The sequence below is a fragment of the Semicossyphus pulcher genome, unplaced genomic scaffold (genome assembly GCF_022749685.1).
Source record: "Semicossyphus pulcher isolate SPU_LCO1_2020_fin unplaced genomic scaffold, fSemPul1.0.p SCAF_4, whole genome shotgun sequence".
Classification (NCBI taxonomy): domain Eukaryota; kingdom Metazoa; phylum Chordata; class Actinopteri; order Labriformes; family Labridae; genus Semicossyphus; species Semicossyphus pulcher.
The window spans coordinates 26,634,443-27,211,158 of NW_027211715.1; the positions used below are offsets into that span (position 1 = coordinate 26,634,443).

Genomic DNA, 576,716 nt, shown 5'->3' on the forward strand with positions numbered 1-576,716 from the left:
GTCTCCCTGAAGCTAAACTGTAGCTTAATGCTGTAATGTGTTTTCACTGTGCACACCAAGTTTAAAACGGGAACATAAACATTGTTTAAACCGCTCACTGGCAGAGATTTAACGAGTGCTGACAGTCTAGGTGCCAGGAGAAATTGCCTGTGGCCTCATTGTTTTTTTTGAAAAGGGATCATTTCTGCTGTGTGCGTGGATAAAAATGGACGTGTTACTAACTGGCATGCCTGTAGAGAATTACCTGAAAGCCTCTCCTCGCTTTGCAGACTTTATTTTAAGGGCTATGAAGGTGAACACAACGCTGAAATCCTTCTGTTCTGTCCTTTCATGATGTCCAGGATTTATCAGATGCCCGGTGTGTGATGTGTTTGCCTTGGCTTCAGGTGCCAGGAACCCTCCCGGCTATTCTGGGCACAAGACAAACAGCCCCGATTACATAGACGAGTGGATATCAACACAGTTGCCATGACAATGACACCCGGCTGGCTTCAGCTTGAGTGGCTACATAAAACAATGTTTAGTGCAGCGCTAGTGGCAGTAAAGCAGCTCGGTTTGACTGACAGCAGGAGGGATGAAAGAAAAGAGATGAGAGAAGATAACCGGTGTTGAAAGAGTCAGAATAATGAGCAACACCTTTGTAGGTTAATTGTAAGAAATCCTTAATATATTTTACCTATTTCTAATAAGGCACCCTCAACAAAGGGGTTTAAAGTTATGGTTTTATTAATTGCACTTTTCTTCCTAATTTACTTACAGTTAATGAATCAAAAAGAAGCTGCAGACAATTTAGCCTAACGTTTTAATGCAGACATGATGATTAAAACCCATTGACTAATGACTTATTACAACTGCAGACTCGTTGGATTTTAGATGAGCATTTAGATGAACACCAGCAAATTGGATTTTTTTAGGCTTGCAGGCCAAAACTTCCATTAATGCTTCCATGCTTATACGGTAATTTATGTATAAAGCATTGGGAAATATTTAATTGACTAATCTATAACTTACAATTTATGAACTCTTTAATAAGGGTGCCTTATTAGAAAGTGTAACCCATTTTCTTAACAAGCTGCCGAGCATCAGTGAGTTCATATCCGGTTCATGTGCGGTGAGGGCTGCACAGTGGTGCAGTGGTTACCGCTGTTGCCTCACAGATAGAAGGCTCCTGGTTTGAATCCCAGTTCGGAGTTTGCACGTTCTTGCGTGGGTTCACTCCAGGTACTCCGGCTTCCTCCCAGAGTCTAAAGACGTGCTCCTTAGATTAATTGGTGACTCTGAATTCCCCGTACGTGTGAATGAAAAGTGTCTCTATAGCCCTTTTTACACTACCAGTTCGAGGTGGGATTTTTACGCCTCTGTGACGTTCTGTCTTCTATTTAGAACGCACGGAGGTGGAATGGTGGGGCGAAGTCGTTTCACCTCTGAGCCGGCATCGGAGGTAGCAACAGAGGCGAAACGGCAGGCCGGAACAGCGCAGTGTATGTGTGTTTGACGCATGCGCGTGTTTACACCTTGCACACGTTTTGCTTCCACATCGCTGGAACATGATGTAAAAACACAAACTGGGGCGGTTTACGCCGGCGTTGCTTGGTCCAATGTAAAATGACAAAGGTGGCATGAGCAGAACTGCAGTGAAAAAAAATAAAAAGCCGACAGCTGGGATAGGCTTCAGCTCCCTGCGACCCTGAACCGGATAAGCGGTATCGGTAGGCAATGGATGGATACCAGTTGAAAACTTTTAAGAGAATTCTCCAAAATCCTTTTTATTCTAAAGAATGTGTTGGTGGTTAAATAAGTAAGAAAATTAAATGTAATATTAATGCACATCTTACTTGTCCAGGTCCTCTGGCTACTCGCAGTGTTACTACTCTAAGAATCAAAGGTTCGATTTCTCCTGTCCCAGACAAACAGCAAATCTGGGCTCGAATCAGAGTTTTTCTAATGTATTAAAATAAAAATATTAAATGGAGTTATTACCAGTATTAAAAGTATTTAAGAGGCAGAGATCACAAGCCACCTGAGGTTAACAATCCAAATATTCAGTGTCAGTCTGAGATGATAATTAGCTTCTCACTTTCATTAGTACACAGCTCAGCCACCCTCTCTATTAGTAATCTGAAACGCTGTCATGAGCCCTTTCCCTGCGAGTTTTGGAAGCTTACATGCAGACAGACTGGTTGTGTCTCCCTGGAGGCAGAATAGGGGGATAAACAGAGAGCTGAGCAGCACAGCACACAGCATGCAGCTAAAGGGAAGCTTCCTCTCCCGGTGTCCCGCTGTTTTCTTCCTTCCTCTTATACAAATACAAACACACACAAGCACAATTTACCCCGGGTCTGACGTGGGTCTCTAGGTACCCGACAGCTCCTCACAGAGAACCATTAAGCTTTTCCTCTTCTTGGATCTTATTTAAACTTCATCCCTTTTCTTCCCGTCCTAAACGGCTCAAAGAAATGGAAGTGTATTGAAATAAACCCCACAGAGCGCACACCAGGCTCTGAAACAGGTCCAAAGTTTAACCCAGGCCGCACAGAGCTGAGAGGACTGACAGATAAAAGCCGCCGACTGCAGTTCACTGGATCGGTCGAATCAATAGCTTGCTTGAGTGAGTGGAATTGTTTTTATTTCCATGGTGCGATGCGTTTTTATTATTTTGTGATGCAACGTGTTCAGAGAAAAACTTTCTTTGTGAAGTGGAAATGTTCAAGAAATAACTGAAGATGTTCATTAATGTGGAGAACTATATTATGCAGTATGTAAATTATACAAGCTTATCCAATGATTAAAGATATTTTAAATGTTTTTGCTTATGTTTTTGTTCCCCTATTATAAAGTAGATTTCAGTAATGTTGCTTCTGAAAACATCAGCAGTTTGACCTCTTGACCCCTTTAGACAAACTCTGCACTGTATCAAATTTTCCCCTGAGAAAAAGCAAATGAGAAATTTAAAACCATCAGCAGCTGTTTTTCTCTCCTGACCTCTTTATGTAAATGACTCGGAGTGCTTTCAGTGAACCTTATGTAGATTTAAAATCAATACTTGGCCCAGCCCTCCCTCCCACAAACGTTGAGCAATGCAGATCCATAAGCACACAAAGCAACTCGATGGCCAGTTCCAAAAACAACTCTGAAGAGGACAGCTGAGTTTGCTGTAGGCTACCGGTTCACACTGCTCGCATGACACGTGGGTGACGGCCGCGGGACGTCTTCATTTTCTGCATGAAAAAAGGTTACAGCCTTCAGACTGCCAGCGTGAGTCACGTGTGTCACGCGCTGAAATAAAACGTAGACATAATTCTTACGTAGGCCATAAGAACACTATGTCAGTAAAAAATGAATAAATAACATCAGGTTATGGACGTCATTTCTTCTGGTGTGATATCTCTCTCGGATTATACTGTTGTTGTTTTTGCCATATTTTAATTAAGGTCCCTTTTCTAATGTAAATAAGATCTATTTCTCATAAGACCAACCCGAAAAACCTGTTTAAAAAAAGACTCGAAACTACCCCTGGGTATGGCAAACAGCCAGGTGTGGATTGATTAACATAGACATCTTATTTACAGCTGAGCAGACGCCTCTTCATTCTTTCCTGTTTTTAATAATCTAAATGACATTTATAAAGGGAACATATTCAAATTGTTTATGGCCTTTAAAACTCGTGTAGAAAGACGGTGCTGGCAGGATGGGCCCAGCTGAAGCCACAGCCGACACGTAGCCGACATGCACCCAGAGTGAACACCTTGATGGCGCGAGCCGGAGCCGTCCTGTGACGCAGCCGCCACGCTCTGCTCATGTTTTTTTGCCATGTCTCTGCCTCTTTGTTATGGCACCAGAATTTGTGACTCTGCATCCTTATTAGGCAACATCAAGTGAAATATTTGCACATATGCAGAGGTGGGTTCAGCTGGTAAAACTGGGCTCTTTATTACGATAGTTTGAAACAAATCTAGCACCGTCCAACCAGGAGACTTAACCTAACTTATCCTGTAATGCTGCACAGCTATTTGAGTGTTAACTTTTGAAAAGATAAGGTTGACTGAGTAAAAAAAGTTAAAAAAATAAGCAAAAGAATAGTGGACCCCCTCCCTTATAAAGAAAGAGTGATTACTAATCTGAGTGAACTAGATGCTGCCTGTAGCTTTATATGTGTTGTGTAAGTGAGTGTAAATGAGGACTACAAAGTAGAGGTTGACACGTGATGAGTCGTGAAATTGGCTCCCATCACTTCTCAATGTAATACAGGGGAAAAATGCGAGCCTCTATTGTAAAGTCTGATTTCAGAAAAGACATGGAAAATATGGCTCGACTGCAGCCAAGGCAATGATTATTATGTTTTAAAACCGCCCAGTGATTTATCATCCAAGATTTGGTAACTGTGATTTGTACATTTGGAAGGATCAATGTTGCTCAACTCAGTGTTATATAAATACAGTATATGCAATTACAGATAGATTTGGAAGAACAAAGACACAATGATTATGATGAATATATCTCGATCTTATGCACAGGGACATCACACCTCAAGGAAAACTCACACCCTCCTAAGGTCACAGAATTTAATGGATGTTGCCCCTCTGTGGTGTTTGGTTGAGAGCTTCTCAGATCAGACGACATAATCCCCTCTGTGTGTGTGTTCAGTGTAACACATGTCCCCCAGCCTTATTGTTAGAGCTCAGCAGTATTAATGTTTATGTACTGTAATGCAGACAGATAGTATCAGCTTTGTGTAATCCAACAACAACCCCCGGGCCCCCTTTGTCTGTCTGCTGCTGTGTTCTCACTGAGGGAGAGCGGGATTTTTGCAGATGTGAACATTAAGCCGGTCGCGTTGGCAGATTAAGGTGACGATGGCGGGGGCGGGTGGGTGAGAAGGTGGTGTTGGTGGCGGGAGGATGGGTGTGATGACTCCCTCAGGGTGGGTGAATGTCAGGACACCCAGCTGTCGAGGCTGAAATGTGGGATAGCGAGGAGTGCAAAGTGTGGGTGTCGCCCTAAACTAATGATGCTTTAATCACCGTATTCACACAGCAGCCATTTGACATCACAGTCAAGGAGGGGAGCTCAGATGCTGAATGTTGTACTACTTTGTTCCTGGAAAGAAAACCAAAGAATTGGAAAAATCACTGTCATTTTAATGATGATGAGGATAGTAAAATCCTGGAGGGAAATTTCGCCAAATTTTAGGGTAAAAAACCCCCAACATATTTGATAACTCATTAGCTACCAACAGCTAATTCTCAAAAGCTAACGTAAGCATTCAACCTACTCCTAGCTAGCGATACTGTTAGCTAGTTAACATAACTGTTAGCTAAAAAAGTATATACTAATATAACTAATATACTAATAGACTCATGAGGAACCGCCAGATAAGTCTTAACAGCAAATGCTAGCTAACTCATATTTAACAAAATTGTTAGCTTGCGAACATTACCATTTGCTAGGAGTTCACACTTTTCCTGTCATATGCTGTAACACTATTAAAAGCCAATGTTAGCTAGGAAGCGGTTAAATGCTAATGTTAACTGTTATGTATAATAACCGTATGGATTTCAGCGTTGTGTGAATTAATATATCACCCTTTGTCCCTCTAGATTTTCACAATCCATTGTCTTTTCAGTTGCTGATCATTCAGGAAGAGCTGAAGCTAAGCTTCCAACCCAAGGTGTGTATGACAGAAGAAAATGGCCGCTGTGTGAACGTGTTGGTTAACCAGAAAAAATGATTTTGTTGCATTTTGTTTTCGCTTTCAGCTGAATGTTAATGTTTCTGAATGTTTCTCCAATTCACTTTTACCAATCTCATTTCAACACAACCTTAGTCCTACAATATCTAGTCTCTGTCAACATATTGGTTGGGTGTCAGCTGTCATCTCAGCCCTTGATTGGCACAACGCGCCTCCACAATTCATCAGTCAGTTTAAAGTGTGACATATCAGAGCCTCTGAACAATTCTGCCTCCAGTTGACATTAAAAATCTTTTGATCCTCTCTACAACAAGTATTTAGAATCTGGCATTTCTGCTGTATACAGTTTAATCTCAACAGAGCTCCTGACAATGAGCAGCTCTGTTGAGAGAAACTACTGCTGTGTTTTAATGCTGGTGTCAGTGTCAGCCATTGATTTCTACTGTCTGGGAAACAGTGGTTTTGTCTGGTAACGCACAGCTCAGCTAATTGAAGCCAGCTAAGTGTTTGCGGCTGGCGTTGACGCCCGTATCAGCACAGACTTTTGCTTTACAAGCAACAACCACAAGAAGCCGTCAGAGCTAAAGCTAAGCAGACTGTCGAGCAGCACATTTTAACTTGCAGTTCATCAGCTGATTATGCAAATACCACTGCCTCAACCTGTGCTCTATTCAGAGGCCTGACAGCCTGTTTTTATTTCCACTTGAGTGTGTTTTTTCCACACTGGGTGGCGAGTGTAGTGAGGGCACACAAACAATGTGGGCAGGCTGTAAAAGAATAGTGGAACAATGGGAAGGAGGAAGATTTCCTGCCTACAAGACAGGGTGGAGGGCCCAGGAGACACACACAACACTGGGAGGTGATGGAGAAAACATGCACAAAGGAATAATTTGGAATTGTTGGGAATATGCTCTTTTTTAATTTCTTTTTTTGCAGAGTTATATGAGAATAAAAACAAAGCTAGAGGCAACATGTGATTATCTTAGCTTAGCATAAAGATTGGAGGCAGGTGAAAACAGCTAGCCTGTATCACAGAGGTCACTGCCCCCAGCAAAGACATATTTCTAGCCAGTAAAGCCCCCTAAAACCTCAACGTATGGTTTTTACTTCTCTGTTTATGTATTTATTAAACTAACGTGATATAACCAGTTCATTTGTAAGATTAGGCTTTTTAAAGTTTGGACTGAACCAAGTTAGTTTTTCGGATGGAGAAAGATGGTTAATTCATCCATTTTTTGCAACTGTTTTACTTCCACCACACTGCATGTTGGACGATAACGCACTTTGCATATTCAGAGAAATAATCCAAAAATAATCAACAAATATATTTTGTATTATTATAGGTTTTATAATGAGTAGAGACTATTTTGATCCACCGGGGTATCTTACATAAAGTCAATCCATGTAGAATCATAGTGCCAACTTTAACTTCTTTCCTTGAATATACTTCTGTTGGTGCATTATCAGCATCATCCATCATTCTTACTAAGCTATATTTTGAATGCTTGACTTCTACATGTTAAAGAATATTTTAACAGTGGTTTTGCTATTTTTGCATAAATAAATACTAGGGGTGTGCATCTCTCTCTTTCAAGACCGATACGCATCTAGACACGTGCTGTGATGTGATTCATTCATTTTATTTGAGAGTGTTTCAGTGCCATTTGATTTTGTTCAATGCGCTACGATAGGATGCAATTTCATGTAGTTGTTCACATTTGTTTCGGATATTAATTTTCTCTGTTTACATTGAAACAGATATATTTGATTACAGACCAGAGAATCCAAACTTTAGAGCCATCGACTGGTTCATCTGGTAAGCATACCGATGTTGACGCATCTTTAACGTTAAAATTGCTTACTGATTTCGAATGGTGCATCTTTACACCTCTGATATACACCACTTCCCCCACTGGTTGTTTTCCCCTACTTTAGGTGTTTATGCTAAGCTAAGCTAACAATCTCCTGATTTCAGCTTCATATTGAACAGATATGATTGTGGTGTTGATTTTCCCATCTAATCTCAAGCATGCGAGATTATGCAAGCAAAAGCCTGTGGAAAGGCAACTTTAACCGTTATGTTTTAAAAAAAGAGTGTCCCATTGGGATGTGATGCTATCAATTGTGTTAAAATACCAAAAAGATGCATACACACATCAAGTAGACCTTGAATCCCAGTGCAGAACCAATGAAAACACACACTTCCTCAGACCCTCTTCCTTCTGTCAGCCGTCCAATCAGGTTAAGGATAATGGTTATAATGAGCCACAGGCTCCAGCCACACAGTACCACTAATCTCCTCAAGTACCCCTCAATGTCATGACAGCAACCATTCAAAATAGTTTGAGTCTTCCAAAATTGGAGGGGGAAACACCACAGGGCCCTCCTCCCTGCAGCCTCAGTGTGGTGTGAGAGGAAACCACAGATCAGGACCTCTCTATCTCCCTCGGGGTTGTTTTTAAACCAACATCTCTACTGCAGGGACACTAAGAGGCTTTTCAGGAATTCATCTGTAGAAAAAAGTCTTTGTTTATAATACAGATTTCTACAACAGAGTCGTGTATTTGGGGTAAAAGTTGCAATGTTACAGAGTGAGTCACCCTCACTCATGGATCAGTTATTAGTGGATAAAGAAGCCTCTCCAGTATGAGCTCACTAAGTTGAACTTTATTGAAGCAGATGAAACACAATTTGATGTGGATTTTTTGAACATCGATGCAGTCTTTCCCAGATTTTAGCGTCTTTATTCGCTATGACTAAAAGCAGTTACCCCAGTAGACATGAGGAAAACCTGACATGACTGCACCTATGGGAATAAAGAATACAATCCTGGTTGGGGGTAAAAGAGACAAAATGATGAGATTTTGAATGAAGCATTCAGTGAATCTGAGCTGTACCAGGTTAGCTATGTTGTTGAAAACCGAGTATGTATGGGGGGAAAAAAGCTAGATTATTATCAACCCTTAAGGATATCTTTTGAAACCATCTATTCAGGTACACTTTCAAATACTGAAGAAGTTTATTTTCTTATCAGTAACTCAAGTGCAAGATTGAGAACTTCTTCAACTCCTCTAAGCTTCTTCTGCGGACAGAACTTCTGAAAACATCAAACATGCCTTTCTTCCCCCCTGTACCATAAGGTCAAAAACTTTTTAAATTATAAACTGCTGTAACTTTTTTGACAACTTGGGGGTAGCAGAATCAAGTTGACATCTTTTAAGTTGAACGTGTTTATCTACACATCCAGTATACTTTATATGACATTATCAGTTAGTCGTGTTTGTTAACACCTGATGAATGGAAGTCCAATATTGACAGTTGCGATGTGAGTATGTGCAGTAGTTACATCGCAGGACGTACGATAGTAAAGAAAGTGAACTGAAACACGTCCAGCGGCTACTTTTTTGTTACTTGATTCAAAATGAAAACGTACCCATTTCTTGTTGACTTATTTACAGAAAAAGTCTGATATCGCATTAGTGCAGCTCTTCTTCAGAGTGAACCATAGAGCACTGACCGCTGTGCTGCAGAGTCTGTAAACATGCGCGTGCAATGCTGCCCTCACAGATCCTGTTGGTGGGATGATCGAGGCAGACGCTCTGTTATGTGAAGCAGCTTTTTAGTGCATGTACTCCGGCTATCAGTGGCTGGTTAACGCTGTGGCCACATAAACGGACCATTAATGGAGCGACGTGTTGCGGAGTGTTTACGTTTAGCGGCTTAGCCTGGTGCGCACACACAGCCTGAGGTTGTGTGTGTTCCGACAGGGAAGTAGAGTATGGCGAGCTTTCGTTTCCAAAAGATACCGTCAAGCAGCTGATCATGCTGATTAAACATACATTTGAACACCGTTAGAGTGTTAGTTGTTTGGTAGTTTATGTTGGTTTATCCCGTAAAGATAAACAGATTTGTGGCAATAATATGTTTATGTTACAAAAAGACATACAACCATATTATTTCCGGTCAGTTTGTGCTTTTTGCTTTAAATTTGTTCAGCTTTTTGTGCAATATTTGTGACCTCCCGCTGCAGCTCCATGTTATTAATCCCATCGTCTCTTCCTCCCCCGCACAATAACAACTACTTGCATCCTGTGACAGTTTGTGAGGACGTTCCCAGACGGTGGAATGTGCTCCGCCATCCCACAAGCTGCTCACCACTGTTGAGTGTTTTAACTCCAGAGGTCCCCGGGCTCGATGGGACGTTGAGGGAAACTAACAAAGGGGCACAACTAGGCCGTGGAGTTCCCACCGAGTGACGTAACCCAACGTGGGTCGAGGGCAGCAGAGGCCTGGGGTTTTTGGGAAATAGTTGTAGGAGTTTCCAATAGCTCAGATTTTGCGGTGGAGAAACTCATAACATGGTTGGGGTTGAAGCCATCTGTTTTGAGTTAGCGCGACTGGGTTTGCATGTGTTGTTAGTTTCTCAGTAGGATTCCTCAACTGCAGCAAACTATGGATGTTGTTTTGTGTTCACTGTTTGCAAGATGTGAACACATGCGAGCTGGATTTCCCTTGTGTTAGATCACTCTGCGGCAAAATGACAGACAGACAAGATGCAGCCAATTAAAATAACAGACAAAGAGGGGAAAGGAGATATGATGTTGGCATTTCAACCCAAGGTTACATCACTTCCTTTGTTTGAAGACTCGATGGAGTATTGATCATGTAATCTCCAGCCACAGACTGAAGCCCCTTCCTAGATTCATTCTTATCCCATTTGACAGATCGATATCACTTTGAGGGCCTTGTACTGTCGGATCAAACGGGCCCGTTTGCAGCATAGAGGAGGCTTAGAGAATAGTTCAGACTTTTCTGAGCTGCACTTCTCTCAGTATTTGTTGCATTTACTCATATATTAGTGGGTAAAACTATGCTTTTATTCCTCTTGTCTTATCAAATAGAAATGATGCTATTATAAACTTATTTTATGTGAAAAAAAATCCATAAATTATGTGTCAAACGAAGGCTAAAATTCCCTTAAACATAACTTCTATACTATGAGATAAACTTTCACAAGGCCTGTAATTTAAATTTTCAAGGTTTTACTACCCTTGGCATTTTATGTTGTAGGTCTAGAGAGCATTTTGAAAGCTGTGTAAAAGGCTTTTTAAAAGGTATTATTTTGAAGTTCTCAGTTTCGTTCTCCTTGCAGCACCTTATGGCAATAAAAGGTAATTGCGGGTGCATACGTCCCAGATAACCAGACGTCTACAGTCGGCTTCCTTTTTTTACGGTTGTAACTTGATTTTCCTCGCGGGAAAAAAAAAAGGTCCTGAGGAGGAAGTTAACTGAGGAAGCTACCATCCTAACATGGGCAATGGAACGCATCCTAAACACCAGGTTTTTTACCAAATTTTGTTATTATGAGCTCAATATGTTTCGCTTTTTTGTTCTTAGTCAGACCATAAGTGATATCTTACTCTTCTCAATACAATCAGTGAATACAGTTGTGCAAGGGAGGCGTTTACAGCCCTTACACATCATCTCATAGTGGCGTCTTCACTCCGTTATGGGCCGAAAAGTTTAATGTACAAATTTAGAAAATACCTTATTTTGTGAAGATCCTGAATCTCCTATTTTAATCCTGTTCAGGAATAGAGTTTCTTTTAATAGTTTTAGCCGGCCTAAATAAATCTATCTGACATGAACACACCTGCAGCACTGTATGTAGTTGAGGGGGTAAAAAGAAAAAATCATGACTACAGTGATTTTGCTGTTACATGGCTGTACAGGTCTCTGGAGAGCAGTGATAGAGCCTTCCAGTAATGCATCAGAGAAGTGCAACACACCATAAAGAGATGATGGACTGTACTGCTGACACAGCTCAGGGAAATGTCTCACACACACACATGTGCCGACCCACGTGCGTATGCCTCCCCCCTCGTAAGCACAAAAACACAGTGCAAATGGTAAACCCATAGTTACATGGATCCATATCTGCACTTAACTGTACCCTAATCTGTCCTGTGCCATATGCCATATGACTTCATCTGTGAGTCAACTGAACTGTAAAACTACCAAAGTAATTGACTGATAACGCTGTGCATGTTTAAAGGGAAGATAGGCTATCAACCCCTCGGCTTCAAATCTCCTTTGGTTGCTCAAAGATCAAAGGAATATTTCCAGAGTGGGGGAGTCAGAGAGTAGGGAACAAGTGCACAGAAGCCTGGGGTGTTGCCTTGCCGCATGCCTGTTGTGGACCTCAAACCAATTAGGCCTTAATTGAGTGTTGGAGTAAAAGGGGGCTATTCGGCTGAGCCTCTTTCACCCCGTTAGCCAGAGACAAGCATGCTTTGTGACACACGTACGGACTGATCTGGAGGCATTTCATCCATCCGACCCACTTACGCAAAAGGGTCGCCTCTGGTGTCTTTCAAAGGCTCATGTGCATCTCACGTTTTCTCCCACAAACAAGTGGGGAAATGGGTTTTGCCATGCAAATGATTGGCTAATGGTTTTGGTTGAATGTCAGATTGTGTCCTATAAATATGTGGGGTAATGGCTCTTTAATGTGGACAAGCAAATTAATGGGTCACAATCGGCACTGACACGCTCTTTCATGCATTCTTTCAATACACAACAGCGTGGAAGTTTGTTTGTTACCATTGAGCTGTGGTGACCCAGTTGTTCTGTCTCCAATCAACAAGGAACAACAATAGAGGAAGGTTGTGTGAGCTAATATGATTAACCACACTCAGATTATTGTTTGGGTCTGTTAGTGCACTCACACACTTCTCGCATGGTCTAATTTCCTGTGTTGGGATGTTTTTCTTCCGACTTTGCCGGGTTCGTTGGCTTACGGTCCGTAAACAACACGTATGCTACAAACAGCGGTGACAAGAAATCAACATTTTCTACCAAAGCTAGGAACGTTTTTTTTCATTATAGATTTAACTTTTTGTGTCTAACTCAGTGCTCTTCTCTCAGCTTTTAAGTGGGCGGGGCTCAGCTGGAGAAAGATGGCATCATGTACTTCCATGTTCTGATGAGGATCAAGCAACAAATGAATCAGAACATGATGACGGCTAATGGATTATTTGGTAACAATCGAGAATATCTCCATTTCATTCTCTTTGGACACACCTATGGTAAAAAGCAGGTGTGTCTTCGGACCTTTACTGGCAACGTTAGCAGAGTTAAAAAAAAAAAATAAGGCAGGAAAAACAGATCACATCAAAACAGATCGAACACAAAAAATAAATAAAAAAGGACCTAAACTATTCAGCGAGACAATAGAGGAAGAATCTTGCTCTGAAACAACGTACTGCCTGTGTTTGATGTTGTGAGATAACAAGCATCAGACAGCTCATATATTAACAACCCTTTCTGTGAACAACATGCATGTCTTCCCAAATCCTCTCAGAGGCCTCCAGCACAGAACGGGCCCCATGTGAGGGTCTCAGGGGTCAGCACAGCTTCTGTCGACATGCTTTTTTTCCTCTCTCCCACTCCCACAGAATACCTCCATCAGTTTGCTCTGCTCTGATCCACCTGCAGCTACAGATACCTGTTTGTTTTCTCCTTTTTCACTGTAGCATCCACATTTTTCATGCTTTGTTTTCCCTCTCTATCGTTCTGTCTCTCCCGCTCATGAACAATGACATCGATTTCCCTGAGCTGCAGTTGAGCTAAGATTACAGATTACAAGCAGAGAGAGGGGCTTTACATTCCCCGCAAACACGAAGCTATTCAACTTGTGTTGTGATGCCTGGCGACCGAGCCAAGTCTGTTTTTTTCTTTCTTTCCCTGAGTTTACCAAAAGAGGGATCACAGCCAACACAGCGTGCAGCGCGCAGCTCCGAACCAGCGGATTTTCCCTAATTTCTTTGTGGCCGTGGATTCTGTGGTGAACTTGCAGCACGCTGACCTTTACCCCAGATGTTAAGGCCTTCAAAGCTAACGTGGATAAACATCAGTAGCTAAAGCCCTTCACGATTGCTGCACGAAATAATGCCAGGCGATCAATGCAGGATTTACAATGTCAAGCTGCTACAGCTTTCTCCTGATTCCCATTAACAGGGCAACAGTGATGTCAGAGCACAGTCACACACGCTTGTCTCCAAGGTGTATTTGTCAGTTCAATGATAGATGTTTGACTGTATTCAATTCACCAAGGAATGTAATTACGTAGAGCACTTAGAATAATAAACACATGTAGCATAGTAACATTTGTTTGTCATAAACAAGCTAAACATTTAACGTAGCTGGAGTGGATGAGAACTTGTATTTATCTTTAAACCACTGAGTACAGCTGGTTTGGTTTAAACATATTTATCTTAACCGTTATGTTTTGGGCAACTGGAGAGGATTTAGGACAGTAATACTTGTGATTTAAATGTGCATGTTATCAAGCATTGGTGGATGCTTTCTTACTGTGAGATATAACCATAGCTAACCATTGATTGTATTTACTTTTAAGGAGGCTGGTTGACAAAACTTTCTTTTGATGCTTGCGAGAAGTAGCCCTTAAAGCTTTTTTAAGCTGCATTTATCAATATTTTTGTAGTACAAATTCAGCGGCCCATGTACAGAGGCTACAGTCCTCGATCCACCGGCCCCCGGTTCGACTCCCACCCTCAGCCCTTTGCCGCGTGTCAACCCACATTCTTTCTTCACGTTTCCGACACTATTCGCCGTCCTTATTCTCAATAAAGGCATAAAAGGCTAAAAAAAAGTTTCCTGAAGCTCTACAGTGCGTTTAATCATCTTTCAGCACATTGTCTTGGTTTTCCTGCCTGCTCCTTTTGGTTTACAATCCACCTTGTTTCAACATGCAGTAGTGATGGGCATTTCAAGCAAAAATACTATTCGACACTCACTGGGAACTATTCAACCGTTATTCAATTGCCTTCAACTGATCTCTTTTTCAACCTCACAGAACTCTCTGACGGCTGCCTAGTCTCTGCATTTTTCTCTGGTTCCGAATCTCAAATCGCAACAACAGTTTCACCGGCACCTGGTGCTACTGCTTTCTTCTTCTTTTGTTATTTAATGGCGGTTAGCAAACAGTTTCAAATGCGCTTCAGCCACCGTCTGGCGGCAGTACCGCATCACAACCAGGCACTGTTAAAAACTTGAACATGACCCATCACTTATATGAAGCAGGCAAAAAGGCTCTGATAAACCAAGTACAGTCACAGATCGGTCAAAGATGAAGGAACGGGTGTAGCTAATTACGCTTAGTTAGCTACTGTAACAGTGAACAACATGTCCGTGCAAAATGTAGCTTAACCTGACAAACAGCTAAGCTAGCCACATACACTACCTCACACAGAGGGTCTTATAATCAGCTGTAGTTCTATTAGTATATGCACGTCCCTTTCGTTATTTGTCAGGCCTGCTGACATAAAGGTGCCCTTATAAGAGTTTCCCCATCAGCCCCAGAAACAACACGCTTTAGGGTGCACCCCAGCTGTTGATCCCCCCGTTCCCCACCTGAAATTCATCTGGATCCACCATTGTTATAAACATGGAAGAGTAGAAAGAGCAATACATTCTGAATATATAAAAATACATGCAATACTCCTGGCCCGGTCCTTTGATGGTGAAGCCTACAGTTCTCACCTGTAACCTCTCAGTCACGATTGAATCATCCTCTGCCATCATCTTTTACTCCTCTTTCGTTGTTTTCTTCCCTTTTTCCCCACCTCCTTCCTCCACAACCCAGAGGTGATTCAATCGTTTCCAGATGACTACAACATCCAGCTCGGAGATAAATCAGTCAGGTAGGTTTGTCTTTGAAGAAATTTGTAATACGAGACAGACATTTCCTGGGAGACGTGGAAGTGTTCGGTGGAAATGTTTGAGCTGCCATTTCCAGATGGATGAATCCTGGCAGAGCTGGGGATGGAGGCCAGGGGAGAGAGCGAGTGGGAGAAGTGAATCAAACTAAATGTAATTATATGAATGTTTAATGGATAAAGAAATAAAGACATCCATTTCTTCCAGAGCCTAAGCTGAATACAGAACTAGTTTTTACTTATAGAGTCACATATGACCAATAAGAATATATGTTACAATAAGGAATATAAAGCATTTTCACTAAGAGTTTGTCTAGTTCCTTTCTGTAAAGGTCACTCACCTCTCACTTTTTCCACTGAAGCTCAATCTGTCCTTGGTGATGCTAATTTGTCACAGCTGAGAGCTCAGCACTGCACCAAAGAACTTTCACATGTGCAGCATTTCCCCTGCAGGCCGTCTTATCTCACGACCCCGCGTGTTAAGCTGCTGGTGTTCCGACCAGGAAGCAGGTACTGAGATCTGCTGCCGGGGGGCTTCTGGGGGGAATCTGGGTCACTTGACTAGACATCCCTCTGGAAACTTTGTGTGATTCAGGAACCTTCTGATCAGTGGGATGTAATTTTGTCTGCCATTAACGCTTGTGTCTGATGACTTTCAGGTTGGGAACGTTGAAGTCATGACGATTAACCTCTCCGAAAATATAATCCAGAGCTCCCAATTAAACCCGAAACCATAAACATAACTCCCCCCCTCTATGTGGTGTTTCCATCTCTCTTTTACCATTTCTAACCCAAGCTTGGCATCAGGCCGCTGTGCCGTCAGCCAGCAGCTCTCTGCACCATCATGTCCTTCTATGGCAAATACAAGAGAGCCAGCACAGAGGGCCTTTAAGGGTACTGCTTCTCTAACAGCACTGACATAACCGTCTTACATCGCTGAAAAAGTGGTGCTTTTCTGTCTCCTTGTGGCTGTAAAATACAAATACATCTGTATGATATATTCATTTTTATTATGTGACTGGAGGGAGGAGGCCCACGAGCGCAAGAGGGACAAATATCTTGATCTGGTGGAGGAGTGCAGAAGCCATGGGCGGAGAGCCACTGCAGGCCAGTCTCGGACACTCAGTCCTGGGCGTCAGAGAGTTGCAGGAGAGAAGAGCAACCAGGAACATCACAGAAGCTGCTAAAAAAAACTTCAAGGTGGCTGTGGATCAGAAGGGGCAAACCATGGCGTAGCGAGATGCTTGGCCACAAACGTCATCCAGGTGAGGGTGCCCGATCCGAAACACCCAGTGATCATGGGTCCAACACTGCAGTGTTCATTTTGTTAACGAATATTATGACCTGTTTTCCATGATGAAGATGAGACGTTAACGAGCTAAAAATAGATCACTGATATAAAAACTGTGACGACACGTATGTTTTGTTTTCGTTAATGAGACTTAAATGTTAGTGGTGGGCTGTCGGACATTCATTTATTTGCATTATATTATATTTTCCCCACTGTGCGTCTAATCTGTCTGTCAAAGTACAAGAAATGCATTCCTGCAACTGGCTGAATTGGTTGAGGGGCGTGTGCTGATCCCCCTAAGTCTGACCCAGCCATACAGGTGAGGATGTCCCAAAGCGGCAACGAAGAACGCAAAACGAACAGGTATGTCGAAGGCGGTTATGAACTTTCTCTGTTTCACCCAGGCTTTCTACTTCAGGCTCTGTACACTCACAGAAAAAGTGGCGTGACGCTTCTTCCGTACAAAATGGAGCGATCATTGGCTGTCTGCTTCAGTCAGACTGTTTAAATGAATATATATAGGCTATAAAATATTATATATAAAAGTTATTACAGTAAAACCAACACTGCTACTGCCAAAAAGGCAAGAGAGGAATGTGCAGTATGTGTTACTCTAACTGCACAGCTTTATTCTGTGGCTTTACTTGCGTAATATTACGTTACAGAAGTTTCCATATACACATACAGTATAACCTCAGCTGAGGATCTATATCACCAGTGGAGAACATCGTCAGGAAATAATTAATGGAAGGAAGCTGCTTTACAGCAGATTGAAACTGTATTAGGCTAACTGATTTAGTTTAAAGAGAGAAAACCTTTTTAAAGAGAGACTTTTAATTGACTAAAACTGGACTTTTTTCATCGACTGACACTATAAAAGGGTAAAAACGATAATAAAATATATATGTTACAACAATGTTATAATGTTACAATTTCATTTAGCAGACGCTTTTGTCCAAAGCGACGTACATCTGAGAGTTAATACCACACAAGCAACGATCAAGTCAGGAGGGAACAAAGTCAGGAATTGCCAAAGAACAGCTTCAAGTGCGATCTGACACAGGTGCTGACAGGCAGTGCACAGGGCGTTTACCTATATATATATATATATAATAAATATATATATTTAAATCAAGTATACTTGATTTAAGAAATATTAAGAAGATCTGAGTAGCTAAAAATAATCAGCATTAAACCACTGGCCCTTAAATCTCTGGTACACCATGTGGGCACGAGGTTTAGCTTAAACTTCTGTTATAGTGCCCTCTAGTGTTCTTTTTAAATTGGTGTCTTGAGTGTCTACAGCAGACAACACCATACGTCTAAGAGATTATTTGACTTGTACTTGTATTTATTATTTGACATCTTCATGTTTGTCATTTGACTTTATAACCACAAAGTAAAAGTGTTTATACTTGGACCTTGTTGCATTAGCTTCCTGCAGCCACAAGGTGGCAGAATATTACAGCATATCAGGACAAATAAAAAGCCCACCTGATGTGTTTTCATGCTTTCAGTGTATGTATTAATCCTCAAATTCAGTTTATGATTAGTTTCGTTTTATGGTTTTGTGATGATGAGTGTAAAATACTTAGAATTAGTAATGATGCCATTTAAGTATATTCAGATTTAGTTATTATCTCAAGCTGAAGGTGTGTTTATGTTCATAACTTTTATCAAACACATCATGCATAAACAGAGCATGTAAAATGGGTGATAAAAAGTTAAGTTGCTTGCCTATGATAAAAACCTCGCCAGGTCTGGATCACGGTTACAGATTTGCTCTGCCTGCTCAGCTGAAAAAAATCAGGATTGTACTGTAGCAGGTGCAAATGATTTTGATAACAAAACAATAACTATTTTAATATTACTGTACTAAGAGGAAAATGATAATCATTTATCCTAAATGTACATCGCAATCTATTTATTCTGTACTTTAGCACTGGGCAAAACAAATTAATACAAAAAGTAACAACAACAACCACCAACAATCACAAGACAAATCAAAGTCAAAACAGGAAACACCTGTAAATTCAGAAAACACTTCAGCTGTGAGCAAACACGCCTGTAGCACTGATTACAGCAACAACTCCTGCTAGCGAGCAGCTGCCTGCCAGCTGCAGCTTACGTTGCTCATAACAAAAGTAGATAGTTTACGTTCAGCTAACGATGGTAACTCACGTATTATTGCAGCTCGTTCTGGCTCTTCCTCGCCGTCTTTCTCGTCATCCTCATTGAGCTATGACCACAAAATTTCACTCGAACTCACTGTTTTACAGTGAATTTATCCGCCTTAAAATACGTTATACTAGAAACTGCTGGAGTAATGTAAGTATGCATGTATATTGTTTATGAAGAAATTCAATGTAGTTTGGCACCACGTTAACCCATGTGTGAACTTAACCAATGTTGTCGCGCAAGCAGCAAAGGTCAACGGTCATCTTCACTCGCGTCACTGGAACGTCATTACGTAAAATGAAAATATGATTTTTTTCTTTTTTAGATATATTTAAATATCCAGATCGATGTATCTATATGCTTATATTACACTTTTAAACTTTTTTTATTGATTTTTTTTCATAAATATTATGAAATTATAAACAAATTACTAGGGTAGGAGGGCAAAATGGGAGGCTTGTAAATTTTGCAATCTCTTTTTTTTTTAACACAATACTGTGGACAATCAAAGCGTTCTGATTTTAATATAAAGACCCAGGGAAAGATACAATAAATATTTATACTAGTAAAACATTGCTGAAAAGTATGCTTTGTTGTACATGTTTAAAAAGTACTGATCCCTGTTGCACAAACCAGACACTTTCACAATAGACACTTTATTTCCACCATGAAAAATAGACATAAGATCTCAATATTTAACAACATTTCTCTCAACAATGTTTCAATATTTTTTACAAGTTTATATTTCTGTCTTTTTTAGTTTTAAATATACATTCTGTATACAATATACATTCTTTGTCTTTATTTACACGAGACAGGAGGCGTTTAAGTTAATGGCACAACACAGAGAAAATAGATACCACATTTCTCACAGACTGTAACAGCGTCTCAAACACATTACAGCACAAAGTACAAAAAGACATTCTTTGGGTTGGCGGTGAGTTAGTCCATGCAGATGATGTTGCACAAGCTTCTTACAAACCAGTAAATTGTGTAACATGTCTAATAATCACTTGCAGTTACTCACAGATTGCATCGGTTCTCATCATTAACTGGTTTAGACACACGGATATCTTTGAAGTGGCATCCAAGGTTTGCCTTCACTTCACAGTCTAATGTGCTTTCAGAGAACTGTGCAGATCATGAGGCTTTTGCGTTCTGTGCGCTTATTCATTCTCTTTGAACCTCTTTCATGTCTGCCGACAGAGAACTTGTTTTTTTATGAATGCACGCACAGTATTCCTACATCTTTTTTTAATGTATCTAAGCTAAGACCGCCTGTAAAATGTGCTGTGTGTATGAGATGTTTGAAGTCACAAGCCTACCTCCTCTATCGCTCCCTTTGTAATGATCAACACCCTGCTTGTACAGTCTGTTAGCTTCCCTCTATGAGCATTGACTACACATTATACCTCTAACCTAACCTTCGTTAAAAAAAAGTTCAAGTGAGTTCATATTCTCAGCAGGTGCTCTTACATCAGTAACAGATGCAGAGGGGCAGTGTGGCACAGTAGAATCTGGGTTTTTCAACCCACAAAAAGAAAGAAAGAAATGCCTCCAAATGAGGCTTGTGCCCTCCTGAGGTTTTTTTTCCCTACAGATCACAATAGCAGCATTGATGAACATCAATTTGCAATCACACGTAACTCGAGGTATATTTACATCCTGCAGCTCCAGGCGTCATATGTCTGGAGGAATATCTGCAAATCAGCTTTTTCTGAATCACGACACAAAGCATTTTCCGGTGCACAATTTCATTTAAAAACAGTCTGTGTGAGAATCACAGCTGGGGCTGTGCTGGTTGAGCTGTGAGTTGCCTCGTGGACTGAGCAGTTCTAAACTGAGGCAGGTACAGCGGAGAGAAGCAATGTGTTGACGGCAGCTCGCTGTGCTCCCTTGAGTCCTTGGGTCCGAGCAAAGGGTGCGACTCCACCGAACAGTCCTCTCTGTTCAAAACTACATTTTTAAGGAGCTCTATTTTTGTCTCCTCTTCTCCTTCTCCCTGCTCCTCATCTTCCTCGCTCTCCTCGTCCTCCGCTGGATAGTCCATTCCTAAATAGTACAAGTCCTTCTCCTCTCTCACCTCCTCTTCGTCTTCTTGCTCCGACGTTTCCGAAAGCTCCTCCACAGAGTTGTAGGAGCGCCGTGGGTCGTCCAGCTCCCACAAACCGCCGGGGAACGATCCGGAAATGTCTGAATTGTTGGCAGAGAAATTGCCTTCATCGCTGGAGCTGCTGCCGCTACCGTCCTTGTAGTGGAGATGATCCTGCTTGGGATTAGGGAGCAGCACAGTTGCGTATGTGACTGAAGACTGTGCAGATCTGTCAGTGCTGCCTGGGGGCTGGTCTGCTGGCTGTAACTGATCTATTCTGGGGTTTGAACTTGTTAAATCATCAATATTAAGGACAAAGGAAGGAGCTCTATCCAACAGCACCTCACTTTTGATGGGTAGGGCCTGGTCGATGTCTGAGTGAAGCCCTCGAGGAGGAGACATGGATAGGGTAGTTGCTGGGTCAGGAGTTACGGACACAAGAGGGGCTTGGACTAAAGCTGTAGTCAGAGCTGAAAGATCAACTTTGTCCACGATGACGACTTTGGAAATGTTCTCAGACGGCAGGAGCAGCGGCCAAGCTGGAAGGCCTTCAGGAGGCCGGAACAGGTGGTCAAAGGTGTCAACCTAGAAAGAGTGGCAGAAAAAGATTAATTGTATAGTATTACCATTAGTTATAAGAATATCTGACCCATTTAAACATTAAAAATTCTAACAACAAAAGACATCAAAGAAATTGTAATTATAAGATTACTAAGAAGGGAGACAAACTGTTAACTGTTTACTGTTAAATAAAGTAAAGTTCAAGTAAAGTTTGAGAAATACACATATTAGCTTTCTTGAAGATCAATTCCAAAAAATATTGATATAAAATAAAAGGAGCAATAAAACCCAATAAAATGAAGTCTTATTTTCCAGGTGAGTTTTAACTGACATTGATTTGAGGACACTGGGTCACATGACACGGAAGCTTTTGGCATAAAAAAGCCCTTATTCACATATAGAAAATAAAGGAATAACACTTACGCATTAAAAATCAGTGGGCAACATGTACCCAATTTAGTTGTATTTTTCAATACTAATTTTTATATGGGCAAGTCATGGACGTATTATAAAAACATCACCTTTATGTCCCTTTAACAGTAATTTATTGATAGTCCCTAAGTCAGGCTCTGGTTGTTCATTGCGAGGGCTCAGAGTTCAGCTAACCATCCACCCTCTACAAACTCTGGGGGAAGCAGAGTGAGAACGTCGCTGGCTCCCAGGTGAATGTCTGTGGAATATCCAACTTAAAACTAACTTCACTGCGGTGTCAAAAACAGTGACACTGTGAAGCTGGTAGACAGAACCAAGCTAGAAGTTTCCCCCTCTTAATAGTCATTATGCTAAGCTAAGCTAACTGTCTGCCGGCTGTAGCTGCATATTTATCAGACAGACATGAGAGTGACATCAATCTTCCAATACCATGTGTACAAAAAGGCAAATTAAAAAGTCAATATTTTCTTAAATGACTCAAGTTTTAATATGAAGTCTCAAATGTTTGACACTTTCATGTAAAAGAGTCAAATTCAACATTTTTTTTTACCTTTTTGAGGTCGAGTCCTTTGGCCCAGGAGCACTTGTTTGGGTTTGGAACATCTTTCCACACAAACTTTTTCATCCTGAAAGATACGCAGCAGACATTAAGGCCTCATCTCTCCGTCTAAAATGTTGTTTCCTTCATCCCCCTCCCCTCCTCCCATTAGCTAACATCAGGTGTAATCAGACCCCTGTGACCTTCTAAATGTCACTGATCTCTGGAGATTCCCATCATTTATCAGTTTCTTACAGCTGTCAGGATTAAAAAGCCTAATTCAATTCACACTGATGCCGTACAACATTCATACACTTTTATACATTTATACCAAAAGATCTGATCATTTTATTAAACGGGAGCTCTTACTGGTTTTGTGAGAGAACCAGGGTGACAAACAGGACGATGGAGAGGAAAGAGATGATCATCAGCATCATGTAGGCTGCAGGATCTCCTCTTGTAGCTGTTGGCAAATACACGTTAAATTTAATACACGATTTAAGTGCTGGCGTTGAGTTATCCTTAAATACTGGTTTGATACTAATATAACTGCATATTGAGCATACCTGTTGTGTACACCGGCTCCGCTTCTCCATCAGCAAAAACAGGGTACAAGTAGAAACCACACTCCTCTGAGCCAAAGAAATCACCTGAAGTGATTCATTGAAACCATGTTAGTCACCTTCAGTAACACACTGTCGCATTTACACTGAGAAATGAGATAACAAAACGCACAGAGAGGAGAGGTCATGTTACCTCTCAGATAGATGGGTCGGTCTGTGTGAGGCAGCCTGGCCCATGTTTCTCCACTCTGGCCTTTGTGATGATCCGAGTCCTGCTGCCCCCGTGCAGACCACTGGACCACCATGAACAGAGGAACAGAGCTGTTGTCCAGCAGAGTCCACGACAGAGAGACACAGGTGCTGTTGATGGCCAAAACACTGAAGGAACGCACACAGCGGCCTGTAGAATAGAGAGAAAAACTGTGTTAATGCACTGACTTCAAGTCCGAGAGGTGGCAAAAGTACACACATTCTTCACTTAAGAAGATGTACAGATACTTAAGGCAGTAAAACTTTAAAAAGTACAGGCTCTGAAGTGTCATCTGTTTAACTGTGATACGTCTTTCACCTTGTTTTCATCATTGTACGTCCGTTGTGTATAAAATTCACTGATGAATATGCCAAGCAATGTTTCCATGTGTTATTGTCCAATCCTTTAAGGTTGAACTACACTAGGTCTTGATGTTGGGAAGGAGGCCTTTCTTAAACTGCGGTTCTGCCACAGCGCCGTAACGAACTCCGCTGTCATGCCACCTTTGCCATTTTACATTGGACCAAGCAACGCCGGCTTAAACCCGCGCCAGTGTGTGTTTTACGTTACGTTCTGGTGTTGGGGAAGAAAAACGTGCCCAAGGTGTAAACAAACAGCGCATGTTTCACATTCACACTCACTGCCCTGTTCGGCCCTGCTGGCTCCGCTGTTTACACAGACACCATTACGCCTCTGTTACTACTACTAATGTTCCACCACGCTGCCTCCGTGCGTTTTACATAGAACACAGAACATCACAGAAGCGTGATAATCCCACCTTGAACAGGCAGTGTAAAAGGGGCTCATCATTCCTGCTCAAATGCATTAAAGGTGACATACTGTAGCTATGCAATACATTTTCTATTGTTCTAATGTGTTTCTGAATCATGTTTGTTTCATTTAAAAAATTTTATACATATTTTAATTTACTTATTTTTCAAAGGTTAGACCTTAGCCACGATTGGCGACCGCATAGCCCACCCCCCACGTGTGATCGCACACATGGAGGAGCCGCCGCACTGCACAGTCACTCCAGAGTTGTAGAAAACACAGCTGCTCTAGGAACGGTTATTTGGCCTCATATGTACGAGCCAGAATCGGACCCTGAGTGGGAGGATGATACACCGGAGTAAGTGCAGCAACCCAGGAGTTCCCAGGAGGTATCGGAATGGTAAGTTGGCAGTCTGAGGTGAGTGACGGTGAATGACGATTGGTCGATTTTAGCGAAAGCAAGGTTCTACGTAGAAGATATGTCCCCTTCAAAGCTAAAGATTGCAGCCAGTTTTGAAAATGTAAATCGCAACTACAGATATGACACGTAAAAAGTAGTGAATAGAATTAAGAAGTTATTAAGAGTAGAGTACAAACTCCTGGAAAACTTTACTAAAGCACAGTAACAAAGTATTTGTTCTTTACTATGTTAAGTTGTGGGATAAAAAACACTCAGCTAAAAGGCGTGTGTGAGTTTGATCCTATTAGTGAACCTTGACATACAAGTAGTCATGTGACCCCTAGTCATACAAAAACATTTGTGGCATGCTTTTTCAGATACAGACTAGTGACGAAGGCAAAAACGTGAATACACGAGTGGAGAATGAAGATGTTATGGACAGGATACAAGAGGTGACTAAATGGTTTCTTACGATCCACATCGTACTCCGCTTTGTTACTTTAATGTCAACCTCATTTTGCCTGATTCATCCTGTTGTTGGTTTGGCTGCTGATAACACTGAAAACACGTGTTCTCAGAATACTTATTAAAACTTGTCTAACAAACATCACCATTTTAATGTCATAAACACACAAGCCGCTCGCAGTGTTGCACAGAGAACATTACAAAATGAAACGCGTAGCCTCTGTTGGAGTGCTGCTAATAGCACTCAAGTACACTAAAGCTAATGGTAGCAGGGACTCATTCAGAGCGTTAATGGGCTCTATACAGACACGTGTTATTGTGTTATTTGTAAATGGATGCTTGTTTGTTTCCCCAACTTTGACGCACATTTTTCATCATGTCATGTGATTTAGAGCCACGGTGGAAGTAAACAAATTTTACATTTAATAGACAAAAACAAAAGGATAAAAACACGTCTAAGGCATGAAGAGAAATGTATTAATCTATTTGCACACAGTCCTGAAAGTAAGAAAATATCACTGAGCTACATGTTTTTGTGCAGTTTTGATTCAAGTGGACGATGCCTGTCTGTAAGTGTAAGCACTGACCATTAATCTGACTGACCTTAACTAACCTCTTTTGATCTCAGCTGCAGCTTTCACGTCTTCACTAAAAGCATGTTACAGACTTCAGATCAGAAGAAACAGTCGCTCTTGTGTTAGTCTCTTTGTATTGTTATGGTTCTTTGTTGTGTTATTGGTTTTAGACACGTGTTTTTTTGTGCTTTTAACAGATTATCTGAATGATAATACAATAACAGACCTGTTCTGTTTTTCACATTCGTTACATTACAAATAACAGACCCACATACAATAAGCATAAGGTTAAAATAAAAGAAGAGGAAACAGATGTTATGCATGAGTGCATGACTGTTTTTAACCAATGTTTTTTCTTAAAGGTTAAGTAGTCGTCACAATCTGATATGTGCTGGTAATTTGTTTCAGGAATGTGTGCGTCTAACAGACTAAATATAGTTATATGCCTACATCACAGTCTCCTCTAATATGTGCTGTGGTATTTATGGTCTTGTGTTCTTTCTGGATAACGTAATTTAAAGTGATAATCTCAAATATTTTCACGTAAATAAACGTCTGTTAAGTCTCTATCTATCGCCGAATGAGGTAACACAATGGTGACTGAGCCTATGGCCCACTGATGAAAGCATTCACATTTGCAGTATTACAGACTGGCTGTCTGGTGCGATGTTTGCGGAAAAAATCACAAGCGGCGCCCAGTTAGTGACGCGTTTTCCATCACCCAGCAGTGATTGGTCTGCCATAGCGGGTAGGCGGAGCTTAAGCGGCTGCTTTTCCGGTCTCTGCAAGTGTTATGAGTAAACAATAATCTACTATGGCTGAACAAGCAAAGAAAAGATGGATGACTACAGATACAACTTCAACAATAAGTGAAAATCCAAACAAAAAGAAACAAACTCGACGCTCAGATGAAGGCAAACTGTCTAAAAAGGAAAGCGACCGTCAGCGAGGAAAATCGAGAGTTACAACCGGAGCCAACCGTGGACGTCACACATGCAACACTGTCTGGATATCTGGGAAGTGTGCTCCTGTAATTAGGTCCAAACTTCCCTGAGCCCAATTTCTACCAGTAGTCCATAAAAGGGAATCACATTTGAAGCTACAACCAATGCATGTTTAACATTTACTTTTGCTTGATAAATCATCCCCACTCTGGTCAAAGGTGCAGATACATAACCATGAAACCCTCCTTTCATAATAATCAATTAGATTCAGTGTTTGGCTGAGAGAGAATAAGGTTAGTACTTCCTGTTAATAGTTCAAAAGAAATACAAATAGACTTTATTTCACTATTTTCTATCCCAGCTCACTCACGTTTGGGCTGCCTCTCCAGCGTCATGTTGAAGTTGTTAGCGGAGCTCCCCAGACTGTTGTAGGCCTCCACGGTCACAGTTTGGAGCTCCTGGTTCCACTCGAAGCTGTGCGACGACGCCAGGTCGATCTGCTCCCTCATCACAGAGCCGCTCGAGGTCTGGTGCTGGACTATGAACCCGTCCACGCAGTAAGAGTGTCCTGATATCTGGAGATTCTGGAGATAAAGAAGAAAGCATGCATATTTAATACTAACTCCTAATTAATTATAAGCTGAAAATGTTTAGAATTGAGTTTGTGTACATCAAATAGCAGAGTGACGTTAGTTTGGTTTCTGTACGGATCATCTTGAAGAATCCTCCAGAAATCAGGGCCACGCTCAGGAGCTGCAGAGGCAACAACAATGACATCACGTTACATCTTTTACCGATGTGTTATTTGTGCCATTACAGCTTAAATCAGAAGGTCAGATGTGATAATAAAAGGTCAAATCAGGCATCAAGCTGTAATATGTTCTTCAAGATGGCTGTACCTCTGCTGTTCTGAGGCCTGGAGTACACAGATTTGCTCCACTCGCTCCTGTATTCGGTACCGTTGGTGGCCATGCAGCGTACTTCTACCACATACACCCGGCACATGTCCGACACTGGGACCTCCGCCCACGGCACCCGCACTGGAGCCTGGACCTGCAGGTATGGCATTTTTCTTGTTATTTACTCTTACTTATTTAGACGAAGGAAAAAGAAAGTATCGAGGAAATATTTGATCTGATGGAGGGCACATCTGTTTGACCAATCTTTCCAAATCATTTCCTAATTTTACTCATAATTTTGTGAGTGAATTTAAGTAAAAGGAAGCTATTTAGAGCATGTTTCCAATTACGAAGACATTTTTCAATCAGTGTACAGGACTACGGTCTCATTTCAACTCCAGGTCATGTCAAACTGAACAGCTGAACCTATGTCAAGAGCAGCCTGTGTGTCTGAGGAAATATGTGACATTCATCGGCTGAGTCCCGAACCTGAGTGAATAAGTTTGTTCCTGTTTTTCTAGAGATGGATAAACATCTTTCTTAGAGGATGGACAACATTTAGATGAATGATTTTAATATAAACCATGTTGCTTTTTAGAATTAAAACACAGTAAATTAATTGTTAAAAAGTCTGTGTTTTTGGTTTTCGATGAAGATTAGTCAAACTTTCTATCGAAGCCTGTGTTTGAAAAAAAAAAAAAAAATCCATCAATCTCACCTTCCACTCCGGCTGTGCTCTCACAGTCGACGGTGAGTGGTATCGAAACTGACACTGGAGCCCATTGACGGGCAGTGATGGGGGCTCCCAGGTGACACTCAGCACCCTGCTCAGGGTCACTGCCTCCACATTAGTGGGCGAGTGTGGTTTCACTGCGGGGGAACGAGAGAGTGTGAGATAGTTTCATGCTCAGAACATCTGTTAAACATGATCACGGGTAGGACAAAAAGCCTGACAAACTCTTTTCTAGTTCTTATGTGACCAAAAGTTATAAATACTTTAATTATTTTTGCTTTTTTTAACCAGGAAGTCACTTCGGATTATAATTGAGGGACACCTGGCCAAGCTAGCACAGCACTACAAAGTTACAAGATTTATTAAATAGAGCATTTCAGAAACAAACCAAGGTACAGATAAAAAAAACAACACATAAAAAACAGATGAGGAACAGCAGACACCTAACCTCATCATTTAAAGGTTCTCTTCAAACATAAAACTCTTTAACTATAAATGTTTAATGTATCTACGGTTTCTATGAACCGCCTTTCCTTTGAACTGCGGTTTGATTCATAATCAAAACACCATTTTTTACAATATCTGAATTATGCAGGAGGAAGTTAAAATTACAAATTTATACGTTTTATTTTGAAAAATCACAGTAAGACTTAACACATAGAGCAATAAAAACTTCCAAGTTAAGGCAATAAGCCGCTTCTTGTTCAGTTTAGCTGTTATCTGTTTTGCTCACCGTGATCTATAGGAGACAGGTAGACGGGTTTGGACCTGACGGGGCCGAGCTGGGACGGGACCTCCAGCCACAGCTTGTAGCAGTTCATCCTCAGAGGCTGGATGGTGCAGGTCTTCTGCGAGGATTGGACATGCAGGCAGGAAGGCCCCATCTCCCCCACCGTCTCACCCGCTCTCTCCCTCTCCTCCATCTCGTCGCAGGGCAGGTCGGACCACCTGCCGCAAAAAGAGTAAGAATTTGTCTTTTGTTTCATCTTCCTTCTCTTTAGTGTTGGAATTCAGCCCAGAACATTTACTGTAGAACTTTACTTTTAGGGTAATTTATGCTACTTTAACTTCACAGCAAATAATTTTTTTCTTTAACTCTACATACATTATCTTCAGAAATATGTTGTGAGCTGCTCCTCCCAATAGAATTTAACATTGATAAGTTCTATTTGCGTGTAACACAGAGTCCTCTTAAGAAATACATATAAAATAGCTCATCTTGTGCCAAAGAAGAGAGTCTGCAAGGTTCTCCGACTACAGATTTTCCTACTCTCCTACTTCCTGTCTGGAAAAAAAAAATCATATATCAAATTTGGTGATTTAAAAAACTATATGATCAAATGTTTTTTTAACATTTTTTTTTTGGCACGAGGAAACTATCTAACTTCCTAAGATTATTAAAGGTTTAAAAAGCCCATTGGATTAGCTGGAAAGTCAACGTCACTTCACTGAAAAGTTGGTTTTCATGCGACTTTGTTGCAACAAACTTTGAATTCTTCTGGAATGTGATGGGTTTTTGCAGATTACTACCCAACGATATATATTGTAATTATAATTAGCACAAACATAAACATATACAGCAATTTAATGCATGAGTTATATTAATCCATAACATTATACTGTATATAACAGTACAACATGGTGCATTTTGCTGATTATAATTATAATTATAAATATAATTATATATTCAAGTCTGTCTGTCTTCTGCAAAAAGCACGGAGACGTAATGATGGCGCGAAGTCGTTCATTTAAGCCTACATCTATCCAAGTTACACATGAAAGGACGTAGCAATGCAAAGAAATTCAAGTGTCATACTTTTCTATCGTCTTTCAGTTGGTTAGAAAGCGTCTAAAGGCGGGCGATCTTACATCGCTCGCAGGACTCGATTGTGAATGTGACAGCTCTTGGAGCTCTGACTGGAGTTGAGGCGGCAAACTTGTGCTGAGCGTGGGGCTAAATTAAATTTAAATTTTCCAGGACAACAGAAATTATTTCCAGGATATTTGGTCATTGTAATCAATTTCCAGGTGTTTCCAGGACTGGAAAACTAGTCTCTAAATTTCCAGATTTTCCAGGACGTGTGGGAACCTTGTTCACAGTGTGGTATTAGTACTTTTACATAAGTAAAGGAGTAAAGGACCTTCCACAAAAATAATACTTGAATTGAAAATAGCAAAACATCTCTCACACTTTAAAAACACTGATTTACTGTGATCTATATATAAAAAAAAGGGAAGTCCCTCAAAAAGTAGGTGAGAGGGAGAAGCTGAGTAACGACAGTCAATGATGTTGCACCAGAGGACTCAGCAGTACATCAGTGAGTAACCGGAGAACCATGAAACAAAACCTGACATCATCGCTGTGGTTTGGCCTTCATGTTTTCAAGTGGAGAGACTTTCAATGGCTCTGCGGTCAGAAGTACTAGTGACATTGAAATATAGTTTCCTGCTCAGACAGACTTCCTGGTATCCCTTCACATGACTATTTCCAGGGTGTGTTCAACAAAGGTGCCGTCTGGTACACTGTGTTTGGTAACTTCCAGGTTTTCAGCACACCTAACAATGCCACATATAAACATACAAATACACTACAGTAGTAGTAGCATTTAACCTGCTTCTTTACCTTGATTTGAATGTGGGTTTAGTCCACTGTGTGTTCTTCCAGCGGCAGTCCATAGCGTCGATGTCGCCGTTTGTTTCACAGTTTATATCAATGGAAGCTCCTGGGACACACAGAGAGAAGTCACACATGTTTAGGTAGCAATAACAAACTTCACCTGAAGTAGCCTCTGAGTATGGGGACTGTTTGGGTTCACATTGTTGTGCTGCCACATGCCGCCACTCTCCTTCCTGTCATTGTCCACTGCAGCGGAAAGAAAAGGGACATGGAATTCTGCACAGCTTCAGAGGTGAAATGCTGATTTTTTTACTCTGACCACGGTCTTATGCTTTGCATAAATGATGTATATTTTTCATTGCATAACATTTATCTTTGATGTAATTGGTGTAACAAAGCTCACCCTCTACATAGATCTGGCTGTAAGGGATGTTCCACTCCTGCGTGCACTGCAGCAGGTCGTACATGCGAGTCTCTGAAGGACGCACTGTGATCTGGCTGACCTGGTTTTGAAAGAAAACATCAGATCTGTGTCGACACTTTTCTGAAAAAACACAGGAAAGCCATTTGACTTTTTGGGATTGTTCCCAGAAGCTCACAAAACCCTGGAAAGAGACTTTATTTTTCTCACCCATTGATTGACTGGGTGGTACTGGCTGTGATGAAGCGGCTGCTCGAAGTTGAGCATCCACACGGCCGTGCTGGCGTTGATGTTGTGGTCGTTGAACACGCAGTACACTGTTACGTTCTCCCCTGGTCGAGCCACCACTTTTTGGGGGATGTAACTCACCGCTGCAGACACACAAACACAAACACACCAGATTTTTTTTTAGTAAAAAACACAGAGGCAAATTGTTAGCTACCCATATAGAAAGAACAGTATTGTGTTATAACAGGGAGTGTTAGAGTTAAGATATTTTCCAGTTATTTCAAGATATATTGAAGTTATTATGACAAACTTATGCAATAATAAGAACCTTTTTTGGTAAAATGATATATTATTTATATCTGATTCTTTCATAACACTACACCCCACTCTGGGTGGGGGAGTGAGTCTCTGCCTCAAGTGAAGGAGTGTAAGTATCTCAGGGTCTTGTTCACGAGTGAGGGTAAAATGCATCGTCAGATTGACAGACGGATCGGTGCAGCATCAGCATTGATGCGTGCGTTGTACCAGACCGTCAGGGATCTGAGCCTGAAGACAAAGCTTTCGATTTATCCAGTCGATCTACATTCAACCCTCATCTATGGTCACAAGCTTTAGGTAGTGACCGAAAGAATGAGATCACAGATACAAGTCGCCAAAATGAGTTTCCTCCAAAGGGTGTCTGGGCTCAGCTCATATAGGGTAAGGAGCTCGGACATCTGGAGGGAGCCCGGAGTAGAGCCACTACTAAGGAGAAAGTTGAGGTGGTTTGGGCATCTGATTAGGAAGCCTCCTGGGCACCTCCCTTTCAAGGCACGTCCAACTGGAAAGAGACCCCGGGGCAGACCCAGAGCTCGCTGGAGGGATTATTTATCCCACCTGGCCTGGGAACACCCAGGGGGAGCTGGAAAATGACGCTAGGGAATGGGACGCCTGGGTCACCTTGCTTAGCCTGTAGCCACCGCGACACGATCCCCAGATAAGCGAAAGAAGATGGATGGATGGATAACAATATCCTTTTTTTCTTCTTATAAAGTTAAACTTGCTATAAAGACATGAATAGTTTTTCGTTGTAACAAGAAAAGTCTCTTGTTTTTAGTTTGTACAACAACAACATGAAGACATCTTGTTATAATGAGAAAAATATCCTTAAAAGGACATTTATTGTTTCGGCTGGGCTGGCAGCCATACGCTCTTTCAGTTCATCTTTCAGTGATGAAGACACGTTATCAAAGAACAACGAGCTCACAGATTGGAAAAAATCAATAAAGGAGAATGAAACAAAGACTGAACAAATGTCTGACTCAATCTTCACCCAAAGTTTCAATGGAGCTTCTTTGAAAAGATTAAACTTTTTCGGGGATTTAGTTGACGCACGGACCAAACTGGGTGTGTGAGGGCTGTGATCTAACCATCTCCACAGATGCAGCCAACCGACACAACCGCGTGTGCTGCCAGCTAAAACAATAGAAATGTGACTCATAGGCAAAACAGGTGAACAGCACAACAAAAGAAAACCTTCAAATTGATTAGAAAAACTTTTTCATGTGTCAGGATCGTTCAAATGCATTTTCCTGCTGATATGCATTAAGACACTTTCCAAGACTCATTCGGTTACCTCCCCCTGATCTTCTATTTAATCCTCTTTGTGGTTTTTTGGCAGACTCACAGACAGTGTTGGGCAGCATAGATTAAAGTTTTGCAGCTTGTATCAGTGAGATGACTCAGAGTTGTTGAGTCTCAAAACTTTTAACCTCATGACACATGTTGACACAACACGTTTCTGTACCTGGGTCAACGGAGTAGATGAGCAACACACACACACATGCACGTGTACACAAACTAGAAAACAGCGTAAGATAGACTGTCTAAAATATACCTCAGACTTAATGATGGCTGTAAGAGATGTAAAAGTCCCTTCCAAACCTCATACACACATTCCCCGAAATCAATAAACTTTTGTTCAACAATTGGTGGACTTTAAAATGCTTACAATGTATCCCACTAAGTCAGGCCATGCCACCCTGAAAAACAGCCGTTTCATTATGTTAAACTGAAAACACACATTGCTCCCATCCTTCAATCAGTGAATCAAAGTGGTTCTGTGCAATGTAAAGCTGGAAAACTGAGGTCCTCTCTTAAAAGGTCCTTCAGGAGAACAAAAGCAAAACAAACATTTTTATCCCTAATTTTTCATTATTTTTATTGTTGTTTATTTGTTAAAGTAATAATCTCGAAGATTTTCATTTTAATAAATGTCTGTTAAATCACTATCTATCGCTTAACGTGGTAACACAATGGTGATTGAGCCTATGGCCCACTGATGAAAGCCTTTGCATTTGCAGTATCATGGACTGGGTGTCTGTGGTGTGTTGCGAGTAAACAGTAATCTGCTATGGCTGAACAAACAAAGAAAAGATCAATGACTACAGATACAACTTCAACAATAAGTGAAAATCCAAAGAAAAACAAACAAATTGGACGCTCAGATGAAGGCAAACAGTCTAAAAAGGAAAGCGACCGTCAGCGTGGAAAATCAAGAGTTACAACCGGAGCCAACCGTGGACGTCACACATGTGACACTGTCTGGATATCTGGGAAGTGTGCTCCCGCAATTACCGTTAATCAACACGGGTGACGCGAAAGAGAACGAAACTGAGATCTTTGAGATTATAACTTTAACAGTTTTCTCTGCATCTAAAGAAGGATGCATTTTTTCAGTTATCTCCTCTTTGTTTTTTTTTTTGTTATCTAAAGTTGAGCATAGTCGGGGTATGGCAGTGGGCGTTCAACAAAAAATTGACATTGTGCTTCCACCTTTCGTATTTCATTCAGTGGATCTGTATCTGTGCAGAACAGAGTTAAGGGGGCATTTAAGCCTGAATAATGTCTAAAAATGTGTGTTTATAATCTGGATGCAGATGATGATAATTATAGGCATTATTTTCTCTATTAGTCGATTGGTCTACAAAACTAAGGAAAACAGTAAACAAATATAATAACCTAGAGTATTAACTCTTGGATATTCACTGATAATATGGTAAATAGAGCAAACTGCACACAAAAGCAGGTCAGCGCACACACCTCTGTCATGGGTACACAACAAACTGCCAGTATAACCAGCCTCAAACAGAGACTGCTTTAGTGTTTAGAGCCCTCAGGCTAGTAGCAACATTTAATTAACAGTCTGATGTTGCAGCGCACAAACTGACAACCAGCCAACATGAAAAATGTATTAACTGGTGTTAAACGGAACATTTAGTTTTTCACTCTCGTTTCTGATTTCTCAGTTTCATTATTTTAAAATATACTGTAAAGACACCTGCACAGGGTCTGCTGCATGTTCCACAGATTTGCTGCTAGTGACATTTTCCTTTTAATCAGTCTTTTGTGTCACACTGTGTGATTTGTAGCCCGTCGCTAACCTCGAGTCTGTTGGCGTTGACCGTACTGAAATGAGTTCCTAATTAACAGCTCAGGCTACGGAGCCAAACTGGTTTTAATAGTTTAGCATGGATATAAATCTACCCGAGAGGTGATTGAGGTCAGTGATGAATCCTCGTCTGCAGGAGCTCTCAGAGGAAATGGCTGTTGAATTGCACCAATCAGTCATTACATTTTCGGTAGCAGAGTTAATGGCAGAAAGGTGAAATTATATAATTTCTTTCTCTGATTTATGGTATTGGTTTCAGACACTTTGAATGTTGGAAATTAAAAGTGAAAGTGTCTTCAATCCGGCATCCAAACTGCAGATTGTAAATAAAATATGATCAAAATATTGAATCAAATGAATCAGCCATGCTAGCAGCTCTGTGACGCTGAATGCTAACATCTGCATGTTAATAAGTTAACAGAAAAGGCTCACACTGTGGATTTTTGCTTTGTGCACCATCTTATTTCAGCATGTTAACTTGTTAATATTTGCAAATAAGAGCTGCCAAAATAATGAGGCTGCCATTCATTTTGCAGGTATTTGGTCATTATATTGAGGATTGGACAAACTTAAACTTTGACATGATTATAGTGGAAAAGCCAGGTGATCAATAAAGTCATTAACATTCATCCTCTGGGCTCTAGGAATGTCTGTAAATATTTTTATGGCAATCCATCCAACAGTGGCTGAGATATTTCACTCTAGACCAAAGAGATGGACCAAGCTACTTACTGTCTCTGCACTGGCATGTGATGTCGGTTATTTTCTTCAAAATTAAAGAACTAGAAAAAAATCATTGTGAAAAGTGACCCTTCTGTAGGACACATGGATAGAGTCGGAATGAGGGAAGACAGAGTGGGGATGGCATGCAGCAAAGGGCCGAGGGTCGGAGTTGAACACGTGGCCGCTGCATCGAGGGCTGTGCCTCTGTACATTTAACCACTGAGCTAAACAGCTGCCTCTTTGTGTGTCTTTTTACTACTTTATTTATCAGTCTAAAATGTTGTAAAGGAATGGTTCTTACTGTCCAGGCTGATATGGTGAGGTTCACTCCAGTCGCTCCACAGAGGAGGCGTATGCAGGCCGGAGCAGCGAACCTGGACAGTGTACTTCAGTCTGGGCTTCAGGTCCAGAGACAACCTGGGCTCTCCACGTGCAGACACCACCTGGAGACAGCAGAGAGAGAGAGAGAGAGAGAGAGAGAGAGACGGTTAACAAACACACTAACACAAATCCAACTGACGTCAGGGTAGCTGGGTGTGTTCACACGTGAGAACGGTGACCTAATAAAATTCATCGTCACAACATGATTGTGGCTGCTGGTTCATGTTTATTAACGGTAACTGTTACCTGAACACAGCCACGATCGCACAATGTGTCTAGACACCTGCTGTTTCTGGCACTTCTCCTTGACAGTCTGTTTCAGGTGTCAAATTAAAGAACTCACTCTGTAGCCCTTCATAAAGTGTATCCACTGCAAAGTAGGATTGCATTTGTAATGTTTTTCTTTTATACAAATGTTTTAAACTTTTCCATGCTGTGATTTTACTTTGGACTAATCTGGACCCATGGCATATTTTTCATGTCTTCCTTGACATTATACTAAGACTTTAAGAGCCAAACTAATGAAAACCACTAGAACTATATTATATCAATCCGTCTATTAGAGTCTCAAACAGTGGATCCAAAGTCTCGCCCCTGGATGAATCATGGAGCTTCTGATCCACTGCTGAACACTGACTGCACTGTTGAATGTTAAGTACACTGTATGAGGCTGTTAAAACTCAACTGTCTCTGAGAAAGGCACACCTAAATAAACACAATGTCTCTGTAGTGGAAATTTGTGCTGCAAAAAAGCAACACTGCTGAAATGAAGCACAAATACAGTAAGTATGAGTTTGACTTACTGCACAAGTAGAACATGAGTCATTTTCCCTATAACATGTTTAAAATGTCATAACCGTCCCTCTATATATTCTTTAACACTTGATGGCCTACTCTACACACTGAGCTAAACCAGGGCCCCACAAACCCTTAATATTAAGTATCACTCTGCTGCAGAGGTTAGCGCTGTTGCCTCACAGCTACAAGGTTCCTAGTTCTGACCCAGATCGGACAAAGTGGGCCTTTCTGCGTGGAGTTTGCATGTTCTCCCCGTGCACTGTGGCTTCCCTCTTTCCTCCCACAGTCATGCTCGTCAGGTTAATTGGGGACTCTAAATTGCCTGTAGGTATGAGTTGCGGCTGTTTGTCTCTATGTGTCAGCCCTGTGGTTGCCTGGCGACCAGTCCAGGGTGTACCCTGCCTCTTGCCCAATGACAGCTGGGATAGGCTCCAGCCCCCTGTGACTGTGAACAGGTAAAACACTATAGATAATGGTTGGATGGATGTATGGATGGATGACTCTAAGTGGATACAGCAGCAAGCTCTTCCAGGGTACAACAGCTTTGTTATTATTTTACCAATGCTGAGTGTTACCTGCCAGGCTGGATGAGAGGTGTTGGAAGAGTATCGGACCTCGTATCTCAGGGGGTCGGTATCAAACTCTAATGGGTCGTCCCAGCGTAAAATCAGCTCTGCCTCAATGGTCTGGACGTGTGACAGGTTGACTGGAGGACCTGGTTTCACTGTAGAAGACAAAAGAGATCAATATATGTATATCAGAGGACAAATCACCTGCAATCATAACACCACTTTTCTCTGCTTTAATATCTTTTCTCTTTTATTCAAAGCTTACTAAATCCTGTGGATCATTACAATAAGTTTACATAAAATGAGAAGATTATTTTTGCTTTGTCTCATAAAATGTAAATCTGTAAAGGGATTTAAAGATCCACCGTGCAGCCTGAAGGTCACTTATTACTACCATCTATATGTTGTTTCTTAGTATTTATAGAGAGCGCATCTCTGAGAAAATGTGACATAACAGCCCTGTCCTTCTAAAGGTGACTTAAGCTGTTCATTCTCAGACAATAAAGATCAATACTCTCCTCGTTTTTATGCCAGGATTATCAATCCTGAATAAATGAATTGATCACACCTTGAGCTCAGAGTTGATGAAAAATATTGACAAAATATAACTTAATTTCTCTGCTGGGCATATATGTTAAATAAACTTCTCCTTTGGTCTTTACACATATATGAAGCTAACGCACCTAAATGTCATTGAGTGAATGCAGAGTGAAATAATCTGTGCGGTATATTGAGTTTAATATTTACATTGACGATAACGACCATTTCCGGTGTGTTTCAGAGGCGTAAACCAACACTTACATTTACTGTCATTTACTGAAGCGAGACAGGCGTAGCAGCCCAGATAAGTCCATCAATCAATCATGACAATTACAGAAAGAGATTATTGAGTCTCAGTAAACCACAAAGATGCCCTCTGGGTGAGAAGAGATTACTCAACATAATGAGTAATAGCTCAACTATGTTTTTTTCCAGACGACTCACACATCTGGGAAAATAAGGGCTTTTAATTCTCCTCTGAGGAGGTAATTTGAACATGTCGCTCTAGGAGAAGCACTATTGTTAGCCTCCCTTATATAAGTAAGGGATAATGTATAATGAGCAGGTTGTTTTGCGCAGGACCCTGGGGCAAAGCAGGACCCCTATTACACGGCTATTTACTTACGACATCAATTATTTGACACAATATATTGATTTGGAAATGATTTCTTTAATTTAAAAATCTTTTTCCTTCTGTTTTCCGTTTAAAAATAGTCAGCAACGGTTAACTAGCCTTCTAAAAATGAGCCAAGCTAATATTACTCTCCTTAAAATGAGCTTAGCTAGCTGTTTTTACTCACATTAAATGGAAACATTTCCTCTGATGGTGAAGTAAGACACAGCGAAGGGACCAATCAGCGCAGCACCTGATTGAGGCTTTCTGTCAGAGTGTGTTTACATTTTCTTCTTGATTTACCATCTATAAACACCGCCGTATCCCATACTGTGTTCCGTTTAATGTTTATTTCAAGTGCTGTCTTCAGTTTGGTAGATCTCTCTGTCGTAGCCTTCCGTTTTTGCATCGTTTAACCTTTATTGCTTTCTCGCCGCTATTTTTTATCTTTTCTTTTTTCCCCTCTGTAAAGAGACCGACGTTAAATTAACCGGACTTCTTATGGCGGCTTGATATGATTAGTTAGTCCTCCAATTGTGTGATTAGAGCCGCATCCGTAGCAACAGTCTGCTCTTCATAGCAACGGTCTGTTATCGAGAAATAACAGACCTCAGAACGTTGTAATTAACCAGAATCAAGTATTTAACATAGCCGTGTAAAAATAATAAATAACTGAGCATAGTATGGTGTCTTCAGCAAGCAGAGTGCAGCAACTACAGACACAGAGAGTTCTTTTTTTTTGATTGATCTGATTAATCAATAATGCCAATAAACGTCATCTGCATCCAGATTATAAACACACATTTTTAGACAGTATTCAGGCTTAAAGTGATTCCTTAACACCTTTCTGCACTGTCCTGTATCTGTTCATATGCCAATTACTACTGCGTTCAAACTCATATTACATGGAAATAATGGTTGAATGTGTGTTTGAATGGATACCAAAACATCCAGGACCACGTTTATGACACTACTGGGATATCCAGGGGGCAATAGACGGTAACACCTCAGTTTCTGCTCTGCTCTGTCAGTTTCACAGAAAGGTTCGGTTGAACAAACACTCCATGGAAAGTCCTTCTCTGTCACTGTGGAGACCTCAGAGCATGGACACACACTCACACACAGAGGAAGGTCATGGCCCAGCTACTCTCGGCTATTCCAGTCACGTCTGCCAATCACAACTGAATAAGAATCCTTGTCCTTATCCGTCCAGATTCATCTACTTGAAAGTGGACGCCTGAAAAAGTAGGTGTTTTAAAGAATGAGGAGCTCTGCATCATCTCCATACATGGCTGAATTTATTATTAGGGCTCTAATGCCAGTAACTAAGGAAAAAGTGAATGCTGGGAACTTGCCTTTTTTGATGCCTTACTGTAATGCACTTAAAACAGTGAAGAACGTAGTAACTCATAGGTGACGTCATGCTTAAACACTTAAAAACACCACCATGTATATTTTTATATCTAGTTGTCTTAAAGAGGGGGTATTATGCTGTTTCACCTTTTAAGACATATATATATATATATAATTTTACAATGTTGGATGTTCAGACTAAACGTGCGGTTTTAAATCTTAGGACACATGTCACACATAGAAATGTAGAATCTGTAACTCTGCTGCAGTATTCTGTGAGGCCTGGTGACTAAGGCAAATACATCTGTACAGTTGCAATAGATGATAAATGATAATTTTATGGTACAGAAAGCAAAATGAGCATATTTAATGACCCATCTTTCCTCACCTGGCCTCATTTACCAGTAATTTAATTTGCACTTTTCCAAACATTCGACCCCTACAGCACAGCCTTTAACCAAATTCAGCGGACCAAGAATCAAACTCGTTCCTGGTATCTCTGCCTCCGTCACAGGGGATTCTTCCTCCTTCTCTAATTAGTTTAAAACTGTGTGTGTAGCAAGAAGCCTTGGCGCTTTGATTCAGTGGATCAAAGACTTTATCATATTAGATGTAAACTTAAGGATGAATTCACTAGCTATGTTATTAATCTTAAGTCGGTAGTAGGCAATATTATTTAATTGTAATTTTAGTTGAAATAAAAACTTTTGACCATTGCATCTCACTTACAATATTCAATTTAAGGTTCCATTAAAAAATGTGTCTCCCTTTGTATATAGGTAAAAACTTAACCCCATCTGAATTGAACAACCAATCAGGATCAGCTTGTTGGATGAACTAAACTCGTATTACTTGTATTAAAACAAAAAACAAACAAGCTAGTGACGTGTGAAAGAAAATGAACCAGGTAAAGTAAAAGAAACGGTCTGATCATCACTTAAACCGAGCAAAATGCACACACACGTTTGGTGCCTCATTTCATGGGAGGTGCTTAGCAGTGATATGAGACAGCAGCGAGAGACGTTTTTTGTACTGCGTTACCTTTACATCAAACAAAGAATGACATACAACAAAAAATCCCTCTCTTACCAGGTCGAGCAGGAATTCGGAGTAGGACCGGTGGAGCTACGGCGTCGGAGATGCTGACAGTCACCAACATGACAGAGCTCGTTGTTGCTTCAAGAGGGACTGAACACGTGAAGGAATCCTCCGACTCCCAGACGACAGGGTTATACGATGCCGTATTTTCATCTTTCTGAGACCTGGGAAATGGATACAGAGAGATAATTAAATCAACAATACCTCAGTGAACACACAAAACATAATAACCAAAAATGAAAGGTGTAATCAAAACGTATTGCTATCTAAAACCCAAAAAGAAGAGAAAAGACAGCCACAACACGTAAAACGTTTTTGTGTCATTATTCTCTTTTTGAATATTGAATAATTATGAAGTTAGATAATAAAAATAAACCTTTTAAGCAGAAACATATCACACTAGGTTTCCTCTTTTCATCTGTTATGCAGATGCTATCCTACACAGATTTAAACCCGAAAAAGTTAGATTGTTTTAAATCTTTACTGTTAAGGAGCCTCTGATCATATGAAATTATCTTTATGAGCATGGATAAGAAGTCCTTTAATTCAGTCAGGAAGTGGCTTTCTTTTTCTCACCGCTTAAAATGCCTGGAGCCAATGTGATATCACAGAGCTTCCTCTCTGCTGATCAAAGTAAATAGCACAGACTCAACCCCCCACTGAGCAGTCGGGAAGGGTTCAGAACAAAACACACACATACACACACAAAGACTCATTCACACCCTCTGGATTAACTGGACATGGAAGAAACAGTAATAACATAATGAAAAGGTGTAGTCTCATACTCACAACAGACGCTGTAAGCTAACTGCCATGAGACCAGAACCCGGCGTGGTTGATGGTGCACCGCGAGACTGAAGGTCACATGTTAAATTTTCCCACTTTTCTATTCTGCACAGTATGTCCAAGCAGGTGCCTGACGAGAAATTACATTTGCATGTTAGTAACACGATACTTGACTGTGAACTTATGTGACCTTCTGAGAAACTAGCCAAGCTCTATATTCTGAGAACTAAGCATCTGCTAGGAATCTTAACTAAGTAAAATATCATAGCTTCAAGCAGAGATACAGCTTCAACGTGGTAGCCGTGGAGGGCAAAAAATGCTTAGATTTATCGTAGCTAAGTCAAATTATTCTTGGCAAATTTGTTTTTTTTAAATAAGTTTTTAGAAAAATAAATCAATTCACATTAAAGAACTTCTAGAAAAATCTTGTATCTACCAGAGAGTCTACAAACATGCTAACAGCTTTCTACGGCTGTAATAACACACAGTGATGCTTTGAGCTAAATGCTAACTTCAGCATGCTAACATACACATAACACCAATGCTAACATCTGATATTTAGCAGGTATAATGTTGACCAAAAAAAAACTTGTACAACACAAAGAGTCTTCCAACACGCTAATGGCTCCGTGAGGCTGTAATAAAGTACAGACATGAATTGAGTTAAATGCTAACTTCAGCTAGCTACAATGCTAATTATAACATGCTATTATGATAATGTTAAGCAGGTATAATGTTCACAACGTTCCACATCTTTATTAAGGTTCGTAACATGCTAACATTTACTTACTAGCCCTATACACACATTGATTGTGTTAAATGCTAACGTCAGCACGCTAACATACTGATGCTTAGCAGGTGTAATGTTCACCCAATTCACAAACTTAATTAAGCTACTTAGCATGCTAACATTTATTAATAAGCACTTACTAAATATGATGAGAATTAAAACAGTTTTGCTGTAGTAAAATAACAGCAGGCTAAGGTGTTAGAAGGAGGCTTTAGCAAGTAAGCTAATGTAAAGGTACAAAAGATGTTTATTAAATGAATATGGCTAAAAAGCAAACACGAACACTGGGGACCTTAGAGCTGAATAACACATTTGACTGTCGAAGGGCCTCATACAGCAGCCAGGAGGCACACTGCAGACCTTTAACTTTAATTATCTTTGTTTGGACATAAATCTGAAAGGTCTTAGCTAATCACCATCGATTTGAATGCGTCACGGAGCCGCAGAGATCGATGCAAACAAACAAATCCTCCTCACCTCCCTCATGTTGTCTCACCTCCATCTTCACCTCCACGCTGACAACATCAAGTGAGCACTTTAGAATTATGACTCACTTGAACTGGCCCCCGTTTGTTTTTTAATCTGAACAACCTCTGTACTTTCTGCTCTAGGTAGACAACAGTGGTGCTAAATAATTTCCTAGATAGAAGAGGTGAGAAACGGCTGGTTTGATTCTGTTGTGCAGATTGATAAAAGGGGAACCCTGTGAGCCAGACTATCTTGCGAATTGATCACAGCACATCAGGACAAGAGGCCGGGGAGGGACGTTAGCTGAAAAGCCATTAAAGTGTAATGAGCCTGTCAGCCTGATCTTTGGGGGCATCTCTATCAGTGACGTTTGGTGTACTGCAAGAAGAATTGTTAGGCTCTATCACGTCAACCCTGCTGTTTGTTCTAATGAGCAGGAGCCACATCACACTGCTACCCTGATGATACTTTGGATGACACATGTGTTTAATGTTATCTTGCAAACAGTTATGGAAGAGTTATGCTCATGTTCTCTAACACAGGGACAGATCTCTTTCATCTAAAGTCAAGGATAGTATAGCATGAAGTCATCAGCAAAGTCAAACACACATTTATCACATAAGTTTTGAGGCTTGTCCACAGGGGGCGCCAAAATCAACACAAACCGAAAATTCCTCACAGGTGCTTTAAGTCAACCGTACACAATGTTATTAACTTTGAATCTTGCTAGCATAGCGTTAGCTTTTTGGCTCATAGCTGAACCAAAGCATTCTATAAACTGAGCAGACAAGAAATATCTCATGAAGCCAAGCCGTAACTTAGATCAACTCTAGTTACTGGAGTAGAGAACAACATTTCCATTGCATTAGAACCCTATGGGATGGTAATTACTATTACAGGTAGATGTCAAACCCTCAGGCATTACCTTAGAGTTATGGCTTGTAAAACAAATTCACATTTTGGTAGCAAAATGCATAAAATCAAAACAATTAAAGATTAGTTCAATACTGTGTTGTATAGTTTCCAAGGGAAAGTTTCAATTGGGTCCTTGTACATCAATGTAGTTTTAATAAAATCATATCTCATCTCATCCAGACTGCATCTCAGACACGGGAACAGTTCTATGAATGAAACCTTATGAAAAAAAAAATCTGTTTTTATAATCTTTTAATCACTAACCTCCAGACTCATAGGAACATATTAGAAAGTAATTCAAGCCTGTTTAATATTCTTTTTTTTTAAATTGTCCTTCTGACGACATGTATCAGGTGAACAATGCCAGTGTGAATCTAACTCTTACCTCCTGAAGGCTCATGAGGACGTAATTGGCTTGTCAAGCTCTTGAAGTTGCAGCGACGATTGCGTAGGAGGTTTGATTCAGATCGGTTTGTCTTCTGTGCTTGCGTGTCATCTCCCTCTGCAGTGAGGTGGGCTGCAGGTGAGTCACAGCACAGCTCATCCTGCCACGGGAGGTCCAGGGCACCTGAGCGGAGAGACGCCCCCTCGTCGGGCTCCGTACACTGAACACCTGCGCAAAGAGAGGCAGGGAAGTTAACTCACACATGGACAGGAAAAATAAAACTGAGAGTATATTTTGTAGTCTTTTTATGATTTTCTTTTTTTTCATTGAAACAAATGGTTGCATGAAAGTTGGAGTTTCTTTCAAAGTTTTCTTCCCTAAGTATACTCCAAGTCTCCTTATAAGCTAAGTTTTGAATCCACTCATAATCAGGTATTTATAGAGTAAAAGGACCAAAGTGCAGGACTAATGGTAAAGACAACAAGGAAGGGTTAAGGTGCGGGCCATTGTGGGACATCTCTTAGTTGTGTTTAACACCTCTTTCTTCCCCTCAGACATCATGCATGTATTTTGTTTATTCTACAGCAAGACAACAGGGACCAGCCGTTTGTGTCTCAGGACAAGAGCATGGACAGGCTTTGACAGTGCACGCCTGAAGTGCTATTGATCCAGCCCTGGTGAAAGTCTCCATGTTCTATGTGATGTGGTTTTCATTTTTTGCAGGTTTGATTACAGGAGGTGCACAAGGGAAATCTGTCCGCCACTATAAAACATATGATGAAGTCGAGTGCAAACACTGATCTGAGGCTGCTGTGTCCTGTGTGTCTGGGGATTATGTGGATTTACACGTTGTGGCCAGAGTTACTACTCCTAAACCTGAGAACTACAGAAGCAGCAATGTCAGTTCAAGCTTATATTTAACTTAAAGATAGAATCTGGAAGTTCTCAGTTTCATTGTATTTGGCGCCACCTATGGCGATAAATGGCAATTGCAGGAGCAGACTTCCCAGATAACCAGACATCTGCGGTTGGCTCCTTTTGTTTTCCTCGCTGACGGTCGCTTTCCTTTTTAGACTGTTTGCCTTCATCTAAGCGTCGAATTTGTTTCTTTTTCTTTGGATTTTCACTTATTTTTGGAAGTTGTATCTGTAGTCATCCATCTTTTCTTTGTTTGTTCAGCCATAATAGATTACTGTTTACTCGCAACACTTGCAGAGACCGGAAAAGCAGCCGCTTAGCTCCGCCTAACCACTGCTGGGTGATGGAAAACACGTCAATAACTGGGTGCCGCTTGTGATTTTTTTTCCGTGAATGTTGCCAAAGACGCCCAGTCCATATAAAAATACTATATACTGCAAATGCAAAGGCTTTCATCAGTGGGCTATAGGCTCAATCACCATTGTGTTACCTCATTCAGCGATAGATAGAGACTTAACAGACATTTATTTACAAGAAAATCTTCAAGATTATCACTTTAAAGTGCAACCAACAGTTGTGGAAAAACTATTATTTCAGGATTTCATGACTAATATCTACTTTCTAGAGGGAAATCTTGACAGTCTTACAAATGATTTTTATCCAGAATTACACCTACACGCTACCAGGACCAGGACTGCATGATTCATCTTAACTTAACTGCCTAGGGGACAGATATTAGCCAACAGCGCTGCTGCATGAATAATATAACACAGGCTTTACACAGATATTTTTCATAAAAGAAAACAAACACAAGGTGGAAGAAGGCTTTGTACAAGCCTAGAGGTCACTTGTGGGAGGTTGGACTCACCGTGGGACACCAAGACAATATGCACCAGGACTGTCAACATCACAGACAGAACCCTGTAGTGAAACAGAGACAGAGGAGAAGTGACGGAGGGATGGAAAGTGAGAAAGAACATGTGAGATTGCAGCTGTATAAAGACTAAAAAAAACAAAGAGAAAGATATTAAAATTGGGATCTTCGGGGTTTTAGTGAATTCTCATTAAGAATTTAGTCAGGAAGGAAAGCAGGTTCTGCAGGTTATGCATTACACCACAGTCCACGCCTGATGACATCAACGACTGATTGATTTACTATCACTTACTATGGAAACAAAAGAAACGGTGTCATGGGAGAGCAGTGGGAGGTGTAGGCATGACTGCCCTCGCAGTGCCAGGGACATTGAATTTGACACAGTTACGCAAAACAGTGGAAGAACTGGCGGACCTACTTCTCTACACTGGTAATGACTCATCTGGCATCTCTGCTGTGAGGAGTTGTGACAAAAGACGCTGGCTCAGTAGTTCACATTAACAGCTTTTCAGTACAGTGGCTCTAAGTAGAGTTGAGTGATGCTCGGGTTTCTTTCTAAGCAGCTGTTCCTAATGTCTGTGCCCTGACATGTGCCTCTGTGAAACCTGCTCCATTAACTTTTTAACAACAACAAATCAGCTAAATTATATTTAGACTATCAATTATATAAAAAATAACCTACATACATAGTGATACTGTTTAAGCTTGGTCTCTTTTTTTCTGTATAGGTTTGGTCAAGTTTAAATTTGTTCCACTACTTGGAGTGGCTTTCACCCTTTTATTACGTTTAACCATATATATACACCAAAGGGCACTATCACATGAATATATCATATTATTTGGGGCCTCTTAACTTAAATATGTAAATCAAAGTTCATTATTTTCTCTACAATCTTTCTACTTTCTTTCTTCACAAACCTCTAGTCGGGAATCTGTGCCCTTGAGTAATAGACGAACTTGTGTTGTAGCCTAAAGTGAATTAGCTGCCCTGTTTGGAGTTGAATCCAAGCGGCAAACTCCTGTGTTAAAAGATGAAGCCAATGCTGCAGTTCTTTGAATGTGGAATATTTCTAGAAGGTATATTGTGCTCGTACCTGGCTTGTTAGCCTGTTCAGTGTTTATCATACATTTATTTAATTGTCAGCCAGTGCATAGGAGTCAGGAGTTGCTTTTCCCCGGAAAGATTAAGGCGTACTGGTTATTTTACGTTTCCCGATACATGTCGTTCACCTGCCGCTATCTCACCGGGTGAGTGAACGGCGAGTCCACTACTTCTTTAGTCTGATAAATAAACACCTGCAGTCCAGTGACGTGCGGTCAGGAGAGGCAGGGGAGGCAGAGCCTCACCTGTCATCATAAATAAAATATATAATAAACAGATAAATTAAATGGTTATATTTATCAAATGGTTTGAACTATAAACTGATTTTCCATTTAACTTAAACAATTTGGATCGTTTTTTATTAAAAATCGCTGAATTTTCACATTTCCGTTCAAATACGGGGAAGAGACGCACAGTGAGGCAGCAGCAAGCTGAGCCTCACTTTGGATTGCGCAATCCCTCACAAACTGTGCTCTGCCATGCAATGAGAGCGTGTTACTGTCTCTCTGTATGTCGCCAATAAAACACTTTCAAACACTTTTAATATATGCCCCCCTGGCTTTCCATAGTTTAGCTGATGTATATAATATATGTGTGTAACCTGTTTAGTGTGCTCAGCGATCTTACAACGGCAGTGAAGAGGCACTGGGTGAGGCAGGCAGTTTTCTTGCCTCAACGTAGGGGGCGCTGGTGAGCCCAGAAATGTTTATGCTACTCCGCAGCTGCAGAGTAAGTGGCAGGTCAGTGGCAGGTCAGTGGCAGCTGCCTCAGACACCGGCAACTGGAGTGGAAGGCAGGAAGCAGGAAGTGCCACTACTCGCTGCCGCTGCCACGAATTGAGCCAGCCCTTGCTGTCAAATGGTGAATAATCTACTCTGTTGTTGGGTTCATATATTTGATTCATTATTTTGATTATTATACATCTGATTCTGATGGAGTCAGTGCCTCACCAGCCATGAACCTCACCGCACGTCACTGCTGCAGTCAGTCTGCGTCACAAACAGAATCTCCTCTGTGGGAAAGTTAAACTAGCTCATTCACAAGCGAATGGATCAGACACAGGCGTCCATATTTCGGTTTCATTTACGCAGTCGAGAACCCAATGGGTGTCGTCACGGTGGCTACGTCCATTACTTATATAGTCTATGAATGAATCTCACTTGCAAACCCATGCAATAAAGGACTTTAATTTTAACATTTTGATGCAGCTTTTTACGAAATAAGTCCAGAACCTCCTGCAGAACCTCCTCGCACACAATATGAAAATGCCATTGAAACAAAGTTTCTATGTAATAAAAATGTGTGTGTTATTATCACAATAAAACCCAGGTATTAAAGATTCTTGGGCATATTTTCACCTGCAAATTACTAAAACCTTATTTGCTGCTCAGTGCTGTTATCAGCTGCTCCAACATTAATCTTTAACTCCGCTGCAACAAGTCATTTTCTCATTAAAGTGTGTCCCTGAAATCCTCTTAAAACATAATCTCTGCAAAAGTTTCCCGGCTGCAAAGAAAAATAATTCCGCTTTTACTATGTTTGTTTTGGTAATAATGCAAGAACCACTTTTGAATCCAACCTTTGCAGGTCGGACAATGTGAGTGTTCTACCCAAACCTTTGTCGCGAGCAGTTTTAGTGTTTTAAGGCTGAAAAACATCCTGCATCCATCTGAGGTGGTAATAACAAACTGATCGATCCAATTGCAATTTAACAACTGCCTCCGTGATATAAGATTATTAGTGTATAAAGTGCAATACTTACATTGTTGTGGTCATAGCGTGAGCATGGCCTGGCTTGTCTTCTGCTGGGATGAATCTCACTGAGGAGAGACAGAGAGAGAGAAGGTTTTCAGAGGTGATCACACAGAAGGATTCAAAGCAGCCTGGGGCAAGTACGTCAAACTTGCCTCCTGAAGGACAAAGACCTGTGCCGTGGTTGGAATAAATGGGGGGAAATCACATTAGGGAGCAGGATTTTTGCTTCAATACTTTAAATTCTTGGCAACGGTTGAACCAGACGGACTGCAAAGGCAATTTTGAAGCTAAAAAAAACAGCTCAGGATTTCCCAGACACATCGTATTTCAGAGGCAGATCTCTCCCTGATAGGAGCAGCCTCTCGCTCTCTGACTTCACTGATAAAACACTCCACATCTGCTGTTCATTCATGTGAAAAGCATATTCTGCCACCAAGCACAAGGAAGTACTCATGCAGTGAAATCTTCATTTTCTCTAGAGAATATCAAAATATGCCAGAATTATTCCCACAGCAACAACCCACAGTTACAACAAGTTTTAAGTCCAATCTTTTGTTTTTCATGACATTTCTGTGATGATTTCTTCCCAAACATGTTTCCCCTTACTAATTCATTCTGTGCTTTTATTTCTATGGACGCGTCCCCCCTCATTAGGAAGCCCTCTGCCGCTTGTCTCGGTGCGACACCAGAGCAGAAAGGCAATAAATGAATACAGTGTAGCTGTGCACAAGCGAGTGAGTCTGCCTATTAATGTAATGAAATGGTGGACGAGTAAACACAGCATGTAGTGAAAAACAAGCTCAAGTGTGTGTGTGTGTGTTCATGCCAGGAACTGTGTGTTCAGGCACAGAGTCTGTGTGTAATAAGGTGATCATTTGCTAATCAATCTGTAAATGTGTTCTCAATGGTGTCAATGTTTAGAAGAATCTGTTACAGTCTTCTGGAAACAAACACTCTTTATAATGAATTCCAGGATACGACATCATGAGCATGAGTAGGAACAGGACGACAAAACAGTCCCTAAATGTATTTAAACACATCTGTTCCCCACACACAGCACACACCTGTCATCACATCCAGCTGATCAAAACAAAGCTTCAGCATCAGCAGCTCCTGAGACGAGTACTGACCTGAGTGGCGCTCTGTGTTATAGCACTATAGAAGAATAATTGGACCTCATTACCTCGGGTGTTTCTTTAAACTTTTTAAACCATTGTGGAAGTAAAAAGTACAAAGCCAAGTTGGTATTCTGCATTTAAACGCATTTCAAACTTGTTTTTGCAGGTTCAAGGAGATGGAGAAAGATGAGAGAAATGTCAATACTAGCCTCGGGCTGCAGTAAAAGTTCACACCCAATAGTGTTTGCACGTCAGAGAGAAAGAAGCAGCATCCTGAGATCCTTGTTTGCACAAAAACATTTGGCCTCCATCCCATCCAAACAATGCGTGAGTAATATGGATAAATTCCTCCATCACATACGATCTCCTGTTATAATAACAACATGATACGATTTCTGATAAATACATTGAGACGCTGTTTATGGATCACATAACCACATATTTTTCATTCATTCAATACCTGACGAATCCAGGTACATTTTCACACAGATGCCAACAATAAATTACTCAAAAATCCAACATTGCCAGGAAGTAATCCTGCTCAGCGATTTGAATCACTGCCAACAAATGTTAAATCCAATCAGAGATGGTAATAGGATAACTGTCACAGTATAAACAGATCATCCCACAGTATATACCATCATGTCACTGAAGCCTCAGAAAGACAAATCAACAGACTACTAAATACAGAAATGTCACTACATTTTAATGCATTTGCTTATCGTGTTATATGGATTGGGATAGGATTTAATGCTTAGCAAGAGTCCACTGATTAAGTAGATACTAAGCCAAACATTAGAGTGACATAAGAGGCTATTTAAAATCATCCACTTCTCAGATTTGATCATGTGGAGTGGAGTACTGAGATCTTTCAAGAAGTAGAAGTAGCAAAACTACTACAGTGTTACAAGTCAAAGTCCTGCATTCAAAGTGTTATTTGAGTAAAACAACATAAGTACGGAAGCCCGTAGCGGACACACATCCATACATTTTATTTACTCCGATTTCCCATGATAACGAGCTATTTCTGGTTGTTTTCCTTGAGATCTCGACTATCTATCTACGTTATCACGAGAGACGCGGCACCACTGTCACGTCAGGGGATCATAACTTGTATCCCAGAGTTGCAAAGGCACAAGTCGAACATATACCCCTTTCCCACTGAAATTTCGCGTGCTGACGCGGGTTTTTCAGACCCGGGAAGACCCACTTATAAATGCAGATTGTCTAAGTTCCCATTGCCAGTGGAGTATACTCCTGTCGGTCTCTTTTCTGCAGCGTCACGGTCTGATGTCACAAACACGCCAGAGGCAGGATTGGTAAACAGTGAAGATGTTACGGTGGTTAGGTCTCAGTCTGTTTATAAAACTCAGCGCCAACAAATTTGGAACGATGTTCGAGCGCTGCTTGGACGGAGACGGGCGGAATTTGCAGCTGAGATGACAAGGAGTCGCAGAAGTTAGCGACGGAGCATAGCATCGTGCCGGAAAGGGGGCGGAGATTAGCGTGTCAACACGGGTTTTGTGTTCCCATCAATGCCGATCAAAGCCGAGGTGATAATTACCCGGGTCTACTGAAGACTCATTTGACCCGGGTCTTTGTAACCTTTCCCACTAAGCAAAGAAGCCAGGTGTTAGCGGGTTTTTTGACCCGTGGTAAAGCGGCTATAGAAACAGACTTAACTTACCTCATTATGTGTGGGCAATGGCAGCATGGCATGTGGTGGTCTGTAATATCACAGTGACCAGATTGGTGGTTTGTTTCCTAGATCGCCGGAAAACCAGCTTTGTTTTAACAAGATAACGAGAAAAATAAGTTGAGATCTCAAGAAAACGACCAGGGATTAGTCGTTTTCATGGGAAAAAGGAGTAAATATAATGGATGCTTGTCAGCTAAGGGCTTCCGTACATAAGAATTAGCATAATAATACACCTTATTCTGAAATGGACCATTCTGCATAATTGCAACTTTTACTTCTGGCTCAATTTAAGGTGTATTATTATTTAATCATATACAGCGCCTACGTTTTCAACCCCCAGGACTATTTGTGCTCATTACTGTTTACCATTAAGTTCTGCAGGTGAGATGTTGAACAGCTGATGCCTATCTCTGAGCTGCACACACAGGTAGAAGCACGCACAACCTGCAATGATAGCTGTCCCTGTTTTCCTAATAAATAAGTTGTTGCAATCTTGGCTCCTACTTCCTCTTCGTCTTCTTTGGAAACTGTTGGACTAGAACAAAACAACCACTTGAAACTATTTTTCCACATGTAAGGGAAGCTCTGCCCCTCTGCTCCTCCAACTATTCATCCAGGTCTGACTCACTGCCTGCCAGCACCAAGCTGCTCAGTCTGCACAGAGGCGCGCTGGGGCTTGTTTCCCCTAGCAGAGCAGCAGCAGCAGCAGCGGCGGTAGCTTACATGCGACAAGTTAGCTTTTCTGAATAGTGGCTATAGTGCTGTTCTGTTTCACGTGATGTTTTCCCAATTATTGCACACGAGAAGACACTATAATGAAGTGTAGGCATAGTTATTAAAAAGATATATTTCTCAATAGAAAATAGTAGCATATACAAATAAAAAATACATCAAAAGACAATATTGGGATAAGTAAAACATAAAACTCTATCTCTCCCTTTATCTATCTATCCTAATAGAAATGAAAGGAAGCTAAATACATCAGGAGTGAAAAACACTGAAGTTGTCAGTTTGACACAGGTGGGTGAGCAATTCCCCACATCTGTGTGAAAGAGACAAGAGTTTGAAAGGTCACAAACGCGACCACAAAAACATCCAATGGGTTTATTAAAGTAGTAAAAACAGAATTAAACATATTAAGACTATTTCCTTACATTGCTACTTTGAATTGCCTCTGGTTTCCCGTCCGGGTTTTTTTTCTTTTGTCCAAGTCAGGAGTTACTCCAGGTGAGTTTAAATCCAGCACGCGCCCCTGTCAGAGTTAACCGTCCATGCTTGAGTCTGACTTCAGTCTGATTTCACAAACAGACGGACTTGTTTCCGCTCTCTCACGCCGCTGCAGCTGCTGCTGTTTCATACAGACGAGTCTCCCGGCGTACAGAAGTGACTGAGGACTGAAGCTTAGACAGAGGAAGAAGAGGGAGAGGCTAGGTCATACACAAAGCGCCAAGCCCACCGTGATGCGTTCAAGCGCTGCTCCGGAAATCCTACTACTTATGATGTCAGCGCACTTGAAACAAGATTTTTTTCGGGAAAAAACAAAAACAACACTAGTAGAGGTGTGCAACAAAGACAATTTACTCAGTTGCCTACTGTACTTTAGTACGAATATGAGTTGCTTTCACTGCATGTCTGTACTTTCATCTAAATACTTGTTCTACTTTATGCACCACTACCCACTCACACACCCACTCACACACAATTTTTGATTAAAATATTTATGAATAAAACTTGTAAAAACTGTTATACATATTTACAGAGACATACACCAATCTGATTTATATTTATATATATATATATTCATATTTAGAATTAACGTAAGGCGGCAATGCACCAAATAAGCTGGATGCCAACCGCCCGTAAAACAAGAAGAAGAACAACAACAACAACGAAGAAGAAGAATTTACGTAATGACGTTGTGTGACGCGAGTTACAATGACCATTGAACTTCGCTGTTTGTTGACTTTGTTAATGTGGGACAACATGGACATCCGTTACTTTAACAATTTATTGTCTAAGAGTTACTAAGAGTGTAGAACCGTTTCAGCGAAATACAATAAGTTAACGTGCTAATCAGCTGATTACGGACGTTGTACTTTTGTTGTCGAGAAGAAAGGAGGAAAGTGGACGACCAGTCGCGACAATCACAGACGGCTTATTCCCAGCGTTAGGGATGCTCACGCGATGGAGGACAAAGACGAGGACTGTCAGACCGACCTGCATTAATAATGTAAGTTAGCATCTTGTGATAAAAGTATGCTACCTGTGTCGTGCTGTGTGCCTCGGGCTAAAGTTAGCCACAGCTAGCGGATAGCTGCTCGATAGCTGGAGCTGTGTATTGCTGTTTCCACAGTAGTGTTGGATGATTCTGCTTTAGCCTTACTATATTTAACTCCACCCAGTGCTGCAGTCCCTTTGCTCACAGCTGAAGAATTTTGTAAATTCATTGGCTCTTTTAAGTTAGCATCGTGAACTGAAAGTAAGCTACTTCTGTCATGTGCTGTTTGCCTCGGGCTATGTGAACCACAGCTGACAGGTTGCTACAAGCCAGCTGGAGTTTTTTTATCGCTGTCTATCTGATATAGGATTTTTCATATCTCAATAAAGATATATATCAGGATATAGCATGCTTTCTGATAATTTAACAACTAATTAGTCCATATGTAATAACCACATGGAAAAACCTATTTTTGGATAATCCTGTGTGAATTGAGTTTTCGTTTTCGCTTGGGTTGATCCAAATGATTGTATATATAGATGGACAACACATCTCCATCTGCTCTCATTGTACAAAATTGATGCCAAAACAGCCCCTGCGCTGCCATCTTGCGATTTTGACGTCATATGGAACCAGAGAATGCCACTTGTCAGAAAAATGAACACTTGGACGTGAATCAGCATGATAATAACTAGCTATAATGACAGAAACCATGTGTGAGAGAAATTTATCGGGCATGTATTTTGATTTTATAGTTTGACTCATGTCCCACCTGTTAACATGGAGGACGTTTAGTAACGCCCTTTTCTATTGTATATTATATAATATAATGTGATAAGCGGTACAGATAATGGATGACTGGATGATGTTGATGCTTCAAGAATCATTAATACCTGCTGTTAACTATCCAGCTACTATAATTAAACTAATCACGATGTATTGTGATGGATTAAGCTTCCCCGCAGTATGTGACGTATTGAAGTAATACCCACCTTTACCATTTACAACATCAACCTTAATCCCACCAACATATTTAACATAAAATGATTTCCAAGTGTGGTCCCTGGGGACCAAGAACGAATGTAAAAAACAACCATTATAGCAAAACTTTAACCAGTTTCTTCTCAGAACATTTTTATCAATGTAACTCACATCATTACAGATAGAAATGGACATATACAAACTGGTTTCCAGTCTACAACAGGGCTAACACAGGATGATGAAAACATAGCGTGTGTTTGTTCAATCAAGTTTTTGTTGTGTCTCTAGAACAGTGTCTGTTTATCTGTCATGGTCAAAAAATGTTGCTCCCTACACTTACGAAATATCTCTGTGGACCAGCAACGCCCCCTCTTGATTTATTTTTCTCAAGAAGCATTTTTTAACAATATGTTTGTCTGCAGCTGTGAACATTAATCTGTTGCAGTTGTTTTACTATTTAGGATTAAGAAACACAGTGGCTTACTTACAGACACTCATAGAGTCGATTTTCCCCCTCAAATAAAACTTTTGGTACAAGAATGATCTGTTTCCAACGCACTACTTTCCTAAATAATGGATTCAGGTTCCGGCACATAGAACTACTTTTCAGGATTCCCTTCTGTACCTAACAGATTTGTTCAGTGAACATTTTTCATGTTCCTTAAGAGCTTCTTACATTTAGAAAATGAGTACAAGCTTTTTACTTCACCTTAAAATTATTGGTATTACATCAAGCTGATTGTTGTCAACACCTCTTGTAATCAATTGGAACAGGAGTCAGTATACTGTAGGGAATGGGGGACAAACAGACATGCAAAACATTCTAGTGGTTTCAGGATCTCAGTCCTGGAAAAAAGTCTCCATCCAGATGTGGATCTTTGGCCACACCACCAAGTCAACCTAATTTTCCAATTGCAAGCAGACAGTCAAGTCAATAAGCTGTTATTTGAATGGAAAGTATGTCTCTGTTAACTGTTAACTATGAAGGGAACGCCACACAGAGGATGAATAGTGGATGATTTTTGTGTCCTGGCATCCGTGTGGCTATATTTTTTACTTCAATGTTAACCAAAACTTTTAACAAAACATAACCTATTACTCTACTGCTGCCTGGTTTCCAAGCATTTCTCAAATCCACAGAGCAAATCCCAAAGTGCCTTTAAACAAGCCTTCAGGACTTTGTAAGTTTATGTCAAAACTCTACAGCCAACACACTCCACCATGCCCGGAGCAGTGCATGGCCCACACCCTAATTTTTCTGAACACCAGAGCATGTGAGACCAAATTATTAACGTCTGATAGATGAAGCTTGAGAACCACTGGTTTTCACTCACATTCCCACCTCTGTTCAATTTACAGTGTCTGATTCATCTATCATGCATGTCTGTGGTCTTTCAGAGGAAACCAGAGCAGCATCCAAAACCCATGCAGACTTTATGAAAACATTACAACACAGGGGACCACAGCTGGCCCCCATATCTGTAACCAAACCTCCTTGCTTGGTGCTAACAGTGCTAACCTATGAGGCTGCCCAGGTTGAAACTATGCCCAAGCAGAGGTTAAGGCAAGGTTAGGCCCGCAGCAGGGAAAAGCATCCAGGTAATGAATGCAATCCGTCTCCCGCCCACATAAAGTAGTGAAGGCTTTCGTCTGTGTGCGAGCAGCAGAATGAGATGCCTGCAGTCACCATCAAACTTTATGACGTAGAAAGGATGCGTCATCGTGTGCTTGCATAAATTTGCTTAAGTGAAGGAGGAGGAGATTCTTTTGCGAATGGATTTCCTTGATGTGCGTCACGATGGAGGCACATCACTTCGATTTATCAGCCCACTGCTTTTATTGAGACAGATTTGGTCATTATAGTCAGCAGCCTGGCATTGCTCCGTCACTGAACGCTGCAGTGGCTGCCGGGGATCCGCAGCATCTGGTTTCATTCACATCCAAAATCCCTTCAGAGGAGCAGAGTGTAGCAACGACAGCAGGCCAGAGTGATGGTTTTTTTTCTGGTCTGACATTTCTCTTTAGTTGTTTTTGCCAAGTTCAATTACAGTAAAGTTATTATCAGAGGACTTTTGTTTGCAGTAATTGTCAGCTGATTTCCAGCAAATATGTTGAAATAATAAAGAGACTGGCATAACAGAAGGATCATCTATTCGCAAGAAAAGCCACACTGGACGGACTTTGGAATTTCTAATATAGGAAAAACAAGCGGTCTTATTCAAACTTACTGTCCACATTACTCATAAAGTCTACATACTTCGAATTCTGGCTGAAGACTTGAATAAACTAACATGCTGCCAAAGCTAATCGCTTATGAGGGGACTTCTTGTAGCCATGAACCCAAAGCACCTTCCTTCCTGCCCTGTATTCCTGCCTCCGGAAATACTTCCCATTCCACAGCAGCACAGCATCACAGTGATACATACAAATAAGAAAATCACAGCCTTCTATACAGATTATAAAACGGTTGCTAAATAAAATGTATGCTTCACTGATCAGACAGGGATGTGTAGGAGAGCGTGAGCAGGGGAATCACAGCCCCGCCTACTGCATGCATTTCAAATGAGGGGATGACATCATTCCCTCCAGTGATATCATCCCAACCGGTGTGCAAAAATGACATCATCCTCATGGTATGTTATCCTCATGAAGAATTTTGCATGTTGCAAAAAGGAACAAAAAAGTGAATAAAATAAATAAAATCTGGTAACAATATGTGATGTGATCTCTTGTTCAATCAGATACATTACAGTCTTGAATTGCTACCAGCCCTAGAGCGGGAAATTCCTTTATTTTCTTCTTGCTTTGTTTATTTTAATTGGCAGACACATTGGAGATTACAGACACAGCAAGAGCGTAGTAACTACAATACTGTGGAAAAAAGGGGTGTCAGGAGATTCTTTCTAAACAAATTTCACTTAGGCGGTCCACCAAGAAATGTATTTAAAAATACCATTTTAATCAGGTCCTGTCACTGTTAGAACATTGAAGTGTTTTAACAACATGACATCATTCAGTGTCATTATTCCCATGTCATCATTGCCCAGGGGGTAATAAGACAGCAGAGCTACAGTATCATCACTGCAGCATGAGTTCAGCTCTTTACACGGTTTTTAAATCATGAGCTGACTCTTTGTAGCAAACAGCCTGCAGTGTGAAGACGTCGCTGCACCTCGCACAGGGAAGCCCTTCATAAATAATTAATCAGGTTCCGCACATGAGAGAAAAAATCCTCGAAGGTGACCAAGAGGGTGATGTCATGCTTGCAGCCTGGATGGGGTGATGTCACCAAAGGGGGCGACGTAATCTTTTTATTTGAAATGCGGACATAATTCTGCTGCACTGTGATTCCCCTGCCAGCAGCCTGATTTACATGCAAATGAAATCTCTGTGATCACTGCAGGATGGATTTCACATAATAGGCTGTGAATGTCATATCTGTCTGTCACTTTAGTGCTGTTATGTAAAAGGAGAGGAAATAAGATCTGAAGAGCTGCTGGTACGGGGCATGCTCTGCGCGAATTACCTCAGGAGTCATGGGCTCTGGTTTTAATAGTGTGTGTGTGTGTGTGTGTGTGTGTGTGTGTGTGTGTGTGTGTGTGTGTGTGTGTGTGTGTGTGTATTACATGGGACAGTCGACACTTTAAAGAAATGTGTTTACTCATTTTCTTGAGGAGTGCTAGAAGATCATCCATCCATCATCTAAACCGCTTATCCCGTTCAGGGTCGCTGGGGCCCATATCAGCTCTGTCATAGGGCGAGACGCGGGGTACACCCTGACAGATGACCTTTTACGCTCACATTCACACCTACGGCCAATATTACCCACGCATGCACGGGGAGAACATGTAAACTTGACAGCGACAGCGCTAACCACTGCACCACCGTGCAGCCTGCTTCAAGGCTATGAATTTCTGTATGCTTAATATGAATCTAAAGACTGCAGCTAGGAAGCTTAGCTTAGCATAGAGAATGTAAAACCGGGGGCTACAGCTAGCCTTAAAATACATATAAGTGTATGAGCCAATAAGTGTGTTTCCAAAAATGTGTCTGTGTCTTTAATATATTTTCTTGATTGTACAAAATGTTTTTTAATTTAGCCTTTATTTAACCAGATTTGTCCCTCTGAGATCAAAGATCTCTTTTACAAGGGAGACCTGGCCAAGAAGAGCAGCAACAAGGTTCCAACTATTAAAACGTATCAACATAAAAGCACAGAGATTCACATTACAAATGATTCGATCAAACATTTACACACAGACAGTCTGGTCACAATAGATTTTACCATTCTTTTAAACTCATTTTTGGGACTATGTTTTGCAGTTTAAGTTCTGTTTCTAGATTGGATGTAGAAGAACTACAGCAAACAGAGTGAAGAAAAACCTTATAGGAAGCTTTTTCTGACAGTAGAAGTTATGTCATTTATTATCTCTACAGAGAAGTGGATATGCACTGCTCGCACAGTCTGCTGATGTCTGAAAACTCAAAGTAGGTCATCCTCCTGGTGCTCGTTTTCCTCTGAGACGACTGCTTTTAAGGAAAAGGCCAAAGTATGCAGAGCGAGTGGCTCGACTGTCTTTCTACAGGACGTATATGAGGATCGGAGGTTGTCAATTTCTTTGACAGAATTAAATGACAAAACTTATCATGTAGTCATTTCACCACTCACAGTTTAATGCACACAAGTGCAACACTGATCGTTCCCTTTCTGGCATTGCATTGGCGTTTGTTTTACCTAACACGTCAATCAGAACAGTGTTTGCTGTATTTTCTCCTTTTTCTATACTCTTGACATTCCTATTTACACTGGCATTATGCCTCAGACTATTGTTGATTCTGGAGTGCTCAGACTGACGCCTGTTGAGCAAAAAACAAAACATGTTTGTCTGATCCCCAAGAGCTACTACCTATGTAATTTGAAAGACAAAACCACTAAGTAGGAAGACATGCTTATCAAAAGCAGGATGAGTTTGATTAATGACATCTACCTGAAAAACATGTTGAGACTCATTGAAAATCTTACTCATTACTTATGACACACTAGAACTGTGTCTATAGAGCCCTGCCTATATTTTCTTATTTCGCTGTGTTTGGGGCGTTACCGGGCGACGACTTTTGGGCAGTGGGTGTGGAAGCCAAAAACGGAGCGGAGAGTGTGAGGGTCAGAGCAGCCATCTTTGAAACTGGTGTTTACGGCAGTACAGTGTGCTGACAAAGTTTGAGTGTGATGTCTTTTCCAGAGCAGAGCTGTGTCACGTATCCTCCAACGCTACGCCTGCTAAAGTACAAGCTGACCCTGCATTTCTGAACAGTTCTGCTTCATGCAGGAGATATCTCTAAAATAAAACAGACCGATGGTTTGGATCCGTCAGCCAGAGAAGAATAAAACCTGCTGACGTCTGCCCTTCTGTGATTTGATAGACGCCAACTGGACAAAAACAGTCCCATAAGATTTTGTGAAATGGGCACAACTAAGTCCAAGCTCCACCCACTGGTGTTGTGCCAATGTTATGTGGGGTATACACACTACAAGATAATCGACCCGGCCCGATTCCACCCTTATGACATAAAGTCATGATTTTTGATGGTTCTAAGGACTATCTTGCCAGATGTTCCTGTGGTGTGAGCTTTGTTCAGATTTTACTGCCTCTGATCTGCTCGGAAGAACGTCACGGCCGCACAGATTTTAAATCGTAAATATTAAGCATGTTCAATATTTATGATCCGATATCCTGTTGTGTTTGTGGGGACCCTGAGGACAGCCGAGCACGCACTCTGTGGATTGTCACGTGGAACGAAATGCTAGCCAATTGGGAAGCAAGCTGACTGAAGAAGGAAGCACAACAATCGCAGCCATGTTCACGCCGTCTCCACGACTTCATCCATAGTTTTTTCTTTTGTAGTCCGAAAACTATCATAGCCGATTCTTCCTCCCCGTCGTCCGCCATGTTTGTTTCCTCTAAAGCACAATATCTCTTAGTGTCTTAGTTATTTTGGGTGCGTGATTACAAATAGTCCAGTTTTGCATTCAAGGTAGAAATTGGGGAGTTTCACAGTCTTGCTCAGTTTGGTGCTTGCTCTTTCTCAAAGCTAGGGACCCTTAACTGTTCAGTTAATAGTTTTTGTCCCGTGTTTTACTGTATGTAAACCTGAAAAACTTGTTTCATGACAAACCGTAGCTTATTTAGCTCACAGAAACAGCTTTTTTATCACTCGTTTAGTCATGTGTTGTCATTGACGTGGCAAGCTCAATATTTACTCTCGTTTTGCTCTGTTTGTGGTCATTAACTGTGTGTGTCTGCAGCTTGGTGCAGAGCAGCTGGTGTCAAGTGTGTTTTCTTTAGCAGTGAGAGTTATAAAGCCGAGATTAGCGTCATTTGACTCATTGTTAATATGAATTTTATTGCTTTCATGTCGCACTGCCTGATTTAGATTCTCAGATGCCTGTTACATACGTTACATTTCCACTGCTCAGTGGCTGTTTATTGAATTAAGAGAAAAGATTTCCAATTGCAGAGCTGCACATGAGACGCAGCACCTGCCAAACGTCAAGTCCTGTGAGAGTCGAGACAGACGGAGAATGTGTCGGAGAAGAAGAGGAAAAATAAAACAGGGAGTCGAACTTCTGTGCGAAAAACTGTCTTCACATATACTGACATTTAGAAGTACTTTAGAGAGGGCCTGTCACTTTACGGGAGGGGAGCGTTTATCAGTGGTTTTCAATCTGCAGCTTCACAAGATACCACTTTATCCTACACTGGTCTTTTAAGTCATTTATTAGGCGAAGAAAGCAGATAGGGCTGGGCAATATGACAACAACATGAAAATGTCTATCGTATGTGTTTTTTTATATCGTCTCTATCGTGATGTCACAAAACCAGAGGCTCACACGTGGGAGTGAACCTGGAGTGAACCATAGAGGGAGGCGCTGTTCATTAACATGGACCTTAACGTGCAGAAAAGGACTCAAAACGGAAACTCAAGTCAAGAATTTAATTCACACAGGACTATCCAAAAATAGGCGTTACCATGTGGTTATTTCACATGGACTAATTAATTGTGAAATGACCAGAAAACATGATATATCGTTAATATTCACTTGTTTAAATGTGTGATCATTTTCGATACAATGTTTTTTAAAACAATACAATCAACATTATTTTTACGTTCGATAGCACTGAAATGTGCTGAAGCTTTAAAAAAACAACTACCTTCAGATTATCAACCCAAAGCTGCCGCAAGCAAAAGAGAGAGAGCAGCTGTGGTCAAGCGACATAGACAGGAATTGAAGAGAGCGGACGCCCTAAATGTAAATAAAGTGAAAGAGAAACAAGATATTATTTTCTGATTGATCACAGCGGTCACGCTCTAAATCACAAACTAACACGCCTACACCTCCGTACAACCCGCAGGAAGGTACAGGATTCTGTTTTTATAGCCGCACTGCATCCTGAATCATGAAGCCTTTCAATATTATCAACAGTAGCTGGTGTGCTTTTCTCTGCTTTAAAGCATTTCGGCCATTCTAGATAAAATCATTGCTTAATTAATTAAATAAACAATCAAGAAAGTAACTTAATAGTGAAAATGTCTCTACTTCCATCCCTACTTCACTATTTTCTCTCCCTTCTTTGGCCTCCATTCTGTTTCTCTTCTGGACACTTACTTGTGTATTGCAACACAACTGGAGCTAATTTGAGGTCATGTGCACACTTACACAATAAAGCCACCTAACCCGGTGTGTGTGTGTGTGTGTGTGTGTGTGTGTGTGTGTGTGTGTGTGTGTGTGTGTGTGTGCGAGTGCATGACAAAAACAGCCTGCAACCCTCATGCCTCACGGGGGTTTACGAGATAACCGCAGCTAATAGATTTAATTGGTCTTATTAGCGACAGTGCTCATCCGCTGGTACACATGAGGACACAAGGGGAAGACATGAACGACACACATTGATTCCAGATGTGAGTGGATAACATCTGGCTGACACACCAGCGGGGCTAAAAGATGAAGGTTTGCGGGGTATCGCTGAGCATCAGAGACCAAAGCAGAGAGCCCGAGGGGTGGCATGAGCATTTCTTATTCATCTTGCGGTCCTTCTTTCTTTTCTTTTCTTTCTTTTTGTTCTTTCTTACGCACTCTGACATAAACACACGTCAGCTCACAGTCTGCAGCAGTGTGTGCACAATGATGCGATAAAATGACGGCACTGTGTTTGACTCTCGGCTTGTTTTCGGCACTGATTTCACCACATCATGAAAACGTGATGGAGTCACTCATAAAGGCAGTCACCGTCTCTCCCTGGGATACAATCTCCACCTTGTCTCTCCACACACACACACACATACACACACATACATTCTCTGTCATTTATTCCACACCAAGTGGATTATATGTGCTCATACCCTCACAAAGCTTCCCTCTCACTTGCTCCGACCTATGAGAGTGGATTAATATTATAAGGGAGTACCCCTCGTCTTTCCATCCTCCCAGGGAAAACCAAACATGGGAAGAATTAGAGAGAAAGTGCTGAGGTGTCCCAATGCCAAGCATGTGCGTCATCTGATTTTATTATCTTAAACCTAGTGAGCCATCTCCTCCCAGCCAGCACAATAAAGAAGCAGCCGCTGTTAGCTCTGCTATTACCTGGGTGTAGATGAACCATCCTGCGTTCAGATGTTTCCCAGAAAACCACCATATCTCTAAAATCCCCCATTCTAGTTGTCATTATCATTACTGTTCCACTGATTTACCGTAGTTATATGTTTTAGAAATTGTACGATACGCATAATGTTCAGTTTCACATGAACACTCATTGAGAATACGTAAGCGAGAGAGATCAGGTGTACTGAGGAGGCAACAACAAGCTTTAAAGAAATCCGCTAAAAGGAGAGTCAATATCCAACAAACCCTCTTCACGCTGGGGCTGTTGCTTCATTTGATCTGCAATTCAAATGTGAATAATGTAAAAAGTTGGATTGGTATTTAATCAATATCAATCAGCATCAAGGAATTGATCATTCATAGCACGTTGTTAAAAATGGGATAGACTAAGTGACAAGGAGCTCTGGAAAAATCCAAGCAGCAGCAAAGATGACCATTAATGACCAGTGACCCTCTAAATGACCGGTATGATGAGGTTGTGAATGGTTGCAGTTCGGAGAAAAATAAGTATGTTAGTTGGTTATTTATGCGACTTCAGTTGAATACATTACGTAAATAAGTGAACTTTAGCCAAGCACGTAACATGAACCCGGATCTCCGGGGGGAAAGTCTTGTGTTTGACCCATCCATCCACCCTGACCTCGTTATACTAGGATTCATGATTACCTCCTTTGCTGCTGTCATAATTACCAGGTCCTCTAGTGCAGTGGTTCGCAACTGGTGGGTCGGGACCCAAAAGTGGGTCGCGGAGCTGTTTTCAGTGGGTCGCAGACGTGTGCTTGAAATAAAAGGCAAAAAAGGCGCTTTTATTTTGAAGGAGATGGGTTTTCGATGACGTGCGTGCAGTCGGCGTGTTATTTATTCACACTCCATGTATCCACTGATTTACATTCCTGAAACTTGATGAGCCCTGGAGTAGTTGTATTTAAGTTGCACTTTTTTAGTTTATTTCTGTTGAAAAAAGGAAATATTTTCCTCTAATGATCTGCCACCTGCTGGTCATTTTGGTTGGCTATTATACTGGGAGATCCAAACTGCACCATTTTTCATTAAATAAATTTGAGTGGTTGAAAAATTTGGGTCGCTATTTCTCGTTAAAGAGGTGGTGGTGGGTCCTGAGGCTAGACCAGTTGAGAACCACTGCTCTAGTGGCTGTTGTCTAACATCCATCCATCCATCAATCCATTATCTATACCACGTATGCTATTAAGGGTCGCAGGGAGGTTAGAGCCAATCCCAGCCAGTCATTGGGCGAGAGGCGGGGTTACACCCTGAGACAGACAACCTCTCACTTTCACACTGGCAATTTCACCAATGTACCTACTGAGCATGTCTTTGCACTGTGGGAGGAAGCCAGAGTACCAGGAGGGGACCCACGCATGCACGTTTTCGGAAATGTTTTCAGTTTCAATTAAGATTGAATTAAGTTTTATGACAAACAGGATTAGGGAACATGGCAGATGAATGCAGAAAGGCATGGGTTTGGTTTCATATTAAGCCATAGGCAGTATCATATTTCCACGTAATTCCCCCAACTTCCCCACCTGCGCCCACCCACTCATGTTTTTCATTTAGCACCCACTCGCTTTAAAGCAGTCTGCATCCCTCAAGCAACAGGCGATAACACCTTTGAGGCTCTCTCTTTGAGTCATACCCCTGTTCCCTTCCTTAATTTCTCGCTACAGAGCGTCAGTTTGGCACCTCAAGCCGTTTCAATCCGCTTATTCTTTTACATTATAGCTCTGAGGTCATAGAGCCTGGCAGGGAAGTGTCATTTAAACGGACTGATTTTCACTGTTTTTGTGAATGAAAATCTGAACCACACTCCCCTGGCTGCAACCATAGACTCGCCCATACTGTTTTGTTTATCTTCCATTTAAATGTCTTCCCGGCAAAGCTGACTCCCCGAAGTGGTTTTAGATGTTTGTTGGCAGCCTGAAGCCATAAATAATTTGTATTTTCTAACTTTTATTTCAAAATCAAGCTGATTTTTGATTTCAAAAGCAAAGGAAATGGGAAAAAAAATACAGGAAGTGGCCAAAAGAGACTGCAAATTGTTCATCCAAACTTCTGTGGCATGATATTAATTTATGTTTCTCTAATAGTCTTGTTTGTCCGGACTTTTTTTGGTCACCACCAAAAAAAACAAAAATGCAGCACATAACAAAACTAAATGGGACATGATGGGTAGTTAGTGCGAGAAAAACAGGAGTAACAAGAGTGCTTTAATAAGGAGAAAAATAAAGAGGTAAACAGTAAAGAGGACGGTGATAATGACAGAAAATGGAAAAAGTGGAGAGGAAGCAACACAGAAAAAAAACAACCAAAGTGGAGAATTTCAGTTCGCTGGAAGTCCACTCCATAATGTAGAAATTTTCCAATTAGCACACAGTGGGTCAGTCAGACATTTTGCACCGTACCCCTAAAAGCATTTTCATCACAACCCACAAAACAACAAGCAAGGGAAGATATTCTCAAACTGCCGCCCCTGAACTTTTGGTCATGATGTGCTTTTTAGTAAGTTTGTGTGTGGACAAAAACAATCAAATAATCACTTCAATAGATATACAGAACCTGTGTGGCCTGCAGAGGCCCATGGTGTATATGTTGGAGCTAAATGATGTTATAGAACTCATCTTAAAGAACCCTTACCCCACACAACAGATTTAATTTAATACCACAGTTAAGTGCTGTTAGTCCAAGGACATATAGCCTGAAAGTTTCAATGTGTGTTGACTGTGTTTACCACCAGACCTTCCTCTAGCTCCCTGCAACCTTGAATAGCAATAAGTTGGTACAGGAAATGGATAGACGGAGCGAGTTATTGCATTTTTCCTTTGATTTAGCATTCCAGTTACTTTTATTGGGGGGGAAAAATCGGTTTATCAAAGATTTGACCAGATTTTCACCCACAGGATTTTTATTGATCTTGAATCAAAGCCAACCCACATTCCCAGACACAAAAGAGTCTCAAAATGTGAAGATTCAGCCAAGAGATGGCGAACTTAGCCTACCGGAATGCCAGGAAACGGATGGAAACAGCTGGCCTGGATGTGAGGGAAATTCTCCTCCTGAAGATAATTTGTGAAGAACAAGCAAACTCAATGTTATGAATCAAGTCTCTTTACTTACATTTTACATGCAGCATGGAGAGATGTACAGCAGTTCTCTCCCTTGCAGTTACAGTGTTCAAGCTTATATACAACCTCAACAAACCCCCTACCCCATCCCCAGGTGGTACTTCAATCATCCACCTGGCCTTCGTCAGCAAGGTAAGATGATCCTTCTCTGCTCTCCAGGGGGGAATCCGGGGTTCACCAAGTAAACGTCATAAAATAAATTGCCCCCCCATATAAATTAGAATTTAGACGAGTTACCCTTTAATGATGCCCGTACAATTCCCACACTGGGTCTGTCCCAAGGTCATCTCTGGGATAGGATAGGGATGTAGAATCTGTTGGCAGTGACATGGATTTCCGGGACAGCAAGTGTTCTGGCTTTCCTTTGTAGTACGCTTGTAGTCCGAGTAATATTGACCAATCATGTATCAGCTGGCTGCAGCATATGCAGAAAAACAGTCCGTGTCGAGAGCAAAAGCAGGCGGAACGTAATGCACCGTAATGACATCCCGACTCCCATCAGTGTGATCTGACGATGATTTAGCTTCTTATTCATCTCTATGAACAGACATCTGCATGCTAACAGCTAACGATCTGTTCTAGATCTAAAATTGAACTTGAAATAAATTCCCTGACACGGTGTCAAAAAAGCTGTTCAGCGTTAAGATTTCCCGACTTCCTAGAATGCATCAGAAATGATCGATCCGACCTCCGTTCAACAAACGAGCATTTTAAAAGTAGCTTTCTCCTCTTGAGGACAGACCTGACAAAGCTTCATTAGTACTTTTTACAAATCTGCATCATGATGTTGAAATTTCTGCAAAGATAAGACCCGTTAATTGAAGTCAAAAAGAAAAACATTTTGTTTTCTGCAAACAATGCAGCATGCTAACCGCCTGCTACATGCCCGGGCATGTTCACCGTTGTGCCCAGAGGCTATGTCGTCATCAGACTATATCTGACCGAATCCGAGATTGGTTCTCGTAAAGGTAACAAAATTGGCTTACCGCCTTTACAAGATGTAACGTGTTGATAAGTGAGCTTTAGAGTTACAGGTAAGCAGATTTTATTACCTTATAGACAGATCTGTCTTCCATAATTACAATCTTTGAGAGAAGATAGCGGGTTAACTTAGCCTAGCGTTAGCGTCGTATTTAACATACAGACAAATATGTATTAAACATACATGTGCGTGTTATTAATTTTCTCTCGTCAGCATTTATTGTCAAACTTTTCCATGCACCATGCTTTAGATTTAGTTTGCAAAGTTTCAGCTGCCCTCCCAGGTTGTTTAACAGAAACAATCTGAGGACAGTACCATAGTATCCTTAATGGCTGCAGCCCTGTCTTAAGTGTGTACATGAAGATCAACTGGATTAGCACAGAGTTAAAAATCACTTTTAGCTCCTGTGTAAATTCAGCCCTCAAGGTCCAACTGAGCAAACAGCAGCGTACAGAAGCCCCTCATCACCATGGAGAGCAGCGTCCAAACCTCACCTTTTGCACTTCCGAGCTTAAACAAACCAAATGGGCAACAAAATGTACCCTGCTAATTGACCATAACTGTTAGCCTTTGACACGGATGGACTGACCTGATTATTTAACTCAGAGGATCTAGCACTGGACTGTCGATCGAAGGCAGCCTGCTTTTGCCCCAGGCTTGTCTTAAATGCGTCTGTAACCAAAGCACTTGATCTCCACTGCAGCCTGAACATGAGGCCTGTTTTCACTGTTGCTGAAAAGTGACTCAGTGCACAGAACTGATATGGACTGGACTTCAGTGAAAGCTACAGAGAGATAGCAAATGAATAGAATAGATCTACAGTTTTCTTTTGCATAAAATGAAAATATTAACACCAACTGCATGCTTGTGCATAACAGACATTCTTCGATATAACAGGAAAATGATCACTTGCTTTCTTGCCAAGAATATAGGGCCATTCCATTTAAGCTAAGCGACAGATAGCAAAGGCTAATAAAAGTCTTCCTACCAGAAGTTCTAAACTGTACTATTGAACATGTTATATGTGTCAAGAGGACTCCAGGAAGTCACTGCTCGTGAACAAGAAATCGTCCAGCCCATGACCCCCCAGTAAACCACAAATTCTTAAAGAAACAAGATAAGACATGATAACTGTTCCACTTTAAAGGGATAAATACCAATGACTGTATATATAGATGGACATGGCGTCTCCATCTGCCCTCATTGTCACAATTGATGCCAAAATAGCCCCCCGTGTGCTGCCATCTTGCGATGGTGACGTCATTTGGAGCAGAGCTGCGTGGTAGAGATTGGCGGGTGGAGCAGCTGGAGCCACTTCCGCTTACTAAAAACAGACACTTAAGTTACCGAAAAGAACAGCAAGGATCCCTCACGCCGGCGTGTTTAACAGCACAACAGCTTCTTTGTGTTGGTCTGAAGTTCACAGGTATGGAAACTTCAATGACTGTAGTGATTGTTTTAGTTTAGTAGAACAGATTGGCTGCAGAAACAGAGCTGTCAATCATCCTTTTTACAGCAACAAATAACTAATTAAAAATAAACTTGTCAGAAAAATAAACACCTGGACACAAATCAGCATGATAAGAACTAACTATAACGACAGAAACTATGTTTGAGAAAAATGCATTTGTCGTGTATTTTGTAGGGATGCACGATATTGGATTTTTTGCCGATATCCGATATGCCAATAGTTTACGACTCATTTAGCCGATTACCGATACCGATATTTTTTTCCCGCACACCTAATTGCAGAGATCATCAACTCTCTTCTGTATTGGAATTAGCGTACAGTATAATGTTGATACTCTTATCACATTTGTTACAACGGTCGGGGTGACGGGTCTTGAGATGGTTAATCAAGTTTGTAGTGTTGAAAGACTTTGCCTTGGCTCCTCCTCGCATCACCGAAGCTGAGCAGTCATTGCAAACAGCAGTTTTGCTTTCTATTTCGGACACTTTGAAAAACTTCCACACCACGGACATTATGGCTTCTAACTCTCTCATGCTGCAGGTAGACACACGTGACGTCATCACGCTGCGCCGCGCAGGTCTTCTTCGCGCCGAGGACATTGCGCCGAGGTCGGGCATTTAATCAAGTATGCAGCAGCCCATTATTTTATCGGTTAATTATATCGGCGGATATCGGCGTGTTGGCCGATCATTTTTAAGCCGATATCGGCCGATACCGAGCCGATAATATCGTGCATCCCTAGTATTTTGATTTTATAGTTTGACTCATGTCCCATCTGATAACATGGAGGAGGCGGGCTTTATGACCGATACTGCAGCCAGTCAGCAGGGGGCGCTCAAAATCTTTTGGCCTCACTGTCAGGGAGCTGTCATGTCGGCCATCTTTTTATACAGTCTATGATTAATACCTATTTAGAACTTAAAAGAAAGCCAGGCTAGTGGTTTCTGGTCTTTATGCTAAGCTAGGCTAAACACATGCATCCTTAAAATTTTCAAAATATATATCGTCTATGTAGCAGCTTTTTACAACCCATAATTAAGCTAACACATTTAGGTTAAACTTTTTTTACAAAAGTGTGGATAATAAGAGCTTAATCAAAAAATATTATGAAGAAAAAAGATTTACCCCGAGCTCATGCCACCTTTACTTTTGATTTCTGAACTGAGGAAAACATTCAAAACCTTCATGACCTCTGGGGTTCTTGTTGATCAGCCCTTTAGAATTTAAAGCAAAAAACATGGAGGTGGAGGAACAACTTATCAAAAAGAAACATTAAGACAAAGGAAATCTGACGGAGGAGAATCAGCTTTTTCAGCATGACAGAAGAAACACAAGAAATAGAGACAAAAGTCAATTATTTCTCCTTATAAACAAACAGCAACAACTCCAGTGACTCAGTGTCAAAACAAAAAGCCAAGTGACAAAGTAAAGCCAGGTGTGAGTCACTGAGGGTGGCTTGTGTAGGCTAGCATTTATCTCACAGCTTTTGTTATAATACAGAGGAAAACTTACTCACCTCTTGCTCGACACCATCAGACTTCCAGAAGTTTATCATGGAAAACAAAGTTGGCCTTCCAGCTGATGTCCTGAGCGTTTGTAGCAGCAAACTATTGAGTGACATGTTGAAATCTCATGGACAGAGAGCTTTATGTGGAGCAGTGTGTCTCTGGGCATGAGGGGCTATTTCGGACACACGGTGTCAGAATACAAACACACATCCACAGAGGCCAGGATGTGCATGCATGTGTTTACTTTCCTGTGTATCTGTGTGTGTAAGTGTGTGTGCACTGTAAATGTAGCCAGGGATTAGATTTTACTGGACAAAGGCCATCTCTATTTTTGTGTTGTACACACACTGGATGTGGTGGACACAAAGGGATCTCACAGGAGCTTAGGGAAACTTTGAGAGCTAAGTGACAAGCTAACCTTCTTTCAGCGGTCGCATCAAATGTTCCCCTCTATTTGAGGTACAGAGGGGTTTTCTGTGTGTGTTTGAGTATGTGACGAATGATACCTGATCCCATAATTTCTCTGACGCATTCGAGCCAAGAGCAATGGCACTCATTCATAGCAGCCCTCTCCCTGACCGCACCGATCCTCACCAGGCCAAATAAACTCTGAGGGACACAACCGTGCTCGCCAAGAAGGTTATGTTTTCAGTGTTGGTTGTTTGTATGTTTATCTGGGGGATTACTGGAAAAACAACTTGACCGATTTGCATGAAACTTGGTGGATTTTTATAGCACGGGCCTGGGAAGAAGCCATTCAATTTTTATTATTTTTAACCGGAGTTCCTTAAGAATAAACAGTTTTTTCTGCCATGTTCAAAATGTTCTTTAAGGTTAAAGGATTTAATATGCAATGTGTGTATGATGTGGTGTTCTCATACGCTTTACATTTGAATTTTTACAGTAAAGAGATATACAATAAATGCACAGCTGAGATGATGATAAATTAGCCTGCAAAGTCGTATTCTGACATAATACCTTTCATTTTCAATACTGGACAGTGAAAAGACTATTGGCTTTGAGGTCGGACAGACGTCTACGCTCTCTTGGTGCCCTTCTGGTTTATTAGTGAGATAGGCATAACAACAAGAGATGACAGAATATCATGCTGTTGTAAGTGTAAAAAGATAATCTGTTTGTGTAAGTGACGTACAACTGAGTTTCTGTACACAGGACATTTTACGGCTGATTCGCACTGGAAGCGGGGCGTGTGCGTGACGGCTGCGGGACGTGTTCATTTTCATTTTAAATGCATGAAAACAGAAGGGGCGCTGGTGTAGCTCAGTTGGGAGAGCAGGCGCCCCATTTACAGAGGCCAACGTCCTCGTCGCACTCATCGCAGGTTTGACTCCCGGTCTGCTGATCATTTGGTATATGTCACCCCCCACTTCCGGTATGGTTTTTCAAAGTAAAAGCCCGATCTAGAATTCTGACTTCCCTTGTTTGTTCACAATGCTTTTATTTTAAAGTGTTTCCCGGGCCATTGTTTTTTGGGTTTTTTGAAACTTTATTTGTTACTTTTCCAGGAAGTGATTTGATCGATACAAATATATGTTAGTAAAAAAATAAATAAATAACATCATGTTATGTACGTAATTCAGGTACGATCTCTCCCTCTCTCTTCCTTGCTCGCGCTCCATCTCTCCGTATTGGCTCATATGGTTGTTTTTGCTGTGTGTTGATTAAGGTCCTGTTTTTAATGTAAATAAGATCGTTTTCTGTTAAGACCAACCCACGGAAACCTTTAAAACAAAGACATGAAACTATGCCTGCATATGGCAAACAGCCAGGTAAAGTGAGGAGTGATTAATGTACATTTAACAGTAGCACAGATGCCTCTTCATGCGTTCTTGTATATAATAAATCTGAATGACTTTTATAAAGCGAACATATTCAAATTGTTTATGGCCTTTTATTAAGGTAAAATTCATGTAGAAAGACAGAGCTGGCAGGATCAGCCCAGCTGAAGCCGCAGCCCACACACAGCCCGTGTGAAGACCTTGATGGTGCGAGCCGGAGCCATCACGCCACGCAGCCACCACGCACACGCCACGTTTCCAGTGTGAATTGACCGTTAGTAGCATGTTTCAGCTAATGGTTTTGGCAGCTCTTAACTGCTCAGCACCAACCAGCAAAATTACACAGAAAGCAAGGAACTGGTGAACATATTGGAGCACTTGGCAGCACTGACCTATTTCCCTCACTGCTTGGTGGAGTCCAAAAGCAGAGTTAAAAGGAGAGTAAAGGTTAAACTCATTCATTGTTACGAAAGCAAATGGCAACAAACCCCAACAACAGTCATTCTATTTAAAAAGAGCTATTAAATACCTGACAGTTATTATTATAGAGCGATTGTCGGGGTTCCAGCACAGCTGCAGTTGCCTTTAGCCAATGCTTGTAAAGTGTCTGCGCCAATGGGGAGGCTGCTATTTTTAAACTGCCAGTAAGATACCAAAACTCTGCTGAGAACAGCAGGGAGAAAAAGATGACCTCCATAACACCTGAAGAGGTATGAAAACTTAAACATTAGACCTTATGAAAGGAAAAACCTTAAACTCAAACAGCATCAACAAAAATTCACAGATTACAAAACTCAGTGAAAAATACATTTGCAGCTGGCAAAAGTCCAATTGATAAAAGTGAGCGAGCACAGTAATCAGAAGTAGTATTCTGTTTTGTGGCCATTGCTGCATTTCTATGTTTGTGCGGCTACGGAATGTTTTGCTGTATGTAGGAGCCATGAAATGCTACACTCATGCCTTTGAACTTGCTTGAAGACTTGCTTCAGGCACATTTTCTTTTTCAGAGTCCGTTCCTGTTATCCAAACCATCCATCAGTACTTTAGTCCCAAGCCATATCCATTGTGGTTACTGTAATGATGAGACTTACTCATAGTAAGTATGAATACAGATCTTGAAGCATAAACCTACTGCCCAACTATTGCTGGGTAGCATTTGTGACAATTAAAAATGACTACCTTTAAGGTCAATGTTGTTTATCTTTTTAATGTACTCCCTAGAAACGGGTAACTGGAAGACTGCTTGCACTTTTGGGGATTTACCAAAAGCATGACATTTTTATCTGATGTACTAATTACTAAGGCTTTGAAGTATATACTTGTACTCTCATCAGAAGCCAAAAGGTTGGTTGAGCGGATTCCAGGTTGATCAGCTAATCATCTGTTGCTTCTTGTCCTCTGCGTAGGAAGCAACAGAGCAGGACGTTGCAAAGATAACACAAATGCTTTGTTTTTTTGTTACCTGTGTAACCTCCACTCCCTGAGAGCCATACCTGTGTCTTGGCATGCAGGATATTCATTCCTTTTCATATTAATGCGCCCACACCAAGGTGGCAATATTGCATCACATAGCAAATGAAGCAAAGCGTTCCGTTTTATCAAGTCACTACATGTTGTAAAGAGAGGTTAGATAGTAGTTAAGGGAATGCACTGTATCAAAGAGATGTTAAACTGCGATAAATTTAATGGCAGAGGAAGTCTATTTAATTGTGTGGAAATGTATACTGTAAGCGGGTGATTCAACACATTGTGTAATGCCGCTCTAAAACCATCCTCTCATGAAGAATGATTCTCACAGGAGTTTTAAAGAGACATTAAACACCTCCTTAAACCTGGCTCATCTTGTTGATCAACCAGTGCATCTCCACCCAAGAAGTCCACTTCTTTTCAGTCCCTCCACTTGTTTCCCCCTCACAATTATAAAAACCCTACGACCAAAGAGCCTTGAGAATGGCTTGAGGGCATCTGCATTGACCTTCCAATGGTTCTGTATTTGAGTGATTATTAGTATAGCAGGGAGTGCTGGTTAGGGAAACATTAATGCAAGGTCACTGAGGTTGTGCTACATTATATGGAGGCCAGAGAGTGCTTTAAAAATCATGGTATGCAGTCAACTTGTCTGTATTCTAATATCCATAATGAAAATTACGTTTGGAAGCAAAAACAGGAAGCAATGGATTTGCTGCTTTCCTTTTTTTACCCACATTGTTGGGAGTTTTTTTCTAGCATTTTCTACCATAAAGGCCGAGCACTGTTGGACATTAATATTGGTCTGCCAGTTTGTTGGTCCAGCAATTTCAACACTTTTATATGGATTACCATGAAATTTAGATTAGATATCCATGACTCCAATAGTATGAATTGTAATGTCTTTGGTGATCCCTCTTTAGCCCCATCAGGAGATCAAAGATCAATCCATATCCAGTCAAATATACGTCTTAAAAGTTATACATCTACCCGATAGATTGGAACAACATTTGGTGGAGGCATTCATTGTTCCCAGATGGTGACTTGTAATGACGTTGGTGATTCCCTAAGTTTTCTTACAGCACCACCATGAGAGTAACATTTTTGTTGTTTAGTAAAATATCTTAGCTATTGGAGGGACTGCCATGAATATTGGTACAGACTTCCATGGAAAGCAGATAAGAAATCTCTAATGACATGGTTGATGACTCAACCTTTTATTTACTGCCGTCATCAGGTCAAAGATTAAATGTTTAGAAACTTTGGTTTGTGAGCCAGTCCCTGAAGAACTTGACAGTCATATCAGTCTCTGCTAGGCTGTGATTTATGCGAGATAGCAAATTTAAGCTTGCTAACACACACAGAACATCATATGGTGAACATGGTAAAAAATCAACACATCCTCATAGATAAATGAGGGAACAGGTAATTTGCCAATGACCCCAGAAATGGTGTATCAGACCGTATGACGGTGGATAACATTGTTTAGCTCGAGTTAGTCACAAAACTACTTGGTAAGGTGTAGGCTAAAAACAATGTGGTAAGGTTAAGGAAAAGATCCTGAAGTTACGATAATTTTAGTTTTTTAGTTCCATAAGTTAAGTTACTTCCTGTATGTGATATTAATTTAGTATGTCAAATTTAACATTTTAGTTCACACACAGGACACAACTACCCATCTCCAGACCACTAGAGTTGCATCATAAGAATCTGCTGGCACAGATGGACTATGTGTCCGATAGTTTTGGGAGGATGGTGTGTTAAAATTATTCATTGTTAACATCAGCAGGTTAGCAGTGTCATTGTGAGCATCTTAGCATACTCATGTTAGCATTAACGGCACCACTGTATCTAAATACAGCTTCACAGAGCTGCTAACATGAATGTTAAGTCTTGTCTTTCATCACATCACACACGTCAGATCAGAATTTTTTAGGTGTACAGTCACCACTATAATGAATGTACCCTGTTGTTCCCTCTCTTATAGTTATTGTACACCTTTGCATTAATCATATGCATTTCTTTTTCTAAATATTCTGTTCTTCTCAACCAGCAGAACACGACACAAAAGAGCAAAAAGCAAGAAAATGAACCATGCTCAAATCTAAGTACACAGTAGCTATTTCTTCCAATGACCATCCACTGCAGAGGCCATGAGAAAACATGGTTTTTATTTCCCTAATAAATCCCAGAAAAGCATCTCTGGAGACGTGTAGATTTCCCAGCACGTCAGCTGGCCTTGAAACAACAACCCTACACAGTGTGCTTGTAGAGCAGCAATACAGTTTGCCTTTTTAAAACATTTATTTTGTTATTTAAATGGAGCAGTACATGCAACAGTTTTCCAGCTGTATTAATCTGGTGATCATGAAGCTCTCACGGGTTAAGTGTTTTCATGGGAAACCTGACAGAAGTGCTTGACAGTGTGAGAGGCTATTTATTCAGTTGTCACAACAACTGGAACAGTCTCGATTCTCCTCTTGGTTAAATACACTCTGTCATTCTTTGACAGAGAGGTGCGCCCAGTGCAGGTGAATTCACTCAAAACGCTGCCTCTTCCAGTACAGCATGTCAGACTTTAGCTTGGCTGTAAAGCTGGTGTCTTCTGAAAGATGCTGAATGTGATTTTTCCCCCCAACATATTTTTTATCTTTTCTGTGTTTACAGCAGAAGTTTGAGCATGTCAACTTTGACAGGCGACGCTATCAGCCACAGAACCCCTCTACAAACAAAAACTTGCCAGTCACTGTTTCTAATTTCATTTACTACAGAAGACTTGTAACACTTTGGCAAATGCTTTGCTGAGAGTGCATGTTCAATGTCTGTTTACTGACAGTCCAACTTTTTGTAACAGGCTGCTGTAAACAAATGAAATGCGTAATAGAAACAGCGCACATAGGGTTGATATGATTTAGTGTGTATGTGTAGATGACGCTTGTGCTTTATGATGAATAACATTAAAAAAAAAACCCCATCAGCGTATGCTAATGATCTACATCAGTGCTGAATCTTTCTCAGGAAGTGCGTCAGCAGAGCGAGTGAGAAGAGGGAAAAAGTGGTGAGTTCTGCAGAAACCTCATGTCACAATGAATCACTGATTGGGGTGATTTGCAATTACCCTAAATTTCCTTCTGGATAGTCAAACAGAGACTCTTCACAGCTGCTTTTCCCGGACCTGCGCCCCAAGGGAAAACTTATGAACCCCCTAACTGTTCACATATGAGGGAACAGCAGCATATTGTTCGTGTCTGTTCCCATTACCGTCCACAATGAAATTCTGCGACTCCACTGGAAAGGATAATCTCTGTTTTTCTGTGCTATTTCATCGGCTCTGTGAACCTCTTGGATTTTACACTTTAAGGACCTGTCTGTGTGCAGTTCAGCGCTCAGTCCTAGTTCAACTTTTGGAACAGCGCTGGGCTCGTCAATGTCACTTCTCCATCACATACCAATCAAAATCAAGAGGGGACGGGACTTCTGATATCAGCTTTGTCAACGACAATGGCAGGGGAGAAGTCAATCCTCTTGTTTTTTCAAGGGTACAATTTCCAGGTGTAGAGCTGCTTCAAACGTCAGGACCCGATTCCTTTCCATTGTTGTAACGTTTTCTTTGTAAAACTTCCTTCAATAAAAGCAAATATTAAGCACACAGAGCACTTTAAAACAGACTAGACGGTCACTGTCAAGGACATCGGAAGTGGCGCCAGACAACTTTCGTAACCTAGCAACAGTAAGCGCCTGTGAAAATGCGCTCTGAAATTGATGTTGTGGGCACTGGCAGCGCAAAAAAACGGCATTAGTGGACACAGACCCTTAACTTTAAGGTTTCACTTTAAAACCATTCAGCAGTGATTCCCTAAGTGTGGGCTGCTTCCCCCTGATGGGCCTTGATGGTACTGCAGGTGAGCTGTGAGAGGTCACTTTTTACAGTGGAAGGATCATTTATTCACCCTCCATTCCTGTAGACCCACTATCGCATAGACTCTGTTTTAATTAAATATACAATTTGTTGTTTAATACACTTAGACTTGTGTGAGATTTGATTATGACACATAGACCTAGTTGTTTAAATGGTGTCATTTAAAGTTTTAATCTCGAAGATCTCAGTTTCGTTCTATTTGGCAGCACCTGTGGCGATAATCGGCAATTGCGGAAGCACACTTCCGAGATAACCAGACATCTACGGTTGGCTCCTTTTGTAACGGTTGTAACTCTTGATTTTCCTCGCTGACGGTCGCTTTCCTTTTTAGACTGTTTGCCTTCATCTGAGCGTCGAGTTTGTTTCTTTTTCTTTGGATTTTCACTTACTTTTGAAGTTGTATCTGTAGTCATCGATCTTTTCTTTGTTTGTTCAGCCATAGTAGATTACTGTTTACTCGCAACACTTGCAGAGATTGGAAAAGCAGCCACTTAGCTCCGCCTACCCTCTCTGGCAGACCAACCACTGCTGGGTGATGGAAAACGCGTCACTAACTGGGCGCCGCTTGTGATTTTGTGAAGTCACGTCAGACACCCAGTCCATAATTCTGCAAATGCAAAGGCTTTCAATCACCATTGAATGTATTACTTTAAATACCTATTTGATGCCAAGGGAAGTAAAATTGGCAAAATATCAAAAATCCAAACTATGATCAGAAATCTGTGTATTAGAACATGATTTTTTCCCCTCTGTCCTGTCCCATTTACGCGTCCTCCTGACCCCTACGCTGGAAACTACTGGACTTAAACAGCTAACAGTATAAAGTTATAATATAAACTGTCCACCTCAGCCAGCTACAATAATTAAATAATACATAGAAATTGATGCATCAGCGACAATAAAATGATGATTTACCAAAATATCAGTTAAATGGCAGGTTTTTTAACTTTGTTTTCTTTTTGTATATTTTGCTGACAGAAGATTACAGACTTTTAGATGGTTGTTTTAGATACTACTACGACAGGATGATTATAGTGTAGTTAATGTATTGTCCTCTGCTGCCCTCTACTGGTCAAAAGGATAAACACACACAGACACATAAACCCTGATGGAAGCTGCTTATCCCTCCAGTTTTCTGTTTCCTATTTATTGTTGTGCGCTGCACTTGATCATTTTGTACATCCTGTAACGGTTAACAGAACTGAAAAGGAGCACGTGAACAGAATCTTTACACAGGTTAGTAATACTTGAACAGCAGACAGGCAAACACATAACGTACTAGTAGTCTGTAGCCAAATCTGATCACTTCCATACATACCACAACTGCAAACAACACACATCCATTGACTACAATATAGAGGTTAGCTTTTTAACATAGCCGTAAGATAGAGAATTCAGTCAGCGAGGGAGCTTATGAGGGTTATTTCACATGTAGGTCCCACAGAAGCACATACTACACACCTCCTGTGTCTAGTAAGTCACCAAAGAAAGCAGGAGCCTCTGGATCAGAGTTCAACATTTTCAGTCTGACATCCAGTGTCTTTATCCGGGTCCCACTGAAGACATTATTTATCTCCTGATCCACTCCGGGTCCCAGCAGTCATACTCTTTTTCTCAGTAGTCACTCCACATCCTAAACACAGACGAACAAACTGGGAATCCTGGACAATAATGAAGTCCAATAAAGGGGAAAAACAAAGTGAATGGTTAAAGACGACCACAAAAATGATTAAATCTGTTTTCTTAATCTCAGAGACAAAGAGAGAAAGAGCGAGGGCATGAAGACAGTAATGATACAGAGAACTTGGACACTTCAGGGATGTATGAAGGCAAACATTATTCTCCTTTTGCTTTTGTTCCAAATGATTTTTGAATTGATGACGGGTGACAAAAAACATAATAAATCAGTAATACAATGCTTGAAGCTGAGGATGATTAAGAACCATGTTAGCGTCCTGTGAAACCTCAAACCACTACAAGAAGTTGGTCCAGTTTCCACCTGATGATAATTTAATACGTATGTTTTGTTTTACATCGGCCCATGGACGTTATCCCAGGTCTTTGAGAAACATAATTCAGAACTTCAAGAGTAAATTTCTACCTTTCAGACATGCGCACGAGTCAGCATGTCGGGTAAACTACAAAGAGAGAATGTACGTCTCTTCTGGAATAAAGTTTGAGCCATGTGTCGTACCTTACTTTTGATATGAAGTAGTGTCATTAGCTATGTTTCCACCACGGGAACTTTCCCCAGGGACCTGTGGAGGACATTAGTGTGTTTCAACTGCAGGGACCAGGGTCTAAATAAAGTGCCACGGACTTCAAATGGTCCCTATACTGGTGGTAGTGCTTTTCAATAGGTACTTTAGGCTGGTCCTTGCAGAAGTGAACATTTCTGATTGGTGTTTGGTTTTAGACATCTTTAGACCTTTGACCTCTGTGGAAACGCAGTCAACAATGGGCTGGAGGAACCTTTAAGTCCCTTTAAAAAGAAGCTCCTGAGACTAAAAGTTACTGGTTCTTTTGGTGGAAACACATCAACTTTAACTCATCCAGACAAAAAGCTGCAAGATGACTATAAATAAAAGTGTCAGCGTTGTGACAGAAATGTGTCACCAATGTAAACAAATCATACAAAGTAATAAAAAAAACATTTTGCAGTCAAATCAGTGCTTCGATAAAACTGTTCGATGACATATGTGGGAGTTGACTCCTGGAGCGGATAAAGTCACTGATCAGTCGGGTTAACGGGATCATGCTCCATCTCTTCAAAATCACTCTTTGAGGGAGTTCGTCTGGCCAATAGAAACGCCAGATGTGCAGCACTGCAGGTTCTACGCACACGCGCCATTTCTGTAGTTTGGAAATACTGTATATATTGCATTCTTAAACAGGTTATACAAACAAATTGTGAACTTCTCTCACAAGTAATTCCAATGATTTTAGTAGAGATTTACATATCGACCCAAAACTGATGACATGAATGCAGCAGGTCTGTTACACAAAACAACACAATGAAGATGAAAAAGTTAATAAATAACAGTGGTTTTCCTCAAAGCTGCACCAGGGTTAAATTTGTGCTTTCACAGAGCTCCCTTTCAAACGAAACATACACGTTACTGTATGAGTGAGTATGCATGAGGCCTCACGGTGCTTCATGTGTGGTACTGTACATGTGCTCGTCCAAAGAATACAGTATGCAATCGTCCCTGCAAACATGGAAACACACAAGGCCAAGCGCCCAACAGGACGATACCTTTTTCACTCTGTCAGGATTTGAAATTGTAGCAGCCGTCTGACCTGTGTCTTTAATTATAAAACCTCGTGTGTTTATGAAATCTATTTAGTCATTTTCAATCATCCCCATCAGACTGACTTTTAAGGCTAATGCAGATGGAAGCTAACCTGTAATCAGAGTTATGTCATGACCAGTAATAGCAGTATGCTTTCGTTCTCTGTCATACACACAACACTTCGTACTTCTTACAACCGCCTCTTTTTGGACAGGTTTAAAACATTTCATTGAATAAAAACTGTAGACTTGATATGAGGGAAGTTATCATGGATCCAATATTCACACAAATTTCAAAGCAAAATCCACTTTCGCTGTTAAATGCTTTCTTGTGCCTTACACTCTCTGCTGCCCTGAATGACTACAACGTCGAGCAGTCTGTGAAATGCTTGTTTAGTTTTCTCCCTGATGTGTGTTTTTCTTATCTCGTGTTGTCCGTCGTCTCCGTTCTCTTTTTGATCTCCCTCTGAATCAAGCGTTTCTCTGTCCTCCCAGACATCCCGGTGACTCTGCTTTGATTGGTGGGCTGGTTCAGGGCTAAGGACACTCGACAAGGACGGACTATGTTGCACCACATACATACAGTAGGTAAGCACGTCTGAGCTACAGGGAGTCATTCGTAAGTCTGGATACTGGAGTTCTTTAGTGTTTTGCTGTCTTTGCAGATCAACTGGATTTTCTGTGTGTGTGGTGACAGAAGACGTATGGGTCAAAGCACGGGTATAAAGGCAGATGTTGGAGGGTGTGGCTGTAGTATGTTGACCAGAGGTGGTGACACGTTTTTAGGCTTGGATGACAGAATCAGCGGGGACATCCTCTCCTCGCTCACTTCCTCTCGCTCTTTATTCAGTAGAGCGGTTTTTGTCCTTGGCTTTCAAATTCTGACCAGGCGTCATTTAGTTCCATGAAAATCATCTTGGCATATTGTTCATAGGGCTGTCCTGTGGCCTGTGAGGGGAGAGGGGAAAACAGACAGAGTTAAACCCAGAAGAAAATCACCTTTATTTATGGTCCCTTTACGATATTTTCAAGACTTCTTCAATTCAGCAAGATGGTCATTTTGTAAATTGTGGCCCCATTTAGTGTTAACTTGAAAATAAAGCTGGGTATGATTTCTATTTTTTGTTTGACAAGTAACTACCTCAGCGACCTGTGAATCAGGATGGAGGCGTAGCTGTGTGTATTAGGGCTGTGACGTAACCACATGACCACATTACCGCCGTTATGTGGTGCCGACTGCAGGGTGGACCCAGTGTCAGCGTCTCTGACACATAAAAAAATAAAGGGACACAGTAAACTCACTATCCACGCGTCCAAGGGAAGCACCTCATCTTTCCCAAACAGAACGAAACCTGGCTACTGTTTTAACCCTCTGCGCATCTAATCGGCACAGACGAGCCCGTGCGTAGTCTCACGACATGCTAGTTTTGCCGCTACAACAACAACTATCCAGTCACCACCAACCAGTACCATCACAGCCCGAATGTGTATCCTCCTTTTCTTTTCATATAGTCACTTCTGTCTCCGAAAAAACAAGATGGCTACAAGTAAATGCCAAACTCAAAGCTTAGAAAAAAACAAACCACTTGGATATAAAACATATTACAGTTAAGAGCCATAATATCAACACACATATAGAAAAAAAGGAATTTGACGGATACAAACACACTGATCAATTCATTCAAAAATACTGGGGTCCTTCAGACTATGTCCGAACCACGATTCGAACCAGGAACCTTCTAGCTGTGATGTGACAGCGCTGACCACTGCACCACTGTGCCGCTCAACAAATAAATAAAAACAAATCAAAATAAAATTGCAGAATTGCCCAAAATATTATAAAAACTGCTTTTAATTCAGATGATTCACCATATTTGGTTTTGAGCTGTTTTATCACTTGTATATTTTGTCTACTCTTTACATCTGGCTTTTGACCTTTACGGTGAAGCCACTGATAACAGATTTAAGTCCAATACATGAACAAGTTTGCGTGTTCAATATTTCCTCTTAACAAACATCTGTGTGTGTTTTAAGTGAAGTCCAGAGGTGCATGTGAGCATCTTTGTGTGTGTTTACACATTGTGTGTATGCCATCGCGTCCATCTGTCAGGTTAAGCCTGCTTTTATGTCATTGGCATTTACTTTCTGTTGTCCTAAATACATGTGCTCGTGTTTTGTGGGATTATGCAACCGCTATCATAAGGCTGCCTCCAAGTCTGCCCTGTGTGGATGATTGAAAACCTGCCGTCTTGTAACGACTGATAAGCAGGTATTGATCTTGTGATTCACTCACACGACTCCTGTGATTGTGTACACTCTGGGCTGTGCCTGCTCACGCTCTAATAAAGAGAGGGCTGAGAAGCTGCACTCTCTCCTTCTTGTGATGCATGCTTGTGATGTCTACCTGAGGACTGAAACCACAGGTGAGCTCAGTTGTTGCTGAATGATTGCCTTTTCTTTGCCTTGTCGTTTTTCCCTTTGTGGTGGATGGGTGGACATTATTGGCTCGCCATTTTTAAGACCAGTAAGAAACCCCGGTTTTCTTTGCAAATGTAGGTCATCCTCTGTTCACTGTGTGCATTTCAGAGGTCCAACCTGCCCTTCGGACACCTGATGCTCAGCTATAACCTGGAACCTACTCTATATTAAACAAACCACATGCGCAAAACTGCCCTAGAGTCTACCTGTGAAGATCCAGAGCGAGGATGCCACTGATCCTACTCCTCTTAATTCTGATCATGCCGGAGTCCACCACGGGAGCTCCAAAGACCATGAAAGCACCAGACGTAAGAGTAGATAATATCAACATTTTTCTCACAATGGCATGGCAGGTAGCCAACACCATACGCCCTAATTCCAGCTGCTACGTCTGCGGCCTGATGCCCTACACAGCCGGAGAGGGTTTACCTCTAATGGCCTTACCCGCCTCTGACTGTGACACCTGCCGCCTCATGCACATCCCCTTGTCTCAGTCTCACCCTGATTGTGGCAGCGTCTCCAAAATGAGACCACTGAACTGTTCCAGAGGACACGTGAACTGCCAGAAGTGTCTCAAACGCCCCAAACCTGTTCCTGTCCTGCTGATCCCTCAGCCGTTCCCTTGGTGTATCCAGAACGATGGCGAGACACCTGTAGGACAATCGGACTGCCTTCGAACTTTTAAATGGGACTCAGAAGTGACAAATATTGTCTCCAAATCGCTGGATTTGGGACCTCAGCGGTGTTTGAAAGCAGCAGGCCAGCCTCGGCTTAGCGCTCTAGCTCGCCGCACTGCTAGCTGCTCCATCTCCTCTCCTGTAGGAATGTACTGGGTGTGTGGAACCCTCGCATACCCGTATCTTCCTGTGGACTACAAAGGTCGCTGCGGCTTGGCCTACATCGTCCCGGCTATGAGAGTGGCTCACTCCCTGCCCCAGAACCCTCTTCATAAACGAGTACAACGAGGACTTTCAGATATATTTGGGACTCATCATCAATCGCCTTTCAAGAACGTACTGGGCACCCTTCTCCCCACATACGGAGTTATGTCTACGTTGGATCAAATCGCCGATCTGTCTCATGCAATAGAAGTAATAGCTAACGAGACTGGTAAGGCCCTCTTGCTCATATCCAGTGAACTCGCCTCTGTTAGACTTCTAGCGCTTCAAAACCGAGCAGCTTTGGATTTTCTGTTAGCGGCCCAAGGAGGAACTTGTGCTATCATTGGTTCTGAATGTTGTACCTTTGTGCCTGATTATAATGCAACCATTGTGGATATAATCAATCACCTTCATGGTGCTGCCAACTCCATTCACCAGGATAACAGCTCTTTAATTGACTTGTTGAGCACTTATTTTGGATCCAACGTTTATCACATCTTTCAAATCGTAATTTTTTTTATTGTTTTCGTTGTTTTTCTGTCTTTGTTTACGTCATGTGTGAAAAATTTTGTGTTCAACATGAGATAAACACAAACAGTAAAACTGCAGAAATATACTTTATAACATTTTGTCATTGTTTTAGCAGTTTGATACTTCCTGAGAGCATGGAGTCTGACGCTCTGTGTCTGTTGAATGAATACATGGCTAAATAAAATTAGCAGATTTTTATATGCTTATATGTGTCTGTGTAATTGGTGTTGACAGAACTTGGTTGGTGTTAGTCTGTGAACGTAGCTCTGTTTTGGGAAGACCTAAGTGTGTGAGCGTGGGGCGGTAGAGCGAGTGAGAGAGAACATAAGTGTGTGTGCACGAGTTACGTGAAGTGTCGGGGACAGGAGCAGCGGAACAGCAGAGGAAAGAGTGATCAGTATAGCAGCTTATTAGTTCTAAGACAAGCTATCTTGCTAGCATAGCATAGCAAAGAAACGCAGTGCTAGCAACTTAGATGCTTTAAGACAAGCTATCTTGCTAGCATAGCATAGCAAAGAAAAGCAGTGCTAGCAATTTAGATGCTTTAAGATAAGCTATCTTGCTAGCATAGCAAAAATTCAAAAGGAAAACGTTGGTTAGAAAAGAAAGAAATGATGAAAAGAGAAAGAAGGTGGAGGAGCTTATAAGGCTGATGTCTCAATACCCAAAGTTGAACAATACAGCGCTAACAACTTAAGTCATAAGACAAGCTAGCTTGCTAGCCAAACTAGCTTGTGGGCTGTGGCAGCACTATGATGTTCACCAAAAGAACCGTCCTGTCATCGCAGCCTTTGACTGCGGTGGCTTTAAAAACATTTTACTTTCTTGGGCAACATTCTCAAAGGTAGGCGGTTGTTGCAGCGGCTCCTGCATGCAGGTGTGAAACGTTTTTCCCCGTTTTGTGTTACACATAACACAGTGGAGTCTGTGGACCCCAAAAATTAGAAAAATGACATGAGGGTTAATAAAAGAGAACTTGTTTGATGTTATGAGAGAGCCGCCTTGTTTCATCTACCACCAAAGTCCTCACTTTATTATAATTATCATGAAGTCCCACCGCTATCATCTGTCTTACCTTATCTGGGTGGACGACCAGGACTGCCTTGCGGTAGACCTTCTTGACCTGTTCTGGAGTAACCAGGTCAGCCATGCCCACGGGCTTCCAGCGCGTCTCTCCCTCCCACAGCACAGTATGCATGGTGGACAGCAGAGCTCGGATGTTACGCTCCTTCCCCTCGATCCAGTCCAGAATCTGGGTCACAAAGAGGAGAGGGAGAGGAGGGGAGCCATTAGCCAGGGACGACCAGATTTGGAACAATAATTAGCAAAAATTCGTTCAGTGATTTTGGCTCTAGTGAAAAGTTTTTTAAAGAGTAATTAGAGGAACCAAAGTTTGGTCATGGGAGACCGACATTAGTCGCTTCATTAATTCTGGAATAAACAGAAAGGCTTTAATAGATTTTGAGTACACTATCCTACTTTTGGGAATTGCTGAATTGCTTCTATTGTGCTCCACTTGATAAACAGAGAAACCCAGTGAACTGATTTTAAACAGTTACTCTACTCAGATGTAGTGACGCAAGAGTCATGGGACTTCAAGAGGAAGTACTACTCCTTATAATGCATGTGTTTATCAATTTCACAGCATGTTAAAAGCCCCCTGCCTTTATTTTCTCAGGGTCCATCTCTTTGGCCATCTCCTCCTTCCTCATCTCTGCTATAGTCCTGGGGCCCTTCTTCTCTTTGGTCCCTGCGAAGCCCTGACCAGACAGCAGGTCATCGAAGTTGGCAGCTGAGACTTTGGGCTTCGTACCTGGCACAGAGATACAAAAACCACGTTAATACCAAATGTGAAGAGGACCTAAGTTATGGCCACCCCGACCACAGCATTTACATAACACACCACATGAAATCGAATTCAACACCTCCTGCTCACCCATGTTAGCCTGTACTTTGCCCCCTGCGCTGGGCGAGCCCCCTCCCATAGCAGAGAAGCTGACGTTGTAGTTGGGTCGGTTTTGGGGCGATGTGTGAGGCATGGCGGCGGTGTGACTGGGGCTGGGCTTTGGCTGCGGGGCGGGGCCCTGTCCTTGGGGTTGCCACCCTCCACCGCCACCAGCACCTGGCTGCCACGAGGGGAAGCCGGCTCCTGTGTGAGCGTGCTGCGGAGATGGAGGAGGCCGAGACGGAGAGCCCATTGGTGGATGGGAAGGTGTAGTTCCAGTAGGGGTGGTGGGTTTGCTGGAGAAGCCAGAACCTGGAAAAGACACAGTTTATGATTATAAAAAGATGGTGGTGAAAGAAAGCAAACAAGGAATTTTTCAGTGACTGACCTCCGAGGCTTCCACCGAGGTTGCCTATGTCAGCGAACGGGTCCAGGGTGTTTGGCTTTGTTTGGTGGGTGGGGGTGCTGTGTACGGAGCCTGTGGGGCTTGTAGTTGCTGACCGACTGCCCATACCAAAGCCTGATCCTGGACAAATCAACAGACAACAATGAAAATCTAAAACATGATAATACTTTTTCTTCATATTTTTTACACATTAAGAAACTAAATGACAGCTGACATCATGATGCTTAAGCTAGGCATAACCATATTTGACATGATACATAATATATCCAAACATATATGGTGGTTGTGTTGCAGATTTGCATATCATAGAAGACTGGACTACTGTTGGCCTTTGTGGAGGTATGGGCTCTGTCAGTTCTTACCTGTGCTTGTGGTAGCAGGTCTGTTCCAGTCCCATCCTCCCATGGCGTTTTGCTGCTGAATGTTGACCGTTGGGGTGGTGGGCGGGCCCGGGGAACTCCGTCCTATAAGAGCACATAAAGGTTAAGAGACAAGAGAGCAACTTGAACCCTCGCAGCCAGAGAAAATAAACCCGACTGACTCCTGAGAGGCATTACTGGGGCTGGTGGATGTCTAAATGTATGTTGATATTTCGTTGCTTAAAAGAAACTAAAGAAGTGTCACTGTAAAGGTCATTACTATGAGCTCAGGTTGGTTAGAGTCACAACAAAAAAGGCATCTTTATAATTATGAAGTTGTCTCGCTACACTAATCAAATCTGCTCTGTAAACATATAAGTCAAAAAAAGTGTGAATAGTTTGCTGAAATGTTAGTTGATCGGCTTCATGCTGGAGGCCTGTGCAATTTCTACTGATCATACAGATTGCAAACACACTGCTCATACAAAATGCAAACCAAGTCAGTACCAAACACACAGCAGCAACAAAAAAGGCAGGGTAAGCAGCAAGTAGGGCAAAGCTAAAAAATATATAAAAAACACGGTGCAGTTTAATGAATCACAAGCATGTTTATGTGTTCAGGCATGGCAGCAGAATTGCAGATACTGTATAAACGTGCCTTACCCTGGTGTTGTCTCTTTTAAAAGGCTTTATTGCATCGAACATGTTCAGAGTGAGAGAAAGCAGCAGAGCAGCAGCAGCAGAAGCATGCCTTACCCAAGCTTGTAGGCTGCAGGGTGGGTGATGGAGAGCGAGCAGCATGCAGGAAGGGGTCTGGTTGCCCCGCGTTACCTGGTCCGAGGAAGGAACCCATCATGTCCTGAGGCTTGGGCATGGGACCCGCCCCAAAGGGATCAAACGCTGAGGGAAACAAACAAACCCAGCAGTGTTATTCTTTTTTCCAAGTGGCAACATGAACAGTGCTTTCAGGTACTATTTGAATACACTGTATTAGGGTATTTTCTCTCACCTTGCGGTGCAGGAGAAGGACATGGCGAGGCAGTGTTTGGGACTACTTTATGTGGAGTGGACTGGGCAGATGACGGCCCACTGGTTGGCTGGGATGGGCCCCCAAACAGGTCCCCGAGGAGGTCAGTGGTTGCAGCTGCACCAGACGGGGCTTGAGCTGACGGTCGGTTGATCACCCCTCCATCCAGACCGAGTAGATCCACTTCCTCGGCGGGTGCTTGGGCTGCAGGGGCAGGGGGGTCGGGTTTATGGGGGGCCGTGCTGGTGCTGCTTCGCTGGCTGGAGAGAGAGAGCATCTCGTCGTCCGAGGGCTCGCTCTCCTCGCCGTGGCCCCGACCTTCTGGACCTCCGTGCGGCCGGCTCGGCTCTGCAAAAGGATCAGACAGAAAGAAAAGACGAATTACTAAATGAGAAAGGTAGACAAAGTTTGGAAGATAGAGGTAGCAAAGCAGGAAATTCACAGAGTGGGTTGAGAGGAAGAGCAAAGTAGGGACTAATGGGCCACTACATAGATCACCTCAGCTACAAGCACCAGCTATTCTCCTGATACTGTGCACTATTAAGCTGCAATATGCTGCATACTTTGCAGTTTGCCACTGGTAGCAGCTTTTAGCTAATTGGAGGAGATCATTTCCAAAACAACACGATAAATCTTTCTTTACAAGAACCCGTCGGTATGCTTTTAACGAAGGGATGGGATGTACAGCATCACTATAAACATCAGGTAGTATTAATCTAGAGCAATATTTCACTTTGGTAGAACATTTATATCACTTGTACACCTTGTTTCCTTTATTAGCAATGGGATTCTGTCTTTTTTCCAAGTCCTCCATATTCACATTCACACCCGTAATATATTAGTGGATGTGTATTAGAAGAACACTAACACTTCTCACTTGTTCAGATCCTCAGATTATAAGTTTTTATGCCATAATAAGATTTAAAAATCGTCCACCAAAGTGATACATCGCTGCATAAGAAGGATTGGGGTCATTTCAATTCCATCAATACAGATTGTAAATGGAAACAGTCAGATGACCTTCATTAACAGAGGATGTATTCCTCAATAGGATCCATGATTATGATGGAATTGAAATAAACCCAGGTTAACTAATATCACTGTACTCAACAGCTTCTCTAACAGGTCTCCTGATTTAAGTGGTCGCCTTTTACTTTCTTACCCTCCAGATCCAATCCTTCCATCTCATCTTGTAGGGACAAAAATAAAGGTTAGTTTATTGTCTTGTTCATGTGTCTGCATGTAAATGTATGTGAATGTGTTTTCTTATATCTGTCCTTTAACCTTATCAGTGGTTTATAGCAGGTATGCACCATCTTCAGAGGTGAAAAGTACTTTTAATGGAGCACCTTTAAAGGGTGAAATTTGCTGCTTTTACTTACTTAAGAGATTTGAATACTTTAAATACAGAATTTTTTATAATTAATTGTTTCTGTCCTTTTGAGAAAAAGTCAGATTTTTACAAACTTCTGAATTCTTCTCATTATTTTTGGTTAGCAGTCAGCTTTACGGTTAGTTAAGGGTTAGTAGTATTTAAGGTTAATGTTTATGGTTAGCTTAAAGAAATAGTTAGCTGTTAGTAGCCATTTTGAAATGACATCACATCTAGGTTAGGAACATGTTTAAGCAGGAAAACAGTAAAATTTGGTGTATTACATGATGCAACATTTTCAATTAGAAATATCACACTGAAGATGTTTTAGAAAACACATTGAATCCGCAGTCATTCAGGTACACAGGTTTTACACTGTTGAATCCAGGAAAGGTATTCTGCTTGTAAGCTAGCATGCTAGCTTGACATGTAGCTAGCTGGTGTTTCTTTCTCTTTTTGTCTCATTTGAAACTTGTTACTGTACTTTTCTGTCTATATTCTTGTAGCTTGTTGAAAATTTCACATGATTTTTCAAATTTAGTAAGGAAATATCTCGAGGTAACTTTCAACAACTAGGACTACAGCTCCCATGCGTTTGTATCACGAGAGATGTCTTATAATCACTGTTTAATCTTTGGTTGTTTAAGCTATGTAAATATAACACTGACCTCGTGATTGAGCTTCTAAGAGAGGCTGATAAAATCCCACGCATCAGAAGCCAATACACACAGCCTTTCATCTCATGTGATGCACAGTATAGTAGTTATGGATTTACACATGTACAGTGTGCCCGTCCCTTAATGTACCAGCGATAGCGAGTGCGTCCTGATGCTCCTGGTGGCAGGAGAAGAGCACGTTGGGGCTGAGGTCTTTACAGGGGAACTGCTCCCACGGCGGCGTCAGGTCCTTTTGCTTGTCTGTTCCCTCCACCTCAATGTCGAGTATCACGTGGAAAAGCTGGGGATACTTCTCAGGAGAGTCACATGCATCCAGTTCGGGTCTGGAGAGAGGGAGGAAAACATATTGGAATATGCATTTCTGTCTTTCAACCAGTTACTTGGACTCACTGTTGTGTTAATGTAAAGGGCAGCATAGTTTGTTTTTTCTGCCGCAGTCATGCAAGTGAAATTAAATAGAAGAAATGTCCTTACTTGTTGAACTTTAACACAGTGGTACCAGGAGCGATGAAGCCAGTGTGGAACTGGATCTGGAAGATTTGGGTGTTGGACACCTACCGACAGAGGCAAAGTGTCAGTTTAGACCTTGTGATATTTATATGTATCACACCAAAATACATCATAATTCAAATGTACTGTAGTCTCTGACAAATTTTCACAAACTTTTCATAAGATAAACTTGCAGGAGATAAGATGAGCCTATGTACAAATCCATCAGCTACTGTTATGCGACTATAAGGGGGCCATGGGTAGCGCTTGGTCCAGTCAGGTGTAGTTTTGTACAGTATAACAAGAGGTGATCTAATTCACATGTACAGCATGTAATTTCCGCCACTAGGGGGCTCAAAATAAAAAACAATAACAAAGGGCTTAGTCAAAGTGGACTTGATGATGTCATGAAGAAGTGTGGGATCATGGGAGTTGTTGTCCTATTTTTTAAAGAACCACCAATGGCGAAAAATCACGTTGATGTGATCAGACGTGTTACACGGATAAAGACGCACTAATTGTTTGTGGTATACAAATAAAGTATGGAAGTATTGATATTGAAGCGCAGCCACTGTTTGTAGTTTGGGCCCCTAAATCAGTGGTTCTCAGAGTGGGCTCCTGGGACACTTGGGGGTCCGTGAACCATAGCCTGGAGGTCCACGAAATAATTATAATACATTTATGATGAATTGTAAAATTGTGCTGTATCAACACCCGTCCTAACAGATGCTAACGGTAAAGTACTATAGCATACTGTGTAGAGCACGTTTACCTTGGCCTGCAGACGTCCTCCAATGGTCGACCTCATGTGGTAAACTGAAACAACGACATCTCCTTGCACGCTCACACCCAGGGAGAACACTACCTTACCCTCCTGGACCCGGTGCTCTCTGGACGTACAGAGTGAGGGGAAGAAACATGGAGGAAAGAATAAAATGAAGCAGCAAAAGAGAGTGAAACATAAAGGGGAAATGGTGCACAAAGAGAGAAAGGAAGCAGAGAGTGAGGAGAGTTAATATACTTCATACAATCTCAACTTCTATTTTAGGCTCACAAACTTCAATTAAGATTCTGATGTACAATTCCAGATGTGTTGCCCTTTAATGCTCTTGATTTATGATATGAGCATCAGTCTCAACTCCCTACCTCATCCTCTCGTACTCCTGTGCAGTGGTGAAGATCTTTGTCTCTCCGATGAGGACGTCGCAGAAGGGCCGACAGCCGCTACGCTGCTTGTTGAAGCAGGGGACCGGACTTATGGTGAGGCCCTTGATCACCAGAGGCTTGGAGTGTGGTAGACTGGGCTTCTCTGAAACCATGCTACACACATAGCCTATGTACCTGCAAGGAGAGAAGACACAAGGTAATCATTTAAATCTAATTTTTAATGTCCAGTGCGTACCTTACTTTGTTCAGAATTAGTTGTGCCTAAGTAATTCTCGTTTGTCTGTAGTTATAGTATTTGTCATTGTTGTTTTTTTTGGCAGAAATCATTAGCACATTAGCACCATGGCTCCCCCTATCACAATTCCCTTACACTGCTACTGGTTGGTGTTCATCATCAGTCAGATGTTACACATACAGTAGCTGTGTTGAGCCAACAAGCAGAAGCACAGCAACATTAGAGGAAGTTGAAACACACTGATAAGTGCAGGCAAATTTATTTAATGGCTCTGAGCTGAAAGATGTTTGTGCCTCCATTCCAATAAAACTCTGTCAACTTGCACTAAAACTCTGACTCATGAGGGAGATCTTTCTCCAGCACGGAGTGATGAGTACTTCAGCTACTGGCTGAAAGGGCAATAAAATGTCCATCCTTGAGGGTGTGCCAGCTCTGCAGACGAAGATTCATGCTTCAGCTGAGCAAACAGAGGAATGTTAAATGCACTGTTTGGCATTTAGCATGTAACAACAAATGAAGGTCTGCTTGTATGATAGAATCTATAGATGCTTTGCTTTCTAGAGGGGCCAATAAGAGACTTGGGACTTTTGAACTGTTCTTTTTCTTATCAGTTAGAATAGGCAATCTTTTTATACATGTATAAACTCGGAAGAGTCAAAAGTAGGCTTGCAGACTTACATCAAATCATTAATAGGTCATCGTTTCATCAATTTATAAGATGGCTATGTTTGGCTTAATTCTCTGAGAAATCTGCATGAAGTAAGCTCCATATTTTATCTTAAACAAACCACTTCTTTCTCTTATTCAGCCTGACTTAGTTTTGTTCTAACAAGATGGTAAACAATAGGATTTAATGGCAGATAAAACTTAGGAAATGAGACGTATAAAAGGTGTCACAAACGGATCCCAAAATGTGGTCTAAAGTTTAGACGTTTAGACTCTAAACGCCTTAGGTGTCATTTCCCCGTCCTTTATCTCTTATTTCTCCTGCTTTTCTTTCTCATTCTCTGTCTCACCCACCCACCCACACACACACATACTTGTATATGGATGCAAACCTGCGGTGTGAGGGCCAGAGGCCGGACCCTGGTCTCTTGGCGCTGAGCAGCTGCATGGCAGGAACCGGGTTGTTGAAGAGGTGGCAGAAGCAGAACATGGCACAAACCAAAACGCCCGACGGAGCACGACCATCCTAAAAAACCCACAACGCAGGAGACACTTTATAAAACTCTGGGTATGATATTTTAAAGCTACATTAATACACTTTTTAGTCCCATCTTTCATGCATGTTCACCCCTGAAATGCTTTGATTTTCATCTTAGGATTGCAGCCATGACAGTAAAAGATATTAAGATAAGAACATATTTAGATCAAGCAACTGAAAACAGTGACTCAGGCTTTCTGATTGCTTGCTCTAGATGTGTGATGTAACTTTAGCTTTACCTGTGTAAGTAGCCAAAATCATAGCTCAAGAAATGGTTAATGCAATAAATCAGTTAAAGGATATGTTAAAGGATATGCCAAAATAGAAAAACACTAGGCGTGCTGGAGGCAGAATGTTTTATTCCCTGAATATATTCACTGTTATGATTTGACTGTGAGTTCATTTCAGGGTACAGAGAGACCAAAGAAAAACACTCTTGTGATCAGAAGCAGTGAAAACAGTGTTTAGAAAAGAGCTGTTTGTTGGAAGTTATGCAAGATGGAGCAATTTGCCAAGCCACAGGCAAACCACAGGGGCTTGGCAATAACATGCTCCCCCACATGCCAGTGTACAGTACTGCTGTCACTGAATTAGAACGGACAGAATGACCAGTTTCGCTGAAGACTTCAGTAGTGGTTCTGCTGCAGTACATGTATTGTTCTCTGTGCAACTGGTTGCTGAGGAAACTTTGTTTTCCAAACTGAGCTCTGTCCAGTAAAGTACGTGGATTTGAACAAAAGGACTTTTTTCATCTACCTCTGGAACTGTGATGTCTCTTTTAGCAAACAGACATTTCCGATATTATGACCACCGTGCTGAAACATGACTCACATCCACACCAAGGCCGACAGAAGGGACTCAAATTCTCTATTCAACACAAAAACCTTGTGCCAGGCAACAACAGAGGTGCAGAAACTGACAGGACTCTTAGGAAGTAAGAGGGGTTTAATAAACTCCAACCTTTGCTTCGCTGTATTTGAAATCTATAACCAGGCAGAGCAACATTACCACATCCAGAGTTGGATACAGGGAGAGGAAGGAGGAGAATATTCCACTGCTAAAACCTGCTCTTTACCTTAAGGTGTGAGTAAAGATTTCAGATCATAACTTCTTTAAAGTTTCTCAAAAGCACATTTTAATGCAACTGCCAAAGTAACACATTTGCCATTAAAATGTGCATAAAATGAAACCCATGTTAAATACATATTAGGGATTTTGAGTAATTGCTGCAAATTTGGAGCCCTTTGCACGGGCTCTAAAGTGGGTCACAATAAAATTCAACTCCACAATTGTTGCTCTTATTGGTCCCATCTGTGATAAGACTGACTCCCAGTCGTGCAGATCACAGCCAACGTAGTTATGCATGTGTCTGTGATCACGCCTAACAAGAGTCTTAGTTGGATCAATACTTGGCTCTTATTGATTTAATTTCTTGGAGCTATGGGGATATTTTTCTCTGATCTTTTCCAACAATCAAAACGGGTCCCTACTCATCAAAAGTCTACTTTATTGTAAACCAAAGAAAACATGGCAACATAGAGGAGTTAGTAGTGTAAAGGCAGGGACCGTCCAATGAATCTAGAACATAACTGAAGAATAAATACAGGATAGGGATGAATATGATGCAGGTGTTATATGTCAGTGTGTCCTTACCGAGCATGTGATAACACACACATTCTTGGGATTCTGTTTGAGCCAGTTGTGCATGTTCTTACACACAGCAAACAAGTTGTGAAGGCTGGGAGCCTGGCGAGAAGGCCAATTACACTCCGACACCTGGAAAGGAGTTGGCGCAAGAAATAAGAGAAGAAGGGAAGAGTGAGGGAAAACAGCGAGACCCCGAAACAGAGGCAGAGAAAATAGTGGAGAGGAGGCACAGGGGAAGGGAACGAAAGAGAAGAGGAGGGCAGAGAGACACAGGAGAGAAGGAAAGAGAAAGGATGAAAAAAAAAAAAAAAAAGGAAACCAAAAAGACGATGAGGGGAGGAGAAAGGAGAGGTGGAGGTTAGCAACAGCACTGCAGCAGCAGAGCAGCAAAACACAACAGATACCATGATGAGTCATCTGAGATACAGCGACTTCCACAAGCAGACAGGGGGCCATCTTGGCCATGTAAACTCCTCGGCTTAACTCCTCAGCTTTGGAAGACGTTTCTGCCGGAGGGTGGCAGACTTTTATCCACAGAGATCTCATGTGTGCCTCTGCTAAAGTAAATCAACTCTGGAATGTACTTAGTCGGGACACTTACTTACTCTGTAACACATAAGATCTATTTTTCAGTTAGGGGCATCTCTGGTGACACGTGGTTACCGCTGTGATGTATGTAAAAGAAACACAGCATGTTCGTGTTCACTGCTGTGTGATGTTATTTGAAGATTAAAAACAGCAACAAAAAAAGGATTCTTTCTGAAAATACATTCCCTAGTTTTGCTTTATCACCCAACAGTGTCCACAAATGTAAGAAAGTTAATGTAAAATCCTGAAGGGTATCTTTAAGGAAGGCTTCTTCTGAGTAGTACAAGCAGTAGTATATCGTAGTATTGCATTCTGTTTGGGGTTTAAATGGTGTCCATCTCAGATAAAACTCCTTTTTGACATTGAAGTATAGGAACTCTGTAATATGTGCCACTATTACCTCACTGCTTTACTTCCTGTGTGTGTGTGTGTGTGTGTGTGTGTGCAGACCCTTGTGAGACCCTTCCCTCTGCATCTATTCCGTTGTTTTGCTTTGCACGGGATGTTTTCAGGAGGGGCGCTGTTGTGGTTCCCTGAGCCAATCACAACGTATAGGTGAGTGTGGGAGTGGTTCAAATTAGCAGCTGGGCCCCATTCAGACCGGCGAACATGGCGTGAGAACGATGCAGAGTTGGCCTTCTTTCTGTTGGACAGGTAGGTGCCTCAAACCGGGTAGGACACGCTAAACGGCAGTAGTCAGCATGCTGGCGCAAAGGTAACCGGCGGTTAGCATGCTAGCGCAAAGGTAACTGTGATGCTGTTGGTGTTAGCTCGGCGGGGTGGGCGTGTTCTCGTGTGAGAGTGAGCTTCTGGTGATGAAGAGCCCAGGAGGAGGGGCCCAGTTTGAATGTGTTGTTGACAAAATGCAAGGAACAATCCTACTTATTATAGCTTTAAAATGTAATTGCACAAAAATTTTTTTACAAAATACTGATCATAAAATTGTCTGTAGCTGCAATGTGCTCCACAATGTTCACTCGCTAGTTGCGAACATTCTTTGCAGTGTGTGACAGGAAGCGTACAGGAGGTTTGTCACAGCTTTATCAGAGGAGCCTCACTTTCAGTTCTTCTGAAATTTATGGAAACATGTAGCAACAGTTGGATCAGTCCTCATAGGTCACTCTTTTGCTGTCATATAATGCAGATAGTGACAGATGGTGCAACAACCATGTACGAACTATCACACTCACCCTGTTGGAGAATTTGGCGCCGCGGTAGTTGCGCTGTGAGAGATTGAAGACAGTGTAGTGGTCCGCATGGCGACTATCAAGGAAGGAGCGGATGTCCTCTACGTGGTTCTGATAGCCAATCTGCACGGACTCTGCTGGGTACGTCATCACTGAGAGAAGAAGACATGTAACAGATATTTACAAAGTATATTCTGTTTAATGGGCTCACACGAGTCCTCCATCTTTTATTCTTCTCTACTATTTTGCTGTAATATGTGAACTGAAACTTGAGATATGGACAGTAGGTCTACATGTACGCTTGACAATGGTTGCACACAAAGCATTATGGGATAGAAGCCCTCAGGTGACATATGTTCTCTAAAGGTCACACTGAAGCTCCACACTGATGAGCATGTGACGCAATTCAAGTTTATCTGTAAATACAGTCTTTGGATATGTGGGTCATCCCAAGTTCTGTTACGTTTGGTAGCTATAATACACTTCTGATTCGTACCTTAAAAGTTTCTACATTGTGTCCTTCCTTAATCAGCTTCTTACTCTGATTATCAGCCATGTGTTTCCACTGAAGCATTGCATTTAAAGTAATGATAGCTTTATGGGTTGTTTGGTGACTGTCTTTTAATTAAGCCTACACAGAGTTACACATAAAGCTGATCAGCTTAGTTTCTGACTTTTTAAAAGTTATTTATTTACTTTATGTCTTTGTCAATACCTGGAGCTCGTATGAGAGAGCCTGGGTCTGCTGAAGTTGGCAGTGCTGCTTGGGTTGCGATGACCAATAAGGGTCATGTGTTAGATTAATTATAAGTATTGGTATGAGGGCACAAGGGGAGGGGTTTCTTCACTGAGCCTTTATCCTTATCATTAGGGCACAAGTATCTTCTTCTTTTTTGTTCTGAGTTTTGCACATTTTTTGGGCTGCACTTTTTTCTGCTACATACAGCTGCAAAGTCCTTTAGCCACAATCAAATGTGTTTACCTATGATCCGTGATGTGATGTAGGCAATGTCCAGCTCCCCTTTAGTGTACCTGTAACAGAGAAAATAAACATTGAAGATTAGTTCAAATATATTCAAAGAAAAAACTTATCTCTCTTATATGAAGAGAAGGAGATTAGCAATATAATGAGCATGAAAAACATTACCATTGTCGCCCCCAAACAATCTTTGTCATTCGCACAGTATTTCTGAAACTATGAAAACCTGCCAGCCTCTGTTCTGTAACAGGTGTATTCTAGTGTACGGCTCTTTGAGGGGCGTTTCTCACAACACTAGTATATTCATAGGCATGTTTGGAGCGCATGCAGAGGACTTTTGTTCTGGTCATCTCTCGATCACATCTCATAGACACCTCAGGTTGCATACTGCTTCTAACTCTTGCACCAAAGATTACAGTCTGTCTTGCATAGTCCATTTTATGTTTGTTAACAATGGTAGAGCCAGGGGAAAAGGAACAGGAGGTCTATATTTGGACATGTTCCCCCAAAAGTCTCAAAATAAGTGACTTGTGAGTTGTGATGGAAGCTAATGAGCTACTAGATAACACCCAGGCCCCCTGCTCAATGCTCCCTCTTCCATTGTTGAAACAAAACACACTCCCTTGTGTTTACTCGATCAGATACAGCAGGAATATGTGTTGATTGTTTTCAAGCTATTTCAGCATGTGCAGGATGCCCTGTTCTTGAAATGTCATTACAAACAGGGGATCAATGCACTACTGTTCAGCATCCAAAAGGTTGAACCCTCTCTCTGCCCCTGGCTGTCGGTGCATCAGGCCGCATGTCATGCATATCCAAGTAATTAGACTCAACAGGCTTTAGAGCAGAAGCTTCCATGTGTCTGGCTGTGGGGAAGTTGTCTTTTTCAGGCTCACCACACTGGGCTGAACCGCTCGAGATCAAAGGAGCACCATATGCGAATTCTTCAATTGAGCATCATTGGCTTTCATTGCCAAATTTAGCTATTCCATATGGACCTTCTTTTAAAACTCTGGGAGCAGCTGCAGTGCAGACTCGTACAAGAACTCTACTGCTGCTGCTGCTGCAGGATGGGAGTGATGGAGAACACTGCTTATTAAACAACATGAAGCAGGTGCAAGGTTGGAGTGGGATTTGTTTTAATGGACTACAGAGGAAAATTGTGCTATTTCTTCTGAAGATAGACAATCAATATGGGTGTGACAATGATTAAAACCAGGCTTCAGACTTCTTTGTTAAAGCTACGGTGCAGAACTTTCCTTTTGTGTCTATCTTGGCGACCTCTGTGGACAAAGCAGCACCTCCTACCTCTTTCCTGATCCTGTCTTTTACATGCAAGTTTACATGTATGTTGTATTCTGCAACAACAGAAATCCCCCTGCTGTCTTTTCACTGTCACACATATCATTCACTGTGAATGTCCTCCATAGAAAATGTAAACAAAGGTTGTTTTGGCAGCGTGCTGCGACCCTGTGGCAGCATTATAAAGAAATAGTCACATGAAAAAGATTAATACCTTGAAATCTATTAAGAAAAATCAAGAGCAGTTACCTCGCAACAGGTTTAACTAGCAAAAAGAGCCACTTGAGAAAGGTTATTTAAAATATTAGATTCATCATCCTAAAATAAGAGTTGATCTGAAGGTTTATTTACATGAAATGTTTTTGCTTAACAGCAGCAGAAGACTTGCCTACCTACTGTGCTTGGATTATCAAACACATTAGTAGGCTAATCTGCATCAGATTGAGTTGAGTTGTTGCCTACTGTGAAAATCCCCCGAGCAGGTCTGATCTGGGGCAGCCGACTCTGTGTGGTCATGGAGGAGTGCCATATGGCCCTGATGCAATCCTAGACCTGGTTATGTAATGCAGTGACACTCAACTAGTCCGCTTTGGAGTGAGAGAAAGCTCAACATGTCTTGGGATTTTCTGGAGTGTTACACTTAAATGCTTTTTTCTTTTTAGATTTTGTGAATTTATTGTGTCAAGTGCTTATATAACAGACAAACATCCTGAGTTCAATCCCTCTGTGAGGAAAGTAGGAGGATACTGTTGTGTTTGTACAGTAAGCCCTCCATAATTAAGTAATTGGGCCACAGTTCAGGTTGCTATTTTCATCTCATTCTGTGTGTTTATCCCAGAGCGAAAGTGCCGACTGAAAAGTTCAGAGTGACATAAAATGTGAAGTTCTGCTTTAAGCCACTGCAGAGATAACATTACTTGACCTAATGTGAGTCTGCTAGAACACTTATTATTTATAGCAAAACAAATGTTCCAAAAAAAACCATTAGCAGTGTTTAAGGAACAAAAAAGACCGTCTAAATTTGACCGTTTTATCTTGCCAAAAGTTGCAGCCACAGCATCAATGTGTGTGTAAATCTGTGGTTTCATCTGCTCCTCTCCTGAAATAGCTACCTGGCTGTAAGAGGAAGGAAAGCGGGTCAGGTGTCAGGTTTAAATGGTCGTGGCTAATAGCCACGGAGTTTGCAAATAAGCACTAGCCCTGACCCTTTGAGGTTAGAAAAGCAGCCAATTAAAGTGTAGAGAGAGGTGCGGTGCGGTGAATAAATGAGGGGAAGGATCTGACTGTAAAGAAGGCCTAATGTTGTCTTAATGTCTTAATGTTAATCTGTCAGATAATGTTGTCAATCTTTAATATAACGGATGGAAACAATGTAATATCATGGCAATGAGTGGACTGCAGAGCTGAGTATTAGACTCATGTTCTTTATGATTTGTATCTGGATTTAATATGCTCTAAGAGGATGGATTATACAGAGTATATATATTATATTCATTCAACCATTTTATATTAATAAGAACAAGAATGACAGCTGAATGTGTGTGTAAATCACTCTTGCTTTCCCTATTTGTACACCGCTTTAGATCATTTAGAAAGAGAAATAATGTACGGATGAAAATTGGTACAGCCATTGTGAGCCTTTTGTTAGCTAACAAACATGAAACAGACACTAAAGGGCGCCTTAAAGCAGACATTAAATGTACCTTATATTGACAAGCATCTTTTATTTACTCTCCAAATTCACATGCTGTTGCTTTGCCATTAAGTACTCTTTTTATGAAAGCTTTTTTTTGTGATTGATGATTTAGTATACATTTGTTTTCTTTGAGTAGTTTACTGCCAATCAAGCTAACCGCTATATTAGCTTTCAGAGGCTAATGTTTTGCTAATTAATATTTAGAGCAGCAGTTAACAGTTAAATAATGTAGGTTCCCACATGTTTGAAAGGAAGAAAGAAGATAGTAAAGGAAACCTTAAAACGGACCCATCTAAAAGTTAGAAAGGTTTTTTGTGAGTTTTTCTGTGGGCAGTTTTTCATGCTAACCAAGCTAGCCACTATATTTGCTGTCTGGAGCTATTGTGTTGCTAATACAATATTTTAGGTAGCAGCTAGCAGTTAAATAATGTTGGGTCAACAAGTGTACATAAAATAGACCCTCTCAGTTATAGAAAGAAACCCTTGATACAGATACTGAAGGGTATATTGAAGCTAGCCACTATATTAGCTGTCTGCGGACGGTTAAAAATGTTGGGCTAGCTGTTTTGAATGGACCCTTTTTACTTTTATTGTTGTGACTAACTTTGCTTTACATCCTATGGGGTAATACTTTGCAAATCAATAGTTGTCTTGTTACAGCAGATTCATTTTTACCATACCTTTCGTCTGCCTCTTGTTCATGATATCCTGTTTTTTTTCTAATATAACCACAATAATTTAATGTGTTAAGAGTCCAACTACTGTCTTTTAACCTTTATCTGACGTATCTTTATCTCGCTGCATGGCCTGCTGTGTTAGCATAGTGAGTGCAGAAGAGTGACAACAAACACACCCATGCAGATACCCACAAGCACCAGCACCACAGTGCCTGTTGATATTTCCTACTGGAAAATAAACACCAGCAGCCTGAAAGCCTTTTAGGCCAGATTATATCAGAGTAGAGGTGCTCTAACTAAGTCTCCAGTCTCTACTCACACACTCAAACAAACACAGTATAAGTGGGTTAGATCCCGAATGGATATTAGACTTGGCTTTTCTACATTCCTTCTCAGCTTCTCTCCCTAATTCTCAATTTTACAGCCTTTTCGCACAGCACTCTGAAGGCAAACGGCATCTGTCTCGTAATGGTGAAAGAACTGATGTGTGCACTGCAATCCACTGACCCTTGGGCCTGATTGAATGTCTACTCTTGACAAAAAATGCTGCCAAAACTTCACACACCAAATGTATTTTTGTTGTTGATCCTGAATCATTTCAGCCTTGTTTACGACTTTCACTTGGCAACCATTTTGCTCTGATGTCAGGGTGAGGAGCTTAAATGCTGTTATTATGTTGTACAGCTGTCTTCCACGTTGTAGGTCACAGAAGTATAGGATATATGACAATTATCGTTTCAGTGCTGCTCGATTTATGAGCAACTGAAAAGACAATTAGTAATTAAAAATCTGGAGGGACATTGGGCCATATTTCAGGGTAAAACAACATATTTGATTAATATAGCATTATAAAAGAGCTAATGCTAGCATTCAACCACTTCCTTGCTTACATTACATTAGCCAGGAATGTCCTAGCTAACATTACGTATTCGCTAACATCACATTAGCCAGGATGTCCTAGCTAACACTACGTTAGCAAGGATTGTCCTCCCACACATTAATGTCCTGCTAGCCAACATTATGTCTTCACTAACATTAAGTTTGCAAGGATTGTTGTCACAAACATTAATGTTCTCCTAGCTAACTTTACCTAGCGAAAATTACGTTCGCTAGGAACGTCCTCGCTAACATTACGTTAGCAGGGACTGTCCTCACTAACACTAAGTTAACTAGGACATTTCATTAGCTGGCATTTTACTCCTTTTAAGCAAGTAGCTGCATGCTAACGTAAGCTGTTGTCTGACCCTATTTAATAGGTTTAACTTAAAACATGGTGAGATTTTCCTCTGAATTTTAACTGTTTATTGTCCTTTCCGTTGCTGATCAATAGAGGAGCTGTGAGGCGCTGTAACGATTTGCCAGATACCCTAGATTATACATGACATCATAGAAAAATGGACGCTGTGTGAGTACAGTCAATTCTATGAACTTGTTTGAGCTAAATGATCCAAATGAAGCAAGAGATGTTGATTGTATGATTTACATACTGTATGTTGGCCAGTGGAAGAGAAGAAAGAAAGAAAGATAGAGACAAAGTGAGATGTACCTTAAGTAACAAGTGAGAGAGGAGGAATAAAAACGTGTGCGTGACAAAGAGACTGAATAGAAAGCAAAGACATGAATGTGTGTCTGGTGGGGGAGATTCAGGGTGGGTGGGTGTAGTCTGGGTGCAAGGACACTGTGTCTTTCACAAACCCCGATCAGCCATCCAGACTCCATGGCCGTGCTGTTTCTCACAGACAGAGAAACACACAGCTGAGCGTTGTTTCCAGATTTGTTTCCCTACCAAAAATCCCCCTCAGCCAGGTAAACAAACAACCAGGCTGCTTTAAATAATTCAGCAACAGCTTTTTGCCTTGCATAAAGAATAGTCAGAAGCAGAGGAACCAGTAAGGGCTATTTTTTGGGGTGTAGTAATAACCGTGCTTGCAGGGGGTTTCCCTTATATCAAACATGCTATGGGGAATTTCTACTGAAGTGTTTCAACTGCCAATAAACTAAGAGGAAAGAGTCTGTTGAAGAAGTCACACATAGGACACTCAACCTCCAGCGGAAATTCTGCTAACCTAGAAAACCTTCAAGATGCATAAAAACTCCTTCTGTAGAAAGCAGAGACATTTCTGCCAAACTGTGTAAACAACCGTTGCAGAAAATGTATTGAAACTAGCACAAAAATCAGGCCCTGTACAAAAAAAACAGGATAAATTGGCAGAAATTGAAAATAATATTCATAATTGTGTTTTCATAAGTGTTAAAGGACCTGATAATAGGATTTTATTGTGTTTCATTACCATATAATGAGCTCTTTATATCTGCTGAGGGAACTGTCTTGTCCGGGGAGTCTGCTATGTTGCACCATGTTTCTACAGTAGCCCAGCATGGACAAACCAAGCACTGGCTCCAGACAGGCCCTTGTAGTTGTTGTTTCAATCTGCAACCTCAATGTCAGATGCCACTAAATCTTACACACTGCTGGACACTTTTTTGCCACCTAAGTCGCACATCCACTCTTCCTTCAGCTCTGTTTTGGCTTCCACCTAACCAGCTCTTTAGCTGTTAGATATACAGTAGTCGCCAATTTAAGTACCTGCTGTTAAGCACCTGATGCCGGCTGCATCTGGAAAATATATCTGGAATTCTGGTTGATGAGAGCGAATTAAAATAGTAAAGTTGTGGACTGTGAAACCAAGACATCGACCTAAAACGCTCCTTGAAGCTGAGGGAAACTGCACAAACTTCCTGTAGGGTCATCAGTGTGAGCAACCGCAGTAGTTTTCATTGACTCATAAAAAATGCTGTGTGTGTATATACACATATTTGCCATAATGTTTTTGTCCTGCAGAGTCTAGAAATAAACTAGTTCTCTAAATATATTGCAGGCTATGAGTTATGCAATCCATGCTTCAGACATATTTCTTGTCAGTTGTAGCAGAAACAAAAGAAATGAATATATATTATTATGAAAGATTATGAGCTGTTACCTTGAAACAGTTTTAATAATTTAAAGAAAATGGTCCTTGAAGAGAATATTTATCTTTGAAATGGAAAATATGATTTTATCATCCTAAAACGAGATTTAATGGCTTCCTTGAATTGCCTTTTTGCAGGTGGAAAGAGAGCATCCTTCCACTCAGAATATCATTAAATCCTGCAGCTCTTTATTTTCATCTCTCCAACTACTTGCTGGCTTAGACTCCAAGTTTAACCCTCATAGAGCAACACAGGTAAACCACTAATGACGGTCAATGGGCCGAAGCAAGAAAACCATGATGCAATGTCAATAAAGTTTTACCATTATGCATTTAACTGCTCTGTACATCAACTATTCTACACAGCCAGTTGTTTAGCTCACTTCACAAGATGTTTATTTATGTATGAGGGCAATAAAACACAGAGTACCCTTAACCTTGGGCGATAACTTGTGTCGTCGTACTCATCTCGCCTGTCCTTCCCTTTCAAAATAAAGTTAATAAATGTTTTGCATACAGCAGAGTTCTCGTCGGTGTGCCACATCACAGCAGGATACTCAATGTTGACACTCACCAAAGAAACCTGTCCAAGCTGTTTTTTAAGTGTACTGTTCTAAATCGTGGCGTGTTGTTATACCTCTGCCCATCTACCTTCCCTTACTGAAGGCTTTCAGCTGGTTGCCACACTAGCCTGCTTCCCACCGCCCCATTATCCGTACCGCCCACTCACACATACATATACAGTCCGCACAAACACACACAGCAGGGCCCTAATGAAATGAATCCTTCTGTATCAGCAGCGCACTGGCCATTTGGCACAATGAACCGCCATGAATAATTCAGCCAGGAGAGGAGAGGAGGGAAGGTGAAGCAGAGATGAGGGGAGAGGCGGCCGAAAAACACGAGAGAACGACAGGGCGAGATGAGTGCTAGTTTGCTAAGATGTTAGCAGCAGAGGAAGGGAGACACAGCAGAGGAATAATCACCATCAAACTTGCTGAGTCAATAGTGAGAGAGAGAGAGAGAGAGTGTGTATCTGACAATACAGAGGCCCCTTTGTTCTGCCCTGTGCAGATGCCTGTGCACAAACACACTGGGACGACCGAGCCGTGCCAGACTCTGCTGCCCTCCCTCTTTCCTCCTTCTATCTTTACTGCTCTGTTTCACTTCTAAAGCTATTGGGGACTCTTTTAACACTGCAATAACTGGCTGAAACATCATCCAGTCCATCACAGTAATTATCATGTGTCATATTGACAAGATAAACATTTGCATGGTCCAACTATTTAAATATTTAAGATAAGTTTCTGAACAAAACAATAATATTCTCATATTGGTTATCTCTTGTCAGTGATCTTCAAAATAAAAGTCACATTTTTCATATATAGTATATCTTTAGTTTAGGGAGGTTTGTGTATTGTGCCATATTACTGCTCCAAATGCTACGACATCACCTTTCATAATTTTGCTGTATTGTTCTGATTTAATATTAGAATATTTGACCCTGTCTTGGATAGATCACTTGGCTCACTTGTAAAAGAGGATGTCATTTCCTGGTTAAATAATGTTTAAAAAACATGCACGTATAGCGTGTTTAACAACCTCATGTTTCTAACTTAATTTAATGTTACACTGTGCCAGATGGATGCCTCTTTAACATATAGTTAACCTTAGATTTGATCCCCAACTAGAAGAAAGAGTTCAAATGAGATACTTCCACAGACTATGCTGAGCTTTCTAGTATTAAAACAACAAACATGGCTCTACTCCTGCCTTTTTTGCTGGACGCATGAGAAGTTCACGGCCCTATATCTCAGGAATTCTGTGATTTAAACCAAAAGTAGTGATATAATTTAGGGCCTGCGTCCATTAACAGCGTTTTTTGCGCGACCTCAATTTCAGAGCGCTTCTCGCTGGCACTCACTGTTCCATCGGTTACGAAAGACTGGCAGCACTTCCGCTTCCCGTGGTAGTGACCGTTAAGTCTGTTTTAAATTGCTCTGTATGCTTAATATGCAGGAAATTTTACAAAGAAAACAAAAATAATTGAAAGGAATTGTGTCCTGGCGTTAGCAGCAGCTCTACACCTGGAAATTGTACTCGAAAAACCAGAAGCATTAGCTTCTACTCCGCCATTGCTGTTGACAAAGTTAATATTGGAAGTCCTGCCCCTTCTTGATTTTGATTGGTTAGGGAGAAGTGACATGGACGAGCACGGCGGTGTTCCAAAAGTTGAACTATTTTCAACTAAGAGCGCTGTGAGCTCAGCAACTAAAAACAGCTGATGCCGAGGGTGTTTTTACACTGAAGACGCTGAGTGCTGAAAATGCTGAAAATGCTGAACTTGCACTGGTTTTGTTAGAAAACAGGCGCTGCCAGCGCAAAAAACGCAGTTAGTAGACACAGGCCCTAAATCAGCAAAATTTGAGTAGTTATTGCTATAGCTGCAGTTAACAGTAGGTGCTATACAGTAGTACAGAAGATTATGTGCATGAATTCATCTGTAACTTACGTGGCAACTTGATGCATGACCTTAGTGGAGGTGTCTTTCAGCGTGTCCTTCAAGTTGTCCTTGAAGTTGCTGAAGAACTTCCCGGCTCCTCCCTTCACCATATCCAACAGTCCTCCGCCATAATTGGCATCCATATCTGTGGACAGAGGAGCGTCAGCCAATTAAAATCCAGAGTGAAACAACAGAAGGCAAAGATACTTTCCTAGTTTTTAAACAGAAAAATAATAGTCATGCTCTACGCAGATGATGTGTTTAACTATTTATACAATGTGAATTGAATAAACGTTATCCTTCAATTCCACACTGGATTCTAGAGGTTTCCCTTTGACTTCAGTGAGGACAATATGAGTCACTGCACAACATACCAAGTGAACACATGTGTGGGTGTAAAGGCATGACAGGCAAAGACACAAGAGACAAGACGCACACCATCTAGAGCTGTGTTTTGCTGTGTGTGTGTGTGCGTGTGTAGTTACACTCTTAAGAGTAAGCAAGTGTTGGATTGAACTCAAGTGTCATATCTTAGTCAGCACTCCTCTGCTGATCTGAGATTTTCTCTCCCTCTCTCTCCCTTCATATATCCACACATGGCAACAACAGTGGCATAGCTGGAGATGCGACATGGCAGTGCTGACACATCTACAGACATTAAAGATGACGCAGCAGAAAAAAATACCCTCAACAGGAATTTTTCAGCATGATAGAGTCATCGTCTCCTCCAAAACCACTAAGATCGTCTTCTTCTCTTGTCCATAAGAGATCACCAACAGACGAACCAACAATCAACTGATTTATAAGCTAGTTAATCATCTAAAAAGGGTTAACCGGCTCTCTGAAGAAGAGGTTAGCATAGTTAGGGTTTGGAGTGTAAAGTCTGACCCACCCCGCCAGGTCCAGAAAATGTTTCAGGTTGGGCTTAAACAGCTGTTTGCTCAGATGGGGTTTGGACTTGATCATTATTCAAATATATTTAACAAAGAAGTCTGGCATCTGTTATGTAAACTTTAAGTGCAAAACCTGGAAAGATATAGAGAGACAGAGGCACAGCAATATTAGACTTAGTGTTGATTTAGCATTGAGAGAGGCGATAGATATGTTTTGGTCCACTTTTACAGAACTGTCATGTCGTCCATCTTTTTATACAGTCTATCGTATAGGGCAGTAATTTCTGGTTTTCAAGCTAAATCACAAACAGCACATATCTCTGAGGCGTACCCCAAAGAATAACTAGAAATATCTTGTCAAAAGAGAGCTTCTAAAAATACAGAAGATGGCAAAATAATGACCTTGTATTATTCTTTCCTATAAGTTTGCTCTGGATTTTTTTGAATTGTCAAGTTAAGCTGGGAAAGAGTGTACATCCATGTTCATCCAGCGAATACTGGGAAAAGTTAAAGTTGGGAATGATATCGTGTTGGGCAGATGGTTCATGATGATGACATAAGGTCATTAACCGGCAGTTAGCTGCAATTTGTGTGACGTTATTGCCACTAAAACATAACCTAAAAGAAATAGCTAATTGAGTATTAAAGGCCATCTTTGCTTTATGCTCGTGGGCTGCTGTGCCTTACTCTGTGTGGACCTATTAGTTATATTTATTACCACTTCCAGATTAGGCGTTTTACATATGTGAGAATACAACTCTGTGTCCCCAAAGCAACGCTATTTATTTCTCTTTGTTGAAGAAATAACAGCTTCGTCTTTTTCTGGCTAACACTTGTGCTGCGATGGAGGAGTACACTTTTGATTGATTTTAACAGCAGACTTTCACACTTAGGGAAACACTCACAGAGACATTACAAACCCTGACTGAGGAAATCTATCCAGAGAGAAGCTGCAGGGTGACACAAAGTGCCCTGATTAATAATAAACAGTAAACTCTTTCACTGTGTTTTCTCTATCTGAAACATTACTCGTCTACTTCTGATCCCTACATTTCTCTCTTTCTCTCCCCCCCCCCCCCCCCCCCCGACTGGTTCCCTTCATCCTCTACTCCTTCATGGAGGTTTTTTAGACACTTCTTCACTGAAATCCAAATTTAGACTGCACGGGTCTGACAGGGATTTAGTTTTTTCTCAGGAATAAAGCTCTTGCTTGTTGAACTCAGACAGCATATGATCCACAGAAATTCCCCAAACTCGGGCTGTTAAATCAGATTTGACTGACTGAATTATGACGATGTTTTGCCTTATGGGCAATGGCTGCAACGAAACGTACTGTTTAATACAATATTTCAAAACTGCTCGATCGCTGGACTGCCACTTTTATACACTCTTATAAATCAACAAATGTTACATTAAGACAAGTACACGTGAGGCTTTTAGCCAGAACCAGGAAGCTGGTTCACAACAGTCCAATTTAAGTGTCTTTACACTGGCAGACTAGATTTTAACTGAATATTTTAAGGCTCTTTATAGTCTTGCTATATTTCTGTACTCGCCAGTACGTACTTTGAGATCATAAGTCTTTTGTCGTTTCCAGACACCGGCTGAAAAGTTAAGGGGACAGAGCGTTTGCTGTCTGGGCCCGAGACTCTGGAACAACCTGCCCGAGGAAACAGGTCGGCTGACTCAGTGATCGCCTGCAAGTCCTTTAATTTCCTCAACATAGAGGCATTCCTTTTAATAAGTATTACATTTGTTTTGTTTTTCTCTTTATGCCTGTTTCTACACTGTATTAGAATCTGTTTCATTTCAAATCTAATGATTGTATAATGTTAAGACTGGTTGAGTTTTTACAACCTTTAAAGGGGGGGTATTATGCTAATTTCAAGCTTCATATTTCACTCTGTGATACCTGTTAGCTAGCTTAGCATAATTTACTTTTTTTTTTTTTAAATCCTCATTTTTCTCACACTGTGCAGGCCCTCATACAGCCTCTGCCTGAAACGACTCAGTCAACTCTGTCCCTTTAAGAAACCCCGCCCCTACAAGCCCGCTTTCTTCTGATTGGCCGGCTCCCCGAAGCCTGCTGAGGCTGCACTTTGTGACTTCACAAAGTGCAGCGTGTGGAAAAAAACAGTGTGAAATCTGGCATACAAAGCAGCCTGCAGACTGAGCTGAGAAGCCTGGGGATTACTCCAACATACTTTTACCTACAGATTTGAAACTCCACCGACGTTTAGTCTGGACATCCAACATTGTGACATTAAATTTATGTCTTAAAATGTGAAACAGCATAATACCCACTCTTTAAATCAATAACACAAACAGCATATTTCAATCTAACGGACACTATTACCCTCTGAAGTTTACTCCTGGGACAAACCTGAAAACTAGACTGGATTGGACTTTTTGTCTTTAACAGGCAGGACGGTGCATAAAACTTATTGATTTGATATTTGATAACATATTGAACAATTGGTCAATAACAAGAGGTAGACAGAAATAACGTTCATAATTAGCATCATAGCAGTAACATTTTACCACATCTGATTTCTTAGAATGAAATTAATAGCCATAAGCTGCCAAAATTTGACTTATGGGATATTTACATGAAGTTAAATGGACATAAATGGACAAAAAATACTTTAAAACTGCTCCATCAGCTTTTTGAGAGGATTTTTTGTATGCTTCTGCCATTTCATCGTTATTTATCTGTACAGCAGAGAGTGTCAACAGAAAGCGAAGCCTGAGCTCCCCAGTAAAAGGCCTACTCTGTCTTATTTACAGAGAATAATGTTGTTAACTCTGCTGTTGACTGAATTAACTCCTAAATCATTTAATCTGTTGATTACATCCCAGGCTAATGCCATTCAATCACCAATTAACCTTCATTTAAAGGAATAATTCTACACATCGAGAAATATGCTCTTTCGTTTCCTTCCCGAGGGTTAGATTAGAAGATTAGAAGGTCAGTATGGCTCTCATGTCTGTACACTTATATGAAGCTACAGCCAGTTAGCTTAGCTTAGCAAACAGACAGCAAGAAACAGCTAGCCCAGCCCTGTCCAAAAGTAACAAAATCTACTCACCAGCACCTTTAAATCTCTTTAAATGAAACATTATATCTTGCTTGTTTGATCCATGCAGACACGGACAGAGTAAAGCTAGCTGTTTCCCCCTGTCAGTCTTATGCTAAGCTATAAGCTAATTGGCTCCTTACTGTAGCTGTATTTTTACTGTATAGACATGAGTATGGTATCAAACTTCTCATCTAACTCTCGACAAAAAGGCAAGCATGTTTCCAAAATGTTTAACTATTCAATTATTAGCTTTTTGCCTTTATTTCATAGGACAGCTGAAGAGAGACAGGAAATGTGGGGGATGAACATTTGGTGCACAGACAGAGTCGAACCTGCGACCTGTGTGCCGAGGAATGTAGCCTCCGTATACGGGGCACCTGCTCTACCATCTGAGCTAAACCAGGGCTCCTTGAACTTTTCATTTAATATGCTGTTGTCATATTGAGCCTGTCTACACTGAGGAATGCAAACTGCTGTTTCACCTGAAGTTTGCTCTATTTTTAACCTCCTTACTATGCAAATTTCCCAGCCGGTGAGCATGACAGCACATGTTAGGAAAACCTGGATCCTGCTCTGCCTTGAAATCAGGAGCTATATTAGTTCAACCTGGATCTGCCAATCATGTTCAGATACTTGCCCCGGTAAAGAGGCAACTGCAGTGATGGAGGAGAAACAGGTAGACAAGGATAAAGAGGGAGAGGAGTGAGAGGAAAAGAAAAGAGAGACAGTCCTGGTTTTGTCTAGAGGGATCAGTTGGCTGTCAGAATATGTCTGCCTCCTCCTGCAGCCCCAAACCTTGTGTTTATTAACACAAACTGAAGCATACAAACAGCACTAAAGCTTAACATGCAAACACGGCGTTGCACTTGATCTCAGAGCTACTACACAGTAAGAGGCCTTGTTGTGTGCACCTGAATGACTGCGGTGTACCCTTATCTGCAAACTCTGATCTGATCTGCTTAATTATAGATGCTGCTGATGAGACAAGGAGTATGATTAATTATCTACTATACAGCTTGTGAAGAGGAGTATTCAATTGCATTAAATAGCAAGCAACGATGACAGGCAGTAAAGGCATTTCACTTTGTTAAAGCTGTGACAAAATGTACGTGCCAGCTGACGTGCCTGGATTGGTTTTATATGCTCAATTGAAGCATAGTTTTCACTCCAGGAACTTTCCCCGGGGTCTATGAATCTTTGGAGGGACTTAAAGCAAAAGCTAGTGTCTAAATTAAGTTCTGGGGACATACAGTATTATATCCAACAAAAAGGTCCCGGCTTGAGGGCTGGGCTTGCAGCACAAAACATTTCAGATTGGTAGAATTTCATGTCAGCCAAAATCTGCAGCCGCAAACGAGCATTGCATTTATTTTAGCTCAACAGCAGCATGACTTGAATCTCCTCCGTGCTCGCTGTTGTTGCAGAGTAACACAACGCTGCTTGTCTGTTGCTTTATGTGATGTCATCTTTTTGGTGTAGTCATGTGAAAATGACATGCTGGAAATGTCATGCAGCAGCAGATTCATCTGTGTAATCTTGGCAGGCTGTGACAACGCTGACAACACAGAGCTCAAGAGGCCTTTTTGTTCTTTGAAAAGTAGTCCCAGGGTCAAATAATTCTAGACTGCATTTCTGTCCTTCAAAGTACAACCAAATAGTTATAATTTACAGAATAGAGAACCCTAATCTATGTCATCTAAGATCCTTCTGACGATGAATGAGGAGAGAGAGAGAGAGATGGGCATTAACATGCAATGAAGGCTCCTAGACGGACTTGTACCGGGGATGTTGTGGTTTCATGGTCACCGCCTTAACCCCAATGGGCCGCCAGGGTGCCCCAAAATATGCCAGTCTCTGCATAACAGACTGAATGCATCAGTTTGAGAGTCAGGCTGGTTTTGCTAATTAAAAAATAAACAAGGCCACTGAGAGGTCAGACAATCTGCCTCATTCAAATATGCAATTTTTATGCAACATTTTATTTAATGAGAAATGAGCAGCCCTTTTGATCATGTGGGTAATTAATGTTGCTCTTGGTAACTTAGTTAAAATATCAAGTGTCTTGTTTGGTGCCATAAACCTTATCCTGTTATGCCTTTATTGAGAGAGAGAGCAGTGGATAGTGTCGGAAACAAGGGAAGAGAAAGTGGGGATGACACGCGACAAGGGGCCGAGGGTGGGAGTCGAACCCGGGGCCGCATCGAGGACTGTAGCCTCTGTATATGGGACGAGTGATTTAACCGTTGATCCAAACCAGTGCTCAATCTAGTTGTATTTATCTCCTATCTTCAACCTTGATCTTAAAAATTGAGACTTTAATAATTCAGCTCTGAATCCTGAGAGCTACTCCTCTCTGCAAACTAGCAAACACGGCTAACATCTCCGGCTATCTGTGCAAGTCATCGCTGTAATGAAAAACTTATAATTAATATGCACATGCTTAAAGGAGCAATTCGCCCCTGGAAAAAGCCCCTGTCAGTCAAAGCTGGCGTTCTCTGTAATCGATAGAAGCAATAATATTATAAAGTGGCACCATAGCTGTGGAGAAAGTTGTACAAACAGCTCGTGGTTTCACCCATTCTACATTCCTACAACACCCAGCATGCACCGCTCCCTCTGAAAGGAACGGCCCAGCGAGAGACACTGGAGTGAAATACTACCGTTATCGCTGCAGACAGCGGTAAAGAATTCGAAATATGATGAGCATATACCGGCGGATCATCTAAAAAAATCTTCAGGTCTGCAGTCTACATTTCAAACCTGACGACTTTGAACGAGACATGACATCGGAGGCAGGCGTCCTAGATTGAGGAAGTGTAGTTTAGCGAGCTCCCTGGCCTCGACTGGCAGAGGTTTGGATGATTTTCCTCCTCTTTCCTGCCCCATTTATCATCTCATGATCTTTCAGCTTCATCTTGAATTTCCTTCAAGGGGTCAGACCCAGCTTGTTAGGAAAAGATGTAAATTCTAAGTATAAATTAGCTCTCTGCTAGCATCATATATAGAGTCAAGATAATCAAGCAATGGATTTGAACGTTCTTGAATATCTGGCCTCTTTCTGATCATGTCACAGAATTAATTTAGCTTGTTTATTAATAATTATTGTGCAGCATCCAACTTGGTCTATTACGTTGTGTCATCTGCTTTTATGTCCCTTTTATAAGAAGTTTAAATCAATGATGTTTGGAAGAAAGTGGAAGAAATGCACTTTTGCTCCTTATATTTTAGTTGTCCTGTATATCTCTGCATCTCTTTTATGTCTTGTCTGTTTCTCTGCATCACTGTGTGAATCTGCAGGCTGTTGGTCTCTGTTGCTCTCTGTCTGAGGCCAGATGGATGTGGGAGTGAGCAGACTGCTGCGCCAGTTACAGTGACAAACGTTGCTATTACAGACACCAGGGGAGGCTCAGATACAGGCAGGTAATCCAGCAGCAAAGCCCGGCCGCTCGCAGAAAGAGGGAGCGGGACATCAACCAGAAACAGAGAGCTGTTGGCTTTGCTACAGAGAGATCAATGGTTTGTTTGAATGTGTCTCCCTCCTTCTGGAGTGCCGACCTTTAACCCTCAATATCAGGCTTTGTGTGAACGGGACAGACGGATACACACACATACAGGGACTGGCACACACAAACATAAAAGGGACCATCCAGGAGGGGGGGGGGCGGAGGCTTGGCAGACCAGACAGACATCTGACACTGGAGCCCACCACCACTGCCGCCCCCACCCTCCCCATCACCATCCCCAATCCCCTTCCCTCATTGACCCGCCCTCCCACCTTCCTCATCTTTTGTTTCACATGAGTGTTCATCCCAGGAGGCTGGCTGACTCCACACAGCACTGCAGTGAGGTGAACACAGGACAGGCTCTACCCCAGATGTATTCAATTGGCGGCTGGTGGACCTAATCTGGCCCTTTAATGACCTCAATGTGGCCCTTTGATTATTTATAAACAATACTTAGAATACTTATTATATTAAAATGCTTTAACTGAACAGGCTGTTTAAGCAGAGGGAATGTAGGACACTCAAACCAAATAAAGAAAAGGTGTTAAATGTAACACTGTGTATATTTAAGATGTTGTCTTTTTGGCTGTTGCCTTTATTATGTAGGACAGCTGAAGAGGGACAGGTAATGTGGGGAGGAGAGAGAGGGGGAAGAAATGCACCAAATTATTGGCAAACAGGGAGTCAAACCTGCGATCAGTATGTCGAGGACCGTAGCCTCAGTACATGGGACACCTGCTCTACCAACTGAGCTAAACCAGCGCCCTGTTTATAGATGTTTACACTGTTTGATTTATTTGATAAGAAGATCAACATGTTATTATTAGGATATTTATCCCAATTAAGAGGTGTTTTAAAGCTGTGGGAATTGAAGACAGTCAAACTAAATTAATTGAAAGATTATTTGTGTTATTTAAACAATGCAACTTCTCTTTTGGAACTTAAGGGTGCCTTGTTTACACATTTACAGTTCTACCTTTACAAGTCGGATACAGGAAATGTAAATGTCTGGCCCCTTGCTTTTTTTTTTAATTTGGCCTTCTGAAAAAAATCTAAAATGTTAGTCTTAATTTATTTATGCTACATGAACTGTTATTATGTTTTAATATTTGTAGTAACAGTTGAAGTAGTAGCAATTTTATTGGACTAATATTGTCCTCTCTAGTGGAAAATTATTTTGGTTAAAAACTGAATGATTTTGTAAGTAACAACAAGCTGAGCTGTTCTCATAGGAAACAATAAAATCTACTTTTAAAACTCTCATAACGATGTTTATGAAAATATATAGAAACACATTTTCGCACATGATGGAAAATATGTATTTATTTTCATCCCATGTAGGAGGGGCCAAACATATGTGTCATAATAATAGTTATAGTTATAGCAGCAGTGGTTGTAGTAGTTACATTAGCTGCTATCGTAAAACTTTCTCAGATGATACAACAGAAGTGATCTCAATGAAGAATGCATGTCAAAATCAATGACTTATTATGACTGAATTCTTTTAAGCATGTAGACCAATTAAATACATTACAGCAGGCATCGTTATTGGCAAGTTTTAATTGGTACATTAGGCTTGCAGTCCATCATTCATGGCCAGTTGGCTAAAGTTTTGTGCTTCTGCTGCCTAAATCTGAAGTTTAAAAAGTTTTTGTACATTGTTTAGTACATTTTGGGCACTAGACTATAGGTTGTGTGAAAAAATATATTTGTGCATATTATCTAACAATATCATGAACCTCTAAAATATAGGTCAAATGAACGCCTACAAAGACATACACATCTAAAGTATACCTCTCATTCTAGTAATGACTGTACTGACTGTCAGTTTGTGCGCCTAAAGACATGTATTGGACTGGGCAAAATATTGAACACAAATCTCATGGCACTAGGGCATACCCTAACCTGTCCTGAATACAGTAACCCAATATAAACATTTAGGTCACTAAAATCCAGGTAAATTAGTTTGTTCACATATTTCAAAATATTTTGTACATAAGAATACAGTTTTTATCTGCTAATATTTGTGTATATTTACCTTACATATTATGCACCGTCACACTAAAGGTCATATGACTGTCTACAAAGACTTTTTGATACTTCACACATCTCAAGCACACCTTCAAGCTTAGTCTGAACTTTATGATAAATGCATTACCCTTAAGAAAGATGTAAGGACAAATCCAATGGCACTAGGACATGCCTCAACCTGTCCTGCAGTTTACAGCATTTAGGTCACTAAAAATTGGCCAGAAAATTTAGTTTGTTTACATATGTTGATATATTTTGGACACAAGAATTTATGTTATGTTCTTATACGTGTGCATATTATCTAAAATATTACTCACACTGACTGATATATAAAATGTGAGTGTCTACAAAGGCTTTCTGATACTTTACACATTTAAAGTATACCCCTAAATCCAGTCTGAACTGTGTTTCAATATAATATAGTTCATATACTTAACCTAAAGAAGGATATAGAACGGGACAGACAATTTAACACTAATCCTTTGGCACTACGACATGCCTCAGCCTGTCCTGCACACAATATAAACATTTAGGTGGGGTCTAGTAGCCATTATAAGCTCTGCAGGGGATTCCAGGAGGTGCATAGCTTCATATACTTACACCGTTTTGTTACAGGCCACGTTAATACTGTGTAAAGTCATCACTTCTCACTCATGCACCCTCCACGTCAGCATACAGACGCGTTGGGGACGCTTACCTGAGCTGTCCATGGTGCTGCAGTCCTCCTCTCTCAACGGGCCTGCCTTCGGTCCGAGGGTGGCCGCTATGGAGCCTGCGAGTGTGCAGCTACTGCTGCCGCTGCCGCTTCCGCTGCTCCCTCTGCCGACACTGAAGCTATCTCCGCCGCTATCGACCAACTGCAAAGATTCATAGCCATCGTAACTGGTCTTTTTCTTGTAGGCCCCCAGCAAGCTCATAACCGAAGGACACACAGGCAAAAAAACGGAAGTAAAAGACAAAAGAAGAAGCCCAAAAGACGTAGTATGCTACGCTGCGCCGTAACCGCACCACCACCACCGCTACCACCACAGCCTCCGCCGCCGGTGCTGCTACTGCTGCTGCTGTGTGCACCACATGTCCGAGGAGGAGAGGACGAGAGGTCTCCTCTGTTTTCTGTTAAAGAAATATTCTGCGGGCCGGTAGTCTCTACCTCTCTTTCTCTTTCTCTCTCTGTTTCGCCTCCTCTTTTCTCTCAGCAGATCCGCATTTTACTACGACGCTGCCGCTGCTGCTGCTGCTGCTAATGCTGCTGCTCCTGCTGTCGCTGTAGTCCCCGACTGAGTAAAAGGGAAATCCACCCCAACACACAAACCTCTAATGTGAGTGCTGCATCCATTATTCACATAGGCCATTCTAAAAAGTAGTTGTGAACACGCCTGTGGCCCTATTTTTTCTGAAAACTGATCATAAAAGACCCTTTTAATTTAAAAACTACAAAATAAATGAAAAAATTAATAAAAAATATATTAGGATACCATAAAGTGAATAAATGTCACAGTAAATTCGCAATAGAGCACACAATCATTCCCAATCTGTTGTCAGAGTAATTCAACAAACAATAATATAATATTGAGTGTGCAATAAAATCTAATGTGCAATAATATCTTTATAATGTGCAAAAATATCTAAAATGATAATATTAACGTCATACAACACTAAGAATACATTGAATCCACTTATTTTTTTCCCTTACTTTTTTATCTATTTATGCTATTACATCTATTTATTTCTATTAAATATGTGTATGTGTGAGTGCGTGGGAATGTATTGAATGATATTTTTCTATTAGAAAATGCACAGCAAATGTCGTTGTACAGTGTGCAGTGACAATACAGGCAATCTGTTCTTTTCTATTCCATAAACATGCCCAAAAATAGTCCCACAGATCTTTAAGCTATACATTAAAGACCTCATATAATATTTATCATAAAGAAAATCTTCCTATCCAACAAGAAGTTGTGCTCAGTACTATATTTTGCTATGTAGCACCCATTTTTAACCTATATGCCTATAGAAGAAAAGCTACACCACTGGTTTTGCAATACTACTACTACTGAGCACATATTATATAGTTTATTTATTTATCTCTTTAATTGTTTCTAACTTTATGTAAAGGCAATAATACTATAATAGGAGGTGGATCTACTGTACCAGAATCATGGCAGGGAGGATATATTGAGTTTATTCATCTATATCTGCGATTTATTGCATTTTGTATGACTTTAAATTCCATTAAAATGACCTTGAGGGAGAAAATAGCAGCACAGACATATTCCAATCTGTATATTAAAATCATACATTATACTGTAGTTGTGAAGCTGAGACTCACATGCTATCCAGTTTTCTCGCCTGCTCCGACGTAAAAAAAAAAAGAAAGTGGGATCTCAATTTTGTGAACAGTGTCACTGTTCCTATTCTGGGCGCTGTTCTCCATTAAATGCTTTACAGGCTTCTGGCCAATAACACATTTCCTTTGTAGGGGTGCGACAGTAGATGGAAATTGTTCCATCCTGCATCTTATTAGTTGATTTCACTGAATATTACAGCTTTTATTTCAACATTTGATGAATATAGTCAGCTATGACAATTGTTTTCATTAGTGATTGATGTGCAGCTTATTAAGATGATAAAGAATCCCAGAGTTTAGGTATTTAAATTTCTCATTTAGTCCAACTGTCGATCAAAAAAGATATTTAATTTAGATAAATATACCGCAAAGAAAATCTGCAACTCCTACGATCACTGAAATGTCAACGTAGCTGCAGCAGTTTAATGCAAGACAGATGCATCTCTCATACATGCATGATGTAAGGTGTCTGCTGTATACATGGTGCAGAAGCACAGGTTATAAGTGTGCTAAAAAGTAAAAACCTGCAGTGACGTCTGTTAAAAAGCAGATGTCTTCAGGGGGAACATGCAGAGTAAAAAAGAACTCGGGTTAATTTATCATACCTCTTGCTTTGACCTGATTCTTGGGTATAAATAAGGAGCAAATTATGATTCTGTGCTCATAATAGAGATCATTTATTTGAGCCCTGTGGAGAAAATAGACGAGGACTCTTTGGTTTTGTCCTGATGAAAGATTAAAATAAGAGTAGCCTTGTAGTCAGCATTGTGAGACAACAGCACCCTGCTTTGTCAGAAACGGGAAGCTCACTCTGCATCACAGGGAATTTTCTCAGCTTCAACTCGACTAAGTATAGCTTTGGATGTCAAAAGGCTCTTTGTAATAGAATCAAAATCTCAGAGATTTTTAAATTTAGCTCCAAAGTTGTGATTTTTGCTCCAATTTTTTTGTGAACTGACCCTGGATCAGTGTATCCGGGACAGAAAACACTGCCCACTGATGGCATGCTTCCTTCCTTGGCCTTGTCCCCTGGCAACTGAGACCCGGCATGGTTCTGAAAAGAGGACATGAGCCTGGGAAACTCTTTTGGTGGAGCAGACGGGAGCTCAAAGCACAGCGGGAACGGAATGTCCAAAAGGGAGGAACGGTACCCCCTCCGTCACCGGACGCAGAGCGCTGCCGCTCCATTGTTGAAACGGAGCTTCCTGTCTGGTTCCTAACCGGGCCTACCGATATTCACCCCTTGATGCCCTCACGACTGTTTGGGATGGAGCGAGCAGGTGCAGGATCAAAGGTTTACACGGGAGGACGCAGAAAATAGGGCTGAAACGATTTTATAAATCAAGACTATTACTAGACGCTTTCTCAACAATTATTATGTTATTAATTATTGAATTTTTCAAGCAAACCTTCACTAGTTCCGACATAAGAAAGGTGGAGATTGTTTGTTTTCTTTTGTGGAAATATTTTTGGGTTTGGTAGTGTTGGGAATAGGGATGCACAATAAATCGTATTTTCATCGTTATCGCAATATGAGCATTCACAATAAACACATCGCAAAAGTCTGAATTTATCGCAATAAATCAGAAAAATAATTAAATGTAAGCAAGCCACACTTTCTAACTAAGCATGTGAAACTTTGCCTCCGGAGCCCTGGCTATCATGGCCATCTTTGCATGGCATTTTTATGCGATCAGATAAAACCCAAGCTTGCTATCATCTCCCCTCAGATGAATTGATTAAAAGCAATAAAAATACTTTTTGCATTTATGTTAGATTCAGGAAGGAAATGTTGCAAACACAGTTATTGTGTAAAACACGCAGAACGGCAGATGGACATAAAACTAAGAGTTAAAGCTAATATCCACTCTTTTATGATTGTTTATTTATCGCACTTTATATTATCGCAAAAGTAAACAACATAATTGCACATCCAGTTTTCTCATTTCATACAGGCCTAGTTGGCTAGACTAAAGAAGCCTTGTGAATATGCTACTTTGAGCTATGTGAATTTTTTGGACATTTTTTACACAAAAACATTAATAAATCAATTGAGAAATTAATCAGTGACTTGAAGAAAATATGCCTTATAGACTTATATACTAATATATAATATATTTTGGAATATATTAGACCTCTGATGTAGTCAACATTTCCGTGCATTTTATTATGGATCATTCTTTATCCCTTGCAGATGTTGGACAACCATTGCATAAATATGGACAACTGGCTCCATCAAAAATTAAAGGGCCTTAATAAAGTTAGCTTAGGTCATGCCTCGGTGACGTGCAGTGATATCAGGGACACTGTAAGACAGGTTTTCAAAGTCTAAGAAGAGACCTTACGATAAGTTTTAAAGCATTTACATGTTTAAGAATTCCTATCAAGTCTTTAAATGCAACACTTGGTTTCGTTTTAACTCTTAACACACTGATTACAGCTTCATGTCTTAAAAGACACTCTATACTTTCTTTGGTTTCCCTCTGTGTTTCTCAAGAATAGGCCGGAGGATTAATGATTATCCCCATAACAGTTAAAGCAGAATCCAGGAATCTGCTGGATCAGCTGCAGGACTCACTCTACAAGACAGACGGTGGACTTGAATCGGAGGCTAAATCTGCAGGATCGTGTAATCCAAAGATTCATGTTCTGTGAGGTACAAACTGAATCACAACAGATACTATGTGTCTTCATAGAAAAACAATAGTATCCATGGCACTAAAACAGAGCTGGCAGCCGGCCTGCTTCAGGAACTGAAAGCTGTCATATCTGTCCTGTTGGAAGTGTGCTGATCACGACACAGATTCTCCACCTGTTTACTCGCTCCAAACCACAGAGAAAGGATGAAACCCCATGTACGCCTGCTCCTTTAAATTCACAGACGCATTAGCAATAGAAAAACTTTTAATATGATGGAATTCTATGCATTTAAGAGAAAGTGAAGTATAGTGTAGTATTTTTATTTGTCTCTCTACCAATAAAATGTACAAATATTCTTGATTACTCATCGTATAATCAGCCCGGGGATTTCACAAGCTACCCAGATTGCTGTGACTTTAAAACTGAATGTTCGTCTCATATATCAGATTTAATGAACCACATTAAAAAGCAGCAAAGGTGACTCAGTCAGTGACGATCAGCACATGAAACCACACCGAGCTGTGTTAAGCTGATCACGTGACGTGCGTGACGCAGGTGGTGATTTGCTATTGGTCGGTACTAGAGAGGAGCTGTCCCCTAGCTCTGGATGATGAAGGTAGTGAATCTGATAATACTGATGAACACGATACAAGAGATGTCAATCGCGTCCAAAATTATTATGACGTATCATAAACCATACCATAAACACAATTATGGTTATGTTTAAGGAAAATAAATGTCCTCTTAAAATAATATATTTGTAGTCAAAGTGGTGTATGCCTTTAAATGGTGTCCTGAAATGCCGTTACCGAAAACATCAGCAGAAATATAAAAGGCAACCTTCACTGATCTGTCAATCGAGTCTTGGTGACATTAATCATAAGGTATAAATAGCGACAAGTCACATACTTTAAAGAAAAAGGGTGATATTACATTGGCCTAGGTGAACATATCTGCATCTCAAAACAAAAATAACCCAAATGATGTCATTCATGATGCTCGCGTGCGTATATATCGCCACATAGAGGCCCCGAGCACAGGCGCAACTTTGTGATTAAAAGAGAAAGAGAAAAAAACGGCCCATTTCCCCGTGAAACAAGTGCACACTGATGATAACCTGTGTGTCCACCGAGCCGAGATGCACTGAGGGGGGAAGTGAATTTCCAGAGGTAGCCTGATATTATGTAACACCACAACACAGCTCGTGATGCTCTCTCTCTCTCTCCATCTCTGCCCGGTCAGAGATGTAACAGAGAGACTGAGCCGTCAAAACGTGTGTCATAATGAACATAGGATGAGAAAAATGAAATCCAGTAGAGGACTTTACCTGTCAGAGTGTTTTCTACCATTCTCCCGGACGCGCCGTCCCGTGCCGTGCTGAAGATGCGCTTTGAACCCCGGCTCCGCTCACGGACACCGACCTTTGATTTGTCATTCGCAGCAGCCAGCCAAAGGTCAAACCGTTAAACGTCCTGTGAGACAAACTGTCATGCAAGGATTTCCCCAGTGTCTCCCAGTTTTAACCTTTCCGTAAATTTACAGAGGCAGCAGCAGGCTACGGCAGCATCATATAATCACATTTTGGCTTATAAGCCACAAACAAGGTGCCGCGATGGCGATTGGTAGATCTGTAGATGATGTGGATGAGCGTTAACGACACGGCGCGAGGCACAGTGCATGTTCATCAATCAGTGCAGAGGAAACTGCGCCGCTCAGCGCATCTTGCTGGAGCTACAAGAGAGGCTGAACCAGCCCGGTAAAACCTGGGATGGACTTCAGAGTCATGCTGAATCATAGGAAATTGCTGCAGGAATCTCTGGTGAAATGCACCAATAGATCAAAACAACAAGGAGATTAAAATACTATATGGCATTTTTTTCCCCGGGCACATAACAACCGAGCACATCTTTCATACAGTAAAGATCCCGGTAAGAACAAAGGGTATGAGGCCAGAAATGCAAAACTAAAGGTGCTTTTCCACAGCAGGAACTTTCCCCAGGAACTAGGAACCTTTTAAGGAACTCTGTGTGTTTAACAGCAGGAACCAGGGTCGAAATTTAGTTCTGGAGTAATTGATTTACCCCCTGAAAAGTCCCTGCTGGTAGTACTTTCCAAAGGTCCAGGAACTTTCAGGGCGGGGTTTGCAGTGCTGATTGTTTCTGATTGGTCGAGTACTCGCAGCGTTTTATTTCACCCAAATGAAGTCAGTGAATTAATTTGCAATGCAATAAAGGACAGCACGAGTTGAATCTCCTCCATGCTAACAGGCTGACTGTAGCGTCGCACAAATGATGATACCGGCCCGTTCGTCATCTTTGTTGTATGGCCTTCATCTTCTTCTTACCGCCACCTACTGGACTGGCGGTGTAGTGCAATTACTTCTATTGCTTCTCGTAAACTACATTGGCCTGATTTGCATAATCTTACCAGGACTTTAGGGCACTGTGGAAACGCAGACAACAATGGGCCACAGGAATCATTTAGTACCTTGAAGAGAAGTTCCTGGAACTAAAAGTTCCTGGTACTTCTTGTCGAAAAAGCGCCCTAACTGTGCTTCATAATGTTGTGACGTTTGCGAACAATCCGATTCTTTTGAACGACTCTATGGTGCGAACGAAAGGAACTGAGTCGTAGGTGAGAGCTGTTCTTTTTATAGTTGTGCCCAAATTTAACTGCCCGCCCTATATCCACTCCCCTTTATGCCGAATTACCACAGGCAGCTTTTTTTCAACTGCAAATACGCTATACGAGGTCACATGCAGCAGAATCATGTCACCACAACATAGTGCCAATGGTGAACAGCAACATTTTTAATATGCATGTGTGTTGACACGGGAGAATAAAGTGCAGGCATGTTCGCGACTCCGACCACTCTCTCACCTCGGATCTTATGACTCCGTTCCTTTCCGAGAGCCGAAAGATCCAGCTCCCTTCAAAGAGCTGTAATTCCCAACACTAGTGCTTCAAACTAACCATGAAATGACAATTCTGCATCATGTTTCATGCATGCAAATACTGCAGCTCTGCACCTCCTGTCAGAGGTAAACACAGCAGATGAGGCTGTAATCCTGACAGCGGAGCGGAAGTTCATGCACATGGGGTTTATTTACAGATCTGAGAGGATTAGAGGAGGTATAGCCAGTGTTTCTATCCGTGTGCACGCGCGCGTGTGGTTTTTCTGTACGTGTTTTAAATATCCACCGCAGCTTTTGTGTTTAGTGCAAGCTAGCACGCCCTCCCTCCTGCTGCTTCCTGTTTCTCTCACATGACATAAAAGATCAAGGAGCAAAGAAGGGAGGAGCAAAGCTTTTATACGTTTTCATGTTTGCAGGGAAGAGAGAGAGAGAGACATGAAGATAGAAAGAAGGGAATAAATAAAACCTGTCATATCGATTATAGTGAATATTCAGATATTCTTACAATTGTAAAATAAAGTTTTGAGCAGTTTTGACAAAGCAGACCACCATTAAAAATGTTAAGCAAAACTTTAATTAGGATTTGAATAGTAAGTTTCATGTTCTGTTTCTGTGTGGTTACACTGCCCCCTTGCTTGCAGTTTGTTTAGACTAAGACACAGTAAAAGAAACATACAGATGTTTGCCTGTACAGTATTGTGTTGTGTAAACAGCATTAATCATATACAAAGACAGTCAAAGCAGCCTTGAGAAAATACTTTTAATTGTTCCTGGTATGTAACATGTTTAGACAGCATAAAAATAAGGAAGGAAAAAAAATCCACTGCGGTGTTGCACAACGGCAGAAGGTTGTGGTCATGCACAACGCTCACAACACGCCCATACATTAAACAACACAGACCCAGCATCAAGGCGAGTGTGAGCCCCCTCTGTGAAACCAAAGTGTGAATCAGAGACGGCTCCTATAGACTCCTACTTCCCAACAAAGTGACATTTATAGTTTACATACTTTAGCTGAAGCCACTGAGACATTTTACACACAGACACCTTATCTTGTCACTCAAGCAGAAATTTTTTTTTAGTATCTTTGATCTTCAAACTTTCTCAAAGAGCTTCAGTCCGTACAACATACATGCAACACTGACTTTCCTTAGAGTCCAGATAAAGAAATGAAAACGGCACCAAAAAGTGAGGACATTTTTATTTCCATAAAGAAAAAGATTTTTCAATGTGATTGGTTCCTTTTAACCAATACCTGATATTGTGTACGTCAGTGGTGTACTAAGGAGGGGTGCAGGGGGGGCAATCGCCCCTCCTTGGCGCCCCCATGTTTGAAAAAATGCAGTGAAAGTGTCCTCATGGACGCCCCTGTAGTAGAAAATGATAAAATTTGATTGGGTGCCTTTGCATTGGATGAATGATACATGTTTGAATATAAATTGGCCTCCGCACCGACTGAGACAGTGGCCCTCATGGGATGGCTATAGAAGAAAATGCCCCTGTTGTTGTTTCGCATCACAACTTTCTACGCACCGGTGCCCCATGGCATACAGCTGGTGCCCTTTTTTTTTTTGCCCCTGCCCCTCAAACAGCCTGAGTACGCCACTGGTGTACGTTGCTATTTTGAGCATCAAAAAGTGCTAACATTTTAGTCTAAAACAACATCACTGGAAAAACACTTAAAACCTATTTGTTTGTCTTTATTGCACAAGTTATTAAGTGTGCTTTAGTTATTTTACTGTACACTCACATGTTGTGCTATTAGTTGAAAATATGACATGTAGAAATATTTTTATTTTTATTTTTTCTGTCAGGTGAGAAAAGGTGTTCAGGCTGCAAAAGTGATCATACATTCAATCTAACAAATATGACCTTTACATCTATGACCTTGTCATGCTGCAGCAAAGTGACCTCTAACTGTCTACATTGATATCCAGCACTATTTCAAAGTTGAACAGACATTGCAAAGCATTTACAAACAATGATCTGTGACATTTCCATGATCAAAATCTCAAGGCAACTTTGTACATTAAGAAGGAATGTAACAACATCGAAGGCACTCTTTAGTCTGTGCACTGGTCTTCATCCCCGCAACAGAGTGAGATGTAGAGTGACTGTGTGGTTGTGTCTGCGTGGAACAGTCCAGCACCAGCCCAGTACATTGTCCTACATGTTATCCAGTGCAGTAATAGTCTGCAGCATTTCCAGCGCAAAAGTACAGAAAAGTAGTTTAAACAGTGCACGCTGTTTACATAACTGGTGGATATATATCATGATGAGCTGAGCTGATGAAGCCAAAGATTTAAAAACTGTTTCTGCAGGGTGGTAGCATATGCAACAGCTTATTTGTAGGCGTTATATACAGTATTTTACACAACACGCAGGCTTGCACAGGTTTCAAAATCTTAGAAAACTGCCAAATAATTTCAATCCAAGATTTAGATTTTGGTTTTTGATACGGCACATTGCATAATGTCAATATTGCTCTCAGTGAACCTGTGAATGCTCAATGAAAACCACAACCCCTCAGTTTCAGAAGGTCATAATGTGCTTTGAGGGTAATTGAAGGGGTTTCCCCCCAAAGTTTATAGAGTATATATTCATAAAAGGAAACAATATAATATTGCCTTTTTAGTTGTAAAAGTCACATTTAAAGTGCAAATAATTAAATGTGTCAGTATAAAGGACCATTTAAGTGATATATATCCCATGTCTGTATTCATTAAAGTTTTCTTTTAATGACAATGATAAGTGTGTAGGATGTGATGGTAAAACATGTTTAATGTTGGAGGGAGACGCTGAAAATTAAGTTGTTGGTTTCTTGAAATAAGATCAAAAATCTTATCTTATCTTAATCTGATTTAGGGCCTGTGTCCACTAACAGCGTTTTTTGTGCTGGCAGCTCCTGTCTTTTATTTTAAAAAATAGTGTTTTCAGCGTTCAGTGTCCTCAGCGCAGAAACACCCTCGGCGTCTGCTGTTTTTTGTCGCTGGGCTCACAGTGAAAAAGAAAAAGAAACAAATTGGACCCTCGGATGAAGGCGAGGAAAATCAAGAGTTACAACCAAAGCCATCCGTGGACGTCACACATGCAACGCTGTCTGGATATCTGGGAAGTGTGCTCCCGCAGTTACCGTTTATGGCCATAGGCGCCGCCTAAGAGAACGAAACTGAGATCTTCCAGATTGCCACTATTAAGCATACAGAGCAATTTAACACGGACTTAACAGTCTCTACCGGAAGCCGAAGTGCCTCAATTTTTGTAACCTAGCAACAGGAAAGTTGGAAGTGAGAAGCGCTCTGAAATTGAGGTTGTGGGCGCTGCCAGCACAAAAAACGCCGTTAGTGGACACGGGTCCTTAAATTCAATGTGTTGGATTTGGACATAAAAAGACACAAAATGTGAAGAATCGTTGACTTGAGTTCTTGCATGAAATGATCAAAATGATTACTTATTGCCTCGAAAGGTCTCAACATTTCACTATCATCACACGGAAATCAACACAATCAATAAAGCTCTTTGAAATATTTGCACACACAACCGACAACACGTGATTGAATCCAAAACATGTTGGATGACTACAGTTTTGATCAGTGTGCGCTCTCCATCCGTCTAATCCTCCCTATAAATGGTAAAGTTGAATCCAGAATGAAAAAGGAAACATCACCCTGCGTCCTCCGGCTGCTTCTCGACGTTTCCCTGTGCTCTTTTCATTCACAGTGCTGTCAGGGTGTGTGTGTTTGGAAGGCGCCTGATGGCTGTGTGTGTATCTTGGTGCTGAGGAGAGAGTTGATGTAAGGCCAGATCCGGTCTGTCTCTGTGCCAGAAAATGAGTGCAGGACTCCCTGTGACCTGAGGGAAGACGATAACAAATAAGAATTGAAGCCTGAAATTATAATAATTAATGATTGCTTGATTGAATGGCAGAATGTTGCCACTAAGCTATGTTAAGCCTGCAGGGGAAAAGTGACCTAAATCTAATTTTTTTGCTCATTTTTGACTCCTATTTTTAATAACTCAAATCACACAGAATCTAATTTGAGTGTTTTTTGCCATTTTTTGGTCCTTAATCAGACACAGGTCTGATTTTTCTGATGCAGTCTGAACAACCTTTCAAGCATCTTTTACGTGACGTGACTCGTTACAATCGTCATAATTTCGAGCTAGCAGGAGTGACTCTGTAAATACAAACATGGAAGAACAATGAGGTGTTACACCTCATATATAACTTCTGTAAACTGTAAATGTTGACTTCAATGGCCTCCGTGTTTACTTTCATAAGACGGCATGCTTCGTGTGGCATCTTTGTTTTTGTTCAGGACAGTTTACACTGCAATCGGATATGGCCACATTTAAACAAGACGATGATGTAACTGATATCAACAGAAGTGTTATTACCTTGAACAACCTCGCTGATGTATTGCTTTAAGACAGACAGGCTGTCTGCTCTCAGGTTTACAACTAGTTATCTGTTATATTACCTCGAAACAACTGTGTAGGAAGATTCCTTCAGACGTCCATAAAATGGCATTCTTCTGTCATTGTAATAATAAAATTATAAACTATTCATTCAACTAAAAGTAACATCCAAGACTTGCAGATTCCAGAAGAATCCATATCTGTATTCTCTCTCGAGCTAGATTACTTTGACTCTCTGTAAGGATTATTTTAAGACCATTAAATGCTTTACGGGCAGAGATATTTACTGACTTGTATAAGGCTATGACAGGCTTGGCAACATCTTTGTAGTGTCTCAGTCTGGCCATCAGGGCTTCTGGCTTGTCATCATCGTGCTGAATCAGTGGCTCCCCGGTGATGTCATCCTTACCCTGAGGGATGCAACACAAGGTCATGCATGCAACAATGCAACAAAGGTCCTCTCAAGGTAATGCATTGACATGTTACAGTTACACAGTGAAACAATAGCACATATCTGTTATTCATGTATTAATATCTTTTGGTGCATATATTATAAAGATATAAACAGCAACATTAGATGATCCTTGATCTGTCAGCAGTTTGCTATGCAAAAAATGTTCTAGTCAACAAAAATTACTGTCAAATATTAGTGATATATTGGTTTAAGATGCTCCCATGTCACATTAAATTATCTCATTTTGTTATATTTTCTTTCTGCATTCAGTTTAATAATGTAAAAAAGTTTTTATGGGACTAATTTCCTGAAATGATGCCAGTAGTACATGCCCTCAGAGTAATGTTGCAAAGTTTAGTGGCACACTGGAGACAGAGGGCAGCAAAGGTTTTGGATCAGCGTCCACTCTTGAAGCAGCTGCGAGGCATTTTGAACGGGTTATGAAACAACCTTAATTTAGTCTCATGCCTCTGTATGACCTACATTAGCAAAGGAGAACATCAGCAAGAAGATTGACTCTTTCTATATACCTTTATTTCTTCTTAATGCCGTCACCAGGTTCCATTCCCTGCTAAATTAGATGGAACAACACAGGCTCTAAGAGTCTGTGTTTACATTTTACCTTGGAGGTGTTTGCACTGATTGGTTCATTTAGAAGGAAGCAGAAAGCTGGAGGAGAATTTAATTTCTAATTTTATATATTTTTGGTGATACTTAGGTAGAATGAACAAAGACAAAAGAAAGGAATTAACCAAAGAGCCCCCGAGAAAAATCAAGGGACAGGGATAGAGCACTGGCGAGAAATACAACAGACGGAGAGAATTGCACGATTTGAAATACTGAAACTCATGTCCTAAATATTTATTTTACTCATAAGATACATCACTAGATGCAGTTTTAACATCAGTACATATATTCAGGTTAAGTTAAGTTGGAAACGCTACCACTTTTGTCCAAAGGGGCCACCAGAAACAACACAAAGTGAAAGATTGGCATCAACTGAACTAACTTTGTGCTTACTTGTGCTTATTTGCATTCATAACATCACCTCCAGATTTAAAAACATGTTGTATTACATGTTGTTGTGTCTTGTTTTTTAATTCACAAAAAAAAGTTACATTTAAAAGTTAAAAAAATCCCCAAATAAGAAACATTTCTTCACCTTCAGTACATTTTTAAGGATTGCTTGTTCTCCTGTCATTCGGCGTGTACATGTATATCATGTATGTTTTGCATGCATTTGAATGTATGTTCATTGTTTTATCAGTTCTCATGACTGTTAGGATTTTATAAACTTGTTTTAAAAAGAGAAACAATATCACTACTGATTTTAGTTAAGACAGACTACATGACTAGTTTAGTCAGTGTCGCAACAAGGACCTTGTGAAGTGCAACAACAAGCAACAGGAAGGTTGTAGTGGGCGTGGACGATGGTGGGGGTAGTTTGCGTGGACATTCATCTGTTTCCAATTTCTCATTTTGACGAGCTTCCACCCTGACATTAAAATCCTACTCGCTTCGAAAGACACTGACCCAAATCCTGCAGGGAAGAGACTTGAAGCACAAAAGTTCCTTCAAAAACTGTTTAAAAGACCAGCTCCTGTCATGTTTTAAAATATATAAAATGCTCTGCTTGAAATAATAAATGTCTGATATGTTTTTTCTGCAAAATACGTTTAATTACCTTGTAAAAATTCTCCCAAGGAATCTCCTTCTTCTCCCTCATTAAAAATTCCTTAATCTGCATACTCCCCGCCCCCTATATACATTTCCAACCGCCCCCTCCGTCACAAAAACAAAACACGTCTCTGCCATCGTTTAGTGGCAACTTGTTGAAACTTAGCGAGCTTGAAATGTAGTAATTAGTAGCAGTAACGTTAACGTTAGTACTCGTAGTAGTGAGTTTGCAAAAATGACGATGACGGTTACAGCTGGCTCACGCATCGCCATAGTTTGCACATAATGATATGCATAGCATCATCCCGTCCAGTAACGGGATTGGCTCCTTAGGTTTGTGACGTCTCAAACCTGCCAATCTGAAAACGTGTTGTTCAGCCTGTCCTTGGTACACTGCAGTTTAAAAGCAGACAGGCCCAGCCATGGAGATGACTGCTTATGTTGTCCCTGATACGTCTTGTATCACAAGAAGAACACCACATGGAGATGATTACAGGGTTAAACACTTGATTTTCACTGGAGGGGTTCTTTAAACACTGTAACTAAACTGTCTCTGTCAGAGTTATCAAACCTTGACTTTCGGCGGGTTGAAGCCCATGTTGTAGACTCTCCCACTGGCTGGATGGATCCAGCGGTCGCTCAGTCTGTCCTTCAGGGTCTCGTAGGGGATGTTGAGGCTGATGACCAGGTCGAGCTGACACAGATTGTTCAGAGCCTGGGCCTGTGCCAGAGTCCGAGGAAAACCTAGACAGACAACAGAGGGAGAGGGGAGTGTGTGAGGTAAGGTCCACCTGCAATAGTGTTAGGTTTTAAGATGATACATGGATGTATGACCTTCAGTTTTCTATAGACTACATTTAAGACTATGATTATCAGTGGGAGTTAATAACACAATGAAGACATACGTACATACATGAATAAAAAAAGGCTTTTTCACAGCTTCCACAGTGTATTCCTGTTTGACTGTTCGCTAGTTGACAGCAAGTAATGTTAGACTCAAGCTAATTCCAGTTTCCCAGTTTTGCTGTGACACAATAACACAATTATGTACATTCGAATAGACAGTACTCTCACTAACTTACCCTGTAGTCATTAAAAGAGGCGAGGGAAGAGTCTACAGTCATGCTAGCAGCACTGTGAGGCTGCACTCAGGCACTGTGTTGCTATGCTAACATCAGCATGCTAACATGCTTACAAAGCTAGCATGCCGACGTTACATTATTTGTCATTTGTCACTGATTTTCCAGCGTTAATCTCTCTGAGAAAACTCTTTCTCCTCTTGCCCTCGTCTACAGGGAGGTCAGAGGTCAAGTGACTTACAGAGCAGCACTGCTCAAGGGAACGTCAGAAAGGGGGCAATGCACATGCTGGCTTACTGTAAATGTAGGTCCTGTTTTAAAGCCATCATCTATCTCGAGCCACAAACATGTTATTGTTTGGTTTTACGCTTTGGTGTACAAGCATTTGGCCTCGTCTCCAGTTTATTGCTACCCTCTGTGTCAGCGCGGAAACTGGCAACCACTCTGTACGTTCCTTTGTTTGGTCATTAAAGAGCTGCTGAATCTCTCTAACCAGAATGCCGAGCTGCCAACAAATGAGTGACAGGAAGGCACCAATCAGAGGGGAAGAGGAGGATAAATATGTATGAAAGTGTCAGTGCAGGAATACCATGCAAATCAATATTCTCCCCGCACTAATAACCGTGCCGATCAGAGAGTCATAAGATAAACACGATGAACTGAGACAGATTCACCCACGTGTGTTTGCGTGTCAGTCTGTGAGTGTGTGTGTAACCTTGATGTGTTTGCCCTGTTATCTTGCTTAACAAAAATGATGTGTTTAGTGGACGTGTTTCAATGCACCAACCGGTTTGTTTCATCAATGTTTGGCATCTCTCTTTAAGATAATATTTAACTTGGGAAATAGACGTCTGATATAACTAAATATGTTACTGGATAACATCTTTCTAAAGAAGGAAAGAAAGACATAGTTTAATATTTTATATCCTCCCACTCCTAAAGCCGTTTTCAACCAGTAAAAGTACTTATGTCTGCATAGTGTAAATGTGAATTATGTTGGCAAATACTCAATTCATGGTGACTCGAAAGATATCTAAAGGTAAACAGAGGTCACTGAGAGAAAGCTTGGCACTGATTGTGAAACTTGGCAACCCTCCTTATATTAACAGAAGTCATTTTGAAATGGCATCTTTGATCTTTGATTTGTGATTTCTGTAAGTTGAGAAACAGTCGGGAGCATGCACAGACCTGGGAATACTGTATGCAGTGCCTCTGAGTACTAATTACCCACAGATGTAGGATAATGTAGAGTATTTTTCCACTTACTGAGGCTACTCCTTAGACTCAAGTGCAGGAGGAACTAACTGCATGTGGCCCTTTGGGGAGAGAGGGATGTCTGTGAAAACGCAGAGGTGTAAAAAGAAAATGCTTTCCTGATGGCCCTGCCTCAAAGATGGCTATCAGACTGGGCACATTGGGGGCGGCACCTCGGTTGACCAATCAGATTTACAGGCTTGGCTGGCAGTTCCCACAACAAGCCCTGAGGCTGCGTTCTGGAGATCATGTTTCCTCGCTACAAATAATCAAGACAAAGGATGGAATACAATACACGAGGCCAACAGACCATTCACTGTCATTGAGTTAGAATAAACACAACTATATGTCTTACCATCCAGCAGCCAGCTGTGCCCGATCAGTTGCTCCAGTCTGGGCAGCATCAGTCTTGTCATCACATGGTCCGGCACCAGCAGGCTTCTTTCCACGTAGCTCCTCACTAGCACACCTGCCTCTGATGCACAACACAGAGGTATAGATTGTCAGTGATGTATGTTTCTGATTCGTGCAAATAAAATTCAATACATGACAGGTCATGGCATGTTTAATGTATCCGACCTTGATAAACAAAAACTTGCTTGATGACATTTAAGAGCATCTTGGTAACTTGATCTGAGATAGAAATTGGTTATAAAATCCTGCCTGTAACCTCTCCCATCTTTTTTTACTTTAAATTCAACTAGAGCCTCAGGGCCTCATATGAATAATTTATTCAAAATTCCTGCCAAGTCACTGTAATCGTTACACACACTCATGGATGTCTAAATCCTGAAACATGCTTTAAAAACAAAAAGAGAAAAGCCTTAGTTACCCTCATCCAGCAAGCCACAACACTACTGAAACTACTCAGTAATTGCCACCCAGCCCACATGTTTTTACTTAAGGCTCTCTGCACTCAACTCCAACTTATTATCAGTATACAAGAGCTTGGCGCATCATGCCTAGGGGTACATTATATCCAGTTGGGTTGCTATAATGAGAAACTTCACAGTCATATAATCAATACGGTGCAAGTTTAGGGGGGGTCATTGTGATTAAAAACCTTGATAGGGGGGCTTTAACTGGAGTAGCACTGAGTTATTGTGGCTTTGGACACTTCTGCAGCTTAAATCGCTACACTAGATTAAAAGCAGATAAGGAAGAAAATCAAGTGAAAGGATAGAGTGATGATGATTTCCTGTCAAAATTAGCTTCTAGAAAAGGCACTTCATCCTGTAAACTTCCCACTTTTTCTGCTATGATTAAGTTTTGTAACACTTTCAGTGATGATGAAAGACAGAAAAGTAGAAGAAACCCGCACATGCAGCGTAGAAAAACACGCGTATGATACATACTGCATGGCTCTTCCTGTATTGACGTTTGGGCTACAGTAACGTGTCTGTAGATGGCAGATGTATCCTACCTGTATTTGCCACTATGCTCTCTCGTAAATAGTGGCCACTGGACAGGTATTGCAGGCCAAAGCTTTCCGCAATCCTCTTGGATATCGTTCCTTTCCCTGATCCGGGTGGACCCATGATAGCAGCTCGGAATAACTTTGCCATGTCTTGCTCAAACACGGACTCCTGTATCTCTAAAACCTCTGGGATGCACAATAGTCGCCTTTCCTGTTCGTGCGCGTGAGAACGAAGCAAACTCCTGATCAATTGCACGCATGAGAGTACAAACAAACGGACGCCTGGGTGGCTTATAAACTTGTCTTGCCAATGTAAATTTTAGCTCGTCTCTAGAGTATTCGCTTCTTTACGCAGAGCCAAACTCTCTGCGCACGTTGGAGACGTCCTGCTCTATTTTTCTCAGCTCGAGTCAAAACGCCTTCTTCTTCCTCTTCTTCTCTTTTTTTCTCGGGTCCTTTATGGAAACATTACGCTCCTCTACGTCTTTAAGGACACAGATTTTTCTCTGCGAATGAATGAGGGAGTCGCCACAACGCCCTATTTTTCTGCGCACATCATCCATAAAAAATGCGGATGACTGATTCGCATGAACTTTGCGGGGTAAACTGGTAACTGTAGTTTTTATATGGAAGTCACGAAAAAGAGCAACAATGAAGTCCTTTTACTGTTATACAGAGATTACTGTTATACAGAGATGAAACACAATCCATCCATCTATCTATCTATCTATCTATCTATCTATCTATCTATCTATGTATTTTCAAAATAAAATACATTAAATTGCAAAAAGATTTGCCCCATATTTCTTCCCGTTTTAAAAGCCTTTATTAAAGTTATGGTGAGCTGTAACTGCAAGGATTTTTGTGGGGCATAAAATATTTTATGAATTGAATGGCAACATGTTGGGGCTTGTTACGTGGATTTTATGAAGAAGAATCACGCCACTGATTTATGACAAGCCAGAAAAGGGCGTCTCAGTTTATTTAATGTGAGCTGACAACATAGAATACTAAAATTAAAATATAAAAATTAGCAATAATCCCTCTACAGTAAACACATTTTGGAATTTGACATGTTGGGACTGAAATAAATATATTCCAGTTACAGATGAGAGATACTGTAAATCATGCATGTTATCTCAGTGATAACCTGGGCTATTCTTGGATTCCACCACTTGTTGACAGCATTTTCTTTCAGATCACAGTGTTTGTTATTGGTTATTTTTTTCACATGGTTTTTGCACTGTTGGCAGCAGGCGCACAAAAGCACATGAGTCGTTGTCATTGCGCGCAACGTTTGCGGACGGAATAGATCTTGTGAGTACTTGTTGCGAGCCATACGGCGGCGGCAGCGTCCCGGAGCTGTCAAATATTGCGCACAGCCTTCAGTCTTCAGTCAGTGGAGTAAGCAGACTAATCCATCAGACAAACAACTCGGGGGATTAACCTTTTTTAGCCTCGCGAAAGTAGTTTTCGCCTCCGCACCCGGAAGCCTGCTTTTAAAATCATTATTAATTTGTCACATGGCTTTTGGAGAATTCAATAACAACAAAAAATGGCGACAATCACGTTGCTCTGTGTGGTCTTGCTGCGTCATTAAAAATATTCATGTAAACACGCGGAATTGGACGGGAAAATCGCAGGTAGGTGAGCCAGATATTTCTTATATATTACATGCGGACTGGTTGCAATTAAGATTAAAATATTATAGTTAAATCCTTCAGCATGCTGTTTGTTTTTGCCTAGGAAAGGGGTGTGTATGCAATGCTGGGCGTTAACGTTTGGCTGCACAATATTCAACATTGCATTTTTATCTTGTCTGTAGTCGTTTATTAGGAACATATGCAGCTTACTCCAACCAGGTATGCATTGTTTTATGTAATGACATAAATTACGGTGTTGTTAAGGTTTGGGCAACTTTTGTTAAATTGTAGCAACACGCTTTGGCACAGCTAATTTCAGTTCTTGCTATCGTCTTCACTCGCTGGTATTAGTATCGGAGCCATTGATCCGTATTACTGCATGTTATCCTGCACTGTTAGTAGCTTATAGTTCTTTATATTGAGGGTCTGTGTAATATGGACGCGCTTTTTTCACACAGTCTGGTTTTACAGACACTGATGACAACATATGTAGCACTCAGGCCTGACTACGTGTTCGTCCTCTGCCTTTTTTAGTTGTTGCACATGTTGCTTTTTGCTTTTCACGTCTGACACGAACATTTCTTGGCCAGAGAGCCCTGCGCGGCGGGGCTAATGGAGTTGTTTACATGAAGTGCGGAGGGCGGACTGACTGACGGAGGAGGAGGTGGAGCCGCTACGTCGGCCAGAGACGCCACCGGACTGCTCGAGAGGCTTCTGGCGGCCGAGGGGGGGCGGAGCCCGCGAGGAGAATCATAACAAGTCTGACGTCACTCGGCCTTGTGGTTGGTATGAATAATATACAGTATAGTTTGTCTCCACCGAGTCAAAGCAGGAAGGAGGTTCGGGGGGAAAAGTACCCGTAATTGTTTTATGAGATGAAACATTAACTAGCCCTCTGTGAGAGAGCAATAAAAACATGGAACAAATTAAATATGTATAGCGTCAGAGGTCGCAAAACAGTGCTTAACATGTGCATCATGATAAAATAAATCATTGGACTCTAAGTTAAGCCCCCCATTACCAAGAAATGTACAATTTTAATGGAATTTCAAATGTATCAAGTAGGCCATTGAGTTTACATTGCACGTGCAGGGTTGTGCATTATTAATCGTCTCCCTTCAGACACGGTTTAGTAAAAGTTTCACCGATAATGGACGACAAAGTTGGTCTTTTCCTGGAAATAATCAATAATTATACCACTGGTTATACTTCTTGCTGGTGCCAATTTTTGTGAATGATTTTTTTTAAAAACAAATGTATTCAAATGAAGTATTGTTAGGTTACATGTCCATTCTGTATTATTTTTACATTCTAGTATTAGCTACTGAATGTTACTTGAAATGTATTTACACGGAAACAAACTAAATGCTGGAGATACAACTAGAACATGTTTTGTATAAGATAGCAGCTTTCACTTTGCACCTGTTGACCTGGAGCACAGATATTGAGGTTGGATGGCCAACGGAGCGAAGCCCCCCAACTGCTAGATTTGACAGGCTGCCCTGGTTCAGTTATCACAGTGCTGATGCTGTCCCCATCGAAGGTACAGTACTGTGATAACTGAAGGATGGCTGCCAACTTGACACGACTGCGGTGAATCTGTTCAGCCAAAGAGGAGCAAAGAGAAGAAAGAAATGATTGTGCCATGTAGCTCAAACATCCTTATGTTTTTATTTATAAAGCTGTTTCTGGAGCTGAATCCGTCTGAAGAGTGTTACTCGATGGGTAATCGTTTTGGCTGTTATTGTGTGAGTCAGTATGTAACTTCTGCTTTTACTGAAAGAAATAAAGTGAATTTTCATTTATTTTAATGTCTATGAGGCTTTTTTAATCTCTTCTTTTGGAAATGTATTGGTTTGCTGCCAGAAAAAAGTCCACCAATAAATTACTAAAGTTTTGATAAATCAATTTTTATATCAAATTTAATACTTTATTGAATCTTTTCTATAGCATCGCAAATTACATTCAATTTAGCTTCAAAACTAATGAACAAACTTAACAAAAAAAAACAGTCTACATTAATTTCCTGAATTCCCAGCTTGATTACTCCAGTGCTGATGGTAAATGATAAATGGACTGCACTTATATAGAGCTTTTCTAGTCTTTCAACCACTCAAAGCGCTTTTACACTACATGTCACATTCACCCATTCACACACTGATGGCAGAGGCTGCTACAGTAAAGAAGTAAATAGCACTAATCCCATTCACAAACCGATGGCTATGCCACCAGGGCAATGTGGGGTTCAGTGTCTTACCCAACACTTCGACATGTAGACTGTAGCAGTCAGGGATCGAACCACCAACCTTCCTTGAGAGACGACTGACTCTACCACCGAGCCACAGCCACCCTGCAGTCATCACATCTTTTAAATATCAGTGTTTTATAATTATAATATTGTGCTCTTAAATTCTTTCTTGACTGAACTATTAATGATCAACAGAGAGGAGCACAGGTCTACAGGTTGAAGCGTAATGTAATCCTGAACTGTTGCTGCACATCTTGCCAACAGAGGGGGCTAGAGGTTTATTATTAAGCTGATTTGTGGCGTACAAAACAAGTCCTGCAGCTTTGTTCTACTGTGTTATCTGCTCATGGAACCTTGATAATGAATACGATGTTTGCATAGTTTAAAAAAAAAAAAAAAAAGGTTCATTTGTAGCGTTAGATAAGATTAAATATAGCCTAATGATCCAGCTGAAACCAGATTTGATAAAACCATTAAAAAAGCTCATATTTATTGATCTATTAGTGTCTGAATTACATAAGTACAGGCTGACTGATTCAAAGCTTCTGTGTATGATTCACAGACATTACATCTACAGCCACTGTTTTTTTCTCGTTCCTATGTAATGTCCGATATATGTCAATATATGTCCTGTCCTTTAGGCTGACGTGAGTCATGTTTTTCAGAAGATTGTTTTGAATGTTAATACCCTGTTTGAGTCATGTCTGATAAACCACAGGTCACTCTGCACCTGTCATTCGTATGTTTCACTCAAAGGGTAAATAACTGCAGCTATACTGTGGAAATCCCCTCAGACTCATGATACATGCTTTGTTTTTGTCTCACTCTAACCTCATTCTGCTCGACGTGTATGATCCACGTGTTTTTCTATAGAAACTTTCTGTTTTTATTTTTATAAAACATGAAACGTCTAGTTAGATTATGTTGAAAAAGATTTAACCGAAATGAAAAACAAGCTGCCAAACCTGCTAATATTTATGATACTTCTGTTTCTGGATATGTTCACTACTCTAAATGTTATTGGCGGCCATGATCATGGGGAACTTTCTGCCATACTTCCTTTAAAGAAAGACGATAAAGCGATTACTGGGATGTGTCATGGGAGGTCCCTCCCTTAGAATGAACCACCCATATTTATTTTTTCACGTCCTCATTCTTTCACTGCAGGAAGTGCGATGTTTTCCATTTTGTCAACACACTTCCTTGTCTTTTCCCCATGTTGCTTTGATTACAGAGTAAGGGACTTACATGCAGTTGATAGCTGCTGCAGGGATGCAGTTTACTGCTGAAGACAAAGTCCTCTGTGACCTGATCTCCCTTTGTTGTTGCTGACACTTGTCACTGCACACTGCACACTGAAGACTGAAAACAAAAATTTAACTTCATTTTCATTTTCTTAACATTATAAATATTTAATCAATGCTTATAACACACATAGTTGTAAGTATAAATAAGTGTTTAGTAATGTTTTTGTCAACAAATGTAGCTCATCCTGTTGGCTACAATAAGTAGACACTGGTTTATAACATATTAGGAGTTAAAAACTGTTCTTACATAAGCCCTTTAATTTCCTTATAACTGTGGAGAATTAGGAGACTCTTATGTCTAAAAAGACTGGTTTAAACGGGCAAGATTTGTAATCATTAAATCATTAGTTCAAATCATTATGTCAATATTTCAGCTTGTCTACATACTTGATATTTTGCAGCAGTCAGTGTGGGGAATTCCACTTTTTTTTTTTGAAGGTGACTCACATCTTCGACTTTGATCCAAGATTCCAAATCTCCCCTTTGTTACACATTTTTTAGAGAGCAGGAACCGACAGATGATTTCGCAATAAAATATCTCAGTATTTGATTAAGAGTTTGGGGAACATATATTTAGGATATGGGGAAACAGTTGCCTGTAAACAACCAAATCCAAAAGGACAGTTATGCAAATTCTCCAGAGGTAGGGACAGTTGCAGTGGCAGTTACTATTGGCTATGGGTACATGTTATGGAGCTTTGGATACACGATCACAAAGGTGTATTTATAGTTTTGTCCACATACAGAGTGGGAAAAAGAAAACCTGATACAGTATTCACAATGTTGAAGTAAGTGAGAGTGGAAGTCCCCCCGTCTTATTTTTGTCACTTTTGAAAACATCCCATGTCATTGTTCCCCTTGAGACTTTGCTTTATCTTATCATCTCCACTCAAAAATAGGTTTGCATTCATATTGCAGAATATCTTTGTAAAGTTTGATACTAAAAGTCAACCTTTGGACTGGAATGTTTGTCTCTGTTGCCTAAAATCTGACTGTAAGACATGTCCCTGAAAGCATCATTATTTTGTAACATTCCAACTAAAGTGGAAGCCTGACTTGACTTCACAGTAAAGAGACTTGACTTTATAGTTAAGAGTAAGACATCTTTTGCCCAGCAGTAAACATTTTCTTTTGAAGGAGAAGAGTTTTAAAAGTTCATTGAGCTTTTTGGTGAGAAAAAAAAACCATATAAGACACAAACTATAATTAAAACCACATCATCTATTTATTTATTTTTTACATCTTAAAACCTGACTGGAGGGGGTCTTTACTCTTAACAGAAGAACTACACAGGAAGTCATTTTGACTGTTTTTAAGTTTTGCGATGTAATAACTTAAAAAACCATAAAAATAAAACTTCCTTATGGGAACTACCTTTTTGACCACTTTTCGCCACAGCATGAGTAATACATGTTAAAGGGCACACACACAAACACACAGAGGGGGGAAACAAAGACCATAACAAAAAGAGAAAGAAAGAAAGAAAACAAAACAAAAATTACATTCATGTTTTTCTATGGCACAGTTTTTGATAAATATCATGTTATATCTTTACATCGGACTAAATGCATTCAATTATTGCACATCTTTTAGACATTCCTTAATATCTCAACAGTGAATATTTTAAATACTTAACTCTGAACCATTGCATCCTCTGGTTAATATTTTGAAAGTTCATGCACAGCTTTTTCATTTCAAATAATATTTATATACTTTTTCACATTCTGTATTGTAAATATCCTATCTTATATATTTGTTTCCTGAATTTCTTATTTTTCTTTATGTTTATTGTATGCATCTTTTAGACCAAGGATAATTCCTTTAATGTAAAAATTACTTGGCAATAAGTCTGATTCTGATATTTTGTAAGTCTTAATATACTTTTTTTGTTTCAAATAGTAATCTGGTTCTATTTTGTCAAAATTATGTATAAAGTGCAGGAAGTTGGCATACTTTCTGGTCATTTTTTTCTCACGCACTCTCGAGTCCGAGTCAATACAGTCTATGGTCTGCGAACAACAACAAAGGGTTAACAACGTCATCCTGAGTGACTTGCTGAGCAGCCAATCAGCTGCCGCCTTTAGTCGAAAGTCACTGCGTTGTTTTCGGGAAGGGGGATGTTACTTGTCAGGAAGGGTTAGCAAGAGCAGAGGTGGACTACGTCTCCGTTCTTGCTACCAAACATCAAAATTCCGTGGAATTAACTTAATATAACTGACCTTCTGGATACTAGAGCGTTTTCTTGAGAGGTTTGGGGATCGAATAACCGACAAGCGATATTTGAAATCCTTCTAGAAAGGAGCTTCAACTTGGTTGAAGCGTCTAATGTACTAACCGAAACGGAAGTAACTTTCCAGCTGTCTGGCTTCGCTCGCGAGGTGAGTAAATGTCCGTTTTTTAAAATGTAACCATCGAAAGAAATGTCTGTCTTCTGGTCCATTTTACACCTAAACGTGTTTGTCATTTTCCCCTGTCGTTGTCAAGTGGGGAAATATCCAGCTACTCTTTTCTTTGGCCATTTAGGTGAAGTGGCTAACAAGCTAATGCCAACCAATGTAAGGTTAGTCCACTTGGCATCACAGCAATGAAAGAGTCCATGTTGAGTGGCACATCACGGGCTGATGGATGCTGGAAAAATGTACTGGTGATTAAAATTTGATCTTTGTAAGACTTTAGTTTGGAGTAGCCCATACAAATTAACAGTGAACATGTGGAGCATTGGGGAGACCTGATGCAATCACTATCAACTACAATCAAGGGCCTACTGTACATGAAAAGTTTGATATGAGATGACAAGAGATTTAGTGCAATCTGTGTTTCAAGGCTGTTGTATTGGAGTTGATTTAGGCAAGGCAAGGCAACTTTATTTATAAAGCGCCATTCATACATAAAGCAATTCAAAGTGCTTTACACAGTTAAAAGCAGAGCATTATGACATAAAATACAAAATACTGGGTATTTGTCTTGGGTCCCAGACTCCTACTGCTGCAATTGAATTTATTTAATGGATTTAATGAGAATGTTTCTACTTTAACTAAAATGTCTATACTGTCTATAATTATAATAATTCTTGTTGTGACTAAAAAAAGACATTATGAAGCGGTCACCTTGCACCGTGGGAACGTGTGATTTTTAAACAATTTATATTTATATTTTATAAACCATCAATTCATTGATTATTTGGGGATTCTTTGATCGTAGAAAAATGTCAGATGCAGCCCTTCCTGTAGAGCCGATATTGCACGAAATCATTCAAAATCTACATTGAATAGTAAGTGGCTTCACACATTTGAGGTTGACAAAAGTAGGTGCTTCTTCCTCCTGAACCCAAACACACACGCATACATATACACACCAACACCCACAGAATTTGTCCTTACAACCACGTACCAAAAAATAATTTCAAACAGTGAAAGAACGTCGTTTTTTGCTGGTCTCCCCAATATAAGTTGCAACTATCAGACGTTGAACATTTAAAGCCAAGGATTTTATTTTTCTGAATTATATCTGCATCAACCATTTTTTTTTAAATACATGAACTTAGATATCAAGTTTGTAATTCTAAATATTAAACAAAAAACAGAATTAAATTTGAATCAAGCAATATAATCAGACCTTTTTTAATATCCTTTAATATGGGATAGTTATCGAAGTTGATCATTTTTGGTAGTTTGATCTTTTGTTTTCTTTGAAGAAACAAAATAGACCCACCTTTTAGTATTCACCATGACATTTAACATGAAAAGCACCAGATTTCCACTCAGTTGACCTCTTCTTGTATTAGTGGTGATTAACAGTAAATTATCTGCCCACTGGATTTTCATTAGGCACACTAGTTTTGCTGCTTTGTGAAAGTGACATATTGTGTAACATCTTTTGCTAAAACGAAACAAAATGGACATTTAAAAAAAAAAAAATCCGGCCTATTTAAATAACAGTGTTGTGTGTATTTTACCAGCTTCTATTTAAGTTGATAAAATTCAGTTGCATTGAATATTGAAATGTCAGTGTCTACTGAGGATTAAGAGAGTAGTGAACATGTCATGCCTTATGAAATGTCATTAAGGTAGCATTTTGTCCAGTGAATTCTTCTTCTGTAGCCTAATGTCTGTTAATCAGTGAAATTACTGTCGGTGGTATTACAACCCTAGATTTATACATTCAGAAGAAGAAGATGGAGGCTATGGTGAAGTTCAAATATATCTGGTTGATTCATGTAACAAAGCTTCAAAGTGTTTGCCACTGAATTTGTTTTGTGTGTGTGTGGGTTTTTTTCCCCTGGAAACTGGGAAAAAATCCAGATAGATCTCACGACGAGACGGTTTGAATCCCAGACAATTCAAGAACTTAGTCATGCTTTTTAGTTTCATTTTTGTTTTCTGCAAAATGTTGCAATCGAACCAACTTAATGAACATCCTGTAAAAAATAGTCCCTGACTTTGCCCAATTGACAGATGTACTAACATTTGTGCTGACACAGCTACCGAAAAATCCCCTGTAGAATTGCACACTAAATGATTTATTTATACTGTGTTAAGACATAGTTAAGACATTAAAGGGGATTCAACCATATTACAGACAAGAAACACAGGAAACAGGCACAAAACATAAGATAAAGAAAGAGATTGGCACAGAAATAGTATTCAAATAAAAACAAGGTAACTACCCTTTGTTGGGACTGTCAGTGCTGCACAAAAAAACGCTTCAATGACTCTTATCAGATGGTGCTAAAGTGCTTAGAAGATATGTCCAAATATCCCCCTGGTGTCTGAAAGTAAACAAACATAAAAGCCTTACCCCACTCACCCGCAACCAATTTTTTAATGAGTATTTATTCAGTCAGTGAGTTTACTAGAGTCATAATTCGTCCGACTTATAAAATATCATCTTTAACATGAGGGGAGGACGGTGTTTTGCGTTTGTTCAGACACAAGTGGCTACAGGTCTTTGAGTTGATGCCAATATTTGTTTCTTTGTTGAATGAAGACAAGGTTTGACTTCCAACACCGTTTTGTTACAAGGTGATTGTGTTGAAGATGTGAGATAACAAAAAGCAAGAACTGGGGTACAAAATGACAAAGGTGTGTAGTCAAATTTGGACCCATAATATTATTAATGAAAACTAGAGATAGACAGAAGTTTTTTCAGGGCCGATACCGATTATTAGTAGTCAAGGAGGCCGTTCATTTGCAGTAAAAGTGAAAATATTGGCGTCAAAATTTTGAATAATACAAACTCCAACGCTTAACTTTGTTTAAATGCCTTTAAGCATATGCATCAGAGCCAAAATAACCCAGTTTTAAATTGATCTCTTATCGGCCGTCGGATTTAAAAAAAAAAAAAAATTAAAGAAAAAAAAAAGGCCGATGCCGATATGCGTCAAAATGCCGAATATCGGCGCCGATAATCGGTCTATCCCTAATGAAAATGTAATGTCTTATATGACTTTTAAGGCTTTCATGGGTCCAATCAGTTAAAGAAAACACTACGATTTAGCAAATGTGTAATGCTCGATTCTTTCTGCTGGACATGTTTTAATTCTTCGTTAGTTTGTTTGCAGTTGTCTTCCACCATCAGCCACTTGATTGCCTTTGTAGCCTTGTTTTATAACCATATTACAACCCTTGCTTTGTATAACCAAATGACCTTGTCTGCAGCTCTTCACTTTATGTAAAAAGCAAAGCATAAATAGTCAGTTTTCTTTGGTGTTGGGGTTTTACTGTGAAAGGTAGATACAGGAAGTTTTTAGTCTGAAGATGATGGTTGTGATGGGAAAAGGAGGTTAATTCATTTCGTTTTCACTTCTTGTTCTTCACCTTGTTCTCATGCTTCTTGTGGTCATTTTCTTTTTTGCGTGTGCTGTTTAGTTTGTTGGTTTCATGTTTACTTTGTATTTTATGCGTCTGCGCTGCCGACAATCGGGGTCAGTGGCTATCATAAACCTAACTGCGAGGTGATTATTCTAGTTCTTGTTGTTTTGAACCCACCAAACAACATAGTGTATATGTTGTAAACAGTATATATTTCTTTAAAGACCCCCGCCAGTGAAAATCAAGTGTTTAACCAGAACTGCTGTAACCTCTTTCCTAAAGCATTTGCCCTTTTTTGGGCACTTGAGTGGCATCCAATCATACACATGCCTTTCTCTTCCTTGTGGTTAAAAACAACTTAAAACAGTGTGTTTATATGAAATCGTTTAAAGTCAAAGGAAAGGAAATTTAAGTGTTTAACCTTGTAAACATCTTCATGTGGTGTTCTTCATGAGCTACAAGACATATCAGGGACAACATACGTAGTCATCTCCATGGCTGGGCCTGTCTGCTTTTAAACTGTAGTGTACCAAGGACAGGCTGAACAACATGTTTTCAGATTGGCAGGTTTGAGACGTCACAAACCTGAGGAGCCAATCCCGTTACTGGACGCGGTGACGCTATGCAAATCATTATGTGTAACCTATGGCAACCACTTTGGCGATGCGCGAGCCAGCTGTAACCGTCATCGTCATTTTTGCAAACTCACTACTGACTACTAACGTTAACGTTACTACTACTAATTACTACATTTCAAGCTAGCTAAATTTCAACAAGTTGCCACTAAACGATGGCAGAGACGTGTTTTGTTTTCTCAGAGGGGGCGGTTGGAAATGTGCATAGTGAGCGGGGACTATGCAGATTCTGTATTTTTTAATGAGTTAGAAGATGGAGATGCCTTGGAATTTTTACAAGGTAATTAAACATATTTTGCAGAAACAAACACATCAGACACATTTTATCATTTCAAGCAGAGCATTTGATTGTATAAGTCTTAAAACATGACTGGAGCTGGTCTTTAATGTATGTTTTAAAAGCATGAACACCAGATGATGCATGCATGAGAGATCCAGCTTCCAAAGGCTACCAAACCATATAAAACTTTTTTATTTTAGGGTATAAATGTCAAAATGCAGGTATTGAAATTGCAAAGTAAAGACCTAAACATATTGAATGAATAAGCAACCTTAATGACAAAGCATCATTTCTGAATGATGTAAGTCATCTTTCAAAGAAAAAATCTTGTTCCAGCTTTGTGTTTTTCACTTTTTCTTTACATATAAAAGGATCAATTGATTAAAACAGGAAAAAAGTTATACTATATGATAACACAGGTAATCATGCAGCACTAGTTCAGTATTTTGTACTTTCTTTTATGGAAAACAAAGATGCAAAGGGAGGCATAGTTTTGTCTTTTATGTAGACTGGATTTCACCCCACGCAACTGTCTCGATCGGCTGTAATCGCTTGTTACATTATAAGCAGCTCCAAGGTTGTGTTCTTGTTTCACTAGAAATTAAAAGTCCCGGTAATTTTACCTTCTTAACAACAAATGCACGCAGACAAGTCAGAGCGGTGACACTGAGGGGGAGAGGGAAGAAATGTCAACATCCTTTTCAGCTGAAGCAGACAAAAGACTTTGTCAGAACTTTATCTTTAGTCAAACCGACGTCAGATCAGTGCGACCAGTCTGTTTTATTACCATGACAATACCATAGTATTTCATTTGGTAAAGACAGCTTTATTCATATACCACACTCTATGTAGAAGATACATTTTTGCATTTAATTATAGTACAAGAAACATGTATGAGAGATGTAGAAGCATCAGAGGAATTAAGGGTTTAAAGAGGAAGAAGGAGGAAAAGTTGACACACTGACTGATTAACTCAAGGCAGACCGATGACTCACTGAAAATCTCTTCTCAAGAAATTCAGCTGTAACAGTTGTGAAACGATGACTGTTAGAAGTTAGTACATTTCCCAGTCTGTTTTCTTTGCTTACACATAATCATGACTGGAAACTGTCTCTTTCCTGATTTAAAAAAAGTCTTGCTTTTCAGGCAAATTATAAGTTTTAGCTAAGTGTGAAATAAAATGAGATTAGCAGAGCTAAAATCTCTTTCATAGGTACAGTACTGAATGGAATTGATTCATCAGTGTTTACCTTGTCTGTATTATAGGACTAAAATTTAATCTGGATCTAGATACTGTAGACTTAAGCTTTAATAAGCTTATATTAAAACATTCTCTCTTTATCTTAACACAGGTTATGCAGCAGTTCTAAGTCGTTTTCTCTGAAGGAGAGAGATAGGCACCTGAAAGAGACCAAAGTGCTATTGAAACGTTGTGATAATTAAGTCTTTTTGTGGCATGGAGTAACCGTGCAGGCTGACTCCTTTTCTGTGAAAACACAAAGTCTTTGGTCGTATTAAGAGCTGCACCAACGAGTTGATTCATTGCTTAGTCAATTGAAATTAGTGCCAACTATTTTGACAATCAATTAATCATTTCATGCAATTTTAAAGCAATCTGGGATCCCATCAACTATAGTCAGACAACGACATAGCCTCTGGGCACAACGGTGAACATGTCGGGCGTGTAGCCAGTGTTTAGCAACAAACGACTTCCAATTAAGACTTCCTTTTCCGCGTGCTGCATTGTTGACAGAAAAATAAACCATTTTTCTTGTGATTGACTTTAATTAACGGGTCTGAAATTTCAACATCGTGATGCAAATTTGTTAAAAGACAAAATGCCATCTTTGTCAAGAGAACAACTTTTAAAATGCTCGTTTGTTGAACGGAGGTCGGATTGATCATTTCTGATGCATTCGAGGAAGTCGGGAACCGATTTCAAGAGACCACGTCAAGGGATTTTATCTCAAGTTGAATTCTAGATCTAGAACGGATTGTTTGCTGAACTTGGTGCAGATGTCTGTTTATAGAGATTAAGAAGGTAAACTTTGTCAGATGACGCTGATGGGAGCCGGCATGTCATTACGGGGCATTACATTCCGCCGGCGTTTGCTCTCCACACGGACTGTTTTTCCTGCATACGCTGCAGCCTGCTGATACGTGATTGGTCAATATTACTCAGACTACAAGCGTACTACAAACAGTAACTTGCCATCCCTAAAATCCACGTCCCTGCCTACAGATTCTACATTTATATGTAGAATCTGTAAATAGAGATTATTTTTAAAGCAAACATGTCGTACATACGCTGGTTAAAGTTTCTTAAATGTCTGGATTGATGCTTTTCTTTCTTATGAATGATGGTTAATAAGGAGTCTTTGGGTTTTGGACAGCTGGTCAACAAAAAGAAGAATTTGATGAAGTCATTTCGACATTTTAGAGACCAAATATTTATTGATTAATCAGGATAAAGACCTGCAGTTGTTGATCATGAGAAGAAGCATTAGTTGCAGCTCAAGTAGTAGTAGGCTATTTACTAAGTAGGATGAGGGTCAGGATAGAAAGGTTTACCTGCTGTGTACATCAGATGTGTTACAGCTCAGTGTTTGCAGTTGTCCCTTTGAGTAACAGAGAAAGGCTTCGTAATGTTTTAAGTCATGTTTTAGAAAGAAGATGGAAGTAAGGAAATGATGTGGGAGAAAGATGGGGAACAAATAGCAGCACATCAGGTTCTCCCTCTGATGTGAACTGGGGATGTTGCGGTTGATGGTTAGCAACCTAGACTGCATCTAAATTAATGCAGCTGTCCACACTGATCATATATCCGCTTTTATTCACACGTGTATCTGTAACTTGAAGTCAGGCTTCAAATATATGAAATGCACTGTTCTACATCAGTGTGTACTTATCTATAAGTGATGTAAACGCACCATAGAGTGCAGAGCAGCACTGTCAGTCAACAGATCCAGGGTTAAATGCTGATGAAGGACGGGCTGCTTTAGACGTAGTGAAGCACAAACTCCCCGCAGTCCCTACGCAGCAACGATCTGTCTTCAGCGTTGATGTCATCAGCTCTGTTGAGAGGCTTGACGTCATTTGATCTGTGCTATAGTGAGACATCGCTGTAGTCTGTGGTCTCCTGTGTGTCAGGGCTCTCCAAGGTATTATTATGAGTCATCAGGTGTATGAACATTGAACTGAGAGTCTCTGCTGCAGTTTGCTGAGGTCATTACAAGATCGATGCGTTTGCCTTACTGTACCACAACAGCATGAAAGCACACCCCTGCAACACACTTGATTGATGTTAACTTCAGAGTGGTCAACCATTTCCTCTGAAAGAGTCAATTATATGATTATGTCAGGGTGGGACAGGCTGACAGAAGTATGCTCATTAGAGTTAACAGGGTATCGAATCGAGTTTTAAAAACACCCACAAGATTAAATGCCTTCTTGATTTTATTAGTATAAAGGCTGCTTTATAGAAATGTCTTGTAAAATAGGTTAGATGAAGTTTGATTTACCATCTTACTGGCCATAAAAATGAAACTCTTTTTTTCCTCTTGTAATATACGTTTGCGTTATCTGTTTGGTTTAAACTTTAATGTTGTATTTTCTCATCCATGTGACACAGTGTATATCTAAGAATGTAAGATAAATTTCAGAAAAATATTGTGATAATACAATTAAATCAAAATGAAAATACATGAAGTTGTAGGTAAGAGAAATTTGAATTAGGGTATTTCCCCACAATTTCCATTTGTGCATCTATAAGGTTCATGTATCTTGAATTGATTTAAATGCAAAGGTAGACACATTATGAAAGCATAAAAGTTCCTGCATAAAGAAACAATGACTTCAAAGTAATAATCTTGAAGATTTTCATTTAAATAAATGTCTGTTAAATCACTATCTATCACCGAATGAGGTGACACAATGGTGATTGAGCCTTGGTCCGCCAGAGAGGGTAGGCAGAGCTAAGCGGCTGCTTTTCCGGTGTTGCGAGTAAACAGTAATCTACTATGGCTGAACAAACAAAGAAAAGATGGATGACTAAAGATACAACTTCAAAAATAAGTGACAATCCAAAGAAAAAGAAACAAACTGGACGCTCAGATGAAGCAAACAGTCTAAAAAGGTTACAACCAGAGCAACACTGTCTGGATATCTGGGAAGTGTGCTCCCACAATTACCGTTTATCGCCATAGGTGCCGCCAAAGAGAACGAAACTGAGATCTTCGAGATGATCACTTTAACTCAATTGTTAAAAGTAACACTCCCTCTTTCCTCATTTCTCTCTTCCGCTCCAGTGTCTGAATGCCAACTCTGTGGGTTATGGAGTTGAGCAGGCAACTCTGTGGAAAGATGAGGAGGTCCACCAGGAGAGCCCAATTCTCCTCCACTCCTACTTCCACTTGGGGCCTTGAGATCCACTTTTACATGCCCGAGGTGAACCAACTGGAGTTCTTCAAAGGATGCTACACCGCGGAGGAGCTCTGTGTGGAGGCTGCCAATAAATGCTGTGAGTGACTGATCTGTTGCTAGTTGGCAAAATCCAAAGTTGGCTCCTTTGCTTATTGATAAAGCCTCTATTTATTGCCAGAAATGAAGGTTGTTTTGTAGATGTAATTGGGAATATACAGCAGTATGTGGAAAATAGGTCGGAGACAACAAAAACTACATGTTAACTTCTTAGATCCCAAGTTATCAGGCATATTGCATTGACCTTGATAACAGTAGTAAAGGGAACTTTAACTTGAACATGTATTACTGCCCTGTGAACAAGATGACATCATGGCTGAATCAGAGACTCATAGGAAATCATGCTACATGGCCATGAATCACTTAATGCAAAACTAGCCTAGGTGCCAATCTGGGCCTCTCAGAAGACATGTCTCAATCTCTCTACCAAGCCCTTAGTAATTAACAGGCTGTTTATCTGATATTGGATAGACTGACGTTTGATTGGTTTTATAGATATTGATATTTGCCCTCTTTTATCTTTCCCTTCAGCTATCTCTCCCTTGTGCCATAACCTGTTTGCCCTGTACAATGAGACCACTGACATGTGGTACGCCCCCAACTATGAGTTCAAGATCACCGACGACACCAGTCTCAAGTTGCACTATCGCATGAGGTAAGAATGGCATCCCAGCAGAGGTTGACTACATATATTTTTAAAGAATAGTTTATGTAAATGGAATAAAATGTTTTTATAATGTTCCTTATTGAAAATGCAGCGTAGTCTTTAAGATAGTGGAAATAATGTTTTTAAAAATGTGGGTCCAGAGTAAGAGCAATTTCAAAACCTCTTCTGAACCTGTGATACATTCCTAAAAGGATGATTTAGATGTAGTTAATGATCTAGATGCTGACACCTGGGCTGTTGAATTATTTTTTGGTGGGGAGAAAAACAGAGAGTGCTTCCTTTTTATACAAGGAAGGGAGCGTTTGAGAGAAATGGACTGCCACGAGTTTTGGGTGTGGTGAACTCAAAATTGCTTACCTGCCTTTTGCAAAGACGAAGCAGTTGTTCTGTGACCTCCAGTCTTTAGTGATATAGGTCTGTGGCCTCCAGTGCATCCTGGGTTTATTTGAACCGAAACTGGGATGACGGCCAGGACCTCCAAGTAAGAAGCTTAATCAGATAAATCCAAAGTGCTTCCTTCGAAGTGGGTGCAAGTTGCTGTCTAAGTGAGTTCAATCAGAGTCCATGTCCTCTGTCATTTCATGAGTGTTGGTAACTCTGCAAATGACTTTGACATGCTGATTTGTGTGCCACTGGGAGTGTTGTTGCGATTTGTTGAAGGACCTTGGCCTGAAGGCAAAACTTTAGATTTACCAGTTGATCTGCATTCCAGCTCTCAACTTTGGTTCTGGAGCTCTTGGTAATGAACCAGGGATCAGACGTGGGATGAAGCGGTCGAAATGTGTTTGCATTAAAATGCTGTTCTTTGGTGTTGTAAGGGTCCAGCCTGGATCTCGATGCCTCCTGTAGGCCCTCCTTTGTAGGTAGACGAAAAGGCCCAAAGTAAACCCCATGAGATCTCCATAGACAAACATTTAAAATCTGGACTGAGTCATAAATAGCTCAGAGACTTTAAACCTGTGTCATCATGGCCTGATCAGCTGTAAGTGCTGTGACCTGTGTGTGAGGCACACAATTCTAAACTGCCTCTGGAAGCAACATCAGCACATAAACATGCGTCAGGAGCTTCGTTAAATGTTGCTGATGATTGTCTTGGCTGAGAAGCTGCACAGAAGTCTTGTACCCATGCAACAATCCCAGCATAGGCTGAAGTGCTGTATAACGCACTGTTCCAAGTGCCCAACTGTTAATAAGTCATCACATTCACACACTGTTGGCTATGCCACCGGGAGCAATTTTGGGTTCTGTGTCTTGCCCAAGGACACTTGGACATGTAGCCTAAGGGAGCTGGGGTTTGAACCTCCAACCTTCCGATTGAAAGACGACTGACTCTACCACTGAGCCACAACCGCCCCCAAAGAATGGCAGTTCAATTGATGATTTTTGGTTTAGTGGCTGTGAAGAGAAGGCTATTTACCTTCTTCAGGGTTTGTGATAGGTCCCTTAGTTTCAGTGAAGGAGGTTCAAATGCTACAGGATCAAAGACATATCAGCCAATTGGGCACTTATAATGAAAAGCTGGCAGAGGAAAAAGATAGGAAACGTACTTGTCAAAAGGACTCTTGCATATTTCGGGGTGTAAAATTAGTTGGACATGCATAACTGCACCAGGAAACCTAGTGAATAATAACTCATAATAACCTCACTGCATCAAATTTTATAACACCATAAAATCCTGGTCATGATGGGAAAACATTCTGCTGATCATATCTCGGAATATCGTTCTCGGTGGCTTGGCAAGCGGAGACTCATTCCAAGTTCCCACGGGTTTGTTAGATCTTAATTCTCAGTTGGGCGAAAGAAAGGGAAAAAACAGCTAAAAATATCTCAAACATTGTTTGGATTTCAGCAGAAGATGAAGGTTTACGGCACACCAGAGAGAGAGATATTAAACTTGGTCATAAACTAATAAAATGTCAGCTCAGGCAGTGAGTCACTGTCGAGCTACAACCTTTACAAGTGAAGAGAGTAGAGTCCAACTCCATACTTCACCAAATAGTAGGACACGACTGTGTTCGTTGTGTCCAGTTTTTCAGGGTTTTATTTGAGTTGTCTGGGAAGTTGTTTCTTATGAGGAAGCTCATTAACGCAGTATTTGTACTCATCCTTCTTCGTAGAATCAATTCTACAAGTCATGTAGCATTTCATGCAAAGAGGAAAAAAACATCTCTGTGGTGTCAATGGCACTTCCTCTTTCTCTCTGCTCTGCTTTGACAGAAGAGTGTGCACACATTTTGCCTGACTGTGGTGTATGTTGTGCGCGTGTCATATTTGTGTGTGCTTGTGCGTACCTTTTTGCTGCAGCCCGCTGTGTGTTCTGTAGCAGAGTCTGCTAAACAGGCAGGGTATTGTGGTCAAGTCTTTAACATAAACAAATGTTCAACACAAGCACATACTTTATGGAGTGATTTACATAAGGTCATGTAACAAAATGAAACAACAAAACAACAACAAAAGCCCGCAGCCATGACAGTGAGTCTGCCTTTACCTTAAAATAACAAGGGGCTAATCTTCAGCATGCTTATAATTGCGCTAAAAATAAATACATCTCCCCTTCTTTGTGTGGTCCCCTGATTTGTATTACCCGTTACAGTTTGGTTTGTGGACGGTGTTGTCAGCCGCCTGTGACGCTGAACTGATAGAGATGATGTATTTCCTCTGAAAGAACAGGCGAGCTGAAAAACGGCTTCATTTCAGAGAAAACAGGAAAATGGGTCAAAAATCGTACATGTTGCCCAGCACTGAAATTCTGTCTGTGTCAGCTTGAATTTAAAGTAGAGATAACAATATGAGGGCAAAATGGTATGGGCAAAGCTCATGTATTATTCAGTTGTGTTATAAGGCTTTTTTACTGTTTATTTTCTCTACCTTTGTTTATTGCATTCAATCATTCATTATCCAGAGAGCAGCTCATCTTCTTTGAAATCCAGCTGTTCACAGGCATCTCTTTATCTAAAGGCTCAAACCATGTCACAAACTTACCCTGTTATTATACAACTAACCTACTATACTCCTTGCTTTCAGGCAGTCATTTCAAAACCTAGTAGCAACGTCCTAAATATGTACGATTTAAATCGGACCATTCAAAGTGAGTTTCTGGAGTTTACTGGGAATAAAACAACCGATGTTAACTCGTAATGCCAGACACTGAATGGTTTTACAAAGCTGGGTTTCTTTCTTGCGTGTACTCCCTGCATTCATTTGTCTTCCTTTTGCCTCTTGTCAGGTTTTATTTCAAAAACTGGCATGGCACCACTGACGGAGAGTCTCCAGTTTGGAGACACTGCATCAGCAAACTCAGGGGAGGGATGAGCCCACAGAAGACACCAGAAGGAACTCCCCTTCTGGACGCAGCCTCTCTCGACTATCTGTTTGCCCAGGTAAAAAAAATAATCAACACAAATGACTCTATGTTGTCATGGGAATAGCTCTGACTTTACTTATTTCTCTCTTGTGAAAGTACACTCTGATTAAAGCTTGCTCAAACGTCAACACCGCTGAGTTTCAAAACATCAACAGCTGTTGGAAGGAAATGTAACAATAGCAGGAAGTGCAGCTTTAGGTTCAGCAAGATACAGCACACTCCGTCAGTGTAATCGAGAGCCACTGTTTTCAAGTGATGTTTCCAAACTTCAACTAACAACTTAATTAAAATGTCAGTTGTTTAAAATATATTAATTTTGTCTGAATTTCTCTGTAAATATGGTAGCATGCTTCTTAATTGCATTTGGTTATCTTGACAGGATTTGTGCGTCACTAAAGAACCACATCATACTGTGTATTTCTTTTAGGTGTATTTTCTGTGTGTTTGAAATGTTAAGATTTCTAATAGAAATATAATATATATATATATATGTATAAAATATGTGCAGGGCCAGCATGACTTCCAGAAAGGCATGGTTCCACTGAGGAACGCCCTGTCGGAGGTAGACCAGCATGAGATCGAGAATGAGTGTCTGGGCATGGCCGTGCTCGCTATCACTCACTATGCCACCAGTATGGATATGCCATTGTCCACTGCTTCCAATGAAGTCAGGTAAAACACACACATACCTACTACCATTGTGGCACGTGTACGAATAGTTGTTTTTTCTAGAGAAGTCTGGGTGATGATGCTTCAGCAGATTTTAATAAGGTTCTTAGATAACATCCATGTTTAAGAATGATAGTGGCAGAACCCTTACTCTCCAGGTGTCCATTTTTAAAGGGTAGCTAAGTGCTAATCCAGGCATCTTCACCTCCACGTGGGCTAACAAAAAATAAGCACATAGAGCTTCAGATGTGCCTCTAATATTTTGAGCTTAATGTCAAGCACAGAATTTGTCCTGCATATACATTGTACATAGAAGAATTCATATGTTGCATATTGTGGCAGACCTTTTAATCTGTTTACACTGAACACACAACATTTTAAAGAAAGATTAATATAATGTGAAAAAATATCTTTTTCGTGGGAGGATCTTTATTGGATTTGTTTCTGGGATTTATTCAATACATGGGAAATAGTTTACATGATCCCAAATTTTAGACTTACACAATGTTGCTCATATTCTCTGCCTTCAAATCCTCCTCACATTTAAAGCTTACAGAGCCTATAGACATAAAAACAGTTGTTTGTATCACAGGAAGTATCTTAAGAATCATGTTAATTTTCCTTACCTTCAAAACACTTGCAGAGAGCATTCAAAGTAAGAACTAAAAGACAATGTTCATACATCTTTCTTATTCCCACCAGCTACAAGCGTTTCATCCCGGAGGCGCTGAACCGCAACATCAAGCAGCGCAACTTACTGACACGCATCCGCATCAACAACGTCTTCAAGAAATTCCTCAATGAGTTCAACCGCCGCACCATCAAGGACAGCAACATCACGTCGTACGACCTGAAGATCAAGTACCTGGCCACGCTGGAGGGCCTGACCAGAGGCCTGGGCAGCGAGCTGCTCGAGCCCATCACGCTCAGTGTGACGCAGGAAGGAGAGCTCTGCAATGGAGGGTACCATGGTGAGAATTTGAGAACAAGGTTTCAAGTTCAGTGCCAGATATGTGGTGCGCAAAAGCTCTGTGTGCGATTAAGTTTGAAATGTAGTTTTAACTAGAGCGAGAGAAGATTATAGCTATCATTTTCGTGGGAAGACAATCAAGGCAGATCAATTAAATTATTAATAATATTATAAAAAAAAGATTTGGCATGATGAGAAAAACTACAGGTGATACTCTACCACTAAACTGAAATGCTAACTTGTTTGTTTTTGTGGCCCAATTGTAACATTTTAATTAGCAGTATTGAAGTATAGTGGTTGTGTGATGGTGGTTAGTTTGGTATGTTTAGATGCAGGGAAGCTGTGGTATCTTACCCACAGTCTGAACTGTGTTTACATCTCAAAACACCTGAAACATTGTGCACAGATGGTTAAAACCAAAAGTGAAAGAAACAAGATGTTTACAAGCCACATTAACCCACTGATCCCAGAGAAGCACAAACTCTTCATGAGTCTGTGATAATATTTGGAAGAAAATTAACTAAAATACAAATATTTTCAGTGTATTTCTGTGCATTAAAATATTATGTAGTTGCTGTGATAACATTTTGTTTGTTTTGCTCTTTCTAGGGTACTACAACCAGAGCCAAGGGCAGAACCAGACTCCAAACGTGGAGTCAAGCTATGACACTGAGGTGCTGGTTACTGGTACCACTGGCATTTCCTGGAGGAAGAAGACCCCCACTGTGAGTAAACCTGTGTTTGAACTAGTGTGATAGTGAAATGAATGGCCCTCAGTTTTAACTAGTATTGGACAAACTAGCAGCGACAAACAGCTGCAAGAGAGGTCGCTTCTATCTGGAAAACTTTTTAACAGAGTGCATAAAAACATGTTGGGGTTTAGCTCAGTTGGTAGCGCAGGCGCCCCATGTACAGAGGCTACAGTCCTTCATGAACTGATCGCAGGGTCGACTCCCGCTCTGCCGATGACTTGGTGCATGTCACCCCCCACTCTCTACTCCCCACATTTCCTGTCTCTCTTCAGCTGTGCTATCAAATAAAGGCAAACGCCCCAAAAACAATCTTAAAAAAAAATAAAATCATTAGCCGCCTGTTGAGTGGATACAACAAAAAATATAAAGTAATCAAGATAATTTCTTCATAATTTGACCCCAGAGGGTCTCTCGATAAATGTAAGTAGTAGCCCCTTCATGCTACAAACCATAGACTGTATAAAAAGATGGACGACATGACAGCTCCCTAAAAGTGAAGCCAAAACCTCTCTATCGCCCCCTGCTGACTGGCTGCAGTCTAGGTCATAAAGCCCGCCTCCTCCATGTTAACAGATGGGACATGAGTCAAACTATAAAATCAAAATACACGCCCGATAAATGTTTCTCAAACATGGTTTCTGTCATTATAGTTAGTTCTTATCATGCTGATTTACGTCCAAGTGTTCATTTTTCTGACAAGTTTATTTTTAATTAGTTATTTGATGCTGTAAAAATGATGATGCAAGATGCAAGATGGCAGCGCCTATCACAGGGGCTATTTTGGCATCAATTTTGTACAATGGGAGCAGATGGAGACGCGTTTGTCCATCTATATATACAGTCATTGCTACTAACACATAAAACATACATACAAGAATGAAATCTGGAAGGTGGAGCGCCTTAGGTCCAAGCTCGGTCGGCTGAGCTTTTATCCAGACTCTCTTCCCTCTCTCCCTGGAGCTGCTGAGCTGCAGGCGTGCCGCTTGTCCTGCAGGCCTGTTAATTTACATAAAGGTGGATAAAGTCATCAGATCTCTGATATCAAAGAAAGTGATCTTAGGAACATTCAAAAACTAAATGCATACAATAAAATAAGTTTGCAGTATTATCCAGAAATTATGTTTTGCGTTTAAGTGATGGCTTTTGTTGACAGTTTGTCCCTTTGTAAATTTCTCTGTTGGGTTTTTGAGTTAAAACCACTAAAAGACACGTACATTCTAAGAGTAGTACATTTGTCTTCATTTCTTGCATTAGCACTTAAGATATCTATTGGAAATGTGATTCTTTTTATATTATAAAGGACTAACTTTGAAACGATCCTTGCTGTATTTTTGAATGGCAATATTTGACATATTTAAAAATGCTGATTCTGTATTTTTCTCTGTTATTTGTCTTTGAAACAGGTGCCTGTGATCGGCAAAGACAAGAGCAAGTCAAAGAAAAACAAGCTGGATGGAAAACAGAAAAATGACAGAAAGAAAGAGACGGAGGAAGGCTGGGTGGAGTTTTGTGACTTCCATGAGATCACCCACACTGTCATCAGAGAGGCGACTGTCACCATCTTCAGGCAGGACAACAAGAGGATGGTGAGACACACATAGAAAGTGGCAGTAAAGATAAAGAGAAAAATCTGTTTTTAATAACCCTCAATGGTTATTTACAACATGGGTTTGTAGCTGCATAGTAGACGGAGTCACACTAAGAAAGAATCTGGGAACTGATTATCCATCCATTATCTATAACACGTCCTGTTCAGAGTCGCGGGGGGCTGGAGCCTATTCTAGCTGTCATAGGGTGGCACACCGTGGAATGGTCGCCAGTCATTTACAGAGTCACCAATTAACCTAACAAGCATGCCTTTACACTGTGGGAGGAAGCCAGAGTACCTGGAGGGAATCTGCACCTGCACATGCAAACTCCAGGGTTCGAACTCAGAACCTTCCAGCTGTGAGGCAGCAGCGCTATCCACTCCGCCATTAGTTGTGTAGCTCTTTACACTTGACAAGGTGTCAGAGTGATTTTAATTCATCCACATCCTTCTGGGTGTATTGCAAGCTTGTTTTGAGGTCACATAGCTCATTGCAGAGCCCGTATAGATTTTTTGTTGAAGCAGTCCATGAGCCTTTGAGTTTATGTACCTGGGTGGTGTTGCTAATTATTAAGCCTGCTAATTATGTATAAATTCTCCATTCATCCATAATTAACAACAGAATCCAAAAGCCTGTTATCAAATAGTATTGGTATTAAAGGATTTAGTTTCAAAAGGATTTATTGCACAAACTTTTGCGCTGGTGTCAATTCTAAGTGAGGGCAAATACCGTGACCGCGCTGCGTCTTAGTGCTCTCATAATCTACTTGTTTATCTACTCGAATTGTTGCCTGTGTGTGACCAGTGGCAACAGTTGCTTGGTATTTACCTCATGTTGAAGCCAGGGCTTATGGTGAAACCATGCTTCATCATGAAAGGGGATTTTGTAATACATCACCACTCTTTAAGATGAACCTCTGCAGTATTATAGCTTCACGAGAGCTCCTTTTCTTCATCTCGATCTCTGCCCCCTCTTCTTTTCAGGAGTTGCGAATGGCCTCTAGGGCTAAGGCTCAGTCCTTTGCAGCCCTCGTGGATGGGTACTTCAGGCTGACAGTGGATGCCCACCACTTCCTTTGCAAGGAGGTGGCCCCTGCTTCAGTGGTGGATAACATCAAAAATGGCTGCCACGGACCCATCTGGTTTGTACAGACAGTTTATTGCACATATTCATAATAAGACATCTATTTATTTGCCTTTAACCCAATTAAATCCTACACACACTATTTTATCAACCTTTCCGTTATAGCAATTTAAGGGGACAGTGCAGTCACCAACAGATGTCTGTCTGCCTTGGTTGCTCTGTATATCTGTCATTTTATTGTTCTCTTCATGTACTTGCAATGATTTGAAAAGGTTTAAGCCACTCAATGACTCAACTCATGGATCTGTCATAGGTAGAAAGGGAGTGGAACCGGAGCTTGCTATCACACTGATGTACAGGGGAAAAAACAGAAAGTATTGCTGCGCCTAATTTATTTAATTTTGCTTTGACCCTCTCCAGTACGGAGTATGCCATCCACAAGCTGCGTCAGGAGGGGAACGAGGAGGGTGCCTACATCCTGCGCTGGAGCTGCACTGACTACCAGTACATCATCATCACTGTGGTCTGCACTGAGGTACTGAGTACACCTGTTCATTTGGTTTATTCCATTTATTCCCCACAATGAAATCAGGAAAGAGAAACACAAATTAGCCCCACAAATTGGTCATTGCTTTATTATAGTATAATAATGAGTACATCTTAGTAGTTCAAGCTCTAGTAAGGGTTGTAAGGGTTATTATGTTAGAACCCAAACTCAAAACAGAACGTTTTCCAAAAGAAATAAATGTATTTGAGCTTAAAAATATTATTCAGTAACTGGAAGAACAAATAAATACATTTAAAATATTGGCCTTAGTGTAGCTGAAAACACTTCAATATGCACCTGTGCTGGCTCCTCCTGATTAAACATAATGCTATTTTTCTGTTGCTCAGCTTTTCGTCCCCCCATGTTAGTGCATTCACGCTAAAAAGTTTCTCTATGTTCCTCCAGATGGACCTGAGGGAGTCCCGTCCTGTGCGTCAGTATAAGAACTTCCAGATCGAGGTGGCCTCCGATGGCTTCCGCCTGTACGGCACCGACACATTTCGTCCCTCTCTCGCGGAGCTGCTGGAGCACCTGGAGCGTCAAAGCCTTCGCACCGACAACCTTCATTTCCAGCTGCTGCGCTGCTGCCCTCCACAGCCTCGAGGTAAGCTTAATCCCACCACAGACATAGAAAGTAACATGGTCGTCCACTCAAAGAAATATGTAATATTAAATACCAAACAAAAGTGACACAGTTTTGATTCTAATTATTTATATAGCACCTTTAAAAACTGATTTTTACAAAGTACTTTGACAGACAAAGCAAAGGCAGGCACTCTATATAATCAGCCAATCGTCGGACCAAACAGAGAGTAGTCTAGAAAATCCAGCAAAAGGCAAGAACACAATGCAAACACAAAAGGTCAACAAGATAGATGCAAATAAAAGTGATGAAATCAGGTAGATTCTAAGGCATTAAAAGCTATACAAATAAAGAGATAAATAAAATAATAAAAGCAATAAAAGATGAAGCAATAAAGGACGGTAAGAACAGAACATCAGAAGAGGACTCAGGAACCGAAAGCAAGTCTGAAAAAGGGATTTTTAAGAAGTGATTTAAAAGAAGTTACTGACTCTGCACGTCTTTCAAAGTCGAGGGGCCCTGATTGCAAAAGCACGGTCACCTTTAGATTTGAGCCTCGACTTTGTAACAACCAGAGGACTCCATTTGATGATATTATGCTATTATGGGGAGCTAATGCCATTATGGTAGAAAACCTCCGCCAGACTACGTAAAACGTGTCATCTAGCGGAGATCAGGGAGCCTGCTAAACTACACTTCTTCAATCTAGGACCTCTGATGTCATGTCACATTCAAAATCGTCAGGTTTAAAATGTAGACCTGAAGATTTTTAGATTTTTTTTAGATCCACCGGTACATTTTTGTCGTATTTCAGATTCTTTACCCAATGAGTCATTGCCTGCAGCGAAACAGTAGTATTTCACTCCAGTGTCTCAGAGGGAGGGGCACAATGCACGCTGGGTGTTGTAGGAATGTAGAATGGGCGAAACCACGAGCTGGTTGTACAACTTTCTCCACAGCTATGGCTCCAATTTCAAATATTATTGCTTCTATCGATTACAGAGAACACCAGCTTTGACTGACAGTGGCTTTTTCCAGGTGGCAAACTGCTCCTTTAAAACCGGCTGGGGTAAAAGTATCATAAGAAGTGATCATATGGGACTGCTTTGTGAGCTACATCGTTGTGAGAGGTTTGCAAAGAGGGGAACAAATCAGACAGATTTAGAACCTGTGATAAAAAACAAGAACTACATGTATGCTTACTTGGAATTCAATGTATTTTATTTGAATAGGGAAGATGCAATTTAACATAGTTCCAGTACAGAGCACGAAACCGATGAGAGTTTATAGCTTTCACTAATTTTCAACTCTTTTCCCTAGTTGGGCCTTTACATATACAATGTAAAGTACAGTTAAAAATATATGCCATAATATAACAACACACAAATACTATACAATGATACAAATAAGTCATTTAAAATACAGTAAGCTAAAAATGAGTACAGCTCGTACAGCTTGTTGTGAAAGATTTTATATCAGGGATTAATATGGTTGGTTGTGTTCCAGAGTTGACAGCCCTTTATGGAGAATGCTGATTGTCCAAATTCAGATCTTCGATGTTCGATGTTCCTTAAGATATTGAAATACAAGGGCACACAAATTGACTCTTAAATAATTCTGCTGGTTATCAGCAAGTTGCTTCATTAAAAAATAATTTTAAAGATACAATCTACTAGCCTGTGCACACTTGCAGTTTTCACACTTTTTCAAATAGATGCAACAAACTGATATTCCGATTGCTTTGGCATCTTGCATCCTCAATCCACACACTGTGCGGCACAACACTTCCCTATGCACTAGTGCGAACTCACAGCAGGATATGGTATCAAGCACAATATAACACTCCTGAATGTGATGTTTTTTTGGGCGGGGGTTTGAGGTTCAGACTTTAACATTTCTGAACACAGAGGTCAGTGAAGCTAAGCTTTGCCCCCATACAACATGTAGTTGTGTGTGTTTCTGTCTTTAGTAATTGAGGGGAAGAGAAGCTGGCATGAACAATGCATGCGCCTGTGTGCCTGTGTAAAATGGTGTCAGGGAGGAAGAGAGTTGTAAATGTGGGTTTCCGGAGCCCAACTTGCACTCTTGTGTTTACTTCACACAGGGAAAGGTGGAGTCATTTGTGCAAGGATGTGTTAGGCTGTTTTTTTGTTGTTGTTGAGGCTGTGTCGTTGATCATTATCACAAGGCACAACTGTTAAAGGCACGGCTCGGGGCTGTGTCAGATTCAGAGGGAGATTAAAGACTGGAGTGCTGTGTTGTGGTTGCTGTCAGAATATTTTTAATACATTATAAAACATTCCTTGCTTCAGGGAATGCACAAGTGGCACGCCCACATCATAAGAATATAAAACAGTTGACTTTGACTTTTTTGCATGGATTTTGACTTTGAAAATATTTTACAAAGTGTATGATTTCAGATGATTTTAAATGTCAGAATAAGTGGTAATAGTTAGGCCTGGATTAGGGCGAGCGATGAAGAGGCTGGTGCAGTGTTACTCGAGTTGTGGGTGCAAGAAAACACAGATTGCATGTTACAGAACGGTGCCTTCAACACTCTTGAATCTAGGGTGATGCTGCTGATGGAGTGCAGACACTTTTCCTCCCTGAAACCACAGTGTGCTGGTTTTGTCACAACATTAGACACCCACACACATGTATCACGCACACACGTTTTTCACTTCATCCTCCCACTCGCAGCTCTGTACATACACAAAATAAACTGAATCAGTATGGTAACCCGACCTGAATAGCTCCTCACATCATTGCCACATTGACGTAACTGTTGAGAGCTTGTTTCACCACATGTAAACACAGTTCTGCTCTCTTGCTGTGCAGATATGAGCGTTTTATACATTTGTAGCGATTCTGCACACTGCAGAAGAAACTTCAGCCCAAGTTTACCTCCACTGCGAACATCATTTCTGCTATTCTTGTTGTCTTGGCTCATTGTTGTTGTGTGAATGCCGTGCAGACGTTTCACATCCGTCTAAGGTTTTGATGGTGTTACAATAAAATCACCTTGAAAACAACACAATTAGACACCACACTCTTTGTGAGGGAACACCAGACAATGGCAGGTGTCTAAAGCTTGATTTGGCAAAGACAAATCTCAAAAGATGTCCGGAACATAACCGACAATTTGATGCAAAAACCCTTTTAAAGTGTGTTTGTGTTTTTGTTGCAGAGGTTTCCAACCTGCTGGTGGTCACTAAAGAGAGAGCACCGGTCCCTCAGACGCCCATACAGGAGAGTCAGCTCAGCTTCCATCGTATTCTCAAGGAGGAGATCGAACAGGTAAACTCATCTCTGCCTCTTATGTTATGATGGTGAAGCAGTTCTGATTATCTAGCTTAATATATATAATATAAAGATGTAGGATGCAGAACCGTCTATATTAATAATGAAAATGTAAGTTCATATATTATTTAGCTTCCGGTGTGCTGAATGTTGTGTAAAAGATGTTGACAAAATATTACAAAACACCTGTCAAATTCTGTGTTTGGTAAGATCACCACAAAGAACAGCCTCAAAGCTTACCACAGCTTAGTCGACATGCAAACACCTGAAGTTTTGCATTATTGCAGGTCATTACGCTTGCATTAACAAACTGGTTTTATCTCAGGAACATGACGGTATGCAAATGTTTTTCCCTCATATTAAATCCACTTACAACCTAAAATAGATTTGTTTTCTTCATTAAACTTACAGCTATACTAAATAAGAAAAAGGGCACTCCACACTTTGAAGACATTCACATTGCAAATCTCGTTTATATTACTGTATATCTCACATGTTTGATGTATCACTCATAGAGCACACAGTCTCGTTACATCTACTGTGTGTATACTTGTACATACAAGTACCTCTCCTGTCATTTTCTATCTAAGCAGATGTTTCTTATCATTCAGCAAAAGTGGAAAAAACAAACTTTAACTAACAGAGTTTCTTGATTTGTGTTCTTCTGTGCTTACACTTCAGCAAATCTGCGTTCAAACCGACATGTATAGAAAAGGCAGTGCGTTATGACGACCTGGGTGTTTCATATTTCACTCTGTGAGACCTGTGGAGTAGCTTAGCATTATTTGCAGTTAAAAAAAACGCACCCTCATACAGCCTCTGCCTGAAACGACTCAGTCAGCTCTGTCTATTTAAGAAACCCCGACCCTACAAGCCCGCTTTCTTCTGATTGGCCAGCTCTCTGAAGCCTGCTGAGGATGGAGAAAAAACTGTGAAAGCTGGCGTTCACAGCAGCCTGCAGACTGAGCTGAGTCTGGGGATTACTCCAACATACTTTTACCTACAGATTTGAAACTTCACCCACGTTTAGTTCGGACATCCAACATTGTAACATTATGAAAATGTGTCTTAAAATGTGAAACAACATAATACCCCCTCTTTAAACACTGGACGCTTCTCAGCCTTAAAGTTTAAGAAGGGAAGGACATGTCACTGGCATAGATGGCAGAGGTCTCATTCAAGTAAAATTTTACACACGTGTATAATTCAAATAGTTTTAAACTAAATTGAATTGAAGTCGAGTGTGCAAACCAGTTGGCAGATATTTTTGAGGGGGTGAGGGTGAGGGGGGTGGTGCTTCATCTGGTTGCAATTAGCCATCAAAAAGAAGGAGAGGGAGTCAAACATTGCAACCCTGGGAAAATCCAGCACTTTGCGAGTAAATGCATGTGTACACAATTTACTTGGAAGTGTACTAACACAAGTTAATCGAAATTGAGACACAACAGGGCAGAAAACTAATTTTAAAATAGTTTCAGAATCCTCCTTTTTTTAACTTAATTTTCAAATAATTCTTCAATGTGGCTGAAGCCTGATCTTGCAGTAGCCAAAGTTTGAACACTGGATGAAAATGTAATACTGTGTTTTCTCTGCTCTGTATGAACCAGGAGGAGCACCTTGGCCTGGGCACAAAGACCAACATCTACTCAGGCACACTGAGGGTGAGGAGTGAGGAGGAGGAGGAGGATGGAGGTTACTCATCCTTCCAGGAAGTAAAGGTGGTCCTGAAGGTGCTGGGCTCTGGACACAGGGACATCTCCTTGGTAAGACACGCTCACACTCTTTTTATGATGATTACTTATGATAACACCTGTTAGCAGCAAGCTGGCCTAAAAGTTTCTGTGTTGTATTGAATCGTCTTCGTTCTTACCGTTGACAGGCCTTCTTCGAAACAGCCAGTATGATGCGACAAGTTTCCCACAAACACATAGTGCTGCTGTACGGAGTGTGTGTCCGCCACCAGGAGAGTAAGTGCTTTGGTAAACTGTGTGTACTTTTGTATATGAAAGTGGTTCCAGCAGCTTTGACACATGTGTCTTTGTGCGTAACAGATATCATGGTGGAGGAGTTTGTCCAGCTGGGACCACTGGACTTATTTATGAGGAGACAGCCGAGCCCGCTGAGCACACCGTGGAAGTTCCAGGTGGCCAAGCAGCTGGCCTCAGCTCTCAGCTACTTGGTAAGACAGGAACACACACACAAACACGCACAAACACAAACCACAGGATTGTAAGCAGGTAAGTCCTGCGTGCATTCATGGTATTAGCTGCACCAAGTTAGATCAATTTTATCAACATAGTCTTTATATTTGCCCTCTCTGTTGTAAGAGTTTTTTGTATTTTGTTTGTGTTTGTAGGAGGACAAAAAGCTGGTTCACGGCTTTGTGTGTTCTAAAAACATCCTGCTGGCCAGGGACGGACTGGGCACCGACGAGGGAGGGCCCTTCATCAAGCTCAGCGACCCTGGAATACCAATCACAGTGCTCACCAGAGAGGGTGAGTCATTAGTGCTACCAAAAATGAAACTTTAATAGTTACAATACAGCTACCATTGAAAATTACACAATGACTTCCACATTCTTTTCCAGTCAGCTGTAACAGTGAAACTAATATGAGGACACAAAGACCCAGAGGGGGGATGAGGGAAAGTTACTTTTAACAATTTAGTTAAAGTTGTAATCTCGAAGATCTCAGTTTCGTTCTCTTTGGCGGCACCTGTGGCCATAAACGGTAATTGCGGGAGCACACCTCCCAGATATCCAGACAGTGTTGCATGTGTGACGTCCACAGTTGGCTCCGGTTGTAACTCTTGATTATCCTCGCTGACGGTCGCTTTTCGTCGAGTTTGTTTGTTTGTGGATGATCTGATCTGTTTCGTCATTTCTCCCCACAAAATACAGAAAAAAAACAGTGAAAAAATGTAGAGCCTTTCCGATCAAGCAGAAATAGAATTCATGTATTTCACTTAATCAATACACATTTTACTGGACACATTTCTCCTCTCAGACCCTAATGTGCTTTTTAAAAGCCACATCTGAGTTCAGGGAAGACACGGCGGCACAACAAGGACATTTCTCAGATTGCACAGTTCCCCTCAAATGGCCGCCTCATGTTTCTGTTTATCTATAAGAAGTTGTTTGATATAACATAATGTGGCTGTACAGAAGATTCAGCAAACCACAGGACGGACTGGAAATGTTTCTGTGCAAATCCATCGCCACTCCCCCCACCCCCCCACCCCCCTGGGGATGCTCCTCCCTCGCTCTTTGTTCCCAGAACTCTTAACATTTTCTGTCTCCAGCACTTTGGAGAACTATCAGTCTTCCTGTTACGCATCGATGTCCTTGTGTATAGATTTGATTGAACTCATAGTGTATAAAGTGCTGAGAAACCCGCTGGGAGCACTCTTCCCTTCTTCCCAGCAATCTGCGAAACGCGCTTTACTCAAACCGTCATTCATCGCTTCCCTGTTTTCTTTTCTCTCTTTTTGTCCTCACACTAAATGATCTCCTTCCTCACTTACATCTGTCTCCATTATCCCCCTTCTCTCCATTCAGCCCCTTCGCTGCTTCGTCCCCTCTTTACTCCTCCTCTTTCCCTCCAGTCAGTCGCACAGTATTCCAGAAACTGAGCTGCCTTCACTTCCTAACATTCACCCCTGATCTGACGTTATGGATCTGTGCAGCTAAACGTGGAGGACAGCCGATCAGTTATCCTGTCTTCCAGTCAGAGTAGTATGTAACAGGGAGGCGATGCCAAGGCTTTTAGATTCAGTGCTGTCGGTTCCTGGTATTTAGAACATGGTGAGAGTATATTGGCTCAGATCCAGAAGGTCACGCATTAACGATTACTTTCCAATAGTGTTTAGCTAACAGATTCTGTCGGCATCTAAGTGGTCATATTTTTACTCTTTTACTACCCTGGGCTGATAAGCTAAAGAAAATGCATGGATGGATTGGAAAATAACACTTTATAGTTTCCTTATTTCTTTAATTAAGAGTTGTGAAACAAAGTACTCTTGATTTATCTTTGATACCTGGAGTGAAATAAAGGGAAGTCGTTAGATCAGCTGGTAGAGCAGGCGCCCCATGTACAGAGGCTACAGTCCTCGACGCACTGATCGCACGCTCGACTCCCGGTCTGCCGATGTTGGTGCATGTCACCCCCACCTCTCTACTCCCCACGTTTCCTCTTCAGCTGTCCTATATACTAGAGCCAAAAAAAAGAATTAAAGGGAAGTCAAGTAATTTTATCATATAACCCAAACACAATATGTCCCTCTAACAGGTTGAAATATGGGTTGAAACCTCAGGATAAACAAAACAAGACAGCTCTCTTTAGGGCAGATAGACATCGAGAAAGGCTTTATATAAAGAGAAAAAACAACATTACATAATAAAATCACAATATGTAGAAAATAAATGACAATTTTAGGAAAATATAAAGCATGCACATACGAAGAATACAGATAAGTGTTGCTGCTGAGCACTGGCGAGACCTGTTCCACATACTTCAATAGAAATAATGTTACAGCCTGATGAGTGAAGTGTCAACATGGTTAGATTATAGTTTACATTTATTGTTATACTTCTGTAGGCATCAGAGACAAAATATTTTTGACTTGTTTAAAAGACTCCTGTTGATTTTGGCGCCCCCTGTGGACAAAGCCGTACCTCTTATCTCTTTGCTTATTTTGTCCTGTACATGCTTTAGTGGTGGTTTTTAACAATAAATCTCACCCTGCTTTCTTTAACAGTCATCTGTATCACTCACTTTAATTTTCTGCCTTGGAAAATGTAAACAAAGTCAGAGTGCAGTTAATCGCTTCGTCTGACACCTACCCCCCCCGCCAGCAGTTTCAGGCATTAAAAATAACTTTATAGAAATAATCAATCTTGTTCTGATGGTCTGGTTTGCTTTTGTAGCTCATATAGAGTCATCAGAATTAATTCTAGTCTGTTTCATAACCAGCGAAAAACTCCTCACAGGAGCTTTAAATCCCTTTTTCACATATGGTTTCCCATTATCTCATCTTAAAGGGCCAGCTTTGCCATCATGGGTATCACACCTCCATACATGACTCATATTAACATTTGTCAAGCATCATCACAATTCCTTAAAAATATTCCCAAGTCTGTGTTTCATTAAATGTTCACTCGCTGACTTTGTTTGCGTCTGCAGAATGTGTGCACCGTATCCCTTGGATTGCTCCCGAGTGTGTGAAGAACGTGTCTTCCCTGAGCGTCGCGGCTGATAAATGGGGCTTTGGAACCACCCTGTGGGAGATCTGCTATGATGGAGAGGTCCCACTAAAGGAGAAGAAACTAACAGAGGTAGGGCGACAACACAGAAACTAATGTGCAGTCTTAACAACACCATTAATTCTTTTTTTAATTTGATGGCTCTCTTACACTTTTTATTCTTATTAATTCTCCTCCTCATTTTTGCATCCTAAACCACCACAATCAGACATTACTGATCACACACACTGTTTCCTTGCACCTCCTCATTCATATATTTGTCTTTGTGCTGAGCAGAAGGAGAGGTTCTATGAAACAGAGTCCCCACTGGCCACCCCAGACTGCAAAGAGCTGGCTGAGCTGATGACCCACTGCATGAACTACGACCCCAAGAAGAGACCCTTCTTCAGGGCTATCGTCCGTGACATCGACATGCTGGAGGAAAAGAGTATGTATGAGGGAGATGTGTGTCCTGTGCATCATAAAATAGGTGTTTTCATACAATGGGGCTAAAGCCAACATGAAGTAAACCCTTTTTGCTGCAGCTGAAGCACACTTATCTGCCTCATATCTGATGAGCAGTAAGTGTTCACTGGCTAACAGTAGGAACAGGTTGACAGGGCAGTTATTGACAGTTGGAACATGATCTGAATGTTTTGCATGTTTTGTTTCTCAGCTAGCAGCCGTCTAGTAAGTAGTGCAAAGAGTAAGAGTTGTTTACTCAACTGTGATGCTCATGAGGAAGTTCACTGGGTGCATTATCACAAATCTACCCCTCTGATGGGCCCCATGGCAACGAAATGAGACTCTGCTCTCCCACCTGCTGGCCAGAATTAAATACTGCAGTCAGTCTAATTCCTCCCAACATAGCTGCATTATTATCCTAAAATATAGATCTATGATAAAATGCACTACAAAACACTCACAAATCAAAACAGAAACAATATTTCAGTTTAATAATCTACACATATTTATTGATAATGGTAATGCAGAAAAAGTCTGGCTTTAATAATTAGTTGTTCTGCTATGAGAGGACGTTTGTGTAGAAACCAGAAAAGCAAACAGCTACATGTCACAAATGACACAGGTGCGCTAAAAAGTATTTGTTTATTATTTCATCTTCCAGACCCGTCAATCAAACCCAAGCCCACACCGGAGGTGGACCCGACTGTGTTCGAGAAGAGGTTCCTGAGGAAAGTCCGAGATCTGGGAGAGGTGAACTGTTCTTGCTGTATTTATTCTGTTTTTTTGTGTTTGTGTTCTGTAAAGCAGATCTGATCAATATTATCTACAAACTAAAGAAACACAAAATAAGATGCAAAGCTGATGTAATTTAGGCAACAACAACAAACACCTGGTTCCACAAAATGAAGAAAAGGATGAACTCGTTCAGCACCATCCAAATAACTTCATGCATTTCCCACATGTACCGTATGCAGGGCCACTTCGGTAAGGTGGAGCTGTGTCGCTATGACCCTCGTGGAGATAAGACCGGCGAGCTGGTGGCAGTGAAGTCTCTAAAGCCAGAGAACCGGGAGGAGCAGAGCACCAACCTCCTGCGTGAGATCGACATCCTCAAGGGACTGTACCATGAAAACATCGTCAAATACAAGGGCATTTGCCAAGAGGAAGGTAGGATGGAAAGAGAGCAAACACAAAAATAAACACTAAAGAAAGTAACTTTAGTTTAGTTAATTAAAAACCCACATGTATCTTGTTGAATCCTGGTGTTTTATTTAGATCTAACAAACTAATTTAAGTCAGATTGAGATGTTTTCCACAAATGAAGTGTATTTGTGGGTTTGTGCAAAGCCAGCAGAGATTAAACATTTGGTCTTTAAAGTAAAGTAACTTGTTGCAGACACAAGGAGCTCACTTTTACTAAAACATCCCCCCTCACTGGCCAGACAAACGACAAGTATTATATGACCTTATGTAAAGATGGGCAAGTGTAGCCTTAAGGGCTGTTGTCACTTAATGTGTAGCTAACTGTCCTTAAGTTAAATTCCAGAGATGCATTTCGGTGATCGGTGTGAATTTGAACAAGTATCCCACTCTATTTGCACACACTTCAATAAGCACACATGTATACACAGTAGCTGCAGTTTTAAGTTCAAAAACGTACTGTAAGGAGCCAGTTTAAGGGAAATCATTAATATAATAATCCTCAGAATCCTTAAGGGGAGGATGAATAAAGGTCTCTAACCCTTTTCCCAAGATGCTGCACTATTCCCTCTTTAATAAGTTGGATATATATCCTTTTTCTCAACAGCAAAATATTGGAAAAACAACTGTGAAAAATATTACATATTGAAATGATATCATATGTTACGCCCAACCCGACACAGCATGAATAAGGCCCATTTTCCTCAAGTCCCAAGCAGCCACAGAGACTTAGATTTCAAGATGCAATAAAATGGATTTATTCATAGAAATTATGTAAGTAAAAATAAACACAGGAATTAGTATGAACTTCAGGGTGAATCAAGGCCAACACAACATAACAAACGTTTCTAACTGAGAGGTAAATAGTCTAACCTGAGAAGGACAGAAACCAAAATACAAACACTCACCTCCCTGACTCACAAAACAATGAAGGTGAAAGAGGAGAATGAGGATGAAGTAGAAGAATGAAAGAAAATGAGGTTAAATAAACCGGCAGTTCAGCCCAACTTCCACTAACAGAGAACTATCTATGTTCATGCTCCAAACAAAGGATTGTGTGGCCGGTTGAGAGAGGAAGGAGATCATAAAAACAGTAAATTTAAACGAATTGAAAGATCTATCTCTCTTTGGGTGCAGCATAATATGTGGCTAAAATAGGAAACAAGGTCATAATGTGTGTTTATAGTGTTCTGAATAGGATATTTTCTCATCCAGATTGTTAGAAAAGCCTTTCAGCAAACTGGAAATACCTTCAGAACAGTGTTGAGTGTTGTAAAACCGCCTCTGTTCTGATCTGATTATTGTTTATTATTTAGATAGTTACCGATGACTTAAGTTTAACGGTATAATATGAGAGGGACAAACTGGGGTTAGCATGTATACATTGACACACTCCTATACACACAACCTCTGTATATATTAAAGCACAGTCTCTGCTGTCTCTGATGGTACTTTATGTGAATCTGTTTGTAGGTGGTCAGGCCATTAAGCTGATCATGAAGTACGTTCCTCTGGGCAGTCTGAAGGAGTACCTGCCCCGAAACAAAGGCAAGACCAGCCTCAGCACCCTGCTCAGCTACTCCATCCAGATATGCAAGGTAACCCAGTTTCTATTCACAGAGCCGGCGTCATCTGCATCCTATATTGGCCTTTTACTAACTAACAGTAAATGACTGTGTCAGAACTGTGTTAACACTTCCTGTTGAGACACTGATGGTTAATTGCTACCACAACATTAGTCATATGATTGTCACATTGTTTGATGATGACATGAACAGACACTATTGAACAGAAACCCTGAAAATGCCCTTTTGTGAAAGATATATTGATTATTGGCCGAAAACACAGCAGAAAAAAACTCTTTGTGTTCTGGAAAGTTTGGTCTTTAAAAATAAAACTTTTAATTAGGGGATGCTGTTGATGTTTAAGTTTTATTTCGCAACAAACAGAACATGGAAACTGAAGGAAATGTGCAGGTTTCATATCAATAATGTATTAGATATGTGGCTTTAATTCATTCCCTGGTGTTCTACCACTGACTGGTTTTCAATCCCTCTGAACCTGTTGAGCCATAACCTTGTTTCTGTTCCTTTTTTTAAGGGAATGGAGTATCTGGGATCAAAGAATTACATCCACCGGGACCTGGCTGCCCGAAACGTGCTGGTGGAGAACGAGAGGACAGTGAAGATCGGAGATTTCGGCCTCACCAAGAGCATCAAGGACAACGAGGGATATTACACTGTGAAAGACGAGAATGACAGCCCTGTTTTCTGGTGAGTCGAGAGGAGGGCGGGAAGGAGATGGACGTCAGGAAAGCGCTGTAAATCTTACTCTCTCTGACTTGAGTGAGATAGCTGAGTCATAGAGTTCAAAGAGAGTCTTGGTAAATGCAGGAAAGAATAAAAAAGGGAGCAGAGACTTGATGAAACAGGAGAGATCAGAGAAGCTGCCTGACAGGATATCATCTCTTTTATGGCAGGGCTAGGTATGAATTAGCTCACCTGGACTACTTTGAAAAAGTAATAACAAAACCGTAAAGCCTCAAAGCCGTATATTTAATATTAAATGTGCAGGTGCGGCAAAATTGCCTGATAGAGACACAGAATAATGGTCAAATTAACACTAAATCTTCCAGTGTAACAATGAGGACATGTATTTTTAACCCTACGCTGTGTTTTCCAGGTATGCTCCAGAGTGTCTGACTCACTGCAAGTTCTACCTGGCGTCAGACGTTTGGTCCTTCGGGGTGACGATGTACGAACTCATCACCTACTGCGACTCCAGCCAGAGCCCGATGTCGGTCAGTACGCTGTAGTAAACACACTCAACAGATATTTCTAACCCTACTTGTGTGTATTTTTGGAAGCTTGGGTAATGATTTCCCATTAAATACATCTCCAGTGTACCAGACCTGCAGGAATATAGATCTGAATTTATGCCGGCATTACACACAGTCATTAGTATGTGGCAGATGGTGTCGGTTTTCGGCCAGAGCAGCAGATGACAGACTCCCTGAGGAGCTGTGTCCAAACTCCAGCCTGTGCCAAACCAAAGCGATTAGTCTTTAGTGAAGGTCTCTAATTTACATCAGGCTGTTAACTGCCACTTTTATCCTGGTTATCCTGTTACTGAAAGGCAATCACTGATTCAGACTTGCACAGGTTAAGTGAATATTAAAAGGGTACATGTTCAAAGGTGTAGCTTCACAGTCTTTTGCACATTTTCACTGTGGTTGTATTATCATGTTTTATGACTGATGTTTTATATTGCGTCTTCTGTGACCTGTCCTCGTCCACGCAGCTCTTCATCCGCATGATCGGGAAAACTCAGGGTCAGATGACGGTCATCCGGCTGGTGAAGCTGTTGACAGAAGGGAGGAGGTTGCCTCGTCCTGAGGGCTGTCCAGAGCCTGTAAGAATCTCTCTTCTATTTACCAACATAACATACAATTCTTTTTGGATTAAATAATGTTAGTAAAACTGGCAGTTGGACTGTGGTTTGACAGTCAAGTATACTTTAAAGTGTAAGTGTAATACTATGACTGTATTTAAAGATGGATGACGTATCTCCATTTGCTTTCATTGTACAAAATTGGAGCCAAAATAGTCCCCGACGTCATTTGGAGCCAGTGTAGCGCAGTAAAGATCGGCAGGTAGAGCTGCCGTTCACAGATATGTAAACTTCAATCACTGTAGTGATTGTTTTAGTTACGTCTCCTCTCACCATCGGCTGCAGGAGCCGTATCTGTCAACAGAGCTGTCAATCATCCTTTTTACAGCATCAAATAACTAATTAAAAATAAACTTGTCAGAAGAATGAACACTTGGACTTTAATCAGCATGATAAGAACTAACTATAATGACAGAAACCATGTTTGAGAAACATTTATTTGACGTGTATTTTGATTTTATAGTTTGACTCATGTCCCATCTGTTAACACGGAGGAGGCGGGCTTTATGACCTATACTGCAGCCAGCCAGCAGGGGGCGATAGAGATGTTTTGGCTTCACTTTTGGGGAGCTGTCATGTCGTCCATCTTTTTATTCAGTGTTGACCTTATTAAGCAGATTGAGTTTTCTTGTCAAAGTCATAAAATTCTGTGTCTCTGCTGTCAGTTACAAGTCAGGTCTGTAAATCTTTTTTGTAGACATTAATATCTGTCTACCAATAAAGTGAACCAGGGAATTCCACACAGTTAGGGCAAACAGATGTTACATTTGGTAAAGAGACTTTACTCTCATAAATGCATCCATACCAGGGCTGAATAATTGATCGAAATTAAATGACATGAAAACGTTTGATTCATATTATGTCATCCAGAGATGTCTTGGCCTAAAAATCTAATCCTACAGTTTGGTACAGATCCTCACAAAAATCCTGAGAATACTGATTATTACTAACTCTCATATTGCATCCACAAAATTATTTTAAAAACTACCAATAAGATATTTTTCTAAAATCACTCAACCCTAATATCTCTACTTTATAAAAGTTTGGAGTATAAAATCAGATGCAGAACGACTCCTTGACCTAACCTGCGCACACCTTAAAGGGCCAGTTCGCCGATTTTTAACCTCAGTCCTATCATGCTATTATGAGGAGCTAATGCTACTATGGTAGGAAAAAAATGCTATTTCGCTCTGTGCCTTTGGAGGACGCTGTCCGCTTCTCCAATGGGCCCTGGAAAACCTCCGCCAGACGACGTAAAACACGTCGGGGAGCTTGCTAAATTACACTTCCTCAATGTAGGACGTCCCCCTCCGAGAAAACGCAATGCACGCTGGGTGTTGTAGGAATGTAGAACGGGCGAAACCTCGAGCTGTTTGTACAACTTTCTCCACAGCTATGGCGCCAATTTCAAATATTATTGCTTATATCGATTGCAGAGAACACCAGCTTTGACTGACGGTGGCAAGAATTTCTCATTAAGTAGAGAAAAGTTATAACAGCTGTAAACCTGTTGATTTCTTCAGCCACAAGCAAAGAAAGCAGAAACTGTTGCTTTTTATTTTGTGAGTTTTTTCTTTCTTCCAACACTCTCTAACACGGTTCGTGTTCCACAGGTGTACGAGCTGATGCGCAAGTGCTGGGAGCATGCGCCTGACCAGAGGATCACCTTCGAGCGCCTGATCAAGGAGCTGAGCAACATGCAGCAGAAGCTCGAGCCACAGAGCGACTTTTAAACCTCAAACTGTTTGAGGCTCTGGGAGTTAAGCTGACTTTTGGCCAGATGCAAACAGCAACACCGGAACCATCTGCTTGTGCAGCTTCTTTGTGCTGAGAGACAGTCATGAAGGATCAGCCTCGCTCCTTTATACTCGCATACAAACCTTCCACTTGTTATAAAGACTTTTATTTCTAATCAACGATCATCGTAGTCCGCCATATTTTTCACATTTTTATTTGATGCTCTTATATTTGTGATATTTCCTCATTTGAGTATTTTCGATGCCAAATCCTGGCTAATCTTGTAGCCTTAGTGCGTGCTAAACGTGACCTTGTATCTTACAAAGGACCTTCAAATGTATCTAACAAGTGTAACTTCCTGGATTGTGAGAAACTCATGTGGACTAATCGCTCATGTATTGAGCTCCGAAAGGCCTTTATAACTGTGTGGACATTTGTTGGACGGATGCTTTTGAAGGTGGAAACCGAGCAGAGGGAGGAAATGTTTCAGCCCTGCAGCTGCGTGTCCTCCTTCTTTGTGAGCGCGCACAGAGTTGCACCACTGATGAGTCATGTTGAGAAGTGCTTTTAAAAGGACAGAGTGAAGATGATGGGAGAGGCATTAACACAGATGCCGAAGAAGTTCATGGACTTTCAGTGAGCCACAGAGTTATCTGCGTTCAATTAATTTTCTGTTCATGCTGTGCAGATGTCAGCAAAGTAAAGTTGCTTTCGCTGCATTTTTTGCACCCTTTTAGAGGTGGAAAATATAGTTTAATTGTTTGGCAAAATAACCGTAGCTTTTCAATTGAAAGAATTTCCTGCATTTCTTTGTTTTAAAGACTTAATCTATTAAGTTTTATGCAATTTTTACAGGCCTGTGTCCTTATTTTCAGACTTTTTTTGGCCACAGATTATTGATGATAATTGTTTCAGCCTGGGTTTGTTAAACGAGTAATAGATTCCCATCTCGGTAACAGAAATAGATGAGAATGTTTTCTCTGTGAAGGAGCTGTTTGAGCTGCATCTGCACAGGAACAGAAAATCCTTTAGTTTAATCTTGCGGGTTAATGGCGCCATTATTGTTTTTCATGTGTTTTCATCCTCTTCACATCACCAGGAACACCCCACCAATCCCCATTCAAGAAATCACATCTTTTGCATCATGTTAAATCCATTCTCGACTGTGCAGCAGCCTCTGTCTGAGGTGGTTCGCTTTATAATCTCCAGCTGGGTTTGATTCGTCAGATAATGTTTAATAACCTGTTGGTGAAACTCCGCCTAAATACACAGCCCTTATTTGAGTTGTGAGAGATTAGTACCTGTGAGAGACACTTGAGGGCAGCACCACTTCACCTTTCCTCTCCTGTACTGTTTTGTAACTTCTGTTAAAAAAAAAAAATCACCTTTCACATGTTTATATACCAAGCAAAAAGAATTGCAAAAAAGAGCCAATTGTCATTGTTGCAGACTGTTTTTGAAAGGCCTTAAGATGAGTTTGAAGTGAGAACGTGAGAGAAAATCAATGATGTCACATGGCATTTTCTTTTATCACATATTCAGCATTTTACTTGTATCATTTTATTTTTAATCCTTGGATATGTCAGAAAATTTATAAAGGTGTATTTTATGTGTGTGTACGTCTCGAGGTTTGAGCAGGCGGTTTTCTCTGTTGTGAATCCACCAGTAGCTGTGAGCAGAAATCACGCTCAGTCGAAAATGTCGTCATGACAACTTCAGAAATGGTCAGTTCTTTTAATGCAACTGTAAGGCTTTTACTGTGAAAAAATGAGACCGTCAAGAGGACAACAATTGCGCTTTAGTCCACATTTTATTTAGGAATGTAAAAGACAATTCCTTCTGCTCAAAATAAGAGAAAAGAAATATATATATATTTTTCAAAAAATAAGACGAAAGAAAGACTTATGGAAGGTCAAAGTATCCATAAATACACATTGAAAAAATAAATAAAATCAATGTTGTGTTCTGTCTGTGTCAGTCCAAATGCAATATATTGATGACTACTGAAAACAGTGTGTTCTATATATTACAGTTGTAAGTATGCATGCTAAAATTGCTCTAGAAATACCTTATTCACAGTAAAACAATAGCAACGTCAGTGTGATATAAAATTTAGCAAAAATCTACAGTATATTTCAGGTCAGAAAAAAATCCACAAAAAACTTTACAAAGCAAGAAGCACAGCAAATCTAGATTCACCTACGGCCATTAAAACGTGTCAGAAAAAAATCTGAAATATTGCAAAGCTTTGTGATCAACACACACACGCACACACAGACACAGTCATTCACTATTGCAGAGTCCAGCCTCACCACTATCCTTGTGTAATACGCATTGAACATACTGGCACAATGGCAACGCACTGAAGCTTTAGAGGAGGCTCCGTTTACACAAGTACAGAAACAAACTGGATTTAAACCTGGATTCACTTGCAGAGAATATTTCTATAAAGTAAACGGACGCTCTTATGTCAATATCATATTCCTATCAGCAACCAAAAAACAAGCTGCGGCCGCTTTTACACACAAACAGACTTTATCTCTGAGGTGTAAACTGCAGATACAGGTTCAATTAACCGGCGTGAAACAAGACTCGAAAGCATCCTTCTCTTCCTTTACATAAGCAGGCTCTGTTTGTGCTGTGTTAACTTTGTGTACAATCATCATGAAGGACGTCACATCGAGTAGGTGGCACAGAGAGGCACAGAAGAATAAGAAGAGAGAGAGATGACCTTTACTCCATCCAGAAAACATTCGCCGATAAATATAACATGAAAGTTTTCTTCCCCAGCTCATCTATTTGTCTTAAATACTATCAGACAAACTGTGGGAGGCTGTTTTTAAGATAATATTGCAAAATCAGCGAGGTTTTAAAAGATCTATCGGTTATTTGTAAGAAAAAAAACTACTTAAGGAGTTCTTTGAGGGAAAAACATAATGAAATAGACATTAGAAACAATTTTTACAGTTTAGAACTAGAAATGCAAAAGTGCAGAAGGTAAAATTGGTGATTTGGGACTTGGCACAGAATGATTTGTGAAAACAAACAAATCCAATGGTTATGACTGAAGAATATTTTAAATATCATTTTGTAATTTTATGGGTTAAAATTCTGAAACATTTGAAAAAGACAAGGTCAAAACCTGGTATATGGCTGACCGCATCAGGTCGATGTGCAATGGGCAATGTGTTGCAAGGACTGTCCTTATGAGGCCGATGACAACGTGTTTGAAAGCAGGTGCGCGCTGTCGACGTAGGTAAGGACAGCCGACTAGCAGCGGAGGAGCAGCCCCGCCTACTCCCAGAACAAAACATCCAGAGCCGTATAGACAGAGAGTCGCGTCAGCGGAGGTCCAATATGCTCCATGATCTGCCTTTGCGATGTCGCAACTCTCTCTCTCTACGGCTGTGAAAGTACCGTCACTCACTCACTCAGTTACTCGGTCACATACAGACCTGTGTGTCCCATGAGCCAAAAATAAGTAGGCCTACACAACTCAAGAATTTACAGGTGTATTTGTTTTCAGACAAATTGTGGATAAGTGGAAATGTAACACCTTTAATCCAAAGCTGAAAATGCTGTCGTACTAAAATAAATGCAGCTTTATGTGTCACGTTTGCTAAAAACTACAGTTCCCAGCTGTTGTAGAAGATTAGATGTTATAAGCAGTTTTCAGTGGGAGTGATTGGGGTCGAAACATGTACAGATTATGGAAGTCATGTATTACAAGAGAGACTAAACACATTTGTTTTTGTCTTCATGTGATGTGTTAAGAAAAATATACACTATCATCAGCCTTATGATTTAAATGCGATCAACTCATAAACTCTACGAAGGCAGTCGGTGCCGACCCCAAAGGTAACACTGTAAGCATAAAGGCGTCAGCACTCGCTGTAAAGTAAATAACTTTTAATGAGGATAATAAACGGCAGCTGAAGGAAACGAGCGGGTTTCAGCTCAAGGCTTTCGTCAGCGTTTCGCAGACAACCGACGCCAGGTGACACTGAACAAATACAAAAGGCACAGAAATACAATAAAACTAAAACACAGCTGATCATCCAAACATCATTAGGAAAAATGCTGACAATAAATAAACAGTATAAATATAATAAATGTTTTCTTATTAAAGGTGATGTACGAGTCTGACGTCTTTATGCTTAAATGTGAGGGGTGCCAACTGTGACCTTGTGGTCCGTATTTGAGCGACTACAATTAGACTGCTGTCAGATACTTGTTAATCAGGGAGGGATGATGTTTGACAGTTTGATGATAAATAATGGTAGTTTAATATGAAGGTTTTAATCCAGCGACACACATAAACATGAGGACAATAATGCACTCATAAAGATTTGAGTTGTGTGAGAGTGTCGACGGGAAGAAATGAGAGTCTAACAAATACCAGAGCAGAGAGGAGACATTTCCTGTGTATGTGTGTGTGTGTGTGTGTGTGTGTGTGTGTGAGACGGCTCTACAGGTGCGTGCAACATGCAGGAGTCTGACAGTCAGAACTGAGCGAGCAGACAGAAGAGGAGGAAGTATAGAGGAGGAAGTATAAAAGAGAAAATAAATCCCTGCAGGCTGAACGGCTGAAGGCAGCTGGAGCTGTTTATCCATTCCCTCTCTCTCTCTCTTTTTTCCTTTCAACCTGTGTCTCTCCTCACCCCCATTACCTGCCAGGAGCACATTTTAAGAGGGCAACACCAACTGAAACACACACCTACACTTACTGGTTTCAAAACACACAGGAAGTAAACACAAGTTCAACTCGAAACTGCAATTCAGTAACGAGGAAACCATTGAGTAAAAGCAGGACGAATAGAAGCTTTAACCAATCCAACAGGGTCTGATTTTGAAAGTGTAACCACCTTCTAGCTGTGCTTGGTGCATCACACGGCCTGTTTTTGTTGAAGCCTTCAATTTAAGACTGGAAGGCAATCAACAAAATCACCTGTCCTTAGACGAGCCGTGATTTTGGTGGGTAGTCAAAGCACGGATCCGTACCTTTTGTTCTGGGTGGCAGAAAAAACACGAATGATGGTTTGTTCAGAATGCTCCTGCAAAAACACCAGATGCCCAGCATGCATACGCAGCATGCACAACTTTTACTGCCTCTTCAAAACAACTCGAAGAAAGTCGCCTCCGACTGCAAGAAAAGGTGCTGTCAGTATTGGGGCCTTACACAAAATGTGCTGTCTTGCAGGTGGAAATGGCTGCATTAGTTGCACATTCCCGGCTGTCATACCTGTCTCAAAGTTAGAATGGTCAAGGAAACTAAAACATCAAATCACAGCTAAAAATGACCAAACATCAGCAGACGCCAGGATGGAATGAGAGCCATGGTGCAATATTAACAACCTCAAGGCCTCACACAATAACTACACCGCTTATCGTGTGAGAAATCCCACTACAGTCTGAGCCACACGACCTTTAAACAAAACATCTTTGTTAAAGTGGAGCTGGAGAGGGAGTCATTTGTCTAATGGTTCCAACAAGTTTAAAGTTACACATCTGTCTAAAGCTTACACTGTCATGCTAACGTACGAGCAGCTACAGGACAGAAATGGCGTCTTTTGAAATAAAAGTCATGCCTGAAGTGTTTGATCAAACTTTGACGGCCAGTTGAAGCAAAACAGTAAGGAATATCAAAAGTCCAAAAAAAGCATTTTTTATGGAGATGTTTTAGACTGTACCACAGTGTAGTAGAGCCATAGTTAAAAAAAAAAAAGGTGCAGGAGGAGAGGAGTTATATATCGAGAAAAAATTCCTAGATTAGAGTCGTAAAATTGCCAGAAAATTCTTGGCAAATTTGTGAAAAAATAAGCAAATTTATGAGATTATAAAGACATAAGTTTGCGAGAAACAAAAACTAGGAAAATCATGTTTAAAGGAACCTTTTTGAGCCGCGACCCCCCCTAACAACTAGATTGGGGTTCCGCTAACAGCTAGCTGGCTAACAGCTAGATTAGGGTTCATGCCCCCCTCCCTCTCGTTTTGCTTCTCTTCGGATCAAAAAAACAAATCTAGACAAAGCAGCACAATATTGTTCTTGACGCGGGTGGGCGTGGCTTATAACCCTTGCTTTAAAATGTACAGATCAAAATGTAAAGTGTGTTGTTATTCACCACATTCACCCAGACGTGAATTACTAGCTAGCTAATGTTACCTCGGAAGTGGCCAACATCTTTAGCATTTAGTTTCTTCCTAGCTAACATTACAGTTTGATGTTATTTTACGATGCGATAGCAAAGAGAAACTCCGAGCTAGTGGTAACGTCAGCTAGTAAGTGGCTAAATGTTAGCTATAGGTAGCTAACGGTAGCTTATTGGTTCTCAAACTTGTCACTTAAAATATGGCCGGATGTTTTCATTATCTACTGACTTTTAACTTGCTGAAAAATTGGGAAGTGGTGGAATGCTAACAATATGTCAGAATGCCTATATTTGCAACCTAACAACACAGCAGTATTACATTATAACAGCAGTTTGAGCTTCTCACCCAGAGAACATCGTCAAAGAAAAATGGCTGCCGTGAGAATATGATGAACAAGGTGGACACAGCACTCCGTCAGGTCGCCAGCGAAACACCTGCTGAGCCAACTGAAACGACTTTCAAGATATGCAAGAGACAAACTTTCTCTCCTTTATAGTTAGATAGCTTATAAATAACACAATAAAAGCAACTGTGGGAATTTCTAAGTGCTGCTGGGAAAACCTGCAACACCTATTTAGTAGTAAGTTTGGAGCTTCCAAGTACCTTAAAATGACCTTGGATGATATAGAAGCAGATACACTGAAGAAAGCAGGACAGGTCTAACAAACTCTTTGTTCTCGTTCCATTCAGAGAACGAGTGGAAACCAAGTGTGTGAGACCTCGGAGGAAAAAAGCAGGCAGGTCGAGCCCTGCAGCTCATTCAAGCCTAGAAAAATGGCTCCTCTAGGTGTCGTAAAAGTGTCACTAACACTCATTATTATTTTTAGGAATCTGTCCCTTGCTGTCTTGAACCTGGACTTGTCCTAAATAGTTAAGACACCCACACACACTCATAACTCAGCGCTATATAGACATGGCTTTAGAGTAAGTGAGACATAAAGCTGACGCAACAGTTAGAACACCACTAAAATAATTCAGGCCTGAATAGATTGTGACTGGAAAACAGACAGACAGGCAGACAGACGGGCAAACATTGAAGCAGACAGCGCTGTCTAAAGTCTGCTGCCTCAGCTCCTCACATGTACAAACACAGCGGCCCCGTCTCTGGTCCGAACACACACGCACACACTCACACACAGACTGACATTTCTATCTTAGAGAGGTGGAGGTGAGAGGAACGGCCTGTCAGGAAGAGAGTCGAGCCGGATTGTTTTCATCCGCTTACACAAGGAAGCAAATCAAAACCAAGCTCAGAGGCGAGCGGAGCCCGACAGCCAACAAGTCCAGAGGAACACATCTGCATTAAATGTGTCAAAGTGGCTGCGGTTGATTCAGGGCCGGCGGGTCAGGTGGGAAAAAAGAAATGAAAGAAATGCACGAGAAGGGAAACAAGCCTCAACAAACAGCCACAGACGTCATACAAAAGTAGGTGTGAATACAATCACAGACTTCACGGGGGAACAGTGAGACTTGTTCTCTCCCCAGATTTAATTTGTGAGCAGGCTGACTGACTGGATTTTTATGCTAAATTGAAATTTGTTTGCTATTTCAAGAGGAAAAAATCAACAAACGCAGACAGAGCACACAGACAGCTCAGGTGTTGGAGCAGCACGGCAGAGAAGGACGTGAGGAAGAGGCTTAAAGGACGTTTTAATTACAGACCTACACAGCAGCTCCTTTTTATTTATGTTAAGTTACTTATTGATTTAAGAAAAAATCGGATAAAGTGAAAAACAGAATCAAAGAACATGTTTTTTGTTGTGTCAAAATAGTTCAATATAAGCCGATCTGACTTTAATGATGCTGTGCAGGCCGGCAAAAAAAAGGATTTTAAACAAAGCACAGCCAACATAAGTTACAGCCCGAATCTGAAGGGAAACAAACAAGACATAACTAATACTATTGCAACATTAGTGCAGAGACAAGTTAGTAAAAGTAAAGTTAATGGACAGTGTGCTCAGTAGATGATACGTGGGGGAGAAAGTAGAAATGTTCCAATAACATTTCATCTTTGCCGATACTGATCCGGACACCTAGCCCTCAGATACTATTGCAGGAAAACATCTTTTAATGGTGGGAAAATATTGATTGCTGTATATTTTTTTAAAATATTTTTTTGCCTTTATTGAGTAGGACGGTGGATAGACTCAGAAATGAGGGAAGCGAGAGTGAGAACTGAAGGCCGCTGCCTCTGTAGGGGTTGCCACATGACGATTAACTTTAAAGCCCTTCATTTGTGAGGAGGAGGTTTTTTCCACATCACTGTATCAAATGAGAAATGGTTGTCTATATCCTCTTTTAAAGGTATAATAAGTATTATAATCAAATATAGACTTTTACAAATATAATATAAATCATCACTTATGGGCCTCTACACATGTGTGTTGGTGAGTGTGTGTGCAGACCCTTGTGAGACCCCTCCTTCTGCATCTATTCTGTTGTTTTGCTTTGCACGGGACGTTTTCAGGAGGGGCGCTGTTCGCGGTTCCCTGAGCCAATCACAGCGTCTAGGTGAGTTTGTGAGTGGTTCAAATTAGCAACTGGGCCCCAATCTGATCAGCGAACATGGCGAAAGAGCGATGCAGGGTTGGCCTTCTTCCTGTTGGACAGGTAGGTGCCTCAAACTGGGTAGGACAAGCTAACCAGCGGTTAGCATGCTAGCGCAAAGGTAACCGTGATGCTGTCTGTGTTAGCACAGTAAGGTGGGCGTGTTCTCGCACAATAGAGTGAGAGTGAGCTTCTGGTGATGAAGAGCCCAGGAGGGGGGGCGCAGTTTGAATGTGTTGTTGACAAAATGCAAGGAACAATCCTACTTAATATAGCTTTAAATCACACACACACACACACACACACACCAAAAACAAAAACAGGTAAATGATACATAAAAGAAAAAAAAGTTTGCCATTGAATGCAGATTATCATTATGTCAAATATGACCAAACATACAGGCTCTTAATGGCACAGAAACACTGGCTTATCCTCCTATTGCCTGTTTTTGTCTAAATATTTAGCAGATTAAAAACGTCCTCGATTTTTGGCATCTTCCACATCCTCCATATTAAAACATTTTTTATGCACGCATGCTTTAAAATGTGTCCCAATGAGTATTGAATTTGAGTGAGACATCACTGCAAGATTACATTTGAAAACATGAAATAGGATGAAGAGCAGACAGGGAGAGACTCGACCAAGAGTTAGTGGAGAACATGAAGGTGTAGGTGTGTGTGTGTGTGTGTACTTCAGTAGGGGTACAAAGAATACAGCGATATATATGTTGCCCTTAGTTTAATGTTTAACAACTTTATTATAAGCATACAGATACTCGACCCTGCACATCTGGATTAAACTGCTGTGTGTTCCTCTTATCTGATCTAACCTGCTGTCGGGGTTCACAGTGTGTGAGTGCGCTCCTTCATATATAGTTGTGAGCAGAACACAAGCACACATATAAACAATAACTAAAAGTGTTTACCAAGTTTATGAGCCGCAACGTAGAAGCATATAATTCTGTGTGAAAGGCAAAACATTGACACTAGAAAATCAACAGTTTACATTCATCTCTCTACAGTGGTCGGAGCCTTAGTTATTGCCGGTTTCTCAGACAAGAGGCAACCCTAATGTCCAAGCTGTAATATCAAAACACCAAGCCCTCTCCTCAGTGATAAACATATTTTAGAAGTGTAGTTCAGTTCACAGCCGTTGTGCTGATATCAATCATGTGGAAGCGGTAAAAACTAGATTGTAACAATAAAAAAACGTATTTTACAGAATAAACAATCATGTCCCGGTTCCTTTGTAAAAGCAGCTTTAAATAAATCAGCTTTGCAAAGCTTAACATTAATAGTTTGCTTCTTTTTTCTCCTGCTTCCTCATACTATTAAAAAAACACACGCACAGTGGCGTGTTAAAGTCGCACGACATGAGCAAAGATGAACAAAAATACTTTTTCATTCTGAAACTGGCACAGTTCCTAGAATGATAAACACTGTGTCCATGAACTCATACTACATACCAGATGTCTGCAGGAGGGGGACAACTTATCAATTTGTTGTGAAGCTTAAGCTTAAACTGCAACTACTTTGTTGTACTTTTATAACATTTTCAATATAAGAAACAAATGGAGAACAGAGGGTAAAGAAACTGGAACATAGCTTGTCCCCATCAGTGTCCTTTTCCTCTAGGTAACAATCCCATTCCGTCCAGTATCTTTACCCCCCGTCTCTCTGGAGACCAGGGTGTAGGTCATCTTAATCATGGAGCGTAGGTAGTTCAGAGAGTCTAGAGTGGGAGGGTTTCTCTGAAGGCAGCATTTGGTAATGGATTTTTTACTTGCTGCCATATTCAACAACTACTGGTTTGAGTAATATTTTAAGAAGGAAAAAGTCAAAATTCTCTGATTCCAGCTGAATATTTTCTGGTGTCTTTACTCGACTATGAGAGTGAAGTAAATAGAGCTCTGGAAAAAAGAGAGCACAGCAAAAATATGTTTTTTCTCTGGTTCTACTATTCATAGGATTCTGTTTGTGTAATATGAACTTTTGTTTTATGGTATACAACGTTTCTCCCTACGTCTTTTATCTGCAGGAAATGACGACTGGTTAAGATAACGCAATAAACGCGGATAAAATACGATGTTTTTCAGACGTCGAATAATGCAAAGAAAACCAGCTCATAATGTTTGAACTCAAATCAATATTTGGTGGAATAACCTGTTTTTTAATGACAGCGTTCATGCATCTCGCCGTGCTCTCACTGCAGCTGGGTGACGTTAGGCCGCTCTTGGAGCAGCTCAGATTTGTTCGATGGCTTGTAACCATCCGTCTTCCTCTTGATCACATTCAGGAGGTTTTTAATGTGGTTCACATCTGGTTAGGGCGGGCCATGACGTGTAGAGAGAGGTGCTGATTTAAGGAACATTTGGAGTGCTCTCTTCTGGAGATGTATATTGGGCTTTAGGAAACACTAAGTTACAGTTTTAGCTACTTTCTGACATTTAACAGACATTTCTGATCCAACCGATCCAAGCAGAAAATTATTGATGGATGAATCAGCAATGACAATAGTCCTTAATGGTTTTCCTGCCCCTATGCAGGATTCACTTACATTGAAAGTATACTGTGTTTTGCAGCAAGTATACAAAAAAGTACACGTAAAAAAGCCCCATACTTTTGCTGTTTTGCACTCACAGGAAGTGATGCAATATGTGCACCATGCAAATGCAATCAAACTGTAATTCAGGAATATTCCTGAAGCCAAATCCGTACGATCAATGTTTTGTTTTTATATGCATACTGAGTGATTTCAGTACAGTGCAGACACTAAATACTCTTATACTGTTCATAGCTAGTATGTAGTATGGATTCAGGACACAGTCACACGCTCTGAAACCTTAATGTTCTAATGGCAGCTGGATATGGAAGTAAAGCTCCTGTTGTAGTCCCCACAGATCCTCCCAAAACGCCCTGATGTGTTAAATAAGACAGAAGAGAAGAGGAAGGACTGTGCCCCCATATTTGGCTTCAAAGTAAAATAACAAACCAGAAAACTACATTAAAGTCAATAAACAATCGGATTCAATATTATTAAATGACTTGAATTGCCTTGTAATATTATTATTATTATTATATTATATTACAAATATATAACAGTATAGATTGACAAAAAAATCAGACACCTAGTAAATGTTTTCCTTTCATTCATGTAGTACAACGAGCTCACAGCGAGCTCGGAAACATCCTTTATATATGATATTGTCTGTTACGCATGGCTTTATATATTCTGTATTACACACTGTATTTACAGCAGCCTTTTATTTCCTCTCTCAAAAAGGTCCATTCATTAAGGGAAGCTATTGTTAGTCACACAATAAAGGGCTTTGATTGGTTCAGGCCCTTTTTGTTTTCCTGATGTGCTCCCAAACCTTGGGATTGAAATGGCTGACACTTCCTACAGAAAAAGCATATAAACACGCATTAAAACACACACACACACACAAACACGCACACGCACACACACTCTAATTCTCCGCGGGGGAGATATAAAAGAGGAACCTGGGCAATAAAAGGAAAAGACACTGAAGCGAGAACAAACAGACGTCAGTTCGACTGACTAATCAGAGCAACAGCAGACACATTTTGTCTTTTGAAAGAAGACAGAGAGGGAGACCGTCAGACAGGTCCTAAGACAGGTTCAGCAGGCAGGCAGACAGGTAGCCTGGCTGCAAATACAAAAGCAGCTTATACGTACAGATACGGTATACTTTAGTTTACATTATAATAGAAAAAAAATGTACAAGATAATATTAGTTTAGTACAGCTGACACACTGAAAAACAACAGTTAAAGTTTAAGAGTTAAGGCTTGAACAGGACAAAAGCGACACCGTGTTTGTGTGTGTGTATGTGTGTGTGTGTAAATAAGTGCCAGGATCAAAGAGCACTATGGCTTGCTTTCACTTGAGCCATTTGCAATCCCAAATTCTATTAAACTCATTACCTACTGTAGGGATGCAAAATGGCCACCACAGAAAGGCCACTAGAGGGAGCTGTGACATCCAGCAGGCGCTGTTTGTGCCTCCCTCCATGAGCATTAAGCTTTAAGGTGGTTTGGTTCATACTAGAGCCTCTTCCTCTTAAAGTAGTCGGCGTACTGCCCTCCCAGGCCTTGGGAGTGCTGCCCGATGTAGGCACCATCTGACGCTGCCACTTCCTGCACCGCCAGCTGGGGGTACTCCCTCTTGTGGCCCCTTGTCTGGTTCTGAAGAGAGAGGATCGAGAAGAGAAGGGAAGACTTAGAGGTGTGTGTGCTAAAATGAATGAATGTAAACAGGACAGTTAGACAGAAAAACTGAAGATAAACGAAAGAGGAAAACAATGCGAGTAGCTGTGGATTTTACCAGCAACACAAGCATCCTGCATGCATGTGTGATTAGGGTCTACCAGTCTAAAGGTCTCCAGTAAGATGGGACCACAGATGCTGTCAGTACAAACAAATGTAAATCTTCCTAAAGACGAAGCTTAGCTCAGGCGTCTGGATCCTGTCTGCTCACGTCATCGTGCTCTCTGAGAAAAACCCCACACCAAGCAGTGAGAAACTTGTCTGTACCATCCATCCATCCATCATCTATACTGCGTATCCTGTTCAGGGTTGCGGGGAGGCTGGAGCCTATCCCAGCTGTCATTGGGCGAGAGGCGGGGTACACCGTGGACTGATCGCCAGTCAATCACAGGGCTGACACGCAGAGACAGACAACCTTTAATCTGTAATTTAGAGTCACCCATGAACCTAACGAGCATGTCAAGCCAGAATACCGGGAGGGAACCCACGCATGCTCAGGGAGAACATGCAAACTCCACACAGAAAGGCCCACTTCATCCGAACCGGGGTTTGAACTAGGATTCCTTTAGCCGTGAGGCAACAGCACTAACCAATGTCTGTTGTATTGTTCTGGATAAATCCAACCAGTATTGGCTGTTTCAAATTAATATCTTAAATCCCAAGAGCTAAACTGTGATCCTCTACTTCAGTTTCCCACTGTAAACAACTCATACTGCCTATTAATATCAGAAGTCATTGGAGGAAAACTAAAGTAGTTAGCTGCAATATGAAATGTTTGGATTGTGCCACCTGAGCTGAGCGTGCTCACTCTCGACTGCCACTTCAAAATTGAGAAAATAGTTAAAGGCCAATAAGGTGCACCACTCACAGAAAAGTGCTGCTGTTTATATGAGAGTAAATTATCTCGACTTACGTAGTAGTAGGTGTTCCAGTCAGTGGCGGCAGTGTGTGTGTGCGTGACAGGGTTTGGCGCCGCCGCCGCCGGGTGTGGCGCCCCGAGGAAGCCGGGCATTAAAGGCAGGGTGCTGTAGGCTGGGAGCACGGCAGCAGCTGGAAGGACGGCCGGTGGAGGGGCCGCGCCGTTACTGACCGCGTGCAGAGAGACTCCGAGAGGCTTACACACGTCTACCTCCTAGAAAACAAACACACAGTGGACATCAGGTGGCAAGTCAGGAAAACACAGTTACACATACATTATTTTATTGGTATTCTTTCATTTTTTCATTTACTTATTTGTTTATGTTAACCTTTGTGCCCCCTAGTGGCTAAATGAGATACATCGCTGTCCACAGATGAACCTCCTGTCTGCTTTTGTGTGGGCTTATTCTTCAGGGGAGAACCAGCCACACTAAATGCTACAAGTCAAGTCAACATATTTTTATTTTCAGTTTAATTTCAGGGGGAAACTTCATGTCCGAAACCCACTGTATTGTACGATATCGATTTCTCAACAGTGGGCCCAGTAAACCAGAATGTTACTGCCTTACGCAGCGAGATCAGTGGCTTCATCTTCAAGCAAACACACACGCACGCACACGCACACACGCGCACACACACACAGCCTCCAGCAGCAGCAGATATCAGTCCGGACCTGGCTGCTCAGGGCGTTTGGAGACGTCTGGTATCAGCTGCTGGGCGGAGAGTGATGAGTTCCCTCTGACAGGATATCAGTGCCTCAGAGGGAGGTCACTTTCTCCAAATAAACATGCAGACAAAGTGGCTGTAAATATCAGCGTGCTGCTCTGAGAGCCGCAGCTCGGATCGTTTACACTGAGCGTGTACGACAGGAGCTTGTCCGTCTGAAACCTTTAATAAGGATTTAAAGAGCTACTGTTGGTATAGAAGCCTTTAGGTATCACATTTTCCATTTCTTCTACAATATAATGAATCATTTTTATGCTAGAATTAAAAACTTCTTCCAAAAAATTGTGATAGGTTAGGTTTTCCTTTAAGTTTTGCTTTATCTTTTACCAACTTTATCTTCTCAGTTTTAAACTTTGGCGTGCGTACCTTGCTGGCGTAGGCCTGGTTGGCTGTTGCAGGCTGGGAGTAGTACTGAGTGACTGCCTGCATGTAGGAACTGTAATCCCCGTAGGTCGTCACAGGTGGAGCCTGGAACAAAAGAAGGTTATTTGACACATTCAGTGGGGCTCGTTGTTCAAGAATATTTGACAATATCTATCGTAAATAATTAAAAGGGTTAAAATGCAAATGGAAACAAACTGTAGTTTCAGTGGTCAATTATTTAGTGACTTGGATGAATTTTGGTCGATCTGCACTGTCATGGTGTTAACCTGTGCCCCATAAAACTAGGCAGCACCCGGGCCAAACAGTGTTGGTATTTAATCACGATCTACAGGACCAACTACAATTTCAAAACCGTTGTGCTTGTTGCATTGCTATGTTGTTTAACCCAATCCTCTGTGGCTGAGTTATATATCAGCAATAGCAGAAAGCAGCAAGTAAGCACATGAGCTAACCCACATAAAAAAGGTGTTTCAGATAATTTAAGTGTACATTTACTGTACTTTGGTTCACCAAAATGATTGTAAATGAGCACCAACCATGTTACTTGAAAGGCTTCATATTGTATCTGGTAAAACTAACTTCCTGAAGCTTCGTGGGGATTTTACCTTTATTATAAATAGAGACGGGCAGGAAAGAGACAGCTATAATTAAACCTGTGCGACTGCGAAAGTTAGCTAGTTTAGCTTGCAGTTGAGTTACAGTACTGTGTGCCCCTAGATCTTATTTTTTCCCAACCTCGCCAAAACCAGTCGATACTGCTTTGTCTGTGTGATTTAAACTACAACATAAAGGTACACCAAGTGAAGATTACTCTGGCTTCCATTTGTTTTCCTTCTCACACTTGGCCTGTCCTTTACATGCATCATCTTTATCCTCATTTATCTCTACAGGTGAGAACATAGTCTGACCTGCCCTCACTACTGGAGGATGCTGTTTTCCATGACAAACCAATCTGCAAATTTTTGTTAAAAATAAAATATGAAGAGCACTACTATTGCAAACATAAATAAAAATCTAATCCCACAAAGTTACAAACGAGTTACCTGTGTGTGCTCCTTGCTGTAGTCTGTGGCTGTGGTGTCCTGTGAAGCACCAGTGTTGTAGGTGTGAGCTTGTGCTGCTTGGTAGTGCTGGTACCACTGCTGCATGGCCTCCTATGGCACATAAACACATACAACACACATGAGTGAACATCCATTGCAGAGTGGCTGTAGACAGATCAATGTTTGCCCAGTAATTTTCTTGTCTCTGCCAATTATTTTTTGCGTCCTTCTAAATTTCTGTCTCTCTTTCTTTGTCATGAATGTACTATTGTTTCTGCCGACGGCTCTCCTCTGTTCCTCTTCATTGTCTTAATTTTCCAGACAAATTAAACTGACTGTTATATTGGTTATCTAATCATGATTCATTTGTTTGGATGAGCAGTTTGTAATTAACATTTAAAATTGGGTTTGTATCAGGCTGCAAATATCAGATATGTCACTTGCTGCTGGAGGATCAGAAAAAAAAAACGATGACAGAGAGAAACAGAGCTAGAAAGAAAGAAATCAAGTATAAAAGAGAGAATGAAAGAGATGCAGACAAACAGCCAGCAGGGAGGATTCATTACTTGTTCAGACTGGAGTGTTGGAATAAGAGAAGGAGCAGGGACAGATGGAAAGACACAGCAGTCTCTGCCAAATCCTATCTCATTCTGTCTGTCCAAATATCCATACCCGTCCTCATCTCTTACACCTTCCTGCTTCCAACATTTACAGCTCCCTCTGTCACTGCTGCACTCATCCATCCGCTCATTATGCATCCATCCATCAATCACCTATTCAGCCAAAAACACTCTCTTTCACACACAATTTAGGGGGAGTTACCCTGAACACAATTCACCATATTCACATGGCAGCCTTTTTTCTCTGACATGCTCAGGGAAGCTCAAATGCTGTTATAATGTTTTACGACTGTGTTCCAGGTTGTGGTTGTAAAAATGTATTGAATTGTGACTATTTCACCGCTTCTCGATCAATAAGCACTGAAAAGGGAATTAATAATGAAAATCAGGAAGGACATCTGTCCATATTTCCAGCTAAATGTTTAGAAACCCATTTGCTACTCTTAGAAAACCGCAAATGATGACAGTCAAACCACTTCCAAGCTATCATTACTGCTTGATTGTACAAGATACAATAGGACATTTCTAGCTAGTGCTGTTGGCAAATGTTAGCTGCCCTGATGCATTTACAAATGTTGTTTTGCTAACTCGTTAGCTACTGATAGCTGAATAAAAACAGCTAACATTCAACAACTTCCTATCTGATACCATTTGAGACAGAATAAGAGAGCCATAAATTCCTAGCTAGTTAACGTTGTTGGGCCCTAGCTGTCTTAATAAGTTCAGAAATATGTTTTGATAACTCTAAGTTTAGCTAAGTAAAAGCAGCTAACATTTAACTACTTTCTAGCTAACGTTACCGTTTGATTGTTTAACAAGATATGTTAGGAAAGGCATAATTCCAAGCTAGTGATGTTAGCCAATGTTAGCTGTTTGGACTTCACTAACCTAATGAATTTACAAATACGTTGTTTTGCTAACTCATTAGCTACTAATAGCAGAGTAAAAACTGCTCACATTCAACAACTTCCAAACTAACATTACAGTTTGATACTGTTTGAGAAACAATAGGATATATAGGCATTAATTCCTGGCTACTTAACGTTAGTTGTTTAGACTTAGCTTAATGAGTTTATAAAAATGCTGTTTTTATAACTCATTAGCTAAAGATAGCTAAGTAAAAACCGCTAACATTCAACAAAATCCTAGCTAACATTGCTGCTAATTAGCAGCAACTAACATTTCCATTAGCCATCAAATTATGCAAAATAATCAAATGGTGCTGTTAGCTAGGAATTAGTTGAATGCTAACATTAGCTGTTGTTTAACAGTAGCAAATGGGTTTTTAAATATATTCTTTTAACTTGAAATTTGGTCAGATGGGAAATGATAACAGTTTGCAGATCTATGATCCTAAATCCATGACTTACAAAAAAAACTGTACATTATAACAACATTTTTGCTTCCCTCTCTGAGCATGACATCAGAGAAAATGGCCACTGAATAACTATGCACATACAGTCTGTATGTGCTTCAGTACCTGTGTGTAGGCCTGGTTGTATTGGCTGTAGTCAGTGGAGGTATCGGTGGTGTATGGGGCTGTGGTTGTAGCTGTCCCACTGTGGGAGAAGGAGCCGGCGCTTTGGGAGACGACTGGCGCAACTTGGGTGCCATACACACCCGGGCCAGGCTGTCCTCCCTGGGGTTTACTCCCAACTGAGCCTGAGCAGCAGGGGAGGAAACCATGGAGAAGGCACAATGAGTTAGACAATATGGTGGGTTAACTTACTAACATGGGCATAAACATCAGAAAATATCTCAGAGATCTGTCTGATGTGCCCTTGAAACTTGGCTCTAGAAAGTTTGTAGCTTGCTCCTTAGTGAAAGCTGTAGTCTATTTAACCACTTCAGCAAGGTTCAGTCTGATTGTGGAGGAGCTTTGCAGTGATGAAGAGGCAATAGTGTCACGCAGACGCAATGTATTTAGTTCTTTTGTGAAGAGTGTTAAACATACTGAACATGAAGACAAACTTCCTGCCAGCCCCTCTAAAGCTTAATAATTAACACGCTTTAAATGACAAGTTGTTATTTAACAGGGTTTTTGAGTGGCACTATTTCTTGGCTGGGGGCAGCAGCTTCCTGGAGTTTGGCCATTACTGTGATGTTGACTCAGCAAATTACCCAAAATGTCAAACTCTTTCTTGAAGTAAGTTTCTTTGCATATTTGGATACGATTCTTTGATGTGACCCTGATTTGCTTTAGGAATTAATTGTGACTGGTGTGAATCCAATTACCCCCTCCCGCCTTGTATTTTTCGACAGTGTTACAAGCTGGGATTTAAATGAAAGTAATTGGGCTTTTTACTGTTTGAAAAACGAACAAGGGCATTCCTAAAACCAGACGTCTGCTATATGCAGCAGTATCAACTTAAAACCTTGACCCTGACCTTAGTTATTTGACGCTGTAAAAATGATGATTGACAGCTTTGTCAACAAATCCGGCTCCTGCAGCCGATCTTTTTCCGGATTAGCAGAGTAGAGGAGGAACAGCGAGAGTTTTCATAACTAAAACAATCACTACAGTCATTGAAGATTCCATATCTGTGAACATCTGCGTGGTGTGCGGGATCCTTGCTGTTTTTTCGGTAATTTACATGTGTGTTTTGGTTAGAGGAAGTGGCTATCTACTGCACAGCTTTGGCTCCAAATGACGTCCACCATCGCAAGATGGCAGCGCCCATCATGGTGGGTATTTTGGCATCAATTTCAATATCAAGAGCAGATGGAGACGTGTTGTCCATCTATATATACAGCTATTGGTCAATACCATAAAACCACTTTTAAATACATTTTAATTTGCAGTTACATTATTAGCAGTTATACAAATTTTGCCAATTTCAAGGGTGTTGAAATTCATGTAAGGCACTGACTGTATGAAGTCAGCAGAGGCACCTTTCAAATAAATAGTAAATAAATCGAGTATTATTGATACCAAGAAGATAGATTTTTAGAGGAGAACTATTTGTGAGGTTTTGTCAGGTCAGTATTTAGCAGTGGAGTAGGAAGAGTTTACACATGAGCTGATCTAACTTATTTCCCGTAAAATAAATACTGAACTAAAAAATCTGCTTGACCAAAGTTAGCATCCTCAAAGTTGTTAAGCATTCAATTTATTAATCTACAGTATGTGTAAATGCACAAACCTGAGGATTGTACAGTATATGCTTTGGCCAAATGGGCAAACGTACCGAACATAACACGACTCATTTCACATACGATGGGACAAAAAGAAAAACATATGCCTCTTTTTTTGTATGTCTCTGTGCTCACCTTGCAGAACGACCCCTGGCATCACACTGGCCAGGTTTAGATAAGGATTGGAGGGCAGTCTGACTTCTTTAGGAGGATCGCCCAACAGAGAGCTCTGACCAGTGCTTACCTAAAGAAGAGAAACACGTCAGTGCTGTTATTCACAGTACAATTCAGAGGATCACAGGTGAAAGAAAACAAACTTCAGTCAGGTGTTTTGTGGGTTTTTAAAGCAAACGTAATCAGCCTGCCCTTCAACCTTCTTTGCTTACAATCTTTGCTAGATAAAAAACATAATGTGGCCCGTTCTGCAAAACTGAATTTTACCTCAATCAAACCATTATGCCAACTTCAATGTTACCTTTTATGTCTGCTGAAGAGGCTGTGGAAACCTGGGAGGATTCAACTGTCAGTTAATTACACTTTCCCTCCATTAGACAGACTTAGGAGAAGGCAGCACAGGGACTAGAAACAGTTCCCCGAAGAACTTCAGTGCTGTGATTATCTCTGCACACTGACTTATTATAGATGATGATGTTAGCATAGCGAGCACAGTGACATACAGCTATTCAGCGTGCAGATGAACAGGCAGGTAGGCAGCCTCATTCTGTATTACTAAATAAGGGTGTGACAGAAAGACAGAAGTGCATAATGGGAATTTCCCCCAAGGTAGAGTCCTTGAGGGAACGGGGCTGTTTGCACACATGCTAACTCGATGTGTTTGTGTGTTTTGAATGAGGCTGAGACCAAATGAGACTAAATTAGCAATATATACCCATCCACAAGAGACATACGGGTCGAGGGGGAGAAGGAGAGAGCAATGTATGACTGGCACAAACAATTCCAAATATAATTTATGAATCTGCTTTATAACTAGGCACGGCAAGTCTGAAAAAGAAGTGGGCGTTGAGATGTAGTAAGAGTAAGAGTTTTGGTTTTGAAAATGCCAAAGTGTAAGGAATTAGTAAACAATGTGGTTGTCTGCTTTAACGTGAGAGCTAACTGGCTAACTGTCGCTTTCCAGGCAAAGGAGCACAGTCTTCACTTAATACTTAATTAATGTGTTGGATAACAGTTCTAAAAAAAACAACACATTAACAAATAGAATATCCGCACGTTGTATTTTCCCAATGTGTGGAAGCCAATCTTAAATTGCGATCAAGCTAACGTTAGCAACTCTGTCCCGCTTTTTATTAAATGTGTGAACGTTTATACCCCAGGAACCAAAGGCAACATTACCAGTTAGCATTACATTTGGTAAACACGTGTAAGTCGTCATCCAAAAAGACTCTCGTCTTGTGACCTTAAACGTTAAGAAATTTGAAAACAAGTAAGCTAGCTTAGCAGCCGCAAATGGCTAGCATTTATTTTCTGCTCTGAGTCTTTTGTTCTGTATTTTGTCTCCTATGACTTTTGTTAATAGAAATAAGTAACTCCACGCTGCAAAACAATTCAGCTTTTTTATTTCTATGTCTTAAGTGAGATAAATAATAAGCTGGAGAGAATGCTAACTTTTGAACTAGAAGATGTAGCTTTAGCTTCTGTTAGCACACAGTCATGTAGGTCAGTTAGCTGTCATGCGCATTTTTACAACTCTTTTAGGTGACTCTCCTTTTAAATGAGTCAGCTGAGAACATTGAAGTCAGAAGGCAGCGTTTTAGAACAAAATTAGGAAACTGACTGGTTTAATTAGCTAGCTAGCTAGCTACGGCTAACAAAATCTGATGATTGTCATATAAGCTGGCAAAATTGCGCCCAGTCGGCTAAAAAAGAGAAGCTACTTTTGTCTACTTCTATCTGAAATCAAGGACCAAATCACTAAGATCACAGAAAGCACTAGAAATTTAGAAAATAAGGTACTGAAAAGAGTAACAGACATGCTAACATTAGCTAGGGAGATAGGGGTAGTTGATGGTTTATTTCTTGTTCTGCCCAAGTCACAACCAAAGATAAATATGAAAGATCCAGAGACAGGTGAAACAAAATTAGATTAAACATGGAAAATTCAGATGTGACAAATAATAATGGAGGGTGAGGGTAAGGGTGTATGGCTGTGCTGTGCTCACCATGTTAGCCAGGGAGCATCCATCTGAGCCGTTGTGCTGGCCTGTTGATGTATAAACTCCTCCAGCAGGGTTAGGTGGAGGCGGGCCGAGGCCTGAGTTACTTATGCCCAAGGAATAGCTCTGTCCCTGTGGATGGGCGCCTACCATGGTCCCAGGAGGAGCCGGCTGCCTGTCACATGAGGCTGAGGTTGAGGAAGAAGCGGAGGAAGCAGAGGGGGTAGTGGAGATGGAATGGGTGCTGTTCAGTTCCCGACCCTGGAGGTATGGCATCACACCTGCTGCTGACACCACGACTGTGGCATTGTGGGTAGACGATGGCACTGACTCCGGGCCCAGCTCTGGATGAAGAAGAGGAGAGGAGAGAAGAGATGGAGAAAAAATAGGTAGGAAAGGGAGAGAAGCAATGGGAAGGACAATAAGAAAGGGAAGGAAAGAAAGAAAAGAAGCAAAAAGGAAAAGACAGGAATGGGAAGAGGAGAGAAACAAGGAGAAGATCAAAGGAAGAGTGAAAGGAAACAAAAAGGAAAGAAAAGGGGAGACAAGAAATATGAAAAAAGAAAAGTTAAGGAAAGAGTGTAGGAAAGACATAGAGGTACAATAAAGGAGAAGGAAAGGTCAGAGAAATAAATGAAAAGGAGAAAAAAAACAGAAAAGGCAGGGAGAGAAGATGGAAAACAGGAAAGTAACGGTAGGCAGAAGATGGGAAAGAGAGGAGCAATGTAAAGTAAAGGAAATGAAGTGAGGGGAAATGAAAGCAGGGAGACAGGAGATCCCAGATAAACATGTGAAATGGATTGTACTGATGACCATCAGTGTTTCTGTCTCCTCCGGACAGAGACGAATCACTCAGACGGCTGAGAGCTCAGAGCTCAGCCCGACCGTCTCTGCAGAGCCGGCTGCAATATTTGAGAATAGGTTTCCCGCTCGTACATCATCACTTATCATGTTTATTTACAGCGCGGCACTTTTTCTCCGCACTGCTAATATTTCACTCACTCCAGGGTTTAATAAACACACGTACATACACACAAACACACACACAATCACACTTATTATAAATCCAATATTGCTGTGACAAATGGCCTCCACAGCACAATAAAAGAATCAGCTCTAACAAGCCTTAAGCTAACAATCCCAGCAGACACAGGCACTGATAAAAGCCTTACATTCACAAGGACTCAAACAAAGACACACACATAAATTCATCAGCACACACACACGCACACACACACCCGCTTGTTTTTGTTCACACTCAGTCTGTGATATATCATTTCCATTTAAAACAACACAGTTTTTCTCAGCTGGGGATTTGAATTGTAAATGCACTGCGGTTTCCTCTTGGATGTGTTGTGCAGTAATTTACATCCGTGAGGCGTTCAGGAACCTGCAGAGGGGTTAACCCCGACACCTGACAGTAACGTATCGTGATTGAGGGTTATTTAGAAATCCTTTCTTCCCTCCTCCCGTGAGTCTCTATCCTTTTTAAACAGTAATTGTTCAAAATACACATCAGAGAAGACATTCATACCTCCACTGAGAAGAAAGAAAGTCATTTTTAATAACAAATACCTGTAAAAAAACAAAACCAACAACTCTTTACTGAAGTTTATGTACACTTATTTTCCCCAGCTTCATTTGGTTTGTGTAAGGACACAAGTTACATACCTGTTCATATTGCTTATATTAACAGCCTTTACAGGACACTGGCTTTGAACTGAGGCACATCCAACATGGAGGCTGTCAAGATTTAACTGTTTGTAGAGTAAAATCCAGGTAAACAATTCTCAGTCCTGTTTTATGTGCTATGCCCATGTTTGGTTAAAACAGTGTCCTGCTCACTTTTGTGGCAGCCTACACAAAGACTGATCATAAAAATCTATCAAAATATGCTTTAAATATCTTATGTCGTTAAAAAATATTTAACATCATCAATATTAACATTAGTGCACCATTACCAAATTATTTTTGAGACCTTATCCTGAATAAAAATTAAGACCACGAGTGTGAAAGACGTAATATAAGAAGAATCTGGCCTTAAATGTGTGTCCAACTAAGTAAGCGAAGGTTTTCATGGCATGTGGCATATTGGGGCCATTGACAAATCATGTATACAGACATAGGCAAACGTACTTGAACTAAAAAGGTTAATTATGGATACGATATTGATACATGCACATCTTAAAATCATTTTCGGGGAAAAAAGGATTTAGGAGCTTTTGGAGCCGAGGCAAGTGCCCATGCACCGACCACGCGTGCAGCCTGTTACAGTTATTTCTGATTCTGAATGTGAGCGCAGTCTAGTGGTAACGCAATGTTAGCTAGAAGGCTAATGGGGGGTTACCGCCCACCTCTGATTGACAGGCGTTAACATTTTTTTAAAATAAATTTCATGATGTAATTTTGTCCGAAACGTTTGACTCTACGTCACCAACAGCTTGCAAGGTCCAGGGCTGATTTAAAACAGTAGATGGCGTGTTTGAGCCATTTCCACTGTCAATATTAACACTAGCATTGATGAGTTTCATCACAGTACAGAAATATAATTTAGATTACAGCTCAAAATACATTTTAAAGTGTGCAGTTACTCTTTAAGTATTAGGTTAGATTTGTATATAGACTAAACTTATAATAATAATTGTACTAATAATAATCATAATAATAATCCTAATGGTAGTAATAATAGCGATATAATCATTTGAAGAATAATAATATAATGATGAATATTAAATATTATAATAATGGTTATATTCGGGGAATAAACTCCAACCTTAAGTTCTTAAATAAAAAATAAAAAAATGGATAAACAAAGTTAATTAATGAATAAAATGAAAAAGTGTCAAAATTATCTGAGATTTCAGTCACAAATGTACAAGAAGAATATTTTGAGTTATTTATTTTCAAGGAATCAAATCACTTCATTACGGTGTGTTTAGCAGGGGTTTATCTCGCTGTTATACAAGCAGCTGCAAGAAACTCCTATGCCTGACTAAAGCTGCTAACTCATAGTTATACAGAGCTAAAGTGTCCTTCTCAAAGAGTGAGGGAACGGCGTGCTAGTTGACTAGTTCTTGTCTTATTTGTAGTCTAGTAAACAGGAAATGTATCAAATTCTCGTCCCATTGGTCCATTATAATGTTTTAAATACACTGGCCCTAACGGGCCATCATACAGGTAAAGCAGTAAAACACCAGTGAGAGACACACTGTAGCTCTTCTTAGTTTGCACTTATGACATTTAGCTTTCTCATACTCAGCCCTGCTCACCTGTGGGCGAGTCTCCAAGGAGGCCTTTCCCCAGTGGCACAAGGCCTGGAGGCCGCAGGGACAAAGCTTTCTGCATGAGCAGCCTGGACGGGTCCCCGAGCAGACTGGAGACCTGTGGAGCAGAGAGGAAGACGAGGAGGAGGAATAGCATTATGTAAAGGAGGAAGACAAAGTTTATACAAAAACAAAGAGAGAAGATGGGGAGACAATGGAGATTATAATTTTAACACATTCTGTTTATCATAACACACACTATTAAAGGAATACAAATGAATACAGCAGTTTTGCTTGTGGCCATGGCTGTTCAGGTATTACACCAGAGAACAAAAGAACTCAACAGTACGTATCATCCTCTTTTTTCCCTTAAAACATTCCCCTCTGCACTATTAATATTGTGTATTTTATTTTGAAAGCCAGAGAAAATAATGAGGAAAACTGCGATAAATAAAAAAGCAAAGTTATTACAGTATAAAATGTGTGTGGGCTGCTGGAGGGTCAAAGAGAAAGAAAGAAAAATATATGCAGTGTTTTTTTCTTCCTCTCTGGATTCTGAATCATCCTCACGCAGTTTCTAAAACAAAAAAACATCAGTCACTGTGACTTTTAACTTTCAATGCTGCAATTAAAGAAAACACCGGAGACATTTAAAAAATATGCAAATGGAAAAGTGGAAATTTCAACACCTCGAGGTCTTCTTTTAAAAGAGAAAAGAAGCAATTAGGTTGCATGATTTGGAGGCTGTTTAGCTTCATTAGCATAAAGTGTTGAAGATGAAAATGTAAGGGCACATAAGCACGTGCCCACAGCTATGTTTAACCCCTTAGCACTAACCTATGCAAATTATCAACAACACACACACACATCCACGAACAGGTGTCTTACGCTGCTGATGCGTTTGTCTTTGATGTGTAGAAGCTGCTGCTGTGCGAGCTGCATATGCAAGAGGTTCTGGAGGACAAGTCCATTACCAAGCATAGCACTCTGCAAGGTAAAGAGAAACACACATTACAAATACATCAACACACACACTGAAAAAAAGACAAACCCACGCAGATGTTGATGCTTTCGTAACCTGGTGTGCTTTTCCCAGCGTGAGCAGAGCCGTGGTGAGAGGAGGTCTGAGGAACGGCAGGCTGCTGTGACGCCCGTACTTCCCTAAAAACACAGACAGACAGACAACAAACAAACATCAATCAGCGCTTCTATGTGTGAGTTTCTTTTATGTATTCTGTTTCCACTAATGCTTTAATCAATCATCATCTCAACAGGCGTACACGGGCTGAATGATGATTCAGACAGCCGATCCATCAGTCATTTACAGCCCATTTCAAACAATCACACGACCCTCTGTTTCACAACAAGCACAAGTGAAGCAGTAATGGGATGTAAAGTTAGCACAAACTAAATTGGCTCCCTAATAACTTTTTCAAAACAGAAACAAAAAAATCAATACAGAGAGGAAAATTATGGAGAATAAATATTTCAAACTTCTTCCAACAGTCAGTGTTCAAAATAGCCTTTAGCATTAGCATCTCTGTAGCTGTTTTTCACTATTTAGGTGCTTGTCTACATGGAGAGGAAGTCCCTCCCCTTACGGTGGGCCCCATGGGACTTTATTTCTTAAAAATCATGTATGGTGAGGAGAGACCATTTGAATCTATCCATCGTGTTCCTTATCCTGTTCAGGGTCGCGGGGAGGCTGGAGCCTATCCCTGCTGTCATAGGATGAGAGGCGGGGTACACCCTGAACTGATCAGGACTGACACATACAGAGTGACAACCTTTCACGCTCACATTCACACCTAAGGGTGTGATTTAAGAGTGAACCTAACGAGCATGTCTTTGGGCTGTGGGAGGAACAGAGTACCCGGAGGGAACCCACACATGCACAGGGAGAACATGGGAACTCCACACAGAAAGGCCCTAAACAGGATTTGAACTAGGAACCTTCTAGAACCACCGTGCAGTCCTCCCATGTCAATAGTACTATGATGCTGAATAACGAGTATAATGTTCATATCAACCAAAAGCTGCTCACTGAATGAAGAAAATGAAATACTTAAAGCTGCTGTGAGGAACGTTCAGTTTGTGTTGATTTTGGCGCCCCCTGTGGACAAAGCCGTACCTCGTATCTCTTTGCTGATTTTGTCCTGTACGTGCTTAAGTGGTGGTTTTTAACAAAAAACCTCATCCTGCTTTCTTCTGTCTGATATGTATCACTCACTTGAAATTGTTGCAGTTTCAGGCATTAAAAATAACTATCTAGAAATAATCAATCTTGTCGCTGATGGTCTGGTTTGCGTTTGTAGCTCATATAGAGTCATCAGAATTAATTTCAGTCTGTTTGATAACCAGCAAAAAACTCCTCACAGGAGCTTTAATGCACCTAAAGTAGAATGACCCATTTCAGAATATAGTACAGTGTTATCATATTTAACAGTATTATAATTACTGATGCATTTGTGTACATAACTTTAAGGTCTCAGCGTTTAAAGAAGGGGAATCTGTAACTATTTTATACATTGTAAGTTTGGAAATGTACCCAGGAGTAAATGTACTTTCTGCAGGTATTCCATCTTCTTCAGCCATAATGCTTTTTACAGTTTGTTGACACTTTTTTAAATCCAGTTTTCTGTTGTTTCACCTTATTTTTGCAACACCTTTGGTCTTACACTTGTTTCCGACATATCAGAATTTTCTGCTTTGTTGTCCCCATTATTGAATTTGTCGTCCAATAACATTTTGACACTTTCACTTCTGCTGCAAATAAAAACCTTAAAAGACCAACTGCTGTCTTCAATTTTTTATTGGAAGTGTGTTTCGCGTGCTGTGAAGCTGTGATAAAGGCAACCTGGTTGGTGAGAGATGGAGTAAAATGTTACAGCTGGGAACCAATAATAGTTGTTTTTTCATTACTGAATTCTTTATGGAAGACAACAGTTTCCTTCTGCTGTTCATGTTGATAAAGTCTGGAGGAAAAAAGAAGCACAGCCAACCATTTGGTTTGTTAGAAACATTTTAACACCCAGTGTGGTTTTCTTTGTACCCAAGTTGAGTTTGAGCAGTATTTCTGTCATCGGTGAACACAGAATTATCTATCGGCTTTCTTATCAAATCACCAGGGCAAACACAAGAAGTATGGTTTAGGAGGATTTACCCACCGCTTTGATTGATATCTGAAAATGCGGCCACGCCTTCTCCGCTTCAGGCGATAACACCCGACTCCTACATTCATACAGCACTAACTCTGGCTCTTGTGTGCGTGTGTGTGTGTTCCTCCTCTGCATCCCCAGATCTCCTCATAATAAATGTAAGCGTCAATGCTAATGGTAGCTTCCACCAGAATAGGTGGAGAAAGTTTAACATTTAATCAAGGTCCTAATTTTAGCCTTTAATAGTGCGTGTTCTTCTTTAAGAGAGCTCCCCCACCTCTCCCATTGTCTCCCTGCTTCCTGCTCTCATTTGTTCCGCTAATGTCACACGATTTCATTTTAATACCTGATTAGCCATTCATCAAATAATGAAGCTGCCGACCGGGTGATTACAGTACATGGGAGGGACAGGCTCGTGCAGTGGATCTTTGATTATCATCCAAGTCCCTCAGGAGGGGAAAGACTGCTCAGAAGAACAAGTTCAGGGCACTGATTTACTCTAAAATGTGCAGTTTACATGCAAATCTCACACAATGAACTAGTTTCAAGTTTAACTTTTCAACTGCATCTTGCTGAAAGAGCTGCAAACTCAATGTATGAACAATTATCGAAACACCACCCTTTTAAAATAAATTGCACATTTTGGGCTCTTTGCAGGATGCCATTTTGTTTTCTTGATTGCAAAGTGAGTGGAGCTATTTCAGGCACAGTAAATTGCCATTCTTTCTTTCCGTCGACAACTTCACATGACTCACAGTTGAAGCATTTCTACAGGATTCTTGGATCCTGAAAATCTTACAGTTTGTAACCAAGTTAGAAAATAAGTGTTTAGGGGCGCCGGTTTAGCTCAGAGGTTCAATCACTCATCCCACATACAGAGGCTGCAGTCCTCCAGGTCCCAACTCTCTCCTCCCCTTTTCCCCAACACCTTCCACTGTCCTCTCTCTCTGAATAAAGGCATAAAAGGTCAAAATTAATGTTAAAAAAAGAAAAAAGAAAAGAAAATATGTGTTTAAATGATAAAAAGTCATACACATGCACACATTAAACGTTGGAGGGAGAAGTTAACCACTACTGCCTGTTTATTTCTCTTAAAAGTTAAAGATATTTATATGAAAACTGATTTTTGTTTTGAATTTTTTACTTTAAATTTTGACTGAAGTTTGGTTTAATTAATTAATTAAAGCTCCATGTTTAGTTCACATATTCAACATCTTACTGCTTAAAGCTCCTGTGAGGAGTTTTTCACTGGTTATGAAACAGACTGAAATTAATTCTGATGACTCCATATGAGCTACAAAAGCAAACCAGACCATCAGCAACAAGATTGATTATTCCTATATAGTTATTTTTAATGTTTGAAACTGCCGGCGGGGGGTAGATGTCAGACGGAGCAATTAACTGCACGCTGCCTTTGTTTACATTTTCCAGGGCAAAACTTTTAAGTGAGTGATACATATGACTGTTAAATGTACAGGACAAAATCAGCAAACAGATAGACGGTATGGCTTTGTCCACAGGGGGCGCCAAAATCAACACAAATTGAAAGTTCCTCACAGCAGCTTTAAAGTTAGCAACTGCTCTTATTCAGGCCTCTGCCTGGATTCTTCTCCATAACAACAAAGCAAAGACTCATGGGTAGTGTAGTATTAAGAATCATCTGGCATATCAAAAATAATAGAGGAACCTTGACCTCTCAAACGCTGAGGAAATCATTTAAGAAAACGGATAATTTGTATAGAGTAATGTGTTTTGTAAACTAACGTAGCAAAAAAACTTAAATTAAGGTCCACTTCCTACCTTTATCACCTTGGTAGGCGCCTGCTCTACCAAATGAGCTAAACCAGCGCTCCAAATTCGTTATATTAAATTTATTTTGGTGACTTCATTCAGACGACCTCTGCAGTACAGTGAGGCAGGTGGACGAGGCCTGACCATAGCTGTACAATTCCTAATGTAAGTCTTACACCTACACTGCTGTCTCTTTCTGGTACAGCACAAGCTATCAAATCATCACTTTGCCAGTGCAAGGATGTCACACTTGAAAGCCCATAATATATGCTGAGAAAAGTCATGTATAATTCAGCGGGCTCAAGAATACCTTAAAAGATGTTAAAATAACAACCTGTGTGATACAAGTTGTGGGGTTTTAGTTGTAAGACTTAAAACCAGATAAAAAAAGCAGATCCCTGCTGGTCACAGTCGTACCTCCTCTTTTCCCCGTGTGGTACGGCCTCATGAGGATCTGCAGGGCGGCGGGGTTGGTCATACTGGTCAGCAGCTGGGCAAGGTTGGGTTCTGGCAGCAAACCTTTCCTATTACTGAGAATCTGTGGAAGAAAAAATACACACAAGTTAGAGGAGGAAAAGTAAGGCTGTGTGTGTGTGTGTGTGTGTTGTACAGTATGTTTTGATCTTGTCATTACGAGTCCCTGATTGCTGTAGTAATGATTACACTAGTTTACATCATCGGGATATGTCTGCGATGTCAGCAGAGCCGAGTCGAACTAGGAGACAGAAGAAAAAGAGGACGAGAGAAAGAGAGAGAGAGAAACGGAGCTGTAAGAGAGGAGAAAAAGGAGCAGGAGGGGGGAAGAGACGGGAAATATGAGCAAAAACAAGGCAGAAGACGAGGAAAAGGGAAGACATGTACTTATACACAAGTTCTCTGCCAATTCTATATGTCGACATCATGTTTGAGAAAAAAAAAAATCTGTAAAAGTTGTTGCAATCTGGCCGAGGTGTGACTGAATCACACTGTGGGCAAATGCACAAACAACACCTTATCTGTATATACATTTTAATGTACTGTGGGCAAACTAATCACAAGAGGAAAGACTTTAAACTTCCTACAAAACATGGTTTCACATAAACATGAAAAATTATGTTGAGAAAAAACACTGAAGTACTGTTTCTGAGGAGTGTAAACTCAGCTTATGTGGGTGTTTCTTGATTAACCGTGGCCGGGAAACATAAGGGAACAACGCAACAAGTGTCATCAGATTGTGATGTAAGTTTTTCTTAAACTGGTGCAGAGAAATAAGTGACATCACCTTTTTCCAGCCCCCACACTTCAAACCGGTGAGAAGTTAAAACAAAAATACTGATAGATGTTACATCGTCTAAACCTTTACATAAAATTGTGACTGTGAAGGATCGTTTATGATAATAGGAAGCTCAAATAGAAAACTAGTTTTTAGGGCTTTTTTGTTCATATGGCAGAGAGATTTTTTAAAAGCTTTAATGAGACAGATGACCTCTGACATGTAGAGGTTTCCATATTTTAAAGGAGACAACACTCTGTAGATCAGGGGTCGTGCTGCGTTCAGGAGCGCTCAGAAACGTGAGTGATCAGACACGTTTTTACTCATATTTTTAAAGAACGATCTCAGGATTTATTAATCGATATTGGGTCATTCAAATGAGAATCGTTTCGAGCAGAGATTACAAGTAGCTCATAATGATGCTATGAGGATTCTCCTTAAGCGATCAAGTGAAATGTTTGTGACTGCTCGAGTCGATACTTTCCAAGCTGTTTTACGAAGTCTTATGTATACATTTATTTGCCGGCTCGATGCCTCGGAGAACGCTGTCATCTTGGTGTTGTCAAATATCAGATGTAGTTCTACATGCTACCAATCCCAGCACTGGAGACACTGGCACAGATGCCTCATATGATGTTAATTTTTGCATATATTTTACATTTTTAAACCATGAGCTTTATTACATTTATTTTGTGTATTGTCTTGTCTCTCTATCTGGACCTTGAGTCTGTAATAAAGTTAATTAAAAGTATGTTGAATTCTTATGTGGACAATTGTCTGCTCAGATTTGATACTTGATGTGCTGCAGACAGACGTCATGATGATAACATTTCTAAATCACCCCGAGCATTGTTTTCTGCATTATATGTTCTTTTAATAAACATTTCACAGGATATATATAAGACTGCCATTGATGCTGCTGTGTCCCTTATGACCCAAATCAACCGATGACATTGTCTCACGGGTACATAGGTCGGCCTCTAGTACATGATTTCCATCACAACCATTCATCATGGGTTGAGGTGTTAATAATGTTGCAGAGACGTTTTCTATAGAAGGGGAAAGTGTCAGACTACAGTTTCAGCCTCTCTCTCTTTAGCACTGCTTTGTTAGTTCTTTCAGCGTGTTGCCGAGGTTTTACTTTGTATTTAATGTGTCTCAGAAGTGTCTGGGTTTTGAGCCCTATTCTGGTTTCGATCACATTCAGGATATAGCGTTGAGAACATGAGAGCCAGGTTATTCACAGTCGTGATGTGGTCTGTGATGATTTGTGTGCGGCTGTGTCGTGATTTCCCAGTATCTCAGTCGCTCATAATGATGCTCAGAAACCTAAATAATGTCTTTACATAGCACAATGTCCTGGTTCCTTTCTAAGCACTCAAGGTACCACATCCAGATTTCTCATACCAGAATAGGATGTGCAAAACACATTAACAGGATGCTTCAGAAACCCAGGATGCTATGTCGTAAAAGAAACACATTCAAAAGCCAGACTTCTATTTCATTTGACACGAGCTGGATTTCCTGGATCCAAACACATCTCTGCTTACTTGCTTTTAAATCCAAAGACGTACTGTAAGGCACATTCCCAAATAAGAATTCAATCACCAATTACACCGCGAAATCTAATTCATCAGACTCAAATGAAATCCTATTGAATTAGACGTCAAGTCGAATGGAGCAGCCCGCGTGGATCCTCCTCAGCTCTGACAGCGAGGCGGCAGTTCCTCGCTGACTGGCCTAAAGACACGGCTATTTAAAACAACATTAGCAGGATGGTGATATTTCCTCCCCGTCTGCCCCTGAGCTACAGCGCGACTCCAGCTCCAGTCAACCTTGTTTCCTTCCTGTCACATCCTGAAGAGAGAGCTTCGCTGACGGGGATGGAGCGGGTCTGACTCCTGCCTGTCAGCAAGAGAGGAAGAGGAGAGTCTGATACACACATACAGCTTGTTACAGCAAGGGAAATTGGTGTGTGTGTGTGTGCTGGTGTTGAACAAGGCCAGTCGTAGCTGACAGCGTCTTTCAAGGAAAGAGTAAAGAGTAGGAGGAGGACAGGAGGAGGAGGAGGAGGAGAAGTGCTCTCTCATTGCTTTTCTTTTACTGCTGGAAGAAAATGTCATCATGCATCAGACTGTTTGGCTACTGGCACAAAATCCAGCCACACTCCCACGCAAGAAAACACACACACACACAAACACACTCGCAACGCAAGGGAGGTAAGGAAGCCGCGAAGATGGGAAGGCGAGAAGTGTCGCGTACGGAGCGGGATGGGGGGAGAAAGAAAGGAGGAGGGAGGAAGAGGCCATCTGGTCCTCAGCGTTCACAGTCGCATTCACTAACTGGAGGAAGGAGAGAATCGCCTCAGAGCAGATCTGTAGCCGGGGGTCGGTCCTGATCTCTCTCTGAAGGTCTGATGTTTCTTTAACCAGCTGCTCACATTCACTGCAATAATCTCACAGCAGCCTCGGGGCACCAATCTAACCTCGCAGTCTTCCCGCTCCCTATTATTCCTGGTCTCTTTCTCCTTGTGTTTACGTCCTCCTTCCTCCCCACGTCTGCCTTATCTTCCTCTGCTAATTTATTCAGAAACACATTTTCTCTAAATGTCTTCTCATCCTCTTCGTCGCAATTCAAGCTCTGTGACCGCTGCAGCTCTGCTTCTCAGTGTATCCATCTCAAGGCCACAAGCTCTCTTTCTCTGCAACAGCTGGGAATAACATCACAGAGAACACAGCTGTCGGATATATTCTGAACATCAGAAAATTGGAAATGTAGTAGCTTGAAGTCTGAGAATTACTCGATTAAAGCGCCCTTACAGTTACAGTAAAAGTGATGGTGAATGTTTCCAGGTGTAACAGTGCTACCTTTGCAAACTGTGTTGTAGTCGTCCATATTTATCATCAGACAAGAGCATAACAGCAAGTCTTAAGAGTTTTCTCTGGGCTTGGGGCGGCTGTGGCTCAGTGGTACAGTCAGTCGTCTTTCAATTGGAAGGTTGGGGGTTCAATCCCTGACTGCTACAGTCACGTGTCAAAGTGTCCTTTGGCAAGACACTGGACCCCAACTGTACAAAAGCGCTTTATAAGAACAGTCCATTTTACCATTTTACAGGTAATCTATTTATCTCCGGCGCGCGACTGGATTTTAGTACAGGAAGTGTTCAGGTTTCCGTTTGTAGTACGGACCAATCACGCATCAGCAGGCTTCAGTGTTTACACTTACCGTCTATATGGAGGGCAAAAACAGACAGAATGTAATTTCCAAGTTCAGCAAACAATCTGTTTTAGAAAAAAAATGTAACGCCAGTGACAGATTTTCTTGACACTGTGTCGAAAAGCCAATCAAGGTCAAGCATTTATATTTCCCCAACTTCCTTGAATGCATCAGAAATCATTCAACAAACGAGCATTTTAAAAGTAGTTTTCTTCTCCTCTCGAGGACAGACCTGACAAAGCTTTTTTTATTTTTTCACTAATCTGCACCAAGATGTTGAAATTTTGGCAAACTTAATTAAAGTAAATCACAAGAAATTCGGTTTATTTTTCAGAACGCACGAAAAGTTCGCCGTCACTCGCAGAGGTTATATTGTCGTCAGATGATAGCTGGGTTCAAGATTGGCCTACAGGTCGCTCATAATACACAGAGAACCTGCAATGCATGTAAAAATATTTTTTCATCTGACAGGGACAATATGATGTATGTCGTGCCTACAGGCTGTGCAAAACAATTTCCGATGCAATTTTTAACTTATGAGATAATTTAGATAATGATTAAACTAAATCCACATTATAATATATGTATTTACTGCATTAGCTTACATACACACATTAAATAGATAGAAGACTGTTAACATTTGTAGCACCTACATTTGTATAAAGATCACAACAGTTGGTGAGGATATTGTCAGCTCACTTAGCTGCTAGTTTCCCTCTCAACTACTACTACTAGTATAACAGATGATGGCTTCTTTCAGACTGCAATTCTCTCTTTTGTTCATATGTGACTTTTTTTCACAACAGTGTGGAAAGAAAAAAATCACATGGAAATGATCATCTCAATTCTGTTTTGGGCCACTTTTGTGTGTGGTTCTATATCAACAACAGGTTGATTTAGGACCAATTTTTCTATTTAAACAAGACGAGGTCGAAACCTAGTGGCTGGCCGCATCATGTCAATGTGTGCTTTTGTGGGTAATGTGTTACAAGGACGGTCCTTATGAGGCCGATGACAATGCGTTTGAAGGCAGCGGACGTAGGTGGGCAGACGAGCAGCTGAGGAGCAGCCCCGCCTACTCCCCGAACTAAGTATCCAGAGCCATGTAGGCAGAGAGTCGCGTCGGTGGAGGTCCAATATGCTCCATGTTCCGCCATCGCAATGTCGCAACTCTCTCTCTCTCTCGGGCTCTGATTGTACCGTCACTCACTCACAGTTACTCAGTCAGTCACATACAGACCCACGTGTCGGGCTGACCCCAACGGTCAGCCAAAAGTCAAATTAACAGCCCAACATAATAAATAATAATAATAATAAGACATTAGATGCAAAATATATTAAAAAATTGAGATAATCTAGGCTTGCATGGCGGTATTTAAAATAAAATTGCCTCATGGTCTGCCGCTCTCACTCCTGAACACACGCATAAATGAACCATTTTTGATTATGGCTTCGTAGTTCTACATAAACCATGAAGATTAGAATATATATTAGTGTATAATAGTAACTGTTCCCTTTTCTGAAACTGATTGTAGCTCTCAGTTGTGCTTACATCATGTGTGTGTTTGCTGGTGTGTATCCATTTGAATGTCTGTGTGTGTATGAGTGTCATACTGCGTCGCCGGCTCTGGGTTTGGTTTATTTCAGGCAGCAGGAGACAGTGTAGGAGCCCGATCAGTCTATAGAACTATAATTATCATGTCAGTGCCTCTCCGCTACCACGGTGCTGTGTAGGAGGGACACCACAGCGACAGAGAGGGTGTTCATGCATGTGCTGCGTGTCAAACTTCAGTATGTATGAACACTGGATGTGCAATAACAGGCTGGCAGCGGGTTAAGGATTACATGTAGCTGGGAGCATGTCTGCTTGTTTGTGTGTTAAAGTCTCAAGTTTGATAGTCTCCCAAATATGACAGGAAGCTCGGTTACCTTTGCACACAGCTGGTAGGAATGTCCTCAAGAGGCCTTCTTGCCTCTTCACACCACCATCTCTAACGTATACATTTACTGCTGTCACATAATATACTGTATAAAATGAGCAGATTATCAGCAAGTAACCACAAAGTGTGTAAAGATTAGAAGAAGATTCCCTTCATGAAATGAAGTCAAACGTTGGCATGTATTTAACCAACAGTTGCTGCGACTGTTTTTAGACTTTTTCTCACTTCCTGTGTGTCTGATGGTTTGTGCCGCTCTTTTGGCATCGTACTCACCATACCCTGGGCGGCGATGAGTGCAGCCAGGGTGCTTCTCCCTGAGGTGCCGGGGGTACAGAGTGACAGACGGACCTCCTGTCCTCCCACCGGCGTTCTGTCCATCTCTATCAGCACAGCCTCCGCCTGCTCCGAGCTCTCGTACTCCACCACGCCGAAGCCACGGACCGGGCTGCCCTCATCCTGAGCGAGCTGGAAGATAAACAAAAAGAAATACATGAGTAATGACAACTTATTTTCTAATCAAAGTCCAAAGAGAGGTCTTTGAATAGTGCATATTGGAAGTTTAAAGATATAATAAGTAGGATTTTCCTACTTTTACAAATATAACATAATATAAATCATCACTTATGGGCCTCTATACATGTGCGTTGGTGAGTGTGTGCAGACCCTTCTGAGACCCTTCCCTCTGCATCTATTCTGTTGTTTTGCTTTGCACGAGACGTTTTCAGGAGGGGCGCTGTTGTGGTTCCCTGAGCCAATCACAGCGTATAGGTGAGTGTGGGAGTGGTTCAAATTAGGAACTGGGCCCCATTCAGACCGGTGAATATGGCGAAAGAGCGATGCAGAGCTGGCCTTCTTTCTATTGGACAGGTAGGTGCCTCAAACAGTAGGAAAAGCTAACCGGCGGTTAGCATGCTAGCGCAAAGGTAACCGTGATGCTGTCGGTGTTAGCTCAGTAGGGTGGGCGTGTCAATGTGATGTTGACAAAATCCTTTAAATTTAAAACTTCTAACCGAACAAATTTCTTGACAAAATCATTGGTGTTTTCGTCATGAGGAGGGAGGGAAGGTTTTCAACGTCACAAATCTCAGCTCACAGGGAAGTAATTGGTATCGACTAAATGTCTCACATATGTACACAATATACACACAAAATGCATTGTGGTCATTTTGCACTACAGGGCACCAAAAACTTATTTATAGACTATTTAGGTTTCTGCAGCAGCTTCACTCCACAAAAGTTTTAACTAAACCTGCCCAATTTTAAATTTCTTTTCCTCCCACAGTATCTGTGGTTCTGTCTTACTAGCTAAATCAGTTATAGTTGTGGTCAAATGAATACACTTATTTTGGTCAATTACACACAACACCATCATTCTAATTAAATAACACTAAACCTAACATCTGCAACCCATTTCCTTCTTTCAGACCACTCATGTGCAGAAATTTTAAACAAATACAACCCCAGAGGTGTTATCGCCAAGAGCTTTTTAATGTGTTTTAGAGTGCTTATTTTGACCGTTATGTGAGGAAATGTACCCACTGACAATTGCAATCACTTAATATAATAATAACAATTAGTAGAAGCCATTTTTTCCCCCTCAATAGAGAGGGCAAAACCCCTGGAAACATTGCTTTTATTTGTTTTTGTCTTTTTATAAATCATCCGGTCAAGCAAAAGAGGTCTCTGTAAAACAGTCTCCTTTCTTTTGCTCCATGATAAATTCAAGGCCCTCGCTTCGCTCTTCAGCCCCTTACACTCCCACTCCGATCCCTCTTTTTATTTAGGGCTCTCTTCGTAGCTTTTTTCTCCTCCAAGGTCTTCCTTCTTTTTGCTTCTTTAGCGGTAGGCTATGTGCTGTTGTCGGAAAAGGAGGTACAGGAAGTTTACCGCGTGCTGCCAGAGCTCCTGACTGACACAACCTCTGCGTGCCCGCTGCTGACACAAGTTCACGTAAAAGCCGGATGACGCTAATTTGTACAGAGTCGCTGTGATTGGCTAGTTATGTGGCTAAGCTAATTCTGACTGGACACATTTTTCTTACATTTTTTTTCCAAACAAACTTAGGGGAATGTAATGATCAAAATGTGTTATTTTAACCAAATTCTTATGAAATAATGTGAGTGTGTCCGGCAGCTCAGTGACGTTCCCTCCCCTGACCAGAGAAAAATGGAGAGCGACACAGTCACAAGGCACATCTGCCACAGAGGGCTCTTTTGAGGTGTAGGACTTCTCCCCTCCAGAGTCCCCTGAAGAGCGCTTTAGTGCGGTGGAGGACCGCGGTGGTCCCGAGCCCTATCAGTTCGAGCCGTTGGCTCCATCCCCACTAATGCCTGAAGCCGGAGCTTTCAGAGCCGAGGCAATGCAAGGGCAAGAGAGAATGTGCGCAGTCTCTGAGTGGTAACGTAACGTTAGCTAGAAGGCTAATGTTAGCTGAAAGTTCGAATAAGTTTCACAAGCTTCACAGACTCCCACTCAAAGACTTGTCTCAAACGGTGGACTCTACGTCTACATCGGCTGGCAAGGTTCATAGCTGGTGTTGTTGTGTTTGAGCCATTTCCAACCCATGAAATGCCCATTTTTATAAATTTGGTAAGAAATGTCAATATTACCACCAGCACTGTTGTGTTTCATCAGAGTACTGCTATATAATTTTGATTACGGCTCAAAAAACATGTTTAGGTGTGCAGTTACTCTTTAAAGAGATAGAGTGTGTGTGTGTGTGTGTGTGTGCGACAGGCAGTATCTGACATAAAAACTTTGTGCTGTCTTAGTAGTAAAAGAGCTTGCCTCAGCTCCTTTTGTCAAAAAGAACAGATGAAAAATTAAGAGATGTAAGAGATGCATCCTGTTCCTACACTGCTGAAGGGCGAGACCATCAACACACACACACACACACACACACACACAAACACACACATTGAGAGAGAAACCCACAAGCACACAAACTCTGGTGCTCGAGTGTATGTAAGAAGCAACAACAATGGGACCAGATACAAACCAAATAATTATCTCTTGCTACAAACTTACTTGCCTCGTCCAGTGAAACACGGAACATAGAAATCTAAAGGAGGAAAGTTTCCACATTGTATAAATCAATAGACAGACGTCTCCAGGCCTGATGGAGCGGCTGACCAGAAACATTACATCTGGAGGAGACAGACTTTTCTGTCAAGAGGGCTCAGTCATTTCCAGCGTGTGAGCAGCAGCTAAATAATGCAGGCAGGCTAATAGCTTAAAGCTAATGGGTGATACTGGATAATGACAACGGCTAAAAGCAAATGGCTCCATGTTTAAACACACCGCTTGACCTATTGTTGGTGGTGGATGGACTGAGTTAAAAAAAAAATGAGGGGGGCGTCAGTAAGTTGACTGTTTAAAGGATTTGTACACAGTTCGAGAACAGATCAAGTGTACCAGTGGTTTCTTAAAGATATAATCATGAAGATTTCAGTTTCGTTCTCTTTGGCGGCACCTAATGGCGATAAACGGTAATTGCGGAAGCACACTTCCTACATATCCAGACGTCCCCGGTTGGCTCCGGTTCTAACTCTTGATTTTCCTCGCTGACGGTCGCTTTCCTTTTTAGACTGTTTGCCTTCATCTGAGCGTCGAGTTTGTTTCTTTTTCTTTGGATTTTCACTTATTTTTGAAGTTGTATCTGTAGTCATCCATCTTTTCTTTGTTTGTTCAGCCATAGTAGATTACTATTTACTCGCAACACTTGCAGAGAGCGGAAAAGCAGCCGCTTAGCTCCGCCTACCCTCTCTGGCAGACCAACCACTGCTGGCTGATGGAAAACGCGTCGCTAACTGGGCGCCGCTTGGGATTTTTTCCATGCATGTCGCCACAGGTATGTAAACTTCAGTGACTGTAGTGATTGTTTCAGTTACGTCTCCTCTCGCCGTTTGTCCTCTACTCTGCTAATCCGGAACTGATCGGCTGCTGGAGCCGTATTTGTCAACAGAGCTGTCAATCATCATTTTTACAGCATAAAATAACTAATTAAAAATAAACTTGTCAGAAAAATGAACACTTGGACGTGAATCCGCATGATAAGAACTAACTATAATGACAGAAACTATGTTTGAGAAAGAATTATTTGATTTTATAGTTTGACTCATGTCCCATCTGTTAACATGGAGGAGGTGGGCTTTATGACCTATACTGCAGCCAGTCAGCAGGGGGCGATAGAGAGGGTTTGGCTCCACTTTAAGGGAGCTGTCATGTCGTCCATCTTTTTATACAGTCTATGAGCTTGCCAGGTAACTTGGCTGGGTTTATATATCAGTCAATAATAGATAACGGCTGACACAACAGCATCTGCAATCACAACAAGAAATGTCCGCACTGAAGTCTTGCTCAAACTGATTTAAGGTGGTGTCTCTAGTCCATGTTTTTCCCCTCAAAAAGCACAGACAAGATTATTTTTCAACTGCAAAATGTGTGACAGAGTGTAGTTACACTATTTTATTATTATTTACCTTTATAGGAAGGGAGAGCAGAAGCCAGAGGGACCAAGGAGACGATGAGTAAAGGCTAAAGCTTACTGTGTAAGCCGACCTATTAAATGAATATTAATAGCTTTAAAAAAACACTCTACATAACTACGGCTTAGAGGAGCTTCTGATTGCAACTGAGCATAAAAAAGCTATCATAAAATCACACTTCTATGCAGCTCGATCACATTTCATTGTAAAAACAGACGGATTAGAAATCAGTGGGAGAGAAATGAGAGAGATGTATTTGTACTTTCTCAGCGCTGATGCTAACAGGCATCAGCGCTCAATCAAGTTGCCCTCCTCCTCCAGTCCTCCTGCTCCCTCCATCCATCCGTCCTCTCGTTCGCCTGCTGCTCCCTCCGGTCTGAACAGAGGATGGATGGATGGAGGAGTAGGTCGATAGGCTATTATCATCAGCATACATTAAGCAAACTGTATGGAAATGACCTGAACCACTCTACCTCTCGAGAGATGGATAGATGGACGGATGGAAGAGGGGTGAGAGAGTGGGAGGGAGGAGTGAAGGAGAAAAACATCAGTGATTGATTAAGTGAGGGAGGCTGACGGAGGATAAGACAGGAAGGAAAACAGATGAAAACTTGATAATCATTGTTTTTGGTGGGAGCGGGGAAACAGAGAAACATACATTATGTATTAAATTGGATTGTGTGCAAATGGCATTCAAACTATCATCAACTATGTGTTTGTGTGTGCACGCCTGAGTAATGATGGGAACACTGAGTGAGCCTCTCTCCAACTACACTCACACTACATCAAACATTCAATCATGTGTCCGATCAGCACGCACAATTATGTAAATGTAAAGCAGGCGTGAGTGCAGCTGTCGTCTCTTTACATTTTTGTGTCTATGTGTATTCCCTAAAATATAAAAATAAATGCATTTTGCAGGAAAAGCACTGGAGCTGAACTCGTCACAGCCTCAGCGTTATCAACAGGGTTTGAGCATGGAAATGTATGGCAGCAAAATGCTAATTTTTACTTGTATTAAACTGATTTACAAAGCATCCTGAGAGCTCGCTCCAGACTTCAATTACCATTTAAAAACTGCATTTCTTCTATCTTTGCAGCTTTTGTTTTTACACTGATGTTTGAGGTAGCTGTTAGTCACAATCAACATCAACATCTAATGCATGCCCCTGCTTCACCCTTCCACCGAGACAAGCTGTCATTTCGTAACAAGGTTGATAGAGGTGTAAAGGATCGCAGTTGATCCGTAATCAGTATGGATCACGCCCCCACCCTCGGTTCAGAACGCATGTGATCCGCGGACCGATGCAAAGTTAAACATCCTGACGTGAAAAACAGCTTTACTGCCGCTGAATCTCTGCAAAGCTACAGATGAACACAAAGTGATGTCAACGTGAAGTACAATGATTAGAGGCTTGGGCTTCATGTAGCGTGATTCAGACTCTGATGATCATTGATGGAGGGTCAAGTTTGGGGGTAAACAAACAAACAAAAATAAATGTTAGCTTAGCAGCTGCAGCAGCGCTTGCTTCACATAGCGTGAGAGCAGCGAGGAGAGGGGCTGCTAGGAGCGTATCAGTCCTCAGAGATCCGCTCTATAACTGTTTCCACATGAGGAGTGCGTATTTCCCTGCACATTAACTGCTTTGTATCAAACGGGGCTTCAAAGTTTTTACTTTCACTCTCGCAGTTTCAGTGTTTGTTCTGAAAGTCCCACCTGGTGGATGCTTGCGATAAGACTCGGTTGCTTAATGTTAGTAACTTCATTGCGTTGTTTGTATGTTAACTCACCGATAATACACGAACTCGGGTTCACAGCTGTGACTCAAACAGAACATGCATGTGAAGCGAGATACACAAAAAATCCAAAAGAATGAACAGTGTGCGTTGTGTGTTCACAAAGGCCATACTGGTACATGATAAACTTGCTTATTGTAGATTACAGAACACGTGTAGTGCACGACAGAAGGATTTATGTTTAGTGTTGGTAGTTCTAATGTTCTGAGATGGGTCACACAGATACAAGCAACAGCTACAGCTCTACAGCTCTGCTTGAATTAATTATTGAAAAAGCAGCAACATGAAGTAATAATAAAAACTGAGGATGCGATGAATTGAGATGAACGGAGATTCATCTCACTGGTAGCTGAAGAGGGGAGAAAGTATTACAAATGTACGTTTTTCTTTTTTGGCTGATCCGAAAAATAATCTGATCCATGACTCAAAACCGTGAAACAATCCGAACCGCGAATGTTGCGATCTGTTTTTGTCAGACCTGTCAAGTTAATTTATTATTTCGGCATTTCCTGTTTTATTTTGTTAACCTTGTCTCTCGTCTTTTTCAGTTCCTGTCAAGCTGTCTCCCTCACCGTTGATCACCGGGTCCCTCCCTAATGTGTTGCACCTGTGTCTTGTTACGTTCACTCCCTTTTCCTTCTTAAGCCCTGGCGTTCCCTCACTTCCCTGCCAGATTATCACTAGCCGTTGCAGTCGATACATCCAGCTCTCTTTATTAGATTATCCTAGACCCTCGTGTTTTGACCATCTTTTTCTGTCCTCGTTCCTGTTTATTGCCTGTCGGATCTCTGTTACCTTGCCTTCGCTTTTTGACTTCTGTGTACCGGACCTTGCTTGAATAAAGACCACGTTTTTTGGAACTATCACCTGTCTCCACAGTTGAATCCTTACTCTGTGCCTGACAGTTTTCAAGTTCAGTGAAAATCCTTTCATGGCCAGCCAGCTGTCTTTCTGCGTATATGACAAAATATTACCCCCCTTGTGTCAAACAAAAAACCTCACTGCTGTAATGTCACAGCTCAGTTTTGCAGATATTTACAGATTATTTATAGATATTTGCAGATTTTACTAAATGCATTATGTAGAGTATATTTCTGCATGTGTGTGTGTGTGCGCGCGCTTGTTTGAAAGAGTGCAGAAACCAAAGACGCTCAGCTAGCTATCAGTGTGTCTGACAGCTCCTGACCCCAAGTCATGGTCCTCGACCAAGAGATGCTGACTGTGTCACCAGCAAGACAAAGACTATGTGGACCACCGCCTGTCAGTTGTGTGTGTGTGTGTGTGTGTGTGTGAGTTTAAACGGCCACATCAGCTGTCTGAAACTGAGTGATGAGGTCACGACAGCCCCGTCACAGCCGTCTGTGGAGAACGGTACGTGACCCGTCACTGTGACAAGTTTCACTGTAAAGATCTTTATGGAGAGAGCTGGAGGAGTCGAGGAGGAGAGGCTGTGTGTGTGTGTGTGTGTGTGTGTGTGTGTGTGTGTGTGTATGTGTGTGTGAAAGTGAGGAGTATTATTTAAAAAAAATAATTTACAAAGAGGATCAAATATCAGGAAATCATTAGTTTTAAGATTCAGAGATCTCACATAAAACAATTCTAATAAATCAAAGTCGAGGTTTTTTTCATTATCTTTGTGTTCAGTGTTGAATAATTAAACACGACGCCTTACAGTTACTCTTTCTTTGAACTAAACTTTGAAAGCACTTCAAGGTTTGATAATTGTGTCAAGCTTCATGAGGTCGTACTTGGAAAGACCTTAATTAGATGCACACAATCATTGCAGACAATTGAGAGGAACATTTAAAACACTTTACATATTGAAACTAGCTTTATTCTGTTTCTCTGCATAAAACATGTTCACATTTTCTCACACATTTTATTTCCGTTGTCTCTCTTGGGTTTAAAGTGCTACATTTTTAAGGTGGTGTATACAGCTTTTGATCAATTTTTACATCAATCAATCCCCTACGCTAAGAATGCTAAGACCCAAATGTACTTGTACTTGGTCTGAAAAAAAGTGGTATCGGTGCATCCCTACAACTAACATTTTATTTTCAGCTGTAATTTTACCGCAGGAAAATGAAGTGGGCGGGGACTATGCAGATTCAGGAATTTTTAATGAGGGAGAAGGAGGAGATGCCTTGTGAGGAAGGTAATTAAACATACTTTGCAGATAAAACATCAGACGCAATTAATTATTTCAAGCAGAGGTTTTTATATGTCTTGAAACAGGACTGGAGCTGCTCTTTAACGGCTGTACTTTAACGTATATATATTATACTTAATATATTGTGTATTGTAGCCTCTTGAGGAGAAGTAAAATATGAAGTTGGGTTCTTCCAAATGAGGCTTGTCGGTGAAGTATGTGACCATAATCTGAAGCACTAGCTGTGTCAAACAGCTCCAATCAGATGCTGTTTTGATGGGATTCGACCAAAATTCTTCCCCATTGTTAACTAATCACCCCCCGGCCTTTTCCCCGAGGAGAACAGAGCGGTCAGGGTTGTTAAGTTAAATATGTTGGTGCTAATGTTGCAGACTTTTTCTCTTCGTCCCGCTCTTGCGTCAGCTTCACTTTGGTGATGTCCTCTTAACTATCTAGCTGGGGTGGGTAAAAATATTGAACAAATAAAGGGCCCTAAACTGTCCCTTTGTTATAAATGAACAATCGCCTACTTGTTCCAACTGTTGCTAAAGAAAACACCGGAAAAAACTAAACTAATATACGAGGTAAGATTGTTGTCTTCAACTGTATGCAGCCCTACGGAAGCATACAACTGTACCTGCTCAATCGGCCATTAAATTGCCCTGAGGCCTGTTACAAATTGAATGGAATACACCCATCTTCCCTAACTCTGTTAAGCCATCTACATCTCCATCATTTTACAGATATGAGTATATCACAGGCCAAACTTGTCAAAGTATATGTGAGTGTGTAACTCGCTCTCAGCCATCATTATAACATTTATTGTTGCAAATATGCCAATAACCTCTCTCCATCCCGCTCTGTCTCCCTTCGACCCTCTATTAGTCCTGACACTGCCGGCCCTCTCCACCCTCACTCCATCCTCTCTCTAATAGGTCTGGCATTCTCACCGGCGTCCTCCCTCCTCCCTTCTTTCGATCCCTCCTCACTGTCTCCGTCCTGCTGTCCTTCCCGCTAATATGGTTGACATTCTTCACCCTCTCCTCCCTCCACCTCTCCTGGCTGACTCAGGATAAAGTGCTGCCTGGAGGGGCCCTTTTCGTGGGCAGCAGAATTATGGTGCTCAGGGCCAAGGCCACGGGTTAAGTGCACTCTGAAGAGAGGAGAAGCGACAAGATGGCTGGGCCGTACGTATGTGCACGGAGGAGGAAGAGGGTTTATGTAAGGCAGACTGGAGATGAGGACAGTAAGATATCCGGTAATGATCGAGAACAATATGCAGCAAACAAGTGTCTGTACAGTAGATGAAAACCTGAGGGGAGTTGATTGATTGATATCTTTATTTCAAGCATGTGAACACATTAGAGATAGACCGATATGGTTTTTTCAGGGCCGATACCGATACCGATTATTAGTAGTCAAGGAGGCCGATAACCGATATTTGGAGCCGATATTCATTTGCAGTAAAAGTGAAAATATTGGCGTCAAAACTTTGAATAATACAAACTCCAACACTTAACTTTGTTTAAATGCCTTTAAGCATAAGTTTATTAAATAAACAAACAAAAAGCGCAGGGAGTTCCCAGGGTCAGCAGCATCTCTTATAAAGTTAACTGAAAATTTAAATAAATAAATAAATAACTTCCTGAAGTTTTATAAAGTAAATAAAACAAAGTTAAATAAAATTTACAAAGAAATTAACTCTTATCAGCCGTCGGATAAAAATTTTTTAAAAAAAGGCCGATACCGATATGCGTCAAAATGCCGATAATCGGCCTGGCCGTTAATAGATTAATAACTAAATAAGAATGATAATAAAAGAATGAACAGTAAACCTATAAAAGTCAACACAAACAATACATGTTTGAAAAGCATCAAGATGTGGTTAATTTATGATCTTGCATTAAACATCCAGTCTAGCATCATACTGGAAGAGTATTTCATTAGCCACGCTAGCGCCGTATAGTAGGTATAAAGCAGATGCTGTAGCATTGGACAGTAGCTGCTAACATCATTGTGTTAGCATTATCAGTGTGAGCATGTTAGCACACTGATGTTACAGTTCGGCTAAAAGCACTGTGCCTACATCAAGCGGCAACCGCCAAAAAAACTGCAGTTCCTCGACAGTCCACTTGGGGCTGGCTCCAGAAGCCAAGAAATAACATTACAGCAGATAGGAAAATTTGAATTTTTACAGCAGAAACAAACATGTTTACAGCCTGGTACAATAAATGGTTTCGTTATTAATAGCACATTTTTACCGTTCATGATAACTGTACGGGGGGTGAATTTTTTTATAACACACCTGTTTTAATTATATTAAGCCTTAAATCATGGGGACCGGGTAACTTGATTGACAGGTGGATCCTGCTGGCTGTCTGCTAGACGTCAACACAGACACACAGTCACTGAACTTAACTTCACCTGTTTGTGTTGTTGGAGCCTTTTGGGGATTTTTTCATTCAAAGTTTGGACAAATAATCTCTCTGTGGGATTTATGGAACTTTATGGCCGTGCAAGAAGTCTGAGCTCCAGCTTTTCGGTGAGTTAAATTATATATGTTTTTTGCACATAGTAGCAGGTATACTGTGCTCACTTTAGCTGGCTTGTTAGACTGTTCAGTGTTTATCATTTATTTAATCGTCGGCCAGTAGGAGTCAGGAGTCGCTGGCTTTTCCCCGGAGAGATTACAGCGGACCGTAGTAATGAGAAGATCGGTTGTCTTAAGTTTCCCGTTACGTTACTTTCCGTTCACCCGCTCGAGTCCGCTACTTCTTTAGTCTGATAAATAAACACCTGCAGTCAGCCACCGTCACAAACAGAATCTCCTCTGTGGGAAAGTTAAACGAGCTCATTCACAAGCTAATGGATCAGCCACAGACACAGACTGCTTAGCTTTGATAACTTGGTATATCTCAACCCCTCTCCTCTGCAGCACCCTCTCATCCAAACTTCGTCAATTCAGGCTCCAGTAAACCAACATGGCGGCGGCCATATTTCGGCTTCATTTACGCAGTCGAGAAACAAATACAATGGGTGATGTCACGGTGGCTATGTCCATTATTTATACAGTCTATGGTGCAAACATAAAGCCGCGACTGTTCCTGCTAAATCAGCTGTCATGGTTAAAACAGATTTGCAGCGCTGTCCCACAAGCAGTTAATTCAGAAATACTGTGACTACTAGTTTGATTCTACCTCGTACGTTTTCATGTCCCAGTTTGTGCCGTTTCTGCATCCTGTTCAGAGGGTGTGCAGGGTTTTGTAAGCTTTGTTACCTAAGTATTCAAGTGCACACACTCTGAAGGGTGGTACAAACACACACACACACACACACACTGTTTCTCTCGCAGGCACAAACTGTACTGTACATAAAAAAATGCTGAACCGTAGGTCAAAGCCTGCTGGCTCTGCAACAGCGAAGCAACATGAGCTAAACACCCACAAAGCATCATGGGACCGGGATGATGTGGGTGTATTGATTTCTATGTGGGAGTGGGGCAGAGGGGTGGAGCTAAATCTGGAGATGCAGTGGATGACATAAACCCAGTGAGTGATGTCTAAGTGGGCATGAGGGGGCGGAGAGGAGCAGGGTGGTGAACTGAGCGAGTAAAAAACATAGAACAGAGGGAAGTGGGAGAGAGGGAGGGAGGGAGCTGGGTGAGGCCAGCGTCTCAGCAGCCACACCTCATCTTAAATCAGCACCTCTCACCTCTGTGGTGCTCAGTCTATAAATGTGTAGAGGGAAAGAGTCATCAACGTTAATATTAGAAGATCCTTCAGAGGAGTTTGTGTGATATTTTAAATGAATGATATTATTCTTAACTAGCACGGACATGTTCAGTGAGCTGTAACCTCTTGGATACATCATTCTGCAGATCTGATCTCGGACGAGGTGTGAAAACTAAAAGCCCTGTCACATTTTTGTGAGGCTGTTTTTATACTTGCTAAACTGCCAGTTGTATTCGCACGTCTGCTTTCAAAATACAATGATAATAAATAACTTTCTGCGCAATATACTTTTAATGCAAAGAGCTACAGAATGTGTCTCGACACCCAATTTCACACATACTAATTAGGTACACCTGTTCAGCTGCTCGTTAACACAAACATCTAATCAGCTAATCAGCTGGCAGGAGCTCGATGCATGTAGGCTTGTAGATGTAGTTGCCTGGGTCCAGACCTTTAAATCTGCCAGCTCCACCACAGTGACTGATTGGTTTGGCATCTCGATATGAAACAGCTGTTTTTATGTTTAAAAACTAATCAAATCATTGAGCAACGCGGGGGACCGACAAATGTCAATCAGCACAAAAAGACAAACATCATTTTGCAGCTGCTGTCAAACTGTGTCTTAAACCAAGGAGTAATAACAACAATGGTGTACGCTTTTGACAAGAGACGCTTAACATGCCATAGATGGTGTGTCTTCTCAATGTTGCCTGCCATCTTAAAGACCAGTGAAAATCAACTTTCTAACTTTGTAAACATCTCCATGTGTTGGTTTTCATGCGCTACAAGACATATCAGGGACGCTGCCGTTCCCAACTGGTGAACAATTTCGGCGTCGGCCCTCAGAGCCTCTCTTCATCTCTCCAACTTGCAGACATCTTTGCTATTGTCGTCTTGTAAATGATCCTTCTTCTTCAACCTCAGATGTTTTTAATCATCCTGTCATGTGCCACTCTTCTGGTTTTGCTCTGGAATATAAACATCGTAACCGCGCCTACTCGCTCGCGGTGAATGTTCCTGAGTGTTTCCTGCTGCGTTCACACATCAGCTCACCCTGACTTCTTGCGGACATTTTACGAGGAGGCTGTCGGGAAAAGTCTGCATAAAGTCGGGGTGAAATATCTGGCCGTTTGCATTCACACATGCAGCCCTCAAGGATAATGTCGGGAAATTTTCCGGGGTGCGGTGCATGTAGTGTGTTTTAACTTCTCTTCATTTCACTCTGAAATCCACAGCTCAACCAGTTTGTGGTTGTGTATCAGGGTCATTTTAAAATGTCCTTTAATTCAGGAAGATAACTTGGTCTCTGATTGGTTGGGTAAAACTGACCTCCAATGGAAATCGGTTCGATGCGTGGATGTACCTAAAAGTAGAGTTTACACACTCACCTGGCAGAAGACAGGTTTGTAGGTTTCCGAGAAGAGCTGGGCCATCTCCTCAGAGTCACAGAGGTCCAGCGGCAGCCGGTTCACACACAGACACTTGGAGTGCAGGTTCTCCTCCTGGCTCAGCTGGTTCACGTCCATCCACTGCACCATCAATGAGCGGTCGCCCTGCATGATTACAAATTAAAAAGCATGATACAGATCGGATGTCTTTCTAACCTTCACTGGTTTCACACTACAACAAGTACCCTCGAACATCTGCGCTTATTATGAATTCATATTTGTAAATATGGAATTACAAGCTATTAATTGCTCATCCTCTCAGCTCTAGAGTTCAGATTCATACACTCGTCAGCCCCTGAGCTACACTTCCATCGACTGTTTTTGTTTCACTGCTGATCACAAGGTCGGACGGGCTCGAGTGAGGCTAAGAGCACAACATCGAGATGCTTTTATGTTCAGCTGTTCTTGAAACAGATTTTTTGTGTATGCTCTAAACTTATAATCTATATTGAAACCAAACTCAACGGCAGAACCTGTCTGACTATTACGATCTGTTCTGGTCAGTTTCTATCAATGAGTGAAGACACATTGTTTTGTAGATGTACACAACCTACCTTGAAGAGTTAAACATGAAGTGTTGACCAAAGATTTAAATGTTACACTTCTGACCTGTTTTAGGTTTAAATCAAAATCAAATCACAGTTTTGTTTGGAGCTGAATTTAATAAAACTACTTAAAATATATTCCTAGAATCCAGACTAGGAATTGGCCCCATAAACCCATTAGGAAAATGTTTCCTGAGGTAATAAATTAGCTGAGAAGAAAGACAATTTTCCTATTTGTTTTCATAAAATTTGACTTTATGCAACCAGTGGACTCGCCCACTTCTGCAAGGCTTTACTTCTGAAACCTGGGGCCAGTTTCACAACGATGTTTTAGACTGGTCTATAGTGTTAGGCCAGTCTTCATTTTGCTCAAAGATTAGTCTAATGCAAGTAAGACCATTTCACAAAATCAAAGACTGACTCATTTTAAGCCCACAAAATTAGACTCCTTACCTCCAGGCTAACTCAGCTCTAAGACCCATGTTACCATGGTAACTATCAGTGACACCTGCCGGCCAGTAGCACCAAAGGTTTTTGGTGTTGTTGTTACACTCTTCGCTGATTTTTTCACGCAAAATGCCCTGATAACCTCCAATAGACCAACATTTTCTCCAGGGGTAAACAGACTTGAGCGGTTAAGTCTTAATTTACCCAGAATTCAATGCGCCATAGTCCTGCCTGAGATAGTCAAGAACTGAACTGCTTTTGTGAAACGGATGAATTTAGACGTCTATCTGAAGTCTGACTGTTTGTATATCTAAGCCGTAGTCAAAGTCTATCTTTGTGAAAGCGGCCCCAGAGGCTACGTCCACGTCTTATATACAGTCTGTGGTTCAGCCCAGGTTTGTATCATTTGTATGCATCCTCTACTTACCAAAATTACTCATCATATTTTCCATCTTAAAGATAAACCTAGCAACGTCATCAAATAATGAAACATGACAGGATTATTTTAACATACCATCGGTCGGCCCAGCAGCTCAGATCGGGCCCGCGAAGCAGAGTCCTTCTTCATGTACTCGACAAACCCGTATCCTTTGGAGTGGCCCGTCAGCTCGCTGTACACCAGGAAGGAGCGCTCGATGTTTCCGTAGGCACGGACCAGCTCCTCAAACTGCTGGGCGGTGAAGGTGTGGGGCAGGTTGGTGAGGCAGAGCAGCGAGTCGGTGGGCTGCAGGGTGACGTTGATCAGGCGTCCGCGGACAGTGCTGTGATGGAGGGAGCGGATGGCATCCTGAGCCTGGTCCCCGTTCAGCAAAGTCACAAAGGCTGGAGGAGGGGACATTATGGAGACAGCGACGAGAGGAAGAGACGAGGACAGACACAAAGAAAGAGATGCACAGACATAAGTGGACGGGGACGAGTGAGAGACGAGCGGACAAACACAAACATACATTTAAAGCAGACATTCAAATAACAGGCAGAAAGCAGCGTGTGGAGGATGCAGAAAGGAGACGCACAGTCAAATAAACATGCAGAAAAACAAGTCACATGAAAAGCAAAGAAAAGAAGTGACAGGCCGAATGTGGCAAAGTGACAAAAACAAGCAAAACCACAGACGGACAGTCATAAAGACAGACAGACACACACACAGAGAGAAAGACAACACATTAGCTAGAAAGCCAGAAGGGAGGCACTATGTAGGGGGAATCCACTGTGACACACACACATACACACCTTTTGTCATTAAAAAACAATGTTTATGTATGTCAAAGGTGGCCTGACCGTCCTTTTGTTTCCTCTTAATATAATTTAACTCCTTTTATTGAAACTGAAACCCTTATCCCACGTGTAGAGAGGCCAGGGGGATATTATTGCCGACAGAATGAGAGAAACATCAAGTATGTCCGGCGGTGAGTCTGTTAGTTCATGTCGAGTTAAAAACAGTAAGTGCAGTAAGAATTTCTAATAGGCTATTATTTATTGTAACAGTGATGCCTAGCTCAATGATTAAAAGAAAACAAAAAAATACACTGAGCAAAGGCCCGCTAATATAACCACACACACACACACACACACACACGCACACACACACTCATATAAAAACTATGATTTGAGGCTGATGTATAGAGCATCAGAAGTCTATGAAGCCTTAAACAGCCTCACACTTAAACAGCCACGAGTCATTGGCTGTGAAATGAGATGGAAATAAATTGATCTGGAAAGAGTAGCTAGGGAAGTGTGTGTGTGTGTGTGTGTGCGTGTGTGTGTGTGTGTGTGTGTGTGCGTGCTTTAATGTGATTGCCAATAGAAGAAAAGAAAAAACGGAGAAAAGTTGTCAACTAGGTTGATTAGTTAAAGCCCTGTAGGCCATTTAATTTAATTATAATTTTGGTTTAAATAACCTCAAACACAGAACGTCACCAATAATATTAAGTGTGTGCATGTTAAATTTTTTTTAATTTAATTTAATTTAAATTAATTTCATTAACAAAAATAATGACAAATGTTTTTTTTCCATGAAGAAGACGACACGTTGACGAGCTAAAAGTAGATCGCTGATAATAAAACCTCTGACGACTCGTATGTTTTGTTTTCGTTTACGAGATGAGACGGGACTTAAATGTTAGCGGCGAGCTGTCAGACATTCAAAATGCATATTTCCCCCCCCCTGTGCGTCTAATCTGTCCGTCAAAATACATTTATTCCTGTAACTGGGTAACCGGGTTGGAGAGGTATCACAAAGATGGTTGTGAACTTTCTGTGTTAACCCAGACTAAATCTAAAATAGCCGCCAAGACTAACACTGACCTCACCAAATAAGCACTCAGGGCTACCTAGCATGTAGCAGTGATTTTCTGCTAACAAGCGTCATAGGTACTTCCTAGTCTTTTGGTTCTCCCCTTCCTTGCAGCAGTTAAGTCGAGCATTGGAAACTTGTGATCAATTTTTAATACATTCTTTGCCTATGTGGAGGACGTCCGAAAGAAGGAGGACCATGGAGGAGATGAAAACGCTAGGCAACATTAGTACTAGTACATCTTAATATCAGCATGAAACTTGCAAAACTCCGCAAACTATTGCCCGACTAATAACATGTTTGGTGCATCATTTGGTGGGAGGGGCTTAGCTTAGCATGTTCTTATTGTCTACTGCAGCTTTAAGAAAAACATGTGTGTGAAATATAAACTCCAAGGATTTGAAACCAACTGGCTAACTTAAGAGGCTAGCCAAAAGTAAAACCATGAAACTTAATAAGTAGAAAAATCTCTGCCCAGCTGTGGATAAAACTGACCCAACACATATTGTACAGCTGAGGGGGTGAGTGCACTGGACTCAACTATTCAATAAATCACATGTAACTTCCAAGCAGAAGCAATATCCTGTGTCGATAGCTGTGACTTACTGCTGAGGGAGGTCAGAGAATGAGGCAGGGAAATATGTGCAGGACGGCAAATGAGACTTTCATCACCTCCCTAAACAACTTAGAGTACGTGGGAACTCCTGAGCGTCTCTGCTGCTCCACTGGACCTGCTCAGAGGCCAACAGTATCAAACTCTCAGGTTTGACTGTTTAAATCAGCAGGCATCGCTGAGAAAGAGCATGCACTTGCAGATGCAATAACAGAAAAATAACTCCAGCACCTTCTGGCGCCCTGAGTGTGAAAAAAAATGGAATAAATTTGAATTGTAAACATCGAAGCTTGCTGCTGTGGTGAGAGAACACAGGCCGAGGGGAAGGCCATAACAAGCAAGTATATGAATAAATATGCTGTTTTATACTGAGAACTTCTGAGGTTTAATGTAACCATAGTGACATTAAAAATTATATTTTTTTGTACAATTATAAACTGAATTTCATCTCTTAGTTCTTTACAGCGCAGCAGAACAGCTCACATGTTAACCCCAGACGCTGATAAAACCTCTGATTGTGCAGATTTAGCCGCAGCTCAGAAAAAGCTGCGTGTGTAAAGACAGCTATGTTTTGCACTACGAGCGTTTGATCTGCAGTAAAATATCAGCGTGCCTCAGGACGATGCTGCCCCTGCGGTCGTGCACCTGTGAGAACACAACCCGATGTTTTTTTTTACCAAAGCTACAACTGCACCTGCTGTCATCCTGACCCTACAGTCATGCACATGAAACGTTCTCTTAAGAGTTGTGAGACTATTTTTCATGAACTGATCTAGGGGTGCACATTATTGGAAAAAAGTGACAATTTTTTGTTCTCTACTATTTATTGCGATATAAAAACATTAAGGAAATCATACCAGATAAAGGCAGTGTGTTTTACTTCCTGTCGGCACACACAACCTCACACCGTGTGCGCTGCAGGTGTAGCCGCTAAAAGTAAACACTCCGCAGGCACGTCCGCTCTGTTACTAGCCCGTATATGTAGCCACAGCGCTAACAAGCACCAGGACGATGTGCAGCTGATAACGGCAATACACACACTGAAATGCTGCCTTGATCATCCCACTGACATTATCTGTGACGTCATGCATGTTTACAGTTTACAGGCAGGTGACACTCAGACTCTGCAGCTCAGCGTTCAGTTTACTCTGTGCTCTCATAAAGGGCTGCACTGATGTGATATCAGACAGACTTTTGCTGTAGATTAGTGACGGAAAACGAGAAAATGGCAAGAACTCTTTTTGCACCAAGCAACAGTAGCGGCAGCTTGACGAGTTTCAGTTAAGTCTCCTCACAATTGCACGTCCTGCAGTATGACAATCGCACATGCACACATCACAGTTGCGATGGTTAAACAAATTATCACGCAGCCCTAAACTGATCTGTTACAGACATAAAGTTCTGTTTATTAAAATGAGATACTTCTATATTTTTGTCAAACTACCTTCACACTAATATACAGAATATTAATATAATATGACGCAGTTTTAAAATCTTTAGGTACGTGACAGGCAGATCCATTATCCTGATTATGACCTGATTTCTGTGTTCCCATTATGATGTCTGAAGTGAAAGCCTGACAACCGGCTGGGTGGAGAATAAGTCAAGGATCACTTGTAGCTCTTGTCTTCCATTACTGGTGATAAGAAAGAGAAGAAGCCACATGTAGCCAACTTTGTTCAAATTAAGCATTGTTCAGGTAGCTGCAGGCAAAGAGGCTCCATCCTTGAATACTAAAAGAGCTCTGTGTGTACTTAAAATGATGCTGCAGAAGGCCATAGACTGTAAAAGGAAACCTTAATCTCCATTTTCAGATTCTACATAGAAATGTAGAATCTGTAGGAAGAGATGTGGATTTTAGGGACGGCAAGTGTTCTAGTTTCCGTTTAAACTACGCTTGTAGTCCGAGTAATATTGACCAATCACGTATCAGCAGGCTGCAGAACGAAAAACAGTCCTTGAGGAGAGCAAAAGCAGGCGGAACGTAATGACATCCCTACGCCCATCAGCGTCATCTGACTGATTTAGCTTCTTATTAATCTCTATAAACAGACATCTGCATGCTAACAGCTAACAATCTGTTCTAGATCAAAAGTTCAACTTGAGATAAATTCCCTTGATGCTGTGTCACGAAAGCCGTTCAGTGTTAAGATTTTCCAACCTCCTTGAATGCATCAGATCGATCCGACCTAAAAGTAGTTTTCTTCTCCTCTTGAAGACAGACCTGACGAAGCTTCATGTTTACTTTTTACTAATCTGCATCATGATGTTGAAATTTCGGCAAAGGTAAGAACCATTAATTAAAGTCAATTTTTCTGTAAATAATGCAGCACGCTTTTCCGTGTGCTGCAAGTCTTGGAGGTCTTGACTGGAAGTCGTTTACCGCTAACCGCTGGCTACACACCCGGCATGTTCACCGCTGTCCCCAGGAGGCTATATCGTGGTCAGACTACAGTTGATGGGATCTGAGATTGAGGAAACCTTAAAGACATATTGATAAGAATAAACTATGAGATAAAGGTACTCACTTGTACATTTCACACAAAAATGGTATAAAATGGTTGTATTGGTCATTAAGAATATTTTTAAAAATGACTTGTGACTGAATCTTAAGCAAAAATTAATCCACGCGCAAAAGTGTCATCAGTGGTTTGTTCTTTCTTAGGGTTGACCTCTAAAATAGGCACTGCAGAGCCCAGTTGGGCGTCTGGCACCAATATTTGTGTGGAAAAAGTTAAAGTATGTTAATTGATTTTATACCCAAAGTGGGCGAGTATTTTTTTTGGTTAAAAACATAAGGTCAGTCTAGCCTGCTGTGCGTCAAGTGAACATGTTCAGTGGTCACACAAGTCGCCCAGAAACAGCAAAACAGAGGAGAGAACCAAAGTGAGAAAATGAGGAGATGATTTATATTCGTTGGCTTCTGCTCCTGGTCTGAAATCACCACACACACCTTCACAACAAGACACGTCATAACACATTGCAAAATGCCAAGTGCTGTATCTGTAACCAAATGCACGACAAATAGTCCTGCCCCCACAGGAAATGCAAAGCTAAACGCCGGAGTTCAGCTTCCAGGCCCACATATCACTGAGCGATTGTGTGTTAAATTATTCAAATGAAAACACTGGCAGCTGGTGTCTCTGCCACTCATCAGAGGGAGCCAAGAAGCATCAGAGCCGTGAGTGATTTTTGGTGCTAAAGAAAATGCTGCTTCAATCACGAGCAGCGTTAGCTATGATTACTCGTAGAAGCTGGTTAAACGTCCACTTCGAGGCTGCGGGTTCAGCGGCATGAAAACTTGAAAACACGGCAACAAAAAACTCCAAAAAGTCATATTCCAATTTTCTATCATTATGCCGTGTGTTCGGCTCCAAACAATGCCCATCTGTACGAGCATGCGACAAATAAAAGTCTTGAATCAATTCTTCACCATAGAAAAGTTTTCTATTTCAACAGGAGCGTTCAAGCGAAGAGGAGGCAACACTGAAACACACAGGTGTTGTATGCGGCTCTGCAGTGGAGAGTGTTTGGAGCAAAATGAACACATGAATCAACAGTCAGGAAGTGGACTATGCATATTTTGGGCCATGACTCCATGGGTCTTTATTAAAAAGAATTTAAATGTAATACATGTCGACTAGAACAGCTGTTCTCCTCAGGACCAAGCTACGAACTCTTAGAGCCACCTTTTGTGTGTAAACAGGGTGAATACTTTATTCTGCAAAACACACTGATACCGATAGATTTCTGGTACCATACTCCTTTAAACTAAGTCCTACAGTGCTGGGTATGCTTATACTAAGAGAGTTCAGTCGCTATTTTAACCACATAAAAATACATTCCTAGCATTTTGTCAACAACACATTCAAACTGGGCCCCTCCTCCTGGGCTCTTCGTCACCAGAAGCTCACTCTCCCACACCCCGCCGAGCTAACACCGACAGCATCACGGTTACCTTTGCGCAAGCATGCTAACCGCCGGTTAGCTTTGCGCTAGCATGCTAACCGCATGGTTTGTGTATGGCCGCTCAGATTTCAAGAAACTGTTTTAATGAGATCGGGTTGACCTGTAAACAATTGTATAAATATAGTAATTTGATTTTTTTTTTTGCGACTGCTTTTTGTTTTTTGTTTGGTTGTAATTTTTCCCCCTTTACTTTTATTGCTTCTTTGCATCCGGGCTTTTTTTCTTGTTTTTCTTTACTTGTTTTGGTGCACATTTGCAGTAGGGTTGTCACGATGCCAGAATTTCAAACTTCTATACAATACTAGAAAGGAAATATATATGTACTCGATACCTACTTAAACCCATCTCCTCTTAATCTTCACTCATAATCCAGCAGAAGTGTGAGATGGAGCCAAAGTGACAGTAAAATGGCAAATGGACTGTACTTATAGAGCACTTTTCTAGTCTTGCGACCACTCAAAGCTGCTTTTACACTACATGTCACACTCATCCATTCACACACTGATGGCAGAGGCCTAAGTGCCAATCTCCAATCAGATCTACGCCCGTTCATACCCGATGGCTATGTCACCAGGAGTATTTTGTGGCTCAGTGTCTTGCCCAAGGACAGATGGCTGTCCCTCTGCTCTGCTCTCTATCTTTAACAGACACTTGTACGTCTTTATGAGACGTGAAAGGGACTTCCTAAAAACGTCTTAATTTGCCATTCTCTGGTGACTTCGGCCTGTAAATATAAAATCCTGCGGGGTTGTTCGGAGGTATAGGTGTGTTAGTTTGTTGTTTAGAGCGTAAGCACTGTTAAAACTCTGCTTTTTTTTTACTTTAACGCTCTCTTCACTTCCTGTCTATGTCGCTTGACCACAGCTGCTCTCTCTCTCTCTCTTTTTTTTGAAAATCTTTGGATTAAAAAATCTGACTGTAGATCTGTTTTTTTAAAGCTTCGGTACCTTTCAGCAGTATCGAATGTAAAAATTACAATTGCACTTATTGTATACTGTCTTTAAAAGGTGAGAACAAAGTGGAAAAAGTTACCCATTGTGACAAAGATGATGTCTTAATATTGCCTGTTTGCTCTGACCAACATCTGCACATTTAAAGACCTACAAAGAGGAATCTTTAGCGTTTTTTAAAATTAATTTGTACGCAGAGAGCATTTTTGGACAGTCAAGAAATTGTCTCAATGTCGGCACCATATTTGCTCTCATGTTTTGGACTCTGCCGTCAAATCAAAAAGTGTTAAACAGTTAAACATGTGCAGAGCAGACAGGAGATCCGGAGGTGGCTTAAAAACATCTGGACCCCACCCACTGACCTGCGTATGAACACCACCTCTTTTATCTGACATCAAAGCTGGTTACTACACACCGACCGGTCCCTCACAGCAGAGACAGGCAGGTGTTTACGTTCTTTGGTGTAAAAATACAACTCAAAGAAAATCTGCATCTGAATCTGCGGGCGAGTGTTTGTGCGGATCGGGCGGGCGCTGGAAAACATTAGCAAAAAAATGTGTGGACATCTGCTCCACATGCATCGTGGTTTTCCGAGGAAGAACATCGATGTGGGCGGATCTAATGCAAGGTCAGGGCCGAGGAGCACAGAGAAAATCCATCCCCACCTCTCTGTATCTTTGTGTCTTCCTGCATGTATTTGTGTTTCTCCCCCTCCCGAACCTGCACCTCTATTGATCTCTCTGTATTGTCTTTTTGTGCCTTTGCTTCCCACAATACTTGCTCTCTGACTGCTGTATTTCTTCATATCTATTGGCTTTCTGCCTGTCTGTCCTTTGCTCTCTCTATCTCCATTTCCATGTGCCTCTGTCTGTCTTCAGATACCGCCTCCACCCAAATCAATTACCTCAAAGCCCATCTAATACTCTTACACACACTCTGTAATGGATCTCTCACTCTAATCTGGTTTTAACCCGCTAAGTATGCTACCTAACATTAAGCACTACGAGGAGATGGAGAGAATATGGTTTGGGTTTTCTGCTAAAGCTCTCTCTCTCTCTTTCTACAGCCTCTAATGACACCGCGCAGCCCGACGAGCGGGGGCTGACGTCAAATCCTGCTCGATACTTCCTCCAGCAGTCAAAGCCAGAACTCTTAGACTCTTAAATAGCTTACAAAATAATCTTATAATTCACAGCCTGGCAATCATTGAGTGGGCTACCGAGTGAACTTTGTCGAGAAAAAACATGAAAAAAGATTTCACAAAAGCGCTAACGTCGTAATTATGGGTCTGCGCTTGTGAACATGTCGATTATTCCCCACGTTCCGATGAGGAGTGTGTAGGGGTGCGGGGAAAGAAAAGAAAATCTGCTGGTGAAATCACCTCCAAGGCTGCAATTCTGCTGCCACGTTTCCCTGTTGAAGGAGCTAATTAAAAACAGGGGAGTTACGAAGGGCCGCGGCGCACCCCTTAAACTCGAGGGGCCGGTCCTCACGCTGCGTGGAAGGTGGTCCCGCTGTTTCATCTCGGCCCCGAGGCCTGCAGGAGAGTCTCAGGTGGAGAGAGGAGTCTCAGGGAAATAAACAACTCAGTGGGATTCAGAATCTAAGTTCAAGCCACATGTGCCTTTGTCTTATTAGCACCTTGTTTCCCCTAATCATCAACAAACAGTTCTTTTATTTTCACGACTTATTTCAAGCCATACCAGGAATAGCCATCAACCAGACTAATGGTCCAACTAACTTTACTTTTACCTTCATGCTTTTACCAACATGTCCTCATAACTTACAACAACATAGGTAGATTATTAATGACTCAAATCAACATGTGCAGCAGTTCTCCAAAATAGGATGTATGACAAACACATGGGGCACTTGGTTAGTGTTGTGAATCTACCGCAGTTCACTTAGATTAAGGCACAAAGCTACTTAGGTGGAGGAAAAGATCATGGTTTAGGATAAAATAAGTAAGTTAGTTTGGTTACTTAAGTTACATTATGTACATGACACAAGTGATGATATGATACGGTTTGACTTTTGGTTTATCTGCATGGTAAACTCTGGTTAACCCTCTCCATGCATCGTCCAAATGCAACAGAATCATTTATAAGACAGATTTCACAAACAGCCAACCTGGAAGTCATCTACTATTCTATTATGATCCTCCATCCCTTACAGGCCATGATGTGATAAATTACAGCCTTATCCTTTTGCCACAGGTGCTTGAGTTATGATGTTGACGATCTCAATTTGCTCTGGAGATGAAAGATGAAAGATGAGAGGAAAGCCGGGAGCAGAGGAGGGAGTTTAGAAATTACATCATCATTGCAATGCCAACCTGAACTACTGTTATAGCGATCATCTGTGTGTAAACAGGGTCTGAGAGGCCGGGAAAGAGAGCTGTCTTTGGATCTCCTGCATCACACACACAAGTCTCCACTGGATCATCCCAACAAACAAAGCTCCCGAGGATGTTTCTGATTGATCTGCAAAGTGTTTAAATCCTCAGATCACACAGCTATCCAAACATTTACATGTGTGTACTTTAAAAAAAAACACCATCAGAAAGTCTATCTCCACACTGAAACAGCTACGACAGCCATGACAGTACCTCTCATCCTCATCCTCCTTTGCATCTCAGCGGCTTTATATTCCTCCCCGCCACTCTGCGCTACAGTATCTACATGAGTAAACACTCCATCCTCCTCTCTCATCCTCTCCTCTCCCTCCCCAGAGCGCTCCTCTCATCCTCAGAGCCCTTTGTCTTCTCGCACGTCGGCCCTCCCACACTCTCCTCTCCATCATCACCTCCTCCTCCTCCTCTTGATTCCGCTCGCTCTCTCTCGTCTCTCGCTCTTTCCATCCGCCAGTCCCGCAACCCGCAGCCACTTTAACAGCGGTCCTCGAGGGGGCATTAAATATGTGTGTTCAATGGATTTGAATCATTATTAAATCTGTTGAATAGAGTCTGGCTAATTGAGCAACTACGATATCTGTAAAACATCGTGCCTTTTATTTCAACAAACAATGTTTGGCTTTGAGTCCCGTCTCTGATATCTAAACTCAGAAAGAGTTGCAGGTTTTTTTCTTCTGTTTCTGGTCGCAACTAGAACAATGCTTTTGTCATTTCTTCCTCACATCATTGGCTACTCGTGCAACAGACCGGAGAAGCTGCTTTGTTGAGCTTTAAATTTCCCATCAACAGTCTTTAATATCTCACTCACTGTTCTGCGCTGTCCTTAAGAAAAGCAGGTGATACTTATTTTGAAGTCTACTAGATGTGTAGTGTAATATTTAGGAGCTTTAATAATGATTTTAATGCCACATTTAGGCGAGTTTATGTCTCCTGTTCTGTATCATAGTCAAAAGTAATCAAATCCAAAGGCCTGAGTCGAACATGATATGAAAAACAGTTTGACAACAATGAGAAGAAGATTATGTGGACACAAACTGCTCAAGCTTGGACTTGTATTGCACCAGATTAAAGATGTCTCCACTACAGACTCTGTAATCAAGAAATAGTATAAATCTAGTGGCCTCTACAGCTTTTTCTACACTGTCAATGCCCGGGTATGACTTTCAGCCTAAACAGGCGCATGAATAATGTTCTCAGAATTCTTGCAAATCGGGATGGACTGATTTGATACTTGTATATCTTGGGAACGCCTGGAATCCCCCAGAAGGAGCCGGAAAACCCCCGATAAGCGGAAGATAATGGATGGACGGACAGATGGATGCTGTTATCAGGTGTGCCAATGTCAATGGAGCTGTTCCTCGACCTATCTATTCATTTTAATTCCATGGAAACGTCTACATGTGCATCCTGAGTCATGCATTAATAATGTGCCAGGTGGCTGTTTTGCTTTATTTGCATACAAAGTAAGGAAAGCAACGTTTCAGTAAAGCGTGTTGTTGCCTTAAACGTGAAGTGATGATCTCAGTCTCCTTCACATCGTGAGGCATCACTGGTGTCGGATCTTTACTCCGTTTCGGCTGATACCACAAACTGTATAAAAAGATGGACTACATGACAGCTCCCTTAAAGTGAAGGCAAACCCTCTCTATCGCCCCCTGCTGACTGGCTGCAGTATAGCTCATAAAGCCCGCCTCCTCCATGTTAACAGATGGGACATGAGTCAAACTATAAAATCAAAATACAGGCCAGATAAATGTTTCTCAAACATGGTTTCTGTCATTATAGTTAGTTCTGATCATGCTGATTTACGTCCAAGTGTCCAAGTTTCTCTGTGAACGCCATGATTGACAGCGCCGTTGACAAATATGGCTCCTGCAGTCGCACAGCAGAGGAGGAGCCATAGCTAACACTACAGTCATTGAACTTTCTATAACCCTGAACCTCTGCTGCAGACCAACACAAGAAGCTGTTCTGCTGTTTAATGCGCAGACATGAGGTAAGTTAAATGTGTGTTTTGGTTAGCGGAAGTGGCGGGACGTCAATACAGTGGCTCCACCAGCCGATCTCCACTGCACAGACTCTGGCTCCAAATGTTTTGGCTTCACTTTGAGACAATGAGAGGAGGTTGAGACTCATCGTCCATCTATATTCACACTCATTGGTTGAAACCATAAGCCCAGGTATTAGTACGGTGGATATCTGGACTACAAAGTAGGATCAATTCATCCCTATACACAAACTTCCCTATTCGCAAAGAACAGAAACTCTCTGACGTGACAAACTGGCAACTACACAAAAATATTTAACTCTCTACGATCCATAGAGGAAACACAGCCTTTGGGGTATTATAGTTAGGGATAGACCGATTATCGTCCGGGCCGATTATCGGCGCCGATATCCGGCATTTTGACACATATCGGCATCGATATTTTTTTTTTTTATAAATTTTTTTTTTTTATTAATCCGTTGGAGTTTGCAGTATTATTCAAAATTTTGACGCCAATATTTTCACTTTTACTGCACATGAATATCGGCTCCAAATATCGGTTATCGGCCTCCTTGACTACTAATAATCGGTATCGGCCCTGAAAAAACCATATCGGTCCATCTCTAATTATAGTGATATTTATAGTTTTGGCTCCTACCCAACAGACCTCTGCTTGAGTCAAGCCATTTGTAACCCACCAGCTCCTCCAATAGGAAACGTACGCTTGGACCCGGCCAGACCGCGTTGAGCTAAAGCAACATTTCATAAGCTACAGTTTCACGGTCGTCAGTGTTGACCTGCATATCCGAATTAAATTGTGAGCAGGGACCTTTTTCTCGTGTTCTGTGGGACAGAAGATGCAACAGGCGTGGAGCTACATGCAGACAAGACGAGCAGCAAGAACTGAATGTGATGTTAACATGAATACTAACAGACGGCGCTTTAGAAATGTAACACAATGTGAAATCACTTTTTATAAGGAGTCACTCTAAAAGGAGAAGATATTAAAATTTGCAGGCAGTTGTTATAAAATCAATCATGGATGACACTTGAATATGAAAATGGTTTTTGTAGGAGCTCTTCTTCTCGGAGTGTTCAAACGTTACAGTGAGGTGTGCGAGGTAGGTGGGTGGGCGTTTGATGCATAGATGGACAGAGAGAGATGGAGAAATGAAGGGATGGAGGGATGAGAGACGCATAAGAGGCAGCGCTGAGTGGATCTAACACTCGGCATCTCTTCAACCAGCCGCCCACTCACCCGCCCACGGCTACATTGTTCACTCTGCCGCTCTGTCCCTCTTTGAAACATTTCACTCTAAATATGGATGCAACACATCCACAAACGTCATGTTGTGTGCCTCATAGCCGCTTATGTAGTATACTTAGGCACATTTGCATTAATGGTGAAAACAAAGCAATGAAAGGGGTAAATAATAGTCGAGTAATGATTCTGATTTTGATCTACATTTGGGGATATTTTCAAAATAAAATACGGCTACTTTAGTGTCGCAAATACTTCTGTGACAAAGCATTTAAACTGTGCATCTTGCACGCCATTCATTGTTCATTCTTTCAGTAAGTCGCTGCATCCCTCTCAGTGTTTCTTCCGTCGTGCCCTCCCTCTGTCTGTCACCTTTGTTTCATTAGACAATCAGTGATCTTAAATCAATCCTCACTTTCATCCTCTCTCCACTGATCTAGTTCCTTAACTTCCTGTATCTCCAGCCATTCTGCAGACGGCTCTCACTGCCCATTCCTTCTCTCTCTACCCAATCTCGGCTCCCATCAGTTATAGTCTGATGTCGATATAGCCTCTGGGGACAGCGGTGAACATGTCGGGCGTGTAGCCGGTTAGCGATAAACAACTTCCAGTCAAGACGTCCTTTTCTGCGTGCTGCATTGTTTACAGAAAAATAACCTGTTTTTCTTGTGATTGACTTTAATTAACGGGTCTTACCTTTGCCGAAGTTTCAACATCATGATGCAGATTAGTAAAAAGTAAAAATGAAGCTTTGTCAGGTCTGTCCTCAAGAGGAGAAGAAAACTACTTTTAAAATGCTTGTTTGTTGAACGAAGGTCAGATCTATCGTTTCTGATGCATTCGAGGAAGACGGGAAATCTGAACGCTGAACGGCTTTCGTGACACAGCGTCAGGGGAATTTGTTTAATTTTAAGTATAAGTTTATACAAATTATTAAGAAGGTAAATCATCATCAGATAGCAGCTGATGGGAGCTGGGGTGTCATTACCGCGCATTACGTTACGCCTGCTTTTGCTCTCCACGCGGACTGTTTTTCCTGCAGCCTGCTGATACGTGATTGGTCAATATTACTCTGACTACAAGTGTACTACAAACAGAAACCAGAACACTTGTCCCTAAAATCCACATAATAGAGGTTAGTCTCTACCTGACATTTTCTCCTCTTCCTCCTCATACTCCAACTATAATTTAACCGTATACCTCAAAGCCAAGCATAAATCACAAACCTTGTTTACACCCGCTGTTAACATGCATCTTGGGTAATCTGATTATAAGTGTGCAGCTACAAGTCTGTCAGTTCACACCTGGCATTAGAAAGCATCTCACACATCTTTCAAGTGCCCTCTTGTGCACCGATCACACTTTCCTTCTTCTACATGCAAATAAACACGACCGCCATTTCTGTTTGCAAAGAACAAACGGCACCCACAGGATCCATCCTGCCTGCTGTTGATGCTTCTTCTTCTTCTTTTTAATATGGTGCCATTTGTGCACAAACCCACTTATGCAGAAGAAATATGCTGCCCTGAAAACCTCTAAATATGGTCTGAGCCATCAGATCTCAGTGCTTCCTAAATGCTTCACCGGTCCCTACAGGAAGTTGTCACTGTTTCGTTACTTGACAAAAATAATAACGAAAAGACTCTGGGACAAGTTATCAAACTTAAATCAATGACCTGACAGGACCTCAGGGAGGCACACCGCTTCCTCTTTTGATGCTCTCTGAAGACTTAAGACCAGCTGTGTGTGTGCTTTAGGTCTAAATGTGTGCATCTGCGCGCCTGTCGAGCTGCCCGTCTGTCCATGACTGGCTGAAGTTTCAATTCCGCGCCGCACAAACCTGAAAACTTCATGTTCAGTGTTTAACAAGAAATGAAAAGTCCTTTTTTAGACCTACAACATTTGCGTTGTTGTAGGATATAAATAATGATTAGTTGATTAAAACTGAAGACACAGAATGGTGTGTGTGTGTGTGTGTGTGTGTGTGTGTGTGTGTGTGTGGTCAGCTGGTTGAAATAAGCTCTTCTTATCTTTGGTGTACATTCGTGTTCCCCTTATACACAGAAAGCAAGGTTGACATCCCCGATAACACTGTCCACCACATGTCCTATAAATGAACATTGTGTGTGTGACGTCTGTGTGTGTGAGTGCATGATATGTGGTTTTTACATGTGCAGTGGTGTGACCCACAGATAAAGCCAACACTTCCTGACACAAACTCTGGTTACTGAAGAGAGAAACTTCCGGTTCACACTCAGTGACTGATTTTGTTGATGAAACATCAGTTTTTTTTCCATATTTAAGAGTCTACTTTGTTAAAAAACATTTCTCTTTCTCACAAAAAGAATCTGTTTATCTGCCACAGCTGGTTTGAAAACATTAACGTGATTTCTGACAAATTGGTTGCCAATAAATTTAATTAGTAGTTGGTTACATCGTCACGCGTGTTTGGACACAACGTTGTTTAACAGAGCTGAGTAGCTGAGGGGTGAGCCATCTTGCATCCTTACTATCTCTGCTGAGAGTTGTGCATGCAAAACAGCGACCGGGAAGCAACAGGTACAAACATAGCAAAATGGTAGAGGCAACACCATCAAGTCAGGAGGTCTTTCACCCTCAAAGCTGCAAAGAATAGGATCGCCTGCAAGATTTGTAAAGCAGACATTGCTTATCATGGGGATTTTTTATGTATTTTTGAATTTGCTTAATTTCTGAATCGGCAGCATGTTTTTGTAATGAAAATCTTTTGGGCCGCTGCCGTGCGTTTGTCCTTGTCTTCCACTGTAACTAGGGCTCTTAAAAATGACTTCAACACTTCTCCCCCCTGATGATGAAGGACTTAGAGTAATAATCTCAAAGATCTTCATGTAAATAAATGTCTGTTAAGTCACTATCTATCGCCGATTGAGGTAACACAATGGTGATTGAGCCTATGGCCCACTGATGAAAGCCTTTGCATTGCAGTATTACGGACTGGGAGAGGAGCTAAGCGGCTGCTTTTCAGGTCTCTGTAAGTGTTGTGAGTAAACAGTAATCCACTATGGCTGAACAAACAAAGAAAAGATGGATGACTACAGATACAGCTTCAAAAATAAGTGAAAATCCAAAGAAAAAGAAACAAACTCGACGCTCAGATGAAGGCAAACAGTCTAAAAAGGAAAGCGACCGTCAGCGAGGAAAATCAAGAGTTACAACCGGAGCCAACCGTGGACGTCACACATGCAACACTGTCTGGATATCTGGGAAGTGTGCTCCCGCAATTATCGTATATATCACCATTAGAGGCGCCAGAGAGAACGAAACTGAAATCTTGGAGATAAAATCTTTAAATGATGCATTTGCAAGGAACATTCAAAAACACAAAGACACTCACTAGCTTAGTGTGCTAGCTAGAAGGGCTGCTCAATAAATCACAATCACGAAATAAACACATCACAAAAGTCAGAATTTATCACAATAAATGAGAACAAACCATCCTTTCTCACTAAGCTTAGGAAGATGTTACCCAGTGAATTGATCCCTGGGTATAACAGACGTGCTTTTACATTATTTTGATATTTTAAAACAGTTCAAAATTTCAATTTCACACTCTGACACTCAAACTACCTAAACTCTCTATATTTTGTGTTTCTTACTCTTCTTAACCAGCGAGCTGCAGCAGTGAAACAAACACAGCCCATGCAGAATGAGCAGCTAATTGCCTGATGACAGACTAACTATCTCGGGTACTATTGACCCACTTTAGTCCAAAGTTACTCTCCTGTTATTGTGCGCATGATTGGGTGTCAGAGGGACAGATTCGGCACAGATGGACCACAGCAAGTAGGACTAATTAAAACAACCGATAATAACTATGGTGTATGGCCTGGTGCTTATTAGACCGAGTGCACTGTAGGAGCGTTGAGATGAACTTAGTGTGAACTTTGTGCATTAGTTGTTGCTCCTGCCGCTGCAACTATTAAACCACAACACCACTGTGTGCATGCATTTGTCAGTCTATGACAGGATTTAAGGAGCGTTATAGTTTGTATTATAATGTAATAGAAATGTTATGCATGCACTTTGAGGCGATGAGGCAGCCTGGTGCTCAAGCGCAGGTTCACATTCAACCCAGGCACAAATGTGATGTTTCCCGTCACTGGCAGTCACCTTGTAACGAGCAAATGCACGCAACGATAGAAACACCGGTGGGAAAAGAAAGAGTCATCACAATCGTCATCACCATGATCATCGTCTCTTCCTGGTGTGACACACGAGGAGGTTCTTTAAACAAGGCGAGGCGCGTGCGTGATGGTGCTCACCGCTTCATTAGCTACCCACAGCGCACTCGCCCTAATGGAAGTTTGAGGAAATGAAAATAATGACGAGCGTGATGTGGCGTTTTCACGTATTCAAGAGGAACGGCAAAAGAGAGCGTGTGTATGTGTGTGATCAAAGATAACAGCTGCATCACATTTCAAGGTCTGTGCTGATTTACATTTAGTGATTCACAAGCAGACAGATGGACGGATGATGGCAGAGAGGGAGGAAAAGAAAAGAAGAGGGGAGAAAAAAAAGAAAGAGGGATGGAGGGAGGGATGGGGGTGATGCAGAAAGAGAAAGAGAGAGAGAGGGGGATAGAGAGAGAGCAGTGACAAGCTGCCGTCCAGGGACGCAATTAGACGGATGCTGCTGCTGTCACTTGCGACAGGAAGACGGAGAAGAGGAGGAGAAAAATAGAAGAAGAGCAGCGCAGAGTCTCATAATGGCTCTGTTAGCTGTGTCGCGCAGTCCTGTGAGAACACACACGCGCCAAACAAAAACACATACGCACACGTCTTACTCCACTGACTGAAGAGGCAAATCCTCAACTCCAATTACTAACGCAATTATTGGAATAATTGCTTTTAATGTGCAGTAAAGCAGAGGCTCAAAACTCTTCACAGTGCTGTTTCCATAAAGACTCAGAAGGCTTATTTAACCATGTTTTAAACCTAATACTATTCAGACCAACTGGGTGTAGTTGTTTTTTTATTGTTTCATGAATTTGAATGTTGTTCGTATGCTGCAGAGACACAAAAAAGCTCAAAAGAGCAACAACTTACTTTCTCATGTGTTAGTGTGGGTTCCCTTGCAATTAGGGCTACAACTAACAATCTTTCAATCATCGTCATGATCGGGGCGCCGGTTTAGCTCAACGCTTTAATCGCCCATGTGCAGAGGCTACAGTACTCGATGCATCCCACCCTCGGGCCCTTGCCACGCATCATCCCCACTCCCTCTCCCCCTGTTTCCGACACTATCCTCTGTCCTCTCTCTGTCAATAAAGGGATAAAAGGCCAAAAAATAAATTACAAACAAAAAAATGTCGTTCTCTTTGGTGGCACCTATGGCCATACACGGTAATTACGGGAGCACACTTCTCAGATATCCAGACAGTGCTGCATGTGTGACGTCCACGGTTGGCTCCGGTTGTAACTCTTGATTTTCCTCGCTGACGGTCGCTTTCCTTTTCTGTTTGCCTTCATCTGAGCGTCGACTTTGTTTCTATTTCTTTGTATTTTCACTTATTTTTGAAGTTGTATCTGTAGTCATCCATCTTTCTTTGTTTGTTCAGCCATAGTAGATTACTGTTTACTCGCAACACTTGCAGAGACAGGAAAAGCAGCCGCTTAGCTCCGCCTACCCTCTCTGGCAGACCAACCACTGCTGGCTGATGGAGAACGTGTCACTAACTGGGCGCCGCTTGTGATTTTGACACCCAGTCTGTAATACTGCAAATGCAGAGGCTTTCATCAGTGGGCCATAGGCTCAATCACCATTGTGTTACCTCATTCGGCGATAGATAGAGACTTAACAGACATTTATTTACATGAAAATCTCAGAACAATTTCCCAAAGTCCGAGGTGAAGACTTCACATTTTTGCTTCTGTCAAACCAACTGTCCAAAGCACAAGGACTCTTCATTTAAAAGCAGGAAATCATTACATTTAAGAAGCAGGAAGCAGCAAATACTAGATTTATTTAAATAATCTTCTTATCTATAAATCAACTCATCGTTGCTGCTCTAGGGACAACCATGACTCCTAAAGCATGCTGCTACAAGCATGGTCCTGTCAGCGGTACCACCTCTTCCTTCTGTGAAGCTTGGCCAAAAATCATTAACTCTATATATGTATGAGTCACGCATAAACGCCAATGTCAAGGAAAGTACAGTTGGTCCAAAACTTTGTACAGTAAAATGTTTCATTTAAAGGAACCCCAGGCTGCGAACCACAACCATTTCTCTGACCGGCAACTTCCACTCCCTGTCTCTGAACGAAACGGTCTCCTGCAGACATCACAAACAACCAACAGCCAGCGAGCTAATCGAGTCTCCATTCAGCTGCATCATTACCAGAGAAAAACACGAAGCAACGGCAAAATACAAAGATATTCATCTCTGTGAGGAGTGGTGAAAGAAACAAGAGGAGACAGAGAATAGTTTATTCAAGCACCGACAGAAAGAAGGCATGAAAAAAGCAACAAAGAAGAACTTAATGAAAGTTTTAATGGCAGAGTCACAATGAAAACAGGATCACCAAGTGATCGATGGTGCTGCTTTTCCATCACTCACACATTTCTCCCTCTGCCTGTGTATTATCTGTTTTTCATCCACACACACACAAATTTGCACACAAAGCGACGGGCCAATGAGCTTTGTGCCAGCCTGTGTTGTCTTCATTACTGGACAGCGCGGCCTCAAACACAAAGGCCTCCATTGAAAGGCCGGGATTCCCTGGATAAACCCGGCCATTGTAGTCCCAGATCCCCGGTTCCGCAGCGCTGCCGATCTAGCACACATACCTCTGGACTTCATGTGTGGTCATGTGGAAACCGGCCGGCTCTCTGTGGCTGACTGCGTGGTTTGGTTGGATGGTTGGATGGATGGAGTGAAGCCTGCAGATTCCTAACAGGCTGGCAGAAAGCTTCATGTGCCTGTCTGTGGGTACAAGTGTAAATGTGTGCATCTGTGTGCCTGTCGAGCTGCCTGTCTGTCCTGTCGAGGTTTTAATTCAGAGCAGCACAGACCTGAAAACTTCCTCCATGTTGAGTGTTTAAAAAGAAAAGTTTCACCAAATTAAAAGTCCTTTTTTAGATCTCAAACATTTGCTTTTCACTAGGGATGCACGATATTGGATTTTGCAGATATGCCGATATTTTCCAAACCTTTTTGATGATTTCAATGCCGATATATTAGGCGCATGTTTTTTTCCACCTAACTGCAGAGAGCATCAAGTCTCCCCTGTAGTGGAATTGATATCATGCCGACTCTTTTTGTAGTGGCCAAAAACTGCCATACCACAGACATCTTGCACCCTTCTTCACGCTTGACGGAAGAGTTGTACAAAAGGTCACGTGTCTGATCACTCATGTTTCTGAGCGCACCTGAATGCAGCGTCCCCCCGCCCCCGAAACACGGCAGTGAGGGAGACATGCCCGGACTTGTTTACTGCACCTACTACAGAGACATCAGTGATCGCTGACGGACTCTTTTTATCGTGTGTGCGTCCATGAATATGTAAGTTAGTTTTGCACTGATGTTTAGGTTACACTCTGTTAGCGGCGGCTTCGGCCACGAGTGTATTTTCGGTGTGTTTGATGTTGTTAAGTCCGGTAAAATGACAAGCATGTGAGCTAACTGTTAGCTAGTTAAGAGTTGTGCAGCACACACTCGCGCCGACTTAATGTCGTGGTATTACGTTAAGCTTTTTTAGGGAATCATCAAGCATTAACGCTTAATTAAAGCGTTGTTTTATTGGCAGAAAAATTACGTATCTGCCGATGCCGATATGTCATTTTCAAGCCATTATCTGCAGATACCGATAACGTGCCGATAATATCGTGCATCCCTACTTTTCACAGCAGAATTTCTGTGAGGCTGAACTTCTCCTCTGCTGCTGTGCAATCTCAAATGAGTTGTGGATATAAATAATAATTAGTTGATTAAAACTGAAGACACGGATCGCTGCCTGAGGCCGCTGAGGTGATTGGCAGAAGCTGATAATGAGAAATAAATAATTTAAACTCATTAGGCCGTGAATTAACATACGAGTTTTGTTTGGAAATCTTCTGACGATAACCGAGAGAGAAATCTACAGCATTAAAATTAAAGGCCAATTTAATAACAAACGCACACCGGCATGAATCAGAGGCCTCTGGCAGCAGGTGAGTGGAAACAACCCGGGAGCAGAAATTTAAATGAAACGTGGACAGAGCTGGAATCTGAATATGCCAAATGTGCAGCCGGCTCATAATCTGCTCTGATAATGAGATCCTATCCAGCGCTGGCAATCCCAGCGGACGGTAATGTGAGCATGAAGACGGATAATGATGGATGCTTGACTTTTTGAACGTGGGCCATGGGGCAGCTAACAAGCTGCTGGTAGAGTGCCTCCAATTTGCTAATGGCGAGACAAGGACGTAAGGAAGGAAAGAGGAGGGATTGAGAGGCTGGAGGCGGTGAGGTGTGAAGAGGATCTTCGTGGGGATATCTTGGCTATAAAAAGTGTTTTGATTAGAAAAAAAACAGGAGCACAGGAAGGGCAGAGAGAAATAAGGACAAGCAGGAAGCAACAGAGGTGTTTGTTCTCTTCTTATGTGTGCGTTTGGAGGGAGGGTGTTAAAGTAAAAATCACCGTTAGCCGAGGTGTCGGAGCAGCAGCCCGAAGCAAAGCCGCAAATGGAGACACAGAGGAACGTACACACACACAGCGGGACGCGCTCAAACACACGCATTAGCACAGATATGTGCTCTGCAGGACACAGACACATAAACACTGCCGGTGAGTATGTCCTAATAAGTCCAACGGTGCAGGCCTGCTCGGTGAACTGATATGGTCATGAGGTGCAGACGCATGCCAAAGCTGTTCCGAGCAGTACGTTTCGATTAGAGCCGAGGTCGGAGAGGAGCCAGGAAGAGGATCCACTCGCTAGAAACCACACAAACAGTGACAAAAACTCCTTTAAGGTAGAGAGAGGACAACAGTTTATCTCTCCTGTTACAGCCAGCACATTCAATTAGAGCAAAGCAAGTACTTTGAGAATTGGGCCGGTTACTAATGCAATTACAGAAGAGAAAAATCTTTGGAGTAATTAACACCTTTATCCCAGGAGACACACCTGGAGGGAGAGCACTGATGTCACCTAATCACATTGATAAACACTGATACAAAGGTGAGTCTTGTTAGGATGACTGCTAATTAGCAGCATTCATTATCCACGGGGGAGCTCCTGGTGCGTCAAAACACTCAAACAACACATAAGGTCAGTGAACGTGTCATGAGTTCAACAAGTTAATCTGGGAAAGCAGCTGTTTCTTCTGTGGCTCTGGAGGAAGATTCCTTTAGTCAGTGAAAATATCCCTGATGATGCCAAAGTGATGTCATCATCTCTGAAGGCTTAGAGACTATATCCAGGGGCTGCATCCTTCGAAGGACGTATTTGAAGGCAGATTGCGTCACAACGGCGTGTCGAAGGCTATCCCAATTTGAAGGCTCCTTCAGATGTGCTCAACAAATGCATCCTCCTTTTCTCAGGCCACAAAGGATCCATCGGGTACATCCTTCTCGGCTATTCGCGGCGCTTCCGTGTCTAGTCTGTCCCTGGCGTTACGCAGCCGATGAATACACTTTTAAAATGTAAAGTTTTTGCTTTCAACTCAATCGAATAGCTAGGGTTAGTTAAACATGTTTCAAAAAAAGAGGGCCCTTGAAACAAATTATCTTTAATATAATCGGTTAAGTTACGTGACGTTTGTTACTCTCTACCGGTTGCTAGGCGACAGGATCGGCGTTTCGTGACGCAAAGGTAAGGGCAGGAACAGCTGGTGACCCTAACAGGAAATCCTCTGTAGACCAGACCGTCTCATGTCAGTTCGACTTTAGCGTCTACGCAGGCTATGAATGACTCATCCTCCGTAGAGCGCCTGCTTCGAAGGCTGCAGCCCCTGGATTGAGACACAGCTTATAAATGTATAACAGAAGCCAGCTTTACAAACTATTAAGGCATTTGAAGTGCAATATAAGTAACTGCAGTTACAATGAACCCACGAGGACTGCAGCAGAACGTGCGTTGTGGGTTGTTAATGGGTGACACTTGCAGAGGCAGCCACGCAGCCAGGCAGCAAGACGAGCAGAGGACAAACGTGGGAGAGCGACGAGGTGAGGGCTCTAGTAGAAATATGGGCTGACCAAAACCATTTCGCAAATTCTCGTGGACACGCACAAGAACACGGAGGCATTCAAACTGTTCAGTTCAAAAATATTGGAGAATGAAACTGATTAAACTGTGGAACAATGTCGGCAAAAGTGCGCGATTGTGCTGAGTGTGATTGAGGAGTGCTCTCTCTCTTTGGTTACTTCAGGGAGTTTCCCATGTGGAAATTCTGACCAATCAGAGAGCAGTTTCCTCGCGTCTGCTGGTAAAAGCTGCCGTGGCTAAAGGAGTATCCAAGTGTCCACAAACAAACACGAACTCTCACAGTCCCAAGTGAAAATCTCAGCGTTCACAAGATGTTTGAGCTCTGTGAATGCTTGACTGTGTTTTTCCGTCTGCATATGTGATACAGTCAGCTCGGGGAATACCTGCGCGCTTCACACCAATTATAAAATCCCTTTTGGAAGCCCGGGGGAATGATGTCGTCTTTGATCCATGCCTACTCCACAGCTATTCGTTTTAGCGGATGATGGTGAATAATATATTAAACATTTCTTTGTAATCTAGACAGTGACTGCAAAACTCAATTATCTATGAATTAAAAAACAAACTATATATACTTATAATGAAATATTAAAGCCATAAACTCTCAGACATTACAGAAGATTAATTTCTCTGATGACACTAAAAACGTTTGTGTGGAAATCAAGAAGAGGAAGCGCTCGTCCCCTTCATATGACTAATATTTCAGCGTGCGTTTATTACAAAGCCCAGGGACTGATAACAACGGCAGAAAGATACATAAAACCAATTTAAAACCAATTTCATATTTTCAGCTAATTTGACTGATAACGTCGCCGCGTTCTGCTGCAGTTCTGCTTCACGATGACCAAAAACACGGCGGTGATACAAAACATGCTCAACAGCTTCTCTATGAAGAAAAGAATCTGTAAACAAATGCTGTGGGGAGGTTAATTCTTTAAGTTTGAAATTAAAGAAAGATTATCAACTATGCAGAAGACAAATATTTGCACAGCATTAAAAATGAAACGCTTCTATAATCCAATCAGCAAAGATATTTTCAGGAACAGGTTGATGACAGATGATCAGATTACCTGGCTTTGCTGGCTCATTCTCTGCTAAGAGTTTAGCCACAACATGCGCACAGACTGATGATGCTCCCCCTGTCCATACCGCCACACTTCTAGGTTAGTTTTTCTCCCAACTAGATTCCCACTGTGACTAACTTTTTTGGATTTAACCCTGCACAAGGCCAATATTGTAAGTCAGAAAGTCTCACTCAACAGCTACTGACTTTGAAAGTCAAAAGCTGCTTTCCCACTGGTCAAAAAACGTGCTAACACTCTGCTTCTTTACTTACTGGGAGGTTACAATCACCATTCAGACTCAGGACAAATGACTCTGCGGTAGTCGCACCCGTCGTAGTAGTACCCGTGTCGCTGCGCTAATCTCCGCCCCCTTTCCGGCGTGATGCTATGCTCTGTCGGTAACTTCTGCGACTCCTTGTCATCTCAGCTACAAATTCCGCCCATCTCCGTGCAAGCAGTGCTCGAACATCGTTCCAAATTTGTCGGCGTTGAGTTTGTTAAACAGACTGAATGAGTAATAGATACAATAAAGACCTAACCACCGTAACATCTTCACTGTTTGCTAACCCTGTCTCTGGCGCGTTTGTGAAGTCAGGCGGTGACGCAGCAGAAAAGACACCAAAAGGAGGATACTCCACGGGCTATGGGAACAGAGACAATCCGCAATTAGAAGCAGGTCTTCCCGGGTCGTAAAAACCTGCGTCAACGCGCTAATTTCGGTGGGAAAAGGGTAAAAGTGATGCTACACTTCCTGATAGCTTTGTTAACAGAAGAGGGCAGTGTATTGCATTTCCAGACCGTCCCAACAAACATGCGTGTGTATAGGATTCATCCAGGCTTGATGTGGATGTGTCAAACCCGAAGACTTTCACTGAGGAGACCAAGATTCGAGTTCCATACGAAGCTGAACCAACATTAGCCAAGTCAACAGTGAGTTAATTACCATTATTATTATTGTACAGCATATTTAAGTTGCTGGCTGCGTGGTGGCGCAGTGGTTAGCGGTGTCGCCTCACAGCTAGAAGGTTCTTGGTTCGAATCCCGGGGCCTGTCTGTGTGGAGTTTGCATTCTCTTCTTTCTGTTGTTTTTCCTTTAAAAAAAACACCTACAGGTATCAGGTAGTACTGCATTTATCTCCATCTGAGAAAGCATGAATAGGGGGTGGGACTTCAGCTAAGATACCAGAAGCATAAAAATGCGTTTCCCAAGAACAACAACAGTAACTTTGTTGAAACAGGAAACGTGCTGTGTTGTTAGCATTAGCAGCCACAAAAGACATTCCCCGACAGTCAGGAAAACAACCGACAGAAAGTCAAACGCAGAATCTCAGAATTGTATGAAAAGGATGTTTCACAACTCATAAACCCCTCAGCTGTGAGCACTCTGCAAAAACAAAAATAAAGGTTTTACTTTAATAATCATCGATAATCTCAAGGATCCAGCTTTCACGGCGCAGAGAGGGAGAGATAAGAGGCGAGACATGAAAAAGATTAAGAAAACTTGAGCAGAGGAATGTTCTCGTTCTCACGCTCACAACTAACAGAGAATAACAGAACTTTTTGATCTTCTGCACTTCTGCCATAACAACACTTAGTTTAGCAGCTCTATCCTCACACAAGTGGAACTTGTCGCGAAAATATTCAGTGACTCTGTTTGGAGACACATACGCACAGACACGGGGGTTGGGAATTAATTAAACTGTTCCCGGTAAAAAACAGGTTTTAAATTATCTGATCTATTGGAACAGTACTGAATCCAGCTCGTCTTTCTGACTGTAACCCTCAAATTCCACAGGATCCGTCTCCAGGTGCTTTCCGTGTGCGCCGCGACCTCCAGAGTCGATCGCACCCCTTCAAGTCAAAGGTCGTGATTTTGTCTCCGGCGCGTCCCAGAAGCGTGTCTCCGCTCTGCTCCGCTAAAGATACGCGCCGGGTCTATTTTTGACGGAGGACGCTTCAAGCAAGCGTCAAGCTGAACAGAGCAGATCGTTCCAAACAGGAAGTCACACACGAATACAGCACACAGCATCCAGTCATTTCAAAATAAAACACCATGTACAGACTGGTACAGACTCCTGATTTTTCCGTTTTCATAACAACAACACACTGAAATCTCAACCTCGGAGGTGCAAACTGAGCTGTTGTTTGTGTGTTGCTCTGTTTAACATTGATGTTATCGCGTGATTTCGCAATTCTCATGCGATCTTGTGGATCCAGCTGCTTGGGTCAGCGCTCCGCTCCGCTGCGGATCAGGCTTCCTGTGGGCGAGGGCTCGTGCCGCCTGGCGAACCAGGACCGCGGCGCAGACGGAACGCGTCGGTAACGGTGCCAAAAAAATAGCGTCAAAGTCATGCGTCTAAGCTACTCAAAACTTAAAGAAGGATTTGTGGCAAAGAGGTATGAAGGGTCTAAAGTGAGATTTAATATCATGAAGAAATTTGAAATTATACACACCAGGGCCACAGCCTCCAGACGCACCAAGCAAGAGAATAAATCTTCAATCAATAAGGAGACCAATAAAGACTGATAAGCAGCGTTGGTGGCATTGGTGTCATTAAAATCTATTCCCATCTCTACACACACTTGGGTTCTTTATTTACAATGTTGGCATCTACACCCTCTGATAAACAGTGTTTAAAGCTTTGAACGTTGCCATACATTTTAAGGTCATTAAACGTCTCACAGAGTGCTGAACTGAAACTGTTACACGGTGGCAGAGAAAGAAAGACGCAAGAGTGGAGAGGAGGAAAAGGTGAAAGGGAAGAAGACACGGAGAGGAAGGAGAGAGTGAGTCAGACTGTAAACACTTGGTCGGGGTTGATGTTATCCAGCTGCCATGAAAGCTGATCCAACGGCTGGCAGGCTCAGGCTGACCGCCGCGTCACACACACACACGGACACACATACATGCACAAAGAAGCCGGTGGGATAGAGGGTCTGTGTTTGGGGTAAGTGAAGAGGCGACAAGTCGGGGGGGGTTACCGGATCAAGGCTAAATATTCAATCCTTCAGCACACACACACTGACACACACACAAAGTGAAAAGCTGCCGAGGCTTGAAATCAATCTTTCACACCTCCGACAGAAGCAGTCGGGGATCTCCCACCCCACATGCACACACACACACAGACACCCACACTCACACACTTGTACCGGCTTAGGGAACAGTGTCCACCCTGCCTGCTGAGGCAGCACCCTACCAACCTGTTTTGTTCTTAATTCAGAAAGGTGAAGGAGTTACTGAGCAGAGTCACAAAGTTTAACTGGTAATCTAACAGGAGTTTGACCATGTGGACTAAAGAGAAAACAGAAAGACGACCAAAAATCAGCAGAGACGGGGGGTTGAAAAGTAAACAAATGTCAAAGGTCAAAAACTATTTCTGCAATAAGGGGCTGGAAGTAAAGTAGGTTATAAATTAACCTAACTCTGACCACTCTCATGTCTACTGCTCTACAACTGCCGGGGGTCAGAGCGCCTAAGTTTGCGCCTTTGCCTGCAGCGGGCTTACAATGCATCAGTCCCGATGGTCAGTCCACAGGACAGCGGCTCCACATAGTTTCTTTCTTTCTTTCTGTCCTTGCCCGGTCAAGCCTCATGGATCAGGGCCCAGCCACCAGACGCTCCTCGTAGAGCTTCCTTCCCAAATCGTATGTTAAATATAAGGCTTGATGGGACGCTGGTTTAGCTCAGTTGGTAGAGCAGGCGCCCCATATACAGAGGCTACAGTCCTCATTGCGCTGACTCGCAATCTGCGATCATTTGGTGCATGTCATCCCCCTTTCTTTACTCCCCACATTTCCTGTCTCTTTTAAGCTGTCGAATAAATAAAGGCAAAAAAAAGCAGCCGCTGGTTCTTATAGTTTTCTTTAGTACATATCTCTCTCATTTGGTATAACACTGGCCTATCATGGAAGCAGGAGTTCATGAGCACAAACTTTAACACAGGTGACATTACATCACGGGAATTACTATTAGCCTCACAGACCTGTGGTCAAATTAAGGTCATTAATGCTAGTTGTCATTATAGGTACAGTTATCTGACCACTGCAGTTCCTCTTCTCACTGACCAAAGTAAGACAAACAAACGTGTTTTTGTCAATAAAAGTGTGACTGATAAAGTTGTGAGAAACTGAAGTGAGAAAGGTACTGTAGGTCAGTGACAATAATACTACTGTTTACATTAACACATGGCTTATACTGACATGTAAGGCTTCATGTTAATACTTAAACAGTTATAATCTTCTGTTTTCTCTGAAGGTTTAACTTTAAAACGACCGTCTTTGTAGCAATGCAGAATTTCTCAACAGCAGGTGGATTTGAATAAATTATACTTCTCTTAAGCTTCAGGATGAACAGAAAACTTTCCATGTTGATCAGTGTCTCCCCGTTGGCCCGCTCCCGCCTCATTACTATGAACACTGAGCAGCTTCAATCCTCTTATTTAAAGCATACAGGCTGCAAAAGCCCTTCTCGTGCCTTGGAGCAGACAAAGCCTTCTACAGCTACACCTGTGCTGCGATGTATCGTAGCAGAGTCCTTAAAAACATTTCTAACGATATATTTAACCTGAAAAACATCATCCTTTGCCCTCACCCGAGGCCTTGGACAGATCTCTTTAAAGACGGTGAGTAAATTCCACTTTAAGAGATCATATTGAGACTCCTTGGCGATACTACGTTCTGCTGTCAAACTACCGACCAGAGAACAACTACAGCGATACGAGTGTTAAATGAGAGGGTTAAAAAGGGGGGATTAAAAGACAGAAATACGGCGCTCTTGCTGGGATAACTGAGTTTGTCAGGAAATATCTAACTTTTTCTCTCATGTTCTTGAGGCTGTTCTCTCATCCCACTCCACCCACCGCGCCACATCAGAGCCCAACACCCGACGCCACCGCAGCATCCTAATTAGCCAAGTACCGGGGCTGCCGGTGCGATGAGGACCCGTGTTTCATCAGGCTCTCGTTTGCTCTGAAACTCCATTAACCTTTTGGTAAGACTGCTGCTTTGATATCTCAGCTGTTTACAGCCCCCCTTGACTTTCTGAAAGCGTTATGTTTCAGGTGCTTGGCTGACTGCTCGGACTAAATATAGGCACTATGTTAGATTTCCCTGGAAAGGGACACACTCTAGGGGCAGGGGGTTTGCTCTCTCTGTGTGTGTGTGTGTTTTCTTGTACTTTCAGACTTATATGAGGACGAAATGTACTCAGAAGGTGAGACAAGTGTAGAAAACTCTTTAAAATGAGACACTTACTTTAACACACAGTTACTATATGGACAGGATACTTAAAAAGAACTGTAATTTAAACTTGTCTAAAATAGTCAGTTTAGGTAAATAGTAAGTGTGTTTAAAACCTACTTTTATAAGCTTCTATGATATACGAAGATATGCGCCCATCAGTTACCAAAACTACAGATTTGACTATTTAATTATGTCAATTTTAACTGACCAATCAAGTGTTACAACATATTCAAATAAAACAATCTCTGCCAGCCAGCGACCCTGTCGTTAAGCATGTGGATATACAAGTGTAACACTGTAACTAGATAGTAGTAGTAACTAAATAATAGAATATCAATATAGAAGTCAGGACAATTTAGGACACACTGCCTTGATGAAAATGTTGGGAATTGTGTACCCTGTAACGGTCTGATTTCTTGTTGCAATATTATAAACTTAGTTGCTAATTTATCAGGTTGGTAGTTCTGTTAAATTGTAAACCAGTAAGTTGTTTGATCTATAAATCATCGCAAAACAAAAAAAAAGTAGAGCCAAAAGCGGATATAGTCCAGAGTTTTAGTTAACAGTATAAGAAGTGTGTTATCCTCACACTGGAGAATCTGGAACCTTCAAGGGCCTATGTCCACTAACTGCGTTTTTCAGAGCGCTTCTCACCGGCGCTTTCTGTTGCTAAGTTACGAAAGCTGTCCGGCTGCACTTACACTTCCCTTGGTAGAGCTCTCAAACCTGGAAATTGTACCCTCAAAAAACAAGAGGATTAACTTCTCCTCCGCCATTGTTGTTGACAAAGTTGATATCAGAACACCCGCCCCTTCTTGATTTTGATTGGTCGGTGAGGGAGAAGTGACATTGATAAGCGCGGCAGTGTTACTAAAGTTTTACTATTTTCAGCTGAGAGCGCTGCAAGCTCAGTGACAAAAAACAGCTGGCGTAAAAAGTGCCATAAGTGGGCACATGCTCTTAATTTTTTGGGGTTTTATTCCTCAGAAATTCGTGTAAACTGAAGTGATCAAAATGAGACTGTTTCAGCTTCGATATGCTGTCAGGTGTTTCTATTATTCCGTCAACCACAATACTATCCATGAGGTTGGGCTAAATAGCCGGCAAGTTTAAGATGTACAGTTATAAACTGGCAACTAAGCGTATTTTATTTTGAAATGTAACTTTAATAATCATTTCTTTGCGTCAATTTATAGGGAAGTGAACAGCCAAAGTCCTTGTGTTCTTAAAGCACAAGAAGCCAGTCTTATATATAAAAAAATAAACACAGTCTCTAGAGTTACAGGCATAAGTATCAGCCCATCTGTGAGCTTGATGTTAGACTATATAATGTGTCAGTCATGCATCCTGCCTCACTCCATCCACACTGTCGGTATCACTGCCGCACCACTTTCCATATAACTATTAATATACAAATTAGTGATGACAGATATGACATGGCTGTATGTTTAGGGTTTGGTTTACAGGTTCATTTGAGCAAAGCTGCATATGTGTGTGCGTGTGTGTGTGTGTGTGTGTGTGTGTGTGTGTGTGTGTGTGTGTGTGTGTGTGTGTGTGTAAAATTGCACGTCTATCTTTGTGCGGACCAGTTGGAGTTTTAGTCACTTTGGATTGTCCTCCATTCTTCTAAGGGCTTCTAATTTCATTATATATTATTTTATTAATATTATAATATATTATCAAAATGTTTGAGGGAGGGGAAGTGTTCTGTCTGTAAGGGTCCTCACAAGTATAGTAGTACAAGCTTGTGCGTTTGTGTGTCCGTACGTGTGGTTTAGTGTGAGTCTTACCTGTGCCTTTGTTGCGGTCCACAAAGCAATACTTCAGCTCATATTCTTTCAGAATTTCATGGACTTCCTGTGAAAAGAGAAGAAGAGAGAAACACACGAGACATGAGCCAAGAAATGATCAAATGTTCAGGAGTCTTAAAGGTTACAGTTTTATCAACAGATTCTGAGGGACACAAAAAACTGAAAAACATTCTGATTCATGCAATGACAAGTTTAAAGTGATAATCTCGAAGATTTTCAGGTAAATAAATGTCTGTTAAGTCTCTATCTATCGCTGAATGAGGTAACACAATGGTCACCGAGCCTATGGCCCACTGATGAAAGCCTTTGCATTTGCAGTATTACAGACTGGCTGTCTGTGGCGACTTCCGCAGCACCCAGTTAGTGACGCGTTTTCCATCATCCAGCAGTGGTTGGTCTGCCAGAGAGGGTAGGCAGAGCTAAGCGGCTGCTTTTCCGCTCTCTGCAAGTGTTGCGAGTAAACAGTAATCTACTATGGCTGAACAAACAAAGAGAAGATGGATGACTACAGATACAACTTCAAAAATAAGTGAAAATCCAAAGAAAAAGAAACAAACTCGACGCTCAGATGAAGGCAAACAGTCTAAAAAGGAAAGCGACCGTCAGCGAGGAAAATCAAGAGTTACAACCGGAGCCAACTGTGGACGCAACACTGTCTGGATATCTGGGAAGTGTGCTCCTGCAATTACCGTTAATCACCATAGGTGCTGCTAAAGAGAATTAAACTGAGATCTTCGAGATTACAATTTTTACACTGCAGTTCCACCACATTTTACATTGAACCAAGCAACGCCGGCGCAAAGCCGCACCAGTGTGTGTTTTTAGCGGCGTTGCTGAAGCAAAAGACTTGCGAAGTGTAAACACACACACACAGCGCTGTCCCACCCTGCTGGCTCTGCCGTTTACACTGACTGTTACTACCTCCAATTCCAACTCAGAGGCTGAACGACTTTGCCCCACCATCCTGCGGGCGAACAGTCCCGGTTTGAACTGGTAATGTAAAAGAGGCTTATGTAATGTTTTCATACAAGCTGTTAAAAATAAAAGATTATTTCTGATTCTATCACCGACACTTGTTGGCATTGTTGGCATTTTTTGAGATGTTTCTGAATTATTCTAAAAGTTCTCAGTTAATTTGCAGTAAATCAAATATTCTGTCCATCTAACACTGGTTTTTTTTCCATCATCACACTTATGAAACCTTTATTTGAGCTATTTTCCTTGATGTAAGACTTCCTCTGACTGCAGTAATTTGCTTCCAACAGGTAATTATGTTCTTTTAAAAAAGTGTATTTTTTGAGATGACTGGCTTTCTCTTTCCTGTCAGGCTAATACTAACAGCAGCCCACCACACTGCACTCAAATCCACAGGAGGGACACACACACACACACACACACACACACACACACACTGATATATATCAAAGTAATAATTCTGCTTTCCGAAAAGAAACTTTATATGATCTCTTCAGTGACAATTAATGAGGAAGTTAGAAAGTAAAGAGAGCACAGATCCTCCCACCGTGTCCGAGTGTGTTACGAACTGAAGGAGAACTTTCTGTTACTCTCGGCACCTTCCCGGTGGGAAGCAGTGCCACGTTGCCACAGTGAACCTCGACTGCCCAAAAGCAACTGACAGCACAAACTGTTCGGAGTTCAGGGAACACATGTTTTTCCTTAGATATGCTCCTGTAATATGAGCAACCCCGTGGATGCAGTCACAGTCGAAACCTGTCCAAGAGCGCAGCAGTTCCAGGTCGAGCAGGAACACGGTGTAGGCGGACAGCTGAGCAGTGAGCAACAAAACAAAACAAACACGGCGCTAAAACAACCTGCGAGCCACCGTCTAAACCCAGCGGCAATGGAAAGGTCACTGCAGCATAAAGCAATTATTGTTGAGTGCCACCAGAGACAAGATATAATGGCAAGTCTACAGTATGATGCACATCAGGCTGGACTTTCAGACAGGTTTCCCCTCAGGTGCAGACTGACTGAATTTACCATTAATGCGTGATGCAGAGGCCCTCTCTCCCTCGCTGCTTTCTCTCTTCCACCTTTTCTCTCATTATGTTCCACATTCTTTACTTTTTTTTTATCGAAATTGAATAGCGTACATTTACAAGAGCTGGTTTAAAGAGGACAAATAGCCTTTAAATTACAAACAAAAGAGAAAGAAGTGCATCCTCCAAAATGCCAATCAGCCTTTGAAGAGCTGATTGGCATTTGGGAGGATGCGGCTGTTCCCTTTTGTCGGCTAATGTTGCCTGAATCCATTCATCCTGTGTTTGTACTCCTCTCATTCAAAGGGGGAAAACAAAGACGTGCTCTTTGCATAAATCTAATGTAGCAATTCGTAGCGTGTTGTATACAATAATCACCTTTCACATGAGAGGGAAATTAAGTTTGACATTTCAGGGAGGTTGTGTGGACAGAAACAGAAAACACTTTGTGTCCCATTAATCAAAACGACGATATTTCCTCACATAATAATCAGGGTTCAAATAAAAAGCCAGGTCTCACAGGATGGACGGGCGGATGCTCTATTCAAATAATTACACCAACAAATAAAGGGAAGAAAAAAAGAGGGTGGATAAACTCCCGTGTGCCTACCACATCATTTGTATGCTAGTTTAGAATAAGATGCTTTTCCATTGGTGTTGACGAACCTTTTGTTTGTTTGGTCAGATTTGAACGTGTGGCTCTGGTGTAGATGTCGTGTCCAAAGAAAACTCTCTGCAACTTTATGAGGCCAAAAAACGTCTTACATCAATCCATTTGTTAATAACAGGAACAAAAGCAGCCGATAACCCCAAAAACACACCACCTGTCTTTGCACGCCCAAAAACCGCAGACCTCTCTGTGTGCAACACCTGTGCTAAATTAGCCCTACACTTTTTGCTGGTTATGAAACAGACTGAAATTAATTCTGATTACTCTATACTCAAACCAGACCATCAGCAACAACATTGATTATTTCCTTTTAGTTTTTTTTAATGCCTCAAACTGCTGCAGACAAAGCGATTACTGGATAAAGTGCGTCAGATTTTATTCCCTGTGATTGTATTTGTGCTAACATCTCAGCCAAACTGTATTTTGTAGTTACATGTAAGTGCCACCAGATGGCAGGAGCAACAGTTGAAGTGCCGTGTTAGAAATCCCTAATTTTTTTTAACACATTTCTGCAAATGTTTCACAATAAAAGCCTTGTAAAGAAGTTACCTATGAAAAGCTTGAGGGCTTTTAATTTAAAAAGAATACAGAAACTGATGATTTAACATTAAAGTTGTAATCTCGAAGATCTCAGTTTCATCCTCTTTGGCGGCACCTGTGGCCATAAGCGGTAATTGCGGGAGCACACTTCCAAGATATCCAGACAGTGTCTCATGTGTGACGTCCACGGTTGGCTCCGGTTGGCTCCGGTTGTAACTCTTGATTTTCCTCGCTGACGGTCGCTTTCCCTTTTAGACTGTTTGCTTCATCTGAGCGTCGAGTTTGTTTCTTTTTCTTTGGATTTTCACTCATTTTTGAAGTTGTATCTGTAGTCATCCATCTTTTCTTTGTTTGTTCAGCCATGGTAGATTACTGTTTACTCGCAACACTTGCAGAGACCGGAAAAGCAGCCGCTTAGCTCCGCCTACCCTCTCTGGCAGACCAACCACTGCTGGGTGACGGAAAACGCGTCACTAACTGGGCGCCGCAACTGGGCCAAAACGCAGAGTAAAAGCTACGTTTTGAAAAACCCCCTCGTACGTGTGGACATGGCCTCAATTACATTAAAAAAATACTTTGGCTCAAACATTTTTAAGGTTCGTCCTGGACATTATAATGCCAACACACACTCACATCTTAATAATACCGGAGTGTGGGCGACTTAACAAGAAGGCAAATACAATAAGAATGAAAAAGGATTAAAACCATTTAGATCAAAGCTGCCTGTTTAAACCAAAGCTCATGTTCTTCTTTCATATTTGCTTATCTGGCTTTTTCAGTGCTTACACGTTTCTATTTCCTTAATGCACCGAGTTTATACTGTATTAAATGTCTCGTTTTACTCTAGCGTTCTCTTTTACTCTGGCCTCATGCATGCTGCTCTTGTATTTACGAGAAATCTGACACAAAGGTAATACATTCAAGGAAAACCTCCTACAGGGAAGAAGCAACAAAACTTTTATTGTAAATCAAGGGAATTGGTGTGTAAAAAATGTAAGGCCTCTGATTATTTTTACCCCTTAATAACATGAAGTGATGTTTCATCTGTACTGCACAGGACACAGACACTGACATTGCAGAGTTCTTGGTGACATTCAGACAAGGTTGAATCCTGCCTCTCAGTGTCATTCCCTCTCCGGTGGGCGTCCCTGTGCTATTCCAGGTACCCGAGCAGAGCTGAAAGTTTTATTTCTCAGAGCGCTCGCACATTACGAGACATTTAAAGACTATTTTTAGGAGTCCAAACGGCCCTGCCTCTTTTCTAACCGCGCTCTATTCCAGTTTGTCTCACCCTACTTCCTTTTACATTCCATGTTTTAATGATCTTTTCCTCTCAAAACATCCCATCACGCTGTTCTACGATGTTCCACTTTGTTACATTGAGATTCCCACGATGCTATTTCCACAGCTTTTTAATTAACGCTGCCGTAATAGCCGAGCGACGCTAGTGTTTCAGAACAGAGACGGCGCTCGAGGAAAGAGACCTGCCTTCAGCTTTGAATTCACGGATATAACAAACACTCATCGTTTCAAACTAAACCCACAAAATAAAAATCCTCACAGCCGTATCTTCTATGGAAGAGCTCAATTCTGATGCCTCTCACCACCTCAGCGTTAAGACAGAGAACCTGAACAGTTAAAAGGCATAAGCACCATTTTTTCCCTTCTCAAGGCCGTCCTATTGTATGTGACTCTCTGTAAAGCATCTTACTCTGCTCCATGCTTCGCTACAACGTTGCCTCTGCTGTAAGACGCTGACATTTCCAGCAAGTCCAGTCAGTACCCCAGCACCAGCCTTCAGCCCGGGGCCAATTTCTGTGATGCACGTACATGAACACTTGGTGAAGTATTAAAGCAGAGTGCCCTGAGAGGATGGGCTTGAGAAGGAATGTGATAGCAGCCTTATCTAACACCTGGTACAACCAAAACAGATCCTGTAGGCATAGCAGAGGTTCATGACGGAACATGAAACAGTGGCACTTGCTGAACACTGCTGCTCCTGCAAACGTCTATTTACTGACCAGGGCCTTAAAGGCAAGCCCAAACCTTCAACTGTATAAGTGGGCTAAAGGCAAATTGTTACAATGTTACATTTTGCCTTTTGTGTTCACTCGGCAGCTTTTACCGGCGGAACAAAAGTTGTGATGTGCGAGGAAACTGCTCTCTGATTGGTCCGAATTTCCACATGGGAAAACTCTCTGAAGTACACAAAGAGGGAGAGCACTCTCCTCGATCACACTCAACATGATCGCAGACTTTAATGTGATAATTTCAAAGATTATCATTTAAATAAACGTGTTAATTCATCTATCGCTGAATGAGGTAACACAATGGTGATTGAGCCTATGGCCCACTGATGAAAGCCTTTACATTTGCAGTATTACAGACTGGGTGAAGAAATCACAAGCAGCGCCCAGTTAGTGACGCCTTTTCCATCAGCCACTAGCGGTTTGTCTGCCAGAGAGGGTAGGCGGAGCTAAGCGGCTGCTTTTCCGGTCTCTGCAGGTGTTGCGAGTAAACAGTAATCTACTATGGCTGAACAAACAAAGAAAAGATCGATGACTACAGATACAACTTCAAAAATAAGTGAAAATCCAAAGAAAAAGAAACAAACTCGACGCTCAGATGAAGCAAACAGTCTAAAAAGGAAAGCGACCGTCAGCAAGGAAAATCTAGAGTTACAACCCCAATCCCATTCTCCTTTAGTTTTACAATGAACAGTTTTGTCCTCTACTCATCTTGCTGCCTGGCTGCGTGGCTGTTTCTCCAAGTGTCAGCACCTGTTAACACCCACAATCCTCAGTGTTTTGGTTTGCTTCCTATATTAGGTCCTACTTTACGTCTTGTTTATGTTCTCACCTGAATTGAACCGGACCGGATTGAGTCCCGTATTTTCTGGTGGACCATGGTCCGGTGGTGCACACCAGTCCGAATGCCTGTTCTCACCTGTGAACCAGGTGAACCAGACTTTCCTGCTAATGGCCAGTAGGGGGGAGACTGCCCTGGTTAGGTGATTGTATGAGGCCAGAAGGGAAAAGGACTTTATTCCTAAGTTGATATATATTCCCTTAGTGAACATTTTCCTTATGAGTTCATGGTTTCAATTGCCAGTTTCAAGTCTTCTACAAAACACAATGTTGTCTATTTTGTAGCTTCAACATAGACAGGAGGCTTGAGGGCTTCACTGGCTGTGACTGACAAGTCACTACAACAGAGACATGACAGTCAGGATGGAGGGGTAGGTGTCGCTTCTAGCTCCGACAAACCACGATGGTGTTATCTATATGGTAAACTTGGAGATTGAAAACAGACCAATGAGTGACGTCCACTTCTTTTGTGCAGTCACGGACCAAACTGCTGTCTACAAGCTGACAGCACACACATTCAAGCTGATGTATCTCTGTTATATGCAAGCTATGTTTCAATCATGCAGTGTATCGTCTGTACAGATTTAGACCCGAGTAGTGGAGCGAAGATGTAGTAAATGTCTTTGGTTACAGGTTACCTGAAGTAGGGCAGGATTGCAGAAGAGTTAAGGTGCACACATCCTAAATGCTAAAAGCACTCTCTGCGACCTGCTGCATCAAAAAGCTGAACCGAATACAACTCAAGGCATTCCTCTTTTGAATACTCTCCCTGCCGCTGCCTGCGCTGAGTTCAAGCCACTAATGCTCACCTACAGAGTCTGCCTCATTCAGGTTTATAAACCTTTTCAGTCACTAAGATCAGCACAAGATTCAAGACTAGTTGTGAGGCAAGAAATCTCAATTCAAACTGCATGCTGCCTCAGTTGTGGAACAATTTATCAAACTCCATTCAGCAATCAGAATTTCTCTGATCGCTTCAGGATCTACCTCTTTGTCTAAATATGACTCCTGATCCTCTTTCGTATTCAACAAAGGAAGAAATAATTTGCTATGCCTTTATAAGGACGTGCACACCTTGTTGAACCTGTGTCAGGAGAAACAGAGTTCGAATAACTCGTTCTTGAGGTGTATCATTGCCTAACTGCGACTTGGATTGTATCTCACTTTTATGTCTTTTGGACAAGAGTGTGTAAAGTAAATGGACCAAACTGTTGGAAGAGTTCAAAATAGAAAAGAAAAAGAAATATCCTGGTACAAGTATGAAATAAATTGCTACGCAAACATCTTCAGGTAACATCTGTGCACATGCAGCCAAGAGAAGATATTCTAGCCCGAGCTTTAAAGTGATAATCAGATTATAGATTTTCATTTAATGTCTGTTAAGTCACCATCACCGAATGAGGTAACCATGGTGACTGAGCCTATGGCCCACTGATGAAAGACTTTGCATTTGCAGTATTACAGACTGGCTGTCTGGTGCGACTTTCACAAGCGGCGCCCAGTTAGTGACGTGTTTTCCATCAGCCAGCAGTGGTAGGTCTGTCAGAGAGGGTAGGCGGAGCTAAGCGGCTGCTTTTCGCTCTCTGCAAGTGTTGCGAGTAAACAGTAATCTACTATGGCTGAACAAACATAGAAATGACTACAGATAAAGCTTAAAAAATAAGTGAAAATCCAAAGAAAAAGAAACAAACTCGACGCTCAGATGAAGGCAAACAGTCTGAAAAGGAAAGCGACCGTCAGCGAGTTACAACCGGAGCCAACCGTGGACATCACACATGAGACACTGTCTGGATAACTGGGAAGTTTACCGCCATAGGTGCCGCCAAAGAGACAAAACTGAGGCAAAGAAAGAAGCTTTGAGCAGAGCCTTAATATCAAACTCGATTGATTTAACTGCTGCTCATGTGCACATTTGCACAGGTTTATGCTAACACTAACACTTTCACTTCTGCTCTTTGCTGTGGCTCAAAAACAACAAGACTACAGCTGAAGAAGCCTTCGTTCTGACCAACAACATCCATGTAGCATTCACCTTACTGAATCCTCAGCAGCATTTAAGTATGAGACAAATGTGTCAGGTGGTGAAATCAGAAAAAAGTGATGATTGCTTTCCTTTCGATCCAATGCCAAATCTCAATCATCCCCTCCTTTCCTTACACTCACACCTCCTACTGTCAGTCTCCTGCTAATAAAGAGCAGACCCACTGCAGATTGTCTTTCAGATGGTTGGTTTGTTGTTGTGACCCCTGCAATCTCTCACTCAGCCACCTTAGGTATTTCTTATCCGCCTCTGGAGCTCGTCCTATTCTGTACAGAGGACGGTGGACAAGGTAGTGTAAATGTAAGGTGAGAAAGGCCAGGCAGGAGTCATGTTATTTTCCGCCCTTAACAGGCAAAGAAGAAAGAGAGGAGGGGGGATATGTTTACTCTGACACCTGTTCATTCATTTCAAGAACACACACACACACATACAGAGAGACACACACATAAATGAGGTGGCTACTGGGAGACAGAGAGACATCGGGCTCTTTTCAACAGTGTGTGTTGTGTGTGTCTGAGCGAGAGATTTGGTCGGAGGAAGTGGGGGATTAGGGGACAAACACACTCTGCATGGCCTCCTTACCGACAGCGACTGTGTCCTTGACCTACTGGTAGAGTGAAGCATGCTACAGCGAGCGCAGAGGATGGAGCCCAGGTCTGCCAGCAAGCAGGAAGCTACACCTACACTCAACACGACTGTATGGTGTTTAATTATTAGCATCATAATACAGGTTCATGTCCTGCACTTTCATGAGAAGTTTAACCTGCTTTTATTGTGATGACAAGACATGAATTACATACAGTTTTGGTACACACGTCAGGGAAAGATCTCAGGTCTTCTGAGTGAATGTCTTGTGTTTGATGCATCATCTCACGGATGTGTAGAGAACTGGACACAGCGTTGGATGCAGGGACAGACCTATGAAAGCTGATCAGTTGCGTATGAAATCAATAAAGTTAGATTATAACTCTTTGTTGAGGAACAAAGGCGTCGGGATAGACTTTTTCAGACTTTTGACTGGCTGCAATTCTTTTTCTTCTTTGCATAACCGGGTTATATCGCCGCCTGTCGGTGTGGCATTCTCATTACAGCGTTTCTGTTGTGGTTTTGTGTTTTCGTTTGGATGAGGACTTTTTTATAACCATGCTTGTGTGGACTAATACCCGTGTACGTGTAGACATGGCCTTAATTACGTTCCCTCTCCCCGCTCCTCTTCTGCTCTGCTACTCGGGAACAGAACGTTGCAGGAGCCGGATTTGTCAACAGAGCATCAAATAACTCATTAAAATTTAGCTTCACTTGAGCAGGATAAGAACTAACTATAATGACAGAAAGCATGTTTGAGAAAAATGTATTTTTCGTGTATTTTGATTTTATAGTTTGACTCATGTCCCATCTGTTAACATGGAGGAGGCGGGCTTTATGACCTATACTGCAGCCAGTCAGCAGGGGGCGATAGAGAGGTTTTGGCTTCACTTTTAGGGAGCTGTCATGTCGTCCATGTTTTTATACAGTCTATAGTTCATACTGGGGAGTGGATACCACTGATTATAAATGTGTCTTTTGCTATGTAAGTAGATGGGAAAAAACCCTAACCTTTTTTGGGGCCAGTGTGCGTCACCTAAAGGCCAGGTAGTTGTAATGACACAGTTTGGCCACTATGGAAAATTGGCTTCAAAGGCCAGCACACCTCCAGGGGGTTTGATCCATCCATCCCGACCTCTTCCCTGCATGGACTATATCGCTCTTTACCCTTCGATTCCACAGGATCCGTCTCCGGCGCATTCCGTGTGCGCCGCGACCTCCGGAGTCAATCGCGCCCATTCAAGTCAATGATAGTTATTCCACAGCACGCGCCGCGGTCCGTCTCTGGCGCATCCCAGAAGCGTGTCTCCGCTCTGCTCCGCTAAAGATAGGCGCCGGGTATTTTGGACGGAGGCCGCTTCAAACACACGTCAAGCTGAACAGAGCAGATCGTTCCAAACAGGAAGTCACACACGGAAGCAGCATACAGCCTCCGGTCATTTCAAAATAAAACACCATTTTCAGACCGGTAAAGACTCCTGTTTTTTCCGTTTATTTTAAGATCAACACACTGAAATCTCGGAAAAAGAACACTTTTAATGAAGTAGTGTACTCCTCCATGGTAGAAGCACAAAAATCACGGAATGATTTCCAAATGAGCAGATAATCAACCTCAGATGTGCAAACTGATCTGTGGTTTGTGTGTTGCTGTGCTAACATTGATTCTCGCCAACAATTCTCTCGCGATCTTCTGATCTTGCGAATCCAGCTGCTTGGGCCAGCGCTCGGCTGTCCTACGACCAGACACGCTCCCTGTGGGCGAGGGCCGCGCCGTTGACGGACCAGAAACGCGGCGCAGACGGAACGCGCCGGAGACGGATCCTGTGGGATCGAGGGGTCATACTTTGTGACGCGACTTCTTCTTTGCTCCTTTGAAAACTGCTACGACCACGAGAGGAAGCTGCCAAAGAATAAACGTCATTATGGGTCGCAATACATTGTTTGAACGGAGGACTTAGACAGCTGGATTTTTGGGAGCACGGTGTGTGGAAAACAGCTAATGTTGACGATACTGAATGCATGAATGGTATCAATCAGGCAGTGTAATGTTGCTGGTTATACTTGTACACAGTATAACAGCTGCACTCAGTTATAGCACATAGTTTAACAATTTGTTTTATGTTAATCTGACATTACAACAATGCAGCCCTAATAGATCCAAGAAACAATGTTTTCCATATTTGGTATGAGCCAAGTTTTTGTCTGTGTGTGTGTGTGTGTGTGTGTGTGTGTGTGTGAGTGACAGGTGGCTCAAACCATGCACGCCACAGATCACTGGCCTATCAAGTGCCTGCCAGGAGAGCTTCTTAGGAAACATGCACGCTCACGTATTGAGAGCAGACGAGCATAAATACACGAGTCCGGGCGTCTCTCTTTTCTTTCTCTCCTTCTTTCTCTCCCAAACACATTCTCAGGAGTTTTCACACCTCGTATGCCAGTTTAACACCCTCTCTCTGCACCGGCGCTGCTAGATATCCTCAGTTTAACACGTCTGTTTTTCTCTTCTTTCTCTTCAGCCTGGCGCTCTCCTTCTCTTTCTTTCCTCCCTTTCTCATCGCGTCCTTGGGAATCCCATCAAACTCCTTCTCCCTCATTTGTATCCACCTGCCTCCTCCTGTCTTTGCTCTTTTTCACTGCTGGACAAAACAACGGCTGTCTGGTTAAATTTTCATGCTGAGTAAATCTTACCGTCTAGGAGGGGACAGAGAATACAAACACACAATCAGATCCATGATTTTCTGTCTTGCTTGACTCTCTATTCTCACAATTTATCTCTCTCTTTTCTTTCCTTCATCTTATGCTTGCCTTCTTCACATGTTTTGCTCATAGACAGTTGAGACAGGTGATGCGTAAAGGGGCGCAGCAGAAGCAGGGATTCAAGCCTATAATCAACCTCAGCGGTAACAGGCAGGGGACGGTCCAGGAGGTACACCCTCTTGGACCTAACATTATCTGACAGACTTCCAATGTGGTAGACGAGAAACACAGGCAAGACGCTGACGAAAAGTCGGCACAGTATTCACCTCCTCATAGTCCATCATTGTGTGCAAATATCCGCAAACGTGCATAAAGACTTGGGATAAAATGAATCCATATTACCTGCTGTTTATATTATTTTCATCATGAGTTTAAAAAGAAAGCTGTTGCAATGATTTTTAGTGCCTTTCATGCTTATGCTCGATTGCTAATATCCACCTTTCAGGTACAGTAACAGGAGTGAGTTTAGGCCTGATTTATCCTGATACATCGCCCCCAAAACACACACTGATCGATTTTCACTTGTATCCCGGGAACCTGCAGTTAGTTTGGTCCTGAATCATTGTCCACGTGTCATGTTTATCCATCCATCCATTATCTACTGTACACCGCTCAGGGTCGCGTGGGGTGGGGGCGGTTGCTGGAGCCGACACCAGCTGTCATTGGGCGAGGGGCGAGTACACCCTGGTCAGGTCGCCAGTCAATCACAGGACCAAAAGACAGACGGGCGTTGGTTTAGCTCAGTTGGCAATTTCAGATCCCATCGGCTTCCAGTCAAGACTTCCTTTCCACAACAACACTTGCCATCCCTAAAATCCACGATTCTACATTTCTATGTAGATTCTGTAAATAGAGATTACTCAGTTGGTAGAGCAGGCCCCCTATGTTACAGTCCTCAACGCACCGATCACAGCTTCAACTCCCGGTCTGCCGATCATTTGGTGCATGTCATCCCCCACATTTCCTGTCTCTCTTCAGCTATCCTAAAGGCAAAGAGACAGACAACATTTCACACTCACAATCACACCTACGGGAAATTTCGGAGTCACCAATGAACCTAACGAGCATGTCTTAGGGCTGTGGGAGGAAGCCGGAGTACCTGGAGAGAACCCACGCATGCACAGGGAGAACATGCAGAAAGGCATCACTGTGCAGCCTGCCATGCATATAAAACACATTATATTTATAATGCTATGAAACGAATGAAACTAGCTTCATTATGCTTTTTTAATGGACTTGGCCTTGGCGTTATTCAAAGGGCCAGTTTGCTGATTTTCAACCTCAGTCCTATCATGCTATTACGGGGAGCTAATGCCATTATGATAGAAAAAAATGTGTCACTCTGTGCCTTTGGAGGACGCTATCCGCTTCTCCAATGGGCCCTGGAAAACCATCGCCATCATGTCTCGTTCAAAATCGTCAGGTTTGAAATGTAGACTGCAGACCTGAAGATTTTTTAGATCCACCGGTATATTCTCGTCGTACTTCGGATTCTGTACCGCTCTGAGCTGTTGTCTGCAGCGAAAACGGTAGTAATTCACTCCAGAGTCTCTCGCTGGGCCGTTCCTTTCAGAGGGAGGGGCGCAATGCATGCTGGGTGTTGTAGGAATGCAGAATGGGCGAAACGACGAGCTGTTTGTACAACTTTCTCCACAGCTATGGCGCCAATTTCAAATATTATTGCTTCTAGCAATTACAGAGAACACCAGCTTTGACTGACGGTGGCTTTATACAGGGCCAATTGCTCCTTTAAGGTTTTTGAAAAACTGTTTTAAAGCTACCATCTTTAATGGCTAATAGATGGATTGACTGATTGACTAATAGATGTGTTCATTCATTCATTAATGTATTTAGTCATCTGCCAATTAAAAAAAAATACATATTTAGGTTCTCACAAATACAGCAAAGTTCTGGCAGCAAAATTGGGGAAAGTGTGGGTGTTGCTGCCATAAAAAAAGCATCATCAAAACTCAATCAAACATCTCAAATTAGACTTCCCTTTATGGCCTAATAACTCCTCAGAAGAACAATATTATTCAACATCAGCACCAAGACGCCAATTAGAGGAAGGGAAATTACCTAATAAAGCCTTTGTTGTGGGGGAAAGGAGCTATCTTTGGATTTCAATGTGGGAGTCACTTCCTATTGTGAGACATCCTGACAGAAGAACTGGATTCTTTTATGCGTCTTCTTCATTTCACTTGTAGAGAGGATCTGGTCTTAGAAAGGGCACAAGCAGTGGGCTGGGGGTAGCAGGTGGCTCGCCCTGAGACATGACCGATGCTGCCAGTGTGACCCCACCTCCCTCCCCCCTTTCAACACCCACCCGGCTCTGCCTGGCTCTGGCCCTGAAGCCACGGGGGCTCAGATTGGAGGTTATTTTCCCCACTGAGCCGGCAGTCACTCCTCATATAAAAAACTGAGTGCTGCGGACACTGGGTCAAAACACAGTTCAAGAACATGTTGTTTTTCTGCAGTCTGAACTTGTGTAACAGTTTTGGGATGTTATAAATTGTAGCTTTCAGGGCTAAAATGATAATATACAGGGGTGTTTGAAACTTTCTTTCTATGATCACCTACTTTCTGAAACGCTACAGCACTTTGCCCGCACTGTGACTTTGCATTAACGTCAGAAAACTACAATATGCTGCAGAGATATGTGGAAACTGGCAGAGAAGCTCTCAGGCATAAAAGCTAAATGGCCTCTTTTAGTCGTTTGTACTCCTACACTGAGGCGCCAGTGAAAGCATAATGCATATCAACAGGCTGGATGTGGAAAGATTAATGTCTTCTGCACTTGCATCACACACATATTTGTTCCATTATGGACTTAAAACCATCAAAAGAGCTTCACATCACAGGACTCATGAACTCAACGATTTGGTGGATTATACAGCTTTAAAAATGGTCTTACATAAAGCCAGATTTTACATTTAATGTAAAGATTAACCTTCTATTATCACTAGGCTGTGTTAAATACTCGACTCTGATTGACTGCGGCATTCCGAGGTCTGTTATTTCTTTATAGCAGACTGTTGCTAGGGATGCAGCTCTTATCACACAATCCATTGGACTAACTGTAATCATATCAATCCATCGAAATAAGTACATTTAACGTCAGTCTGTTTACAGAGGGAAAAAAGAAAAGAGACAAAGACAGCGGGGAGAAAACAGAAAGGGTTAAAAGACAAAAACTGAAGGGTAAGACAGAGAGAGCTACAAAACTGAAGATGGCACATGATTTAACAGAACACAGTACGGGATACGGCGGTGTTTTTAGAGGGTGAATGGGAAAGAAAATGTCAACAGACTCTGACAGTGACAAGACAGAAAACATCAATCAGGTGATTCCCGCGGTCCCTCCACCATCAGAGGAAATGTTTCCATTTAATGTGAGTAAAAATAGCTCGGTTAGCTAGCTGTCGGGGTCCTGCTCACCCTGTCGGGGTTCCATTCCGCTATAACAACCTGCTCACATGATCCCTTATATATTAGCTTATATGTGAATTGAAAGAAAATAATGTTTTAAAAATTATTTGTAGTGTATTTAGAGCCCATCTCCACTAAAGGCAGTTTTTTTTGTGCTGGCAGAACCTTTTATCTATACAAGAGTGCCTCAAGCGCAAAAAGGCGCCTCTGCGTCAGCTGGTGTTTGTCGCTGCGCTCACAGCGCTCTCAGCTGAAATAGTTTCACTTTTGGACCCTCACCGACCAATCAAAATCAAGAAGGGGCGGGACTTTAGATATCAACTTTGTCAACAACAGTGGCGGAGGTGAAGCTAATCCTTTTTTTTTTCCGAGGGTACAATTTCCAGGCGTAGAGCTGCTGCTAACACCAGGACACGATTCATGTCCATTGTTTTTATGTTTTCTTTATAAAATTTTGGTGAATAGAAGCTAATATTAAGCATACAGAGCAATTTAAAACACACTTAACAGTCATTACAGAGGGAAGCGGAAGTGCCACCAGACAAATTTTGTAACCTAGCAACAGGAACGGTGAGACGCTTGAGGTTCTGGGCACTGCCAGCGCAAAAAATGAGTGGACACAGGCCTTTAAATAAGCTATAGCTTTTACCTATAACTGAATATATATGCAGCTAGAACTGACCTTGAGTTAAAATTATACATTGAGTTAACATTATATTCTTTAAACACATTCGCAGGAAAACACAGTGATGATTATCTAACTAAGAAGAAACTCTTAATTCTTTACTTTTGCTATTTAATGACAACATTTCTGTTAGATTAACTGAATGTATTAATAATAATTAATAATAAACTGCACACTTATAAACATCCCATATGCTAGAAGCTGTGGAGGCATTTCTGACAGGCGACTTTCATAAAAGGCATTTTGAGTAAAAAGTTTTCTTCCGTAAAGGCTTACAGTGGTATTTTTTTTTTTATCTTGACAGAATGACAGATCCCATTGTTCCCCGTGGGTGGAATAAAATACTGAAAGTGATTTATGAAAATAAACCACTGACACGAGGGCGGATGGATGGGTTTGTGCTGTTAAATCTGCCTTCAGGATCTCACCAGAGAAATTGAAAGCCGTCAGATTGAGCTATGAGCGGTTTTTACACTGTCTGGTCACCCGCTGGATTTGATGTTTGCCTTTTTGTCCTTTGTTGACAACAGTGGAACTTGGCAGGGTTTTCTCGCCTTTGTTGTTTGACCTCTAATTACTGAGGTGTTTGCCCCCACAGAGCTGCCACTGTCTGGATGACTGTGTGATGGGTGAGGTCAGGCTTTGCTAATTTGAACAACAGTAATGTCCAACTGTCCAAAGTCGATTACATAATCGTTGATAAACCACAGGTTTGGAGGAAAGCGTAGCCTCCTGAGACCCGAGCTTTTGTTTGGTAAGCATTTTGAATTTCTCCTACCTTTAAGGGATTAATAGGACCTAATAAGTATGAAACTTAAGAATTGTCTTTGTGTTACATTGAAAAACCTTGTCGTAACGGTGTTGTAGCTTGTTGCTATTGATAAAATTAGTCAAATTAGTCTGCCATATCAAGCTACAACTGTTCATACGCGTTAAATTAACAAGTTTCAATCATATAATCTGAAGAGGTTTTGTACCTGGTTGAGTTTTCTGTAGAGACCGACTGTAACACATTTTGGTCGGGATCACGGCCATCTTGAATGTACACCGATCAGTGTAATTTGCTTTTGTGATCACAGAGTGATGGACAAAGTGTCCATGAATGAGACCAACGGGTCTAAGTTTCGCAGAATTAAATATTATGGCGCTGTGAAGCCAAAATGTAATGTCCTCGTATGAGGATGCAGGGTCTCAGGAGGTTAAAACATCAAGGTCGGACACATGACGACAGATGTCCACTCGTTAATTATACACCTTTACTTCCACAAGCTCACGTGATTTGTGTATCAGACTCCATGCCTTTGCACTATGGCTGCTGTATGAATGTTGGAGATACAGAACTCGTTAAAACTGGGACCAGCCAGATCCTGAACCGCAACTGTTCTATCTCACGTAATTACACGGCTGTGTTAAATACCTGATTCTGATTGGTTAATTACTGCATTCCGAGGTCTCTTATTTCTCAATAACAGACCGTTGCTATGGAGAACAGACCGTTGCTAGGGATTGCGGCTCTAATCACACAATCTGGAGGACTAACTGTAATCATATCAATCTGCCTAAAGAAGTCCAGTAAGTGTATTGCAGTTATGAAAAGTTATGGAATAATTGTTTGTGCACATAGTTTGCTTACATTCCCACCTGTTTTTCATTCAGATTGAAGATTTCAGATCGACTGTTTACATCAGATTTAATCAAAGACAGTCTGGTGTATACATAAGCTGACTTATTTCATTGGAACAGCTGTGTGACACGCACAGCAGTCACGAAAACATCATCTATTTGTCTTCTGTCTTTACTCTGTTTGGGCTTTTAAACCAAGGAACTTTTCCCAGGGACTTTGGGAGGTACTTGGTGCATTTCAGCTGCAAACACCAGGCAGACTGAGGCAGCACAATAAATCGAAATTTCATCATAATGGCTGTATGAGCATCTGCAATAAACACCTCGTAAAAGTCTGAATTTATCACAATGAATAAAAACAAAAAGGTTTTTTTGTAAACAAGCCATGCTTTCTCACTAAGCATGTGTATATCTTATCTATTGGATGGAGCCCTGGGTATAACGGCCATGCTTTCACACTATTCTGATGAAATCAGATGAAGCCCAAGTTAGCTATCCACCCTCACATTAATTGGTATCAATTCAGTGTTAAAAAAAACTGCTTTTATGGATTGATTTTGGATTCAGGCGGACATGTTTGTAGTACTCTCTGAAGGTACAGGGACTTTAAAGGGGGGTGGGGTATTACGCTAATTTCAAGCTTCATATTTCACTCTGTGATACCTGTGGAGTAGCTTAGCATAATTTACAGTTAAAAAAACTCTGCTCTGCTCTGTGAACTGTGTGAAACCTGGCGTTCACAGCAGCCTGCAGACTGAGCCGAGGAGCCTGGGGATTACTCCAACATACTTTTACCTACAGATTTCAAACTTCACCCACGTTCAGTCCGGACATCCAACATTGTAATTATGTATATGTCTTAAAATGTGAAACAGCATAATACCCCCTCTTTAAGATGAGACTTGCAGTACAAAATATTGCTGAATGGTGCAGAATGAGTCAGATGACTAATTTGCCTTTAACAAATGGGACTTTATACATTGGTGAAAACGCAGACAACAATGGGCTGGGGGAACCTTTAAGTCCCTTGAAAAGTATCCCGTTGAGCTAAAAGTCCTGGGTACTGTTGGTGGAAACGCTGCTTTAGACTTCAAGTTAATAAAGTTACTGTGAGAAACTTTCAAGAGGAGCAGGAATAACAGGACGGAGAGTGAAGATCACTCCTCACACACACTCATTATTTCTCCTTAGCCTTTTATCCAATTAGACTTCAGACAATCTTCCTTACTTGTCCGCTCAATGCATTTCACTGTCTTTCTAGGTCTAGGTCTCCAAGATGTTTTTCTCCAGTCACTCCAACAAAGTTTCTCTGAGACAATTTAACCAATCATAACCTGTCAGTCAAATATCTGCAGTTATTTTTACTGTCTTTCAGCTGCTGGTATAAAACCACACACACGTTGAGCCATTTCAAAGCTATGCCGTATATAAAGTAAATAAATAGACTGTATGATCTGCTAGGTCTGTCCTGGCTGTACAAACAGTAGTCAGTCAAACAGGTGGATCTGGAGGCCCAAACATCTGCAAAACCTCCAGTCGACTGATGCCACAGTAAACAGCTAAATCACAACGTCTGTGCGCGCAGGCTTGTAAGCGATGAAGGTGATGAAGCCTGCCCACCGTCAGGAGGGGTGGATTTCATGAACATCTGCTCCTGACACACACACACACACACACACACACACACACACACACACACATACACACACACGTGTGACATCAGACATCTCAGCATGCAAGGCCAAAGGAGGAAGTGGGTGGAAAGAGAACAGCTCAGGCACACGCTGTTTTGTGACATTTACATGTATTTGAGTTTACCTGAACATGCACACACACACACGCACGCACCCGCACACACACACACACACAGACAGAGTCTGACTGATGTCAAAAACAAACATACAAACTCATGCACATACACATCTTGCTCGAGTGTTGTGAATTTCTGAGAAACTCTGAATTATTCAAGAACTAAGAAGAAGTCCTTGGAAAGTAACCTCCTCCTCATGCACAAACACACACACACACACACACACACAGAATACAGCATCTATTTTACCCTCCAGTGCATCTACAAATATTGTTTTACTCTGTGCTTGAATAGAATTAAACATCAATTTTATTCTTTTTGATAATACAAGTGGGGTCTGGGGGGCACGGCAGAGGTGAGGGCAAAACTTTGGCTCAACTGCTTTGGAGCGCTTCGGTGCGAAGATGGAAAAATGTCCACTTTCAGACACAGAAAGCCAACTGCAGGTCATGTGACAAGAATGAACTAATCTGCTCCAAAGGACTTGCTTCACCCTTTCCATCCGTTGGCGTTGGGGGTATCCAGAAGAAAGGTCAACCAAGCAGGATCTTTTGGAAGAGCAAAAGAGGTTTTGGTTGGCACAACAGTAGTGGAACCTCCCCAAGCATCTTGGATGAAGTATGAAAGTGGCACAACAGGCGTTTACCACATGCTTTTAGATACTACATCTGAATTGCCACATGAGTCTGAATACTGTAAAAAAGTTGCAAAAGTCTTTTGTTGGTCCAGTCGGAGCTGCGCAGAGTCTGACAAGCAGCCAGTTGCAGCATCGATGGGGCTAAAGACTACACGTGAGGAGTGGATTTAGAAGAAGTGAGGTTGCCAGACCTCTGTGGCCTGATATTCATCTCTGCCTGAGACATGCAAGGATGCTGGGTAAACTCCTCAGTATCGTGGACAACACCGCTCACCCCCTGCACGCCACACTGGAGTCCTACCAGAGCACCTTCAGCGGTAGACTGAGACCACTGAGGAGCACCACAGAGCGCCACAGGAAGACTTTTCTACCTGTGTCCATGAGACTGTATAACTCCTCCCCGGAGCATGATGGGATTTTTTTTATCACCATAGCTTAGCGGTTAAATCACGCTACAGAGGCTACAGTCCTCGATGCGGCGGCCCCGGGTTTGACTCCCTCCCTCTGATGCGTGTCATTCCCCACTCTCTCTTCGCCTGTTTCCAACACTGTCCACTGTCCTCTCTTTGTCAGTAAAGGCATTAAAGCTAAAAAACCTTCATATGATGTCAAACAGTAATCAGGCCTCCTCGCACAATGCAGAACTGAAACATCAGCCAACAGCCAACAAAAGCAGATTAAAGTACTTTGGGTACTTAAGTCATTTGAATATGTTGAAAACTAAACCCTATTATATTCAGTGAGTGATTCAAAGGGATTTGGATTGGATACGTTGGTTCAATAGTGGGGTTTTTCAGTAAAGTTCAACTAATAGCATTTTCGATAACCCTATCCATAGATGGAAAACGTATAAAAAGTCATTCAATATTCTCCTCTTGTTCCATCCCTCTTTCCTCACACAACTCTTCTGTCTTCCCGTCTCTCCTCCTCTCAAAGCACTCTCCTCCTCCGGTTGTTCCCCATCCCCCCACTCCTCTCTGAGATGAGGGCTGTCAGCAGGGCCATATATCTGATACAGTGCACCATGGACTCACACACACATATATCCACTCTGCGATACAGCGCGCACTAATGGGGCAGCGGGTATGACGGGAATGGGAGCTGGAGTCTGCTGGGCGTGGTTGGGTCCATCAGACAGGTTATATAAGACAGTGACAAGGATTTTTCCTTTCGTCATATGTAGAAGCTTGTGATATTAAGATGGTGTTATGTCAACACCGGCTGTATGAATATCACTGGATTCGTGTACGGGATCAGGGAAGAGTAGCTTTAGATTTCAAGTGTGCATGAGAAAGAAATAAACCCAGGTAGCGTGAGTATTTATGTCAGTCAGGCTGCAACTGATCATTACTTTCATTACTGATTTTTATCGATTATTATTTCAATTAACCGATGAATCATTTATTCAATTAAATGTGAGAAAAAAGACCAATAATACCACATTTAAATCGCTTTTTTCATCCAATCACTTTTGAAAAACCAAAAATATTCAATTTATCATAGAAAAAAACAACAAATCCTTACACTTAAGAGGCTTTTATAATAAAATGTTGAGCAATTTTGTGTCATAAAAGATTTAAGTGATTTAATTTAAAGACCCCCTCCAGAGAAAATCAAGTGTTTAACCTTGTAAACATCTCCATGTGGTGTTCTTCATGTGCTACGAGACATATCAGGGACAACATCAGCAGTCATCTCCATGGCTGGGCCTGTCTGCTTTTAAACTGCAGTGTACCAAGGACAGGCTGAACAACACGTTTTCAGATTGGCAGGTTTGAGACGTCACAAACCTAAGGAGCCAATCCCGTTAATGGACGGGGTGATGCTATGCATATGATTATGTGTAACCTATGGCAACCACTTTGGCGATGCGCGAGCCAGCTGTAACCGTCATCGTAATTTTCGCAAACTCACTACTGATTACTAACGTTAACGTTACTGCTACTGATTACTACATTTCAAGCTAGCTAAGTTTCAACAAGTTGCCACTAAACGATGGCAGAGACGTGTTTTGTTTTTGTGACGGAGGGGGCGGTTGGAAATGTGCATAGTGGGCGGGGATTTTTTTAATGAGGGAGGAAGAGGAGATGCATTGGAGGATTTTTACAAGGTAATTAAACGTATTTTGCAGAAAAAACATATCAGACACATTTTATTATTTCAAGCAGAGCATTTTATATGTCTTAAAACATGACTGGAGCTGCTCTTTAAAGTTTTTGCACATTGCTCTTGCTGATAAACTCCACTAATTATCTCTGCAGCCTTTCAAACAGAAACATGCGCAGCTAATTGAACATTTAAAACCCCAACACACAATCAGAAATACAAATACTGGTCATGCACGGTTATATTTTTATCCTGCTGTTGGTGGTTACAATATTTTGGAGTGCTGAGGTTTGAAAGGATATTGTTGTAAATAAGCTGCCACAGGACTGTTATATAGATCTACACATACAATATGCAGACTGAGCTAATGTCAGTTCAGCTGTATCCCTACCAGAACTGCTCCTTTAAATGTTTAAATTCATGAGGCATGTTCAGCAGAGCAGGCGTCATACAGCCCTGCTCTGCTCGGGCTCACTAAACACATCGTACTCCTTCTGACACATGAATCATGTTGAAAATATACACAGAGAAAGACATGCCACTACTGCTGCTTCACCTGATCCAAGACTTCTCTCTCTTTCCCCTCCGTTTCTCATTCTCTCACACACAACATGCAGTCAGTCACGCTTTCTTTTTCCTCTCCCTTTTCTCCTCACAAACACACACACACACACAAACATGCGCAAACACCAGGCAGGGTGCAGGTTCTTCTTGGCAGCGTGCCTCTTTCTAAGAGTGTTTGGTGCTACAACCCTGAAGGAATACACCCTCTGCTGCTCCTCCGACACTCACGATGGCTCACATGCTGACACGAGTGATGAATGACAGTTAGTGGAGGGGACCAAAAAAGGTCTTTAAGTTATAAACAGTGAAGCCTCTCTGAGGCTTTTGACGAGAAACATGCGGACAAAGTTCTCATGTTGCAATAAACATGAAAGATAAACTGACTGACCTGCTTTTGCCACCAGAAATAGTGGATTCAACCAGTTGTGTGTTGTAAATATAACAATCAAAGCTAGCTGAAGGAGCTGTAACTCTATTATAATTTGTTTTTACTATGAGTCTGTAACCCTAAAGACATAAAGGCTTTTTATTAATTACCCCTCTTAGTTCCTTACATCCTTTCAATAACTTTAACTTGGAACTGAAGAGCACCACAGAGGGAACTTTTTTTCACAAGCTTTTTTAAAACCCATGCAGCACTCCATGCATCTGCTTTCTTAAATATCTGTACTGCAAAAACATCCTGGGTGAGAACATTAGCTGTACAAAGCCTTAGCAACATTAGCTAATTACAATGCAATTCGTTATTGTGCAAGTTGTATAGCTGCAAAAAGTTACAAGAAGCATAAAGAAAAGGCAGAACCACCACAGATGTTACCTCACTGTGGCAAAAACACAATGTACATGTCAAATTATATATTAATGTAGTGAGAGATAATGTGGATAAACTATAATGCCGAGCTTGTGTGGTATACAGGTGTATGGATGTTTACCTCGCCCTGCAAAGATGTACTGTGTGGGTCTGAATGACAGAGATAAGGGACTTTATCTGCAGTATCTGTTGCAATGAAAGCTAGCTTTTACAAGACGTTTAGAAGCACAATTATTCACTAAAATGTCACAAGAACAAGGTGACATTTATACTATTGATTCAGACGAATAACTTTAATTATATTTTCTGATAAAGGTTTGTTTACATCGTGTAATACGTAAATAAAACTACACAGGCTTTATAGTAGACGACATTTATGCAACAACACGACCATAAATATGGTAAAAAAATTAAATCAGCCTTTATATATGTCGAATTCGTTGGGGATGTGGTTTTGTATTAGATTGGGTAAATCACGTCTATGAAGCATCAGGCACCAGGTCTCTATTTACATTTTAAAAAGGGTATTAAAAGTCCAAATTAAACTTCTGACACATGAGACAGCGTAAGACCAACAAACCAGGTGACCCACGCTACTTTCCCTCTAGTTTCCCCTCTGTGTACTACCGTGTACCTGGTTCGTGGTGTCAGGCGGCAGGTTCTTAATGAGGATTTTCCTCCTGTTGCTCAGCTCCTGACGAGTTTTGGCCAGCCTCCTCTCGATCTCCTCCGGCTCCAGGTCCGGCAGGTCCCGGAGACTTATCCCCGAGTCGGAGGGCTGAGTTCCGGCTGCCGCTGCCACCGCCGCCGCCGCCGCCGCCGCCTCCTCATCCTCCGGCTGCCGGCTCTCGGGGCTGTCCATGTCCGGGGAAAGTGTGCTCTCCCCGGCTAGAGAAGAGTGAACGCTCGGCGGCTGGATGGATGGGGCTGCCGCCATCTTGGGTAGCTGAGTGAAAAGTGTGAGGGAAGTGAGTGAGAGAGGGAGAGAGAGAGAGGGAGAGAGAGCAGGTGGGAGGTGTGTCAGTGGAAGAGTGAAAGAGCGAGAGAAAGGTAAAACAACCTGCATTAAACGCAAAAAGAGACTGTAGTTGTTTGGACTGTAACATTGCTTTAGTTGATTCAAGCAAACTAATGTTGCCCCTTAATCTATGTTATATTCTTGCAATAAAATATTAATTTATTTTCTAACTAATCTACGTTCATATTTTCATGTTTGACCAAATGACGTATTTAACCTTTTATTTTGTTTTGTTGCTGGTTATTCTATGTGGGACAGCTTCACGAAAAAAAACTCAAGCAGGATTTTATTATATATATATTTTTTAACTTATTAATTTAAAGGTTAAAGTAGGAGAATGCTGTAGCAGAAAGGTAAAACGACTTGTTGAAATGTCAGCGTCTCACATTGTTTCTTGCACGTCAGGCTGCTCCTCGGAATCGTAGCGACCTCATCTGTCTGCTGAATGTATGGAAGCCGATGAAGGTCCGTCAATATCACAATCAGCAGGGCCCTGCACACACATTTTTGGGGGCAGGGGCTCGAGCAAAAAAAAGGGCACTTGCCCCACCAACATGCACTATTCCCAGCCTGATGTTATATTCTACTGAAAGACTTATTTTTGGTTGCTTTCATTATTATAACAGTGCCTTACAGTGAGTGCTTCCTAGATTCATAACACATATTTTTCGTGGATACTTTGCATTTCCGTCTTTATATGTGATTTGATTTTTGTTTGTTTGTTTAAATTAAGAGCACATTTTCGACTCTGAGGGCACAAGGGCAGGGGCTCAAGCCCCCCTTGGGTCCCATCTGTGCATGTGCCTGACAATCAGACTGTAACATGTATTTTTTTTTCGCTTGGAAAGGCTGCTTGTAATCAGAGAAACTGAAGGGTTGCATGATTTTTGCATCACATCCATCTAAAATCCCCAGATTTTAGGCGAAAACAAGAAGGAGTGAATTTATAATCAGCCACATGTTGAGTTTGGCAAGTGTTATATGTTATGTAAAGTACATTCTGGATAGTATTGAAGGACTTAATTTATGCACAATGTTTAACACATGGGAACAAAGAGAAATTCAGTTCTTATTTTCTTCTAAAGCCCAATTAGCACATTCATTCTTTTGGTCACAGAGAGAAAAAGAGAGAGAGAGGCATTCGTTGGAGAATATCTCTAAACCACCACAGCTTTCCTGTTCCTAATGTGCAAAATGTGACCATGAATGGCTGTGTGCCTTCCCTCCGCTCTACCCAAGTCATCCAGTGAATGCCAAACTAGCAGCCAACCAACCGAGCATGCCTGCCTGCCTGCCTGCCTGCCCACCGTGGGTGGAAAGCTGCTCCTGGCACACACAAAGGGAACAGAGCTCCCCGCCGAGTCCTCACAATGCTTATGTAGCTTCCGCAGGCTGCATGAGTTGCTGCTGACAGACACACACACTGTATACTCTCCCTCTCAAGATGCACTCACACTCGTGTAGGCCCACAAACATGTCAGCAAGAACACATCAACCCACTAAAGAAATATTTAGAGCGCGATTATGCCGAGGCCTGTAAGAAGAGAGGGTGAAATGGAGCTCCATCATCCATCCTCCGTGTTCTCTCTCTCGCCATCTGTGTGAAGCGTTTCTTGGCAGATCCGATTCCAGACAATCACAGTTGTCAGTGGGTGAAAATGATCTCGCTTTGCCAAGTGGTTGAACCAGTGTAACTAAAACCCGCCGACTGTATATGGACAGTTTGCATGAGTGCTTCAATCAAGCGTACGCTCAAGTCCACTCAAGGGCGGAAAGGCCAAAGAAAATGACGTTTTATGCCACTGCAAACAAACAGAAATGAGATATACTCTATCAGTTTGATTCTACTTGGCATTATATGTGCTAAAAATCCAGGTCATAATCATGTCGACTTGTACCTTCACCATGACACCTGTATGAGGGGGTTATTTTACCTCCAAAAAGGCAAACATTGGAGCTTTTATTTTCTCATTTTTGAGGGAAAAAGAGGATTTGAGGATGCAGCACCTGCGTCTGCATAAAAAAGAAATAATAGCTCAAACAATGAGTTGACTAATCAGTTAATCGTTTTAGTAATTTTCCAAGCAAAAATGCCTTATGTGAGATCCTCCCAGCTGGTGAAGTAAACGTTATATTTTGAGGTTTTTAGCGTCTTGTCGGGCATCTGAGGACAGCCAAAATAGAATTTAAAATTGGCGCTATTTTCTTGTACCTGTCTGTCATGTCCAGCTCTGCGTCTTTCCTTGCAGTATTGATTTCCCGTTTTATTTTGTGTTGCTTACCTCTCCTCTCGTTTCAGATCCTCCACTTCCTGCCCTCATGTGTTCGCCCCGCCCCGATTGTTTCCAGCTGCGTCTCACTGTGTTCCCCTCTCCCCTTCCTTCTGTGCCAGTTCGTCTGCAGTGTCAAACATCCAAGCCAAGTTTCTTGTGTAAGACTTGTTTGGATTTTGATCTTTGCCGTGTGTTTTTTGACTACGACCTTTCCTATTCCTTTTTGTGGATTTGTTTGCCTGAGCTTTTACAGTGTTCAGAGTCGTGCTTACGAGTCCTTTCACCTGTGGTTCTGTGGTCGCTATACTGTCCAGGTTGTCCAGCCTCTTGTCCAATAACAGCTGGGATCAGCTCCAGCCCCCTGCAACCTTTAACAGGATAAGTGGAATAGATAATGGATGAATGGACGGACTGTTTTGTTGTATTTTACTGAAAAAAAAGCCCTTATAGAAGGTTTAAGGTTTAACCTGTTTCCTTTTTCATCAGGCTGCATGTCGGACTCCTTTCACATATGAACTCCAGACAATCAGGTCCTGACATTGACCCAGAGTTGCCATTTCACACGTCGCCACGCAGCAACAGATTGCCTGTTTGAATCAGGTTCTCAACTACTGAAAATACTCTGTTTAGTTCAGCCGGGGGTTTCAGCGTGCAGGAGGAGGAGGCCCCTTCAGTAATGGTGATTGTTTTTGAGTTAATATCTATCCATCCATCATCTATACCGCTTATCCTGTTCAGGGAGCCAACCCCAGCTGTCACCGGGCGAGAGGCAGGGCGCACCCCGGACTGACCTCCAGCCAGTCACAGACCCTGTATGTTTCAGCATACTAACGCAAGAGTGGAAATCTTTCGACAGGCAACTGAGGCCAGCAGAAACGACTGGCCTGGATAATTACCTGCTGCGTTTACACACATCGTTTACACACAGCAGACTCGTCCTGGGCGCCAGTTTAGCTTAGCCATGAAATTGTGCGTACCATGTACAGAGGCTCAGTCCTTCACGCAGCGACCCCAGGCTCGACTCCGACCCTTGGTCCTTTGCAGCATGTCATCCACACTCTCTCTTCCCATATTTCTGACTATATACACTGTCCTATCAGATTAAGGCCAGAGCCAAAACATCATCTTAAAAAAAAACAGACTCGTTCCAGGGGGCTGGATGGTTAAAACCCTATTAAATTCCAGGTCACTGGATTAGGACATTTGCGTTTTACCTGCAGCCCCTCCAGGTACTGTCTGACATCTTCAGGAGTCCGGTGCATGTGTGAAAGGGGCGACAGACTTCTCTGTCTTCCTGAGAATCATAAGGTCAGAAATGCTCCTGACCAACATTCATCCTACATGTTTTCTGTCCGGCTGCAATCAGCTGAAACAAAGACATTTTTCACACTTGATAAACACTGAAGAGAAGTCAGGTTTGGATGAAACCGCAGCTCAAACAATAGCCGGCGCCTCCTGACAGATTGGAGGACATGAATCATTGAGCAGTGGTTCTCTGAAAAGACAGCAAGGACTCGCCTGTCACTCGCACAGGCTGATTTCTGTCGACGCATGAATCACTCCACTAAGTGCTAAACAACGTTTCCATGAGAGAACAATTAATTTGTTCTCTCAGTTCCCCTGGCACAAACGCGTGCCACGCACACACACACATGCATTAACTCATGTCATCCTCTCCGCACAGTCACACAAACTCTGCATCTTCAAAGCCATTTTACTCATGTGCGAGTCAAACCTCATCATAATGGGCCGTGCTTGACAAACCAAGGGAAAAGAGAGATGTTAGTCCCTCTCCATGTGAGCCCTGCTGGTGCTCCAGCGTGTCAGCCAGTGATTCACAGCCGTTAGGAGTGGGTGGGAGAGGAGAGAGAGAAGAAGAAAGCGGAGGGGGGAAAAACACGCTAGCCGCTGCTCGCTGGGACTGAGAGTGTGAGGGCGTGGGTGGGCAGAGTGGCTGAACGGGCAAAGCAGGCACCTGGGATGAGCTCAGTAGGCGTTAGGATGGATGGGAGGAGAGGAGAGGAGAGGGAACAGGGAATGAGAGAGGTAGGGAGGGGAGGAGGATGAACCCTAAATGGCAAAGTGGTTTGTGCGCGTAGGAGTCGATAGTGAGCACATACACGTCTGTGTGTGTGTATCCTGTGTGATTATGGACATTTTACTTTGAAATCCTGACAGGAATGCAGGAGGAGGTGTAAAATAGATCTCCCTATACATCAGATATATTCAATGACTTCTAAGAAGGATGTGCAAAAGAGACGAACATTTTCATTTCTTCTTGTCTTGTGAAGCTAAGAATTTTAATGTTAACAATGCACCTTTTTAATCACTTTCACAGTCCGACATGTTTACTTCAACGAAGACGCGAATCAGTCAGAATCAACGAGAAACAGCTACGAGTTCGGCTTACCTGAGAAACCAGCCTGCCGCAGGCGTAGTGATACTGGATTTGTTGAGGGAGAAAATAGTGCAAAAAGAACGACGCAGTGTGTTGTTTTTGTAGGGCAAAACTTTTTGGTTTCATGACCCTGGTATCTCACTGGAACTACTTAGTCTACGTTTGGAACAGGACAGAAGACTCTGTGTTTGTCCAGCACATCCCACAGATGCTCGATTGGATTGAGATCTGGAGAATTTGGAGGCCAAGTCAACACCTTGTTCTTGTTGTCGTGTTCCTCAAACCATTCCTGAACCATTGTTGCAGCGTGGCAGGGCGCATTATCCTGCTGAAAGCGGCCACTGCCATTAGGGAATACTGTTTCCATGAAGGGGTGTACCTGGTCCGCAGCAATGTTAAGGTAGGTGCTACGTGTCAAAGTAACATCCACATGGATGGCAGGACCCAGGGTTTCCCTGCAGAACATTGCCCAAAGCATCACACTGCCTCTGCCAGGTTGCCTCCTTCCAAACGGCTTCGGCCTTCGCTCCCCACGCGCATCATTGAGCCTTAGCCACACATGACCCTGTCGCCGGTTCGCTGGTTTTCCTTCCTTGGACCACTCTAGGTAGGTACTGACCACTGCAGACTGGGAGCTGCCGTTTTGGAGATGCTCTGACCCAGTTGTCTAGCCATCACAGTTTGGCCCTTGTTACAGTCACGCACATCCTTATGGTTGCCCATTTTTTCTAATTCCAACACTTCAGCGTCGAGGACAAACTGTTCACATGCTGCCTAATATATCCCACCCACTGACAGGTGCCATTGTAACAAGTTACTGTTATTCACTTCACCTGTCAGTGGTCATAATGTTATGGCTGATCAGTGTCTTCCCTCTCGTTGCCTGTGTTCCTTTGTCGTCTCGTTCCAGCCCCTTTTCCCTGTGCTCGTGAGTGTTTTCATGCACTGACCTTTGCCCGTTTTTCGACTCTGCCTTTTTGCCTGCCTCTTTAGATTTGTTGCTGTTTTTTGACTCTCTGTGTGTAAGTACATTTTCTCATGCTTTTCCCATATGTATAAGTGTATTTAAATAATTAAAGGGCCGGTTGGAGCTGTTAGAGGGAGGCCTGCTGGATATTCCTGCCTTACATATACGAGTATGTGCTGTGTGCTCATAAATGTCCGCCGCTTCTGCGTGGCTTCCTTTGTCTTCCTGCATAGCAGAGATTAAGGGACATGTGACCTACTAAAAAAAGCTGACCTAAACCCACGGGGACGATATGCACAAGAGTTCCCTGTCCACTCATGTCCTAATTACAGTGGTCATAAGAAAACCTCCTCACCAGAGCGTCAGGGAAGTTTTATTTATGTGGCCAGTAAGTGGATCAGTAATGAGAATGATGCATCTTTTTAGCTCTCCCTGTTTTTAACCTGAGCATGACTCAAGTTTGTACTTTTTTAAATGTCTTCATCCCTCTAAAAGCACCAGTTTTATTTAAGGTATGGTTACTGCAAAGTATTCAGGCTATAACACGACTTTTTCTCTTTGCAAAGCTCATGTTATAGTATAGAAAGCATTGTCCTTCAAATTGATTTCAAAGTGTTTTCATTTCCTCACATGCAGGACTTAAGATGATTACACTGCTAAGGTGCATTTGGGAAAGTGGGACTCTGGTCTGCACAAAATCTGCTGCCAGTGCATGTCTGCTGTACCAGTTGGCAGAGCGAGGACTGACTGAAACGACCCGAGGGTGCTTGGACACCGAGCTCAGTGCTCTAATTCACAGCGATTCCCTGGCAGCGAGCGGCAGACAGCTTGGGAGGAAGAGGGAGACGAGAGGAAATACAGTGACAGGGAAGAAGAGACAACGACAGGGCCATGCAGGGGAGGTTTGAATGAATACTGACAAGCTGGTCGGGTTTATGGGACATAGTGACAGGAGGACAGGCAGACAGGTAAATGTGGAGGAATAGAGCCTGCTCTCCTTCAGCTTTAACAGTCATGAACTACTTCCCTCAACAACTCACTCAGCTGCCCTCTAGACCTCCTCTTTAAATAGGCAAAGATACAGAACTTGTCAGAAACCACCTTTGCTGACCGACTCTGTTGTTCAACGGAGTCAGATTTTGCATCTGAAAAGAGAAGATCAAGTGAAAGCATCAAAGGACATTGACCTTGCAGATTCACAGGTGCTCTGTTTGAAGTTCTCAGATGAAATCTTTTCAAGAAGCTACCATCGCCCTCTGTGTCTCTTTCAGTATTAAAATATATCATTTGATGTAGCATTAAAATACATCAGAAGATCCACTCTGAACCAAAACTTTCTCCCGTCTCTTTGAAATGTTAAAAGGATTCAAGAACAGTAAAATATTCTTTTACACAGATTGTCGGTCAAATAAGATAAAGGAGGCTGAACGGTGGTGCAGTGGTTCGTGCTGCCGCCTCACAGCTAGAAGGTTCCAGGTTCTAATCCCAGTTCAGACGTAAGGGGCCTTAAAGGAGCAAGTCGCCCCTGGAAAAAGCCGCTGTCAGTCAAAGCTGGTGTTCTCTGTAATCGATAGAAGGAATAACATTAAAGTTGGCGCCATAGCTGCAGAGAAAGTTGTACAAACAGCTCGTGGTTTCGCCCATTCTACATTCCTACAACACCCAGCATGCATTGCGCCCCTTCCTCTGAAAGGAACGGCCCAGCGAGAGACGCTGGAGTGAAATACTACCGTTTTCGCTGTAGGCAATAGCTCAGAGCGGTACAGAATCTGAAATACGACGAGAATATACCGGTGGATCGTCTAAAAAATCTTCAGTCTACATTTCAAACCTGACGACACATCGGAGGCGGCTGTCCTAGATTGAGGAAGTGTAGTTTAGTTCCCTGGCAATTTCAAAACCTCCGGCAGACTACATAAAAGGGGTCATCTGGCGGAGGTTTTCCAGGGTCTGTTAGAGAAGAGGATAGTATCCTCCAAAGGCCTCCTCTCGCCCCAATGACAGCTGTGAAACGCTCCAGCCCCACCACGACCCTGAACAGGATAAGCGGTAAAGATTATGGATGAGATGGATGAGTTATCAGTTATTTAGTTGTGCCTTATGTGAGCAAGAGCCAAACTTATACATAATCTTCCCTGTCTTAATGGGACAATGAAACTTGACACTGACCAAATTTTTCAGGGTAGCTTGCCACAAAAAGCGTCTACATTTTTAAAGAGGACGGAAGTTTTTTTATCGCCATATTTGAAAGCAGACTTCTGCCCTCACTGTGCCTTTACATGCACAGCAAAAAAGGTTGACACGAGGAGGTGACCTGTGAAATTGCAATGTGAAAACAGCATTGACGAAGAAAATAAAAGATACAGCTGTGTGACAAGGAACCTTGAACTTAAAGTTCAAGACCCAGATTCAAAGTGTTATTCAGTAAGACTGTCCTTCAATACAATCTCACAAATAGTCAATGTTAATGTTTACAACGTGTGAGGTTTAGACAGCTTGTACAGTAGCTAGCTTGGAAAGAAGTGAACTAAACTTAATAAACGACAAAACAATCATAAACCAGTTCATGTCAAGGTTGTGGTTTTGAATAAAATGGTAGAGGACCCAGGTGCAGACTTAAGAGTTATTAAATCACTAACAGAAAGGCAAACAAAACGCAGAACTAAAGTTCACAGAGTCCAATGGTGGCAGCGGAATCCAAAAATCCAAAAACAAAGGTACGGTGCATAATACGATGAAATACAAGAGATCCCACAAAGAACGAAAGACGAACGAGGACCTCACACAAGACTGGGGAACACAGACTCAATAAACTTGGGAGGTGAGGCTCATCAGACACAGGTGAGACAATCAAGGGGCAGGTGAAAACAATAAGGGCAGGGCACATAATCAAACAAGCAGGAAACACACAGAAAGGCAGGAAGTGGATCAACACCAGCGACAAATGCTGTGTTTGAAATGTCATACTATACTAGCAGTACGTACTGATTTGGCCAAAATGTAGTTTGTAGTATGCAAACAAAAATACCCAGATGTACTGATTCGGAAAAAACTCCAGTATGCATCGGACCAGTCTACTTCGTCTACTGTATCCCACAATGCAAAGCGCTGGAATGTCACAGCGGCAGTTGAAACGACGGACAGCAGCAGCATTCCAGCAGAGGGGGGCGCTAATGCTAAAGAAGGGGTGGTTATTGTTTACTTCCGCCTGGCGTAGCATACTGCAAAATGAATTCAAAAAGCTCCTCCATACTACATACTACAGCTGAACACAGTATGCAGTATATGGTATAGTATGTAGTATATAGTACGGCATTTCGAACACAGCCAATGTAACAAAGTAAAACAGGAGATGATATTTGAACCCCGAAATACAAATCAAAAACATAACTAAACTAGACCGAAATCAGGACAGCTAAAGTAAAAAAGTACAGACCGGACATGCTCCAAAAGACAGTAATGCTTCAACTTTTGTTTTAATAGATTTCGGGCAGAAATAGAGGTCTTTGGAAGTGAGGAAAAACATATAAAAGGCTACACAAACTATTGCTTTTAATTTGATCAGAACATTGTAGGTGTTTTTCTTTTCATTGGATCATTTGTTGACAATAAGAATATATAAAGAATATCCCCAAAATTTAACAAGTACTAAACTGGTTAATAAGGTGATAATGTAACTTTTTTATTTCTAAGAGTAAACCCCCCTCAAAGGAAAAACCGCAGCAGCCTGTTGTTATATTATTGTATCACCACCATGTTGCCTCTCCATCTGTGGCTGTTTCCCTGTGTCCCCCCGGCAGGAAACATTGTATGAACAGAAAGGCCTCATAAATAACTGATAATGCTATTCTTCCCCAGACCACAAATGGCATGACCTACGGCCAAAGGCTTAAAACACACTCCTCTTGTGGAGCCAAGCGCAGATCAGGCCTGAATTTACTCTGCACTGCCCTGTTTCTTGAAGCAGGGCTCAAAAGCTAAAATGCACCTTGTGGGGTGATTTCTTTTACGGTTTAGTAACCAAGAGATGTTTTAGAGTGATTTCAAACAATGTTTCCTTACCTCGAAACCCATAAACACACACATATTGTAGAGACTGTTTGATCCCAATCAGGTCAAATATATTAGGGGTTTTAGTGTTAAAAAAATTGACTCAATGGCTACTGGGTCAGACAAATATCCCAGTTCAAAATAGTACCCATGTCATTAAAACTCCTGCCTTCCAAACAAGGCCAAAAAGCCTCTGAAGAGCAGCTTTTTGGAGAGTATGTGTCCTAAATGTCCCTGCATGAACCAGAAAGCATAATAGAGGCTAGAGAGCCATTAGACAGTATTACTCTGCTGTCCGTGCACGCGAGTACTGGGCCAGGTTATTGACACAACACACAAAATCCCTGTCAGATAATCCCTCTGGTTTACTGTGTGAGGATGTTTTTGGGTGACCTTTTTATGACCTCCTACAGTAACAACATTAAGGCTCAACTGAATAAAACAACATTTGGGCCTTAATGTCGGCAATAAAGATTTAGTTTTTAGCTTATTGTTTGAATGTGCGGAGATAAGTTTCCAGCAACGATGAATCACAGCAACAGTTTCTTAGTTCTTCTGTTGTACTTCTTGAGACGAGTGTCTGGTTTCTCTGGTTTATGGGTCTGAATAAATCAGCTATTTTGGTCTTAATGTAGCTTAGTGTATGCTTGAATAGCTACCGAGATGCTGTTGTGCTTAAAGCTACTTAGAGGAACTTTCAGGTTTTGCCAATTTTCGCGACACCTGTGGACAAATCAGTGCGTCTTATCTCTTTGCTGATCTTGTCCGACACATATAAGCAGTTTTTTCTAGAAAAATCTCCTCCTGGTGTATTTTGATAGTCAAAAATATCACTCAGTGTGAGTCATTTCCATGGAAATCCAGTTGGTGAGCTTTAAATCGTTTCATCTTCCGGTCTCGTTTGCTTTTGGAGCTCATGTAGAGGCATTAGTAATCATTTCAGTCTGTTAAATAACCAGCTAAAACTCTTTATAATACAAAGCCCAGTGGAACAGCTATTCTATTTTAGGCTATTTAATACATGTAGGCCTATAACAAGCATGTTTGTGGTTTGTGAGGAGGAAGATTGTCCAAGGTATTTAGGGAGGTTTGGGTGGGGGGTGGAGATTCACAGACTTCCTTTAAAAAAGGATCAATGACTGGAACTATTTACTCTGTTTTTGCTAATTGTTTAACTTGTTACAAAGTTGCTAGCAAGCTCTTAACTCACCAAACACATGCCCACCTACAAACATCAGCAGTTTTTCTCTAAAAAGATATAATACACACAATGTATGCTAACTAACACAGAAACTAATAGCAGACATAACGAGTTAAGACAGCTAGCTTGCGCTCTTGTAAACTAACCCAAACCAAACATCTAGCTAACGCTAAATCTAAAGCAAGAAATGAAAGATAGCCTGGATGTTTTTCTCATGAGTGAAAGAAAAGGAAAGTATTGGATTTACCAAGTACCCAGAAAAAAGAAAACAATGTTTAGCTAACTTTGTGTTACCTAAAGTTAGCTAGTTTTTCAAGTTGTTTTGGAGCTCTTGTGCCCAAAGATTTACCAAGTAGGTGAATTTAAATACATAGCTGTGGAATACATCATGTAAAGCTACAATCTGCCAGTTTGTTTTGGGCTTATCACAGGAAAATCACATGTGTTACTGCGTGTTTTTAGCTTCTTACAAAAGTGGCTAATGGTAAACACCCGCTGATATCACTGATGTGACCTGAAGTGCAGCATACTTAGTCATTTGAACCCCATAAATCCAGTGTAGCAGCAGTTTGCTGAGCCACAGTGTAGATAGAAAATCACTCAAATGAAAATAAGGCAGTTTAAGTGTAAAATGGACTTTATCACATTCACATTGCAATAAATCTCAATTTGATAACTTTATATGATACATGAGGGGGGTGATGTACACATGTTCCTTCAGTTCATTCATTAATGCGATTCAGAGTGTTCTGTATACACACACATATACTTGTTTAGAACAGCTGGTAAATACTGTTTAAAAGTTCTCCGGAAAAAAATGCTTTCACGACAAACTCAACTTGGAGAACAAAATGAGCCCCAACACACACACACACACACACACACACACATGGAAATACACTCGCAGGACTGCTTCTGATGTAAAGATTGCCCTGAAATGCTTCAAGACTGCTTCAATTTAGATCAGAATTATGTACCATATGAAATGTCAAAAAGTGGACAACTTTAAATTTTGATTATTTTTTGTGTTAATAATGACTGCAGGTAAATGTATCAGGTTTATATGTTTAATGTTCTGGCATAACCGTGATGATAAACTTTCTGTAAGTACAGTCTATTTAAATGACACAACCTTTGACAGTCCCACTTTTGCAGCTAAGGGTTTAATGAGCTCGCATTGGTTGTGCAAATTTAAATATTCTAAATGAGTGACAACTGTAAATGAACGTGGTTAGCAGTCTAAAGTAGCATCAGAACAGTAGCACGGCTCACAGCAGCTCACTGTAAACCCTGAATCTATGAAAGGCTGTTGTTTTGGTCATTTCTCAGTGAAAATATGAAGTACCGTTTTTAAATCTAAATGAATTCATGGAGAGATAATCATCCTTTAACATTCTGAGGACACGTGATAAAACTTTATAAAAACTAGAAGTCTCTCAAACATAAAAGTGTGTATTATTTTTTTTTCCAAGTACTGACTTCCATCCAATATGGACCTAAAGAAAAATAAATCTAAAAGAACATCCAAGGCATCAAAAATATAGCGAGACGCCATGAACAGACAATTCAAAATATCAAACCCGAATATCTGAGCATCACTTGAGGCATACATCATGTCTTAAAACTTAAAAAAATATGGAGTGTGTACAGGACATTAATAGCTATTTGTGATTCTGTATTTACACTTCATAATGAATCTCTGAAAAACAATATACATTTTATAGCACCCCGAAAACAATCGGATGCCACGCTGACGAGATTTGACCGGTCGAACGATCAAACCCACGAAGAACAGATCGGGTCGTGTGACTCTTCATCAGAATAAAAATAAGTGGATTTCTCAATCATAATTATTTCACCTATAATTCTCTAATACTATATTGAAAAAAAATACAATAATGCATTCAATGAAAATGTTTCAGGTGGATAATCATTCACTCCTCACACACACTCTCTTTCATAAAACACACACACACGCATTCATACACACATTACAGTTAAACGAGAGTCGTGTACAAAAGACATTTTGAGTGGTTAACCACAGAGGAGCCGACAGATGGGTGTCACCTCTGTACAACAACAGCAGCATCTCTCAGTTTTTACTCTCCATCTCTGGCATCGCTGGAAATTAAAATCCAGCACACAACCCTAACATACATATCAGCCAGGTCTCAGAGGCCAAACAATGTGGTTAAACAGCATTTGGAACTATATTCAGGCAAAGGCTTGTTTTTATACAGATATCCACCTAAAAAAAAAGTATTTTATTTTGAAAGGAGCAGATCTGATTTTTGAAAGATGAAAGGAAAATTGAAAGAGCTAAATGAATAAGCACCAGAGTCCCTCAGTGTGATGAAGAAACAAACCAAAAAAGAAACAACATCCAATTTTTGCCTCTTGAAAATTCAAAATAAACACAACCAGTCACGGAGTTTTAGGGAAGCAAAATGTAAAAATAATGAGCCCTAAATATGACAGGAAGTGGTTCACTCATCCCGGCTACTATCTTGTTTGTGTTAGCTGCAGCTGCTTGCTCGTCTGTCCTGAAAAATCTACCTCTTTAATAAATAGTAGAAAAATAATCTTTTCCTCTTTAAAGTGTTTCTTCCTATATTTATGTGAATCATTGGAGATTTTTTGATGTACACAGACACTCGTGAACCATGTCGTGTAAGGCCAGTGTCTCTGCTCAGCTGCAATAGAACCCACGAGAGAATCCCATATTAGATCCCGGTCTGTGTGAAAATGGTTTGTTACTCTTCATCTGGGACATTTCCACAAACAGGTGAGTGCTCTGTTCCCCTTCTGTCGCCACAAGTGTGCCCAGAGGGGGAGGCATTCAGATTTCTGCGTTATTTTGATCGTCTGGTCCTAGAAGGTGTTTGCTCTTGCCTTCCACGTGGAAAAGAAAACCAGCGTCCTCCCCTCAAGGCTTCCAGTTATGTCCTTTCGTCAAATGAATGGGCTCAAACAGCATTCTTGTTTGCTCCCAATGTTTGTTGTGTGTGCTGACAGAATCCTGAATGCCAAATTCCTTCAGAAAAAATACTAAAAATCCTGCATGGTTATGTTTACTGGCCGAGGTCTGGTCTTTTTCACCGCGTTTAAAAGGTGTGTACACATACCAGAATTTGAACTGGGTTGGAAAAAAGGGTTGAGATGGAGATGTTGGCACAATGAGACCATGAAGCTAATACCCATATGAAGCTAACCATCCATTCATGACAGAGGTCCCAGCGGCCCTGTGGGTTTGAGTCCAGCTGTTGCATCTCTCTCCCTCCGTCTGTCCGTCCTGACAGCACCTTATGTGCACAAGCGTCTTTTAAAAATAGTCTTTAATAGAAAAAGTTCCAAGAACGCGGCGCTGAAGATCAGCACTCTGCGTCCACACTGTGCACGGTGACCGCAGCCTGCAGGTGGTGCGTGTGCGTGTGCAGCGGGTGGTGGTGTGTATGCGTGTGCCGGTAAGGGTGGAACTTGTGGCTGAGCAGCGCAGCCGTCTGAGGAGGCGTGTCCAGGTCGAGGTCGTCGTCGTGATTGCCGACGTCGACACCGGCCGAGAGCGGGTCGTTGTTTCCGGGTGGATTCTCGCTGTCCTCCTGCGGACTCATGGTGCTGTAGCCTGGGGACAAGAGACAAGCGAAGGTTAGTATTACTGGTCTTGTTTTCAGTGTTACAGCTCTCTTTCACAATAAAAGCTTTGTTTTTTTCAGTTTGCAAAGCCCTCTACTGAGTTTCAGAAACTTTCCATGTTAGCAATTTTGAGCTGCAAAGACACCGGAAGACAAAAGGGTCATAGTGGGTCAATTTTAAAGCCTGTAAATTGAGTCAGAAATGCTTGAGAAATAGTTTCGTTTAATTTTTACCCAGTCTCCGACTTCCTTCTGGGGCTGCTAGTAATGGCTATTTTAGTGAGTTATAGAACTGTTAAGTATTTTTTTAATAGTTTATCATTAAATAAATAAAGTCTATGATGTCAGCTATCATAAAAGATTACAATCACAATAACAATAGCACACTGAAGAGCATATCTTCCTATCTTCTTATTTAGGAGGCTGGAACCTGGGAACATTTTGCACTTCTGGTTGATAAGTGGCCTCAAAAATTAACTGATAATTTAAGTTATTATCAATTTTTTTTTTCAGGGGCCAAAAGCCTGAAAAAGACCCAAAAAAGAAACCATGTCTTAAAGTGGTAATCGCGAAGATCTCAGTTATGTTCTCTTTGGCGGCACCTGTGGCGATAAACGGTAATTGCGTACGCCTCCCAGATGTCCAGACAGTGCTTCATGTGTGACGTCCACGTTTGGCTCCGGTTCTAACTGAACTATCTGAGCGTCAAATTTGTTTCTTTTTCTTTGGATTTTCACTTATTTTTGAAGTTGTATCTTCCTCCTAGCTCCGCCTACCATCTCTGGCAGACGCGTCACTAACTGGGCGCCGCTTGTCATTTTTTCTGCAAAAGTCGCACCAGACACCCAGTCCGTAATACTGCAAATGTAAAGGCTTTATCAGAGGGCCATAGGCTCAGTCACCATTGTGTTACCTCATTCAGCGATAGATAGTGACTTATCAGACATTTATTTACATGAAAATCATCAAGCTTATTACTTTAGCTACCTCATGAAATTTCTTACCCTTAACTTTAACCTTAAAATATCAACAGGAAACAAATAAAGATCCTTTAATTGAAGATTTCACCTCAACTTTGTCACTCAAACACATTTTTAATAGTAAGAATATCAAAGTGCAACACAATAAACCCATTTTATACTGTATGGTGTCTTATCCTGGCTCTGAGTCAGGTGTTAAAACAGAAGTTAACATTGGCTGTACCAGTTTATCTTAGCCGGAGAGAACTGAAAAGAAATGCGAAGACACCATAAAAGAAACTCCTCAGCAGATGACGCCCTCAAGTCAAAGACATTCAACACAGAAACCTTTATGTGAATACATGCTAACACACAGTGTTTCTCTAAGCAGAACAAGCTCTCTGATGGCACTTTGACAACTAAATATCCCCACGGGGCAATTTGGCGCCTTGTTTTCAGCTTTCTCATACAATTTGGGGAAAAAAAGAAGCATCCATATTTATGACCTCTTTCCTGCTCATCTTGCACATACGTTTAGCCTGAGGAGACGGGAACATAAGCCAGTTAGGAAACATTGGTAAGTGGATCAGTGGGAGGGCAGTACCGCTGCCTTACAGAGAGGGGATTACTGGGTCACAGAATAAGTAAATAACAGATTGAACATGAGGAGACAAACATTTTAGAACATTTTACTGATGAGGAAATATTAACAGGGCCGAATCTACCTCCAAACGTGATTAATAATCACGTACTCGGCTTGTTCGAAGCTTCCAGCAGCTATTTTTCATTTAAAAAAGCGGCAAATTTTTTCACTTGAATTAAAACCCTTCGCATATTTAGTGGGTTTCATCTCCTCCAGGGCCATGTAATCCATCTGAAACATGTGGTCTGACTCTAAAATAATATTTGGGAGCTGATCTTGAAATAAACCCATTTTTCTTAATTCCTTCGGAGACGTTTTTCAGGCTGTGAAGTGACACCAGCAACATGCTGCATGATGGGAACTCAATCTGATATTACAGACAAACAAATAACTCCTGTGGGCCTGACTGCCTCAGTGATGTTATTTATAGGAAAACCACATCTTTTCTGCATCAGGAAACATAAAACCCCCACAGATACTAAATAAGGGTTTAATGATCGTGTGTGTGTCATTTGGGAGTCATATGTCAGTGGCATGTAGGGAGAAGGTGGCAGGATGCTACACACTCATAGGCCTGAAATACACACAATGCACAGCAGGACTCCATGGAAATTAACGCAGAGAGATGTCAGAGTGAGGGGGCTGCACATTGACATGCGCCCCAAGAAGTTGGGGGATTCAGTGCCTTGCTCAAGGGCACCTCGACAGTGCCAAGGAAATTACATGGCACCTCTCCATGTATCAGCCCCAATTTCCATGCTGGGTCCGTATCAGGACTTGAACCGACCATCCTCTGGTTCTCAAGTGCCTGCAAACTGACCTACCGTCAACCCAACTCTGTGAATGCTTGTGTTGATTTGTGTCAAATGTATCTCCCTACAACCTTTTCTATTCTGCAAACATCCAACATCATAGCCATCATGTAAAAATATCTTGAACTATGGCTAAATCCGAATGTCCACTGTCTGGACTTGAGGACTACACAGATATCACGTCAGAGAGAAGTAAAGAGGAAGGGAGGGATTAAAGGAAAGGAAGGGATGTAGACTTGAAAGCAGTTCCAGACATGGACGGTGTCAACCTCGGCACAGTTTATCCCTGAAGCGAGAGCAAATATTTAATGCATCCATGTCCGTGTTATGGGCTTTTTTCACAGCGGACATTTGGACTTCTAACAGGAGGAAAAGCAGAGGTGTGAATAATAACGTTAACAATGGTTCTGTTCTATTCAGGAGTCTGAGAAAGCCGTGACAGGCAGCCAGCGCACACACAACCAGGACCATGAAATTGAAGCAGCTAAATGGAATACAGCCATCACTAATGCTACTATAAACACCTGTGCTTTTCCTACAGTGATCCGCTATAAAAAGGCCTAATGCACCTGGACACACTCCACATGTCTCATGAGTAAAAAGACAATTAAAGAGTCATAAAGTATAAACTAATGGCATGTTGCCTACTCTATTTAAAGTTATTGTTCCACAGTTCCACAATGGTACCGCTCTCATTTCTGTGCATTAAGGATGCTAACCCCAGCAGCTAGCGAGGTTAGCTCAAGACTGGAAACTCGCTCTGCACAGGGTAAAGATAATTAATTTACACAATATAATTGTTAAACATGAAGTCGTACGTCAAAAATGACAATATGTGGTTAACATGATTTTAAGCGCTGGACATTATTAGCAACCTCTGCACAGTTTATCCCTCTTTCCTTGAAGCTAAAGCAAATACTTAATGCCTCCATGTCCATGTTATTGCACCTTGACACTCTACATGTTTCATGAGTTAAATGACAATTAAAGAGTAATAAAATATGTGATAAACTAATGACATGTTACTTCTACATACATCTTACTATATCTAAAGTTATTGTTCCACAGTTCCACAATAGTACCACTCTCTAGCAGCTAGTTAGCCTAGCTCAAGACTGCAAACACGCTCTGTACAGGGTAAAGATAATCACTTTACACATTATAACTAAACTAAAAATATAAAAAGTGTGTAAAAATGTCACTTTGTGGATTTTAAGTGCCAGAACTTATTAGTATGTCTTTATGAAAGAGCTAGCTAAACTAGCCAAGCTAACCTAGCCAACTGATGGCTGTAGCTTCAGATTTAGGACACAGGCACATGTTTGGTGTTAATATTTACGTCTAACTCTCACCAAGAAAGTGAAACGTCCTAAAATGTCCAACTTTGTTTTACATCTATAAAGGCAGCATGTACAACTTTCATTATAAACAGGCTAGCTCATGCCTACGTCAAGCCTTTGCCTGTAAGCTAATATAACAGCTCAACCAGCACTTCCAGACAGCAATCTGTACATGTGCGTCACTCACTTAATAGATGTAATGCTCTGATCCTTCACTCATCTGCGTGCAGAGTGTGTGTGTGTGTGTGTGTGTGTGTGTGATTTATCATACCCTTCAGCGGTATGAGTGAGTGGATGGTGGGAGGAGGCCACCTTTGACCGAACAGAGAGGAGAACTTTGAAGCGCCAACTTGGTAATGAATTTATTTGAATCCCTGACGGACTAACACCCACTCCCTCTGTTATTTCTCACTCATCTTCCTCTTTGTCCCTGTCCTCTCGCCCTTACATTTCACTCTGATTTCCCCGCTTTCATCATTTTTGCATCTCTAGGTCTCTCCACTTGTCCTCCCGTTTTCTGCTTTTTTTCTTACCCATCCCGAGTTACAAAACGTGGTACGTCTTTTATGTCCATTTACAAGGACTGCTCTTTTAATTAGCCCGTTTGAATCACTTTTTTGCTCTCTCTTTAATTAATTTACAACCTTTGAAAGAGGATGCAGATGTCCTTCATGTATGCCGTTTCACACTGAAAACATTAATTTATCTGATACAAAACAGTTAAAAATTATCTGATATATAGGATGATGTTAAATTAATCTGAATTGTAAAAATATGTTATCCAGAATATGCAAAGGACGTAACAATTGAGTCACAAGAGTTTGTCCTCTTTCCCTGCATCTCTATCTCCTTCCTGGTTTTACAACATTACAGTAAAAAACATGCAGCTGACAATCTTTCACTCATCTTTTTTTTTTTTCTTTTACACTTTAGCCCACTCTCTCCTCTTCATCCTCGCTCGCTCTGTCATCATCAGTTATGCAACAAGTATTGGAGACACTCATTGCCAGGAAGTGGAGTGATGCCATATGTAGGTGGTAAGAGCCTGTGTGGGTTGAAAACTGTCCGTCCACGCTTATCGAGTGTCAGACTTACAAGTTGTACAAACGGTTACAGTGAACATGAGCAACTCTCCCGGAGCCGGAGACGAGAGAAAACACGGTTCTGAGCTGTGATATAATGAAAAGAACGAGCCAGGAGCTGAACCGCGGCCAAAGAACTGAGGGATAACTGTGGATTTCACACTCCGCTTCAGAAAGGATCACGTCTAAGCCTTACATTTGAATTTTGATAGTGTAGCTAAAGTTGACCTTGAAGAGGTTTTAAGTTAAGTTTTAATTTATGACAAAGGAAACTTTTTTTGATGTTATGTCACTTCTTCAGGTGTGAGGCAAAAGGTTAAGCGAGACTTCTCACAACAACTTCAAGCTTTTCCTGAGGGATCCCGAGGGGTCCCCTAGCCATTTGTACGATGGCCAATAAGGGCAATCGGCCCAAACAGTTTCCATGAGAAGAAACAGGCTGCAAATTCAGAAACGATGCTAATTCAAAAACACAAACAAAGAGAAATGCAACGACGAAAAACATGCTGCAAATGGAAAAATGTGCTGCAAGAGACCGAAACAAATGCATTAACATCATTTGTCGGGCTGCAAATTCTGAATGTGCAGCCTGTTTCTTCTAAAGCGCCTTTCTCACTGGTCAAAAAACCCACTAACTCCCACTAACACCCGGCTTTTTTGCTTAGTGGGAAAGGCTACAATCTGCATTCAGACCCGGGTCAACTGACTCTGCAGTAAACCCAGGTAATTATGGCCTCGGCTCCGATCGGCATTGATGGGAACACAACACCCGGGTCGACAGGCTAATCTCCGCCCCCTTTCCTGCATTTATTAGCAGGTCTTCCCGTGTCCTAAAAACATGCGTCAACGCGCTAATTTGGTGGGAAAGGGGTGTAATGGAAACTGTTTGGGCTGTTGCAGTGCGACTGCCCTTGTCGGCCTCTGTACATCTGGGATATATAACCTCTAGGTCAACCCTGATGTCTCCTCCCCGGCATCTGATTAGATCCTTATTACGACCTTAACTTGCTCTTATTATTATAAAAGAAGCTGCATCTCTGCTCCAAGATGTCCGTGAATCTGTGAGCTCTTCTTCATCCTGTCCATAACAATGAGTCCAACAACCTGCACCTCTCCCCCTGGGCTGTTATGTCATTTGCTTATGATTATGCAGGCAAACTTCCAGCAGAAATTGTGTGTTTAAAAACATTTTAGAGAGTGCGGATGTGCCAGTTTTATAACTGATGGATGATTCATTTTACAGGAAGCAGATTATTTTAGACTGAACTATCTGTTGTGTAAGAACAACATGACGTGGAGGCAAATGTTGGGTCAGTAGCAAGAATAAATTCCACTGAGAGCTGATCATGATGACGCTCTGGAGGGTGGAGAGTATCAGACTTTATCAACAACTACTAGTCATAAGAAGATTTTCTGCGATAGATGAAATTGCATTTTAAAGCACATTGTGTCGGGTTACAAAGGTTGAACCATGCATACGCGACTGAATGCCACAAATACTTGACGCAGCATGACGACATCGGATGCAGCCCACTCAGTTCCTCTTTCCACCGAGGCTGATGTACTGTATGACACAACTCGTGGCGTTGAGTGCCTTCACATCTGTGCTATTTTTGGTTAACTTCATCATCACTGTTGATGTATGTATACGTGTGAGAGAGAAGTCCTTTGTCTTACCATGGTCACTCTCTGTCCCTGATCGTCCCCAGTACCTCCGCCTGCGTTCAGGAGTGTGAGTGTGCCGCTCGATCACCGCAGCGATGAATCGAGTGTTGCTGACTGACAGGGACAAGAAAACACAGGTCGTATTAGGTATTTCATTTTTGTGTGGGTGGCTATTTTGCCTTAATTGAAAGGACAGCTGAAGAGACAGGAAATATGAGGAGAAGAGAGCGGGGAATGGCATTCAACAAGGGGCCGAAGGCGGGAGTCAAACCTGCAGCCGCTGCTTCAGGACTGTAGCCTCTGTATATCGTGCGCCTGCTCTAGCGACTGAGCCAAACCAGCGCCCAACTTAACTACTTTAACTCTAAATGTATATATTCAGTGGCAGCTATTAAAGATAATGTTGCTTTAGCAATAAGATACCAAACAATACTCACTGATTCCTCTGTCCTCGTGGCTGTCTTCGTCCCTGTCGTCTCTTTCGTTGTCCAGGTTGGACATTCTCACTGACATTTCTGGAGCAGCATGAAGGCAAAAGGGAAGGACAAAAGAAAATGCCAAATGAGATACATGCTACTATTAAATTAGCTCTTTAGCCCACATAATAACCTGTGTACATGGGGATTAGCCAAAAGGAAGGCTTGTATTAGAGTAGAAACTTTTACCTTGCCTCTGACCATGTGTGCATGAATATGCCCAACACACACACAAAGCTGAGCACAGCAACTATACGAGCCAATCCCTCAGCCTAATGCCTTGGTGCTAATGCAGCCACACTTTCCACCATCTATTCCAACTTGTTTACCAGACTATCAAACTAGAAGTGACTTGGACTCAAAAGTTTTAATGAGGCTGTAATCTCGCCCGATGTTTTTGTCAATAACGCCGAGTAATTACACAAATCTCGCTGCAGCAGCTGCTGTTGCTGCTGCGTGATGCTAATGTCAGCTGTTTAGCTCCAGCGGCACTTGTCGCGCGCATGCTCGCTTGTTAATCATGCTGCTTTTAAACTTTGTTTCTGCCTTTGATATTTAAAGAAATGCCAGAATGTGAAGGAGTAAATGTGAAGGTTAATAAGAGCAGCTGCTGCACCAGGCTGCTTCTACATTGTTGCTCTCTGCCCTTGTTGCACTACAGGGCAACCAGTTTCAATATGAGGTAAATGTAGAAAATGTTTCCTCCTCAATTCACCTGACCTCGAGGTTGCATGGTTTAACTTGAACTTTATAAATGTGTGCATTTGTGAGACATATCCATCTATCAGTCCTACCCTGTGCTGCCAGCGGCGACATGTGCTGGTGCGAGCGCCTGTGGATCTGATGTCTGTACGCATACACAGCCAGCACCAACACCATGATGCATCCCATGATGCCCCCGGCGACCGGACCCACAGGTGCGCTTTTGATCATGTTCAGAGATGCCACCTCTTCATCTGTGGGCGAAAGAGAGAGAGAGAAGGGAAGGGGAGAGGAGATGACAGGCAGACGGTTGTTTAAGAAGAGTACAAAGGATTTCAGATGGCTCAAGAAGTGACAACAAGCCAATTTGAAACAGCTCGGGCTCAGATCCTAAATCACGCTGTGAAACAAAGATATTTTCTCCTTTGCTCTCATCCGAACGAAATGCCAAAGAAAATTATTCAGCTGCAGGCAGACGGACAATTTTCCTTTTGAGAGAACTGATAACAGAACAAAAGAACGGTTCTCCACGATCTACAGAAGTTAAAATCTTTGCTTTGCCAAAGACCCTGGAAACAATTTGACCTTTTCTTCCGTCTGCCTTCAAATCTGCAGTCTGACAAGTTAAACTTCATTTAGGAGAATAAATGCCTCATAACTCTGGAACAAGACTCCGCAAAGACCAAACTACTTTGTACGTTAACTACAATGAAATATTAATATTGCAATATGTATAAAAAAGAAGGCTGCAGCTGATCTATTTTGATTTGTATCCGCTTTTCACTCACCAAGGAGTCCGAGGCCATCCGCATAGGGACTCTTGGCCCCGACGATACCCCCGAAACACTCCTTCTGCAGGGCACAGTATGGCTTGTCCAGATGAGTCTTTCCATCACTGTCCACCATGCACCACTCACAGTCCAACACGCCGAAACAGTCACTGAAACAGGGCGAGGAAGAGACGCCAAAATAAGCAAACACTTAAAGATAGTGACATTAGAAAGGGACACTCTTCACACTTCCTACTGATTACCACTAGGTGGCACTGTGCTGTGGATGTGTACCAGTTACATCCTCTTACTGAAGATGTGTTCAGTGGTGTTTGGCTCCTTCATAAGCTTCTTCATGATACCTGTTATTGTGCAGTGTACAGATGTGCAGTAGAGCATGCGTACCTGCTGGTGTATCTCTGGCTACAGCGAGTGTTGATACACTGGGGCAGGGTGTCATGCAGACTGGGATCGATCACATTCAGACTGACTGGCTCCTGGTGCACCTCACAACTAGGGTTCCTGCAACACAATCAAACCCAAACAGTGAGCATCAATCCAAAGCGTCAAATAAGACACGGCTGCACTTATAGATACAGTAAATTAGACATAAAGGAAATCAAAGCATGAGCCCTCCGAGCGAAGTCTTCAGCGTGTCAATTTATGCAAAGCGGCTCTAAAAGGACAATTGACACTGATTGACAGAAAACAAGGAAAAAACTCTGACAGTAGAAAATGATAATTGCACGTCTTTCTGCAATGAAGAAAGAATTGGCATCGGGCTGTCAAAGGCTGGTGATGGTTGGTGAAAGGAGATGAGTCAAACAAGAGAGAGAGAGAGAGAGATGCAGGACTAAGGCTGGAAGGACAAAAGAGAGAGACAGAGAGAGAGAGAGAGAGAGAGGGTGAGAAGAGGAGGGAGGAAACACCCACAAACATTTACACAGCTCGCGGGATGTTTGCAGGAGCACACAGATGTCAAGTGTTGAAATTATAATAACAGGAAGCTTCCAAATATGGGCATTTGACACAACTATCTTCCACAATAACTAAACTAATCAATGTGGCTCATGTTTCATATGACACTGAATTATAAGGGCAATCGACGTATAAGGGCAATAGTAGGGATGAAAAAAAAAAAACAGTGGGCAGGTAGGTTACATTTGGAGGATGGAGGAGGATGTACTTAAAGGGGACATATTTTAGCTATGCGATCAATTTTCTATTATTTTAACGTGTGTTTGAATCACGTTGGTAAAGTTTGTTTCGTTTTAAAAATTGTATACATATTTTAATTCAAGTATTTTTTGGAGCTTCTCCTTCCTCCTGAAACGAACAAGCCGTTTAACCATTCAAACATTAGACCTTAGCCACCATTGGCTATTCGGCCTTATGTGTACGAGCCAGAATCTCCAGGAGGTATTGTAATGGTAAGCTGAAATCTTGACAACGACCTGACTACGAGCTCGTGGCAGCCTGAGGCCTGACGATTGGTCGATTTCAGCGACAGCAAGGTTCTACGTAGAAACCTGCAGCTTTTCTGAACGGCCCATTTCAGAGGCGACTTTTTAAAACATGTCATTCTGGAAAAACACGGAATTATGCAGTTTTCACTTTTTCACTGTGAACAATAAACACCCAAACATGAAACCCGTGAAAATATGAGAATATCCATTCAAAAGATACGGCTCCTTTAAGAAAAGAAATTCATCATTCAATACATCTCTTAAGTTATATGGAATCTGTGAATATAACTGTAATGTCTTGCACTGACCTGTTTTCAGCATTGGTGAGGTTGCCAGTACACTCGTTGACCTCCAGGGGGCACTCACATGGACACTCACATTCATTCTGCTCCATTCTGAAAAACAGACAAGGTGTTCAGTGATAGAAATTCTCATTAGAGTTTACTGTAAGAGCATACCATAAGCGTGTTTACTGTTTCATCAGCTGAGCTTCTTTTTGATTATGATGTGATTGTTAAAACAATTCACACCCAACATCATGACTGTGCTGCAGCGTTAAACAAACCTAAAGAGGCTTGTCTTGTGATCTTGTTAAACAAAGATGCAAAATATATCCTTCAATAATTTACTACAGGATCATCATCTTATGTTAGTAATCCTTAAAAGCCCCTGATAGGTAAAAGAGTGAATCCCTAATGTGTGTGTGTGTGTGTTTGTGAAGGACAGACACCTGTGGCAGTTGAGACAGAGCCGGTCCACGGTGCTGCAGGCGCAGAACGCCAGGGAGTCACACGTCTCGTTGACGATACCAGCGAAGGCGTTGGTGCCGGGGATCCTGGTCAGACGATACTTAGAGCAATGGCTACCGTGGACCAGGTTTGTCAGGTCCCCCTAAAAAACAAGAGAATATCATAACAAATCATCCCACTAGGTATTGAAACAGCTACAAACATTTCTTATAGAAGTCTTATTTTTAAAGATTATTTTTTTGGACATTTTTGGACAGCTGAAGAGAGACAGGAAGTATTGGGGAGAAGGTGGGGGTTGACATGCAGCAAAGGAGCGAGGGCGGGGGTTGAGCTTGCGGTCGCTGCATCGAGGATTGTGGCGTCTGTACATGGGGCGCCTGCTCTACCGACTGAGCTAAACCAGCGCCCATTTAAAGAACTTTATATTAAATGCATAGGATACATTTAAAGTGATTCTGTATGCATGGATGCAAATACATCCGGCAACAGATGTTTTGAATGTTCATTATGATGTTTGTTTTTTGTATCTTCTACACCTGTGGTTCTCAAGTGGTGGGTCGGAAGTGGGTCGCGGAGCTGTTTTCAGTGGGTCGTGGAAGTTGTGGCAAAAAGTCTATGCTGCGCTTGTATTATGAAGGACATGGGTTTGACGGCTTGAACAGTTGAGAGCCACTGTTCTACACAACTTTGTTATTGCACAGCTAACCATCTCGGCCAGGACACTCTTGACTGCACTCCTGGTAAATCACTGGTTAATTGAAAAACATGTTAATACTGGTATTTTGTTTATATTCATTATTTATGTACTTCTATTTTTATTGTCTATCCTGTATTTTTCTTGTTTGTATATTGTTTTGTTTGTTTTTCTACTTTTTCGTGCCAGTCAACCTTACATATTTTATCTTTATTTATTTTTTACTCTTTTGCCTGTTGTTGTTCGGTTCTGTATGTCGTGGATTTGTGTTGTTGAAAACTTTAGTAAAAAAAATAAACAATGATAATAATAATAATTAGTATGAAGTATAAGTCAATAAAATAAAAAGGTTAGGCATCTTTGCCATACCCTAAATTTGTTGATTTAAAAAATAAAACCATAATTTATAAAAAGTGAATTTACATGTTTACATTACACACAATTTGAATGTTTTCCAAATATATTTAATCTCCTGCTTCTTGATATAAAAGTTTGTATGAATGAAAAAGTATGTGAAGGCTAAAATTAGGATAATAACAAACTCAGACTCCATCACTACACACAACACACTGCAGTTAATAGAAAATAAAGTATACTAAAGATGAGACTGCAACACCCGGGACCACCACAAGGTGGCAGTGTTACACTATCATAAATTGGCATGTTGCTAGACAGGAGTGTGTTTATGTGTGTCTGACTGTCTGCTACTGTTTGAATCTGTGTTGCTGTGCTGTCAATCACACATGCAGTCATCTCGTGTTTTTTTTCTGACTCACCATTATGCTGGTGTTGAACTTGTAGAAGCGCTGCACGGTGCGGTCACTGAAGCTGTTACACAGGTTTTTCTTGACAAAGTTGGGATGGTTGAGGATGTCGTTCGCCACCAGCGGCTCCTGAGGACAAAAGAAACGGGTTGACAAAATGAGAAGACGTGGAAAGGAGGAAGAAAGAAGGAAATTCATTGTAATCATCATGTATTAGTTACTGGTCCTTTACCTTGTGTGTTATGTGCTGTTGCTCGGCAGGGGCGTGACCTTTAGGGTCAATGAGAGTGGGGTGAGCGACCAGGTACCCTCTGTCCTCCATTATGAAGCACCTACAATTTACATAAATAAATGTAAAGACTGCAGACACAATGAGCGTTGATGAGAGAGGGGGGGTCAGGATTAATTCAGTCATTCTCCCTCTTTTCCTCAGTGCTTATTTAACTTCAACCTGCATAGAACAGCGTTTTTTTTGCTTCCCTCCATTCCTTAAACATTCTGCCAAACACAGCTCCTCTCTACCCCACACCCCCTTTGGGCTAATCCTGTTTTATATGGCTCCTGAACACCAACAGAGAGAGCATGAAGGAAGCACAGAGTGAGAGAGAGAGAGAGCGGGGAGAAAGAGAGGGGAAAAGGAGGGGGCGGAAGAAAAAAGAGGGAAACATAAAAGCAGGAGAAAGTATGTAGGACTGAGACAGAGGCAACGTCACATCTCCTGCAGGAATGCCATGATAATCAGCTTATCTCTTCTTCCTCCCTTTCTTTTTTTCTTCTCCAACTTGCTGCAAGTTTAATTCTTGCTCTGTGAAACAGAAGTTAACCCAACCTCCAAAGACATTCACGGGGAAAAGCAAAAGAAGAAGCAGACAAGAGAGAGGAAATGATTTTGCATGACGGAGTGAGAAGATCAGAAGATAAAAGTCAGACAGCAATCCTTTTCCTACCTGATCTTGTTGCCCTTGTCCTGGTTGCAGATCGGCAGCAGGTCCAGAAGAACCTTGTAGAAGTAGCGTAGGGTGAAGTCTATACCCATCACTGCAACTGCATAACCAGGGGCCATCTGAGAGCTAAAGAGAGAGAGGAGAAACAAAGCATAAATTTGTATTAATTAGGAAAAAATGTAAATCTTCTCTGTCAATCTGTGTATGCTGACTAAAGCTATCGAGTTCATATCTAACCTGACTTTAATGTTTACCCATAACAGCTGAAAAATCCCCATTGAACACACACACACACACACACACACACACACACACTCACACACACTCATTTTTTATCTCTGTTTATGCAGACCACAGACTGCGTAAAGTTAGAGTATGCTCACTGAGCCAGGCATCAACACAGTAATCCTCACTTATCAGACGCACAATGTTTATGTGTACACTGCACACTTGCATGGAGCATGGTAAACAGTTCCTATTGTGCTACAGCCAGCGGTTTTGTGGCTATGGTGTTGCATTTTAAGCTAACAGAACTAGAAACATAAACAGTTTAATCTCAGCGGCAGCTGAAGCTCAAAGGGACTGTGTCCAAAACATTGTGCCAAAGTAGCTGCAGCAAAACTTTACTTTTTCACACTAGGGCGTGGTTGGAATACAGGGGCTTGCTCAAGAGCACTTTTGAAGAGTGGATACTTGAAGATAACTGGAACCAGACCATTTGGTTGAGGGATATTTGGTCACTCACAACAGCCCTGAAGCAAAGACGGTCAATTGTCTCCCTAATCCTACTTCAAACTACTTCCTGTCCTCAGAGATTGAGCGCTCTGCTGAAATGACTTCAGGGCAGAGCTCACAATTAAGTCTTTAAAGCTAATATGTCAAACTTGATAGCGAACTGTTACTTCTTTACACATTCAGCAGACGCAGAGAAACATTTGTTCAGAGTCATGTATCAGGCCACCTGGCAGAAGTCCAATAAAAAATAAAATATCATGGCCGTTAGCTGCTAAGTGCTCCAGTGCTACATTGCTAGCTAGACAAGTTAGCAGCTAGCTTGTTTGCCAGTTAGTTGCTAACTTTTTCTGTCTACTGTTTGGTGAGTTGAAACTCAAATACAAGATAATAATAATAATAATAATAATAATAATAATAACAACACTTGTTTTTTTTTATAACCACAATAAACCTTCATTATGGTTAGGGGGGAAAAAATCCTATTTTCTTATTCAGTAAAGTCAGTCACACAGAAATATCAATCTAACATTTGCTAGCATTAGCTTAAATTAGCCACCATAAGCTACTGCACACCAGATCAAAGGTAGTCGGTCGCAGCTAAACCCCTGGGTGTATTGAACCAGTCCAATGTCAGTTTCATGCTGATGACTCTAACTTTTCATTTATAAGAGAAAGATTATTTCTTTTTTCATACGTTACATAGTCTCGCTTTAAATCAGTACTTTTATTTAACCAATGCTTTTAAAGGAAAATACCTGACCTGCAGGACTCGATTTCCTGTGATGCAGTAAAGAAGGGTTAACTGCAGTAAAAGTTCTTCTTCTTACCTGGAGGCATGGATGGTGTGGCTGATGGTGACAACATAGCCCGCCCCGCCCACATCCAGGTACGGCCCCGTGAAGGTGATGAGGCCAGGGTTCGCTACAGCATGCTGGTACCTACACGACACATCACACAAGCAGAGGAATATTTAATGCAGCGTGTCTGACCTCTTTCATGGCTTGCAAGTAAATCAGATATAATCTTACAGGTCATTAATTATGGAAACTTGAGAATGTTAACATTTATTTTTGTCGCAGAGGCAGAGTATCCGCTGAATGTACTGACAAAAAAACCTAAACTTTCCAAGTTTCCTTTTAATTTAAATGCTTGTAATACATTTTGTTTATCATTCTTCTATGCCTGGAATCTTTGTTTTATGATTAATTCATGTACGTATACATGTACGTATATATAAAGACAGGTCTGACCAAGTGTTTAACTGTAAAAATTGGGCTTTAAATCTTTTAATGGACATCAGAAAAAAAAACCTTGGTCAAACAGCGATTCAGCTCTTCACATTGTGCTGAAATCATCTTAATAAAAAGACTGAACTTTCCAGAAGAATAAAACTTTTTAAAATCATTTTTATACGTTTAAAAAATACTTAATTTCTAAAAAATCTTGAGAAAAATCTTAATGCAGCTCAGTAGTGGCTGCAGAGGACAACATGTGCTTGCAATTTGCACACACACTCATTCCCTTTAACTCCTACGTACCCAGCACTATCTCCCAACTCCACACACACATTCACACACACTTCTCCCCCCACCCGCCTCCCCCTTCACACCCTCCAAAGTAAGCCTCACCATTGTCTGCGGGTCGGGTCGAAGGCTTTGTCCATCAGTGATCCTGGGTAAATCCGGAGCACCCCACTGGGCGTTGCTATGTAACGGCGCACAATGTAGCAGTTGAGGCTACTCATTTCCATTAGTGTCATCCACTCATCCGTGACGTGACTGGTTGCCATAACCTCGTTCCTGACAGAGGACTGCAGAGGGGGAAAGGATGAAGGGAGAAAGAAAAGAGAAAAAATGAGGGATGAAAGGGGCAGGAAGAGGAGGTGGAGCAGGAATGAGGAGGTAAACAAGGAGGGGAGAAATAAGTTAAGGAAGGAGAAAGAAAGTAAGAGTTTGTCTGAAATAAAAGTTGGCTAAAACTTTTGGTAAGTTTGTCCTCAAACAATGTGGATAAAAATAGGGACTCCTGCCAATTCATAAAAACCCAAACTTCAAACTTGCACTGTGTTGTTGCTGAAAAAGTTACCATATTTTTTAATATCGACTGTGAGAGTAAAATCAAGACACACACAAAAGCAAGGCAATAAATGAGACTCGATTGGCTCCAAAGCCCCGAAAAACACCCTGAAAAATCACATCGCTGTACCATTTTCTGCAAAGCTTCTACATTTGAAAGGGTGATGAGGTCACTGGAGGGGGCCTTTAAGACCAGCCTGGGAATCAGAGCTGGGACTGGGGCTTAGAGTTCAAACTAAAAACCCCTACTCCCCCCTCCAGGACAGGAATGCACACAGACTGCCAAAACCACGTGGGGGTTTGTCCCCTTCTTAAAGATGCAGAGCTTTATTTAATATTAGTGAATTTATGCTCTAATGTAAGTTTACTAGTAAGAAACAGAATTAAAATAATAGTTAAGTGCTTTACTTTTATCTTAGGACCCATTTAAGAATAAATCTTTGTGTCTGTTTCTTCTCTAACAGCAAAGCTGGCTACGTGCCGTGTGTTTGTAAGGTCAACAACATTAACCCTGTGCGTGCATACAGCTGCATCCGTGATCCCATGCTTGTGTACCTTAAGGCCGGGGTTGGCTATGAGCCTGGTGTTATCGCTCAGGTAGGCGGTGTAGTGCTCCACCATGCGCTTTGTTTCTGGCTGACTGAGGTGCTCATAGGGAGAGGAGAAACTACCAGCTGCCAACATCACCGTGGGGGACTCTGGGAAAGAGACGGAGAGGAGAAAAGGCGACAGTCAGAGATGCTAATCAGTGTTTCAGAGCTGAGTATGGGTAAAATAAAGTTTGTAGACTCATTTATTACTCTAAAGTTATTATACCAGTGCAGTGCTATAGATATGGTGCTTGTCTTACCGACTGTGGCAAGCTGTTTGAAGTGCAAGCAGGAGCTGGGCTGACCCAGCAGGTCTAAACGATGGTACAGCAGCTTGGAGCTGGGAGCTGTGTTCAGGTTCTTCAGCTGCTTCACTGGGATCTCCGGCTGCACGTACACGATGCACAGGATGAACGACGTGTCCTGAACCTAAAAGACAAGAGAGAAGCAAAAGGTTTAAGGAGGATGATATTCGATATATTTCTAACTGTCCACTTATCACAGCAACAGACCAAATCCATCAGTCTTTGTCTTAATAACAACAACAACTGCTTTTACACCACTGCTACAATGGTCGAGTCTGGTCCCAAATTCTGAGACTTGAACAGGAACCAGAGCTTCTGATAACTCAAGAGGCAGTCTCAGATCCCATCAGCTATAGTCTGATGAGGATATAGCCTCTAGGGACAACAGTGAACATGGCGGGCGTGTAGCGAGCGGTTAGCGATAAACCACTTCCAGTCAAGACTTCCTTTTCCGCATGCTGCATTACTCACAGAAAAATAACCCGTTTTTCATGTGGTTGACTTTAATTAACGGGTCTTAAGTTTCATGAATTTTCAACATCATGATGCAGATTTGTCAAAAGTGAAAATGAAGCTTTGTCAGGTCTGTCCTCAAGAGGAGAAAACTACTTTTAAAATGCTCGTTTGTTGAACGGAGGTCGGATTGATAATTTCTGATGCATTCGAGGACGTCGGGAAATCTAAACGCTGAACGGCTTTCGTGACACAGCGTCAAGGGAATTTATCTCAGGTTGAATTTTTGATCCAGAATGGATTGTTAGCTGTTAGCATGCAGATGTCTGTTTATAGAGATTAATAAGAAGCTAATTCGTTGTCAGATGATGCTGATGGGAGCCGGGATGTCATTACGGCGGATTACGTTCCGCCTGCTTTTGCTCTCCTCATTGACAGTTTTTCCTGCATTCGTTGCAGCCTGCTGATACGTGATTGGTCAATATTACTCGGACTAAAAGCGTAGTTCAAACAGAAACCAGAACACTTGCCGTCCCTAACATTGACGCTCCTGCCTACAGAATGATAGATAGATAGAGATTACTCAACAGTAAATTGGAGAAAATCCCCGTCGCTCATAATTTGAAAGACACTTTCTTGTTTATGGTCACAAGAACAAAAAAAAAAGTTAAATCATTATGGGATCCTCTGCATCAGAAAAAAAAGCCTCTTTCCAGTCTTACTTTCGAGGCCATTTGAATCATTTTTCTGGCTCTGGAAAGTTTTGGAAAGACAGCTGCCAAACTCGTGGCAAAGGTGACGTGATTGAACTGGAGCGCCTGTCAAATGTCAGAAGCCTTTTAAATATGCTTGAAGTGAAAAGCCTGAATTAAGTGTGATATTTCTGCTCCTGCCAAAAATCCAAATGTCAGAAAGCAAAAAGAGTCAATATGGGGGGATGTTATTTGTTCTGAGGCCATTTGTTCCTACAGCATGACACTCCTGTGAGAGGAAACAGATTGGAGGGACAGACAGTTTCTGGGTGTGGGAGCACTTAGTTTTTATTACACCAACCTATTTAAGGTGGCAGAGGTTGGGTGGAAACATTAAGGCTGGGGGCATAAATCTCTACATTGCTCAAAGACAGCGTTACAGTACAAAAAGCAATAGACAGAAATGGAAGAGATAGAGAGAGGGAAAGTTTGAGACTTTCTTTTCCCACTGCTACAATGGCTCAAAGATCATCAATCTCCTCCGCTCCGACTGCACAATGGCTCGCTCTGCTTTAAATATACAAACAAACCTTCTGCTTACATTTTCTCTGGACAACTGGCATTTAAATGAGGGGAAAAAAGAGGGGATTTCCAGGTTATAATTTCCATCTTCACATCTGTTTACTTCCAATTATTCTACGGCAACAAAGTGTTGTTTTTCTGCTGATTTGGCTGATCAAACAAAGAAAAGATGGATGACTACAGATGCAACTTCAAAAATAAGTGAAAAGAAAAAGAAAAAGAAACAAACTCGACGCTCAGATGAAGCAAACAGTCTAAAAAGGAAAGCGACCGCCAGCGAGGAAAATCAAGAGTTACAACCGGAGGCAACCGTGGACGTCACACATGCAACACTGTCTATCTGGGAAGTGTGCTGCCGCAATTACCGCTTATCACCATAGGTGCCGCCGGTAAATGACACTCATGAAAACAAGTCCAATGTTAGGCTCTGTACAAACACCTACCAGTTTCCAGGCGTAGCTGACGTTGTACGTGTCTTTGCTGTTGTCCCGGAGTCGGTTGGCGTGCCAGGACAGAGAGGAGTTGACCGGCACAGCGATGACCTGACTACCCAGAGGGAGGCTGCAAGAATCACAGCATTTAACAACTAAACATACACATTATATATGTTCTGCATGTATCCACGGCTGGAGGAATTCTTCTTTCATAGTTTTGAATTCATAATAGTGTCCCTCATCCTTTCTTACCCGAGGATGTTCTGTCGGACAGAAGGGAACCCGGGGATATTCTCGTAGTGGATGATGTCTGTGTGCAGGGGAGGCTCTGTCATCAGGTAGGGCCGGGTCAGTGAGGGATGCATCAGGGTGTAACCTGGGAAACCATAGAAGGAGGTGAGGACAAAAAGCATTATTAAATGGTGTACTTATGGACTGTACTTATATAGCGCTTTTATAGTCTTCCAACCACTCAAAGCGCTTTTACCGACGATAAACGACTCTACCACTGAGCCACAGCTGCCCATTACTTCTACTTCCATTATTCATTAGAGTGCAGAGGTCCCTAATGTGAGGTACTGTCAAACAAGGCGCCACAAGAGCAGCATTAGTTATGTTAACCATTTATAATTATATTTATCATAATGCCGCTCGCACTTTTAATTCACATTTTAGACAGAAAAACTTTCTACAAGTCTGTTTAGCTTTTGTTCATCAGGCATGAGACAAGCCACGTCTTCAAATTACACGTCATTAAAATGAAACAAGAGATAAAATGACAATTAAAGGGTGGTTCCACGTAGCCATTTCCTGAATACAGGCGAGTCTAAATGCAACTTAATGTCCCATTGACCATCTCTGACAACTGTTCTCCATATGCTACCTGAATGTACAATAACTGCTCCAGCAGAAGTACAGCAGCTACAGGTAACCAGCACAGTGATTGCCAAAGTGTGGGCCGCAGACAACTGGTGGGTATTTCGGGACCTTGAGGGGTCATTTACAATAAATAAATACAAAGTTTTACTTCTCAATTTTACAGCATTTATTTAGATGCTTAAGTTTGGAGGGTTTTTTTGCACTACATTGCATTAGAGCCATTTAAGGTTTGGATGGGCTTTGACGTTCACATGTTTGGGAACAGCTGCCTTCGCATTATGGAAAACTACGGCATTTTAAAGTTAGCAAAACATAAACCTCTTGCACGTCTAATATCTTGTAGTATAGCGTTACTTTTTTCAGGTCCTCGACACACCAGACACATGTAAAAGTTTATACATGCAGCCTCCACAAAAGAGGATGGTAAAGGAATCACACTCACAAGGTTTCTCATTCGGCCTTTATATCTTAAACACAATATTTCAAACTAATAATATGAATATGTTTGTGCTACAATGTCAGATCATAAAACAAAAGGGATGCTGCTCATTTTAGTGCTATTCTGTGGTTAAAATTTTAAGCTACAGGGAGCCGGTTTGGCTCGTCCCTTGCTGCATCCCTTGTACAGAGGCTAGAGTCTTGATGCGGTGGCCCCGGTTTCGACTCCCATCCTCGGCCCTCTGCCGTGTGGCACCCCCAACGCTCTTCTCCCCTGTTTCTGACACCATCCACCGTCCTCTCTCGTTTAACAAAGGCAGAAAATAATTAAGTTCCTTTGAGAAAGACATTACTGAACATAAACATAAACAGAGCTCTTAATATCAGCGGTAATCACTGCAGAAGAGCTGAAAAGCCCTGAAGATACTGGACTGAAAGCACATCTGTTTTAAAGAAGTAAACAAACAGATACAAAGCGTTCTTTAACAGAGAAAAAAAATGGAACTTGGTGGTGGTGTGTCGTCTCAACTCTTTATGCTGCATCACACTAGGCATCTCTGTCCTTACACAGAAAACTGCTTCAGTACAGGCCGATCAACACGCGCATTTAAAAAGTCACAAGATAAATGCCTAAATGGCTCCCATGCAAAACTATTTCCAGTTTTCTCATCTGTTATTTATAATTCCAGGTCCGGAAGCCTCTTGTCAGCGCTGTATTTACCTAGACTGTAATTGGCAGCACATTTGAATGCCAGCTAATAACTTTAATGACACTCATTTGTCAGTGTTTACCAAGTTGCTGCACTAATAACCATGGCAGAGTAATAAGCTATAATTTGATAGCATATTTATTACAATAACAAACATTTGCGAGAGTCAAAAGGAGACTTGTTTCGTGGCACAGTAGAGGAGCTAAACGCACACAGCTGCAAAAATGCACTTGTAATAATTAAGTTTAATGTGAAAAACTCAGGTGCTGAACACTTCAGGTGAGTAAATGTTTTCTGTTTTGCTTCTCTGTACTTCACCTCCCCTAAATGTGTCCCCTTTCCTGTTCATGCAACCTTTCATGTCACCTTTTCATCTCATCGTGTTCCAGTTTTTGTTCATCGTATTCTCCTCGCTTCTTAAAGGCCCCAAAATCTCACAAAGATCAGTGCTGTTCGAAATGAGTCTGTGCTGCCACGAGGGCTGAATCATATCGTTTTATCAATGTCTCAAAAGCTAATCTTTAATATTCTTTATTAATTAAGATTATTTTTAGACCATTTTTGCTTTTATTGATAGGAAAGCTCGAGATAGACGGGAACTATCGGGAGGAGAGAGTGGGGGACGACACGCAGCAAAGGGCTGAGCTAAACCAGCGCCCCAAAAGCTGCAATTCTTTGATTGAGTTAAAATGTGTCCCCTAGTTTTTAGAATTCCCAGAATTCTTCTCGTCTAGGCTCCCAGACCCTGGAGTCCTTCGGTGTGTCGAAACCGCATACTATCATACTATCATACTATCATACTAATCATACTAACCGTGACGTAAAACTGATGTCATGCGTTCCCATCTCATAATATGCATTTTTGTGTATGCGAGAAATGCCCGGATGTATACTAGATCGGCCCGGATATTTGAGTATGAGACGGGAGCTCACTGGTTGTACTCAACTGCCCCAAAATGCATTGCGGCTATTCAGCTTCTACTATGGCGGAGATGGACCGGAGATCAGACCAGACATACGTAAACGATTAAGTCACGTGATACGGAGAAGACGGCTCTGAGTATGATGCCACCGGCACCCTAATAGTCAGGTTAGTAGGCAGTATGCAGTACATGCTGTTTGAGTATGTAGTAGACAGTACGTTAGTATGAGGTTTCGGACACAGCACTAGACTCCTCCTGCTGCAATGGTCGATCTTCCCTTTTATTTAAAAATTTTCAGACTGGAAAAGATTAAAATGTAAGATCAATTAAACATAATTAAATATCGATTATATCAAAATAAGTAAGTAATAGATCAATCAAATGACAAGGGATGCATAGTTCAAGAAATAATTCAGACATTATTGAGTAGAGTCGGCAGTGTGGAAAACATTTCTGTGAAGGTCAGTTTAGAACCGCAGAAGCCTTTTCGGATGAGAGGTGAAACGTCTTCACGAACTTCAACCAAGTCCAGCTGCCCCTTCGGATAAAGCTCAGAACAGTGCGAACAGTGTTTTTAGCTCTGACTTAAAGGTGCTCAGAGTCAGGGGGAGTCTAACATCATCTGGGAGATTATTCCAGGTCTGTGCTGCATGATAACAAAGCACCTCCAAAAGCAGCATTATAATGAAGCACCGTGTTGCTGTAAAGATGCCCTGGTCTATGAATCTTGTTATCCAAATGTCCAGACTGCAGAAAATTCTCAATGGTCATGATTTTAATCGTTTTTTCAGTGAAACAAAAAATTATGTTTCAGGAAATTTCCACTGATCATGAATCATATCGCAATTGTAATACTTTTTAATTGCAATATGAATGTATTCCCATATCGTGCAGCTCTGGTCATGTTAGAAACACCTGCTCTCACTGTTCAGTCTTTCCAACTTTTAGGTTCTGTTCAATCATTTGGTCTGCCAAATGTTTTCTCAAGAAACACTCATCTGAAAGACAGCCAATAAAAACCTCTCTCTTCACCTGCAGTCATTTACATTTTCAGTTACACTCTCAAAGCCTGTATGACACACATAACAGTTAATTTCACTCCCTGTGTTATACATGTAAATGCAATGCAAACTCCAAGTTCCTATCTTATTAGCTTGGCAGGAGCAAAGTGTCACCAAGAGTAATGTTACCTTATTGCAGCCACGATTACTCTGAATGACTAATGTGTAGCTTCAGTGCCATGCAGCAGAGCCCTGCCCATTACTGCCGCTGCTCTCCAGGCCTACAGAGCACAACTCACCTGCTGTACAGCACCAGCGGTTTACTCAAGACCTCCTCAGCAAAGGGCCAAAACATACCAAGACCGGACATGAGCGCTACCGCCCTGGGCTGTAGCAACGCGCTGAGGCAAAGCTAAGCAGGGAATGAAATGCCAAAGGAGTGCCAGAGCTACCAAGAACATGCCAATTAAATCTAATAAGGCATAATGGCCGAGGAGGAAGTTTAGAAAGACAAAAAGTGTAATTGCACCAAAATATACTCCAACCATGTGGAGTGTTTCTCTGAGGCTATGACTAATAAAGATTGATGCCACTGTAGTCTGTTGCTGCTTGTTTTGTTACTGGCTTAGTAACAGTCAATGCGTGACTGATTGTTCTGCTGTGTTTGTTGTATTACCCCGTTGACCTGTTATTACTGCACTTGGAGAAAACTGTATTTAGAGAACCGTCAGGATTTAGAGCCTCACTGGGCTGACCACAAGTTGGAAAAGGCACCGTTTCCTGCGCTGCGGTAGACCATCCCGCTTATGTCCGAGTGCATGTGTGTGTCTCTGTGTGACTGACCTTTGTTGTCGATGAGGAACGTGTAGGACGCCAGCGAGTCTTGGTAATAAGTGACATCCTCCAAGATGTAGGCCAGGTTCACGTCCACCCCGACCACGCCCAGGAGCAGATTACCAAAATAACACGGCCGGCTCACGGTCATTATAAACCCTGGAGGAAGAACAACAAGAATCCGTATTAATTCATGTAACACCAGAGGAAGTCTCTTTTGAGTTCATTGTGTTTGTAATTTAGTCTGCTGAGCTCATTTCATTAGTTTCTGTGCAGAATTTAAGTTAATAAACAGTTTAGATTCTTATTGAGCTTTAGAAAATAGTACCAGCACCAAACCCCCTGAAAACCAAAATTAGTTGTTTTTACTTTTTTTTTTATCACATAAAATAAGATCTAACTTGTTACTTACTAAACTTAAGAAGTGTTGGTAAGTGTTTTTATCTTCAGAAAGAGCCATGATAGCTGCTCTTTGTTTCTAGTTTTGATGCTAAGCTAAGCTAAATGTATGGAAACTTCAATGACTGTAGTGATTGTTTTAGTGACGTCTCCTCTCACCGTTCCTCCTCTACTCTGCTAATCCGGAACAGATCGGCTGCAGGAGCCGGATTTGTCAACAGAGCTGTCAATCATCCTTTTTACAGCATCAAATAACTAATGTAAAATAAACTTGTCAGAAAAATGAACACTTGGATGTGAATCAGCATGATAAGAACGAACTATATGACAGAAACCATGTTTGAGAAACATTTATTTTGTTCTTATAGTTTGACTCATGTCCCACCTGTTAACATGGAGGAGGCTGGCTTTATGACCTATACTGCAGGGGGGTGATAGAGAGGTTTTGGTTCACTTTTAGGGAGCTGTTATGTTGTCCATCTATTTATACAGTCTGTGCTTTTACCCAACAAAAGATCCCTGCTACAGCAGTAGTAATTTTTGAAGGCACAGGGACTTTGGGATGGGACTTGCAGTGCTGAACATTTGTGATTGGTCAAGTACTCGCAGCACTCAGAAGAGTAGTTAGTTATCTGACTAATCTTCACAGGTTTTAAGATCTTGTGGAAACAAAGAAAAATGGGCTGGAGGAACAGTTTAATTCTTCAGGAGTAGCCCCTGGGACTAAAGTTTCAGGTTTTTCAGTATATTTTTTCCAAATATCTTAATATATTCAGAATGAGAACATTTGCTTTCTGTCCAAAAATATAAATGTTATTCAATATAAGTCTCGGCATTCTGTTCAGCTCTATCCCTACTCACCGTCTCCCATGGGGTCAGAGTAGGGCAGGCTGAAGCGGGCCAGGTCGATCATGCGGTTGGGCAGGTTAATGTAGAAGCGGCCCACTGTTGTCTCCAGGTTGCTCAGCTGGTTCAGCACCATCATGCTTCCCTTCACCACCGGCAACATCGAAGATCCTGCTGATCCGGACTGGGACGCCAAGGAGGAGCGGTCACGGTCGAACATCCGATCGACGCCGTATTTCACCGAATTCTGCTCGGCGAGATCTCTCAGGAAGGCGAGCTCCTTCAGGCCCGTCACTCCCTCTGAAGGACGAGAGAAGCAGATAGAGAGCGTGAAGATAGAGAAGATGAATTAAATTGTGTTTGTCTGGTTTAACCAACCAAAGGGATATTAAAAAGAAGTCTGTAACTGTCACCATGGCTACAGAAACAATGTACAAATGGCATGAAGAAGTTGGATGAAAAAAGTAAAGATCTTAGAGCACATGACTCCAACTCTTGATATAAAAGATGGATAAACTGTTCTCTTTCGCCTCCAGCTGGGGAAAAAAGTCTTTCAAGGAGTTGCCAAACATGAAATCACATTTCTGCAACCGAACACCGAACGCAGATTCAACACGAATTCTTTGTCCTCAAGCAGTTCACATGCTTAAACAGCGAGAGGCTTGTATTAACCATGGTCATAAATCAAAGCATGCAATGTCACAAGGATTTCCTTAACTAATTTTATCAGCAGCAGAGATCATTCATTCAGACACGCAGGCCCTGACTTGTGATCCCTCGTCATGATCTCTGCTAGCTTTATTCGTACAATCCCATTTATCTGCCGAACCCAACTGTCCTCTGTGGAGCTCAGAGATCATGACGGGGATAAATCCCTCTTCACTATAAAGAAAACATGCAGCAGAGAAGTTAATGCACAGATCAGACTCTATCTTTCCATGCCTCATAAGGTCATTTAGAGGAGAATGGATAACACTGGCTCGCCCCTACAGCTGTCACCTGGAACATTTGGCATCCCGCAGCCCATTGGGAAGGATCGAGCACAGAATGTCTGCCAGTATCCAATCATTGAGTAGATTACTGCAGAATCCCTTTTGAATGCCAAGGCTCTGCTCTGCTGATCATCACGCTGCGCACTTGACGGGGGTGGTACTGTCGCCATGGGTGACAATGTCAAACATTGAGACATTTTGCTGACAGATCGTTTCTCCTTTCATTTCATTTAAGATGGAGTATCCATTCACACCTTTCTTTGTAGGACACGCGTAATGATCTTTAAAACCAAAATGATCCCAATGTTTGAACTTTAAAGGGCCCTGTGAGGCCGAGATTGATTACTTCTGTATAGTTATTTTTAACGCCTGAAACCGCCAGGGGCGGGTTGGAGTCAGACGAAGTGATTAACTGCACGCTAAAAACTGAGTGATACATATGACTACATATAACCACCACTTAAGCATGTACAGGGCAAAATCAGCAAAGAGATAAAAGGTACGGCTTCGTCCACAGGGGGCGCCAAAATCAACACAAACTGAACGTTCCTCACGGGAGCTTTAAGGGAACTCGATCTCTTTAAAGATGACCGCTCAAGTTTTCTATAAGCCAACAGTTATTTTGACAGTTAGTTGTCGGGTTTTGACCTCATGTTTCACCCCATCATCGGAGTTTAGATGTCCACCTGATTTTCATATCCAACCAAAATGTACAATGTGGGTGACGTCAACCCAACATCAGGTCCAGCCAATGTCAGTTTTTGACATAAATTCAATGTCAGGTTCTGATATCAACCAGTTTTTGACGTCCACCCAACGTCGGGTTCTGGCGTCAACCCAACGTTAGTATTTAACATAAACCCAACGTTAGTATTTAACATAAACCCAACGTTAGTATTTGACGCCAACTCAACGTCGGGTTCTGGTGTCAACCCAATGTTGGTTTTTGACGTAAAACCAACGTCGAATTTGGACGTCAACTCAACGACGGGGTTTTGGCATCAACCCAACATTAGTGTGTGACGTAAACCCAACGTCGGGCTTTGATACTAACTGCTTCTCATCAAAACGTTTATATATGTATATATACAGCAGATCATGTGCTATTATTGGATATTTTTGAGGTTATTACGTTGAACCTTACACGGTCCTGAATGTACTGAATTTTTCCTCAACACTACATTAACATTAACAGTATCAGTGTGCGAGGTCATCAGTCCATCATCACTCACTTAAAACAGAGTTTAAGAGTTACCTCAGGAGGGGTAGGGGAAATGACAGCGTGTGTAAAACACCTATAAGTGCTATTTATGCACAGTCCTTCAAAATGCATATTAAAAATTAGTCCGCTGAGCAAAAAAAGGATGGATGACCCTGAGTTATGTTTACACCGGCAAGTGTTCTTCTTCTTCTCACCTCCTCACAAACTGAAACAGTGCTTAATAGCAGTACTAGCGGTCAAGAACTCAATTTGTTTCCAATATAAAAAAATTCAGAGACACGTTTTTGGGCTCTGGAATTATATTTTCTAACATTTTAGAAAATGATAAATGAAAATAAAATCAGCTAAATGTGGAACACAACGAGTAAGCAGGTAATAGCTGACATTTAGTCTACTGTAAGGGCCAGGAGAGCAGTTCATTCAGCCTATAATACAGTTTCTGCTCGGGAGGCGGGCATCTCATCAACACACACATACGCACAGGCACACACAGGCAAACAACTGTGCATTATACTGCCAAGGGACTGCTGATCATCCTTGAACAATCAGCACTTCACATTTGGCAGGGGATGCAGGGAATAAGACACGCACACCCACAGCGGGCCTTTCAGCTGCGTGGAGCAGCATCAGCAACGAAACAAATGTTTTTTTGGATATGCAATGCTAATACACTCAGAGGACGATAGATTTCTGCATCCTTTTCATCATGGAGCTCTTTAAACAGCCAAGGTCCTCTGTCAGTCACACACACAGTGAGCAGCACGCCCTTTGAAGTCTCACTCTCTCCTCTCTTAGATGTACCTCATTTCCATTCTCAGATGCAAGAGCGATTTGTATTAATGGTGGACTAATGCATGTGTGTGTGCGTGTGTGTTGCAGAGGGAGGCGGAATTAGAGGAGGCAGATGGATGGACAAGGACAATAAAAGAGGAAAAGGAAGCATACGCACCACACCAACAAACAATAAAGCCTTTGAGGTTTCTGAGCACCTCTCTAACCTTCAGTCTTCTCTTGAGCACATTGTGCCAAAGAACATAGAGAAAATATATCAGGCACACAAAAACAGCCCACAGCAGAGACCAAAATTAAGACCTAGATACGTGCAAAACAAAACATTAAAATTGGGTGTGCGACTCTGGAAGAAGATTGCGGATAAGAATCTGTGTATAAAACTATTTAAAGACAATTATTACATATAAAGCTAGAGCTAAAAACGTAAGTAGGGCAACTTACGTTAGCTAGGTTGCGGCTAAGCTAACTGTCGCAACAGTTGCTGCTACAAAGCTAACATGCAGAGAGGAGGAGGCGTCTTTCCAGAGCTCGCAAACCGGCTATAGACCGGGATGTTCTGCTACTGTAGCTAACATCTTCTCATCAGTCTTAATACGAGTGACTTACCGTTCATGAGAGCGTAGGTGAGGATCATGACCGAGTTGTTCAGGTGTCGGTTCTCCTCTCTGACCACGCTCAGCGTCGCTCTCTTCTCCTGCTCCGACGACTCTCGAGATGTGATACCGGACGACAGGTAGATGATCACCATGTCTGTGGCTGATAGAAAACAGGGACAGTCACCACACTCGTTCAGATCAACAATGTGAGCTTGAACTGATCACTGAAGCAGCACACAGAGAACTGTGCGCATTGCAAACGTTTTCTTACTGGTGCTCTGTTTCCAGAGACTGCTGGTGTTTCGCAGCAGCTGGAAGGCCTTCTGGAAGCCTGCAGCGTGCTGCGTGGCTCCATCAGAGGCCTTGATGTTGGAGATGAAGGTGCTCATCTTCCTCTTGGTCTCACTGGTGGCCGGAGAGAGCAGACTCTTATAGCACTGATCCAGAGAACAGGAGCGAACCGACTCTGCCACTGAGAGAATGGAGATCTGGAGAGGAGTGATAATGAGAAATAAAAACTGTGTTGGTTAGAATGTTTTTGTTGTTTTTGTTTTTGTTTTTAGTGTTTAAGCATATTTGATGCTGTAATAACGACTAAATATGAGTTATTTCCATGCATTTGTCTTATAAGGCAACCTTGTCATGTTCATCTATGGAGTTGAGGATGACCAGTGCAGAGTCCCTGGCGATCTGAAGCTGGGTGTCAGTCACAGACGCTCCGTGGTCCACCATCACCACGATGTGTTTAGACTGGGGACGCACCGCAGACACGTACACAGGCCTGCAGGTGTACACACAAGCACAGAAATGCATAAAGAGATCAGACATTTGACTGTACAGAAATATAAATACAATCCTCATCCCAAAACAATATAGACACCTACTGTAAGAGCATTTGTACAGTGACAATAAACGCTAAAATAAAAAGAGAAACTTCCGATTTAAGTTAGTTTTCAAATTAAAGTTGTAATCTCGAAGATCTCATTTTCGTTCTTTGGTGGCACCTATAGCGATAAACGGTAATTGCGTTAATTGTGTGACGTCCACGGTTGGCTCCGGTTGTAAATCTTGATTTTCCTCGCTGACGGTTTGCCTTCATCTGAGCGTCGAATTTGTTTCTTTTTCTTTGGATTTTCACTTATTGTTGAAGTTGTATCTGTAGTCATCCATCTTTTCTTTGTGTGTTCAGCCATAGTAGATTACTGTTTACTCGCAACACTTGCAGAGACCGGAAAAGCAGCCGCTTAGCTGCGCCTACCCTCTCTGGCAGACCAACCACTGCTGGCTGATGGAAAACGCGTCACTAACTGGGCGCCGCTTGTGATTTTGACACCCAGTCTGTAATGCTGCTAATGCAGAGGCTTTCATCAGTGGGCCATAGGCTCAATCACCATTGTGTTACCTCATTCGGCGATAGATAGTGACTTAACAGACATTTATTTAATGAAAATCTTCGAGATTATCACTTTAACCAACCAGATTAGTTAAACCAAAAACAGCAACGTGACTCTTGTGTTGTGTGTTTTATATAAATGCTAACTAAACATCATGTCTTTGTCTTTTTTTTCCCCACTCTCTACTCCCCACATGTCCTGTCTCTCTTCAGCTGTCCTATCGATAAAGGCAAAAGCCAAAAAAAAGTACACAAAAAAAAGGTTATATTTGGGGAGGTTCAACACTTTTTATGCATTTCATGCCGTCATCGCAGTTATTCATCAGAAAACCATATGTGCAAGACTCCCTGTGTAAGGGAAATCGTGCAGCTGCAAAAGCTATAAAAGTCATTTTACTTTTCAGTTTATGCTTATGTTTTTAAAAAAAAAATAGATTTCAGCATCCTTCAGACCTTATATGGTCATTGTGACATATAGAAACTACCATAACACAAGTAGCTTCCTGTAATGAAGGAAGATTCCTACACAAATAAATAGCAAACAGGAAATTATTATAAAAACTTAAGTGTTAAAAGGATGGATGAGGTTAATGTCGGTCTAAATTGAATACTTTGAAGTATATTTTCCAAATCTGATTCATGTGTTGTTTTATTTTATGAGCAGTTTTGCGGGTAATGGAGGCTGCAGGCGATACAGTAGGAGGGTCACTGCCTTTGTGTGTGGTCTGCTGGACAACACAGGGTGGGGAAGGGGAGTGATGTACTCACAAAGCCTCATTCACACTTGAAGCAAGCCAAGAAATGTCAATTCTCTCATGGCTGTGTGCCAGCTCACTGACTTGAACCGCAAGAGAAAAAAAACCTACAAGACATAATTAAAAGCAGGGAGTAAAAATGGAAAATGTGCCAGAGGAACAAGAGAGAGACAAAGGGATAAAGAAAGAGAAGAAAAGAGAGAGAGACACGTCTTTCAGCCGCGGCCGCAAAAAAACCCACAACACTGGAGGTGTGAAATTCCAACAGGCTTTAGTGGTACAGAGCCACATTCCTGCCAAGGGCATGTGTGGTCAGGGTGTGTGTGTGAGGGCGGCATGCCATCGACGTGCCCTGTGGGCCACCCCACAGCCACCGGCAGAGAGGAGGGGGAGAGAGGGTGAGGGCAGGTTTTAATCTCAGACAGCCGTTTCTTAAGCTTTGATGATATACGAGTGATATCTGTCTTCAAATGTGGGTGTTTGGCATCAACTTTGAGTGGACGATAAAGGCAAAACATTTTTAAACAAAAGCAGACGTTGGTTTGTACCTGCTGCGGTGCTCGTAACTTCCTTTGCATTGGAACTTGTGTGCAGGGAAGACTGTGAAGATGCCCTCCTCTGAGCTGAAGTACTGCCACTTTATCCCGGGGTTGGACTTCAGGTTGTCTGCCAGCACTGTAGAGGGAAGAGACAGAGAGGATATATGTTTAAAAAGAGGGAAGGATATAGGAGGACCAGGAGGAGAGGGATCAAGGATGGAAATACAAAGCAGGAAGGGGGTAAGGTGGGGTGGAAGGAAATATGGTAAAAAAAAAAAATGCGAGCAAAGTAGGATTGAGGGTTTTATTTTGGAAGGCAGAATGAGCACTTCACACGATGTGTAGACAAAGATAATCTCTCTCTCAATCATCACTTGCGACCTACTCTAACTGTGCCCCTGCCCTCTGCCTGGGTTTCATATTATTTTGCCGAGTGCAGAGCGTTTCTAGGCGTCGACCTTTGAGCTGCGGTGGGTGGAGCATAAACAGGGCGCGGGGGTGTGAGGACGAGACTCCCAGAGACCAAATGTCAGATCTTAAACACTCATTCATGAGGAAGCCGCTTGTGTCGTCGAGCCGGAGAGGAGGGGCCAACTTTGAAAGTTTTGTTTACATACCTCCAGCAACAAATCCTGCTGATACTGCCTTTAATGTTGCTGAGAAGCTAAACTTCTGTTTCAAGGGAGAGCTTTCAAGTTACTTTGAGTCATGTGTGAATCAGAGCGGGAGAGAGAAACCGCTCACATGACAAGATCGCCCCCCAAAAAAGGCATCACGAATCACGCAGTTTATGCTCAACACTTTATTCATTTATTTAGTTAAAAGCCCAGCGTCTTGTTAAATGGAGGACACATTAGGGAACTATTCAAGCTTTAGGTGGTTTCACACAGAACATGAGGTGAATTTGAACCTTTGGACTTCTTCTGTTTATTCACCCCAAACTGTACAGACATTAGCTGTAAGCTAGCAGAACGGCACTTCTGTTATTCTCAATCTATAATCTCTAAGATCAGGGGGAAAGGGGATTTTCATTCATGTGACGGAATTTAAATGACAATAGAGAATAAAAATGTACTGTTGAATGGCTTTGGGCTTTCCTGATTAAAGTGATAATCTCGATTTTCATTTAAATAAATAATAAATAAAGTCACTATCCATCCCCGAGTGAGGTAACACAATGGTGATTGAGCCTATGCCCCCCCTTATGAAAGCCTTTGGTCTGCCAGAGAGGGTAGGCGGAGCTAAGCGGCTGCTTTTCCGGTCTCTGCAAGTGTTGCGAGTAAACAGTAATCTACTATGGCTGAACAAACAAAGAAAAGATGGATGACTACAGATACAACTTCAAAAATAAGTGAAAATCCAAAGAAAAAGAAACAAATTCGACGCTCAGATGAAGGCAAACAGTCTGAAAAGGAAAGTGACCGTCAGCGAGGAAAATCAAGAGTCACAACGGGAGCCAACCGTTGACGTCACACATGCGACACTGTCTGAATATCTGGGAAGTGTGCTCATGCAATTACCGTTTATCGCCGTAGAGGCCCAAAAGAGAACGAAACTACAGCTTTGATGATAAAACATAATCAGAATCAAAGACAAGAATCTCACTTTTTATTTGGGAATCACAATTAATCAAGTTTGCAAGCTGCAGCACAAAAACTTGTACCTAGTTTCTACCTTGCCCTGCCTTTGTCAGCTGTTACTGGACTTTTAACACCTCATTCAGATCCATTCAAACCAGCCTTTTTTCAAGGTTTGAGGACGAATTATTAATCACTTTTTGACTGGACATTAGGGGTGGGACAAATATCGATACGGTAATATATAGTCGTCCTGACTCATGTAGTACAATTATCAATAGGCTAGCGTCAAATATCAGTATTTTAATTTACAAATATTTGGCTCAGCGCGACACCACCTCATGACATGAATAATGTCAGACAGCGGTGAGAAGAAGTTAAGAGCTGCGCCAGCCACTTTCACATCCAAAGTCTTAATTTGTTGTTTCCGTTCTATAGTTCTGTAAATTTAATTTACAGACTGAAACACATTGTTTCATCTCAGTTTGTGTCAAATTCTGTGATGATATCGTGATGTATGATCGTGATATTATCGTTAAAGTGGGCCACGTATCGTGTATCATATCGTATCGTGAGTTACCCTGTGATTCCCGCCCCTACTGGACATAAATACATTTGCAAATACTTTCCCAGTTCACAACCAAACTCCATGGAGAATAAGCAGGTAATTTCTTTCATTTGGACGCCGGATTTTGATCAGTCTGTTATAATCGTGACAGCAAGGCAAGCTGAAATAACAGCCTAACCCATCGCCTCTGCAGAGACACTGAGCCTGAGTATTTGCTCAAAACCAACAGACAGATATTTTTTTTACTGGCTCACAGAGTCAACAGTATCTTCACTGAGATCCCATCACAAAGCCAGCAACTTCCTCTCCGCTCACTGCCACACAAAACAGCCTTTCACAAAGAGCTGTGGGGGGGGGGGGAGGGGGGACGGAGTTAGAGAGACACAAATAGAAACTTTGGGCCCTTTACGAGGCGAAAACAGAGACAGCGAGGGGAGAAACAGAGCGGGGCCATCAAAGAAGGCTTTATTAGATTCACATGAAACAAAAATGCAGCTGGAACATCCATTTGTTGCTTTAAAAAACAACCATGATGAAACCAACAACTTAAGTCTCAAGAAGTTTAACAAATATATCTAGAAGGTTTCAAGTAGTAACGTTTCATTTCTTACTAATAGAACATGTGCAATGTGGTTTCTGCAGGTCATTAGCAGCTGCATGCATTGGCCTCACTTTGCCATTTGGCTGATTATTTGTTTTTACTTGGTTAGAGGTTTCCATAGACGGGGTTAGGATTTCAAATATCTTGTTAAGCTTATGGTCTTTGCCGGACATGCTAACCGCCAAGCTCGCATGTCAGCTGGGTCTAAATAGTCCCAGAATGAGGCTTCAGGCTGGTGATTATGTTGATTCATCAACTGCTACAGAGAACCTGCTTCGACCTTCCAGCTGTCTTACAAGGCAAAGGCTTTTGTTTTCCATTGGAGGGATGGGAAATCTTAACATATACATCATATTCAACTAACAATAAAATCCAACACAGATTAAATATATCCACACATAGAACAGAGCACTACAAATGGCACCTGGGCTACATGTGCTTGGCCACAACTTTCCAAACATGGCAGGTTCTTGCGCACCGCCATCACCCAACGTACATCATCTGCACCCAGTCACTTCATCCATCTTTGAGGCTCACATAAACAGGAAACACTCAGCTGTGTTGACAGTGGAAGAAGGGCTTGTTAAACATCTGTCAGGCCACAGTGCTCCACTCTGCCAACGATGTTTAGAGCTTCCCAGAAGCAGATGGACAGGCCAAGAAATAGGACCCAAATGGCACCAATTTCCTGCAGACCGTTTGTAATGATGCGCTTTTATACTTTGGTATCATCCACATTAAAAACAAACCATATGTGCAGCTTTAAGTATCATACGCTGGTAGAGGATATTCCAAATGTTACAAAGACAGCTGAAGAATTTACTGAAACTTAAACATCAAAGTGTATTTTAGTTCTGACCTGCTTTAAAAGCTCTCATGTTTCTTTCATTTCACCAACTTCACTAACAACAGTGAGGCAAGCAGGTCTATATATATCATAAATTAAAGATACTAATATACTGTGGATGCGGAGCAGGTAATGTTTACCATACTCCAGATCTTAGCTTAGCATGTTAGCAGGCTAACTTTTGCTTGTTAGCACACACCTCAGAACATTTTAGGCTTATGGGAATGTCAATAGTTTTGCAGCTATTTCGTCAAAAATCAAAGTATTGAACAGATAATTTTTCTCTTGACAATGCAGCTAAACCTGCATGAATCTCATGTTCGAAGCTTTATCCAAAAGGCAGCTGGGATTGGCTGGAGTTATGACTGGTGGACAGAGCTAGAAATACAAGCCTCCGTGGGTCATTAGTATGCTAATAGATGTTGAAATCAAGTGAGAGTAATTAACCTGGGCTGTTGACCTCGTATCACTAAGAGCCGGTATAACCCTCTGGTGTTGGTGGGTTGTTGGGTTCACATGATCCAACGTGTGAGGCTCACATTTCTAGCTCCGGTCACAAGTTAGTTCAGAACTGAAGAAGAATTTTGGATGAGAGGCGAAACATCAACTTCAACCAAGTCCAGTCGCCTTTTGGGTTAAGCTTCGAAGTACCTTGAGCTGGATGACCGAGAAGCTTCACAGCCATAAAGCTCATGCTGTCTTTGAATGGTAAGTCACCAAAATCATTGGTTCAGTATGTATCAGGGTTCCCACTCTTTTTACGAAATTATTTTCCAGGAGTTTTTCCTGACAATACGGGACAGGACTTGCTCTCAAATATATCATTTACCGGTAGGCCTAGTACTGACACTTTTAACCCCACTTTTATTCCTCCTTTTTTGATGATGCAGGGTTCACGATGAAGTGTCTCAAGCCCCTTTTACACTGCCAGTTCAAGGTGGGATTATTACACCTGTCATGTTCTGTCTTCTGTGTAAAACGTACGGAGGCGCAATGATGGAGCGAAGTCGTTCATTAAGCCTACATCTATCCAAGTTACACCTGAAAGGACATAGCAATGTATTGAAAAAAAAAAAAAGATTATACAATTCAAGTGTCATACTTTTCTAGTTGGTTAGAAAGCGTCTAAAGGCGGCGATCTTACATCGCTCGCAGGACTCGATTGTGAATGTGACAGCTCTGGGAGCTCTGACTGGAGTTGAGGCGGCAAACTTGTGCTGAGCGTGGGGCTAAATTAAATTTAAATTTTCCAGGACAACAGAAATTATTTCCAGGATATTCGGTCATTTTAATCAATTTCCAGGTGTTTCCAGGACTGGAAAACTAGTCTCTAAATTTCCAGATTTTCCAGGTTTTCCAGGACGCCTGGGAACCCTGATGTATAGCCTGGGAAACATGGATCGTTGTACCACTCCATCCAGTAGATACAGAGATATTTCAGAGCATAAGAAAAACTTTAACCTGCTGGCAGCTCTAGTTTGAGTCACCAGCAGGTAAGTTGAAGGACCACCAACATACATAGGTTTAACCTCTGGGGAACGTGAATCTCTGGAAAAACTTCACAGCTAGATCACTTCAATTTCACTGTAGTTCTGTGGTCTTTAGAACGTGTTACCATCCAAGACGTGAGGTTTGTAGATGAAATTGAAAGGGAATTGCACAGGAAGGAAGATCAAACTCGTCGTGCTGGTATTACTGATGATGCCTCCCACATCTACCATCTCCCTCATATCTCCCCCTTCCTCCCTAAAAAGTAAAAATGGAAGATGAGAGGATAGGCGATAGAAGTATACAATACAGCCTTGATACAATTACTCCATTTCAATCAGCTCTCGCCCCTCCTTTCTTCCTCTTCATTCATCATTCTCTCCCTCTCAATTATCCCTCACCCTCTCACCCGCTCCCTCCCTCCCTTCTTCCTCTCTGTAGCTGCTTGTTTAGACTGGGCTGAGACAAATGGGAGAGAATGAATACGCTGGGAACGTGGGGGTCAAGGAGGGCTGAGTGTGAGGGACGGGGAGAGGAGAGGGGAGGGGAGGTGGAGGGGTAACTTGAACTCGCCGTGACTGGCTTGTTAGGAAAATAAAACCCAGCCGATGGTGACGTGTTATGAATGGCAGTCATTATGAATGGTTTGTAGAAAGAGGAGGCCGGGATGTGTGGAAAAAAATAAAACAGGGGTGGGGTTAGGGGGGTGTGGGAGCAATGGGATGGCAGAAGAAGAACAAATGATGGTGGTTTCCTGTAAAAAGGGAAGGGAGATGGGGGCAACGGCAATATCCAGGTTGCAATGGAGGAAAAATGCATCCAAAAGTAGTTTCTTATCCAGCGTCGAGCGTAAATGTCTTAACGCGAAAACTCGTATCTACTCTCTGAACACATGGCCAGTTGCTGCAGGAAGTGGGCGTGACTGTTGGATTGACAAAGATAAAGAAATTCTGCCCAGTCGACCAGTTTTCCCGCATCAACAAGTGTCGGGAGGAGGTTTAAGAAGTGGTTCCGACAAGCACTTTATTTGAAGCTAGCCATGTAGTTCAACATGCTTATGTAACTTTTACCCCCTGGATTCAGTCTCAGGTGTAATTTATGTTTGTACTATTATCACGTTTTATCATCCAAGTCCTGCTAACAAGCTTTGCAACCCAAATGGGTTATGGTATTAAATTAGAACTAGATAAGTCTTAGTGACTGAAATTGGGGATGTTGGGCTAGAGCAATGATTAGCAAGGGTGCAAGCCATGGATTTATTATTAAGATATTGCTGTTAACAAGATGTTTTAGACTTGTCTATAGTGTTAGGCCAGTCTTAATTTTGCTCAAAGATTAGTCTAATGCAAGTTAGACCGTTTCACCAAAATCAAGACTGACTAATTTTAAGTCCACAAAATTAGACACCTTACCCCTCGGCTAACTCAGCTCTAAGACCCATGTTACCATGGTAACAATCAGTTACACCTGCTGACCAGTAGCACCGACTTTTGAACGTCTTTGATGGTCTTTTCAACGGGGGCGGGTTAACACGGTTTACTGTTGGTGTAATGTTTTATCATGTTTTTTGTTGTTGTCACAATTTTTTTTCGAACTAAACGCCTTTATATCTGTTGAATTCCTCCATTAGACAAACATTTTCTGCTGGGGTAAACAGACTTCAGCGTTTAGATGCTGTTACTTGGTCTGCCATTTTTTTGGTTTTGAAAAAAGTCTTAATTTACCCAGAATTCAATGCATCATAGTCCTGTTTAAGATGGTCAAGAACTGAACTGCTTTGTGAAACGGATGAAATTAGACGTCTATCTGAAGTCGGACTATTTGTTATATCCAAGCCATAGTCAAAGTCTATCTTTGTGAAACCGGCCCCTGCTCTCAATTTTGCCCAGTGGCCACTTGTGGTATTGCAGCGAAATTCCCCTCGCAAACACAACACCTGAAATGTCAAACATAACTCTTTCTATGACACATTTTGGATCAGTGGAGGTTTTAGGTTTATTAAACTGTTTATTAAACTCCCCTCAAGTTATTTTAAAACTTGTGAGGTCATCACTAAATAAAGTCTGTGGACTGAGCAGGAGTTGCATACCCTGGAATTAAAGAACTTTGACATATGCCCCAGGCGAGCAATTCTTATTTGAGGGAATAGGTGTCATCTTTGGGTCCAGGTCCCAGGTTTAAATAACAAAAACGTGCCTGACAGACGAGCTGTAGGGAAACACAGTCCTCGTCTGGAGCTGGAAGGATACCAGAGTTCGATTTTGAGTTTGGTAAAGTAACAGATGATTTCTCGGCTTGAAACTGCACGTCTTGGTAAAATAGGCAAGGTTTTTATAGGTAAACCTTGGGAGTTCGAAAACAATCTAATGTGGAAACTTACACAGATCAGTCAAATTTGTTTCAATTACTGAGACTATAAAATCACTCATTCCTGGAGGGCACCAGCAGGGATTTTACAATGTTTGCAGGACTGAAAGTGGAAAGTTAAGAGACACAGCGAAGGTGGTTTAGTACTCTGGGAAATACAGCTCATACGTTTAATTAATGCAGGTAGTACAGATTGATATTTCTTGCATATAAGCAGAGGAAACACAGAAACAGAAAGAGCAGCAGGGGAAAGTTGGCCTTTAGCTGGTTTTTAGTCTATTAAGCCCATCTTCTTTTTAATGAAATACAGACCGACATGTGTGGTGCAGACAGATGTGGGTTCACATATTCTGCAAACACTATCAAACTGTTTTCCATCGCTCCTTCTCTTTGACGACGGCGATGAAGTTTTGTAACAGCTGATGCAATTTCCATTAGAGGCAAAGTGAGGACAGAAACAAAGAACTGTTACAACTGCATGATTAAACCTCCTGAACGCAACTGCAGACAGAGTTCAAAGTCAAACAAAGAGTGTTTGATCTCCGGCTATAAAAATCATTTTAAAATCAAAGGGAGGGAAAACAGAAAGAGAAAGAGAAGGAAGTGTGACAGAAAGAGACTGTAAAACGTTCTCTCTAGACACGCACAGCTAATTATTTCCATCGCAGATCAATGTCCTCTCCTTTTAACATCTCAGTTGAAAAGAAGAACAATTAATTGATTCAACTTCTTAATTAAAAAACGTTTGGGGGGCAATCCATGGTAACAAAATATTTTTGTTAAACCAGGTCGGTTCATTTTCAACCAAATTCCTACCCCTTTATCTGGTGTGTGTTTTGTGTGTCTGACAAACCTGAGTTGAGGTCCCGTCCGGGGTTGAAAGCTCGGCTGTTGACGGTGGGGGAAAGTCTGTCACAGCAGATGGTCTTGGAGACGTTGGTATTGAAGTTTCCATCAAACCTAAACACACACAAACAGGCAACATTTGAGGAATTTATAGAGCGTGTCCGGCTCATTTGCTGTCGAAGCAGCTTTGTCCAAACAGATTTACTGCTCACAGATTCATTTCCAATAAAAGCCAAACTCACAGGTTTGCAGACACATCGGACTCTTGGAAAGGTTCATGTTTTAACTAAAGGAGCTGCTGACTGAGGGTAAAGAAGTCTATGTGAAACCATGAAGTGGATCTAATTATGTGAAACATCTGCTGAAACTCATAGATTCCGCTTGTTTAATTCAAGCTCCATTGTATCGCTGGCTATATCATCTGCTGCCCAGACCTCATATTAAATGGCAGTAATGGCTGGGGAATCATATTTTCCATGGAAAACTGCTTCAATTAGCTTTTTTCCCAACAAAGGTATTACCCAGTTCCTAGAATACATCTGAATGTGATTGTGTCAGATAAATTATCTATAACAGAGCTCCAACTTCCAACAATCCTTCCATCCATTTTCTTCCACTTAAGCTAAGCAAGTCCAGAAGTCCTCCTTAGGGAACGGAAATGTTTCTGCCCTCCTCGTCCAGATGAGAGAATCCCTCCAGTGGACTTTAGGTTCATCTCAGGATCTTCTCCTGGCTGGATGTGCCCAGAGAACCTCCCAAACACAGCACCAAGGACGCCTCCTTATCAGTTCTCGCCACCTTGACAGGTTCCCTTCATCTCGAAGGAGCAGATCTACTACAAGTTCCCTGCAGATGTCTGATCTCCATACTGGATCTTTAAGAATGAGCCCAGCCATCTTTCAGAGGAAACTAATTTGGCGGCTTGTATGCACAATCTCATGTGTAGTCACCACCCAAAGCTCTTGGCCAGCGATGATGGTTGGATCGCAGATGGAGTGGTAAATCCAAGGCTTTGCATCCTACAACGCCAGCACTGCACTGATGTGATCTGCCTGTCAGTCTCCTGGTCCATTGTACTATCAATCATGAGATACTCACCAGACCTAGAAGGAGTAATCAACCGTTCTCCAGCAGAGAACTATGGCCTCAGACATAGAGGTTCTGCCTCTCATCAAGACCACCCAAATAATGCTGCAGTGCAAACAACTGGTGCCAACTTGTATTTTCAGTCTACACCATTTTACACAGAAACCTGTGGAGCTGTTTTCCTACTTCCCGCATGAATACAGTGCTAATGGAAAACAATATGGTAAATGGTAAATGGACTGTGCTTATATAGAGCTTTTCTAGTCTTTAATCAACAATCACTCAAAGCTGCTTTTACACTACATGTCACATTCACCCATTCATACACTGATGGCAGAGGCTGCTACGTCAATCAGTTTTAACATTCATACCCGTTCATACACCGGGAGCAATTTGGGGTTCAGTGTCTTGCCCAAGGACACTTCGACATGTAGCCTGAGGGAGCTGGGATCGAACCTCCGACCCTCGGATTGAAAGACGACCGACTCTACCTCTGAGCCACAGCCGCCCCTAATATCAAGGTTAAGACAACACTAAAGTGGTACATAAAAGATGAGTAGGTTATGACTGCTAAGCATGGAATCTTTTGGATGATGTTTGTGAAAAACAACACCGACTTGCATAAGGAAACTCATGGACAACCTTGAAACGGGACGCTTGTTACGAGTAATTCATTGTATGGTCTCTTGTTTGGTTCATGAGAATTTCAAAAAGTGTTTTTATGTTGAGACAATCTCAGTCGTAAAACCTTAACTGATAACATACTGACCATTTATGAGCCGTCCTGTCTGCAGTAACAATGGAGCCTTGATTGAATGGCTCAGAATAGACTCATTCAGAAGATAAGAGCTGTATGGGGATAAATAGATGTCCTGTTTTATACTGGGGAGGACCGACACTGAGAGGCACTTACAGTGTTCAGATCAGGGTTGTGGAAATTTCGCAGATGAAACTGGAGACTTCCAAAACAATTGCTTTTAACATTTACATCAACCATGATGTCAGCCTCTAAATGAATACAATATATGGCTGATTGTTTGCTTGGTAAATTGCAAGAGCCACTGAATTTAGGTCCAAAACCAAGCCTCCTTTTACATACACCTGGATCCTTGGTGGGAGTTTCATTTGGACCTGAACAGTCCTATTTTCTAACATGCTTTGTCTTTAATATTAACAGTGTGATGGCTCGCACCAAGGATACGTCTCTGATAGCAGCATAACACTTACAAAACTTAACAAAAAAGGGGTCAGGCAATGTTTCATGTAGCTGCTGTCAAAAGGAAGTTCATCCGAGAATCACGTTTATGTTCTAAAGTACCATGCAAGTGATATTTTCCAGCACAGTTGCTTATTTGCATTGAAACTGTCCCCTTCAGATACTTGAAATAGAAGTGAACCAGTAATGAAATGTTGTCCTTGAGCATACCTGAAGCCGACTGTGTTTAAGAGGTGTTAAAAAAGTGAGACACATGTTGCAATGAGCATTGTTAACACGTGGCGTTCCGAAAACAACATCATGTGTGTTGGAGGTAAAGCCTGGCATCCAATGCCCACATCGTTGGAGTTAAGAGCTGTAAAAATGGAAGGTACGCAGAGGAGAAGCAGCCTGTTCTGCACTGCACCAAGCCTGGCTGCTTTGATCCTTCCATCCCGCAAACTAGTCCCTGCCCCCTTTCCTCTGGTTTAGCAACGTACATGCGCACACGTAAACACACACTCATGCTACACACTTCTTTGGCTCCCTCTGCTTGCGGACCTGGCACCGGCCGCGGTTTGATTGACAGGTGCTGTGATGTGAAGGCTGCGTTTGAACTTCACTCATTTAGAGTCCCATAAGGCCGAAGTCATTACTATTCTGCCTCAGCCCGCTCTGCATAGAAGGGGTGGGCAAGAAATGTGTGCCAGATAAAAAATACATTTGCAGCCGCTTTGAATTCGACATCAAAAAAACACATGAGAACGAGGGAGAGGGGGAGAGAGAGGGGTTCGATTCTGATCAGACGTCTTAATGAGGCCAAAAAATATCTGTTTGTGCAGGAAGGCTGGAGACTCGAAAACACCAGCTTGTGTTGCTCTGCAGAAAATAAAGACTAATCGTGTAAATCCAAGCTCCTACCTATGATTGTGATATCTGAATGCATGTTGCTTTAAATAATTCCTCCTCTGAATATGCATATTAATAATTTATCGTAGGAATGCGTGCTTGATTATCAGAGCTCCCAAAAGGGGACGGTTCTCTGTGCAGTAATTAGAAAAGATCCTGAAGACAATTCAACAGATACAAAACACAGATAATGGGCTCGTGTGTCCTTGAGAAAGATTTAAACAATTTGTTGATGTTTGACTGAAACACGACAGTTTGTCTTTGCTCTTAACTCTAAAAGAAACCAACGATTTAACAATTCTGAAACACAAAGGGGCCCTCGACAGAGGAAAGAAACACATTTCCAATCGCAGAAATACAACTCTTCAGTTCAGAGACAAAGCCGCAGTGTCTTATAGTGGAGAGAAACAGGCAGACACCTCTAAATAAGGCAGCACCTGTCATGTTCAGCAGTTATGAGCCATCCGCCGTTTATAAAAACCCATTATATTAAGCTGCACCTTGCAGCAGGAACCATGTATATCCACAGAGGAGGCAATCATACAGCATTCAAACAGCCCAGTGAGTACAATTACCTTGAAGAGGCTCGCTGTTGTGCGAGCTGCAACGTCAAGTGTAATACCCTTTCCAATGTATTTGCAATCCCTCGGTGAATAACAGCAGTACAGCAGGAAACATGCGAGCTGGGGAGTGGAGAGTGCTCAAAGGAGGCTCTAGCCAAGCAGATTTGATTCTGATATCAATATGAAGAGTGGATTTTGGTGCTCGGGCTGCTCTTTTACAAGACAGGAGCGATGGGATACAACATTTTCTGGCTTTCCTAATGTGCCTGAAACAATGCAGCCTCTAACTAGGCATCATAATGTCTTAAATGTGTCACTGCAAGGCTACTGTATTAAACTGCATTGGAGTTTACAGTCATCACACACGCACTGCACTCCTGAAAATCTCCCGACGTTGGCCTGGTGTGCCGCACGTGCGTCCGCAAACAGCCGAATTTTACACCCCAACATCATGTGGATGTTTTCCTGCCAGCCTCCTGGTACAATGTCAGGTAAGTCAGGGTGAGCCAAAGTGTGACCGCAGCAGGTAATAGTCAGGAGCATTCACTGCGATTCAGTGGGCGGCGTGATGACGTTTAGATCATGCGAGGATCATTTACAAGACGACAGCAGCAGAGATGTCTGCGAATTGGAGATATGAAGAGATTTGGGAGCTTCTGGCTGCAAGGGCCGGCCGTAATAGTTCTCTAGTTGCAAGGACCGCGGTGTACTTTTTCTGTCATGGACTGCCCTCATGAGACCCCACCCTCCTCTCTGCCCATCAAGGAAAAGGAAGGAAGGTGAAAGGGCAACTCTGGAAAATGTCAGGGGCAGACTGTCTTGAAATTTGTGTCATAATGTCTTAAATGTTTTACTGCAAGACTAGTAAACTGCATTAAAGTCTAAAGCCACAAACAGTCGACTTTTTATGCATCCATCACGCCTGCCATCCATCTTTTTACCTTTTATTAATTTAGGCCCTCCATTAACCGTGCTACTAGGAAAGTGTCAGATCAACGAGGAATGGGGTGGTGGCATTATTAAAGCTCCTGTGAGGTACTTTTGGTTTGTGTTGATTTTGGCGCCCCCTGTGGACAAAGCCGCACCTCTTATCTCTTTGCTGATTTTGTCCTGTTCATGCTTAAGTGGTGGTTTTTAACAATAAATCCCACCCTGCTTTGTAACAGTCATATGTATCACTCACTTTAAATGTTTGCCCTGGAAAATGTAAACAAAGGCAGCGTGCAGTTAATCGCTTCGTCTGACACCTACCCCCCCGCCAGCAGCTTCAGGCATTAAAAATAACTTTATAGAAATAATCAATCTTGTCGCTGATGGTCTGGTTTGCTTTTGTAGCTCATATAGAGTCACCAGAATGAATTTCAGTCTGTTTCATACCCAGCGAAAAACTCCTCACAGGAGCTTTAAGGATGGACTACAGTGTGGGCTTCATCAGGGAGATTCATGTAGTCAAAGGGCATCAGCAATGTGTGAAAAACAAATGACTGGGTCGAAGGCATTAAACCACTTTGTAAAATACATTAGAAATGTTGGCGAATAAGCGCCTCTGTCTGCTATAGAGAAAGTTGTTGTGACAACTTGTCAAGGTCACTCGTGTTATTCTGCCCAAAGGATACTCGACGTCAGACCTGAACAACAAAGTAGGTCAATTATCAATTCAAAGGACTTTTAAGTTTAAGATATAATATGGATATATTTCACTAGTGAATGGATTTTTCATTTAGTTAATAATTTGGATGTTAAGTCTGATTGGTTACGAAGGATTTGGAAACCGGCCAGAAAGTGGAGACTGAAAGAACTCCTCACTGCTTAATCTGTCCTTGACTGTCAGTGTAGGAGGGGAGGAATCAAACAAAAAAAGGAGGGATCGGAAGGAGGGTGGAGAGGACGGGAGTGCATCAACAACAGATAACAGAGGCAAGGAGGAGGAAAGTAAAGCAGGGAATAAGGAGGGGAAAAGTTTAAGTAAGGCGAGGATGGAGCGTCAAAGAAGAGTAAGGAAGGAAAGGGGGGGCAGTTCTGGTGGTGGCCCAACATTTACACCTGTTTAGGCCACTTAAACAAGCCTCCTCCAAACCTCCCTGGTATTTTTCTTCTCTAATTAACAAACAGAGATATCATCGTCATGCCGAACCAGGCGATCAGCTTGATCTGAAGCTCTAACTCTGAGTGGCTGCCCACTGGTGCCGCATATACTCTTGATGTGGACTGTAAATCTGCCAATAGCTCAGCTGGTGAGAATGCTTCTTCAGAAACAGGAGCTCTGTATTCGCACTATGTCGTCTTTAATCTTTGTTTAATTTATGAGTGAAGCTATTTGACATTTGGAATATCATCTGTCATATGATGCTACTTTACATTGGATAGCGATGCTGTGATCATCGGAATAGAGTTAGGCAGTAGGTGTTATGGATTAACCAGGAAAATGCTGGTGGTTTGTCACGTTGGGAGACAGCAAAAGGAAGTGTGCAACCCAAAATGTGCATTATTCTTGTGGTTAAGAAAAACAGCAATAAGGACATCAAATATTACAATCTATGTTTGTGCTACGAGTCCTTTTATGCTAGCATAGCGTATCTCTTAAACACTAGGGCTGTCACTTTTCAAAAATCAAGGTCGAACGAATTCAACGACATATGGAATTTGTTCCAATTATATCGAGTTCTCTGGCACGGTCTTATACTAGAAGCGTAGCTCTGTTTTGGGAAGAGCTAAGTGCGTAAGAGTGGGCTGGTAGAGCGAGTGAGAGAGATCGGAAGTGTGTGTGTGCATGAGTTACGAGCGTCAGGGAGCGGAGCAGAGGAAGAGCAAAGAAAAGAGTGATCGGTAGCTGTATAAACACAGAACTAATGTACAGTTTAGGTATGCTGCTGCTGGCGTTAGCCCCGAAGCTAGCTACAGCTTCAGCAACTGGAGCAGAACAACAATAAGTCTCCCCTGTGCTTTCTGACTACGGTCGGGACGCTGAAGCAGGAAAGGTTAACAACGGCTCGGCTCGTTAGTTTCCTGCATTGGTTTGAAGCAGGCAGCGTACTATCACCAGCTGTTGGAATACAAGGCACACTGCTTTAAACGTGAGAGCAATCTGGGACACAGATTACTAATTTGTTCGTGGGCAGGCGTTATCTGCCGTGCTTCAATTTTGAAATCGATCGCATCATTACAGTTCAAACTATTAATATTTTACTATTCGATTGATAATAAACAGCCCTAATAAACACAAGATCCATCCATCAATTATCAATACAGCTTATCCTTTTCAGGGTCGCCCAGGGCTGGAATTTATCCCAGGTGTCATTGGACAGAGAGGCGGGGTACACCCTGGACTGATCATCAGTCAGTCACAGGGCTGACACAGAGACCTTTCACGCTCACATTTACATCTACGGGTAATTTTAGAGTCACCAATGAACCTAACGAGAATGTCTTTGGACTGTGGGAGGAAGCCGGAGTACCCGGAGGGAACCCACGCATGCACGGGGAGAACATGCAAACTCTAAACAGAAAGGCCCCACTACGTCCAAACCGGGTTTCGTACCAGGAACCTTTTAGCTGTGAGGCAACCCTAAATACTAAATTTAACAAAAAGCTTGGCATGAATTGGACACGGATATGATTCCAGAGATCTGTCCCCAAAAAAAGTTTCATTTTCATGCCTCTGGTGTTAGGGTTAGTGGATTCTGAAAGGTAGATAAGTATCTTTCACAAACAGAAGCAAAAGGATGCAAAAAGTATTCCAATTTTTCTCGACACGGTGAGGCTTAGATTTTACGATAAGCTGCACAAAGCGGATAGTTCTGAATAAAATATCACCACAACACTGGATGGATTGCCATGAAATCCATATAAAACGTGGGGACAACTCGCTTTGTTTTTTTGCCTCTAAATGTACCCTTCTCTACTTTTCCCTTCTTCTATTTCACAGAGACTTGTATTTGTTTACCTTCTAAAAGATCACATGAATAGCATTTTCGTTGCACGGTCCATTTACAGCTTATCTCTTCTGGAACTAGCGCTGAAATGAGACCGTTAAATACCTTCTGGGCTGCTCCCAAGCACGCTTCTCACTTTTACAGCTACATAGCAGTGGGACTGTTGAAAATGAGCACCTGGAGATTTCATGTTAAAAATACAAACACACACACACACACATGCACACAAACTCTACCAGTCACATACATTAGCTATTTTCAGGTACAGCCTGTGGTTTGGACCCAGCAGTGATTAAAGCATACCAGCAGGCGCTAAGCACTGCCCTTGGTGGCCTCCCTGAGAAATGATAGCCTGCTAGCTTGATGGCTAACAGACATGGACACCCTGTGAACCACCTGATCCCTCTCTAAACTGACTGACCTGACTGAGACCCCCACAAGCAGCTGATGCCTGAGACTAATGAAGGACACTGTGGAGTGCACTGCAAGGAGCTGGAGTCCTGTCAAGACTCCGGCACGGATCCTGCTCAACCAGGGTCATGATATTAGGATTGTTTTCTGTCTTTGGTCTTTTTATCTTCTCTAAAAAAAATATTTTTATTTTATGGCTTTATTAAGGGAGGTGCTTTATACGTGATTAAGGTAAGAATACGGCAAATGCAACATCCCTGATTCATTTTCAGCCAATCTAGGGACACTGCACATTTATGCACATCACTGTAAAATGTGTCAGTGTTTGCTAAAGGGCTCATTTTCAACTGTTCCCTTTGGCCTGATGTTGAATTAGCCATGAGAAGAACAATAAAACACAGAACATGGCCCTCACCTTGCCATTCTTTCAGGCGAATAGTTTGACCACAGGTGTTTTATATTTAAACTACTTGCAAACTATGATGGAGTATTCTTATCATTACACCCCAAAATAATGCTGGATTTTTGAGCCTGTATCAATTAATTAAAGCTTCTTATTTCACTCTGTGATACCTGTGGGGTAGCTTAGCATAATTTACAGTTTTAAAAAATCCTCATATTTCTCTGTGTAGGCGACTAAACGACTTAGCCAGCGCTGTCCCTTTAAGAAACCCCGCCCCTACAAGCCCACTTTCTTCTGATTGGCCAGCTCTCCGAAGCCTACTGTGATGTCACAAAGTGCAGCATGTAGAAGAAACTGTCTGAAACCTGGTGTTCACAGCAGCCTGCAGACTGAGCTGAGGAGCCTGGGGATTACTCCAACATACTTTTACCTACAGATTTGAAACTTCACCCACGTATAGTCTGGACATCCAACAGTGTGAGACAGCATAATACCTCCTCTTTCAGAGTTACAAAAAACAGACATCTGCATTCTGTCTGGTTGACAAACAAGTACAAGTGACACAGTTCTGCTCTTCACATATAGATCTGCAACACCTGAAACTATAGGTCTTGATTTATTTGTAATTTAACAACAATAACTTTGTAAGCATTTGAAAGCTACAGTTCTTATCAGCTTCAGAAATACAGAGGGAATATATCGAAGCCTAACTTGAGCTTTGGTGGTTGGTTCTTCAGTTAACCTTCCGGTGCAGAGAGCTGAGAGACAGAGTTAAATTATTCCACATCCTGCTTCTCAAAGTATCTCACGATCCTGCATAAACCCAAAAAAATGAAAGCGAGCGAGCTCCGTGCCGTTATCCTCCCCCGAGGAAGATCCTTTGAAGTTCAGGGATCTGTCAGATTCAGCTTCAGTTTGGTATTTCCACCCCCCCCTCCCCTTCACCGCCCATGTGACTCCCGCTGCATCATTCCATCTTCATACCCCGATCTTATATAATCTTTTTCTCAGCTATTCTGCTTCAATCTGTCTCTGAAAGCTGTAAATCCCGGGTTTCAGACCTGGCTTTAGACAGCACATGTCGGGACATAAATATAACATGTTAGCGTGTGAACAACTGTTGAATGTATGCACAGCATGTCGTGCATGATTCGGCTACAGGTGGCCGGTGGCCCCGAGCCAGGCCGCCTCCTCTCTGTCCGACGGAAAAAAATAAACAGGTGACCTTGCAGCCTGTGAAGTCTGCAGAGCGAAAAACTTCAGAGAGCAATAACCGGTTACATCGGCTGATAAAGGCGAGGGAGATAGACAGAAATGGAGAGAGAGAGGGGATGAGGGGTAGAGACAGCTGCTGCTCTGTAGATTAGGACTGAAAGCAGCTCTCTCTCTCTCAGCTTTGAACTTTGTGTTTGCCTGCTGGAGTCTGTGATTGGCTGAGAAACACTGTCTGCACTGTAGGCTGGGGCAATTTTATCTACGCAGAGGGTTAAATCCAACATTTTCAATCTCACAATCAGTTTCATAAAACTGTTTGTCATGCGGGCGCTCTTTTCACAAAGCACCGCGGCTTATTTTAGCCCCCAAATTACGTTTATATCAGACACGATGAAGATAATGTACTAGTATCGTATTATGTTTAATGGAAGGGATGATGTACAGTGAGCAGCAGATCCAGACGCCGAAGGACATCGATAATTCGACTCGAAACTTTGACCTGAAAATGATTCTATTGAAAAGGACTTTATTCCTTCCGCTGAAAGAAATAGTCCCTTAGACTCTACAGTTGGAACTGCTTCAGTGGCAACAGTTAACTCTGGAGCCTCCTTAAAATCAGTGGACTCAGCTGTTATAACTCACATTAAAGTGAACATTTCCAATGATGTTGAAGTGAGACTAGAACCCCTTCTACACTGCCAGCTCAAGGCGGGATTATTACACCTCCGTTACACCTCGTAAAAAGCACAGAGGTGGAATGCTGGCGCAAAGTCGTTCCGCCTCTGAGCTGGCTTTGGGATAGTGACAGGAGCGACATGGCGGAGCCAGCAGGGCATGCACCACAACGCTGGAGCGCTATGAAAAAGCACACACTGGGGCGGGTTTACGCCGGCGTTGCTCGGTCCAATGTAAAATGGCAAAGGCGGCATAACGGCAGAGCTGTGTTACGGCGCTGTGGCGCAATTGCAAAGTAAAAAAGCTGTCAACGTCTGTTAACATTTTCTTTTCAACTCACAAGACTCCTATCACTGTAGCATCCTAAACTGTGCTCTGCAGAGCGTCCTCTCTCCTCTGTTGATTTTTCTCCACTGTTTTTGTCTCTTTTTTCCTCCCTGAGTAAAAAGACCAAAGTTAAATTTACCAGACTTCTTTCTGCTGATAGATATGATAAGAGTAAGTCCTCCAGAGCCTGTGATCAGAGCTGTGTCTCTAGAACAGTCTTTACTTCATAGCAGCAGTTTGCTGTACGGAAAGAGCAGACCTTAGAAAGAAGTAACCGACCAATCAGAATCGAGTATTCAACACAGTCGTGTAATTATTTGTCATAAGTAACATTTATGTCTGTTGCAAAAGTTTAAGTCTCATGAAAAGATGTTAGACAATAAAAACCCCAGCATATCCCTCTCTCCCTTTTTGAACTGAAGCACACTGCAGCAAAGCAACAACAGGAACAGCTACTGTGTGCAGCTTCAAAATGCAGCCAAATATGAGAGCGTGCCAGAGCTGCTCAAGGCTGTAAATTTTGTGATGTAATCCGACAATGATGAAAACAAGTTTAAACAAGGGATGGATGGGGTTTTGTCTGTGTGTTTGTGTGTGTTTAAGTGTGTGCGTAGTTGAAGCATAAAGCAAATGTATAGAGCGCTGAGTGCAGGTGCGAACAGTGGGAGGTGGGATTACAGACGGAGAATGAACCTCCTGCAGAGTTTGGTGGGATTGTTATGAGAGACACAAAAAAAGGGATTGTTTTTTCTCTCTCCCTCTGTGTGTGCGTGTGTGCGTGTGTGCGTGTGTGCGTGTGTGTGTGTGTGTGTGTTACTCACTCCATCATAGACGCAGGTATGGAGCAGCAGTCCTGTATGGCAGTGAGAGGAGAGGTGAGGTGAGCCGTGTACGAGGCCTCCACGACTTGTTTGTTCCTGTTCACCACATCCAGGTAGCGGTTGAACTTTTCACGGATCTTTTTGGCGAGCTGCACACAGAGGAAACACAGACACATTAATCAGTCAATCATTAGCGGTGGTTACGCCTAAATTTACCCTCTGACTAACGCTTAGAGTAGCCAGAAGATGAAAGGATTGCAAACACACAAACACACAGTGTGCAGAACACACAAACACACAGTGTGCAGAACACACTCATTTGGTATCACACATAATAAAAGCAGTGCGCACAAACTGGGTTGTTAAGTGTGGTTGCAAGATGTTGCACATTAATAGCACATTTGTGGGTATTGTGTAACCCTGCTGACACGAGAATACCAGAAATTCACACTGTTGGCTTCTGACTTCAGTTTGTTTCAGGGCTGCAGTGAAGAGGGGATCAACTCAAGTAGCTTTTTTAAAATGATGTGCATTGTTCCCTCAAAGTATTACGCAGAGAAAGTTTAACTTCCTGATTTTGTTTCTTGTTTTTTTTTTCTTTAAGTGGCCTGTTAGTGTAACTTTTTTGTCGATAAGTTAGTGGTTATCTCGAATATCGCAGGTCCGTTCTCTTTGGCGCCACCTCTGGTAATAAACGGTAAATGCGGGAGCACACTTCCCAGATATTCAGACAGTAGCCTTTTTACACTGCGGTTCCGCCTCAGCGCCGTAACAAAGCTCCGTCCTCATGCCACCTTCGTCATTCTACATTGGACCACACAATACCGCCGTAAAGCCGCCCCAGTGTGTGTTTTTAAATAGGTGTAAACAAACAGCGCGTGCTTCAAATACACACACACACACACTGCGCTGTTCCTCCCTGCCGGCTCTGCAGTTCACACAGACGCCGTTTCGCCTTGGTTACTACCTCCGATGGGCAGAGCGACTTTGCCCTAACATTATGCCACATAGAGGACGGAACGTAACAGAGGCGTAATAATCCCGCCTTGAACTGGCAGTGTAAAAAGGGCTAGTGTTGCATATGTGACGTCCACGGCCAGCTATATACTATTAGAGCCCTTTTCTCTAAATGAAAGTCGTCCGACCGATTAATGATTATTAAAATAGTTGATAGTTAACAACTGTTTCAGCATATCACCAGAGACTTACATATTGATATCACACAGACACTTGTACGTTCGTTTTCAAGCATTCCTATCAATTCCCCCGTTCCTTTTCACACTCCCATCTATTCATTAAAGCAGGATATAAATACAGCTGAATAAAGAAGCCAGCGTAGAACATCTCTCCTCTTATGGCGCAAGATCTTTGTCTTGTCTTCACTGTAACTTATTTTCTACTTACTTATTCTTTCTATATTATGGGATTTTTTAATTAAGGTTTTTTTGCTCTCTCTTTTCAAGTGTTTCATCTCCTCTTTATCTTTATGCTGCCTTCTTCCATTGTGACATCAGCCATCTTCTCTGCTGTTAAGCTTTATTATAAATATCCAACTTCCATATATAGCCCTCTTTTAGCAACAATGATGAAGGACTTAAAGGAAACAGGAATTGAGCATTGCTGCAGGCATTGGTGCTTATCTCAGGTAGCCATAAATGTAACTCTACAAGCCTCAACTCCTTTAATCTTATCAGTTATTATTTCCTGCTAAATTGGCACCCTTTATATACACACAGGTGTCCAGGTAAACAGAGAGACTGACACCACGGAGCAAAGACTTCCACCAACACACACACACACGCAGAATTCAATCATCACAAATGAAGCCGAGAAATATCAAAGCTGGCCAGAACTCAGGCCGCACTGAGTGTGAAATCAATCACTGTAAGCAAACCGAATGATGGATGTCTGAGGCAGGAGAACAACAAACACTCAGCACCTTTATCATCTCATAAAAAATTCCATCCTATAATGCAAAACACTGCAGGTATAAAGTTAGGGTTAGGAGTGGAAGCATTGCAGGAATTTGCATTAAAGAACAAGTGCATGAAACAGTTTTCAGGTTGCATTACAGCCCTTATATAAAAGCACCTGGTTCTCGCTCGCATGTGTAGGGATGGTATGTTTGTGAGTCTTTTCACAGTACACATTCTGAGTAGGAACTATTTGTCTTGGTCCTTAAAAAATACACTTTAGTTAATTTCATTAAAAAAGAAAAACATTTAAAAAAATAACCTTCCTACAAGTAAATATCAGTGTTTAGGAATTATGATTTATTTTTAAATTTGCATTTAAAAAGCATGAAAAACAAGAAAGAGGAAGGAGAAAATAGTGTTTTTAAATAAAGGGGAAAAGACATTACACTCAGTCTTCTTCCTCTCTGAAGGCCTGAGTTCTGGTTGAGCACACATCCCACAGCGATCTTTCAAAGTGGGGTTTCAACTCCTTTGAGGAAACTAATAAGCAGCTTCTTAGGGGGGACATTAATAACCAGCGCACCACTAGCCCTTCACAACAGGTTCCTGTTCCTGCTTTGTTTTGCCACAAGGCTTTGAGGGGATGTTATGGGTAAATTGTGAGGAAGAATCATCCACTTAATCTGAATCATCACATGGACGTGATCTGATACAGATTATCCTCTTAACTTAAAAGTTGTCACATGATCCACTGATTTAGATCAGATCTGTGCACAAACTCAGAACAGTTACTTTTGGATTACCGATCGCCTGAAATGTGTTTTTTTTCTCACTGTTGGGCTGACTCAAGTATTTCACTTTTACTCCCACGCATTCTGTGTGTGTTTACAGGATTAACTGTGTGTTAGGCTTCTTCCTATGAGGACTTCATGTTGATCTTTCCTGGTGATACTTTGTTCCCTCCTGGCATTAAAAGCATTTTCTTTAGTAAATCCAGCTTCTTAGTTCCTGAACTGAATTATTTTTACAATTACTTTGAGCTGACTCTTAAAGGGCCTCAGTGTGCTTCAACTTTGATTCAAACTAGGCTGGGTTTGAACTTCTCTCTCAAATTCTCTTTTTTTTAGCTATGCTAGCCGTGTAGCTCCAGGAATGGCAATGTTGGCCATCCAATTGACACTTCGCTAAGTCCAGCCCTCCTTAGTTACTGTTGCTAAGCCAGTCAAGCTGGCAGCCTGCGGTAGCGTTGATCGTTGTAAGGGTGGCGGCTGCAATGGCGATCATGACGGTGCATGTCCGTTGAAAAAGAAATATGTATATAAAATATTAGCAGCAAATAAATCTAATGTAATGAGGTCTGTCTTATTTATCCAAGTGAGTGTTAACATCGGACATTGATTCGAGGACACTGGGTCACATGACATGGAAGCTACTGACAAAAATATATACATGTTAGATGAAAAAAATGTATTTGTCTTACACAAATTTTACTGTATTTGTTTTATTTTCGGTGTGCTCAACTGAAATAAATAGACAGAGTTTGAAGTCGAGATAAACTACTTAAGTTTATCTTACTTAATTGATAAGTTCAAAATACTCATTTTAAGTTCAGTGCACTGAATGGAATGGGTACTTTTCCTCAGATGGTTTGAGTTTGTCTAACTTATCAGGTTGTACAAGTATACTTGGAGACATTAAGTGCTCACATCTTTACAAAAGTACAGCTTTCTCAAATAACGCATGTTCATTCTAAACACAATCATTTCCCCTGACTTGACACAGTTAAGTTCTTTTACTTATTTTTCCCAAGGTCATCGATTTCCTAATTTATTTTTAAGCAAACTTAACTTGTCAGAATTTACAGTGTAGACAAAAAGCAGTACTTTGTGTTACTAAATATTGTTAATGACCCTTAAAAGTACCAAGATTTGCCAAAATTTAATGTTTACCTTTTAATTGTCAATTTTCCCAACATTAGGTTTAGTCTTTTCTTTTCTTTTCTGTTATTTGTTTCAAATGTTTTTGGGGCTTTTATTCTGAAGGTGGGTATTCAACCTACCTGCCGCCAAACTGGAAATAAAAATGCCCCTAAGGTAATCATTTACCATCATTCTTCTCTCTGCACGATTAAGCAACCAACTGGTAGGTTGTTTTAGAAGGTTAAGGTGTGTTTCATACCGTTTCTTACACCATCAGTCAAAGAGTCGACCATCGATCTAGCTGGGGATGCTACTTGCTTGATGTTATTTTAACTGTTCGGGGAAACAGTGGTCTTTTGGTTACTTATCGGCTTGATTCAATAGTTTTTTGGGTATAAACCAATATTAGATTTACTTGAACTTTTTCACAAATATACTAATGTTTGTAGCCAATTCCAAAGAGGTAAAATACTCCATCATGTGAGTTTGCAGTTTGCACAACTGGCGCCAAGTCAACTTGATGATGATAAAAAGGAAAGAGAAGAGAGTGGTGTCAATGTGTCTTAATATATTTGTAAATAAAGTCTCCTCTATTTCAGACAAACAAAAATTCAAGAAGTTGTCATCACAAGGAGTGATGTTTGCATTGATGGCACTAATGATGCAGAAAAAGGCAGTGGTCTGAAAACCTTCCACAGCCATTGTAAACTTCTTACTCACTCTGGTTGAATACAGAAAAAGGCTTATTTCCACAGTAACTGGAGCCCCTTTGTTCACGTCACATAATTACCGGTGCCTGCAAAAAGGGCTGCGTTTCAAGCCAGGAACAGGGAAACGTAGCACGACCCACTGACCGCTTCTACACCTAATCAGCCGGCCGCTATTCCTATTAGGGCTTTAACAAGGGCCTGAGGCACAGCCCACAATTACTCCTAACTCCACCACAAGGAACACACACACACACACCAAGACACTAACATGTGCGCTCTCACACACGGATGTAAAGTTAAACACACTAACGTGGCACTCCCTGACACACAGCTCTGTCCATGCATAGCAGCAGGGCAATTAGCTGCGACGGACTCGGCATTAAACGGGGTAAAATGGGCCAGTGTTCAGCCGAGGAGCGTTTCCAAAGTAAGGCCGGACTTTAACAGAGTGACTTAAGAGAAACCAGAAACTCTGAGCCGTGCAAGTTAAAGCTCTCGTTACAGCCTGCGACGGTGCAGCCAAAGCAAACCTGCACTCTGCAGATTAACCACACTCTCCAAAACACAGGCCTCCACTCCCCAAGCTCCCACCCATCCAACCAGAGCTTTGGGTTTTGCAGCACCCAGCGGAGTTGGGTCGGTCGCAGAGCTGGACCGAGTGAACTGGGTGCAGCATGAACTCTTGTGCTGGGAGTTTTGAGGTTTGCCTTTGTGAGCTTTTAACCGCAGTCCCTGGCGGCGGTGTTTATGGCAAAAACCAAGACTTACTCTGAAGAGGTAAATATAGGGATGAGCATAAGAGGGTCATTAGTGGAGTTCTGCAGGACTGAGGAGCTCTGAAGTGACCGGCACAGCACAATCACATGACTGGCTTCTCCAAGGGAGAACTGATTGTTGTTATTGAATTAGTGCATTTTCACTGGTGTGGTTGCTTCCAATCATTGTCAAACACTGCTGACTTTATTCCCTCTCCTGACTCTGTTAACTATTCAGCATCATATGATACAGTTATGAAATGTCTTTTGATACAGAGATGGAAAAAACATGAGTTAATAACTAGGGATGCACGATATTGGATTTTTTGCCGATATCCGATATGCCGATATTTTACATCTCATTTAGCCGATTACCGATACCGATATTTTTTTCCCGCACACCTAATTGCAGAGATCATCAACTCTCTTCTGTATTGGAATTAGCGTACAGTGTAATGGTGATACTCTTATCACATTTGTTACAACGGTCGGGGTGACGGGTCTTGAGATGGTTAATCAAGTTTGTAGTGTTGAAAGACTTTGCCTTGGCTCCTCCTCGCATCACCGAAGCTGAGCAGTCATTGCAAATAGCAGTTTTGCTTTCTATTTCGACACTGTGAAAAACGTCCACACCACGGACATTTTGGCTTCTAACTCTCTCATGCTGCAGGTAGACACACGTGACGTCATCACGCTGCGCCGCGCCGGTCTTCTTCGCGCCAGGGACATTGCGCTGAGGTTGGGCATTTAATCAAGTATGCAGCAGCCCATTATTTAATCGGTTAATTATATCGGCGGATATCGGCGTGTTGGCCGTTCATTTTTAAGCCAATATCGGCCGATACCGATAACGTGCCGATAATATCGTGCATCCCTATTAATAACAGAGGAAAAACCACAATAAAGCATGATTTAGATGGTAATTACTTTAGAACATCATAATAAGCAAGACAATACGAGACAAGTGCTTTAAGAACACTGACATGTATAGAACGGATGTCCTCTATGCAGCCAATAAATGCAGTAAAATATCAGCTGAAGATAATCGTGAAACACTCAAAATCTCATTTTCTTCTTGAATGGAATCCTTTCCGCTCATCCTCTCCCTTCCATTTCTTAAATGCCACCTCATGAAGGCTGCATCTACCTGAGCACCTGAGCTGTGGCTGACACTCGCTCGCACACAGCTAGAGGGGCCGAGCGAACTGATAACCCCCTCTGTCGATTTGAACGCCTCAAGTCTGCACACCGAGTGGAACTGGGCATTTTTCCCAATTTTATGCATCTTTCTTAAACGTGTTAAAACTTTTTTCACCACAGCAGCTGAACGATTTGGAAAAAATATGTAATTGAGGTTAATTTGGCTTATAATGCAATTTCAACATGATTTGCGATATTAAGGGGGAATTATTTTTTCTATCGTAATTCTTATTGTCATTTACTTTACTTACGTCTCTGTAGCACAATATTTACATTACTGTTTTGACACATTTCACCTTTAACAGATATTTCGCCTCCTGAGATTTGAAAATTGCAGCAGACCATATCGTGATTTTGATAACATTTCTATTAATTTTTCAGCCCTATTTTACACATTTGTGTTCCAACTCCATCCATCAAGTTCACATAGCATTGTAGTTTCTACTCCACGGGCTGCATTAAACTATATGATTGGTGAGTACTTACTTATGTGCATCTTAAAACACCTTAGTGCCAACACCTCCACAACTCAACATCCAAAGCCGTCAAGGTTATTGTGGTGCTGCTTGAAAATGTGTGACATCATCTACACTCATTTCAGATTCATCTATAGAGCACTGGGAATGTTTGCACCAAATCCCATCCCAATAAATGGAACAGTTGTTAATGGACGGACTTGCGTTATCATTACCTGAACCATGCTTCTAGAAAAGCTGCATGCTTCGACACTTCCTGTTTTGGTGATTTGAGGAACTTGAGCCGAGGGTAGGCCTACTTCTTATCCTCAGTGAGAATGTAAACATTGGTAAGTGTAGCGCTTCGTCGAAGGAAAACATTTGACACTTGCAAAGTATCCACTTCAGAGCAAACAGCCTACAAGAGTTTAATACCTTCATATCAACTTATAGAATCTGGTGAGTTCAATAGTACAGACCCCATGAACTCCCATATTACTTTGCCAAAACAAGCCACAGGATGCCCAGCATAGCATGGTGGACTAGCATGAAGACATTAACAGCAGTTTCAATTCATGATATGCACCGTGACAGCACATGTTACAGAGTTAAACAAGCTGACTAAATCAACACAAAAGACTGATAGAATAGACACACATCGACAGAGAGAGACGGAGAGAGGGAGGGTCTGCGTCATTAGAGAGGGACAGCTGTCTGTGCGTCTCTCTGAATAATGACTTTCCGCAGGAGAAGCTCGTGTGAGAAGCTAGCGGCTCCTCTCTGCAGCCCCCTTGCCCTCTTTCCTTCTCTCTCCCAGCCCTCTCTTCCTCTGCAGACCCTCTTCTAATTGAGCCTCACTTTGGCTCGTGGACACAGCCCCTCTGAGAGAACTTGCAGGCCAACTATGCCAGAGCTGTCATTTCAATTAGCTGGCGTCTGCGTTAGAAGCGCTGCAGCCAGAATGTATGTGCGCTCCATGAGCCGGCCGTGGAAATGAAACAGTTAAAAGACTTCCAACAAGGAACCGAGATGAGTGAAGTTAGTGGTGCGCTGGGACTGGGGCTTATTAACATACACAAAAACCTAAGACTAAGTATTGTGGTTGACTTTTCTGTGAAAGGAAAAGCTTTAGGGCCTCCTTCCAACAAAGAGTTTGTTCCAGGGTGGAAACACCAGGCGCTCTTCTGAAAACACATCGCTAGAAGAGCGATTTGGAGGTGCACAGCTTTTTCACCTGACATGCTTTCTGTTTCGGGAAGTGAAAGTTTCCGGACTAGTACTTTCTCTGGCCCTAAATCTTGACGAAGGGAAGGATGAATCATGGAGGGGGACAGGATGCAGGTCTATGTGGGTTCATAAGATTTAGCTGTTGTGAAAACATTATCAGCAAGTAGCATCGTTTGTTTGTCTTTCTGCCCCTATAACTGGGTAAAAGTGCAAACTAGTGCTTTACTGAACATTTTCAGCTCTTGGCGACAGGAAAAAACGCCAAACATGTAACGTTCGGTGCAGAATGAGTCGGCTGTCGCTCGTAACTGGCCTTTGCAGCATATTATAAATATGCGACACTCCCATTGCAACGACTTCCAAAAACAAGCTGACCTAAGAAAAGAAAATATTCTGGTGGACATGCATCTTCTTTTGGTATAGGCCAGTACCAGCCCTGCCCTGCTGGCTGCTTGTGGGCAATGGTGGAGGCGTCACAAAAATCTTAACAGCTACCCACAAGGGTGTGTTATTTACAAAAAAGTCGACATTGCATGACTGTTTCCTGAAAAATGGATGATAGTGACATAAATTAAAGAAAGGGGAAAGTGTGGAAGAGGATTTTGGGCAAAATGTAGAAACTCCTGCTCTGAACTCCCTGCCTGTGATAACTTAAAGTAATAATCTGGAAGATTTTCATGTAAATAAATGTAAAGTCACTATCTATCGCTGAATAAGGTAACATAATGGTGACTGAGCCGATGGCCCACTGATGAAAGCCTTTGTATTTGCAGTATTACAGACTGGGTGTCTGTGGCGACTTTCACTGAAAAAAATGACAAGCGGCGCCCAGTTAGTGACGCGTTCTCCATCAGCCAGCAGTGGTTGGTCTGCCAGAGAGGGTAGGCGGAGCTAAGCGGCTGATTTTCCGCTCTCTGCAAGTGTTGCGAGTAAACAGTAATCTACTATGGCTGAACAAACAAAGAAAAGATGGATGACTACAGATACAACTTCAAAAAATTAGTGAAAATCTAAAGAAAAAGAAACAAACTCGACGCTCAGATGAAGCAAACAGTCTGAAAGGAAAACGACCATCAGCGAGGAAAATCAAGAGTTACAACCGGAGCCAACCGTGGACGTCACACATGCAACACTGTCTGGAAATCTGGGAAGTGTGCTCCTGCAATTACCTTTTATCACCACAGGTGCCGCCAAAGAGAACAAAACGGAGATGTTCGAGGCTACCACTTTAAGTCCAGCTTTGTGTTAACAACAAATTTGGATGAAACATGAACACTATTATTGTAACTGAGACAATTACAGAAAGAGATATTTTTAAATGGCTAGATCAGCTACGGTACATTGATCATACTTGTTTTTGTACTTCCTGGTTGCACACACAACTGTTCAGAAGTAGCTGCAGCTTGATGTGAGCAACATTTGAATTTTGACATTTTCCTTCCCTCTCTTCACAGTGTCCACTTGAACTGCGTCGCCAGGTATCCCAGCATGCTTTGTGCAAAGAATCAGCTGCTTGAACCCTAAAGATCATGATGACTCTGTAGCAAGAATAAGTACTATTTTAGTGCTAGATAGCATCGTCAAAAAAGAAAGTAGCAGCAATTCTTCAAGGCCATTTTGAGCAGCTTGTGTAATATTAAATAAGTGCAAGGTGAGTTATACTACATATTCCACACAGAGGGATACTCTAATGCACACACACAAACACAGCCACTGGAGAAATGCAAACAAACATCGACCTGTCTGTTCTTGCTGGTGGCTGTTTACTGACACTCTGCCAAGATCCTTGACGCATGAATGCAAACACACACACGCACACACACACATATATATATACATCATGACTTAACGCTATCGTGTTTGACTCGACGCCGGACGCAAACAATTGTCAGCATGGCATTCCAATCTAGCAGCAAATCAGCACACGTAAATGTTAAATTTCAAGGTTAAAGGTCATTTGAAACAAATCTCCCAATTTTTCGCACATTTTCTGTTTCACAAAAGATGCAATTCTCCTCCTCCAGCCTCCTTATTCAGCCCGACTGCAGCTCCGCTCTCATATTGTGAGCGGAGAGGGAGACAGATGAGAGCAAAAACAGAACGAGAACTTCAAAGCCGATGAGACAGCAGCCATAGAATTTTAATAAACCCCCCCCTCTCCTCTGATGGTGTCTGTCTGTGGCCTTGTGTGGTGCAGCACTGAACGCACACACGCTCGCTCAGACGCCATCCATGGCACATACATGCACTAACATGCAGTCACACACGGACACACAGGCGGACGGAGAAGCCTTTGTTACTCACCTGCTGCACTTCTGTCTCTCCGTTTGATGTCTTCTCGGTGTACACGAACGAGTTGAAAATCCTCTGCAGAGAGAAGAAGAAGGCTGAGGTTAGATCAGGAGGAAGGATGATGAATCAGATTGAACACATTCTCGAGTAGAGCAGAGTTTGCTCATTTATAGATTCTGGTTTCAGGTGTTGTTTAGCAGAGACCTCAGTTACAACACTCTGATTTTACATCTACAAGAACTGAATCGGTGAAAGGAAGGCGAGAGCAAAAACAATTTCCCTGTAGGAATCTTCAAATTATTTTATTATAGTCACAAGGCCGAATATTTCAAGCTTTTCACACCTTTATATTAAGCATCAAATCACGCCTGTCTGTGGCAGCATCCCTTTCATGCTAATAAAACAAAGCAGCTGTATTTGTGCTGTCACAGGGGCTGGGTGCAGACAAAATGTGTCAATATTTATGGGTTTACTAAAAATGAAATGTCGTTATCTTTCCCGATAATTTATATTGTGTAATTTATTCAGGCTTTTATTTTGAAAGCCTGAATCTTGTAAGTCCGTTTGTGTTTAGCAGCAACATGTTATACACTGATGGATGTGACAAGCTCGGCTTATTTTTTTTTCATTGGCGGCACACAACAGATTTCAGCAAAACAAACACCTTAAACTGGAAACAGGTGCTTTCAACCTGTCGCAGAAATCAATGTTTTGCCTGTAAAACTTTTGCAAAGACACCAGCTATTCTGACACGTTCAGGAAGTAATGGGATCGCCTGTGTTGATGTGTATCCTTGTGGTCCATGGTTTTAGTGTTATGTATACACATGTGACAATCAGGTCATCACTACCTTGTTTTCATTTCCCACTGAGTCGGTCAGGACCTACACAACAGCAGATATTCATTTCTTTCTTTCTTCCTTGTTATTTGACAGCTTGTCTTTAGAGCAGGTTAGCAGTGCTAACCACACATAACAAAAACTTATAGTCTGAAAATAAGTTCCTGGGACTCAAGGTTCCGATATTTTAGGTGGAAATGTGGCTTTACGATATATATATCATATGGATAAATCTTTAAAAAATAACATATTGAACAGATACAGAACAGAACTAATATCACTACCCTAATTTATATTATTTGGTTGTTGCATTTTTGTTGATTAGCTAGATAAAAGTTTTTCTCACTTCTTCCTACACCCGTCTCCAACAGACTTTAGTTACAAATTGAGACTCTTTAGAAAGTATGCCGTTATTGCGTTTTGCTTTGTTTGCCTGAATGTGTTTTTATGGTGTTATTTTTAAACATATTCGAATTGTTCGATTATTAAATAACATGGCATGACACCCAATATTTAAACGTAATGATCAGTGATGCATGTACAGGTCCCCAAAGTTGTGGCCGATGTTGCTTCATGATAGCAGTGCCTCATAAAATATTGTGTGACTTAAATTAAAAACACCCAAAATATAAATAACGTCAGAAAACGCTTTAAGTTACCACCTTGATTCTCAATCAAGAGGGAGGCAGGTTTTATCATCAGCATTCAAGCATCTGTCTGCTCAGACAGGTGCATCCAGAGCCTTTTTATTGCTGCTCCAGAGAGACTGATGGGCCTGGTTATCTGCCAAAGAAATCCCACCCATCCACCCAGACTGTATGCTTCTAGTTTATGGAGGAAAAAGTGTCACCTGTCTAAACGTGGAGGTCAGCCACAACACAAAATAAAGGTTTTAATGGGAGTGAAAGTGATGTCGAATTTCCCAACTCAGCTTCCAGACTGAAACACTTTAATAGTCCCTGATTTATATTGTTAGGGGAATAGAAGGTGGAGCGGTGCATTAAGGCATGGAGCAAATGAGTCCTGGTGTGACCTCAGCAGAGGAGAGCCCCAGAAAAATATTTTAAGAGCTGCCTGAATAACACACATTCACGTCGCGCACACACACACTTATCCAGATGGTCTCCTGGGTCCCATCAACTTAACATTCCCTCTCTTTCTCTCTCACACACACTTTCCTAACACAGCAGCAGCGCTATGTGGCAGCTACAAACAGAGTCAAGCTAATGTTTGTGTTGAGGTGGAGGCAGCAGGTAGGCAGGTGTTTCACTGTAAGCCGCCCCACTGCACACAAAGCCTTAAATCACCGGGTTCCACTTCCTGCTGCCTGTCTGCACCTTTTGTGAGACACATTCCAGAGGAGACCGCTTACCCAGAATGCACCTCAACAGACAGACTTGGAGCTGATTCACTGTAAACTGTTATTCCATAAGCTTAGCTCCAAGAAATCTCTACAACAAAACAAAACAGTTTGACAGCGTTTGAAGGCGATGTACACAGTGTCTAAAGATATCTTGCAAGAGCAGGAAGAAGAACTCATCATGGATTCATAAGAAGCTGATTATTTCTTTCCACCAGCTCTTGCAAAGACATGTGATTTAATGGCACCACATTGAAAGCGAAACATAGCTACAGATTATTCTCGTTATTGATCAATCTGCTTTGATTTTCTTGAGTAATGGATAAATCCCTTGGTCTGGTTTTAATCATAATACTACACACCATGTGTGTTTTGATGTTAAAAAACCCTGCATATCTTTCGACAAGGAAAAATGTGTGTGAATATTTTTATAATCACTTTTATTTTTGTTACCGTTATCATTTATATTGTCATATTTTTTTAAATCCTTTTATTGCCCCGTGTACTTTTTATTGCTTGAGGTCTTTATTTAAATTAGCCTGTTTCGTGAGCTGCTGTAACGAGTAAATTACAATAAATCTTATCTTGTCTGTAACACAAAAAAAACCCAGAAATATAAATATGAATTTCATATGCTTTTGTGTGAATAATTCTCTGACATGCACACATTTAAGTTTATATGATGTATGACAAGATTCTGACATTTAAGAAGCTGAAACCAGAAAATGTTTCCTCTTTTCTCATCAAATTTCTGTTGAGTAACTAATTGATTGATTAACTAATCTTTGTAGCTCTTTTGGGGAAAAAAACAACAGAATAAAAAGAAATGGGGTGCTGGTTTAGCTCAACGATTAAAGTTTGAGCCTCACGTATATAGGCGCAGCCGTCAACAAGGTGGCACCGAGATCGACCCCCACTCTCGGCTCTTTGCTGCATGTCATCCCCACTCTGTCTTCCTACATTTCCAACTCTATCCACTGTCCTACTCAATAAAGGCAAAGGCTAAAAAAATTAATCCTGAAAATAAAAAAGAATAAAAAGAAACGCACACAAACACACAGAGAAACAAAGTAATTACAGACACAAATAAACACAAGAAGCTGAAGACCAAACCTACTAACAATGCCTTCTTCTTGGCCATAATTGGGCCAAAAAGAGGCCATTGTTGCAGATACAGTTAACTCTCTTTCACAATCACGTCATTCTGAAAATTCAATTGTATCTAATTTAGCCTCTAAACTCAGGCTGGCATTAACACAAACACTGCTAATTATCAATTAATCCTCCACAGAACTTAAACAAAGTGCTCCGTTTGAATCCTGATGGTCTAAATGGAGTCAGCCGCTTTCCAGCAGATTTCTTTCATTCTACAGAGGCCTGAGACTCACACTAAAGTGCTAAACAAACACTTTTATAATGTTATTACACAGCTGCATATTTCACTACTGAGTTATTCACAACGTGCAAAACCAAACCCAGACTGTCTGCTGTTCCCCGCCCTTCTTAGTGGAAAAAAAAAGAGAAGGTCCAAGATGTAGAAGTGTCAAATAAACACGAGCAAGCACACACAAACAGCTGCCACTTATGAGCAGGAATCGTGTGCTTTCAAAACACTAACAAGAGAGAGAGAGAGAGAGAGAGAAACAGGCTTCGTTTCCAATAAGAAATACTGAGTAAATGAGAACAAATCCCGAGGAGAGGGAAAACTGCTGTTGTTGATTAGCCACAGGTTAGCTGTCTTTCCCTCGGTGCCTCCAGTGTTTGTTGTTGGAGCTGCTTTGCGGTTTTCACAGCTATGTAGCAGCCGGGGAGGAATGCTCGGCTCTGAAACCTGAGAGGCCTGAGGCTGCCCGGGCCACCGTGGGCCTGTGGCCTCCCCTGACCCGTAATCAAACAGTGAAATGTACACAGACGCACACACACACAGCACAGAGGCGCACAGTGACAACTACACAGTGTCAGGCGCGGACTCACACTCCCCTGTGCACCTTGCCGAGCTGAGCCGTGTAGAATAAACAAACAGGAGAGATATGAGAAGATGTGAAAAATCAACACTTAAAATACACAGTGGATTCCAGCTGCACACGCTGATGGGAAGTTAGATGGGACTGTTTTGTGAAGGAATTGCCTGTAAGTTATTATTTGGGACTTAGTAAGTAAAAAAAAAAAAACTACTTTAATCACATCTGGTTCAGACTCTGACACCAGCATGAAAAAGTAGATAGTTAAAGCGGATCGACACGTTTCCTTATAAAATAAATACAAATAGACTTATGGCAGCTGTGTTATTTATACAGTACGACGTCATCGACCATTTTCAATTGCATGTTTAATCAGCGTTATCAGCCCCGTGGTAATAACTTTGGAAACAAAAGGTCACGTCTCCTGCTTCCTGTCGGCACACACAACCTCACAGCCATGTGTGCGCTGCGGGTGTAGCCGCTAAAAGTAAACGCGATGTGGCTCATAAGTGAGTGTATTCCCGCTGCTGGTTAACGCTGTGGCTACAAAAACGGACAGTTCACAGAGCGGATGTGTGTTTACCTTTAGCGGCTACAACTGCAGCACAGACACAGCGTGAGGTTGTGTGTGCCGACAGGAAGCAGGAGACGTGAGTTTTCCTGCTTGTTTAAAAGCAGGTGAGACACAGACTCTGCAGCTCAGCGGTCAGGTCTGTGTGCTCTGTTTAGGAGCAGCACTAATGTGACATCAGACTGACTTTTCCTGTAGATTAGTTATTAAAAACAAGAAGAAGAAAGTTTTCGTTTTGCACCGAGAAACAAAAAAGTAGCAGCCTGACGTGTTTCACTTGATGTGCTTCACTATCGCACGTCCTGCGATGTGCGTATGGCACAAGCGCGCATCGCAATTGCGATTGCTAAACGATATATCGCACAGCCCTACACAACAGCATTACAAAGAGAGACAATAATCACTGTGTAATATAATATGCATAATATTATTTTCTTTATTAACCAAATCAAAGAATCAAAACATCGACATTTTGACCGATTTGCCTCATTTGTCGAGCTGTGGAATAAAAACATTGTGAGCTTTATGTTTAGAACACATTCATTAAAAATCCATTTAGATGACTAACGAGCCAAAGATCCAAACAACTTGGCATAAACAAGTCGGGCCTCAACCAACTCAGACTTTTGTCAGCTGAATCAGATTTAAATGTTAACTATTTAGCCTTTGTCGAATCTTTTCAGTTCATATGTCTCATGTTAGCTGCAAGATGCACATTAATCAGCCTTCCATAAGAACCAGCTTTCAGCCAGACATTTAAAAAAAATCCAGCCGACAATTTTCGAAATGTTTTAAGTCATATCCCCATCTTCTCTGGAGTCGACCTCTGTGGATAAATCAGCTGTGACCCTTACCGTATAAACAATCTGAGCAACTACAAACAAGCTAGCTGCAGCTTAGCTCACAAACCCTCCTCACATCCGCGGCCTGCCAAAGAGCAAAGAAGAAACACTGATTTTAAGGTAAAGCTGCTTTATTCTTTGTTTTTACCTGTTTAATCACCGGGTCTGTTTGTTTTGGAGAGGACACGACCTCTGTGGTTCTTTCTGCTTGCTCACAAAAGTGAATTTATTTATAACTTTAGTTTACTTACAGGAAAACTGAACAGCGCTAATTCCAAATAGACAGCTCTCTGAGCACTAAGCTGACAAGAAATGCATTCAACCTCCTGTCCATTGATCACCGAGAGCCACCCTTTGTCTCATTAGGCCACTTTTTAAATCCATCCACCTTGAGGTTAATCCGAGCCACAGACGAGTGGTCCACATGAATGACTGAGCCTCAGCGGAGGCTGAAACTGTGTGGTACAAGAAATACCAGAGCCTGTGTGGTTTCAACCCTGAAGTGTGTTTGTTCTAATGATACGTGGGGATTCGCTGTTGTCGTGAAATGTGGGTCCTTTTTTAGAAGAGCTAATCTATCATTTAAACTCTGTCGCAGTTTTATCCTGACTCTTCACTTAAACCTGCTCCCCTCTTAATTAAATGCAGAGACACAGTTACACAGTCAGTTTATACACTGTGAGCTGTAGTGCATGCTGTTACACTGCACTGTTTATGTGTTGAGTTCCATGCACAACACCACTCTCCATCTATCAGTTTGTTTCTCTATCTTGGCCCCCCGATCCTCTTGCACCCTGTCGTAGAAGCTTATTTCAATGGTTAAACCATGTGGAGCCTCCATTCATACGGCATCCGTTTAATTGGGCCCGCCTCTTCAGCTCTTCAGTCGGGCCCTCTTGGGGATGCCATAAACTACCCCAAGAGGCTCTTCTCCTTTTAAGAGACTCTTTTGTTCTAATTGGGGGCAGAGGATAAGATCCAGACGCATGACTGAGGAAACCAGAGAAAGACAGAGACCGCGAGGGTCACTCGTGGATGCTTTCAGTGGAAACACGTGGAAAATATGCACAGAGGTAGAGAAAAGAGAGACTGTGATAAACAATCGGATGCAATCAGCCACAAAATCAGCTAGTTTCAGGAGAGCTGTCATGTAACAATAACAAACAACAACTGGGTGGTGCTGACAGAGAGTGTAATGTTAATGTTAAAGCTAGCAAAATGTGCTTTTCCACCAATAATAAGTACCGTAAAATCTGGAACATAAGTCGCACCGGAAAACGTTTGAATTCAAAACACACAAATTTCTGCTTTCACCATGGTGAGTTTGCAATCCTGCTAGCTAACGGTGCTACTGGCGGCCTACAGTAACGTTGACTGTTGTGAGGGTGGCGGCTGCGTTGGCGATCATGACGCCGCATGACCGTGTCGAAGCGTTAGCAACAATCAAGTTAGTTTTCCTCGCTTAAAGCAGCGAGAAAAACAGCACTGAGGCATATTGTAAATAGGAGACATTGTAGCGGCTTGGACCCGGAAACGGTTTAATGCGGAGATGTGGAGTCACCACCTAATAACCAGACAGCGCCATCGTCTGGGTAAAATACTGTAACACAATAACATACCTCTCTCTGCATTTTATACTGGTACATTGGTCGCACTGGTATATAGGATGCAGCCCACTTTTTAGATGAAAAAAAAATGTAATAAAAGTGCGTCTTATACACCAAATTATACGGTATATTTCTTTAATTGCCCAAGTACTAGAAGGGCATTAGTTAACGCCCAATACTCTAGTCCAGGCATTGGAATCGGTATCTAGAAGAAAAAAACGGTATCTGAACGTCTTTAAAAGAGAAGTGACAGAATTACAGAGACTGTGGAGAGGTAAAGGCAAGAGTAAGGAAGGAAGGAAGAAAAAAAAGGAAGGCAGGAAAGAGGAAGTGGAAGCCGACTGCAGTGCTTGGGCTACAGTGGGAATACACCTATTAGCAATTCCCCCATCTTCAAAGTGCAGAGTGGAGCCGTAGGCCGCACTAATTTGGAGCTGGACTGCAGAGCATGCGCACAAAATTGTACACACACAAGTGCACACACCCGCAATAATCCTGTCTTTAGGGCTTGGTGATCAGTGGTCCATGGTTAGCTGTAGGGCAAAATGGAGCATCACTCGGGTGGGGCACGTCTTGAAACGACGATGTGCCGATGTGCGGACTGCAAATTTGGGCTATGCTTAGGAACACACACATGCCCAGGCCTAGTGCATGCAGGTGTAGCTCATGTGTCACTACGGGGTTCTCACTGTTGGAAATTTCTGCGAATGTGAACACACATATTTGGACGCCACACATTAAGCTGCAGAGTAGATGTTGTGGAGCTGTAGGGCCTGAGAGATTGGTTTCCATACAACTGACAGATAAAAGCCTAAAGCCCAAGGGAAGACAACTGCTGCTTCCTCCATGCTGCTGGTTTACAGCTCAGCCTCCCTCCTTCCTTCACTGCTTCATCCCCCCCCCCTTGGCTTCTCCTCCCCTACCTCCCTGCCCCCAGCCAACTCTCCGCTCATTGCACTACAAAGGGCTGGAACCGGGGATGCAGCATCAGAGCTTCGCCTCTGATGTGCATGTGTGTGTTGTTTTTCTTTTTTTTTTTTTTCCTAGACCCCTTTGCCACGTCTCCATCCCCAACCTCGCCCTCCCATCTCGATTTTTTTTTCCTGAACACTACAAAGCAGAGTGAGGAAACAGGCACCTGGGAGAGGAGAAGCAAGGTGGAGAGAGAGAGAGAGAGCACAGTGTTTGTGTATGTTTGCAATACAACAGAAGAAGTCTGAAATAATTGCACCTGCAGTTTACAGCTACATAAAAAAACAGACTAGAAAAAAAGACGAAACATTTGTATTGATTCATTTTTCTCCAACAGAATAAACCTGGTGAAACAACCCAGGAAACTTTGTCAGGGTGCACTGCGTTTCCTATAGATTATAACTGCGCACAACATAACCTCAGCTCAGTTATTAAGGCCTCAATGACGCCTGATTCCACTGATAAGTACAAGCTCTTGAAGAAGATTTTGAAGCTGGATTTATCAATATTTTTCCAATAACACTGGTCGAATGAAAAAGATCTGTTGGTCCAGTGTTCAATGTATTTTCAGATCCACTAATAGCTACCTTCTTGACATCAAAGCGTAGAGTTACACGGTTGCTACTAGTAACCTCAGTCAAGCATAAACCAGATAAAGAGCCGTTTACAGCTCTATATGGTGACGGTAAGTCAGGACAAATAATGTAATCACTGGAGCGTCTTGAACATGCGTTCAGGATGATACTCTTACATCGGCAAGTTAAACTGGGAAGAACGTAGGGCACGTCCGTCCCACAAAAGTATACTTAAAGTGACAGAACACTGAACAAAAATATATTTATATAAAAAATACATAAACATAATACACATATCTCGATCTGGTAGCATGGCAAGTGGAAGCATAATTAACCATGTCACACTACTAAACGGCCAAAAAAGAAACTAATGCAGGTTTAAATTGTGCATCAGTGCAATTGTTTAGAAATGATGATGAGGAAAAAAGAGGTAAATACAGTCTTCGTCACAGACTGTATAAATGAGGCGGGTGTATCCACTGAGACGTCATTGCTCTCTGGGCCCAAAGCCTCGAGTTCGATGTTTTGGCTGTCGCCATCTTGGTTATTTGGAACCAGATGTGACCACATTTGGAGGACGGTGTGGATATATTTCACATCTCACTTTTACACGTCACAGTGGTAGCAACTAGTTGATCACAGGTAGCCACAACCTAAATGTATCATCAGTTCCCCTCTGAATGGGACCATGATTTACAGCATTGCCTTTTGAAACCAGAGGCCATGTCCACCTCTTAAGGTACCGTTTTAATATCTGACAAGTCCAAGACCTTGGACAAATGTGTCTCATACTGTATATGATGGTTTTTCAATGTGGAGCAAATTATATAAAAAAAAGCAACATTGTTATCACTCGGATAGTTTAACACCACAGGCATTAATAATGTATCTAACTTAACAAAGGGAATATCATGATTTATACAATTCCAATCAGGCTGTTTTCATGCTGCTTTGAAGAAGCCTTGTAATTAGTGAGTGTGACCATAAACTCGGGAACGAAAAAATCTACTATAGTAACCTATGAAACTAATAGTCAGGTCCTTTTTCTTTCTGATTTTATACAATTTGACTTGTTTTCAACCAGGGAAGGGAAGCATGCAGGTTTACGGCTCTTACAGCACTGACTTTGCTTTTGAAGGTAGAGGCTACGTCCACCTCTTTTATACAGTCTTATAACACTTTCTTTAAAGCATAACCCAACAAAATGACATCAAAAAAGCACAACTCGTTTCAGGCCAATCCTGCTCAGATTTCCAAACCATGTTTAAGTGACTATGACATAATCCTACCCTTATCAAAGTTGCGACCGGGCCAGCATATAAAACAGAAGACAAAAAGAAAGGGTTGCAGAGGGAGAGACATGTCAAATGTGGATGTCTAAATCTCACTATAATGGCTGTAGAGAAACCAAACCCTTGCTAATTAAGTGCGTTTGTATTTCCACCGCGTGGAGCAGGTTCGCTAATTAAATGAGTAGCTGCCAGAGTCTGCCAACTGCTCGCTGCTGCATTTACAGGGTGCTGGGGGTCAATTTCATTTGCTTGAATCTAACTAACGGACAACTTGAGGCAATGGCTCCAAAGCCCCGGCCCACACACTTGTCAGTGTGAGGAGTGCATGCTAAGTGCAGTCAAAGGCTTGGGATGCCGTTTAGCCCTGATTTACTGGGGTACATGTTCAATCTTCTGTACGTGTATGTGAGTGCTGGTGGACATTTATTTCAACTTAAAGAGGGGGCAAAAAATGATTCCTAGCCTAAAGATTGTTTGCTTAGTAATTTTATTTTCAGTGATCTTTTCAAGGTAAAGAGGCTAAATCTCAGACTGCACTGGGATCACATTTTTACAGGAATCCTCCAATTTCTTAACTCACACTTACACTTGCTAGTAAACTACAAATCTGCTGATTTCATTCACAGAAACCCTGAGGAAGAAAGTAAAGAAAAAATGACATTTATGAAGCCCTAAACTGAAAGACTGAAGGTTCAACAAAACAGATATCCTTCAAATAACATCCCAAAAGAAGTCATAGCACTTCCACATGCAACCAGCTGTAATCAAGAGGGACTAAGAGAAACCCACACAAGTGCTTGAAACCTTCATCAACAGATGTTACTCATATTATTCATGTGAAATGTACTCGAGTGCAAAGACCGCTCACTGGACTTTCTTTATCTCCCTCATTTAGACAGGGTCTGGTCCAGTCCAATGTGGTGGGAGGGTGAAGCCTGTCAGCTATCGGCTGCTGTGGTTCTGAAATAACAACACCCCCTTTTGTCCAAACAGCATCAGGGCCGAGAGAGAGAGAGAGAGAGAGAGAGAGAGAGAGAGAGAGAGAGAGAGACACCGCCACGCTCAGCCTCCCTAACGCCCCACCACCCCCTACACCTACCCGAGAGCCTCTCAGTGTCGGGCCCGGGATGTTTGCTCTCCCTCTCCACCAGACAGGATATAATGCTTTCCACATGTGAGGGAGAAAAAAGGGAGGGAACGGAGGGTGGAGGAGAGAAGGAGGGAGCAGAGGTGGGGGGGGCAAGAGAACTGGGGAACTGGGGAAAAGTGGGGCGGGGTCATAGGAGAGCGAGCAGAACTGTGGTTTGATAACTTCTCCTCACTAAAGCCAGATTTCTTGTTTATGTGAGGCTGCGACTGTGAATAAAAATGCTGAACTTTTACTGGTATTTTAGAGCTCATTAGAAATAAAGAGGGCCAATAAAAAGTTTGGGGAGGGCTTGACCAAGGATATCAAAGGTAGAAGAGATCAATTATGATTGGCACGGATACTGTTTCTATAGCCCTTTTTAACACTGCCAGTTCAAGGCGGGATTATTACGCCTCTGTCACATCTCGTCTTTAGTGTAAAACGCAGAATACTGGGGTAAGTCGTTCCGCCGCTGAGCCGGCATCAGAGGTAGTAACAGAGGCCTAACAGAGGCGAAATGGCATCAGTGTAAACGCTGAGCTGGCAGGACAGAACAGCACCACATGTGTCTGTGAAGCTCGGGCTGTTTGATGACAGGTCGCAGGTCTTTTGCTTCCTTAACGTCGTAACGCTGAGTAAAAAAAAAAAACACTCGGACGGCTATGCATTCAATGTAAACCGGCAAAAACGGTGCAACGGCGGAGCTTTATTAAGACGCTGTGGCGAAACTGCAATGTAAAGAGGCCTTATGTATTTTGTTGATGCAAGAAATGAGCTTTACCCCAGTTTAAAAAATAGACTGTTTTGTACTTTTGTTTTCAGTATTTCTCCCATTTTGCATCCATTTGCAATTCTAACTTAAAACTACATCTCCACAGCCTACGGTGAACACACAATGGTGTTAAAAATAAGGTAGATTAAGAGTTAATACAATCTTAAAGGACCTATGTTGTAGACATTTTAACCTTTTGTCTCTGCACGACAAAGGATGGAAATGAACCATCCGAATTGTGGCTCTGCTACAGTCTGATAATCAGGCATTGTGACACAAATGAGAGACTCAATAACAGCTTAGGGAGGATTCTTCTGAGGGTTTTCTCTTAGAGTGTAAGAAACATTACATGATGCTAAAGGCTAGAGAAAAAAAGCTGAGTGATAACACTGAGATATCTTAGTTCCTATAGCGACAGTACACCTTATCTTGCAGCGCAATTAATAGTGTGTGTTTGCCTATGAAAGCACGTAGAAAGCATGTTTAAGAGGCGTAGGGTGCAGACCATTACTCTCAGCGTTCCCCACAGAAGACCCTTTGATGTTAATGCAGTTGAGTCATTAAAACAAGGCCGCAGGCAACAGTAACTATACTAGACTAATTAGAAAAACTAAAACTTTATGAAAAACTTTTGGATGTGGTGTTAATATTTTTTTAATTAAGGTAACACATCGTTTTTTAGAACACAGCAAAATGCACGATCTTAGCGACCTGACACCCCGATTTATATCCTGGAAAACATCAAACAAGGTTGATGTTCTCAACTTTTTCAATTTCAGCCAAAACGCAGCAACACATACAGCATGCAGCGGCAGTAGCGCCAGGCCAGCAGTGCATTATGGGAGTAGCAGCTTGCTGTTAAAGTGGAGCCAATGTGAAAACTTTCCAAAGACAGATCAAAGCCGCATACCTGAGCACCCCCATTAAGCTGATAAAATCTGGGAGTGAAGGACGACGAAAACAAAACCTCACACACGGCAGTAAAACAAGTTCAACACAGGAATGCAAGATAATGAGAAAATTCTGATTTTTTAAAAGGGGCTTTGAATGTTTCACCGTCACAAAAAAGGTCCACATGTTTGTGTTCAGACAACAGGGCCAAATTACAGCAAATCAAAGCCAATTAGTGGAAATCCAAATGAGGTACGGTGCTCATTTCATATGACCGACTTCAGGTCGGGAAAGCTTGTAAATTACGGTGGGGATCGGGGTGAATGAGTTCAAACTAGAAAAAGATCCTCTGCTGCAAATCATGGTTGGCTAATGTGCACTATACATTCCTGTAACTATTACTTGAGGCCTGCAGTAGGGTAACCGGCGTGTTTACAGCGGATCCCCTGAAAGAGCACTTCGTTTTGGGGCAATTTTGGTAACAACAGTAGTTTCTGCCTTTTACTCAAAAAACCAAATAATTCACACTTTTAAATGTTGTTTACAGATGTAGGTAAAGATGCAGGCATCGTGTCCACTCTGTATTTTTTGCTTTGGGCATAAATTTAACCACACTGACTCATGTTTTCTGCCTGTTCCTAAAGAAAACAGCAACTGTAACTTTTGTGCCAATTTTTTGTGGCAGAATTGGGAGGCGAAAAGGATCATGTCTGTTTTTTGTGTCAATTTTTTTTTTTTTTACAAAATGAAAATACAATCGAGGATTAACACTTTTCAGACATGCAACCGACACGCTAATCTCCGCCCCCTTTCCAGCATGATGCTATGCTCCGTCGGTAACTTCTGTGACTCCTTGTCATCTTAGCTACAAATTACACCCGTCTCCGTCCGAGCAGCGTTCGAACATCGTTCTAAATTTGGCGCGACAAGTTTAATAAACAGACCATCAAGACCTAACCACCGTAACATCTTCACCGTTTACTAACCCTGTTGCAGTCGCGTTTGTGACGTCAGGCTGTGACGCAGCATAAAAGAGACCGAAAGGAGGATACTTCACTGGCAATGGGAACAGAGACAATCGGCATCTATAAGCAGGTCTTCCCGGGTCTGAAAAACCTGCGTCAACACGCTAAATTCAGGTGGGAAAGGGGTACAAAAGTCACAAACATTCAACCCCTGGACTGGGCCTTAGCCATCAGGGCCCAAAGCCAGCCTGCCCAGCAGCCTCTGGCACCACAAGTCCCAGTCACACCCTGATGGTACACCCTGCCAAGGCCAAAACCTCATACTGACCCTTTAGAGATGTCGAAAGATCAGAGCGAGTGTGTGAAACGAGACTGATGAACTGTAAGTCCGGGTCACAGAAAGAAAGAGAAGCAGAGAGAGACAGTGCAGAGGGCTCGACACGCTGCGCCAATAAATTTACAGCTTTGATATACGATTTCTGCCAAAGAGCCCCGCTCCCAGCCAAGTGAAAGGATGTTCAGATGGGGCGCCTGCACTGTCTGCACAAACTATCCTGGATTATCTTCACATTCCTGTGCCGTGGACTCATCTGTGAGGCATTTATGTGCAGTTTGAAAGCCTCAGTTTCTATGAAGAAAGAACCACATACTGGATAAATTGATCCAAATGTTGCCTCCATAACAATAAGAAAATAAGGCCCTTTGTATGGTGCGTATTTTTGTAATGTTTACAAACTCCAACAAAGTAAGAACAGAAGGAAGAATAAGACCAGTAGATATTAACAAATACATGTATAGTGAGTGTGTAGATACTGTATTTTTCAGGCAGGTAACGTGACAGAGGGCATAAAAACAAGGGGACAAATCAGAGAGATGGGGAAGAGATAAAGAAGAGAGGAAGGACAGAGGACAGAGAGGAAAAAAAACCTTCCCAGGGTGGTCTCCTTCTCAGGTTTCTGAGCACGATGTGAGATCATGTCTGGCCACAGTGATACGGTGTCTCTATAGACGGGGCACTTTGTTCTACATCGTGTACTCTTAGGGCAGTTACACGCACTGATTAATAGAGGCTTGGTTCGCTCTGCAGAGAGGCTTAAGATACATATGATACTGGCTTCTGAGTTAAATATCAAGTGACGGATGTACGTATATTGTTGTGTTTTAAACATGGTTTGAGTGTGCGAAGCGATCTTATTTACACATATAGCCATTTCAGAGTTTTAGATAAAATGAATGCAGTTTAACGTAACTGCAAAAAGCTAATTCTCCCTTCATTAAGACCGTTCCAGAAGTTTTAATTAAACACTGACAATTTGGAGGATGTAGTTTGCGGTGCTGTTGAACTGCATCTTGTTATACAGAGTGGTGTTTCAAAGATGTAGTCCTCATTGATATAAACGGTTTAAAAAGAAGTTTTCAGTATAATTCTATACATAACTACATAACTATAAACGGTAGGCTATCTGACCACACATTTAAATATCAACTCTCTAAAGGTTACAAAAACCGTACATCTTGAACTTCCACAGGGTAGGATGTATTGCAGGGCTGGTTAATAAGACTGCAGTGGTTTTACATACATGTACCTAACATACTGGCAACAATGGGAAATAAGCATAAAAGGGCTAATGTAGCAGGCTGAGTTACTACACCCTAAATGTTCTAGTGTAAGTACAGAAAACGTCAGCTGGTTCCTTCTTGTGTCAACACATGCTAACATGAATAACAGCTTTTGGTTTAGCTAGCTTAGAATGTTATAGCTAATCAGCTAAGCTAGATTAGCGACAAAAAAAGAACTTTTTTCAGCTGCTAAGAGACAACGTAAGTTCTTGTTCACTTATAATATTATATTGTTTTCTAGTCGTAGTTTCTAGCCAGGCAGATAGTTTTTAGTTAATTTGCAAATGATCTTAAAGGGAATGTAAAAGATATACAAGAGACTTTGCTTGAAAAACATCTACTAGCCTATAAAATAAAGTGCGGCATTAGAAATTCTGAAAATACACTTGTGAGTAATACTAATATAAAACGACATTACTGAGAAGAGTAATAGATGCCATAGCGTAGCACAGAATCAATCTTTGTGACAAGAGATGATTAACTGGACGCAGGATTTGTGTTGGCTGCTCAGCATGCCGAGAGAGGCAACCTGGGAGCTGTGGTGAGGAAGGAAAACATCAGCCCAGGCTTGCTTCTATTACAAAAAATACATATACAAGCACGTTTATGCACAGTCACATATACTTATATTTAAAAACTGCAATTACAATTACTGTCCGACCTGTCTACATGGCCAGTGCTCTGCATCTGCACACACACAGAAACACAAGTGAATTAAAAAGAGGACTGTTTATGAGTTGTGACCTTCACTTGCGGCAGGAAACCACAATGCCAAAGTACACACATAAAATCCACGCACATACACAAATCCTCCTTTTTCTCTGTGCGAACTCTCCAACACATTTTAATCCGAACGTTGTGTCAGAAGTCAGCTAAACTTACTCAGAGTCGGAAATGAAAGAGTAAAAGCAAATGACCAATGAAAGTGAATAAAAAATGAAGGTATTGAGGTGATGTTTGGGGTCTTGGGGTCACTGGAGAGATCAAAGGCAGGCAAGGAAGAAACACAGAGGGGAAAAAAAGAAATGCAAACAAAGGAAAATCAGAAATGTCCACCTGTTTGTTTTGGCCCAGGTGTGGCACAGTCAGTTTTCCCAAAAATTCACAACTAGAGTTTTTGTGAGAATCCTTACCATTAACAACAAGAGTGTGGATAAAAAGAAAGGCTCACAAACTTCTATGATTCAGTATCAGACTAAAATCACATGTGATAGAACTGTTGCCACAGTGTCTGCAGTTGAGACTCACACACACAACCAGAAATTTAAAATGATTACAACCTTTGAACTCAGGGTGACAAATTTTATCAAGAGAGCAATTCAGAGCACGAGTGTTTGAGAGTCATCAAAGAAACAACATCAGAGAAAACATTTCAACGTTTGCCACTTAAATGCCTATTAGAAAGTACCTTTTTTACAGCAGTTTGTCATCATTGCAACAACATAATATATCTTAACCCCCACGTTTGTGATTCTACTATAAAATCCAGGAATTACAGCAAAAAGCAAAAACAAAATAAATACCTAAAGAAAAACACAATAAAAAAATAAATAAAGCTCTTTTTCTAATATAAAACTAAAAGTAAAACTAAAGTATCACTGCCGTGATAAATGCAGGCTACATTCTTCTGTTGTAAAGAAAGGTCTCATTTATCTGACAAAAACTAGCTAGCTACATTTCAAATGTAGCCTGGACAGCCTAGCTAGCAGCTATCTAGTAAGCTAGCAAGCACAATAATAACTGAAGATACATTAGCTTCCAGGTTTTCCTTCAGTTATCGTAAATAAAGGTCTGTTGACTATTGAAGTAGTTATGATACACATATCCATCCACCTTTCAAATCTAGCAAAGGCAGCTAGCAGCTAATGAGTTGGCAAGCTAGCTAACATCTGTGCTAAATTTAAGCAACTGCTGTACTTGCTGTTCCTAAAATTGGAGACTAATGCAACAGCTGTCAATTCTATTTGACAACAATACAATAGTTAATATTTTTAATGAGTCTTACTTTAATTTTAGACAGAGTTTTTGTTATTAAACGTAATGGCCTTTGAACATCATCATTGTGACTTACATGCTTATGGTACTACAGAAAGTTAGGTTACATTTGAGTTAGGATTTGGTAGTGAAAGCCACTATAACTTTCTTTCCCATGTTCACCTCTTATGGACTGCCATGTTGCTATTCGCCAGCCTGCTAAAAGGAGAGCTTTAAACATATAGGAACAATTTAGCTTCTCTTTAGTTAGAAGTTGCACTAGGCTATAGGAAATGACATATGGTAAAATAAATCCCAGAGGATGGGTGGAGACATGTGAGTGAAAACAACTGCCAGCAAGGGCCACTGCACTGAAGAGGAAAACAAGCGCTCCTCCCCTGCTATCATAGGAAAAAACACTGTGCTGAGTGAAATGACAGATTCCAAGGTTTCTTGTCAAGGCTGTGGAGCTGTTTCCACTACACCCCAGAAATATGAGTTTCCAAGCATAGTCTCTGATTACTTAAAGCAGCATGAGTTGCAGAGTCAGATAATTTTTCTGGGTGCAGCTTGCACACATCAAATTAAAAAAAAAACTAGAATGAACCAGATGTTTTGATGATTCTGAATTCCCTAATTAATGTCATTCTTTCTCCCTCATTAAACACCATTAAGTGCAGGGTGTTCCCCATTGTGAAGCACAGAACCATATGAGAACTGGAGCCGCTTTTCAGTGAAAATAATTGAATAAAAAAGGGCTTAAACTTGTGATAAATTCCAATTAATTAAAGTGTTTGTACTCAAATCTCCAGCATTAAATTCATGTGCACGTGTCTCATCTGTGCAAAAATATATTGTTTACATTCATTAACATGCATATGACAGGCGCACACAGACACACACACTGTCACAGTGTTGCACAAACGTGTCGAGCCGAGCTCTTAGACTGCAGGGGCTTACGGGGGGTGTCACTGAATATGCATCAGGTTTCTTTCCTATGCTGTCTAAACATCGGAAACGGCTCCCATTCAGATTCATGAGTCGATCACTGCTGTGTGCAGAAGCTCGAGTGTGAGGGCTTTCAAAGAGAGACAGAGAGAGAGAGAGTTCCCCAAGGACGTTCACAAGTTTCTGGTATGTAAATGATGAGTGGCTTCAGTGTTGTGAATGTGTGGAGAGGAGAGAGCAGTGTTTCTGTTTTGAAGTGTGCAGGAGACGTGTGACAGCTCCTCTCAAAGAAGAATCGTCTATATGGAATTTCCTGCCAATTTACAGCCAATCAAAATGCCTGGTTTGGGACCTCATTAAACACTAAATCATATTCTTATATTCACATAAGGATGGGTGGGTGGTATTTTGATATACTGGTATACTTTAGCATTATCAATTCCTATTTTCTTATATAAAGTTTTAACTTATCAGTTATGTTCGAACAAAATCTCAAATATTCTTCTGTGCAGACGTTGTTGGAATAGTTTTTAAATTTTCATGTGTTAACTTTTGCCAACATTGTTTCAAAGGCCTGGAAAAGACAGCAACATGGACTGTTGAAATTATATTTATTCTACATTCTCGGATATTTTATAGCTAATGCATGTTAATGATTTGTACATTCTGTTGCAGACAATTGTGGTCGGAAGATTTGATTTTAAAAGATGAGATACGAAAGATAGAACTTTATCAATCCTGAAGGAAATTATAGTAAAATACACGAGAAAACAAGAAAGAATGTGCGGGGCCCCATCTTTTTAAAGCCAAAAAATTAACAAACATTACATTAAAAAGAAAATTGAAAAAGGTAAAAGATATTAAGTATAATAAATAAAAGACAACAAGGCGCAACTCTGGCAGGCAGCCGCCCGGGACGGCGCCAGAAGAGGGACGTTATTAGTTAAAAGATATTTAGGTTGGTTTTCTACTATTTTGACTCTTTTATTCTTAAATATGTTTTATATTTTTATACTCATTTTTGATTGGCATAAAAAAATACATGGCAGCAATTAAAAAAAACGCCAAAACAGGGTAAAAATTGGCTGTGGAAATGTGTTTTATCGCTGATTCGGGGTTTATAGTTGTGAAGTGTTCTACACAGATTTCTGTGGTGGAAGACAAACTGCCTGACTGGCCAGTAGCAGCCACAGTGGTAGGAGAGGACTAAACTTAATTACAGACCCTGGTTATAGTGTAGTCAATTTTGATGGAAATCCAACCAAGGATACGACCAAATAAAATGAGCTACCCATTAATGAAAGCTCCTGTGAATCCCATACAACACTAAAGCATGAATAAAGTCCTGCTTTCTCTTGACATCAAGTATGTTGTCATATCAAAAAACCCTATCGCACAACATGCAGGAAAAAGAATGAAAACCAACTCACTACTAACTGTACACACACACACACACACAGTCCCTGTTCCCACAGAGCTCAGTATCAGTCTAAGAGCCCTTTCACACATAGACCCAGTAACACTGAGGGATTAATGTTTCTGGAAAAAGGTAAGAGATCTGGCTCAGCTGCACCCTGCTGAGAGGCGGTCCTGAAAGCAGAGCGAGTTAAAGGCCGCAGCATGAACCTCTTGAAGGCTGCAACAGGACTTCAAATTCTGATGTGCTTTTTGCTGAAATTTGCTTATATGACAAAATTGCAACTTGAATCTTTCCCTGTTAAAAGCCAGAAAGGGAGACCAGAAACCTGATCATATGAATAAGTAAGTTCCATAAAAAAAAGTAGAGAAAGGGCTGAATGTGTAGATGGGGTTTGTCTCTTGTTCAGCTGCCAACTGATGCCAGCAGAAACCCCAGCTGGCTGCCGGTGCCAACACACCAGAGCGAGACAGACTGAGGGAAGCTGGCAAGGCACCAGACAGGCAGACCTGGCAGTGAGCAGGGCCTTGTGTAGAGAAAAAAGTCTGGGAGATAGAAGTTTGGAAGGATGGGAGAGGACTGCATTGGATTCTTGTAAAAGGAGTTTACTGGGTTTCTGCAGGAAGGAAACACAAATGAATGCTTAAGTAGTGGGAGACACCAGTTTGCTATACAATTGGCTGAACATAAGACCTTTCAGCTAGACCACCAGTGCTGATTTCAGTCTGGATGGACATACAAGCGCGCACACACAAACACACACTAACAATGGGGTTCTTTTGGATGGAAGACAGGAGCATGAAACGGATGCTGCTGCCAGAGCTATGAAAAGGCATCATTTCCTTGGTTATTTTCTGTTAACTTTGGGATGCATGCAAGCAGCACATCCTTTCCAGACTGCAGCAATAAATTGTTAATACCAACGTGTTTAAAGGGAATGAAATATAGAATTCATGGCGGGTCTGCAGAGAAAGTCCAATGTGTGAACCAACAAGGTAATACCCACAGAGACTAGATAATCCTATCTGCTTATTTATTCACACAAGCACTGCGTTTTATTGGAACTTTGCAGCGAAATTAAACCAGAGGCAACATAAAGAGAACCTACACACACTGATGGTGGAAGCCAGAGAGAAAAATGTTCTTAACGAGACAAGAAGACATAAAATGTTCAGCCGCGTGATTTCAAGGCGGTCCCTGCACAACACAAGCAATCTGTTTTTATGAGTCTGGTACTTCGCGTGAGACGTTATAGTTATCATTTGGGCACTGAGCTGAATACTTTAAAATCCTTAGGAGTCAGCTATCATGTCTAACCTAAATGAGCTCTCCTCTCTCCTCGGACAAAATCCAAGGGGGAGGAAATGTAAACAGAAATGCTGTAATGTTGCAGTCCTGAGTGAAAAAGCACCTTGCGAGTGAGGTAGTGCGATAGTGGCTAGTTTGTTGTTCTCTGCATTGAAATAATTATGTAAAAATCACTTTGGAGCTCAGCATGGGAACCAGAAAAAAAATCTCATGTTTTATCTGCTCTGACAGTCGTTCTAGTCGCCCTCCTGTTCAGACAAATTTCCTTCCGACCTGGCCTTGGTCGGGCCAATCACAACTGTTTATCTTATATGGGGCGGGTTTAAACCCAAGTGAGGCGTTTTGTAAACAACCAAGAGGGCTGCCACTTACGTAGAACATTCTGAATCCACTAGCAGGGCAGCATTTTAAAAAATAGACGGTTGCTAAGGTCAAATACAAATGTTATGTTTTGGCTAGCTACTCATCATGTCATGCCAAATATCTGTGTAGGATGTCGAAACAGAAGCCATGTGAATTGGATGTTACAACTATCTCCCTAGCATACGATGGCTGTGATGTTTTTAGCGTTAAAAAGGCAAAGAGGAAATTGATCTACAAATTGGTAGAGGTGGTTGAGTTCTGAAAGAGGACAAAAAATATCTGTATGTTTGGTGATGTTGAGCTAGGTTGGCAGGCCAGCAGGAAAAAATAATCTTAGTGTGAAACTATGAAGTCTGTTTGTCTTTCCGTGAGCTCATCTTCCATTACTTCTCATTCAGTCCAGATCAAATAACGGACTTGTTTGGCGAAACACCTCACCAAGTTCAAAGACACTACTAGCTTGTGTTTATGCGAGTTATGGTTGGAATAGACAGAGATAGTATAAGACTGTGACTTCAGGTGTTTACGTACATTTGGAGCGTTTACAGTGTCTGAAGCAGTCTTTCATCTCACACGCAAAGCCCTGACGCTCCTCCCTGCCTCCTAATTAACAAGCTGTATCACATTTATTTCCCCCATGCCAGTTTCTCTGCGCGAATAAAAACACCACATCTCTTTTCATCTGCAGACCAGCTTCATCTTACAGAGAGACAGGAGCAGAGAAGTCCAAAGTTCAACTCATTAGCCCAGGTCACTTGCTGACTTTTCTTCAAAGGCGAGGTACCAGCTGAAGACAAAAAGGCACAGGACCGCTTCAAACGGCACCACCCACAGACACAATTACAGCCAGAGATAGGAACGGGGAGCGGAGAAGATGAGAAGATGAAGATGGTGGAGAAGAAAAATAAAGGCGACACTGTAGTGCTGACAGCATCTTTTCAGAATACACAGCCTGAAGGGAAAACAGAGGAAACACAAGGACTGATGATGGTGCTGTTCTGCTTTTTGTGGATCATTTATCTACTTTCTTTTGATATTACAACACAAGCCTTTATCAGTTTAAAGGACATGAAGAAAGCAAAGCAAATAAGCTAAGCTAATCACCTTCTCAACCATCTCCACGGGAGTTTGCCGACCAATATGAACCTCTTCCGACACTCAGGGAGGAGCCTGGCCTTGGACCTTGGATGGTACTGATGTCCAGCTCTGATCTTCTAATAATGTGAAGGGTTTTAAGATTCTGTCTTAAAGCTCTCAGATCACTAGCAGACTCATGGGAGCCGCCTCAATAATTTAAAATATTTGGGAATTCATTATAAGTTCAATTATTTCCCACAGGACCACAAAAGCCAATGAGAGAGAAGTCTACAAGGGGATCAAACCCATGATGGTGGTAATGGTGTTGCCAAGCAAAGGTAAACACTCTAGCCATGAGGCTAATGTTCGCTAGCATAGTACTATGGACAGATATTAATCCCATCTCCATTCGCACTAAAGAATAGACAACCTTTGTTCACTTCTTGTCGCATACCACGCCACAAGCCTCTTTCAGCCGTCTGCTCTTTTTTCTCACTGCGATGCGACTTCTCACTTTATGTTTTTACATCTGCTTCCCGGTAAGATCATACTTGTTCATTGTGCTGCATTATGCCCTCTAGCATATATGAAAATCTTAATAGCATCATCTAGTGTGTGATGCATTATTGAAATTAAAGGATTTAGAACTTGTGTAAGCCTTAAGTTTGTGTAGATTCAAGTGGTTTCCATCTTTAACAACATGTTCGCACAGTCTCCCAAAATGTCAGCCCAATCGTTTCCACTCCTCACCAATCATTATTTTAACTTCCTTTAAAAAGTTCAATAACGGCAACAAGCAGTGAGTCAGTGATGATAAGTTAGTTACGTGTTTCACCCAAAAGCCCATGAATGTTCTTAAAGGGGGGGTATTATGCTAATATCAAGCTTCATAATTCACTCTGTGATACCTGTGGAGTAGCTTAGCATAATTTACAGTTAAAAAAAACTCATCATTTTTCTCACGCTGGTGCTCTGGGCCTGAAACGACTCAACCAGCTCTGTCCCTTAAAGAAACCCCGCCCCTACAAGACCACTTTCTTCTGATTGGTCAGCTCTCCAAAGCCTGCTGAGGCTGCACTTTGTGACGTCACAAAGTGCAGCGTGTAGAAAAAACAGTGTGCAGACTGAGCTGAGAAGCCTGGGGATTACTCCAACATACTTTTACCTACAGATTTGAAACTTCACCCACGCTTTGTCTGACATCCAACATTGTAACATTATCTATATATATATGTCTTAAAATGTGTAACAGCATAATACCCCCTCTTAAGAGTTCAAAAGCTCCCTATGTCTTTAATTTGGTACAACGGTGTTCATCCATTCCTTAAACTTAAAAACTACTCAGATCACATGGAAGATCAAAAGTACAACAAAGCATCAAGAGGTGTTTTCCTGTAAACAAACCTGTTGATGTAACTCAGCCGCCACTGAAGTGGCCGAACAATGGAGGGATACTTCGGGTAATCATACTTGAAAGCACCACAGTGATTATATTTATGATTGTGAGGAAATAAGTTAGACTAACTGAGTTGACCTCCACAACCTTTTGACCCTTGAGTTGGAGAGGTGTCATGTAACTCCTCACCATCATAGAACAAGAGGCAAACTGCTGCACACACTCTCGTCAGTCTCTCATTTCTACCTTCTGTTAACAGCCCTCTGCCTCGAGGAAGAACCCCAAAGCCTCCTGCTACAAATTCACAGTCACTCTACACCCAAATAATGCTCCTATCCAAGTACAAAACTACAGAAAAAGGGCATAAAAACATGGATGGAAATTGTAGACAGCTTCGGAAACGGCGCTTCTCAACAACTGTGAAGTTTGGGTTAGCGTTGGGTTTCTGAACGCAACAAAAAAAAGAGCCCTGAAAGAGAGAGAAAAGAGGCATGAAAAACAGTCTGATCTGCTTCTCCACAGTAGGAGCTCCAACTCTCTCCTCATCGAGAATGCAAAGCCTCTTCTGCAGGAGTGTGTGTGCACTGCGAGGGGGATGGGGTCCTTGAAATGCATGCTGTCTGGGGGAGGGAACTGGTCCCTCTACTCTCTTTGCCCTCCCAACTGGGTATTTCGCTCACTGCACCCCTTCCCTTCGCCACAAGCCCCCGCCCCCCTTCCCTTTCCCCTCTTTTCTCTCTTTCAGGGAGAGTTCATTTTGAGTCTTGCCCATTGTGGCGAGTGAAGGGACTGACTTGCTAAGGGGTGGCCCCGGGGTCCTCGGGCTCACAGTGCCAGGTCAGCCCTGTTGGAGCTAACTAAGTAACACTGGCAGGAATCTGGAGGAAAAAAAACACAAAGCCTGGATCACCAATAAAGAGCCTTTTCTCTCCCTCATTGAGTGCATTTGTTATCGCTTTGTGTGTGTGTGTGTGTGTGTGGAAGGACGAGGCAGAGTGGGTGATAGTGAATGAGAGGTATAGAGAAAGAGAGGTAATAAAGGGAGGCAGAATCATCAGTGAGAGTGTCCTGATAAAACAAAGCCAGTTAATTAGTTCTCCTCTTTAATAAGAGTTTGCTACATTCACTGCAGACCTGCAGGGCTCGGCTGTACTCTGACGCACAAGCTCACTTCAACATGCAGAAAATGACTGATGAAAGGATAAGTGGATTAATCAGCCAACAGAAAAGTAATCTACGACATCAGCTCGTTTGATAATCGATTAATCATAGGACTGAAATGCCACAGTCTCTTTTTGTGCCATAAAGTGCATCTCATACGACAATATGTCACGGCATGTTAGTTGAAAGACTGGATTGATATTCATAACATGTTATTTATCGATAATGCCAATAATCATTAGTTGCATGCCTTCAAATAAAAATGTTTGCAATAGGGGCGCGGGTGTTGCTCAGTTGGTCGAGCAGGCGCTCCATGTACAGAGGCCTCGGTCCTCGACACATCGGCCGCAAGTTCGACTCCGACGCAGCCCTTTGGTGCGTGTCACTCCCCACTCTCTCTTCCACGTGTTTCCTGTCACTCTTCACTGTCCTATCAAAATCAATCCATCCATTATCTATACCGCTTATCCTGTTCAGGGGCGCAAGGGCTCAATCACAGGGCTGACACACATACCCCTTTACCACAGAAATTAGCGTGTTGAAGCAGGTTTTTCAGACCCGGAAAGACCTGCTTAAAGATGCAGATTGATTCAAACCAGGAACCTTCTAGCCGTTAGGCGACAGCACTAACCACTACACCACCGTGCGGCCCCTCCAAATAATGCCAAAAAAATTGCTGCAACTTTTCAGCAACATTATAAGACCGTTTTGTTGCATTGTGAATCATTGACCTGAAGTGGCCTTTAAGTGCCATGAATGGGGCTGCGGTATTCCCTAAAGTAAAGTATGAAGCATCCATTTAAGTTTTAGTGGACTTATTGATTAATGGACTTATAGTTTCAGCTCTAAAGAAGCAACGATGCCAAACATTTGCAGCTTTCAGTTCAGAAATATGAGGAACTGCTGCTTTTGTTCTTCATGTGTCGTTGTAATGTTAAGATATTTTGAGGATTTAGTAGAAACAATACCCTTTTTTATATAGTCATTAGATTATGAAATACAGTCTCCGGATTGCTTATTGTAGCTCTAATTAAAATAACAAAAAGACAGCAAGGATAAAAGAGTTATATCACAATGAAACACTACCTGGACAAACAGAATACCATGAATGTGTCACCTTAAAGTGCCAACATGATCAGGACTTAAACATTTTACTGTTTTTACTTTCAATCTAATGATTTTTTCTCAATAAAAACAGTAAAAAATGTTAATCAAATTTCTTATTTTTTCTCACTAACTTCCCAAAACCCTGTTTTCTCTACTTTCCCTCATCTGACCACGTTTAATGATACTGCACTTTGATAGCAGCCACATCACTGTTCGGTGTAGTTTGCAGGAGCTTAGCGTTATAGGGAAGGTCAAAACGAGACACAGGAGAGATTTAGTGCAGGCGGGAGCAGACACAAAGAGGCGAAGGCTGAGCAGGCAGCAAATCACTGCAAAACCAATTCCAGTCAAGGCCAAACACAGAAAGGGGCCTTCTTCTTCAGCTGGGAGATGTGGGAGTCGGATCAAAAAGCGGTCAGATAAATGATCTGGCCACGACAGTACAGACAGATTTAAACCACAACAGCTGGTGCAGAAGGGGAAGAAACATCAGTTTTATGCTCCGTCCTGACCGCAGTCCAGCGGGAGCCAAGAGACGGTGCACAGGGCTGTACTTACGCAGGCAGTGGAGAAATTAAAGGGATTTAATGGAAATGAATGGGAGTCACGTCGTCCAAAAGATCAGGAGGGAAAAAAGGAAAATGTTTTACTCCTCATATCCGTCTTACAGCAGGTTTCCAGCAAAGTTAAGTTAAATAAGGAAGACGGAGACCGTTAGCGGCATGGAAAAGTCTAACGCAAAGCTGAACAGGAAACTCGCATTATATCTTTATCTGTAATTTAAGGATGACCGGGTTAGATGCATTGAATGGTGACACATGGTGAATTTTGCAGACATTGCGGTTTAGCCAGCGTTTAGCGATAAGGACTTCCAGCTATTCCAGCGTCCTTTTCCGTGCGCTGCATTGTGTACAGTCTGGTTAGCAACTTGCGAAGCGACCGTGTGTTCAGATCAAAAGTGAAGCTAAATTCGGCCTTCCAGATAGGTCAGCAAAATAAACTGCATGATTTCTTGGTTCATTACGTCCGTGTTCATCTGTTTCTGGTGAGTGTTAGTTCCATTGTAAATACTAAGTTACACAGAGGCTGCACACAAAATCATTTTCTTTACTTTAATTAACGGGTCTTAAGTTTGCCGAAATAACATCATGATGCAGATTAGCAAAAGGTAAAAATGAAGCTTTGTCAGGTCTGTCCTCAAGAGGAGAAGAAAACTACTTTTAAAATGCTCGTTTGTTGAACGGAGGTCGGATCGATCATTTCTGATGCATTCGAGGAAGTTGGGAAATCTAAACGCTGTACGGCTTTCGTGACACAGTGTCAAGGGAATTTATCTCAAGTTTAAATTTTAGATCTAGAACAGATTTTTAGCTGAACTTGCTGCAGATGTCTGGTTATAGAGATTAATAAGAAGCTAAATCGTCGTCAGATGACGCTGACGGGAGCCTGGATGTCATTACGGCGGATTACGCTCCACCTGCTTTAGCTTTTACTGTTTTTCCTGCATCAAACCGAAGCCTGATGATACGTGATTGGTTAATACTACTTGGACTACGAGCGTACCACAAACAGAAACCAGAACACTTCCCGTACTAAAAATCCTTGTCCCTGCCCACAGATTCTACATTTCTATGTACAATCTGTAAATAGAGATTAGTCAGATTTAAAAACAAAAAACTGTAAATGAAAAACCAAAATTTCAACCTGAAACTTCCAGTTTTTAATCATAAACATAATGAATTTACACACTTCTGACTCTCAACAAAACAAAAGTCAACAAAAACTAAACCTCATAACAGCAGAATCCATGGCAGTGCTGTTGTATTGAACTGCATTAGATTGTACAGGTGTACCTTATGAAGTGGCCGGTGAGTGTATAGCTTGATACCGTACAGGCCTTTTTTTCCTTCTCAAAAATCTTGATGTATATGAATGCCCTTTAAACAAACAAACCAACTAATGACCCCTTGAATGAAATGCTGAATTTAAACACTGGAAACTGGATTAATGTTTCCAAGTAGGACCATCAAAATAACTTCATTCCAGATCTTGTCCAACAAGTCTGGGGACTTGAGCGTGTCTGATGTGCGTTCAGTCGGGGGGGTTTGAGACACTGCGGTGCAGAGCAGTTGGATATGAGGGACGCCTGAGCCTCTCGCCGCCTGGACTCAGGCCAAGACATACAAGCAGCTTCACATTTAATGAAAACGCGGCCCTTCGCTCCGTGCTCTCCTGCATTGTGACGGGACGGTAAAGGCATAGGTCGGCAGAACTGGGTTGTTTCAGCGGGTTTTGGACAGGCCAAGAATTTGAAAGACTGAAATGGAACTCAGTCCAAGTTTTGAAACTGTGCAGATGTCGCTGTGGGACTTTGCAGCTGTTGGCCGACCGCCCTGCTTCTCCACCAAAATGGGCTCACAAAATAAAATTCAAATTTCACTGTATCAACTCAACTTTATCATTTAAGAGTTAAGCATAGAAAAAAGGTCATGTACTGTATTCCCAACAGCTTATCATATTCTATATTTCAATTCAGCTAGGGTAAAATAAAAGCCATAACACCAAAGCACACACATAAACAGAGCAGTGAAACTGGGAGTTATTAAGTATTCATGTATCAGCAGGAACATGGGACCAAGAACCCTACAACTGTGTGTGAAAGCTTAGAAGTGTAAGAGGGAAAAAAAAAACAGTGTGGAAAAAGGCAGCAGTTAAAATGGAAAAGGAACAGAGGTGCAGATAGCTCAGCACAGCCCCGAAAGCTCGTAAACCGCAGAGGCACATCACGATTTATGATCGGACTGAAAACGAGGAGTTGTGCCATCGCAGTGTAATGCAGGGCGGACTAATGCAAAGCACCTGTTGCTCAGAAGAGGAAGAAGGTGAGAGGAGTGGGGAGAGAAGAAGAAGAAAGAAATCCTGACAACGATTAATGTGGTGAGACAAGATCAAGGTGAAAGACAGGGTTCGTTATCGTTGCCAACCACTTCAGAAATCATACAGTGTATTATAAGGAGATTTTTAGCCTTTGCCCCGTCAAATTTCCGTTTTTCCTGACTGCACTTGAACACAAAATTGTTTAAGTAATTCAATCAATCAATACTTCTTTGTTGATGGTGTATTAGTCTTTACATTTGCCACTATACTAGGCCCACTGCAAAGCATAGTTCAGTCAGAAGTTGCCGGAACAGGCTACACTCTATGCACGACAGTTATCTATAAATAAACAGAGTAAAAGTAGGAGATGTTGGGATACATGAAACCAAAACAAGTCACGATTGCCATCTACCCTATCAGAATAACAATGGTTAGCGACAGCCATGCATGATTTTGCACGTTATGGGATTATTAAGGCGCCATCAGTGGACACAGTTTTCTTCTTCTTTGGTTGCTTAATGGAGGTTGCCAAACAGCCTTAAGGTGCAAGAAGGCCACCTCCTGCATTGGAGAGTAGATCAGATTTAGTCAGCACAAAAGCAGCTGATCAGTTTCCCACCCAAATTAGCTCACTGACGTGGGTTTGTCAGCCCTGGGAAGACCCGCTCAAAGCTGCCAATTGTCTCTTTTCCCATTGCCAGTGAAGTATACTGCTTTCGGTTCTTTTCTGCTGCGTCACCGTCTGACGTCACAAATGCACCGAAGATAGGGTTAGCAAACAGTGAAGATGTTACGGTGGTTAGGTCTTTATTGTATCTATTACTCTGTTTATTAAACTTGGTGACAACACATTTGGAAAGATGTTCAAGCGCTGCTCGGACGCCGATTGTAGCCTTTCCCTCTAAGCAAGAAAGCCGGGTGTTAGCGGGTTTTTTGACCAGCGGGAAAAGGGCTTTAGTGAGTCATGTTGGCACCACATAAAAGCAAAAACTCTTTCAATCAATGCGTCTAGCTGTATTGGCAAAAGGTGCTGGAAATACTGAACACAACCTGCCACCAAACAACAAACAATTTGACAACTACAGTAGCTGTTAAATCCAGTGGAACAGACTGTAATAAACAATTTTAAGACAGCACTGTACTTTATCATAAGCACCAGTGTAGAACCAACAATGCAGCTGCCATCTTTGCCAACACTAAACCAAACCCTCCCTGTTAAGCACAAACAAACATAAAAAAAGATATTGACTGGCATAGTTTGGCAGGCAGTGATGAACACTTAACCAGCATGATGATGCATGGAGTCTGGGCGTGGAAATCAGAGTTAAGCACATGACAAAAAGAGAGGAAACAAGAGAAGGTGTGTTTTCTGCATTTTGCAACATTGGACCGACTGACAGAGAATACTTGATTACATACTGTAGTTATGGTTTGTAACCTCTTTTCCCTGAGGGGTGGGCAACCAAAAGACTGTATCCTCAAAGAGACAAAGGCGGGAATGTGCTTGGAGTTATATTTGACACCTAAGTGTTCATTTGCTCTTTGGATGAGTGTTATTGTGAAGTCAAATGTGCTCTCATTATCGTTCATAGAGAATAAGTTATATATTAAAGACTGTCTACTGAATCAAACATAGTCTACCAGCCCTGCCTGCCTCTGTGTACAACATACATTTAGCTAAATAGTAATTAAAAAGAATATGTGTAATGTCAGATGGCTAAACAGAGAGAACTAACGAGGCTTGTAGCCGAGGCTCACGGTAACCTTGACTGTTTGAGCACACAGCCATGCCGGCAATGCAGTAAGAGGCTAGAAGGCTTTGAAGCTGTGCTGCAGAGAACCTAGCAGGAATTCTGATGTCCTGCTGTATATCCTCTAACCCTCCTCCTCCTCCTCCTCGTCTGCCTCTGCAACTGATTCAATATCAAGTGAGGAAAAGAGGAGAAAAACAGCCAAAGACAAAGTTGTTAAAACAGCCCTGATCAAAATGTACATGTGAAAAAAACAACAAAGCGGGATTTTGGGCTCTGTGATCGCCTCTCAACTGTTGTTTCCCTTGGACCAAACCCAACCCGGAAAAAAATCACAGACTCACGACAAAAACTGGAGCGACACCAATTTTCTTCTTTCCTGCACAAACCTGAAATTACGATCAATATTCAGTTCGGGGGCCGGGGATACAGGACGGGCCAGCCTCAATAACAAACCACACTTCACTGTGGATTAAGGCCCTTAAAACTAACGCAGGGAAATGTCCTTTGGAAATAATCAGCCAGCAGGGAGTAAATACCATCGAAACTCAATACTCTATAGAAGTTTCTCCATGTTTCCAAGCATATGTTGCTATAATTAAGGCTGGAAACACGGCAGCTATAGCACCAGGCCTGCATTTCTGTGCTTAATAATATAGAAAAGAGAAAGGAGATTACATTTCATGTCTACATCCATGTCTAAATCTAAACTGGTGTTTAAAACCTCCCACGTTTAGCTGCAGAAAATCTGACATGAAATCCTCATTAGTTACATACAGAGGAGACTGTCTCCTCTCACTAAAACTATGGAGGGTCCCATGGCAGAAATCTGCGTCATAAATTATTCAGAATGACATGAAATCATTTGTAATTGTGGAGGGAATATTCTAAACTTTCTGATACAAACACTGAGAAAGTGCGAGGTCGGAGAGATGACTCCCTGTTTACACTGCGGGTCCGCCACTGCGCTGTAACACAGCTCCGCCGTTACACCGCCTGTGCCATTTTACATTGAACCAAGCCATGTTAGCAGACGCCGCCCCAGTGTGTGTTTCTTACATGGCTTCCAGCATTGTGGAAGCAAAAGGCGCGCCATGTAAACAAACAGTGCTAGCTTCACATACACACACAAGGCACTGTTCCGCCGCTGGTATGCCTTTGTTACTACCTCTGATGACAGCTCGGAGGCCGAACGACTTCGCCCCACCATTACGCTTCCATCCGTTTTACACTGAAGACGAGACGTATCAGAGGCCTAATGATCCCGCCTTAAAGGTTAAAATAAAAAAGTCTGCATTAAAGACTCTTAAATAAATAATACATTAAAGTTGTAATCTCGAAGATCTCAGTTTCATCCGCTTTGGCGGCACCTTTGGCGATAAGCGGTAATTGCAGGAGCACACTTCCCAGATATCCAGACAGTGTTGCATGTGTGACGTCCACGGTTGGCTCCGGTTGTAACTCTTGATTTTCCTTGCGGACGGTCGCTTTCCTTTTTCGACTATAGACTTTTTAGCTCCGCCTACCCTCTCTGGCAGACCAACCACTGCTGGCTGATGGAAAACATGTCACTTACTGGGCGCCGCTTGTGATTTTGACACCCAGTCTGTAATACTGCAAATGCAAAGGCTTTCATCAGCAGGCCATAGGCTCAATCACCATTGTGTTATCTCATTCGGCGAAAGTGACTTAACAGACATTTATTTAAAGAAAAATTAAATATGTTAATGAAATATTTCTGTAATGCTCATACTGTGCAAGAGCTGTTGATTATATTTGTGCTGCTATGAATGGGCCAGCAACTAGAGCTGAAAATATAAGTCCTTCTCTCATTGGGGGAGTTCATACTTTTCTTTGATGTTGGACGATATCATCTTTGTCTGTGAGACTATTTTGGACAGGCATGATTGAGATATTAAAAGTAGAAAACATTAAACGTACATATTATATGTAATACACATTAAAATTCGAAGAAATTATACGTAAATTAATCAAAAGCTAAAATAACAGTTAGCTAGAATCCTACAACAAACCCTGCAGTTTGTAGTTACAATTATCAGAGAGAAATAAGCTGATTTCCTTAAAGTACAATGACACGATGCCTTATAAATTAATCCTCTTTTTAATCTGTAACCTGACTCTATAAAGAGTGTGAACTGTACGCCCTCACGTCCCGTGACAATCGAGTAACGTAATGACAGATTGAACAAAGTTGACCCAGTGACTCAGAGGCTCTGACAAGGAAAGCCTCAAATTACACATCTGCTACAGAATGAGGGGTGGAGCAGAGAGGGGTACAATTACGGGTTAAATGGGATGCTGGGATGCTCGCTTGATAACGAAACCTTCAGATCAGGTCCGAAAGAGTCAAGCTTGAACTTTGAAAATGCCTCAGGGAGATGATGAACGTCAGCCGGGACGAGAAGTCAGAACCTGGATTCCTGTCTGCGATTATAAAACTGATATTAAAACAGGAAGTTCACGGGGAAAACGCGAAAGAATCGGACTGATAATGTTAAAAGTAGTTCTGCTGACACACCTGCCGACGGTGAGTCAGGCCACATGTGAGCATCAGAGCAGGTGTCTGCGCAGACAGCGCGGCCCACAGATTCCTGCAGTGGTTTTCGTGGGCAGATGTTGACTGTTTTTACTGGATGCAAATCTCTTACATCAGTGGAAAACCGCTCCAACCGCTTCAATCAAACTCACATTAGCTTCACGCCAAGTCAGATTTTCACAGCTTGTCCAACAACATGATCAAAACTGGTTTCCCATGAAACAGGCGAAGAAAAATGCACAGTGAATATTTTTATAAGGAGTCTGAAAGGGCTGTGTGAAATCAAAATGAGGGACGAAAAATAAAAGGAGAGTTAGCTGCAATTATAGCCATTAATTACACATTTGCAGCTGATTTTTACCCAATAAAGAGAAAAAGAGGGGTGATTATTTTTACTGGGTGCATCAGCAAGAGAAGAAAAACAGGAATAATAAAAGACAGAATGCACAAACAGTGGAGACAATGATGGAACGAGCAGGACTCAGACAGAAAGCAGCACAGACTGGAGCTCAGGGAGGGATGATGGTGACAAAGGCGGATCCAGAGGGATCAGAGGAAGCCCTCAAAGCAGACTCCCAGAGCCGGGATGAAGGCAGCGCAGTGTGGAAGCAGAGAAGATGAAACACCATTTGGGGGCAGGGCCCCCCCGCTGCCTCGCCTCTGTGTTCAGAGCGCCTCTGCCTCTGAAGTGCAAAACACCCCTCCTCACACCCTGCAGCACCCTGCACACTGCACCTCCTGCCATTTGGTGACTCAACGCAGCTCTGCAACAGTGGACAGGGCGAAGAGGTGCTTTTGTTGGCTTCACACAGGACGTTTAAAAATGAATTCAGTATTTTCTTCATTGATTATCTGCTTATTATTTTCCCCTATCAATTAACAGATTGATTGGTCAAAAACTAAAATGTCTGAAATATTCCATTAAATAGTTCAAAACCTAAAGCGTTCAACTTCTCATCAACAGCATCCTCCGATCTGAAAATGTAGAACTACATCATTTTTTGTACGATTGCTTGAATATTGAGTTAATTTGAGTGACTCTAATAATCAAAATAGCTGTTGATGAATTTTATGTCTACCATATTATCCATGAATCAAATTCCTTGCTTTCTGTCCAAAACATTCAACCATAATACACTTAAAAAAAGCAGCAAATATTCAGATTTGACAAAGTAGAACGATTGAAAATTCAGCATATTTGTTGATCATGTGTAGATTCATCATTTTTTCAATCATCTAACATATGAATCGACCAAACATTTCAGCTCTTCAATCATACGATCAATCAACGAGTATATAATGTAATAAGGGGGACACACTTTTCAAAATGATGGTGGTTCTTCATCTAGAAAAATGGGTGCTATGTCTCTAAGTGGGGAGAAAAAAAAGCATGAAGCATTTCTCCTCAAAACACAAATATCCTGTCAGTTACAGTCAAAAGCTGAAGGAATGAATCAGGTAGACTGTGACAGAAAATTAATTCATAATATGCCATCAATCAAGCAAAATAATCACTAGTCAGAGCTTCTCGAAATTGCAGCTACCCCCTTTTTATAGGTCTGTAAATTAAATGTATATACCTCCCTAGAAACGTGAAAACACCACCTGGAACCCTGGGAATTTATGATTCCATTTTCTACTTTTATCTGACAGTTGAATAATGAAAGGATTCATTAATCACCTAAGAAAAGCATCAAGAGATTAAGTGATGTTACAAACAGTGGTCAGAAGCAGCCTTGATTCAGCTGCTGCTGATGGAGAGACTGTGTTTCTCTCCACAAGATTTATTGATTTACTGTTTGCATTTAATCCAAAGGCTGATTTTCTAAATGGGCCTTTGGGCTGCAGCTAACTTAGATAAAAATGGATTTATTCCTGGTGAATTACAACTAGCTTTTTATCTGCACAATGGGCATGTATCCATACGTTAGCACTCATCACAGATAACTGGATCAAGCTTCATGAGGATAGATTGAATTCAAATGAAATGCTTCATGGCTGATTCCTTTAGATTATCATTGTATAGGTGACAATTTATTCACCTTTCCAGCTACCACACACACATTTCAAATGTGTTAACGACTGATCTTGTGTTAAATGCGTGTATTTAACCAGATTAGGGAATAATAAAGGTGAAACACAAGCCGCCCCGAACAGCAAACCTCCAGCGTGCTGATGCCCCAGATAAGGACGTCCCAACTTCAAAGCGCCTGTTGTTGCACTGCAACACTGAGCAACACAACAACCGTGCACTGAAACATTTCTGTCAACTAAGTTCCCCTCTGTGATTATTACATTTTTGGGTGTTTAGGCCTATTTTGACAATCATGTTTGCGCCACTTAAGGTATTTAAATCTCCTCTAAGTCGCAGTTGCACATGAATATCTCACAGATTTCACCCAAAAGAAGCACGAGCACAATTAAAACATTTCAACCTCCACATTTACCTGCATCGTAAAGACTCCCAGCTCCTGAGAGGACAGCTTCTTCATCTGCTCGGACAAAACTTGAGCTTCCTCCAGGATGGAAAACTCCGACTCGGCTCTGCAATATCCACAAGAAAGAGCCGAGCAGATTAAAACGAAGCTCCACGAAAAAGCCAACAAGCCCCTGTGAAACCGGAGGTGGTTAATCCGGAAAGCAGCGCGCGTATTCGGCGTCAAAAGCAGAGGTTCCTCGCCCGACCGCCTCGCCATGATGGCTGTGAGTCTACAGGCAGGAGAAACGCGGAATCTGAACTGGTGGCGGTGAAAAAATCAAGGGAAACTACTTTTACAACTTTGCAGCAGCGTCGGGTATGCGTGCCCTTTCTCTCCGGGAAAAGTCTCCAACATTTCCAGCGGCGCAAACCATTGCAACTCAGTGAAATCCCTCGAGAGAAGAAAGTAGATCCATGCGTGAAAGAAGATATGTTTTTTCCTTTTTTTTAAAAAAAGTTGTCGGTGTTCCTTCTTCACTCGGTCCTGGAAGTCTGGCAAAGTGTGCGTGTGAGTGCCGGAGATTCACCACAATGGGGGTGAAAGTGGGAGGCGTGGAAACACACGGAGTCCTACCGGCGCCTGGATCTCCGGATCAATGGATCAGGGTTTCGTGATGCCTTCATGTACTCCTGGGATAATGGCCAGCGGTTCAACGACCGGCGTGGATCAATCCTCTCACAGGTAAATACGAGAAAGACAGTTTTTATTTCTAAACGATCAAACTATTTAGTTAAAGATCGTTTTTGTGCAGCATGTATAAGCTTTACCGCAACGAGGGTTTTAGAATTCACCGAGGAATGTCCGGGTCCATCAATGCACCACATGCATCAACACATTACACGCCACTCCTTTTAAAAGTTAGTTACCAGAAGACTAAAGAAGTCTAAAATGTGAAATTAGCACTTTTTATTTTACATTTTATTAATATTTAAAGGTACTTTAACCAATTTTTAAGCAACTTTAAGCAATTTACATGTAAACCACTTTGTTTTACCAATATTGTAATGTATTGATATGTAACATAACAGAATTAGGCCTACACTTTCCCCTTCTTTTTTGTCGCCTTTGACAGCCTGCAAACTTATTTTATTTAGACAGTTTTCGGTACACTTTGTATAGTAAATTGCCTATAAAGTATGAGACCTTTATGCTGCAAATTGCTAGCTCACTAATATAGCAAAATACCATCTTCAGTGGATAAAGCTGGCTAATTCATCCAGATTTGATCCAGGACTCACCTGGCTCCTTAATTAGCTAGCTTGCTGTTTGTCACAAGCTAGCTGATGAACTGTAGCTTGTTTACTTTCTGATGCTATCATTAGCAACATTGTATCTCAGTGGATGTTTTTTGGCTCACTTGCTAATTTGCTTCACATGCTAATGCAAATCATGAAAGCGCAAGCAAAAGGATGCTGACTGAAGTCACTTAACATTGGGGAAGGCAGAAACCAGCGGGTATAGTAAGCAAGATTTTGAAAGTAGCGAACCAGAAAATTTCCAAGTCATGCCCCAACTAGCTTGCTAGCTTTGCCTTGTGGATGATTGCTGAGATGTCAGAACCCCTCAGAATCAGTTGTATTAGCCAAGTATGTGTGCACATTCAACAAATTTGACTCGGGCTTTTCTTAACTCTCAATGTACAGACACGTATATTGACACACTACATTAGAAGGACAGGTTAGATAAAGGTAATACAAACGCCTAAGACACTAAAAACTAAAGTTACTATATACAGGCCTATGGATACAATAGTGATGGGGGTGTGTGTGTGTGTGTGTGTGTGTGTGTGTGTGTGTGTGTTTTTATATATATATACAATTTAATATATATATCATTTAAAAAACACAACAACGCTTACAGACAGGAGACAATAGTGCAATGAAATGTGTAGGTTTCTGCTCCCCTTTGGCACCCAAAGCTCCCACCAGTATATCTAAAGGACATGACCTCTGTGCAATATAAGTTGGGCTACTGATGGTGAAGGTGGTCCAAAGTGGTGCCTTTCTTTGCACGTAATTTATTGTTTACTTTTTTCAGCCTAATATTCGACTTGTTTAAATGTTGAATGTTGACTCCACTTTCAACTGGAGTTGATTTAATTAACTTTTAATTGTCATGCAGTTCCTGCATCTTGGCCATAACCAAGGATTGTGATTTCACTACTCTGTGAAGATCAATGATTTTGTCCTGCAAGTAAGACTGAGGGAAAATGAAGACAATGCTTTGATAAAGATGAAAGGTAACAGGAGTGTAGCAGCCAGCTGAGACTCTATTCCCGCTCTACTCCTGCAAGAATCCACTTCTTGTTTTAGTTGCAGCTGCAATTTCACTTTGCCTGAGCTGTTTAGAAGGAGATCAGAAGCTTGTATATTTGGGCGATTCACATTTTGATTGCTGACAGTAAAATAATAATAAATAAAAAATTATGACAGATAGCTCATTTGTTAAAGAAACATGCAGTCTAGGCAAATGATGTGAGGGTTTAAAGTATAACAGCACTCTAACCCATTCAACAGCTGACCTCTAATCAGTGCCTGGTCGCTCTCTCTACACTTCATTGGGTTGAAGAGTGTTTTTGATTTGCAGCTGCACAGCTGGCCTCTTCCCAACCTATCTCACTGCTTCGTGAAACTTTTTGGAGATATTATGGTTATGCAGCATTGCATTCAGGCAAATAAGATCAATGTCATGCATGGGTTACTTGGTTTCCTTGGTGGATCAAAAGGAAATGAATTGCCTAATATTTCGATGTTTGTCTGAATTGTTTGTGCTGCAGTAACTAACCTAAAAGAATCCCTGTCACACAAAGTCACACAAAGGTTTGCAATGTCTTTTCCACCTGTGGATGTGGGCTTTAGTATACTAAGTTTTCTAAGGTGTGAGACCCTGACGACGACCTATAACAACAACTACATGATGATTATTTTTCATTTTCCTTCTTTATGATGCATCACTTCCTGGAGAATCGACATATATACATTTAAAATTGTATGTTTTAGCCAGTCAGTCAAAAATGTTTAGTCATGGTCTTGATCATAGCGAGTATAGGGCCGCCTGCCCACCATGATCGTTTCACATTGGAGCTAGAAAAATAACTTAATGCTTTCTGACAGAAATAATTTCAGTCAAAATAAGAAGTATTTTTGGTGTGTGGTAAAAAATCTCTGACATATATACTCCAAATGTTACATGGCCTGTTATGAAGCTCAATATTGCAGTGGAACAAGTCGTTTTACTGAACATGCTAACCTAAAAGGGTAGCTCACGCAGCCACCTTTAAAAAGTGTTGATATTATGGCTACCACTGGTCACTTGTCATCAAGATCTGATCAGTTGTTTCTAATTTTCCTATATAGATTTAATTCATACGGATGGCCCTCCTCGTGTAATACAAGTGTGAGTGATGCAGTGGGCCGACACTTTGCAAACCAGGAATCTGCAGCAGGCAAAGAGCTCCTGAATCCAGACTCCGCAGTGCTCCTGAATGGGTCGTCTGTCTGTGTCTTTGGCTGCAGACGGCATCAGATGTTTGCATGGCCGTCAGATTCTTTGAGACACTTACACACACAAGGGTGTTTGTCGAGTGGTAGTGTGTGCACCACATACAGTACATGATCAGCTCCCTGAGAAAAAACCCTGTTTTCTAGAGGTTGTGTTGTTTCACCTCAAACTCTTACGTCAACAGATACAAGTATAGTTTGTTTGCAAATTGAGCTTTCTTTATTTATAAGAGCACAAATAGTAACTGCTCTTGAAAGGAATTTATTTCCTCAGCTGGTTGCATGTTTTCGCAGGAGAAACGTAGGAACTACATAAAGACCCTTGTGCAAACACCAGGGGAAAAATGCATACATCTGCATCATTTGAGGCAGACTAAAATAACTCCACGACAAATTCAAATGTCACAACATTTTAAAATGATACGGTCAATTTCCCCTCTCCTCTCAGGCACAGAGGCAGAGCTGACCTCATCAAAGCTCTGGTGTTGTGAGAGAAGAGTTTGTGAGTGGTTAAAATCCCATCCTGAACTCTCTCAGCTCTACACCTGTTATTTGTGTCTGTGGTGGAGCTGCTCACACCACTGATACAGAGATGTTCAGAGGAAGGGCTCTCGGTCAGGAGTAGACATGTGGCCCTTTTTCAATCTTAGATTTCCATTAGGACGTAGAACTGTTTGTTTAAAGGTAGGTTATATTACGTAAAATTTCCAGATGTATATGTCTTAAAAGGATTAGACCTATATCATATATTTTCTTGGGCGGTGCACTACTTTATCCCCAAGTCTTACATTTTATTCAAGGTGACTCTGTTTCATGTCACCTGTCTTCAGAGGAAAATACAGGCAACACCAGATGATATGTCAGAGAGTGAGGAAGGAAGTCGGGAACTGTAGGTTAGCTAAAGTAAGCTGCTATTTCCAACCTGATTTATGGACACACAGCCCTAGAAAGGGACTTGGTGTTAAGTTTCTGACGCAGGTATAAAAAAATCAGATGGATTGCAGACGGTAATCAGCATGTGAAGGCCGCACCACCGTCCATCGTACAGGCTTTAATAGAAGTGAAAGGGAAATGTTGTGAATATACGTAGGAACGTGTCAGTGGTGTAAAATAATTTACTTGTCGCTTGTTTCTTTAACACACACCATCCAGTGACGTGCTGCTTTAGTGCCAGGGGCTTAATCCCTCTTTGACTTCCAAACCAGCAAACCAACCCAGCAGGAGGTACCAACACCAGGAACTGTGGTAAAGGGGTACGGGGTAAGCACTCACATCACCCATGTTTTACGTTTAAAATATCCATTCATAATTTTTAGTTTCCATTAAAAGGCGCAAAACCGTTTTTAATGTATTTACCTATGCTAAATAATAGTATGGATGGCACAGTGGTTGGTGCTATCGCCCTGCAGCTAGAAGGTTCCTGGTTCGAATTCCTGTTCGGACATAGGGTGTCTTTCTGTGTGGAGTTTGCATTTTTACATTGCAGCTTCCTCCATCAGTCCAAAGACATGCCCGTTAGGTTCATTGGTGACTCTAAAATTGCCTGTGAGTGTGAAAGGTTGTCCGTCTTCATGTGTCAGCCCTGTGATTGACTGTACCTCGCCTCTCGCCCAATGACAGCTGGGATAGGCTCCAGCCCTCCGCGACCCTTAACAGGATAAACAGTGTATCGATAATAGATGGATGTTTAATTTAACAGCATCACAAACTACAGCCTCCAAGATTCCAATAATTTACAGCCCTCTTTAGTACAGTGTCAACAACGCCTGAATATTATAAGCATCATAAAGTTGGATATTATTGCAGGGTTGTTATATTGGATTGTGTTAGCTTTAGCTTTAGCAGCAGGCACATAATAAGAGGATAATAATATAGAGGATGCGTCCAGTTTCTTCACTGAGATTCAAGAAGAAGTTGTTTAAATAAGAAGCAACATTTCCCCGACGATACTTTACTACGGAGATTGTAAAACAGTCAGATATGGTGTTATTTATGAGATAACTCCGCTGTGGGTTCATGCCATAAAAAAGCAGCCGCAATACCAGCTCGACTTGCTCTCTTTGTTTTTTTATATTATCTTTTGGATCATTTTCAGACTGCAGCTCAGCCGCAGGAACGTGCTCGTCTGTAAAACAACAAACCCCGGCTGGCTGCATGACTGGCATATCTCTGTGGAGAGAGCGCTGCTGGTTTATTCACCGCAAAAATATTTCATCACACAAGAAAGCGGGCATGGGGTCTTCATTAACAGAGACAGAAGGATTTGTTTTACAGGATTATCCCATTTGCATTTTTTTAATTACAGCACTGGCCCCCACAAAGCCACCTGGTTTGGGAAGATAAAGGGGAGAAAGTGAGGCAGCTCGGTCCAGTATTCAGGATTTGTGAATATATTAAATGAGATTTGGGGTGAGATGCAGGGAGGTCCCGCTCAAAGCAAGACAGGAAGACTCTGGCGTTTTACATCTGGCTTTAAATGAAGATAGATCGAGGCCATGAGGCTGATTTGAAGCCAGACTCGGAGGGAGAGATGTCTCTGCATGTGGGAAGTAGACAATGCTACAACTGGATTTTCTCGTGCTGTGTAAATAAAGGCAAAGCCAAATGCAACTGACTGAGCCTGACAATTCCCCCATGCAATAATAAGTGAACACAGGGTTTGATAGTGGCACATTGAGGCCTGTTAGACTTTTACAGCGACACTCTTCCTGGCAAAACAAGGCCCTTATATAACATTAGACGGTGTCTTTAAGTGTGATCTGACAGGTAGAAACAAACAGCAATATACAAAAATATTCACTGCAGATGATGTCGCTCCAAACACCAAATCTGGTCCCTTTATGACTGAATGGTTTTGCTTATAAAGAAAGAAGATGCTAACATATGAATTGGTATGACTAAAATCCGTCCCTACTTTTTGTACTGGCTTGTTTAACCACATCTGTTGACACGACGTTGAATGATGAAAATGTGACTTCAGTTAGATTTTTTTTAGTCCTTTCAACATCTGGTTGTGTCAAACTTTTTGGAAAATAAACTTATTTGAAGTTAGATTCTCTTCTCATGTCTGTTAAATATGAAGCTAAAGCCAGCAGCTAGCTTAGCTAAGCTGAAAGAGCGGAAGTTGGGTCTTCTCTTAAGTTCAAAGTTATGCCAACCTGCACCTTTAAAGCCCATTAATTAAGCCTTTGTCTTATATTTTGTTTAATCTGTACAAAGTGTAAAAAAATTAGAAGCTCTTCTGTCTTGTTGCCTTTTACTTTTAACTATCCTCATATGGATGAAACTGAACATATAAAGCTTGTAAGTGAGCTTTAGAGGGGCAGATATTTTAACTTTAAATAGAGCTAAGCTAGCTAAGTTTTCCTTCTGATTGTTATGCTAGCTAGGCTTATTAGCTGCTAGCTTTACCTTCATATTTAGAGGGCAATTCATGCGTGGCTTTTGCTCTCGCTTAACCTGTGCAAATAAGTGCTAAATGCACCTAAAACCTGGACTGAAGTATTTCTAAAGATCTTAGTGAGATGTTTAATAACCTCATTTGATCCTTATCCAGTCTGCACACTTGTTGGCGTAACTTAATAGTTAGTTGGGTTTTTTTTCATTGTATTTATTTTTATAGTATTTTATTTTTATTTTTCTGTTTATAATTATTTATCTTCTCATCTTTTCTCTTAATCTTTTTTTTAACAGCACCGCGTACTTTGAGTGAAATTAGGACCGACATATAGCCTGTGTCAGGCACTGCATGTGGACCCTCATTTATCTCTTTAATAAAGAGATGTGGTTACTTTTTGTGTAAAACAGTTTAGTACACCACACTGCCCTTGAACATAACTTTAAGTGCTCTCTATTCTTAGTATATTAGATATTTATTTACATGTAAATAAACCATGCAATCATTAATTATTGGTATGTTGACTGACTGAAGCCATGAGGTCGCATCATGTTGGTTATAGTTCTTTGCATGAATGTCCTCACCGCAGCTCTTTAGCATCTCTCTCTCTCCCCAGCTGGTCCTGGGTCAGCCTCAAACCAAAGGAGGAAATGGTTTGGTTACTGCTTCTCCTGATGCTCCTCTTTGAAATAAACAACATCATCATGTTAAGGAAAGTCATCCTCTCTTAATGCGTCGCCAGAGAGATAGGAGGAAAAACACAACACATCAGTGAGTCAGGATGATTTCATTTATGGACGACTGGGACTCTGTAACATGTCAGCTGTAAACATGATAAACAATCAATAATCAGTACAATAGCACCAGAGCAAATACCAGACATGATATGCAGATATTACCCTCTCAAGTGCTTTAAACATCATGTTTGTCCGACAGTTTTATCCTGACTGAGTGACCTGATTTCTCTCTTGATGACCATGGCGCCTCGGTGAAAACAGAAATCATTTCAGACGTAAACAACCTCCCAGATCCCAGCTGACTTCAACTCACTGGCAGCATCAGAGCTTCAGCTTCAGAGTCTCTGGGCATCCATCCATCGGCAGACAGGAAACGCTCCGGGGACAAACTAGCGAGACCCAGTTCTTCTTAATGCATGACAGACTCCTGCTTCACATGGCCATGAAAGAGGGACTGAGAAAAGTAAAAGAAACGGATCAAAAAGGCAGAAGGGCTCATGTTGTTCAGGGTCACAGAGGGGCATGGAGACACAACTGCACACAACCTTTGCAGCATTATTATTAATGGCCTTTATAATATTCATAATAATGATAGGGCTTTTTAACATCTTGAATTAGGAGTGTAATGTGGGCCCCTTAACGAACATCAATCAGCAACTAAACACATGCATCTTTAGTGGTTATTAACATTATGAGTAATTAACTGTTTATATTACATTTAAGTATTTACAAATAAATTGGATTCTAAATACACTTAAGTGTAGTCCAAATTCCCAGCACATTTTAGCCTAATTATGTAATCATAATCCTGCGGTAATGGCAGTGGTGCTGCAGGATTATGATTACATAATTAGGCTAAAATGTGCTGGGAATTTGGACTACACTTAAGTGTATTTAAAATCCAATTTATTGAAGAGCTGAACTGAACATATCGAAAGCAACGAGAATGTTTGAGTTACTCACATGAAGCAGCAGTGTTGTGCCAGGACATCTTTGCTCAAGTCCCAAGAAAGTCTCAAGTCATTTTTTCTTGGGGAAGGCAAGTCAAGTCGGGTCTTTAGTTAAGGCAAGTCAAGTCCCGAGTCAAGTCACTTTTTTTCCATCCAAGATGCAGCATTCTTACCTGTAGCATCCGGTCTTTATAAAGAGAAAAGACAAGGTGTTAGTAGCCCGTCTAATAATGATATTATTGGCCAATTTATAAAACCTGTTCAAAAAGTATGACAATGAATTGTATCTGTATTATCTTGGCACAGACGCAGCCACGATGATGGTCTGGTCTGAGACTGTATTGAGTGGTAACGAGTACGACTGATGAGGCTTCTCTTTGGGGAAAAACATCAGGTAGCGGGGGGCTTTGATGTTGCGTGTTGCCATAGCGAGTCATCCAATCATGACGATCACATAGAGCTTTTTGAATGGTCCAGTCGTGAATCTCAGTTTGCGCTGCATACATACTTAATAGTTAGACAGAAACTTGACAACATTGAATTCTATCATTTTATATTTATACATTTTATATTTAACTAAAATTAACATTACATTAGCTAACATTCAAACTTATAAACGCACGCAAGTCGTCTGAGTCACCATGCCTCAAATCAAGTCTCAAGTCATTAACTTTCAAGCCCAAGTCGAGTCTCAAGTCATTTATTTTTTGTCAAGTCAATTCGCAAGTCATTAAAACAGTGCCTCGAGTCGACTCGAGTCCAAGTCGCCAAGTCTCAAGTCCACATCTCTGTTAAGCTGTTACTCAGAAGCAATCTGTGAATGTGAGCTTGTTTGGTTTGTTATAAATTAAAGGAAGAAATCGAATTAAAGTCCACAGTTCAAGTGTAGAAGAGCTGTGAAAATATGCTAGTTAATTGCATCCCAATTATAAAAACTTAAGTGATAGTGTAAAAGTAAGATTTCGGCTATGAAAGTAGCATCAAGCTGGCAAGACAGCTAGCAGGCTGGTGGCAGCACATCTGCAGACTGATCACCTGCTCACTTATGGTCCTCTATCAGTCCATTTCACATCCGCTGGACTTTGTCTCTCCCGCCTTTCATAACAACATTAAAGGAAGGACTTTATAGAATTCAAAATATAAACCAAAAGATAAAAACAGTCGACAAAGGCATGAAGCAAAAAAGGGGAAAACAATCCAATTGGTTACAAGGTTGGTACAACTCTTGCACGGCTGTAAAAAGTTATCTGTTTTTAACATCTTACTGAGCGTATCAGTCATAATCTAAACATAATTAATTGTATATCTGGCTTTATGTATGTGCTGGCAATGTAACTCCGAATGAGCCTGATGGACTTATCATTATTTGTTTTAAATGTTTGATAAGAAAACTCAAACTGTTGAACAAACGCATATTTTTACCTGAAGTTGATGTGAAGGTTGCTAACAGAATTCCAGGACAAGTTATCCAATCATTGTTGAGATCTTTCAGTGTGAAACAAATATTTCCATTTGTTAAACAAAGCTGCCAAAATGTAAAAACGATAGGATGAAAGCAGATCAAATGAAATACGTTAGGATTAAGTTTGACCTGTCAAAACAACAAGGTCTGACTTTTGGCACTTAATCCATCACAGTCAATAAATGCAACGCAAAACTGAGCCTGCACAAACATGAAGAAGATAAAGACAGAGTGGGAGATGGATCTGATTACAACTGGAACTTAGATCCACTGGCTATGAAGTGACAGCGTGCTGTATAATGACAGGGAACAAGCCCCCGAACATCAATACAGACAAACATGAAGAGGCAACTCCTTCACAGCCCGATAAGACTAAACCAGTCATTTCACACACACAGACACTAACGCTTTAGCTGCTAACCCTATTGGGTTTTAATTAGCCGCAGCAGCATCGGTCAGTACACACATCAATATCATATCGACACAAATCCATGAAGAAGAAAAACAGTGTAGAGATGGAAAAATAAAGTATTAGGGAGTAACACTCTACTCCTCTGCTGCTGTCAGTTTTTATGAATACATTTGCTTCATGTATGTGTGACTGAGCTACAAGGGGAAGGGGGGGGCTTTAAAGCAGGCACCATACAGTTACCATGGCAACGCGAGTCTTTGAAGTTTTTGCCCCCTTTTTTACAGCTGGATATAACAACCAGCAGATCTGCTCTCTCTCTCTCTCTCTCTCTCTTTGCTACATCAAATTTTTCTCTTTGAAGACTTAAGCCGATTCCAAGTCAAACCCGATGCTATTTCTGGCTCTATTCAAGACTGGGGCTGTGGCTTTGTGCAGTGCTTGTGTTTAACATCTGTGTGTGTGTGCGCGCATGTAAAAATATATAACTCAGTATGCGTGTGTATGAAAGATGTGTGTGGGGAAAACCCAGAAGCGATAGGTGTACATGTCTATTTGTTTGCGGCACAAGAAACGTAAACAAACAAGTGCTGCTCGGGGCCGATAATGAGAAATGTTGTTGCGTGTGTTCAGATATGTCTATTTGTGTGTGTTGCATACAAGTACAGACACAGACCTTAAAAAAAAAAAGATATCAAAAGAAAAGGAGGGGAGAGAAAAAACAAGGATGGCTGGAGCAGAGGAGATGAAAGAAGAAGAAGCAGCAGGAGGGGGAGGAGAGGAAGAGGAGACAGGAAGTGAAGAGCAGAGGAGCGCCGAAACGTGCCATGATGTGTCATCATGTTTCCAGTTCTGTATCTCACACAGATAACGATCAAATATTCATTAGAACATCCTATACAGTCCAAGACAGTCGAATGCGGCTCCATTTTTTTGCGCAGTTTGGTGTTCAGAGTGAAATAATACATATTTCAAGTCTACAGTTTATACAATGGAAAGATAGGTGTTTAATTAGCTCAAGTATCTTACATTTCCCTTAGGATCAATAAAGTATCTATCTAACTATCTATCTATCTATCTATCTATCTGACTACCTACCTACCTACCATTCTCACTCATGCATTAAATATGAAGCTAAAGCTAGCAGCTAATCAGCCTAGCATAAAAACAGAAGCATTTGGAGAACAGCTAGCTTGGCTCTGTTCAAAGTTTATTTATCTGCCTACCAACACCTCTAAAGCTAACTAATAAGCTTTATATAAGTAGTTAAGTCTGTAAGAAGAAAGTAAAGAGTAAAAATTACAACCTGCAAGGCAGGAAGACAGCAAAACAAGATGGTTAATTAGCTAATTTGTCAGCTGATTAATTAGCCACTTTCACAGACTGCATAGCATTAACAATGTTGCTCCTCTCTAGCGCCACTTGTCCACTTCTAGAAAACCAAGATGGCGACGGTCAAAATGCATAATTGAGGCTTCAAAGAGGCAGTCAACAAACCATTGGGTGACATCATGATGGCCATGTCCATTATTTTAACAGTCTATGGTCCCATTGTTTCCTGTCTTTGTGCAAAGCTAAGCTAACTATCCGCTGGCTGCAGCTTTTCATAGTTTCACTACAGACACGAGACTTGTGTTGATCTTGTCATCTGACTCTGTGCAGGAAAGCAAAAAAGCAAATTTCCCAAAATGTCAAACTCTTCCTTTTAGCATGCACAGGTCAGTGCTGCCGCAGCCTCTTTAAATACTGTAAAGACGTCCATTCACACCTTAATCACCAGGAAATGGGAGAGCGATCATAATCACACGTCTGATCTCGACGGCGATTCTGCACGCAGGAGTTAAAAGAGACCTTGAGCCTAATGTGCACAACACACTCACCGCCTTTAATCCAAATCAGGACTTTTCCACAAAGGCAGTTTTGTTGAAGCTGCAGTATTTCTTGGGTCACAGTGTGAGATGGAAGATAAAAGAAGGAGCATTTCTCAGAGCACAGCTCTGTATTGATGTCTCACTGCCAGCTATACAAAGCAGAAGCACCCTCAAACCATTTCTTCCATTAATTTGATAAAACGAATGACCTCTGTAGCCTCAGAATTCCACCCAAAAACATAATTCACATGTGATATTTCATCATAATCCCAGCCCCAAGTGTCGGTCTCGCTTCCCTCTATCCTTCTTTAATGTGTTCAGAGATCAGAGGAACGACAGAATGCCGCGTTCAGTTTAAGGATGGACTTTCCCTTTGATGGCACCAGTGCATTCCTCCACCATGACAAGTTTTATTATACTGTTTAATCTCCTGCAGAGTTTGGGCTGCCCTCTCTACAATTAGTCTTTCTTTTAACATTGACATCACTGTCATAGTCCACATGCCACATGTAGTCTCACTGGGTGGTCTGTATAACTCTTGCATCATTAGTTTTACAGTACAGGCAGGTTTATGAGGCCTTTTCTTTTGTTTAAAGAAAACAAGCTCCTATATACAGAACGATCAGATCATTCTTGGCATTTACATATGAAAGCTTTTGTGTTGTTTGTGGATCATTTATGATTTTTAGTACCTTTGTGAAGGAAGTAAAGTGCAGTTGCAAAGAGGTAAAGAAGGATAATCTAAGAACAAGGGTTTCTGCTTTTCACAGATGAAGGTTAGTCTCTAAGTATGTGAAATATTTTCAGTTTTAATGTACATATTACATGCACGGCTAAGAAGATGCCTGGCACAATCGTATTCTTTGGAAATATAGCTTTACATATATAGCTGTTGGTTGTTATGCTAGCAGATTTGCATATAATAGAAGACTGGACTTAAGGTCTTGGTGTGTTTCCTAATGACCTGTCTGTTTTCTACATAATCCACAAATGTCTACTTGCATCAAATAAGTGCTTACGTACGATGGCCGACAAGGGCAATCGCGCTGCAACAACCCTAACAGTTTCCATGACAGTAAACAGGCTGCAAATTCAGAAACGATGCCAACTGAAAAAGACATGCAAAAGTCCAAAAGAAATGCAACGACGGATACGCGCTGCAAATGAAAAAAAAAACGTGCTGCAAAAGACAGAAACAAATACATTAACATCAAACATGTTGCTAAAACAGAAACAATGCAACTCTCCCAAAAAAAACAAAAACACATGCAAAAGAAAAACACAGCAAATCCAGTCCACACAGCGGAAGTGCTCCAGGCCTGTAGGGGGCGCTCGGTGTAACAGCTAAGAGCAAGACCTAAGTGTTTCTTCTTTTTGCACATTCTGCACGTTTCCGTCGTTGCATGTGTTGTGGACTTTTGCACGAGTTTTTGGATTTGCAGCCTGTTTCTTCTAAGGTTAACCATTTGGGCCTTTGCAGCGCGACTGCCCTTGTCGGCCACTGTACATCTGTATTGTGTTTGAGCAATGAAACAGCTCCATGGCAAATCCTCCACAAAATCTCCTCTTTTTCTCGTGCTTTCTGAAGAAACCTCAGAATTGTCCAAATACTTTGAAGGAGGAAAATTCTGCACCATTGTTGCCTGTCTAAAATATTCAGCTTCTAATCTAGAGATAATCAAAAAGAATAATGTATTTTGTTTCGCTTATATCTAGAATATTGCTGTGTCTTGTAAATGATATGGGCTGTATGCAATTAATTTACTCATTCATTAATTTAAGAGTGACCCAGACCCTCTAAGTTCCAGGTTTCACAGATCCAGGGGCCTGGCTTTCCTCCCCCTTTCTGCCTCAGGCCAGGAGGGGCCCCAGCATGGAGAGAGATCTTAGACCTTACTGCTGAGTGGAACCAGACTCTGTGTTTTGTTGGAAAGGAGTTGAAGTGGAGTGGTGGGAGTGAATAAAGAGTGGCAGGCCTTGCCCTTGGAGCCCGACCACTGACACAGATGGAAAGCATTAGATCTCCATTCCAGCACAAAGCTGGATGGATTATTAGATAGAGAGTCTGAGTGGAGTGAGGCGAGAGGGGAGGGGAAAAGAGGGGAAAGAGGAAGGGGTGTAGGGCAGGAGATTGAGAGCTGAGTAGACGGCCGGTGACAGAGAATACATTATACATATTGCAGCCAGTTCTCACTCCCGAGTTGTCAGAAATGGCAGCTTGGTCAGCGGCCTAACTTGTCAAAAATAGGATGCTGTAGGTACCAAACATCATCATTTCAAAAGCATGATCTTTTTCCTTAATCTAAGCTTTATTTTGAAAATCTAACCAGATGATGCTTATTTATAATTGAGAGCTTGACTGCTTTATTTAAAAGTCTAACTGACATGATATGTTTATTATAGATGACTTGACTCAGAGCCTTACACGTGCCAAAATGACACTAGAGGGATCATCATTTTTTGAAGCGTAATGCCACAGCTGCCATATTTGATAGTTGGGAGTAAGAATGTGTTGGCATTTCAAATACACTGGCTCTACTAAAATATATCTAAAACAACAGCGGTTGGATGGATTACCACGAAAGTTTGGATAGACTTTCTATGTCCCCAGAGGATGAACCAAAATGACTTTGCTGACATTGTGGACGGGCCAAACAACACAGGACCTTTGCTGAAGAAACAGGGGTTTGAGTCCTGTGTCCCAAACCCAACTAAACTAATGTTAACTATGTCTTAGGCAAAAACACCAACTTGTTGACACCGCAGCCAGTTTTTGGTGACCTGGGATGGAAACATGTTGGAAATTTCCATCATTTCGTACTCTACCTAAGCGCTAATCAGCAAATGTTAGCATGCTAAGATGGTCAACATAAACCATATGCCTGCTAAATGTTAACATTTATGCAATATCACGGAGTGCATGTTAGCATTAAGCTTGAAGGGCCTAGCAGACCAGCTAGCAGACCAGCTAGCATCAGTGTTGTCATATACTGTATATCTACTACTATATATATTTTTGGATTATTTACGTTATTTTTGTTTCATAACTTAAGATCTATCTTTTTGTTTCAAATTATATTTCAAAGCTTGCCTTGGTTTAACACGCTTGTTTAGCACTCCATCAAGCAACATTTCTGTTTTTGTTCCCTCACACCACTCAGACTGTATTTCTTTAGCCTCAGCAGGCAGCTGTTTTCAGCTGTTTTCAGGTTTAAACTTTTAAACCCCCCCTGTACCACCTCTTCTGCAGCAAACTGCAATCCGACAAAATTGGAAACTAGCTGCTGAACAAAAAGGTATAATCTACCAGCTGAGCCAGATATTCTTCTCAAGAGCTGGTGGAGACCAAAACAGAGCTAAAATATGAATATAGGACTTCTGTTTAACAGATGGACACCTAAACTGACTCCTGAATACTCCTAATTAAGTATACAATGATGACAAAAAGGTGATAATGTGTCAGTATTGTGTTCACAGCTTGTTTCTGCTGCTTTCAAGTGCTCGTCAAAATGCAAATTTAAATAGCTTAAACATATCAGGGATATACTTGTCTTTTATAGGAGAGGATTTCCTCTTATAACTCCACATTTATTAATCAGGCCTGAGCCCACAGCAAGATCCTCTTACCTGCAGCAACAGTATATTAGCACATGTTTCAGAACATGCCGTGATGTTTGCTTTTTAAGAATCTTGTGGAGAATTATAAGTACACATCCTTCTTTGTGTACGTGCACCATTTATGGTCCTGGCTGTGGGCTATTTGCGTCCTTAATCCCTGAACTATTTATACACTGCCTTTCTCTGCAAGAATACACACATTCATTTTACTACCAAATGCACCATGTCTCGAGATATCTATCTCTTAAACCCGAACAGATGTTTGTTCACTGAATCTGGAGCGCGGCATTTTATACACACCCATTTGAACAATCCACTTAATCTTTCAAGTCATTTAAACCTCATTAGGTTCTGTAAAGAGAGGAAACCTGAGAGTTTGGGACAAAACAAAACACACTTCATCAAAATAGTGAGGTCCAGTTGGTGCCATTACAGGCTAAGTGTTGTGATTATTATAATGTTACTGGATTAAAGATAAAAATAAAATAATAATTTAGTTGCTTGCGTCTTTTAGGCCGTCATGAAACTCACTTTAATGGTGCTTGATTACAAATTCTGTTTAAGCTCCTGTGAGGAGTTTTTATCTTGTTATGAAACAGACTGAAATTAATTCTGATGACTCTGTATGAGCTACAAAAGCAAACCAGACCATCAGGACACGATTGATTATTTCTATATAGTTATTGTTAATGCTTGAAACTGCTGGCGGGGGGGTAGGTGTCAGACAAAGCGATTAACTGTACGCTGCCTTTGTTTACATTTTCCAGGGCAAATATTTAAAGTGAGTGAAACGACTGTTTATGAAAGCAGGATGAGATTTTGTGTTAAGAAACACCACTTACGCATGTGCAGGACAAAATCAGCAAAGAGATAAGAGGTACGGCTTTGTCCACAGGGGGCGCCAAAATCAACACAAACTGAAAGTTCCTCACAGGAGCGTTAAAGAACATCCTCAAATATGATTTATTAGACACTGGAATACTCCGCCTAACCTCCTTAACTTAAGTGTTTCAATGCTTAAACAAAGCCCAAGTCCTAAAGAAACTATTCATGCTACACTTCTTTTAGAAAGTCCAAATGGTGTAGGTTCAACATGAATTCAAAATGACTTTCTTTTACTGTTCACATCTATATGCTGATGTAACTGAAGCCAGAAGGCAGTTTCAATGCTTTCCAATCAAAGTCTGATGTCAAAATGTCTCTGTTGAAATTTCCCGTTATCTGTGTTTCTGTCTAGCTACAGAGGTTGGTAGCGACCTTGAAAGGTCATAATATATTCACTTTTTTGGCATCTGTATTTTGGCATAATTAGCAATAACATAAGCCATAGATTTTGATATCAATATACATATTGATGGTTTACCATTAACAATACACACCTCGGATTGTGCTGCCATTTTGTTGTTACATCAGACAACTATAGTTAACAAGTCAGGACTCCGACTTTCAGTTGCATTCTCTCACACGCTTTTTCACACTTTTTTTCTACATGGAGGTCAGAAATGTTCACGTTCCAAGTTACCTGGAATACAGAATTAGCTTAGCTTAAACATTAGCCACGTAAAAGTTAAAAAAACAACAACCTACCAGCACCTCTAAAAGTCTTATATCTTGTTTGTTTAATCTAAGCTGGCATTATTACTGTTTTCAATCTTTATGCTAGCAGTTAGCTAGTCAGTGAACCAACTGCTTGCTCTCGTTTTTAACTTGCTGCAAGAAAGTTTATATGCTAAACGGCAGAATTATTCTTTTACTCATTTATTCAGGGACATAGTAACTGAACAGTGCTGGTTTAATGTCTATCTGTTTAATGTTGTCCGTTTAAAAACAGTGATAATCTCATTTGTTTCATACTTGCACTCTGCTGACAAGATACATCTTTTTATGTCAAGCTAATGTGGAAACATTTTTACAGTACAGAGGCCATTTTGGGTCATGTGATCTCAGACCTGTGAGGCATGAATAGAGACAAGGAATGTGGAGCCATCTTTCACTCTATTGTTCTCTTCCCTTCCTTCCAACCCTGCTTCCACACGAGTTTCTGTCTGACAATGAGGAAACTGTAAATGTTTAAAACAGCTGAATGCTTTCCACCTGAACAATGAGTTTCAGCTGTCAAAGACACAGTGAGCACAAGGCCCACTTCAGCACTGCAGCAGATAATGTTACTAACAGGAAGTCAGGGAGTTAACGTTGTGTAGTGTGCGGCCTTGTGAGATTGTTTTTCGACACGCTAGCAGCTTAGCTCTGTGTATGGCAGTGTCATACTGTATCTCAACAACTACTGGATGGACTGCCATGAAATTTTGCCCAGACATTCATGGTCCCAAGAGAACTTTTCCCCTCTAGTGCTGCCATCTAGTCAAAATGTTTACTTTCCCAACACTAGACTTACTTAAGACTTACTTAATTTAATAATCGTTTAAATAAATGTTAAGTCACTATCTATCGCCGAATGAGGTAACACAGTGATTGAGCCTATGGCCCACTGATGAAAGCCTTTGCATTTGCAGTATTACAGACTGGCTGTCTGCGGCAACGTTCACGGAAAAAATCACAAGCGGCGCCCAGTTAGTGACGCGTTTTCCATCAGCCAGCAGTGGTTGGTCTGCCAGAGAGGGTAGGCGGAGCTAAGCGGCTGCTTTTCCGCTCTCTGCAAGTGTTGCGAGTAAACAGTAATCTACTATGGCTGAACAAACAAAGAAAAGATCGATGACTACAGATACAACTTCAAAAATAAGTGAAAATCCAAAGAAAAAGAAACAAACTCGACGCTCAGATGAAGGCAAACATTCTAAAAAGGAAAGAGACCTTCAATCAAGAGTTACAACCGGAGCCAGCTGTGGACGCCACACATGCAACAGGAGCCCTTTTTACACTGCGGTTTTGCCTCAGCGCCATAACGAAGCTCCGCCGTCATGCAGTCTTTGCCATTTTACATTAGACCAAGCAATGCCGCCGTAAAGCCTCCCCAGTGTGTGTTTTTACATAGCGCTCCAGCGTTGCGGAAGCAAAACCTGCACGAGGTGTAAACAAACAGCGCGCGCTTCAAATACACACACGGCACTGTTCCTTCCCGCCCGCTCCGCTGTTTATACAGGCGTAGTTTCGCCTCTGTTACTACCTCCGATGTCGGCTCAGAGGCAGAACGACCTCACCCCACCATTCTGCCTCCGTGCGTTCTACATAGAAGACGGAACGTAACAGAGGAGTAATAATCCCGCTTGAACTGGCAGTGTAAAAAGGGCTACTGTCTGGATATCTGGGAAGTGTGCTCCTGCATTTATCGTTTATCGCTATAGGTAATTGCGAGAAAGAGAACCAAACAGAAATCTTTGAGATTAGCACTTTAATATAAAAACTTACCTAAAGAATTAATTACATTTCCATCCTTCTGGCTAATAGGTGTCGTCTTTCCTCTGTATTAAGTGCTCACTACCAAATGTTAGCATGTGAACACAAACTTAGCAATTAGTTCAAAGCCATACAGAGCCGTTAGCTTGTTGTAAATTCTTAGTTATGTTGTCAAGAACAAATGATAAAAAAGTAGATCCTAGACTTTCAACAAACCAATAAAAGGTAGTTAAAAAAACATTGATTTAAGTATGCGTCTCTGGAGACAACAATTAGCATGAAGCACACAGATAACTTTATACTCCACATGACCTGTCCACGTTCTGTCAGGGCCCCCGGGGGAAATTAAACAAGGCACTGATAGTTCACTTGACTGCTTTCAAAGGCTTCACTTTTCTTCCTCTCTCCAAGGTCACTCTGTGGCAGCACGGACAGCGGAGGTCAAGCGCCTGTCAGCCCCTCAACAAAAACAGCTCATGTTCCCCAACAATCAGGGGCTTGTTGGAGGCTTCCAGCGCGGCCATGACAGAGCGAGAAGATGGTGAAACTGTATCCTTCTCTCTGTCTGTCCCTCCCTCCACACATCTCTGTATCCCTTCCTCTCAGTCACACCCCTCTTGGTCATTCAGTGCACGTTACCTGTATCCCTGTGTTTCCACCCCTTTATTCATCTATCTCTCTTTTTTAAGCCAAATGCAAACTCCCTCTCTTCTTGAGCCTCTCCTTTACTTTCAAAGTCCATTACAGCCCATTACATCCTGAACTCAAGAGGCTTAATGAGGATCCTTTAGCAGAGAGCACCCTCAGGGCTCTACTGTCATTGGAGGAGAGGGAGTGGTCCTCCTCAGTTACAATTCCTGGTCACAGGAAGTAGCCCCCTCTGGCTTTGAACCAAAGGGATTTTAGCATTAGGATGGGACACACCCATCCCCGAAACACCTATCACTCAGAGTTAGAGCTCTTTATCTCCATTCAGAAGTTGTGTAAAGTCACTTTAAGAAAATGTACTCAACTTAGTGAAAGTTTTGAGGAACTTTAATCCCCATTTAATTCTTCTATGTTCTTCTATTTCCTTACATATTGCACTTTTTGTTCCACCGAATTTATCTAACACCAACAATAACTACTTAGTGTGAAACAGAAATGGGAAAGGGATTCAGGCCTGGAGAGATCTCCGCCTACACGTAACTGCAGGGCACATGAGGGGAGGTGTGTGGTTGCTTGTGGCAGTCAGGTGCATGTGCACACGTGGTTTTGGTTGTATGTGTCCAGTTCTCAGTAATCTGTCTCTGAGAAAAGTACCGTCAAATTCGGTGTGTAATTCTTTTCATCTAAAAAGTGGACTGCATCCTATACACTGGTGCGACCAATATACCAGTATAAAATGTAGAGAGGTATGTTATTGTGTTACAGTATTTTACCCAGACGATAGCGCTATAATCTAGCTAAAGATGTCTGTTGTTAGGTGACGTCACACCTTCGCATTAAACTACAGCACTGGTAGCTAGCAGGATTGCAAATTTGACATGGTGAAAACAGATTTGTTTTAAATGAAAATAAACTGAAATAGCGTTGAAATAACTTGTATACACGTTTTTATTAATAAATAGCTATGAAAACCTTTTTCTCTCTGGGTGTCTTATAGTCCGGTGCGACTTTTTCTAACTAGAAAGTTCTCTGAAAACCTCGGGAAATCAAACCAAACAATATGCACAGCTAGAAATCACTACTAATAGTTAGTTAGAGTACAGTTTTGTGATCTCGTCCATCCATCCTTTATCTAAACTGCATATCCTGTTCAGGGTCGCAGGGGGCTGGAGCCTATCCCAGCTGTCATTGGGCGAGAGGCCGGTTGCACCCTGGACTGATCGCCAGTCAATCACAGGGCTGACACACAGAGACAGACAACCTTTCACGCTCACGCCTATGGGCAATTAAGAATCACTCATTAACCTGTCTTGAGGCTGCGGGAGGAGGCCGGAGAACCTGGGGAGAACCCACACATGCACGGGAAGAGCATGCAGACTCCGCTGAAAAAGGCCCACTATGTCTGAACCGGGATTCAAATCAGGAACCTTGTAGCTGTGAGGCGACAGCGCGAACCACTGCATTGTAAATTAATTAAACCAAAACAATTTCAAGGAATCTGAATTCTAACCTGGTATGTGTTGTGATTTGGAGTACAGTTAATACATTAATTGGTGCAGTCGGTAGCTCAGTGTAAAGGGACTTGGGGGTGGTCGGTTCAAGTCCCAGTACTGAGCAATTGTGGAGTTGGGGCTGGTAGCTGGAGAGGTGCCAGTTAATTTCCTGGGCTCCGTCGAGGTGTCCTTGAGCAAGGCCCTGAATCCCCCACCTGCTCGGGGCGCATGTCCATGTGCAGCCCCCTCGTTCTGACATCTCTCCATTAGTGCATGTCCATAGGGTCCTGTTTGTGCATGTGTGTATTTCAGGCCTATGTGTGTGTAGCATGTTTCTAATAACAGAGTGAAAAAAATAATTTCCCTTCTGGGATTAATACAGTATGTCTTCCTCTTCTTACTAAAGATATATGTGTATGTAGACTGGTAGGTTTTCCCTCTGTAACACACACAACGTAATTAGCAGAGGGCCGAACACATCAAATCATCTCCATATATGTAGAGCGTTACAGATTGTGTTTTTGGCCAGCTTTTACACATTCACAGCCATTCTGGTTCATTTAAAGCTGTTTGACTCATTTAATGTGCAAAATTAAAGTTTGAGCAGGAAATGAGACCAAACACACACACACACACACACACACACACACAGAGGAACACTACACAAGACAAATCTTTCCTTTTTTGGGCCAAATTCTAGCTGCACTGATATTATTTCCAGCTGTTAGAAGTTCATACTTTCATTAACCCCCAGCTGCAGGGCGCCACCACCTGGTGAACAATGGTCACTACAACTCAGCCAGAGAAATTCAAGAATATCAACAGAAACGCTGATTTGGTGACACCTAGTGGATTCACACTGACATTACAAGACTGATCACCAGCGCTGCAAGCCTGAAAATCACCGCAGCACGGAGCGAGTGCAATTTCCCAGAGATGCTTTAAATAAGGACAATTTGATTCAGTTATTATGGATGAGGGCAGAGATTTTGTCAGTGGTCAGAGATGCCAGATTTGTACATGTCTGTGAACGTCAGTCTGCCTGTACTGTATCTGACCACCAGCACACCTGTCTGTCTGATAAGATGCAGACTGGTGATTTCAATGAGCAATGACAGATAACATTTGCAAGGCAAAGCAGCACCCTGCAAGCATTTCAGTGTCAGACATCCCAGTCATGATACAGACCTCTCACCATGTTTGGCCAAAAATAAGCACACACACTCTCTGGATGTAACGATAAAGCTACAGTACAATGACAAATGTAGTTTTCACGTATCTCAATTTGTAGTCCTAAAACTGGTCTCAAGAGCCGTCTGTAAAGAAAGGAAATGTTGTAATGTACGGAAGCCCGGAGCGGACAAGCATCCATACATTTCATTCACTCAGTTTTCCTGTGAAAATGTTTTTAACGTTTTCTCAAGATCTCGACTAAATGTTCCGTTATCTCGGGATAACAAAGCTGTTTTCCCGTGATAACGGGTTCATTTCAGTTGTTTTCTCAAGTTCAGACGTATATTTTCTCTTTATCTCTGGAAAACAAAGCTGTTTGTCCCATTATAACTCATTTGTCCGTTATCTCAAGATAACAAAGCTTGTTTTCTCCTGAGGACAGGATCATTTTCCAGCGATCCAGAAAACAAAACTGTGATATTACAGACCAGGACCTGTCATGCTGCCATTGCCCGCACTAATGCTGTAGGTTAAAAGGCTGCGTAACAGAAATGTGAACATATAAGTGTTTGAGATGCTACTTGTGCACATCATTTTTGAAAACTTGATAATGTTTCATTTCTCAGAGGAAGATCGTTTTTTTCTCCATTAATAAATCAAACTGCACTTTTTTTTTTAAGTACAAAACTCATGACACAGTAAGCTGCTCACCCAAGAAGAAAACAAATCTCTAGTGAGCATTTGCTCTGCAGTAACTACAACGTTTAATTTGAGTTAACATGTTAGTACATTAAGTGATTTGGGGAACAACATTCTCTAGTAGTAACTCTTCCTTTTTTTCAGTTTTCTTCGCTTGAAAATAATATAATAAATATATATAATAAATATAATAAGTGTTAGCTGTATTCAGTTAGTAACTTGTTGGAACAATAAACTTATTAAAGCCCTTCATTTATTAACTGATATGCTTATTCATAAAACAGGTGTCACCATTGTAATGGAGAGCTAAAAAAGTAAGGCATAAAACTGTAGCATGAAGAGATTTCCTGGTTTCTGCTTTGCCAGTTACAGTATAATGTCGCCCTCTAGAGGCAGAAGAGTGTCTCTGCACCAGTAAACCATAATGCAGTAATGTTAAGCGCATCTTTGAACAAACTTTTCATCGTCTGTGTTGTTGTTGTTTTCTTTTCTTTCTTTTTTTGTTCAAAATAAACTTTCAAAATGAAAAAAATAATAATTCAAAAATCTCTTTTTTTAACCAACATGACGAAATACACAAAGACCAATCAGGCAAAAACAGGACATAAGAACAAAACCCTGGTTCTGAGGTTTTTCTTCTTGTCTTTTTTATGATATTTAAATGTGTGTTTGTCACAGAATACGATTCATTATGTGTATAGTTTAAACACAATTGTTCAGGGGGGTAAATTGCCTGTTTTCTTCAGATTTCTGTCAGTTTAATGGGCAAAAAACATTTTATTTTCTTCTTCTTCTTCTTTGTCGTCATCTTCTGCTTCCTCTTAAGTTGTAAGTATTTTATGAAGTACTGCGCTCAGGTACAAATTTCAGTTTTTTTATTAAAGTATTTTAATTTTATGGTTCCTTTAACTTTCACATCTGTTGAATTGAAATCTTAAAGTAGATCAGCCTTGTGCAGCAGAAGCCTGAACAGATCCCAATCAGTGCTTCTCCGTTTTGTTTCACTTTGTGGTTACAGTACACCTTGTGTCGCTGTTGTGTTATGCTTAGAGGAGACAAAAAAGGCCTTTATCCAGATTATATTTTACAGTATACGACTTCCTGCTTCCCTGAAGCTCAGAAAAGGCTGAAATCTGAACGTCATGTGAGTCAGTAAAGAGGAGGTATTGAGTTTCTTGCAGTTTGAGAGCATGACTCTGCAAAGATTCTTGTCTTGCGGCCTCAGCTGACTCGTACATTGATTACAGATCATTCACTTTGAGTGTGCTTTATGTGGTTTGTCTTCAACACAACAAACAGTTTGACCCAGAAACACATGATTACAGAGACGATCTCATTAGTATAGCATCTGCTGTTTAGGCTCCTGCTGAAGTCTGCAAACGGGGATAGTTGTGCAATTATTATTGGTGGTTTTGAAGCTTAAAATGTATTCGTAAATTTTCACGGGATTTGGATTTACATCGGGGACAGCACTGGGAGATTTTGGGTGTGTGTGTTTACAATATTGATTATTAAAGATGACACAATCATCAGGTTAATGATGAAACAGGCCACAAAGTAAGCTCTACACAAGGCCCTCTGTAGCCTCCTGAGACTGTTTCAAACACCTGTACAAATTTGAATGAAACTATTTAAAGTCACAATAACCCACCGACATGTTGTGTCTTAAAAGATGCTGCAGAACCAACCAGAGCTCTTTTACAAACCTCTCAACCAATGAGAGCAGCAGAAGAGTCCTCAGAACCAATCACATCCTGTGAGCACCACTCTGAGCCAATCAGAGCTTCAGACTCTGATAGGTCTCAGCTTGAGGTAATGAGAGCTCAACTGATTAGATGTCTGGAAGGCCACAATCACCTGAAGCATATTTGCAGGTTTTTTTGGGGGGTGTGAGGAAGAAGAGAGGAAAGAAGAGAGCAGAAACGGGAATAAAAACAAAAGAGAGGGAGAAGAAATCAGAGAGAGAGAGAGAGTAAAGGACAGGAATCAAAGAAGAAACCCAAAAAGGACAGAGGAGATTGTTCTGACAAGGACTAACAAAGTAAGCATTACAGGAGGTAAAACGTTCAGAGAGGGAGGATGAGGTTCGGCGAGAGGAAGGTGCCGTTGCTGTCCATGAAAGAGAACATAGAGATGGAGCTGTTCTCCTCGGAGGAGCCCTGCGTGGTGATAACAACACTCGAGAAGGAGGAAGACTGCTGCTTTGACCAGGTGTGTCTTCAGTGTAAATCTAAAGAAATTCAAACTACAACACTGTGGTGATTCTCAGACTGCAGCTCAATGTCTTTGAGTTTATAAACCCCCCAAAAAGAGCTACAATTCTCCCTTAGTTTTCCATTGATAAGCGTCATGTGATCTATAAGGACTCTCTGTAGTAGGGACTTGGACGCTGAAGGGATTGAATGGAGTGAGATTAGATACTGCTGATTTCTTTACCAAAGTATCCCTGTTAGGATCATGTGACTCATCCATATGAGACATTTCAAACAGAAGATTTATGATGATGTTAATGTAGCATTTTTTCTTGTCATTAAATTTATTATTAAAAGTCACATTTAAAGGATCAATTCAACTGAATCACAAATAAACATTTTTTCCCACAGCTCAGACATTCATGAAGATATTTGTGGTTGTCTATTTCTTAGATTACTTCTTGGGCATTTTGCCTTTATTGACAGCTGAAGATAGACAGGAAATATGGGGAGAGGAGAGTGATGGATGACATGCAGCAGAGGTTCGACTCTAGAAGCAGCTGGGTCGAGGACTGTGGCCTCTGTATATGGGGCGCCTGCTCTACCCACTGAACTAAACCAGTGCCTCAATATTTGTGCTTTTATTTAGTGAAATTTCTGCTACCACTCCAATTCAATCCAACTTTATTTGTATAGCACATTTCATACAGGCGTAAACTCAATGTGCTTTACAGAAGATAAGAACAAACAAACACACATATAAATAAAATATACATAAACAAATGAAGCCAGAAGCACAAATATAAAATTCAAAACAAATTTAAAAAATGACCCTGTACTAACCCATACAACACACACATATACTCAAAGAATAGGCCTAATGCTCCCTGACCTATCCCTATAAGAGTACACACACACACACATATTTACATTAGGCACACACAAGGGAATCCACACAAGTCCATACACACACACAAACAAAAACACGCTAACAGTCAAAGTCACGAGAGAAAAGCCACGTTTTAAGTCTGCTTTTAAAAGAACATAAAGTTTCCACAGATCTCAGGTCAGTAGGTAGTTTGTTCCAGAGAACAGCACCATAGTTACTGAACGCACCTTCACCTGCTTTGGTTTTAATTTTAGGTACATGCAGGAGGCTCATACCTGATGATCTGATAGGATCTGGTTGGGCTATAGCCAGTGAGCAGGTCAGAAAGATATTGGGGTGCCTTACCATTTAGAGCTTTGTAAACAAGAAGTAGTACCTTAAAGTCAATGCAATAAATATTATTTTGATTGTTGTGCAGTGGAAATGTGTCGATGATTAAAGGCCTGCGAATATCTCCTGTTTCTGGATATAAGTGCTGCAGTTTGAGTTTGCATAAAAATGAGAACCAAATATAAAATTCCATACACCTAGTTTTTTTGAGGTTGCAGCTGCTAATATGTCAACAGTGCAGAAATACAATTGAATGGGTACGCCTAAGGCAGGTGATCCCAACCTGAGGGTTTCAAGTGAAGACAAATACGACTAAATAAGAAGATAGGAAATTTTCACTGGATAACTTTATATCTGAAAGTTAATCAGATCAAACAAGAGGGTAAAAACAGTCTTTGGTTTAACTCAATTCTGGTTAAGACATGAAACGATCGGCGAGGTGTTGAAAGAAGACATTCTTTTGTTTAAAGTGGTCGCAAGTCAAAAAGGCCGGGAGCCGCTGCTAGACGGGCAGGTAGGACGTTTTGTGTTTGTCATTTTGGATAACTGGCCCTATTTAAACCATTAAAATCCCTCATAACAGATTATATACCATGCTTTAGTAAAAAAAAAGCAAGGACTAAAACAAGAAACGACAGCAGTCATGCGATGTCACAGACTAAATAGATCCCATTCTTTAAAACATTATGGTTTGGCATTGATCTAATATATCATTCCTTCCTCCAGTGTGCACCCGATGTGGAGCATCTTTTAGTACATCTTCAGATTCTATGTATGTCCATGCACAATAATCATCTTCCACTTCCTGTTCTTGGACCTAAAGAGACACCTAGAGCATCCTCTGGTCCCTGACTTTGAGGAGGACGAGGAAGAGGAGGAAGCAGAGCTGCGCTTTGAGACCCCTCCCAGGCTTCAGCAGGTCAAGGCCAAAACGGAGACTCCTGCCAAGGAGGAGGTCAAACAACACACCCCTGTGCTGGCATTCATGGAGGACACAGAGATTGAAATGGAGGTAAGTGAGTGAAAGTTATAAGAAAGCAGGAAGTAAAGTTAGCAAATTAGTGGACTGACAATGCTTGAAAATGAATGCTAACCTGTTCAGGAGCTCCACGAGTAGGTTTGTTTAGCATGTGATATCTAAAGGTTTCCTAAATGAACTCCTTCTTTTGCTTTCTTTTCGTTCCTCTTACATCCCCCCCTCCCTCCATGCAGGTGTTTCTGCCCCTCAAAGTGTCCAACAGGGAGCGAGTGAGCGATGATCCTTCGCCCTCAGTGACCTCGGTATGTCACTTCAGGTTTTACTTTGCCACTTCCTGATCAGGAAACTTTCAGACATTCCAGCAGGGTGACTTGTGCAGACATCGAGCCGCTTCATCTGGTTAGATAAGATTGCTGTAACCACTGAGCCTTTGCGCCTTTCCCTTGAAAAACGTCTGCGTTGTGCACTTCAATCAGCTGAGTCAGTCAGAATGTTGTGTATTGCAATGTGCTGGTTGTTAAGGACAACACTTTAAAAACAACATATTATCTTCTTGTATGTCAAAGGGTAGAATTAGATGAACTCAAAAGCAAAGGGCAAAGATTTAAAAGTCATTTGCAGTACTGTATAACATTCAGTATTTCTAAATCAAGCTTCATTTTGTAGGCTACCCCTCCCTTATGGATGACTCGGTGGACTCTAGCATTCACTCCATTCAGAATCGGAAGATTGGGAGGAGGACTCTGACTTATTTATTATTAAGGACTGTGTTTTATGCTAGAAGTGTAGCGCTGTTTGGGAATAGCTGAGTGAGTGAGAGAGACAGGAAATGAGCGCGCGTATGAGTTACGACAGTTGCCGTGTTAAAGAGAAAGGAGTTAGCCACGAAGCTAGTTGCAGCTTCGGCCCTGGAGCAGAAGCCTCCCTTGTGCTTTCTGACTACGGTCGGGACGTGGAAGCAGGATCGGTTAACAACTGGTTTATTGTTTGTGATAGTTGTTTTCTTTAAGGCCCTAATAACTTATTCTGTTTCGAGAAAGGCTGGCACGTATGTTCACCTGCATGCATGTTAACATGCCGTCTTGCTCAGCAACAGCTCCTGCCTGGATGCCCAAAATGGCGACACAAATTGTGCGTTTCAAAGGTTTTACAACAAATGCACGTTCGAACAGTGCAATGTGTTTGATATGTAATCAGGGACAACCTCAAACTTTAACTGACTCCTGTCCAGGATGCACCCAGAAAAGTAAGTGAGACGCTGAAAGTGATAGTTTCGGAGATCTATTGGCGATGGGGCAATTGCAGGCGCATGCACACTACGGTTGTTTCCCTTTGTTACCATGGTAACTCTTTTCCTTGCTGATGGTCGCTTTCCTTTTGCCTTCATCTGAGCGTCGAGTTTGTTTCTTTTTCTTTGGGTTTTCACTTATTTTTGAAGTTGTATCTGTAGTCATCAATCTTTTCTTTGTTTGTTCGGCCATAGTAGATTACTGTTTACTCACAACACTTGCAGAGAGCATAAAAGCAGCCGCTTAGCTCCGCCTACCCTCTCTGGCAGACCAACCACTGCTGGGTGATGGAAAACGCTTCACTAACTGCTCCAGATTATGTCTTTAAATTACTTGGGCTGATGATAACGTTACCGTTAGCTAGCTGCTGGCTAACTTGGACTTGGACTCAGGTAATGGGGACTCGACCAGGACTCGACTCGGATAATTCTTTGGTGAATTGGACTCGGACTTGAACAATGGGGACTCAAGACTCGACTCGGACTCGAGGTTTGGTGACTCGACTACAGCACTGGTGGACGCATTGGGAAATACATCAGTTTTCATACTTCAAAAAAGAACAGGTTCTGTGTTCAAGATGGGTTACCTTCTCTTTCAAACCCCCTTTTTCTTCTTCTTTTCTTGGAAGTCATTCTTAGAGTAAACAATGAATCGTCAACCTGAATAATTCTTGTTTTTATTTAATGAAAGTCGATACGAGGGATTTGAATGCCACAAAATGTTGCAAGGGCAGCTGTAAAAACTCATTCTGTTTGACCTTTGTCAGCTGTAAGAGTAAAAACGTGACAAAACAGAGCTTAGAAATAATTAGCTAATTAAATACCAAAATGCTTGATCAGAAAGTGAAAGCATAATACTGTATTCTGTTTGTTTGTTTGAGGTGAGCTTAGATCTTAATGTTGTAAGATTGCTGAAATAAATTTCAATTCAACATTCAACATTTAGCTGGTTCTTCTTTTTCTTCAGATTTTCTTCTGTTTTTTTGTTGTTATTTTTGATAAATTAGGTGTTTAGTGTACAGAAAGTCAGGGGTAAAAAAAAGTGAGTAGAGATGCCCTTTCAGATTGAGACTTACGATTACCACCAATTCAGTGGTGAAGCTATCTTTTGTTCCTTGCTACAACAAATCATCATTTCCTGAGGTACATTTTAAGACATACTGTTCTTCTTCTGGATGGTTTTACCCCCGTAAAGCAACACAGTTACTCTCTTTGAAGTTAATATTCTTGGGCAATATGAGAAACTGTGTGACGTAATGTGATTCATCAATATGTCCGATCTACCTGTCCGTCCATTTACTGCATTTTGTCTCACCTTGTGTGCTGCAGCAAAATCCAAATAAATCTAGTCGTCTGAAATGGAGGAGACAGACTCAGCAGAGGACAGGACTGGTGGTCAAAGACGTGGTCTTTCTACCCGGACACTACCTGGCGCAGCCCGAGAGGTGAGACTTATCTTATTGTGCGTTGAGACTTTACCACGGCAAAATATGAGGAACTATTTACTTTTTCACCAGCGTATCCTAAGTCAGAATTAACCATCTGTAGTCCATGACGGGGTGTTTTGAAACTTAAGGCCTGTTTTTCCTGTAACTTTCATGGTCCTGAGAGGCTCAATCTTCCTGGTTGCCACTAGCGTCCGATTTTTTCTTTACAGTGCCAAAGTTAGTGCAAGTGGTCGACTCTCTTGCTCCTCACAGGATGAACCCTGTCCGCTTTGACACCATTTCTTTAGCGACACGACTATCCAAAATGTCATTTTAACAGATAGCGATGTGAAGCTCTGAATGGCAAGTGTAAAAACAGGACCTGGTGATCTTTTTTTTTTTTTTTTAATCTGTAAAATGGGTCGAGAAAGAAGTTTGAGGAGGTGGAGAAAAAATGTTTGTCTTCAGTAATTTTTCTCATTTACTTTTTTTTTTACACTTTTTTTCAAGGTAATTTCTCGTCAGTGTTTGTTGTTACAATACTTATTTTGGCTATAAGAGAATAAGATCATATTTTGGCCATAAGATGCTGACGTTCCCATGAGAGGCCTGTTTAAAACAGTGTGTGTAAAAACCTTGATCAGGAAAGGCGCAGGACACACATCGGATTTAGTTTAGCCTTCGGATGAATCTACCAGTGTCGGTGGTTTCAGTCCTATTAGAACATTAGAGAACATTTTTTACATGTTTCCACAGAGAAAAGAAAAGTAACCGGTCAAACTTTGTTTTTTTCTTGAACGTAAAGCAATGGTCTACCAAAAAAAACAATCTCCAGCTGGTGAAAAATGAAGAAGAAGCTGTTCTTCGGTCACAAACACAAATGATTTTGAATAGGGTTTGAAAATTGATCACCAGAATTCTTGTTTTAGTGGCCTCTCCGGGCTTCCGTACCAATCATCTAAGCAACTTGTATGTTCTTTCAAAAGTAATAACTAAAGCTGTATATTTAAACAATTGTGACCTTATAATTACGTGGCCATAGAATGATAGTCCTATATTTCTAATGTACATAGATACTATATTGTCCAATAACAGTTAAGTATGTATTCCTCCCTGTTTCCTTCAGACCTGTTGTTCCACGTGGAAAAGAACGAGCAGCTCTGGTGGCCATGGGAATGACGGCTCGCATCACGATTGACTATGGCTGGTCGGCCAATCAGATGGAGAGTCGGCTGGCGATGCTCTTCAGGGGGCAGTTTGTGAAACAGGCGGGACAAAGCTTCTCATTTACATATCTACAGGTGCGTGTGTAAGTGTGTCGTGATCAGTGTTTTTATCCCCTATGAGGGCTTTGATTTAGCTATTTTGGTTTGTATGTTCTACTGGTTCTCTCCTTGTTTTGGGGGACAAAGAATCAAGAGTATCTGACAGTTTTCCTTTAGTTCTTCCATTAATTTAAGTATTCATATTGGTGTGTGGTTTCCAGTGTGCTCAGGGCTCCAGGGTGCTGTTTGTCCCCGACACGCCTGCAGAGGGCTGGACTGGAGAGCAGGTACTCAGGACTGCTGGTCATGGTGCTCTGTACATCCTCAGCCACCAGGACTACCCACAGGTAAACCTCAGCAACTGTGTGTCTCGTGTTTTAAGAGTGTTTGGTTTCATATATTGATTGAACTAAGCTAATAAATTTAGCAGTTTTATTCCACACTTTCCTCTCTCTCAACAGGCTGAATCAGAGAGGTCAGACAGCGAGACGCCGGTGTTGAATGAGTAAGGAAAACATTTTAATTTGTCATGGTGAATGATATAACTGAATAACCTGAATGTTTATGTTTTGTCTCTTCTAAGGCAGGAGTTTTGTCCGGTGGAGAGCTCGGGGAGCTTCCATGATGAAGACAATCAGCAGGGAAAACAGACCTCACCCCCTGTTTGCAGCCCCTCAGAAGAGGTGAGTTTGTGCTCACAGCAGGAAGGGAAAAAGAATGAACACAACAACTTCATTAACCCGTCTGTGTGGTGTGCAGGTCGCACTTGACTTAAACACCATCCTTAGGCTGTTCCGGCAGGAAAATTTAGATAAAGATGCAGAAACCCACATCCAGGTGAGGAGGAGAGACGTGCTCCACAGCGCTCTGGAGGAGGTGAGGAGGCCGGGATTCTGCTTCAGGAGAACACCCATCGTCTCCTTCATCGGGGAGGAGGATGACAGTCACGAGGGACCTCTGAGGGAATTCTTCAGGTTCTACATGTTATACTCATATTTAACCTGAAGCACAGGTGCTGTATTATTGTCAGTGTTTTTCAGTTGTGCATTTTAACTAAGCAGTGCAATATGAACAGAGCTGTCAGCATTGTCTGGTTTTCTATACTCCTGAAATATAACAATTCTACATACAGTATACACGCAGGAGCCATTTTCCTCTGACGCTCAGGTGGGAAGCTCAAACACTGCAAATTGTATAGATATCTGGAATCTGTCGTATGTTATATTTTCACCTCTTCTGAATGGATAAGCTTCTGAAGAGACAATGTGAAAATCCAGAGGGATATGATACCAGATTTCACGTTAAAACAACATATTTAATGGCTCACTAGCCAATGTTAGACGACAGCTAACTTCAGGATTCAATCACTTTCGAGCTAACAATCATATATGATTGAATTACAAGGTACAATGGGAAAGGCATAGGCTTTATTTCTAGCTAACGGTTATGCTAGCTAGCTAGCTAACGATAGGCCTAATGTTAGCTTAATTGTTGAATGCTGAAGAAAGCTTTTGTGACTTAGAAACTCATTACAGTTCCTACACCTAAGTATCGTGAAATCCAGAATGAAAGTCCCGCCAGAATATAAGACACAGTCTTGGGGTTATGCCAGAGGGAAAATGGTTTTCTATAGCTAGTTGTTAATAAAAACTTGTATAAGTTATTTCAACACTTTTTCAATTTATTTTCATTCAAAACACACACAAATTACAGCCTACCATCTGTTTGCGCAATAACGGGTTTGCAATCCTGCTAGCTACTGATGCGGTAGCTAGCAGCCTACGTTAACGTTGATTGTGGTGAGGGTAACGGCTGCACTGGCGATCATGATGTCCGTGATGGCGCATGTCCGGGACGAAGAGTTAGCTAGCTTGTAGCACCATCGTCTGGGTAAAGTATCCTAACACAATAAAATACCTCTCTCTGTATTTTATACTGGTATATTGGTCGCACCGATATAAAGCACGCAGCTCACGTTTTAGATGAAAAAACATGTATTAATTAAAAGTGCGTCTTATATACCGAATATTACGGTATAGTCACAAGTCCCTCCTGATTTTGTCTATCCATCGTCTTTTCAGATGCAGATTAATCCACGAGCAAAGACATTTTATCAATTTGTCAGGTTCCCCATGTTTTCACAATTTGCAATTCAGTCTTCAGAGTAACAAAGACACTCGCTCTTGGTTTAACAAAATTCTTGTATTACCTAAAAAATGTTTATGTGAATCTATGTGTTTCAAAGCTTGACACATTGGGCATATTTGACATAGGGGGGAAATTATATTCCAAAAAATACTTTGTCCATGTTTGATACTGCATATTTTGTAGTCTATAGTGTAGGGCTGTAAAAACAAAAATCTCCTTATGACGTTGATCATTTTCGTGCCAATATCTTGTTTGGAGAAGAATTTCATATTCCTCTTCAGAATGGTTGGAGACACCTGTTGATTTAAGCATAGTCCTGTAATGTGTGAATCTCGGACCAAAGATATTTTACATGTCTTCTCACACAGATTAACTTTGTTGGAGCTGCAGCAAACATCTGTGTTTGAGGGTCTCCCTGGGCGTCTGTTTTTGACCTTTGACCTCTCAGCTCTTGAAGACAGGAAGTACTACGAAGCAGGTGTTCTGGTTGGCTGGTCTCTAACTCAGGGCGGGCCAGGACCACGTTGTCTACATCCTGCACTCTACCAGGTTCGCTGTATATCTTATATGTGAACTTGAATATTGCCAGCAGGTTTGCCATATCAACTTTATATGGAGTAAATATGCAGACAGAGTCAAAGGTTGACATATTTTTCAAAGCTAAATAATACACAGACGTAATGTAACATTTAATCCCTCCCTTTTCTATTGTTCGTGTGCCAAATACTAAAAGCTATGTATATTATTTATTGGCACAATATATTTTTATATGTTGAATTTGATTTCTTTTATCATTGTTTTGTTTTTTGTCACAGTTAATGTGCAGCCAGAATCCATCTTTAGAGGACTTCAGCTGGAGGGACATTGTTGATGCTGAAGCACAGACCCGCCTGCAGGAGGTTGCGCACACACACAGAAAACTCTCACACCTGCACTTCACCTATTGAGAATAATAAACCTAGTGAAACATACTTTAGATTAATAAATGTGATACATTGTAATAAGTCATTATGGATTGTTTGGTAATTTAATACTTTTAATAAAACTATAGACAACAGCCAAGAAAAAAGTTTAAAACATTACGTTCACACAATACATTATACATAAGCACTGAGGGCAAGGGCTGATAATTCCCTGATCATTTTCTATGTCAGATGTAAATTGTTTTCTCTCCTGTGTTTATGATTCACAAGCAAGTGTTTAAGAAATTAAAAGGCAATAGAAGCATATATATATGTTAAATATAAGTAATCATATTTATATTTGTAGATATAATACAAGATATAATACAGTAGGATATATTATTATATAAAATAGATCAAGCATAACACAGCCTAATAGATAATAGTAAATATATATGGACACATTCAAGTTTTCAAGTCAGATATTCAAAAAAAGCAGAGCAAAAAGTGCAACAATGAGGATTAATGAGGAAGTGCTCCATCTATAAAACCGGTGGAACAACATTTTTTGCCAAATGAAGAAAAAAACCTTTTTTATTCGATCAGTCCAAGAATTTTTCCCCAACTTGGTAAAAGTATAATAATAATAATAATAATAATAATAATAATAATAATAATAATAATAATAATAATAATTATAATTATAATAATAACTTGCCTCTCAAGGCTTCCATACTTTTTTGTCACCACACGTATCAGATCTAATTACTTTACAATGTGCTTACTTAACACATTCTGGTCAGCTTCTAATTTCTCTCTATTTTTTTGTTTCACTGTCTAGCAGTGAATGTGCCAGATGTGTAACCTGTGCACATACACACAATTAACTGTACACACACACACACACACACACACACACACACACACACACACACACACACACACACACACACACACACTTTTAATTAACGCTCCTTTTGTTCCTCTCTAGCTTCATAGCTGCACTGATGTAAAGCTGCTGTCTCACAATCTGTGTGACTGGTTGTCGAGCTGTGGGATCCCTGAAATTTATTCAGCCGATTCTGATGAAATACCAGCCATCTATAGCTGCCTGGTGAAACATTACATCTACCACAGGTAGGGCAAACACACACTTGAGGTTTAAAATAGCATCAGTTGTGTAAGACAAAAAATATAAATGAGCAAATGAATCCCTCAGTCACTTTGCTGCCCCTTCAGGGTGTCCAGTATGATCTCCCAGTTCACAGAGGGGCTGAACAGCTGTGGTGGATTGTGGGACACAGTACAGTCCCACAGGGAGGTGTTTGAACCAGTGATGACGAGCGCACAGCAGCAGCCTCTGACCCTGGAAGAGTTCAAACAGCTTTTCACCGTCTGCTACAGTCCTTCAGAGAGCCCACTGAGGGCAGCTGAGGAGAACACAGCTGGATTCTGGGACACAGCCCTCACCTTGATCAGCGGTAGGAATGGAGGGATGCATGGAGGATGGGAGTGAGGAATTGACATTAATGTGCTAAAATTTGTCCTTGTGCCAAATCAGATGGTGAGGCGGATATTTCTTTTGAAGACTTCCTCGCCTTCATCACAGGAGCTGATCATCTGCCTCCTCTTGGACTCCCCACATTGATCTCCCTGCGTTTTAACTCCCAGGTTGGTATCTATCAGATCAGCACAGGTCCACGTGATAGGAAAACTTCCTGCCGACTGTGGCAGATGGATGTCCACCAATGAGTCTGGTTCTGCTGGAGGTTTCTGCCTGTTAACAGAAGGTTGTTCTTTGCAAGTGCTTTGTCATGGCGGATTAATGTTGGCACTCTCTTAAACAATATAACTTTACATGTAAAGTGTCATGTGAGAACTTTAGTTGTGATATCTGAATAACAATAACCTTCAATTAATTTTCCAGGAAGAGATCATGTCAGGTGTGCGTCTGCCCTACGCCTCCACTTGCGCTCTGGAGCTCTTCCTGCCAACAGACGTGGCTGGGGCTGCAGACGTGTTGGCCCTGCTGAGCAGAGCTGTGCTCGAGGCTCTTGGCTTTACGCATTTCCAGACAGAACCAGAAGAAGAGGACAGCTGCATAGATGTGATGGAAAGTTTATGAAATGGTTGCCCTGCTGGCTGCGACCCATCCTGCTGGAGCTTAAAGGTTTACACGACAGTTTGGGTATTAGTGCTGTGAGCTGTGTGTAGCATGAGTGAGGGAACCCAGACCATTATTAGCATTGTTTAAAACTTTGGTCTTTCAGAATTCTTCATGTTAAAATGCTCACCCATGTTGTGTTTTAATATTTTAATAGTTATTATAATATACTGAAAATTCAGATCGAGAAGTACCGCGTCAGATTTTAAGTTACAGAATAGTTTGAATACCTGATTAAATGTGTGTCTCTGCTGATATAAATAACTGTGTGTATATATACAGTATATATGGATAAAGTGTTTTACACAATTAACAGACTGATTTTTGCTTTGGTTTTCTCCATTTTTTGTTTAATCACATAATGTTTTAAGAGAGATTTGATGATAATCGTATAAATAGAGATTTGTTAAAGAACACAAAAAATTAATAAATCTTTATTCATTTTCCTTAAGGACATAACACAACAACAAAAAAACAATTCAATCTAAGAAAAATCCAAAAGTCTATATGTTATGCTAAGTGAATGAAAATAATTTCTAAAGTCCATACATCAGAACAATAAATAACATTTCAAATCTGAAAATAATACTATAATATATATTTAAGTCGGGGATGACAAGAAGTAACAATACCAAATGCTTCATATAACCTTGCAGAAAAAAGAATAAAAAATATAAGACCCATTCTGGTTTAATTTCAGGTTGAAATAACTCATCCTTCTTAAATGAGTCAAATGTTTTATCTTTATCTCATCTAATGAAAACATTTTTCAGAGATACCTGACACACACGGGTGGAGTGAGCAACAAACATACTTTGTCAGTATCCTGGTTACCTGGCTTTCAGCAACATGGCAGCTGCTCCTCCAGTTACAAAGCCTGGGAATTACTTACACCTCTTAAATTCCTCTTTGACGGACTAGATTTCTTTGATTGAGCATCCTTTTGTACTTTGTGAACATTAATCTGACATTGAACCAACCTATCTCCACTATTACAGATTACAGGGAGTGAAAAGGGTCTAAAAAATGTTTTGTTTTTTTTTTAGATTGATGTGGTCAAAACTTGCAAGAGGGGTCTGAACCTAGAATGTATGTTCTGTGTTTTATCTTAAGCACTTTTGGTTGCAGCTGGAGTGCAATCAAAGCACCTTTCCTGGTATATTATAGATCACCGCAGCACAATACTTTACATACAATGAAATTTAAAGTGTCATGCTCGGATTTTAGAAAACCCAACAGAAACATCACTTTCCAGATATGATGAAACTTTTGAGGTAAACCGTCTCTTCACATTGTGTCAAAACAATACATACAGCACAACCTTATACATTTACTCTTCATTATTTCCGTCCACATGAAGCTTCTATGGGGCAACCCTTTGAATGCTTGTCACTTGTACTCCGAGAGTTGTTCCTCTTGGGAGTAGGGCTCCAAAAAACTAAGTGGAGAGAAAACAAAGAAAAAACGTCAAAAGATTTATCTCATAACCTTCATCCAAACCTTTATATTGTGCTTATGCATTATCATTTTTTGGTGTCAGTTGAGTCAAAACATCTATTAAACAACTATTTAACATGTTCGGTTTTACATACGTTTTCCAACTCTGCAGTGAGAGTTGTATTGCTGACTTCTCCAATGGAACGTATTCTTATCTGGAAATGTGCCAGTGATAGCAAGCCTGTAGGAATTTCAAAATAACAACGTGGAAATTATTAAAACAATAATAAAATGAAGTCCTGGTAGAGTATTGCATTTCAATTACTGCCGCTGAAGGTAATTGCGGCACATAATTACTAGAGATGACTAATGAGTACAAAATGAGTGAAGTACAACTCAATAACATGTACTTTGCTATAACCACTATCACAAGTATTCAAGTGATTAAAGAGTTAAATCCTTTTTTTATAGCTAATCCGGGCCAGATAGATATATGCATGTCTTTATGTATTGTAAATTAAAGTGCTGAACCAAACAAAATTAATTGTAATTCTGAAAATGATGGTTTATAGCTGTATCATGCATTTGGTTATTTATAACTCATTTTTCATATCTGTGGACACTTATTCCGCGTTCAACTTTTGACCTTTCAAGGAACAAAATGCATTCTCTTAAGCTTCTCTGTTAAATAATTGATTTCAGCTTCATACAAATCCTTCATTATTGTCAGGAAAGTGGAATACAAAGGAAAATTAAAAATAAATAGATACCTTGTGTTGTTGTTGTTTCCTTAGAAGTTGATATTAGGGTTGTTGGCGAGGTTGTTAGCAGGAAAGTAGTATGCTGTGTGGTTGTGGTGGTTGGGAATATAGTTGTAGTAGTTGGGGCCACAGTTGTGGTGGTTGGGGCCGCAGTTGTGGTGGTTGGGGCGAAAGTTGTGGTGGTTGGAGTCGCTGTTGTGGTGGTTGGGGCCGCAGTAGTAGTTGTTGGGGCCACAGTTGTGGTGGTTGGGGCCGCAGTTGTGGTTGGGGCCACAGTTGTGGTGGTTGGGGCCACAGTTGTGGTTGGTGCCACAGTTGTGGTGGTTGGGGCGAAAGTTGTGGTGGTTGGAGTCGCTGTTGTGGTGGTTGGGGCCGCAGTAGTAGTTGTTGGGGCCACAGTTGTGGTGGTTGAAGCTGCAGTTGTGGTGGTTGGGGCCGCAGTAGTAGTCGTTGGGGCCACAGTTGTGGTGGTTGGGGCCGCAGTTGTGGTGGTTGGGGCGAAAGTTGTGGTGGTTGGAGTCGCTGTTGTGGTGGTTGGGGCCGCAGTTGTGGTTGGTGCCACAGTAGTAGTCGTTGTGGCCACAGTTGTGGTGGTTGGGGCCGCAGTTGTGGTGGTTGAAGCTGCAGTTGTGGTGGTTGGGGCCGCAGTAGAAGTTGTTGGGGCCACAGTTGTGGTGGTTGGGGCCGCAGTTGTGGTGGTTGGGGCCACAGTTGTAGTAGTTGAAGCTGCAGTTGTGGTGGTTGGGGCCGCAGTAGTAGTCGTTGGGGCCACAGTTGTGGTGGTTGGGGCCGCAGTTGTGGTGGTTGGAGTCGCTGTTGTGGTGGTTGGGGCCGCAGTAGTAGTCGTTGGGGCCACAGTTGTGGTGGTTGGGGCCGCAGTTGTGGTGGTTGGGGCGAAAGTTGTGGTGGTTGGAGTCGCTGTTGTGGTGGTTGGGGCCGCAGTAGTAGTCGTTGTGGCCACAGTTGTGGTGGTTGGGGCCGCAGTTGTGGTGGTTGAAGCTGCAGTTGTGGTGGTTGGGGCCGCAGTAGTAGTTGTTGGGGCCACAGTTGTGGTGGTTGGGGCCGCAGTTGTGGTGGTTGGGGCCACAGTTGTGGTAGTTGAAGCTGCAGTTGTGGTGGTTGGGGCCGCAGTAGTAGTCGTTGGGGCCACAGTTGTGGTGGTTGGGGCCGCAGTTGTGGTGGTTGGGGCGAAAGTTGTGGTGGTTGGAGTCGCTGTTGTGGTGGTTGGGGCCGCAGTTGTGGTTGGTGCCACAGTTGTGGTGGTTGAAGCTGCAATTGTGGTGGTTGGGGCGAAAGTTGTGGTGGTTGGAGTCGCTGTTGTGGTGGTTGGGGCCGCAGTAGTAGTCGTTGTGGCCACAGTTGTGGTGGTTGGGGCCACAGTTGTGGTTGGGGCCACAGTTGTGGTTGGTGCCACAGTTGTGGTGGTTGGAGTTGCTGTTGTGGTGGTTGGGGCCGCAGTAGTAGTGGTTGTGGCCACAGTTGTGGTGGTTGGGGCCACAGTTGTGGTGGTTGAAGCTGCAGTTGTGGTGGTTGGGGCCGCAGTAGTGGTGGTTGGGGCCGCAGTAGTAGTTGTTGTGGCCGCAGTTGTGGTTGGGGCCGCAGTAGTAGTGGTTGGAGGAGCAGTTGTGGCTGCAGTTGTGCTGGTTGGGGGGGCAGTTATGGCCGCAGTTGTGCTGGTTGGGGGAGCAGTTGTGGTCGCAGTTGTGCTGGTTGGAGGAGCAGTTGTTGCCGCAGTTGTGCTGGTTGGAGGAGCAGTTGTGGCCGCAGTTGTGCTGGTTGGGGGAGCAGTTGTGGCCGCAGTTGTGCTGGTTGTGGCAGTTGGAGGAGCAGTTGTGGCCGCAGTTGTGCTGGTTGGAGGAGCAGTTGTGGCCAAAGTTGTGCTGGTTGGAGGAGCAGTTGTCGCTGCAGTTGTGCTGGTTGGGGGAGCAGTTGTGGCCGCAGTTGTGGCCGCAGTTGTGCTGGTTGGGGGAGCTGTTGTGGCCGCAGTTGTGCTGGTTGGGGGAGCAGTTGTGGCCACAGTTGTGCTGGTTGGAGGAGCAGTTGTGGCCGCAGTCGTGCTGGTTGGAGGAGCTGTTGTGGCTGCAGTTGTGCTGGTTGGGGGAGCAGTTGTGGCCACAGTTGGGCTGGTTGGAGGAGCAGTTGTGGGCGCAGTTGTGCTGGTTGGGGGAGCAGTTGTGGCCGCAGTTGTGGCTGCAGTTGTGCTGGTTGGGGGAGCAGTTGTGGCCGCAGTTGTGCTGGTTGGGGGAGCAGTTGTGGCCGCAGTTGTGGCTGCAGTTGTGCTGGTTGGGGGAGCAGTTGTGGCCGCAGTTGTGCTGGTTGGGGGAGCAGTTGTGGCCGCAGTTGTGCTGGTTGGGGGAGCAGTTGTGGCCACAGTTGTGCTGGTTGGAGGAGCAGTTGTGGCCACAGTTGTGGCCGCAGTCGTGCTGGTTGGAGGAGCTGTTGTCGCCGCAGTTGTGCTGGTTGGGGGAGCAGTTGTGGCCACAGTTGGGCTGGTTGGAGGAGCAGTTGTGGGCGCAGTTGTGCTGGTTGGGGGAGCAGTTGTGGCCGCAGTTGTGGCTGCAGTTGTGCTGGTTGGGGGAGCAGTTGTGGCCGCAGTTGTGCTGGTTGGGGGAGAAGTTGTGGCTGCAGTTATGGCCTCAGTTGTGCTGGTTGGGGGAGCAGTTGTGGCCGCAGTTGTGCTGGTTGTGGACGCGGTTGTGGACGCAGTTGTGCTGGTTGGGGGAGCAGTTGTGGCCGCAGTTGTGCTGGTTGTGGACGCGGTTGTGGCCGCAGTTGTGCTGGTTGGAGGAGCAGTTGTGGTCGCAGTTGTGCTGGTTGGGGGAGCAGTTGTGGCCACAGTTGTGCTGGTTGGAGGAGCTGTTGTGGCCGCAGTTGGGCTGGTTGGGGGAGCTGTTGTGGCCGCAGTTGTGGGCGCAGTTGTGCTGGTTGGGGGAGCAGTTGTGGCTGCAGTTGTGCTGGTTTGGGGAGCAGTTGTGGCCGCAGTTGTGGCCGCAGTTGGGCTGGTTGGTGGAGCAGTTGTGGCCGCAGTTGTGGCCGCAGTTGGGCTGGTTGGGGGAGCAGTTGTGGCCGCAGTTGTGCTGGTTGGAAGAGCAGTTGTGGCCGCAGTTGTGCTGGTTGGAGAAGCTGTTGTCGCCGCAGTTGTGCTGGTTGGGGGAGCTGTTGTCGCCGCAGTTGGGCTGGTTGGGGGAGCAGTTGTGGTCGCAGTTGTGCTGGTTGGGGGAGCAGTTGTGGCGGTTGGAGGAGCAGTTGTGGCTGCAGTTGTGCTGGTTGGGGGAGCAGTTGTGGCCGCAGTTGTGCTGGTTGTGGACTCGGTTGTGGCGGCAGTTGTGCTGGTTGGGGGAGCAGTTGTGGCCGCAGTTGTGCTGGTTGTGGACGCGGTTGTGGCGGCAGTTGTGCTTGTTGGAGGAGCGGTTGTGGCGGCAGTTGTGCTGGTTGTGGACGCGGTTGTGGCGGCAGTTGTGCTGGTTGGAGGAGCCATTGTGGCCGCAGTTGTGCTGGTTGGAGGAGCGGTTGTGGCCGCAATTGTGCTGGTTGGGGGAGCAGTTGAGGTAGTTGGAGCTGCAGATGTGGTGGTAGGTGATGCAGTTGTGGTAGTTGGGGCTGCAGTTGTGGTGGTTGTGGCCCCAGTTATAGTAGTTGGAGGTGCAGTTGTGGTGGTTGGGGCTGTTGTGGTGGTTGTTGCACTTGTAGTTACAGCCACATTTGGGGTTGTACCTATTGCAGTGATAATGTTAAAGGATTTCAGAAGAAAAAACTATTCACAGACCTAAGTACTTCCAGTTTTTAATGTTTGTATTTTTCTAGAACTTCTTTCACAGGAGTTGAATGATTTGATTACTATGAATATGCTGTCATCCTGCAACTATTTTCAAGATTGGCTCAAAGTTTTGTCTGAACATATATGCCCTTAAATAAAAGATCCTACCGATTTAGTTGACCCTACCACCTTAACGTAAGAACCAATAATCAGGCTTAACCACTCATATTCATATTCAATTCTGAAAGTAAGATTAATATCTAGATGGTAAGACCTTGATAGGAGTTGAGCGTTCACTGAATTATAGGTGAATTGTTGTTTTATCTGCACCCATAATTTGGAATAAATACATTATTGGTTTTAGTATCAAAAACAATAGGAGATCATGTGTTTTTTTACTAATGGGGCGTCGGTTTAGCTTAGCAGTTAAAGTGCGCTCCCTATGTAAAGAGGTACAGTCCTCGATGCAGTGGTCCAACCTTCAGCTATCTGCTGCAGGTCATCCCCCACTCTCTCTTCCCTCATTTCTGACTCTATCCACTGTCCTCTAAGTAAAGGCAAAAAGCCCCAAAAAATTAAAAAACAAATAAAATAGGTGTAAAATATGACAGATTGCTATTAAATTCATACTTAAATTGCGTATTGTTCTCCAACGTCAATGACAGGGAACCATTTTATATTGGAAATAAAGTAAAGCAAATGAACATGCTTTATTTTTTCCTCTATGATAATTTACTTTTTATAATTCGATTTTAGGATTCAGGCTTACAGCCACACATATTCATAATTACTTACTGTATTACAACTTCTGACAACAAATGCAGCATCAGTGCAATTTATGTTGTCTGACTCATATAACAGTAATTTACACCTTTAAAATACGTTTAATAGACTGTAATCAATAGTTTAATTTCAACACGAGAACAATACATCCACAAACACATTTATCAAATGTAAAACACAGACAAATCAATTCTCTTTTGAGTTCTTACCACTAAACTGTCTCCGGTATAATCTGATCAATAAACATTTGAAAAAGTAAATCCATAGTTACTTTGTCCGGAGGATAGTTGTAAATATCCAAGAAAAAATATCCAACACAAGATTCTTCTGTCCATGCTGGCGGTGTTACTTCTCATCACTCCACCTGTAGATGAATATTCAGTCTGTGATTGTATGTGGTACTTAGACTGTGGATTTCTCCTCCCTCACACATGGAGGGAGGGCTTCCTGACAGAGAGTACTTTCACATAACCTGAAAAACCAGGTAAGCCACAGACACACGTTTACCAATATGTGACACTAATCTAAACCAAATAATCCAACTCATCATATAAAAACTTGCAGTGACATTCCACCATGAAGCATTAGGAAATCCAGAATAATCAGCAATAACTTACCAAGTGATGTATTGATTATGATATAGTAAGTCATGAATTGTAAAGTTGGAGAATATATCTGTTTTTAACAAGCTTCATTCAAGATGAGAAACACGTTTTTAAAACTCCTGTATAAAAGTGGTGGCTCTTTTATTATTGAGTGTACATATATTGTGAGTGATATTTGTATGTATGGACTTGCACTAATTGCATGTAGTGTTATTATCATTTTACCAAAACATTTGCTCACCAACAGACTTAATAAACATTCTTTTTGCAATAAATAATTGTAAGTGATACAGGAGAAACAACTGGGGTATGCATTTATATTTAAATGTATTAAAGCAGAAGTTATTTGCAAAACACTTTTTGCAGTACACCAGAAAGGTCTTGGTATGAATTTAGTTTTTGAGCATAAAATAATATGTTAATGTCGTTTTGTATGAACAAGTCCTGGATATGATTAAACCAAAAAGGCTTTGACGAAGAATGGGCCTGTGTTAGAGCAAATATGTTAAGACCCATGGCAAGATGCCAATGACACTGACGTGCAGGAGTCTGAACCTCCACAGAAGATCTTTTTGGTAACTGCTTTATCTGATATCAAATAACTGGATTGTCTGGGGGAACGTTAATCACCATCATTGTAAGTTTCTCACGGTTAAAGTTCCTTTGCACTTCACCGGCCCTTTACTGGAAACTCTTATCAAGTGAAGTCCATCTCTTGTCAAACAGGTTTCCCTGTGTTATGCAATTCCTTTCTTCTTCTGCACTCTCCGTTTGTTCCAATCACTTTTTAACTGTTAACACTACTTAAATTACATTCACACAGGTCGCCTCTAATTAAAACAGTACAGATTTTTACTACAGACAGTAGGTAAATCCATTTAAAGCAATCACTCTATCACTCCAAGATTATGTTTTTACTAATAGTTGAGATATCTTGAATAATGTATATTTAAACCATATTGTAAATCATGTTTTATGCATTGCACTGATTTATTTAACCTTTCCTGCAGTCCTTTTAAACCAGGGAGCAGGTATTCATGCAAAACAACAATAATACAGTCTGTTTAAGTATCTTTGGAGGTTAAATTCTTATATTTACGGCCTTCCCATGCCTTTATACACAACATTTTTTCACCACAAGGTAAATCTTCATGCCACAATCTCCTCACCATGAATGCATCTTCCAGTATGCTTGCGTTTTCAGTTGTTTTTCTGGCCTATTTATCCACCTGTGGTGACAAGTTTATGAAATAGACACCCAATCTGTAATTCATTTTATGCGATGGGAACAATAATGTGTTTCATACGAAAAGAAGAATGGAATTTGAAAGTGACCATGACGGTTTAATTACTGACACATTAACAGAAACATTCCCACTTGATATCATCCTTCCCCCCCCCCCACAAAATGTTTTATGGCAGATAACAACAATTACAATATACATAGTTCTGTTTCTTTTCAGAGGATTAGTTAAAGAACGCAAAAAGAACACCAAGAATGGGGACTTTGAATAGAAATGTCTCTTGATGATGTCTAATGAACATCAGAATAAAATGAATTTTAGAAAGAAATATATAATATGTATATAATATGTCTGCATGTTAGAAACGTTTGGCATTTTGCTTTATAACCTTAACTTAAGGCATTTTGCTTCATACAGATAGAGATTAGATTAGATTTAGATTCAGGAAACATTTGGGGATATTTTGTTACACCTGAGAAACTGCTGGATTCCCTGATTCTGGGTACAGTTGTGTTACACTTGTTATGAGGAACTCATCAAGTTATCATTGCCAGTGTGTTGTATGAAGAGTTTCGTCAGTGAAGTACATTGAAAGGGAGAAGTTTCCTGGTTACCAGCCTTGCCAACATGGCCGCTGCTCCTCCATTTACGAAGCCTTGGAATTATTCACACCTCTTAAAAACCTCTTTGAAAGATCAGATTTCTTAGTTTAAGTTACAATGTTACAATGTTACACTGTCATTTAGCAGACGCTTTTGTCCAAAGCGACGTACATCTGAGAGTTAATACAACACAAGAAACAATCAAGACAGGAGGGAACGAATTAGTAAGTGCCAACAAACAGCTTCAAGTGCGATCAGACACAGGTGCTGACAGGCAGTACACAGGGCGTTAAGTATATACAGTATATTTTTTTAAATCATCATCAACAACATCATCAAGGTCAATATAGTCATCATCATGAATATCCTAATCAACATCAACAACATCCTTAATGTCATCATCATCAATAGCATCAATATCATTAAGTGCAGAGGTGTTCATGAAAGAGCTGGGTCTTAAAGGTGAAGGGGCTCTGCGGATTGAGGATGGAGTTTGGTAACTCATTCCACCACCTGGGGACTACTGAGGAGAAGAGTCTAGCTAGCAACTAAGGGCCCTGTTGTGATGGGAGCACCAGGCGCCTTTCATTGGCAGAGCGTAGTGGGCAGGAGGGAGTGTAGATCTGGATGAGGGCGTTCAGGTAGGTAGGAGCTGTTTTTGTTGCTGTTTTGAAAGCGAGCAACAGGGGTTTGAATTTGATGACGAGCGGCGACTGGGAGCCAGTGGAGGGATATGAACAGTGGAGTGACGTGCTGTTTTGGATTGACTGAAGAGCAGTCGCACTGCTGCATTCTGGATCATCTGCAGAGGTTTGAATGTGCATGTAGGAAGGCCTGCCTGTAGGGAGTTGAGGTAGTCAATGCCTGATATTATGATAACCTGCACCAGCAGTTGCGTTGCGTGCTCTGATAGGTAGGGTCTGGTCATCCTGATGTTGTACAGATAAGATTCCGGGCAGACTTAGTGGGTATGAGTTCAGTTTGTCTGAGCAGGATATTGATCTTTGGTTGCATAGAGGGGCTGGCTGGGATGACAAGGAGCTCAGTCCTGGATGTTTTAGGTGACGTTTCGTCCATTTAGAGATGTCGGCAAGGCATGACGAGATCCGTGCCTAGACTGTAGTGTCGTCTGGTGGTCTGCATAGCAGTGGTATAAGAAACCATGGGAGCGAATGATTGCACCAAGTGAGGTGGTATATATTGAAAAGAGAAGGGGCCTGAGCACTGACTCTTGAGGCACCCCTGTGGATAAGCTGTGGGGTTTGGACACTTCTCCCTTCCAAAATACTCTATAAAAGATTTCCCTGAGAGGTAGGTAGGACATGAACCAGAGGAGGGCAGGTCCAAGCTCAGAGAGAGTGGAAAAGAGGATTTGGTGGTTCACTGTGTCAAAGGCAGCTGACAAATCTAGCAGCACTAGAGCTGAGGACTGTCCAGCAGCTTTAACCAGGCGCAGTGATTCCGTTACTGACAGTAGTGCAGTTTCAGTAGAGTGGCTCCGCACAACTGATTTGACACTTGAGACAAATGCATCTCCACTACTACAAGGAATATTGTTTGGGAATTAAAGAGAGTGGAAACGTGTCTTAATAATTTCATTGTTTTTATGTGGACGTGACTGAAAATCTAATATAACATTTTAATAGTCTGTTGGGGCTGTACTATACTGTTCCACTTCCCCCCCGGCATGTCTCACCAGCGGGGATGGGCCGTAGTGGAGTGCAAATATCCTTGAACGCAGTTGGCCAAAGGTCTACAGAAGCAAAGAGTGTGACAAACCTAGAAATGGCAGTTTGGAGAGTATAGGCTACCCTCAAGTGGTCTAACCAGAGCATTGCAGTGGAGTGATTTATCTTGTTATTCATCCATCGATCCATCCATTATCTAGACCGCTTATCCTGTCAGGGTCGCAGGGGGGCTGGAGCCTATCCCAGCTGTCATTGGGCGAAGGGCGGGGTACACCCTGGACTGGTCGCCAGTCAATCACAGGGCTGACACACAGTGACAGACAACCTTTCGCGCTCACAGCCACACCTATGGGCAATTTAGAGTCACCAATTAACCATACAAGCATGTCTTTGGACTGTAGGAGGAAGCCGGAGACCCTGGAGGGAACCCACGCATGCACGAGGAGAAAATGCTCTTGTTATTCAGTGTTTTAATATATCATGCACTGCTGTTTACTGTAGGGCAAGGACAAATGTCATTTTGTGAATCCCAATGACTTCTTTAATATTTATTTTGGATGATGTTCAGTGGTGTGGTTTATCTTATCAATCATTTTGTAATGTGTGGTGTCATCCTATACACATCAGGTCAACAAAGTTGGATTAAAGTATAAGCATTATCATTTGAGGGTTGCGTAAAATGTATGTGTAATAATAGTCCATAGGATAAAGGTAATGGTTTTCAGACTTTTTTATGTATGTACTCTTCAGCAGAGCAGGGCCCTAAACTGCTGCCAAGTTATTTTAGGGAAACTGCAAACAATATAGAAGATTCCGACAGTTCCATCATTTTCTACAGACATATTTTACTTTATGTCATGTTTACGTTTATTTATTATTAAAATCTATCAAATAATTCAAAAGATTTGAATCAGCTTTCCATTACACACTTTTTGAAATGCATTTTTACTGAAGTAATATCTGTTTTGTGTGATTGTTCTTCTAGAGCACAACAGCAGCAGCCTCTGACCCTGGAAGAAATTCTGCGGCCCCTTCTGGTTACCAGCCGTGTCAACATGGCAGCTGCTCCTCCATTTACAAAGCCTGGGAATTATTTACACCTCTTAAAAACCTCTTTGGCACATTAGATTTCTTTTGAGCTTCCTTTTGTACTTTGTGTACATTAATCTGAGCCAAGCTCATCTCAACTATTATAGATTACAGGGAGTGAAAAGGGTCTAAAAAAGTGGTCAAAACTCCTAGAATGTATGCCTCTGTGTTTTATCTTAAGCACGTTTTCTTGCAGCTGGAGTGCAATCAAAGCGAATTTCCTGGTATGTTATAGATCACCGCAGCACAATAGCGTACAATGAACTTTAAAGTGTCATGCTCGGATTTTAGAAAACCCAACAGAAACATCACTTTCCAGATATGATGAAACTTTTGAGGTAAACTGTGTCTTCACATTGTGTCAATACAATACATACAGCACAACCTTATACAATTTCCGTCCACATGAAGCTTCTAGGGGGCAACCCTTTGAATGCTTGTCACTTGTACTCCAAGAGTTGTTTCTTTCGGGAGTAGGGCTCCAAAAAACTAAGTGGAGAGAAAACACAGAATAAACATCACAAGATTGATCTCATAACCTTCACCCTAACCTTTATATTGTGTTTATGCATTATCATTTTTGGTGTCAGTTGAGTCTTCATTAAACAACTATTTAACATATTCTGTTTTACATACCTTTTCCAACTCTTCAGTGAGAGTTGTATTGCTGACTTCTCCAAAGGAACGTATTCTTATCTGGAAATGTGCCAGTGATAGCAAGCCTGTAGGAATTTCAAAATAATAACGTGGAAATTATTAAAACAATAATAAAATGAAGTCCTGGTTAAACAAAAATAGCAGGTCCACACTCTTTTTTATGTTATTTACTTTTTGAAAATTATCAAAAAAATCCTTAATTATTGTCAGGAAAGTGGAAAACAAAGGAAAATTACCACCAATGGGAACGCCCAAAAAGGGGGCCGCCGTTGTGGTGGTTGTAGCTGCAGTTGTGATTGGGGCCATAGTTGCTGTGGTTGGGGCTGCAGTTGTGGTGATTGAGGCCATAGTTGTGGTGGTTGGAGCTGCAGTTGTGGTTGGGGCTGCAGTTGTGGTGGTTGGGGCCACAGTTGTGGTGGTTAGGGCCATAGTTGTGGTGGTTGGGGCTGCAGTTGTGGTGGTTTGGGCTGCTGTTGTGGTGGTTGGGGCTGCAGTTGTGGTTGGGGCTGCAGTTGTGGTGGTTGGGGCCGCAGTTGTGGTTGGGGCCATAGTTGTGGTGGTTGGGGCTGCAGTTGTGGTTGGGGCCATAGTTGTGGTGGTTGGGGCTGCAGTTGTGGTAGTTGGGGCCATAGTTGTGGTGGTGGTGGCTGCAGTTGTGGTGGTTGGGGCAGCAGTTGTGGTTGGGGCCATAGTTGTGGAAGTTGGAGCTGCAGTTGTGGTTGGGGCCATAGTTGTGGTGGTTGGAGCTGCAGTTGTGGTTGGGGCCCTAGTTGTGGTGGTTGGGGCTGCAGTTGTGATGGTTGGTGCAGTTGTGGTGGTTGGAGCTGCCCCAACCAGCACAAATGGGGGTGCAGTTATGCTTGGAGCTGCCAGCAACACTGCAACTTGGAACGGAGGGAGCGCACCTGTGGTGGTTGGAGCTGCAGTTGTGGTTGGGGCCCTAGTTGTGGTGGTTGGGTCTGCAGTTGTGATGGTTGGTGCAGTTGTGGTGGTTGGGGCTGCAGTTGTGGTGATTGGAGCTGCCCCAACCAGCACAAATGGGGGCGCAGTTATGCTTGGAGCTGCCAGCAACACTGCAACTTGGAACGGAGGGAGCGCACCTGTGGTGGTTGGTGCAGTTGTGAAGGTTGGGGCCACAGTTGTGGTAGTTGGGGATGCAGTTGTGGTTCTTAGAGCAGGAGTTGTGGTGGCTGCAGCTGTGGTCGTTGGAGCAGGAGTTGTGGTGGTTGCAGCAGTTGCAGTAGGTGCATTTGTGGTGGTTGGGACAGGAGTCATGGTGGTTGCACTTGTAGTAAGAACCACATTTGGAGCCACACTACCTATTGCAATGAAAAAGTTCAAAGATCTCAGAATAAAAAACAATTGCAAAACTCAGTATTTCCATTTTTAATGCCGTATTTATCTGAGAATTGAGTTCACGGTTGTTGAATGATTTGCTGGTTATGAATAGGCGGTTATTTTTCAACTATTTTCAAGATTGGCTCAAAGTTTTGTCTGAACATATATGCCCTTAAATAAAAGATCCTATTGATTTAGTTGACCCTACACTGTAAAATGGATTTTTGCTTATTTGTTATTTTAGCAAATTATTCTATGTTAGTATGACAAAGGATTACTTAAATTGTTGTTACAACAATAAATTACTAGTTAAAAGCGTCTCAACTACAAAATAAACGTTAAAATGAAAATCCAAGTCTACCTGAATTAGTAATGTATGTCAACTTGACTTTGGAGGTAGTCAGGGGGGCGCATATTAAAAACACTTGCGTCATCACGTATTTTTTTTGACTGTTGTCGATGTGCATCATGGGCTTTTGGCGGTTGACCACTCCCTCATCCCATCCCTTCGGCCATGTTCCGGACGTTACCTGGATGTCTCCTCCACTTAATATCACTGCAGAGTCGTTTTTTCACATTTGACTCGACGAAATAAGGATTTATTTCGATTTACCGCATCGTTGGAGCATCAAAAAGTCTAACCAAGACGGTTTTGGTGAGTTTTATTTTCTTTCTGTCGAGTTTGAAGGAATCCTGTTTCGTGATGGTTTAACGAGGCAATTAGGCTAGCGGATCTAAAGAGAGTGAATGCAGGTGTGCTGTTGTTTTTTCTGATTAATAATGAAGTGTAAGGACATGTACTCTCTTGGCGTTTTGCAAGCGTATGTGGATTATTTGTTGGATTAATTAAGTCAGTGGTTCTCAAACTTTTTCTGTCAAGCCCCCCTTTGGAGAGTGAAAAATGTCCCCCCCCCCACCAGTTTACTCCTCACACAGTGTTCTAACGGTAAATGAGGGTCCGACATCGGACGCTCTCTGTCCGCATACGATCATATGCAGTTCTGTTACGCAATGTAATCTAAACAATCATACTGTGTATCTCCGTACGTCCCTACTATAAATGCATTGATTGTCGCTGTTTATAAAGCTGATAAAAAGGCGCAGATGTCATTTGGTAACAATCGATCGATCGTTTTGATCGCTACGTCATTAATAACGTCCCTCGTGCACACGCGGCTCACGTGCTGTTTTGAATTGCGAGAGAAAATATTTAACTTTTGTAACTTAATTAAACAGACTGCTCATGAAGGCAGTCAACACAGCAGACAGAGAGACAGACAGATAAGAGGGGGGCGGGGCCAGCAGCTGTGCAGAGAGCAGAGGTGCAGGTGTGTTGGGGGAGTGAAGGAAAGCAAAGTGATCAGATTAAAGTAGATTGTGAATTAACACTTAATACAGTGAAGAAAAGAGTACAACTAGAGTGTGGAAGTCTACATGTGATGTGCTTCTCACAGAAATCATTGACATATGTGAGGGCGACGCGTTTGTGTACTGTGCCACCCGAAAATGAGCCCGGGTTGTCCGATGTCAAAACATAGTTCAGCCTGCTACATTTTCCAAACCAAAAAGAAAACACAGGAGCGGTGGCGCGCCCCCCCCTGTCATGCCGCCCCACAGTTTGAGAATCACTGAATTTAGTTGAAAAGGCCTGCAGCATATGGCGAAGAAAAAGTGGCGAAAGGATTGAGAATTATGAATTCTGAGAAGATTGTTATTAAATCCACATTACTGATGATGATTTATCAAAACGCTCATTCGGTTAATATATTGTCAAAGTACCATTACTCATCCCTACAATTTTGTGGCAGTATTGATTGGGGTATTTGGTCAAAAGTATTGTGATATTTGATTTTGTTGCTCAGTCGTGAGTCTTGTGATATAGACTGTGTATCGTACAATGGCCTTAAAATATTGTGATATTATTTTAAAGCCATATTGCCCAGGGCTAGCTTACACTGAAACTGAGATTTAAATCTGTTTTTCTTTCTCCTTTTTTTGTAAGTGTCTAAAATACGCTGATCCTGTCCACAGAAGTGCATCACTTAACTTCCTACACTGGTATTCATCTGGTTTTCCAAACCTGGGCGTGTCGACTGCCATGTATTGTAAGTACACTGACTATAGATAAATAACTCAACCAACCCCACTTCAAAAAATTGAACTGTTACTATCATTGTGTTTTATAAGTGGTTCCTCACCTAGTGTTTGGGATATCACAGGTTGTTAGGATGGGTCCACAGGAGGTTGAAGGGTTCTTAAACAAGTAGTATGAAATGAAGGTACAGAAAAGTATTGTTGAAAGGAAAAAGCCCAAACAGGAAATGTGGTGAAGAAAAAATTTGGAATAGCTTAGTATTGCATGTGGTTGTAATAGCATTTATAACTGAGTCTGTATTTTTTAATTTTTTTCTCCAAATTTTTTTCTATAGATCTATGTGACCACCACTGGGGCTTTTCCACAGGTGTTTTTCTTTTTTTGTTCGTTTGTTTTCTTGTTTTGTTTTTTATGTTGAATGAGGTAGACGTGTAAACTTGGTACTTTTTTCTGTGGAAATTGTAAGAGAATCATAGAACATTACCAAAGTAGCCACAGACATTACGGAATAAATAGAGATTAACATTGCGACACCCATAGTTGTCATGATTTATGATTGGACAATTAGTAAAGTATTGTATCTTTTCTAAACCCAGTAGTGGTACGTTAGATTAGGCATGACCAAATTATTATTATTATTACATTATTAATCTGGTCTAAATCTATGTATTTATATTCCTGTGACCACATTTTGATGGAATCCTAAAACAAACAGCTGTGTTTTTTAACTGTCCACAACAAGATGGTACTCAATACATAATAACTGATGTGTTCTTTTTTGATCAGAGCTCCACTCAAGAAGAGGACCATTCTTCTGCTGGGCCTGCCTCATTTTCTGAAGGAGGATCCGTCATGCTTTTGCAAGACAGTGGAGGTAAGCATTTTTTTAATTTCTTACTACAGTGGTCAAGAAGTAAGTTTAATTGAAATGCCTTAAATCCTGCGAAGTGATACCCATCCAAACATACAATATCCTTGATCTTTGTTAACAGTTTATACTTTAAGCCAACAACAAATCCTACACTTTCTGGTTCTCCATGTTGAAAAAATATTTTTTTTTGCTTTCCTTGAAATTTTATTAGGCTGCAGACAACGAGGACATATTCACGAAGGGGATGAAAGTGGGCATTGTGATGGTCAAAGAAGGAGAAGACCTCATTGACGTTTCGGTGGTCCTTGAGGAGGTGGTGGTCCTGTGTAACCTGGGTGATGTCCCAAATGCTGTTGCCATGCTCATGGGTCTTCTCTTTGCCCTCAGCATTGATTATCAGAAAGAACTGAGGTACACCTTTGAAGTTATTCAGAAGGTCCTCATGAATATAGGTGGAGGTCAGTGTTCCTCACTTGTGCACGGCTTACGAAACCGACTCTTGCGGACAACCATCTGAGATTGTGTTCTGATGACACACCCTGTGCCTGAGTGTTAAAACTTTTTCAAGTTCTTATGTTGCATGTGCATTTTAAGAAACTGCTTCACTACATAGGCACTCATTCTTTTAAAATGGCAGTATTGTCACATAAATCCTTGCAATGTTTTAAGTTTTGGATTTTATACAGGACGTTGAGCAAGTTTTGATGTGTTGAAATATGATCTGTGGTGTTGGATGTGAATGTCATCCTTGATATTTTTACTGCCCTCAACTGACTCTTGGTCGATGACTTTGACTCCCCCACATGACATCCCAAGCAGTGCTGACTAGTTTTTTTTAGTCTCTTCACCAGGGTCTTTGCCATTTCTTGTCTGTAGTGTTGTTGATGTGGCCCTTCACTGACTTTCAGTTTTCATTGTGACAGCTAGGTGAGCACATGACATAAAGTCACTGTTTAAAGAAAGCAATATTGTCGCATTGAGCTTTAGATATTGTAAATTTATGGTGGAGGTGGCGTGAGTCTTGCTTGTTGGCAAAAGTGCAATAAATGTTGAATGTGGAATATAAGTGGTGGTTGTCATACTTCTCTGTGAAACAAGCTTGCTAGAGCCATTTATTATAGGTTACTGTAACACCTGCTAACAATTGTTTAATTAGTTTAATTCTAATTATTTTAATTAGGTTTTGGTAAGCATCATTTTGTATGATTAGGTCAAATAGCCAATCTGACATACATTTTGAAGTTTAAACAACTGAAACTGGAGTCAGGTTAATGTAAAAATTTAAATCAAATGCAGCAAGACAAAGTTATCACAACAAGCCACATTGGTTATGTTGACATGAATGTTTAAGTCCAACGAAGTGCAGGATAAGTTAAATAAATTAAGGAATTTAATTCAAATGACCATACCATTTTAATTACCCTGAAATAGATTTGCAAGTTCAAATAACTACCTGAAGGAGTTCAATCAATTAACAATTCCAAATCAACCAAACTAACACAGAGGTTTACACAACAAGGGATATTTAATCAAGATAACATTAGATGATGTTAGGAGAACATATTGTGTTTTTTCACTTCACTTAAAATTTTAAGGCAGCCCTTTCACTCGTATTTTTACGTTGAAACAACACGTTTAATTTTACAGTGTACCACCTTAATGTGAGAACCAATAATCACACTTAACTACTCATATTCATATTCAATTCTGAAAGTAAAATTAATATGTAGATGGTAAGACCTTGATAGGAGTTGAGCATTCACTGAATTATAGGTGAATTGTTGTTTTATCTGCACCCTCAATTTGGAACAAATACATTATTGGTTTTAGTATCAAAAACAATAGGAGATCATGGTTTTTTACTAATGGGGCGTCGGTTTAGCTTAGCAGTTAAAGTGCGCGCCCTATGTAAAGAGGTACAGTCTTCGATGCAGTGGTCCGACCTTCAGCTACCTGCTGCAGGTCATCCCCCACTCTCTCTTCCCTCATTTCTGACTCTATCCACTGTCCTCTAAGTAAAGGCAAAAAGCCACAAAAAATTATATTTAAAAAAATAATAATAATAGGTGTAAAATATGAAACATTGCTTTAAATCTCATACTTAAATGCGTATTGTTCTCCAACGTCCATGACAGGGAACCATTTTATATTGGAAATAAAGTAAAGCAAATGAACATGCTTTATTTTTTCCTCTATGATAATTTACTTTTATAATTAGAATTTAGGATTCAGGCTTACAGCCACACATATTCATAATTATTAATTACTGTATTACAACTTCTGACAACAAAAACAGCATCTGTGCAATTTATGTTGTCTGACTCCTATAACAGTAATTTACACCTTTAAAATACGTTTAATAGACTGTAATCAATAGTTTAATTTCAACATGAGAACAATACATCCACAAACACATTCATCAAATGTAAAACACAGACAAATCAATTCTCTTTTGAGTTCTTACCACTAAACTGTCTCCGGTATAATCTGATCAATAAACATTTGAAAAAGTAAATCCATAGTTACTTTGTCCGGAGGATAGTTGTAAATATCCAAGAAAAAATATCCAACACAAGATTCTTCTGTCCATGCTGGCGGTGTTACTTCTCATTACTCCAGCTGTAGATGAATATTCAGTCTGTGATTGTATGAGGTACTTAGACTGTGGATTACTCCTCCCTCACACTTGGAGGGAGGGCTTCCTGATGACCTGAAAAACTCCTTTATAAAAGACTCTTTTATTATTGAGTGTACATATATTGTGAGTGATATTTGTATGTATGGACTTGCACTAATTGCATGTAGTGTTATTATCATTTTACAAAGACATTTGCTCACCAACAGACTTAATAAACATTATTTTTGCAATAAACAAATGTAGGTGATACAGGAGAAACAACTGGGGAATTATATATGTTTAAATGTATTATAGCAGAAGGTATTTGCAATATATAAGAAAGATCTTGGTATGAACTTTGTTTTTGAGCATAAATGAATATGTTAATGTAGTTTTGTATGAACAAGTCCTGTATTTGATTAACCAAAAAGTGTTTGACGAAGAATGGGCCTGTGTTAGAGCAAATATGTTAAGATGAAAGACTCATGGCAAGATGCCAATGACCGACTAGTTTGCTGGCAACCAAACTGATGTGCAGGAGACTGTCTGTCTCTCTTTGTGCTGTGTGTGTCTGTGGGCGTGGCTACTCTCCCTCCTGCTCCACCTGGCTGTCACACCTGTTGATCATCATCTCATCAACAGTATCTGAACTACGGCTCTCCTTCCATTCATCGTTCCATCACCTACGTGGTACCAGCGCTACGGCCAACTTTTCCTGCAATAAGTATTTTCTCTCGTGTTTATGCTTGTTCCTGTTCTCGACCTTGTTTTTTTTAACCTGTGCTTCAGGTGCAATATCCCTTGTGCTCAGTCTGTCTGTCCAGTGCTTGTCCAGCCTGCCTGCCTGCCCGCCCTCAGCCCTGCTCTCACCACGACTCCTGATCTGCCCGTCAGCTCATCAGCTCTCAACTCAAAATTTTGCACAATTAATCTCCTTTTGTTGAATTGTTAACTGGTTTCTGGTCTGTCTGCTTTTGGGTCCAATATTTAACACAACCCTAACAATTACGTCTGCATTCATTCATTAATTCCCTGTTATGTACAATATCTATATAGATATTAAGGTCTAGGTAGAGGGCAAAAAGTCCAAACAAAACTGAAATACACACATAGCCATTATAATGTTCCTCAAGCCCATGCAATATAGACATTTTAAAAAGCTAACCAACACAGAAGGTTTCAGACCTCCTTCTCTGTACATAGTTCAAGTTCTTGTTTTGTCGAGCAGCATGTCCCACGAAAAAACAAGTAGAGCATTTATATTCTTTGTCAATAAAATGAAACACACATAGCATAAGATTATTCAAACACTTCTTGATGATGCAATTACATTTAGATTCAGGAAACATTTCTGTGCATTTTCTGAGTAACACCTGAACAACCGGTGGATTCCCTGATTCTGGGTACACTTAGTATGAGGAACTCATCAAGTTATAATTGCCTGTGTGTTGAATGAAGAGTTTCCTCATTGAAGTACATTGAAAGGGAAAAGTGAACAACAAACATAAGTTAGCAGTTTCCTGGTTACCAGCCTTGCCAACATGGCTGCTGCTCCTCCATTTACAAAGCCTTAGAATTATTGTCACCACTTGAAAAGCTCTTTGAAAGATCAGATTTCTTAGTTTGACCTACAATGTTACAATTTCATTTAGCAGACGCTTTTGTCCAAAGCAACAGACATCTGAGAGTTATTACAACACAAGCAACCATCAAGACAAGAGGGAACAAAGTCAGTAAGTGCCAACAAACAGCTTCAAGTGCGATCGGAGCAGGTGCCGACAGGGCGTTTCTTTTTTAAATCACCATCATCAACAACATCAACAGGGTCAATAAAGTCATCATCATCACCATATTATCCTTATCAAGATAAACAACATCCTCAGTGTCATCATCACCAGTAGCATCAATATCATTAAGTGCAGCCGTGTTCATAAAAAGCTGGGTCTTTAGCTTCTTCTTAACGGTGAAAGGGACTCTGCGGACCGAATGGAGTTTGGTAACTTGTTCCACCACCGGGGGACTACAGAGGAGAATTCTATTATTCCTATTCTACGAAGCGAGTTCAGCACACCCAGGGTATCTTTTCCTGATCTGGCTTCACTTAACCTAACAAAGGCAATCACGCTAAGCTGTGAAACGACGCTGGATATCAACACGATAAGTCAACCCAGGGTTTGAGTGTGTTCACATTAAAGGGGGCATTGTTTGGAGGCAGCTGACAAATCTAGCAGCACTAGAGCTGAGGACTGCCCAGCAGCTTTAGCCAGGCGCAGTGATTCCGTTACCGACAGTAGTGCAGTTTCGGTAGAGTGGCCCCGCAGTTGCATGCTGCCCATTATCGGCACAACTGATTTGACACTTGAGACAAATGCATGTCCACTAATCATAGGAACGTTGTTTGGGGATTAAAGAGAGTGGAAACGTGTCTTAATAATTTCATTGTTTTTATGTGGAGGTGACTGAAAATCTAATATAACATTTTAATAGTCTGTTGGGGCTAATATTGTTCCACTCCCCCCCTGGCATGTGTCACCAGCGGGGATGGGCCGTAGCGGAGTGCAAATATCCTTGAACGCAGTTGGCCAAAGGTCTACAGAAGCAAAGAGTGTGACAAACCTAGAAATTGCAGTTTGGAGAGTATAGGCTACCCTCAAGTGGTCAAACCAGAACATTGCAGTGGAGTGATTTATCTTGTTAATACGTGTTTTAATATATCATGTTGAGAGGAAGCACCAACAGATTCACATTCACAATTTTCTTTGTTTTCTTTATTTGATTGATATAAAATGGTTTCAATATTAATTGAGATATACAAACAGTTGTACTCTGCATTAGTATCGTTTAAAGCAAGTTTTTCTTAAGAGTATAATGAAGACATGCCACAGTAAAAGCAATAACCTTAGAGTTTGAGTCCTTTGTGGAGGCCATCTTGTGCTGGGGCTTAAAGAGGAAGCATGCCTCAACTACAGCCCTTTTATGTGATGGATGAGTAGGTGGGTTCTCCGTTTTGATTGGTCAAAGGATGTGTGATGAAATTGACAGCTAATTAAGATAAATATTTTAAGGTTTATAGAAATGATTTACTTCTTTTGAATGTGTAATATAGATGACTACATATTGAAGAATGAAATGAGGCTTTGTTGGTATGAGCAAGCTAAGAAAAACATTTATATATGTATATGTATTTTTGCGTTTAACCATGAGAACTTCCCATTCTACAGTGCTGACCTGATAGGCTAGTTGTAACTGGCAAGGCGGGCTCTCATACTATATATGTGAGTGCAATGAGAGAGAGTAGACTGGTTCAAGGAGAGCAGTACCAGAACAGTTTGAGCGTCATGTTCAAGTTTTTCTTTTTTTCCTAGAGACTGAAAACTGCTTAATTTTCAAAGCGTAACGCCTGCATCTCACTGAGCAGAGCAGTGCACGAGGCTCTTGGCTTTATGCATTTCCAGACAGAACTAGACGAAGAGGACAGCTGCATAGATGTGATGGAAAGCTTATGAAATGGTTGCCCTGCTGGCTGCGACTCATCCTGCTGGATCTTAAAGGTTTACACGACAGTTTGGGTATTAGTGCTGTGAGCTGTGTGTAGCATGAGTGAGGGAACCCAGACCATTATTAGCATTGTTTAAAACTTTGGTCTTTCAGAATTCTTCATGTTAAAATGCTCACCCATGTTGTGTTTCAATATTTTAATAGTTATTATAATATACTGAAAATTCAGATTGAGAAGTACTGCGTCAGATTTTAAGTTACAGAATAGTTTGAATACCTGATTAAATGTGTGTCTCTGCTGATATAAATAACTGTGTGTATATATACAGTATATATGGATAAAGTGTTTTACACAATAAAGAGAATGATTTTTGCTTTGGTTTTCTCCATTTTTTGTTTAATCACATAATGTTTTAAGACAAATTTGATGGTAAATAATTCTAATTATTTTCAAAATAAAATGTTGAATAATTTCTTTCTTAAGATTTGTTAAAGAACACAAAAAATAAATAACTCTTTATTCATTTTCCTTAAGGACATAACACAAACACAAAAAACAATGAAATCTAAGAAAAATCAAAAAGTCTAAATGTTATGCTAAGTGAATGAAAATAATTTCTATATGTCTATACATCAGAACAATAAATAACATTTCAATACTTTGGAAAAATATGTACGTCAGTGATGACAAGAAGTAACAACAATACCAAATGCTTCATATCACCTTGCAGCAAAAGAATAAAGAATATAAGACCCATTCTGGTTTAATTTCAGGTTAAAATAACTCATCCTTCTTAAATGAGTCAAATGTTTTATCTTTATCTCATCTAATGAAAACATTTTTCAGAGATACCTGACACACACTTTAATTCCCTGATTTGTGAGTAAAAATGTCATACACTTGTTATGAGGAACTCATCAAGATTATTGTTGCCAATATTATGAGTCACATGTTCACATAAAGGCATTGAATGGGTGGAGTGAGCAACAAACATACTTTGTCAGTATCCTGGTTACCTGGCTTGCAGCAACATGGCAGCTGCTCCTCCAGTTACAAAGCCTGGGAATTACTTACACCTCTTAAATACCTCTTTGACGGACTAGATTTCTTTGATTGAGCTTCCTTTTGTACTTTGTGAACATTAATCTGACACTGAGTCAAGCTCATCTCCACGATTACAGATTATAAAACTTGGTCAAAACTTGCAAGAGGCGTCTGAACCTAGAATGTATGCTCTGTGTTTTATCTTAAGCACTTTTGGTTGCAGCTGGAGTGCAATCAAAGCACTTTTCCTGGTATGTTATAGATCACCGCAGCACAATACTTTACATACAATGAAATTTAAAGTGTCATGCTCGGATTTTAGAAAACCCAACAGAAACATCACTTTCCAGATATGATGGAACTTTTGAGGTAAACTGTCTCTTCACATTGTGTCAAAACAATACATACAGCACAACCTTATACAATTTCCGTCCACATGAAGCTTCTAGGGGGCAACCCTTTGAATGCTTGTCACTTGTACTCCGAGAGTTGTTTCTTTCGGGAGTAGGGCTCCAAAAAACTAAGTGGAGAGAAAACACAGAATAAACGTCACAAGATTGATCTCATAACCTTCACCCTAACCTTTATATTGTGTTTATGCATTATCATTTTTGGTGTCAGTTGAGTCTTCATTAAACAACTATTTTACATATTCTGTTTTACATACCTTTTCCAACTCTTCAGTGAGAGTTGTATTGCTGACTTCTCCAAAGGAACGTATTTTTATCTGAAGATGTGCCAGTGACAGCAAGCCTGTAGGAATTTCAAAATAATAACGTGGAAATTAATAAAACAATAATAAAATGAAGTCCTGGTAAATCATTCTTGTCCTCAAACATCAAATTATTGCATTTCAATAACTGCAGTTAAAGGTAACCGTGCCACATAATTACTAGAGATGACAAATGAGTACAAAAAAAGTGAAGTACAACTCAACAACATGTACTTTGCTATAACCACTATCACAAGTATTCAAGTGATTAAAGAGTTAAATCCTTTTATTATAGCTTATCCAGGCCAGATAGATATTTGTATGTATTTATGTATAATAAATTAAAGTGCTGAACCAGACTTAATTTTAATTCTTAAAATGATGGTTTATAGCTGTTCCATCCATACGGATATTTGTAACTCATTTCTCATGTCTGTGTACACTTATTCCACGTTCAACTTGTGACCTTTCAAGGGATAGAGCAAAGTTTGGGGGAAAAATGCATTCTATCATGCTTCTTTGTCGGGTTAAGCTTTCTCAGCAAAATAATTGATTTCAGCTTCATAAAAATCCTGCATTATTTTCAGGAAAGTGGAATACAAAAGTAAATGGATACCTTGTGTTGTTGTTTCCCCAAGAGTTGATATTAGTAGGGTTGTTGGCGAGGTTGGTTGCAGGAAAGTAGTATGCTGTGTGGTTGTGGTGGTTGGGAATGTAGTTGTAGTAGTTGGGGCCGCAGTTGTGGTGGGTGCCACAGTTGTGGTTGTTGGAGCAGGGGTTGTGGTGGTTGCAGGTGCAGTGGTTGGAGCCGCAGTTGTGGTGGTTGAGGGTGCAGTTGTTGTGCTTAGGGATGCAGTTGTTGTGCTTGTGGCCGCAGTTGTGGTTGGAGCCAGAGTTGTGGTGGTTGGAGCTGCAGTTGTGGCTGGAGCTGTAGTTGTGGTGGTTGGTGCTGCAGTTGTGGTGGTTGGTGCAGTTGTGGTAGTTGGGGCCACAGTTGTGGTTGTGGTGGTTGGTGTCACAGTTGTGGTGCTTGGGGAGGCAGTTGCTGTGATTGGGGCCACAGTTGTAGTTGTTGGGACCACAGTTGTGGTGGTTGTTGCTGCAATTGTGGTGGTTGGGGCCTCAGTTGTGGTAGAAGGGACCACAGTTGTGGTGGTTGGGGCCGCAGTAGTAGTGGTTGGTGCCGCAGTTGTCGTGGTTAGTACTGCAGTTGTGGTGGTTAAAGCTGTAGTCGGGTTTGGGGCAGCAGTTGTGGTGGTTGGTGCCGCAGTTGTGGTGCTTGAGGCCACATTTGTTGTTGGGGCCGCAGTAGTAGTGGTTGATGCCGCAGTTGTGGTGGTTGGGGTCACAGTTGTGGTCGTTGGGGCCGCAGTTGTAGTGGTTGGAGCTGCAGTTGTGGTAGTTGGTGCTGCAGTTGTGGTGGTTGAGGCCACAGTTGTTGTTGGGGCCGCAGTAGTAGTGGTTGGTGCTGCAGTTGTGGTAGTAGGGACTGCAGTTGTGGTGGTTGGGGTCACAGTTGTGGTCGTTGGGGCCGCAGTTGTAGTGGTTGGAGCTGCAGTTGTGGTAGTTGGTGCTGCAGTTGTGGTGGTTGAGGCCACAGTTGTTGTTGGGGCCGCAGTAGTAGTGGTTGGTGCTGCAGTTGTGGTAGTAGGGACTGCAGTTGTGGTGGTTAGGGCCATAGTTGAGGTGGTTGGAGTTGCTATTGTGGTGGTTGGAGCTGCAGTTGTAGTCGTTGTGGCCACAGTTGTGGTCGTTGAGGCAGCAGTTGTGGTGGTTGGAGCTGTAGTTGTGGTAGTTGGGGCCGCAGTTGTGGTGGTTGTTGCCGCAGTTGTGGTGGTTGAGGCCACAGTTGTTGTTGGGGCTGCAGTAGTAGTCGTTGGCGCTGCAGTCGTGGTTGGAGTTGCAGTTGTTGTTGGAGCAGTAGTTGTGGTGGTTGGTGCCGCACTTGCTGTGGTTGATGCTGCAGTTGTGGTGCTTGGGGATGCAGTTGTTGTGGTGGGGGCCACAGTTGTTGTTGGGGCCGCAGTAGTAGTGGTTGGTGCTGCAGTTGTGGTGCTTGGGGATGCAGTTGTTGTGGTGGGGGCCACAGTTGTTGTTGGGGCCGCAGTAGTAGTGGTTGGTGCTGCAGTTGTGGTAGTAGGGGCCGCAGTTGTGGTGGTTGGGGCCACAGTTGTGGTCATTAGGGCCGCAGCTGTGGTGCTTGGGACCACAGTTGTAGTTGTTGGAGCAGCAGTTGTGGTTGAGGCCACAGTTGTTGTTGGGGCCGCAGTAGTAGTGGTTGGGGCCGCAGTAGTAGTGGTTGGTGCCGCAGTTGTGGTAGTAGGGGCCGCAGTTGTGGTGGTTGGGGCCACAGTTGTGGTCGTTAGGGCCGCAGCTGTGGTGCTTGGGACCACAGTTGTAGTTGTTTGAGCAGCAGTTGTGGTTGGGGCCACAGTTGTGGTGGTTGGAGTTGCAGTTGTGGTGGTTGGTGCCACAGTTGTGGTAGTAGGGACCGCAGTTGTGGTGGTTGGTGCCGCAGTTGTGGTGGTTGAAGCTCCAGTTGTGGTTGGGGCCACAGCTGCGGTGGTTGGGGCCGCAGTAGTAGTCGTTGGCGCTGCAGTTGTGGTTGGAGTTGCAGTTGTAGTGGTTGGAGCTGTAGTTGTGGTGGTTGGGACCACAGTTGTGGTGGTTGGTGCCGCAGTTGTCGTGGTTGAGGCCAAAGTTGTTGTTGGGGCCACAGTAGTAGTGGTTGGTGCCGCAGATGAGGTAGTAGCGACCGCAGTTGTGGCGGCTGGGGCCACAGTTGTAGTTGTTGGAGCCGCAGTTGTGGTTGGGGCAACAGTTGTTGTTGGGACCGCAGTAGTAGTGGTTGGTGCTGCAGTTGTGGTAGTAGGGACCGCAGTTGTGGTGGTTGGTGCCGCAGTTGTGGTGGTTGAAGCTACAGTTGTGGTTGGGGCCGCAGTAGTAGTCGTTGGCGCTGCAGTCGTGGTTGGAGTTGCAGTTGTGATGGTTGGAGTTGCAGTTGTTGTTGGAGCAGTAGTTGTCGTGGTTGGAGCTGTAGTTATGGTGGTTGGTGCCGCAGTTGTGGTGGCTGAGGCCACAGTTGTTGTTGGGGCCGCAGTAGTAGTGGTTGGCGCTGCAGTCGTGGTTGGAGTTGCAGTTGTGGTGGTTGGAGCTGCAGTTGTTGTTGGAGCAGTAGTTGTAGTGGTTGGAGCTGTAGTTGTGGTGGTTGGGACCACAGTTGTGGTGGTTGGTGCCACAGTTGTGGTGGCTGAGGCCACAGTTGTTGTTGGGGCCACAGTAGTAGTGGTTGGTGTCGCAGATGTGGTAGTAGGGACCGCAGTGGTGGTGGTTGGGGCCACAGTTGAGGTGGTTGGAGTCGCTGTTGTGGTGGTTGGAGCTGCAGTTGTTGTAGTGGGGGCCACAGTTGTTGTTGGGGCCGCAGTAGTAGTGGTTGGTGCCGCAGTTGTGGTAGTAGGGACAGCAGTTGTTGTGGTTGGGGCCACAGTTGTAGTTGTTGGAGTGGCAGTTGTGGTTGGGGCCACAGTTGTTGTTGGAGCCGCAGTAGTAGTGGTTGGTGCCGCAGTTGTGGTGGTAGGGACCGCGGTTGTGGTGGTTGGGGCCACAGTAGTAGTGGTTAGAGCTGCAGTTGTGGTTGGGGCCGCAGTTGTGGTGGTTGGTGCCGCAGTTGTCGTGGTTGAGGCCAAAGTTGTTGTTGGGGCCACAGTAGTAGTAGTTGGGGCCGCAATTGTGGTGGTTGGGGCCAAAGTTGTTGTTGGGGCCGCAGTAGTAGTGGTTGGTGCCGCAGATGAGGTAGTAGCGACCGCAGTTGTGGCGGTTGGGGCCACAGTTGTAGTTGTTGGAGCCGCAGTTGTGGTTGGGGCAACAGTTGTTGTTGGGACCGCAGTAGTAGTGGTTGGTGCTGCAGTTGTGGTAGTAGGGGCCGCAGTTGTGGTGGTTGGTGCCGCAGTTGTGGTGGTTGAAGCTACAGTTGTGGTTGGGGCCGCAGTAGTAGTCGTTGGCGCTGCAGTCGTGGTTGGAGTTGCAGTTGTGGTGGTTGGAGTTGCAGTTGTTGTTGGAGCAGTAGTTGTCGTGGTTGGAGCTGTAGTTGTGGTGGTTGGTGCCGCAGTTGTGGTGGCTGAGGCCACAGTTGTTGTTGGGGCCGCAGTAGTAGTGGTTGGCGCTGCAGTCGTGGTTGGAGTTGCAGTTGTGGTGGTTGGAGCTGCAGTTGTTGTTGGAGCAGTAGTTGTAGTGGTTGGAGCTGTAGTTGTGGTGGTTGGGACCACAGTTGTGGTGGTTGGTGCCACAGTTGTGGTGGCTGAGGCCACAGTTGTTGTTGGGGCCACAGTTGAGGTGGTTGGAGTCGCTGTTGTGGTGGTTGGAGCTGCAGTTGTTGTAGTGGGGGCCACAGTTGTTGTTGGGGCCGCAGTAGTAGTGGTTGGTGCCGCAGTTGTGGTAGTAGGGACAGCAGTTGTTGTGGTTGGGGCCACAGTTGTAGTTGTTGGAGCGGCAGTTGTGGTTGGGGCCACAGTTGTTGTTGGAGCCGCAGTAGTAGTGGTTGGTGCCGCAGTTGTGGTGGTAGGGACCGCGGTTGTGGTGGTTGGGGCCACAGTAGTAGTGGTTAGAGCTGCAGTTGTTGGAGTTGTGGTGGTTGGTGCCGCAGTTGTGGTTGGTGCTGCAGTTGTGGTGGTTGGGGCCGCAGTAGTAGTCGTTGGCGCTGCAGTCGTGGTTGGAGTTGCAGTTGTGGTGGTTGGAGCTGCAGTTGTTGTTGGAGCAGTAGTTGTCGTGGTTGGAGCTGTAGTTGTGGTGGTTGAGGCCACAGTTGTTGTTGGGGCCACAGTAGTAGTGGTTGCTGTCGCAGTTGTGGTAGTAGGGACCGCAGTGGTGGTGGTTGGGGCCACAGTTGAGGTGGTTGGAGTCGCTGTTGTGGTGGTTGGAGCTGCAGTTGTTGTAGTGGGGGCCACAGTTGTTGTTTGGGCTGCAGTAGTAGTGGTTGGTGCCGCAGTTGTGGTAGTAGGGACAGCAGTTGTTGTTGGAGCCGCAGTAGTAGTGGTAGGGGCCGCAGTAGTAGTCGTTGGCGCTGCAGTCGTGGTTGGAGTTGCAGTTGTGGTGGTTGGAGTTGCAGTTGTTGTTGGAGCAGTAGTTGTCGTAGTTGGAGCTGTAGTTGTGGTGGTTGGTGCCGCAGTTGTGGTGGCTGAGGCCACAGTTGTTGTTGGGGCCGCAGTAGTAGTGGTTGGCGCTGCAGTCGTGGTTGGAGTTGCAGTTGTGGTGGTTGGAGCTGCAGTTGTTGTTGGAGCAGTAGTTGTAGTGGTTGGAGCTGTAGTTGTGGTGGTTGGGACCACAGTTGTGGTGGTTGGTGCCACAGTTGTGGTGGCTGAGGCCACAGTTGTTGTTGGGGCCACAGTTGAGGTGGTTGGAGTCGCTGTTGTGGTGGTTGGAGCTGCAGTTGTTGTAGTGGGGGCCACAGTTGTTGTTGGGGCCGCAGTAGTAGTGGTTGGTGCCGCAGTTGTGGTAGTAGGGACAGCAGTTGTTGTGGTTGGGGCCACAGTTGTAGTTGTTGGAGCGGCAGTTGTGGTTGGGGCCACAGTTGTTGTTGGAGCCGCAGTAGTAGTGGTTGGTGCCGCAGTTGTGGTGGTAGGGACCGCGGTTGTGGTGGTTGGGGCCACAGTAGTAGTGGTTAGAGCTGCAGTTGTTGGAGTTGTGGTGGTTGGTGCCGCAGTTGTGGTTGGTGCTGCAGTTGTGGTGGTTGGGGCCGCAGTAGTAGTCGTTGGCGCTGCAGTCGTGGTTGGAGTTGCAGTTGTGGTGGTTGGAGCTGCAGTTGTTGTTGGAGCAGTAGTTGTCGTGGTTGGAGCTGTAGTTGTGGTGGTTGAGGCCACAGTTGTTGTTGGGGCCACAGTAGTAGTGGTTGCTGTCGCAGTTGTGGTAGTAGGGACCGCAGTGGTGGTGGTTGGGGCCACAGTTGAGGTGGTTGGAGTCGCTGTTGTGGTGGTTGGAGCTGCAGTTGTTGTAGTGGGGGCCACAGTTGTTGTTTGGGCTGCAGTAGTAGTGGTTGGTGCCGCAGTTGTGGTAGTAGGGACAGCAGTTGTTGTTGGAGCCGCAGTAGTAGTGGTAGGGGCCGCAGTTGTGGTGGTTGGGGCCACAGTAGTAGTGGTTAGAGCTGCAGTTGTTGGAGTTGTGGTGGTTGGAGCTGCTGCTGTGGTTGGTGCTGCAGTTGTGGTGGTTGGGGCCGCAGTAGTAGTCGTTGGCGCTGCAGTCGTGGTTGGAGTTGCAGTTGTGGTGGTTGGAGCTGCAGTTGTTGTTGGAGCAGTAGTTGTCGTGGTTGGAGCTGTAGTTGTGGTGGTTGGTGCCGCAGTTGTGGTGGTTGAGGCCACAGTTGTTGTTGGGACCGCAGTAGTAGTGGTTGGTGCTGCAGTTGTGGTAGTAGGGACCGCAGTTGTGGTGGTTGGGGCCACAGTTGAGGTGGTTGGAGTTGCTGTTGTGGTGGTTGGAGCTGCAGTTGTAGTCGTTGTGGCCACAGTTATGGTCGTTGGGGCAGCAGTTGTGGTGGTTGGAGCTGTAGTTGTGGTGGTTGGGACCACAGTTGTGGTGGTTGTTGCCGCTGTTGTGGTGGTTGAGGCCACAGTTGTTGGGGCCGTAGTAGTTGTGGTTGGTGCTGCAGTTGTGGTAGTAGGGACCGCAGTTGTGGTTGGGGCCACAGTTGTGGTGCTTGGGGATGCAGTTGTTGTGGTGGGGGCCACAGTTGTAGTCGTTGGGGCTGCAGTTGTGGTGGTTGAAGCTGCGGTCGTGGTTGGGGCTGCAGTTGTGGTGGTTGGGGCTGCAGTTGTAGTCGTTGTGGCCACAGTTGTGGTGGTTGGGGCCACGGTTGTTGTTGTTGGGGCTGCAATTGTGGTGATCTGAGCAGGACTCATGGTGGTCGCACTTGTAGTTACAGCCACATTTGGGGTTGTACCTATTGCAGTGATAATGTTAAAACATTTCAGGAGAAAAAATTATTCAAAGACCTAAGTATTTAGGTTTTTAATGTTGTATTTTTTTTTATGTTGTATTTTTCTAGAACTACTTTCACAGGAGTTGAATGATTTGATTACTATGAATATGCTGTCATCTTACAACTATTTTCAAGATTGGCTCAAAGTTTTGTCTGAACATATATGCCCTTAAATAAAAGATCCTATTGATTTAGTTGACCCTACCACCTTAATGTGAGAACCAACCATCAGGCTTAACTATTCATATTCAATTCTGAAAGTAAAATTAATATCTAGATGGTAAGACCTTGACAGGAGTTGAGCGTTCACTGAATTATAGGTGAATTGTTGTTTTATCTGCACCCATAATTTGGAACAAATACATTATTGGTTCTAGTATTAAAAACGATAGGAGATCATGTGTTTTTACTAATGGGGTGCCGGTTTAATTTAGCAGTTAGAGTGCACGCCCTATGTAAAGAGGTACAGCCCTCGATGCAGTGGTCCGACCTTCAGCTATCTGCTGCAGGTCATCCGCCACTCTCTCTTCCCTAATTTAAATAAAGGCAAGAAGCCCTAAAAATAATATTTAAAAATTAGATAAAATAATTGTAAAATATTTGCTGAAAAAACAGATTGCTTTTAAATCTCATACTTAAATGTATATTGTTCTCCAACGTCCATGACAGGGAACCATTTTATATTGGAAATAAAGTAAAGCAAATGAACAAGCTGTATTTTTTCCTCTATGAAAGTTTACTTTTATAATTCAATTTTAGGATTCAGGCTTACAGCCACACATATTCATAATTATTACTTACTGTATTACAACTTCTGACAACAAATACAGCATCAGTGCAATTTATGTTGTCTGACTCCTATAACAGTAATTTACACCTTTAAAATAAGTTTATCAGACTGTAATCAGTAGTTTATTTTCAAGATATTTTTCTTTTGAATTCTTACCACTAAACTGTCTCCGGTATAATCTGATAAATAAACATTTGAAAAAGTAAATCCATAGTTACTTTGTCCGGAGGATAGTTGTAAATATCCAAGAAAAAATATCCAACACAAGATTCTTCTGTCCATGCTGGCGGTGTTACTTCTCATCACTCCACCTGTAGATGAATATTCAGTCTGTGATTGTATGAGGTACTTAGACTGTGGATTACTCCTCCCTCACACATGGAGGGAGGGCTTCCTGACAGAGAGTACTTTCACATAACCTGAAAAACCAGGTAAGCCACAGACACACGTTTACCAATATGTGACCTTAATCCAGAATAATCAGCAATAAATTGCCAACTGATGTATAGATAAGGATATAGTAAGTCATGGTTGAAGAATATATGAATGTTTTTAAGAAGCTGCAGTCAAGAGTAGAAATACTTTTTTAAAACTCCTGTATAAAAGTGATGGCTCTTTTATTATTGAGTGTGCATATATTGTGATATATGCACTAATTGCATGTAGTGTTATTATCATTGTTTTTGCAGTAAAAAAAATCCTGGATTTGATTTACCAAAAAGTGTTTGACGAAGGATGGGCCTGTGTTAGAACAAATATGTGAAGATGAAAGACTCATGGCTAGATGCCAATGACACTGATGTGCAGGAGTCTGAACTCTCACAGAAGATATGTTTGGTAACTACTTTATCAAATAACTGGATTGTCTGGGGGAACATTAATCACCATCATTGTGAGTTTCTCACAGTTAAAGTTCCTTTGCACTTCACCGGCCCTTTACTGGAAACTCTTATGAAGGTTGTCAAACAAGTTTCCCTGTGTAATGCAATTCCTTCTGCAGTCTCCATTTGGTCCAATTAAACTTCACCATGCTTCATTATGACTTTTTTTTTTAACTGTTAACACTACTTAAATTACATTCACACAGGTCGCCTCTAATTAAAACAGTACAGATTTTAATACAAACAGTAGGTATATCCATTTAAAGCAATCACTTTATACAGTGTATGTTCACTCCAAGATTATGTTTTTATTCATGATTATAATTTATTTTACATTCCCTGCAGCCCTTTTAAACCAGAGTGCAGGTTAAAAAAACAACAATAATACAGTCTGTGTAAGTGTCTTTGGAGGTTAAATTTCAATATTTACAGCCTTTCTATCTTTTCATGCCTTGCATTTTTTTTAACCACATGATAAATCTTCATACTACAATCACCTCACCATGAATTCTTCTTATGCTTGCGTGTCAGTTGTTTTTCTGGCCTATTTATCCACCTGTGATGACAAGTTTATGAAATAGACACCCAAACTGTAATTCATTTTATGCCATGGGAACAATAATGTGTTTCATACGAATAGAAGAATGGAATTTGATAGTGACCATGACAGTTTAATTACTGACACATTAACAGAAACATTCACACTTGATGTCATCCTTATTCCCCCCACAAAATGTTTTATGGCAGATAACAACAATTACAATATACATAGTTCTGTTTCTTTTCAGAGGATTCATTAAAGAACGCAAAAAGAACACCCATAATTTTGACTTATAATATAAATATCTCTTTATTATGTTTATTGTACATAAGAATACAAATAATATTAGACCAAAAACATGTATTTGAAAAAATATATAACAATATAAATATAATATGTTGGCAGTTTAGAAAATAGAAGACACCTTGCTTAATAGCCTTGCAGCAGCATAAAATAAACTGACCTCAGGGTCATAAATACATACCTTGATTTTAATGCATCATATAATTATTCATTTCTTTACATTCCACACCTACAAAACTTGGATAGAGGGCAAAAAGCCCAAACAAAACTAGCATACATACATAAGCATTATTATGTTTCTCAAGCCCATGCTATAGAGACATTTTAAAAAGCTAACCAACACAGAATGTTGCAGACATCCTTCTCTGTACTGACATATTTAATGTTGTAGTTTTTCCTGTCAGCACGTCCCACACAACAAACAAGCATTTTTATTCTTTGCCCATAAAACGAAACACACTTTCTGTAACATTATTAAAAAAAAACCTTCTTGATGATGCAGTAGAGATTAGATTCAGATTCAGGAAACATTTTGGTGCATTTTGTTCGTAACAACTAAGAGACTCCCGGATACTGGGTATACTTGTGTTACACTTGGTTAGAGGAACTCATCAAAGTTATCATCACCAGTGTTTTGTATGAAGAGTTTCGTCAGTGAAGTACATTGAAAGGAAGAAGTGAGCGACAAACACAATTTATTAGTTTCCTAGTTACCAGGGTTGCCAACTTGGCAGCGGCTGCTCCTTCATAAAGCCTGGGAATTATTGACACCTCTTAAAAACCTCTTTGAAAGATCAGATTTCCTAGTTTGAGCTGCTCATTATCAGCACAATTGTATGGCACTTGAGACAAATGCATGTCTACTATTCCTAGAAATATTGTTTGGGGATTAAAGAGAGTGGAAATGTGTCTTAATAATTTAATGTTTTTTATTTGGCCATGACAGAAAATCTAATATAACATTTTAATTGTCTGTTCGGGCTAATACTGTTCCACTTCCCCCCTGGCATGTGTTACCAGCTGGTAAAAAAAACTCTATTCCATGTAATTTTTTGGACAAGCTCAGAAAAACCACAAAGTGGAAATATATTAGCCTTCCTCAGGAAAGCTATAAATAAGTTAATGTAGTTGTAAATTAGCCCTTAACACTCCTGATGTTGCCGTTACATCTATGAATGCCTTTTATGACAAAACTTTCTATTTATTAACCAAATAAATCTCTTTTTTCCCAGCATGCCCTTTTCCTCTTTAGAACTCTTTAAATCACACAATGTAACTCCGTTGGAGATTTTAAAACCCAACTGAGAGGAACTTACAGTTTTGTCAACCACTGTGGACAAAGCCGTACCTTCTTATCTCTTTGCTGTTTTTGTCCTGTAGGCTACATGCTTAAGTGGTGTTTTTTAACAAAAAAATCTTATCCTGCTTTCTTTAATAGTCATATGCATCACTCGCTTTAAAATGTTGCCATGGAAAATGTAAACAAAGGCAGCGTAAAGTTTATCGCTTCATCTGACACCTACCCCAAGCCAGCAGTTTCAGCTGTTCAATATTACTATATAGAAATAATCAATCTTGTTGCTGATGGTCTGGTTTGCTTTTGTAGGTCATATAGAGTAATCAGAATTAATTTCAGTCTATTTCATATGCAGCCAAAAAAAACTCCTCACAGAAGACACTAAAACAGTTTTTTGATTCAACTCTATTGGTCCGGCCACTATTCAATGGTTCCCAGATGGAATTTGTTTCTCTCGACACTTTCAGTGTAACACATCCTGCGCATGCTCATTCGATTCGTTTGTGTGTATGGCTATTCATGGTTGAAGAGTAGTGGGGCTCTAGCGTAACTTTGTACAAATAAAACGACAGTTGTGCGTTTTGTTATAGCGAAAGGGAAAACTTTGCAAAGGTTTAACCAGCGTATTAGCGTGATTTTTAACAACACAACGAACTCCAAATTACAATCTGACATAGTATTAGCTAGGCTAACTAGCGTTTATTTTGCTAGCGAGCTGAACGACGCAGGGGAATGTTTTTACGGTACTTTAAACGTGTTTCTCGTCCTGTTCTCTAAAAAATAAAAACAATTCGAGAGTAAGATTTTAAATACGTTAAATTGCTGTATCCAGATGTCTCAGTGTAAAGACACATATCACTCGCCACATTTTGCTAACAGCTAAATCGATTTAACCAGAGACAAGGACCCTCAACGGCTGCTGTGTCTTTGACTTGAACGAGTATGTAAGTGCAGATCTGAAAGAGAAACAGAGAATGGATAAAGAATTGCTCAGGCAGTGTCTGACGTTTCATGGACAATCACTTTTCAACAAACTGAAATGTGAACAAACTGAAAACCCAGACTTTCAAGATGTGGTGTCTGACCTGTGCAAGACCACGTGTGAGAGGTATGTCGGCATAAAACCTCTAGCCCCCAGGGAAGTGTAAGCGTCTTTACATTTATTATATGATTTCTTCTAATATTACTTAAAGGTTCTAAAGATATAATTCCAGTTTGGTTATACAGTAAGCTTTGTCTGACATTTCTGATCACCTGTAGATAAAAGATCACTTATCCCTCTTTGCTTGAATTCACTTGTGCCAGGTATGCATTACATAAACACTTAACTTGGCAGAAGATGATTCACTAAAGAGCCTCTTCAGAACATTTCTTTTCTGTTTGTGCAGCGGAAGTAAAGGGCAGGACAATCCCCTTGTGGAGCAGTTCATTGCCAGGAAGGCAGACATCCTGTTCTGTCCAGCATGGAAGACCGCCACTGTTCAGGAGGAGGAGCATGTAGAGGAGGAGGAGGCTGCAGGTGTGTTAGTTTGACCACATCTCTCAGGCCTCTGTCCCCATTAGGCTGTACAATTAGTTTGTTCTATTAAGACACACTTTAAATAGATTTTTTTCATCTACTTATAGAAAAAGTTTTTTTTTTAATAGCTTCCATGTCATGTGACCCAGTGTCCTCAAATCCATGCCAGATGTTAATACTCACTTGGACAAATAAGACACACCTCATTGCATTGGATTTAATGTTAATATTTTTATGTAAAATTTTATGTTTGGTTATTTGTTTTTTTCAACGGACATGCTCAGTCATGATTGCCATTCCGTCATGTCAACAATTACCATCTCCATCCACACCAAAATACTTGAACACAAATATAACTGTATAATTGTCACAGACCCCCGTTGTGACAGAGCGGGCTAATATCACTGATTAGCAAAGAACTGCTTTGTGCAAACCTAAACAATTAACTGGCATTCCCTGGAGACAGATTGTGAATGCCCCAAATTTGGGTGACTAAAATGCCAGTGTTGTGTTGATGGAGAACCAACACAGTGAGAGAAAAAAATGTTTTTTATGCAAATGTGGATGTATCCTCAGTATTTACAGAGCCTGTCAGAAATAATGAGATGCATCTTTGTGTGCAACATGTTTAATTCAGCTTTCAACCTGTGCTTTCTCAGAGCCGTATGCCGTCATGCCACCAGTGGAGTTATTCATGGAGGTGTCCTACGAGGAGAGAAAAGCCATGCTGTACAGGGACTTGGAAAGAGGAGACATAGTGGTTGGGAGGATCAACAACATCAGAGAATATGGCTTCTTTCTCACTTTGCTTTGCACTGCAGGAGGACTGAAGAGAGACATAGAAGACCTGGAGTTGTCGGTAGGTTAACACGTCATGCCATAAACCATGTAACTGATATAAACCAGTTAATCCACCATTAAACAGTATATGCAGAAGACTAGAGGTGGTCAGTTAGACAGTAATATGCAAACTCTGGGGTTCTGGACATTTCTGTATGACTGGCAGTGGGAATAAACAATGTTGCTCTTGGTGCACTGTGCAGGATGAGATCTTATGTAAGCTAAGTCACATGCTTGGCTTGTTTGCATGATGGGTATCTCAGCTATGAATGCCCCGCTGTAAGCTATATTTGGCTTCCATGAATCTTCTGTCCTAAAGGTTCAAAGGTGGTAGCGTCACAGAAGTATAGTTACTTTAGTAACTTTTTTTTATCTCTATGAAGAGACTCTGCATAAAAGACAGAATTTGTAGGCAAAGGACAAGATAACTTATATTGCAATAACATAAAACATCAACAGGCATATCCAAACACGTTCAGCTTATCATCCATCGTACACTTAAATGAATGCATGAGACATAAAAATACTATGATTGTTTGTCTCATTCATCCCCGCAAAACATCGTCTTAATGTCTTGGTTAGTTCTGTGCAAATGCTGTCAGATCAGATTGTTCATACTAGTCCGTCACCTTACATCCTTCTTCCTCCCACTAAATCTTTTTACTCTGTACTCTCATTGTTTAATAAAGACCTAAATTCTTCCCTCAAAATGTAATTAAACTTTGTGTTCCCACTCTCCTCTTTCTGCCTCCAGGCTCTATGTCACATCAGAGAAATTCCCTCCACTGGCAGCCATGATGATCCTCTGTCCTACTACCAGATTGGGGACTTCATCAGAGGTTAGTGCCTTATAACATGTCACACTGCGCACACACAGTTTTTGAGTATTGTAAAAGCCCATGTCCACAGGAAACTCCACACTTGCTCTCTTTCAATTGTAATTGTGTATGAATTTTCTGGCGATCAGAGAGATGTTTTACAGGATAACTATCTGGACCTGGCTGCAAGTCCAAATCGAGATTGTATCGTTGTAAACGCGTGGTATCGAAAAAACAGTGGTTTAATTATGCACAGACTTAGGCTTGTCTTCCCTGAAGTTGCTGGAAGGCTTCTATCTCATGTTGACTTTAAACTTAAAAAGGTTTGGTGGAAAAATGGACTTGATTTTATAAGGACCATATTTGCAATTATAGAAAGTTGCATCTTGAAGTTTTTAGAAGGAGTTCAATTTCCAAAACAACCATTCTTCTGCCCGGCCAGTCAACTCTACTGGTGTCCCAGTATCGTACACGTCTTTTTTGGAATTCTTTAATTGTTAGAAATGTCCTTAGCTTTGTTCTGAGCATTGTGAAAGAAAGTGTGTTGTGCCAATGCGAAGGCCTTCTGTGACGGAACAAAACAACTGAACCGGTCACAACCTTTGTTGCAGCCTGATGTTATGTCATCTGATTGCATTGTTGTGGTAAATTAAGTTAAGCCTTCCTCATAGTTTTATTAACCACATCGCGATGTGTTGACATCCGCAGAGCTTACAGACTCTTGTTACTGTCAATCAAAACAGCCTTCCAGGTTCATATTTTATTATCTTACCTGGAAGGACACGCCCCACCAACGCACAGCTGTTTCAGTCACTTCTTCTGAAAGAGGCCAGATAGTTTTGATCACACCCAACCCTCAATGGATTGCGGAAATTATTTTACACCTCGTCATCATCATTTATAACTAAAGCTTCTCTTGCATGTTTTATGCATTGAGGAAACATTATTCTTATTATTAGTAAACCTTTGCAATACTTTTTGCTTCATTTGGTCTAGTTTGCTTTATTCAATCTACTAGCTGACAAATAAAAATGTGTTTACCTAAGATCTGCATCTTGTCATTCTGTAGCTGCAGTGAAAGATATCGACCGCTACCAGGAGAAAATCACAATCTCCCTCCACCAGGCATCTCTTTCCTCCACCTTGGAGCACATCAAACTGGGTGTCATACCCAGGGAGGAGCTGCCCATACACTACAGGTAACATGACAATATAAAATATAAAACAATGAACTGTTTGAGAAACTACTTGAAAAACAAACTGTGTGAAATGAATTGACATTTAATATTAGCAGGAACTTCTGTAACTGCAATAACCTGTGTTCAGTGTTTTTCATGTTGTGTTCAATTCTAGCTGAACTCTCACTCCTCTCCTCTTAAGTCGTAGTGTTCGTGCAGCTGCTGACTCCAGTGAGACGTACGAGTGTATACTGAGGAGTTGCCACGGTTACCACAATCCCTCTGTCGTGGACTACCTGCTTGAGAAGGTGGGAATCAGTGACAACCATCCACCATCGATGATGAGAGGACTACAAAGGTAAGACGCATCCACTGGCTGACTCTTTGTTGTGTTGCATAATCCTGCATTTGCCAGGGTTTGCAAAACAGCACACGCTAAAACCTGTGTAGCTCAGCACCTTCATCAACTTGTTACCTGCAATTATCTTTGTAAGTCATGATAATTACTATTATTATAAGTAAGTGAGTGTAAATCAGAACCCGCCTTTAAGTTCAAAGACCCACACCGTGATTAAACACAGCTATTTTTTGCCTTCATGTCATCCATTCTGATGCACTACCTAGCATCTAGCCTGCATCTTTGACGAATCGGTGACGACCCATTGTTTGTCTGCATGTGAATTTAGGTTTCAAAGTTGTGCTGTAGACGATAAAGAAACTCTTGCAGCTAATAAGGGTTCAAAACATTAGATGTTGAAAATACTGCACGATCATTTAACCTTTAGATTTCGCAGGGCAAAAAACACGTTTGTTCTAACTCACTGAATATAATTATTACCCCTTGGTAGGGATGCACGATATTATCAGCACGTTATCGGTATCGGATGATATTGGCTTAAAAATGAACTATCGGATATCGGCCAACACGCCGATATCCGCCGATATAATTAACCGATACAATAATGGGCTGCTGCATACTTGATTAAATGCCCGACCTCGGCGCAATGTCCCCGGTGCGAAGAAGACCTGCGCGGCGCAGCGTGATGACGTCACCTGTGTCTACCTGCAGCATGAGAGAGTTAGAAGCCAAAATGTCCGTGGTGTGGATGTTTTTTTAAAGTGTCTGAAATAGAAAGCAAAACTGCTGTTTGCAATGACTGCTCAGCTTCGGTGATGCGAGGAGGAGCCAAGGCAAAGTCTTTCAACACTACAAACTTGATTAACCATCTCAAGACCCGTCACCCCAACCGCTGTAACAAATGTGATAAGAGTATCAACATTATACTGTACGCTAATTCCAATACAGAAGAGAGTTGATGATCTCTGCAATTAGGTGTGTGGGAAAAAAATATCGGTAATCGGCTAAAAGAGTTGTAAAATATCGGCCTATCGGCAAAAAATCCAATATCGTGTATCCCTACGCCTTGGTAATACTGTGAAAGAATGTAAATACTGAACATGTTTAATATTTACAATTTGGAATCGGTGCGGACACGACGGCCTTCCGAGCAGATTTGGGGGAAGTAAAATCACTCTTAACAGACCTCACACCACTGGAGCATCTGGCAAGATCATCTTTAGAACCATCAAAAAAATCGGGGCTTTGCTTACGATTGCCTGAAGGGGGGAATCGGGCCCAAAATCGGCCCAATTATCTTGTAGTGTGCACCCGACTTAAGCTTTCAAACATGTTACCTTTTGGGATGGAGCCTTTGGTATAATGGCAATCCTTTTACATCATTTTCATTCGATCAGATGAACCCAAGCTAGCTGTCAGCTACCCGCAGATTAATTAGTGTCAGTTGAGTGGAGTAAAAAAACACAAGGATTTATTTTGGATTCAGGAGGGACATGTTTCAAATTGGTCAACGATCCAAATCTGCAACCCACTGCCAGGTAAACTAGGGTTTCACATAATTGAAGTTTCATGCAAAGCTCTTTAAAAATAAGAGAAAAAGCTCACTCAAGAAAGTGTACTTTATATATTCATTATCATGGAATAGATGAGGTACACACTGATGACGAAAGGCTGATGATGAGAGGCAAACCTGATGGAGAGGATACCTGCAGTGATGAGAGAGGACTGCGGGCTGCTTTGAAAGGTTGCTAGGGTTCTCAACTGTGCATCCGTGTTTCTCTACAGTAAACTTTTCCAAGAAGAGGACTTCGCCTCTGCAATCCGGAAGAAGCAGTCTGCATCATGGGCCTTGAAGTGGTAATTCTTAACCTCTAAATGTTACTGCAGGATACAAACCTGAAGGGACTTTTTCCTTTACTGGGATATTGTTTTAATGTATCTTCCTCTGGCGTCTTCTGACATGTATATAAAGCTCTTCTCCCTGTTCCTTGTCTGTCTCTGTTCTCTCAGTGTCCGTGCTGGTGTGGACCACTTCAAACACGGTCGCCACGTTGAAGCGATGAATGAATACAACAAAGCCTTGGATATCGACACGAAGAATGTAGAAGCACTGGTGGCGCGTGGAGCTCTGTGAGTCAATAGTCAAGTCAATACTTATACCCCTTTCCAACCGACATCTTCAGACCCGGCAAGACCTGCTTATAGATACCGATTGTGTCTTTTCCCATTGCCAGTGAAGTATCCTGCTTTCGGTCTCTTTTCTGCTGCGTCACAAAAGCGCCCCTGAAACAGGGTTAGAAAAGGGTGGGAAAGCGACTTTATTTTAAGTCACACAACCCATCTTTGGCTTTATTTAGCTGTAAAACTCTGGTTTGGTTTGGTGTCATGATTTCAACTTATTAGTTGAACTTCTAAGTGAAGAGAAGGCCTTGTGACAAATGTTATACCACACCTATTCCTATCATCATTTGATTGTCTCTGTTAGAAAGAAAAGCTGCTCTTGGCTTGCTGCCTGCTCAGCATAATACCGCAAACACATACCAATTATTATGAGCTGATAAAAAAAATATGAGAAATGTTGGTATGTTATGACAATAGGGGGACTCTCCCTAACAGATAAATGATGCAGGAAACTGCAGTATTATTGCACAATTGTTGAAATGTTCTGGTGTTTACTTACATACATATTTGTTTGTTTAACTTTTGAACTTACTGGGAATCTACACCGACACTGTAGCGTCAGACGAACCTGCGTGGCATGTAACGCAAGCGTCAAGGCAGCGTCTGTTTTGCAATCCACACCGGCTGTGACTACAGCAGAGATGAATCTCAAAGTTAGACAATGATAGTTATGATTCCTGGTCATAAATAGGGGCGACAGTGACGCCAAAAAGTGTGCAGACTGCTGGAAACAGTAGAAGAAGACAACTTTGCAACCGACTTGTAGATTTATTTCTTAATTGTGCATAAACTCTGTATTTATGTAGGATGTAGAATCCCAGATGTTGAGGAAATGTACATTGCTCTTTGCCTGCTCATCTAGTCTGTCAAAAACATCAATATGAACTGGAAATGAAGGCCAAAATGAAGAGATCACATGGTTTAACATGGATACGCTTTACTGACGCACAGCAGCGAGGAAAAATAGAGTTGACGTGCAAAACAAACGGAGCAGCAGAAAATGACTCTCGTATTACACCCGCCCCTCTGCGCAGCATTCATATTGCAGCACTGAATAACATTGGAGCGGTTCTGTCTCGGCACACGCATGCCAAAAATATGCTTTGCATACGTTGCCTGTGATTCCCTATTAGGCTGCAACTAACAACTATTTTCCTTATTGATTAATCTGCTGGTTATTTTCCAGATTAACTGGTTAAAGGTTTAGTTTATAGTTTGTCTTAAAGTTGTGAAAATGCTCAGCACAATTTCCCTGAGCTCAGAGGGACGCCTTCAAACTGCTTCCTTCGCCTTCTACTGTCACAAATGATGAAATTGAAAGGATCAAATTCTTGCGTAGATAAACCAGAATCTGTTTGACATTTTTGCTTGTAAAAAAAGTTGGCAAAACATTTTCTTTCGATCCACTGATCAATTGATTAATCGATTTAGATGTTGTTTTGTTCTGACTGTGTGTTCCCTTCATTGGTTGTTCACAGGTATGCAAACAAAGGCAGCATCATGAAGGCTATATCAGACTTTGAATTGGCTCTGGAGAACTGTCCAGATCACCGCAACGCCAAGAAGTACCTCTGCCAGACACTGGTGGAGAGAGGAAAACAGTAAGCAGCGCTACCTTTGCTTTGATAATAGATACAATAAAACAAAAAGGAGATTGATAGAAAAAAAGTCTGCTGCATTCATGTAGAGAGTTCAATAGCAGTTTCTTTACAGGGTATCTGATGTGGTAGCTTTATTGTTGCTCCTAGCTGCTGTTTCTCACTGGACATGTTACATGTGTTACGTTACCAACCTAGAACAAATAGAAAGTAACTTGATTTGATATAAACAAGGATTTATCTCTGAGCAGTTTACAGCAATTTCTTTTTATTTCCTAATGCTAAAAATGACCATTAGGGTTCTTACGCAGTAATCATGGAATATCGTGGAACAATCTGTAATTTGATGTTAGTAATGGAGTTTTAATTTGGCAGCTATTTTAGATTTAGTCTTAGTCTTCAGATGAAAATTAGTTTTAGTAAGTTTTAGTCACATTTTAGTCACTTTTACCCTTTATAGTCTTGTTGCAGTCAATGAAAACCATTTAAGTCCAGTTTTAGTCAATAAAAAGTCATCACCTTTTAGTCAAAACATTTTCTCTCTTGAGAACAACTCCAGTCTCCAAATTTTTCCCTGTTTGTTTCAGGTAAAATTAAGACTTTAAATTTCAGCAGATCATCCACACGGTAAATGAACGATGCAGACGCCGCATCAAAAGATTACGTTTCATCATCGCTTCTCATTTAAACAGTCCGACTGAAGCAGACAGCCTATCATCACTCCTTTTTGTGCAGAAGAAACATCAAATGACGCGTAAAACGCTCCTTTTTTTCTGTGAGCGTGCACAGAGCCTGAAGCAGAAAGCCTGGGTTAACTGAGAACGTTCACAACCATCTTTGTGATACCCGTTAGCTCCTACCGGGTTACCCAGTTACAGGAATGAATTGCTTGTGTTTTGACAGACAGATTAGACACACTTACATTTAAGTCCTGTCTCGCCTCGTTAATGAAAACTAAACGTGTCATCATTTTTTTTATTCTCAACAATCTAATTTTAGCTCGTCAATGTCTCGTCTTCGTCGTAGAAAAAGATTTTTGATGAGCATTTTCCGTCATTTTCATCAACTAAATACATTTTTAAAACACGAGTCATCGTCGACACTTTTATAAACTTCTTGTGCTTAAAGTCAGCAGAGGCGACAGAATCCCAGAAAGCGTGAAGGGACATTGAGTTTCCGTCACATAAAAATGCTCTTAAGGAACAGAATACTGAGCATCAGCCGGGCTGGTGTGTTCCCATTATAAAAACGAGGCCAATAGGGGAGTGGTAACAGGATAATTGGAATTAATTGTAACTGAGTAATACTTATGACCTGTACACATTTCCTCGTTTACTCATAGATCTAATTTGTGTGTCTAGACTTGAAGAACAAGAAAAACTAGTAACAGCAGAGGGATTGTACAGGAGAGCGCTTTCTCTCGATGACCTTAACCCTGAAGCTAAGGAGGCCCTTCACAAGATCACAGACACCATACAGGTGAGCGGGCCACAGCACACACGCATACACACACTGATCCGTAGCTGAAGAGCATCTCATCCTGTGGAAAACTGTAAAAACAACAGACTGTGTTGAGATTCAGAAGCATTTGAGAGAGAGACAACTGAGATGAGCCCGGACTGGCATTTCTGTCAGTTATTTTAAACAGATGTAAAAATGCATAGTGGTGTGATCCAGTCGTGGGGTCTCATTACAGTTACATTATTTTCCAATCTTAACCTGGCAAGCAGTTCTAGCCTTTTCTTGAATCTCTGCAGCCACAGTATGAAAGTCACCCTTAAGAAAAAGGCAGTGTGTTTGTGACCTGTATGACCACCTGCAGAGCAGCATGGCTGACCAGATCCTAAAGCAGCAATCAAATAAGAAATCAATCATCTTGGTAGTGGATTTACATATATTTGAGTAGCCTTTTAATCATATGGGTGTTCTTGTTGTTGCCTCTTTTTCCTTTTCACTGCCAAACAGACCTAACAACAGTGAAGCTGCTGTGTTTGATAGCTGAATTTAGGACAGGCTCTATGCCATCCTAAATTAGGAAATTCTTTGGTTAAAATGGTTCTGTTATAGCTCAACTCATATCCTAACAGAGAGAGAGATTAGAGAGAGAGCTTCCACCTTCCACCTTCTGGATCTCTCGCCCTATTGAGATACGCAACGCAACAACCATTCAGTCATTTAAAAAAACTGCTTCCTTTTCAACAAGATCTACAATCAATAACAACAAGTTACTAAGCTCCCTTTGTTTCCTTGTCCTTGTGTTTATTTGTTTGAACTCCCATGTAAAGTGGCCTTGGGTTTCTTGAAAGACCCTATATAAAGTTATAATTATTATTAAATGGCATCCAAAATTTCAACATAATAGGATGTTTCTTTTATGAGGCACTCAAACACAACTCCAGCTGAATGCTAGTGTTCTCTGTACCCTCTGAATGAATAAATAGGGACTTATTAACCAGCCATATTTGCCATGTCAACCTGAAGGGTGTTGTCAGTGTTTTGCCGACAACTCATTTCTGCTTCCCCATAAAATAGCTACAAAGATCATTTAGGTGTAAATTCTAGAACTATTGAGACATGATCTTACAATCACGTGTATGTGGACCAATTTGCTTTAATAGTTACCTGCAGGATTTTTATGACAGTAAGGTAGGTCTGTAATGCCAGAGAATTATCTTGGGCGTGCAGTAAATCCAGTTCCTAATTGGCCTGAATGAGTCACAGTGACGGCTGCCAATTCAGCTGGTTTAAATAAATCAAACCAGTTTATGTTTACATGCCGGGCCTAACAAAACAAAAATATACCCAACTAGTCTGCATGCGACTGTAAGTCTGATCAGGTCTAATAAGGCAAACAAGTGTAAACACCTGATTGTGTGGTGAGGCTTTAAATACATTCGAAGCGCTGTCCATGGTGCTGAATCTGGGCGGAGATTGTACAGACGCTCTACTTGTTCCCATTGTTGAATTTTTACATGAACACATTTATGTTTCTGACTCTATGGTTTGTAATACTGATGAAGTGTTTTGGTGTTTGTGTGTGTGTCTGCGACCCCGGGACTCTGCCCTTTGACCCTCCAACTGCCACGGCCTTGTTGCTGCTTTGTGGGGGGGGTGAAACAAAAAAAAAAAAAAAAAATGGACAATGACAACGACCCCTCCACTGGACACTGTCGTGCGCCGCGTCCCCTGGTCAACGTACGGTAACGTTGAAACCTTCTTTGTCTCAATGGGGAACAAATGCTGTTTGTTTTCTCTGCACTTCTTTGTTCCTCTGTCCATCCATCTGCTTCTACATGCTCTTGGATCAAACCACTTCTTCTGTGGTAAATAAACAACTCGCTGTAAATTTTGTGATCATTCTGCTTATGCTCTTCTGACCTTTTTTCAATTCTTGACCTTCCTCTTCCTCTCCATACTTTCTACTGCAACATGAATGACTGAATAAATGAATGTGGGGCCTCTGCTGCATGTCTATGGTCATGGCGTGCATGTGTTTGAATATATCGCTATGGACATTTGCCTGCAATTGTCATGTCTTGCCTTTCCTCGTCGGGCGACCGTAAAGAAATCGATTCGCCTGCGAGAAGAAGCTCTTGCTAAGGAGCAGGTGAAAGCTACAAGCAGCCAGACCAGCGCTGAGAAATTGCGTAAGATCTTAAAAGAGGAGAAAAGGTGAGTTGGCTCTGATCTTTATAAGGTATGGCAGGTAAATATACTGCAGAAAAAGCCTTAAAACTTAATGCAAAAGCTTCCTTAAGAGATAAGTTTCAATAAACTTCTTTTTTCACAGGATGAAGAAAAAACGAAAGAGATCAGCCTCTTCCTCCTCGTCATCCTCCGTCTCCTCCGGGAAATCTTCTTCTTCCTCCTCCTCGTCCTCCTCATCTCGCAGAAGGTCGAAAAAGAAGAAGAAAAAGAGGAGGAGGTCTGACCGGGGAAGCAAGCGTCATCGCAGGATCTCCTCAAGGGAGAGTAGGAGGAGTGAGGATGGTAAGAGCGAGAGGGACAGGAAGGAGAAAGAGGAGGAAGAGGTGGAGTGGTATCCCGCTCCTCCTAACACCTCAGCCACCTTTCTGAACCGGAAGGGAGGCCCTGGGTTTGGAGAGAGGGATGATGAGGAGGTAGAGGAGAAGGATGTCGAGGATAGAAGGATCTCTCAGCTGTATTCCTTATCGGCAGCTTCAGACGAAGATGAGTCCGACTCCTCGCGTAGAGAAAGGAAGAGGAGGGACAGAGAGGAGAGCAGGACAAGGAGAAAGAAAAACAGTCTGAGTGGAAGCCCAGAAAGAGAGGAGAGGACGAGCAGGAGTGGAGAAGGGAGGGATAAAAGCAGGGATAGATGGAAGGAGGATGACAGGAAAGACAGGAGAGACAGCAACTCAAAGAGGAGGAGCAGCTTAGACGGAGACGGAAAACGGAGAGTCTCCTGTTCGTCAGCGGAGTCTGAGTATTCACGGAAATCCAGTTTCAAATCGGAATATTTAGGGAACTCTGGCTCTGCGTCCAAACAGTCGGAGAGCAGGATGAGACATGACTCTTCCAAGAGGAACTCCTTCGATGGTGGTAGGTATGAGAACAGAGGGAGGGAGGAAATTCAGGAGGTAGAAGAGAGGGACAGTCGAAGGAGGAAAGCAGAGGAAGAGAACAGCAGGTCAGAACGAGGAGGTGCAGAAAATCATAACAGAAAGAGTTTGCAGGAAGTGCGGCCTAAAAAAGACCTTCCCTCTAACCTCTTGAGCATTTTCAATCAGATCGCCCAGTTTGAGAAGGAGAAAGGAGGCAAGCCGAAATAATCTCCATCTCAAAAGTCCAGCATGTGCCCAATACTCGTGAAACAAGACTGTGAAATTCATCATGAATTCTGGACTGTAAATAGAGATAACTCTGCTGAAGCAACGGCCAAATGTATTGTTGGTTGAATGTCCGTTGTTGTTGCAAGTCGCCTTTATTGTTAGTCTTTTACTTTGACATGTCTTATTCTTTAGGGTGGATTTGAGGCCTGTGAGCAACTGCAGTGACTGTAGGATAATAGTTCAAAGTGTTGATCTGAATTGATTGAAAAGATATAATCTCGAAGATTTTCATGTAAATAAATGCCTGTTAAGTCTCTATCTATCGCCGAGTAAGGTAACACAATGGGGATGAGCCTATGGCCCACTGATGAAAGCCTTTGCATTTGCAGTATTACAATCTGGGTGTCTGTGGCGACCTTTGCGGAAAAAATCACAAACAGCGCCCAGTTAGTGACGCGTTCTCCATCACCCAGCAGTGGTTGGTCTGCCAGAGAGGGTGGGCGGAGCTAAGCTGCTTTTCCGGTCTGTTGCGAGTAAACAGTAATCTACTATGGCTGAACAAACAAAGGAAAGATCGTTGACTACAGATACAACTTCAAAAATAAGTGAAAATCCAGGGCACCAGTTAGGCTCAGGGGTTAAATCGGTGACCACACACAGAGGCTATAGTCCTCGATGCGAGGGCCCCGGGTTCAACTCCTGCCCTCAGCCCTTTGCCGTGTGTCGTTCCCACTCTCTCTTCCTCCATTTTTGCGACTATCCTCGGTCCTCTCTTTGACATAAAGGCATAAAAAGCCCAAAAAATAATCTTAAAAAAAAAAAGAAATGTGAAAATCCAAAGAAAAAGAAACGAAATCGACGCTCAGATGAAGCAAACAGTCTGAAAAGGAAAGCGACCGTCAGCGAGGAAAATCAAGAGTTACAACCGGAGCCAACCGTGGACATCTGGTTATCTGGGATGTATGCGCCTGCAATTGCCTTTTATCGCCATGAGGTGCCGCCAAATAGAACGACACAGAGAACTTCGAGATTATAACTTTAATACAAAATGCTTTGCTAACATGGTAATATTGTAACTGGTGATTGAAGGTGAATATCACGACAAAAACATGATTACACTTTCCTTTTTAAAAATAACTTTAAAGGTAATTTTTTGGAACATTTTGAGAAAGTGATTACATCATCCAGTGGTCTCATCATTTGCTACAGGCTTTAATATCTCTCGTTTTGTGTTCGACTAAAGTCCAGACTTTCTGCTGAAGAGGAAACTGCCTTATGTTTACTGCCTTGCGCCATTTTGTGCATTCTTTCCGTGGCTTGTTAAACCCTTTTCCCTACACAAACCTGACTGTTAGGTACTACTGTACTTTTTCCAAGCTTTACACAGTACGGATGTTCCACATGTGTTCCAACAAATCTTCTCTCCTGTAGTAGAACAAACACAGTTCAATCAATAAAGCATTTTAAATGTGAAATCTACATGTCCTGGCTTTGTCCTTGATTTACACGTCCTTGATTTAGTTCTCAAGTATTACATTTCACGTTCATAATGTCACCACAAGAGTAGATGTTATTTGAGCTCAAGTTCATGTAAATTAGTCCCACATTCACACGCAGAATGTCATACAAAATCTCATCTTTAGGCTAAACAGATTTCTTTATTAATCTTTTTAAAACTCCGGGTGAAATGTAGTGGCATTTTATTCCACTTCAACATAGCCCCACACATCACTGTCCTCTTTAGAGCATTAGATTTAGGCAGAGGTAACGTGAAGCTCCCCATAAAGACACGTCTGGTGTCATAATTGTGTCTTATTATTTGTGTGTGTCAGCTGTGAGTAGAGGTATGCGGGTTTTTCTTGAGTTACAGATGGTTCTTCTGAGCTGGACCGGGCTACATGCAAGTCTCTCGTCCGCCCTGATCTTTCACAGCCTTGCATCCTGTCCACACGGTCCCTCATTGAGCAGTGAAGAGCCAGGCGGTGAGCTGGACTTTATTAAGCTCTTGTTTTGAAGCGCTAGACCAGATTGCTGGACAGTAATCGAGATGTGATAAGACTAAAGATTGTATAACTTGTTTTTTGTTTTTTCTGTTAAAAAGGAAGCACTCCTTCTGATAGTTTGAGATGTGAAACACTTTGTCGTATAAAAGCAGATGTGTTTAATTTGTTACCTGTCTTTTAGCATTTTGAACTAAGGTAAAATAAATTATGTTTTGCAGAAGTATATCAGAAAATATATCGCCTGAAATTTTACCAAAAATTAATGCAATTTTTGACATTTACGTGCCATTTACTAAGGTTTCAAATATTATATCTATAATCAAATATCGAGTTTTGCTTCTCTTACTGAGCGTATTGCCCATGCATTGTTTATTTAACTCAGATAATAACTAAACTAAAATAACCCACTTTGTTTGCTCAGCAGAGGAGGCTGTGAAATTGTTAAAGTGATGAAAAACTTGAAGCAGCGTAGCACCAACTTGTTGCCAAAATTTAAAGTGTGTTTACAAGAGAGAATTTTACAAAGTCAAGTGAAAACCTGTTGATCTTTTCAAAATGAAGCCCAAAACAGACGATAAGAGACCACATTAACAGAGATTTGTAAGTTAAATTAACATGTCAACGATAGAGGAGAGCATCAGCATCAAAGGTCAAATGGTCATTGTAGCGTTTGGAGAATCAAAGTTTCAACTTGACAGTTGCAAAGCGCTTGCATATTCAAGGATACAGTCGATGGTGATGTAAATGCAACAGTGCAGAAAAACCTCTGCACCAACTTTGTGGTGGAAATATTCAGCTTGGGGGCTGTTTCAAGTGACTTGCACAGGATCAGCCACACACCTGTCAGAGAAATCCCTCTGCATTTTGCAGAGGCGTGCTGCCCCTTCTGGCTCAGTAATATGTGTGGAAGAGGATTCATTTTCCAGCAGGATATTGATCCTGAACATGCATGGAAGCTACTGTATACCAGGCCTGTTTGAAGTCCAAGGAAGGGCGAGCACCCCGCACACACACTCACACACACACAGTCACCAGGCCTAAACTTAACTGAAAAAAAATTGGGGAAAGTCCATAGGGGGAAATACGGAGCAACATCACAGGACCCTGATACAGGATGCAGTCAAAGGGTTGGTTCACCTAAATGACATTTAAATGTTTTGTTTCATGTCCCTCTTGTTGTTTCCAGACGTTTTCTAGCCTAGCTGGAAAAATGCATTTTTCCACTTAAATACTTTAAAGGGGCCGTATCTTTTAAATGGATATTCTCATTTTTTCATGTGTTTCACAAGTTTGGATTCCCTGTTTTTCCAGAATGACATTTTTAAAAAGGTTGCCTCTGAAATGGGCCGTTCAGATCAGCTGCAGGTTTCTACATAGAACCTTGCTTTCGCTGAAATCGACCAATCATCATTCACCGTCACTCACCTCAGGCTGCCTTTGTGCACTAGCTTGTAGTCAAGTCGTTGTTTCAACTTACCATTCCGATACCTTCTGGCGATTCTGGCTCGAACATATCAGGCCGAATAACCGATCCTAGAGCGATGAGCCATGTTTTCTACAACAGTGCAGTGCGGCGGCTGCTCCCCCATGAGATCGCACATGTGGGGGAGGGGCTTTGCGGTAACTCCAAATACTGTCAGCCAATCGTGGCTCAGGTCTAACCTTTGAATGATTAAACGGCTTGTTCCTTTCAGGAGGAAAAAGAGGCTCTGGAAAATGATTAAAATATGTATACATTTTTTAAAATGAAACAAACTTTACCAAAGTGATTCAAAAACACAGAATAATAGGAAATTGATTGCAAAGCTAAAATATGTCCCCTTTAACATTTGCTCCAACTGTCCTCACTTACACTTTCCTGGCTAGAAAGTAGTTCCACTGAGGACATCGGCACTTTGTTGTGTGGATGATCACTTCCAACATGAGCACTTGGGATATCGTCACTGAAAGACACGACTCTAGAGATTTGAACCATGCTAGCAGTATAGTTCTTCGGCATCCAATACCCGTCCGATTGTGCATTGGCATTATGAAGACTACTTATTACTCGCTCCCTCAAGGTACACTCTCGAATCCTCATCATGTCGGCCTTCCTCTTTTCCAGCAGCAGTCTTTTCATCCCTAGCCGACTTAACTTCAGATAAAGTGGTAACATCTACTTGATGGATTGACGGCAGGTCTTGTAAAGATGTTCTTGATTCTCAGTTGATGAATCTGACTGATTTTGGTGAATCCTCTGACTTCATATTTTAGCGCCATACGCTTCTTGATATTTTTGTTTTGATTGAAATATAGCAACTTTCTTGTAGATTGTCATGACATTTTGTATTTTTTTTTAAGCCAAGCGAAGCCATGCTTACAATTTATCTCGTGTCCCTAACAGACTGTAACTGCTGATTTAAGAAGAACATGTCAACGATCGAGAAGTACGGATCATTGATTTAGGCATTGGTCTGTTCTTCAATCTGTCTGCTAGAGAAAAAACTTCAGACCAGAACAAGTCATTTAAAGAGCAGCTCCAGTCCTGTTTTAAGACATACAATTCTCTGCTTGAAATAATAAATTGTGTCTGATATGTTTAATTACCTTGTGAAAATCCTCCCAAGGCATCTCCTCCTCCTCCCTTATTAAAAACTCCCGAATCCTGGCCTTTAAGGATAGGACTATCCCTGCTGCAAAGTTGTTTTGGTTGTGATACAATTACCTTTTCATGACGAGAAATTGGACCTTTGTTTTCTCCGGATAAAGACAAACAATAAGCTGTTTTCATGAGAAAACAAACTTTGTTTTCACAAGATGAAAAAATATTTTTTAAATATGCTTCCGTCCAGTCAGGTAGAGGACCTGAGAGAAGAGATTTTAAGGGACCCTTTAACAGAGCAATAATGTTGAAGCTATTATAATAAAGAATATAAGATACTTCTTATTAAATATAAAGTAGTTATCTGCCTTTTTTGCTGCATGATAGAACATAACTTTTTCTGCTCTGTAGAGCTCATCTGTTTATTCTGTAGATGTTTATATTAAGACCACATTGTCCCAACATGCGAAGACCTAAACACATCTGGTTCGGTCTCATCAGTCGACTTCGCAAATTAAACCGAAACTGGCGTTATGGCTTCTTGGTACTTTAAGCTACTTGGTGTCACATATTTGATTAAATAACTGGACACACACACACACACACACACACACACACACACACACACACACACACACACACACACACACACACACACACACACACACACACACCAGTGGCTGTGCGTCCAGCCGTGCGTCGCCCCGTTCTAAAGTAGCTTACTTCAGGCTTAGCTGCCAACCTCTCTTTCCTCCTCCATCATTACCGCCTCCATCATCACTGATGCAGCGGAGAGGCTACATGTCCCAGTCTATCTTGTTAGGGCAGATTAAGCACTAATATACAGGCAGTAAAAAGAAGCCTGTACACACACACACACACACACACACACACACACACACACACACACACACACACACACACACACACACACACAGACACACACTCCTGATCCTGTCCTTTCTGTCTCAGACATGTGACATCTTAATCTTAATAAATACTGAGTACAGGAGACCCTGCAGTCGGGGGGCTGGTCTCACTGAGGGCTCACTCTGAGGGTCATCATTAGTCCCATAAAGAGGCAGCGAGGAGTTTTTGGTCCTGTGCAGGACGCATCGCTGAGCACATGGATTATTCTGGTGCCATTACGCACAATCAAAATTACAAGTGTGTGCATTGCAGTCTGCTTTTTCTCCTCACTTTCAATTTTAGGAGTCAAACACCAAATAGGAATTACTATACAATAGAATCTAATATGTCATAATGGCAATAACTGTTTATTTTTTCATCCCCATATTAATACAAATTATTCATCTCCAACCTTGTCCAACAAAATGTATCATTCAAGTTGATGTAAGAACTTTGTATTTGAGCCTTAAAATAAACCTCATTATAGGGAAATATTAACCCTTTGTAAAGACGTATATAAAACTAGACCTGCACAGTCAGGGGCCAAAATATACTCACAAATTCAGCTTTAGTTACGCAAAATGAATAATAGTGACTTCTTCCCCTCTATCAGAAATCTCCCCACGCATTGATGTCCTTTTGCTCTGTAGGGAAGTTGGTCAAACTTGCAGTTGCTCAATTTATGGCCAAATCAATACAATGACAGCTCTATGTATCCTGAGGCCTTAAAAACTATTTCGACACGCTGCTTTCACCAGATTTGTCTTGAATTAAAGCCCAAAGAATGTTTGTTTATATCTAAGTTTCGCTCTCAGTTGTGTATCGTCCTACTGAAGCAGCCACCTCACCCTTAATACACTGACGTGTTTCTAAAAAGGGGCTCAAAATAAGAAAAATAATCCTCCTCACTCTGTGGGTTCATCAGATCTGCAGTTCTGCAGCTCTCCACTGGAGGGCAGTGGTACACTGTGTCAGTGGGTATCCGCTGTGGCTTTCCCTGCACACTGCCGGAGCTCTCTGTTTAAGTTTCAGGACTTTAGGTTGAGATCACGTCTGCGAGTGAAGCTGCTACATACTACCTAGTTATTAAACACCAACATGTACTGTTATTCATAAGATGCAGCCTTTGTAGTTATTAGCCGGTGTGCTGCGGGGATTTATGGCAACCTGGATTATTTCATTTGGAGCCCAAAATCATAAATATATAATATTAATCACACCTGCTTGTAAAATCAGATGTAGTAACTTTTGGCTGCAACTAAACCTGCAAAATTAAGGAAAATTGGGAGTTTGATTTTATTACAAAAAGGAACAACACATCACGAGAAAAAACAGAAAATCCATTTAGTTTAAAGATTCCTATAACATATAAAAGTAAGGATAATTAGAGAGAAGAAAAACAAATGTCATAATAGTGTTACGTACCAAGAAAAATGAGGTAAACTCATATTAAAGGTAAACAGAAGAAAGAGAAAAACCATTACGGCTGCAACAATTTATTTCTTGATTAATCTGTTGTTTGTTTTGGCTGTAAAATGTCCGCATTGTGAAAAATGCCAATCTCAGTTCACAACACAAAACACAAAGATGCTCTGTATGCTATCATGTAAGTCATAGCGATGCAGAAAGTCAATATGTTTCAGAGACGAGTTCAATGTTTTACTTATTTGCTTGAAGACTCAACAGAACGATTTGTGTTTATATTGTTAAAGGACCATTTTATAACTTTACATAATCGTTAAATGGTGAAAAAGCATACAACAGAATATTCCATATAAATGTAGTGCGGGCTAAACCGACATGTTTTCAATCAGTGCATCTTTTCAGCCTGTGTAAATGATGTGTCCTAAACAGCATGTCACTGGGCACAAAAGGGGTCGTCATAGCTTCTCGGGGGTCACGAGGCATTCAATTAAGATGTGTTAGACAACCTTTTAAAAGATGTACAGTTGGTCTAAATCTCAGCCTTTTATTCGTGAAGCAAAACTAGATGCAATTTTAAAGTTTGGGTAATTATTAAAGATACAAAAAAAACCCCAAAGGTTAAAGGCACAACCTGAACACAGGCTTCATTCACAGAGCCTTCTCTCTCTGCCAAACAGCCTCTTCCTGCATTAGAAAATGACACAGTTAAAACAATGAAAGAGCTGGTAGAACAATGGCCAAGCATCAAAGAGATACACTTTTGTGTCCAAGTATACATGCACGTCCTCCATACAGAGGCTGCAGTCCTCGATGTGGGTTCGACTCCCACCCTCGGTTCTTTGCCGAGTTTCATTCCCACTCTCTCTGGCTTCCTCTGTTTCCGACGCTATCCACTGTCCTCTCTCTCGCAATAATGGAATAAAAGGCCAAATAAATAATTAAATAATTAAAACCATGCCAAGAAAATACATGTTACAAACAGAATTGTGTTAAAGGTTCATAAAAATAACAGGAAAACTAAACTCTGATGCAGTATTCAAAGGACAAAAATCAGCTCAAAATTCATCCTAATAGTTTTACACAAACTTAAAGCAGTTAAAATGTTGGTTCAGTTTATCTGTTGTTCTGTACTGCTATTGTTATGATTTTAATATTGTATGAAAAAGCATTTCAAATGTAACTTAGGGGTCGTCAGTTTACTCTATGGTTGAAGAGGGGTCCCTTAAAGGGCCAGTTCGCCGATTTTCAACCTCAGTCCTGTCATGCTGTTTTGGGGAGCTAATGCCGTTATGGTAGGAAAAAAATGTGCTTTTTCTCTGTGCCTTTGGAGGACGCTATCCGCTTCTCCAATGAGCCCTGGAAAGCCTCCGCTAGACTACGTAAGGAGGCCAGGGAGCTCGCTAAACTACACTTCCTCAATCTAGGACGCCGGCCTCCGATGTCATGTCTCATTCAAAATCGTCAGGTTTGAAATGTAGACTGCAGACCTGAAGATTTTTGAGACCCAGATCCGCCGGTATATTTGCGTCTTATTTGGGATTCTGTACCGCTCCGTCTGCAGAGAAACAGTAGTATTTCACTCCAGCGTCTCTCGCTGGGCCGTTCCTTTCAGAGGGAGGGGCGCAATGCACGCTGGGTGTTGTAGGATTGTAGATTGGGCGAAACCGCGAGCTGTTTGTACAACTTTCTCCACAGCTATGGCACCAATTTAAAATATTATTGCTTCTAGCAATTACAGAGAACACCAGCTTTGACTGACAGTGGCTTTTTCCAGGGGCGACTTGCTCCTTTAAGACAAACAGTTGGGAACAATGTACTAAAAATAAAGAGGCTGGCCCTTTAAGAAATAGCAGAATAGTTTCTGAAGACAAACCAGCTATTTTCAGAATCTTGTGCTGTTTTTTTATTCAAAGAATGAGGAGGCCGTCATCTATGTTTTACCAGTCCATCATTCATCCTTCATATAACACATTCAGGGAGGCACATATAAATACACGCAGTCATGTATATGTATTTCAGGCAGACACCCCTCTGCTGTCCTTTTCTGCAGACCTGAAGGACTTCCTTTCTCTGGGAGGTTAAGTCCCGACCCTGCACTGCTGCAATAAGCTGAGAGAAATAAAAGAAAGGGAAAAAAAAGGATGACACAGGGAGGGAGAGAGGTGTGACTGCTGGAGGGAGAAGAAGACCTTTAGTCCTTGAAGGTGTGGGTCTCTGTGCTGGTTCGGGGGGTCAGCGTTAGCAGCAGCTGTCCTGCTTGACCGACTCTGATGAAGCTGCAGATTTTCACCTTCATGAATCATCCCACTCCATTCTCCTCCTCCTCCTCCTCTGCTCCCACCTGGACTCCTTTTCACAAAGAGAGGGGGATTCCTCCTCTTAGGCCTCTTTCTTCAGCACTGAGGCAATCAGACTGTTGAACACGCAGAAGGAGATGAGACATTTTAAATTAGTGTGAGGACAGAGAGGGGGGAGAGAGAGAGAGAAGGGGGAAATGACATTTTTCATTTTCTACAATAAAAGGTACTACATTGAATTCTCCGAGCATGACAATACGGAGGAGTATAAGTAATGGAAAAGGAGCAGACGTGGTGTCTGTGTGTTAGTGGATAATGAGGAATTTAAAGATGTACGCTCCTCTGCTGCCATTCAATCACACTCTCGCCCCGTCCCTGTCACCGGCCCTCGTCTCAGCGCTGTCACAATACTACACGGGAACTTCTTCTACTCATTTTAAGAGTTATTCCTGTAGTCATCCAGAACTGGTCTTAAGGGGATTTTGGACATCAGCTAATCTGGAGTTGGAGGAGGAAGTATTCTGACCCTGAACTTAAAGTAAAAGTACGCTGTAAAAAATGTCATTTTAATCCTTTTAGATCACATCCCCGGGAATATTGTGCATCTATCTGACAATGTAGGCCAAAAAAATACAGAAAATCAATTCGTAGTCTTATATCAAAATCTGATCATTTTTTCTTCCTGTAAAACTAAATTTCACACGTGCTTACGTAAGTTAGCACCGAACAATTTCAACCAATCAATCTGCAACATTTAGCCGCAGAGCACCAAGAACGCTCGGTCAGTTAGCTAGCTACTGCGCTGTGGAGAACGTCTGTCTACGCCCACTTCTCAACGATCAAATCAAATCCCTCTAATGATATGTCCCGCCTGCACGTCCTGTTTCACTCGGAAATACGTCACGATACGGAAGCTAGATACTCTCGAAATGCCGTTTCAGCTCGACTTTAAAGAATCAACAGTCAAAGTACTCAGTAAAGAAAAATGTCCTCTTTGATTATTATGTGTGATTATTGAGCTGGAGCTCATTTTGAACCATTTTCTATTTCTAGGACCGCTACTAATCATTATTACAACATTTTTAAAGCAAAAAGTGTTTTCCCTTTTAATAGATCGAGGTTGTTCGGGAGTCTGAAAAAGATGCCTCCTGAGCGCCTCCATGTGGAGGTTTTCCAGGCACGTCCAACTGGGAGGAGACCCCAGGGTGAACCCAGAGCCCGCTGGTGGGATTATATATCTCACCTGGCCTGGGAACGCCTCGGCATCCTTGAAGGAGGAGCTGGAAAATGTTGCTAGGGAGAGGGACGTCTGGGCCAGCTTGCTTAGCCTGCTGCCACCGCGACACGACCCCGGGTAAGCGGAAGAAAATGGATGGATAACAGATCGTTTTTTTGGTTTGTAATATTGCTAACAATGGAGAGAAATGCAGTTAGGGACAACTTCACAAGGCTGGTTTAGCCAGACCAAGAGTGACATTTATTAAAAATAGGTTGGAATATTTAAATGCACGTGTTTCTGTGGCCATGTGCGCCATATAAGTAGTAATTGTTTTCACTTTCACAACATGGTGTCTTTCATGGTAGTTTTTTTCTCCTCTTCTGATAATAAACAGATCAAGTCAATCAATTAATCAAAGTCGGACTTATTTCTAACATTAAATCCACTCTCGGCTACTACAGACATCCATCCATTATCATCTATACTCCTTATCATGTTCAGTGTCACAGGGGGCTGGAGCCTATCCCAGCTCTTATTGGGCGAGAGGCCGGGTACACCCTGGACTGACTGCCAGTCAATCACAGTGCTCCCACATAGAGACACACAACCTTTCACGTTCACATTCACACCTACCGGCAATTTAGAGTCACCAATGAACCTAACGAGCATGTCTTTGGACTGTGGGAGGAAGCCGGAGTACCCGGAGGGAACGCACGCATGCACGGGGAGAACATGCAGACTCAGGTACCTCCTAGCAGTGAGGCGACAGCGCTAACCACTGCAGCCCAAAGGTCTCACCTTTGCATGCATTTATTTTTTGCCAACTTGACTGAAGAGCAATACATGAGCAAAACTGACACGACATGGGAGCCTAGATCTTCGCACTGCGCTCAGCCCTCCAGGCTGTTGTTAAGTATGACATGCAAACTCCAAGCAGAAAGGCCCCCTACGTTCAAACCAGGATTCGAACCACTGACCTGGGCAACAGTCCAAACCGCTGCAGCACCGTGCAGCCGTGCAACAGACATGTACATGCAGAATATATATGTTTTATTCCCTCTTAAAATACACACTGCAGGCGTCAAATAGTGAAGCGTGTCAACACAATAACACGTCTTCAGGCTGTTTGTTCAGTCCGCACACACAAAGAGAATACACCATAGTATTTGTAAACTATAGCATATCATTTAGTGACATCATCACAAAGCGGCATAGCAATTTCAACTTCAGGCAAACCTGTCAAGCTCAGGAGGGCCCACAGTTTCCCACAGGACAGGAATATTCTTTACTGCTACAAGCATAAACACTGTTTTGACGTAATTGCTGCCCTGAGAGTGCACGGAGTGGAGAGTGAACCCTTATTTATGAGAGTCTTAACACCCCCCAGAGGCCCGCTTCCCTCCCAGCGAGGCGTCATTAGAGAGCAGGAGCGCAGCAGGACGCCACAAGACAAAACGCAAACATCATTGTTCAGTGCGAGTTATTCCTCGCAGCATAATGTGTCTTTTTATTTCTCTCATTGCATTTCCAGACGAGGCTTTTTCACTGTGTTCACGTTCTGACAGCTCTGTTGTCAGCAGGTGAACACTCTCCTCTGTCTTTCTGTGCATCCAGGCAGTTTTTAATTCCACACAATGTCAGGATGTCGCCTTCAAGTGTTCAATTCACTTCTGATTTGATTTTATGTTTTTTTCAGCTAATGAGTTCCAGTTTGGATGTTTTTTCCCCCCCCTCTCTGCTCATTACCGAGTCAGAGCGATGAAGAGGCAGGAGTTCAGGTTGGAGAGAAGAGAGCCATCGGAACATCCTTCAGCTCTGCGTGGATAAAAAAAAAGGATGAATGTTCTGGAAGTGTTCAAGGCCAAAGTGAGCGGTGAGAGGAATCTGTTGATTTGCTAATGGAGCAGAGGTGGCAACGAGAGTATACAGCAACGAGTGTGCAAAAACACTCCTGCTCTGACCTCTTCTTTTTTTATACCCCTTTTTACACCTGGCCTACGTTCTCCCTCCTTCCCTCCTTTCCTTTCCTTCCCCAATTTTGCATATGTTCCCTTCCTTTTTCTGTCCGTGCATAGATAAATATTCTAGTCGCCACTTACGACTGATATTTTCCAAAGCCTTCAGCATGCAATTGTTACATCCTCAGCTGCTCTCAAGATGCAGGGGACAAGCACATTGTACACGCAAAGCAAATTTCCTTCCAACAACAAAATTATACAAAACAAGCATGCACGCTCTCAGGTGGACAAATGTAGGCTGGAACACACACAGGCACACGCACGCACACAAATAGATGTTCTCACAAAGCTCGCAAAATTCCATTACACTTCAAAACTCAACCCAAAAAAAAAAAGGATTTGGGTTAATTTAGTAAACACAGGGTCAGAGCTGCCACAAGAGCTTCTTGAGAGGAGGTGAGGTGTGTGTGCACAAGCTTCACTGTGTGTGTTTGCATGTGTGTGTGTGTGAGGAAAGAAACGCTGACTGTGTGAAGCAGAGAGTCCTGGCAGTCTAAACCCAGCCTCTCTCTGCAGAGATAGCGCTTCTTTCTCATTTGCTCTGGCCCTATTTTAATAATAGCTGTGCATAAGTAATTTCTAAAAGGCCAGGCAGGCACATGGGCGTGGGCGAGGAGGGGGGGGGGGGGGAAATTAAACTCATTTTATCTGCGAGCAGGTGGATTCCTATTTATCATTAACATGCATAGAATTTGCACAATGTTATTTCTTGCTGCTGCTACTGATGGAACGTCATCCAAATAATGTCGGAGGAGGGTCTGGCTTTTTTTTTTTTTTTCTCCTCTTCTTTTCCCCCCCGCTTATGCTGGAGTGAAATTCATAGATAAAAGTACTAGCTTTTTTTTTTTTTTCCTCGCAATTTTCTGCAAACGGAAACTAATTCTGGGAAGCTTCTTATTACAGTGCAGGCTCATTTGGTTTGCATTAAAAGGGGGGACAGGAGCGACATTAGGATTTCTGCCAGATTTCCAGGAGATGCTCCAACATTTGCTCTTATATCATTAGTAACGCCCCCCCCCCCTTCTTACAGAAGCCCCCTTTCCCTCTTTTAACTTGCATTAAACAATCTCTGCTCATTATTGGCCCAATAATAAAACCGGAATATATTTGACTTCCTGATTTAGATCCTATCAAAATATTGGAATGTAAATGTGTAATTTTGGACGCATGATATGGAGGTTAATAATTGCGGGATTATCTCGGTGTTATTTTAGCATAATTCAGCAGCGGGATTATTTGTCATTTTTTTAACATTAGGATTGTGCTGTTTTAATTTGTTTTGGATTGTTAATCTTTTTCTCTTGCAGCTTGATTGGAGCTGTTTCTAGTTTATCCAATTGTGGCCTCAGGAAGCGCTAAAATCTGTTATTAGTCGAGTGGCTGCTGGCTTATTTTATATTTTTATTCTGGCTGCAGCGAAGCTAAGGACTATTTTCACATCTCAATTAGCTGATTGATTGTTCGGTCTGTAAAATATCAGGAAACAGTGAAAAATGTTCGACATACATGTGTGCTTATTGAGCCTGAAATTACTGGTGTGACCTCTTTTGCATTTTTACACATATGGTCGGCATAATGCAAATAACTGAGCGTGTATGACGGCTTCATGTCAACTTTTCATGAATTAAAAAGTAACAATAACTATAATTTGTACTCAGGACGTAAGAAAATGGCCATCAAATCGCTTGTTTTGCCTTAAAAGCAGCTAAAAATCCAAAGATATTTGGCTCATAGTGAAATATAAGAAAGAAAAGTGTCAAATCTTCACTTTTTAAAGCTGAATTAGAGAATATTTGTCATTTTTGCTTTAAAAAAACGACTTAATAATTCATCAATACATCGAATTAAACCTTCAAATTACTGCAGCTCTCACATTTACTAGTTTTCTTGTCCCAATCATGTTTTTAATAACTGTAAATCACTTTTTAAACTTAAAATACAGGGATCAAACCGCGACACCTCTAATATCCCATCCTGTCATCTCTGCGTCCACGTCCATGTTGTTGTCATGTAGTGGAACAACATCACAGCCTCTCTTTGCAGAGGAGGGGGGGGGATCACTGGAGATCCGTCTGCAGGCGGGATTAGACTCTCCGTTCCGGGGCGATGAGGAGCGAGATGATGATGTGTGTCTCTGTCTCCTTTTCTCTGCGCTGACAAATAACAGCATGGCAGCTCATGGCAGCCCCACAGCTCCTGACAGCCATCCAAGCAGCCAAGCAGGCAGGCAGTCAGCCATTGTTTTGTAATGTGTTTCACTCTGCCAGCGCTGATCCTTGCTAAGGTACTTACCACGCCATTGTTGTCTAAGTATGCTATTTTCTGGCTGGGCACCTCCACTATAGAATAGGCTGCTTTTTCCCCCCTTTCTTTATTCCTCTTCTTTTTTTTTTTTTTTTTCCAAAAGAGAGGTTTGTTACAGTCACCGTCATGCTAATCCCGCTGTGTGATATGTATATGTGTCAACACAGAGAAAGAGACAGGGAGAGAGGGGAGTCTTAACCCGACAGACAAATGGTGTGAATGGCAGAGAGGCAGATAGACAGACAAGTCCCATTCACTCCGCACTGTCCCCCGTGACACCAAATTACTGTTTATCAAAATAAGACGAGCAGTATAATAAGGATACTTTAGGAGTGTGTCGTCTAATGCGTCTTCAGTGTGTACAGGCCTTAAACATTCAGCCAGCAGTCAGATTAACAGAGCAGGTCAGAGGAGGACTCTGAGCTGCTGCAGTGATTGAATGTTCATTTATATACAGTCAGAGCGCCGGCCCTCCAGTAAAGTAAGGCTCTGTTACGATGTTATATGAAAAACATATTTTATATTTATAAGAAGTAAAATAACATCAATGTTTGATTCTGAACTTATTTATTGACTTAATGAGAGTGAGATGAGCTCTCACATTTACCATCTAGTTTTCTTGCCCTGGTGAGGATTGTGTAATTATACCTGTTTTTAAAAAGGTATTTACAGTTGTTACAGGGATCAAACCCCGACACTTTAAATATCCCATCCTGTCACCTCTGCGTCCACGTCCATGTTGTTGTCATGTAGGAACAACATCACAGCCTCTCTTTGCAGAGGGGTTATCTCAAGATACCGCGGCACCACGGTAACGTCAGATGATCATAACTGGTATCCCCAGAGGTGCAAAGCACAAAACAAACATAGAAACAGCCTCATTGGTGTGGCAATGGCAGCATGGCACGTTGTGGTCTGTAATATCACAGTGACCAGTCTGTTGTTTTGTTTCCTAGATCGCTGGAAAATACTCCTGTTATCACGAGAAAACAAGCTTCGTTATCTCGAGATAACGGCAAAAAGAAGTCGACATCTCGACCAGAAATGACTCGTTATCATGGGAAAATGGAGGAAATAAAATGTATGAATGCATGTCCGCTAAGGGCTTCCGTAGGAAACAGCTTCTAAGTTAGTCAGATCATTAGCATCCTTAGAGTGCGACGGCATCAAGTTTTCCAGCACATTATCCCCAGTTAAACGATGAGGTGTCACTTTTACACCTCGCCTTTGCACATATAAAACAAAAGAGATATAAAACAGTCAATAGTAAGCTTGGTTTCAAAGAATTGGTGCCAAAAAAAGCGCCAAACATTGCTGGGGGTGCAGGAGACTTTGTCTTCACTGACATTGTCAAGATTAGATTTGCACATGTAGCTACTTTGTCGGCCACACCTCTGCGAACCTGCGAATCGGCTGAAGCCGGGGGGGCTCCGAGGAAAAAGGTTGGGAACCACTGCTTTAAAGGATGCACCAATGCTAACCTGCGATGTTGGTAGGATACTGGTTTGAGTACTCGTGACAATGGGGCGTATCCTGAGCAGATTCCTTTAATTTCAGTCCTATGTCATCTGTCTTTGTGCATGTACTGTACTATGTCATGTTTTAGCCGCACACCTGGCGGCCATATTGATTGATAGAAACAGGAAGAAGCTAACCCACACCCCAATGGAGGTAGTTAAAGTGTTAGCTGTTTCACGCTTACTATGCTAACTTAGCTAAGTTCTCCTGCGACTTTCAGTATCTACATCGGTGATCCATTTTGTCTGATAAAGTTTTGAAGTGATGTTTAAGTCCAACTTGATGTTAGCTTGTCACATTACCTCACACAAAATAGTGGTCCCACTCTGCTCCTCACGGTGAAGGCCTTGTATCTGGAATCAGACCGCTGCTAGCCTCGTATCAATCTTCTCATCTAACCCTCAAAAGGTGAGCACATTCACCCAGATGTCGAGTCACCTATCACAAACACACCTCTGTCTTTGACATTTTCGACTGGCCTCTTAAAACACGTGTAATTTCCTCCACAATTTAAATCTGAAATAATATTTACAGTAAATCTGTTAAACCTACATGATTGTCCAAATGCTGTTAGAGGTTTTCTCTGCGGTGCCAGGATGTAATTGTCCTACAGAAACAGTCAAACTAATGAATATTGAAGATATAGAAGCTTTAAAAACAGGTAATTGTGTGAAAAAAATCTGAATGAACTCCCTCAGGTAGTTAAAGCCCAACATTTTCAGAGACAGCTCAGAGGGCCTGTCCTCAGAATCGTCGATGGATGTGTTTAATGTAACACTTAAACAGCCGCACTTCTTCTCTGCTGTCTGACGTATCACTGCACAATCTCTACTTTAATTAATCATCGCTTTAAGACCTTTTATTTTCCCATTTCTGGTTAAGTGTGCATATTCCCCTCGCCTCTGGAACAGAAAATCTGTGGGAGCATTAATAAGCCTAATATAGAAACATATTTGAACCCTGCTCCTCCACTAAGTAGATTATAAACATTTATTATAGCATGTTATCATAATATCCTGCACAGCATATTGCAAAAACTTCAGCGGGCCAGTTTTTCTGGCGGTGCAGTGGAAGATCATAGTTAATTCAGCAGCGTTATGGTAATGTAGAGGTCCCTATCGGTGCCGGCATCACACATACTAACAAGCTTAGGATAAGCCCAGCCTGGAATGGTATGAGGTTTGAATTTCTGGAACCACCGCGCTCTCTGCAGCCAAATCTCGCTTCAGCAGAAACCAGTGGGGTGATTCCTCTGCTTAAAAAATTAGTGCTAGTGCATATATATTTTTTGCAAGGAAAGGAGGTTTGGTACCTTGCGAGGAGAAAAAATGCACTGTATGTAAAAAAAAAAATATTTTAAGGATGGCAAAAATCGTCTTTAGAGGGCTAATCAGCTGGCAACTCTGAAAAGCCTGTAATGTGCATTAAGAGATTTATACTGAGCGCAGAGGTAAAGCCTCGCAACATTGTTGACTCATTTGAAGATGCCAACATCTCAACTTTGTGCACTGTTAACAAATGCACTCATGTTAAGTTGGTGTACTCTGCACTTCTCCTGTCTCTGTAAATCGCAGTGTATCTGCCATAAGCATGTTAGGCCCCAGGGCTCATCAGCACCATGTGATCCCGAGGCAAGGCTGCCTCTGTGAGACAACATGCTAAATCCTGTTTGTGAGACTCGGCTGCTCTCAGCTCTTAGACTAATCTAACCACCCTCAACCTCGCCGCGCAGGAGAGGAGCGTCTGTCGATCCGGGCGGAGAGGAGAGGAGAGGAGAGGAAGAAAGGAGCAGGGCAAATATAGTCACATTTTCCCATCAGGTTAAAGAAACAGGAGAGTCTGCAGATGGAAAGTGCAAAGTTAGTTTGCTTCTTAAAGCAAGCATCTGATGGGGAAACAGCAGCATGCTGGAGGTGGGAAAAATTAAACCTGTATTTAGGTGTGGTCAACTTCCAACTGCTTTTTTTTTAACAGGACGCAAACTATTTCTATGATAGAAACTTTCACGTTGTCATGGAGCAGGAGGGTGTCTAAATCACAGATGTACAGAACTTTACACTGACAAAAAAGCACATTTACAGCTCACAAAAATGTAACTAGTGAAGCGACCATGAGCTGAGTACAGAGCCCAACACATCATGAATGGTGGCTTCAGTGCAGATCGCATAAGGACAGACTCCTTTCATTTCCATTAACTCAGATCACGAGTGACAGAATCTGCTCCTGACAATCCTTTCAATGCATCTTTGAGTGTTACTGCACCAACACAATCCAGAGTAACACATAACCTAATGCACATAACCCAAAACTCAAATATAAGTGAAACATACAATTTAAAGTGTACAGAGGTTAAATGCGGTGAGACAGTGCCTAATGTAATAACAATAGTACATAAGGTATTTACAAAATAAAGCTCAGTAAAAAGTCAGGGTGGCAGTTACACTGACAGTCGTATTTGCAGTGAAAATAAAAAGAAATATAGTTGAGGTTATTATTTACTATTGCTGTTAGCATTCCTGGATGTATATATTCCTTCTTCTAGTGTTTTTACTATGTATTTATTTTCTCCTGTGCTGTAGTCGCTTTGATAACCTGCTGCTGTGACGCCACAAGTTTGGGATCAATAAAGTTCACCTGTCTATCTAATGAAAACCTTATATTGCACGAGATCAATTGAGACATTTAAATGCGATAAATATGTAATAGTGCATGGTTATATTGCACAGGATAGTGAAACTTAAGTAATTTGCACATAGTAATAAATAAGGGTGGGTAAGTAAAGGAGTCCACCTACAGAACAAAACCCAAAGATGTTTAATTAACAGTTTTGACAGAGATTAAATGAGCATGTATCTACAACTGGGGGAGCTGTAACGAGGGAACATTTGCAGTTTTTGCATCAAAAATGCTTCAAACAAATGTTGAAATAGCTGTCAGTGAACAGACAATTATCAACCCATTGTTTCTTCATTCATATAGAACGGTCAGAGAAAACTGCTTTGGCTCAGTTTTCTTTAAACAACAGAGCTGTTGAACACTATGTACTTCTGTTTTTCCTTTCATAACCTAATACAGCATTGAAAGAGTAAAACAGGAGATGTTTTAGCTTGCTATACGTGTTTTTGGCATCCTAACTTTTTAGCCCATGTTTAGTGAATAATGTCTTGGGACCTGTGTCAAACTTTGAAATATCTGCTATGGCCCATATTCTCAAGATTCAGATACCGTATCAAGTTGTGTATCTCTTCTATGATCAGAATCAGGAGGTTTACACATACAAGGGATTTGTTTTGGTGTTTTGGTACAGAACAATTAACACAGAACTACTCTAGTAAAACACTTAATACGTATAATACAAAATATGTACAACAGGTGTAGTTAAAAACTGTTCAGGTGTGAAGGATATTGGTGAGTGCAAAAAGCTTACGTCAACTTAAAAATAGTGCAGTGTACAGAACAAGACAAAACAATGCGCACCAACACACCGAGGCAGCCATGTACTTGTGTTTAACTGTTTTGTGAATTAACTAAACAAACTAAAGTGAAGCTTAAAAATATTCATCACTGAATTTTATCCACTGTTGGAATAAAGAGTGATGCTGTGAACCAGTGGTTTCAGAGACTACAGGGGCCCTTGAGGGTGTTCCAGTTGGGCCTCTAGCAGTTTAATTCCACCCTGAAACACATAATGACAAAATGTATGACTTTTTGGTGATGGCTGCCACATTCTTTTTCAGTAATTAAACATATTAAAGAAAAAAATCCTATCAAAATAAAGATTCTTGGACAAAATCTCATCAAACGGGGGTCTTATATGTGTCAGTTTAGGGTTCAGTACATCTATTCAAGCCAAAGATATGATGGTGACTGCACTTAATTTCACCCGTTTACTTCACCTGTTTTTATTGATGATACCACATTACTTCATATTTTACTGACCTGTAATTTAAAGGGCCAGTTAAGTTTTTCAACCTCAGTCCTATCATGCTAGTATGAGGAGCTAATGCCATTATGGTAGAAAAAAATGCAATTTGGCTCTGTGCCTTTGGAGGACGCTATCCGCTTCTCCAATGGGCCCTTGAAAACCTCCGCCAGACTACGTATCTGGCGGAGGCCAGGGAGCTTGCTAAACTACACTTCCTCAATCTAGGACGCCCACCACGACCCACCAGTATATTCTCGTCGTATTTCGGATTCTGTACCGCTCTGAGCCATTGCCTGCAGCTGAAACGGTAGTCTCTCGTCTCTCGTTGGGCTGTTCCTTTCAGAGGGAGGGGCGCAATGCACGCTGGGTGTTGTAGGAATGTAGAATGGGTGAAACCACGAGCTGTTTGTACAACTTTCTCCACAGCTATGGCGCCAATTTCAAATATTATTACTTCTATCGATTACAGAGAACTCCAGCTTTGACTGACAGTGGCAGGATTCACTGTTACAACACAGGACAAACAGTGACCTGACATGACCTCTCTAAACAAGAAGCTAACTACTTAACAAGAAGAAGAACTGCAACAGAGTTGAAGTTAGTTGCAGTTTGTTTCAGTTGTATTCTCCTCCTTCACTGTTTCAGCAACTGTCTGTCTCTTTCCCCCTGTCTGTCTGTCTGTCTGCCTCTTCTTTCTCTCTAAATGATAATTCAGAACATCACAGATTTGGCACTTGTAGCAGGTCTCGCGGAAAAATTAATTAATGCAAACTCCAAGTGCTATCAAAATTATACATTTGGAGCGCGCGCAGACACAGATACAGAGAGAGAAAGAGATGTGAGGACGCTCTGCTCTCATTAAGAGAGCAGGCAGAGTGGAATTAGTCTGAATATAATGACAGGCCACACTATCTCATGTAAAAACAGCCCTGTTTTCCTCTCTCATTCATTGGCACTAGTAATTAGTTTTGGCCCTAAAACTGTCACCCTTTACTCTAGAAAAGGCAGATGTGATTTGAGGTGCAATTTAATCTTGCTTTAATGAAGAACTAATGGACGCATTGCAAATTACTTTTCCTCCCTCCCCTCTCTCTCTCTCTCTCTCTCTCAGCCCCCTGTGTGATTGAACAGGGGCTCGGGTGAAAAAAAAAAAATCTATTTCCTGCTTTTGAAAAGATCAAGAGTATCTTTGATAATGGGCGAGAGCGTCACCGGCAGCTTCATCGCAGCGAGCCAACAAGCTCTTTTTACCCGAATCACAATTCAGTGGAGAGGAGGCCACAATTAGTGACAAAGCAGAGAGAGCGCGGCGGGGCCCGGGCGAGCAGAAAGCCTCCGGGTGCTCCAGGCTCCTTGTTAGAAACGGGCCCTGGAGGTGTCACACAGGAACAATGAAGCCTGATAAATTACCCCCCCGACAAAAAAAAAAAAAAAAAAGATGTACTACTAATTTTCAATTACACCTATAATGCATTCCCGATTGGAGAGAGAAATTGGACATGTGTGGAGGAGAACAAACAGTCATAGGCTCAATACACCTCGCTCTGTTTGTCACACCGGAGCTGGGAGTGTATTAGCAATAAATTACATGGTGTTTAATGTAGCCGCTCGCAGGTGATTTTACTCCACAGAGGTAGAAAGAGAAAGAGAAGATGGAGCAAATAATGTCTGGTCATTAGATTTGATTTTTGTCCGAGGATAATCACGGCGTAAGAAGACAAAAATCACATTTTTATCTAATTTAGCCTCATTTTAAAAAATGATGTTGTTGTTTGGAGAGAGAACATTTGTGCGGGCCTTTTTCAGAGAAGAGAGAAGAGGGGGAGAGAGTTTGAAGTGTGTGTGTGTGTGTGTGTGTGTGTGTGTGCGTGCGCTCTCTAAACCACTTAAGCGACACTGTGTTTCAAACTGGCATTGCTAACGGATGATGTTGTAGAGAATATATCAAGGCCAAATAATAGTCCTTGAAACGGGTGAAAGGGGATGTGAGAAGTGAGGAGGGTCAGACATGTGGAACATGTGTATCCGTCCTTTTCTGTGTGTGCGCGTGTGTGTGTGTATGTGTGTGTGTGTGTGTGTTTGACTACAGCAGCAGCAAGGCAGAAAGCCTAATGGGAGTGGGCTTAACTCCTGCACACAGCCTGGCTACATATCTGATTACTGGGACCAGTAATTTTCTTTCCTTAAATAAGGAAGAAATTGGATAGGATGAATGAAATTTGGCTGTCATATTGCAGTGATGGTGCAGCAGGGAGATTATGTGTTTCACATAATCGTTCATCATTTCCCAACCAGTGTTCGGGCTTAGCATAATGGAATTGGTAAACTGGTTTAAATCAGAACGTGAGAACAGGCTCTCAGGCAGACTGTGAGGGTCTGCGGTAATGTCTTCAGACCAAGCAGAGGGTTTTTTACTACACACACACACACGCTGAATTACACACAGCACAAACTCTACAGGGACACGCTGTGTTCAACGCTGCAGCATCACACAGACACATCAAAAGACGCCTTAAAGCATCTCTAAAGATGTAGATTTGATTTGTGTTGCATAATAATTCATCTTTATTTCACTGTACTGGAGTTTTCTCGGCCTGTTTCAGGCTTTTTACGTGCATGAATTCGGCACTTCTTGAAGTTTTCAGGGCATTTAGTGATATGTGACTTTTTCTGCAATAAATGAAACAAGACAAAGAATCTGCAAAACCTGGAAATGTTCTATGTGTCATTATATATTAAGAACTTCCTTTCAGATGTAAATATATATGATAAAATGCTATAGAGTAGGCCTTAAACGAAGGGATTTTGTCATGTGCTTTGGTTTGCATTATGTGTTGATAAAAGTATATAACTTCTACTTTTAGGAAGCTTTAAAATATTTACCACAGTGAGTTTGTTTGCTTGATTATGTCTTTGGTTTATAATGTATTGTACTGTAACTGTTTTGAGTCTGACTGGCAGGAAGTCTTAACATCAACTTACTTTTTTAAGTTTCTCTTGTTATTTTCGCTCACGTGTGTAACCTCTGAAATGGGTCGAAAAATCAGAATAATACATTAACTACAATTTAAAATGTTTTTATGTCCTTAGTAACAACACGACAATGATGAAGGTGTTATTTTGTGGGGATTTAATAAGCTTTCTTTGTATGAGATATGACCCTCTTATTAACAAAGTCTCTAAAGGTGTAAGAAAACACTTACATACAATGATACCTATTGAACTACTATTCACTTCCTGAAAGGACCAGTCAGTATTTTTGGACTATGTTATGGGCATTTTAATTTCCATTACACGAGAGTGTTTGACCATGGGTAAAAAAAAATGTGTATACATTTCAAAAACAGCAACAGCCAGCATAAAGCAATATTGGATTTAGTCGCTTTTTCCTGCACTAATGTGTGTATTTATTTTAATCCTGTTCGGACTGGGACGCAAGCTGCATCCAGGCATTAGTTTTACATTTGTAGGATAAAAGCTCTGTCAGGGTAATGAACTTTAGGTTATGTCCTGCTTTGTGTTGTTAAGTGATGCATGCAGATGTTGGAGTAACCTTTGGAGTAAACTGAGAGATTTGATGATAGATTTCTGACCTGACCTTGCCCAACTACTCATGTTACTGCTGCGCTAATAAAATGCTTATATCTCTATCTTATAAAGCCTGGTTTTGGCTTGTTGTACAATGACAGGCTGCATAAAAGTTGTATTTATTTATTTTAAAATCGAGCTTGGTGCAGTGTCTCTGGTGCAGTCTTATGGAGCCACATGTGAATAATCTCATGCGGAGCAGAAACAGTCCCACGGGAGGTGAACTGTTGGCCACTAGGTGTCACAGTGGTTGTTTGTAAAAGACGAGCCGGCGTCTGCTCTGTTTCACTGACTACTACCCTCAGTGTGGAGTCTGATGTGTGTTTGTTATAAAGCAGCCCTGTCTAAGGATCTGTCAGTGTGAATGAACAACATACCTGTCTAAAGAAACCAGACAAACACTTACAGTATCTCAAACTATCTATGAGCTGCACAGACTGAATAAAGGGTCAACTTGTGCTGGAATCACACGCTATAAGCTGCAGGTATTTTTAGTCAAATACTTCTCGTCTTAAAAATGTGATATTTTAACCCTTGAAGATGGTTGCTTTTTATTTCACAGATTTCACAGTTTATCAGATATTTCCCTTTGTGACTGACACTGTGCGTATGAGAAAGCCTGTTATGATAAGTGAAAAGTATTTCGATGTAAAATAACTGTTTCAGAGTGATCGTAGAAAATAGGTCCTAGACCTAAAAAGAATAATACAGTATATTTCATTTCTACAGCCTGCACACTTAAGAAGGCCATAAGATACAATGTTTTTTGTTATTTTTCTGCATAATAAAAAAATAAAGATACAGAAAAGTGAACTACAGAGGACTATTTTTTATCTGAGTGAGAAAGAGTTCAGGAAGAAAAAGATTTAGTGGGATCTATTGGCCTGTATTCAAGATAATATTCATGTGAAAGTTACACTCGTTTATTTTTTTTATTTTTTTTAGTAGTGGAGTAAATACAGAGGCAGCGGGTCCTGTTCTATGTAGTCTGCCGTGTTGCACCGCCATGTTTCTACAGTAGCCCAGAACGGACAAACCAAACAACGTCTCTCCAGTTTTTCTCGAGTTTTGAGGCAATCGTAGATTCTCGTTGCAATCTGTCATTTCACATCTAGATGCCATTAAATCCTACACACTTGTGCTTTAACACATGGCTTCACATAAGAATCGTTTTTTCCCTGTATGATGACTCTACTCACACTGTATCTATAGTATATCATCTGCAATTTGACTGATACAACTTTGAACCGGCTTGTGTTGGCCATGACTGCATGCAATGATTCACTGGACCGAGAGCATTTGGTAAAACTGAGCGTCCAGAAATCATGTTTACTTTATCAGATCATAATAAAGGGTGATTCTTGTAAACATAATGATTTCCTCATTTTATTTTGTAATAGGTTTGCAAAACTGAAGATAGAATCCACCCGTGTCAGAAGTTTGAAAGTAACTGAACCTTAGATGGATATTATAAATGTACTAATAGAAAATGTTTGGCAAATTGTTCAAATCAAATAAATAGGCTTTGAAACCAAGGTTTTGTTGGGACAATATGTGTTTAATATGAAAAAAATATGTATCTGACATTTTGAAATTAAATTAAAATGTGAAGAAGCACTACTGCAGGTCCTATATACCAGCTGTGATCAGACTTTTTAATATCAGCATTACAGTGTAATAACAGTGCTTCTCTGTTAATCATCCATCAGTCACTACATGGCAGTTCCATAGCACTGTTTTCTCCGGTTCATTCATAAGTACACAAATTATGCTTAATCAAATTTTGTATTTATTATTATAATCATTTGTATGCATATTTAGTGTAGTATATTATTATCGTATATATATTCATTCTTTGGTAGATATATAATAACTGAAAGGTGTACATAGTATGTATATTTATTATTATTCTATTTTTTTTATTATTGTCAGTATTTTATGCATTTTTTATATTTCAAGCTGTAACAAGTGAATTTCCCCAAATGGGGGATCAATAGTTATCTTATCTAATCAATACTACTATAGTAATGTATATATAAAAAATACTCTGAAAAGAATAAATAAAATAAAATAAAGTTGTATTCTGTATTAAGATGCAAAGTAACTAGTGTAGTTGTTATAAACATATTTCTATGCAAGAAGTAACCTATAAGTTGGATTAAAGGGATGTATTTAACTGAAGTACAAGTAAAGCTGTAAGTACAGCAGATGAGTTATTGAACTGGGACTTTTGACAGATTGTGGCATAATAAATTGTGAATAACTTCTTTTAAATTCTCGTAAAAGGCAATGACAACCAAAATACAACAAGAGGAAGTCTTTATCAGATTGTAGCGGTTTGAATACGTTTTAGGGGAGCCATCCGGTAGGCTATTTGAACCGATAAATTATTTTTATTTTTCAGTTTCACGATCTCAATCACCAAAAGGATATCTCAGTTCTTTTCAAAGGAAATCAAGTGTCCAGTTATACAGTAGAGAATATCCACATACATTAAACAAGCCACAACAAAAAAAGAGGGAATTCAAGCAACACCGTTTAGTAAAAAGCAACATAATGAAACAGAAGCAAAAGAAGGCTCCAGTTTGATGAATAACCAGTACCAGGAAAAACAATCTACATTAACAAAACAAACATTTTTGAGAGGAAGTGAAAGTACAGCTTCTTATAGTAGAGTAGAAAGTAGGTAGAAAGTTGCATGAGATTGAAGTACTAAAGTTCAGTACATGTACCTCAAATGCATACTTAAAAATATAATCTTGAAAATTTCAGTTTTGTTCTCTTTGGGGGCACCTATGGCGATAAAAATAACTGTGGGAGTACACTTTCTACATATCCAGATTTCCACTATTGGCTCCCTTTGTAACGGTTGTAACTCTTGATTTTCCTCGCTGACGGTCGCTTTCCTTTTTAGACTGTTTGCCTTCATCTGAGCGTCAAATTTGTTTATTTTTATTTGGATTTTCACTTATTTTTGAAGTTGTATGTGTAGTCATAGATATTTTCTTTGTTTGTTCAGCCATAGTAGATTACTGTTTACTCGCAACACTTGCAGAGACCGGAAAAACAGCCGCTTAGGTCCGCCTACCCTCTCTGGCAGACCAACCACTGCTGGCTGATCGAAAACGCGTCACTAACTGGGCATCGCTTGTGATTTTTTCCACGCCTGTCGCCACAGACACCCAGTCCATAATAATTCTATATACTGCAAATGCAAAGGCTTTCATCAGTGGGCCATAGGCTCAATCACCATTGTAATACCTCATTCAGCGATAGATGTTTGACTGAACAGACATTTATTTAAATGAAAATCTTCCAGATTATATCTTCAAGTATTTAGTAGTTAGTTTAAAGTACAATATTTCCTCCTGAATTGTAGTGGTGTGTAAGTATAGAGTGGCATGAAAAGAAAGCAATCAAGTGAAGAACCAGTCCCTCTATTGTAGGGCTGGGCAATATGACAATATATATTGTTAAAACAATATGAATATGTCTGTCGTATGTGTTGGCTTTACCATGTGGTTATTTCATATGGACTAATTATTTGTTAAATTACCAGAAAACATGCTATATCGTGATATAGGACTTTGGCCGTATTGCCCAGTCCTACTCTAATGTGTACTTAAGCACAGTTGGAATAGCCTAAAGCCTTGAAGCTATGTTGTTATGGAGTAAAAATGACTCCATAACAATGTCACATAGTAAAAAAATAAATAAATTACAGTAGTCTGTAAGTTCCTCAATTGTGCACGTGTAAATGTATATAGATACTTTCCCCCACTGACAGTAAGCAGTAAACACATCCATGGAGCTGCTGCCTCTCAAGTCATCAACTCAGGATGCCTTTAGGAGCACCTGTCGTCCCAGCATCCTTTGCGTGTCCAATATGGAAGAACTGGCGGTGGAGGTCCGTGGCTCCAACGGGGCTTATTACAAGGTAAATACCGGCTTATCAATGCAGTATTAAACCCGACAGCTTGTTAGACGATACGGCATTATAGTTCAAGCCTCTCGGGCCGCGTCAACGGTTTCCTACTTGATCTGGGGCCAGTAACTGCTTCCTATTAGCTTGTAATAGCCATGCTAGCCAACATTAGCATGCTAAGCTACATCGCTAGCAAGTCCTCAGCTAACGTGTGTCACTTTTTATCGACCTTTCTTTCCACTCTAGTTTAAGAAACACGACAATGTCAGCGATAATGCGAGTGTAAAATCGATAAAGTCTATTTTTAGTTGTATGTGAGTCGTAGTTGTAGCTCCACCGGGCTAGTAGTTAGCTAACTTGCTATTTTCCTTGTTAACTGTTGACGTCAGAAGATTCGGCTTGTGTAAAGTGTGATCAGACTTCATATTGAATGTGAAGCAGACACTAAGTGTATGTTACATATTCGGTCACTGGAGGTGTTAGAAATCCCTCAGAGTTTGATCTCACAGCGCATTAAAGTGTGTGATCTGTAGGAGGCACCTGGGATTTTACACACACTCTCTACGGATGTCTATTATTTGATACTTCATCATGCCGAAGCTATTTTTTGTATGTGTTTGTGTGTGCCAGCTGTTCCTTGTCAATCCCGACCAGCTGGCACGCCAGGAGTGGGTCACTGATACCGTAGACTTAAAAAGCTATTTCTAGACCTGCTGCCTGTACAGTCCCGTCTCCTTTCCTCCCATCTCTTCCATGCGTTTCCTTCATTTCCTTCCCTCATCTCCTGCTTTTCCTTTCCCTGCCCTCTCCTTTCTCACCTCACCTTGATTCCTTTGGTGGTTCTTGATTTAGGGAAAGTAAGTAAGGCAAGTTTATTCATAAAGCACCATTCATACATAGAGCAATTCAAAGTGCTTTACACAGTTAATAACAGCATTATGACAGGCATACAATACAGAATACAAAACATAGTAAAATATAAGAACAGGTCTGGTCAGAACAATAGTTTATATGCTTCTACTTAATTAATTATAACTAGTCAGTTATAATTTTCTCATGGGTCCCAGACTCTTCTATTTCTCAACACTTATAACGCTGTAACTACTACCACCCAGTACTTGTACAACAGTGTTAGACATTTTTAAGTTAGTTCCCTGAACTTTCCTCATCTTTAATTCTAACTCGTCAGTTATACTTTTCCTTACTTGTTAGAATTACGAGAATTTGAAAGAAGTAGCAAACATACTCTGGAAAAAAAAGTCCACTGTAAAGTAAAGGTCCTGCATTTGAAACCTTACTGAAAGTAAGTGAACATCATCAGGGACCTTAAGTATCTAAAAGTGAAAAAAGCTGCGCAGTAAAAATAGTGCTGTCAGTTATATCACTATTGTAAATCTTCAATGACTATTTGTGTTGCATTGTATGCTGCATTCTATTGCTGTTTGAAGTTGTGTGAATTATAATAACTTTATATAGGCTACTGTTGTTTTATGTGATCTACAGCAATGCATTATATTCTGTAAGATTGTCAAAGGTATTGTGCATTTACATTTAATACTTTAGTTTTAAACAGGCAGTGTATGAAAAATTTGAATCCTGAAAGTAATTAGGAACTAAAGCTACAAGAAAACATTAAGTTCAATTAAATTGAAATAATTCAGTACAAATGTGTCTGTAAGTGAATGTGCGCAGTTACATTCCAACTCTGCCCAACCCTTGTTTCATGAGTCACTTTGTCTACTTCCCTGCTTGTCAGCTGCCCAGGCTGAATTCTTGAGTTATATTTCTGTGTGATTCAGTTTGTTCTTTTCAAAAGTAATGCAACTGTCCCCCCATCTTTACAGAAGATGACAAAGTAGCTTGTTAGGCTCTGCAATGTGCTGGAAAAGTTCCATTCTGATGTGTCTTTATTACCATTCCATAAGCTTTACAGTTAGTCTGTGTGTACTTGTATTTATGATCTGCAAAAGACAGTAGATTTTGGCTGCATCTGATGTATTCTTTTCATAGAATAATAAGCCACTTAAAATGTATTAAATCTCTCAAATTGTGTATTTTATCTGACTAAGTAAGTCTTAAGCCTACTCTTGGTGTGATGGATCAGATCAGACATACAATACAATGCTTTTCAAAATGAAAGCAAAACAAGAAAACTGCTTCAACTTAGGATATGTTGAGTATGTAGGGCTGCAACCAGTGATCATTTTCATTATTGATTAATCTCTTGTTATTTTTCCCCATTTCTTGATTAGTTATTTGATCAATAAATGATCAAAAAATTATGAGTGTGAATGTGACGTAATATTTTCCCAGAGCTAAAGGTGATGTGTTCAAACAGCTTTTGTGGTCGAAATTATTAAACTCAAAGACCTTGCGCTTACAACACTTAAGCGGGGGAAACTGGAACTATCAAATGTTTGGCATTTTCCCTAAGAAGTATGAAAAATGATTAATTGATTATCAAGCCATTTCAGATTATGTTTGACTTTGAGACAACTTGATTTATCCCAGAAGGCAATTCAGTTTCACAGCCTTCCGAGTCACATAAAAACAAAAACAAAACAAAGACAATCTCAGCAGCATTCAGAAAAAACAGCATAAACAACATGTCAGTTTATGTTCAATGACTAATAGATTAAAACATCTAGCTGTTTCAGCTTCATGTCATGGAGATGCTTGAGGTTTTTATCTGGCTTGATTTTAAGATGCGTTCTGCCAACAAAAACAAAAGGGTTTAAATTAAGTTCTGTGTTTCATTCCCTAAAGCTTTTAAAGTGACATGAAAACCCATCAGCAACGTCTGTTTCCACAACAGATGTTTCTGTAACTGTTAATAATCAGCAGAACTTGCTGTCAAGAGTTGGGAAATCTTTTACCAAGACTACTATTAGTTATTAAAGCAAATGGATAAACAAGTGAAATAATAGGTTACAGATAGGCATTAATGTGCATTTTACATCCCACTACCCAAACTTGTAAATTAGCTCCTATAATTTAAATTCATTTGCCTGTAATGCATTCTTTTTAATGTTTTATATCCATCACAAAGGAGAAAACTTGCTCAAAGCATGAAGATTAAACCTCTTCTTTCCTTTAGAGTCATTGTAAGCTAAACAGGTGGCTCTTAATTTCAGTCAGCTGTCATGTTCTAATATGCACCGCCTGTCTGCGTCTGTCCTGCAGGGCTTTGTCAAAGACATCCACGATGACTCTCTCACCATTGCCTTTGAGAACAAGTGAGTCTCTCCAATCCTTGTATTCCAGCTGCTAGCATAACACACGTCACATCGTAAGACAAATGTAGGACTACCATGCTTTAAGAAACTAAGCAACTCTTATCTTATTTCCAGTTGGCAGCCAGAGCGCCAGGTGCCCTTCAATGATGTCAGGATGCCACCACCCGCTGACGGCAAGAAGGACATCGGAGAAGGCGAGGAGGTGGAGGTGAGGAAGACAAACACATATAGTCGTCTTTTATCCCTCTCTGTCGGCGGCTCACTCTGACTCTGTTTGCATCTCCTGTCAGATCCTTTCCAGAGCCAATGAACAGGAGCCTTGCGGTTGGTGGTTGGCTAAAGTCCGCATGATGAAGGGAGATGTGAGTATTTCTCGTCATAGAGACAAGTTTCTTCATTATAAACTAAAAATTTATATTAACAGCATTAAATATGCTGTATGTAACTTTAATGCCCTGTAACTAGCTGTGGATGAAGAGTGCTAATGTGGCTCAAAATGTTTTGTCCTTTTCTTGAAGTTAAAAAAACCTGCTTTTGACATTTTTCTTGTATTTTTAAGTTGGTGTCTAAAAGGTTTTAGTTTACACACTGATTGTCTCTGTCTTTTCAGTTCTATGTGATAGAGTATGCAGCTTGTGACGCAACTTACAATGAGATTGTGACCTTTGAGCGTCTGCGTCCAGTCAACACCAACAAGGCCATCACCAAGAACTCCTTTCACAAGTGCACTGTCCCTGTTCCTCAGGATCTACAAGAAGCGTATGTACCGCAGCTTTACACTGACAACTTCAGGGAGGGACAAATCCTAAATATAAATGCTTGTTTTATTTATGATTTCTTATTGCTTGAATATACAAAGTACATTGTATATTGTAATTTGAAAGCTTTGCGTTTCTCTTAAAATTAGCTTTTTGCATTTAGGAGTGGAAAGTTTACAGTGATGTATTTCTCTTATTTTGCAGATGTCAGAATGAGAACGCCCACAAGGACTTTAAGAAAGCCGTTGGAGCCTGTCGCATCACATACTGCTCCGAGACCAGCCAACTAGTGATTGTGGTAACTTATGTGGTTATGATATTTGTTATAGTATGTACACTCTTACAGGATATGTTTTAACCATGTCCTGCTTGCAATGTTTGTGCAGTGGGTGACTCAGTCACTCCTCTTTGTTTAGTCATAGACTCGGTAGCAGTACCAAATGTAATGTGTTCTGCTTTGTGTGTTTATTTGTGTGTGTGTGTGTGTGTAGTCCATGAATGAGGCGACAGTAAAGCGCGTGTCTTTGCTGAGTGACATGCACCTGCGCAGCATCAGGACCAAGCTGCTGCTCATGTCACGCAACCATGAGGCCACAAAACACCTGGAGGTCAGTCGGTTACAATAACATCATGGTTTATCCACTGTGTGACAACTCAACCTGATGATTTCAAAGTTAGTTAAGTCACCAATTTAAAATGAAGGGTTAGTAACAAACAAAAACAAAAATATGTAAACTGTTTGCCTCCAAATCTATCAAAGCTATCAGCATCAAATATCCCATATAAGTTGGTCTCTGCTAAGTTTAACTTTGTCAAAGATTAATGAATAACATATGAAACGCGTGTTTGTGCAGAGCTCCAGGCAGCTGGTGTCATCCTTCCAGGAGGAGTTTATGGTGAGACCGGATCTGATGGGTCTGGCCATCGGCAGCCACGGCAACAACATCCAACAGGCACGCAAAGTTCCAGGTGTCACTGCCATAGAGCTGGATGAGGAGACTGGCACTTTCAGGATTTATGGAGAGGTAGGGTGTTGTGTGGAGGCATATTTGTTTAAGTTATGGGTAAAATAAGTAAACATAAGTGTGAGGAAAAACAGTGTGGACATATTTAGACTTAATATGATAAAACAATAAGGGGTGACTGTGGGAGAGTGTGCACATGTTGCATACTTATCCTTTAACAGTGATTGTGTTTCAGTTTGATGCCTGCTGGTTGACTTTGCATGTGTGTTAGTTGAACCTAAAACAAATACTACCCCTGTGTTGTCTTTCAGTCAGCAGAGGCAGTGAAGAAGGCCAGGAACTTCCTGGAGTTTCTGGAGGACTCTGTCCAGGTTCCCAGGAACCTTGTTGGTACGTAGACACACAAATAGAGTACTGCAGGAATTACATGTTCTTGTACGACCTGGTTCCCTCGACAGGCAACAAATCGGAATCTTTTACATTTGATCTTTGATATTGCACTTCTATGATTTTTAAAGTGTAAATGCAAACTCTTAAGATATTAATGAACTACATCACAGTCGCTTCAGCATCAACAACAATAAATTGTCTTTATTCGGCCTGATTACACTGAATGTTGACAATCCCTTGTAGTCTCTTTTAGCCACTTTAGGACATGCCACCTTCTTTTCAGACTGTAGTACTCTATTTAATGCTTAGCTCAGAAATACCCCAAACTTCTGTTTACTCAGGCCTGTGACAGGGCAGCTGAAAATAAGAGGAACTACAGTCATCAAGGTACAACATTACAGACAATTATCATCCAATATTAATAAGGGTATCAGTGTTTATAGGGAATACAATCTCTCAAAATGTAGGACTCCTTCATAAACCAATGTTATTTGTTCCATTATAAAGACCCTCTTCTTTCGTTCTTCTTTCTAAGCTTTTCGACTTGCAATCATGCCCCTCTGATACCAGTCACATGCTCTCCTTTTCCCTGCTCTGTGTCTCCAGGCAAAGTGATCGGTAAGAACGGAAAGGTGATCCAGGAGATTGTGGACAAGTCTGGTGTGGTGAGGGTCAGGATAGAGGGAGACAATGACACCAAGCAGCCTCGACAGGAAGTAAGCCTGCTACTGCCACGTTTTAACTGCTACTGATAGAGCTGGTGTCGAGTACAAATAAGCGCCACCTGTTATTTTTTGGTTTTTAACTCTTTCCACTTCAGCTCAGTCAGTCCCATGCTAACATCTGTGTTGTGTTTTTGTGTTTTGTCGACACAGGGAATGGTCCCCTTCACTTTTGTCGGTACGAAGGAGAGTATTGGTAATGTCCAGGTCTTGCTGGAGTACCACATCTCTTACCTCAATGTAAGGAGATCTACAGTATGTATATATGTTAGTGTGTATGCGTGTGCGTTTTGCGTGCTGAATTTGGATAACGACCTGGTTTTTGTGGTTCATGTTTGTGTATGTTTTAAACTAATTATTGCCTTCATTCAATGGCACAGCTGCATTTTACTGCCATTTTAGGCTGCATATTAACCTCTCTTTACAGATTCAACATAGAAATGTAGAATCTGTAGGCAGGGACGTGGGATGGCAAGTGGCAAGTGTTCTGGTTTGTACTGTGCTTGTAGTCCGAGTAATATTGACCAGTCACGTATCAGCAGGCTGCATGTATCGGCAGGCTCCCATCAGCGGTCATCTGACATCGATTTAGCTTCTTCTTAAGCGCTTTAAACAGACATCTGCAGCAAGTTCAGCTCACAATCTGCTCTAGATCTAAAATTCAACTTGAGATAAATTCCCTTGACGCTGTGTCACAAAAGCGGCTCAGTGTTCAGATTTCCCGACTTCCTCGAATGCATCGGAAATGATCGATTTGACCTCCGTTCAACAAACGAGCATTTTAAAAGTAGTTTTCTTCTCCTCTTGAGGACGGACCTGACAAAGCTTCATTTTGACTTTTTACTAATCTGCATCATGATGTTGAAATTTCGGCAAACTTAAGACCCGTTAATTAAAGTAAATCACAAGAAAAACAGGTTATTTTTCTGTAAACAATGCAGCACACAGAAAAGGAAGTCTTGACTGGATGGCGTTTATCGCTAACCGCTTGCTACACGCCCGACACGTTCACTGCTGTCCCCAGAGGCTATATTGTCGTAAGACTATAGCTGATGGGATTCGAGATTGGGCAGCCTATTAATGCATCTCCTGGCTTTAGTAGTATTTTATGGTGAGGGCAGCTGCTTTGCAAGAAATGTATTCTCCCTTTGCTCAGTTAAACACAACATAAAAAGCATCAGGATTTGTTCAACCCAAATAAGTCAAAGCGGCCTGTTGCATCAGAAAACAACAAATTTTTTCGAGTTTATCCACTTTGATGCTAACAGCTCAGTCAGTCCCAGTTAGATGGAATGTCTGAAGGGAAAACACTCTGCAAAAGCATCAAGTGCAAAGAGCGCATGGGACTGAAGTTAGTTTAAAATATGATAATCATTAAATAGACATTGACTCGAAGTTTCAATTTTTACCAGCTGCACATTAAGTCATTCATCCTAGAGGGAAATGCTTGATTGTTGCTTAATTGTGCCATAGAAATGTATCAAACTTATGATAATGCAACCTGCATGTATGTATGTGTCTGTCCTGTGTTCTTTGCATGTTTGTGCTATGTTGGTGCTCTGTTGTGTGTGTTTTGCAATGCATGTGCGTGTGTGTGTGTGTGTAGGAGATGGTGGAGCTTCTTGCAGAGAGCCAGCAGCTAGAGGAGGAGCTGATGCAGTTTGTGGAATATAAACAGGGATGCAGCCTAGCAAGATTCAGAATAAGCAACACAAGGCACACTAGATGTGATGTGTGTATGATAATGCATGTGTATCCAGTGATGGAAAAAGAAACATTTCACAGAGCTTCGCTTTATATTCTGTAACATGAACATCCAAGTTGTTTTCATTGTCTTGCTTTTCCTTTTGTTTTATTGTCTTTATTGTATTCTTACCATTCCCTCTGTACCCTTTCCCCCCTCCAGGAGGTTGAGCAGCTTCGTCTGGAGAGGATGCAGATTGATGAACAGTTGCGTCAGATCACCCAGGGTCACAGACCAGCTGACAGGGAGAGGGGAGAAAGAGGGGATAGAGGAGGGTATAATGCAGAGGGCAGCGCTAATGCCTCCTCGTCCGCTTCACATGGCAGCCGCTCCTACAATGGCAGAGGACGTGGGCGCAGAGGCCACAGCTACAGCACTGGATATGGTAGGCAACTTTTTAAATCAATAATCATAAAAATCAAGCCCTTTTTCTTACTCTGGTGTTAAATTGTGAATGAATGTACCATTTGTGAAATAGGAGCTAAGACAGTGGAGGAGGTAAAAAGTGGAAAAATAGAAGGATCCAATTTTACCTCACTATTTACACATCTCTCCTAACTTGGTCATGTGTTTGCTGTTCTTCCAGGCACCAACTCAGAGCAGTCCAACGCCTCTGAGACGGACTCAGAGCGCAAGGATGAGCTCAGTGACTGGTCCCTCGCTGGAGAGGACCCGGACAGGTGAGTTGTTTTCTATCAAACCAGTCTCTGAACACATCAGCTAGACCAGTGGTTCTCAACCACCTCGTTAATGACAAATTGCGACCCACATTTTTTTAGCACTTAAATTTACTTTGTTAAAAATGGTGCAGTTTTGACCTGAGATGGAATGAAACCCCACAGTATGTTAGCTTCACAAAACACAACGGTATGATAGTAAATCAAAATGACCAGCAGGTAGCAGTGCGAGGAAAATATTCCCTCTACATTTCATTCAATTAGCCGCCTTTTTCCACTGAAATAAACTACACAAGACTTGGTCAAAACCTCGTATGTGGCTGACCGCATCAGGTCAGTGTGCGCTTTTGTGGGCAACGTGTTACAAGGACTGTCCTTATGAGGCCGATTACAACATGTAATCATGCGGAGGAGCAGCCCTGCCTACTCCCTGAACAAAGTATCCAGAGCCGTATAGAAAGAGTGTTAGTGGAGGTCCAATATGCTCCATGATCCGCCATCGCTGTAAATAACTTGTCCATTGGAGTGAACAGAGATGTTGTGACTCTCTTTGTCTATGCTGCTCTAAAAGTACCGTCACTCACTCACTCAGTCACTCACTCAGTCACATACAGACCCATGTGTAGGGCTGACCCCAGCCGTCAGCCAAAAAGTGCAACATAAATGCAACCACTGTTGGGCTCATCAGATTTCAAGAATGTAACTGTAGCTGGGATAACCTGATCAGTGGATACATGGAGTGTGAATAAACTACACTTCTACTGCACGCACATCATAGGAAATTCATGTCCTTCAAAATAAATGCACAGAATAGACTTTTTTTTTTTCTTCAAGCACAGACCCACTGAAAACAGATCCTCGACCCACTTTTGGGTCCCGACACACCAGTTGAAAACCATGGAGCTAGACCTTTAGGATGATTAAGCCTCTGGGAGTGACGGACAATATTTTGGTCCTTTTATTGTAATGGTAAATGGACTGTACTTATGAAGCGCTTTTCTAGTCTTTGCGACCACTCAAAGCTGCTTTTACACTACATATCACATTCACCCATTCACACACTGATGGCAGAGGCTGCTACGAACCAACTGTATCAATCAGATATCACATTCATAACATTCAAGTTGGGGTTCAGTGTCTTGCCTAAGGACACTTCGATATGTAGCCTGAGGGAGCTGGGGATCGAACCTCCGACCTTTCGATTGAAAGACGACCAACTCTACCACTGAGCCACAGCCGCCACAGTAGTAGTCAAGATATATCTGGCAGATGTCGGATATAAGGGTCAGGACTTCCTCTTTCGGCCGCTCGTCATTGTTTACAGACCAGCTAGCAATTTTAGATTCAAGGATGGAGTTGGAGTTGAGAGAAAACCTCCACAAGCAGATTGTTCTGCATTCACGTGCAAAGCTGGGTTTACAGATTAACGGAATATTATCAGATGAAAGCTGGGTTCTGTGATTGCATCAATCAACCATTATTTTGCTCTCCAAACTGACTGTCATGCATACAACCAGAGCCTGCTCCAATACATTCGGTCATGCTGCACGGACTGCAAACAGAAATAAGATTGCTTCAGAAACCATCTTCATGCAGATGCCCGTCTATAGAGATTAAATCAAACGAGATGGTCAAAATGTGCTGCTGTGTTTTTTAGAGGGAGCTGCTACAAACGGGCACCATCATTTACTTTGGTGCTGTCTATTCTGCACCATCCATTTCATTAAATTTCCTTATTAAAAATAAAGCTTTTTAACAAATTTATGGATAACTTGACTCACTTGCAGGGAGAGAGGCCCGCGACCGCCAAGAGATGGTCGAAGGGGGGCTGGACCCGGCAGAGGCCGAGGACGCCCTGGAGGACGTGGAAGAGGAGGAAGAGGAGCATACAACAACAGCTCTGGTAAAATGCACCCTTTAAGATACATTTAGACCAATAGCATCATTAAGTCAATCCAAACTCTGTAGAGAGGGCGGTGAAATTCACCAAGCCGTATGTGCCTCTCGATGATATTACGAACATAATGGCGTTCGGTATATTGACGTATCTAGATGTGCGAGTATTTGCATGTTTAACCAATGCAAAAATAAACAAATTACCAAGCCGTTTATCTTAGCAAGACATGGCAAAAGTTTGCTAAAGAGAGGGGATCAGAATCATACTCTTCTTAAGGAACAACTTGTCATATGTTTGTTTGACTCTAGATATGTAATTCTGTAATCCTGACTTCATTCAGCTGCAGGGCCTCGGGACTACGAGGATCACCATGCCTACGGAAGCCAGGAGACAACCACAGAGACCGACCAGACAGCCGATACAGATGCCAGTGAATCCAACTTGCCTGCAAACCGCCGCAGAAGATCTCGACGACGCAGAACAGATGAGGACGCCACGCTGATCGATGGCATGAGCGAGTCGGACAACGCCTCAGTGAGCGAAAATGGAATAGGTAGGGAATTCAATATTTTTCTGAGAATTCTTCAAAGTCAAACATAGTCACAAAACTGTCAGTGCCTTAAGAATAATATCTTAGTGAAAAAGTGTCATAGAGCTCAAGGTGCAGTCTTGAGCTGTCAGAATGTGCTGCATTGCATCATTTCCCATTTGAAGTGTAAAAGCAGCCAGCGCAGTTCAAAGACAGGTCTCTGGTTTTAAGCCAATTTAAGCCCCAAATCCCTCTCTTTGTGATGACCTAAAAACCTTAGATGACCCCGAAGCGAAACCTCAGCGTCGTAACCGTAGTCGACGTCGCCGCATTCGCCTGCCTGAGGAGAGACAGCCAGGTAACCATGGCAACTGCTAGTATCCCTTTGCCTGGACGAAGCTCTTAACGGCTTGGCTCAAAGGTTGTGCACCAGGCCTGGTGTTTGTCTGTGTACCACCCAACACACTAAACCAATTAAAATGGTTCAGATCTGTTTGTTCTCACTGAGCAATGCTTGCCCCGTTGGTTTTTGCTAAATAATCGGTTGTAGTATTTTAATGTTTGGCCTAAACTGTCCACACTGGTTTGCTGTGGAAAATGAGAGTGAGTTCCTTTTTTCTTGTATTATTTCACAGGCTGGTTTACTAACAACTACCATCAAATTGTTTGTTTAGTATGTTGTCATACTGCTAAACTATTGGCAGTCTGGATTTGTGTGGTGTGTCATATTAAACCAGACCTCTAACGTACTTCTCTGCGATTGTTGTGTTTGATGTCAAGCGCACAAGGCCTTCAGTTCGGCTACAAAAAGACGGAGCTGAAAAGCCTGTCTCAGACTGGGTCTACTCTGTCATTCAGCTTTTGTAACAATCTCAACACTGTCGAAGCCGAGACAGACTCTGTGGTTTTTAAGAAAACAGACTTTGTCATGACCAATGGTTTTCTTTTCTTCTGTTGTCTGCACAGTGACAGTGGCTGACTACATATCCAGGGCTGAATCTCAGAGCAGACAGTTGACCACCAAGGACTCCAAGAAAACCAAGGATGTGGTTAGTACTGAACAGTCACATGTTAAGTTATTGGCAGACCACAATTAGCCTTATCTTTGTCCACAAAATTGCAGTGGACAGGGCCTGCATTTCTATATAACCTACTTATTTAAATTACTGTAAAATTCGGGTTGTATAAGACGCACTTTTAATACATATTTTTCATCTAAAAAGAGGGCCGCATCCTATATACAGGTGCGACCAATATGTGAATATAAAATGACGATGGCGCTATAATCTAACTAAAGTTGTTGGTTGTTAAGTGGCGACGTCACATCTCCGCATCACACTGTTTCTGGGTCCAAGCTGCTACGTCACCTATTTACAATATGCTGCAGTGCTGTTTTGTGTTTTCCTCGCTGTTTTAAGTGAGGAAAACTAACTTGATTGTTGCTAACGCTTCGTCACGGACATGCACAGTCATGATCGCCATTGCAGCCGCCACCCTCACAACAATCAACGTTACCGTAGGCCGCCAGCCACTGCTAGCTACAGCACTGGTAGCTAGCAGGATTGCAAACTTGCCATGGCGAAAACAGATGGTAGGCTGTAATTTGTGTGTTTAAAATGATAATACATGGAAACAATGTTGAAATAACTTGTGTACATGTTTTTATAAATAAATAGCTATAGAAAACCTTTTTCCCTCTGGGATACCCCCAAAAACAGTGTCTTATATTTCAGTGCGACTTATATTCCAGATTTTACTGTATATCAAGGCTTTAAGTTATGCATAAGTTATGCATAACCAAGGCCACAGTGACGGCACTGCTAGCTGCCTGCAAGAGGTGTCCTCTCAGCTAATTCAGTCTCTGAACTTCTCTGCAATTTGGGGAATTTACACGACCAATTGGTGACTTTAAAGTAGCAATGTTCACCTCTTATGTACAGCTTGTGTGTGTTGCTTGAAGGTTTTGTTTACTAGTCTACTCAATGGAGAAATTATTTGAATATTTAAAGTTTAATATTTCGTTGTTCCTCATTTCTGTTCAGGGTCAGGTGGATACCATCGCTGAGCACAGTCCGCCGTCTGCCCCGGCAACCACCAATGGCTCCAGCAACAATTCTGGTGACAATGAGGGCAGCAGTGCCACCAGAGCTACCAGGTCTTCCACTGAGAGGCCCGCAAAAGTCTCCTATGAGGAGGACTCTAACCCACAAGCAGTTGTGAACGGACTCTCCTAGTCAGGCCTGGGCGAAGGAAGTGGTTTCAAATATTTGAATCTATTCGGCTGCACTTGATTGAATCTCTCTGGAGCAGCTTTAAAGTGAAAACATTTAAATACAACGAGCACTGTTCATTCTTTTTCACTTTGTATTACAAATATTTGAAACCTGTTCCACTGTGTAAGTTTCAGAGGTCTAAACCTTAACAACCCCTTTACACACGTGTTCTGTCCAAGTATTCATTTTACTACAATTTTTTTTACAATAGTTCTTCCTGTATGAGCTTGCCAAAGATAGTCAAATACACACACACTTACAGACATCTACTTTACTGTACTTTTCAGCCCACTCTCCATTGAGAGCTCAGGGAGAAGTCGGACTGAATGCAGTGTTTATAAAATGCAGACAGGGATTCCACTCAAACCCATTCTGTGGTATGAATGCAGCAGTTCTTTTTTTGATAAAAATATTAACACAGCAGGGTTTTAGAGAAAAAAAAAGTCAGAAAGATGCTTCCACAACTGTGTTTCAGGATGTTTTGTGCATCTGAAGTAGTTTGTAAATTAAATATTCTGCATGAGCAGTACCACAGTGCAGATAGGTTTGTTGGAAACCCCAAGTATGTTTGACATACATGTGATCAGCTGTTGTGCCTTGAGAGTAGATTCAACATGTTGTTGCCTGGCTCTGCACACCATCTGAAATCTTTTCACTTGTTTCTGTGTTGCTGGGTCACTTTGCCTGCAGCGACAGTTAAGCCAGGTGAGCAGTCTCCTTGGTCTAAACGGACGCTTCGGGCATCGTAGGCACTACACTAAAGATCCTGGAAGGATTTCAGAGGCATATCTTTTTAAAATCAGGTGTGTTCATTCTTAATGTTTGTGGGGAAAATGAGTCCAGTTATCCTTTATATATATAAATATATCTGTTGACGAGTTTGAAATTAGCTGCTTTCTGTTTTTCAATATGCAACCACTTCGGTCATAGAAGAAATGTTATTACGGCGTGTCTGGAAAAGAAGCAAACAATAGAAGAGTTGTTTTCTTTGCACTGAAACATTTTCTGTTTAAAAAGTTGATTGTAGTCGAGTCTGAAAACTGGCCTGTTAACTGTTTATTGCTGGACAGAGATGTAGCCGTCAATGCTGGGTTTCCTGGAAACATCTCATCAGGCAGTCTGAGCGCTGTTTCCTCCTAGAGATCAGATTAAATAAAAGGGGCTCAAAGTAAGTTTGCTGTATCTGTGAGGTTAAAACATGCCCACTATCACAAACATCCTGTTTGAGTATTAAGATCCAGACTACCCCGGTGTTAAGGTGTTCCTGGAAAACCAAGCCCAGGTGACGATGATGTCATTTTCATGGTTCTTCCTCAGACTGGCTGGCTGGAAACTGGTCACGACTGTTCCGCTAAGGAAGAGATTTATTTGGTTTATTTATTTAAAAAATGTACAGTATTTAAAAAAGACAAAAACAAGAGGAGCTCTTCTTTTTCTTGACACTAAAACATGCGTTTTCTTTCAAGGCAAAATGACAATTTGGACTACTGACAGTTGTGACACCCCAAATGTTTTTGTTGGGTCAACTACAGTATGTTTTTTTTTTTTTTAAAGGATTGTTCTGGTTGGTTGATGTGCAATATGTTTTGTATGCAGGTAGTTCTTAAATAAACTTGATCTTCCATGTAGATCTAAAACCCAACTGTGTCTCTCTCTCTCTCTCTCTCTCATGAAAGTAAAATAAGGTGTGCAAATACAGTGCAAAAACGTTTTTCTAATGCTGTGAGAAACTGTAGTGAAGGTTTGAGTATGACAAACATTTACATGAACAATCATTTTATAGTCTACCTATCATCATCATCATCATCATCACCATGTGTTGAGCTAGAAATTAACAAATGAAAGGCAAAACATCAGTGATTTATTGGTGCATTTTAAAGCTTTAATCCATTTTGATACTGTTGATTAATAATAATAATTCACAGTATTTTAAATTGAGTTATCTCTGCATATTAGCTTATTTTTTTGTGGCAAGTTCTACCCCAGCATTCACAGGAAAACTGTGCATATGTGTAATCCAGTCAAACTTTAATTCATAACAGTCTCACTGCTTCCTGTTCACTCTTACACAGCTACAATAACATCCTACTACCACTGCTTCACTGGTACCGAATTGTTAGGCTCGCCAGTAAAAGTGGCTCTGATACACTGTTTTTAGTCCGCCTCAGAACCATAAAAAATGTTTTGTTTGGTGTAGTTGTTCCTCCTGTCTCTGCTGGCCTTTCAGAACTATTTAAAGGTGCAACGTTCCCCAAAAGACAATATGAGCTCAGCAGGCAGAGTTACCGAAATCAAGCAGGCTACTTCAATAAGTTGCAGACTTGTTTTCAACATCAAAGTGTACAAAAATTCTATCAATGTACACACGGGAATATAAAATGTGAATCTATATTTTTAAATGTGAATCTATATTTCCTGTCTCGTGACAAACCACCCTAAAGAAGCATTCCCTTAAAAACTTATCACAACACAATAATGAGGATGACAATTAGTGCAGTCTGGGTTTATCTGACCTTTGCATATTTAAAGGTTTTTTTCAGTGGTGTGGTCATCAATCACATACAGAGAATTTAATAATAATAATAATAAACATAAACTTTATAATCGTGGTGAGTACAGCGTTTGGGAGAACAAATTCAAGTGTTTCATTTATAGCAGGGCGTAATTTTTTTGTGTGTGATCTGGACATGTTGCACTTAAGATCAGAGTTCAGACAGCAGGTCTGTGAAAATTCACATTCTTGATCTTACTGGTAAACTTTTTGCCATTAGCTGTTACAGCGCTTCAGCTGACGACTATATTTGGTCTTGATTAACCGGTTGGTTTTTAAGAATGGCCTTTACTGTTTCCCAGAGCTCAAGGGTGCATCCTCAGATTGCTGTTTTTGTTTTCTTAGCAAAAATGACTGAAGTTATACTTTGTCATACAGACTGAAACCCAAATGTAGCAAAAGTACATACTTTATTTACTCAATTACAAGTGCAGATACTTGTGTAAAAGTAAGAGCTCTAATTCAACTTCTTAACTGAAGTAAAAGTGAAAAAGTTCAGGTGTCTATTCAGATGTTTGTCTTAAGGACATTTCTACCTGCTGTGCTGTTTATGTGCAAGGCTAACTGAGCCTCGAGTCATATTATGATACTTAAAATTATTCTCACTGCAAATAAGTTAAAAGTAAAAAGAACTTTAACTTTGACCCAATATGCTAATGAGTTGGATTGTGAACGTCTTGCTGCTCTGATGCTGTCATCTTCTTTCAATGTGTGACTCTGCAAGAACAATACTACTGCTTTTGAACAGTCAGCATTTTCAGTAAGATCAACAGAAAGCTGAACTCAGTTCCCTCCCACATCAGAGACTGCACAAGCTTAAGCATGTTTAAAACAAAACTTGAAACATGGCTTAAGGCAAACCAGTCATGTGATCACTAATTTTAACCTTTGTATGGAACCGTCCTCCAACATGGAGAGAAGGAAAGGTATATTTGTTGTTTGTGTCATTTTTAATTGTTTGTATTGTAATGTGTGTTTTTTAGACCTTCCAGTCCAGGGACCACAGATGTAAATTAGCTATGTAGCCAACTCTGGCCCCTGTCAAATAAACTAATCTGCAATGTTGGCAGGTTAACGGTCGCTTAAAGTTCTCCCTGTCATTGACAGGCACAACATTCCCCAGGCCACTCATCCCCGCTGTTGAATTTCCCTCAGTTGACTGTTTTCTTTTCATACTTTCATGTTGTTTTCGTCACGCAAAGTATGCACTAAAGGCGATGATCTTTATTATCTGTTTTGTCCCATTTATTAAGGCTCAAATCTGTCTTGATGTACGGAAGATGGCATGCAGTGATGCAAAGTAACCTCAAATACTCAGGTACAAGCACAGTAACAGTAACTATGTATTTGTGCTTTGTTACTTCTGTTGATTACGTTGCAACACATACAGTTCAGGCAGGGTGCCTGGCTAATTGAGGTGCTAACATTGTGTGCATATTATACGGGTAGCGCTCACAGGTAAAACAGAGTGAGACAGATACAACAGAGTGTATCACACATCAGCAGGCCTCTGGATTACACAGCTGTATGTAGCAGTGACAGTCTCAGGCAGCTCTCTCTCTGCTGCTACAGTGTGGTATATGGAGGCACCCTGGCTCGGGGTGATGGCTAGTTATAGGACTGAAGATGCTGTGAACATCTGCAGGCTGTCTGTAAGGAGCAATTTGAACCCGAACGCGCCCTGCTGGGTCTCTCTTACCATTGGACCGAAACATGACAGCAGCTAACACAATGGGACAGTGAAAGGCCTAATTATTGCCCCTATCATTTGCATAATTACAATGTTTTTCTGAGGCAGGGGCAGTATAGAAATTGTAAATTGTAGTGGACCCGCTGTCTCTCCTTAGTGGAAGTCATATTTGAATGGAGAGAGCCTGTTCTGCTAGCCAGGCAGCCCGGCAGCCAGGCTCAGGCGAGAGGTCCCAATCAGCCAGCCTCACAGACTGCGCTTTCAATAGGATTTAAAAAGCCAACTGTGTGGAGAAATGAGAGTTTTTGCCCCCCAAATCATATGGAATTACAGTGCTGGTTGCATATGGGGGGGAGCCAGTGGCAGGCACAAAAGCCCACAGGAAGCAGCTATTTCTGTGTGTTTTATTAACCCAACCAAGCAATTTAATTCTTTTGTTCGGGGGAGTTCTACTTCATTGATTAACAAAAGCGGGGATATAATTTTTTCAGCCCCTTTTGAAAAGCCTGAAATGTCAAGCCTTTTAAAGGAGATTATTCTGCCTGTGTGCGATGAATAGAGCCCAGAGTAACCTTTTGTCTACAATTAAATATTCCAGCATAAATATAAAAGAAAATCAGAGATGGGGAAGATTGAGTCAGGAGAGATTGGAGAGGTAGATCCTCTGCCCGATAGTGGCAACAGCCTGGCTCTAATTAGATATGCCAGGCGGGCTGTGAGCAGTCACTCTCCACAGCACGCCGAGAGAGGAGGCAGCCTGAGAGAGGAGGACTGAGGAAACCTATCTGCTCATCTGTCTGTCCGGCGCCTTCCTCTGGGCATCCGCAAGGTATTTCAGGAGACTTTGTTTTGTTTTGTTTTCCGCCGCTGTTTTCCTGACATCTTCGCCCGCCAAGGAGGGAGAGTCTAAAAGGCAATGCCTTCTGGGAACTGCATAAACAGAGAGAGCTGAATAAGGAAGAAAAAAGTTGTGAGGTTGTTTATGATTCTGAGAAGTGATTAGGAATAACAATAAGATACTTGAGGGACAGAGAGGAGGTAGACAGAGGAGGGATATGAAGTTTTGATCCATGCAGGGCTGCATTGATTGTGATTAGTGAGTTGCTGTTAGACTTTCAGAGTTTCTTTATTATGCAGTGAGGAGCCTGGAATGTGCATGCTTTGATATGAAGGTGAGCTTTGCACTGCTGTCTTTATTCCTCACGCATACATTAACCTGATGATGAAAGTTTGGCCATCAGTTGGTCAGAAGTTTTTGAGACTCTGTTGCTGAGGAGACGGTCGTCGTGTTCGGTCTATTTTTCACAATTTATGAAACGCTTTCTCTTTAATTTACTTTGACCTATAGAAATAAAGTAAAAGGAGTAATGTAATCCTTTAACTCTCTCCTACTGGTTTAGTTTAAAGTGTTATGCTCAAGTCAGGTATTAATGGATGCTGCTGTGACCTCTTGTCAGTGGATTATTTTCCTGACCAATCATTTTCTGGAGTGACTTCGTGAGATCGACTCATTTCTGCCAGTAGGCGTGCTGCTCCTGTTGGCTCTCTGACATGATACATTTATGGCTTTTTGACGTGCTGAAGAGAAAAATTGTTTCCATTCTGGAGCCTTTTAATGCTGCCTTTTTATTATCATGATTTAGCAACTCTATAACTTTATATTTAAATCAGTGAAAGACGTCTTTTCTGACTTTAAATAATCTTGATCCTTAAGATTCTCATTCATCTGGTCACATAAGTCCAGCAGCTACTCTAGGTCTCTTTACGTACACGTGTTTGTACTCTCTATTGAGTTTTTAAAGAGGGATTTTCATCAAGTATTGTGTTACACAATATATATATAAATATAAATCTTTTCTATATTGACATTTATTAGATCTGTATAAAAACAGGTCTTATTCTTTTCTTATGATTTCTTAAGAAGAAGCAACAACCAAATTGTTCGGTCAAACATTCTGATCTTGTAACAGGATAGGAGGCTGAAAGTGAAAGATAAAAAGCACTGATGCCTTGTTGTTGGTGAGAAAGGACTGAGATCGTCTCAGTATTTGTACTCTCTTCCAAATATTACAGGCAATAAGAAAGGACAAAGTCTATTAGAAATTCTGAAGAGCTCTTCAGTGGCTGAAAAATTGCCATGTAAGTGTGGGTCAAATCCTTTACTCCATTAAATTATGTGCAGGTCACTAAATGAAGAAAAGACTTTGTATTTGACACATCTTCATTAGAGAACTTTCATGATGCTAAAATGATCAATCGTGTAACAAACTAAAACAACAGGAAAGCACTGCTTCTGTTGCTCACTTAGCAAAAAACGCTGAACAAAAAATAGTCGCGTTTACTGTTACTTTTCTTACATCACAATTTGCCTAATGTCTAGATTTGACCCATCTGGTTGCCAATGACTACATATGTGAACTTGAGCTCTTACAGTTTTTGTTCAGAAGCATTCAGTACATATATTACAAGTGACTGAGCTGCAGAGCTGATCTCTTGAAATCTTTTTAAAAGTCGATTGAAGGCGTTGGAGGAAGATGCATCAGGTTGTAGATGCTTTGATTAATGACTGTCTGCTATGTGACCCAGAATAACTTGTTTTTGTAATTGTTGTGTGCTGTATGTCTGAATTTGTTAAAATATGTAGGAGGGATAGCAACCATCACACTATGTATCTACATTAATTGTAACAGGCCCCCCAAACAAGCCCTATTTCTCCATATTATTCTTAAAATTTAACGATCCAAGAACGAATATAAAGTTTGGAAAAATTCTCAGTAACTATCTGGGAGAAATTCTGTACTTATATTTCAGCATGAATGAAACAAGTGGTCGCTGGTTCCCTTCAGTTTTTCCAATCAAGGTCCCAAAATGAGAATTAGTCTTTTGCCTTGGGTTTTATGGACAGGTACTCAGGGCCAGACACACATTGACCCTAAGTGTGTTTTTAGTTAAAGTTTTAAAGAAGTACAAATTCTTTCATCTTTGCTCATCCTTATTTGACATTATTAACACTTCCAGAATGGATTAGAGTCTGACTGGGATTTAATCTGCAATAAATTTCTTTTGAAGTTTCTGTCTTAAGTAAAAGAAAAATTAAGCAAAAAGTGAAAGTATTCAGATCCTTTACGCGCTGCATTGAAAATGTTTAAATAAAAGACTGAATTTATTATCAAAATGTACTTAAAGTATAAAAAAAAATACCAGCACAGTAGTGTCTTTTATATATGACATTAGTATTATATTATATTAGATAATTATAAGAGTGGCTTTTACTGGTGTAGTAGATCGAGGTGGACCTTAGTTTAGCAATCTTATATTCTTTTGTGTAGTTTTATTGACAACAGAGCATTAAATATGATCAGCGTGTTTTTGATCAGTCTAACAAGCTAGCCTATTTACTGTGTGATATTCTACAGGCTATATAAATCTAATATATAACAAACAATTATAATAAACAGTGCAATCATCTGTATGCATTAATTTAACTGTGCAATATTCTGGTATAATCCTGCATTAATAATGCACTTACAATGAACATTAAACTCATATTTCTTACTTATACTATTCTTTCATTTTAATACACTCAGCTCCATTTCTCAGTGATATCATTACTTACACAGGGTTTTTATATTCTAGTTTGATGTTTTAACTGATGATCTTGCCTCTTTCAGCCTTACCTCTGTTGAGAGTTGCAAATGTATGACTCTCAGCAGGATCATAGAAATAGATATATAGCTGTATAAATCATATATGTTGTTCTAATCAGGTAGTGACGGCCGGCTTCATGGATACAAACTACAACATGACAGTTCATTGCAAAATGTAAACACACACAACATGGGAAAGTCAGCACAGTCAAAGAGCTTGGAGACGCATCTGTTCTTATTTAATCCGTATCTATCAGTGTAAGACCTCTCTGTGACAATGTAGTGCTAAGGGCTGATACAAAGATAAAACTATTCTCTTACCTCTTTGAGATGAGCGTGGTCCTCAGTAAGGCAGGAGAAACCACTTTATTTAAAGAAAAGGGGGTTTGTTTCACACACAGGAGGGAGATCAATATCAATGGCAGGACTACTACTCCATGGATGGTGAGCCTTAAGACAGAAGAGACTCCACAATAAATAATGACTTTACTTGACAAACAAATAAAAAAAAAGAAAAAGAAAAGTGCATTCAAAACGCAAAAGAAATAGTACTGAAAGTGCAAAACAGCCAAACAATGCAGAGAACTTTTCAAGTTAGGAAAAGATCATCCAGTTAAATTGCAACTTAAACTTGAATGTGGACCACCACTTCAGAGACTGCTCTTAACATTTGCCTCCTGCCATGTAGGTGTTACTGTTAGGCATCACAATTTCAATGAGGGATTATTATAAAAAAAAAATATTTTTTTTTACAATGGAGGGAGAGTATTCATTTTATAGTCGATACCAAAATATAATTGTTTACTTCACCAAATTACTCTTTTGTTGAAAAACACTATGACATGCTTTACATTAGACCCATACAAATATTCCACATAACCCTTTACATTTTATCAACCACACCTGTTAAAAATCAGAACTCTGAAGCTAACCTTGTGGGAGCTGGGGAGTTTTAAATTTTCGGTGCCAATGTTGTCCAACTCGTGGTTTAAAAAGTGGCTTAATTTTACCTTACTTAGGCATAAAGTACAATATAAAGTTATCCAAAACCACAAATCTCGGTGATTTCACATGTTGGCTAATATCTCTTGCTGTTGTTTTTGCTATGCGAGTCAGCTGCTGCGTAAAGTAATTCACAGCGACTCACGTACGTAGCTCGGCTCCCGTGCAACCAAACTATGTGTGACATACACCGCTGTAAAGGGGAAACTGATTGGCTACAATTATGGATGATTGATTATATAACAGCCAATAACAAGTCGTTCTACAACGGCAGCGAAATACACGAAGAAGCCCATTGGCCATCCGAACTGAGGCGCGCTTGCTTTATACCTGTGACCGCCCTGAGGTGAAAACTAAAAAGAAAAGGGTGGGGATATTTTAATTCGGTCGGTACCAACATACCAGAAAGAAGCGCACCCTGTAGAAAGTTTCGGGAGTGCAGAAAGTACTGCGTACCCGGAAGTTGAATTTTTGTTTGACGAAATTGGCGGGCTGTGAATTACAAATGGAACGCACCATTACTGACAAGCAAAAATATCTACTACTTGGATATATTTTTTGGTATTCTTTCAATGCGTGGACCCTTAAGGACAAAAGGAATACAAACACGAGGAGTTGACAAATTGTCGCCGTTTGTGACCGCTTCCAAGGTAGGGAGTCATCACTATCTCTCAGTCGCTCATACAAGTCATATTAATCCGATATAATTATAGTTTGGTGCTGAAGTTTACCTTTCAACCACCTGAATGATTACATTTGGGAGAATTTAACCGTCCAAATCATATAACATGTCCACATCCAAAAAATAAAACTTTGAAGAGTGACGCTTTGCCACTCAGTACCAGAGTTAGCTTACATGGATCGCTGGTGTTACGCCCCAATTGGTTATCCAACTAACTGGTTCCCGCAATCCGACGTTTGTTGCATTTACCTAACACAACTATATGTATATTTATGAATACGTGACGAATCCTTATTTATACAGTCTGTGGACGAATCTTGTGTTTATATCAGACCACAAAAGCTGTTTTGAGGTTAACACAACAAACACAGGGTTGTGGAGACAAGTTACTTGGAAACCAGTTGGATCATGACACCGGCGATCAGGCGGGAGTTGGGATATTAAGTTTCTTCGGATGCACAAGGGTTAGGAAGTCTCTCCATTCCCAATATAAGTCCTTGATTCAAACCCAGACAAGGATGTTTGCAACATGTCATATCCTCCATTTTCTTTTTTTAACTTTCTAACATATAATTCAAATTAAAGACAAAAAAGGCTTTAAAGTTGGTAATTTAAATCCTTAGAACTGCAGATTAAAGTTCAGGCGTGGGATTCATGTACATTCATCTTGTGCCTCTTAGAGTGAGAAATAGAAAACATCTTGATTTAGTATTAACTTATTGGAATGCAATTTGTTTAATTCAATTTTCCCAATGTCTGCCAGTCACCTCACAACAAGTGGACCTAATTTTTAACCAATTTCTTGGTCATATCGATTTGCCCTGTACGACATAGAGATCAGACCTCACCTATCAGAGAGTGTAACACAACTGCTGCTACAGGCTCTCGTAATATCATGCATCGACTACTGCAACTCCCTACTGGCAGGCCTTTCTGCATTCACATTCATACCTCTGCAGATGATCCAGAATGCAGCAGCGCGACTGGTCTTCAATCAATCCAAAACAGTACGTCACTCCGCTGTTCATATCCCTCCACTGGCTCCCAGTTGCTGTTCACATGAAATTCAAAACCCTGTTGCTCGCTTACAAAACAGCAACAAAAACAGCTCCTGCCTACCTGAACGCCCTCATCCAGGTCTACACTCCCTCCTGTCCACTACGCTCTGCCAATGATATGCGCCTGGTGCTCCCATCACAACAGGGCCCTAAGTCGCTAACTAGACTCTTCTCCTCTGTAGTCCCCCAGTGGAGGAACGAGCTTCCAAACTCTATTCGATCCGCAGAGTCCCTTTCACCTTTAAGAAAAAGACCCAGCTCTTTCATGAACACCTCTGCACTTAACGATATTAATGCTATTGATGATGATGATGATATTGAGGATGTTGTTGATGTTGATTAGGATATTCATGATGATGACAATATTGACCTTGTTGATGTTGTTGACACACCCTGTGCACTGCCTGTCTGTCCTGTGTCCGATCGCACTTGAAGCCGTCTGTTGGCACTTACTGACTTTGTTCCCTCCTGCCTTGATCGTTGCTTGGGTATTAACTCTCAGATGTACGTTGCTTTGGACAAAATTGTCGGCTAAATGAAATTGTAACTTTGTAACCCCATTTCTCACCTGTCCGCCTGACTTCATCTTAATTCTAATCTCAACGTTAACCAAAAACCTAATCCTAAACTAAGCCCTCCAGGAGACGAGCAGCATCTAAAATATCCTTACTTTGGTAGATTTTCCTCATCTTCCTATCACTTTAAAAAATGCATTGGTCCTCATAAGTATAGGAGCATTACTAACACACACACATACAAAAATCCAATGTCACCTCTATTCCAGCAGCCTGTTTTTCCCAGAGGGCTTTATCAGAGCGGCGGAGGGCTGATTGGAGGAGGCAGCAGTAATGACTGCAGGTCGAGAGGTCACAACCCTGTTATGATAACTAAACTCTGAGGTCAGACGCCTAAACGGCAGCGTGTGCTGCCTCCTGATGATGCCTGATAACAGCAGATGAACGGTGCTTTGTTATTGTAACAGTTTTAATCAAAATTCATCTATTAATGGAATTTGCTAAATTATTTTCATGCCAAATCCCAACCTACATATCCCAGTTTGGTAACAATGACAGATTAAGAATAAGCATTTTGTTGGGACTGTTTCCCCTTATCTAGCAGATAATGTCTAAATGTGTTAGTTACTTTTTAGTGGAAGTTACCTTGGTATGTTATGGAAAAAGTACAGTTCAATTCTGCAACAGCAAATTTGTAAAAGTTTAGTCCGGCTACTGCAACAATAAATCATGGTACATCAGCCTCTTTTCCAAATTGTTATTTGCTCTAAATGTTGTGAGAAATGGTCAGACCTAAAATAGATAAACCCCACAAGATGTTTCACCTTGATTTCTCTTGTGTTTGTTCTGACGCTCTGTAACTGTTAAGTGTTTATCAGGCTGACAGCCTGCGGGAAGGAACTGTTTCTGTGTCTTGATGTTTTGGCGTACAGTGCTCTGAAACGCCTACCGGAGGCGAGAATTTCAAACAGTTTAGGTCCAGTGATGTTACCTGCCCAATTCTGGTATTGTCCTGAATAGAGGGGCAGGTTGGTTCTGACAATTCTCTCTGCAGACCTGATTGTTCGTTATAGACTGTTTTGGTCCTGTTTGGTGGCAGATCCGAACCAAACAGTGATTGAAGTGCACAGAGCAGACTGGATGATAACCCATTTCCTGTTCGTAAAGTTGGTTTTTTTAACTAGATAAATATGGTTTGATAACATGAAAAGAAACTTGACAAAACTGTCAACCCAAAAATGAAATCTGAGTGAAAGTTCATATATTTTCGTGACACCACAGTCCAAGGTTTGTGTCCCTACTCCGGTCTGTGGTAAACTTTAGACACGAAACCATTGGGTTACACTTAGGAAAGTGTTATTATTCATAACCTAATGTCTCGAGTCACAGCCGTCGGCTTTTGTATAAAACTTAACTATGTAAATGCTGACAAATTGCATAGTCACTGTTCAGTTTAATGGCTGAAGAACCTACCTTGTGTTTTTTATCAGTAACATGCAGTGCTCTGGATTGATAACATGATATGGGAAATTGCATTTTTGCACACAAAATAATACATGAATCTACATGAGTATGTAGACATGCAGTAGAAGTAAATGTATAATTATTTGGCTTTCAAGTGCACATTGTCTTAAACCTGCCTGGTTTGCTGCTAGTAGCTAATTTGTGTAATTTCTGAATTTATAGCGTGACATTATGTAAGGAGGCTTATTTGAAATATTACAATAAGTTTATTCTGTAAAGCATCATTGTGTTCATATTTCCAGACAGACGTGCAAACATGCAGACAGACAGGTGTGCTGGCGGTCAGACATACAGTACAGGCAGACTGACGTTCACAGACAGTCGGAGCACACATGTATAAATCTGGCATAATGCTGATTTTTACTTTTCCAAAGAGGACTGCTAGCCTGGCAGAAAGGAAACAAGAATTATTCAATCAAACAGCTCTCCTTCCACATCCAGATTTGAGTCCGGCTGCATAAAGCTCGCCACATAATCCTTTTATCAAACCCTCCGATGGAATACTCTTATTGGAAATGCCCAGAGAGAGAAATAATATTAAGGTCATTTTTATATCTCGAGTTTATTTTCTCCTTTAAAAAAAATCCGGCCTGCTTTCCGTTTTTATCTTGAAACAATAATTACTTCAGGTCTGCGGATGGAGACCTGACTGCTGATTATGATGCTCTCTGACCACTGAGGGAATCTCTGCCCTCATCAGTAATAACTGAATCAAATTGTCCTTATTTAAAGCATCTCTGGGAAAGTGCGCTCGCTCTGTGCTGCGGTGAGCCTCCGTCAGGCAGGTCGGAGGGGAAATGTAATGTGGGTCGGCCGGTGATGATGGCTGCTGGTGCTAATATCTCTAAAGTGCAAGATATGGAAGCTGAGAGAGCTGCTCTTCTGTCCTGTCAGCGTTTTACAGCTTTATATCTCTGCTCTCTGCAGTGTGAGGGTTTAGGTGAGCGTGTGCAGAGCAGGATTTTGTTGTATTAAAACAATATTCCTGAGTGGAAGGAAATCATTTCACTTCTATCAGCTGTTTTATCCTGAGAGGCGTTCAGGTGCACTCTGTATTTCCCATATGTGTCTGGAATGTTTAAAGTTTTATATATACAGTATAATGTAACATGGAGATACGTGTTTAAGGTCTCATTTTCTGAATAACTGGTTTTTGGACAGGTACTTTTTTAGGACATAGTCCTCCTGCTTTATTTATGTATTTATTTTTAGCATTATTTACACACGACTTTGTCAAAGTGAAATTTCAAGTTGCTGGAGTACCCCTCTCATAAACTGATAAATGCAAATTTCTAGCTCTATAACTCCTTAGCGCACTCATTGACGACTGCTTCAGACTTTTAGTTACTTCAAAATTAATTAAGGACAATTATCAAAACCACCTCAAACAGTCACTGGTGTTCATATTTCACCCCTCTGTCATGCATCCTGGTAAAACAAGCCAGTTGCTACTTTTAACCACGTTTTAACTTTGCAGCTTCATTTAGCTGATATGTTTTACCCATGCTAACAACATGGCTCTAGGAATGACGATCTTGTTCAGTCTGTCTGATTGTTTGTAGGCAGACCACTTTGGTCCAGACTGAATCATCTCGACTTCTACAGAGTGAATTTTAGACAAACGTTGGGCCATCAGAAGGTGAATTATACAGACTTTGGTGTTCCCCAAACTTGTTGTCTAACATTTTTTTGGGCAAGTTTACAACAGTTATTGGATGCATTGTTTTTTGATATAGTTACACACATTAAGGCTTTTACCTGTGGTGCCACCATTTCAAAATCAAAATGTCATCAAAATATGTCCAATATTTGGTTTAATTATTGCCGCTATATTTTTTTATTCTAATTTGCAAATGCATGCTAACAACCTAAACTGAGATGGTGATGGTTGCAAAGATTACACCTGCTTAGCATCAGTATGTAGACTCTTAGCAGACTCTAGAGGCACGGCTATATAATCTTGTTTTAACTGTGAAACTGTGTTACTCTAGTAATGGCAGTGCTGCCTGTTTTGTTTAACCAGTTTGATTCAGATTGAAATATCTCAACAACTATCGGATGGATTGCCATGCAATTTGATTAAAAAATATTTATGCCCCTGACAGAGCAAGTTGTCCTAACTCTTCAACCTCGCACCATCAACCGTTCACATTTGATTTGATCTCTTTCGATGAATATTTTTCCCATCAGCCCATTGTTGTTGTGAAGCATGTGAGCATCCTGATGTGCCGCAGAAAGCAGCTAGCATGGCAGTTTTGCGTAAAAAGGATTCATTACTTATCAGATAAATTGAACTTATTCCTCCATGAACGGTCTGTTTATGTAGCCACGGCGCTAACGTGCACCGGAACGAGCTGCAGCTGATAACGGGAATACACACACTTGCCACCTTACGTAACGGCCTGTCTGAAAAACGAAAACGTGTGTATTTATACTAGCGAGTAGCGTGTAACGTGTTGTTGACAGCAGTAGACATTCTGCATAGAAAGTAATTACTGCTGTCCATCGGGACTGTGACTCTCAGGAGGGCTACTATATTGTTTACACTGTGGGCTTGTGAATCTTACTGGCACTGGGGTGTAAAACATACCGTCAGGCCACCGGGCCAGTGCTTATGTGGAGCCCTGGTTAAGATCATGTCCTTTCACAAATGGCTTGTTTGCACAGTTCTAGTTGTTCTCTCCTGAGTCTAGTGGTTTGGTTGCCACTCACTGTGTGAACCAGATCGTCTTTATATCAGAAGAAGATGGAAATATTAAAGGCTGCAGTAAAAGTTATGAATTGACAACAATCGAATACCTTCTATGAGAGGTGTTCAGATGCTTTGACCTCACTGATGGTTACCATTTTATCCCACTGATGGACTGTCGTGGCCCGCGACCTGGACTCTCTGATGGCTGGTCAGTGGATCCAGGAATTATCTGATCCCTTTCCATTAGTCTCTCTGACCTGGAGAGGCCGTGCCAGGTACAAGACCATCACTTCATCCTACACTGTGCGGTGTGTGATGATATGATAATGGGATAAAAAGTCACAGTTCACCCTCCAATGGCTGCATGTGTGTAAGTTAGACAGCAAGAGAGCTCTGAAGCTTTGTGTGTGTAACTACAGGCCTGTAATTATCCTCCTGAGGAAAACAAGTGCAGAGTGAGTGGTCCATTGTGGAAACAGGATTATAGCCTGTGAGAGAACAGAACGCTCTGCTCTTTGTGCCGGCTAATGTTTTCAAGTTCAGGCTGAGCTGTTTGATTTGAGCTGGATGTGTGCGTGTGCGTATGTGTGTGTGTATTAAGTCCTGCGTGTTTCATTTTAATAATTTCTTTCTCTTCTGCTGAATATGAAACTTTGTTGTCTTGGAATGTGGCCTTGTGTTGGGCCGGGGCAGGTGGTTATTAATCTGACACCATACACACACGCAGTCTTCCTCTCACAATCAAACACCTCATTTAAACTGTTTTGATTAAGGTGTACGACCCAGAGAAAGAAAGAGAGAGAGAGAGAGTGAGGTGTAGAGACAAGGCGAGCGAAAGAAAGAAAGAGAAAAGAGAAGGCTTTTCTTTCTCAGAGTTCCCCGTGTCAGTCGTGTAAGAAAGCCGCCAAACCAATAATTTTGTCAAGTTCTTTTTTTAGCGGAGCGGCTGAAGCGTCTTTGGATTGCCACATGTATAAAGGCAGCCCATATAAAGCCATTCACAGCACTGAATGAACACGCCATCTGTGGGGCTTTCTTATTTCCTCTTCTCTTTTCTTCCCCTCCTTTTTCAAGCCTTGTAATCAAATTTGAGCAAAATCAAATGGCGGGAGGATAGAGAGAGAGCAGTTGTGGGGGGTGTGAGCGGGAGAGGAGGGTTCAATGAAAGTACCTTTTGTTGGTCTGAAACGAGCAAGTAATTTACAAAATGCCCTCCCTTTGTGCAGGGGGCTAAGGGAAGAAAGAAATCAGTAGCTTTTAGAAGCTAGGCCTTGCGCTGCGACGGGCAAGATAATGAAAGCCGTCTTGTGTTTGTGGGCTAGAGAGCATCTCAAAGGCAGACCGGGCCCCGGCTCAGGGTTAGCTCGGCTGCTGAAAAAAAACAACACTCTCCTCTGTGTATGTGCGTGTATGTGTGAGTGTTTGTGTGTTTGGCAAAGAGCGGCAAAACAGGACGACTGTGCCCGGCTACTCTTGGCAGAGACACTCCGAGGAACAGACAGAGTTGTCGATGCCGAGGAGAGAAGAGGGATGAAAGAATGGATTCACCGCCACTGAAGGCTGCTCCTCTTACCTGTTGTCCTGCTGCAGGTGCGTCCGCCCGGCCCCTACATTCAGAGGTGCAACACCTCCGTAGAGGAGTGATGAAGATGCAGAGGAGGAAACATCCTGCAGGGATCATTGTGCTGACGGATTACGAGGGGAAGGAAAAGGATTGACTGATTTCATCCTCTGCCTGGAAGTCTCGGGGTAGAGCACCTGACGGCTGAAGGACACTTCACCTGCATGGATCTGCTGGATTATTACCTGAGTGACACCTGGGCAGACTGCTGCACTGGATTATCACAGGTCAGACTATTCAGAATAAAATTACACTTCTATTTGAGCAAACTTAACAAAGCCGTTACTTATTGACTCAGAAAAATAGGAACAAAATACGATGAATCGATGCTAAACAAGCAGTTAATTTACGCAGCTCACCTGAGCTGCAGTCAAAACAATGATCATTGATTACATGCATGCTAGCCTGAACTGGCAGGTGAGTTATGCTGAGTTCTGATGTAAATTAGTGGAAGTTCCACATGACGATAAACCAATATTTAAGATAACATGTAATTACAGTGCATTAAAATGTCTGCTGTCTCTGGCCTACAGATTAGCTCCTTGTTCACAGTGAATGGGCTGTTACCTGAAGTCTTCCTGCACTTCAGAGGCCGGTGAGTTTGACCATTTATGTGACAGATGCGTATTGTTTCTCTCTTCTTTTCTTGTATGTCTCTTTCCCACTATCTGTGTTGCTATCTCACCCTTGACTCAGTTGTTTCAGTGTGTCTGTCAGACGGACATACCCCCTCTCCTTCTTACATATATCTGATCTGCCACGTCAGATACCTGAATATGCATAGCTCTATCCAGTCAGGCTTTGAGCTCTGACTGGTTCTTGTTTTTTACATGTACATTCATGCACGAGTGTGTTAAAAGTTTTGAGTAAGGCTGCGACTAACAATTGTTTTATTATTCGACGAATGTGCGTTTTTTTTCCACGATTAGTCTATAAAATGTCGTAAAGTTTGAGACGAATGTCATCATCATTTTCCAGAGGACAAATTGATGTCTTCAAATTGCTTCTTTGGTTCAATCAACAGTCAAAAGACTCATTTACTCTCAGAAATTACAAAAAGGCTGCAAATCCTTGTCTTGAAGTAGCTGTGAGGACAAATATGAAACATAAAAAACTACAATAACATATTATTGATTGTCAAAACATTTGGCGAATCATTTCTGTTACATCAATTGATAATTTAATTAAATGATCGTTCTGTTGCTTTGTATTATTGCACTTTAAACTTTTTCTACACTGCAAGAAAATTATTTCTATTTCTATCAGCCTTTTATTTTTTCTATTTCTTAAATTCAAAGATGTTAGTGCAGACGGAGAAACACCGTCCGTCAGTCTGTCTTGGTTAGAGTTGATGTTTCATGAAAGTGACGCAACCCTGTGATAGTGTAACTACTGGGGTAACGCTCGCATGTCATCAGTATGTGAGTATTTCTTTGGTACTTTGGTGGTTGTCCGTCTTGCCTGCTCACGTAAAGCAGCACTGATGGGATGTTTTTGGAGAGATGTTGTGCGATAGAAAACTTCTTAAAGCTTGTTGTGTCATACATACCTGAGACAGAATGCTATTACAGTCAAACTACAATCCAAAGTGACATTCACCTTAGCAGTTGTCAAATGGAATTGTACAGCTAACAGTGAGGTGATGTTGGTAGGATGGAGTTACTGCCAATCAAAGGAATGAAAAATCAATTTGGAATAGTCGTTTACCTAATTTCTTCTCAGATCTTGCTTTGGATGTCATCGGCGAATTTATGAATCGCAGATGTTTTGGGTCTTTTTTTCTGTTATGTTGGGATTTTTTTCAAAGTTATAAAATCACATGTTTTTGGACCATATGGTGCCACAGTTTTCTGTTAAACTACAGAGGCCATATAATTGCTTTAGTGCACAGAAACTCGGTTAGATTAAAACAATACGTATCTGCTATTTTTAAAAACACTTTGTAATGTCTATATTGATTAGTGAATCTCTAACCAATGTTGACCTTGATAACTTACTTAGGTGCCTAAAAAGTAAGTGTATATGGCATTAAAAACTATGATTGATAAATGGCAAAATCGGGAACGTTCCTCGTGATACCACCTCAAAACCTTGTACTTCCTTTATATAATATCTTTATACAGAGAAATCCACCAAAGTTAACCGTACAGTGAAATCAATATTCATCAAAATTCAACACAAACAGATTTCTAAATCAGCAATAATGGTATTGAGACTGGAATGCATGACGTCATCAGGTGAACTGCTGATAGCGAAATGTGGCTGTGGCCATGTAGAGGGTTTATTATTTGAGATATTCTATCTAGATAACTTTGAATTTAGGATTTCAGGATGTGAAGCTGCAGATGTGTTCTTATTTTTATTTTCTGCTACTTCATACGTCTACTCCTCGATAGCTTAGAGGCAAAAACTCAAGTACACTTAAGTAGCTTTGCAGATTTAGAGTAATAACACAAAATTTAAGTTATGATCTACTATAATATGTTGAGATAATCTTCTGGGATACATTTACAGCCTACCCAGCAATACATTAGAGACGGGTCAATTCCTAATTTTCGAATAGTCATTAATTTACAAATAATAGAAACGTTTAGGCGCCTTTTATCTCATCTTAACTGTTATCAATCTTCAAATAATGGTTGAATAGTTCCTAGTGAAAATCGATTAGTATTTTGGCTTGAAATGCCCATCCCTACAACATAGGAGGTAGTTTATGTATGATATATATCTGTGACTGAAGTACTGACAAATATAATTTCACAACTATACACTAAGAGTTGTTTCTTTGTGGTGTTTAAAGGTTGAATCTGAATTCTGCCCAAACCCTGTAAAAGTTGATCTTCCTATCAGTTAACTTTCACACTTTCCTCCCTCCCTGCGTCTTTCTTCAGGGAACAATAAACATGCAAGCCACATTCAAATGAGCTGATTTCTCTGTTGGCATATTGAAATGTCAGAATTTGCACTGGAACAAACGCGCTGGTTAAAATTCAATTGGAACAGAATGGGAAATGAGCTATCTTGGTGTTGCCACACGCTAACAGGCAGAGTCTCAGTCTGTCTGGAGGGTTACAGTCACTTAGTCGCACGGCATGCATCGCTGCTTTGATTGTTAGCAACAAACCGCTCAACCCCTCGCTCCCCAGCACAGGTGTGTGAGTGTGTGTGTGTGAGTGTGTGTGTGTGTGTGAGTGTGTGTGTGTGAGAGAAATAGAATTACACTGGCATTTAACTTTGGTGTTTCTTTAAACTAGATGCAGGAACATCCCTCTTTTACTGCAAATATTTTACCCAAAATGTTTATTGACTTTAATCAAGCAAAGTAGCAAAGTGAAGTTAAACATTTTTAAGTGTTGCGCTAATAATGTCCTTTTCATTTGGTTAACTTTTCAAACTGAGAATCTAAAATTATATAGTTTCCCAATGAAGTAATGCACTGTAACTATGTACGTATAGACTGTACACACTGTAAAGTAATTTATTGAATAAGTACATCAAAGTTGTTTAGTTCTCTGCAGACTGGTTAATAAACAATAGGTCTTTGAATGAAACATAAAGCTGCTTTGCCACTGGCCAAAAAACCCGCTAACACTCTGCTTTTTTGCTTACTGGGAAAGGTTACAATCAGCATTCAGACCCGGGTCAAATGACTCTGCAGTAGACCCGCGTAATTATCGCCTCGGCTCCGATCGGCATCGATGGGAACACAAAACTCGTGTCGACACGCTAATCTCCTACCCCTTTCCGGCAGGATGCTATGCTCCATCGGTAACTTCTGCGACTCCTTGTCATCTCGGCTACAAATTCCACCCGTCTCGAACATAGTTCCAAATTTGTCGGCGCCAAGTATGATAAACAGACTGAATGCGTAATAGACACAATAAAGCCTGTCTAACCCTGTCTCTGGAGCGTTTGAGACGTCAGACGGTGACGTAGCAGAAAAGAGACCGAAAGGAGTATTCTTCACTGGCATTGGGAAAAGAGACAATCTGCATCTATAAGTGGGTTTTCCCGGGTCGGAAAAACCCTGGTGGGAAAAGGGTATAAGTTAGATGTAATGTTCTGTATTTATGTCACTGATTGCATTTTATTGCGACTTATAAGACACAAGAAACACTAATGCAATGGTGAAATCTTTGTTAGACAGGAGCTGATGTATAACTTAAAACATAATGTTACAAACCAATAATTCTGGACGTTTTCATAAACAGTATAGTGCTTTAATCATCATATATGGAACCCAAAAATCTATTTCACCTGTTTTGTCCACTTAACTTGGCTGTTTCTAGAGCTAATTGTCGTGTACCTGAGGGAAACCTTTATTGCGCCTCTGGGAATTTGTTTTGCACCAAGAGCATGAAACATACATAACAAAAGACATCAACAAATATACAGGACAGCACAAATTATACATGAAATAAAATCTCATTAACACTTCATAAAATCATCATGTGGTGACCTGTGAAGGATGCGTGCAGACTGTTTAGAGTAATTTCAGGGCTTGTTAAGCAGCTGAATGCTGCGTGGAACAAAGGAAGTGATGACTCTTTTAGTCCGCATCCTGGGCATCCTGGGCATCCTGGGCATCCTGTACCTCCGACCTGGAGATAGAAGTTCATATTAAGACCATGGGGGGTGCAGTGGGTCTGCTATGATCTTGTGAGCTCATTTCAAGGTGCACTGGGGCCGTTTTCACAAAGATAGAATTTGACTATGGCTTAGATGTAACAAATAGTCAGACTTCAGATAGACGCGGTTCAGTTTTTGACCATCTTAAACAGGACTATGATGCATTGAATTCTGGGTAAATTAAGACTTTTTTCAAAACAAAGAAAATGTCAGACCGAGTAACCACATCTAACCGCTCTAGTCCGTTTACCCCAGCGGAAAATGTTTGCCTTTTGGAGGTTATAAGGGCATTTAAGTTGGGGGAAAAACGGATCATCAAAGACGTTCATAATTTGGTGCTACTGGTCAGCAGGTGTCACTGATTGTTACCATGGTAACATGGGTCTTAGAGCCGAGTTAGACTGGGGGTGAGGTGTCTAATTTTTTGGGCTTAAAATTAGTCTTTAATTTTGTGAACTTGCATTAGACTAGTCTTTGAGCAGAATTAAGTCTGGCCTAACACTATAGACTATAGTCTAAAACGTCTTTGTGAAACCGGCCACAGGTGTGTCATGCTGACTGCACATTGGTTCCCCAGTTATCTTTCCACCTGTTTTACAACCCTGTCCAGTTTGGTCTTGTTTTGAGACTACCTGAGACAATGTTTGCATATCATCAACAGACCATTTTCTAATACATCAGAAACTATTAACAACACAAGAGCATTGTGTATAGTTATTGATCTTTTCTTATAAAGCTGCTAAAGAAGAAACAATGCAAGCCAGTATACTTCAGCATTCTGAAAAGGCTTTCCCATAGCACCAATAAAACATCTACCAAGCCTAAAAGTATCAAAGTAAATGATTCATATTAAATTCCAGCTGCTTCTCGTCTTCAGTGTCACATATTATTTTGAATTTGACCGTAGCAGCATCATCTCTATTAAATCTCACAGGTTATTAATCTCTGCCAGGTTAGCCTCGTGCCGTGACCCGTACAGCTCCCTAAGGACCCTCTAATAACAGCTAATGGGCTGTTAAAGTAGCGTGCAGGGCCTCCCGCGCTCAGGGCTGTATGGTCGGGTCTCACCACCAATTACAGCTCATCGAACAGGAGAGGCAGAGGGTTGATTTCATCTGTAATCTGTGAGGGTGTGTGAGAGAGTGCACCTGCATGTGTGTGTGAGTGTGTGGCTGGGTGTGCATCTGTCAGTCAGGCTCCTCTTCCACCCAGCTAGCGGTGCGTAGTCGGTCATTAGCAGCAGCAGCTGGTCATTAAGCCTGTCATTTCCTCTGTCTGCCAGCTGACCTACTGATTTGGACAGCTTCTGTACTTAACCTATGAACTCTGATTCCTCTGCTCAATACACATAAGAGGCGTGTGTGTGAGAGTGTGTTTGTGGAAGCAGAAACGGGCTGTGTGTACAGAGATAAACAGCATACAATATGTTTGGAAGATTAAAGATGTACATGCACAGTGATGATGTGACTGTGTTCATGCTGTGGGGAAAGGACAACTCTGAAATCAATACTGTCTGAAGAACAGTGTGATACTGTGGACATCACTGATTGGCTTCTTGATCTTGGGTTGAAAATGTTTTTATTTTTAGATGTAACCCCAAATGAAGAGAGCTAGAAGGAAACTCAGAGGGAAAATAGTCCAGTCTTCTTTGATATGCAAATCTGCAAGTGCAACCACTTTGTACGTCCGGATATATTTCCAACACAATGAGAATTATGTTTAAATGTTGTGTCTAGCTGAAGCATCATCATGTCATGGCTTTGCATTAATTCTGCACTTTTAAATTGGGGGGAAAAATCACAGATTTAATGTACATTTGTGAAAAGCAGACAACACCTACATATGTACAGTTTGTAAGACAGAAATATCATGAAAATTACAGCCATTTTTTTGTTTAAAAAAGTGTCACAAAAAATCCTTCTCACAAACTGATGAACAAATGTCAATCAAAATCATAACCTCCTTGGTGAAGGTAATAATAATTTTAAATATACCTGCCCTGAATGCCATTGTTGTGTTTATATATGGAAGGGAGACCATAGATCAAAGGTTTTAGGAACAATTACCACAAAATCTGGAATATAAGTTGAACAGGGAGATAAGACATGGTCTGTTTTTGGGGGTATCCCAGAGGGAAAACAGTTTTCATATCTATTTATTATTAAAAACGTGTATACAAGTTATTTCAACACTATTTTCATTTGAAAAAAAATTCATAACAAGATCCCTACGAGTACTTCGGCTTCCTCCCACAGTCCAAAAACATGCTCGTTAGGTTCATTGGCGACTCTAAATTGCCCGTAGGTGTGAATGTGAGTGTGGAAGGTTGTCTGTCTCTGTGTGTCAGCCCTGTGATTAACTGGCGACCTGTCCAAGGTGTACCCCGCCTCTTGCCCAGTGACAGCTGGGATAGGCTCCAGCCCCCCCATGACCCTGAATCGATAAGCGTTGTAGATAATGGATGGATACTAAGAATAATTATTTCAGTATTTTTACTAGGCCCCTTTCTTTGCTTTCTTCATTTTGGTATCAAAGTACTTACAGTATGAAATTTGGACTGAATATTCAGTACTGGGAAAGGAACAACTTTGCATCTTAAACTCATATAATTTTGAGTGACCAAGTGTCATTGAAAATAAGATTTTGTGGTGTGAATTAAGGTCAACAATCAAATCTATAAACTTGCCTATCGATGTTTTTTTACATACCGTTTTGTAAGAAATGAAGGAGTCTCTCAAGAGGAACAACACAAAAGATTAAAATACAGACGCTGTTGATGCTTCTTTTTGCCTTAAAGTAAAGATAAGATACATATAGATATACATACGATAGAATCACTTTGAAAATAGGACTAAATAATAAATCTGCACTGCGATGTAGATCCAAAAATGTAATTTCCTTGTGACTTGGCAGGTTTCTTTCTCCTCTGACATGTTCCCACAAAGACTTCCTGATTTTGTTTCTGTACTGCACGTTTACTTTGATGCTCAACGCTGTGTCTGTTTGCATATTCCACTTTGAACACCGACTGTGGAAATAATGTATGTGTAATGAGGTTTAAAACAGGTGTGCTCTGGTCCCTTCATTTAAATATCCCCTAATACCTCCTGACTTCTCCACTTCTGGGATTAACCTCGCGCTACTTTGTCTTAGCTGCCGCTCAGTGTGGCTCTCAGGAAGCCTCCGAGCAGTGATAGAAGCTGAAATTAGGCAGCTTTCTGCCCCAAAGCTGCTGCATTAAAACAGCCCTCACCTTGGCCTGCGGGAGCTGCGTTAGCCGTACAGCTAATCCAAAAGCTAGCAAAGTCAATCAGTCAGACCTTAAGCTAACTAAAGCTACCTCTGCTCTGCCTTGACTTGCTGAGATAAGGTAATGAGGATACTGAGGGGTTAAGGGGAAGTTTGGTGGTCGTGTATTTGAGTCTCGGGTGGTAATGGATGACCAGTGAATATCTCTGTAAATACAGCGACTCTCAGGTAGAAGGGGAGGAATCAGAGGGGTATTGTCTTAAGATGATAAGGCAATGAGAGGCTTACAGAGTTGTATCAGTGTGCGAGGTTGAGGAGCCTCGTATAGTAATACCTGCTATCTAGATGTGACACCACAGCTTGGCCCCTGAGCGGGCTAGGTGGCGTTAATATTCCTCTTTTGTCTTGTCCTGATAAGCTAATGAGGGTTATAGCGAGGGGTGATGAGAGTGTTAAGAGCTGCATTAGTGGACGAAGAGGAACAAGGGACAGTGGAGCTGTTAAACCTCCTGGTTGGATACTGTAGGGCCGCTCTCAGCTCCAGGTGTTGATCAGGAAACAGGAGTTGGTTTGAGCTGATAAGGAGGAGAGGGCAGGGTTAAAGTTAGGGGTACTAAAGGAGGAGATTTATTGCTTGAGGGATGTTGCTGATTTGTAATTACTGCAAGAATGCATCCCATGCATGTCTTTACATTTTAAAGCAAACACCATATTTAAGTCTTGAGAGAGGTTTCTTAGTTGAAGTCATCGAACTTGTTTATCTGCATGTGTCATGCAATAATCTTTTTATGCATGTATATGTTCTAACAGGAGTTGTTTAAAAAGTATGAATTGCTCACAATCAAACAGACGTGTGAACATAGCGGAGCATTTGGTGTCTTATACTCCAGTGCGACTTATATTCTGGATTTTATGGTAATTCATTTTTGTACCACAAAATTATCACATTTCTGAAACCATTTTGCCATTTCGTATTGAAGGAATTCTCCTTGTTTAAGCTTTTTTTAGTGGACATATTAACCACTTTGAGCTTGCTCCGACAAAACAGTAGGATTTTCTTAAAGTCGAGCTGAAACGGCATTTCGAGAGTATCTAGCTTCCGTATTGTGACGTATTTCCGAGAGAAACAGGAAGTGCAGGCGGGACATATCATTAGAGGGATTTGATTTGATTGTTGATAAGTGGGCGTAGACAGACACAGCGCAGTAGCTAGCTAACTGACCGAGCGTTCTTGGTGCTCTGCGGCTAAATGTTGCAGATTGATTGGTTGAAATTGGTTGGTTCTAGCTTATGTAAGCACACAGGATATTTTTTTTTTTACAGGAAGAAAAAATTATGGGATTTTGATATAAGAATACGAAGAAATGGTTTTTCTGTATTTTTTTTGGCCTATATTGTCAAATAGATGCACAATATTACCGGGATGTGATCTAAAAGGATTAAAATTACATTTTTCATTTCACCTCGACTTTAATCTCAGAAACAATTTATAATCCTGTCACTGAGCGATTCATCAATTAAGAACATCTAAAATGTTTGACCTATTCCCCTTTACTACAGTTTGTATTTGCATTTTGCAAAAGCGAAATGCTGAATTTTCAACTTGCTATAGGGTAACTGTGGTCATCATGCGAGCGTGTTCACCTGCTGCTGCTAATTTGTCTCTCTCCTCTCAGAAAATTGTTTTCTTCTTGTTGTCTACTTTGCTATTATTTTAAGAGACACATGCTGCTCATGTTGTTACGCTAACATACTCTGCTATGTTCTATCATCTTAGTTTTGTAGAGGCCTGGCATCTGAAATGGATCATGGTCACACATGCGCACGCTCACACACACAGTAACATTTTCCCTCAGACTCTCTCTCTCTATCAAAGTTTGTTGTTGCAGGTTATTGAAACCACATTCTGGGAAGCGGGGTGCTGCAGCACTCGACGCTAACACAACAATGTGGATAGTGGATTACACATAATGGGCACACATTTAATCTGAGAGCACTGAAGTGGGTGGAAAATAGAGGAGAGGGGAGGACTGGGAGGGAAAGAAGCCTTACCTTCTGCAGTATATCCATGTTTTTTCTTTAGTTTTGCCATATCTTTTTCGACTTCTATTTTCTACTTGCCTAATTTTCCGCTATTTGTAATCCTGTTTTTTAATTATTGCTTTTTACTTATTTGGGAATTGTAACCTTGCAGCATTTTATTGTTCGTTTTAGCATCTTATTTTAAGTAGAAGAGGTCGATAGAGACACTAGTGTACCGAGTGTTCTGGATTTAAAACGAACGATCACTTATCTAAAGACACAAAGAAAGTGAGTGATGAAGGAAGATACAGAGAAGTCTAACAAACACATCACTGTGTCTTTGTGTGTGTGCGCTGCCTTAAAGATGCCGGCTGGATAAGCAGCAGCAGAAGTCACTGTTTCTGTATGTATGTGTGTGTGTGTGTGTGAGTGTGGATCTATAACTAATGGTGCAGATGATGAGCCGGAGGATGAGGCCTCGTGTAATCGTCTGCAATCCATCAAACAGCAAGTTGACAGCATCACAATACGCAGCCAGGGGAGGGGAGGGACGGATGATGGTGAACATAAAAACACACACACACACACGCACACACACGCATGCAATAATGCAAACACACACAAATATGCATGCATTTTAAATGATGTAAACACAATTTAATGTCGCAGAGAATTTGTGAAACTTTTATTTAATTTACCACTAATGAAGGGTTCCTGATTTAAGTACAAGCTCGGGGTTGATTCATCAGCTGCTGTGAGACATGACTGTGTGCAAAACAGACCGAAAAGTGTCTTTACATACACACACACACACACGCACACACGCACACACGCTGGCTTTATGCATGTCAGTTTTTCAGCTCTAGTCCTTCATCTGAGAGCAATTACAGCGACGGTTCAAAAACAAATTGATAGAGCAATAAATAGTTTTCTTTCTTTTTTATGAGTGTACATTTTTCATAATTTGTACTAAGAAATGGTGCCTGCAACGACATGCCAGCTGTGAGCCTGAATAGACCTGTATTGATTGGAACCTGTGTGTGTGTGTGTGTGTGTGTGTGTGAACGTACAGGTGTCACAGTTGTTGTTGATGGCAGCGTGTGCGAGCCTCTCGAAGCCTCAAGGCCTCTCGGCTATCTTACACACACATATACATACACACTCACGCACACATCGACTGGCACCCTGCTCTGCTTTTAGAGCCATTACTGTCAAACAGCTGTTAGCACGTCAAGAGAAGTGGTGTTGATGGGAGAGAGAGAAGGAGGGAGAGAGGCTGAGGGATAAATGGTCAGGGCCAATAGATAGATAGATAGATGGACGGATAATTGGGTGTAGAGGAGAGAGGGAGGGGTGCGAAGGATGAAGTGGTGTATGGATGAATGGTAGGGTGGAGGGAGGGGGTGGGGGGATTGCAGGGCTGGGCGAGGGCCTTCTCTAAGTGAAGACAGATTGATGTGGGTGTCAGAGAGGACTCCAGAGAGGAACAGCCCTTTATTTGACAGTCAATTATCAGATAGACCCAGTGGCCTCGCAGTCCACGGCCGTCACCCTCATACAGTACGTAAGTGGGTTTCAAACGCCGGCTCTGGCCCCCAGAGGAGGCCGGCTGGAATATAAAATGAGGCACAAAGAGGAAAACTGGTGGTTTGAGTTGTTAAAGGTGTGTCAGTGAGGGTTTGTCAGGATGTTTCGTATCATGTTGTAGTGTCTCTGGCCTCCTTACGTCCAAAACAGATGGACAGAGTTATAGAATAATTGTGTAATAATCTGCAACTTAAAGGACATCGGAACATAAGTCATATTACTAGTTTAGCTGAAACACTTTGTAACTTTTTATTCACTTTGTAACTTTGTTGCCTACTTGCCTTGATGAGCTAGAGGTACAAGACAGACTGGACAACTTTCACTGCATACCAATAAAACCTTCATATAAATGAGACAAGTAAGGGAACCTGCTCACTATACATTATCCCTCTTATTGACACAATTAAGGGATTATTTTTTAAATGATTATCCTTCAGTGTTCAGTTTAAAAATAGTCCGTTAGACTCACAGTTAGAGCTGCGTCCATAGCAACAGTTAACTTTGTAGCCTTATTATCCCGTACTATGTTCTGTTGTTTACTTCATGTGCCGTTTAACCTTTATTGCTTTCTCTCCGCTGTGTTTGTCTCTTTTTCTTTTTTCCCTCTGTAAACAAACGTCAAATTTACCAGACTTCTTTCAGCGGATTGATTTTATTACAGTTACGCCTCGGATTGTGTGAATAGAGCTGCATGTCTAGCAACGGTCTGTTCTTCATAACAACGGTCTGTTATCAAGAATTAACAGACCTCGGAATGTCGTAATTTGAACCAAGTATTATCACAGCGTAACAGTGTAATAAATTAAGATGGAAACATGTTAAAATACACAAACTACCATTAATAAAGAAGATAACCTATAGTACGCTGACTTAATGGTCCCAAATCAGGAGTCAGATAAGCTAAAAACAAAAGGTACAGCTGATATAAAGTAATGAGGACAAACATATTAGCTAGACCTAACTGTTGTAACGATTAGAGAAACTTTGATGTTTTTATTTAAGTTCATGTTTTGCATCTCAACTGTTTGAAACTTTGTGCTGTGATGAACTTAACACAAACGTTAATAAGCAGCATGCAAGGCTTCACAGCAAAAACTCTGACCTGTGTGGATGTGTGTTCAGAATTCTCTGCAATGTTTTTCATTGTTTTTTAAGAGAGTATCTGTTGTTTATTACTGTTAATTAACAAGTCAGTGTAAACTCCTTTCTAATGCCACTCAAGTATGAGTCCTTGACTCAGTGTCTATCCAATTTTCTATATAACCCGTCTCTGCAAGTATAGCTGTTCTACTTCAACAATTCATTTAATTATCTTAAAAGTGTCTTAGTTTGATTGTTTGCTGCTGATGAAAAGCACTTTCCTTAAACCTGAGCATAAACTTGCATGTGTAACACTGAAACTTTGCCTCTCTGTAAACGGTTAGACTCCACGCCCACACTACAAGTTGAAAGTTTGTCATCGTGTCGGATAACTTTACCTAACAAGAAGAATACATACATACTTTTGATCAAATTAACAAATATTCTGAGTGATTATGAAGTCATGAACTTGCAAGAAAAAAATCTGAGATATTTTTGCCGCTCTTCAAAGAATATTGATCAAAATGAGTCCTTTTTCCGACGCTACCTTAAAAGTATTTTGATAAATCCTCACTGACACAAAAATCAATGTTTCCTTTTTTAGTATCCTAAAAAAGATGCCACTGTAGCAGGTCCTTTTAGTGAAGCAGATTAGAAGGGACACTTGATGGGGAAGTTTTTGAGGATGCATGTGCAGCGGCCTTTCAGACAAGGTCAGGGGAGGTTTGTTGTTATTGGCTAGCTGTGGTGCTTGACGATGAAGCCTCATGTGTGCTATTCAGTGTTCAGCCTTGAGCTGGGATGCCTCGGGCTAGCAGTGTGAAAAAAAGGAAAAGCACATGAATGCTTTTAAATTGACATGATTGGTGCCCATAGGAACAGATACACAAATAGATAGCCTTTAGAAATCTTTAATTTCCCCATTTGTGACAGCGTTGGTTGTGAGACATTTAAGCCACAGGAGGACACACAGGAATATTATTATTATTAAGCTTTGTTAGCACGCGTTGGAATAAAAAGTACCAGAAAAAGGTCCAAAATTCACATGAAAAATATTAAATGCATCTACCAGACAAACTACACACATACACATGCATTGCAAATTAAAGCAAAAAAACCCCAAAGAGACGCACTAAAGATGCTCTATAATACTGTCTAGGAAAGACTAGTCAGAAGCTACACCAATGTAAAGAAAGCTTAGACTTCTTGTCTCCCATGTCACTGTGGTCCCCTTTCTTCCCACTAAAATGAGTTAAATAATAACAGTAGTATTTTAAGCACAAAAGCACAAGTTTTATTTCATTGTTCTGCTTATCCAGTTGTAAAGAATCAGAAATACTTTATTTATCTCTGGGGGTAAATGCTGCGTAACAGTTCCTCTGATACAGAAAGAAGCATGGAGAAATATATGGCATAAAAATAGAAGAAAAATGTCAAATATGTGCAGTATATATATATATATATATATATATATACAATAAAATAAGTACTAAAGATGAAGATTAAATGCTGAGAAGTGGATCTATGGTGACTTAAATATGAATGCCTGGATTAAATATACTTGCTAGGATAAAGTTACATGCAAAATAAGAGTTACGATGCAAAAGAGTTTTAAACAAATAAGTTATTTACAAAGATATTTGTGTTGCCAGAGTTCATGAATGTTGAGGGAAATGTTGAAAATCGGGTTCAACATTGAAACAATCATTCATGATTTCTGTTCGTGTTCCCCTCTCCCATTTGTATGAATTGACTCAGGAGTTGTCACTTGTCTTCTAAATGGGTGGACCAGGACCAAAACCCAGTTGACACAGATGCAGGAAATGACTCTGCACAGTGCACTCCTTTCTGACACGTATCTTGACTTTGTAAAGGTGTTTGGCCAAGAAGAGTCACAGAACACTTGTAGAAGGGATGACATTTTTTGTAGTTTTTTGGACCAGAATCTTTATAAACTGAAATACATACTGTGTTTAAAAGCTTATTACCTACTCTGATGCCTGTTGTAAGAAGTGTGAAAATATGCAACATGGACTCTTAAGATGGTCTTTCAAAGTAACGCTATAAGAAAATGTATGAAAACAGTCTCTTTATCTGTCTGTCAAACAAAGATCCTGTAGTAGGAGATTAAACTAGAGAAAAATTCCAACAGCCCTGCTCGTCTCTGTCCATGGTGCTGAACACAAGGCAGCTACATCAAGTCAAACAAGGACAACACTATAGCCCTTTCCCCAAAAAGTTAAGACTCTGTAAACTTAAGTTGAACAAAATTGATTATTTGCTAATCCTTTTGGACATATTTTAAATAAAGAAAACTGTAAAAGACGAGATATTTAATATTCAAAATCATTCTTTTGATCTCTTTTTTTGTTCATTTGTTCTCATTTGGAATTTGGTGCCTGCAATTATTTTACGTTTTAGATCACACCCCATTGAATATTGGAATCAGGGGTGAGTAACCGCCATGATAAACATCAACATCCTGCATGTTGCCATAGACAGCCGTAAGTGAGCAGAGGGTGTTCTGCCTTTGATGGGTGCAGATCCTTCAATGTCAGTAATGTGTAATCTGCACATGTTGATGTTATGTCCATTTGGGGAAAAACTCCCCGTTCTCTATCATCGAGTTATCTGACAAAATACAGCTTGTGAAGACATTGTTTTATTTGAAGGGTCCGTTGGTCGTCCTTATAATTCAGTTATACAGAAATATTCACATCAGATTGGTTGATAATTAGTATTTTCTATTCAAAAGCTGCTTATTTTCCATCTGAATCACTTGACTTGAGTGCTTCTGGAACAACATAGCATTTTGTTTTTGTTATTTAAAGTAAGTCAATGCATAATATAGAAGATAATACCGTTAATGGAAGAAAAAAATAACTTTAATTTTAGTTCACAAGGAAGTCCAGGCATTTTGGTCCTTTGAGAATCTTTTAAATACATGGTATAAGAAGCTGTGGCAAGGGGCCATTTAGCACATTGTACTTTTAATCAACAAAGTAATTTCTATTCTCACATATTCTTTCCAGAAAGTTCTGTAATATTTTGACTTTATTCAGGATTTCCATCACACAATAACCGCCAGCGACACAGGAAACACAAGTGTCTCGCCGTCCTCAGGGTGAAAACATTTATAAGCAGCTCATTTTGAGGAGGAGATCCAATCAACGGCATTTAGAAACAAGACCAAATGAGATCAGAAACGCGACGATACAGCCTGTTTTGTCTCCACAGCGTCGCAGGGTTAATGTTCGTTTATGTGCAGTCAAATCAGCCGCTTCTATACATCAAACCTCTAATGGGTCTTAATTGATCTCGGTTCATCTTCTCTTCTCGCAAACACTTTCTTGTCCTTGTGAGGAACGTGTTGCTTCTTCATCTTTATTAGGTTCTTGCAGTCGATTCCCAGAGCTTTAATGTCTTAGATCTTCATTCTGTGAAGCTCACTTTTGTATTTAATATCAGAGCATTTATTCCTTGTGTTTGCTGCATATTTTCCCCAGGATTTATTAATAATTACAAGAAGCTGTAGCCAAAATATAACACTGTAGATAACCTGTTATTGTTATGTGTCATGTATGCTGGAAGTGTAGCATGTGGTGGAGCAGCATCCTGTCTCTATAATTCTACGCTCGCTCTTCTGATACATCCAGCATCTGCAGCTTCCTTCTTCTAGTCTGATTTTGTTTGTTTGTGCGCACATGTGTTTGTGTGTGTGTTCTGTGTGTGTGTGTATCAGCGACGTGCTATCAGTGCCCCCTGCAGTAAAACCAAAGGGAATAAAGAGACGCTGGAGCGAGAGAGACACAGCAGAGAAAAGATAGCGAGGGAGAGAGAGAGAGAGAGAGAACAAGAGGATCGTTTTCATTATCTCCAGCGCACAGAGGAACTTAATCACACTCGTACAACAGAGAGGTCTTATAGCTAAAGACTGGAGCCCGTGTGCCGAGGTGTCTGTAACGTGCAAACCCTGCAGCAGCAACGCTCTGGAAATGTACACCGCTCACACAAAAAAATACACAAACTGAGATTTGTTTCTGTTTTTCCTGCGTGTGCGGTCGAATACAAACCAGATCAAACCTTTATGCAGCGTCTGTGTTGCACCTAAAAACAGACGACATCCAAGATGAGCAGCGGCACCAGACATGAGGATTGTTAGTGAGAGAATGAAATTAAAATAGTTTGTTTAGCCTTCAAAAAGACTGATTTTCCTTTTGGCACTTGTTTCATTTATTCCCTTTAATTGCTCAATGATATCTTTATGATTAATCCTTTATGTATGGGCATAATGTGATGCAGAGTGGTGTGTGGGTGTCGTATCTCTTTGAGCTGCTTTACCACTTTCAGTGTGTCCTGAAAGTCTAAACGCTGTTTCTATCACATCTCCACACTAAACGTCTGTTTTTCAAAGATACTCAGATCTCAAGCTACATTGAAATTCATTTGAAATAGTGCAACCTTTTTACATTACATTCCATTTTATAATTTTGTCTGTACCTATTTAACGAGAAGTGAGTGAAGATTATTTATTTGGCAGCTCAGTTGTAAAATCAGGAGAGCAATGACAATAAATTCTTGCATGACAGAGTTTGTTTTCGGTCGTATGTGTTTGTGTGTTGTACCTGGAAGAGACGATGCAATCTGGCTTTTAATCAAAATGTGCAAAACCATTTTTGCTGTAGCTTTCATGTCGTGGTAGCAGAGATCAGGACTTCACAACCCCGTAGGAAGCTGCTGCACACGGCTGGTACTTGTATATTTTTCATCCAGGAGGCAAAAAGTATTCTACCTCTGTAGTCGACCGTAACGCTGGTGGACAAAAAACTGTTATTTGTCTTTTCTGCCATTTGAAAAATAAGAATAAGAAAAAAAGATTAATTTTTCAGACTGAATCTGTCCATTTGTTAGGATTACATCCACCGCAGCTTCATGCTTTTATCATATCTGCTTGTGAATTATTTTAATATTCATAGTGCAGAAAAAAAAATGTGCAGAAGAAAAAATAATTTGTCACTCACAATTTTTTTGTCGGTCAAATCTCCATCACTTTTATTTCCTCACCATTTATGTGTACAGCTAAATTTAACCAAATATACATTCATAATTTCCAATCCTTTCCGACCAGGATCAGGCCTCTGGAGCTTCATGTTTCTGTCTCTCTCTGGCTCTGTGTGCGTTTGCTCTGCCTAGCATCTCTCCTCTTCTGTCTCCGTCCTGTTCTCGAGGCAGCCGGGGCTCCAATAGATGGCATCACAGCACTAGACTTCACTCATCCTCCCCTGCTCTGCTCTGCTCTCCTCTCTGCAGTGCTGTGGTGAGATGCTGTTCATGAGCTATGAGCCCAGCGGGGATGTGGACTGCTTTTATGATCACACTCAAACAATCCTTTCTGTGAAATCACTTTTTTTTTTTAGGTTTTTCTTCTTAAATCTGAAGCTAAATAAAATTGAGCTGTAGTTTGAAAAAATGGGAGTTGATTTGATTTTAGGTGTCAGATATAGCTGCTTTGATTGAGACTCATTAGATTATTTTTAGCGACAGAAAATAGAGCACTACTTCGGCCAACTGACTGTATTCAAAAACAACTTTAAGACACACATTAAAAGATTTATCCGTCATTACTGAATACTCTTATTTTAATTTAACATTTGTTTTATTGCTTTCAGATTTAAACATTTTTACAGACCCCGTTATTGTATATTCGGTATTACAAATGCTCATTCTTCATAAGTAAAATAGTTAATTGAATATGACACATAAAATATGAGTCCTTGTCATGTTTAATTCGCTTGGTAATTCTAAAATGAAGTGGCCTGTTGAAGCCAGTCAGTCCTGTAACTCAGTGTGATACCGCTGACAGTTATGACTCAGGATTATAACCTGTGTGTGCGCGCACATGTCACCACACCGTGTCTCTGTAATGTGATTAATCACACTCCATTATACCGCCCTCATTTGTCCCACAATGCACAGCTTTATAGGGGATTAACACAGGTTTTTATTGGCCCGTACCATAAATCAACACCAACACCTCGCCTGCTCATATAAAATAATATTATTTGGCCGACGTGAGAAAGTGTTTCTGTCAGTTTGGCTTCGGAGCAGCCATCCTTAAATCTGCCGCTCTCGCTTTCAACTGAAGATATGTGCGTGTCACTTTGACTGTAATGTGTTTTTGTGTGTGAATCCCCTGCTGGTCTGTTTGGTGCAGACACTCCAGACAGGAGAAAAAGATAGTCAGCTCGGATAATGGAGCGTTTCTCTACAGCAAATGTATGAAAAGGGGGCTCCTGAAATGACAAATGATTGTGGCCTAAAAACAGGCAGAGACAGAGACGGAGAGAGAGAGAGAGAGAGAAAAAATGTATTCATTAGAAATTACATGTGGATGGCAAGGAGCGGCGTGTTGGCTTTCAGTGCGGCTGGATGTCGTGATGTGAATTTGTGTTTGGTTGCACGGGGAGGATACAAGGGGACGTACAGAGGAGAGAGAAAAACAAACACAGGCAAACATGTATTTGGCTATTTCTCCTCCTCTCTCTTCAAGCACAGATTTTATTTCATCTCTAAGGCCGTCTGCTCTCTTAGAAACAGGATTTTTTTTGAAGCATATAAACATCCTGATTGATCAAACAACTCATATTAATATGGGGAAAAAAAGGAGAAAAATTTAATGATGTTTATTATTTATCTTAAATCATAATCCTATTTTGAGCATGATTTTACTTTTCTATTTATGTTGCATCACACTAATACTGGAGTGAGACTAAAAATGCTCTCGAGACATATTTTCTATAACAGCAGTGGTCTTTTGTTCGGCTGTAATTTGCCTCTGTGTTGTCCGTATCACATCGCAGCGCCGTATTGAAAAGGTGAAAGCTCCACGCTGGATTTTGTCTTCCCCCTCAGATAGAGGTATCATATCAAAACGACAGCCGCTCTATTTAATGTCCTTTTTAATGTCATTTAAATCTCTTAACTGTTGTGCACGGACTGATAATCTTCCTCTTTGTGATCTGTGGACTAATGAGACCTCTCCTCGCTCGCCTCTCCGCGGTGAAGTCTCCATCTTTATTTCTTGACGCTCAAACACAAAGACTTGGCTGCAGTGTGGCCTCAGTGGAGATCCGCGTTGACCACGATTTGATGGAATAAAGGAAGAAGAAAAAAAAGGGAGGTGGGGAAAAAATGAGACGAGAAAGAAAAATAGCAGCCAAGCATTTTTTAAGGCAGTATTGATGAAAGGCTATTATTTCAGCCAATTAAAGGGACGCAGGGAAAGGAAGGAGGCCTCATTTTAACATGCCGCACCTTTGCATGCATGAAGGGAAAAAACTGCTATCTTCTCTTTGCTGCGCACTTCTACAGATATGTCACATCCCTGATTAGTACAGAGAAGAAAATGTGGAATATTGTGTAACACCAGGCGAGAGGAGGGAGACCTTTAGAGGAGAGTGTGGAGAACGGTGTCGCATGCTATCCTGCTAACATCGCCGCTCAGCCTAAAGGTTAAGGCACGGCCTCAGCTGCTCGGCATGAATACTGAAATTAATACATATGTAGTAGTCGTCTGAATGTGGAGATAAAGGACGTCTTCTAGGATGACATTTTTTTCCTCCTTTGGCACAAAAAAAATATATTTTTATAGTATTACTGCTTCTTTTTTTACAGTCTAAGCAGCTAAATGGAAGAACATCAATCACAACATAAAGTCTAACTGTGCTATAAACCTACTTAACAAACATCTAAAAAAGGAACCGAGAGAGGCAGCAGAATACAATATTGAGGATTCATCACTTTGACACAGCAAGACAAAGATCAGTACAAACTTCTAAGTGGGTGCTGTGTGTCAGAATGGGACTTCATTAAGGACGAGGGTTCTTTAATTATGACTTGGAAGATCGTTTTTTTTTATGTCAACATGTTCAAAAAAAGCCAACAGTTTAAAAATGTTATTTGCTGGCTGACAGGAAAGACACTGTGACAATGTGTCGGTGAAATTTAACTCAGTTGAAGCAGCAGGGCACATTACCAGACATCTCTGTAAATTTCTCAATACAGTCCCAAGGCTGGCGTAAAGTCACGTTAAGTACAAATATACACAAACAGCCATACTGTAGGCCTACATGTAGCACACTTCAAAAGAACACACACAATACTTTAAACAAGGACGACAAGACATAACTGATTACACAACATTCTTGTGTTTTAAATACAAGGGCCAGCCGTGGCCATCAAACAGGCTGGGGGGGTTTGGCACCGCGTAGTTCCTAGAGCACCTCCTGTTTTTGCATTCTTCGTACGGGATGGAAGTAAAGTGACGCTGGTTCAGCACGTCGATCAAAGGTCCGTAAGCAGAAAGGCCTCAACAATAAGGATGCGAGTCTCCTCCTCCTCCTTATTGTCAGACTTTGGGATGATCTTGGTGTCATAAAGCACGAGGCAGGTGATAAAACTATTGGATTGAGTTTATCACAATGTTGATGTTAAGGCTAGTTAGAAGAGTACTCGTCAACAATGGCAGGAACGCTTTAGTTCACCCTCCGACAAAGTGATACTCTAGAATCAGTCTTCAAGGCCGTGTTGCTGATTCCTTTGTAGTTTACTTTCACACTTCCCACGCTCTTGTAACAGTTTGTTTAATTTCATCCCTCTAAAAAAAATACAGTTTTAATGAATGAAATAAAAATAGCCTGAGGTTTCTGACTTTCTCTCTTATTATTCCTTGCTGGGCCGGCCATGCTGCCACAGACTGTCCCAGGTTGGACTTTTGTTTCAGATTTTCTCCTCACAAAAGTGTATTACTCCACGAGCAGGGAAGGGCCTTTTTTTGGATGCTATGCATATCATTATGTGCCACCTATGGCAACCACTTCGGCGATGCGCGAGACAGCTGTAACGGTCATTGTAATTTTTGCAAACTCACTACTGACTGCTAATGTTACTGCTGCTAATTACTACATTTCAAGTTCGCTAAGTTTCAACAAGTTGCCACTAAACGATGGCAGAGACGTGTTTTGTTTTCGGCTGTAATTTTACCAAAGGAGAAACGTAGAATAGTGGGCAGGGACTATGCAGATGCAGAGGATTTTATACATCTTTAAACATGACTGCAGCTGGTCTTTAAGAGTGTGATGATTGTCGATATTATACTTACCAAGATAACCATGAAAACATTCACCTGACAAAGATCCAAGTAGTATCAAAACATGCTTATTGAATCTTTTTTTTTGTTGTTGTTGCAAGGAGTAATGCTGTGTGCTTGCCTTGCTCTTCTGCTGTAAATAGTTCTGTTCAAAATGTCCTTATGTTTGAGTACTATTTGCTCAAAGCGTCATGGACCAGGCTCTTTTGGAATTATTTTTTTAGATCTTTTTTTAAGGTGAAAATATTTCCTCGTAACCCATTTCCCAAAGTCTTCAGTAGGAACCAGTGAAGCCCCACAGGCTAACCCATTGTAGCTTTTTCATGGGATTTGTCAGCAGTAATAAAAAACATGGAGTAACACTTCCCTCAGCCTTTAAAAGAAGTGACAGGGTTTATTATTCCTGGTGTTGAAGTGGAAACAGGAGAGTCATTTCATAATGATGTTATGTCAACGTTAGATAATTGGATTAGCCTGAGCTACATTAAGGTAAAGTGTATTAAATGATTTCTGATTTCCATCTGCCTGGTGATATCCTTATGTAAGAAAACATGGCTTCAAAGCAGGCCTGTAAACACACACACACACACACACACATAAACACACGTCCTCTTCACACACTCGCAGACTACACTCGTGTGTGTTCTCATACACATTTAATGTATTACTCGCAGATCAAATACAGGCTTCCCACCTACTTCCCTCCCCAGAGAGACTGAGTGTGTGTGTTATTAACCCCAACACCACTGCTGCTTGTCTGCCGGCATTAACCCCATTATCCTCTCCTCTTTCCCCCCCTCCGCTCTCCTCTCCTCTTTTCTCCTCCTTTGGCATAGAAAAATATATTTTTATAGTATTACTGCTTCTTTTTTTACAGTCTAAAGAGCTAAATGGAAAAACATCAATCACAACATAAAGTCTAACTGTGCTATAAACCTACTTAACAAACAACTAACATCTACAAAAAGGAACCGAGAGAGGCGGCAGAATACAATATTGAGAATTCATCACTTTGACACAGCAAGACAAAACCGATTGAAAGATCAGTACAAACTTCTAAGTGGGTGCTGTGTGTCAGAATGGGACTTCATTAAGGACGAGGGTTCTTTAATTATGACTTGGAAGATCGTTTTTTTTATGTCAACATGTTCAAAAAAAGCCAACAGTTTAAAAGTGTTATTTGCTGGCTAACAGGAAAGACACTGTGACAATGTGTCGGTGAAATTTAACTCAGTTATTTACAGTTGAAGCAGCACATTACCAGACATCTCTGTAAATTTGTCAATGCAGCCATCTTTGCTCAACTTCAGCTGCAGTCCCAAGGCTGGCGTAAAGTCACGTTAAGTACAAATATACACACAGCCATACTGTAGGCCTACATGAAGCACACTTCAAAAGAACACACACAATACTTTAAACAAGGACGACAAGACATAACTGATTACACAACGTTCTTGTGTTTTAAATACATGGGCCAGGCGTGGCCATCGAACAGGCTGGGGGGGTTTGGGCGCCGCGTAGTTCATAGAGCACCTCCTGTTTTTGCATTCTTCGTACGGGACGGAAATAAAGTGACGCTGGTTCAGCACGTCGATCAAAGGTCCGTAAGCAGAAAGCCATCAACAATAAGGATATGAGTCTCCTCCTCCTCCTTATTGTCAGACTTTGGGATGATCTTGGTGTCATAAAGCACAAAGCACGAGGCAGGTGATGAAACTATTGGATTGAGTTTATCACAATGTTGATGTTAAGGCTAGTTAGAAGAGTACTCGTCAACAATGGCAGGAATGCTTTAGTTCACCCTCCGACAAAGTGATACTCTAGAATCAGTCTAGAGTGTGATTATTGTCGATATTATACTTACAAAGATAACAAAGATCCAAGTAGTATCAAAACATGCTTATTGAATCTTTTTTTTGTTGTTGTTGCAAGGAGTAAGGCTGTGTGCTTGCCTTGCTCTTCTGCTGTAAATAGTTCTGTTCAAAATGTCCTTATGTTTGAGTACTGTTTGCTCAAAGCGTCATGGACCAGGCTCTTTTAGATCTTTTTTAAGGTGAAAATATTTCCTTGTAACCCATTTCCTCAAGTCTTCAGTAGGAACCAGTGAAGCCCCACAGGCTAACCCATTGTAGCTTTTTCATGGGATTTGTCAGCAGTAATAAAAAACATGGAGTAACACTTCCCTCAGCCTTTAAAAGAAGTGACAGGGTTTATTATTCCTGGTGTTGAAGTGGAAACAGGAGAGTCATTTCATAATGATGTTATGTCAACGTTAGATAATTGGATTAGCCTGAGCTACATTAAGGTAAAGTGTATTAAATGATTTCTGATTTCCATCTGCCTGGTGATATCCTTATGTAAGAAAACATGGCTTCAAAGCAGGCCTGTAAACACACACACACACACACACACACACATAAACACACGTCCTCTTCACACACTCGCAGACTACACTCGTGTGTGCTCTCATACACATTTAATGTATTACTCGCAGATCAAATACAGGCTTCCCACCTACTTCCCTCCCCAGAGAGACTGAGTGTGTGTGTTATTAACCCCAACACCACTGCTGCTTGTCTGCCGGCATTAACCCCATTATCCTCTCCTCTTTCCCCCCCTCCGCTCTCCTCTCCTCTTTTCTCCTCCCTCTCTCTCCGGCAGCAGTAATGAAGTTCAATAGGTGCAGTTTTCCTCTCTTCCTCTTTCATGCGCTTATTCTTTCCTCGTTTTCCCGCTCCCTCCATCTCTCTACAGTTGGCGGTGGCGGAGGTTAGACAAGCACACTCTGTCTCCCCCTCCCTTCCTCCCTCACCAGGTCCCAGAGGTGCTTTCTGCTTAACGAGGCTGGATATCTGTTTCCTAAAATCAATCGTCTGTCTTAAACGAACATCCCCGACCATCTGCTTCAGGGGTTTACACACACACACACACACACACACACCGAAAACACACACTTATTGCTCTGCCTCGCTGGAGCTTCAATCCCAATATTTGTTGAGTGTCTGATCCAGCAGGCTCCTCGAGGGCCCCAGAGAGGCAATGTCGGGGTCCTCTCGGGGCCCCCTCAAACTGCCTGAAGCGGGGGGCCTCGCACTTGGCTCTGCTCCCTTCCTCCTTTTCTTCTCCCCCTCTCTCTCCCTCTGTTGCTTTTCTGTTTGATTAATCTCTAAATCTGTGTGACACATGGAGAGACTCTGCCAGGGAACTGTGTGCGTTTGTGTGTGGATATGTGCGCGTGTGTGTTTGGTGGAAGAAAAGTGAAATGCACAGCTAATCCCTTTAGCAAGCTGTTGCGTTGTGTTTGGGTGGTAACAGTGGCGCTAGAAGACCTGACAGTGATAATCTCACATCTTTATAAGACGCTCTCACACGTGTTGACCTGGTGACCTTTCCTGCTCAATGATGCTCAAACTTTAAAGGAATGTTCCAAATCCCATTTTTCCTAAGACTCTCGGTTATCAGTTCATGTTTTGAGTATTCTGGTTGGCCTAGGCAGTATTTTTCACTTATATCCAAAACTTTATGCTTGAAATTTTGACATGTAGCCAGGGTTTGTCTTTTGTATTTAAGTGCCAAATAGTTTGGAAAAATGATTGGTGGTGTCACTTATGGTAAAACTTTCCTAAAGAACTGTATCTTCACAGTTTCAGACTACAATCATTTGATATTTCTCATGACCTAATGTATGTCTTTATCCAGACCTCTGAAATACTGTGAACGTTCTTGCTTACTGTTGTCCTGTGCATATTCAGGTCATTTTGCTGCTGTTTTTGTCTGTTTGTTGCTTGCGTATGCTTGTCTTGTCTGTTGTATTGCCTGCCACTGTTTGCCTGCTAGCTACCTGCCCAATGCTTGTGTGCTAGACTGCATGCCATGTATACCGCATGTTGTCAATGGTTGGATGTGTGCTGCTGCCTTTTCAACTTTTGGCATTTCCTTTTTAGCCCCTACCCCCATTTCCTCGAGAGACTTTGCCTTCTGCCAGGCCGCCATTGTAAATTAGAATTTGTTCTTATTGACTTGCCTGCTTAAGTAAAGGTTAAATAAAAAAAATAAAAAATAAAAAAAAGTTTCAAGTGATGATCTAGAATGTTTTCATATTTATGCTATTAATTAGGACTGACCTGAATGCTTCAAAGCTTCAAATCATTGCCATGGTAATCAACGTCAAAAATCTGTATTCGTTTTAACCCCTCCAACATTAGAATTAGCCCAGTTAATAAGAATTAGCTCACTGAAATAATACCGCAACATTAATCATTGATGTGACTTTTAAACAAACCAATATCTAAATAAGCCACTGAGGTGTGGACGCGTGAACGAGCTTCAGACGCGTCTTCTGGGATCAAATTATATCCATGCACTGTTCATCTTTCGATTCTGTGATCCATTTGTTCACCTTTATTTGTTGCCATTCAGACAAGTTCATTACAGCAGATTTCAATGTCGTCATAGCGAAGCTTCAAATACAATCGAATTATTGCTGCCAAAGCTTTGACGCCCAAAATAAGGTATTCAGGACAGCCCTACTATGTATATCAGTTTACAGACAAGCAGTGCATCAAAAAAAACGTTAAATTATTGCTTCTAAAATAACACAGAAGCCGAACTATTGGAATTTCTATTTTTGCGCCGTAAGTCCACAAGAGGGGATACCAATACAACAAGAGCAACATATTTATTTAAACATCAACATAGGCTTCCTACACCCTGCAAAATAAACAAATAAACAGCTCTGAGCGAGCTGTGCTGTGACAGGTGTAATTATTTAAACATAAACGAGTAAACAACACACCTATACCTGTCTGTTATGCAAGGGGTGAGTCTCTCTCTCTCTCCGGCTTTGAATTCTCCGCCATCATTACCACACGCCACACGGTTGTTGTTTTAGCTCCTTTCAGCTAGACTAAAGTTAATTAACTTATGAAGTGACGTTTTGTCCATTCAAAGATGATCCGTAACAAAGAGCGTGTGGACATACGAGAACACGCGAGACAGCTGCAGCTGCTGATTTTTTTCACAACAAATATTAATTTTAATATCTGAATATCCGTTTTTTATTACAATCCAGTTATATATTCGAATTTAGAGTATTAATTGACAGCCCTACAGACTTGAATACTTTTATCAAGTATGACACTATATAAAGAAAGCTTTATGTAGACGACTATCTGCTGTATGTCAACGCGCAAAACAAAACGGAAAAAACTGAAGGGCAGTCCGAGACCACCATATCTTCTTTGATATGCAAATCTGCCGCTGTCTGCAATGTCTTGCTATATGTACAACATTAGAGGCATTATGTCAAAATATAGTTGTGCATATGTATAAATGGTACACTAAAATAACATCATGATAGCTTGTTAGCTAGTTATTTTTGTTTTGCCTTGTTTGTGAGTCAGATGCCATACAGAGCCTTACACCAAGTTACATGAAAATCAGTAGTTTTCCCACAATCACGCTGAGATAAGAGACAAAAGGACGGACCGCACCGGTAAAATAACCTCCTTTGCAGCAACTCAAGCTGTTTCTCATGAAACCTACATGTATATTTTTTTGCTTGTTCTTGCACTCTTGATCTTCAGTGTCTCCTCTTTGCCTGTTTTATTCTTTGACTAAAATTAATCTACCAGCCAGTCAACACTTCATATTGTCACTTTTGACAGAAGCCAGGAAAATGTTAAATGTGAGCATTTCTGGAGGATCCGAGCGTGCTTCATCTTTTCAGTGCCTGCTCACAGTACTTAGTCACTCTCTTAGCTTCCAATAAAAGGAAATAAAAGTTCATCAGCTCTTCCATATTTCATCAAATTAAATGCTTTAAACTCCAACATTTGCAATATGGGCTCTCGCCGTTTCACCCCCAAACAGTTGGCATCGCCCTTTAAATCTCATATCAGTTAAACAGCAGAGTCCTCCCCCCTTCTCCCTCAAGTCCCTATTGTATTCCTGTATTCCCTCATCCCCAAACCCCCCCCCGCTTCAGTAATTACAACCAGAGTCAAAAGACGGTGCTGTCAATCAAACACTCAACTGTCACTTTGTCTGCTTTGTCTCTCACATCTCTGTCTGTCTGTCTCTGTCTGTGCAGATTTCAGGCTGGGCTGTCACACAGGGCAGGGCTCTTCTGCATGCTTTCACCGCCGTTTTGTATTTGGGTTTGAGTTTGTGCGTGCATGTGTGTGCGCTGATTTGTAATCAGTCTTTTTAGTTTAATTTTCTGTAGCAAATTTTCTTTTTAACAGGAAGTCAAGCCGTGTGTGTGTGTGAGAGTCAAACAGGAAGAAAAAAGGACCTGGACAGATGTTGAGGTGGTAGAACCTTTTACCATGCCTATACCAGTCTCTATCACAACCTATTTCATTGTGATTTGGAACCAACAGGGATGAATAAACCCGTTTTAGTCAGGATTTCAAGCAGACGGTACAATGATTGACAGTTAATTTCTTTAACTAAGATATCATCATGAACTCTTCCTGCCCAATCAAACCACCCGTTGACCTGTTACTGGCCTTAGAAAATGTTTACCCATATTAAACCATCACTGTCTTAAGCCTGCTTCTTCCAAGTGTTTAGCTACTGTATCTTGTAAGTATCTTGAGTGCTGATCGAATAATTGTTTTTATATTATCTTAAACTTTTGGGGGCTTCCTGTGTAGCCAGCGGTGAGCGATAAAGGATTTCCAGCCAAGACTTCCTTTTCCATGAGCGGCATTGTTTACAGTCCGAAAAAAATTTGCTTCGCGTTACTCGTGCGAGTTTGACTGCAGGATCATTTGCGTTTATATAATAGGTGAATATTCGCCCTTTGTTTCACGAATGGAGGAGAGGAAGCGAGGCTTATCTCCATGGTTACCAACGGCGTCAGGAGAATCTCGATGTGGTTAGGCATTCGCAAGAACATACGCAAATTTGCCGAGGAAGTCAATTTTTTTCAACTCATGTGAATTTGCGTCATGCGTGCCATTTGCGCCACCCGATGGGAATTCTGCCTGGAATCTCGCCGCAGATTTGCGTGTATTTGCGTTTGGTGTGAACGCACAGTAAGAATGATTTGTTAGCTGTGCTTGCATGCAGATGTTTATAGAGATTAATAAAAGCTAAATCGTTGTCGGATGACTGTCGATGGGAGTTTTTGCTGCATTTAACCAAAGCCTGCTGATTAGAGGAGGGACAAAATATCAGTACGGCAATATATCATCGTCCTGACTCGTGCTATACTGTTATGTTCCACAGAATGGGCTAGAGAATGAGGGGAGTAACAATATGTTAAAACCCAGGCAAAGGAAGGGAGGAACAAAGTATTGGCAATTTAAAAGGAATTTATTCACAAACTAAACACGAAGCACGTAACAAATACGATTATCGATAGGCTGATGCCAAATATCGACATGTTAATTAATAAATATAAGGTGCTCTAAACAGATTTCCCTGCGATTTTGAGTCAGCGCGTCACAACTTCATGACTCCGTGCCGAGGCGCTCACGAAATGAACGAGGGTAACGTGACAACGTGATGTATCATTATATGATTGTCTTACAATATATCAGTTATAGCAGAATCGAAGTATCGCGATATCATCGTTATCGTGGGCCACGTATCGTATCGTGAGTTACCCTGTGATTCCCACTCCTACTGCTGAAGCAGGTTTTCCATGGGAATCTATTGTAACGGCTGAGACATGAAGCGGACAGAGGAAGCTGTTAGTTTCCTCGTGCAGCGACAGTATCAGGCGTCATTTAATATCAGCTAAGCTTTGTCTTCAGATAAGATTCACTTATTTCTCAAAATGTCTCTTGAAGTTCCAACTGGTTGTTTCAGGACTACATTTTTGAAGTAAAAAATGCAGCTGGTGACGTTTCTGGCTGCAAGAAGCTCCTTCTATATATCAGACATAAACACAAACACACACACACACACGCATACTTCCAGTGAGCGCGGGGCTAATAGGGTTAATTGTCATGTAAAACCATCACTGCAGTCAACTTCACGGCCAATCACTCAAAATCTCTCACCCTCTAACACACACACACACATGCACACACACACACACCCATATTTACACACCCTCCCATGGGATCTTGCCTTGCCCAGATGGCTTTTTTCCCGGTGGCTGTGTGCTTTAGCGTGTGTGTGTGTGTGTGTGTGTGTGTGTGTGTGTGTGTGTGTGTGTGTGTGTGAGACCCTGGCAGGCCACAAGGGGCTTTGCGGTGAACAAGGCGCATCTTCTCCGTCTAATTAATTTACTATTATATAGCACCTGTTTCAGGCTAGATAGAGCTGGGGGCACACACACACACACACCGAACACGCACACACTGATGAAATGGAGAGGTAGTGGGGGAGGTGGAGGGGAGAGGCAGGGATGGACAGATGAGGAGAGAAGTGGAAATAAAAGACAGAGAGGGAGGGAGAAAGAGGTGAAGAAAGGATGCAGGGTGAGGAAAGGAAAGGAGGGTGAATGAAAAGCTAGGAGGGAGGGAGAGAGGGAGGGGGTAATAAATGGGGTTTTTGAACTGATTATATTAAGCCGATCCTTTGATCATGTTTAAGGCCTTAAAATGGAAATATGTTTTCTCTTAAGGAGGGAGGAGGGGGAGTGAGGGGAGGGGGGCAGCTCATTACATGTCTACACTATAAAAAAATCAGTCAGTTTAGTCATATCATATGATTCAGCTCTATATGTTCTTTACTTTCTTTGCTAGCTTTGTGTGTGTATGTAACTTATTATATATGTTTGACATCATCCTCTTAAAGGAACAGCGTTTAGTTCTGCAGTAGGCTGAAGAGGTTGTGAAGCTGTTGGAACCCATTTTATACTTTATAATTGTCTAATACGCATTTTATCATAAAATTCAGTGTATAAGATGCACTTTAAATAGACCTACATTTTTTTTATCTAGAAAGTGGGCTGCGTCCTTTATACCTGTGCGACCGATATACCAGTATACAATGCAGAAAGATGTATTTTATTGTGTTATTTTACCCAGACGATGGCGCTATAATCTAGCTAAAGCTTCGTAACTGACATCCGGCGTCATGATCGCCAGTGTAGCAGCCACTCTCACAATAATCAGCATCACCGTAGGCTGAGCTCAACTACCGCAGAGGTAGCTAACAGGATAGCAAACTCGACGCGGCAAAAACTGATGTTAGGCTATAATTTGTGTGTTTCAATTGAAAATAAATTGAAATAGTGTTGAAATAACTTGCATACATGTTTTTAACAATAAATAGCTAAACTTTTTTTTCCCTCTGGGATATCCCCCAAAAACCAGCTGCGTCTTATAGTCTGGATTTTACAGTACGTCTTTCTAAACACAGTTTTATGTTAATAGTATTTGAAGAATCTCTCTACACTCATTCCTCTGGTGGGTCAGTGGCTTGTTCAAACCCTGAGGCAGTTTACAGGTGCTTTTATTTGAAGTGTTCCAAACATAGTTTAAGATACCAAATATTTTACAATAAATTTGAAAGACTTTCATAAAAAATAATGAACTAAAGCAATTACAATTTCCATTTAATGTGATGGAGCATCCAAGACAGTACAAAATAATTTAATTTGACTAATTCTGAGCATGATTTAAATTTAGTGGCCTCCAGTACATGCAGATAAAGACTGTGTGATGTCACCAAACAGGAGGGAAAAGATGGTTTGTATAACTTTAAAGCTGCTAAATTGGAAATTTAAGGGAAATACTAGGTTTCATGTGGTGAAATAATGTTAACCCTGGTGCATTATTTCTTACATCAAACCCTCTGTCAGTCAGTCAGGCGATCACTCAGAGTAACACATCATCCCAGAGCTGAATGCACTTTAATTAAGCACAATGCGACTTCTTTCCATCTGTGAGAACGAGTAAAATAAAGCATCAGTGATACAAGAACAGCTCGGCTCCCAATACTGAGATACACCGCCACCTCATCTCTCTCCCTCTTTCTCTTTCTGAGTTCATTAGTTTCCAGACCGGTGCTCCTCCCGGATTACCATAACCTGTCAGCCGTGAAACACCACAAAACAATTTTCAGCTTGTAAAAAAAAAAAAAAGAGAGAAAAAAATCAGCCCACCTCGCTCTGCTGCCTCCCACAGCCACAGGGAGGAGAGAGGGCGGGGAGGTTACGCTACCTGTATGTTTTTCTAATGAACACCACACCGAAGTAATAAAAACATGTCAGGCAGGGAGGGACGCTCGGAGTAAAGGGGTGGATGGAAATGTTGAAATTAATACAGACAAACACCTGTGTTTCAAACAGGTGACAACTAGTTAAATATGAGGTACATGATTTCCCGCTGTGAGCAGCCAAACAGGCTGTAATGAAATGGTAAGAACTCAATCCGCCAACACTAAAAGCTTAAAGGAAAACTGTATTTATGAACACCTTGTGTGGTTTTGCTAGTTATGATAAGGGTTTTTTTCAGATACAGACACCAGTATTGTACTGCCTATATGTAGCCTAATAATGTGGTGTCATATGCCAGCGATTATGCCCCCCGATGCTCTGATCCGATACCATAATTCACTAGTTCTCAAAGTGGGGTCCGTGAACCATAGCTTAGGGGTCCTTTTAATAATTGTAATACATTTTTAATAAATTATAAAATTGTGCTTTATCATTACAAACTGCATGTCAACAGATGACGCCCATTTGCGCCAAAGAATCAGCATATTGTTTACATTACTCCTACCCGTGTTTGACCAATAGAAACTGACATGGTTGTGACACATCACGTCGACCTGTCATGGATCACTCAACTCACTCAGGTTGCAGCAAAGCGTTCCTGCGGCTGATTGAAATGTTTTTCTGTTTCTCACAATGAAACAGGTCTGAAGTGTTTAGGTCGATAAGTTTTACAAGACAAATAGTTCCAAAGGCATCTAAGAGTGCAAACGTTAGTAAGCATGTGCTTAATCAGTGTTATGATTGTGAGGGGGTCCTTGGAAAATGTTATCCGCTGTAAGGGGCCCCCTGGCCCCAAAAAGTTTGAGAACCCCTGCCATAATTTTTTTGCCTCTGTTAAAACATTTCTTCTCCAAAACAGTAGTTTTTACAGCAGTTTTAGTAACTTGTGTTATGGCTCAGACTAGCTACTACTGTTTCTACTATTTCAGGTAAATCATCATCTGCTGATAGCAAAAAAAACACCAACAGTGCAGTGCTAGAGGAGAGCGCACACAATTTGCTAGCTTTGACTAACATTAAAATCATTGTTGATCCATTGAATATTTAGCTGTATTCTAATATTTAAAGTGAACAGGATAAACGGAATAGAAAATGGATGGGTTTTGAGGACCGTTGTTTTCTGAGACTCTTTGACCAACGTCAGGAGAGGTGTCAAGACAACTAAATGCTAATGCTAGCTCAGCTTGTTTATTGGTTAGGATTCATTCAGTGTACTGAGCCAGTCCATACAAAACTGATAGTGAAAATGTCCCATGGTCGGTGGTAATAATTAGAAATTATAATAACATGTATATTTTTTTATAGGTGAGGAACTTGGTGTGGACCCATGATAAAGTCTTGGCATCAGAATCGGATTTGGGAAGAAAAAATAGGGTCAGAACATTTGTAGTTCAAAACCGTCACACTTTTCCTTGTCTTTAGTTTATCTTTCCTACTGTCCCATGATGCTTTGCATTGCAGGTGTTTGACTTCCTGTCAATTAGTTAGTGCAGATAAAGCAACTTGCTTCCTTTAAGGCGAACTTTCCCCTCTAACGCCTCCCTGTTTCAACACTCAGCTTACCTTCTGTTCTCTGCATAAAAACATCTTTTATTCTGACAGTTGGCAACGCTGAAGGTGCTTTCCTGTGAATATTTACCTATTAGTTTTGGTTGGGTGGCTCTTTTATACTGAAGGTGCAGACACAGACAAACATCAGGACCACAAATTGTCAAGGTTAGCAATGGAAAATTAACTAAAATCAACAAGCCCTCTTTAATAGGTGTCCTTTCAACAGTTATTGAACATGTTTTAATAGAATTGGATCCACTTTACTCTGCACTAGTGGACCTACAGTGTTGTCCTTTCTCTTCCTATATCCTGGTTGTCTTTTCCTTTTCTGTTCTCTTTTAATAATAATCAAATCATGAGCATTGTTTGGATTGTTTTCAGGCGCTTCAGGTAACAATAAAAAGGGTCAGTTTCTCCCTGAGAGTGATCCATACAGCGTTTAAGGTGCCAGTAGCTCTTGTGTTGGTGTGTGTGTGTGTGTTTGAAATGTGCCATAGATCCTCTGGAGGTCGTGTGTGCCTGTTTATCCTGTCTGATCCCTCTCTCTCTTTTGTCAGGCTACAGGCGATCTGTCACACAGACTCTGTCACTGCCTGTTTCCACCGCAGCTCAGGGTCTCCAGCAGGACCGTGTTTAACATCCAGACAGTCACACAGGGAGCTGACCAGTAGAACCTCCATCCTATACTGGTAGACTCTGAATAGGAGTGTTAATAAAGGGTCATACTTGTATACTGCTCCACTCCTTTTGGAGGAAAATATAAAATGGACTAAGCAAAGAAAAAAACTGGAACACTGTAATTTCTGCCTGCAAGAGACATAACACTAAAACCTCCTGTACTTGACACAGAGACGATTTGGGTACAAAAATAAGAGCATTTAAGAGTGTTGTCATGTATTGGGTGGCAGAAATTGTCAGTAAAGAATTAGGACAAAGTATTGAGTAGGATAATTAACAACTTAAAAATAATCTCAGTAAGTCCTGGTGGGACAGACCTCATAATAGTGACACTATAGCTGTGTGCCAATCCAGGGGCTGCAGCCTTCGAGGGAGACGCTCCACGGAGGATGAGTCATTCATAGCCTGCGTAGACGCTAAAGCTGAACTGAAATGAGACGGTCTGGTCTACGGAGAACTTCCTGTTTGCTTCACCAGCGGTTCCCGCCTTTACCCTTGTATCACCAAACACCGCTGCTGTCGCCTAGCAACCGGTAGCTAGCGGGCTAATTAGCTATCAGAAGTAATGACACTTAACTTAACGTATTATTTAAAAGATAAATTGTTTCAAGGGCCCTTTGTCAGGTCGTCAAGACGAGAAGAAAACTACTTTTAAAATGCTCGTTTGTTGAACGGAGGTCGGATCAATCTGATGCATTCGAGGAAGTCGGGAGATCTGAACGGTTTTCGTGACACAGCATCAAGGGAATTCCTCTCAAGTTGAATTTTAGATCTAGAACAGATTGTTAGCTGTTAGCATGCAGATGTCTGTTTGTAGAGATCAATAAGAAGCTAAATCGTCATCAGATGATGTTGATGGGAGCCGGGATGTCATTACGTTCTGCCTGCTTTTGCTCTCCTCACAAACTGTTTTTCTTGAATACGCCGCAGCCTGCTGATTGGTCAATATTACTCGTACTACAAGTGTAGTTCAAACGGAAACCAGAACAATTGCCTTCCCAGAAATCCACGTCCCTGCCTACAGATTCTTCTGTGTAGACTATTCTACAAGTATGTAGAATCTGTAAATAGAGATTAGGCCCAAGTAGACTCCATGCCAGCTTTGGTCCTTTGGTTTTTCATAATCATCACAGAACATAAGATGTATTTTTCTTAAGGCTGCAGTGCAAGATTTTCATATATATATAACTGTTACATTGAAGACCTTGCAAAAATATGTTCATACAATGGTGATTAAGTTCATGCACATGTCATCGAAGCATTGTTTGTGTTTTTGATTGTTCTTACTTCCATTTCTGGATCACATGATGTTTTTTTTTTTTCTTGATGTTTCTGAGAGCAAATCTTCCTCGTCAGTATGAGTAGCAAATCATAGTCTTACATGCACACCTCTAACAAGCAGCCGTTTTCCATCCTAATATTTATTTTCTTACTCTCTCCTTCCTCTCATTTCCCCATCAGTGTGTGTGTGTGTGTGTGTGTGTGTGTGTGTGTGTGTGTGTGTGCAGGTGGTTACAGTCTGAAGGCTCCCCTACTTACCTTGGTTTGAACAATAGAGAGCTGTGAATAGGAGCCGCTCACGTGGTTTACTATAATGGCCTTGCAGGGCCAGACACTCTGTGTGTGTGTGTGTGTGTGTGTGTGTGTGTGTGTGTGTGTGTGTGTGTGTGTGTGTGTGTGTGTGTGTGTGTGTGTGTGTGTGTGTGTGTGTGTGTGTGTGTGTGTGCGTCTTTGTGTGTGTGTGCGTCTTTGTGTGTGTACATGTGTGTGTTTGAGACATATAGAGACAATGCATGTGCTGTTGGCTGTATAATTACAGGCGTAATCTTACTATGCAGATGGTTTCATTCACCAGAGCGGGGGAGTGGGGGAGAGATGTAGTGACATAAAGAGTATAGGTTGCAATATATTAAGAATAATATAGGCTTACTCTGGTTTATGCTGTAGTAATGGCACCCTGTGACACATGGCATGGACTGAGAAAGGTGAAATTACAGTGTATCATGGGCGTGAGGAAAAGATGGAGAGTAATGGCCATGTAGTTCTGTAGGCTCATGGAGCACTGCACTGACGAGGTTTAAAGGGATATGTCACTGAATCTGTGGCAGTCTGCAGCTTTGTGTCACCCAAAACAGCCAGACTGCTGCTGAATCACAGCCATGTTGTGTTTCTTAATGGTGTCATGCTCGTTTTTAACTATATTAAAGCAACTTAAAAATCTTGAGGAGAATTCTTATTGTGACTTTCTCCACTGATAAAAAGACAGCATTGATTAGCTCACTTGGACTCCAGGGGATGATTGCCTGTTTTTCTGAATAAAAACAGCCGTTACAGGATCATGTTTTAAGTGCTTCAACGAGAAATGTTTGCCTCCAGTGTAAGTGTTCTTTCAATGTGAAAAATAAGGGCATTGTTGCTGCCTGCAGTACGAGTGTCTTACTTCTCAGTTCTTATAGTTTCCCAAATTCACTGGATATAAACTGTTAACATGTAAACATAATACATTCTGGCCTGAAGTTGAACCATTTGCAGTAAAGTTAATTTGTTGGGTCAGTATGTCTCTGGATTATGTTTCCAAGAGCAAGGCATGGGCATTTCAAGCAAAAATACTATTCAGGTGCCGGTTTAGCTCAGCGGTTAAATCGGTGACCACATACAGAGGCTACAGTCCTCAATGTGGCAGCCCCAGGTTCAACT

At 41.4% G+C, this 576,716-nt stretch overlaps 10 protein-coding genes across 15 annotated transcripts; 3 read left to right on the plus strand and 7 right to left on the minus strand.

Moving 5' to 3' along the window:
• Positions 1-19,566: 19,566 nt before the first annotated feature.
• lepr (leptin receptor) lies at positions 19,567-53,062 on the minus strand. The gene is made up of 21 exons (XM_069679733.1): positions 52,857-53,062; positions 48,893-48,950; positions 46,023-46,075; positions 44,237-44,464; positions 41,682-41,808; positions 40,884-41,056; positions 37,295-37,443; positions 35,842-35,983; positions 31,370-31,530; positions 31,142-31,241; positions 30,745-30,844; positions 28,855-29,069; positions 28,107-28,258; positions 27,389-27,542; positions 27,160-27,242; positions 26,860-27,073; positions 23,278-23,484; positions 23,088-23,171; positions 22,891-22,984; positions 22,534-22,609; positions 19,567-21,575 (listed from the first exon to the last, which is right to left on the minus strand). Exons 2-21 carry the CDS (start codon positions 48,904-48,906, stop codon positions 20,679-20,681), a joined length of 3,423 nt encoding a protein of 1,140 aa, XP_069535834.1. The 5' UTR covers positions 48,907-48,950; positions 52,857-53,062; the 3' UTR covers positions 19,567-20,678.
• Positions 53,063-78,962: 25,900 nt separating this feature from the next.
• Positions 78,963-117,896, minus strand: dnajc6 (DnaJ (Hsp40) homolog, subfamily C, member 6). The gene is made up of 18 exons (XM_069680379.1): positions 117,662-117,896; positions 107,467-107,602; positions 98,314-98,363; positions 97,335-97,483; positions 95,563-95,685; positions 93,764-93,897; positions 92,450-92,644; positions 92,076-92,193; positions 91,289-91,368; positions 90,944-91,137; positions 88,748-89,113; positions 88,570-88,638; positions 87,742-87,843; positions 87,362-87,499; positions 86,965-87,285; positions 86,693-86,841; positions 86,104-86,280; positions 78,963-82,086 (listed from the first exon to the last, which is right to left on the minus strand). The coding sequence occupies exons 1-18, from the start codon at positions 117,879-117,881 to the stop codon at positions 81,985-81,987; spliced, it is 2,823 nt and encodes a 940-aa protein (XP_069536480.1). The 5' UTR covers positions 117,882-117,896; the 3' UTR covers positions 78,963-81,984.
• Positions 117,897-125,607: 7,711 nt separating this feature from the next.
• On the minus strand, positions 125,608-135,705 carry ak4 (adenylate kinase 4). The gene is made up of 5 exons (XM_069680038.1): positions 135,173-135,705; positions 134,105-134,224; positions 131,988-132,160; positions 129,577-129,695; positions 125,608-128,718 (listed from the first exon to the last, which is right to left on the minus strand). The coding sequence occupies exons 1-5, from the start codon at positions 135,312-135,314 to the stop codon at positions 128,592-128,594; spliced, it is 681 nt and encodes a 226-aa protein (XP_069536139.1). The 5' UTR covers positions 135,315-135,705; the 3' UTR covers positions 125,608-128,591.
• Positions 135,706-142,500: 6,795 nt separating this feature from the next.
• On the plus strand, positions 142,501-179,149 carry jak1 (Janus kinase 1). The gene is made up of 25 exons (XM_069679517.1): positions 142,501-142,742; positions 151,397-151,608; positions 152,100-152,223; positions 155,462-155,615; positions 156,108-156,271; positions 156,971-157,239; positions 157,848-157,963; positions 159,394-159,576; positions 160,563-160,720; positions 161,083-161,197; positions 161,615-161,813; positions 164,980-165,089; positions 166,700-166,855; positions 166,972-167,059; positions 167,144-167,271; positions 167,449-167,587; positions 170,273-170,424; positions 170,629-170,779; positions 171,458-171,546; positions 171,771-171,963; positions 173,470-173,594; positions 174,097-174,269; positions 174,679-174,796; positions 175,297-175,407; positions 177,060-179,149. The coding sequence occupies exons 2-25, from the start codon at positions 151,404-151,406 to the stop codon at positions 177,177-177,179; spliced, it is 3,540 nt and encodes a 1,179-aa protein (XP_069535618.1). The 5' UTR covers positions 142,501-142,742; positions 151,397-151,403; the 3' UTR covers positions 177,180-179,149.
• Positions 178,975-284,280, minus strand: raver2 (ribonucleoprotein, PTB-binding 2). The gene is made up of 16 exons (XM_069679518.1): positions 283,978-284,280; positions 260,198-260,264; positions 228,907-229,214; positions 227,341-227,505; positions 214,062-214,253; positions 207,798-207,918; positions 203,510-203,592; positions 203,320-203,418; positions 202,438-202,549; positions 199,175-199,512; positions 197,130-197,238; positions 195,340-195,521; positions 193,240-193,350; positions 192,179-192,280; positions 191,082-191,300; positions 178,975-190,087 (listed from the first exon to the last, which is right to left on the minus strand). Exons 1-16 carry the CDS (start codon positions 284,278-284,280, stop codon positions 189,947-189,949), a joined length of 2,652 nt encoding a protein of 883 aa, XP_069535619.1. The 3' UTR covers positions 178,975-189,946.
• Positions 284,281-295,886: 11,606 nt separating this feature from the next.
• Positions 295,887-396,712, minus strand: cachd1 (cache domain containing 1). Its single transcript, XM_069680424.1, has 27 exons — positions 396,217-396,712; positions 360,451-360,513; positions 349,965-350,113; positions 338,435-338,541; positions 330,143-330,269; positions 328,083-328,227; positions 327,718-327,934; positions 327,457-327,606; positions 323,860-324,144; positions 322,609-322,758; positions 318,067-318,190; positions 317,824-317,941; positions 315,609-315,777; positions 315,314-315,456; positions 314,312-314,493; positions 313,511-313,621; positions 311,952-312,074; positions 311,237-311,336; positions 311,017-311,133; positions 309,528-309,688; positions 309,106-309,192; positions 307,737-307,853; positions 307,350-307,501; positions 306,654-306,815; positions 305,821-305,898; positions 305,396-305,497; positions 295,887-298,872 (listed from the first exon to the last, which is right to left on the minus strand). The coding sequence occupies exons 1-27, from the start codon at positions 396,463-396,465 to the stop codon at positions 298,622-298,624; spliced, it is 3,939 nt and encodes a 1,312-aa protein (XP_069536525.1). The 5' UTR covers positions 396,466-396,712; the 3' UTR covers positions 295,887-298,621.
• Positions 396,713-434,736: 38,024 nt separating this feature from the next.
• On the minus strand, positions 434,737-441,667 carry LOC138608006 (uncharacterized protein DDB_G0283357-like). The gene is made up of 4 exons (XM_069680665.1): positions 441,657-441,667; positions 438,011-439,056; positions 435,352-437,977; positions 434,737-434,822 (listed from the first exon to the last, which is right to left on the minus strand). Exons 1-3 carry the CDS (start codon positions 441,665-441,667, stop codon positions 435,372-435,374), a joined length of 3,663 nt encoding a protein of 1,220 aa, XP_069536766.1. The 3' UTR covers positions 434,737-434,822; positions 435,352-435,371.
• A 16,035-nt stretch (positions 441,668-457,702) lies between these two features.
• LOC138608008 (putative uncharacterized protein DDB_G0282133) lies at positions 457,703-467,596 on the minus strand. Its single transcript, XM_069680666.1, has 4 exons — positions 467,586-467,596; positions 459,149-464,871; positions 458,560-459,064; positions 457,703-457,751 (listed from the first exon to the last, which is right to left on the minus strand). The coding sequence occupies exons 1-4, from the start codon at positions 467,594-467,596 to the stop codon at positions 457,703-457,705; spliced, it is 6,288 nt and encodes a 2,095-aa protein (XP_069536767.1).
• A 1,637-nt stretch (positions 467,597-469,233) lies between these two features.
• ttc14 (tetratricopeptide repeat domain 14) lies at positions 469,234-483,480 on the plus strand. Of its 3 annotated transcripts, none has more exons than XM_069679789.1 (12): positions 469,234-469,866; positions 470,111-470,241; positions 470,901-471,100; positions 471,836-471,920; positions 472,969-473,098; positions 473,280-473,435; positions 475,221-475,292; positions 475,446-475,565; positions 477,095-477,217; positions 478,576-478,693; positions 480,780-480,886; positions 481,005-483,480. In XM_069679789.1, exons 1-12 carry the CDS (start codon positions 469,697-469,699, stop codon positions 482,005-482,007), a joined length of 2,415 nt encoding a protein of 804 aa, XP_069535890.1. In that variant the 5' UTR covers positions 469,234-469,696; the 3' UTR covers positions 482,008-483,480. The 3 variants fall into 3 exon arrangements, 2 of the variants coding, with proteins under 2 accessions (XP_069535890.1, XP_069535891.1); XM_069679790.1 differs by having other exon boundaries at positions 469,234-469,830; XR_011309387.1 differs by lacking the exon at positions 481,005-483,480 and having other exon boundaries at positions 478,576-480,414; positions 480,780-480,863.
• Positions 483,481-509,680: 26,200 nt separating this feature from the next.
• Positions 509,681-524,552, plus strand: fxr1 (FMR1 autosomal homolog 1). 4 transcript variants are annotated; one of them, XM_069679649.1, is made up of 18 exons: positions 509,681-509,731; positions 512,903-512,955; positions 513,070-513,163; positions 513,246-513,317; positions 513,566-513,714; positions 513,918-514,011; positions 514,205-514,321; positions 514,568-514,738; positions 514,990-515,068; positions 515,675-515,784; positions 515,935-516,045; positions 517,697-517,919; positions 518,121-518,214; positions 519,999-520,114; positions 520,449-520,661; positions 520,918-520,995; positions 521,604-521,686; positions 522,680-524,552. In XM_069679649.1, the coding sequence occupies exons 1-18, from the start codon at positions 509,681-509,683 to the stop codon at positions 522,869-522,871; spliced, it is 2,100 nt and encodes a 699-aa protein (XP_069535750.1). In that variant the 3' UTR covers positions 522,872-524,552. The 4 variants fall into 4 exon arrangements, with proteins under 4 accessions (XP_069535750.1, XP_069535751.1, XP_069535752.1 ...); XM_069679650.1 differs by having other exon boundaries at positions 515,944-516,045; XM_069679651.1 differs by having other exon boundaries at positions 515,944-516,030.
• The last annotated feature ends 52,164 nt before the right edge of the window (positions 524,553-576,716 follow it).

Coding starts and splice junctions, on each gene's coding strand:
- LOC138608008 (XM_069680666.1), bottom strand. Junction 459,065..459,148: donor CTTTAACCACCACAACTGCA/GTACTAACCACG, acceptor ACCACAACTGAG/GCCCCAACCACCACAATTGC. Junction 457,752..458,559: donor TGGGGAAACAACAACACAAG/GTATCCATTTAC, acceptor CTCTCCACTTAG/TTTTTTGGAGCCCTACTCCC.
- ttc14 (XM_069679789.1), top strand. CDS start 469,697: ATGGATAAAGAATTGCTCAGGCAGTGTCTGACGTTTCATGGACAATCA. Junction 470,242..470,900: donor AGAGGAGGAGGAGGCTGCAG/GTGTGTTAGTTT, acceptor GTGCTTTCTCAG/AGCCGTATGCCGTCATGCCA. Junction 477,218..478,575: donor CTGGTGGAGAGAGGAAAACA/GTAAGCAGCGCT, acceptor TTGTGTGTCTAG/ACTTGAAGAACAAGAAAAAC.
- cachd1 (XM_069680424.1), bottom strand. CDS start 396,465: ATGGCGAGGCGGTCGGGCGAGGAACCTCTGCTTTTGACGCCGAATACG. Junction 327,935..328,082: donor CCATAGATGAACATGACAAG/GTTGCCTTATAA, acceptor ACTCCTCTCCAG/ATCTCCATTCTCTCAGTGGC. Junction 314,494..315,313: donor TAGCCAACCCCGGCCTTAAG/GTACACAAGCAT, acceptor CCCCCTCTGCAG/TCCTCTGTCAGGAACGAGGT.
- jak1 (XM_069679517.1), top strand. CDS start 151,404: ATGCCAACTCTGTGGGTTATGGAGTTGAGCAGGCAACTCTGTGGAAAG. Junction 171,964..173,469: donor GGGCATTTGCCAAGAGGAAG/GTAGGATGGAAA, acceptor ATCTGTTTGTAG/GTGGTCAGGCCATTAAGCTG. Junction 173,595..174,096: donor ACTCCATCCAGATATGCAAG/GTAACCCAGTTT, acceptor CCTTTTTTTAAG/GGAATGGAGTATCTGGGATC.
- ak4 (XM_069680038.1), bottom strand. CDS start 135,314: ATGGCAAAGTTATTCCGAGCTGCTATCATGGGTCCACCCGGATCAGGG. Junction 129,696..131,987: donor TCAACCCGCCGAAAGTCAAG/GTTTGATAACTC, acceptor TGCATCCCTCAG/GGTAAGGATGACATCACCGG. Junction 128,719..129,576: donor CCTGTCATAGCCTTATACAA/GTCAGTAAATAT, acceptor GTCTTCCCTCAG/GTCACAGGGAGTCCTGCACT.
- fxr1 (XM_069679649.1), top strand. CDS start 509,681: ATGGAAGAACTGGCGGTGGAGGTCCGTGGCTCCAACGGGGCTTATTAC. Junction 513,164..513,245: donor GAGAAGGCGAGGAGGTGGAG/GTGAGGAAGACA, acceptor ATCTCCTGTCAG/ATCCTTTCCAGAGCCAATGA. Junction 518,215..519,998: donor GCTGGAGAGGACCCGGACAG/GTGAGTTGTTTT, acceptor ACTCACTTGCAG/GGAGAGAGGCCCGCGACCGC.
- lepr (XM_069679733.1), bottom strand. Junction 27,243..27,388: donor CAGGCCTCAGAACAGCAGAG/GTACAGCCATCT, acceptor TTGCCTCTGCAG/CTCCTGAGCGTGGCCCTGAT. Junction 22,610..22,890: donor CTGGTTCTCTCACAAAACCA/GTAAGAGCTCCC, acceptor CGTATCTTTCAG/GATGAAAAAGTTTGTGTGGA.
- dnajc6 (XM_069680379.1), bottom strand. CDS start 117,881: ATGAGCTTGCTGGGGGCCTACAAGAAAAAGACCAGTTACGATGGCTAT. Junction 97,484..98,313: donor CATCACATCACGGATCATAG/GTAAACACATTT, acceptor TTCTTCTCTCAG/TGATGACGTACCCAGCAGAG. Junction 91,138..91,288: donor ACTGTGTTAAAGTTCAACAA/GTAAGGACATTT, acceptor CCCTCTCTCCAG/ACCCGAACTGGATGCATGTG.
- raver2 (XM_069679518.1), bottom strand. CDS start 284,280: ATGGCGGCAGCCCCATCCATCCAGCCGCCGAGCGTTCACTCTTCTCTA. Junction 214,254..227,340: donor ACAAACCTGTCTTCTGCCAG/GTGAGTGTGTAA, acceptor TTTATCTTCCAG/CTCGCTCAGGATGAGGGCAG. Junction 190,088..191,081: donor ACTGGAACACCTACTACTAC/GTAAGTCGAGAT, acceptor CTCTCTCTTCAG/AACCAGACAAGGGGCCACAA.
- LOC138608006 (XM_069680665.1), bottom strand. Junction 437,978..438,010: donor CCACAACCAGCACAACTGCG/GCCACAACTGCT, acceptor AGCACAACTGAG/GCCATAACTGCAGCCACAAC.